This window comes from Folsomia candida, unplaced genomic scaffold (genome assembly GCF_002217175.1).
Source record: "Folsomia candida strain VU population unplaced genomic scaffold, ASM221717v1 Fcan01_Sc004, whole genome shotgun sequence".
NCBI lineage: Eukaryota > Metazoa > Arthropoda > Collembola > Entomobryomorpha > Isotomidae > Folsomia > Folsomia candida.
In genome coordinates this window covers 1,821,966-2,374,278 of record NW_019091196.1, presented here as the reverse complement: position 1 = coordinate 2,374,278, position 552,313 = coordinate 1,821,966, and the positions used below count along the sequence as shown (strand labels likewise).

Below are 552,313 nucleotides of genomic sequence, written 5' to 3'. Positions count from 1 at the left end.
GGCCTCCTTGTTTATACATATGTGACATATCTTAAATAGAATGACAATGAGTCACATGGCCTCAATAATTGGAGGTTTTTTCCCAACCACCAGCAAATCTCAGTCGAAAAGTTTGACTTTCATCCACCGACTGTCTCATCAATCATCTCTGTCACCCATTAAATAATTTATTTAACTTATTTAGTTAATAAGAACTACTTAACTTACTACCAATTAATTGTATAATACCATCGGTGATTTTATTTTGAAATACAGTTTGTGTGCAGCTATTTAATTCAGGTATTATTACGTAAAATTAGGGTATTCAAAATTGGTTAAAGTCGCTTTCCTATTTAGTCGAAACCGGTTTTGTAATTTTTTAAGCAACACACTCGAAAATCGGTTTTCGGTTTTTAACAAGATTTTGGAGTTAATATTTAATGCTTCTTATTGTTGAGATATGAGTTAATTGTTCTATAATAATAACTTATTCCCAAATTTAAAATTAATTTTAATTTTGCATTGAATTTTTGGTTTTGATATTTACAAACTTTTTATTTAATTGGCACTAAAAACCAATTTTAAAACCGGTTTTGCACATAATCGAAAACCGGTTTCTTAAAATTTTCAAAAATGCAATTATTCGAAAAATGGCTTCTTACAATTTTTAAAAATTCAACTAATCGAAAACCGGTTTCTTAAAATTTTCAAAAATTCACTTGATTGAAAACCGGTTTCTTAAAATTTTCAAAAATTCACTTGATTGAAAACCGGTTTCTTAAAATTTTCAAAAATTCACTTGATTGAAAACCGGTTTCTTAAAATTTTCAAAAAAGCAATTATTCGAAAAAGGGCTTCTTAAAATTTTCAAAAATGCAATTATTCGAGAAAGGGCTTCTTAAAATTTTCAAAAATGCAATTATTCGAAAAAGGGCTTCTTACAATTTTCAAAAATTCAATTAATCGAAAACCGGTTTCTTACAATTTTCAAAAAATCAATTAATCGAAAACCGGTTTCTTACAATTTTCCGAAATTCAATTAATCGAAAACCGGCTGCTAAAATTTTCCAAACCCCGATTAATCGAAATTATATCTCATACAATGCGTAAATTAGAGTTGGACTCATTATCCCACCCAGAGGAACCATCATTAAATCATAATTTGGCCCTTGTGTGTGTCGGACAAGGATCGTCCACAACGGTCAATCCACCGCGTCTTCCTTTGGCTGATGATATTGTCGAAAGTGTTGGGCAGAACAATCCTCCGATCATTGATCCAATTTCGAACACAGAAGCGACTACTCCAAACCGTACCCTGTCTCAACGAGTTCTCGATCGACGTCCTCTCAGAGCAAACGGTATAGATATTTGGAATCTGATTTTAAAAGTTATTTCTTTCTCAAATTTGTTTTAAATTAAAATTGCAACTTTATTATTTGCAGAATCATTTGAAGAAACAGTTATTCGAATGCTGGTGGAAATAAAGTCTGACGTCAGAGATTTATTACGACGGGGGAATATCAACCAAGAAGATATTAGTACCAAGTACAAAGATATTCCAGTGGAACTCCCAGTGTCAAGTGAGGATGAGTTAGGAACACTAGAACAGTGGATCTTACGTAATGGCACGAATAGAAATGTATTGGTAAAACCGGATATAGATGTAAACTCAATTTTAATTTATAAAGCTATTTATCGTACCTATATTATTTGTCGACAGGTTTCTTATCTAGCAGAATTTGGAGGAAAAACTGGTGCTGCAGAAATCACACGAGGCGTTTTGAAGGAATTGTTCGGTCCCACTGTAGCAAGAAGATTTAATTATACTGGAGGGGGAACGTACAATAAGAGAGCTTTCTCAACTTCAATTCTACATCCAGTGGTGATTGGTATGTAGATATATGTCGTCATTATTTATTCTTATACCATTCTGATTCTAACCGTATTTAACAACAAAATATATATTTTTCTAGATGCTATTAAGCGGAGCAACGATGGTGCCAATGCTGACTTGTCCTTCTTACATACGATAATTCTAAATTGGTTCAAGAATTCTCGGGACCAGAAAGGGGAAGGAGTGAGGGTACGATATCGTCATGTACCAGCGAAAACGTCGACGAATTCGTCGGGAAGTGGAGCAGTTAGTGGCGCAAGTAATCACCGAGCCAACGATAATACCAACTGATTTAGCAGCTACAGTACATCAAATTAATAACTCTCCACAAGTTGATAGTGATCGTGATGATAGTTTTAGCAACCTAAATTTAAATGAAAGTTATTTAAGTGATTTGGATAGCACAGTCGACCAAGTTAGTGTAGAAAGTTTTAACGAGTTTGGCCTGGAAATTGACAATACTAAATTAACTGACCAGCTAGCATATGTATATGTATACCAATGGTACAGATGGACTTGAAATAAATGGAAGAAATTATATAAATAGATAATTTGCTTCTATTATTAGCATAAGCGGCGTGGGGCATGAGAGGGGTAACCAAGCATAGTAGGAGTGTAATACGAGTGTAATATCGTCAAGTATCCAGTAAGCGAAGTAGGGTAAGACAAGTGGGTAATGAGTGGGTAACGAGTGAGTGGGGTCCCCAAGTTGAATAGCACCGTCTCAAATTTTCATTTTACACCATTTTTACACCCACCCTACCCCACGGATAAAATTCGTGTAACCCTCATCTTGTTTTGGCTGGGTTGTATGCGCTTACTGTAAATATTCCCTTCGTCGTATCGAATACACCCCAAACGTTAAGACATTAACATTGAGTAGGTTTCAAGTACACTGGAGGAAAGAATTCCAACTGGGTGTCTCCTTTGCGCAAAAGGTAGATAAAGAAGTGCTTGGTATGAAGCCGGAAAATTTAAATGCACCCTTTAAGGAAGCTTGGGACCCTACGGAAATGCAGTATTTAACAATAGCTGCCAGTCTAAATATTACCTCGGTCGAGCTTCGTAGTGCAGCCATAGGTGAGTATTTGTGGGGTTTTTACCAGCACAACCTAAATACATAGGTTACTCTTATTCAGATATTAGCATGCTATACTCATTCCGTGAGGAAGGACTTGATGCCGTGTATTGTAATTTCAACGTATGGTCAGAAAACTCGGATTTGGCCATGTGGGTGTCACCCTTCCCGGCCGAGGTGTGGCTTGTTAGCTTTATAATCGTGATGGCTGTAATTATTGCACGCATTGCGAAGTATATGATACTGATGAAAAAAATTATTGTTAATTACGAGCTACTTAGAACTGTGGGGGAGTTGGTTTTCGCAATTTATTGTAAGTTTCTGAGGCAAGACTCAAGTAGCAAGTATCTCACGATGTGGACCACTATATCGCTATTTTTCGCAAGTGCTATGCTCCTTGCTCAGATAGAGTTGTATCTGACGGGGAATTTGCTAGCGCCACCGCGTTATAAAGTACTTCGAACGTTAAGTGAATTTTTTGCTAACGATTTTACCCTTGTTTATTCGTCTGAGAAAACTGGAAAATACCAGTCTATCAAGTCCAGATTACAGGAGGAGTTTGTCATGAAGAAACTGGGTGCCTTTCCCCATGATAAAACCATCGTTCTAAGGTACGTTACTGATTTGTTGATTGCATTATGTTAAGAGAAAATCTTAAAAGTGCCTGTTGAACTCAATTGAACCAAAAAGCATGATATTAGAGGTAAAGTAAAGGGACCAAATTCCTATCAAAAATAATTTTTTAGCAACTGCCGTCGCATATCTCATGCTGCAGAACAGAACATGCTTCAGTTCGAATAGCTCCACCCTCCACTTGTTTGATCCTTTCTCTTGTTGTGGAAGTACATATTCTTATTAAACCCATGAAATAATAGTTCAATTGTGCAGTGAGGATATAATAAGGGTAAATGGAAGGAGAAGGGCTCACTTTTGTAATACTTTGAAGGGTCCGGATGATTCACTCACGAATCACCAGCACTCCTCGTCGTCCTTAAGAAGACTTTTGAGGTCGAATGGTTGACAAAAAGGCCTAATCCGAACCCTTCAAAGTATTACAAAAGTAAGCCCTTCTTCCATTTACCCCCATTTATTTCTGAAACTCCATCAAGAAATGGCTCTAATTTTACTTCCTCAAACATACTAGTCATCACACCGCATAGTAAAAAATTATGGTTTTCCACCGAAACCTTGCCATTCTTTCATTAAGCGACAACTGTAACCGTCTTGGTTGTATCAGTATCAGTCCAGGTATCACTCCAGGATTTGGTCGGCACCTTGGGTGATCTTCTTGTGATTATATTGACTCAATTGCGCTTATGGTAACTATTTCATCCATCACAGATAAACATTAATATTTTACTTAAGAATAGAAGAAAAGATAAGCATACGTGGATTGTTCGAAATATGGATAAACACCAGATTCGAGCATCTTCAAAAATCTAATCTTAACCGTTTTTTTAATTTTTTAAAAATATTCGATGCCATCCGTTTTTTGAATTTTCAAATATATCCGAATCGATCAGATCTGTATGAATCGGATCGGTCAACGGAACTTCCAACGAACGGATAGGCAACTTAACTCTATTAAACACCTTATTATCCCCTACAAAAACTCCACTAAACATTTTTTCTATACTTAAATCACGCTGGAGAATATTGTTAATGTTTAACTACAAAAAGTTGCCTAATATACAGAGCTTACTTTTTGCTGTATGTAGCCGTAACTAACCGATCATTGTTATTACAAGGGACCACTGGGGCAATCAAACTTCCTACGTCAGGAAACACACTCCAACAAATGTAATCCTTTTGAACGGCAAGTACTCAGTACCTTACGAACATCTTAGCTTACAAAACTTGGTCTTGGGAGGAGAGTACGAATGTTATGAGATTCCTGATATCGCCGTCATGGAAGGAAGATTTGCCGTGGTAAACAACATGATAAGAGTTGAGATTGGAAACAAAATAAAAAGTCTGGACCAAGGAGGATTTCCAATTCTATGGGAGAAGCAGTTAAAGCATTTGTACAATTTGTTAGCAATGAAATGGAAGAATATGAAAGAGGCGTCACCCTACGTTAAATTGAAGACGTTGAGATCCTTCTTCAAAACTGTGGGGATAGCAATCATCTTGCATGCAGTTATTTGTATCGCGGAAGTCACTTCGACCGGTGAAAGATCATGGAGTTGATTGTTGGAGGTTATGTGGAATTTGGGAATCATATTTATGACCTCATTTCGTAAAATCTGTATTGGATGTAAGAAGGTGCGCAGGTATCTTGATTGGAAGAATAGGGTTTCCAGGAAACGTGGGATATGGGTATCAAGAACGGTTATCTAAATCCACAAACGGATAGTGAAGGTTCTACGTGTGGGGCTTCACATTTAGCAACAACTTGCTATATGATTTACCCATAGCTTCAAATAATTCAAATTTAATATCATCATATTACATATTTATTGTTTATACGTTAATTTAGAAAACCTAAGCGTTCAGCGCTGTATAATACATTGATATACAGTAGAATTGATCCGGCTACTTCAAAAAAGCGTCTCAGCATGCAGAAGAATTTGGGGATAATTTGGGGATAAAGCATGGTTGCACGGTAGCACATACAGTGCTTCGCATGTATGCACATCATTAAGAAATTCTAAAAACTACAAAAATATTTATATTTTTTCCAGCTTCTCTCTTCTAAACACAAACATTGCGAAGTGCAGGTTTTTGGAACGTCATAAAACTTAATAGTGAGGCTTGATTAGTTAAAATAGTCAATTTAATTGTAATTTTCATCAGCTGAGATTTTGTTATTGTTATGTTTTTTGATTTAACAAGGTTAGTTGATAGACAAAGGCAGGGTTTAGTTGCACCTCAAAAACATTGCCGGCTTTTTAGCATTGACTATATGGAAGAGGTCTGATCTATTCTACCCTATATCTATGGTACAATATATTGTACAATATATCACTGTAATCGTCCTACAGGTAAAATATCTCGTCCAGCTCTTGTCCGGCTGGGAGAGATCCTTATAATTATTATATGTATTAATATTTTGTTACTTATTAATTGTATACATACGTATTACATGGTTACATATATTCTTAGTATAAAATTACGTATACTCTTAAATCTTTAATTTATTTTCTGGAACAAATAAATATGCTTAGTCCATAATATCTAAAATCTAATCTATTTATGTGGATGCTTCGAGCCAATTTCTCGCAACACGATATTAATAACATACTGATATGCGAAAATAAAATATTTAGGCTTCCTCTAATATTTATGGTATACCAACTATTTAATATGTTACATACTCTTCAAATTATATTCAGATAGCTTAGCGTGTGTGGTCTATCTTTGCCTGGCCTACTTAACGTTAACAGAGTTACATATCTTGTAGCAGTCTAAACATTTCTATCATTTTTTGAAAAAAAACTATCAAATTTTAGAAAAAGAACTATACAAATTTTCAGCCCAAATCACTTATTAGTTAGATCAGAAATAAATTTCCACAATTTGGAACTTGTCACCCACAAAATGGTTTACATTACTAAAACCGCTCTTAAATCCTTAGTCATATCCTTACTATTTATCCAAAATCCGACCTTTGTCTCACCAAAAAACTTCCAAACAAGTCAAGAATCTGGCCAACCTTCAAGCTGGATTTCATTCGTAAATTCTATGAAACACTGCACAATCCAAATATTTTTCTATCAATCTTCCCACCCTCGTTGGGAAACAATTTATACTCTAGTCGACTCTGTTAATGTTCAGTTCAGCTTCAATTTCATCATAGAAAACTTGGAAGATCCGAACAATAGGTATATTCGATCCAAATCCTTAACCTGGGGGTATCGAGGAATCATACCAAACTACCTGTTCGGTCAGAATAACTTTACTAAATTGTATTCAAATTGCCACATCGTACAACTTCTCTGCTCCAGCTTATTGCTGGTCATGTGGGGAATGACGGCGTTCAACGAAGACACCGATTATATCCTTGTTCTTGACCGCGACCCTGAAAGTTTTGAATACAATCGGGATTATTATTTCAACAAACATATTCAGTTTAGTCTCAATTCCATCCTTTTGCATAGCAGTATGGATTCAGAGGTACTCTCAATTTTCTGCCTGACATGCACGCCACCAACCGATAGGGAAAATAAGAAGCGGTTAATTCCTGTTACAACGTCAGCTTTGGCAAATTTACCTCGGCATTCGCGAAACTTGATGAAAAATATGAATCAACACGAAATAATTTTTTCCCCATTTTGGCGAACGTGGGATGTTCCGTGTAGTTATAGGTGTCATGGGTTATTAACCTCCCAACAGACCTGCCCCATGTCAGAGTTAAAGTTTTACAACTTTTCACTAATAGATGCAGACTCTTCTGATGTGGGTAATTATGTGGGGTACGCGTATGTAAATCGACTGAATAGAGAAGGCTACTTGAATCGAATTATAATGCCGGGAGTAGTGTTTCGAATGAAATCCGTCCAGTCCGGCATACTTTACTATCCTGTAACGTATTCCCTTTTTGCCCTACCGATTGAAATAAGTGTAAACTCGCTGATTGAAATGTTTGATTTGGCAGGGATTTTAATACTGATAGTGTTCGGGGTATGCTGCAGTCTTATAATTTATGCCAGTTTTATTTGCCCCATGGATGTGGGCGATTAGCATATTTCTCCAACAGGGGACAAAATTTAGGATAAAAAAGGAAACGAATTCTTGTGTCAATAAACTGCGGGTGCTTATGGCATCCTGGGTAATTTCAATTTGGCTATTTATCTCTTTCATAGTGAGCGGGATGTTTGGCGGGGAATTCTTTTCGATTTTCACGACTAATATTATACCACAGCTGCCAAGAAATTTAAAGGAGTTGTCTGTGGCGAAGGATATCCCAATATTTACTATTTCATCTGCTTCAGAAAATAATACAAATGTTAGTATAGTGAGTGGAACTATGATTCCTGAGTTGCTAAGTACTTCAGGATATTCGAAAACGTTTCTTCAAATGCTGAGAAACCTTCTCGCAAAAATTCAGCTGATTGAAAACGATAACTTTGCGGCAGCCCACAACCTTTCGCAAAACCAACCCCTGTACCTTAATGGGACGAGGAAACTCCAAATACGACCAAGTATTTTTGCTATGATCGATCATCCAACTTACATGCGTGACTTTCACGTTTCCATGGGAATTTTCAAAAAGTACTTTATAATTTCGAGGAATTTCGAGGATCCCATAGAGACATTTCGTATACCCTGGATAACGCATAGAAATACTTTTGGATTAATTTTAGAGGAGAATTTGCAATATATGGTTGAAGCCGGAATGATAATGAATCGGGAGAATAATTATTATGCTTGGATACTTCTTAAAAATATTAAGGATCATCACAACAGAAGTGGGGGCTCAAATTTTACGAATTACTTTCAAAGAGTCGTGACGGCAAGGGAGGAAAGAAATTCGGTGGATTTGGTCAGAGAAGGAAGGCCGATTGAGGGTAATAAGATAAAAATACTGTTTGTAATTTATGCAGTGTGCATCTCCCTCGCGGCAAGTTCGTATGGAATAGAATCACTTAAAATGGGAATGTGGAAATGGGATTTAAAATTCAGACTATTTAAGATTTTTGGATGTAAATAGATTCCCAATTAATTGATTAATGCAACTTGTTTGTTGATGGCCTATGTGTATCACTATGCATTTATTTAAATTTTAAATAAATGCATAGTGATACACATAGGCCATAAGAAATAGCATATGTTTGTCATAATTTGTTTCGATTTAAATTTTAAATCGAAACAAATTATGACAAACATATGTTATTTCTTATCAAATTTTTCTTTACTTTCCGTCGTTGCTTGGGGCCGGAGCGTTCCTTGCCTGTGTCACTTACAGGTTTTTGTGACTCCGACTTCAGTTTCGGTACCATTTTATTTGATTATGTATGGATAGAAATGAACAAGTACTAATATTGCAACGAACATAAGCTCATGCCAAAGAATCAGAGAAAGAATAGCCACTTGATGTGTATCTGATTTTTTGAGTCCCCCACCACTAGGGACAGGTTGAGATTGGCCGACGGGTTTATAAAAGCCGTTCGCAAAAACGAGCTAAACTACTCGTATAACTAGGATCAATTTCGCCCCATAAAATTTTATGACTTTCCAACTATGTCATATTCGGGAGAATCTCTCCAGTGCGGAATCATATTTCAATTTGCATTAAATTATTTAGACAATATCTTTTATGTGCGCGACAAATTTCATTTTTTCAATGACTGCAGGCCCGGCCCCTTCGGGGCCCTGCCCTAATGTGGTGGATGGATGGATAGATATGTGGATGTAATAGCACCTTCCGAATAGTCTAAATTTACATAAACATTAACTCCTTCTCAAATTCTTTAAGCAGTCTTGATCACACAGAGAGCTTCATCCCACCTAGCACCCCCACGCGGAGGCCTTGATCACAAATAGCAAGAATTCGCCAAGGTTTCACGATTAAATTGATAAACATCTAAACAGATATACTTCCTACAAATTAGCCCTATTCATCCCGACGTAGAGCTTGTATTCGTTTGGCATGCACAAGCCATCAAACTCGGAAATAGTTAGGGCGCGCTTTAACAATTTTCGAGTTTGATGGCTTAAATGATGGATGGCGATTTTTTCGCTCTCGAGCTCGAAACAAACCCTATTTCATTGTATATATCTATCTTAACTGACTAATACGGAATAGGAAATTATTTTGCAAAGTTCAACATATACAAAAATGGGGTATGAAATCAAGAGAGTGGCCAAATTCTAGTTCAAAATATGTCCAGTGGTATTTAACCTAATTTGGACGAGTTTGATCTAAAATTGCACATTTTGGCTCATATCGCGAAAACTGTTGGCGGGCCACCCCAACTTTATTACGGACTTTTAATTTACTCCACAGTATGGGTTTGATAGTCTGTAAGATCTAAAAATAGTCATCCTTTGCCAAAGATCGAAGGTCCGACGATTATGTACTTGACCTTCGTTATTTTATAACCACTTGATTCTGAGACAGGTCTTGAAAACCGGGACATGTCCCGGTTAAACCGGGACGGATGGTCACCCTAAATTCATTCCACCGTCAGTCAGTTGTACAAGATCATACTATAAATTATAACTATGAAAATCAACTGCATACTACATTGGAATTGCAGTGAGGTTATTTTCCTTGTTTTTTGTTGTGTACTTACGTGGTTTTAGAATTACGCAGCGAGTGCAGTTACGTGTTTTTAGAATTAGTCCGACGATATATAGTTGGCTCTTCCTACTTATGTACATACATATGTATGTGATATTATAACATGTTTGCAATTGTAATGTAATAAACAAGGTCCCAAAAAAGTGGAAATCTTAGTGACGCGGGTGCAATAATAAGTACTAAATAAATTTATAATTCATGGGATTTGCATCACGACTCAGGCCATTTATTATTATTTATTTAATTTATTTTTTTTATTTATAAATTTTAATACGGTCAAAACTTTGGCTTTTGGAGAATTCAGTTGAATATGGAGCTTTCCTTAACGTTTCAAAGAAGGTGGTTAATAATTATATAATTAGTGGGTGGAAAATTAATGTTTTTGCATTTTAATTAGTTGAAGGAGGCGGAGGAGGAGATTTTCCGATTGAGAGTAGAGAAGGAATTCGTAATAAATGGCCTGAGTCGTGATGCAAATCCCATGAATTATAAATTTATTTAGTACTTATTATTGCACCCGCGTCACTAAGATTTCCACTTTTTTGGGACCTTGTTTATTTAATACTTGTAGTTGAGTATTTATTAAGCCAAACTATCAAAATTCCAACCATCATTTTTATTTATTTACTATAATAATTTTCTAAAATATATATTTGCTTATTTATTTATTACTTATTTAATTGCATCATGACAACTTGGAAACTTTTATTTTAATATTATTGCATGGGACTATCATTATGCAAAATTTGCACAGTTCAATTGCATATAAAATGATTAGTTCTTAACCGATTTGGCTCATTTCGGTCTTAAAATGTTCGAAAATACGTGCTATAAATGCATGAGAAAATTCATGACGATGTGATCACCCAGTATAAAATACTGAATAAAAATGTCAATATGAGGGCAAATTTCCGCACATTTTTGCCCATAGCTCGAGTAAAAATCAAAAATTCGCAATTCCCTCTGCTCAATCTTATTTAAATTGCATAAGAATGATGTGGTCCAAATTTCATGAAAATCGGTTGACATTTCCTATGCAAAATGCTTAAATGTCACTTTTTTCGGATGATGTAACTGCTTACTGAGTGAATTTTTGTTGCCTGGTGTTTGCGTCACTAAGAAAAATACAACTGGGTATTAGTATAGCGGTTGAGGTCTTTTCACATCCTCATAGTCCAGATATATCGGACTATAAAATATGTAAACTTAATAGACCAATAAACTGAAGAGAAGAGAAAATAAGAGAAAAATGATTCATGATACAAATTCTGATTTTGATGATGCGTCACAAAACTTGCATTTATGTACATACACACATGCGTCGATAAATGCTTCGCCGTGTTGGTTCAAGATAAGATATTGACCAAACAATTTATGCTTATCACACTAATCGGCCGACCATGAAATTAATACTGCTGAGATATGTAATACATATACGTATTACTTCAGCTGGGTATCAAACATATGCTTTGAAACGATTGAAGTACTAAGCAGTTAATATTTCGTTTATTTTTACAACTCATTCTCGTATTTTTCCAACGCACCAGAAATAACATACTTTTCTTCCCAATGTCGCATCCAAACACAAATCCATCGCCTTCAACATCCACCTCGGAGAATAATAATTCCCCCCAAGGAAATATTACGTCCCCACTTTTATCCCATTTCGCTCTAGGCTCAAAACCCCTAGGAACGGGCGGATTTGGCTGTGTCTTCAGAGCAGATCAAGTCGAATTCGAGACCAACAAATTCAACGTGTACAACCTGTCCTGGAATGAAGAATCTTCCGTAATCGAGCCGGATCTTGAAAGTACGTTCGCCCTCAAATTAATCCCACAAGGTGAACTTTCCGAGGTTAAGTTCATGTCGAAACTTTGTCATCCTAATATCGTTGCCTGCTACAACGTCTGGGCGGAAGAGGATTGTGAAGAAATCGGAAATCTATTAAAATCCTTGCCAAGCGATCTTTTGCCGGATGACAGCTATCCATCCGTTCAAATTAGACGTGCCAAACACACCCCGTACCGAATCCCTACACTTCTCGTCATGCAAATGGAATATTGCACGGAAGGAACGTTACACGACTGGATAATTTTAGAAAATAATCACGGAATGAGGAGAGGCATTTTTAGCCAACTCGTGCAAGCCCTGGTCTATCTCCAAATCAAGAATTTGGTTCATGGTGACGTGAAATTGAGCAATGTGCTTTTAACGAGGTGTAAAAAGAGTGGTGGAAAACTTGTCGCAAAATTGGCAGATTTTGGTCTAACGGGATCCTACAGAAGAACTATTTGTACCACCAAAGGATTTGGGGAAGAAGAAGAAGATGAAGAATTAAGTGGGGAAGAAGACGAAGATGAAGAATTAAGTGGGGAAGAGATGGACAAGGAAATTCAAAACCGGCGGCTTTTCCTCCCTCCAGAAGTGGCAAAGTTAGAGGTGTTTCAGAAAAGTGGACAAATTGTGGTAGGTGCGAATCATAAAAGTGACATTTATTCTTTGGGACTTGTCTGGATTTGTTTGCTGTGCCCATTTACGACCTTAGGGGAGTTAAAGGATACCGTTTTCTCCGCGATGGCTCCATCTGACGAACGGAAACTTCCAGAATCGTTACAATCAGACGCGAAACTGGGCGAAATTGAGTTAATAACAAAAATGTTAGATTGGGATGTTAATATCAGACCGTCCGGTAAAGAGATTGCCAGATTTCTTGAGTCGGAAGAAGATTACTGTGAAGGAGGTGAAAACGAGGTAGATCTTAAAATCAGAATTGAAATTGAAAAAAGTTTGGAAGTTTATGAAACACTAAAAACTTGGGATGCCGAGAATCCCATTATTGCCCTAATCTTGAAGCAAAAACACAGATTTCTTACAGAAATAGTGGAAAAAGTGGTGAAATATATTTCACCACGAGATGACCTATTTGTTAGAGCAATGAATGCATATAATCAATGTGACGATGACTGTTTCGGTTGGGATGTTGGGGACGGTTTGTACTGGTTGGAAAAACTGGGGAACAAATGTGACCTATTTCTTCCGCCAGATTTTGACTCTGTCGAGATAATGAAGGTATGCACAATTTAGTTTGACCTCTTTCGAACTACTAATTTTTTAAAATTTCCCTTAGGCACCGACCGTCCGTAAATTACGTAGCGTAAAAATCGTGATTTTCTTGACCCCCACCCCCCATTTAACATGTGTAACATAGGCACGATATCATTGGAGTCTTAGGCCCTCCCTGACCAATGTTGCGTTAAGTAATTTATGGACGGGTCTTTATACACGATAATTAAATACATCTGATAGCAACGAAGTAAAATTTTCAACCAGATTCTAATTTTCGAGTTTTTTTGCGAAAACATGAAAAATCCACTTTTTAACATTGGTTGGTATTTGAAAAACTCCAAATTTTGTAAATACAAATAACCAAAAAAGTCAGGGTTTTACAATTGACTTTTCCAACAAAATACATTCTCCTTAGAAAGATATTTTAATATCCAAGAAATTCTTTAAAGAGTAACAATAATTTGTGACGGAAAATCCCCGGACAAAAAAAAATTTGATTTCGTCTAGAGTTCCCCAGTTTTTAGAGCTGATTTTTCTGAGTTCAACGGTATTTTCATTTGTTTCCTACGACGCTCCTAAGGGGCGTAAGACTGGCCCAAAGTCGATTTTTTTGCAAAAAAATTGAAACTGGGCATCTCATAGTGGGAGAACCAGTGCTCCGATCGGTATCGGTATGTCCCGATACCGTACCGTCGGGAATCGGAACGGTACGGTATTAAATGATCCGCGGTCCCGAAAAAAAAATTCGGGAAATCCCGATTTCGGAACGGTACAAGCCTACGTCCCGATAAGTTCGGGACGGTATCGGGATTCCCGATTCCGTTCCGAAATTTTCGGTATATCCCGAAATTTTGTTTATTTTGTTTTTGACGTAGGGATTCTTTAAGTAAACTCGTAGTACTGCAAGTTAAATTCTGCATTAATGAAACCAGTGCAGCCTATTTTAGCCTGAGTGTCCCTGCTCAACTATACGTCAATTGCAAATTGCCATTTTCAAACTTGTGTAACTTTAAATTAGTTTTGTCAAAAAAATAAATTCAAACTCATGGCCTCTACAACTTCTTAAGGGGACGCCCATGAACAAGTTAGGATACTATTAATTTTAATTAACAATATCAAAACGCATTTATTTAAGGGTTAGGTTCGTAAGCTTCCTCGGCCACTATTTAGTGATCTCGACTGGATTTTACTAGGATTTCGTTGAATTTAAAATTCGACTCGATAGCATTAGTGGAAAATTAACCTCGTGAAATATTAATTTTTTAAAACATTTGCCATTTTCAAACAATTTTGTGTCAAATTACTTAATTATTTGATCCAAAACAACTTATAGGATAGCAAACAGATTTTGTCAAAAAGCTAGAGAAAAATGTTACATAGTATCATATTTTGCACGTATTTTAAATGACAAAATGTCAGATCAATACGACAACTTTTACACGAGTTGTCAATAGGAGGATAGCGGGGAAGTCCTTTCTTGACTAAAAATTGATGTTGGTATATAACAAAATTTGTGCTATAGTATAACCCGCCACTAATTAATCTTTTTCGTAAAAAATATCGGAACATTCCGTACCGAATCGTCGGTTTTCGGCACGGTACGGTATCGGTTCGGAAAAATCTTCGCGACAGTTCGGGACGGGATAACAACCTAGCTTCGGGAATCGGTACGGAACGGGAAAACCCAATCGGTACAGCGTTCCGATCGGGTCGTCCCGATACCGTACCGATACCGTACCGTTCGGAGCACTGGGGAGAACCATTGAAAGTGCAAAATGTTCCTAATTTTTTTATCTACAACCCGAATTTTTTTTGTTTCGAAATTCGAAAAAAATTTGTCGACAAAAAAATTTTCGGTCGAAAAATAATTTTTTTCCCAGGTGACGTCCAATGCTCAAAAATCGTCAAAAATGATGTAAAACGTCCAAAAATAGAAATATGCATTGTTTGGAATCTCTTCTGATGCGAAAATGACGCAAAAGTCGAGATTTAAAAAAATTACATCAAGCGACTTTGGCAAATTGGGGGTAAGGTTACTCCCCCAAAAAGATCTTTGAGGTGTTTTTGATTCCGAATTACTACTCACAGTAATACATATTTCAACCCAATTTATTCGCTAGTCTGTATCTTAATTGACGGTAAAGCTCTGGCAGGTCAAACTTGGTCACCCGTCATTTCCCCACTCAAATCAAAAATTTGTTTCACTGACTCCAAATTGGCCAAACAACGTCAAGACAATACAATCAAGTTTGATTGTATTGTACTTGATTTCACTTTTACGCCCAAGTACTTTAGTACACAAATGTACCTTAGTAATTAACAGGTTAAACAGCTACATAGAATTTATTAATTTTCTCTAGTATAAATTTCCAGCAATTTTAATATCTCAATATTTATTTAAAATTCCACCAGTTACGAAGCATCGTGGCAGCAGCAAAATGCGACATAGGCGATGAGGAAGAGAAACTGGAAGGAATAGAGGAATTAGAAAAAATTCTCTTGTCTCCAACTATCCAAAAATTGGAACCGGTTGATCCACTCCGAGTTAAGTGTCAATGCCTCGTTTGGACTTTTAAATACTGTGATACTTTCCTACAAAATGGAAAACAACAAGAATTACCGGACCACCATCGAAACGTATTGGTTTCCATTCTAGCTCAAGCCGAACTAGTTTTAGCAACTCTCACAAATGTGAAGGAACACAAATTTCCCCTACTAGATCCCAAGGCCATGGGGATGTTGAATGTAGTGGTAAATATCCTGGCAAAATTGGGTGGGTATTTTTATTCATCAACATAACAATGACAATGAGCTAATATACCTGCAATGCGACGGTGTCAAGTGCAACACTTCGATTTGGTCTAAAATGTAAAACTCATGTGGTCCAACTCAATACATCCGACGGTCCTTCAGACAGTTTGTGCAATGATCGGAATTTGTCCAAATATTTGAGGTCAAAGTTGAAAAACTGGCAGTCGGAGTACACACAAGCTACACTTTTATTCTTTTCCGGTGCTAAAAATTGCAAATTTTTCAACTCTGCCTTGAAGCATTTTGCTAAATTCTGACCATCACCCAACTTGCCTGAAGATGTGTTGGTTTCGTTGAGATGAGCTGCATAATTTTAAAATATCAACCAAATCGGAGAGTCACACTTGACACTGTCGTATTGTCAGAATTTTTGTTAACCGGTCAGGCCGAGAGGAGGAGGCTGAGTCAAAACTTTTACAATTTCTCCCACCTTTCAATCAAGATGATGATAGTGGATCTCCATCTTCAGGATGGGAATTCAGTACAACAGCCATCTACTGTAAATTACTCACCCACTTGAAACGATACGAAGATGCGATTGCGAGGATGGACGCGATGTACAGGAAATTGTTGGCCCAGGACGATAAAAATAAAGCATTCGAGGCTTTGCAGTTTTTGGCTGGAGTTTCGTATGATATGGAATTTAAGGAGCAGAGGAGGAGAGGGGACGATGCATCGCAGGAAGGTTTGGAAAATCTGGAGCAATTGCGCGGAGTAATGGACGAGACGAACAAGTTTGAATACTACATGGTACAAGCCAGTCGGTTGTATAATGAGGTGACAGATTCAGAAAAATTACTCTTAGACGGCGATCAGTTGAATTTGGATGAGTCCCGGGTGCTTAGGTTCAAAACGGTTTATGATTTTGTTGAGCTAAAATAGAAAAATACTGAATGTGTGTATGCCACTTTCCAGTTGTGACAAGATTATTGTATTTTGTCCTTACCAGTAAATCTAGCTTCTTACATGTATTTAATCAGATATATGGAGCTGGTAATTTCTTATTAATTAGGTTGTTATAATAGACGTTAAAGAAAACTTTATGCCTTTAAACTTTTAGAAAAGTGTATAGCAAAGCCGACATCAGCTGAATAGTGCAAATGTTTTTGTCACATCTTTGCCAAATTCTAGCAGTAAAATATATAGCTACAAAAAATCCAGAGATCGCGCCTATAATTGTTAAACTTTATTTTGACTATATTGATAAACTTCTGCAATTTCATGAATAGTTATATGAACTAGTCTAAATGCAAGGCAAGCTAAAAAACACAACTACATTTTTCTGTCGTCATTTCCTGTATTAGATCCAATTATTCCGATGGTAGTGATCATCACGAGACAATATTAGCAAAGGAGTTGAATAGTTTTTTAGCCTCCGCTAAACCATTTGGTATTTAAATACCTGGGTATGTAAATGTTATCCATTTAATCATATAACTGAATAAACTATTTATTTATGTAACCAAGCAACATTTTATTGGCACATAAAGCCGTAGCTATAATGTATATATAATTTTAAAAAAACAGCGAATGTGGAAACCTCAATAAAAGAATCAAATTATTCCCAAATTTCTCAATGGCTGCAAATTTTTATTTCTGAATCAAACTCTATATATGTGGCACAGCGCTTTTCCAATTTATCCGACAGGAGGGTAATTTCACTGCGATAATTGCAAACCCGGAGCAAACTTAAACGAAGATCCCAGTCTCATATAAACAGGATAAAATAAAGTAGAAATATTGCATACTACTATCAAGCTTCAAGTCACTCCCTTTTTCATCTCAATCTGTTCCACCTGTCCCGAATTCGCCTTACCTTCCATTATGCCGGGAACGACATTGTACATCAAATAAATAGAGAGGGCTAGTTGAAACGAATTAAGATGCGGGGGTAGTGTTTCGAGCGAAATTCGTCTAGTCTGGGATACTTTACTTTCCGGTAACGTATCCTACCGTATCCGCTCCCTAACGTATCCCATATTTCGCTGAACCAACCCATATATTTTAAAATATATTTTCTAATAAGCAGTTCAATTAACAATGCCATGACGCCTGTGGTCTCACTCCGATTTTAACAAAACCATGAAACTTATGTGGCCCTAGGTAAATAATTAGACACGTGTTTCAGGATTTTTCATAATGCTCAGCTTATGATAATTATAATGGAATCCGTGAGCGAGAATTTGCATTTTTACCCTGACGTTTTTTCTCGCAAGGGTGAAAAATACAGATCCTCGCTCACGGATTCCATCATAGCAAATGCATAACCTTTTTTAAGAAAATTTTACATTGAGTTTTTGAACGACTATTCAGACAAATTAAGGATTTTTAAAAATATAGTAAATTTTTTAATTTTAATCCGATTTCAAAAATTAATGAACATTTTTGTACAGAATAACAGTGAGCGAGTTGAGAAAAATCTAGGTTTCAAAAAATTTGAATTTTTTTAAATTTATGCTTTGTTGCATTATCCAAAATTTTGAAATTTTGTGAGAGCAATTTAAAACCCCTTCATATCCACGCATTTTGCCAAATTATGTATGATTGAATCCGTAAGCGAGAATATGCATTTTTTATCCTTGCGAGAAAAAATGTCACGGTAAAAAAGGAAATTCTCACTGCCGGGTTCCCTCATAATTTTGTTTAAGCTGAGCATTATGAAAAATCCTTAAACGTGTGCATAATTATTTATGTAAGCTTAAATAATTATCTTGGTTTCGTCGATATCGGAGCGAGACCGCTGGCGTCATCGTATTGTACGTTTATGTTTAGCTAGATCAGTTTGCTTCATTCAACATAGCAAGGAATATGTTCCCGACAAAGTTATCGTTCCAGAGGACAAAGCACTAGTGGGTTAATAAATAATTTGTTTTCTTGATTATCGTAGCAATATCCTGCTAGCTCGAAATTTTTAAAATTAGGACAACTACCAAGCCCAGTATATTGTGGGAATAACGTTCATAAGCATCAACACGAGCAAACACTTCCATGTATTGTCAAGTTTGCAGCTCTGACGTCATTTTGCTCCTCCCAGCTCAACTCAACTCTCTACCAGCTGGGAGGAGCAAAATGACGTCAGAGCTGCAAACTTGACGCGTTTTTACAACAGAGTCGGACTTTCAGTTTAGACACTTTGGTGACCAGAATTGGAAATCAGGATCCTATTCATCAGCTAGTAGTACTGCAATCGTGCCATCTACAAGGAAGGCATTGTAGTCGCACATAAACTTGATATCAACCGGGAAGATGTTGGTCCGCCATACCGCGATATAGAGAAGGATTGGTCGCATCGCCGCAACTCGCCTACTGTGCTCCTTCTGAGCTCCAGAAGCCACCAGTTGAGTATCGTTTTTCCACCTGTGTAACATATCCTTGGTTCGAACCTGGTAGGATGAGGCACATTTCAGCACGGTGTTCAGAACTATGATGAACCCAAGGGAAAAGAACGGTCCCAGTATGTAGATATTCCAAGGAAGTATTCCATGCATCTTGATCGACATTAAGCTCAGTACCACAATAACAACGGCGCAGCTGACCAGCATGAAGAGTGTGACGGAGTAGAGTGGTGGTGCCACGTTGAGGAGAAGTAGCACAATTCGGTTGTACAAGACCACAATTGCCCTGGGGCATTCGAAATACAAATATTTAAGCCCAAATGAACTTAAACCTATTACATCATAAAATTAAGCATTTTATACTCCTGCGTAGTCAGTCTTTTTTGCGATACATTTTGTGATACATTTTTCTGCATACTAGTAAAGAATAAAAAATTTGGTCACTGTAGTATTTTGTCTAGTTTTGGGACTGGCTAATTTCGGTGTTTAGAGCTAAACAGTTCGGCTTGTGGCTGGCTAGTCATCTTGTTTAAGTCAATTCTTCAGTTTGATGGCAAGTTTGCATACAAGAGGTTGAAATATATGCATCCGTTTTCCTAGTAAATTAGTTTAACAAACTGGAGTACGTCTGGCTAATTTTACATACATTTTGCTTCCTTGTCAATAAGCGATCTATTTTTTAGGTTTTGTAATCTGACTCAGGGTTTAAAAAAATTATATTTGCCTACCTCAGTTCTTTTCGCGCTACAATCAGATCTCCTCGCTGCTTGCAATCCAGGTCAATTAGGCAAATGTTGTGGAAAATTATCCACGCCGTGAGCACAAACATGTACCCCATTCCGAGAAGGATTTGACCAGCCGATATTGCAGAAAGAGTGACGAAGATAAAGGAGCTGAGCTTCACACCCAATCGCACCATACCACTGTGTTGATATGCAGGCCACCAGTTGAATACGAAGTGAAAGGAGTCTAATTCATTGTAGACGCCAAAGATTGATAAAGCTGGCGCCATGTAAATAACAAAGAATGGAAGGAGGGATACAAAATCGCCGATAAGTTTCTTCACAGTGGGAATTTTTCGCTTCTTATGTTTAAACTTGTTCTTGTTGATTTCCTCCATTTCAATACCTACGTGAAAACCAATTACTACAATTATACAATAGGAAACAAATATTACAAAAATGTAAGACGCTGAATACATGGTACCATGTAGGAAAATTATGGTAAGAAAAGCTCCCAGGCTATATACCTATGAGGAACCCCCTATCTAACATGTATAGCCAAACAAACGAAATTTAAACTTACCCCGGCGAACCAAGTCCTCTTCGAGATTCAGGAGTCCGTTCATCAATTCTACCAGGTCGACGTTGAAGATGCACGAAAACACTGTGATTACGGTCCCACCGCCAGATCCGAACGTAATTATTGCGATGGAGAGAAGCTGCATTGGTGAAGCAAACGGTTCCTCCGCGGTGGTTGGAAAGTGGCCCAGCTGAAGGGATCGGTATATGAGATATAGAAGCTGCGCAAGTTTTGGCATCCACGCGCATACTGCCATGCTTACGACGCAGCCAAATATGCATCCCAGTAGGTCCTTGATTTCGGTGACGGCGATGAGACGATTAGTTTTAGAATCAAATTCAATCGGAAGACGGGAGAAACGTTTGTATATTTTTGCATATGATCCCGCAACTTTGAATATTACATCCGCCATACTATTTTGGCTTCCTAAAGCACGATTTATCGATATGGTTGCGCCAGAAGCGTCTCCTACTTTGATGCGTACTGATATAATTTTATTTAGATGAGCTTGGGCTAGGAAATTTGATATATTATTCAAAATCAATGAATTTAATTGTATTTCGTTAGGATTTGCAGGAAATTTTAAATGTTGTTTACCCGATGATGCTTCTATGAAATTAACCTTAATTAAATTAATAACTAAGGAATAAGCACACAATATTATACAATGCACCTTTTGTATTAAATGTTGCTAAGCATACCTCGGTCAACCAGAATATCCGTTTTAGCTTTTTCCCAATTTACATATTATCAATCTGGCAATTTTGGGTTTGTTATTGGAAAATAGGTTTTACTCATGGGGATCAACATTATTTAATTTCCAGATTAAGCCACGCTTTCCAAAATCAACATAAATACAAATTAATGAATAAAATATGTCACTATCCAACAGGAAGTTCCTTCAGTTATACGGGTTTAAGTTATTAGTACTAATTCAATCAAGCTACGACCTTCAAGTTTTTACGGTTAAATGTATGCACGGAAGGGCATAGATCGGATATTTTGCGTACTCCGCGTACTCCGGCCTCCGACCAACCACTCGTACTCCGTACTCCGCGTACTCCGGCCTCCAAAAAATTCGCGTACTCCGGCCTCCGGAGGCCGGAGTACTCCGATCTATGCGGAAGGGAAAGGAAGATTTGGACTGGCTAAACAAGCTTGTGTGAGAACAAAAGTATGTAGAAGCTCCGCGCGGAATACGTATGTTTTAAGAAAAATGAGAAGTACAACACACACCAGAAAAGGAACGTGTACGGTAGCCATTGGTCAACCTCCCTGCCCCTGAACAGAAAAGGTTGGATACAGGGTTGCAGAAATCTCATGTCACCCTCGTAAATCTCATCTCACTGAGATATAATGAGAAATAGTGAGACATGAGAAATATGAGATTTACTGAGATTTATGAGCCATCCACTAGCGCCACCTAGCGGACAGGGTCATGAACTACAAGTTTATCTCATTATTTCTCATATATCTCACTCAGCCCCAAGTGAGATGAGTGATATATATCATTAAATCTCACTAAATCTCACTCAGTGATATATATCACTTGTAACCCTGGTTGGATATGATGGAATAACTAATGGTAATCATATACAAAATGCACTGTGTCATCGTGTGCGTGTAAAATGCATGTAGTAAGTTGGTTTTAAATTCTACGCCTTTAAGTTTAATTTTATTGGCAATTTTTACTTTGAATTATTTTGATACACAACAATACAACCATAAATTGTCTACTCAATATAAGATTACCAGTAACTTACACAGTTTATTTAACTTGACAACAAATTGTTTATGTATTTTCACACAATTGATTACTCTTTTAACAAAACTTGAAAGCAAATGTGTAAATGATGTTATCAAAAGTAGAACGCATCGCCAAATTGAAGTCACCCTTCCTGACTGACTCCTTCCTTCCTCTACAAAAGATTTCATTGTCAGCTTAGTCGTATTTGCATCATAAAATTATGTATGACAGTCATGAGATTCTGAAATTTTGATTTTGCAATTGAAAATAACTTTAAAAGAACTGATTATACTTTTTTAGTAGACTTGAACCCTTCTTTCTTCGTAGTAAACTAAAGAACGTCCGGGAATGAATGAGAATGCGCGCTCTAGCGAGTATATTGACAAATCAATAAACCCGCGAACTATAATAATTTAAATTTCTGAAAGCCCACTTCATTAGGGTCAATTTGGTATATCACTGTTAAATTTCAAAAATGGATAAGGGTAGAAGAAGCTTGTTTGAAAGGGAGCTGTTAGCAAAACGAGTGATGGAGTTCTACAACACGACAGCCAACCGAGACTCCAAGGTGACCTGGAACTTTTTTAAGCAGGAAGGAATTCCAAGTTCAAATGTGTATTCCTACATAAAAAAGTTCAAGGATTCCGAAAATGTGCAATTCAAGAAGCCAGCTGGTCGTCCGGCGAAGCTAGCGACCACTCGAGTGAAAAATAGAATTGAAAAAATTTTCAAAACCAAGCCATCAACGTCAGTAGCTGTAGCTGCCAGGAAAGTCAAAATTTCCAAAAGCTACCTGGGGGAAATTAAGGTCCATAAATTAGGAATCAAAGCAAGGACCAAAAAACCTGCACCAAATTACAAGCCCGTACAAGAAAGTCGGATCAAGGATTGCTGTCAAAAATTGTTGAAGAAAATGCGTGGAAAAGTAGTGATCCTGGATGACGAAACGTATGTTCCGGTTGACCCTTCAAATCTTCCAGGGCGTCATTTTTTTCATAGCTCGGATCCCTCTGAAGTGGCTTATGAAGAAAAAGTACGAAAAAAAGACAAATTTCCAAAGAAATATTGCATTTGGCAATGCATCTCCAGTCACGGACATGTATCAGACCCGGTAGTTCTCGAAGGGAATATCAATCAAGATATTTATCTGAAAAATTGCGTCAAGGCTGGATTGGAAGCATTTATTAATAGGTTTCACAAAAATGATAAAGTTTTGTTTTGGCCTGACCTCGCCACTTGTCACTATGCAAAGAAAGTGACCGAGTACCTCAGAAAGAAAAATATTGATTTCGTACCAAAAGATATCAACCCACCTAATGTACCCCAACTCCGCCCAATCGAAAAATTCTGGGCACGTTCTAAGTCAGTATACTCCCGGCTTCAAGATGTGCCTGACACCTTTCGAAAATTCAAAGGACGATGGAAGAAAATCACCTCGGAAGTGGCAAAAACTTCGGGAAAAAATTTAATGAAAAATCTTCGCAAGAAAATCGAACTAGTCGCCAACGGGGGTGTGGCGGCCTTAGCTATTAATTAAATTATGTAGGTACGTATTTGGTATTATACATATGCAAAAAGTTTAAAATTCCGATAACTCATTGTGATTTTATGACCACATTTTCAGACCATTCCCATTCATTCCCGGACGTTCTTTATTTTGTACATACATCGTTATTTAATTCGAATGTTTGAATTTGAATTATTTGTTCTCTGCGAAAACAATTTATACTCCAATGAATAAACACATAACATTTAATTAAATTGAATGTAGTACAAATGTCCATCAATAACGTGGAAGGTGGAAATATCAACTCAGGAATTTCCTTTAAACCTCTCAAGTGTATTTCGAGACTTTCCAAACTTAGACAGGACCCCATTTTGACTATTCCCAGGTAAACAGTACCATCGTGTCGGTGATAAGGGTTTGATAGGAGCATTATTTTGGAAAGATTGTGCCTCCACGTACAAAATAGTTATAGGTAAATACTTTACTAATCAATATTTATAATCCATACCCATATTATAATTTCGAAAAGTCCGGCCCTTGAAATTTTCCGTGGCATCCTAGCGTTCTGATTGGCTGCTGCATTTCTCGGTGAACCAATCAGGGAAGGGATAAGACTTATGATTCTGATTTTAATTATGATGGAGATTCTGATTCTTATTTTGATACTGATTCTGATTCTGATCATGATTCTTATTTTGATACTGATTCTGATTCTTATTTTGATTCTAATTCTTATTCTAATTTCTATGGATTACAGAAGTCCTAGAAACGTTCTTATAACGTTATAAATGTTTATAAATATTTGATACACTATAAATATATGTATGGCACAATTTGTGGTCAATATTCTATTAAAATAGAGAGTGTCCAGAAAGTTTCTCCCTATGACTTTCTCGTGCAATTTTTGTTGCTGGCTTTTACATTTGTGAGTTTTCTTGTGAAATCTTCTTTGTAATACGATACCAAAGGTGAGGCCTTCTTTCAGGCAGAAGGAATTGGATATCACACTTTCATCCAATTCAGGGCATTGTAAAAAGTGAGAATGCAAAAATTTGGAAAACGCTTGGATTGCAGGGCAACAAAAAGGATTTTAAGCACAAATGCAGTTCGAATAGTTCGAGGACAATTTCCCCATCAAATAATTGCTAACCAACATAAAAAATTCAAAGGAAATTGGCTAGTTCTGCCATAAAAGATAGAAGAGCCTAAATCTTGAACAATGACAATTTTGGAAGTATTGATATACTTTGATAATTACTGTAGGGACTAACTCAACATAACAAAGGAGGGTAGCCAGATATACATGGGACAGTATGACGCGCTTTTGTACCCACGTAATATCGTTTAAATTTAGCACAACTGGCTAAAAATATAGATTTTCGACTATTGATCCCAGCGGAAGGCGTCGATAACCCAACATACATCGATAACCGCTAGATTTAGTAAAATGGACAATAAAGCCATAAAATTTGAGATGTAGGAAAAAATATTTGAAGGATGTCGTGTCCATGACAAGCGCGAAACATGACCTGGAAATCCTGGTCACGGGTTGGTTTCGTGCGGGCTGCACATTTTGTACCAGTTTTAAGGCATGATTCGAAGTAATGTTAAATATTATAGGTTTACGCTCGTAATATTATGGTACTTACAGGAAATATAGCAAGGCGAAAATTTGTATCTCCATATTTTTGTAAGCTCATGAAATGAATAACTATGTGATAGGGAGAAACTTTCTGGACACACCCTATGTAAATAATTTTAGTATTAGTTTAGAGAAATTAAACGTCAAGCAGTACTTAAAACGAGCATGAATTGTTTCTAGGTGCACACGTCCGTACAAAAATTGAGGTATTATATTAATATCTATGTTACATTAATCTACAAATCAAAAATTTATACTTTTCAAGACCATCTCCAACTCTTTACAGGCAATTCTTTTGGTCTGATCAGAATAAACCATCTTGTTAAAATCACCTTTATCCAATTCCAAATCTGTCCGGTAAAATATGCTACGGGTATGTGCATCGTTAGTATGTGTACAGTATGTGTACAGTATGTGTACAGTATGTCTACAGTATGTCTACAGTATGTGCACCGGTTCAATTTGTCGTGGGTCAATGGTCAGTTTGACATGCAATCACTTTTAGTTATTGAGGTGAGGACTCGAATGGAATTATCTTAATTTAAGATGCCTTGACAAGCTAGCAAGTCTGCTATTGCATTTTTTTTATTTAAAAAATTGTTCTAAATAATCGTTACACTAGTGATTTAATCTTTTGAGTCCCTTGTGTTCACCAGCAACTACGTCCCCCGACTCATCTCTGTGGAGCCCGACCAGTGGGGTTGAGTGTTTTAAACATTGAGAATGTTCAATTTTACAAACAAATATACAGCAGGTGTCTTAGCATATTCTATTTCAATATTGGTTAGGTTTTTAAGATACTTGAATGAACCCGAAAGTTATCTGACGTGTCAACACAAGGGCCAAGAAAATTCTCTTATTGATTGACACGGCGGCGAGCTAAAAGTGTAAGGTCTCAGAAATATCTTAATAGCTCAATTAAATGAATTACAATAAATTTTTTGACAATAATTTATTTTTGCTTTATCATTACCACTATAATAATATATATTCCCCATGGCATCAATAACAAAAATACCAACATTATATCAATAATATACCAAGCAGTAATAATTATTAACACCTCGTTATAATTAATCAATCTAGGGTCGGTGACTTTTGGAATAGTTACCGCACGGTAAATAAAAACTTACCAGAGCGGTTGAGTCACATAGATACTCCGCCCGGTAAACATTCTGGTAACGAAATTCTTAAGAGTGTACTTTTCAAAAGTTTCAGAATTATGAAAACTTCGAAATTTGTGCGAGCGATTCAAAATCGAAAAAAAAACATTTCATGGCCACGCTGTTTAAGTTCGGACGAAATTATGGTGAAATCCATAAGCGAGAATCTGTACTTTAATTCCTCGAAAGAAAATTATTACGGCTAAAAGGGAAATGCTCGCTCAAGAATTCCATCATATTTTCGTCTAAACTAAAAATCCTAACCACGTGTTCAATTATTTGTCTAAGGCTATATAATTTTCATGATTTCGTCAAAATCGGAGACCGCTGGCGTCATCGGATTTTTAGTTGGCATAATGTTGCTATGGGCTAATGGTAAGTAGTCCATAGTACATAAATGCATTATTTCATCTTTTAATCGCCCAAAAAAGACTCGCCTTTGTTAGCAATCCCATTAAATGTTTAGTGATAAGTTTAATGGCTAAAGAAAGATATAGGTGTACCTTATATACTTGGTCTTTGTCATCGGATAAACTTTTCCATTTTGTGGGACCAACCGTCACGCGGTAAGATTCGAACGGATACATCTCCAAGGTGCGGCTACGGTAAAGGTTATCCGTTCCTGCTTGAACACTTTATTAATACGTGAGTTTATTATAGAAGCGTTGGCAAACCTAGCATAATTTGAAACTATACTAATTATTGCAACGCTCCTTATCCAGTATGTAATAAATTTAAAGAACACCCAACAATTCATAACCTGGGTGATGTATTCAGAACACTATTCTAGGAAAAGGAATAAACACGTATTCACAAGGGTTAATGAGCGCTTTAATCTTACGAAAGCTTCACGACCATCTAAAAACGTTAATTTCTATCGTATATATATATATGAATATAAACATTAGAAACTTTTGAATTTTACAACTCACAAGGGGAACCTTTAGCACTGCACACCTCGATTGCGAATAGTCGCAATCGACGGATAATTTAGTGAAAATAAAATTATATTATAGCACATGCGGTGAAAAATTTCGTTTTCGCGAAATATTTTTCAAGAGATAAACCAGAACGTGGGTTTTTCCAATGCTTTTAATATTTAACAAAAACGTTGTGAATTATGAAGTTAGGTTTATAAATACAAATAAAACACCTCCGTAATTTCACTTTTAACAATGCAAACTCGAGAAACACAAATTTGCAATTTGGAAAATTTCAATTTTTTACAAATGAAATTTTTTGCACGTTGTATTTTTATTGCTATTGGAATAATATGCGAAATTTCTAAAGTCTGTATTTCATTATTTTTTTTAATTTTAATTTAAAAAATGCAATTTTCATAAAATTTTAATTAAACAAATTTCAAAGAAATGTGATTTGCAATTGGCGAAAAAAATTGCGGTTTACAAAAAATTTCACATATGTATTTATATGTATTTTTGCATATTCATGATCCGCACGAATTACCGACGTTTTATGTTTCTCTAGTCTATAAACCTAACTTCATCATTCACAACGTTTCCGGCTATTTTAGAACCATTCAAAATTCAAAATTCAAAATTCAAAATTCATCCTTTAACGTCAATGGATATCAGATTATAAATCTGGTTTGCAAACCCTGACGGTTCCTTCTCACCATAAAACTCTGATGGTGATGAGTCGGATCTTCTGCACAGAGAACGGACTCTGTGAGGGCTCCTCACTGCAGCACTGCCAGACCGTCTGGCCGGGCTCACCGGTGGAATCGAATGTGTGACTGCGTGGTGACAGTCCTACCCCCGATCCACCAGGCCAAAGGGCCTTGCTTTGGAAAAGTGCACGTTCTTATTCAGCTCTTGCCAAATATTTTGCTATAACGTTATTTTGCACCACATGATCTATGGTATAATTTTAGTTTCACTAAATTGTCTGTCGATTAAGGGCATTCGGAAGAAACTCGACGTGCGACAGTACTTAAGGTTCCCACCCCATCGGAATTCAAATGTTTCTAATGTCCTTAGCGCTTGAGGGTTGGCGTTATATACTCTGTAAATAATCTGGTAACAAACATTACCGAAAAGCACAAGTATATGACTCTACCAATGTGACAATGGTAAGTTGTGCCGTGTGGTAATGGCTCGGTAATAAAGTTTTACCATAATGGTAACGAATTTTTACTACCCGGTAAAATATTATTACCAAATTCATTACCGACAAATCATTACCTGCGTGACTTTACCGGATTATTAAGAGTGTAGAAGGAAATTATATTTTTTCCGGATACTTTAGCATACTACTTCTTATGAAAATTACTAGGACAGTTGTCGCGTTTCTAAAAACTTTACAAATTCCTAGAATTTTAGTTATTATTATCCTGTCATTATTAACGAGGGAGAGACAATTATGGCGGAGCAAATAAAATCATTGTTTCTGTGTATTTTTGCAGTCCAAGGAACGAACACCGTTTGGTTTGGATTAAACTTTAGGTTAAGTTTAAATTCCGGCTTTCCACACATCTGAAAATTCAAAATAAATGTGTCGAAATATTTCTATAATTTACCAATTATCATCCCTTTCCAATAATTTGAAACAAGCAACTGTCTCAACGTTACTAAACGGCAAATAATCTGGTAATAAACATTACGGAAAAGCACAAGTACATGACTCTACCAATGTGGCAATGATAAGTTGTGCCGTGTGGTATGGCTCGGTAATAAAGTTCTACCCTTCCGGTAACGAATTTTTACTACCCTGTAAAATATTATTGCCAAATTCATTACCTGCGTGACTTTACCGAATTATTAAGAGTGTACTAACAATGCAAGTCTTTCAAGTGTAAAACTCCGATCTCATTGGGACCAATTTTATTTTATTCAGCATCAAAAATAAGCTGACCCGTATTTTTGCATCTTTCCTAATGCGCTAATTTAAGCGCGTTGCGCAAATTTTATACTGTTTTCCAGCCAAAATCTCAAGTTTAAAAAATTCCAGAACTTTTCGAATTTTAGCGCGAATTCAAAAATTCGGAAACATGTCTCTTCAGATTGACTTACTTAATTTATTAAAATTCCAATTGCAAAATTTCTAAAAAATATAAAACTCTGCAGGGGTTCGCAATTTTTAAAAACTTCAAAGGCATTATAAAAATCCTAAAATTCAAATTTCGCGACAATTGAATTCTCGATATGGCAGATAAGTCATTCTGAAAAGACATGTTGTCGAATTTTTGAATTCGCGCTAAAATTCGAAGTGTTCTAAAAATTTTTAAAACTGAGGTTTTGACTTGAAAACAGTTTAAAATTCGCGCCACGCGCTTAAATTAGCGCATTAGGAAAAATGCAAAAATACGGGTAAGCTTATTTTTGGTGCTGAACAAAATAAAATTGGTCCCAATAAGATCGGAGTTTTACACGTAAAAGACTTGCATTGTAAGCGGTAAATATCTCCTATGTAAGGATACCAGAAACTTACAATGGAGGTCTCCCAACGTATGCTCACAGATATGGACCAAATTAGTGTCAATCGATCACAAATAAAATTAGGATGAAAGGATTAAATCCGGGTAGCCCCTCTTTTTGGGTGGGTCATAAAAACAATGAAGACCTCCAACGATTTTGCTAAATTTTTTATATGGTGTGATACAAGTATCGAAGTGTCATCTCCGAGAATTTCATGAAAGAGGCATGCTTTGAACTCCCGTACGAATTATTTTAGTGGAGAGGTTTTTACATGCATTTAAATGGGAGAAATGTATTTACAAAATCATGATAGGAGAAAATCGTGGAAGACCTCCAACGATTTTTTTCAAACTTTGCACACTTAATTATTATGTAAGTAAGCATATTTTTCCAAAGTTTGGTGAAAGAGGCATGCCTGGTTCTGGTGCAACATACGAAAACGCACAAAAAATCATGAAAATCGTCGTCTTTTTGACTAAAACTATGAAAGTAAAGTAACCATGTCACCATTTGATGACATGGTAAAAAAATCTACTCCAAGAAGGGGCCTATTAATATGACATCCCTTTATAGAAATGTCTTCTGTCTGTCCGTATCCACGATAACTTTAGAACAGATTCGAATTTTGACATGTGGTTTTCGCCAATGTGTTTCTGATTTTTCAAGTACGGATGAACTCGAAGATGGGTGTTGTAGGTCATAAGGTCATCGCGCCACGGTGATAAGATAAACGGTCAAAGATATCGAATTTTTTGTTTTGACCGTTTTAGACGTAGTTTTAGACTTGGATTTCAGAAAGCATATGGTTTTGACGTGTCATGACCGTGTACCGCGTAAACGACGCCAAAGTCGAAAATGTCGAATTTGTTTGTCTTTGTCGTTTTAGGCCCAGTTTTGGACGATTCCGACATGGTAATTCAAAAATCTACATGGTTGTGATATGTCATGACCGTGTCGCTTCACCTGTTTGCAACATTAGTCATTTACATTTCGTTTGTAAACAGTTTATTCACTGAAATTCGGACTCCTAATAAATGATTTGCCGCAAATCATTTGCGTATATTTTTGTGATATGCAAAGAACATCTGGAGGAAAAGACTGTAACAGGGAAATAAGTTAAGATGGTTTACCACAAGAAAACTTGTAACAGGGAAGAATCCCTTATAGATTTCTCACATTTTCTAGTAACATCTTACGGTCTAATTCCTAATGAAACAAAAATCGCCACTTACACTCACACTTTGCTGAGTGTGAGTATGAGTGTCGATTCTCCACTCAACTCAGTTGGTATTCTTAATGAAAATTGACCTCCACTCAGATTTCCTGAGCTGAGTCCCCAATTCGTGAGCTGAGTCGAGATTTTTGTTTGGGATTTTCAACTTTACTTGAAAAATAAAATCTGCCCACAACAATAATACACAATTTACTAACACGATTTGTATTATTTAATGTTCCCAAAACTTGGTACATTTTGTATATTAACTAATATACTCGTAAATTATCAAAACTATTGTATCATTGCGTCGAACAGTTGAGTGACATCATGTCAAATTCGGTAGACGAAACTGAAAAAAAGGTTGCAAAATTACCCCCGTTTACTTCGGGGGAAAAGGAAATCCTCCTAGGAATAGTAAATAAACCTTCTATAAAAGCCGTGGTGGAGGATAAGCGAAAGAACGCTGTATGGACTGCTCAAAAAAAGACGCTTGGAACAGAAAATTGTCTGAGTTGAACTCATCTCCGTGACCCAAAGTTCACTCATTTTTTTCCAAAGTCTCCACTCAAGTGAGTGGAGATTATTTTCATTAAGAATATTAAATTCACTGAGTTTAAGTGCCCACTCACACTTAGCGTGAAAAAATTTCATTAGGAATGAGACCGTTAGACTATGAGATGTTACTAGAAAACATATCGGATCGGGATTTTTGGAAAATAAAGAAAATTGGTTGGATCGCTCTTTTTGGAAAACAAAAAAACGGATCGGGTCGGAATTGTTTCGGATTAATAATCAATCCACTGTATCTGAAAGCATCTCAGCTGTCCTTTGCTTAGTGCTTAATATTTTTGTTCCTCCACTTTTTACTGGAAGCGATTGGAACGAACAATTGATTGAACTTTTGAGCATCCGACATTAAACAGAAAATATATAGTCCATGTCTTGGTAGAAGAGCAGAATCTGCAGAGAAAAAGCAACGTGGATGAAAACCGATGAGGATTATGTTCTCCAATTCCCTCGGATGAATTGAAGATGATTACACTGGGCCCGTATCTAATCAAGGTTAGGGTTTGTCGGATTTGATAAGAATGAAGTTGCAATCTAGATTTTGCAAACGTCGTCATCACACCGTGTGGATTAAATTACCCCATGGGGACGCGGATAGGAATCAATTGTAGGATGGTACTATCGCCGCGAAAGTGAGCAAGAACCCTTGGTTGTTGTGGACAAATAACTGCGATAATTAATTCACTTTAATTACCATCAGACAACCACCTCCAGATAACCATCGGCACACAACCACCCCCAGAAAACCATCCAAGATAACCACATCAATAAAACTGACATCAGATATTGGGTGAGGTCTCGCAGAGACAGCATCGATGTTGTCAGGAGGCATATACGTGTCATGCGTTTGGCGTCGTCTACAGGGTCACGCAATCATGGGATGTCAAAAGTATGTCGAGTTTTGAAATCCCCACCCAAAATTACGGCTAAAACGGTCAAGACAAAAAAATCGACATCTTTGACCGTTTATCTCATTACCTTCGTAACCTTATGACCTGCAACGCCCATCTTATACATCAATTATATAGCTTATGATATTGAGTGATACAATAAAAAATTAATTTTGTGGAAATATGCACAATCCCACTCAATTTTCATGAAAATCGAATAAATTCTAGCCCGGCGGGAGACGGGCTTATTTGCTTGTATTAATATCAATTTTTCTACATAACGACATGACACTGAAATACTTGCATCACAACCAATATATTTGACTTGGAAACTCTTCATAAATTGGTAATTATTCACCACCCAAAAAATTCCCTTAATTTCTGTGGTGAATAAATGTACAAGGGAGAAAACTCCACCCAAAACGATCACCATAACAGATACCGTCCTTTGCAAATGCAACTATCTGCCAATGCGCAAGTTTGACGGAGATATTTGGGAAAAATGCGCAATAAATTCGAAAAGTGGAAGATTTGCCTGCCTTTGGGCGCGTTTTCCCCTCTATTAAATGCAAATATCTTTGCCAAAGCTGCGCATTGGCAGATAGTTGCATTTGCAAATTTCATCCTAATTTTATTTGTGGTCGCTTGACACTAATTTGGTCCATATCGGTGAGCATACATTGGGAGACCTCTATTGTTAGTGAAGTTTCCCACACATTTCCTACTAAATATAATTAACACCAATCCACTTAAAATATATCTCATTTTTTGTAACTGACAAATTAGCTGTATACAAAACTATTAAGTTCTTTGAAGTTAGTCAGACTGACTGCATCTATTCCTTGCATAGTTAATTCTTCACTGCCATTTTTGCCAGTCTGCCTTATTCAGTCAAACTGTATTAAATACAATATTATGTCATTTTACATACACAGCTATGTAGTCAAAATTATATTGCGTAAATATGTTAATTTGTATTTGGTTAAAACAGTGTTTCCTCATTGCCATGTTTGATGCTACAAAAATGATGTCCCAAGTGCATGATTTGCAAAGTATGAGAAATACGTATAATGTTGTGAAAATGCAATAAATGTGTTCTAAGGTGGAATAGATGGCGAAATAAAGATCGAGAAATAAACAGATGTAGATATGTAGCATGTAAGAAATGAAATGTGGAAGAAATTCTACGCAACATGTGAATGGGCGAAAAAAGAAAGTGAGACAACTTTAACCCGGATTAAGGCCAAGAAACAAAAAGTTGCAAATTACAGATCATGGTCCCACAGATCAAATTGTAAAAGGAACATTGATTACATACATAATTTTTTCTATGAAATTGACCAAAATAATCCGTCCTAATTAAGTGGTGAAAAAAATTTAAATAACTGCTGTACTTAATTATGGATTCACGTTTCCAATTGAACAGTTATCCCACACATCAAAACCAAGCTGTATTTTGTGCAGATTCTTGCAAATCCAATAAACCAATTTCTTGCATACGTACTTGATGTATAAATCTGGCTGGGAGAGACAAGCAAATCATGGTAACTAATAGTACATTCCAATGTAAAAGTTGGAATATCGAGGTATGTGTGGATAATATTAAGTGTTTAACGAGGTCGTGTAAATCAATAAATACTTACATACGCCTGACGCTATTCTGGGATGATTAGGAACACAACTTTCCACTTAACTGATGGATGAGGGATTAGATAAACAACATGAATATGACTCAAGTATGCATATGTACCTATTGTTCGACAGACATTTTATGACTCGTCGTAAATAAGCGTTTTAGGTTCCGTTAAATCCGTTGAGAAATCAATTTGTTGGTATGTAGTATACAATCGAAGGTTTTAATCATAAGTATCATCCTGAATCAGTAAATTTGAGCGATATGGAGTTTGATAAGCTTGCCATCTTTTATACTTACGATGGGATGGTGTGAAGTGTAACCCTCCGAATTGATTGAAAATCTGAAATTATGTGGTCCAAGTCAATATAACCAAAGTTTCTTAAGGAACTATCTGCAATGGTCAGAATTTGCCAAAATATTTGGGGTCAAAGTTGGAAAAATGGACAATGGTTACCAAAGCGGACGAAGCAAACCCAAATCGACGGGAAAAATCTACCATTTTTCAACTTTCACCTCCGATATTTTGACAAACTTCGACCATCACACAAACTGCCTCAAGAAACGTTGGTTATTTTGGCTTGGACCACATAATGTCAAAATTTCAACGAAATCAGAGGGTTACACTTCACACCATCGCATTCTTAGTTGAATATCGGTTGAATTAACTCGGTTTAACCTTCGGTTTTTATGCCAATAATGATCATGATATAGAACAGTTATATGGTATATGTCCAGTGTGTCATCAAATTGTTATATTTGGACATAATTATCTATTGCATTCAGCTGCAAATATGTACTCATGTTGAGCTTATCCATGCAAAATTAATGCACACAACGATAATCTTCATGCTAAAATTGAGATTTCGTACATTTTGGCTTAGCCAATGCTTATAAAAATGTTTTTAATTTAAATGTCTCGACCATTAAATACTTTCGGTACAAGCAGAATGTGTGAGTGCAGGTAGTGGTTTTTATATTACATGTAAAATACAAGGCTCATCTATAAACTTGGTACCAACTTATGGCAAAGTGGAGACCAAACTTGCTCCCACTGATAGTGGGAGCTCGTCTAACAAGGGAACATACCCATGTGTCAAACGAGTTAAGGGTCCACACTTATACCAAAATGTACACAATGCATGACTTATTCAACAATGTGAAAGAATTTCCGTGTCAAATTCACTTTTCGTCAAGTTGTGACGATATTTATGACGAGCGTAAGACCATGTAGTAGCACGTTCACCAGGTCCAACCTTCACCCATCCGCTTGAATCCTTCTCCACTATCATGCGCTCATATGGTCATCACGGCCATCCGTTCTTGAAACTAATTCACTGTATAAATCTGTATAGATATCTATATCACCATTCATATCAAAATCTAGTGTATTCATTACTTCAAAATCCGTTCCAGAACTAACGATTTCCTCAACAAATAACAAAACTTTTTCTGCAAGATCTAAAATATTTATTCTATTATTTTGCGGCCTATCACTATGCCCAAATTTATTTTTAGCTAATTCTAGCACGGTTTCACAAATATTAATTATTCTAGCCATTTTTTATTTGAATTAAAATATTTAATAGATTTAGAAATTATTTATACAAATGGATTTTGTAAGAGAACATGTGACGGGCCTGAGATTGAGAGAAACTGCAGACAGCCAATCTGCCCCGCTTGAAAATCTATGCTCCCCATGGTCTTACGCTCGTCATAAATATCGTCACAACTTAACGAAAAGTGAATTTGACACGGAAATTCTTTCAGATTGTTGAATAAGTCATGTATTGTGTTCATTTTGGTATAGCCCTTAACTCATTTGACACATGGGTATGTTCCCTTGTAAGTCGGGAGCGAGCGAGCAAGTCAAGGAGCGAGTCTAAGTCGGGAATACGCAGAAACTCGATAATTTTATAGATTATCTCAAATAATTAGAAAAATCTTTAGTAATAAAATTATTTGAATGCAGCTATTAGTTATCCAAAATTGTAAGAATTTCAAAACATTAGAAAATTGTAAAAAATTGTGTACAATTATTTCAGTATAGGTCACAATTATTTGAATTTTTTAAAATCCAGTAGTTACCTCGGGTAATCTCGAAATTAAATTTGGGGTCGGGTAGACTTTTCCATTTTCTTTGTACGAGTAATAAAAGTTTTAATAATGGCTAAAACTTTACAAGGACGGAAACAAATGTTAAATTTAAATTACATCTGTACATCTGTTGATAAGGGCTGCGCATTCAAATATTAACACCCCTTCGCATGTTTTTCCCACCTGCCATTGCAAAAAATAGTATAGGACGGGAAAAACTTAACCTTGGATATAAGAGAACAGGGTTATCCTCCCCTCTCATCAATTCGATTGCATTCTTTCCGCATGGCCTCCTTGATAATGTTAAGAATCCAATTAATTAAAGCAGGTAATGACTTCTCGGTAATAAATTTGGTAATAATATTCTACCCGGTAGTAAAAATTGGGCCTCCATGATGGTAAAACCTTATTGCTAAGCCATTACCACACGGTACAACTTGTTTCCAAACCCACAAATTCGAACAAAAAGAAATAAATTATTTTTATTTACAAACATAGTAAAACGCTTACGTCGTCCCATCATAAATTTTGCGACCTTTTAAATTTGAGAAACCCAATTTTGCTCACATTTGTGTAATACCTAAATCCCCGGGATAAGTTTTACGAACACAATCAATAGACAGGTAACTATAATTGACAGGTATAGTTTTAAAAATTGAATTAATCAACTCCATTCCATGCGAAATTCAGAGTTTGAAAGCTAAAGCCACCTTTCGACCTGGTAAATCGATTAAAACATGGGGACTACTAGTCTAAAACTTAAGTTTGACAAATCATGCATATCAGTGTATTTTAATTACTGTCCTATGCAATTAATTACCAATTACTTATTTCGAACCCACGAGGGCAAGCAATACATGTTGGAATTGCTAACTAATTAAATCTATCGGGTAATTGGCCAGAATTTTAAGTACTAGCACAATTAGTACTTACTTACTCCGTTACTAGTATATTATAATTTTTTATATAACCATTCAGGTAAATCAATTAAAGAACTCATGTAGTTTAAGATGAAAATGTTTACTACACATGCATACCTTAAGTTTCAACCACGCAACATCTTGTAAATAGGATTGCCACCCTACGGCTCAAATAGTGCATAATTTTACAGAACAGCTCTACCCATGTTTGTTTCTTGTAATTAGCTAAAAACCATACATATTCCATGTTTTTGTCAATCAAGTAGCTGGCTACAATTTTGCATACTGACAGTGACACGTGGATATGCCCGGCTAAAACAACTCATTTGTTGGTTTATGATGCTTACTAATTAGGGGTAAAAATCGTTTTTCTACAAACTCCTGGAAGTGCACATTGTGGTCATAAACCCCTCTGATGTGTGGCGCTTCAAAATATTGCCAAACTCGTCCTCGGTTAGGAAAATTAGGGAATTTTTGAGAAATTTTGACATTTTCGTCCATGTCACTACACTAAACTACACTGTCACAACATTCCACTTCAGTATGATCTATTGCACGGAAAAACTTGGTTCCCGTAGATTGAAATTGGTTAAATGTGACCAAGGTCTCGTCTCGTCTCGTCTTCAATGACCAGTAATTTCTCCAAGCATTATTTGTGAACTTTTTGAAAACCAGATTTTGTTTAATTTTCTTGACCAATGGTATAGTTCGTGAATTTCTTATTTGTATGAGCAATGAAGCTTATGGTTTATGGGCTTCAATTTGGAACACGGTAGAAGGATCCACTTCCAACGGTTGACCAGAATTGTTGATGGATTTGGTGGCATGTGTGGTAAAAGTTATACCAACCCAACGTACCCTTTGGGAAAGGATTCCACGGGGAGTGGCCTTTAATGTGTTTAATATTTACTTCATCAGTTTCCTCACACCTTGTAATATTGTGGTTGATTGCCAATTATGACATCCTTTCAGCAGAGAAATTGTCCAGTGTTTTTTTATTTCGCCCAGCCACATTATAGGGCAGTGAAAAATACGCTTTTCGAACTTTGGTAATTAAAGTGCGACCTTTTTGAAACTTAGAAAACTTCACTGTCACTATCTGTCTTTCGAATGACATAAATTTGAATTTCATGTTTTTGCGGGTTCTAAGAGTTATCGTCTCATTTCAATCATTTAATCTATTTATGGGACATCCTTTACGCAGCCTGTTGAGAGGTGATCCTGATGTTCCGTAAGTATGTGGCTCTGCCAAGATATAGGAAATGATGATTCTTACCCTTTACATCAAGACGAAATAATTTAATATGCAACGTTAGAGGAAATGTAGATATGTTATTTAAAACAAGGAGTAAAGCGAATGAATCGCTTTCTTATCAATCAAAATAAATTTGCATGAAAATCATTAAAGATGCACCTAATCTAAATGCAATGCATTTTTTCTCTGATCATCGAATCAATCCAATTTATTTCGCAGATGAGTGAGCCAAAACGGCAGACGAAAAAAATTAATGAAAAAATGGCACGGGGACAAAAAGGCGTCTCTTTTCACCGTCTGAAGTTGAACACCTTCGCTATTACCCCAATTTACACTTTCAATTTTATTCCTACATAGAAATCATCAATTAGATTCCTAATACGGTCAAAATTTCAAAAATACCGACACAAACAATGTAATAATTTGTTGAAATGTCCACCATTCGAATTGATTCTTATTGACATGTTGGTTAAACCCTGACTTCAAAACTTGACACGCCCTCCCACTTTGTAAAATTTTAGGTTATTCAATCATTCAAATTGCTGAACTTTTTTTATTTCATTTATTATTTATTATTCATTATTAATAGTTTTGTGTAACGCCTCGCAGTGTGTTGCTTGCAAATTAGGCAACAAATGTCTAACCCTGGCGGACTTTTATTTTGAACTGTCGTAATTGGTAAACCTTTTCATCAAATTTTAAATGACTACACATTTTATTTCAATCTGTTCGCATTTAGTTTGAAATCAGAGCTAGAAGAATAAATGACAGCAAGTATTATAATGGGACTAATTGGGTGATGTTATGATAGGCATGCACAGGTCGCATCCACCTCTGATTTCATATTCAATATTATGATCATCAGTCAGATGCATTTCTTCATGCCCTTAAGCCGTCAATACGACGAGTTATTAGATAATAGTTGGCTCGTGACGGTTTAGATGTGTATACACCCAAAAAGTGACGAAATATTGTGATGTGTGTCTGTCAAGAGGAGACGTGTGTAATGAATTGACTGATTTTTTTATTACGAATTTGATTGACGAAAGGAATGCGGCTGGACTGCAAATTTCTACACGACTCTGGAGCTATTTTTTCGTCAATTATTTTCATGTGCAGTCAATCATCAATGCAATTCTAATTTCGTGCAAATGGAGCTGATCGCAGAAAGTTCGTGATTCGAGTGTCCTTGGCAGTACGTCTTGATGTTAAACATAATAAATACAATTTAATTTACGCTGTACTTATCCTTAGCTTTGATTTAACGACATTTTAGTGCGGATATTTTTACTAATATTTGCACTTTAAGTAATTCACTTTAAAGCAAAAAATGTAGATTTGCATGTGAAATTTGTTCAAATTGGTGTTTCTAAATAATGGTGGAGGAAGATCATAAGTCCGTAACATTGAACCAGACACAGATTCGTTTGCTTGTAATTTTTCCTGTTATAAAATCAATTGATGAATCGTGAACGTGAAGAAGATGATCCACCAACGTCCAGTTATATCAATTATTTTGCTAAATATTTGCTAAATATTGGTTAGGATATTTTATCAGAACACGTGTATCCGTGTAACTATTTGTATAAGTAATTCTTTGTTGTTCTTCTTCATTTGTTGAATCAAGGAACAATTTAATTTTGCATGAGACGATTTTAGTTCAAGTATGCCTACTTATTATGGGTAAGGTTAAGTTGTATAAGCATTAGGCGTATTCCAAAACATTCCTTTGAAGACTTTAAATCGATGTTTTGATTTTTATCTCAGGTAATTATGTATGCAAAGGCACAAGAAGATTCACTCATCCCAATTTAACCTACACCATCTAACCTTACTTAATAACTCCTTATATCTGAAAACAAATGATCAACTTGAAGCTTTTTGTTGATTTTTACAAAATATAATTTCTGTTCAATTTGTCCCATTTTAAACTTTATGCAGGAAATCCATTACATTTCTTCATAAAAAAAATCACTTAATCCCCACGCCACGCCCCAATCATTTACATATTTCCATAAACTCTAATTCCAACTCGCTTTCAGACAAATAGTTTATCTGTCTATTCCGCATAAGAAGAAAATCAAAACATTGTTGGGAAATAAATGTTTAAAAATTCCATTAGACAATACGTACAAACATATTATTGCGTGTGTGTGGAGTGGAATATAAATTTGCGCTTTAAATAATAAGGCATACCTACGTACGACATAATTAAGCCACCATCAAGCCAAACCAATATTGAAGACAATATAAATTACCAGGGAGTCCCAACTTTGTAAAAAAGATCTAAAAAAGCGAAAAGCTAAAAAATCTGAAATCCACTTTTTTCGCTCAATACTTGACTGTACCGATTTTTATTCCCTGTACTCATCGTTATGAGAAAAGGTTGCTCATGGGTCAGTTCCCAATTTTGATGCCCTTTGAATATGATTCAGTGCATTCTGTACTATGTAGATGAGTGTACGAAAAGGAGTGAAGGAGGATTTTACTCGATGGCCCCACTAGCGCCAGCCACACCCACTCAAAGGCACGAAGAGCACAAAAAAGTCCTGCCTCTCCCATTCAGACCATCACCAAAAACCCAATTTTAGTCAAATTTTTGAAATTTTATATTTTCCTGATCGTAAGTAGTTGCTTTATGATGTCCAACATCAAACCCAACTTTTTTGAAATTTTGATTTTTTCAAAGACTGACCAGGAAATTTTCGAAAATATAAAAAAAATAAAAAAAATTAATTTCATGTTGGATATTATAAACCAACTAGGATCAGGAAAATCCAAAAATTACCAAAATGGGATGAAAATGTAATATTTTGCATAGGTTTGAATGCAGCAGTTTTTGTTTTAATGCTTTTGAGTGGGTGTGCCGGGCGCAAATGGGGCCAAGGTGTAAAATCCTCCTTCACTTTTTGCACACTCATAACCTAACATATCCAAAGGGCATCAAAATCGGGTACACTCTTAGAAAACTGGTATTAAATCATTACCGGCCGGAGTACATATGTGACTCTACCGGCATCGGTAATAACGGGAATTACCGTTCGGTAATGTTGCGGTAATGAAAACTTTACCACTCAGGAACAAGTTGCTACCAATCCGGTAGGAAGTTGTTACCAAATCAATACCAGCACGGAGTATCTATGTGACTCTACCAGATTTTTAACAGTGTACCTTTTCAGTAAAATGTCCCAAAAAACTGCTTTTTCACTCACATGTAGGAAAAAGAGCGAAAAAATCATCTTAAACTTGATTTTATTTTTGAGCCAAAAAAGCGGAAAAAAGATCAGAATCGCATGCGCAGTGCAGTTTAAAAAAGAGCGAAAAAATCGTGAGCGGAAAAAGCGATTTTTTTTACAAAGTTGGGACTCCCTACCATATCACGCCAGAACACAGTCAACCGTAGTAATTTCCCAATGACATTATGCAATGTTGAAATACCGGTAGTGTGTCTTGTGTATAGAGTATTTGTAAGTGCTACGTGGTGGTAGCAGTCACCACCAATTTGTGATTATGATTATTATTTATTAGCATTTACGATTCATTCACTTTCTTCACAGACACAGACCATTCGACGCTATTACGATCAAATTCATTCAATTTTTATTTGCCAACAAATCCATCTCAATTTTTCATGACCCTAATCTAATTCATCAATTACGTTACGAGATTTGAGCAAAAACTTAAAAGCAATTTTGACAAATGTGCATTTATTTAGCTATTGTCTACCCCAACAATAAAATAGGTTGTATAAATTGCTACTACTGATCACTTACTGCAAATTAGCGTCGATTACATTTCCGTCCCTATTTCTGAGAAACTGTATGAATTTCGACACTTTATCATCACAACCAATAACATGTTGCACGGATGATAAATCATAAATGTTACATTAATTAATATTCATATGTTTTTTGTTTGTTATCCATTACAGTTTGTCCTATCCGACGAGAGTAACAACACAGGTGACTTGAGATGTCAAAAACTGTGTGGCTATCAAGTACCGACGAGATAGATTAGGTAACGAGTAATAACGACGACAAAGGAAAAGTCTGCATAGTGATTAGTACATATTCCCTGTTATGAACGACATTTAATAATTTACTTCATTCATTTCATTTCATTTAATCCTTTATTAACGTGTCAACAGATATCAGTTCATTACAAACTGGTTTAGAAACAATGACACAATGCATAAATTTGTATTAAGCGACTAACCTAAATATAACTATGAGAGAATAAAAATATTATACTGTTGATCTTTTCTTAATTAACAAGTCTTTACATTTCTGTACGAATACATTATATGACATATTATGTATCCAATATCTTGGCAGCGAGTTCCATAGCTTCATAGCTCGAGTAATGATATTATTAAGTGCTAATGAGGTTCGGCAGCGAGGAATAACTAGTAGCGGCCAGGTTCTTTGTTGAGAAGTGGAGCTCTTTAAGTTTGACAGATTCAAAAAAGCATATTTAAGTAAATATAGATCTCGTCTTTCACAGATTGATAGCAGATTAGCTCTACTTAGTAATTGGTTATAGTCTATGCTAGTAATTATATCCTGGAATTTCGCAGACTTCTTTTGTTTGCGTAGATTTTTCGAATAACTAGTGAAAAAGAAGTTGACCAGTAGTGAGTTAATCTTTTTTTGTATAACATTAAGTTGCACCTCCGTTTTTACCCCCCATATATTTATACCGTAATCAATTATAGAGTGAACATGACAGCTAATAAATATACTTAAGAGTTTGTCGGTTAAGTAACGCTTGATTCCATACAAAAAACCAATGTTACATGACACTCGACTCAGAACAGATACATAATGGGTTCTAAAATTTAAGTTCGAGTCTAAATGTACGCCTAGATACTTGAAACTTGTGACCTGTTCGATTATATGATCGTCTATTATAAGGGGATTATTACAATATTTTTGGGGGAGTGGATCTTTACTTTTATGGAATATTTGGTATTTAGTCTTATCGTAGTTAATTAACATATTATTATCATGATACCACTTTTGAATCGCGTTCATTTGAGTTTTTAAAATGTTGGTCATGTCATCTAAATTGGTACCGGATATATATACAACTAGATCGTCAGCATATAGAAGAAAGGGCAGATAAATAATGTCTGCGATGTCATTCTGGTACGCTCCATATAATAATGGCATAACCGGTCCGCCCTGTATTATACCCGTACAATTATTATAATAGGTAGTGTGATCTTTAAATCTAAAAACTGTGTCTGACATATAGTTGTGAATTGTTTTTATATAAAATGGGTGCAACTGATACTGTGACATTAATTTATCAATTAATAGCGATCTGTCTAGACTATTAAAAGCAGCCTTGGCGTCAATGTACAACGCAATAACCGTTTGGCTTGTCCAGTGCATTATATAAATAACTTGTATATTCTATTAAAGCAGTGTCACAGGATCTATTCGCCCGAAACCCATGTTGATTATTACATAGTTTAGATTCGATTCTTAATTTTAATCAATGGTACAGAATTCTTTCAAAAATTTTACAGTAAATATTGAGACAGCTAATAGGCCTATAGCTAGATGGACAGGTCTTCACTCCTTTTTTCTTATATATTGGGGTTACAATGGTGGCCTTAAAGGCACGGGGTATAGCACAATATTTAAATATCAGTGTAAATAATACTACTAACTGAAATGACACGATTTCTTTACACTTTTTAAATATTGCTAGTGGGACATACATATCAGAATAACTATCTTTCTTTGTATCAGAAATGGCTTTAGTTACTTCTCCCGGAGTGACATGATGGAATTCCTCGAGAGGATTATTTTCCTTATACTCTAACTCGTATTCACATATTTTTTTACATAATTCTTGTTCTGAGATTATTGGGCTAGATTTAACTATAAAGTTATCAGCTAGTATATCATTGATTTTTTCAGATGTATCAATTAAATCTGACTTGTCATTATTTTTTACAATTGGTTTACTAATTCTAGCATGAGTCCGTCTGCGGTAACCAGTTAGTAGATTTACATTTTGCCATAGACGTATTACCAATGTTTTCCTTAAATTTAGTACAAAAGTAAGTTTTTTTAGCTGAGCACAAGTTATTATTTTAGTGATTTCGTGCTATCCTATAGTTTTTGATGTCAACTATATCTTTGGTTTTATCTGCAATATTGCGTAATTTGTCTCTGTGTTTTCTCATTGTTGCAATATCAGAAGTATACCAAGGGTTAAGTTGCGGTTTCACCTGCCTTCTTTTTAGCGGTGCATGTATGTCGAGTAATGACATGTAGTAACTATTATAACGTTTAAACTCTTCTTGAACTGACGAGCTGACATTAAATTCGAATAGTGCTAATTGATTATTAAGTTGGAGAACATCACAATTCTTATAGCAACGATAATTTATAAATTTTGGGAGAAGTTTAGGCTTTTTTACTCTTCTGACTAAATAAATCACGTCATGATCAGAGCTGGTGTACGGAAAGTGTCCTGACGCTGAGATATTAGTTTTGATACTAGAGAAAGCTAAGTCTAATAGTGACAATCCTTTGTGTGTCGGACCCGTTATGTGCTGCCACAGCTTAAACTCCTTACCAGTATTAATAAGATTAAATGCATTTGCGTCACGTTTTAGCAAGTCACAATTGAAGTCACCTAAGATGAGATACTCTTGCTCTAGTGATACTAAAAATACATTTAAGCTACTGATAAATGAGGTTAATTCTGAATTATTGGTAGCAGGATGCATGTATAAGATAACAATTAGTATTGGGCTACAGTTTGGTAGCTTGATTCTAAATATTTGAATCTCTGAGTCTTTTTGTATGGAAATTGAGCAGTCAACCGGCTCGAAATTAATCTCGTTTCTTATATATATAAGTAATCCACCTCCTTTGTTATGTGTTCGATCTACTCGTATTGTGCTATAACCATTAACTACGTACATTCCTTCAGTATATCGGTCGTTGTCCAGTTTAGATTCGGTTAAAGCTAAAATATCTAACTTACAATCTATTATTAAATGTAGTACATCATCGAATTTGTTTCTTAGACTATTAACGTTTAAATGACATATTTTCAGACCTTTTTCATATTTAAGTTTATCATATTGTGATGGAATGGTGTCTGCTATTGTTGAGTTGTTGTGCTGACGTTGAGTGCTGTCTGGATTGTTGGAGATATGGTGTGGTGAGTTTTGCGTTGCAATATTTAGGCTCGGAGGGGAAAGATTACATTGGCTGGGGTGCAGGTCGGGTAATTCCTCGAACAGAACAAAATTAGTGTTTGCAATAGAATTGGTACTGTCATTATTTATATTATTAATATTATTACAATAGTTACAGACCCAACCGTGTAGTTTGTGGTGGGTCCATAGTGTGGGAGAAATAGTGGGGAGACATGGCTTTCGGTGGAAATAATGGGAGCAGGTCTGACACGATAAGAAGTGGCGGCGAGGGAGAATTTCCTCCTTGCAGATTCGGCATTGCATATTTCGCCGTCTCACGCCCGGGTTAGGTTAAACGGGTCGGGTCATCTTCCGATACCAAACACCATCTCACGCCCGGGTTAGGTCAAACGGGTCGGGAAATCCTCCAAATCCTCCAAATTCTCTGTCAGAGTTCTCCAGAGAGATGGGATGGGATTCCAATCAGTTTTTTGCAATTTTTGCAATTTATTGGCGTTAGCATCTGGTTTAAGCAGCAATTTCCAATGGAGAAAAGATTTCCAATGGAGAAAAGTATACTAGTATACAGACCCGTTCTACGGGTATGTGGTTGCATAGCATTGCATGAGAAAGTAAATGAACAAAGGACGAAGCGGTGTGGTGGTGGTGGATGAGTTTTAGAGTCTTGGACTCTAGTGAGCATGAATGGTGACCAGACGGATTCCCAAGTTATGTATGAGATAGGGAAATGCGGTTTGACCTACAAAACTTCAAGGTATTTAATTAATGCTGGCTAAGGAACGCGAGTAAAGTTAAGTTATGCATGAACACATCAATATCTTAATAAGGATATCTTGTTAATTATAGATCACTGGTATGACCTGATGCGTCTACGTTATATGGTGTGCCGAGAAATATGCTCATGTGGTGTGCGAGAGCAGGTACGAGCCGACAGAAAAAACTCGATTTTTACACATTTTTATTGAATGTACTGGAAACAGTAAAATATGTACAAGGAAAACATGCGAAGTGCATGGCAAGATTTGACTGGAAGAGTCTGATTCTAAAAACTATTCATGCATTCAAGCTTAATTGAATTAAATAAAATAATTTGTCTCGTCTGCCGGACGCAGACGAGATTACCTTTTCTCTAAACTTGAGAAACTTCCCGTATGTCTCTCCGCGTTGAGCGAGTTCGTATTGGAAAACTAAGAATTTGGCTCAAATACAATATTCATAGAAAATATTTACAAGAACAACTCCATCCAAGGTGACTGATAAGGTCAACCTTGGATTGGGGTGTTACACTGGATACCAGGATGTTTTCATTGCCTAACGATTTTGACATATGATGCCTTCGCATTTGCGTAATTTTGTGCAGACAGAGAGTCCTGAAAAATATTTTTAAAGGACTTAGAGGGGAACGCCGGTAGCTTTTGAGGTGAATGGAAAAATGTGCACATGTTTTGTTAGATTAGGTTATTGCTTTGCAGAATTCTTTGCTTCGCGAAATTCAATGTTTCACTTAAACTCGGCCAAATTTAGTGTCATATAACTCGATATTTTATTAATATTTTATTAATATTATTTATTATTTTATTATTATTTATTAATATTAATATTTTATTAATCTGTTTTTTAAACGATCTTCTGAGGGTGCGGCAGGCATATTTCGCTTTCATCAGAATTGAATCAAAGGAGGGTTTTTGTGTAATCATGATCCAAACGGTGCAAAATTAGCCGTCGATAAGTCCTTAAGAGCTCCTCTGTAGACAACTAAATTCAAGGCATACTTATAAATATGTATGTACATATGTTCATGCTTAGTTGGGGCACACGTTTTACATCAAGTCTCACACCGTTATCGACAGAATTGCACTGATCGTATAATCAACAATCGCTGAGTAATACGACCCCCTTGTCGACTTATGCACAAAGAAGAAATTTAGCCCAAACAGACCAACAAACACTTTAAGCGGCCTCAGGGCCCTTACCCGTTTTGTCAGCCATTTCACTTCTCCAACTTTTGAAAAAGTAGCCAACTGTAATTCCCACCTTGCCCGAATTGGTTGCGAGCCCTCATACACCTCCACAAGGATTGGCATCAAAACCCCCACACCCAAATGCGCTGCAATGGCACTTACTGGAATCAGTGCAAAGAATGGCATTGAAATGTAGCTATACATTTTTATCGTCGCAAAGTTTAGCAGTACGCAACATATCCATATCGTCGACATCATGACGGCGATCGTGGTTGCAAAGGAATCATATAGTAGTGTCATGATGAGGTTAAGCTGTGTGTATTGGGTCAAAGTTTTCTGAACCCTGCTCATATTTAGGGTAAGTGGGCTACGAGTTAGAGCCGTAATGCTGCTAAAGATAAGGTGAAAAGCGACAGTGAACGAACAAAATACATGGGCAGCAATGCGATTGATTTCTACCGTTGCGACCATGGCAAATAGAATACGGTGCGGCAGTAGTACATAATTCCAAGGATAAACGTCGACCAGTTGGCTAAGACGTGATGGCAAATATTTGATGCAGATGTAACCCGGGTCAAGATCGACGTATAGGCTGAAGAATCCCGTCGTGAAGGAAAACGTGGCACAGTTGCGGACCATGTGGTTTAAGACATTTCCAAGCAGGTCGAACTTAGCAGAGGGTTGGCCTTCTTTGGGGTTTGTGTCTAAAAATATGAAAGGTCGCACGTTTAGTCGAAAATAACGCGTTTTAATTGCCTTAGACAACATTTTTTGGCCAATATCCAAACAGAAATCAACATGACCTTTGGTTGGGATATGATGGTATAATTGTTAAAATGGCAATGGGTACCAGAGACCCACAGATTAAATGCGCACGATTTTTTTAATCCGCAATTTTGGATTAATTTTAGCCGGCACATTAGCTAAAATTTAAATTATTTAGAATACAAATGTTCGGAAGGAAAGTAGAAAACACGACCCACCCATTTTTGTAATCCCAGCCTCCATCTCCATTCAAGAAATTGAATCCTGTCGCGAACTGTTCGCCGTAGAATAATGTGCTAGCCTCAATCAGCATGAACTGTGAGATGACGAGGTAGTAGATGTTTGTGAGAGAAGGGACTAATGGCATGGAAACCCACCCATAGATTTGTCCCAGAACTATCGAAGCAAGGAATAAGCGTCCTACCAAACAAAAAGCTATTGCCAATATCCAGGGATTTAGCTTCTTGCAGAAGGGGGTATATGTGTACTTTTTATATTTCTTGTCCCAACTTAGCGGGCATGGCCACAGGTAGGCAAAGTAGGTGGTGAAATTGTCCAGAGATTTCCACATTAGCGGTGTTACCACCATCCTGAGTCAAGAAGCAAATACTTTTGCATCACTTTTGAAGGGTATCTTCGGATTACCGTAAAAATTTGAAAATTTTTATATATGAAAATTTGACAAGGCGACAAATCCGAAAGTTTACCTGGTGTGGTGGAGCACCTCGTCTCGTTCCTCCTACGATTCGAGGAACAGTTAGTAGTTCACCAAGTCTGCATAATTTAAAGAGGCAAGTGTAATTTATAATTAGTAATCGAGTTTCCTTGAATAATTGTGATTATAATATCTAATTTGTAATTTGATGTCCAAGCAATATGACCAGCTGTTGAGAATCGCCATGCATTTTTTTAAATTTGACGTTTATTTATCTCAATAATTTGTGTTTCATACTCATGTTTCATGTGCATGGACTTCTCCTTGAAAATTTATATTTTGTATCGAGTTTTCTTGTATGTAAGTTTAATTTGAGGAGCTGACCATTTTTCCTGTTCCTTAAATTCAATTCGTACTCTCAATTTGGTACAAGTTACAAACATCATAATCATTATGTCTCCAACTTCAGTTTTCAATTTTGTCCTTGCTCGGTCACTCACCAGAGTCTATAAATAAGTCTCCCATTTCCTGCTTTCAGGGCCTTTTTGTATTTGTCTTTTCGTCTGACTAGTCACTTTGTCAGTCAGTCCAATCAGTCTCAATTTTGCCCCATTTTGTATGTATCAACTTGCCTCTTACACAATTAAACTGACAATACAATTTAATAATTAAATCCTTGTCTCAACGTTTACCTTTTGTTTCATTCATCCACCCTGCTAATATTCATACGGTCCAGTCATTTCCAATCATTCCATTTTTCAAATTTCACACTCGTTCGTTGGGAGACAAGTTCCCGACACCAGCTCTGTAACCTATTAATTATGGGTTGAAGCACACCGCCCTAGGTTTTCCAGGGTGGCGGGGTTTTACTCAATATTGGAAATGAACAATTATAACGAAACGAACATTTGATTACATATTGCGTGAATTTCTTAAATTTAGTAAGATTCACTATATAATTTCAATCCAAATTGATAGGAAGAATAATGTGATACAACTAGAGTTCAAATTTAGATCTACAGATCATATAAAGCAATCCTAAAATTGCATACAAGTGTACATAAACCTGAAATTTGAGGAACGTGAACCAGAGTAATTAATGCGAGGTACATAGAGTATAATCGAATATTCGTAGTTGAGTAAGATTTTGGTATAAAATATAAGGTTCTGAAATGTAATCAGGCATATTTATTATGTATAAATGATACATAAATAGGGCGACATTGTCGATTCATTCCTTTTTAAAATTGAATTAATCAGCTTATTTTTAAATATGTAAAATTGTGAACAAAAGCTATTATTCAACCACATAGATCGATTAAAAGGCGGTCGATTGATTTCACCTTCTTCTTACCAACTTCAAATAATTCTACCATTCTGAAAATATATATTTACGAATTTCGCCTCAAAACGCCCCGTACAGATGTCTATGCTATCGACAAATATTTACGTGACCCACAACTGCCCGAAGATTAGCTTAGCAAGTCATACAAACATATTATTCGGATAAATGGATTAAGGGGTTTGAAAATAAATTAAATACATACCTTTTACCATCTCCACATGTTGACTGGAAACAACATTGATCTATATTTATTTACAACAATATTAAGCAATCATAGTTATACTATCAAAGTTCCTCAAACGGGTTTATCTATCAAACGCAACTTTACATGAGAACGCTTCCCATGCTTTTTGCTGAAAATTATGGGATCGAAAATTTACAATCTATCCTTCCAATTGAATTCTACTACATAGAAAATGGTGAAAGTTGACGAACAGAAGGCAAACTGGTGGATAAGTATGATGCAGGTATAAACTTGCCAGATTGAAAGAAATAAATTTTTTACATCTTTGCATATGCTTAGTCAAAGAATTCTTTATAAATTGATAATTTATTCAGGACGTTAAGTCGAATGGACATTTCTATCAAACGTCTTGTGGGCATTAAAGTTAGCTGCGGACTTACTTAATTATTTTAGATATGCAGGGTATGCAACCCTGGATTTTTGTGGTATTAGGGTCTTGCGCGTATTGGTGGGTATTAGGGTAGCAAAAATGAGCAATACTCAAGGGTACTCGGGGTTCTCACATTTAATCAAGCATCGTGTAGGACATTACTAACAATTCTACAATTTAATTATTTATTAAAATTGAATTAATAAGCAGCTTTGTTGCGAAATTGCAAAAAAACAGGTGTTTTCAAAATTTAATACATGAGGTCGTGACTCACTTTGCCCCCAAAACCCCAACTACCCCGACTACACGCAAAACCCAGCTAAAACTCCGGGGTATGGGTTTTCAATAGCAAATCCCTGGTTTTTCCTTACCCTGTATACAGGGAGCCCATGTCAGTGAATTGCCATATTGAAAGAAATAGATTTTTTACATCTTTGCATATGCTTAATCAAATAACTATATACCATGACTGGGGATTTACAAGTATTAATAATTTAAATTTGTCTAAATGTCGAGTATGGATTTTTAGCTACAGGGCGTATTTATCCATATGAAAAATTTTTAAGGGTCGTACATTTAGCGTGTGATCGATTTTCAGGAAATGTTTACCCATACCCCGATGTGTGCAATCTGGTAAAGTCACGCAGGTAATGATTTCTTGGTAATAAATTTGATAATAAGATCTTACCAGGTAGTAGAAATTCGCTTCAATGATGGTAAAACTTTGTTATCAACAAATCAGCATGCGGTACAACTTATCATTACAACTTCGGTATAGTAATCAGAGCCTGGTTAACCCGGGATTATGGATTGAGGATTGAGATTGGGATTGGGGATTAATTAATCCTTAATCCTAATCCTCAATCCGTAATTTTTTACTTTTAATCCCTATTCCTCAATCCCATTTAGTTTGGAAGAAATAATTAATCCCAAATCCCGGAACTCATTGATTAATCTTAATCCAAGTTTGAGATTAAAATGGGATTAAATCAGGTTTACCCGCTGAAAATTCTCGGAGACAATGTCAGTTCTACTTTTGTTTCAATCAGAAATATGTTTGTCATAACTATTAACCCTAATTTTTTTGTTGTGTTTCACAAACAACAATTATTATAAAACAAATAGCTAATGTAGTAAGAACTATTGATAAAACTTTTTTGTCCAAGCTTTGTTAGTTCGGCGATGACTATATAAGCAAACTTAATTTATGTCACTAATGTGTAAATACATATTACTATGGCCGAATAATAATAACTTAGGGTGGGGTGCCCACTTTCACTTTAATGTTAATCAAATGGTGACTTATGTAAATGACACGTTATACTTTAGATCAAAATTTATGCGGGCATTAGTCTACGGTAGGATTCAAATTCAATCACACATTTAGGGCTTCTCAAACAATATAAAATACAACTATGTGTAAACTGGAAAGCAAAGGAAATATAACTAGATATGCATAAATGTGATTCACGAAAAATATGAATTAATCCCAATTCGGGATTAAAATCGGACTAAATTATTCCTAATCCCATTGAATGACTCGAGAGATTTAATCCTAAATTAATTTTAATCCCGAGTGTAATTAATTCTTAATCTCAATCCTCAATCCCGAATATTTAAACATCAATCCCTAATCCTAATCATTAATCCCACTTTCATTAATCCCAAGGCTCTGATAGTAATACATATACCTGTGCTTTTTGTCAATGCTTATTACCAGATTATTTACAGTATGACCTATACGCACTACGTTATAATTAACATTAGAACGATAAGATACCTGGACCTCTATCCCTCCTTCTGTTCAAATCTCTCACATGCTTTCAGCAAAATCCGATACAAATGTAAATGAGTACCTTAAGCTTCATCATCAAAATCTTGTCAACAAATGGGCAACCCTTCTTCTCAACAATTGTGTATGTTTCCTTGTGCTGACGGGAAACAATTTGTTTAAGAAATTGTTAACTATGTATGTGTCTACTCTTATGGATATATGCTTCACCAGAGTTTCTGAAACACTTCTACATAAGGGCTCTTACCAAGTTTGTTTCTTGCAACTAGCTTAAAGTTAAATCACGGAAAACTAACTATATACATGAAAATTTAAAACTATTCTTACAGTCTGTGCTTTAGAATCTTACCTTGTACTAAAGATGTGAAAGTGTGGCGAACTCAACGCAAACTGATAAAAGCTATACGGTGAAAGGGCTCACCATCTTCCCGAAGGAAATTAATTTTTACATCCTTGAATATATATGCCTAATACAATAATTCTTAACAAAAAATTAATTATTTATTAAGAAGCTAAAATTTTTAATAAATTTATTTCTTAAGGTATGTCAACCTCCTTAATTCGCTTATAATTTATTAAGAACGGAAAAATCAACGTACGTATTTACATATATTTCCCTATAAACCCATATAAACTGAAGTTGGCTGCGTGCTTACAATCACACAAATTTAAATTTTTCTATGTGTGTTAGGCATGAACATTGATTTTTCATTACAACCATGTTTCGTCCATTGGGGAATTATTTCTAAGCATGGATTTAGAAAAGTTATATATGCATATGTGTTAAAACTAAGATTAGGTAAATACAAATAATTTTCTACTCAATAAATTATCATACTAAGGGCCTACACAAAGGGATTATATCAAGACTCAAATAAAGCTTAGTTTACCTAGTAAATGTAAAATTGAAGAAAACGGTCACCATGGTTACGGCGTTGTTTTTGCAGATACATTTATGTGTACCCTTTGAAACTGGTTAGTACGATAAAGCCTTAACGGGTGAAATTGGAAATAATCAATCATAATGTTTAGTTCAAGACTATATAGTTGAATGAGCAACGTAAGAGGAAATACAGCAAAACCTCAAATAATAGCCGTTGCTCTGAACAACTTGCTCAAGTAGTTACCGTGTTTTTTCTAAATTTTTTAAGTGATCTTGCTCAAATAGTAGCCCGGCCTAAATTTTAGACTTATTGGAACTTCTAATTCGTCTCAACTTCTGCCGGACATACGAGGAATCATCCATTATGTTCTGGGCTCTCCTTGAAGGCGCAATAAATTTGGGGTATTTGCGCTACTGCCTTTCAGTGTAGTCCCCAATGAGGTCAACACACTTGGTCCGCTAAATTTCAAAAACTCGACTCCGTTTTTATGAATGGTTTTAGACAAAATGTCAAAACTGCTGCTTTGACTCGATACCTCCTCACCCTGAGGTTTTTCGGAAAATGTCGAAAGAGGTAGTAGTCACCAGAGGCCAAGTCTAGAATCTAAAGGGGATGAAATAATTTTGACATTTTTTGGCTTGAAATTGCATCCTATTAACTTTTGGATGTGTGACCAGCAAAATTGTCTTCACCGTTTTTGCAAGCGAAGCAACTTTTGTTTTTGTCGTTTCTCCACAACGGCTTGCATTACTTTTCATAATAAGCACCAGGTATCAGCGTTTTCGGAGCCACAACGTCCAGAGGCAGAAGTCCTTCTGACTCCTAAAAACATTGTCCAATACCAATATAGCAATTTCAGCTTCAATATTTTTTCCTTTATGGACGAATACTTCCACTTCATGCTCTCTGGCTTACTACTAGGACCAGAACAGTCAACCCAGGTTTATTCTCTAGTGACTAAATGCAAAAAGAAGTTCGCGTTTCCGGTTTGAATGTCTAAACCCTCGAAACAAACTTGAGCTCAATTTTAACGATTTAGTTCATTTCGCGGTTTTTGATCTCACCAGACGACCTCCTCGACTCGGCCGTGAATTTATTAGCCATGAGATATGAGATACATATGAGTTTATCTTTCACATCAACATAAGAATTGAGGCAAAATGATATTCCTTCAAGGCGAAGCCTGAAGATAATGGATGATCCCTCGTGTGGCATGACAGCTATTTAGGTAATTCAATTACAATTCCATTTAAGAGTTGCAAATACTCTATATGAACGTGATGAGTCATCCCTGATTACTTTATGAATGTACACGAATTATCGAAAAGTGAATGAAGTGTATGTGGAATAAAATACTTAGGATTGTAATTGACAACTATAGAGGAAAAATTGGTGGTTATCAAAATTTAATTTGAGCTTGATTCTGAAAATAGAAAGAATAGTCGTGTACTTCAAAACTTATGGACAACAAGTTTTGAAAGGCGGCATACATAAGGAACCCTCTTGGAACCCTTTGGGGGTCTCCAAGTGGTGAATCCCAAAGCTTCCATCTTGCCCAGAGAGACGCCTATACTGTTCCCAAGTTTCAAGGTCGTTGATAGCGCTCTTTGGGCTTCCGCGTCATTAATCTGCTCTCTTTGACGCCCTTCCACCCAATTTTCAAAGCCGGTCACATTTAGTGTAAGCGAGAAGTCGAATTGTAGACTCCCAAAGCTGCCAAATGGTAGGTTACATTTGGGTTTAACTTTTTTGACAAAAAGTGGCCGCCATTTAAAGATCTCACTGTAAAAAATACAAATTTTGGTGCAAAAGTTTTAACAAATATCATTTCCCAACAGGGATCAGGGGGATTTGCTCCCAACGTTTTGAAAGATTCAAATGTTGGACTAGATACACCCGCACGACACATTGATTCAATGTATCGTGCGGGTGTATCTAGTCCAAAATTCGAAGGCTTCAAAGCCTTCGATCACTACGGATGATGCTGTTGATTTGGACATTAGCATTGACCAAAAACTACCTGTTTAAAAAATGCAAATACGAGATGCCAATTGCCGCTAAAATTATGGAAAATGGGGGATGGTCTTGGATCTTCCATACATGAGATTTTTCAAAAGCGGCCAATTTTAGTCAAAAAATTAAACGCGAATTGGCTTATCTATAGTAGTCGGCCAAGCATCGTAGACCTCAAGCCATTCACTGATACTTTTCAACAATATAAAATACATAAATCACCAAGCAGGTTTCCCCGGGGCCCCCTCCCAATTTTTGCGCCAAAGTGGCATACCGGCAACTTTTGTCCCATTTGTCAAAAACTGTCAGATTTAGTCAAACCCGAAATCCCATTATAGCTTATGGAAAATAGTCGTTAAACAAGTTATAAATTTCCACCTGGCACCAAAATCTCTTGGCCCATCTAAACACACCTCCCGCCACTTTGCTCAAGTATCGCACCCGTTGGCATCTCTTATTCGCATTTTTAAACAGGTAGTGTTTAGTCGTTACTGATACCCAAATAAACAGTATCAGGAGTGGTGATTGTGGTCCTCAAAGGACCACGCGTCTAGTCCTAAATTTGAATCTTCCGAATAGTTGAGAATCGATCACCACTATCCTTTGTGGCATATGACATTTGTCAAAACCTTACCACCAAAGATTGTATCTTCCATACGTGAGATTTTTCAAAAGCGTTCACTTTTGGTCAAAAAATTAAACCCGAATGCAGGTTATCTACATAACATAATATGCAGGTATTCTAGCTAGAAATCCCGCCAATCTGGCTTATTACGCGAATGGTCGGGATAGAAGAAAATCCATTTTCTGGTCGTCAATCCCTCCAGTACCCACCGTTTTACTATAATTTGAATGATATAATAACAGAGCTCAACGCCTTATCAGCGGCGGCGGCGTGAGTAGTGAAAACTGTCGGCGACAGCTCCGTATTAGTGTTCGGAGGAAGCTCGCCACGTCGCGCCGGTATTTCCTCTACTGTTTAACAGTCAGTGATTATAATTGACCTATTTAGTTAGCTTTTTGTTACATGGAAAAATCAATCGCAATTCCTACATTAAGCGTAGAAATTTTAATTGTTTCGACGATGAAAGCTGATCCATATTTTTTGAGTTCGTCTTAATCTAGTATTGCTGCATGAAAAATTTCAACGATATCTCTCTACAAAAATCATTGTTAGTTAGTTCTAATGTAACTTGATTCTTGGGGGAACTTCAAAAATTAAAAAATTGAATTTTCTGCTTGGTTTATAAATAATGATTTTTGAAATTTTTCATTGTAGTTAAAAAACTGGAAGACATTGCAAAGTGTAATGTTTGCAAAAACCCACTTCAATACCACTTTGGTAGAGTCAAATATGTACTTGTGCTTTTCGGCAATGGTTACCACCAGATTATTCACAGTGTAGGCAGGGTGAGCTAATGCGGGCTTGCACATGTCTCGAAATTGAACCTAAGGCAGGCAATATTTATTTGTCGAAAGCTTTGCGAAGGAAAATAAAACTTTAATCTATACCAAATAGTTGTCCTCCTACACCGTTTCACAACATATTTATTTGCATATTTATTTGTAAGTATCTAAATTAAAGACGAAATGTGTTTTATTGTTCATCAAGCTATGAATATGCTTTTTACCGTAAGGTTGTGCTTGTGGTTGTTGCCCGTACTGTGGTGGTTGTTGTGGTTGCTCCTACCTTGCGGGAGGTGGTCCTTGCATATCTGAGAAATTTATAATTATTCCCCACATGTTAAATTATTTTTAATTTTGTGTAAAATTTTATGCAAAACACAAAAAACATGTAGGTATTTCACACTTACAAACAACTTGGGTCTGTGGCTGGTCCCGTTTCCGACAAGCTGCAAAACAACAGTAACCACAACAGAAGCAAATTCCGACTGGGATACAGACGAAGAAGATGAGGAAGACGATAATTGAAATGGCAATTATCCAACCGACCCTGTAATATAACTAAGGCTTAAAATGACAATCTCGGAATTGCATCAGATGCCAAATAAAGGGGCTAAAAACTAGGATTTCCACGCTCAAGAACAGGATTACCCTTTTGAAATACACTTAACTGTATAAGTTAATTAAAATACACTAAATCCAGTCAGGCTGACTAATAAAAAGTTAAGTTTAGACTGAATTATGTATAATTTTGTAAACTTAGAATATTATAATGCATTTACTATTCCAAACGGTTATTCCTAAGAGTGTTTTCTCCAAGACTGGTTTCACCAAGTCAAATTTTACATGTTGCCGACGAGTTAGCGGTTATGCGTACTTTGAAAAAATTTAATAAAAAAATTATATACAAAGCGAGGACTCACAAAGACTTCGGATTGTTTTCCTATAAAAAAGTTCGCAAAAAAATTAGTCCGACGATATGCAAGTATGAAGTATACATTTTGTAATTATGCAAAATTAATGAATTTCCTATCTTACTTGTTTCGTGTTATGGATTTATTTGGCTTCTCTCACTGGTGAAGCCAGGTTTCATAACGTAACACAATTGTATGTATCCTTAAGTGCAGCAGCACAAAAATGTTAAAAGTGACAATTTTTCAAACCGTGTTTAAAATTCCTGAACAGTTGAGCGATAACCAATAGGAGACTCTTTTCAATTTTTTTAAAGTTATCCTTAAAATTTGGGTATTACCTTCTCGTCATACCCTGCCGAATAGGGAAAGAGGGTGTGCAAATTAATAGATTTCAAAGGGTAACATAACACAAATATTTATTTATTCAACTTGCAAATGCGCGAAATAATTAGTTTTTGCTCGCAGCCCCTCTGCGGATTCGGCTACGTTTTACCGTGCTTAACTATTTAAATGAAATTCGACAATTTCCAGAACCTCTTCGTCATAATCCTGTCCAGTACTTTCTCTGTTTTCAACGCGTAGCTTCAGCTTTGGTGCGATTCTGCATGTTCAAAATCTTTTGGTTTGATACGCACAAATTTCCAAAAATACTAGAATTTGTTCAAACATGCAGCAAACCGAACGGTTGGGAGAAAATTAACGGTACGTTTTCACAAAGTTCTGTAAACTTCATTTTAAAAAAATCCTGTTCAGAAATTTAGTTATAATTCACAGTCCGTCACCTCGATTTCTGACTCAAGATTTTCATTCACATTCAGTCATTTTCATTCAAATTTTATTTCCTTTCATTATACTTCATTTCTTACTTTCTCACATGTATTAAGTACAAGGCGAAAAATGAAACAATTAAAAAACCATTCCATTCACCGCCATTCCTCTGAAATGACAGAATTATTCGGTCAGTTTGATTTAAATTATACACTCTTAGCAAAACGGTATTGAATCATCACCAAATGGAGTGCATATATGACTTAACCGGCGCGGTGATAACGGGCATAACCGTATAGTGAAAAATATACACCCCTGTGGTGATGATAACTTACCACACAGAATCGAACTATTACCAACCCGGGGAGAAATGCTCACCAAATCAATAATCATGACGGAGTGTATATATGACTTCACCACTTTGCTAAGAGTGTAGGAAACTTCACTCACTATCATAAATAATCAGTCAAATGAATGAAAGTGAACCGGTAGGAATATATATAGATTTCTGGTATATATTTTCGATTTTAGCGTTTAATACAGACCGGAGTACTTCTGGTTTGTTGGATATACGCCGTAATTGGGATTCTAACGTGGCTGTTTGGAATCCGAATCACAGAAGCACTAATTTACCAAGATCCTTTCGCCTTTACCGAAGCTACGTGGAGAAAGCGAGATACTCCTTTTTCGTGACAGATGCATCATCAAAGCTTCAGCCAAAAGAAGCAATTTCCCCCTTGAGCCACTTTCTTGGTTAAATACTTAAATTGCTGCCCAAAAACCTGTAAATGTTAATTAAGCTAAATAATTATTTATTATCGATAACATTTCAAATCCACTATAACTATACCTGCGGGGGTGACTAATTCATTTTTTTCCCATTCCACCACGGTTAACCTCTCCAAAGAAGGAAACCGTTTCTCATACAGCAACTTAACCTTAACCGTCTCAGTTTCGAAATTTAAGTTGAGATACCGACGAAACCACTGGTTTTGTCCAGGAAATCGACTGGTTTAGACCAGTCTGTTTCGTTGTAAGGCACAAGATTTTGTTTTTTCAAAATTTTGAAGGCCTTGCACCTTGGGAAAATCGGGATCTTCATATACCTCCACCTGTACTGGTGCTCATTCCAGAGTTTGCAAGGGTAAAAGGCATGCCGTGCCTAAAATGCCTTTTTGCCTATTAGGCACGTGAAGTTTGGCCATGCCCGATTGCCTGAAATGGCTTTTTGGTAAAATCGGGGCAATGTGATAACATTATCCCATGCTTTGTTAGTTGTAATGTTTGATAATTCACATGATTTATCAATATGTGAACAATTTTGTTATCCAATTAAGGTATGTTTATTAAGCTGAGGTGAAGGATTGTCGACACCAATAAACACTTTGAGGTGCATAAATATTCATAAACACTCGTGATTATTATTATGCGCAAGTAAATAAACTTGTCAAGTAGTTGTAGAGAAATGCAAGGTTGGTAACAATTTAGAAAATCAAAATATAAAGCAAATTACATTGTCATCACACTTTCTTGTCCAAAGCAAGTTTGTAAAATGGACAAGGCAATGCCCAATGTAAACATACGGAAAAAGGTAAAAAGGCATCAAAGGGGCAAAAAGGCACGCAAAAAGGCAATTGGGCATTGAAAAGGGCAAAAAGGCATAAAATTTTCCCCAAAAAGGGGCCTATTTGCACACTCTGGTTCATTCGGACAGATGTTTCCCACCCAGGAGATGCACACGTGTTCTAACTGTGGCGCGAGGTGATAAAATACGTCGGATCCGTTGGCCATATCTCAGGTTAAGAGGTTAAACTCGAGCCGAGTCACATTAGAAAAAGTTAGAAGGAGGTGTCTCAAATGTAAAACCACCAGTACAGCTTTGCTTAGCCCGAGCCAGGGAGCCCTCCACCTGAATTTTTTTCCAATTTAACTTCGTATTCTTTCATTAGAAGTCATTACCAATCTTTATGCCAAATTTCGGCTTAATTGAGTGATTTTGCAAAATCAGTATGGGTCACCCCACCGGGTACCTCTGGGTCAAAATTTTCAAAATTGTATATCATAAACTCTCATTATAAGCTGTTATCGACTTCAATACCAAATTTCGGCTTAATTGAACGATTTTGAAAAATCAGTTTGGGTGACCCCATAGGGTCCCTCCAGATAAAAATTTTCACAAATTCACTTCATATCTTTTCATTATAAGCCATTAGTTACCTATGTACCAAATTTCAGCTTTCTACCATAATTTTGAAATTTTGCTGCATGATACCCCATCCACTCCGATGACCCCCACCGGTCAACCACTGGACCGATTTTGCTAATCTTCGAACTCGATTAGTTTCTTGGACCCATAAACAAGTGGGCAAAATTTCAAGTCGATCGAAAAAGAGAGTTAAAGAGAGTTATCGCGAAGACGGACAGACAGACATAACGGGTACATAAGCCCTGGCTCGGGCTAAAAAGTAAAGTGAGGGGGCCATTCTCGAAGATGGGGAACGTTCTTAGTAAAGAGATTGATCGGAGGTGGGGTAAAATAAGGCCTTGTTCTTGAGTTAAACCGCCATGAATATTTGTCAGCTGGAGATTTTGCACGTGACTGAATACAGTGAGAATTTGGGTGGTTAGCGAGACGAGGTTGCCCAACTGCTCGGGGTTATATTTAGGATAGAGTTGGGCCGCGTCAACGGATAAGGTGGTCAGTTTTGGGGGTTTTGGGACTGTCGAGAAGTAGGTCAACCCAATGCTGATTGGAAGAAAAAAAATCTTTGCAATTTGACAAAACTGTTCAAACTCGAGAAACGTCAAGTTTTTGAAAGATTCGTAAATCTTGACGATACGAGCGGTCACGTTGCGGGATGAGTTATCGAGGGGGAATTTGAGACTTAATTTTGTCCCGGTGTTAAAATTGATGCCAGAAAATGATTTAATTTTTTAGAATAAAATGTCCACATTCTCCTTGGGCAAATCCGGAGATGTCTCAGAGCTTCCTCTTCCCACGTGGAGTTGCCGAGAGAGATGGATTCTAATTCGGGAGTGGGGAGAAACTCCATAATTTTGTAGACAATCTGAAATATGTAAAATTTTAATAAATAAATTATTTAAATGAAACCTTTATTTTGAAATTTCCCAAAATCGTAGATTTTTAAATGTTGTAAAATCGTCAAAAAAATTTAGGAAATACTGAAGCAAATGATACGCTTAACTAATTCGTAATTACGCACATTTAAAATTCATTACAATTATTTTAAAATATTCCAAAATCATAGAAATTTCTGTATGTTGCAAAATCGTCAAAACTTTAAGCTGTAAATTATTTATATTGCACGATTAGCTAATTCTAAATGACATATTTTCGTAAAACACATATATACATTATTTGCAAATTCGTGAATGAACTCATTACCTCGGGCAAGGTGGAAATTAAGTGTGTAGAACTGGTCATTTCTATGGGTGATTTTGTACCTTTGAAACTACTAGGTTTTCAAGTAAACGAGTCTAATGTACCACAAGAAGAGAATAATGTAGCATGGAAATTATTTGTCTTTTTTCAATATTTTGTATTGACACTTTAACTCAGATGTATAGGAAGTTAGCCCAGCCCAGAATTTAAATTTTTTAATTTTTAAGCTTTCCCGCTGTCGATGATTTGACGACTGAAATGTGTTCCCTAACACTTCTAAATAATTCCCTAAAATTTTCAGCCAAATCGGTGGCGGGAAACTTTTGAAAAATACGAAAATGTCGTTTTTTGCCCCGCACCCTCGATTTTAATGAATTTTCATAATTTGTAAAGTGCGCGCGGGCGTGTTCTGATTGCTGAAATATCTTCAGGGATACTTGGAGAGTATTTCCTGAAAGTTTCAAGAAAATCGTACGTCGGGGACCCCTTCCAAAATTGACAAATGTCTATTTTTATCCTTCCCGTCCCAGTTTTCTCAACTTTAATGAATTTTGACAATTTCAAAAGTGCGTGCGGGCGAGTTCTGATTTCTGAAATGTCTTCAGGGATACTTGACGAGTATTTCCTGAAAGTTTCAAGAAAAGTTGACATGGCGATTTTATATCTGGAGTTTTGTTAAATTTCAGCAAATCTGTTTCCTTTACAATGTTTCTTAATTACCCTGTTCACACAATAATCCAAGTATTATGGTAAATATACGACATTTTTTATTAAGGTTAGGGGTTTGAATGTTCGACTCCTTTGTAGTCAGCTTTTCTTATCTATGTATGTGTGTGATACAATAATGTATGTATTCATAAAGTAATAACCTTTTAGACTTTTATATTGATGTACAGAACTCATGCAAGCATTTAATCCGTTTAAAAAGTTTAGGTCTAAACGTAAAAATTCATTTTTTTAGAAACAGCAAGAACGATCATGATTACTTTTAATACACGTATAAACATAATTAGATCAATTTATAGACTTAGATCCACGATTAAACTCATGTTTAATTTCTATTGTATCAAGGAAATTATTGTTTGCATTTATAATTATCCAATAAAATAAAATTTTTAACCACAATTATTTAGCCATGTCCAAATTATCGATGAGATGCATAATTTTTTATAATTAATTACGCAACATACAGCTGGAAACTTTCAAATTATTCATGCCACATTTGCGCTCGCCACACCCACTCAAAAATGCCCAAAAAATGCTTTCAGTCCAGTTTTAACTCACTCAAATACACGCCAAAAATCCAATTCTACTCGGATTTTGAAATTTCTTTCACCATTACACTCCCAGATAGTTGCTTTCTTCAATCCAATATCAAACTCAATTTTGTTGATGATTATTTCGCAAGCATAATTTGCGTTGTTAATTACTACAAAAATCCTCATTCAGAATTTCAAATTTTAAAAATACTAAAAATTTCGAAAACATTGAGTTTGATATTGGGTTGCAGAAAGCAACTATCTGGGAGTGTAATGGTGAAAGAGATATCAAAATCCGAGTAAAATTGGATTTTTGGCGAAACTATCGTCTTTTACTTTGACTCCCACTCCCGCGGTGAAAAAGGCGTTGTTGCGGCAAATGGACTTGCTTGTGTGATTCAATTCGATAAAGTAATAGCACCAAAAGAAATATCAAGATTGATTCATAGAAATTTAGAACCAAAATCAGATATTTCAAGAGCGACTGAAATGCAAATGCAACACTACCTCTTCAATTTGACACCCGTTATTGTCAATCAGCACGAAATTATTGTATCAGACATTCCACAAGAAAATGCAGTAAATTCGCCAGTGCATAATGACGATCCTGAATTGCAACAAGATGAGGATATTCTTGCAAATTTATGCTCCGCAGCCAGGATACAGTTTGGTGAAGTAGTTGTGACAGATTCATTGTTTCACTCCATCGATTACAGAGTTCCCGAACTTTCCTCAGTTTTACCAGCGCACGCAACAATCCATATTAATAAAGAAAGGGGTCGAATTTTACAAACTAGTGAAGAGAAATTTTTAGAAGAGTTATCATTTGTCCAAATGTTCCCCTACGGAAAAGGTGGATTAAGCTGCATCAGGTCAACACAACTAACACCGTTGGATTATTTTCAGTCACGAGTCATGTCTCCAAACACAAGATTCTGGGACAATTCCTATTTGTTTTACGCACTCAGTAGAATGGAGGAACATCGTGTGAAGCAAAAAATTGCGGTTTGTGGACAAATGGAAAATGGAGGGCAAGACGGCGACCACCCTGCTTTAAAGAACATTCACCTGTATATGTCCTCAATTAGAGGAAGTGCCTCTTACTGGAAGAAGTACACAGGCGACCTAATTGCCATGATTAAACAACTCGGTGTTCCTACTTTCTTCCTGACATTTTCATCTGATGATTTGAATGCACCGGATTCTTTGGCTGGGTTAATTGTTGCAGAATCGATGAGGGCCAACTCTGAATATAAGGATATCTCTGCTGCAGTCAAGACGTGCTTGGAAAATAATAATATTGTTGGCTTAAAAGAAATTTTGAAAACTCTCAATTATGATCAAAAGTGCGATTTACTCAATCGTCATCCCATCCAGTCTGCGAGACACTTTTCTCATCGCGTAAATGCATTCATGAAATTCATCAAATCCTCCGCTGCTCAGATATTTGGATTTCCTTTGAAAGAATACAGTTACCGCATTGAATTCCAACATAGGGGCTCTCCACATTTACATATGCTGATTTGGTTAGATGGAACATTACCCGACTTTAAATCTCCAGAAGGGATATCATTTATAGATAAAAATGTCTCATGCAGAATTCCAGACGAAGATGATGAGCTGAAATATCTTGTACCTAAGTATCAAAGCCATCACCATAAAGAGACTTGTTACAAAGATAGAGAAAAACCAAGTTGCAGATTTGATTTCCCAAGAAAAGTGGCAAGCGAAACCAAAGTCCTTGAAGAAGATGACGTTGCTAGAAATAAGGGAAGGTTTGTTACATTAAAAAGAACAAAGGCGGAGCAATTCATAAATAATTATCATCCAGTCCTTCTAAAGCTTCTGCAATGTAACATGGACATCCAACTAGTGACCGATGCAAATGCCGTGGCATATTATATTGCTAAGTACATTAGTAAGGCAGAACCAACAGACATACAAACTGAAATCCAAAAGATATTTCAAGATATGCAAGCTAATCCTTCTTCATCTTGCTACAGTATGGCAACTAAAATAGCTATGAAAATTATGAATCACCGTCAAGTCGGAGCCCCTGAAGCTGCTTTTCGCCTTTGCCACCTTCCATTACGATATTCCTCAAGATCATTTGTCTTCATACCTGCCTATCAACCAAGTGACCGACTACATCTTGTACATAAAGAAAGTGTGGGAAGAGGGAATGTGAAAATAGGATTGAGCATACTTGAGCGTTATTGTGTGAGGCCTGACAGCTTAAAGAGTTGGTGCCTGCTCGAATTTGCTGCTTGGTACAAACCATGCAGAAGAGAAAATCTTATCTTTGAAAATCCTGAGGATACATCAAGTGAGGAAGATGAAGAGGAAGAGCTGGATTTAAATACAATCGATCTTAAAAACAACAAGGGAACGATGAAGAAAAGAAAGAAGGCTGCCGTAGTAAAATATCCAAATTTTGATATAATCAGGGAAAAGGAATCCTACTATTACTGCATGATTCTCCTCTACTATCCCTTTGATGATGAAGAAACCCTTGTAGTAGAGTACGGAACAAATGCTGAGGCATTTAGAAATCTATGCACTAGATTCCGCTCATTTCAAGACTCAGATATCTTGCGACCCGACTTAGCACAAGAAATAGATAAAGCTCTGACTCGAATACAACTTTGTGAAGTTCCTGCTCCTCCTTTTGTAAATGGCGAAGACATCAATTATGGCGATGAATTTGAGGATGAGCCAAACATTCCAGACCAGGGCGAACTTTTCCAACCTCCACCAAATGTTGGCAGCCTGGTAGACCGGTATCGTTCCTTTTCCGAAGAGCAGAAGGAAGTTTTTGATAGAGTTCATGCGAAGATTGAACAGCAATATTCACAACAAGTCCTTTCTCATATTGCTGGAGCTGGTGGTTGTGGTAAAAGTTACTTGATTGACGGATTATCAGCATTGATTAGCACATTTGAAACTCAAGAGAAGCCAAACACATTACTGAAAGCAGCCCCAACAGGAATGAGTGCATTGAATATTGGTGCCACAACAACTCATAGAGCGTTTAAACTTCCAGTCCAGCGAGGTCGTATTCCACCTTACTCTGCCTTAAACAGCCGTCAGCTTGAGGAGATGCGGCAAGCAATAAGAAATGTTGAATGGATTATCTTGGACGAAATATCAATGGTTGCTTATGAATCACTTAGAACTGCCCACTTGAGACTGTGTGAAGTAAGGAACAATGACCTTCCTTTTGGAGGATTAAATGTTCTAGTGTTTGGCGACTTGATGCAGTTTGCCCCTGTTAATGGTTCTTGGTGCTTTAAGCCTCCTCCCAACCTTGCGCACGAACAGAATCTCTGGAAATTTTTCGATTTTTACGAATTACACAAGAATCATAGGCAGACTAATGAAAGTGAATACTTGAATCTGTTGAATAGATTGAGATTTGGCAATTGTACAACAGACGACTATAAACTGTTGGAGTCCAGAATTTTTAACGAGGAAGACCCGCATGATATGGAAATGGCAGCGAAATTTGCCGATGCTCTGTCGTTATTCCCAGACAAGAAGGGAGTTAAACAGCATAATGCTGAGAGAACTGAGGAGTTACGGAAGAGAAACCCGAATATTTATAATATCAAGGCACTGGATTTATTTGCAGATGGAAACAAATTCGATCAACATTGCCCGGATAATCTTATACCCAACAATGATAGATTTACGGCAGGGATCCCATCAAATATTCAACTTGGGGTGGGAAGTAGGGTGATGCTAATTAGAAACAAGAGTCTGATGAATGGTAGTTTTCTATATTTAATAATTTGTCTAAATCATTTTAGTATTAAACAAATAACTATTAATCAGGGCTAGTCAACGGAAGTGTTGGTACTGTCGTTGGTCTGAAGTGGACAGCTTTGAGAGACGAACAATTACAGGATGGAGACCTGCCTGAGGCTGTGATAATTCGATTTGATGGGGATGCTGGCGGTGCATACAGGGATCTCAACGGATACGTTAAAATCGACACGGTTACATTTGAATTCGTTGGTGAGATTAAGATCATATAAATATTTATTCGCATAATTCGCTAGCATCTTATAATTTGTTTCCTCTTATTTTAGGAAATCGTCAAACTCTAATTAAACGTAGGATGCTTCCAATTGTCCTCTGTTGGGCCCTGGTATTTCATAAATGTCAGGGATTGACGCTTCACATGGACAGCATTCAACTAGCCTTACGCCATTTCGCCAAAGCCATGGCGTACGTTGCCCTCAGTCGAGTGAAGACGAAGGAAGGTCTTCGAATCCTCGGATTGAAAGAAAAGAATATTCTGACATTGGCGCCGAATAAGACTCCATGTGATGAGGATGCGGTGAAAGAGCTGTACAGACTACGGATAATGAAAATTGGTATTGTGCTTGATAACGAAGTACAAGAAATGCTAGAGTGGATTCTGGATTTTCCTAATTGTTTTAATTGTAAAAAGTGGATTTGTCAATGTACTTGCAAGATGTAAATGTATGCTTTATTTTAGTAACATACTGATAAATTTAATAGCTTGTAGATATTTTGGTAATGAAGTTTAATTTTACAACTCATGTAACATATTTATTATTACTAGGAGTTAATAAAATCCTTATGTTGTTAATCGACGTAATTGTGGATTTATTATGACAGCATTACCAATTAAAAGGTGCTTAGTTAAGTATAATATACGGACTCCATCATCTTCAGCTAGAATTAAATAGGTTAGAAAGTAATATAATTTATAACTTTATGGGGTAGGCTTAAAAAAGTTTGGATTAAAACACATTCATACACACATACCAATTAAAAGGTTAAAATAAACTAAACCTTAAAAAAGGAATGCTTAGGCGAGACTATGTGCGATTAAAAGTATAAAATAACGCCCTCCCCCACCACCAGTGATTGAAAGCTTTGCAAAATTAGTATCACCGCCCTGGGAAAAATTTTACAATGTACGATGTATTTTTATAAAAGTAATTGCATGGTAACCAGTAGTTGATCAAAACCAAAATAATTTATATTTAATTTAGGGTTTTGTTTTTATTGCATCCAACAAAATTTGCTACATTGCAAAAAATTAAAATGTCGAATGTGTCACAAGCGTCGACTTCGATCTACGATGAGGAAATAGAGGAGGCAACTCTAAGCTCGTCAAATTTTGAATTGTTTCGAGAAAAAATAGTCAATCTAGAAAGGGAGAATAAACGATTAAGGAGCGAAAATGCATCACTAAAGTCCGAAAATTGGGTGTTGAAGACATCAGGAAATAATGCATCATTCAACCATTTATCAGAAAAGGTGATTGTATATTATGCATAACTAGTGGGTTTAAATTATAACAATATCAATATTATTTATAGCTGAAAATTGCGGAGGAGAAAATGGTGGTGTTGGATAGAGAGAAAGACAAGGCAAAGACACGTTTTACCAAAATGTTTGTGCAAAGGAACGCCGCACGTAAAGCCGCAAGATATTTCGCCAAAGGGATGAGGAAGAATTTTACAGACTATAAACAATTTAAGGCAATGGAATTTGAAAATAACATGAACGCTTTGGTTTGGGAATTTCGAGCGAGAAAAAAAAATAAAGAAGTGCTTCGTATTCAACAACAAAATAATAGCTCCATTGTGGATTTGTCGACTGGTTCAGTTGAAGATTCGATGTGCAAGTGTGGTCGAGATAAGGCTAAATTGAATGGAACGAAAAAAAGAAAAATTACAACGACGAATCAATGAGGACCGGAGCCGATGAAATGGTGTGAAGAATGCGGAAGGGTTTTGAGCCAACCTGTTTAATATTATTGTTTATTTATATTGGTCAAGATAGTGCAGCATGTATGCATTCATTTGAAGATTTAATAAATCTGTGAAATTTTTCCCAGGGTGGTGATAGTAATTTTGCAAAGCTTTCAATCACTGGTGGTGGGGGCAGGGCGTTATTTTATACTTTTAATCGCACATAGTCTCGCCTAAGCATTCCTTTTTTAAGGTTAAGTTTATAAATTAGGCAAATAATTTACGGATTTTACGGTGTAATGAAAGGCATTCTTTTCACAGAAGATGTATAACAATTGTTAATAATAAAGCTTAAGAAAGTTGTTGGTAATAAATATTTTATCCGTTTCACTTAATTTTGTAATTTTTCCTAAAATTTTACTCAGTTCACAAAGTTGGCGTGAATATGCCTAACGTGGCGAAGAGTGAGAGTGAGTGAAGAGCGGATGATTTTCGAAGTTACAGAAACCTGAAAATTTGTGCATAAATTAAATTTACAATTCGTGTCAATCCATTGTTAATTATAGTCAATTAATAATTCCTTAATTTTGTAATCCCCCCCACAAAAAAAATTTACACAGTTGAGGTGAACATGTCTAATCGCATGTGCATGGCGAATTGGCTATGAGGGGATGATTTCCGAAGTTATTACACAGAAACATGAAAATTGTGCAAAAATTAAATTTACAGTTCTGACCAATCCGATTTCCTTAATTTTGCAATTTTCCCCCCAAATTTACAAAGTTGACGTGAATATGCCTAATAAACTGCGTGTTTGTGTGTGGCGAAGAGGGGATGATTTCCGCCTTCTGTTGCATTGGCATTTCCGCATTTCCCGAAAAGAGGGGAGAAGAGGAGAACACACGGCTGATAAGATGTTGCTTGGTGAGTAATCCTGCCAGCCAAAGTCATGCATAGTATATAGCCACCCTTCACCCGGGAGTAAGAAGCCACCCGGGTTTTACTACTTTTCGGTTAGGTGGTTGGTTGGGTGGGTGGAAAAGGCTTCCTCGTAAATGTATATTCTTATCAGGTTTCCTCGGTCAGTTGTAGTTCACGAGGGGTTGAGTAAGGTAGGGATGAAAGTTTCTCTACTACCCGGGTAGTAGAAGTAGTTACATTCCGGTGCTTGAGTCATCCGATTTTCGGGGTGGATTTCATTTACAACTTGTGGAAAAGGAAACCTTGACGTAAAACTTCAAACGCAGTACATAAAATTTTTTATAGATTGTGCAAATTTGAGAAATATTATTATTTATGCAGTGTAATTTTTGCGTGAATTTGTGTAAATTTTGGAAAAAATTTGAAACTCAAATTTTGAAAATGCTCTTGTTTTTGGCCAAGGTGAGGACGCATCAGTTATCCGATTTCTTCGGAGTAGATTTCATTCACAATTTGTGGGAAATTCTTGGAGGAAAAATTTGCATTAGTTTGAAACGCAGTGTGTAAAATGTTGGGGAAATCTTTTAACGTATGTAGTGTAATTTATGTGTATTTGTCTGGATTTGTGTAAATTTTGCGACAAATTTGTAACAAATAAATTGCGAAAATGCGCTGGATTCTTGACCATGGTGAGGGCGCATCTCATTCAAATGGTGGTAACGACCCTGTTTCTCGATGGAAAGCGTGCATGCTTCGTCTCCGGCTTCCACCACGGAGTGAAAATCCAGACAAATTTGTAGATATGGAAAAACAGGAAGTTTCTGAAAATGGAAAGTTTACACAAAATCCTACACAAAATTCTGAGAATGGAAATTTTGCAGAAAATTCAGGCAATGAAACTGCAAAATGTTTCCAACCTAACGGAAATTGCACATCTATCCAAGCCGTCTCCGAATCTGTATTACGCGTGGCCCAAGAAGTATCCCAAATTCGCACTGAAGTTAAAAAAGTTCGCGAAAAAGTTGATGCCGTCGGTGGTCTGATTGGCACCGCGTATTACGACGCGGCTCAAAATTCTGAGGTAATTCAAAATGTGCAAAATTCCGAAGAAATTCAAAATGTGCAAAATTCCTTGCGAAGAAAAATCCCCAATTTGCAAAACATTAGTGAAACATCACTCCAAAGTTGTGACATCCTAATTTCCGATTCAGCCGAGCCCCAAAATTGTGCCAATTTTTTCGCAAATGTTGGTCCAAAAAATAAAACTTGCAAAAATATCACGTTTAAAAATCCTGCCGAAGTCAGAACGGAAGACGAAGCGGATTCCATCCGATCCAGAACGTCGTCCTCGTCCGGGTCCTCGCTTGACCTTGACCCGGACGACCGTGACCTCGACTCTGGCCTTGACCTTGGTGGACGTCATTCTCGCCGTCCTTCCGACCTGGTCGAAATTGTGACAATTGAGGACGACAAAAATTTTGGCGAAAATGCGAATTATTTCGTGGTAGAGGACCGCTGGCGAAAACTGTTTGACAAATATGACCCCGAAGGATTCGGGGAAATTCCATGGCCCGACTTTTTAGCCACGTTGGAAAATTGCGAGTCTGACTTTTGGCGAGAAATTCCACCCGGAAAGAGACAACTTTTACGGGATTTGGGTCTCATTTACTCCCAGGATACGAGTGCCATCACGTTCCAGTGTTTCGTTAATATTGTGAGTGCAAAAAAAAATTATGAATTTTATACAAAATTTTGAGAATTTTTAGGATTCAGGTTTCCGAAATATTTAGTTAAAATGCACATGAGCAAATAATCTGCATGCTTTTATGAGCTTGTAAAAAATCACACTCTTAGAAAACTCGTATTAAACCCATTTTGATGAAAATATTCCACGTATTTATTTCAGTGTTTCGTTAATATTTTGAGTTGAAAAATTATGGATGATTTTATACAAAATTTTGACAATTTTCAGAAATATTTAGACTTTAAATAAAATACAATTTGAGCATATAGCAGTGCACAATGTTTTTATAAGCTTGCAAAAAATCCTACTCTTAGAAAACTGGTATATGACTCTACCGACACGGCAATGAAAAATTTAACACTCAGAAATAAACTACTACCAATCCGGTAGAAAGTTATTACCAAATCAATACTAGTACAGAGTGCATATCTGACCCTACCAGATTTTTAACAGTGTAGAAAAAAAGAAAATCACAAAATGATGAATATGCATATTTTCCCTCTGATTTTTTTAAGCAAAAAATTGTGTATTTTTCCCATTTAACTCGGAGTGGTTATCATAATGCCAGAAATTCTGAGTTTTTTTATATTTTTATTGCAAACTATAACCAAAGATCATGTATTGTCAGTCAGTTTCCAATTCGATCTGTAGAAGTTCTTAGGATTAGTATTATCAAATTTAAAATTGATTACGCTCTTGTCGCGATAGTCTTACATATAGTACATATTTACATACAATCGGCAATTCACGTCAACCTTCGTAATTAAGCTCGTAACAACTTAAACTTAAGTATTATGAACCAAAAATATGCCTTTTATCTTTGCAAGGTTTTGTCACTTCGTAAGCAAAAATCACCTTCGAAATGTTCCCAAGTTTCGTCAAAACATTGTAAGTTTGCTTACGATGACACTGTTGAAACGGGGTTATTTCTACTATATAATTCTACAACTACTGGATTCGTTCAGGAAGGAGGAGAGTTCAAAAAATGGGGGTTTTACGTAGGGAAAGGAAATAATGAAAAAATCTTAGTAGAAAGAAAACGTGCAAAAATTCATGAATCTATTACAGTCTTGGGATCAGTAAAAATCTGTAAATTGCAAACGTTTGTACGTACAAAGTTTGACAACAAAATTTGTAGCAAAGTCGCATTGATTTAAGGCCAACTTTTCAGCTTCTCGTCACCATTTACCTTTACTGAAAAAAATTAAGGTGTTAATTTTTCAAAGTGCATCCTAAATACTTGACGTCTCAATTTGACGACTTGATTATCAAACCTGACACAAAAAACTGGATTCCAACACTAGTTTCAGTTGGAGTCAATTCTGAGAATCTCGTTGAAGTGGAGACCTTGACTTTGACTCTGTCTTATTAGAAGAGGAGAACCACGACCACCGTCACGGTAGTAATAATGACCCAGTCCTCTACTTCTTCCTCATCTTCTGCTTTCCCATTCCATTATTTACGTACCTACAGCAGAGCTATGTAAGAAGATTCTTCCGAGATTGGAAGCTGAAGGGGGAGACCCTGCATTTTTCTTACCCCTTGAACCCCATTCATCTCTCTTCCACCTTAACACCAAGTCCACTCTAATCTTCTTCTTGCCTACTTGGAATGAGCTGGAATTGACCAGGGTGTAACTCGTATCCTGTACTTTCTCCCAGTTTCTTGCATCTCTAATTTCTCACGTGGCTTGCCTCGCAGTGCAAGAAATGTAGCAAACGAAACATTTGAAGGGATGAATTTAATTCTCAGAATTTTTTCCAGTGTTTAGAGACGCACTTGTACAAATTTTATTGTATTGAATACACTGAAAAATTGACATTTTTGATAAAAAGAAATTTATTTTATAAAACTTTTGTCAAAAAAATTCATGTTATTTACAATGTAGCTGCTATTTTTACACGGTTGCCTAAATTGTGATGAGGCTTGTCAACAATCTAAAATATTCAATTTATATATAAACTTATCTAAATTTTTACTTTTGGCGTTGTCTCTTCTCTCACTTGATAACATTTTTATTTTCTTGACTGATTGTCACTGACAATTTGTCAGTCAAGTTTGTAAACTCCGTAAATTTTGTAAGATAATTTTACAAATAACAAAATAAAAAAGCCCTCAATCCGAGTAAACTTATACAAGTTTGCGAGTTAGATTTCCTTCGAAAAATTTGTAAAAATTTGTAGGTTTTCGGAGTTTACAAAGTTACCAAGCACGGCGCTGATTTAACCAGATAATGATTGTTTCTTATTACGAATTGTATACAAATTGTACGCTAAAGGTGCGCTTTCATCTGGTTTTGTGTACATTGTATAAATCATACATATTTAATTAGCCAATTGTTAACTTAGGTATGTAAATTGCAGAACACTGTGCAAATTTTTGGTAGCATGTGTATTTATCAGACAACTTATAGTGCGTCACATTTTCTCCACATGCACACATACCTGTTCAAAAAAACTTTTTTCATTCAAAGTTCAGTCATCCCGATTTCTGAGTGAAGATTTTCATTCACACTCACTCATTTTCTTTCAAACTCAATTCATTTTACTTCATTTCTTACTTCGCCCCGTATATAAGACAGGGCGAGAAATGAAATGAGTGAAAAATCCTTTCATTCACAGTCATTCATCTGAAATCACGGAATTTTTCACTCATTTTCATTCAAGTCACAGAAAATTCATTTTCATTCACTATCATAATCAGTCACATGAATGAAAGTGAACAGGTATGCATGCACCCTGTCCCTCCACCTCCGTCCGTCTCGTTATGCCAGGATTACAATCATTTCCCGTGGCGTTCCAAATTCTCTGACCACTTAAAAAAATAAGAAAACTCCAATTTGTGTCCGTCTCAGATTGTTCATTGGTCTTGTTTATTTAAGCCTAGCCAATCCTTCCTTGTTTGTAAATACATACACTCGTTCGTAATAGTAAAATAAATATATTTAACGAAAAAAAAACTGTGACATTTCTCCAGCCCATAAATTCGTCTCAATCCAGGTACAACAAATTTTTCCCCGTGTAAAATTAAGGTGTGAGCTTGACGCGGAGTTATGTGCGTGTGTTGACTGGGTCTTGCTCGGCTACAAATTTTATTTACAAATCACAACACACTTTTCGAATGACAAGTAAGGGAGAAAAAGAACCTTTTTTTAAAGTCAACGTAAGCAGTGGCTCTTTCTCAGGTGCCTCCGTCTTATTGCTTATTATTGTTATTATTGAGATGCTGTGTACTTTTGGGCTTCAAAGAGAACCGACAGGATTTAACAGGAAATGCCGAACGATAAATTATGACGAGATTTTTTGACGATTTTTCTTTATATTTAAGTTGGTGAATACGTGGGTGGTTTGGTTTGGTTTGGTTTTGGTGTGTGGGGAACGAATTGATTATTTGTTATGTGTACATATGACAATTTTTATTAGATATTTTCCATATTTTGTAAATTTGTAGGAAGTAAAATTATGAAAATTTATGCTTCGAGTCCAAGTAGCATATACGAAACACTGAAAGTTTTACACCAGGTTTTTTAGTCGATTTTTAACGAAAAATCTCGAGCAACACATTTCACAACCCGATAACCCAGGCTGAACGCTTATCTCCTGTGTTTCGGGTGCAAGTAACTAATTGCAAGAAATAACGGGGAGAAAGTGGTTTCTTGCAGCTATTAATTTTGAGCTGCAAGAAATTCACGGCGCAAGAAACGACGACCCGTCGATATCCTTCATGCGCATATTTCTCGCACTTTTTTGCAAATTGGATTTATTGTACTTTCTTGCAGTTTGTTGCAAATTTCATTTCTTACAATTTCTTGTACTTTCTTGCAAATTGCATTTATTGCAAATTGCATTTCTTGCAGTTTCTGCAAATGGCATCTCTTGTACTTTCTTGCACTTCTCATTTTCCTCTTTGCTTGCTTTGCAGTGCAAAAAATGTAGGAATTCGCAAGAAATGAAACACTGTTTTTGAGTTATTTATTTTTCTGCTCTATACTTAATGTAGGGATTAAATTCTCACTGAATTACTTAGCCAGGACATGAAGGCAGTGTGAAAAACGGGAATTATAGTTAGATAAATTTATAAAAAACACCTAAATAAAATAGCTACATAAGACTAGTAACAAATTTGTAAAAGATTTTATAAATACGTAAATGTAGTATTTCTACTCCGGTAAAAAAATATTTGGAATAACTATTTAAAAAAGAATAATGTAAATGTGCGAACCAATGTAACAAATTTATTATGTATACAAGGAAAAAGTGTACTTTATTTAATTTGTCAATATTTTGAATGCACTTCATTACAAAAATATGATTATAAAAAGACAAAAAAAATATCGAATTTGAAATTTTTGAAAATAATCGCCCTAATTATTCAAATTAATTTACATAAGTTTATATAGCTTGACCAGTAAGTAGTATAAAATTAACAGCACAAATTAACACGTTACCGTATTATTTATTACTACAAAAGAGTGAAAACATTTAGTTGGAATATTTTCAAAAACTTTCAAAAATTTTCAAGTATCTTTTCAAATGTCGAAATAATAAGAAAGGAAAGAACGTGACAATAGATTTCGTCACTGGTTTAAGGATTATTGATTATGATGGAAGATTCCATGTGAAAAAGGGACTCTCGTAAATTTGGTTCTATTTGTGTGACAAAATTTACAAATTTACAAGGTTTAAAATTTGACGTGACGAATTTTTTTTAAATAAAATTTTGGGAGATTTTGGCGACAGTTAATAAATTAAGGGAATATTTAAATAATTTTGAAATTTAAAGATTCTTCATTCGGCTGGTCTCATGCGTTTTCATATTAACCCTTTAAACTGTAACGACGACAATTGTCGTTTTATAAGAAATGGTTTAATTCGGGAGTACGACAAAAGTCGTCCTGAAAAATCGTGGTCATGGCGCGGAAGGACGACAATACATGACAAATGTAAATATTTTTATTGATCAGAGTATAAGCTGTGTTCGCAGAGTTTGTACGAAAAAAAATCACAAAAAGTATCGCAAAAATCTGACTACGCAAGAGTCGCACAAGAAAGGTCCCTAACTTAAAAAAACGCAGAAAATTGCAGAAAAAGTCCGTAAGAATGGGAGAGAGAGAGAACGGACTACAAATAGTACACTTCCTCCAGTTCCTTTCCTGGAGGAAGTGTACCTAGAATCGAGGCAACGTTCCCACGTTGCGCGGCGAGCGAAACCCGCTGGCGTAGAAAGTTGACGGCGTTGGGCTGACCAGTCGTGGCGGCGATCCTCTGTCCAACTTGGAGGATGAAAGCCAGTCCTTCTTGGCCCCATACTCCCGTGGTCTCCATGGCAACAGGGACGAAAATGTATCGGTCCAAGAGGAAAGCGTACCTCTTCCTCTTCCGGTCTTCTGCCTTGCTGGCGGCAGCGCCCTGGTGGCGCACGGTACCCGGGAGGTAGCTGGTGGCAAAGGTGTCAGGACGACAATTGTCGTTTCTAGGAGGTCATTGATTTTCACCATTTTCTCTCCGCGACCTAAAATTTGTTGAAATTTTGAAGGATTTCTCCTATGCCAACACAATGCTAAATTTGAAGATTTTCTTCCCGAAAATTTGGATATTTCCCTATGCAACGCAATGTTAAATTTTTGATTTTTCAGTTTTTTGAGTTTTGTTAAAAACTTCTAAATTTCTCCTCCCGCGCCATGACCACAAAATACTTATAGTGTCCCCGATTTAATACATTTTCTTGTCGTTAATCATACACGTTAAAGGGTTAACATATTTAACTTCAAAATTTGAATCTATAAAACTTAAAAAATTTTATGTTTCTTAAGTTAAGAATGTTTTTCAGTACAAATTTCCTTGCAAAATTGCAAGTTTACAAACTTCGACGTGAATAATAGCGTCGATCGGTCATATTTTTCACAAAATTTACCAATTTTACTCCAAATTAGGCATATTTTTAAGTAACAATTCCCCAGCAAAATTGCAAGGTTACAAACTTGACGTGAATATTCCTAATCTGTGTTTCCTAAAGTATGTTATTGTCACCTGGACGTGACACTTTATTCACCAGCGTGGCTTTAAAGGGACGAAAGTTTCCAAGAACTTGGAAAGCCCACGTCCAGGATTAATGAAAGATTGACAAATTCGGAATTTTGAGCTGAACAAATACCGACAAAAGTGACAACTTTTCACAAATTCTGCTTAACAAAGGATTAAACTTGATCCGTATTTGTTGTGTTGATCTATGGCAAAGTGCGGATTAGGGGCGAAAGATACTTAAATTTTATTCAAATCCTATTTATTATTTAGAGGATTAAGTACGTTTAACGGCGAGTTGACAAATAATAGTGAGATTTTCGACGTTAAATAAATTCTTGACGATTGGGTGAAATTTGACCTTAATCTCGTTTTCGGAATTTCAAAACTGAATTTGACAAGTTTTGTAAAATTTGAGGATAGATGTGTCTGTATACTTTTTAAAAATCATCGCCAGAGCTTTTTCATGTGACTCCGTCGTCTACAATTTTCTAAAGATTACTAAAAAAGGGTTACAAATTTGCCGTATGTTTACAAAGTGGAAATTGTCTTTGTTTCGAAAATAATTTTTCAAAAGGTGCACAGTTTACACAATTCATTATAATGAATTGTGTCAATCTTTAAGGGATAAAAGGTATATAAGAAATTTTCATTTTCAAAATACCTAAAAAAATTCCCTGGATAATTTTAAAATCTTCTGAACCATTTTTTTTTAAATATTGAAATTTTGTTTTTCGAAATTATCCAAAAAAATTAGGATTGAAAAAACGATCATCAAGAATACCTTCCGTTTGGTCAATAATAATGAACTAAATATAAATTCATATTGTCCAAAAGGACGTGAATATTTTTTACCTAATTTTCTATACTAAATATTCCTCCAGAACTAGCGGTCTCCTGTTTAACAATTGTTTACGCCGGTATGATCAAACAAGAAAAAGACAGAAAATAAATGAACAAATTATCAACTTGTGTTCAGAAATTAAAGACCAATTCAGTACGATGAGTTTGCACTTTAATAAAGAGATATTATTTTGAGAAAAAATAGTCTCAACTGCCTTCGTTGAATTAAAAACTATTTCAAAATTTTAAGATGGGTAAATTTATGGTAATTTAACTAGTGGACCAGACCAAGTTATTTTTATAATACATTAAATCCACATACAAAATTTTCAACATTTCCAAAAATTATGGAAATACCAACCAACCTTCCTCAGAACAGAACCACGCTTACACAAGGTCACAAGATCAACTTGTGCATGCAAAATGCTTTATGCAAATTAGAAAACATGGTGACGCTTATAAAATTTAAAATATTTTGTAATTGCTACAGAACTATGATATACTATTATATCTTTAATTGTAATGAATTTAATTGTTAATTAATTAATTAAATTTAAGGTAATTGTTTCACCTCAACTCTATAAACAGGCCATGCACCTACCTATCAATGTTTCAAGAATAAAAGAATTACATATTTTCATTTCAACAATGGCGTTCAACTTATACAGACAAAATTTTTTAATAAAAAAACATTCGATATTTTATTCAAAAAAAACTGATTGACAAATTTATGAACAAAATTTCAAAACTCCTTCCTTGCTTGTTTAAGCTACTCGAATTTATTATTATTTTATTTTATTTTATTTATTTATCATTCATCCCTTTAAAGAAGGAGACAAATAATAAAATTCAGTAGCACAACAAACTCTTTTTCTTCTTGAGGAGAGGACGCATATTTTGAAGAGATTTGTCACATGACGCATCGCATTGTCAGAAGATTCTTCTCCATGTAGAGCTTGACAATGGAATTGATGGGATGACTCGAGACTTTTTATTGTTGGCGTGTCTCCCATTGTGTGACGACGACTCCTTCTCTTCGAGACTTATGTATTCCATTATTTCATTCGTAAATATGTACGACTCCTTTCTGATTTTCTTGTTTATTTCTTAAGAGTTTTTTAAAAATAAGTTTTGTATTATTTTCAGATTTTTGAGAGGAATTGAAATAATTTTTTTTATTGTGTGCGATTTTTTTGGAATGAATGAGTGAGTTATAAATTTAGGAGGAGAGAGTTTGAGAGGAATGGAAATTTTGAAATTTTGAGATTTTTTTCGCTATTTTTTGAACAAAATATTATGACTTGTAATTTAAGAGGAATGTGAATTTTGAAATTTTGAGCTTGTTAGTTTTTGGTTTTTTGTTTGTTTTTTTTTGCAAATTTTTTTATGAACAAATAATTATAAGTTATAATTTAAGAGTTGGAAAGCAATGAAAATTTTGAAATTTTGAGTTATTTTACTGCTAATTTTTTTCGGAACAAATGACTTAAAATTTCAAATAAGGCAAGGAATGCTAATTTAATTTAATTTTTGGGAATACAAAAGTGTAATATTTTTGAACAAAAATACATTTTTGGTTTATAAATAATAATCCAAATTTTGGCTTAATTCGAACCGAATTTTCCGGAATTTTTTTCATGAGTAAAATTAATTTGTGAATGTGGGATAGAATTTTGTTTTTTTTTGCCACGGGACAGCAGAGATTAACAGTTGTGCAACTTTATAAAGTTACACAACACAACATGACGTGAAGTATATTAATTGTAACAATAGGATTGGTTGGTCATAAACAATTGCGACCAAACAAACGTTCAACTTTATTGTGACAATTGAGTCAAATAAATAAATGGATAAAGAACAATTAGATAATTGTCATCTTTTATGGTTTCTTAGCATATTGTTTAATGCTAATTGAACCCTGCGTGATGCCGATTTCATAACGGGATCATGAATTTTTGAATGGCCAGTAAATCTCCCATGACCAATGAAAACGTGATTTTATTCACTTAAGCTCGTATTTAAAATGATCGTATAACAAAGCGTAATCCGAAAACAGATTAAAACAAATCTTGTAAAAAAATTGGGGAGAATTTTACTTCAAATTTTTGTAAACAATTTGACAAAATATGTAATGGCTGGAATTGTCTCCATATTTTGTTCCACAATTCACTTCGTCAACTTTGTAGAAATTTACTTCGAATTTTTGTTAATAATTTTATGAACAACTTTACCTTGAAAAAATAATGGCTGGAATCTGTATTCACGTCAACTTTGTCACAAAATGTGTAAAACCAATTTTTAAAAAATGGGAGCACTTTACTTCACATTTTTATGAATAATTTTCTGAACAATTTTACTTCGACAAAGTAATGGCAGGAATTTTTATCTACGTCAAGTTTGTCACACAATGCGTCAAAACATGTCTACAAAAACAAACAAATCGAAAAATTTAATGCTCGTGAAATATTCTTTGTCAAACTGCTCGATACAAGACGAAATAATAATAAGTTTTTGCAAAAAAGTGAAAAAAATCAGATTTGTAAGATGGCAACGACGGTTAAATTATTTAAAAATACGTAAGTTTGGTAAATTATTATTAAAGATGCCTCGAACCCGCAAAAATTATAAAATTAAATTCTCAAAATTCATTAAATTTACATTTCCTTTTAAAATTTTATAAATTTCGCGTAACTGTCATGAAAATTTAGTAAATTTCATATTTTTAAATAATTTAATCTGACAATTTTGATTTTTTCTGACTTTAATGAATGTTGCGAATTTTGCAAATTTCGTGGAAGTTTTTTGAACATTTAGTAAATTTCGTGAAATTTATAGATTTTGTAATTTCTTAAATATCATAGTCGTCTCAATCTCACTTAAAAATTTGGCAGAGTCGATACACCTCGTACCGGTATCGATTTGGTAATAACTTCCTACCGGAATGGTAATAGTTTGTTCCTCAGTGTTAAATTTCTCTTTACCACAACATTACTAACCGGTAATGCCCGTTATTACCAGTGCCCGTAGAGTCATACATACATATATTTACTCCAGTCAGTAGTGATTTATTACCAGTTTTCTAAGAGTACACATTCCAGACAAAAAAGTGACTCCAAATCGGTCACACGAAACAATAATCCGTTGTCTAAATAAGGCTGAGAGTGATTCCCTTGCTCCTTCTGAATTACGAGGCAGATTCTGACACTCGTTCGAATAATGTGTAGTAATAAAACGAAATTCAAAACCAAACTTGGTGGGGTGACAATAATAAAAAAAATGACGATCAAAATAATAATCTCCGTGTCACGGTGCGATGCGATTTGGTTAATCCAGTCCAGTCCAAAAGAAGTTAAATAAATAAATAAAATACCCAAGTTTTTCCTTAAAGAAATCGTAGGAGGTCTGCTAATATAAAGCGAAAGTATTTTGGGAAATACGAGACAATTCACGCAGTCCTTGGTAACTTTGTAAACTTACAAATTTTTACAAATTCTACAAACTTTGCCTAATTAAAAGGAAACTGAAAAATGTCTTGAAATATCCTGGATTTAAAATATTTCTGTATTAATAATTTTGAAACATTTTTAAAAATTCACAAAATTATTTTCTACAGAAATACATACATAAATCCTGATTTTAAACGTTTCACTCAAATTGTTAAAGTTTCACGTCATTTATGACCAAAAGCTAATGATGACATTAAAATGGGTGAATAAAGATCTACGCCGGCTATTCAGTTGTCACTTTCGATTGCGATATTTACCAAATCCGTCTTCCTCTTCAGCCAATATTAATAGTCTGAAAAAAATCTGAAAGGTTTCCTGGTAGAAATTTCATTAAACTAAATAACCTCTCAGAAAATTTTCCAAGGAATTGAAACAATTAATATCGGTATTTGTTTAATACAGTAGTTGAATAAGTTGATCAATGGAATGGTGGTGAGTTTTAAGCCATTTTTCGATGAGTTTCAATGCTTATGAACGTTTCTTAAGCTTGAGATCTTCTCCTTCAAAAAGTGTCAAAATCTGGAGTGTACATTTTTTTTAATTGGCAACGACCTACCTGCTCTATAAAATTTGTCGTCCAGAATTTTAAATTAGAGAAATTCCGAGAGCCGATAAACGATTAAAATGGGCTGATTTTGGCGATGAGGTACCGAGTCTTATGTAAAAGCTAAATATGAGGAGAAGAATGAGGCAAGCTTACGAAGAAGAATGGGGACGAAATGTTAGCCTAAAGTGTTTATTTTCATGTTTTTAGTGTAAGAAAGATGTGTATGTACCTGACTGAAGCTGTGTCTTAAATACTTACGTAGCTTAAATTCCAGGAGGAGAACTTTTTTAAAGGTGCGGCTACTGGATTGAATTTTTGGAATTCTAAGATCAAAGGGAAAGATGAAATTTTTAGGGTAGACGACAAATCCTAGTTGTATTTTTAGTTTTGTATATAGTAATTAATGAGGCAATTCACGCAGTTCTTGGTAATTTTGTAAAATCCGTAAATTAAAAAAAATTGGAAAATTTGTCTCATTTTCATAAAAAATGGTATTATTTGACGCCGATAAATTAAACTTGTAATATAAGGTGCCCATTTTGATTTTACAGATTTATCACTTATAAATACTATTTACGTACTTCGCACAGTCATTTGTAACTTTGTAACTTCATCGTCATGTGTTACTTCGTAGGCCTTGGTGAATTGCATATATATCAATTTTAGAACATATTTACAAATGAAAATTTTCAAATAATCATGAAAAATTTTGTATTTACAAAAATTCCGATAAAAAATTTGTGAGCTAATTTTTCTTCAAACTATTTGTAAAAGAGTTTGTAAGTTTACGGATTTTAGGAAGTTAACCAGGATGCTTAAATTGTCTTAATGACAATTTTAGAAAATAGGTTTTCTAAAAGGAGAAGGTTTTTGAGGGTGCAATAAAACAAATATTTTTTGAAAGGATTGAATCGGATTTTGAAATTGAGGGAGGATCCGTAATCTCGTAAATTATGAGGGGTTGAAAAAAATAGAGGAATTTAAATTAGGAGTTCAGATTCATTGTCCAGTTTGGTACATAGTTTTCTCTCAAATGAGAAATATTTTTAGAACAGGTAATTGGAGGACTATAATTCTGGAAACTTATTTTGGAAATTTTAATAAATTTAGGAACGTTTAACGTCGATAGAATAAAATTAGAATGAAATGCAAAGATAAGTTTAATTTAATGTTAGATTGAACATTTTGATCTGTTGGAAGTTGTCTAGTTTTTTATTTTGAAAATTTTTCATATTTTGAAAAATTCTGGAGAAATTGCAAAATTATTCCAAGTCAAGAATAAAAACAAAGGTTTCACACAAATATTTATTTCCATTTAAATAATTTATTAAACTGAAAGAAATCTATGAAAAACAAGGGCGACTTACGAAAAAAGTTGATGTCCAGATGTACTTTTTCATTTTGAAAAATTCCCACATTTTGAATAATTGGATAAATTATACAAAGCATTGTAAATTATTGATAGTCAACAAAAGCAGTATTTAATAAATATTTCAATTTAAATAAATAATTTGTTTACACTGAAATCCATTTAAATGATTGAAGAGTTTACAGAAAATCCAGAAAAAAATCAAAATTTCAACGAAATTATGACCAACATTTTATTTTTCACCCAATTTCACTTTCATCCTTCAAATACAAACAAAATAAAACTTTCTTTGTCCAGGAATTTGATTGAATTGAATTTATTTTTCATTTTCTTTATTGTTTGAAATTCAGGAAAGTATGGAAAATGGGGCAAATTCCATTTCTAGTAAATACGTAGATAAATATGAGAAAAAAATAAATTGAATGAATTTCATCCCTCCTATCGAGATAGATACGAATGTGGATAAAGGCAATAATAGAAATAAATGAATGCATTTCGTCCTGGTGGACCAAATTCCATTAGAAAATCTGAATGAATTTTTTTGTCCACAAAAGATCCACAATTCTAGGGTGAGGAGAGGACAGGAATGAAATAACAATAAAGCTTGCTTTTTGCAAGGTGTGCTCAGGGTTTGACAGGGTTTCGTAAATACATAAATTGGAAAATGAAGAAAGAAACAAGAGGTTTGTGATTATGTAAATTTTGAAAATTTTTAGGGATTTTGTGATTTTGTTAATTTTAAAAACATTATTTATATCGAAAATTGTGTAGATTTTATACATTTTATTCATATTGAAAATTTTATAATGTTTAAAATTTATAAAATTTACACAAGTATCTGTTATAAACTTAAATTTTGTTGCAGACAATTTTGTAAATTTTATAAATAATGTTGTACAATTTATTTATTTTGTAAAATTTTCAAAAATTTTTTATAAATAATTTTGCAAATTTTATTTGTCCAAAAAACTTCATATATTTCGCAATCCGCGATTTAAGCGATTTTCGCAATTTTAGCCTTTTACAATTTGTTTATTTGTTTTAAACATACTTTGTTCATTTAAAATTAGTTGTTAGTCGGATATTTTCAATCAAATTAAAATGTCAACTTCTTGCAAAGATTACGAAGGAAAATCTATCATAAACATGCACAGATCGCTTTTCTCTTTCTTTTATTTCATAAAATATTTTTGAAACAAAAAATTTTTACAAAAAATTACAACACATTTTACAAAGATCAAAGAGAAGATCGTCTCAAATAAGTTCCGTTTGGCACCCTGTCCATCCAATCTTGTGGAAAGGATGGAGATGTGGTCGGTTGGGGTTAAATTGTACGCCTTCCTTAAGGGCGTCATGATAATTGGAGTCCCTCACGCCAACCGGGGGGCAAAGGCTGACTGACTCCCAAAATATTTATCGTTTCCTTCCTTCGTGACTTCCCTTTGTAAAGGAAGAAATCAAACGGTAAAAATTTACACTGCGTTACTTTCCACCAGATTTATTTTTTCCTATAATTTGTAAACCTGTTAAGACGTACGTACGTCGATAAAATAAAACTTGTTGTTAAAGGAGTGAAATTCCTATGGCACGTGTATGCGTGTAGCTGACTTTGACATGATGTTCATACATAATTTGACCTATTTTTTTATTACTGCTTAATCACTGAGGTAATTCACTCAGGCCTTGGTAACTTTGTAAAATCTGTGAACTTACAAAATTTTATGCATACTTATTTTGAAGAAAAATTAGTTCACAAATTTTTTGTCGGAATTTTTTGTAAATACACAACTTTTCATGATTATTAGAAAATTTCCATTTGTAAATATTTTATAAAAGTTACATTGAGCCAATTAATGCAGGCCTTTGTAACGTTGTCAAATCCGAAAACTTACAAAATTTTACGCCTATTTCGGAGGAAAATTAGCTAAGAAATTTTGATAAACTTGTCCACTTCAAGGACGTCTCTTTATTTTGTAAAAGTTGTATTTGCAAAATTATTTTGCAAAACGTCCGGCATTTACAAAGTTATTAAAAATATTTTTGGAATTAATCCATAATCCTAAAAGTTACGCTTTATAGCACGAGTTTAATATATCGGCGTTAAATAATAGCAGTTTTTTTTATCAAAATGGAACAAATTTTTCTATTAAATTATTTTACAAAACGCACCGATTTTAAGAATTTACCAAGGAAGACGTGAATTGCCACATTGACGCTAAATTGTTATAAAATATGGTTCACATGTGTACATACGTCTTAAAAATACAGAAGCTACAAAATTATTTAGCTTGTTGCAAAACCTTTTTAATTGTGAGAAATTAAGTTGTAATTTTATAAACTTCACGAACAGCCTAGCGTAACTTGACGCTGTATGGATAAAAAATTATGTCGAAATTTGGTGTAAAGTTTTATTTTAAAAAAATAACTAATGAAATTCTTAGTTAGATTTTTGAAAAGTCTTAAACAATTCAACTTTTGTATCAAACAAGTAGTGAAAATATTGTATCTTTCCCTAATTATATAAACATTTAGTTAACTAACTAACTTAATTAGTTTAAGGACTCTAACATCGAGCGACATAAATTGATAATTAAATATTCTAAATCTTATCAATGCAATCAAAATTAGTAGAAAATTAGTGAAACGAAGTAAGGAGATCTAAACCTCTAAATTATTATTTACCAAAAATAGTTGACCGAAACGGTGTCAAACTATGTCGAAATTTTGTAACTTTTAATTCCAACATTTTCTGCCATGAAAACTAGTACAAAACTCTAAATTTTGTCATTTAACGCTTTTAGAAAACTGGTCTTACATCATTTCTGACCGGAGTACATATGTATATGACTCTACCGGCACTGATAATAACGGGCATTACCGTTTCGTAATGTTTTGCTAATGAAAAAAACTACACTCTAAGAAACCCGGTAACTAAGTTATTACCAAGCGGAGTATCTATGTGACTCTATTGCATGATAATTAATTTATTATGGAGTGGTAGACATTTTGTTACCAAACCGGTAATAACCCAAAATTTGAAAATATTACCAGTTTGTAACTAATTTTCTAGCAGTCAATAACAAATTAATTACCATGCGGTAGAGTCACAGATACTCCGCCTGGGAATAACTTAGTTACCGGGTTTCTTAGAGTGTACCATTCAGAAACAAACTACTTTACCAATCCGGTAGGAAGTTATTACCAAGTCAATACCAGTACGGAGTATATATGTATGCGACTCTACCAGATTTTAATAGTGTATGTATCCCACGATACAAATAAGCTTTTACATATTGCCATATGCGCATAATGGGAAAACTCGCCATGATTCTCTTCAATTTACTCCTCACCTCGCTTACATGCATCCAATTTGGGCATACAAAAATACTTATTTCATACACTGTAAATAAAGTTGAGTAAAATTGCCACCAGCCCAACTGTTGAGCAAAATTTATCCTGACAAAGGTAAAATTTACTCAAGGTTGAGCAAAAATCTTTCAAAATTGAGTAAATTTTAATCAAATTTATTTATAGTGTACAAAGCTTAACTTTGTTATATACGTACAGTCTTACACTTTTAGAAAACTGGTATTAAATCGCTACCGACCGGAGTACATATGTGACTCTACCCCCACTGGTAGTAACGGGAATTACCGTTTAGTAATTTTGTGGTAATGAAAAATTTACCACTCAGGAACAATGTACTACCAATCCGGTAGGAAATTATTACCAAATCAATACCAGCACGGAGTATCTATGTGACTCTACCAGCCTTTTAACAGTGTAGAAATCCTGTATTAAAACAATACCAAACGGTATTCACATTTATATCATTCTACCAAAGTAATACCTTCTAAGATAAATACCTCGATATTAAAGTTTTCCCATCTTGGTAGAATTTTTATGGTTAAAATTTTAATTTTAATATCTAGCGGTGACAACTTCAACACCGAGAAATCAATTCCTACCTGACTACACCATGCAGATTTCTGACAGTATAAACACATATGTACATATTCACATAATGGGAAAACTCGCCATGATTTTCTTCAATTTACATACCCCTCACCTCACATCCATCCAATCCAATCTTCACGCATAAAAAAATCTACTTATTTCCATACAAAGCTTAACTTTGTTACGTACTTGTCGAGTTTTTGAGTCGGTGTCGACTTTGGCACTGGATGGATTTGACAAGGAGAACACACTTTGTTGTCAAGAGTGCTTGTCAACTTTTCGACTTTTTACTTCACTCCATTCCACTCCAGATTTTTGTCAGTCTCACTTTTTCCTCAGTCTCCCCATGGCGTGGTGTAAGTGACAGGTGAACGCCATGCATGCATTCCAAGAAGAGGGAACAATTTTCATATTCATAATAATACATAACTGAACTGAACCCCGATTTTTCCCCGTGGCAATTTCTATCATACCCGGGTTCGGTTTTCCCTGTGTTACCCGGAAAGCCCCGAATTGGGGGATTTTCTTGTGCTTCTTCCTTCTCCGGAGTGGGGAGGATGGGGAAACTAAATCAGCCGTGCTGCTGGCTGCTGGAGTTTTGCTTGGTTGCTGGATGGATGGAGATTGGCACGATTGCCTTGATTGACTCGATTCATTCGATATATGGGAGCAAGTTAAGAGGACGTGAATTATTTATTCAAAGTGGCATTCGGATCAATTATTTATTTCGCTCGGAAGTGATTTAAGAGGAGAAATCAGAAAACTCTGAAACTTTTGGGGGAGAAAGAGCTCCAAGTAAAATTCGGTTTAGTACTGTTTTAAGTGCCCGAAAATGTGAGTGATTAGCTTATTGAACTAATAAATCGGTTGGAAGAAGTAAATCTGATCATTTTTAAGGGACAGAAATTTTTATAAATTTCCTAAAATGGGATACAAGTTGGGCAAAAAATTTGTTAACTAAATTTGGGAATTGACAAGAAAGATGTAATTTGTAGTTTAAGAATAACAAGATCTGGTAATTCTTAAAAGAATATAAATTTCATTAAATTTCCTAAAATGGATTACAAGTTGGGCAACCAAAATTTTAAGTAAATTTTGATTTTACAAAAAAACAAAGATAAAATTTGTGGTTGAGAAAATAAATCAAAAAATTCAAAACGGATCGACTATCTTTCGGAATTTCTCCCCCATTTCGGGGGGAGAAAGGAGGACAGCAGAGTAGATTTCTCCTCCTGCAACCAGATCCGGAGGATGATGTCCATAAATCGGTGAGTATTATGCAAATATTTAATTACCCGTAGTTCTGGAAAAGGGTGATAAAAAGTATTGGTCAATTTGCATATGCAACAAATTTTGCGAAATTTGTGCAAAAAATATATCCGCAAAGAAATAAATGAGACAGATTTGATCTGTATATTTATGTAAGTCCATACATTTTAAAAAATTTTTTTTGCTAAATTTGTCTCAAGTTTTAATCAATTTCTAACCGGAAACTATCAAATTCAAGTTAAGCGAAAAATTTTATTTGGCATTAGATCGGTTACTTTTGAAAATAAGCAAGAAACGCACCAAGATCTTGTAAACTTTGTAAATTTTATACAATAAATTTGCCACCTTTTAGTGAATTAATTTGATCTGAAAGCTGGCAAAATTTTGTTCTGATTCCTTTTGGAAATTTTTATACACATGTCATATTTCATACACATTTCGAAATTTCTGAATTTTAAGGACTGGGTAAATTTCCTGAATCATTTAATTCCAAAATTCGTTCTCCAGTAAAACGTCGGATTTTCACTCCGTTATGAAATATTTGCTATAACGCTTAATAAGCAAAGTTGAATTGATATAACGCTAAATAAGCAAAGTTTATCATCAGATGTCCAACGGGGTTATTTCTTTCATGCATTTTACTACCCACAATTTTGTAATCTTGTAAAACATGTATATATATATTTTTTTTACACATTTTCACTTTAACTATGGATATAAAAAGAATGAAGCTATTTAAGAATTTTAACTTAAAAACCAAGTTGGCAACGTGGCATAAAACACAGAGTAAGAATCTTATTTTGAGTAGATATGAAACTTTTAATGAAAGTGAGTTAAATTTTGGGCAAGTTTGTTAACCGTAATTAAATAAGTACGCACTGATTTTCCTTCATCCAACAGACAAGTAAATTGTTTCATGTTTCTCTTTGTTTAATTCATTTGTGTAATGTATGCCTTTAAATGGGAATAAACACGTGGAATGGAAATGTGTTCCCTAAAAATTCGAAATCAAATCCAGGGTTTCTAGAAAGCAAAAAGTTTGAGCTTTTTAGAAATTCAATTTAACTCTTTCTTCACTATATTCTTAAACTGAGGATGAATGAAAATGTGTAACCTTATAATTCTTGAATTTAAATTGAGGCAATTCACGCAGTACTTGGTTACTTTGTAAAATCTGTAAATATACAAACTTTTAAAGGAAAATTAGCTTCCAAATTTTTGTAGGACGCCTCTTTATTTAGTAAAGACTTGTAAAATTATTTACGGATTTTACAAAGTTACCAAGGACTGCATTAATGGCTTCAGTGAATTTTAGTAGGATTTCTGCATCAAATTGAACCAATTTTACTAAAATTATGGATTTTCAGGCCCAAAGAATAAGAAAATTAACTCGAAAATTAACACAGTTTACAAATTATTCACGTTTTCCGAAACCTGTTCAAGTCTCGTGCAGTCCAGTCCAGTCCAGTCCACCAGACAATAATTACATCTCCATTTAAGGCATTATTCTGATTTTTATTACCCCCACTTCTCCTGGCCCTTTCCACTTTTTTATTTTTTTCATCCGACTGATTTCACTCACAAAGAAGGAAATAATACGAAGCAATTCCAGTAAATTTACATTTATTTTACGTGTGTTTCACGTGGCAGAAACGGAAAATTTGTAGATACGCATTTTAAATCAGTTTCGTTTTTTTACGAGGCTCAAGTTTTATTTTATTTTTTGTTTTATTTTTATTCTTATTTTTACGAGCATATGTAAATTGCAAATGCGCAACGCTTCGTAGGAAATTGTGGGTGAGAAATGTATGCTCTGTTACGTCATCTTTGCATTAGTTGGTTGTAAATATTTACATATTTACATATTTACATACTGCCGGCCGTTTACTTAGCATATGTTTGTATAAACTAAGAAGACTTTTTTTACCAATAAATAAAGAGAGGACCTTGACCTGTGTTGTGTACATACATAAAAATGAAATAATTGCATGATTTTCCAAAAAAATGTGGAAATTTTTATCAAAATTGTGTAGTTAAGCAGATTTTACCAGGAAGAATGTGTGTTTCGGAACTTTGGAAATTTTGTAAAATTTAGTTATGTAAATACGACGAAGGTCCGCGTGAGAATTGTCTTATCATTTTAAATATCTCATTTGCATACATACAAAGAGTTACAATCTTGTCCAGGTAAATGTGCATGTACACAAATTGAAATAACAATTTGTATATTTACATACGTATGTAATTTGGGTAAATTATGGACCATTTCTGGATTATTTGGAATTCAAGAATTTTACAGAGGTGGGCGAAATATTTTGCCGAAATATTTACAGAGGTGACTAAAGCAAAACATATGCAAAATTATATACTTATTATCATACAATTAGGGATTATCTGTAGTAAATTTATTGAAGCAAATGAAAATCATCAAATATCCAGATTGGCGTTTAAATGTGCAAAATCCGGGCGTTATATTATGTTAAATAATTTTACAAACTTGTATAAATAAAGAGGGTCTGAGCAACTTTACAACAATTTATAAGCGAATTTTCCTCAGAAATATGTTTGTAAATTTAAGGAATTTACGGAATTTATGAATTTTACAGTGTTACCAAGACCTGCATTAATTTCGTCAATGTTTACATTTTACTTATCAGGGACGCATTTAAATTTTTGGGTATTTTAGGGTACGCCTATAAAAAATAAATAGTTCTTCGCTTTAATTTTAAGGTTAGGTAGATCGTTATATTTTGGAAACTGGTATTAATTTATTACTGACCGGAGTACATAATATATATGACTATGCCGGTAATTTTTAAATTTCAAGTTTTATTTTGGCCACCTCTGAAATTTTGTAACACTTACCATTTATCGTCGAATGTATGTAAATAGCACACTTATTTACGCAGTTTTGTTCATGTTAAGTGCAATAATATTATTGAAATTTGGCCTAATCGGTTTTATCATTAAGTAAATTGAATTTATAATGAGAGGAAATTAGTACACAGATTTTAGAAATTTTACTTTTAGAAGTAAAGTTTATAAGAATTTTTCATAATTTTGTCCCTTTTGCTTTAAAAATCATAAGTGACATCATTAAATTTCCATAAGTATTGTAGCTTCATGTTAAATAACACTTTGTGTCATCATTACCACGAAAAGTGGTCGTAATCATGTTACATTGGCCCGTGTGTAATGTGATACATGTCAAAAAATGTCGAGATAATTTCCTTCATAAAAACTTGACGAGTTTTCATGTAAGGTTTTCATTTGCTTAATTTCAGAGACACATTCCTGCATTATTCCAAAGTTCGCTTCGTGGGCGATGTGCATTTTGGGACTGCCAGTGTTTCGGGTGCAAGAAATCAGGTGCAACAAATAACGGGGAGAAAGTGGTTTCTTGCAGGTGAATATTTTGACCTGTAAGAACTGCAAGACACAAGAAACTAAATCCCGCCGGTACACTCTAAGAAACCCGGTAACTAAGTTATTACCAGGCGGAGTATCTATGTGACTCTACCGCATGGTAACTAATTTATTATTGAGTGGTAGAAAATTAATTACCAACTGGTAATATTTTCAAATTTCGCGACCGGGGTTATTACCGGGTTGGTAATAAAATGTCTACCACTCAATAATAAATTAGTTACCATGCGGTAGAGTCACATAGATACTCCGCCTGGTAATAACTTAGTTACCGGGTTTCTTAGAGTGTATGAATACGTCATACGGCGCGTGGCTAGATGGCCCATGTTTCTTGCACTTTCTCCCAGTTTCTTGCACCTTGCATTTCTTGCAGTGGTTGCTTTTTAGTGCAAGAAATGTGGCAAACCCGCAAGAAACGAAGCACGGATTGCAAGAAATAACTGCAATAAAGTGGTTTATTTGAGCTATTTTAACCTGTAAGAGGCGCGCCTAGATGGCCCACATTTCTTGCACTTTCTCCCAGTTTCTGGCACCTCGCATTTCGTGCATTTCTTGCTTCGCAGTGCAAGAAATGTAGTAAACCCACACGAAACGGGAAACTGGGGAGAATCCAATTATTACTTATTTCGAAATCAGTTTCCAGAAAGTTTTAATTTGATGTGTTTATGAAGAAAATTTCCTTTTACACATTTCCAGGGAAAGAAAACTTTTTAGAAGTTTTCTATGATTTCGGTATGTAGCTTCTAGAATATATTTATTATTGCGAAATTTTTGCGACATTAATTCGTCGAAAATTTATTATTTTTCACAGCCATATTTATTTATACACTATTCCAGATGTTAAAAAATAGGGTGGCATTTTTGAAAAAGTAGAGAATTTCAGTTAAACTGTTGAAATTTCCGAGTTTATTTAGGGTTTAAAATTGCAGATTTAAAAAAACTATTTTTTAAAATTATTTTTAAAAACCCGTAAGAAACGAAACACTGGTTCGCGACTTTTAGTTGTATTTTATATGTGTACTTATGTATCATGATGATACATGCATAAAAAATATGTAAAACGAGTAGGAAACGGATATCCACTCGGTGCGGTCTCTTAAAAAAAGCGATATTTATTTTGTTGACGGAGGGTGGATGGCATTTCTTAAGGTTTGAAAGGAAATGAAAATGTGGTCCGAATCGTTCCCTCATTATGACCGCCACGCCCTGGAATTCCGGTCGTTTTTCGTAGGAGGGGGTATAATATTTGAAGGGGAACGAATCCGATGGAAATTTTAATTGTGGAGTTGAAATTTCTGGAAAATATTCGTAATTTTTTTTACTGTTCAATTTTATTATCGATTTTGATTTTTGGATAAATATGTATTAGGTCCGTATTTTGTGGAAGATGAATTTATGTTGGATGGAGTTCTATTTGCATACAAATGTGAAATTTAGTTTTTAAGGAAATAAAGATTTTTCGAAATTTCGGAAAAATTTTCCCTTAATTTGCATTAATTGATGGATTGGTTTGAATCATATAAAATAAAATACTGATAAAATTCAGGAATTTCTGGGAACTTATTTTTTTTAAATTATATCTTTTATGAAATTTCAGCGAACTTGAGCAAAATAATTTTTAATGCTGAATTTTACAGTCGATTTCGATTTTTAGAGAAATATATAATCAGCAAAGATCTGTAGATAAGAATTGGACCATTAGTTCAGACGGAATATTTACAAAACAGAAATTTAGTTTTGGTGGAAATTAATCAATATTTTTTCGAAATTTCTGGAAAATTTGCAATGCACAAATGACAGACTGGTTTGAATCGTATAAAATTAAGTACTTCTAAAATTCAGGAATTTCCATGCATATTTTTAAAAGAAGGACAGTATGTTTACAGCCAAATTAATCAAACTATTTTTTATTGCTCAATTTGACAGTCGATTTTGATTTGTTGTAAGATAATTTAATCCGAACGATGCGAAGATCACATCACTGCTAATTGTTGGAATGTCATTTGCAAAAGTAAAATTTAGTTTATTAGGAAATAAACATTTTTCATAATTTCTGGAAAATGTTCCCTTAATTTGCAACATGCAAATGACAGATTTCTTAGAAAATTAAGTAATGATAAAACTAAAGAATGTTAACTTTATTTGCAAAAATGGGAGGATTTTTCCTGCATGAAATTAAATCGAAATGGATCAAAATATTTTTTTCATTACTCAATTTTATTGCTGATTGCTGATTTTTGAAAAATATTTAATTCGTTACGATATGCAGATCAAAACTTCCCTTAGAATTTAGATGGAATGTTTTAAATATGAAATTTAGTTTTTAAGGAAATTATCCAACATTTTTCCGATATTTTGAAATTTCAACATTTTTTTAAATTTCGGCATTTTTTAAACACTCTAAAATTGAATTTCTTTAAATATCCAAAAACCCAAAAAAATTCGTTCCAATTTTTTTTACCAAAGTAATAAAAAAATGATGTGATTTTCACTGTTCAATTTGGCACGACAAATATTTTGTGTGCTTTAATGCACTTGACAGCCTTTTATTACCTGGGGCTTTTTGACGTCACATTTCCATTTCCACTCGAAAACTTATCACGATCTGATTTCATCCCACCTCTTTTTTTACTACTTATCAACAAAAAAATATCGCACCAGTCAGACATTCCAATTCGTCGATCATTTCCCATCAAAATAACCCATTAACGACAAGTAAGCATCCTCATCCGTCCAGTTATCCGAAAGAATTTATGACACCAAAATAATAATAGGCTTACTCACGTCAAAAAGTGGCGATAATTTTCATGTTTTCAAAATTGAGAGGTTAGAATTTTGATTTTTTTTCTTTCATGAGAAAATAGAAATAAAATAGGTAAAAAATAATAAATAGAAATTAAAAATTTTCTCATGGAAGAACAAAAAATCAAAATTTTAACCTCTCCTAATTTTACAAACATAATATTTGGAATTATCGATTTCTAGATGCTATCAAATCGTAATTTTTTAAAAAACTAAGGGAGATGAATAAGTTTCAAAATCGCCATTTGAAAAATTGAGAAAAATTGAGACAAAAAAAATTCAAAATTAAAACCCTCATGCACTGGAACATTATGTAATTTGTAATAGGCTAACTCACGCCAAAAGACGGAAAATCTGCACAAATTTATCATTCAATTTCTCCCAGATTCAAGAAGTCCATCAATAATTTAAAACCAATGAAAACAATGAATTTCCAAAATTTTAGCAAGACAAATAAATTCCCATCAGTCAAAATTTTACTAAAATAAAATAAAGAATTTCCAAATTTAAATGCCGATTTGGATAATTTTGCGATTTTGATATGGTTCAATAAATTTAATTACAGATAACTCCTTGTTGGAATGAATTCCAATTTATTCAAATATGTATAAATTAGTAGTTTGACCACTGATCAGGCAAAATTCAACTCATTAACCTTACCTTGACCTAAAGGGTGCCAGGTCAAAGGTCAATTATTTAGTTGAACCTCATCTCTACTATCTTCTATCAAATTTTGAAAATGTATTTATTCCAAAAATGATGTAAATCCACCCAAAATTTTACACAGTCAACTTTACACTTACAAATCAGGTAGAGTCACATATACTGGTACTAATATGGTAATAACTTCTTAACAAACCGGTACTAGTTTATTTCTCATTGGTAAATTTTTCATGACCACAACTTTACTAAACTGTCTTGCCCTTTATTACCAAGTCTTATTTTAATACCACTTTTCTAAGAGTGTACATAGCCACACATGAATTTATTTATCCCCTCATTTCCTCCTTTTCGCAAGGCAGGAGACCAACCAGCAAATTGAGCCCGAAACCACTCAAGTTTTGGGAGGTAGACAAATTTTTGTGATTTGATGTGACGTGAATTTTGATTGTTTGTGGATGGATGGATGGATGGATTGAGTAATGACTGCGTACGTACGTAAATAGGTAAAATGGTCTCATTTCCTTTTCCTCCCTCGCGACGACGAGACTAATCGGGGATGTTTTCGTTGTTTGTTGTCGTCAGAGTTTTTGTCTCATCATCATTTCCACCAGATTACCATTTGGATATGATTTGACTAGTAAAATAGAGACCAGTTTTGTTCCAAATATTTGGAAAATGTTATCCATTTTAAAATGCAGTGAGGCAAATCTCCACAAAAATCAGGAAAGCATTTTTTGTAAGGCAAAATTTTGTATGGACAAAAAAAGTTAAAAAAATCTTTGTGTAGAAAACTGAATCAAATCGAATCTGAAAAAATTCTTACTTACGCAAAAAAAACGTATTTAAAAATTATTGTTTCGGAAACTGAAGCAAATCGAAGGACAGTTGAATAAATCTGGAAATATTGAAGGTTTTGTCGAAAATGCGGGGCATCAGTCGCAGTGTTTTTTCGACGGAGAGAAAAAAAGAAATTTATTTGGGAGAGTGGAACACCAAAAAATATTTATTGTTAAAGAAAAAAATAATTTTGTTAATTAAGGTAAAATTGGGCTAACGTGATGAAAGTTATTATTATTTTTTTAAATTCATCCCTAACATTTTCTGATGTCAATAATGAATTTGGTTAAGAAATTGAGTAAATCACTTAAATTTGTTGTCTTAAAAAAATATATGTTCCGTTTGATTTAAAATTTTTGGAAATTTTGGTAACAATTTTGTTTTTAAATTTAAATAGGAGCTAATTTGATTTGATTTGTATCCTTTTTGCAGATGAGTGGGAAACGAAGCCGAAGTTTCAAATGTGCTGTGCACCATCGCGATCGAGAAGTTTCCAGTGAAAATGACTTCCACATTTTGAAACCACCACCGGCACCGTTGACCAGGTAAAAATCATCATTTTTTAACATTTTGATCATTATATTTCATAAAAAATTGGTCCAAATTTTATATAGCCAAAATATTTACTATTTGTCTATTTAAATTTTGAATCTTGTAAAAAATAATACTTTTTATTTAAAAAATCACAATTTTGGTATAACATTTTTTTTAAGCTGTGAAAATTTGTCTGAACTTTAAATTCTACAAAAAAATATACAGCTTTTTATTAAAAAAGATACAATTTTGATATAAAATCTCAAATTTTGTTTTAACATTTATTATGTTGCAAAACTAAATAGGAATTGAAAATTCAGTTGAAAAAATTGTGCCGAAATATCCGTGTGCAAACAATCAAATTACGTCTTTAAATGAAATATGAGACCACAATTTACAACAAATTACGATAAACATTCCAGTTTAACAAGGATTACAAAATCGTGCAAAAAACAAAATCGTGCAAAAAAAGTCATGCAATCTTAACAAGACAGTCAAATCCTGTCTTCTAAATCCTCCCAGATCCGGCTCCGGTATTGCATTGATTGAATATCGATTAGAATTAGATCATCCCGTAGCTGATCGATTTATCCGTATCGTGTTGCATTGCAGACACAATTTCGTCCGGCTAGATATTTATACGTTGAGACGAATGGAATAAGGATGAGTAAGAGGATAGAGTTGTACGTGTGGCTGTTATGCCCAGGGCATTTAAGGCATGCCAAATTTGGCTAGTATTAAAATTTATAAGAGAAATAAATTTAGCAGAAATTTATGCCATGCCAAAAATTTAAATTTGATGCCCTGCCCGTTGTGTAACTTTGCCAGAGTTGTACTTATTTCCATACCCATGGCATGCCAAATTTGCCCGATTTTAAAATTTATTTAATTTAATTTATAATACAATAAATTCTGATAGAATTTATTCCGTGGATAAAATTTTAATTTCTTGCCCTACGAATTGTACAACGCTGGGCATTTATAACATGACCTTCTCAATTTGCCCCGTATACCAATTTATCCCCTCCCCATAAGGCAAATCTTATAATAAATTCCTACAGAATTTATGCCATGCCATAAATTTAAGTTTCTTTCTCTGCCAATTGTACAACTCTAGCAGAGTTTTTACTTTTTCCAATTCCTTGGGCATTTATGTAATGCCAAATTTGCCCGAAATAAAAATCCTAGGGAATTTATGCCATGCCAAAAATGTAAATTTCTGGCCATCGTACAACTCTACTAAACAGCCAAGATCAGTTCCAAGTTTATGGGTGGTCGTGGTCGACGTCTACGTTCACATTCATTGTGTGGCAGACCAGAGTGACTCAGGAGAAGATTGGCGATTTGATGGCACAAAAAATTGCAAACTTGTAAACTTGGCATAAATTGAGACAGACGCTACGTTCCTTTGTATCTCATGAACTTGGCTGGGATACAATTTATGCTAAATCTTGAACCTCCTTAGTCTCGACTCTCTTTTTTATCAGAGTCATGATCATGCAAAATGGATTCACGCGTTGCATTACGAGCGAATAATTAAGGTGTGATTCTCCCTTTATTGCCGTGATCATGATGATTGTGATCGTGAAATATGAATCATTCTCATAATTTAGTAATTTTCGGGGGTATGTGCATAATTTCTTGTTTAAAATGTGCTTGAGGAAAGCTGGAATAAATTTAGAATTTTATATTTTTTTGCAAAATTTTGAAAATTATGGACAAATACAATTTTCACATAATCTAATTAGCAATTTCATCATTTGTTTATACATTTTTGTAATGATTTGCTTGTTAGCTGTGTTTTTTGTTTGATAGAATAACTAATTGTGAAATTTCTATTTTGAATGGTCTACGATTTAAAAAAAACTATTAATTTTTTTGATTATACGAATTTTGAAAATTTTTAAAAAATCTGCAATTTTAAACTCGAAATAAATGCAGCAATTTCAAGTAAGTAACGACAAAATGTTAATAAAGTAGAAATAAAGCTGAAATTCTGTATTCACTCGCTGAGTATCTAACTACCTGCAGTAAATCTTAATTCTCGGTATACAAAATAATAAATACTCGGCGTATAAATGTCGCAAATTTCCAAAAACTTGTCACAATTGTCACAAAAATGTCGCAATAATAAATATAATCCAGAAGTTATAGAAATCACGCAATTATAGAAAACTTTCGACAAGTTTATTTTGCTAGAAATGTATAAAAGCAAATTTTCTTTATATGTTAAGATCAAATTAAAACTTTCTGAAAACTGATTTCGAAGTAAATAATTGGATCCCTTTTAGTGCTTCGTTTCTTCCGGGTTTGCCACATTTCTTGCAGTGCAAAGCAACAAACTGCACGAAAGGGAAGGTACAAGAAATCCGAGGTGCACGAAACTGGGAGAAAGTGCAAGAAATACGCTCCATCTAGCCACGTGCCATATGGGAGTATTTATAGCGTAGTTTCTTGTACTGTGCATTTCTTGCAGATAAAAATACCTGCAAAAAACCACTTTCTTGCAGTTGTTTCTTGCAAGCAATGTTTCGTTCGTTGAGGGTTTGCCCCATTTCTTGCACCGCAAATCGAACAATGCAAGAAACTGGGAGAAAGTGCACGAAATATGCGCCGTATGAAGTATTTATAGCGACTGGGGCGTAGTTTCTTGCGCCGTGCATTTCTTGCAGGTGAAGATAGCTGCAAGAAACCACTTTTTTCCCGTTATTTCTTGCACGTGGTTACACGCACGTGAAACACTGGTTGGTTGGTTAGTTGTTCCGTGATAATCAGAATTTTTTTTCTAGTTTAGTCAAAGCTGCAGTGAGTGAGTAAACGTACAAATAATATAATAATAATAATATAAGTATTGTCACTTTGATTAGCCGACACATAACTAAGGAGGAACACTTCACAACATGCCACTCACAGAATCCGATGCCCTTAGGATATGTTGTAGTACCCCATGAGTGTACCAAAACCCTGAAACGGTTTGATGCCATGGCCACATTTGCGTCCGCCACACCCACTCAAAGGGGCCAAAAACACGAAAATCATCACCTTCAAAAATTCACCAAAAATCAAATTTTGATCGGATTTCCGCAATTTAAGCATTTTCGTGATCCCAGATAGTTGCTTTATGATATCCGACACCAAAATGAATTTTTTAAATTTTTTGAATATTTTTGAAAACTTCTTGTCCAGGGGTGTGTCTTCGAAAAAATCAAAATTTCAAAAAAGTTGATTTTGATATTGGATATGATCAAGCAACTATCTAGGATCACAAAAATGCTTAAATTGTGGAAATCGGATCAAAATTGGATTTTTGGTGAATTTTCTATTGAACCAAAACAGGGTATTTTTCGTGTTTTTGGCCCCTTTGAGTGGGTGTGGCGGACGCAAATGTGGCCATGGCATCAAACCGTTTCAGGGTTTTGGTACACTCATGGGGTACTACAACATATCCGAAGGGCATCGAATTCTGAGAGTGGCATGTTCTGAAGTTCCCCTCCTAAACGACACGTAAGTTGACTTAAGTAACTCATTTCCTGCCAATAAAATCAAAAATATTGCGTCATCATAACTTCACAGAAACGTTTTCATCTTTCTATGTCGTCGAATAATGAAAATCGTACAACAAAAATTGGTTAAATTGTCACCATTTCTTATAAAATTTATACCCAGTTATAAATTTTACAAGAATAAATCAAAATTTTTATTCAAATTATGTCGTTTCTTAAGAAATTTACCAAGTTACAAAGTTTTTAGTGTAAAATATATGTTTTTCATGTACCCAATCTTTACCCCACGTGATTTAAAAGTTCGTTACACTTTTACTTTGCAACGTTACACGGGACACACTTCTTAAGGTGCAACGTATCGCTATTTACAACAATGTCGTTATTCAACGTGTCGTGGTCAACAGTGAGCAAGTGAGATGAAGTTCATTCATTCATTCATTCATCATCGCACAGCAGATTCTCATTTACATCATGAAGAATAAACAACGTCCACTTCCACTCCCTGTCTCTGCCTTAGTCACGTTTATTATTATTATCCCAGCGGATAGTTATTTATGAAAAAGCGTGGAAATATTTATTGATGGAAAATATATAATGAAATATTTTCGCAAAAACATAAAAGTGGGAATTTTCAGTTATTTTTTGCCAAAATAAGCTGATATTAAGTTATTTATGAAAAAGCGTGGAAATATTTATTGATACAAAATATATAATTGAATATTTTCGCAAAAACGTAAAAGTGCAAATTTGCAATTATTTTGTTTTTTGTTATTTGAAATATTTTATATTTCAATTTCTGAAAAATATTATCGAATTGTCAATATATCTTCTTCAAAAATTTCCCAAATTCTTCAAAAAATTACAAAATTTAGATACATACGTTTGAAACAAAACGCGATATAAAAAAGATACAAAACACAATTTTATACTTGTCAAAAAATTTTGTACTATTGCGGTGGATCGAAGTCAACCGGACAGAATTTCTACGCGCCAAAATCACGTGCCCATTTGATTAACATTGGAGGCGGGCCGAAATTCAAATCAAATCCATCCGGTTGACTTCGATGCACCGCAATAAGAAATATATCAGTCTTCACCATGAAGCTGCATAAACAAGGTAATAACAAGGTGTGAATTTCATGTCCGAGTAATCATTAACCAACCAAAAAAAATTACAAACAAATCGCAAAAACGACTTATAAAGTACCAGAAACCGTACCATTTTTTGCTAAAATGATAAATACACACAATGCAATGTGCTATACATACGAAAAGCAAGAATGACCGACCACAAGCATTAAATAAAACGATCGGCTCTACATAAATGTCAACGTTCTTTTACTCGTTTGTAACAGAATAATTTTTCCTTTAAGAGAAAAAAAGGGTTTAGATTTTTGGAATGGATTTTCCTTCCGTTGAAAGAAACGTGTCACAGGTTCTCTAAAATACAAGATCAATTTCCACCATTAACAACACCAGTTTAGCGAACTGACCACAATAAGCTGCATAAACAAGGCAATAATAACAAGGTGTGAATTTCATCCTTAGCATTTCCGACTAACTATTTACCAACAAAAAAAATTGCAAAAAAATTGCCAACAAATTGCAAAAACTATCCCATTAAGGTAGTAAAACGTACCATTTTTTGCCAAAACGATACAGACACACAAACAACGTAATGTGTCACACAAACGACAAGAAAGAATGACCAAAGAATGACATTAAAATATGCGATCGGTTCTACTACATAAATGTCAACGTTCTTCTAGTAACAGAACAATTTTTCCTGAAGAAAAAAAGGGTTGAGATGGATTTTTGGGATGGATTTTCCTTCTGAAAGAAACGTGTGGCTGGTCATCCATAATTTAAGATACGAGGAAATGCTGGGCCGGCTGGCTGGCTGGCAGGCTGGCACCATTAGTCGTCATCTCATCTCATCTCTCTGTTTTGTTAATACGGTTGGGTCGACTTTTGTTTAGTTTTGGTCTGCCTGCGAGACGGGAAGGTTTACGTCTGCTGCTCTGAAAAAAGGTTAACAAGGAAATTGTTAAATCGTGTCTCGACTTGTGCAAGTTGGTGTTTGTCATGAAGAAAAATTCATAGAGTGAAAAACGTTGAGTAAAAGTAATATTTGTAAAGTGGAAACAAATTTAGTAAAAATTAAAATTTTGTAAAAGTTTAACGTCGTTGTGCTCCATGAAGAAAAACTCAATTATTAAAAATATTTAGTAGATGTAGTAACTATGGATTTTTTAAAAGTTACAAAGTTGAAAATTTGAATTTTTAGAAATGAAGTAACAATTAAAATTGTTTTTCATGGAGAAAAATTTAATTACTAAAAATGTTAAGAAGATGCAAAATCTGTGAATTGGAAAATAATTGCAAAATTGAATATTTAGTGTGAACTTTTTTAAAAATAAGTAATAATAAAAATTTTGAAAAGTTTAACGTCGTTATTTTCCATCAAGAAACTTTAATTTGCTAAAAAATTTAATAGATGTTTAAGTTGTGGAATTAATTAAAATTCAGTTTGGGTTTTTGAAATAAATAAAAAATAACAGCTCAAAATTTTGAAATCGATTTGTTTCGAAGGGTTGTGAATCAATACTAATTTTTGCTTTATTGATTATTGATTAACCTCACCTGGACAAGATATCGATCAATTTTTTATATATATAATGTGACTTTTTCAACTACTGAATAAAATTTGTCGAAAAAATGTGTGAAAGTGTAACGTTAAGAAAACGTGGAATTTTTGTATTTTGAAAAAAAAAACATCGAAATATCTCCTGGCAAGAATGTCCGGGCGGAAGGAGGGAGACGAGGAGGAGGATAATTTATTCCGGAAATTGGAAATCCGGCTCAATCCACGACTTTTGTTACATGAAAAAATTTCGTTTTCACGAAATGGTCACACTTCTTGTGATGAGAAGGATGTGGAAAAAGGGTAACGAAATAATTTTATAATTAAATTTTAGTTTTTATGGAATTTTTGAAATTTTCAACTTATGAAATTAGGAAATCCTTAGGGGCGGTTGAGTCTGCGTATTAAAGAATGTGTAGAAACAGTTTTTAAAAATTTATGAAAACCACGCGTAAATAAATTTTTTAAATAAAAACAAAATTTACAAAAAGTGTAACGTATTTTTTATAGAAATTTTTATTTTTATTTTTTGGATTTTTATTTATTTTCAACTTGCCATTGCTGATCAAGTGTATCTGAATCAAATTAAAGGCATAAAGGATTTTTAAATTTCATGAACAAGACACTAAAATTTAACAAATTTGAAAAATCAAAATCCAAATAAAATGTAGAAAAATTTAACGTATTCAATGAAGAAATTTGAATTTTTGTTATTATTAGAAATTGGAAATTTGGAATTTTTAATTGTCAACCTGACCTGGAGAACGTACATCAAACCTGAATCAAATAAACAAAGCAACAATTTTCAAAATTCATAAAGCTTAACAAATTGGAAAAATAAAAATAAAATGCGTTTACACATACATACATTCAAAATCATGTAACGTATTTTCTGCAGAAATTTTTATTTCCGTTTTTATTGGTAATTTATTTTTTCCAAATTTCCAGCTTTACCGAAAGAACCTTCTTCGCCAAATTATTTTTATAAAAATTGCCAATTCATAAAACAGACGTCAAAGTTAAACAAATTTTAAGTCTTAAGATTAACATTACAAAATTTATTAACTTATCTATTTCAAGTTTATCCCAAAAAAACTTAATTAACCAATAAATTTAATTTACTCTGATACTCGAAAGTATTTCAAATCACAAAAAATTTCAAATTTTTAAACACCGATTAGTTTCATATTTTCAAAATTTTGAATTTTTTTTCAGGATGGCTCGCCTCATAGCGGACGAATTTCTGACGGAAGAACGAGACCGGAAGTATTACGCGGATCATTATCGCTGCCTCCCACCGCCACTCTTTATCATCTTTGTGACACTTATCGAGGTAAGCTAAATTCACAAATTACATATGTTATCCACCTCACTAATTCGCCCTTGGTCTCAATCCGCCAAATAATTTTTACTTTAATTACACTTAATTCCCTACGAAAAAAGGATTTACATATATACATTTGTAAAACATAAATATTTAATAATCACAAATTTTATGAGCATCTTAAAAATTATGAGGAATTTGCAAATTTAAATAATGTCCCATTTATTGCAGATTTTAGAAAACTTAAAGTTTCAAATGCAGTTAATTATTGCAAAAATTATGGATTAAAGTTATGTATTAAAAAATAAAGTAGGAATTTTGAAAATTGGAAATATTTGTAAAAAAAAATGTCCAGATTTTAAGATTCGAACCATGTCCTTCTTTGTTAATTATCTACTTACAAAATTACTGAATAATTAGAACACAAAATTTAGAACTTGACGCTAAAGTTTGACAAAACGTGTCAAAAATATTTTAATTTTACAAACTAAATAATCAAAATTATAAATTATATTTACACAATTAAACCTAAAAGTTTATAATTTAATAACCTCTAAAAATTATAGTTAACAAATAATCAGATCACACCCACGTATTTATTTTTGTATTTTACCTTTATTACAAAATTTTCATCTAGAAAATTTTCGAAAAAATTATATAGGTTGGATCTAAACTTACATTTAAACCATCCCGAAATTTTGACCCAATGCATTTCAAAAAATTTACCTCAAACCAAGAAAGATTTCTTTCATTCATTCCAAGAAATAAAGAAGTTTAAACCAGCCCAAAATTTCGAGGAGCTAATTCATTTCAAAATCTTGGGATGAATTTAAAGGAAAAAATGAATGAATTTCATACTGCAGAAGAGAAGATAATGAACAAATTTACGGATTTTGCAAAGTTACCAAGAACTGCGTGAAATTAAAGAAAGTTAAATTGAAACCATCCCAAAATTTCGAACTATTCCATTTCAAATCATCATCTTTTCTTTCCAAGAATGAGGAGAAAAACTTATTAAAATCTGGGATGAATTTTTTTTAATGAATGAATTTCCTATGGCACAAGATAATGATCCTTCCTCCTATTTTCACCTCTCTTACATTACATTACGTACCTGGTCTCGTTTTACTTTTTTGGTGCTGGTGAAGAAGCAGGAGTATTGGTAATTACGGGGCAGGTGGGTGAGCAAAATTTACGAATTTTACAAAGTTACCAAGAACTGCTTCAATTTAAAAAAAACTTAAATCTAAACTATACCAAAATTTTCAACTAATTCATTTCAAAATTTGTGTCTCAAATCATATTTATCATCTTTCTTTCACTTCTAAAAAAACTTATTAAAATCTGGGATGAATTTTTAAAAAATGAATGAATTTCATATAAGGCAGACGAGCAGATAATGATACTTCCTCCCATTTTCGCCTCTCTTGCCTGGTCTCGTTTAAGTTTTTGGTGGTGATGCAGGAGTATTGGTAATTACGGGGCAGGTGGGTGAGCAGGAGGCAATGATGAGCATTGTTGCGGATCCGACACGCGCCAGGCGATACGACGCCGATGCCACGACCATTTATTTATTAAACCATCTACACCCTGAATAATGCGGTAATAAAATTAACACCGGGTACCTGGTAATAATTTTGTAGTGAATACATATTTCCCCCAATTTTAAATTTATAAAGGAGTTTCGAATTTCCTGAATAATCTACTTACTTGCACAAAATTTTTACCGAACGGTAACACAATTAGCACCGCCACGTGTCGGTAATACTTTTGTATTGTATATTTTCCCGTGAAATTCAAATTTGTCACCATGTAAAGAAAAAGAAATAAATACAGATCAGATTCGAATTTTGTGGACAATTATTTATTATTGGTACAAAATTGTTACCAAAACTCGGTGACAAATTTGTCCCCAAATTACTTAGAGTGCACATGTAGTATGTAATTCTGGGGTAAAGAAGATTTCAACAAAGTAAGGAAAGAAACTTTACTACCATTTGCCACCTGCCTTTTTATCACGAGTCGAGTACAACTATTTTTCATTCTCTGTTTTTTAATACATTTCATTTTCAACTACATCTTCCATCAGATAAAGAAAGAAAGAAAGAAATTAACGGGATTCTGTATAAAAATTTCGGGGGCGATTTTTATGAAATTGACTTAAAAATACCTGAAAAATGCCTGATGACTCGAAACTTGAGTAATTTTAGTGTCATTCGTAAACGACAGAAATGATTTAAATAATTTGCGTAAATTTTGTTTATAAAATAATTAGGTAGGTTATTAATGGAAATTTCGCCAAAAAATTGGTACATCTGCCTGGCACACGTTTATTCTTCTTCCAAACTAAAATTTAGAGAACTAAAAAAGGGTTAAAGCGTCTTCTCAGAATCGGATGCAAGCTGTTTTCGACTTGGGTCGTTAATTTTTCCCATTTTTTCATCTCCTCTTCCTTCCTACTTAATAGTTTGGTCTCGTGCCCCAAAAAAATATTTTGGGTTTCATTTCATTCTATTCCTCATCTGGTTCTGGACTGGATTTCGGCAGACATCTGCCATCCAATCCCATCCAATTCAATCCACACCAGACCAGACCAGACCACAGACACGAGTCGAAATCGTCGTCGTCGTCCAAGTCCAAGATGAAGTAGTTGATCTGGTTTGGTAGGTAGGATTCTTATCCTAGTAAATAAGTAAGGTAGCTGTAAATACTGTGGAGAGAGATGAATAAAAAGTTGAGGAAAAAGGGAACAACTGGAGCAGGCAGCAGATGCGTTTTTCGGACTGGATAACAAAACTTGGCTTGCCCTACGACAACACCTTGTTCCCTGCTCGTGCTACTGCGGATGGATAGAAAAAATACCTCATTTCTTTCATTTATTCATGAAAACCTGAACAAAGGGTGGATGCATTCGTAATATACAAATATGCATACATTCATTTAAGACATGTGGGGGTGTGGAACAAGTAGTACGTATGTACGACTTAGCAAATGTGGTAAAATTGAGTCAATTTTACGGAAAGTTTTTAAATTTTGAGTAAAGCTTTATAAATTTACAAAAACCTGGGAAATCTTATAGACAAATTTATTTAAGCCATGAGTTAGTGGTCCACATTATATCAAGGGTGTCATTAAAATTTGTAAATAGAATACCAATTACGAGGAAATTCACGCAGTCTAAATTAAATTTTGTAAAATAATAACTTTTACAAAATAAGGGAACGCTCTTGATCTGAGCAAGTTTACAAAAATTTGTGAGCTAATTATCCTTCGAAATACCTATGAGTTAAATTTGGTAATTTTATCTACAATATTACAAAGAACTGATTCAATTGCCTTACAAAATTTACACGGTTACAAAGATTGTCTGAATACGAATCCTGTCCGTATTTGGGGTGAGATCGGGGAAGGAGATTCGTCATAATTAAGGAACTGGACGAATTAATGAGACCCGTGATGAGACGAGATGGGGGTTTTCTTCTCAAAATGGAGTTTTAGAATTGTGGCATGGACAGATTAGTTTTTTTGGGTGGAACATAAACAGCATCGTAAATTCGATAGGTGTGGTCCTTTTTGTACATAAAAGTAGGGGTCTAAATTTGGGAAATTATACCGTAAAATTAGAAAATGTATGGAAATTTATAATAATTTTGAAATTTTTAGTAATTTTGAAATTTAACTTGACAAATTAAAATTGTAAAGATTTGGCGACCAACATATTTGAAATAGCAAGTCAATTTAATTGCAAAGTCTTTTTGAAATAGCAAGTCAATTTAATTGCAAAGTCTTGCAGATTCTTGAACACGGAATTTTTAAGTAATTGTAAATGTTAAAATTTATATATTATGAAAATGAAGTGAAAAATTTATACTTAAAAAAATGGTATTGGCAAAATTAAAAACGCAATTTTGCAAATTTTCCCAAATTTCAAATTATATAACAAAAAATAAGTTTACTAATTTCGTCAAACTTTGGAGTCTTTAATGACTTAAATTGATTATTCACATGCCTTTAGTTCTTACGTAGGTAGCTCTGATGTAGTCATTAATTGTTATTAATTAATTAATTCAATTAAAATTAAAAGATCAATAATGATATAACTGACATAAGTTATTAATTGTTTCAATTCAAAATTTCTACGTGTCACAAATATGAATTGTTTATAATTGGAGGATCAAATTTTAATGCTGAGAATTACAAGAATTTTGAGAAAAAAACGGTACAAAAATGCAAAGTTTATGTAAACTTCAAGCTACTCTTACTTTACGAAGCTTCACGTGAACTGAATTGATAATATATTCCAATGTTTGCAACCTATTAATTGTCTAAGCTCCTTAAATTTACAAAGGTTTCCAAAATTTTCAAAAAGCTGTAAATCTACCCTAAATTTTCTGGCGTTTCTGTAAAGATTATTTCCTTAATTAAACCTCGCAAAATAATATTACACACTTTCTTAGGGTGAATTTCTTAGGGTGAATTTCTTAGGGTGAAAAACTTTAAAGGACCTCGGCTTCCTCTACAAATAATAAAGGAAAACAGTTGGCCCGCATTTAATTAAGGAATAAATGTGCAAAATACTGTGCAAAATAATTTTACACAATTTCTTAGGGCGAAGTACAACCCTTCTTTTAATATTTAAAGGGTTTCCTCTTATAGGAAAACAGTTGGCCCGCATTTACATAATTAAGGAATAAATGCGCAAAATACTATGCAAAAAATTTTTACACACTTTCTTAGGGTGAATTTCACCCCTGTTTTTTTCTAACTTTAAAGGGCTTCGGCTTCCTCCACAAATAGTAAAGGGAAACAGTTGGCCCGCATTTAATGCCGGGGACGACGAAATGAAATAAGATATTCCTGAAAGGAAAGGAAGTCAGGAGAATTTTCATGATAACCTCATCGTCTCGCGTTTAAAGACGTACATAAAACTTAACGCTCTGCTTGTTCCAAGTGTGCCCGGACACGCGTCACTTTTTTTGTCCCCTCTCACTCACTCACTCCAAGAAGAAGTAGTAGATTGTTTTGTTTAAGACGAGAAGACAGCTTCCGGTCGAGACGTGAATGCTCAAATGACGACGCTCCGTTGCATCGGGAGGGTGGCTTTTAAAAGAAAATTCTTCATTAGGCAGCAGCAGCTTTTGTGGTACCACTTTTCATTCGGGGTGTTCACGTCGAAAAAATTATGTAAATTAGATAATTTAGTAATTCACGGGGGTTTTGGTCTTGGCAACTTGGTAAAATCCGTTTGCGAAAAAATTTGATAAAATTGTGTACAATTAAAATTATGTAATTATTAAATTATCTATTTATTAATTGACAAAGAGCTTCCAAAGTTTTCTAAATTTAGGTATAAAAGTTTCCAAAATTTTCCATGCAGAGATTTGCCCAGGTGAACTTTTATCAAATTTATACAGTTTTCGGGAAGATTCTCAATATTTTGACGTGAGTAAGCCTAACAAACATTTTCGTGTTGAAGACTCTCCACATTTCTGGATTCAAAGTAGTAAAGTAGTAAATAGTTTTGAATGGCTGGAAAATGAAGTTGGGGAAATTATTCGTTTCTTCGTTTCGTGTCTGTTTTTCTTAACGAGGGGTTCAAGTCACATTTGCATTTTAATTTTTAAAGAGATCCTCTCCCTGGAATTGTTATCATTATTTTTGTCTGTCTGTCTGTCTGGCTGGGCTCGTCCACGTCCGGATGTGACGTGGAGAAAAGTAGACCATAAAGTTGTACAGATTTCTACTGAAACCATAATTTTCACATGAAATTAATGAAGACATTTCATTCTTACGTAATATTCAAGTTATTCACGTCAAATTTGTGAATATGTATAAATTTCATAAATGAAAAAAAAATTAATTGAATTTCATAAAATTTGGGAAAATTGTGCAAATTTTGTACAATTACTAGTTTAAAAATATTCATAAAATTGGTAAAGTGTCAGAGTTTATCCGAATTTCGAGAAGATCTTTTACCCAAATTGGACGCAATTTACTTAAAATTGGGGCTTTTGAGTTGTGTAAATTTAAAAAAATTAATTTAAAAATTTGGGAAATCTTGTAGGCAAAGTTAAGCCATAAATTATTTAATTGCTCAAAATAATGGTACAAAAATTTACAAAGTTTACGGAATTTACGACAATGTTCACAGCAATAAATAAATGAATTCTGCAAACCTACCATCTTTGCTAACTAGTTTAAATACTTGATTCATATTAAAATTACAATCGTCGTTAAATTTAAACTAACACACATTAATTAAATTAATTTTTTTCGCAGCTTGGATTCTTCACGTACTACTCGCTCTCTTCAGATTCTGCAGACCTGTCGACTTCCACTTCCGGTCCGCTCCCGATGGACTCGCCGTTCGTCTACAGGCCGGATAAGAGGGAGGAAGTTTGGCGATTCTTGGTCTACATGGTTCTCCACGCAGGGTGAGCAAACAAGCAATAATAATTAAACTATCCCACATTTTTGCAATGTTGCAAAATTAGATAACAAACAATGCAAAATTGAGAAATGCCAAAATAAACGTAGGGTAAAATGTCTAAAATATTCAAAATCAGAACATTTTTGATCATTTCTGGGAATTTATTTTAAAATTCTGGACGACAAATTTGTAGAGCAGGTCGTTCCCAATTTTTTGAAAATATACACTCCAGATTCTGCCACTTTTTGAAGGAGGAGATCTCAAGTTTAGGAAACCTTCAGAAAAATTGGAACTCGTCGGAAAAAAATCCACTTACGGAAACTTACGGAAATTTGTCGTTCAGAATTTCAAAAATAAATTCCCATAGGGGAAAAATGATTTTTAAACCTGCAGAAATTTTGAAGATTTTAGCTATGAATCTTCGACCCTGATTCAACATTGCAATCCTTGCAAGATTTACAAATTTACCACGTTGGCACTGAATTCTCTTAAAAAATCAGTCCTTGTCAATCCGATCACTTAATAAAAAAAATTTATCAAATTTATGAAATTTGCAAAATTTAAAAAATTTTAAAAAAATCCCAAAATAAAAACCCTCATCCAATACCACCTTAATATTTACCTTTCACTCTATAATAATCTCATTTTTTCTCCCCCACAGCTGGGTCCACTTAATGTTCAACCTCCTCGTCCAACTCTTGGTCGGACTCCCGCTCGAAATGGTGCACGGGTCTTTTCGGATCGGAGCAATTTACATGTCCGGTGTTTTAGCCGGATCCCTGGCAACTTCCGTGTTCGACCCGGACGTTTACCTGGTCGGCGCATCCGGCGGGGTTTACGCCCTCCTCGCCGCCCACCTCGCGAACGTCCTGCTGAACTATAACAACATGGAGTTTGGCATCTTGCGCCTCCTCGGCGTCTTCCTGATCGCCAGTGTCGACGTGGGTTTCGCCATTTACGATCGCTACGCCGGATCGTCGTCCATCGACGACTTTGAGAGCAGCCAACCCGTCTCGTACGTCGCCCATTTGGCCGGCGCCCTGGCCGGGTTGACGATTGGGCTCGTCGTCTTGAAGAACTTTGAACAGCGCCTGCGCGAACAGTGCATGTGGTGGGTGGCGCTAAGTTTGTATGCCACGTGCACCCTGTTTGCCGTCTTGTTTAACCTCCTCCGACCGAATGATGGCTTGATTGGGACGGAATTTGTCGAGGTGGGGGAACCGTTTCCGCATCCGGTGGAAAATCTGGTCAATTCCTTTAATTAAATTGCGAATTTATTGCAATGTTTTTTTTGCAAATTTATGTAACGATTTGGATTTTTTAGTTTAAGGAATTTTTAAAAAATTTGTTTTTAATTTAAAAAATTGTACCCATTTTTGAATTTTTTGATGGCTTAATCGGGTATGAGTTTGTCAAGGTGGTGCGGAACCGTTTCCGCACCGGGTGGAAAATCTGGTCAATTCTTTTAATTTTTTTTCAATTTTAAGTATCTTGATAAGAAAATCGGATTTTTAATTTTGTAAATGAATCCAGGAGTTTTTTTTTATTTTAAAAAATTGTTCTCATTTTTTATATTATTTTAATTTTTACCGTATGACCAAGATATTGATTACTTTGTTAGCGGGTGGATTAGAAATGGGGAGAAATCGAGCAATTTCTTATAATTAAAAGGTTTATTAGAAAATTTTCGGTTTTATGTATGCATCTTGGCAAGAAAATCGTAATTTTAATTTTGGAAATGAATCTAGGAGTTTTTTTAATTGAAAAAATCGTACCATTTTTTGCATTATTTCGATTTGTTACACCTATTTTATTGTAATGACCAAGATTAGAAATGGGCAAGAAACGATGGCATAATTTTATTATTTATGTAAATTAAACGTTTAAAAAGAGCACACATTTCACCCATTAAATGAAACACTGCCCATTGTTTTCGTGTGTAAACTGGCCAAAAATATTTATCTAGCTCTTGTAGTTAAGAAAATGCATATGTATGTAAATTAAGTGTGCAAAAAACTGTACGTTGCAAAAAAAAATTGGAAATCCATGTAAAAATTTCACCTCAGCAAGTATAATGAATTATTGAAAAAGTAAACATTTATAAGACATGATTTTCGAAATGGAAATATTTCGAGAAGATCGAAATTATCACTGATTTTAATTTTTAAGTGGTTGTTCTGTTTATTATTTAACGTGCACATTAATTCTGTAAATAATTAATTACCGCAAATTAATTAATTGTTAATTAAGCTAAAATATTCATTAAATTAGATTAGCTGTAGATATTTAAATAGCGTATAAAATTAACCATACAGTTAAGTACGTAATCCAAGAGAAGAAACAACTTTGTCAAAAAGTCTGTAATTCTCACAACGATGCGAAACAATGCAAAAATTAGTAACTAGTTAAGGAAATGCAAAATATTTCATAAAATATTTTTGCAAACACATGTGTACATATGTAAATAATGCAAAAAATGTCCAGTCGTAAAAAGTACATGAATAATGACGCGGTAACAAAATTGGTAACAATGATTGAGGGAGAAATTCAAATATTCCCGACAGATTGATCAAATTTGTACCATCCTGTCAAAAATTTGGTAATAGATTTGAATTTATGGCAGACAAATATGGTCACCGGTGGGTAATATATTGTGGCAATTTTGTTACCACGTGATTTATTTATAATCGATGTATGTAATTAATTAACGTAAATGACTCATCACTAAAATCATGAAAATCAGCACATTTTTAGTCATTTCTCTCCTCTGGAAACTTATTCTAAAATTCTGGGCGATGAATTTGTAGTGAGTGAGTTTTTGAAGCTAGTTTTGATGAGTTCCAATGTTTCTGAAAGCTCTTAACCTTGAGATCTCCTCCTTCAAAAAGTGTCAAAATCTGGGGTGTATATTTTTAAAAATTTATTACTCCCTGCTCTACAAATTTGTTGACCAGAATTTTAAAATAAATTCCCAGAAGGGAGAATTGATTAAAAATGTGCTGATTTTTATGTTTTTCGAGTCCTCCGTTAAATATTATGTGTGTAAAAACTAGTCATTTCGCAGGGTACTATAAACTTAGTAATTTAAAAAAAAAACTCATAATTTATATTTAAAAAAACTTCTTTAGTCAGGATTACACAATTGCGATACAATTTTCCATAAAAAGTTAAAAGTTTCCATTTGTTTGTAGTTTCCTGTCCCGAGGTGAATCATGTTACCAAACGACGGTTGTTGAGAAAAAAAATAATAATTTGCAATAATTTGCAAAATTATTTATCTATTTCGCACTTCATCTCAAATTTGCACTGATTTTTACAGACTGGTCTCTTAATTTTGGTAAGGGGTGTTATATAATTTTAGAAGGTTGTGTTCATTAATTTACATATTTATTTAATTTTAGGTCGAAATTTTTTTTATACTTTTTCAAAAATTTTATAGAAATTTATGTAGTGGGTTTAAATACATAATACATGTACCGATTTTTGTATTTATTAATTTATTACGCATACTAATTTTTGGAAATGAGACGAATGTGAAGTTAGCTAAAAAATTAGCGTGTATGTACATAAAATAAAAAAATATATCAAAATTTGCAAATTTAGAAATAAATATTTGTGCAAAAAAGTAGAAATAATATTATTATCTGATTTGGCTTTAAAAAAATAGTAATAGTTTTTACGTAGTGTAAAAAAAACGATGCAAAATTCGTAAATATATCATGCTTGAAATTATATGTGCGAAATCAATGGTTTGAAAACAAATAAATGTTGTCATAAAATATAATTGCATTGTTTTGTCTTGAATTCATTGGCAATTTTTGGTACAGAATAATTAATGTAGGAATGGATGACTCATCAAAAAATAACGTCAAAATCACCACATTTTTAACCATTTCTCCGCTTTGGGAATGTATTTTAAAATTCTGGATGACAAATTTTTAGAGCAGGGAGTTGCCAATTTTGTAAAAATATACACTGCAGATTTTGACACTTTTTGAAGGAGGGGATCTCAAGTTCAAGAAGTCTTCAGAAAAATAGGGAACTTGTCGAAACTGTGCCAAAAAACTCAACGCCATTCCATTAATCAACTCATTGGGTGATATGAATAAAACCAGGGAAATCCTTTTTCCGAAAAAATTGAGGAGAATGCCCCAATATAGATGAATAAAAATTTGGGCATTTGCTTTTCCCCGAGGGAAAGGAAAAAGGGAATAGCTTTTCCCTCAACCTCAAGATTTTCCCTGGAGACGGGGATTTTCGTATGAATAAAACCAAGGTGAAAGCCTTTCCTTCAGGCAATCTCCCCAAAAAATACCGATCAGCTACTATGCTGACCCCAACTAACAAAATTAGCAATAAAACTTAGTTTTTAAGCATCTGTTGTACTTTTTATGAATATTGGACACTAGTTGGACATGTTAGGGCTTTGAAACTCACAAAACCAGATTTATCGACAAAAATATAGATTTTTATTTGCTATCGACATCGAAAAAATGTATTTTATATTTTCATTGAAAACCTGAAAATATTTTCTGAAATATTTTTAAATTCAGATTTCGGCCAACTGGTCATGCTACCGGTATCGCGCAAGTTGCATATAAATGTTGAAAATTTTTCAAGATTCTAATTAAATTCTGCTTTCGCTCATTTATTCGCCGTTTAAGGGTCCATGGCATGTGGGTTTTGAGTTTGAATTTTTGTGTCTCAACTTTCCATTCCTCCATATAAATGGCGATTTTGAAACCCATTCATCGTCGTGCATATTTTACAAAAAGGGAGGTTTCAAAATTCGAAAATTTTTAGCTTTATACAAAGTTAGGAGGTTAGAATTTTAGTATTTTTCCTGGTTAGGAAATTTTTGAAAATCTATAAAAAATTCAAAAATGAGTTTGATCTTGAATATTATAAAATAACTGTATGGGACAATAATCGTAAAAGAGTTTTTAAATTCCGAGAACAATTTGATTTTTGGCGAGCATTTGAAGGTGGTTTTTTCCAGGTTAGTCTGAGTGAGTTTGGAGGGTGTTCAAAAAATCAAAAATAGATTAAATTAAATACACTTATATACAACAAAACAACGCTGAAATTTCATTGATTTTTGCAATTCTGAGATGCGCCGATACCGAATTTTAGCCTTTTTAGCGAACATCACAAACCAGTGGGGGTCATTGGGGGACATTTCTTTAAGAATTTGATCAAAATCATGGTCAGAGAAATTTTTGAAATGCATTTGTGTTCGTTGCGATGGTATTATTTTAATTACACGCATTTGAAGTCAGGGGATTTGCCCGAAACCAAGGGGATTTGCCTGGCGAGAATCCTGCACAAAATGACAATAGAGCGCCCAAAAATAAAACTCCCCAATTTAATCAAATGCAATGCCCAATTGTACTGATTTGAATTTATCATTATCTGAAATCGAATAATTCGACACATATGACAAATGAATGTGGATGTTATTTCGCACATATTGAGCTCTTTGGAAAATGTGGTGGCCCTTAAAAGGGCCGTTGGGTTTTACGAGATCAGGTAAGGTGGGAGGACGAAATGATTAACCGCCGAATCCGTAGAGGGTGCGGCCTTGTCGCTTGAGGGCATAGACGACGTCCATGGCGGTGACCGTCTTCCTCTTGGCGTGCTCGGTGTAGGTAACAGCGTCTCGGATGACGTTTTCAAGGAAGACCTTGAGGACTCCACGGGTCTCTTCGTAGATAAGGCCAGAGATACGCTTGACACCCCCACGACGAGCAAGACGACGGATGGCAGGCTTGGTGATTCCTTGGATGTTGGGTGATATGAATAAAACCAGGGAAATCCTTTTTCCGGAAAAATTGGGGAGAATGCCCCAATATAGATGAATAAAAATTTGGGCATTTGCTTTTCCCCGAGGGAAAGGAAAAAGGGAATAGCTTTTCCCTCAACCTCAAGATTTTCCCTGGAGACGGGGATTTTCGTATGAATAAAACCAAGGTGAAAGCCTTTCCTTCAGGCAATCTTCCCCAAAAATACCGATCAGCTACTATGCTGCCCCCAACTAACAAAATTAGCAATAAAACTTAGTTTTTAAGCATCTGCTGTACTTTTTATGAATGTTGGACACTAGTAGGTCATGTTAGGGCCTTAAAACATACAAAACAAGATTTATCGACAAACATATGCAGATTTTTATTTGCTTTCGACCTCGAAAAAATTTATTTTTATTTTCATTAAAAACCTGAAAATATTTTCTGAAATATTTTTTAAATTCAGATTTCGGGCTATCCAACTGGTCATGCTATCGGTATCGCGCAAGTTGCATCTAAATGTTGAAAATTTTCCAAGATTCTGATTAAATTCTGCTTTCGCTCATTTATTCGCCATTTAAGGGTCCATTGCATGTGGGGTTTGAGTTTGAATTTTTGTGTCTCAACTTCCCCTTCTTCCATTTAAAGGCGATTTTGAAACCTGTTTATCGCCGTGTTTACAATAATTGGATGATTTTTAGGCCTATACAAAGTTAGGACGTTAGAATTTTAATTTTTTTTCCTGGTTAGGAAAATTTCGAAGATCTATAAAAGTTCAAAAATGAGTTTGATATTGAGGACTTTTTTTGCTATGGACAAAGTTTGACCTTTTAAATTTACATGTATTTCGCTAAAATTGGCATGCTAATAAACTGTAAAACTTAATTTTTATAGAGGTCAAACTTGGGGACAAAAAAGTTACGTAGCGGCTCCTTACTGAACTTCGTTTTAGACAATGGCATTTAGATAAAAAATATCCAAACCCCATGTTGATACGACTTTTGGTTATCCCACAATGAAGGGATATGTGTAAAAGAAAGAATGGGTCCCTCAGAGGTACCCTTGACATAAGGATTTTTTAGCACCCATTTTTGGCATTGTTTGGATGTACTTCACTAGCTAATATTATAATTTATCAAAATTTGAATACAAATGTTTCAGGGGGTCCACAGCAAAAAAAAAGTCCTCTATTATTAAACAAGTGTACAACAACTGGGACTAAAATCGTACAAGCGTTTTTAAACTCCGAGAAAAATTTGATTTTTGACTAGCATTTGAAAATGTTTTTCCGGATAGTCTGAGTGAGTTTGGAGGGTGCTCAAAAAATTTTGCAATTCTGAGATGTGCCTGTGCCGAATTTCAGCTTTTTTAACCAACATCACAAACCAGTGGGGGTCACTAGGGGTACATTTCTTGAAGAATTTGGTCAAAAACATGGTCAGAGAAATTTTGGGAAATGCATTTGTCTTCGTTGCGATGGTATTATTTTAATTACATGTAATTAAAGTTAGGGGAATTGCCCGAAACCAGGGGGATTTGACTGGAGAGAAAGGCAAAAGTTTATTCATACGAAACGGGGCAATAGCCTTGACCTGAGAGACTTTCCCTCAGGCAAATGCCTTTCCCTTTACCCGTTTCCTTGGAGGATTTCCCTGGTTTTATTCATACCAGTCATTGACTGCAAATTTGTCGTCCAGAATTTTAAAGTAAATTCCCAGAGGAGAGAAATTCTCAAAAAATGTGCTGATTTTGACGATGAGTCATCGAGTCCTACATTAACGGTCCAATGGATGCGGGTTTTAAGTCATTTACATAAATCTTTACGCAATTTTGTCGTCTTTAAGCTCTGCGGGTTTTCAGTTAGAATTTTTTCGTCAGTCAGAATTTTTTTCGAAAAGTTGAGAGCCAAAAATTCAAACTCAAACCCTGCATGCAATACCACCTTAAAACGGATGCTTAGAATTATGAAAACAATAAAAATAACTCCGTCACTTGGTTCTGCTCGTTAATAATTAATTACTCATACTTGAAATTATACATATGTTCACAATCAATGCCTTGAAAAAATTGATGTTGTCATAAAATATAAATAAATATTATGTAAATGAAGGCGAAATGTAGTCTGGATTTTTTATTCCCAATTTCACAATAGTTAAATACTTGCTGGGAAAGTTGCATCAAATAAAAAAGTTTGTGTTGCAAATGTTTGTAAAAATTGGGGTCATACAACACGGTTTCTGAGAACTGTTCAAAATCTAGTAGAGTCAGATATACACTCTGTACTGGGACTGATTTGGCAGTAACTCATTACCGGATCGGTATTAGTTTGTTTCTGAGTGGTAAGTTTTTTATTACCTCAACATTACTAAAAGATAATGCCCGTTATTACCGTACCGGCAGAGTCAGGTGGACTTGCATATAACGGACAAGGAGGGTAACGAGTCCATCGCCTATTCCGTTGCCAATTCGAGCAATTTAAATTTTATTGTATTTTCAAAATAAAATAATTCAATATAAAATTTGAAATAAAAAATCGAGCCAAAAAGCTTTATTAAAGAAGGGATGAAGCGAAGCGAAATCCCTTTATGGAAATGTCTTGTCCGTCTGTCTACGACAACTTTAGAACGGTTTGGAATTTCGACATGCGGCTTTTCGCCAGCGTGTTTCTAATTTTTCAAGTACGGAATTAGAGGATGGGCGTTGTAGATCATAAGGTCACGGCGCCACGGGGATAAGATAAACGGTCAAACGTGTTGAATTTTTTGTTTCGATCTTTTATGCATAGTTTCGTTTGGGGATTTCAAAAATCGACATAATTTTAACGTGCCATGACCGTATAGACGACGCCAAAGTCGAAAATGTCGATTTTTTGGTCTTGATCGTTTTATTCATAGTTTTGGGCGGGGATTTCAAAAATCGACATAGTTCTTTGTAACGCGCCATGATCGTGTCGCTTCATCCCTTTGCCATTTAGTTTGCAAAGTTTTATTCATCTGGAAAGCCCGTGTCGCCGAAAATGGGCATATTAAGATTTATGCAATTTATGAGGTGTCACGCCAAAGTAAGATCTTACTTCGGCTAAATAAGTATATATCAGGTGCTTTTCTCTCTGTTTCAGTCATACATGTTCAAAAAATATTCATTCCTTATTCACTCATTCATAAGTTGTAATAAAATATTCATTAATTATTCAGCATTTATTCATTATTCACCATTCCTTCATTATTCACCATTCCTTCATTCATTTTATTCAAAATTCACAGCATTAGATGAATTTCTCAACTTTCCCTATGTATTAAGCATTGAGCAAAAAACGAATGATGAAAAAATACTCATTCATTATTCATTCACACGAATTTAATAGATATTCATTCAATATTCATTTGTTAAAAAGCCAGAATAAAATATTCATTTAATATTCATTCAATTTTTGAAAATTGAACGAATAATTTATTCATTCATCATTAAATGAATGAATGTGAACATGTATGTTTCAGATCGGGCTCACCCAACATCGGGATGACTCAACCGCCAGAACAACTCACCATGGACGACCCGACAAAGGGCAACAAGTCCAAACTTCCCCGCGGAGAATGTCGCCTTTCTTTGGCAGCAGGATTCGGACTTGTCCTTCTTGCCGTGGGGGTGGTCGTGACCGCCGTTCTGGTCACCTCTCACTTGACATCTTGTGCGAATGGGGGCCCACTTTCGAAGAAAATCGGTCCAGCGAAAGCGGTCAAGGTAGTAGACGTTCGACTTCCCACACATTTGAAGCCACTGTATTACAAAGTGGACTTGATTCCGTACGTGGAGGAAGCCAAGAATTTCACAATTGATGGAAAGGTATGTTTAGAAAATTGTATAATTTCTTAACCTCTGTATGACCACAATTCTCGAAAAGAAAATTCCCTTGAGTAGGATATTGTTTTCATACATATTTACTATCGTACTTACAATTCGATGACGCCAGGGGTCTCGCTCGGATTTTGATGAAACCACGATAATTTTGTAGCCTTAGAAAAATAATTAAACTCGTGTTTCAGGATTTTTCATAATGCTCAGCTTAAGGCGGAATAGCATGCTGGCTGATGCGGGGTTTTTTGTTTGAATTGTTGTGTCTCAACTTTCCCTTCCTCCATGTATTCAAATGGCGATTTTGAAAAATGTTCACCGCCTTTCGTTTTTAACAATATGAAGATATTAATGCACCTAAAAATCGGTAATTTTTAGGCTTACATAGTTAGGAGATAAAAATTTTGATTTTTTTCTTCAACAAGAAGATAAATATAAAATAGATGAAAAATAATCAATAAAATTTAAATATTTCCTCATTGAAGAAAAAAATCAAAATTTTTATCTCCTAACTATGTAAGCCTAAAAATTACCGATTTTTAGGTGCATTAATATCTTCATATTGTTAAAAACGAAAGGCGGTGAACATTTTTCAAAATCGCCATTTGAATACATGGAGGAAGGGAAAGTTGAGACACAACAATTCAAACAAAAAACACGTGATACAATGCCACGTTAAACAAAGTTATGGTTGAAGAGGTCGTGGGCGAGAATTTTCATTTTCACCGTGAAGTTTTTTTCGCAAGGGAGACAAATGAAAATTCGTTTTCATTTTTAATTCAAATTTAATTTTTCAAAATTTTCAAAATTTATTTTAAAATCGGAGAAAACCACATCATGCCCACGCATTGAAGTTTAATTCGAAATTATGATGGAATCCGTAAGCGAGAATCTGTATTTTTCTCCCTCGCGAGAAAAATGTCACGGTAAAAAAAATGGAAATTCTCGCTCACGTTTTCCATAATAACTTCCTTTAAGCTGAGCATTATGAAAATCCTGAATCCTGAAGCACGTGTTTAATTATTTACCTAAGGCGACATGGTTTCGTCAAAATCCGAGCGAGACCACTGGCGTCATTGCATTGTTGGGAGGAATGACCCTCAGATTTGGGTGCCCTTTGCATGTGTTGGAGTATCCTATGAGTCTACTAAAACCCGGAAGTGGTTTGATTCTATGGCCCCATTTTCGTCCGCCACGCCCCTTTAAAGGTCTAAAAATCAAGAAAAAGACCTGTTTTCATGTACTTCAACTGTCACTATAAATCTAATTTTGCTCGAATTTTGATAAAATTTACATTTTTGTGATCCCAGATACTTGTGTGATCATATCCAATAGCAATCTCAACCCTTTTGAAATTTTGAATTTTTTCTAATATTTAATTCATGCACAGTTTTAAAAATTTAAAAATTTAAAAACAGATTAGATTGCTATTGGATATGATCACACAAGTATCTGGGATCAAAAAAATTCGAGCAAAATTGGATTTTTGGTGGAAATGGTGGAAAATGTGCCCTCTTGCGCATTGCTGAATTTTATTGTCAAAGTTGACGTGATTTCTAAGCAACTTCCCCCGGGCCCTTAATGTAGTTTTAATTTCTGTTTAATTTATTTTTCACTACATGCTAAATAAATTTGATTAAAATTTACTCAAGGTTGAGTAAAATTTGCGATGACACAACTGGTTGTGTAAAATTTACCAAATCAAAGTTAAAATTGATCCAACGTTGTAGAAATTTCGCACAAACTTGAGTAAATTTTTACTTTGTTGAGTAAATTTTGCACAATCAGTTGTGTCGTCGCAAATTTTACTCAACTTTATTTAGAGTGTACACACTAAGACATAAATTTATGGTAAATTCCTTTAATTTTGATTTCGTTAAAAATTAATGTTATGTCAACATTTTCGTTTTATTTTATTTTTCGTTAATTTATAGTGCAATTCTGGTTTCGTTTATGTTTTGCTTCATTCTTAGATGAGGCTATAGTTACTGCAGAAAAAAAATCATCTAAGTAAGCAATCACTACGGTTTTGAAAAGCTTAATTTTTTCAGATCTAGGTCAATTTCCATCAGATTTTAATGAAATTAGTGCCCAGAGTTAATTATGGGAAATTAGAATTGAACTGCCGAACGGGAGCCTAAAATTTTGACCTGTTTCTGAGATATGGAACAAAAACGCCATCAAAAATGTGTTTTTGGGAGATTAGAAAAAAATGAAGGCATATATGATAAATGTAAATGGGAAAAAAGTTGATAAATATTTTTTAGAAAAATATAAAATTAAAATACCCAAAATCGGTTTAAAACTGAGAAAGTTTTGATGGTGGTCAAAATATTACCTCTCCCACCACCACGGAGTTTAGTTGCTAAAGGTGCGTTTATGCTTCACGTCATCGTCACGTCCTCCTCCAAATCCGATTTTTTGATTGGTTAAAATTTTTAATTGTCGTAGTGATAATTTAGTTCAGCCAATCAAAAAATCGGATTTGAAGGAGGACGTGACGATGACGTGAAGCATAAACACCACTTAAGGCCCACCACTAAGAAAAGTGATAATTACGAATAATATAAGGGCGAAACCTATTTACTTATGAGATCGTTATGTCCGTCCGTCCGTCCATCGGTTCGATAATTCTTAATAATTCGTAACGGATTTTGAACGCTGAACATGAACAGTTTTGATATGCAACACCCCCGGAATAATGTAGAGGAGGTCAACGGTCACATATGTTGAAACTATAATTATATAAAATTGTCGTTCCCAACATATGTAGTTTTGATCTTTCACCTCGTCCTCGCGATCATAAGACCAAGAATATTGACGGCGTTGAATTCGACGTGAAATTTCCTTTAAAATCACACCCAATATGAAAATTAAGGTTAAGCTTAATTTTGGACCACAGCCTCTAGCGCTCATTGAACATACATTCATATAGAAGATGCAGTGTATTAAGAATGCATAAGCCACGTTGAACAGCCAGGACCAATAATAGAGGACGGCGTGGTTTTCGACCCCTCCCACCCAGCGCCAGCCAATCAGAAAATTTTTTGTATTTCAATAATATTAATTATGTCTTTTTTAATTTTCGGAGTTCAACTTTGTCAAAAATGCAGTAATTTGTACATGTTGGACGCCAAAATCGAAGAAAATGTATATTTGTGATTGTTTAAAAAGTTGAAAAAACTTAGAGGTTATGGTGAAAAAGTTGGAAAACCTCGCCGTCGTCTGCTATTGGCTCTTAACGTGGCTTATACTTCCTTATGGAGTCAAACCTTCTAGGTCTCCTTTAGGAGGCTTATCCACTTTTCTCTGTCTAGCGCTGTGGGGAGCGGTCCCATTAGCCCTATTATCGAACTCAACCGAGATTATTTTGGAGATCCGGATAACCATCCTGCCCACAGACAGACGGACGAACAAAACCATCGCAATATGCAGCTGACGTTACTTAATAAATTACTATCAATGCGATTAAAAACTATTCAATAAAACAAACCCAAAAAAGGAAAGCTTAGATGAGACTAAGAAGTGCGATAAAAAGTATTTAATAAATTTCTTCTCCGTGAAGGATATAGAATTTTAATATTTACAGCATCAGCGCCCCATTTCATTCACTATCATATAAATATATACAAATATACAATAACTATCAAATTTCAAATATGATGTAGCGAAAAATATTAAAATCATTTATTAATTGTTCTTGTCACTAAAAAATTTTGAATGCTTGCAATTGTACTTAAAGTTGACACATGATACACACGTCTTACCAAACAGTCTACTACTTTCCCCAGTAATATGTATATAATACATGAACATGTTGCTTATGTGATTTAGTCAGTTTAAAATGGGGCGCTGATGCTGTAAACATTAAAATTCTATATCCTTCACTGGAGAAGAAATTTATTAAATACTTTTTATCGCACTTCTTAGTCTCATCTAAGCTTTCCTTTTTTGGGTTTGTTTTATTTTGCAAAGTTGACATCCAGTCAACTTTTTTCGAGTGAAAATAAAGTTATTTTTTTAATATTCACTTTTTACTATAAATTGGTATGGTGAAAAGTAAACCAAAAAGAAAGTAAAACTTCAAGAAAACGAAACAGAAAATAATACTCTAAATAGGACCAACTCCTTAAACCAGCTATTTCGAAAAATTTTAAAGGGACCAACTCCTTAAACCAGCTATTTCGAATAATTTTAAAGGGACCAACTCCTTAAACCAGCTATTTAGAAAAATTTTAAAGGGACCAACTCCTTAAACCAGCTATTTCGAATAATTTTAAAGGGACCAACTCCTTAAACCAGCTATTTCGAAAAATTTTAAAGGGACCAACTCCTTCAACCAGCTATTTCGAAAAATTTTAAAGGGACCAACTCCTTCAACCAGCTATTTCGAAAAATTTTAAAGGGACCAACTCCTTCAACCAGCTATTTAGAAAAATTTTGAAGGGACCAACTCCTTAAACCATCTATTTAGAAAAATTTTAAAGGGACCAACTCCTTCAACCAGCTATTTCGAAAAATTTTAAAGGGACCAAATAAGGCGTCATCCACAGTACACTCTAAACAATTTTTAGACAAATCGTCACTCGTGGAGGTACTATCAACTATAGGTAGTGCTTTATTTTTAGGAGACGTTTTGTCACCAGTGGGAGATAAGTCAAAAACTCATGCACCAGTGACATCCTCATTTTAAAAAATTCAATACTTTTATGTAAAAAAAATCATATGGTCCAATAAATATGTTAAATTCTTTAATTACGACGTCACGTGTGTTTGGTACACGAGTTTTTTTAACTTATCTCCCCCTGGTGACAAAACGTCTCCTAAATCATTTACCCAAAAATATAGCACTCAATATAACTATATCACCTCCGCGGGTGACGATTTGTCTCAAAATTATTTATAATGCAGCCTTAAATTTCTAAAAGAAAATAAGCCCTCCCTCCACAGGTGTGGATTGATATTGACTGCCTCCAAGCCACCGACAAGGTCACCGTACACATCAAAAACATCACCGTGACCGAAACCAGCGTCAGGATTTATGAGATCCACGAAGCACAATTGTCCCCCTCTGTGACGTAAGTGCTACAATCCATTTCCCCGAAAAACCATGAGTACGACATTGCCCGGGACTTTTACACCGTGACAATACCAAAGTCCCTCGAAGTGGGGAAGCTTTACCGGATTTTTATCCCCTTCAGTTCCCTCATTGCCGACAGTTTGGGGGGATTTTACAAATCCTCGTATAAAGATGTGGGCTCAAATGCAACGAGATATTTGGGGACGACCTTCTTTGAACCGATCGACGCGAGAAGAGCGTTTCCTTGCTTTGATGAGCCACAATTGAAGGCAAAATTCGAAATTAGTTTGGCAAGAAGGGTTAACATGAGTTCCATTTCAAATATGAAGAAGCTCAATCGGACGGAACCAGTGTAAGTGAAATTATATAGTTTATTTATAGCACAGGGTTGGATATTCAGGTATAGACCATCAGAATACTATAACATATAGAAGACGGAGGGTAGCCACCACCATGGCCATGCATTAGAGGCGAGGGTATGGATTTTGTCGGGTCCATACACTACCGGCCGGGTATGGGTAGGGGCACAATAATGGGTCGGGTAGGGTAGGGTATTTAGAATCTTAGAAACCTAGGGTCGGGTAGGGTAGGGTATTTAGAATCTTAGAAACCTAGGGTCGGGTAGGGTTTTCATAGGGGTTCCATATCCTACCGTCGGGATTTCATCTTGTCCCGATCTTATACTGTACAAGTCTACAACCGGCTGCCAAATAAAATATTTTTGTAGCTGCTCACTTGGTGGCAGTTGCTACGTTATCCAGACTACTTGAAACTTAAATACTTTCCGACATGGGTAAATTTTATAATTACTTTGATAATATGAAACTTATGATAGAATGCAAGCTAACTATTGTCGGTTCTATCACAGAACTTCTAAGCTTTTCTTCGGATGAAAGTGATTAGTTAAATTTAGCAAACATTACATTAATTAAATATTTCATCTGCGCCGAATGTAGAAACTGGGGAGTTTTTACATTACATCTATTTTTGCAGTGTAAATTTTTCGTAGGGTAGGGTATTTCAAGAGCCCCAAACCCTAGGGTATGGGTAGGGTGGGCACGATAATGGGTCGAGCAGGGTAGGGTATTTAGAATCTTGGGTAACCTAGGGTCAGGTAGGGTAGGGTTTTCAAAAATCATACCCTCGCACACCTCTATCATGCATGCAGGCCTTAATCTCCTTCTTATGCACCGCTGTTTATACAGAGGTGCATAAGAATGGAAATAATTAGAAAATAATTTATATTTTGCTGGAATCCGGGATTACATTAGCTGAATATTGAGCGTACTCACGTCAAACTTCGCATATCTCGCATATCTCGCAAATTGAGCATAGCAACATAACTTGCGAAGTTTTGCGAGATATGCGAGATTTCGCAAAAATTTTGCTGGAAAACCATGGGATTTTTTTTCGCAAATTTACCCAACAATTGGGCATGTTCTTATTTCGCAAAATTACTTCGTAAACTCATCCTCATCATCGCTAGCAAGGGAAATGAAAGAAATCCATGGAAACAATACCAAAATGGGTGTTTTTCTGTAGATTTGCGAGATAAGAGAGTTTTGCGAAGTCATATTTTGCGAATCCTCTCACGACAAAAATATTTTGATCTTCGCAAGTTTGCTAAATGAGTTGCGATGCGAAATAAGAAGTTGTCGTGAGTACGCCCATTATTTACCACTTGTTTATTTCTATTTTGGCGTAAAAATCATTCAATTTAGTGGTTTCTACAGTTCTCGGTTTTCACCGAACCGACGGTTTCTGTGCGGTCCTTTCTGTACGGAGAACCGAACCGACCCGAAAATTTTATTACCGGTTCGGTTTCGGTTCCAAGTTTTTGAGGATCGGGTGGACCGAACTTTTAAACTCAATTTGCAGGTTTGTTTATATACGTCGAAATGAGTCAAGCACTATTTCAGCAAAAATACGTCAGTTAGCATTGTTTTTATTCCATCTTATTATAACATTACCGGTTGACCCGGAACTGCCGGTTCGGTGACGGTTTAAATTTTAAAAAAGTTCGGTTCGGTTCTTTAATTTCGGTTCTCGGTTCCTTACCGGTAGTGGTCTCAATATTTCTCTGTTCAGACCGAACCGAACCGAAACCGCAGGTTCCGGTTGGTACTGAGAACCGAACCGAAACTTTTATTACCGGTTCGGTTCCAGTTCCAAGTTTTTGAGAACTGACCGAACTTCTTAACTCAATTTGCGGGTTTGTTTGTAAACGTCGATATGAGACAAACACTGGGCCTCCTCAGACAGATCTCAAAAATTTCGCTTGCTTCGCTTGGTTAGAAATTTCGCTTGTGTTAGCGAAGGTGCATCATCACCGTCACTCGAACAACCAATCAGAGCTCGCCATTCTAAGCGAGCAAAAATCTGGGGAAGCGAGGCTCCAGAGTAGAGTTAGTGTCGCTTACTTTTTTGTTCCTCATCTGCTGCTTGTGAATTTTAAAATTCGCGCACAGTCTCACCTTGTCTGTTTGTCTCTCTTTGCTGTAGCAAATCTTTGGACGAATTATTAACGTAGGATTAGGTGACTCATCGTCATAGGTCTAAAAATCTGAACATTTTTACGCATTTCTCCGTTCTGGGAATTTATTTTTAAATTCTATTCCATTGGTAGACCAGGTCAGTACCAATTTATTAAAAATATGCACCCTAGATTCTGACAAGTTTTGAAGGAGGAGACCCAATTTTTCTGAAGGTGTTCACTCTTTTTGGGTCTCCTCCGTCAAAACTTGTCAGAATCTAGGGTGCATATTTTTAATAAATTGGTACTGACCTGGTCTACCAATGGATCTGATAGAATTTAAAAATAAATTCCCAGAACGGAGAAATGCGTAAAAATGTTCAGATTTTTAGACCTATGACGATGAGTCACCTAATCCTACGTTAAGCGAAAAGAGTTCAGTCAGACTTGCTTCGCTAGTTCGCTTAATGCAGCGAAATTTTTAACCAAGAGAATCAAGCGAATTTTTTGAGATGTGACTGAGGAGCCCCACTATTTCAGCAAAAATACGTCAGTTAGCATGGTTTTTATTGCATCTATTCCATCTTATCATTACATTACCGGTTGCCCCGAAACTGCCGGTTCGGTTTCGGTTTAAGTTGGCAAAAGTTTGGTTCGGTTCTTTAATTTCGGTTCTCGGTTCCTTACCGGTTCCGCCCAAGAACCGGACCGTTGAGACCACTACCAGCTTTACGCTAACCTACTCTGTAAAAGTAAATCCCTCTACTTAAATATCCAACTCTGTGGTCTCTATCTATTCTGACATGAAAGGACATAAATCTACAATATTGTCACTAATTGTCAGGCAAGGGATGGAAGGCTGGCTCTGGGATCATTACGACATTTCCGTACGAAAGTCTCGTTACTTTAACAGAGGGTATTCATTTCGAGTTGGTCTAAAAATAAGAAATTTCAAAAAGTCCAAAAGGCTATAAACTTCTTTGGAAACTGGAGATTTATTTATTTCTTAGATTTTCCATACTTATGAAAACTATTTTACGAACTAAATATTTAGCTAATTTCACAAAATTTGGAATTTCAAGAAAGTTACATATGTTGTGATGCGAGAATGAAGGTATTCATTACGAGTTCGCATGTTCGCATCTCAACATAACTTTTTCGAAATTGTGAATTTTGCAAAGCAACGAAGCGAAGACACTTCGCAAATGAAAAAATTTGGAAAACTTGATTCAAATGTCCTGAATTTTTCTAAGGAAAAGATTCATAGATTTCTATTAGTTTTCCATAAGTTTTGCGTCTTAAATTTACCAAATGAGAAATTTCAACAATTTTAAAAGGCAAAATTTCGGTAACCAATTAAGGACTTTTCCAGTTACAAACTTTTCCATATTTGTGAAAAAAAAATTTGCGAACTAAATACCAGCCTTGTAGGAGAAAGTTGGCAAATCAATTTTTAGGGCAATTTTTTTTGCCAACTTGTTTTTTTTTATTTTTTGCGAACCTTGCTGACGAGACGATGCGAACTCAAAATGAATACCCTCAATATAAATACTTCTCGTGGTGAATGTCCACCTTAATTTCACGCAGGTGCCAATGTCCACATATTTGGTCGCATTTGTTGTGTCTGATTTTGAAAATCGGGTAGCAAACGGATCCTTGAGTAGACCCGAATTTCGTGTCTGGGCTCGAAAAGAGGCAATTAAGCAGGCCGAATATGCGAGGGATATAGGGCCCAGAATTCTAGCATTTTACGAAGCATATTTCGATATTGAGTTTCCTCTGCAAAAACTGGTGAGCAACAGAACTAAGGGAACGTCCATGTAATACGTTATGAAAAAGATGGGCAGTTTTGTATCCCCTACCCTATCCATACCTGTTCACCTTCATTCATTTTATTGATTATGATTGTGAATGAAAATGAATTCCCTATTATTTGAATGAAAATGACTGAAGGATTCTGTCAGTCCAGAATCTGAACTTTAGATGAATGACCGTGAATTATTTATTTCAATTTTTATTTATTTATTTATTTCACTCCTTTCATTTTTACCCTATCCTTAACACAGGGTAAAGTAAGAAATGAAGTGAAATGAATTTGGGAGAAAATGACTGAATGTGAATGAAAATCTTCAGTCAGAAATCGGGATGACTGAGTTTTGAATGAAGACTAAATTTTTGAACTGGTGACTGGGTTGCCCCAATCTTTCTCGTGTTAAGCTTAACATGAGTAGGATGGGTGGGTGGGTGGACTAAAAATCGGCGTTTCTTGATGACGTAATATATGCACGTTCCCAACAAGATTTATTTTAAACATACATATCATTAGTACGACTTTTATGTATAATAAATAATAAATATGTTAATTCTTGTCAGGATATGATTGCATTGCCAGATTTCAACCAAGAGTGAGAACTTAAGGTTCCCTTGTATGCGGGTTCTGAATTTGAGATTTTGCGTCTCAACGGCAATTTTGAAACGTGTTAATTTCCGTTGGGTTTTTAAAAAACCAAGTTTTTATTGTATTCAAAAATGTATTATTTTGAGGTTTGCAAAGTTGGTAAGAATTTTGATTTTTTTTCCACGAGAAAATATTTAATTTTTATCTATTTTATTTATATTTTCTCACGGAAGAAGAAAAATCAAAATTCAAAATTCCTAACTTTGTAAAGCTACAAATTATTGATTTTTAGAACTAATAAAATCTTAATTTCGTAAAAAAACGCACGGATTTGATGATGAGGTTTAAAAATCGCTACTTCTATAAAACGGGAAAGCTGAGACATAAAAATCCAAACCGTATACAATGGAACCTTAAAAATCTATTTGAATACCAAGAATAGTATAAATGTGTATATTGGTTTCATTTTAACGACTCTAGGGCTATGGAAAACTGGGGGCTAATCACTTACCGAGAGTCAGCAATGCTTTACGATCCTAGAGTTACTTCAGATCGTGCCAAAATAAATGTCGCAACTGGTACATACACTGTTAAAAATCTGGTAGAGTCGCATACAAACTCCGTGCTGGTATTGATTCGGTGATAACTTCCTACCAGATTGGTAGTGATTTGTTGCTGAATGGTAAATTTTTTATTATCGCAACATTACCAAGCGGTAATGATCTTGAATACCAGTACAGGTAGAGTCGTATAATGTACTCCAGTCAGTAATGATTTAATACCCGTTTTCTAAGAGTGTACATATTCGGGACTGTGCAGAAAGCACGGGGTTTGTATAAGATGGTGGGGACATCAAATATCCGAGGGACATTGTCCCACGCTTCCGCGGCCACGGTCAATGGACCTCATTTGAAATGGCCTGAAAAAATATGGTTCTGCATAAAAATCATGCAGCCAACAGCCTTGATATTTGCAACGGAGAATACATTGTGACGAATTATGCCTTCCCGACCTTAATTTCGACACAATTTGCATATCCAATGCAATTCCCGGGTTCTACTGCTATATTATGCTGAGAATGACACTATAAAAATGACACCAAGACAGATTTACAATTGACAAGCCCCAAATGTTTATTCCCACTAGACTCAATTTAATAACGTGGCTTGGAGGGAGGAGAGAAAAATAACTAACTTGACCAAATACATAAATTGTCACTTCTCGTGACCAAACAAGAAACCTTTTGGTGCTGGAGAGATGACTCTATCAGCACATTACCCGCATAGGATGACCTTTTGCGGTGCCCTAAAACATACCCTTTTGACCTTTTCTTCCTAATTATTTCTGCCGCTGTTGTCGCTGGAACTTCTTCTCCAACACGGCAGCAGCACGAATCTTGCAGTCTTCTCTCGACCGAATCCAACGACGAACTGAACTGATTTTTGCTCGAGCTCGCAGTTTTATGCTACGAGCCAAGAGCATTCCCATGGCAACTCAATTTGCCCCAAAACTACTTTACAACAAATATAAAATAATATTCTCTCCCTTACAACATAAAGCACTTACAATGCAAGTCTTTTACGTGTACAACTCAGATCTGGTTAGGACCAATTTTGTTTTGTTCACCACAAAAAATAAGCGTACCCGTATTTTTTCATTTTTCCTAATGCGTTAATTTGAGCGCGGGGCGCGAATTTTAAAACATTTTTCAGCCAAAACCTAGGTGTTTAAAAATTTTGTAAATTTTTGAATTTTAGCCCGAATTCAAAAATTCGAAAACATGTCTCTTAAGAATGAGTTACATGACTTTTGAAAAATCCAATTGTCTCGAAATTTGATTTTCAAAATTTTCTTGCCAGTTTTTGAAATTCATTACAATTATAAACTCTTTCAAATTTTTAATTTTTCAAAAAATAATCCATTTGGATTAACATTGTAAGTTAACACGTCTTGCATGTCTTTCGTACGTGTTAAAAACAACACTTCTTCTAAATTTAGAACTGGTGTTAGAACTGGTAATACGCTCAGCTCATTATAAAGTGTGAATATTATTGCTTTACACTCAAAATGGAACATTTTTTCAAGCTACACCAGGATTTTATAGCCAGTTATATTAAAAAATCAAACTAAAAATTAAAGTCACATGACTCTTATCTTTCCGTTGAAAGGCCCCTATTGAAGAAAAATATTGGCGGCAAATTTCCCACGTCCACCTCCGAGGAAATGCGAGAAAAATTTAACTTTGCCGCCAATAATTTCATTCAAAGGATAGATAAGTGTCATGTGACTCCTAATTTTTTACTTGATTTTTTGACTTAACTCGCTATAAAATCAAGGTGTAGCTTGAAAAAAGGTTCCATTGTGAGGATTAATGTACTTCCAGTGATCGCGCACGAATTAGCCCATTCGTGGTATGGAAACCTGGTGACGATGAAGTGGTGGAGTGACTTGTGGTTGAACGAGGGGTTTGGCCGTTATGTCGAGTACATTGGAGTAAATCATGTAAGGAACTAGTTACGCAATGCAGATCTATTTATTAAGGTAGCATATCTTCATCATAGAGTTTTTCTTAGTCTCACGTAACGCTTGTTCAATGTCTTTAATAATAATAATAATATGATTTATTGCATCATAGCCAACAGCCTTTCCACATCATGAATGGTTACATAATATTGATAATCATACAATCGTAAAAATGGATAAAAATTAATTATTATTGGTCGGAACATACCCGGTGTGCACAGAGAATACGTATCGAACGCGATATCAATTCGACGGCCGAGTTCGATTCGCTTGCGTGTTTGTCGCCTCGGAACTTACGGTCCGCATGCAAGAAACGAATCTGAGTCGCATGCTAGGAACGGTGGCAGGTCGAATGCGAGACATCGAATTCGTTTAGTACATGGGAAAATGCATGCGTTTCTCATACTGTTTGTTGACTGTGTTGCTAATGCGGTTTTCATTCGGACATAAGTACTCAAATTTTATATTTATTCTTTTTATTTTATTGTATGCAAAAGTGGAATACAAACAACTTTGTCAGATAAATACATTCGAAAATATGTACATACAATATCGCTTGCATTAATAACAATTGTAAACTTATCAGAAAGCTTCTCTACCACAAAAATTCCTAACAAAGAACTATCCATAGGATACTCATCTAGTTTACTACGAATTATATATTTTTGTGCCTCAAATCTTACATTCTCATTTTTGCATTTAGTAAGCAAATTTGTTAAAACTAATATATCTCCTGATTTATGCAAGAAGCAATTGTCACCTATTTTACACGCGTGTTCAAACCATAGTGAATTATTTTTGTCAGGTTCTTTATCTTCCCTTTCCAAACTTTGCATTTCCAAAACTCTTTTTGCAACCTGTTGCAGTTTGAAATTATGCGAATGCAACATGTGTTTGATTTTCTGCATGAAGTTTTCAAAGGGGAAAGTACTTATGCTATCAAGATTCCCGTAATTTACTGCATCGATATTTATGTGTAAGAGATTGTGCACATTGTATATTAGGAACTCGCGTCCATAAAGTGCACAACAATTTTCAACAAATTTACAAAGATAAGATTTTGCTAAACTGTTCCACTCAGGCTCAGAAGCATTAAAAGATAACAATATGAAAATGGCACAGTGAAATAACAAAAAACATTTATATTGCTTTCTATCTATTATCCCTTTTAAAGCAACAACTCCTGTATAAAGCAGAAAAGTTCTAAACTCCGTAGCTTTAAAGTGATCAATTTCAACAAGAGACCTTGGCTTTCTTTGAAAGCTTGAAGGAAAGAATGGTCTGAGTCGAAGTAGACGTTTGGATATTAATAAAACGTCCCTACTTGGTAATCTATGTGGTAGCTTTCCTTTTACCCACATCCTTAGTAATTTTCGGGTTACGCCCAAGCACACCAGGTGCATGTAATCCAGAGGTACCTGACTAACTAAACCAATTGAAATACATTTTAGTATTGTTTCCCCATTATGATGATCCTCATCGATCATTTCTTCAAATGACAAATCAGATCGGGGATTGCAATTTGAATCATGGTAAATTACCCTACCACTCCACGTACCCTCTTCATTACACCGTTCACACCCATAATAAGCATTATGTGCTTTACAATTTTTCAGAAAACTGCGAGCTGGAGCATCAGCAAGAATGGCAGAAATTCGAAAAGAAAATGGCTTCCCAGCAACAATACAATTCTCTTCCAATTCTTTGCATTCTTGCACAAAGGGTTGAAGGAACTGTTGGTCGGTAGGTTTAGAATTTCCATAATACAAAGCAATAACAAATGGAGTTTGGCATTGGCTTTGATCAAGAACTCCTAAAACAGGCCAGAATTGTTTGTTATTGCTTTTGGAGACAGGTATCCCATCCACTCCAATCCTTACGCTAAGCAATGGATGAGGTACCTGGTTCTGAAGCTTAATATGTATTGGGGAGCTAAATTGTGACAATGGACGAAGACCAGCTAGAAAACGATCTGTTACGCCACTCATAATACCAAAATAGACAAAAGACCCACCACTAGCTTGTTGAACATTAACCAATCGAGTTGTTTCCATTAAAGTCCTTGGATCAAGGGGTAAATCGCAAGGAATGTTATGACCATGTATAATTTTTAGTAAATCTCTAAGACAACTGTGGTTTACATTATGCTTTAAAACCCAGCTCCTAATTTCCTGGCCAATAGGGACAATTGTTTCTTGTGACATATCGATATACAATTCGTTTTCGTCTTCTATATTAATATTAGTTTGTGATGAAGCTAGACCTGAATTTAAATGATTTACATTTTTATCTAAACAATCTGTATGAGAATAACAATTAATATTCCGTGTATTAGTATTTGTACTTTTAAAACTATTCGCGCTCGGGGCACCTCGCATTTTTTCTAACAACCTCTTCAGTTGTTCTCGTCGTTTTCGTTGTTGGGAACGGAGAGACTTCGCGACGCGCCCAGACATCTTGTTTCCGCCCTCGAGTCGCTTTTATTTTTGACCCATTTCTTAATTGCAGCTTCCGCCTTTGCAGTTGTAAATTGCTCACCACCACTAGTTGCCCGAACACTACCTAAATAGTTAATAAATTATTTCATTATTACTGACCGTAACATTATTTATATTATCCTCATTAGTTTTTTATAAAATAGAAGGTAACTGCCTGCTTACTATTGATCAAATCTATAAGCCCGGAATCACGAAAACCACGCAAGACCCCTTTTCCCACCCCCGTTAAAGTTACAATTTTGGCAATATTCTTAGCAAACAGATAATCCAAAACGCGTTTGCTTATCTCCTCGGAGTTTGCTCCGCCCAAAATCCTTAGTTTCGCAACCTAGTTAACCGTTCAAAAATATTAAATAAATTTTTCAGCCCGTATCACCAAATAATTTTCCGTGTGACATATCATGTGCCGCAAGTTCAAACAGCTTACCAACTTTATTTTGTTCTCTCGAGTTTTTATCCACTCTGACAACTTGTCAAAATTCTCAATAGTAGTCACAGGGAGAGTTGGGTGGTCGCATGCTATCTCCTCAACTATGCCACCTACGAGGTTCGACCGCCGCAGCAATTCCTCCAAATTCCCGTTAATTTGTACGAGGTTTTCCGCCACTGTCAATTGTAAATCTGTAAAAGGAGAAATTACAAATGGTATTTGCAAATTTGATGAGGCACAATTTTAACACTCATGTTTACTTTTAAGCTCTGTTTTTATGTTTTCAAGTTCTTGAAGGGGGACGACAACATAATTCGAAACATCATCAACTACTTCTATTTGTCGCTCACTCGATCCACCCTCCTGGCCATTAATCTCCACGTTGTCGTCGTCTGGTGCAGTATCTGTATTTGACGGAATCTCGGATTCTAATCGAAAGCAAAATTAACAGTGTGTTATTATATTACATGCATACTAATACTTGAAAAAATGCACTTAGAATTGATAAAATTATGGCATAATGCTCACCACCTAAATTTAAAAAGTTGGTCGTAGGGACGTTTTCTTCCTCGTTCGATGAGAGACTGTCCGATTCCTGGTCGGCAGAAAACGATGCTGGCTTTTTAACTTGAATCTTCTTACGACGGGGTTTTGTCTTGGAAAAGTGGGGGCTCTCGGGCGCTGACGAGTCGACCTCCGACTGAAATTGAGCCTTGTCACGGTAGCGGTTAGCTTCTTCTAAAGAGTCTATAAAAAACAAAGAATTTCTTAATTAAATTATTAAAATTTAATTACTTTGAATCGTTAAATGAATGTTTACAAAATTTCTACAAAAATTTTATTTAGTTTAAATTACCTGCAAATTTTATATGTTTACAAGGATACTTTGGCCAGGCTTTTTCAGGCGGTGCAAAAGTCTTTAATTTGTCGGCAGCACAGGGTCCAGAAGGCCAAGCGCAGTATTTCAAGCGTGCATCCAGCCAAGAAGTCAAAACCGTTGCTACTTTTTTCTCTTTATAAAAATTCACAACTGAAAATTTTGCACTTGCCATTGTGGATAAGATGGAGGCAGATGAGTGAATGAAAGAGCGAGCCGCATGGAGTGGATCAAGTTTCCCTCTAATTCTTTATAAAAATGCTATTCGTATTCGGAATGAATGAGAAAAAATGAGGTGCGATTTTGATGCGTTAATCAGTGTATGATATGAATTCGATCGTGAGGAGAAAGTCCACGGGATCCAAAACACTCCTATATCGTATTCTATCCGCATTCGATATGACGCCAACGAACGTATTCGTTTTCAGGTTCTTTATTTGCATGCTAAACGAATGCGCTTATAATACGATAAATCGAATCGAATCGAATCGAACGTATATCGAATTAACGCAGTGCGAAGAGCATTCGATACGCAATCTTGTGCATACCGGGTAGGTCAAAATATTTAGCGACTTTGTGCCAAAAAAGAAATAAGTTATTATTTGAAAATAAAATACTTTATAAAATTCTTTATCATTATATGTAGCACAAAAAAGAGCAACATAAAGTTGCATATATTGAACTGACTAATATATTAGTCAGTTCAATTAGATCGTATTTTGAAATTAGTGGATAAATTAGTGATGGGCGTTCAGATTTTCATGAGGTACATGTTAAGAGTTGACTATATTTTATGTTAAACCAATCCTCATAAATCACATAGTGGCGAAACTGATGAACTCGGTGGGGTAAAAAGTTCACAAGTTTCAGTGGGAATTTTGAATTTTTTGAAAAAAAACTGCAAAAACTTTTTGGAGTTGTTTATGCTTTTAGTAGTTTCCAATGGGAAGAGTATGTGTGGTGGTGGCTTCCCACCACACATACTCTATGACGAGTTGAGACGAATCAGGAAAAATTGCAAAATGTTTATCTTGTAATTCGAAAACCGAGATTAAATGTGCACTCAAAAATGTGAGACTTGATGTATTACAACTATTGATAGTTGCGCAACAAGGGAGCATGCCCTTTAAGGAATTGATATGCTACTTTTATTTATATTAAATGACCAATATCAATTTCCATCAAAATTTTGTTTTCCTCGAGATTAATTGATTAATATAAATAAAAGTAGCATATCAATTCCTTAAAGGGCATGCTCCCTTGTTGCGCAACTATCAATAGTTGTAATACATCAAGTCTCACATTTTTGAGTGCACATTTAATCTCGGTTTTCGAATTACAAGATCAAAAACCTGTGCAGAAAATAATGCATGGGGTAACATACGGGAGAAATATTGAGCGAGAGACTGTATTGGCTGATAGAGCGGCCAGAGCAAACTATTACGCCCCGTTAACACAAGAAGGTGTTCAACAGTACAAATACTGTGGATGAAGTTCTAACCCTGCAGACTTATTACACCGCTTTGTAGCATTAATTTCACGACGTCACCGGTCAAAAAAATTTTTTCCTCCAAACTGGTCCAAAATAAAAGTCTAGCATGGGAATAGTATAGAAAAATTATTTTTAGCGTTCTATGACCCCTGGGTCATGAATTAAGGGCCCCTGAAGGGTCAAATAGCGTTCCCTGATAACCCCATGCAAATGGGGTATCAAATTAATCCCCTGGACCAGGGGAACCAGAAAAATATTTTTATAAATTTTTATGACCCTTGAGTCGTGAACTAGGAGCCCTTGAAGGGTTAAATATCATTCCCTCACAACTAAAGGCAAGTGGGGTATCAAATTAATCCCCTGGACAAGGGGAACCCAAAAAATATTTTTCTGGATTTTTTTGACCCTCAGGTCAAGAGTTAAGGGCCCCCGAAGGGTCAAAATAGTAACCATGGTAACCCCATGCAAGTGGGGTATCAAATTAATCCCCTGGCAAAGGGCAAGCATAAAAATATTTTCCTGAATTTTTTTGACCTATAGGTCAAGAGTTAAGGGTCCCTGAAGGGTCAACATAGTAACCATGGTAACCAGGCTTCATAGCCTGTCTCAGGCAGCATACTTATGTTTGTATAAACTGGTCCCTTTCTCATATACATATCTTTATGCACCATCTTGTTTGGGGAAGGATTGGGTTAATGGTTGGGGTGATGTCAAGCCCGTTCGAAGCGTGTCTTCTGTGAGGAAATGGTTCATCATTCGAATGATAGACGCACCTAGAATGATTGTCCAAACAGTTAAATATGCAAATATTTATTTATGCACTACACTACAGTTTGGTCATTTGAATTTGAGACTCTTTTTGCATTTTGCAATTTTTCCGAGTATAGCAACTAATTAGAATTATTAATAAAAATCGTAAAGAGCTCTTCGTTGATTTTTCCAAAATTTTCCAACTTTGCACCATGAATTATTTGATAACAAATGTATTTTTTAATTGTCATATCATTTGTGAACAGCTCATTTTTGGTTTTCTAAATGTTTTTCGTAGTTACCAGAAAATTTTAAAATTTATCAAAAAAGTCTTTAAGGTAATCGTATGCTCAATGATTGTTTAGCTTTGAATTTTACCCTTTGAGTATGAAATTTCATCAAATATTTCTGAAATTTCGTCCGGATGTCCCACAGGAATGTAAATTGGATGAGACGAGTCCAGCACGTGCAATAAAAATACACTCTGTACTAAATCCGCTACAAACTTTTGACTTATTTTCCAGTCTGGGTGAACCTAGATTAACAAATTTTTTTTACAAAAATAACCATTGCCAACGGATATAATTAACTAGCGGAAACGGAGTGCATTGAGACATGATATTTTATGACCTTTGACCTAGTTTACTCGGTCACGACCTACATTGAAATGACCTTGATTTCTGAAATCCCCCTCTACGTCTAGAACGACTAAAATTAAAAAGCCGCTGTTTACTTCCTGATCGTTTAGGCTACTTTTAAAATTGTAATCTAAACCTAATTGTTGGTACTACAAACAAGTCGATTAAAAAAACAGCTAATTCGTTTTTGATAAAATTTATAGTGAAAAATGGCAAACGAAGTGGCAATTTTTTTTCAAATCGACTTGTTTATTGTACCAAAAATTAGATTTAGATTAAAATATCAAAAGCTGCATTTATCTCAAAACTCATGGAGTTGATTCTATTTAAGCAATTGCATTTAAAGACGTTGAACCTTATGCAGTGATACTGTGGATGAAGTTCTAACCCTGCAGACTTATTACACCGCTTTGTAGCATTAATTTCACGACGTCACCGGTCAAAAAAATTTTTTCCTCCAAACTGGTCCAAAATAAAAGTCTAGCATGGGAATAGTATAGAAAAATTATTTTTAGCGTTCTATGACCCCTGGGTCATGAATTAAGGGCCCCTGAAGGGTCAAATAGCGTTCCCTGATAACCCCATGCAAATGGGGTATCAAATTAATCCCCTGGACCAGGGGAACCAGAAAAATATTTTTATAAATTTTTATGACCCTTGAGTCGTGAACTAGGAGCCCTTGAAGGGTTAAATATCATTCCCTCACAACTAAAGGCAAGTGGGGTATCAAATTAATCCCCTGGACAAGGGGAACCCAAAAAATATTTTTCTGGATTTTTTTGACCCTCAGGTCAAGAGTTAAGGGCCCCCGAAGGGTCAAAATAGTAACCATGGTAACCCCATGCAAGTGGGGTATCAAATTAATCCCCTGGCAAAGGGCAAGCATAAAAATATTTTCCTGAATTTTTTTGACCTATAGGTCAAGAGTTAAGGGTCCCTGAAGGGTCAACATAGTAACCATGGTAACCAGGCTTCATAGCCTGTCTCAGGCAGCATACTTATGTTTGTATAAACTGGTCCCTTTCTCATATACATATCTTTATGCACCATCTTGTTTGGGGAAGGATTGGGTTAATGGTTGGGGTGATGTCAAGCCCGTTCGAAGCGTGTCTTCTGTGAGGAAATGGTTCATCATTCGAATGATAGACGCACCTAGAATGATTGTCCAAACAGTTAAATATGCAAATATTTATTTATGCACTACACTACAGTTTGGTCATTTGAATTTGAGACTCTTTTTGCATTTTGCAATTTTTCCGAGTATAGCAACTAATTAGAATTATTAATAAAAATCGTAAAGAGCTCTTCGTTGATTTTTCCAAAATTTTCCAACTTTGCACCATGAATTATTTGATAACAAATGTATTTTTTAATTGTCATATCATTTGTGAACAGCTCATTTTTGGTTTTCTAAATGTTTTTCGTAGTTACCAGAAAATTTTAAAATTTATCAAAAAAGTCTTTAAGGTAATCGTATGCTCAATGATTGTTTAGCTTTGAATTTTACCCTTTGAGTATGAAATTTCATCAAATATTTCTGAAATTTCGTCCGGATGTCCCACAGGAATGTAAATTGGATGAGACGAGTCCAGCACGTGCAATAAAAATACACTCTGTACTAAATCCGCTACAAACTTTTGACTTATTTTCCAGTCTGGGTGAACCTAGATTAACAAATTTTTTTTACAAAAATAACCATTGCCAACGGATATAATTAACTAGCGGAAACGGAGTGCATTGAGACATGATATTTTATGACCTTTGACCTAGTTTACTCGGTCACGACCTACATTGAAATGACCTTGATTTCTGAAATCCCCCTCTACGTCTAGAACGACTAAAATTAAAAAGCCGCTGTTTACTTCCTGATCGTTTAGGCTACTTTTAAAATTGTAATCTAAACCTAATTGTTGGTACTACAAACAAGTCGATTAAAAAAACAGCTAATTCGTTTTTGATAAAATTTATAGTGAAAAATGGCAAACGAAGTGGCAATTTTTTTTCAAATCGACTTGTTTATTGTACCAAAAATTAGATTTAGATTAAAATATCAAAAGCTGCATTTATCTCAAAACTCATGGAGTTGATTCTATTTAAGCAATTGCATTTAAAGACGTTGAACCTTATGCAGTGATACTGTGGATGAAGTTCTAACCCTGCAGACTTATTACACCGCTTTGTAGCATTAATTTCACGACGTCACCGGTCAAAAAAATTTTTTCCTCCAAACTGGTCCAAAATAAAAGTCTAGCATGGGAATAGTATAGAAAAATTATTTTTAGCGTTCTATGACCCCTGGGTCATGAATTAAGGGCCCCTGAAGGGTCAAATAGCGTTCCCTGATAACCCCATGCAAATGGGGTATCAAATTAATCCCCTGGACCAGGGGAACCAGAAAAATATTTTTATAAATTTTTATGACCCTTGAGTCGTGAACTAGGAGCCCTTGAAGGGTTAAATATCATTCCCTCACAACTAAAGGCAAGTGGGGTATCAAATTAATCCCCTGGACAAGGGGAACCCAAAAAATATTTTTCTGGATTTTTTTGACCCTCAGGTCAAGAGTTAAGGGCCCCCGAAGGGTCAAAATAGTAACCATGGTAACCCCATGCAAGTGGGGTATCAAATTAATCCCCTGGCAAAGGGCAAGCATAAAAATATTTTCCTGAATTTTTTTGACCTATCGGGCAACAGTTAAGGGTCCCTGAAGGGTCAACATAGTAACCATGGTAACCAGGCTTCATAGCCTGTCTCAGGCAGCATACTTATGTTTGTATAAACTGGTCCCTTTCTCATATACATATCTTTATGCACCATCTTGTTTGGGGAAGGATTGGGTTAATGGTTGGGGTGATGTCAAGCCCGTTCGAAGCGTGTCTTCTGTGAGGAAATGGTTCATCATTCGAATGATAGACGCACCTAGAATGATTGTCCAAACAGTTAAATATGCAAATATTTATTTATGCACTACACTACAGTTTGGTCATTTGAATTTGAGACTCTTTTTGCATTTTGCAATTTTTCCGAGTATAGCAACTAATTAGAATTATTAATAAAAATCGTAAAGAGCTCTTCGTTGATTTTTCCAAAATTTTCCAACTTTGCACCATGAATTATTTGATAACAAATGTATTTTTTAATTGTCATATCATTTGTGAACAGCTCATTTTTGGTTTTCTAAATGTTTTTCGTAGTTACCAGAAAATTTTAAAATTTATCAAAAAAGTCTTTAAGGTAATCGTATGCTCAATGATTGTTTAGCTTTGAATTTTACCCTTTGAGTATGAAATTTCATCAAATATTTCTGAAATTTCGTCCGGATGTCCCACAGGAATGTAAATTGGATGAGACGAGTCCAGCACGTGCAATAAAAATACACTCTGTACTAAATCCGCTACAAACTTTTGACTTATTTTCCAGTCTGGGTGAACCTAGATTAACAAATTTTTTTTACAAAAATAACCATTGCCAACGGATATAATTAACTAGCGGAAACGGAGTGCATTGAGACATGATATTTTATGACCTTTGACCTAGTTTACTCGGTCACGACCTACATTGAAATGACCTTGATTTCTGAAATCCCCCTCTACGTCTAGAACGACTAAAATTAAAAAGCCGCTGTTTACTTCCTGATCGTTTAGGCTACTTTTAAAATTGTAATCTAAACCTAATTGTTGGTACTACAAACAAGTCGATTAAAAAAACAGCTAATTCGTTTTTGATAAAATTTATAGTGAAAAATGGCAAACGAAGTGGCAATTTTTTTTCAAATCGACTTGTTTATTGTACCAAAAATTAGATTTAGATTAAAATATCAAAAGCTGCATTTATCTCAAAACTCATGGAGTTGATTCTATTTAAGCAATTGCATTTAAAGACGTTGAACCTTATGCAGTGATACTGTGGATGAAGTTCTAACCCTGCAGACTTATTACACCGCTTTGTAGCATTAATTTCACGACGTCACCGGTCAAAAAAATTTTTTCCTCCAAACTGGTCCAAAATAAAAGTCTAGCATGGGAATAGTATAGAAAAATTATTTTTAGCGTTCTATGACCCCTGGGTCATGAATTAAGGGCCCCTGAAGGGTCAAATAGCGTTCCCTGATAACCCCATGCAAATGGGGTATCAAATTAATCCCCTGGACCAGGGGAACCAGAAAAATATTTTTATAAATTTTTATGACCCTTGAGTCGTGAACTAGGAGCCCTTGAAGGGTTAAATATCATTCCCTCACAACTAAAGGCAAGTGGGGTATCAAATTAATCCCCTGGACAAGGGGAACCCAAAAAATATTTTTCTGGATTTTTTTGACCCTCAGGTCAAGAGTTAAGGGCCCCCGAAGGGTCAAAATAGTAACCATGGTAACCCCATGCAAGTGGGGTATCAAATTAATCCCCTGGCAAAGGGCAAGCATAAAAATATTTTCCTGAATTTTTTTGACCTATCGGGCAACAGTTAAGGGTCCCTGAAGGGTCAACATAGTAACCATGGTAACCAGGCTTCATAGCCTGTCTCAGGCAGCATACTTATGTTTGTATAAACTGGTCCCTTTCTCATATACATATCTTTATGCACCATCTTGTTTGGGGAAGGATTGGGTTAATGGTTGGGGTGATGTCAAGCCCGTTCGAAGCGTGTCTTCTGTGAGGAAATGGTTCATCATTCGAATGATAGACGCACCTAGAATGATTGTCCAAACAGTTAAATATGCAAATATTTATTTATGCACTACACTACAGTTTGGTCATTTGAATTTGAGACTCTTTTTGCATTTTGCAATTTTTCCGAGTATAGCAACTAATTAGAATTATTAATAAAAATCGTAAAGAGCTCTTCGTTGATTTTTCCAAAATTTTCCAACTTTGCACCATGAATTATTTGATAACAAATGTATTTTTTAATTGTCATATCATTTGTGAACAGCTCATTTTTGGTTTTCTAAATGTTTTTCGTAGTTACCAGAAAATTTTAAAATTTATCAAAAAAGTCTTTAAGGTAATCGTATGCTCAATGATTGTTTAGCTTTGAATTTTACCCTTTGAGTATGAAATTTCATCAAATATTTCTGAAATTTCGTCCGGATGTCCCACAGGAATGTAAATTGGATGAGACGAGTCCAGCACGTGCAATAAAAATACACTCTGTACTAAATCCGCTACAAACTTTTGACTTATTTTCCAGTCTGGGTGAACCTAGATTAACAAATTTTTTTTACAAAAATAACCATTGCCAACGGATATAATTAACTAGCGGAAACGGAGTGCATTGAGACATGATATTTTATGACCTTTGACCTAGTTTACTCGGTCACGACCTACATTGAAATGACCTTGATTTCTGAAATCCCCCTCTACGTCTAGAACGACTAAAATTAAAAAGCCGCTGTTTACTTCCTGATCGTTTAGGCTACTTTTAAAATTGTAATCTAAACCTAATTGTTGGTACTACAAACAAGTCGATTAAAAAAACAGCTAATTCGTTTTTGATAAAATTTATAGTGAAAAATGGCAAACGAAGTGGCAATTTTTTTTCAAATCGACTTGTTTATTGTACCAAAAATTAGATTTAGATTAAAATATCAAAAGCTGCATTTATCTCAAAACTCATGGAGTTGATTCTATTTAAGCAATTGCATTTAAAGACGTTGAACCTTATGCAGTGATACTGTGGATGAAGTTCTAACCCTGCAGACTTATTACACCGCTTTGTAGCATTAATTTCACGACGTCACCGGTCAAAAAAATTTTTTCCTCCAAACTGGTCCAAAATAAAAGTCTAGCATGGGAATAGTATAGAAAAATTATTTTTAGCGTTCTATGACCCCTGGGTCATGAATTAAGGGCCCCTGAAGGGTCAAATAGCGTTCCCTGATAACCCCATGCAAATGGGGTATCAAATTAATCCCCTGGACCAGGGGAACCAGAAAAATATTTTTATAAATTTTTATGACCCTTGAGTCGTGAACTAGGAGCCCTTGAAGGGTTAAATATCATTCCCTCACAACTAAAGGCAAGTGGGGTATCAAATTAATCCCCTGGACAAGGGGAACCCAAAAAATATTTTTCTGGATTTTTTTGACCCTCAGGTCAAGAGTTAAGGGCCCCCGAAGGGTCAAAATAGTAACCATGGTAACCCCATGCAAGTGGGGTATCAAATTAATCCCCTGGCAAAGGGCAAGCATAAAAATATTTTCCTGAATTTTTTTGACCTATCGGGCAACAGTTAAGGGTCCCTGAAGGGTCAACATAGTAACCATGGTAACCAGGCTTCATAGCCTGTCTCAGGCAGCATACTTATGTTTGTATAAACTGGTCCCTTTCTCATATACATATCTTTATGCACCATCTTGTTTGGGGAAGGATTGGGTTAATGGTTGGGGTGATGTCAAGCCCGTTCGAAGCGTGTCTTCTGTGAGGAAATGGTTCATCATTCGAATGATAGACGCACCTAGAATGATTGTCCAAACAGTTAAATATGCAAATATTTATTTATGCACTACACTACAGTTTGGTCATTTGAATTTGAGACTCTTTTTGCATTTTGCAATTTTTCCGAGTATAGCAACTAATTAGAATTATTAATAAAAATCGTAAAGAGCTCTTCGTTGATTTTTCCAAAATTTTCCAACTTTGCACCATGAATTATTTGATAACAAATGTATTTTTTAATTGTCATATCATTTGTGAACAGCTCATTTTTGGTTTTCTAAATGTTTTTCGTAGTTACCAGAAAATTTTAAAATTTATCAAAAAAGTCTTTAAGGTAATCGTATGCTCAATGATTGTTTAGCTTTGAATTTTACCCTTTGAGTATGAAATTTCATCAAATATTTCTGAAATTTCGTCCGGATGTCCCACAGGAATGTAAATTGGATGAGACGAGTCCAGCACGTGCAATAAAAATACACTCTGTACTAAATCCGCTACAAACTTTTGACTTATTTTCCAGTCTGGGTGAACCTAGATTAACAAATTTTTTTTACAAAAATAACCATTGCCAACGGATATAATTAACTAGCGGAAACGGAGTGCATTGAGACATGATATTTTATGACCTTTGACCTAGTTTACTCGGTCACGACCTACATTGAAATGACCTTGATTTCTGAAATCCCCCTCTACGTCTAGAACGACTAAAATTAAAAAGCCGCGGATAACCTGGGTGGATTGGTTATCTGGTTCAAGGAGACATTACCATCCACTTGCAGTGGATTTCTGATATGTAATCAAACGATGTGTATGGAAATTAATGAAACTGTTATGTTCTTCAGTGACACTATCAAAATTGAAGAAGTAGAGTATGAAAATAAAAAGATACGGATATGGGGAAGTGAAAGCTATGTAACTTTTTATTTTAAAAGTTTCGTGGATGCCAGCCGTTATCTACTAAATAACATCACAATTTCAAACGCCAACCACACATTTCCATCCAATAAACTATCCGACTTAACTCAGGAAAAAATTAGTGACACTTATTGTAATATAGCGGCTGAAACGAAGAACTGTACCACCAAGCAAGCAGTAACTAAAGCTATTCAAGGCACTACTCCTCTTCCTTCTGCATGCACAGTTCTAACTCTGTGCAACCAAATATCATGCATCAGGTTCAACTACACAAGTCTCCTGCATTCAGCCTTCTTTGCCAGAAAGCACACGTTTATTCCTACCAACGAAGGTAAATTGCCATCTTGCTTTCATCTTCGTCAAGATGCATTTTTCCATCCTGGATCTCTCCGACGCCCACGTGGTATTATACTTTCCTTGGAGAAAGCTAAAGTTAAAAAGGCGCCAAGCGGATTACCTTTCAATCTCCCTGGATATAGGTAATTGGTTATTTTGGATGAGTTTTTTTATTTTTGAAGTTGCGATTGGAATCTTTATGAAATGATTCTTTATTAACATAATTTTATTATTGGTATTAATTAAGATATTGCGGGCCTGCCACCGATATTGAGAAGCAGGATGATCTCGGTGGCCCAATAAATGCTGTTGGTAATTGTTGCCCAATTTATGCTCATACACTAACCAAGTCAAATTTGTGAAAATTAATTTTATAATTTTTGTGTTGATATTATTCACAGATGCAGCATGCCGCAAACATGACGTCGATTATTTGCTAGGGGTTCTACCATCAGAGGCAGACGAGGCACTTCTAACTACTGTGCAATTACATCGAAAAGATCTGTTCCCACTTTTTGCGGCCGCAATGAGTGCCAAAAAATATTTCGAAAGTCAAATTGGAGGGTCCTATACATCCTTCTTATATTTCTACCCAGCAGGATTTTATCCCAGTTTAACTTTGCATTTTGCACATGAAACGGTGTACGATAAAACTTCAGCAGGAACACTAACAACTGCTCGTGCCATCTGGGAAGGCCAAGCTCAGGAGTCAAAGTGGATAAGTATTCTGCAAAATATTTGGCTAGGGAGCTGCTACACGGTGGATCCAGAAACTAATGTAAATCCACCGCATATCGATGTAAGATTATATTTTTGCACTATTAATGCTAGCTCAGATTCATCGATTTATTGTCTGAGAGCACAGACGCATTTCATACAAGTTTATCACTTTTAGCAAAAACAGTCTGACATGAATTCCCTCGTCATGCCATGCTCAAATGTGGATGAAATGGACACCAATGCAGACGCACTTGTGAGAAATATTGCAACATATTTATAAATAGCAGCGACCGCGGATGTTGTGGGGGACATCGTGAAATTGTTATTGTAGTAACAAGCTCATGTACGTTTTTGTTCTGATCAATACAGGAGGATGGTGATGGAGATGATGAACGTGGGCACTGTGGACAACGTGAAGAGTTAGGGGAAGGGTCAGCTCCTGGCGGTGAATCACCAATGGACACTTCAAATACAGAGTATGCATCCAAGAGTACAGAAGGTGAAGATACATGTGTGGGAACAGACATTTACCCAACGGCCCCTTACAAAGGGGGATGTAGGATGATTTTGAACGAATTTGCAACCAAGAATGATGATAACCAGATTTCGTTTATTGAACATGTTCGTATTTGCCCAAAAGGCGCTCGTCCTCCAAAAACTAATTCACTTAACGGATTCGTTGAAATAATCCTTGTGGGCGGGATGACTATCCACCAAGTAATGTACGCATCTTTCCAGAACAAGATCTTCTCAATCATACAAGAGAAACAAACTACGCAACGCAAAATAAAAAATTTCTACTTTGTCCTCGGATCGAAACAAGTTGCACCAGATATGTTGTTTTCTGACAGCCAGATTACTAGTGACCATCTCGAAGGAATCTTACCTGCCGAGTCATTGACGTACTGCATAATTTTACTTCACTTCGGACACAATCAAGGGCAATTTCATCAAGCAGTTCAATCTTTTTCACTAATCCAAAATGTTCCACCCGGCAGTGACACGGTAGGCTATCTCCCAACCCCCATAAACGACGAAAAGATGAACCTTATAAACGAGTTCATTCAAGATGTCCTAATTGTTGGTCCTCCTTGTCCGGATTCTGAGTGTGGATATTTCTATTCCCTTCTCAGAGCTAAAGAACAGGTATTGGGGGAAGGTGAAATGCGAATTCCTTTATCTGATGTTCCTAGACGGAATGATGGAACCAAACCTTACCTTAGTCTTTCGAGGTGCAGTCCTACGAGTTTTCCTATGCAACAATTAGCCTTTGAAATTGAGAAAGCAACACCGAAAGCGAAAAACGACTGTAAACAACCAAATACTAAACTCCCATTCCAACTACTTGGTGTTTCACTACAGGCGACAGCTCAAAAGTTAATTGTCAACGCCAAAGTATTCTTTGACAGTAACCAGGTACAGTGTGAAATACTAACAGGAAACTCTGTCACCAAAACTAGCCAGATTCTAGGAATTGGAGAGAGAACAGTTTATCAGACAATGGAGAATTACAAAACGAATAGTATAAAAACACCTGGTAAGAAACGTATTAGACCAACGCCAGTGATGGATCAGTTTGACGACTTCCGAACTGAGCACGTTAAACGAATCATTCATCAATTCTATGCTAATAATCAAGCACCAACAATGCATAACGTATACACAAAACTGATGGAGGAAGTCAAGGAAGAAGAAGATGGTCGGATAGCCCGAGGAGAAACTCTTACAGCGTTCAAATGTTCCAAGTGGACGTTAAGAAAACTCATTAAGCAATTAGGATTTAGATTCAAAACTGTTGATAAGCGAGCAGTTATCCTCATGAGATCAGACATCGTGCAGAAGCGATATGAATATCTGTCCGTAATGATTAAAAATCGTCAGTCCGAGAACCCAAAATGTGTTGTCTACACAGGTTTGGCTGATTAAATATCAAAAATGTTTTAATTTAATTTAATATAATTATTAATGCATTATATTTATTCAGATGAAACGTGGGTCGATAGTTATGCTAGAACTGGAAAAGGCTGGGTTATTAATTCACCAAAGTCATTTCATGAAGCGGCTTTATACTCCTTCCAAAACCCGAAAATTTCTAGAGGACCACGTATCATTGTGATGCATGCAGGTGCAGTTCAACTATCCACATTAAATAGGAAATTATTTCAAAATAATAATTATCTTCACAGGTGGAGAGGATGGATTCGTACCTGGCGCTATGAAGGTATATCCAGTATCAAAGAAGAAAGTCCAGATGGATTACCACGCAAACGTTAACGGTGTGGCTTACATGGCTTGGTGGAAGGATCTTAATCAAAAGATAAAAGATAATTATGGTCCATGCATAATTGTTATTGATAACGGTAATATCATCCAATAATTTGTATTGGTAAATTCCATTTTAATTTGAATTTCATTTATTTAAATTTGTCAGCTCCGTATCACAGCACCAAGGAAGCCCCAAAATCTACATCCCGAAAACAAGAGCTATACGACTGGCTGAATGATAATTTAGAGGGCCCTGAAAAGCTGAAACTAAAACCTGTAAAGCAAATGAGACGACCTGAATTATGGAAAATGGTTCAAGACCTTGAAAACGGAAATGAATATTACATTGTGGATAAGGAGGCATTGAAATATGGAAACACTGTTGTCCGGTAAAGTTATTTTCTATTCATGGGTAATTTACTAATAATTTGTAATATTTATTTAAACACTGTATTTACGTATTTTCCAGATTACCCCCATATAACTGGTAAGAACTGGTAATCATAGGTAACGGTAATAAGAATATTCATGTAATAACTATTTTTAGCGACTTGAACCCAATTGAGTACGTGTGGAAAGACATCAAGCACGCAGTTAGGGCTGCAAACACACAGGGGACCGCTGAGTTTGCACAAGCTGAGGCTGAGAGAATTATGACAACATACACAAAGGAACAATGGCAGAAACACATCAAACATGTGCACCGGTTCGTAAAACCAAGATTCGCTATTATGGGAATAATTCGCAATTTCTACATTATTATTGTAAATAGATTGGAGGACGAGTATTGGAAAAATGATGGACATTTTGATGACTTCCTTGATGACTTCCAAACACGTGTAGCTTCAGCCAACCCCATTCGAGTGAGTTCTTGGTGACAGTAAACTATTAGTAAAAAAATACATAACTTATACATAATATACAGATTACAGCAGCAGATGATGTGTCTGACGACGAAGATGAGGACCCTGACGATGTTGACGAAGTAGTTGATAGATTCCGAATGCAAATACACAATGATATTGAATACTCACAGGCTGGGGAAGAAGAAGACTTGCCTGAAGAAGAATGTGCAACTTCTAGGAGGAGATTAACCTTCCCACCAGAATCAACCTAGATTTTAACTTCAATGGATTCAATACATAATAAATATTATAAATAGTGAATCCGATTTGTACATAGTGTTAAGAATTATTATTCATTAAATTTGTACGAAATTTTCAAAAATATGCCTACCCCTCTCTACTTAACATTCTTGCAAAACTGAAAACTTTAAAATAATGTCCCGTTTAGTAAAATACAATAAGTTATTATTTGACCCTTCAGGGGCCCTTAACTCTTGACCTATACGTCACAAAAACCAAAAAATATTTTTCTGATTCCCCTGGTCCAGGGGATTAATTTGATACCCCATTCACCTTAGTTACCATGGTTACTATGTTGACCCTTCAGGGACCCTTAACTGTTGCCCGATAGGTCAAAAAAATTCAGGAAAATATTTTTATGCTTGCCCTTTGCCAGGGGATTAATTTGATACCCCACTTGCATGGGGTTACCATGGTTACTATTTTGACCCTTCGGGGGCCCTTAACTCTTGACCTGAGGGTCAAAAAAATCCAGAAAAATATTTTTTGGGTTCCCCTTGTCCAGGGGATTAATTTGATACCCCACTTGCCTTTAGTTGTGAGGGAATGATATTTAACCCTTCAAGGGCTCCTAGTTCACGACTCAAGGGTCATAAAAATTTATAAAAATATTTTTCTGGTTCCCCTGGTCCAGGGGATTAATTTGATACCCCATTTGCATGGGGTTATCAGGGAACGCTATTTGACCCTTCAGGGGCCCTTAATTCATGACCCAGGGGTCATAGAACGCTAAAAATAATTTTTCTATACTATTCCCATGCTAGACTTTTATTTTGGACCAGTTTGGAGGAAAAAATTTTTTTGACCGGTGACGTCGTGAAATTAATGCTACAAAGCGGTGTAATAAGTCTGCAGGGTTAGAACTTCATCCACAGTATCACTGCATAAGGTTCAACGTCTTTAAATGCAATTGCTTAAATAGAATCAACTCCATGAGTTTTGAGATAAATGCAGCTTTTGATATTTTAATCTAAATCTAATTTTTGGTACAATAAACAAGTCGATTTGAAAAAAAATTGCCACTTCGTTTGCCATTTTTCACTATAAATTTTATCAAAAACGAATTAGCTGTTTTTTTAATCGACTTGTTTGTAGTACCAACAATTAGGTTTAGATTACAATTTTAAAAGTAGCCTAAACGATCAGGAAGTAAACAGCGGCTTTTTAATTTTAGTCGTTCTAGACGTAGAGGGGGATTTCAGAAATCAAGGTCATTTCAATGTAGGTCGTGACCGAGTAAACTAGGTCAAAGGTCATAAAATATCATGTCTCAATGCACTCCGTTTCCGCTAGTTAATTATATCCGTTGGCAATGGTTATTTTTGTAAAAAAAATTTGTTAATCTAGGTTCACCCAGACTGGAAAATAAGTCAAAAGTTTGTAGCGGATTTAGTACAGAGTGTATTTTTATTGGACGTGCTGGACTCGTCTCATCCAATTTACATTCCTGTGGGACATCCGGACGAAATTTCAGAAATATTTGATGAAATTTCATACTCAAAGGGTAAAATTCAAAGCTAAACAATCATTGAGCATACGATTACCTTAAAGACTTTTTTGATAAATTTTAAAATTTTCTGGTAACTACGAAAAACATTTAGAAAACCAAAAATGAGCTGTTCACAAATGATATGACAATTAAAAAATACATTTGTTATCAAATAATTCATGGTGCAAAGTTGGAAAATTTTGGAAAAATCAACGAAGAGCTCTTTACGATTTTTATTAATAATTCTAATTAGTTGGTATACTCGGAAAAATTGCAAAATGCAAAAAGAGTCTCAAATTCAAATGACCAAACTGTAGTGTAGTGCATAAATAAATATTTGCATATTTAACTGTTCGGACAATCATTCTAGGTGCGTCTATCATTCGAATGATGAACCATTTCCTCACAGAAGACACGCTTCGAACGGGCTTGACAAGCTACCTCAAAAAATGGTAAAATATTACTATTTTTATGTTACGTACAACTTTACACAGCATTTAACCAAGGGATAAAAACAGTGTGTGTGGTGTGACAAAATTAATGTCAGATTGTTTTTGTTCGTCTAAAACCTGTTAAAATTGACCCAGCTGACGGGCAAGGTATGCTACCCCGGGGTTTTGGGGGATTTTGAGGGTTTTGGTGGATTTTGGGGTAGCAAAAATGAGCAATACCCCTGGGTAGTCGGGGTTATTTAATTTTATAAGGTATGAATAACAGGGCTTTTTAATAATTCTACAATTGATACGTTATTAAAATTAAATTAAGAAGCAGCTTTATTGCGAAATTTCTGAAAAAAGCAGACTGTTTTCACAACTTAATACATGAGGTCATGACTCAGGTTACCCTCAAAACCCCGACTACCCGCAAAACCCCATGGAATATGAAATATACTAGGGGAAGGCACTTAGGTCTTTTATGAATTAGTACGACGATATGTTACGATCTTAAAAAGGGCTGCCACCCTTTCCTTAATAAAATAATGTGACTACTTACTGTATTTTTTTGAGGAAATATAACAACACGGTTCAAGACGATTTATGGGAGTCTCTGACTGAGGCAGCTCATCGCCAAGCAAGTTTAGATCCAGCAATTACTGCTAAAGAGATCATGGACACGTGGACGTTACAAAAGGGTTCGCGTTTATTATTGTTCACTCTTCATGAATCATGATGACCAGTACTGAATCAGTACTACTGATTAAGAGTTGCCAATTGTGCCCAGGTTTTCCTGTCGTCCACGTTGAACGGAATTATGACACGAATGAGCCAACTGCAACCTTCACTCAGGTTCACTTTCAAAATTCTTATTAATATTAATAAACCCTTACAATCTATTGTTCATCCGAGAAAAATGTGACCTTCGCCGAGCGAAATTTCTCTAGAAGGTTACCTGGCAGCTATTTTAGTTTTAAGGAATGTCTTAGAAACTTTTGAATTTTGACACTGTCATTGATAAAATAATAAAAATAGACAAATTCCGCCAGATAACCCTTTAAAAATTTTTAGTGCCACATTTTTTCGAATGAACAGTAATATAAAGAAGTAGCGTCAGCCCAATTCAAAATCTTTTAAAATGACAATTATGTATTTTTTTACCTTTGACCCCGTTCACCGCTCCCCGTTGTCCCTGGTGATAAGGTCAAATCCATTAGCTGGGCTAAAATTCCTTTAAAATGACACCCTATATGATAATTATGTATTATTTGACCTTTGACCTCGATCTAACGGTCATGAGGTCAGAAATATCGACGGGTCTGAATTCGTGGTGAAATTTCCTTTAAAATGACACCCCATTTGAAAATTTAGGTTAAATTGACTTTCGGTCCACACCCCGGGGTGTTGACCGATTGACCCAATTTTCGAACTCGACCGAGAACTAAAAATTAGAAACACAATAGAGGAGACGGCACTTGATTATGTTGACTCGTTCTGGAGATATCCTGCTTACAGACGGACGGACAGACAAAACCATCACAATAAGTAGCTGACGCTACTTAACCGATTTTCTCACTAACAAACAATAGGACGCAAACCGTGCTCAACCCAGATTATTTTACGACGCTACTAGTTTGATTGAGAAACTCTTTTCAGCCCGGCACTTGCGAATAATTATGAATATGTAGTTCATCAAGTTTTGGGGGCCTCAAGCCCGCGAAACGCTCGGTAACCTAGCGGAATCTGGGCCATACATACGCCAGCCGTGGCACATTTACTCGAACCTGCGGCGCCTAAAACTTGCCGAATTTTTCGCATCTGCGCAAGTCCAACACACTAAATGTTGCTTCTAAACTCTGTTTCACGATATCTGAGTTCATCACAATTAGCCGAATTATTTTATTATTTGATACCAGTGATGTTTATTTTGGTGTTTAAATTATTCAATTTCGTGTGATTTTACGCTAAAATAAAAATAACTGGTGTAAAATAATAAACTAATTCGGCTCATTCGGCTAATCGTCGTTGAAGCTGCCAAAGGAGCTAAATCCATTTTATGTTAAATGCCAAAGGAGCCTTCTCAATGTTAAGTTAGGTAGATTAGGCTCGTTTGGCATTTAACACAAAATGGATTTAGCTCCTTTGGCAGCTTCAACGACGTAATGTACTCCATGTGATGAACTCAGATAGCGTGAAACGGAGTTTAAAAAATTCCTCTTTCAAACTAACACTACCAAAAAATAATCTGAGTTGAACATGGTTTGCGTTCCAATTTTGCAGGCAAAATTTCGATTGATTAAGAATGAATCACTCCCTCAAGGAGAGTATTCTACGTACAAATGGTGGATCCCTGTCTCCTACGCGTCCATAAATTTTAACACCGATTTCTCCCGTACGAAGCCATTTTTCTGGATCAAGCCATCCGACAAGGCTGTGACCAAGCCGATAATCGCGAATGAACAGGATTGGCTGATTGTGAACGTACAAGAGACCGGGTTTTACAGGGTGAACTACGACCTTAAAAATTGGGCCATGCTTATCAACCAGTTGAGATTGAATGCTTCAGCGATCCATCCAATTAACCGGGGACAACTCATGTATTAATTAATTTTTTAAGGTTCCATTGTATGCGAGTTTTGAATTTTTCAGTCTCAGCTTTCCCTTCGAAAAGGGAAAGTTGAGACATAAGTAAAAATTCAAACTCACAACCCGCATGTAATGGAACCTTAATTAATTAGATAAGTAAACTCTGTTTCAAGTTACTTGAGTTCCCCGCCTTGAGTACATTACATTATATTAGCCGAATGAGCCGAATTATTTTATTGTTTGACACCACTTATTTTTATTTTGGTGTTAAAATCATACGAAATTGAATAATTTAAACGCCAAAATGAAAATAACAGGTGTCAAATAATAAAATAATTCGGATCGTTCGGGTAATGTACTCCATGTGACCAAATCAAGTAACGTGAAACGGAGTTTAGTTTGTTCAATGATTTAATACCAACTTTTAACTGAAATTTAGGGATGATGCATTGAACTTGGCTAAAGCATCCCTACTCCCGTACGACTTGGCGCTTGAAGTGACTCAGTACTTGAAGAATGAAGAAGAATATTTACCGTAATAGGATAAAAATTTGAATTAAGTCTGGTCTAAATATCTAATTAGCAATGATAAATAACGTTATCATTAAACATATTCAGGTGGGAATGTTTCTTTACCCAGTTCCACTTCATTTCTACAATGATGAGCAAATCTTCCTCTTATGGGACGTTCAAGGTCAGTCTAAAATATTTACAAACAATGGGGAGATGTAAGGTGATTATCTCCGATTTTGGTTGGACTAATTTAAAATTTTTCTCGCTTCGAAATAAACGGACAATTGCATTTTTCAGAATGCAAAGTTTTCTCCCGTGATGGGATTTAAAAATCAGAAGTTTTCAAAACCCTGTAACTTTTCGAATCTTAACCCTATCTCAAAAATTAAGCATAATTCCTTCTCAGTATTATTATTTTGCAATTATAAAAATTCATTAAAAAAATTTGACTTTCAAGGCATTAACATTTCTTGCAAAATGCAAAACTGCAAAATCTTCTTTCTTTTAAAAATTCAAAAAGTTAAAATTCGAAAATTTACTGCCTTTAAAAAAACTGATATTGGCTGATATTTTTAAAATTTTGTCCCTCCAAGGGACAAAATATGCGCATTATGAAAAACGCAAAAATATAGGTGAGTTTACTTCTGAGCGTGAACAATTTCAAATTAGTCTGGTCAAAAATCCGAGATTACCACCTTACACCTCCTCATTATTAATGCGTAGACAATTACATCATGGAATTATGAGTGAATATTTTAAGTAATACCTCAAGGTGACAATTTCGAAAAAAATATTTTCAGAAATACATTCAAAATTTGGTGCATAAAGAGTACACTCGTCTCGGTTATGGGCAAAACGAAGCAGATCCACTACCCAGGCGTCTGCACAGAACGAACGTGGTCACTTGGGCATGCAAGGTTGGGCATGAAGGATGTTTGGCATCCACCACGACACTTTTTAGCGAGTGGATGAATTCCTCTTCACCAAATATGGACAATCCGTAATAATAATAAAATAAAATATACACTCAAAATAAGGTAGTAATGAATCATTACCATGCGGAATGACTATGTGACTCTACCACGTCGGTTACGATTTGTCGTAGAAATTGTAATAATAAGTTCAGGGAAATTCAAATTCACTACCAATTATTAAGGGAGTGAATACCAGTATGTATTATATTTGAATTTCCCTGAACTTATTATTACCATTTCTACGACAAATCGTAACCGACGTGGTAGAGCCACATAGTCATTCCGCATGGTAATGATTCATTACTACCTTATTAGAGAGTTGGAGATTTTTTGTACTTTTACTTGTACTGTACTGTGACTACAGTACAATACAAAAATTAGTACAAAAATCAAAAGACCTGGAGAATTTCATTATTTTGTACTCTGAAAAAATTGTATTGTAAAACTCCGCGAAATAGATGAGTCAAAAATTGAGACAAATCAACTCATGATATACAAAATGAGAATCCCTCCAACATGTGCGTTTAAAACGATCAAACCAAAAAGTCGAAATTTTTTACCCTTGACCTCGATTAAAACGGTCACCAGGCTGATATAAGCCGAAATGATAGTAATTTCTGAACTCCTCGCTTCAAAGTGAACTACGTCTGCAACGGTTGAAATAAAATATTAACATTTTTGACCTTTGACCTCGTGAACATGGTCACGGGGTCTTCATACGTTAAAGCTATGCAGATTTCTTAAATTCTCGCCTTAATACACGTCTAAAACAGTCGACACTTAAATTGCGACCTTTGACCTCGTCCTTTCGGTCATTGGTTGGTCGTAGGTCAAAAGTATTGACGACTATAAATTCTTGGTGAAATTTCCTTTAAAATGATACCGCATATGAAAATTAAGGTACAATTTTGCGTTTACTTCACGCCAGGGTGACCTTGACCTTGACCACAGGGAGCCCATCTTCGAACTCGACCTAGGGTCAAAAATTAGAAGCAAAATGGCGAAAACGGCGTCTGATTACATTGAGGCGTTCTAGAGATATCCTAGTTGCCAACCCTTGATTTTTCCACAGTAGTACAAATTGAGCCCGTGTTTCAATTTGTCTACTGTAGACTGTAGAATTAGTACAAAAAGCTGATGACGTCATCATCTAGAGTCTACAGTACAGTCTACAGTCAGAGTACAAGGAATCTCCAACTCTCTATTTTGAGTGTACCGTTTCAAACGAAGTGTAGCAAAGGGGTGAAGCGACACGGTCACGCACGTCAAAATCATATCGATTTTTGAAATCTCCACCCAAAACTACGTCTAAAACGATGAACACAAAAAATTCGACATATTTGACCATTTATATCATCATCACCTTGGCGATGTGACCGTATATATGACCTGCAACGCCCATCTCCGAACTCATCCGTACTTTAAAAATTAGAATCACTTTGGCGAAAACCGAATGTCGAAATTCGAATCTGTTCTAAACTTATCGTGCATACAGACGGACGGACAAGACATTTCCATAAAGGGATTTCGCTTCACCTCTTAATAATAAAATACTATAAATGAAAATGCTGAGCTTAGTCCTTTCAATTGCTTTTGAATTTCAGAATTCCTACAAATCTGAGAGAGGTGACCTACTGCACCGCAATTAAGATGGGTGGAGAGAAGGAATGGGACTTTCTGTGGGAGAGATATCTGGATGGAAATGTTGCGTAAGACTGGTCATTTCTCAGCACTTGGAATAGATTTTAAAATTCTGGGCCACGAATTTATAGAGAAGGTCGTTTCCAATTTAAAAAAATGTATACTCCAGATTTTGACACTTTTTGAAGAAGGAGATCTCAAGTTTAAGAGCCTTCAGAAAAATTGAAACTCATCGTAACTACGTTAAAAATCTCACCGCCATTCCATCAATCAACTTGCTGAAAATGGGGTTGCAAACCATGTTCAGCCCAGATTATTTTTTGACCTTGTTAGTATGAAAGGCCAACTCTGTAGAAACAACATTTAGTGCGGCACTTGCGCTGATGCGGAAAATTACATAATTTTTGAACGCCACAAGTTCCAGAAAATGCGCAACTGCCGCTGCAAATAAGAGATTACGTGGGAAAACCGAGCGTTTCGTAAATTTGCGACGCCCAGAACTGACTGAATTTTTCGCATCTACAAGTGCCACAGTAAATGTTGTTTTTAAACCGTTGCTCTTTCAAAATAACATGGTAAAAAAATAATCTGGCTTGCGTCCCCGGAATTTGTTGTCCAGAATTTTAAAGTAAATTCTCAGAGTCGAGAAATTGATTTAAAATGTTTTGACTTTGTCAGTTATATACTCGTCGAGTCCCACGTTAAATTCAGATTTGTAACAATTATTCAATATTTTTTGTTCGGAGAAAGTTCGGAGAAAGCCACAATACTGATTTCCTTATCGTGTTCGAGAGAGATATAGATTCTGAACAGATACTTGACTTGGTCTATCACTGAAAATTCGGGAATTAGGAAGCAAGATACTCCACTTGTGCTCCGATCTGTGGCCGCCACTTCGGTTGGAGGCTACTTGACGTTTAACTTTGTCCGAGACAAATGGGCTAAACTGGAAAAATTGTGAGATTTATTGAAATTTGAGGTTCCATTGTGTGCAGGTTAAATTTTTGCGTCTCAACTTTCCCTTCTTCCATGGATTCAAGTAGATTTTGAAACCTGCCCATTTGCATGCTTTTTTACAAAATGAAGATTTTTATAGGGTCTAAAATCGATAATTTTTAGGCTTGAAAAGTCGGGGGGTTAGAACTTAGAATTTTTTCTGCAATGAGGAAATATTTAATTTTTTCTTATTATTTTTTATTTCTATTTTCTCATGGAAGAAAACAATCAAAATTCTAAACTAACTTTTCAAATCTAAAAATTATCGATTTTTAGAACCAATAAATTCTTCATTTTGTAGAAAAAACACACGGGAATGAACGGTTTCAAAATCCCGATTTGAATATATGTATGCAAGAATGGAAAGTTGCGGGACATAAATTTATAAATAATGCCCTCATTGCAGTCTGGGAGACATTTATCAACCTGCGCTGGTGCATATCGTGCAGGCTATTGCTGCCAGGCTCAATACGCGTTTCGAGCTTCATGAGGTTCGTTCTTCACACTAATTATCTAGTTTCCAAATATTTATGGAAAATATTTATTCAAAGTGGACATTGTTCATTTTAGATGCAACAACTTCGAGACCGGTATGACGGGGAGTTGGGGGCTGCTACGCGAGCGGGTACGTCTAGTGGAATTATTTGAGCCCGGTCAAGGGATAATGTAAACGTGGCTATAAATGTGGCCATGTATGCAGGATTTAGTCTACTTCTTATGCCTCGCTATTTTTAGAGTTATCCGCAATTGGGTTTGGTGTCCCATGCTTGAAACTCGTTTCTATAAAAAAAATTCGACATTATTAACGAGGTAAAGCTTAATAATACTTAAGAGAGGAAGGTGCCCTTACGAGTACAACCTATTTACTGTAGGTCAAATAGTTGCACTGGACACCAAATCCAAATTCATACAGCCCTAAAAGAGCGATGCACAAGGAGACTATATCCAGCACGTATGGCCATGGTTGTTGCTACCCAAAGTCTTCTAAAGGGTGTTGAATAAATTTTGTACTGCAAAGAAAATGCTTGTTTTTGAAAAGTGAAGGTATGACGAAACCCAACTTTTTCTGAGAGATACCTACCTTAGTAATTGGTCATTCCACAATGGACTTCAATCATGCCATCAACTCTTCGAGTTAGGCTCTGTGCAGCTATATATTAGTCGTCCATAAAACCCACATGTTACCACAACTTCCATATCACATTTCAGGATCCTAACTAATGATTGACCCGAGTTTTTTGCTGTTCCGTATCCTCTAGTTTGTTAATGTAATTTTTTTTATATAACTCAATTGCTACCTACCCATTAGTTAATACCAGTACGGAGTATACATGTATCTTACTCTACCGGATGTGTATTATAACAGTGAACTAATGAACGCACATACTTGCAGTTGACCAAGGAATTGAGACAACAATGATACAAATTCAGTGGATGGAGGAAAAGCTCTCTACGGTAGCAACCTGGATGGAGAAAGCCATCCAAGAAAGTTCGAATAGGGGAAAATTTAAGTTGTAAAATAGTTGAATATGAAGTGTACTTTTTCGAAGGGTGAAGAGTTTTCGGTCGCCCGTGTTTAGTGGTAAACACTGGTATTTGCCAGACCAAGCTATAGTCAGCGATATTCACACTAGTCTAAATGGTATCGAATTATTTGTGCTAGTCACCTCATTTGCACATTTTGACGCATTCGCAAGAGACAGCTTTTATTCAATATGTAAGCCCGTATCACCCAAAATGGGCATAGCGGTATTTATGCAAATGAGGTGACACGCCTAAGTAAGAGGATAGTAGTATGAATACTCTCGTTCCACGCAAGATTGAAGTTTTACAGAAATTGAGAATCCTGAGAAACTACCGCACTGCTAGTTTCAAATTCCAAGCTGACGGGGAAGTTCCCCGGGGGAACTTTGAGTGGTCTCAGAATTCTTAATTTCTGTAAAAGTTCAATCCTGCGTGGATGGAGAGTATGTACATTGCCCTTCAAAATTCTTCGCCCAACATTAAAATTGGTGAGATTACAAATTTGAAATTTGGCAAGGTTATAACCAATCGCATTTCTGGCAAGATAGGACACGAAATTTTAGAAAGTGATGACCAGGTCAAAGGTTATGAATTTTTGACCTCAAAAGCCAAAAGTGACCAACCTCAAGGATTTTTTTTCTTGGTATTTTTATTTTTATAAAGTTAGTACAACTCATTCTGAACATTTTGATATGCATACCGCCTCTGTGCCATTTTCTTAACGCCCACAATGATTTTTTGAAAAGTGCAGTTCTGAAAATTTTTAAAATTGCGCTTATGGGGGAAAATTTCAAAACTGCACTTTTCAAAAAATCCCTGTTGGCGTTACAAAAATTGCACAGAGGCGGTATGCATATCAAAATGTTCAGGATGAGTTGTATCAACTTTATAAAAATACAAATACCAGGGAAAAAAATCCTTGAGGTAGGTCAATTTTGGCATTTGAGGTCAAAAATTCATAACTTTTGACTTGGTCATCACTGTCCAAAATTTGGAGTCCTATCTTGTCTGAAATGCGATTGGTTATAACCCTGCAGAACTCCAAATTGCTATCTCACCAATTGAGACATCACTGTGCCAATGTTGGTCGAAGACTTTTGAAGTGCAGTGTACTTACATTTCTAAATGTACCTTGTATTGTATTATGCAAGGCACATTTATATTACTAAATATATGTACAAGTTGTATATTTAGTAGGTCTCTTTTGAATAAATATGTAATTCAGTATGTAGTATAAAAGCCGAAAATTGTAATTACCACATCAGTAAGTTCTATTAAAATTATTAAAAAGGACAACAAAGTTTGTTTTTTAACATGCCTTCGCAACTTCACGATTTTTGGGAAACGAACTGTTTATTAGCTCACCCTGCGTAGCATGAGAGCTATTGAATTCCTCATGTCCGTCCGTCCGTCCGTCCGTCTGTCTGTTAACGACCTTTTTGCATCAATTGATGCTAATTAAACAGCCCCTTGACCATTATTGGATACGTTAGGCGCACCATTGGTACTAAACAAACCGAATCAAATTTTTTAACAAGTTAATAGGACCATTGATATCTAACAATCGGGAAGACAAAATGATGCGAAATAATTGGAGGCAGGGACGCAAAACGCACCAATAATGCAGAATATCCGGGAGAAATGATCATACAATTTTGACATAAATTTTTAAAAATTATCGTTGAACCTTGGTAGATAATTCTGCACCAGTGATGCACAATTTTTGGACTCTTCTCGATGCATAATAATTATTGATCTATTTTGTTTAATTTTTCTGCACCATTGGTGCAACATTGCATAAAAATTATTGATCCACTTTGTTGGATTTTTCTGCACCTTTGGTGCATAATTGCAAATAATTATGTATCTATTTTGTTGCATTTTTCTGCACCTTTGGGGCAAGTAGTGGTCGCAACGGTTCTCGGTTCTCATAGAACCGAACCGGAACCGATGGCCCCGGTTCGGTTCCGGTTTATACTGAGAACCGAACCGAACCGAAACTTTTATTACCGGTTCGGTTCCGGTTCCAAGTCTTTGAGAACCGAACCGAACCGGCCGGTTCGGGGTGAACCGAACCTCATGCATAAATCAATTAGCGAAACTTTCCCGAATTTCCCGAACTACACCTCCTAGTTTCCAAATGAAACTTTTCACCCCTAAAGTTTCCAAAATGAAATTTCGACTTGGCTGCACCCTCAAAGTTTCCCAAGTGAAATTTTGTATTAGTTACACCCCCAACGTTTCCAGAATGTAATTTTAACTTGATGACAACCCCAACGTTTTCAAAATGAATTTTTGACTTGGTCACACCCCAAACGTTTCCAGAATGGAATTTTGACTTGGTTACACCCCAAAAGTTTTCAGAATGGAATTTTGACGTGGTTACACCCCCCAAAGTTTCCAAAATGGAATTTTGACTTGGTCTCACCCTCAAAGTTCCCGAAATGAAATTTTGACTTGGTCACACCCCTAACGTTTCCAAAATGAAATTTTGACTTGGTCACACCCCCAAAGTTCCCAAAATGGAATTTTGGCTGGGTTACACCCCCAACGTTTCCATAATGGAATTTTGACTTGGTTACACCCCCAACGTTTCCAAAATGAAATTTTGACTTGGTCTCACCCTCAAAGTTCCCGAAATGAAATTTTGACTTATTCACGGTCACACCCCCAAAGTTCCCCAAATGAAATTTTGACTTGGTTACACCCTCAAAGTTCCCGAAATGAAATTTTGACTTGGTCACACCCCCAACGTTTCCAGAATGGAATTTTGACTTGGTTACACCCCAAAAGTTTTCAGAATGGAATTTTGACGTGGTTACACCCCCCAAAGTTTCCAAAATGGAATTTTGACTTGGTCTCACCCTCAAAGTTCCCGAAATGAAATTTTGACTTGGTCACACCCCTAACGTTTCCAAAATGAAATTTTGACTTGGTCACACCCCCAAAGTTCCCAAAATGGAATTTTGGCTGGGTTACACCCCCAACGTTTCCATAATGGAATTTTGACTTGGTTACACCCCCAACGTTTCCAAAATGAAATTTTGACTTGGTCTCACCCTCAAAGTTCCCGAAATGAAATTTTGACTTATTCACGGTCACACCCCCAAAGTTCCCCAAATGAAATTTTGACTTGGTTACACCCTCAAAGTTCCCGAAATGAAATTTTGACTTGGTCACACCCCAAACGTTTCCAGAATGGAATTTTGACTTGGTTACACCCCAAAAGTTTTCAGAATGGAATTTTGACGTGGTTACACCCCCCAAAGTTTCCAAAATGGAATTTTGACTTGGTCTCACCCTCAAAGTTCCCGAAATGAAATTTTGACTTATTCACGGTCACACCCCCAACGTTTCCAAAATGAAATTTTGACTTGGTCACACCCCCAAAGTTCCCAAAACGGAATTTTGGCTGGGTTACACCCCCAACGTTTCCAAAATGGAATTTTGACTTGGTCACACCCCCAAAGTTTCCAAATTGGAATTTTGACTTGGTTACACCCCAAAGTTCCCCAAATGAAATTTTTACTTGGTTACACCCCAAAAGTTCCCAAAATGGAATTTTTACTTCGTTACACCCCCAAAGTTCCCAAAATGGAATTTTGACGTGGTTACATCCCAAACTTGGAATTGTTTTCTAACTTCAATAACTGGATTTGCCGTTGACATGCATTAGAATTTGCTTGTTTAAATATAGATAAGTTATTGACTTGTATGTGAAATTTCATCCAAAAAACGTCAATTAGAATTGTTTGTTGCTTATTGCATCTTGATAACACTACCGGTTTGATCCGAACCGCCGGTTCGATCACGGTTCTGGCCGGTTCCGGTTCGGTTCCAGTTAAAAAAAGTTCGGTTCTGTTTCGGTTCTTCAATTCCAGTTCTCGGTTCCAAACCGGTTCTTCCAAGAACCGAACCGAACCGAACCATTGAGACCACTAGGGGCAAGTTATAACCAAATCATTATTACAGGGTGAGCTACTTCTAACGTTACTACGGTTTATTAGCTCACCCTGCGAAGCATGAGAGCTATTGAATTCCTCTTGTCCGTCCGTCCGTCTGTCTGTGTGTTCACGAGTTTTTTGCATCAATTGATGCTAATTAATAATCCCCTTGACCATTATAGAATAAATTAGGCGCACCATTGGTATCGAACAATCCGTGGCGCAAATGGTGCGAATTAATTGTGCAAATGGATCGAGAAAGGACTACAATTTTGGAATAGGTAGCACCGTTCGTATTGAACAGTTGGTTATCCAAGCTGATGCGAAACAATTGGATGAGCATCAATTGATACTCACTAGAATGGATCAGGTTCATTTTTTAATAAATTAATAGCACCGTTGGTATCTAACAATCGGTAACACAAAATGATGCGAAACAATTGGGTTAATTGATGCAAAACGCACCAATGGTACAGAATAGCCGGGAGAATTTATTATATAATTTTGACACAAATTTTTTGAAATTTTATTTGACCCACCATGGTTAATCTCCAACAGTGGTGCAAAATACTTGGTCATCTTCCTCGTTTTTCTGCACCATTGATGCATAATTGCATAATAATTGAGGACGTGAATCGAAAAACAACTTGTAAACAAATTTAAATTTAGTGTAGTCATGCAATTTGCACCATGGATATCAAATACGGTACAGAAACTCTAAATTATTATAACTTTTCTTTAACATGGTTTAAAGTTTACTCGCATCTTTTTAAATAATCATACATTTACGAGGTAACAGGTGGAAATGATGTATGTAACGCAAGGACAAGCTTAAAAAATATAAATACTTGAACTTCCTCATGCGCGAGGCAAATTCCTGTAAAATTGGCGATACTCTGGCATAAGTAATGGGAGCATAGACATGAGGTCGTCATGTTTTTCTCTTGAAATAGGAATAGGATGATTGTATTTAACTACAAGAACAAAGGGAGCTAAACATTGACCGTTCCAATGCGGGCGACGACCAATTGGTCCACTGATATGAGGTTGTCTTATTATGTGCTCCGTCCAAAATCCAGGGGCGAAATGTTCTCTTGTAAGAATCAATGAATGAATCAATCAATGTAAGAATGTTCTCTTGTAAGAACCTGTGGCAATAGTATGCATGTTTCAAAAACTAGTAAATGTTACATAGTTTCGGATATAACAGGGCATGTTACCTTCTGCATATCACCACATATCATGACAAATTCAGGGTCATTCTGGCTTCGCAATTCGTCCTGAATAAGCTGATTTCTGGCAATAGCAGCGAAATCGAGATGTACACGCCTTGCGTCCACCGCCACATCAATCTGACGCACGTTATTATTTCTCCGAGCTATTTTAAGTTCCACATCAAGAATGTCACATTTTCGGCAAGTATCAGTGTACGTGTGTCCAATGGTCAAGTTACTATCCCGGAAACATCTTCTATAGACTTGTTCCTTTCTGTGGGCGTCGGCAATCATAGGATGCTTGATAACAAAATCGGCAAACATAGCATCCAAAGTTAGGACCGGCGACAAGTAGAATTGTCCAAGCTTTGCAGTGCAATAGTGATGCTCATATCTTGGGTATGTGTTAATGTGCGCCATAATTGCGCCATTAAGGGCGGCTGGATTAACTGTGTGGTTTGTATGGCGTCCCCTTCCATCGAACACACTGTTGTGACCACGCTCACATTTTTCCTGCATTGATTTTACAACTGCCTCTGAAATTTGGAAAGTATCTTGCCACGTCCTCTTGCAAACCGTTCGCCGTATTCCACCAATCTTTATGTGATATCTGTGTAACAGTTACATTATTGTCTTTCGTTATGAAATTAGGTAATTATTACCTGGCACCTTTGCACCTTGGGTGCAAAATTATAGTAGTTCAACAAAATAGATCAATAATAATTATTGATATATACAATTATTGTATATTACAGGGTGAGCTACTTCTAACGTTACTACGGTTTATTTGGCACGATTTTGATGGCGAGTCTGCCCAAAAAAGTCGTCATAATTTGACAAATAATTTTCTTGTAGATGTTTTAATTCTTTTTTTAAATAATTTTGTCCACCTTTTCGGGTTGACGCCTGTCTTAATCATTGAGCAGAGAGAAACACCCCCGTCGCGACCTCTCCACTCGCTCACCGCTCTTCGAAAGATGACGAATTCGTGGAGGGAGGCGAGGCTGGCGTCGAGAACGTTAAGGATGACGACCTCGCGCAGAACAACGCCGATCTCGGCGTCACCTTCGAACAAAATCTTCCCCACAATACGGGTCGTCAGCGCCTGATCGCCCGCTTTGATTTCCCACAGAAGCCCGTTCTGAATTTGCGGCATTCAGTGGCGGTAGAAGTAGAGGGAGGGCATACGGGGACATTAGCATTGTACGATTGGAGGAAGAGGGACTTATTAACATGGACAAGATATGATTTTGCCTAATTTCTGGGGGAAGAGTCCCCCTTCCTTCCGCCGCCAATGCCAATCATCATCAATTCACATTTGAAATTAAAATTCCTAAGATACCAACAACTACAACTTTCCTCATCCAACGACTCAGTATCACAGTACAACGTGGCAACGTAGCGTCAATCTTAGGAACCCTCCCAAAAGGGGATAAACTTAACGAAATTTATTACATTTAAAAGTACTATGAATTTTAATTATATTGTGAATTTGTGTTTATATCATCCTATTTGTACTTTGTACTTACTGACTACAAGTGATTAGTAATAATAAACAACAAATCCTAGATACCAACAAAACCCGACAATAATCGTGCCTCAAGATTATTCAAATTTTTCAACCACAATTTCGACAAAATTTCGACCCTAAAACAAAATTCCTTCCATCCCATTTCGCCACCATGTCGAAACTCGTCCTCCACTCGAAAGGCCCTCCACAACCTACTCCACCTCACCACCCGCATCCCGCTCCCGCCCCCACGGCCAAAGTCGCTCCACTCCTGACCCCGCCAAAGACAAAATCGGGCCGCACCTCGCTCAGTTCCGGGTCCTCGCTCAACTGGTCGATCACTCCGACGCGCTCGGTTCGCGGCGGGGGTCGCACGAGCACGTCGCAATCGTCCCTGCTCTCCGCGGCAGGAAAATCCATCCTGAAAAAATCCGCGTCGGCATCCTCCCTTGTGAAAAAGGGGAAGAAAACCGGAACTTCCGGAAATCCCGCCCCGCCCATCGTCACGATAAATCGGCACCATCATCATGCCCCGCACACTTTGCTACCGGAAGTCGCCGCTTTTGAGGATGCGCCAGAAATCGCGCACCTAAAATTGATGCGGTCCCGAGTCGTGGGCAGTGGACAGAGCGGGAGAAGTGGGGACCGATCGGGGGATGCGTCCTTGTAAGATGAGAAATTAGTAATTAATTAGTTAATTATGAATTAATTAACGGATTGATTAATTAATTAGTGACGCGACCATTGCGACGGATCAAGGTCAAGGCGACGGAAGTGAGAAGAAGTTTTTCACCTGTTTTGCCAAAAATAAGTGCTGTGTTTGGATGTCTGGCTTGTTTCGGGGCTGGTTCACTCCGCCGTATGACGAGTTGGATGATCTGGATCCGTAATTAAGAGTTTAATTAATTGAGCTATTAAGTTAATTAACGTGTGTAGGACTTGATTATTCATTTCATTATCAAAATCAGCACATTTTTAAGCATTTTTCACCTCTGGGAACTTATTTTAAAATTCTGAACGACAAATTTGTAGAGCTGCAGTCGTTCCAAATTTTTCAAAAATATACACTCCAGATTTTGACCCTTTTTGAAGGAGGAGATCTCAAGTTTAGGAAGCCTTCAGAAAAATTGGACCTCGTCGAAACTGGCTCAAAAAACTCAACGCCATTCCATCAATCAACTCACTGACTGCAAATTTGTCGTCCAGAATTTTAAAATAAATTCCCAGAGGGGAGAAATGATTAAAAATGTGCTGATTTTGATTACGAGTCAGCGAGTCCTACGTTAACTTATTTAATTAACTTTCAAATTTAATGGTCAATTTAATTTCTTTTGCCAGCGTCCGCGCCCGCACGAGACACTCACTCGATTTCATCCAACGCCTTGCGCAACGTTCCAATTCCTACGATTTGATAAGTCCGGGAGGACAATCGAATAAGACGCCCTCAAAGTTCGCCACCGTTTCGAAAACTGCGTATGCCCTCACCTCCAAAAAACAGCAAAAATCTGCGGCCCCAGTTCCGCCCAAAGTGATCGATCCGAACAGCCCCCAGTCGCTCAAAGCGTCAGCCTACAAGTCAATCCACACTGGGCTTTCGCTCCTTCACGATGTCCACCACCGGTACAAACAGGTCAGGGTAATAGAAAACTGGTATTAAATCATTACCCGCCGGAGTACGTACGTACATTTTTGTGTGTTAGAAATATGGTATAGTCACGCACGCAACTATTAATTTCTCGGTTTTAAAGATGCTTCGTACCGCTTGGTATTAAAATTATACCAGTCCGTAAAAATTTACTACTACCGATATAGTAAAACTTTAATACGGAGCTATTACTACATAGAATTGCTTATCAATGCCACATAAGTTAGAGTCATATGTGACCACCGCTTGGTATTATTTTAATACTGGAATTCTTAGAGGGTAATTGCACGGTAATAACGAGCATTACCGGTTAGTAATGTTGTAGAAATTAAAAATTTATCAGTCAGAAACAAACTACAGATCTACCAATCAGGAGTAGGAAGTTATTATTATCAAATCAATACCAGTTCAGAATATATACGTGACTCTATCAGATATTTAATAACATTATATTTTTTCGCAATTTCGCAAAAAAAATCGCTAAAACTTCGCATTTTCCTTCCTCCCCAGATCATCTTACTCTTGACCTTCTCCCGGTACGCGGAACAACCCTTGGACGAGGTCGAATTGGAATTATCCCGTTCTCGGACCGTGCTAGGTTCATACATTTGGCTGGCGACCTATATTTTGGAACAAGTAGCGGAAATTTTTCAAAATTTATGTTCCCAGATTTTTTCAAAATTTTTTTTCCCCAGGTTCAATACGACAATGACGTAATTTATTCCGGATATCCGGCCGGCGACGTGGAGGAAGTTGTCCATAACTTGGAAAAGATTGTGAGTCAGAGTGTCGCCACGTGGGAGGCGTGCGTGCGGACGGTCGACATGGTGGAAGTGATTCATGAAACCGTCGCCAACGTTTTTACCGCCCTTGTCGTCAAGTTTGTGGGAAAAGAGGAGGACAAAGAGGTCAAGAAGGCGAGGCATATTCGAGTTCATTCGTAAGTGGGGGATGAATTCGAGAAATTTTGAAACTATTTTTGAAAATAGTTTCAGAATAATGGAATCGTGGGGTAGATTTCTGCTTTATTTCCGGGAGAACGAGGGGAAGAAACTGCTTGAAAATTCCCTGAAACTTCATGATTTCATAAAAATTTCTCGAAAATTTGCGGAAACGTTCAAAATTTCTTAAAAATTTTCCTAAATTCCTAAAAATCCACTTTATTTCGCCCAGAAATTATCAACGCCGCGAATGCTCGAAAATTCCCCAAAACTTTCCAACTTTCCTTTGTTAAAATTCCTAGACAACTCCCAGATACGTTTAAAATTTCCGAAAAATGTTCCAAAATTTCCTAAAAATCCACTCTATTTTTCTCAGAAATTATCAACGCCGCGCCGCCCAGTTGGAAAAAATGAAGGCAGAGTACGACACCCGTCCGACTGGGGTGGGTCACACCTGGGCGAAATTCAGCCTCGCCCCCCTCCGCATCCTCTATAAAGACGGGAACAAGGCGGAAAGTTGGCGTGGATTTGAGATGTTGGCACAAGTCAAGAAATTCGCCCTGCTCAAGATGCTCTTGACCGATGCGAGCAAAATCTTGAGTAAGAATTTTTCGAATCACTGATATCAATAATTTTGAAAAACTCGAACCGATTGACAACGTCTTTGGGTACAAAAATTGTTGGTTTTTGGATACAAATTTTGTCTAAATGTTGAAAATTGCTGGATAATTGGAAATACTGTTAGAAATTTTGCCACATTTTATCAAAATTTATTTCATACCAAGCGATCCCAATCAAACGGCTTACTTTGCAGTGCAAATGAAATATAGCAAACGAAACACTGAGCAAAAGTAGTCAATTCCTAACTTGCGCCATAGTTAAACTATAATAATAAAATTGGCGCAAGTTGGTATTAACCAATGCAGAATAAAGACATCATTATTTCTTTCCAGCGATTGTCCTCGAGCAGTTAGAGATGGTCGGAAAAGTGCTAAAATGTGGGGAAGAAGGTACCCCAATAGCTGGCCTTCTTAAAGCCAAGAACGCCCCAATCTCCACCTTCGAACAGGGCGTGGTCGACATGCAACACTATTTGGAACAGTTTGGCGAAGGCGGAAAATGGAGTCAGGCTGAAATTAAGGAATTTTTAGAAGGTTTTTCTCTCTTATCAATTTTTTCCCTTATCGATTTTATTAACAAATACTTTTCATAATTAAAGTTGAAAAGATCACGATTGACAACCTTGACCTTTTGACCCTGGGAACTGCCACGCTTCGCACCCTGCTTCACGATGCACGTCACATTGTCCACGTTTGCTACGAATTAACGCGAGAACTCGACTATATGGAGTGTCGCCAAATGGCCGTTTATGAAGATGTCGTCAAGCATCATCCGTCTTTTGGTGAAAATAAGGCCGGCGATGTAACCATTAGTAAAAATAAAACCAAAAGAAATTCTACCCGGTCGGATACCGTGAGTATTGCGGCGAGTCAGGTAAAAAATAAACCTCAAACCGGAAGTGAGAAACAGATTTCATTTTATATGAATAGAATTCCGTTTCTTGCGGGTCTGCCATATTTTTTTGCACTGCAAAGCAAGAAACACAAGAAATGATAGGTGCCAGAAACTGAGAGAAAGATCCAGAAATAAGCGCCACCAAGCCACGCGCCGTATGAAATATAGCGACGGGGCGTAGTTTCTTGCGCTTTGAATTTCTTGCAGGTCAAAATATCTGTAAGAAACCTTCCTTGTACTTATTTCTTGCAATTGGTTACTTGCACCCGAAGCACTGGAGAAAATGGGTCAACAATTTCGCCAAGTTTTTCAATTTTGTGTCAATTATCCAGAAATTTGCAACATTCTCATAATTTTTTGACAGAATTTCAATAATTCGTTTCTTGCGGGTTTGCTATATTTTTTGTACTGCAAAGGGACGTAGTTTCTTGCGCCTTGCATTTCTTAAAGGTCAAAATATTTAGCTGCAAGGAACCACTTTCGTACCGTTATTTCTTGAATAAGTGGTTATTTTTCCACCCGAATCACTGTTTATTATAAACCTTTTGCGAATTTTACTCTCTTACCAGACGACCGTCAACACTGTAATAACGACCAATCAGGCGCAGAATAATAAGAGAAAGAAAAGGTCCGCGTTTGACATCGAGGAGAGAAATTTGGACCAAAAAGATGTCGAGACCCAATTTGACCGCAGTATTTATCAAGATATTATTAAAGAACTGCCCGTTTTCATAAACAATTTGAGCATCGCGTTAACCCTGCAGTAAGATAAGCAGTGTAGTAATTAATTGTAGTTAATTTAATTTATACAGAAATTCGAAATTAATTAGTTTCAATCGTTTTTTATTAATAGAGAAGCAGAAGCCGTCTTTTCAGAAAGTTCCCACGCCATGTTGTCGACACAAGTGCATGTTTAGACTAAATTTTAGAAAATTATTAACTGCATTATATTTTAAATTGTGATTATTATTATTTTAATTCCAATTAAAAATTATAATCAGAATTTACCCAATTTAAATTTATTTAAATCAAGAAAACCCTATAATTTTCGAATTTATGCCGTCCTCACAGCCCCCAAACCTATTCTGATAAGCTAAATTAAATCAAATTATCTGAGGATAACATGCTCTTCTGTTCAAAATTTAGACCCGCTACGACAAACCGTTCCAACTTTGTCACCCATTTTCGCCACAATTTCGCAAATTCATGCCGAAAGATGAAAGCGCTGCGAGGGAAAGTTCAAATTTCTCCATTTAACTCTCAACAGCAGTCTAAATCCTGCCCGCCCCTGGTGAACGAGCCAACCTCAAAATCCGCTCTGTCAGTGCAACTCTCATTCTTCATTTCACAACAAAAATTTTCAACTTTTCTCAAAAATTTGTAATTCGTTCGTCAATTTAATTTCAAAAAGTGAAAATTTTGAAATGTCCACCACCACAAATACCTCTTCAACTGGGGGGACGACAGGGAGCGGTTCGACTGAGGTGAAACCAGCCAAAGTTGATTTAGGCTTGTTGGAAGAGGACGATGAATTTGAAGAATTTCCATCGGACGGTAAGAAATGAAGTAGTTTTTATTTAATTGAGTAAAGATAAGTGAAGATAAGACCGTATCGTACGCACTGTTGTGTTGATTGATAAGCCAAATTGTATAAAAATTGCAACAAGTTTGAAATTACCTGAAGATAACTTTTTTGCGACTTTGAAACTTAAGCAGTTTTTTAATTGTAGATTGAATTGAATGTATTATTTAGTGACTTAATTATCGATACACTAATTAACTACTCTTTTCTTTTCCCTTATTCAGACTACAACAAGAACGGCGAAGACGAGGAAGAAGTCAAAGTATGGGAGGATAATTGGGACGACGACAATATCGAGGATGATTTTAGCTGTCAACTCAAGTAAATTAATCGAATTTAAATTGTAATCGCAATCGTGAAACATCAATTTAACCCACATTTTTACCTTATCTTCAGGGCCGAGCTAGAAAAACAAGGATTTCTTGACAAGGATGGAACCGGCAAGTGAAGGAATTGTCCCCGTTTCTCGTAGGATTTTATATTACTTTCATTCATTATTGATAAACTCCGGAAATTAATATTAATACATTCATCATTTTTACATTCGTCAAAAAATAAACTTCTTGAAATTATGATTAAGTATTTCAGCGTTTGAGGGCATTTTACTTGATAAGTGAGTTTATTCCTGCAAAGTTTTTGGTATTCATTTTCGTCAAACAAAATTATCTTAACTAACTAAAAATCCATGCCGAGGTTCAAATTTCTTGAAATTAGTCTAGCATTTTATCTTATCTTTTACTTTTTTCTATCTGTCCGGGTTCACAATTTGTCCTCTTGATGTCCAGACCAAACTGCATTTATTATTTTGACGTTTAAACTTTATCCTCAAGTCCAACATCTATTTGCCTAGTTAGTAATCTGCATCGTGACGAATATATTTACTATACAGATAAGATAAGCAGTTTGTCACATTATATTTTACGATCATCTCCCTAATTATTCATGCGATGCGATATTAATGTATGATGTATGCACTCGTCATCTCTCAACTCAATCATGATCTGACCCTTGACCCATACAATAATTAACAAGAGTGATTAAATTAACACTCAAATTTCAATTACATAATCCCTCTGTAACTTTCTTGTCTTGTGTTAAAGTGTTAAAGGCTATTATTTTGTTTGAGTCTTTACTATAAAATTAATTGATTTTAGATACTGATGAAAATGGTATTTGCAAATTTCTAAAATTGGCAATTGATTTTCTAAGTTTATAATTTTCGCTAAAATTTTACCAAGTGCATTGCGTCATTAATTTTTGTGCGTGCAAAATTTATTTATTTGCACCTTCCAGCAGTCTTGCAATAATACTGAATACAATTTTCCCAACATCTCAACGATTTTAGACAAGATTTTGAGTTTGACTAACAAATTACATAAATAGGGCTTTAAAAAAATTCGAAGATTCAATTTCTAAAAACTTATTGGGCGAAAAATTCCTAAGAATTCATCCCTCGTAAATATTTCTGCGATTTTGCGTACATATGCAAATCATATGTAATGTAATTCATACCCATCGTATGGAAATAATTAACGAATGGACAATGCTAAGCAAATATTATCGATGCTCTACTGCGTATCTATTTAAGTTCGTAAATACATACGCATTTCCAATCCAATCAAATCCACCCCTTTAATTAGCACGCCTTCGCTAAAACAATTATCAAGTAATAACTAATAACGTGTTACATTTTCCAACAAAATTAGGTACAATGATGTAAAAATGGACATTCTAACAGTTACGACATTATCGGCATCATATCCACCGACAGGAAGATAGTTCAAAGAATTTTACACCAAATTCTGCCTTATCTTTGGTCGTGTGCTTATCAAAATTAATTTTTTATATCAAAAACTATTCAGAAATTTAGACAAATCTCATCTCATCTTTCTCTCATTTCTCCAGATTGTTACAATAGTCAAACTTCAGGAATTTTCGGATATATAAAACACCCGGGTTTTCCATCAATTCGATTCCTTATCTTTAGCCGTGTGCTTATCAAAATTAGACACTTTTTTTCTATCCAAACTATCCAGAAATTGAGACAAATCTCATCTCATCCCACTTTCTCTCATTTCTCCACATTATCCCACAAACTTCGGGCATTTTCGGGCACACAAAATACCCGGGTATTCCATCCTGCATAATACATACATCGTAGTAATTCTTGTTCATATACCAAATCCCCGGTTGGATTCATGCCCTGTTTTCAGCAATAAGGAGAAAATCGTTGTTGCGTTGTTTGATTAGCTTTATTTCCGTTTAATACAAAAATCTCGACTGTTTTATTGTCTCTCTCGTCCAAAAGACAGAAAGTTACCCGTGCCAAGAAAGTAAACACCCGATATTCGGTTTATACAGGATTTAATTCAGTGCAATAAACTCCCCAAGAAAAAAATCCTTGATCCCGTATCAAAAAAGTTTTCGTTACATTCATCGTTACAGATAAAAGACAGATAAATAAATCCAAAATCAAAATAATAATTTGCGAATAATTTATGAAAATCTAAATTTATCAGGATTTTAATAATCCAAAAACTTTCGTTACAAAAAAGACATAAAATTCACTAAAAAACGAAATCAAAACAATAATTGGGTTGCGTTACATTTATGCAAATTATAATTAACTGATCCAGGAAATAATTAAACCCTAAATTGACCCAATTCTCTCCTAAATTCAATTAATTAAAGTCATTCTATTCCATGCCAATTAAATATCTCAATTTTTGCACGATTTTCGCCATGAACTTGCCGAATGAAGGTTAGGTTACACTCGGTTCTTATATTCTAAATCTTTTTTCGCTAATACATGTTGACACGAATTCGTACTCTCATCTTTCCACTATTAAATCGGAGCCGTACTTTCAACGCGATTCGTGGCATTAATTCGGTCCGTACCACTTCTAGTTGTATCTCTTCCTATAATAATACGAAGACAGCACTATTTCTCACCAGCAGCATTAAAAGTGGAGGAAAAGCATGCAGTAATCGTAATCGGGCCAGTAGTAGCAGTGGTAGGAATAACAATAATAATACCTCTTTTAATATAAGAAGTAGTGGTTTCATTAGGTTAACCAGTTGCATTCCTGCCGTGTTAAAGTCGTTATCAGGACAAAAACCAGTATCAATATCAAGGCTGTTCCCATCTCTGACTGGATTTTCGTCCAGTAGCCCAGCAAACTTTGACCAGCTTGGATTTCAGTCTTCTCGTCAGTACAAATCGTCTCAAGGAATTTCCAGGAAAAGTGGGCGGATTTCAGAAATGGCTGAAAAGAAACGAGTTTGCATCATCGGGTCGGGAAATTGGTGAGGAGAAATTTTTAAAATTAAGGAAAGAAATTCTGGTTTCTGAAAATCAAGTCGAAATTCTGTTTTTTAAGTCAAGACAAAATTTTGTTTTTTTAATCAAGTCGAAATTTTGTTATTCATTAACTAATTTTTCCAATTTTTTTCCCAGGGGTTCCGCCATCTCGAAAGTTATCGGCTTCAACACCATCAAATATGCCGACGTGTTTGAACCCATCGTGAAAATGTACGTGTTCGAAGAGATTCACGACAACCGGAAATTGACGGAGTGGATTAATGTGCACCATGAAAATGCAAAATATCTCCCAGGACATAAACTCCCGGAGAATATTGTGAGTAAAATAATTTGACATTTTCTGCAAATTATGTTTTTGCAAAAAAAAACATGCAAAAATTGGCATTATTTATTGCAAGGTCGCCGTCCCCGACGTATTGGAAACTGCGAAGGACGCGGATATCTTGATTTTCGTGTTACCACATCAATTCATCAAGAAAACGTGTGCCCCGCTCGTCGGAAAGATGAGGCCGGGTGCGTTTGGATTGTCGCTTATCAAGGTGAGCGAGTTAGTTATCAGGGTGGGAGGGGAAGGTTATCGTATTTTAGAGTGGTTTATTACTTATCGTGATGAGTGACTGGCTTATCATCACTTTGTACATACTTACATTGTTATTTGTTATTTTATGATAAATCCATCCATTACTGGGTCAGGTATTTAGTAGCGACGTGTGTCTGAGAATTATTTTGGTATTATTGATCCAATTTTTGCCAAGAAGTGTTTACATTTTCGTGAAGAAATGAGTTAGCAAATGACATGTCATGTTTCATGCAGGGATCGATCGAGTCTCGAGAAATGTTTACTTATAAGTAATGACAAGTCAGGTATCGACCGAATCCGACCGATTCATAATTACATGCATACTTGAGCTTTAACTGTTATTTCTTATATGCTGGAATTTTACATCAAGTTTACATAATTTTGCAGGAAAACTATTTTTCATGCCCATTGCCGGTCATGCTAGACATTTCATGTTATGTCACGAATATGACGTGATTGTCCGTGTCAATCTTTCTGTCACGTTGACCATGAATTTATTTATCGATTGATTATCGATTAATATTTACTAATTACAGGGTTTCGACGTCGCCCCGGAAGGTGGAATTGAGCTGATCTCACACATCATCACGCGATTCCTCGACATCCCCTGCAATGTTCTTATGGGGGCTAATTTAGCGCCGGAAATTGCAGCTGAAAAATTCTCCGAGACGACGATCGGTGCGAAAATAAATTTATGCCAATTTTTGTACATGTATAAATTTCATAGATTTTAAAATGTTGGACAAATCCGGAATCAAGTTTTACATGCATGTTATATTTTTATCCAAAATTTACATACGCGGTCGTGGACACTCGACTCATCACCAAAATCATCACATTTTTAATCATTTTTCGGCTCTGGGAATTTATTTTAAAATTCTGCCCGACAAATTTGTAGTCAGTGAGTTGATTGATGGAATGGCGTCGAGTTTTTGAGCCAGTTTCGATGAGTTCCAATTTTTCTGAGGGCTTCATAAAATTGAGATCTCCTTCAAAAAGGGTCAAAATCAGGAGTGTATATTTTTGAAAAATTGGGGACGATCTGCTCTACAAATTTGGCGTCCAGAATTGTAAAATAAATTCCTAGAACCGAGAAATGATAAAAAATGTGCTGATTTTGGTGACGAGTCATCGAGTCCTACTTTAATTGTGCCAGGACCTTATCAGTCTTGTTTTTTTACAGGCGTTCTGGACGTCGAACAGGGGAAAATCCTTCACAAACTTATCCAAACGGACTACTTCCGCGTCGTTGTCGTAGATGATAAGGACACCGTCGAAATGTGTGGCGCACTTAAAGTGAGGATTTAATTTACGAAAAAATCGGATTCAAAATTAAAAAAAAATTAAACCTTATAAATTTCCAGAACATTGTAGCTTGCGCCGCCGGTTTTATCGACGGTTTAGGAATGGGTGACAACACAAAGGCTGCCGTGATTCGGTTAGGATTGATGGAAATGGTTCGATTTGCTCAGGTGAACAAAATTTGTACAAAATTTCTGTTTTCAAAATTTACGGAAAATTGCGGTTTTCCAATTTGTAACAATTATTTTCACTTCAGGAATTTTACGCTCATTCCGCCCAACTCGCCACATTTTTGGAGTCATGTGGCGTCGCTGATTTGATCACGACTTGTTACGGAGGAAGGAATAGGAAAGTTTCTGAAGCTTTCGTGAAAACGGGAAAGGTTTGAAATTTAAAAAACTAGATAATTTTCAAAACTATAATAGTAAAATTAATATTTTTTAAAACACTTTTTCAGTCCATGACAGAGTTGGAGGCTGAAATGCTAAACGGTCAGCGATTACAGGGACCCATGACGGCACACGAGGTGAATACGATGCTCAAGATAAAGGGACTTGAAGAAAAGTGAGTGCAGAATCGTTTAATTTATGGATGTTCAGACTGAACAGTTCAGTGCAATTTTAGGGTGAAAATGTGCAATTTTACGGTTAAACTGTGCAATTTTGCAATGCAAATTCGCACGTGCGAATATACTCTTCTAATTATTTTCATAGTTTTGACGCCAGTAAATTAGAATGAATTTGTGTACTATTTTTTGAAAATGTCAGGTAATGTATCCTGCCGCCGACGAAAAAAATACTGTGCAAAAAATAGTGGAAACGGTTTATTCATTGTATTTTAAAATTTAATAACTAACTTTGCTATTAATATTATTTAACTATTCGTAACAATTAATGGTAAAAATGCATGATTTTTGTACTTGTTTTATATTACTTTCCTCAACTCATAGTTTAATTGGAAGACTTCAATACTGTCGATAATTCATATACATATTATTGTTAATTGTTAAAATTTTGATAAATTTTTTCAGAAATTTAAACTATTTTCCAATCAAATTTACGTATCTTCTAGGTATCCCCTCTTCACGGCCGTGCATCGCATCTGTGTCGGAGAAATAGCTGCGCCCGCACTTATCGATTGTATTCGCAATCATCCCGAGCATTTGTGAGTCATTTTCACCCTAATTTTCTTAACAAATTTGCTAATTTTTCCACTTTTATATGTATTTATATATTTTCCTTACAAGACTTTCACGCATGCTAATTTCTTACATTTTACTTGGTCATTGCTAACTTGCGCCATAGTTAAATTATAACATTGGCGCAAGTTGTGAGGTATTTATAAATGCACCTTGCATATGCTCTCTATTGCACGCTGCTATTTATGTTGGTGACTTATCTGGGTTCGTAATTTTGGTACAAATTTCTCCTGAATTTCCAAATTTTTTTTATACATTTTTTTTCTTTTTTACAAGATTCTAATTGGGCTATTATTCGTCATTTAATTGATTGAGGTCAAATTAATTAATTAGTTATTATTACCTTAATCAGAACGGAATCCTTTGATGATCTCAAATTTTTGAAGTGATTCAATTACTTAACCACACATGTGATACATAAATTATTTGTTATAATTCGCGGACCAAAATATTTGTATTAAAATTTATATCTGATTAATGCCTAAAAATATGATGATCTTGTGCTTATAATTATTTCCAAAAATTCGAAAAATGCAAATTTCAGAAAATGGGAGGAACGCTTGGGTCAAGGGTTGACAAGTAAAAAGTGATACCGTTAACTTTCCTGCTTGGCCTACATGTTGCTCAAACTGCTTTAAATTATCAGCTTTAATTGGAGCCTGCCGGGGTCATCCGTAGTATTTATTAAATTATGTATCTAGTTTCATGTATAGTAGTCAATGTTGTAATTAATGTTGTAATTATGACCATTTACATATTTAAAAATTGTGTGGTACAGTATTTGTTAGAATCACTGCCTGCTTGTGTTTCAGTTTGCAATTTTACCACGTGCATAATTTTTGCATGCAAAAATACCTGTAAAAAATGCTTCACTCAATAATTTTCTATAATATTTTTTGACTTGGATTTTGCGTGGTTTTGAAATTCTAACAAAACTTGAATTTTTATAGATCTGGCGAGTTCATCGTCACTTTTCAGGACCCCAAGTGACCCAGCGATGTACGACGACCCATCTTTAAATCGTCCCTTTAACTGGAACCACTCAATTTGGGAATCACTTCACCTTTCACCTTTCTGCATAACCTTAATTAATCTTCCCACAATTAAACCTGTATTACTTACTTAATTCCAAAATAAGTATTGATTTCCTAACAATTAATCCGTCTTCTCCTGTAATAATAACCTAACCAACAATCAAAGTTGTGAAAAGTGGCTTATTAATTGTTCACCTATTTAAGTAAGTAAAATGACAAATTCATGCACGGCTTAATTGTAAATATGAGCACAAATTTCTTAAGAAAAATTATTATGTACCACGTGGCTGTGCCACGTGTCACTTTTACATCTATGCAAATTTTTGTGGTTAAAAAAATATATAAAAAATATGCAAATTTAGTTATTTTTGTAGCAGACTTTTTAGAAAATACGTAGATTTGTTTAGAGATTTGTTTCCTGTTGCTGCCGCCTTATAAAAATTGTTACAATAATAACTAAGAAAAATTGGTAGACTTAAATTTCTGAAAAATTTTTTGACTATTTTCAAAGGTAAGGTTTGTACGTCACAAAAAAAGTGTATTAAATATTTTATGAGCTAGTAATATCGCTGAGAAGTAAAAAATTAGTTATGAAAATGGTAAAAAAATAGTTTCAAAATGTACACACGCCTTAATTTTGCCTTATCCATAATTAATCTACCTCTTGCTAATTGACATATGTAAATTTTTAATTGATTAATTAAGAAACATTCCTTAAAGTTAAATACCTTTCCTCAACGAAATTATTACTTTTAAATTTTTAAATGTGACAGCATTTTCAAAATTCATGCTAAATAAATACATAACTTGTGTATGAAATCCTGAACTGCATTTGAATAAATTAAATTTCAAAAATCTAGCATAAACATTTCCTAAAAATGTATCGATATTTTCATGACGAGACCGACTAGTGGGAGGAGGAATAAGGGGTGAGTAGTAATTGGTCAAAATTATGGACGACTCGACGACTGTTTTTAAGGGGAGGCAAGTTGAGACAACATAAATGCATCAGAATTATTCTGTAGGGATAATGTAATCTAGTTCACGGTCACAAATTCACAATTTTTAATTGAAACTTCGTCGATAAATGGAGGTACACAATTATTTATTAAATAAAATTCTGAATTTAATCTCGAGGTTCTTAGTTTATTGTACCTCATAGTTATAAACATATTTTGCCAATTCCAGGAGAAATATTTCTACAAAATGCGAAGAATTTCATTCGAAATTGAAATTTCGAATATTACATATCGAATAATACAATTCATTTACTAGCTGGATGAGCCTTTTAGTTATTGTGAATCTTGAAAGCAAAACAAAGTTCTGTTAGGAATTTGGAATTTTGTTAAGAAAGATTTTCTTGAAAGAAGGCGACTTGTTTTAATTGCAATTTGATCACGGAATCTGAAACCTCAGTTATGCTCCGCACTTTCGAATCCAGAAGAGGGCACGATCTACTTTGAACTAAACGACGCCACAAATTTACAGTTACACTCTTAGAAATCCATACTTTATATGACGTAAAATATAACTCGATATAACTTCCAAAGTGCCACTACCCCACTTATAGCGAATCGCTCTCTCTCGGCCACAAAGTAAGCCATTTTACCCTGTAACAATATTCACAGGGTAACTGAGCGCCCAATAGGGTAACGACCGTAACCCTAAATCGCGTTGATTATGACTTTACTTTCTTGCTTTGATGACCCCAGGAAAAGTTACTTAAGCGTAGTCGCAGTATTAGTACTTTAATAATATATTTTATTTCACATTCAACATTGCATTACAAATTACCCTTATTATGAACCACTAGTGAGGATATTTGTAAACGCTGGACCCTATTAACTCAAGATAATTTTTTTAATGTTATACTAAAGGTTTAAAATTAGTTTTGCACTTAAAACAAAGATATACCAAGTTCTCACAAATTGTACAATGCATTCCAAAGCCGACCTAAAATGACCTACAAAACCTGACAATTTTCTCCTGAAATTATTAACAGAGTCTCGTCCGTAATATCGTCATCTGTTTAAAGACAATTAAAATAAAAAATTAAACGCAATGTAAATTAAATTTGTGTATAAATTATGCAAATTGTGCGAATTTCTTACCCTTCAGCGTCCCCGTCCAAATTGTTGCAATAACCTCCTCGTTTCCTCCATTATTTGCTTATGAGTTAACTAACTAATTAATTAACTCAATTTAACTAACCAGCACTGACTGGCTGAGCTGCGAGTTGTAATGAGAGCGAGGGAAAAGTCAGCGTCTGAAGAATATCCTAAATGGGGTTTGCTTACTCTAAATGGTATAATAGCTTACTTTATGGTTTAGAAAATAGTGGTTTTACTTCACATTTGGTGAGTTTTGTCATTACTTTGAATGAAGTTGACCATTTTACTTCGAATCAAGTGAGGTTTACTTTAAACCGCATAACGTTCCATTTTACTTCATGAAAAGATGTTGAATTTTCTAAGAGTGTACTATTAATAATTTTGCATAATTTTTTCCATATTAATATTGATCCTGATTGTGCTGGTAATAGGAAACTCTCACATCTATCTTATCGTAAAAAAACGGGAAACGTTCCCGTTGTGGGATACTTTTGCCACCGCCCCCAGATTGCTACGGCCCTCGTATTGCGGAGCCGAAAAAAGAGTGAGGACTCGTCTCTCGCCATATGACCACTGGTATCCTTCATCGTGGCATTCATGCCCTCGAACGAGCATTGTTAAGCGATTTCGCTCGAGGAAATCATTCGCACCTTTCTTCCCATACAGCGACCCCGCACCTAAATAATTACGATGATAATTATTTAAAATGCAATGTGAATTATGGAGACGGGTTCATTTATCGATTCAAAATTGGGTAAAAAAGTGTAAGGAAGCGAAAGAAATGTGCGTCAACTAGCCACCCACCGTATGAATTATAACGGCGGGACATAGTTTCTAGCGCCTGGCATTTATTTCAGGCCAAATGTAACGGCTACTTTCTTCCTGTTATTTCTGGCACTGCAATGCAAGAACGCGGGGTGAAAGAAAATGCAAGAAAGCGCAAGAAACTGAAAGAAAATGCAAGAAAGCGCAAGCAACTGCAAAAAGGTGAAAGAAAGTACAAAAAATATGTGACATCTAACCACGCACCGTACGAATTATAACGGGGGGACGTAGTTTCTTGCGCCTTGAATTTATTGCAGGTCAAAATAACTGCAAAAACCAATTTCTTGGCGTTATTTCTGGCACTGCAACGCGAGAAATGCGGGGTGAAAGAAAGTGCGAGAAATATGCGCCAACTAGCCACGCGCCGAATAAAGTATCGCGGAGGGAATTTGTTTTATGCGCTGTGCATTTCCAAAATAACTACAAGAAACCACTCCCTTCTCGTTATTGCTTGCACTGCATAGCAAGAAATGTGGGGTGGAAAAAAGTGCAACAAATAAGCGCCATGAAGCCACGCGCCGTATAAATTATAGCGGTGGGTCGGAGTTTCTTGCGCCTATCATTTCTTGGAGGTAAAATTAGCTGCAACATATTTGTTTTGTTACTTGTACCCGAAACATTAAGAAAAGTTGGTTGAATTGACTTGGACCACGTAATTTTAAAATTTCAGCAAAATCAGAGCGTTGCACTTCACGCCATTGAATTGTTAGTAAATTTTGCTGTTATTTTTCTCGATGGGGCGTCTCATATTTCGAACCGATCAATAAACCCTGACTCGAAATTTTAAAAAATATTTATGATTTGCAGCAGAAAATTAAAATACCTCTTTCCCCAGCCCGAATGTTATTTTGTTCCTTGAAGTTGTTGATCTTTTCTGAAGGGTCGGACCACACCAGTCCTGAGACCCAATCGAAACCTTCCAGCTCAGAGTTTGGTCGCCGAACTCTCTTTATTTGATCAAGCGTCTGCAACCCCTCAGACAGACCTCCGTGCAGACAAAGAATCCTTTCGTTTATTACGGCAGCCAAGGGCATATAGTCGAAGATTTGATTGATCTTTTCCCAGACGATCTGAAATTTATAACGATATTTATTTAAATTGGGTCTCAAAATATACCCTAATTTGGTTCAAAAACTTTGATCAGAAGCGTCTAAAACTCTGCGAAATAATTTTCGACGTCCAAAATGTCTAAAAGCGTTCAACATTGGAAATTGGGGCGAAATGTGACACGTTCATTATTAACGACTTTTTGCAAACCAATTCACAGATACGCAATCTCTCATTAATTTTGAACATTTTGGTTCCTGTGTAATACCTCGAAATCTGGAAAAGCTTTTGTTTTAACATGTTTTCTAGCGAGAAATTAAGAAATTTTCCAAGCTATGCTGTATTACACAGCAAAATGCTCAAAACTAATGGGAAATTATATATTTGTGCATAGATTTATCAAAACAAGGCGTTAAAAAATAACTAAGTTGAGCGTGAAGAAGCATTATCTGGGGAAGGATTTCTTTGCGAGTCGCGTGAACTGAGCCGTGTCTGGAATCTAATTTAATGGACTTCTTTCGGGAAAATAATTCAGAAATCTTCAACACGAAATGTGCGGATCTCTCTTTTCACTCTCTTTTCCTTTGACTTTCACTCCTCTCGTCAATCATAAATACCAGTGTTTCGTTTTGAACGTCAAAAAACTGTCTAAAATAATTTTGCACGTCATTAACCAAAATGTCCAAAAGCCAGTGGAAAATGTCCATTGGAAAATGGGGCAAAATGTGACAAGTTTTTTGTCAACGACTTTTTTTGCCAATAAATCCACAGATCTGTAACCTCCCATTAATTTTGAGCATTTTGGTTGGTCTGTAATAAATAGGATAAATTTTGGGAAAACTTTTGTCCAAATTCTAATGAGAAATTAAGAAATTTTCTAAACCATGAATTGAGCGTGAACCGTGTCTGGAATCTAATTTAAAGGACTTCTTTCGGGAAAATAATTAGAAATGTTGAACAAGAAATGTACGGACCTCTCTTTTCACTTTTCTTTCCCTTTGACTTTCACCCTCTCAATCATAATTATCAGTGTTCAGTGTCATTAACGATTATTTTCCCCAAACTATGTACCTTTCTGAAATATCCCATTAATTTTGAGCATTTTGGTCGGCCTGTAATATCACAAAATTTGGGAGGACTTTTATTTTAACACGTTTTCTTCTGAGAAATTTTCTAAACCAAGTCGTACATTAATTACGCGCAAAAACGCTCAAAATTGGTACGAAATTATGCATACGTCAACGATTTATCGAAAAATTCAATAATAAATAACTTGCATCATTTTGCCCCATGTTCTATTTTTGACACTTTTGGACATCTTTGACGTACAAAATTCGATGTCCAAAACTGGTTAAAGCTTATTGTTGTGCGATATATGTTATATTTTGCGGTTAATATATTTTCCCCATCTCTGTTAAATATATTTGAACTCATACGGAGAATCCTGGTCCTAATTTCTTGTGGAGCTCTTCCCGAAATCCACAAAACTTATTCTGCGCTCTTGTTTCGTGGTTTCCCCGCAACATGTACACTGCCTCCGGATACATAATTTTTAAGCCAAGTAACAAGCAGATTACTTCAAGACTATGTTTCCCTCGATCCACCTGTCATTCATTAAAATATTTTGCGAGATCTCATTAATAAATTAAACTGCAACTGTGTCATATGTACATACGTAATCGCCTAAGTAGATAAATTTCTTAGCGGGGGGCCGCCCAATCATATCGTAGATTCGTTGGACGTCACGTAACTGACCGTGTACAACGCCGACCACGTGCACAGGCAAGTTATTTATTGCAATCAAGGTGCCCTGTTGGCGGAAACTTTTTATTGCCTCTGTTGCCAGCACATCAATGATCTCATGAGTAATCCGAGACGCGGAGCTCGGGTTGTAATCATGTAGTTTAGTGACCAACTCTTTGATGGCGTCCATCCTGCAGACTCTGGAGAGATTCACGTGCGAAAAATTATTATTACAATTTATTTAAGCCTTTTCCTGGGTCGTTTTTTGTCACAATAAATAATTTTCATCATACCTTGAGCAAATCTTTCACGTTTTAGGGGTCGAAAACTCGTTAAGCAATTAATCTGTGTAATTAATCTGTAATCCCGATATTTTTTTTGTGTGAGTTAAACCCTGAAAAATTTATTTTACAATTATTGCGAATATTTTTTAAGTATTATTATGTAATTTAAAAATTAATATGTATGTACGTTGAGTTGAGTTGACGCGAAATTCCTGCGAACCAGTTCTGAAATATTTGCAAAGTTTCGTAATTTGACAAAAAAAATCTCTACTTATCATCAACTGACATCAATTATTTTCATCATCATTATCTTGTTCCATTTTTAGCAACGATTTTTAACCAAATTACCCGATTATACATTTATATTCGTAAATTTTTGATGCAAAATTTGTAAATTTTAATTATTAGTCTGAATTTTACCCGAATTTTACTCTTTTTTCGTAACCTCCACCAACACCAATTCCGTGCGACCCCAGAATCCGAAACTTGGGCTATAACCCACCAGATTGATTTCCTCCGCGATTTGTATTATCAATCGAAAATAGTTTGTCGAGCTGCTCCTCGGAGTCAAAAATAAATGGTCACTAGATAGGATTCTTTCACGCTGGAAAAAATAATTTGCGATTGCGTATGTATTTAAAAATAAAATATTATTTATTCATTTTCATCACTTGGTAACCCATGCATTAAAAAAAATCATATTTTATTTCACCATTTTGAAAATAATTCATTTTATTAGCACAAAAACCTTGATAAAATATGAAGTACACTAATTTTGTTGGCATTTTTAATATTTATTCAGGGTAAAATACGAATTAAAATATTGAATTATCGTTGCCATCTTTCACGGAGTTGTCGTCCAACTTGTCGTCCTATGATATTACTCCGTACTCGATTTTGACCGAGTTTGAGGGACAAGATGATCCCAAGCGGTACTGAGAAGGAAAAGAGGTTCCGAATCAGGCGAAAAGTAGGAGGAAACTTTTTATGAAAAATTGTTGACTAAAATAATCCCAAATTTATGCGAGAAATTGCCAGTCTTTCGGGTGCAATAAATATATAACGGGAAGAAAATGGTTTCTTGACGCTAAATAAATGCTCGAAAATTTCTACGGCCCGTATAAAATGCTCAAAAATTCCCGGAAACGCTCAACATTTCCTAAATGCTCGAAAATTCCCGTAAAATTCCTACGACCCGTATAAAATGCTCGAAAATTCCCAGAAATGTTCAAATTTTCCGAAAAATGTTCCAACATTTCCAAAAAATCCACTCTATTTTCCAAAAAAAATTATCAACGCGGCGCCGCCCAGTTGGAGAAAATGAAGGCAGAGTACGACACCCGTCCGACCGGGGTGGGTCACACCTGGGCCAAATTCTGCCTCGCCCCCCTCCGAATCCTAGACGGGAACAAGCCGGAAAGTTGGCGTGGGTTTGAAATGCTGGCGGAAGTTAAGAAATTCGTCCTCCTCAAGATGCTCTTGACCGATGCGAGCAAAATCTTAAGCAAGAATGAGCAGTGTTTCGGGTGCAAATAACGGTGATTCCTTTTGGCAAAATATTTTGACCTGCAAAAAATGCAATGCACAAAAAATGACGCTAAGCCGGTAGACTTCATAAGATGGATGGATGGCTGGATGTACGTATTTTTGTTACACTTTCCTGCCGTTCTTGATAATTTTTGTCCCCATTTATCAACAAAGTTTCGGTTAAAAAGTGTGATTTTATGAACGTGAGAACTAAACTATGTATCAAGTTGCCCTTAAAGAACAATTCTTACTGCATTTGCATTTATGTACATAGTCTCAACTTACCTCAATTTCAAACAGCCATCGCAGCTCTCTTGTATCTCAATTTATCAACAAAGTTTCAATTACAAAAAATTTGTAAAAAATGTGAGAACTAAATTGTATCACGTACAATTTTGTAGGGACCGAACAGTTCCTTTACATTTACATAGTCTCAACTTGCCTCAGTTTCAACTTTTTCTCTCGTCGTATGAGTATTACATCAAAACTGGAAATGGATACAAATTATTCATCATCCTCATCACAAATTGATAAACGTTCCAACCTTGCCAAAAAAGTTGTCAAGTTTGCACGAATTTTTCACTAAATTGTACATACGAATCCGCGGAACAAGAAGACGACCCAATAAAAATTGACGCCGAGGTTGGAAACGAGACGCCCAAATTGAGAAAGCTGTTCGTCCCCATGGTCAAGAAAGTGGGAGAAAATCGTCCCGGGGAGAAATTCATGCTGGAAACTTCGTCCCTAATTTGGGTCAATTATTACTCCCACCAGTCGCTCTCGTCATGAAAATATCTTAAGAAATATTTTAAGCTTAATTTCATTTTTGAGCTTGAAATCAGGGTTCGCTACCTCGGGTTTTTGTGGGTTGGGGTTTTTAGGGTTTTTGTGGGTTTTTGGGGTATCAAATCTCCGGAAAAACCCTAATGCTTAATGGGGTTTTTGCGGGTTTTTGTGGGGGTTTGTGGGTTTTTCCGGGGTTTTTGTAAGATTTTGTGGTAGATTGATACAAAATCCCTTAAACTACAACTTAAATTAATGAGAATTAAATTTTCGGATTCAGCATGAAAGTTTGAACATTTTATGTGCGACTTGAATTTCCAAGTATCATTACATATTCCTGGTTTATTATTGGGTTTACATGTTAAACATTGCATTTTGACTTACAAATCCAAGTCAATGAAAACACTTCAAATTTCATGCTGAGTACGAATATTGAATTAATTTTACTCTAACATATAATTTTAGGAATTTGGTCTTAACCCCGCCCCATAATCTGCAAAAAACCCACAAAAACCCACAAAAACCCAAAAACCCACAAAAACCCACAAAAACCCAAAAACCCACAAAAACCCCAAAAACTCCGGAAAAACCCACGGGATTGGGTTTTTCTAGAAAAACCCCGGGGTTTTCCGAACCCAGCTTAAAATGCATCAAGTCTCGCTGAAAGTTTACGTCCAAACGGTCGCTCCCATTCTCACTTCGGAACTCGAATTCCGCGTCAACATGCGCTGAACGCTGACGTGGGTTGACCCCCGACCCAGACGATGACCCCGACGCCTGTGCCAACACGTCGTCGACCTCTTATATCATTGTCCCGCCCGGTTTTGCCTCAAATCTGGATCCCGGACACGTACTTGGTCAACTCCAAGTTCACCGGGATCGAAGGGTTCAACGGGAAATTGGCGAATCTCGTAATTTTCGCCAACCACGCGCTCGCTTCAGGGTTAGGAGAAACCCAGAGTTTTACCTCGAAAACCACTACCCCGGGGTTTTATTCAGGGTTCGGGAAACCCCGGGGTTTTTCTAGAAAACCCAACTCCGGGTGTTTTTCCGGATTTTTGTGGGTTTTTGGATTTTTGTGACTTTTGGTAGATTTTGGGGCGGGTTGAAGCCAAATTCCCAAAATTATATATTAATGTAAAACTGGTTTAATATTCGAATTCAGCATGAAATTTGAAGTATTTTCATTGACTTGGATTTTTAACTAAAAAATTAATGTTTAGCATGTAAACCAAACAGGAAACCAGGAATATTGGAAATTCTAGTAGCACATGAGAATGCTCAAAATTTCATACCGAATCTGAAAATTTAATTAGTATTAATTTAAATTGTAGTTAGAATAATTTTGTTTCAATATGCCCCAAGAAAAACCGAGATTTTGAAAACTTTGACCTTCGCCAACTTTTGAGAGGGGAGAGCTACCTAGTTAATTTTACGTTTCAAATAGTCACGACCTTTGGCTTGATTTTTAGGCAAAAAATCCCGAAAGACATAATTCTTAAAGTAATAGCTTGGTGAGTGTTCATTTTGTTTTAGTTTTTTATAAATATTTTCTCCCTCACCGCAAAAAGTAGTAGACTTCGTCATGAAAATTTTCCACAATTTTGTATTCCGCATAGCATGTTTGATGTGGGACCAATCTGGTAGTTTTACCCGGTTCAGTTTTATGTTTTTTAACACTGGCGTTTCAAGAAGAATGCCTTCAATTTTTCGAGGGGCAAAATTGGGTCTTAAAACTACCAGATCGGACCCACATCGAAGATGTCTATGCGGAGTACAAAATTGTGGACAATTTGCATGATGAAGTCTACTACTTTTTGCGGTGAGGGAGAAAATATTTAAATACTAATAAAACAGAATGACCACTCACCAAGCTTTAAGAATTATGTCCCTAGGGATTTTTTGTGTAAAAACCAAGCCAAAAGTCGTGACTATTTAAAACATAAAATTAACTCGGTAGCTCTCCCCTCTCAAAAGTTAGCGAAGGTCAAAGTTTTCAAAATCTCGGTTTTTGTAAAATTTTGGGGCAGATTGAGACAAAATTCTTTTGACTACAATTTAAATCAACACGAATTAAATTTTCAGAATCTGAGGAGGTCACGTTGATGAGGGTGGAACCGAAATTAATGCAGTTTCTGAAAGAGAAGAGTTTATCGAGAATAAGATGGAGAAAAGTCATGCGTGCCCTTCTTCACCTCTAAAGTTGAAAATAAAAGTAACATATGACTCGATAACGCGTCACCAAAATGGTCAAAATCAACACATTTTTCGATAGTTCTTCGGGTCTGGGAATTTACTTCAAAATTCTAGAGACTGAGCGATAAATTTGTACTCAGTGGTTTGATTGATAGAATGGGGTTGAATTTTTTGAGCCAGTTTCGACGGGTTCCAATTTTTTGAAGGCTTCTTAAACTTGAGATCCCCTTCTTCAAAAAGTGTCAAAATCCGGAGTGTATATTTAAAAAAAAATTGGCAACGACATACTCTACAAATCTGTCGTCCAGAATTTTAAAATAAATTCCCACAGATTGGAAATGATTATAAATGTGCTTATTTTGACGATTTAAGCGATAAGTCATCCAACCCTAGGCTAGTATGATTTTTTTTCATTTCGTTTGCAAATTTTATAGTTGCCTATAATACGAACCGAGTGGTGTTTGTGTGGAGGGGGTTTGACATCCGGTTTCCAGAAAGAACTTTTAAAAGTCATCAAATAAGTAGAATAAGTAGAACAAATTCTAAAATACAAAAAATATTCACATTGGAAAAAACATTTTCTGTAGAAATTATAATTTCGGTTTTTATGAGAATTTTAATTTTTATGAAATTTCCAACTTGGAGAACTGGTACAAGTGCACGATAAGCTTAGCCAAATTAAGCCAATAAGAATTTTTGAAATTCGTGAAAAATGGCCAGAATTTAACAAATTAGAAAAAATTACAACATTAAAATATGGAAAAAGCGTAACGCATTTTGTCTGGAAATTCTAATTTCGATTTTTATAAGAATTTTGGTTTTCGTAAAATTTCCAACTTGTGCTAATCGATCTGATTCAAATTAAACAAAAAAATAATTTCTAAAATTCAAGAAAAATAACCAAAAATGTGTTGAAAAACCGGACGCATTTTCGGACCGGTAGGATTTATAACTTCAGTGTTTATGAGAATTTTAATATTTATTAAAATTTCGAACTTGGAGGATTCGTGACGCTTATTTAAGTCAAATTAAGCCCAGAAAAGTTTTTGAAATTCATGAAAAAGACGTCAAAATTTAACAAATTCGAAAAAATTATAATATTAACGTGTTAAAAAAACGCATTTTCGGTAATAATTAAAATTTCTATGTTTTACAAAATAATATTTTTATTGTTGTGAAATTTTAAATTTGCGGCAATTGACCAAGAAGATCTGAGTTAATTTAAGTAAAGAAACAATGTTTGAAGTTTGTAAAAAAGACGTCAAAATTTGACGCCTTTTTCTAGAATTTTACAAATTGTTTTTATTGATATTTTTATTAATAGTTTGTAAAAAAGACGTCAAAATTTGACGCCTTTTTCTAGAATTTTACAAATTGTTTTTATTGATATTTTTATTAATAGTTTGTAAAAAAGACGTCAAAATTTGACGCCTTTTTCTAGAATTTTACAAATTGTTTTTGATTTTTATTAATAAGAATGAAATGTTCACACGTATACAAAATGTGTAAAGTTTTTTTTTGGAGAAATTTTTATTTCCATTTTTATGAGAAATTATGTTTTTGAAATTCGCAACTTATTTATTAGCGTAAAGTACAATAGAATTTATAAGTTAAATTTTAACATGTTAAAATTTGTTAACTTTGACGGCTTTTTCTAGAATTTTAAAAGTTGTTCTGGACTTAATTTGATGTAGATTCTATTGTCATTTACTCTAATAAGTTGGGAATCAGAGGAGTTGAGTGGGTTATCCGACTTTTGGATAAAGTATTCATCCGAACCGAATGATTCGGAGTCGGTTCGGATGGATTTTTTTAAATCGAAATATTCTGTTTCGTTTCAGATGTATTCAAAAAAGCGTCCAACGTCCAACCGATTCAACTCTCTTGGAAATCTAAAAAATTCATAACAATGAAAAATTCTCCAGAAAAAACGTTACACATTCTGTACATTTGAACATTTTATTTTGATTATTTTTAAAATTTGTAAATTTTAAAATTGTATAATTAAAATTAATTGTAATAGAAATGTAAACCTAATTTGTGTAACATTAGTTTTGAAAAATTTACAAAAACATTACCAATGGGGTCAATTATTCACGTCAACTTTGTAAACTTATAAAATTTGTTGGCAAGTTTTGTGATATAAATGTGTAAACCAAAAATTTGGTTCATCCACAAAATTTGTTTTATGTAGCACTTTTCTCGCAGTTTACGCTACAAATGTGGTCCTAACTAGAAATTAAATTAATTTAATGTCCCCTTTAGTTGACCATGATTTTATCCACGAATTTCAAATCTAATTTTGTATAGCATTTTATAAATTAATTTACCCCGTTTATAAAGTTACAAAAATGTCGTTAAATAATTAAATTGATTTAAGGAGGGATTACTAATCAGAAACACCAAAAACAAAGTAAATCGCGATTCAGGTATGGAAATAAATCCAATTTGGACATCACTACTCCTGCCCCTAGCACCAACGCTTATACGCCCGGTTACCCAGCGACCCCAATGATATCAACAACTTCGTCTAATTTTGAAAATATTATCTTTCATGAAATTATAATTCTATTCTTTCCTGTACACTTTTACACCTGAAGAAGGGGGCAGTTGAACCCTGAAAGCTAGTGAATAAATCACTTAAATAATGTCATCCATGCGATCTGATAATTCTACCTTAAAATAAATTGATTTAATTAGTATCCCCTTAAGTTGGCCATGATGGGCACGGCGTCGTCGGAAGTGACGCTTTCGGCCGGGATGGACATCCTGATCGCGTACTTGGTGGCGTCCCCTATCTCCCCGGTGCAGACGGCCTTCGTTGCCACGGGGGAAGCCAGCGGGGTCACGTTGACCAAGTCCGGAAACGTTCAAACCGTGTACTGCTTCAATTTTGAAAACGTTCCGACGCACGGACAGGAAGGCGTCGGCCCAAAGTTGAGGAAAGTGTTGGAGGAGGAATACAACGGGAAATTTAACCCGGAAAGGATGGAGATGGTGGTGGGGCGTTGTTGTCAAGAGGTGGGAACGATTTAAATTTTGAATTTAGCGGGAGAATTTTGAAAAATGTGGTCTAGCCAATAAGGGAATCCAAAATGGGAGGATTAAAAAAACAGGATTTTTCAAATTCTGATAAAACCGATTTTGATTTCGAAAATTTTGGTAAACCGGTTTTCGATTGTCTGCAAAATCGGTTAATTAGCTCCTAATAATTTGTGTTATTAAAAATTGAAAGCCGATTTTCGAGTATGTGAAACCCCAAGTTTTTGCGCTTTCGGTTTTTAAGACAACTTTAAAACCGTTTTTTTACAAAACCATTTTTTACCAGTTTTTAACTTGTCTTACAAAATCAGTTACCGGGTGTTTCGAATTTCAATGTTCGATTTCTTGCACCTTTTCCATGTTTTTTGCACTTCTCTGCAAAAAAACTGCAAGAAATATTCGCCCCTAGTGGCTTATCAATTTCTTACATTTCTTGCACACCTGCAAGAAATTCTCCATACAAAAGAACAATTTAGTGCAGCAATTTCTCCCATATTTCACGACAAAAACTACTTAATTTCAAGTCATTCTATTCTCCTTTTTCCAGGCCATGTCCGCCATGGAAAACGATGCGGAGGACACGATCGCCGTGATTTCCGACTTTATCTACAGCTTTTCCAACGACCTCCTCACTTTCGACCGGCGGATCAATCGGTTCTACACTCTCGAACAGTTTGGCTCCCAACCGGCCCGTTTTTGGCTCAAAATGCTTAAAACCCTCCTCGATTCGAACTGGGCGTTGGTTTACGCCGTGCCCAGCAAAGAAACTGGAGACCCGCATGACGTCGAGGACGAAGAGAGACAAACGGTAGTTTCTTTTGCAGAGAAATAAAATTTTGTAAAAAAAGAATTAGTATTTTGAAAATTTGTGGTTAGGAAATCCTCGAAAAAATGGGGCCGGAAGGATGTAAAAAGTTGGGGGCGAGATTGAAAGCGGCGATTAAAATACAGGCGAAACCACCCCCACCGCAGATGCTGAGTTTCATCAAAACGCCGTCAATTGGATCGATTGGTATGAATTTTTACAAAATTTTATAAAATTGTCAAAATTTCTACAAGATTTTTCAATTTTGTGTCATTAATTACCTAGTCAATTTTCAACATTCTGATCACTTTTCGTTAAAATTTTGCTAAAAATCTGCAATTTTTCAAACCTACCATTTCGTCAAATTGAACTCCAGCTATCGAATTTTTGGTATATTTTTTTACAATTTCTGTCCCGCATGCATTTTTGGGAAAATGTGTACCCCAAATTCTCAATTTTTTTAAACCAACATCAAACTGTTGTCTGCCTGTCGAATTCTCAAAATTAGTCATACAATTTTTTTAATGATTTCTATCCCGCAGGATGTTTGACAAAATTTGTCCCCAAAAATTTGAATTTTCTAATCAAAGAAAAAGACGCTATCAAACTGTTCTCTAAATTTCGAATTTACAAAATTAGCGATCAATTTTTTGCGATTTCTTAGGATTTTTGGGTATCGAGCGACACGACAACCCCTCGTGGGCGACACGTTGTGCAACTTGTACTTGGATGACATGAACACGAACTACGTCTACCTGACCGTGCTCATGGACACGGCCGAGTTGACGCTCGAGGAGAAGAAGTATCTCGTCCTCTTCGCCGAAGCGCTGCTCGAGGCGCCCTACGTCGACAACTCGCAGCGCTTCTACTCCTACGAGGCAATGATCGCCGGCCTGTCGCGGGATGTCCTCAAGTACGAAACATTCTTCGGAATTGATTGGGATCGTGGGAAGGGTGGGAATCGGTTCTCGTGCGGAAGTGAGTAGTAGAAAAATGAATGATGACGTATGAATTTCGAAATTTCGTAAAAATTTAGCCGGTTCGTTTTCTGAACCTTAAGAATTCGGAATAGAAAAAATCATTATTTTGAGTTTTATTTGTATAGAATTTTCTGATTTTCAAAATTTCCTAAAAATTTACCCAGCTTGTTTCTAATCGTGAAGATTTCGTAGTTAAAAAATAATAATTTGAGATTAGCAATTAGCGAGAATTTCCAGAATTTTAAAATTTCTGAAAATTGCCCAGCTCAATTTTCTAACCCCTACAATTTCGTAGTAGAATAAAATGAGCAATTTGAGATAGCAAGAATGTTATGAATTTCAAAATTTCTTAAAAATTTGCCAAGCTGAACTTACTAACTCCTGAGGTTTCGTAACATGTAAAAAATTGTTAGCTTGAGATAATAATGGTGGCACCAGAATTTCAAAATTTCCTAGAAAAAATTACCCAGCACGTGCTTATTCTGTTCAAAAAGCAACACAAAATTTAAGCTTTTCTGAATTTCTAAAATTTCCTAAAAGTCTCCCCCCTCAGATTTCTCCAACCTATTCTGCATCCGATTTCAAATGGAGATGAAACGTGTCAAAGAAGGCAGTGGATGCAGATTCTCCTCTGGAACACGAAATGGCAGCCGGATCGATTGAAAAATATCGCCACGCGACTCGCCTCCGAGGTCACGACGCTGCTCGATCACGGCCCCATGATGGTCGCCGCCATGAATGGCGAATCTCTTTATAGCATGAACTCTAACTTGAGGGCCATGTCGCTCGTGAGGCAGCAAGTTTTTCTCGAACGGTTGGGCGCCGAACTACCCAAAAGTTTCAAAAAGGTCGCCAAAATGTTGGAGGCGATCAGAATGGTGGTTCTCCGCCCGGAAAATACCACCGTCCACGTGGCCACGAGATTAGAAAAGATGGAGTAAGATTTTTTTAGTTTGAAGGAATTTTTTAAATATAAAAATATGTAAAGTTTGAAGACTTTTGAAAATTTTGGAATAATTTTGGCAAGTTTAGCATGATTTTGAAAACTTGAGTAACTTTGAAACCAGATATGAAAACTTGGGGAGAAATGAATTGTTAAATAATTAAAGATCAAATCGCCGAGAAGTCGAATCGTCGAATAGATTCTGTATGATTGAAATTTGATAGATTTTGATGGATTCAGTTAATTTTTTTTAGCTTGAAGGAATTTTTGAAGTGTGAAAACATTATGGATTTAATTGGTTGATTTCTGGAAATTTTTGGAATTAGTTTGAAAGCTTTATCGCCAGATATGAAAACTAGGAAAAAATATTATTAGCTAACTGAACGACAGATTTCGCATAATGGAATATTTAAGAATTTGGTGTATTTCGATCAATTCTGTTGAATTTTTTAGTTTGAAGGAATTTTTGAAATGTAAAAATATGTTCATTTTGAATTTAATTTGAAGGTTTTTGAAAATTTTGGCATGATTTTGAAAACTTATATAACTAGGCCAGATATGAAAAATACGAAGAAAAACGATTTGGGAATTGACCAACAGATTCGATAGGATTGAAATGTCAAGGATATAGATTTTGGTAAATTTTGTTAATTTTTTTAGTTCGGAAAATTTTTTGAAAATGTATAAAAAATATCCGATTTAATTTTGGATTTAACTTTAAGATTTTTGAGAATTTTGGTATGATTTTGAATTTTTGAGAATTTTGGCATGATTTTGAAAACGTGTAATTTTATCGCCAGATATGAAAAGTTGGAAAAAATATTATTAGCTTATTGACCAGCAGACTTCGGCTGACTATTTTAAGAAGGATTTTTAATCAAATTTGGTGATTTCGATCAATTCTATTGATTTTCTTTAGTTTGAAGAAATTTTTGTAATGTAAAAATACATTTTGGGTTTAATCTGAAGATTTTTGAAAATTTTGGCATGATTTTGAAAACTTGGGTAACTTTATGTCAAGATATGAAAAGCATAGTTGAAAAGATTAGTACAAAATCGAACCACAGGTTTAGACTGATTGAAATGTGATTTGTGGATTTTTATGAAATCTGCAGAAAATTTTGATGAATTTGGTCAACACTTGTTGATTAAAAAAATGTGTATTCAATCCGTTATATAATAATCCGTTATGATTTTTCAGGACAAAATATATATTGTCAAAAATTCCAATGCTTTCTTTTACTTGCAACTTTTAGCTCAAAATTTCAAGGAATTTATTGAACTAAGTCCACATTTATTGATTTTAAAATATTTTGCTAATTCGCTAACTATGTATGTAATCATTTTTTGTGACAAAATAAGTTTTAAAATCCAATATTTTTCAAAAATTATTTTTGAAAATCATTTTCAATTTTATCAAAATCGGTTGCAAAAAATTCACTTGAATATTTGTAATGTTGTAAACTTTGTAAAAATTGGTATTTTACCAAATCAAGATGTCCTCATTGCCCTTGACTTGTTCAATTTATTAATAATGGATTTGTCCACCCTAATTTCCCTAGTATCTTCGACCGTCAAAATTGCCGTCTCGTGAATACGGTATCAAAATATTTATGAAAAAACTGACATGTTTTCAAAATTTTTGTTTTCGGATTTACTCGGGGAAAAAACTGCGCGAATTCTGGGTTTGGAACAAAACTCACCAATTATAAATGAGAGCTTAAGGACGATTCTGACCGTTAATACGGATAACAAGCTCCGAAACATCCCTAGTAGCTTCGACCGTCAAAATTGTCGTCTCCAGAAAACAGTATCAAAATATTTATGAAAAAGCTGACATGTTTTCAAAATTTTTGTTCTCGGATTTACTCGGGGAAAAAACTGCGCGAATTCTGGGTTTGGAACAAAACTCACCAATTATAAATGAGAGCTTAAGGACGATTCTGACCGTTAATAAGGATAACAAGCTCCGAAACATTCCTAGTAGCTTCGACCGTCAAAATTGTCGTCCCGAGTAAACAGTATCAAAATATTTATGAAAAAACTGACATGTTTTCAAAATTTTTGTTCCCGGATTTCCTCGGGGGAAAAACTGCGTGAATTCTGGGTTTGAAACAGAACTCACCCATTATAAATGAGGGCTTAAGGACGATTCTGACCGTTAATACGGATAACAAGCTCCGAAACATTCCTAGTAGCTTCGACCGTCAAAATTGTCGTCCCGAGTAAACAGTATCAAAATATTTATGAAAAAGCTGACATGTTTTCAAAATTTTTGTTCCCGGATTTCCTCGGGGGAAAAACTGCGTGAATTCTGGGTTTGAAACAGAACTCACCCATTATAAATGAGGGCTTAAGGACGATTCTGACCGTTAATACGGATAACAAGCTCCGAAACATCCCTAGTAGCTTCGACCGTCAAAATTGTCGTCTCCAGAAAACAGAATCAAAATGTTCATAAAAAACTGACATGTTTTCCAAATTTTTGTTCTTGGATTTACTCGTGGGAAAAACTGCGTGAATTCTAGGGTTGGAACAAAACTCACTAATTATAACTGAGAGCTTAAGGACGATTCTGACCGTTAATACTTATAACAAGCTCCGACACATCCCTAGTAGCTTCGACCGTCAAAATTGTCGTCTCCAGAAAACAGTATCAAAATATTTATGAAAAAACTGACATGTTTTCAAAATTTTTGTTTTCGGATTTACTCGGGGAAAAAACTGCGCGAATTCTGGGTTTGGAACAAAACTCACCAATTATAAATGAGAGCTTAAGGACGATTCTGACCGTTAATACGGATAACAAGCTCCGAAACATCCCTAGTAGCTTCGACCGTCAAAATTGTCGTCTCCAGAAAACAGTATCAAAATATTTATGAAAAAGCTGACATGTTTTCAAAATTTTTGTTCTCGGATTTACTCGGGGAAAAAACTGCGCGAATTCTGGGTTTGGAACAAAACTCACCAATTATAAATGAGAGCTTAAGGACGATTCTGACCGTTAATAAGGATAACAAGCTCCGAAACATTCCTAGTAGCTTCGACCGTCAAAATTGTCGTCCCGAGTAAACAGTATCAAAATATTTATGAAAAAACTGACATGTTTTCAAAATTTTTGTTCCCGGATTTCCTCGGGGGAAAAACTGCGTGAATTCTGGGTTTGAAACAGAACTCACCCATTATAAATGAGGGCTTAAGGACGATTCTGACCGTTAATACGGATAACAAGCTCCGAAACATTCCTAGTAGCTTCGACCGTCAAAATTGTCGTCCCGAGTAAACAGTATCAAAATATTTATGAAAAAGCTGACATGTTTTCAAAATTTTTGTTCTCGGATTTACTCGGGGAAAAAACTGCGCGAATTCTGGGTTTGGAACAAAACTCACCAATTATAAATGAGAGCTTAAGGACGATTCTGACCGTTAATACGGATAACAAGCTCCGAAACATCCCTAGTAGCTTCGACCGTCAAAATTGTCGTCCCGAGTAAACAGTATCAAAATGTTCATAAAAAGACTGACATGTTTTCCAAATTTTTGTTCTTGGATTTACTCGTGGGAAAAACTGCGTGAATTCTAGGGTTGGAACAAAACTCACTAATTATAACTGAGAGCTTAAGGACGATTCTGACCGTTAATACGGATACCAAGCTCCGAAACATTTCTAGTAGCTTCGACGGTCAAAATTGCCGTCTCGTGAAAACAGTATCAAAATATTTATGAAAAAACTGACATGTTTTCAAAATTTTTGTTCCCGGATTTCCTCGGGGGAAAAACTGCGTGAATTCTGGGTTTGAAACAGAACTCACCCATTATAAATGAGAGCTTAAGGACGATTCTGACCGTTAATACGGATAACAACCTCCGAAACATCCCTAGTAGCTTCGACCGTCAAAATTGTCGTCCCGAGTAAACAGTATCAAAATATTTATGAAAAAACTGACATGTTTTCAAAATTTTTGTTCTCGGATTTACTCGAGGGACAAACTGCGCGAATTCTGGCTTTGAAACAGAACTCACCCATTATATATGAGAGCGTAAGGACGATTCTGACCGTAAGTACGGATAACAAGCTCCGGAACATTCCTAGTAGCTTCCACCGTCAAAATTGCCGTCTCGAGAAAGCAGTATCGCAATATTTATAAAAAAACTGACATGTTTTCAAAATTTTTGTTCCCGGATTTCCTCGGGGGAAAAACTGCGTGAATTCTGGGTTTGAAACAGAACTCACCCATTATAAATGAGGGCTTAAGGACGATTCTGACCGTTAATACGGATAACAAGCTCCGAAACATCCCTAGTAGCTTCGACCGTCAAAATTGTCGTCTCCAGAAAACAGTATCAAAATGTTCATAAAAAGACTGACATGTTTTCCAAATTTTTGTTCTTGGATTTACTCGTGGGAAAAACTGCGTGAATTCTAGGGTTGGAACAAAACTCACTAATTATAACTGAGAGCTTAAGGACGATTCTGACCGTTAATACGGATACCAAGCTCCGAAACATTTCTAGTAGCTTCGACGGTCAAAATTGCCGTCTCGTGAAAACAGTATCAAAATATTTATGAAAAAACTGACATGTTTTCAAAATTTTTGTTCTCGGATTTACTCGGGGAAAAAACTGCGCGAATTCTGGGTTTGGAACAAAACTCACCAATTATAAATGAGAGCTTAAGGACGATTCTGACCGTTAATACGGATAACAAGCTCCGAAACATCCCTAGTAGCTTCGACCGTCAAAATTGTCGTCCCGAGTAAACAGTATCAAAATGTTCATAAAAAGACTGACATGTTTTCCAAATTTTTGTTCTTGGATTTACTCGTGGGAAAAACTGCGTGAATTCTAGGGTTGGAACAAAACTCACTAATTATAACTGAGAGCTTAAGGACGATTCTGACCGTTAATACTTATAACAAGCTCCGACACATCCCTAGTAGCTTCGACCGTCAAAATTGTCGTCTCCAGAAAACAGTATCAAAATATTTATGAAAAAACTGACATGTTTTCAAAATTTTTGTTTTCGGATTTACTCGGGGAAAAAACTGCGCGAATTCTGGGTTTGGAACAAAACTCACCAATTATAAATGAGAGCTTAAGGACGATTCTGACCGTTAATACGGATAACAAGCTCCGAAACATCCCTAGTAGCTTCGACCGTCAAAATTGTCGTCTCCAGAAAACAGTATCAAAATATTTATGAAAAAGCTGACATGTTTTCAAAATTTTTGTTCTCGGATTTACTCGGGGAAAAAACTGCGCGAATTCTGGGTTTGGAACAAAACTCACCAATTATAAATGAGAGCTTAAGGACGATTCTGACCGTTAATAAGGATAACAAGCTCCGAAACATTCCTAGTAGCTTCGACCGTCAAAATTGTCGTCCCGAGTAAACAGTATCAAAATATTTATGAAAAAACTGACATGTTTTCAAAATTTTTGTTCCCGGATTTCCTCGGGGGAAAAACTGCGTGAATTCTGGGTTTGAAACAGAACTCACCCATTATAAATGAGGGCTTAAGGACGATTCTGACCGTTAATACGGATAACAAGCTCCGAAACATCCCTAGTAGCTTCGACCGTCAAAATTGTCGTCCCGAGTAAACAGTATCAAAATGTTCATAAAAAGACTGACATGTTTTCCAAATTTTTGTTCTTGGATTTACTCGTGGGAAAAACTGCGTGAATTCTAGGGTTGGAACAAAACTCACTAATTATAACTGAGAGCTTAAGGACGATTCTGACCGTTAATACGGATACCAAGCTCCGAAACATTTCTAGTAGCTTCGACGGTCAAAATTGCCGTCTCGTGAAAACAGTATCAAAATATTTATGAAAAAACTGACATGTTTTCAAAATTTTTGTTCCCGGATTTCCTCGGGGGAAAAACTGCGTGAATTCTGGGTTTGAAACAGAACTCACCCATTATAAATGAGAGCTTAAGGACGATTCTGACCGTTAATACGGATAACAACCTCCGAAACATCCCTAGTAGCTTCGACCGTCAAAATTGTCGTCCCGAGTAAACAGTATCAAAATATTTATGAAAAAACTGACATGTTTTCAAAATTTTTGTTCTCGGATTTACTCGAGGGACAAACTGCGCGAATTCTGGCTTTGAAACAGAACTCACCCATTATATATGAGAGCGTAAGGACGATTCTGACCGTAAGTACGGATAACAAGCTCCGGAACATTCCTAGTAGCTTCCACCGTCAAAATTGCCGTCTCGAGAAAGCAGTATCGCAATATTTATAAAAAAACTGACATGTTTTCAAAATTTTTGTTCCCGGATTTACTCGGGGAAAAAACTGCGCGAATTCTGGCTTTGAAACAGAACTCACCCGTTATAAATGAGGGCTTAAGGACGATTCTGACCGTTAATACGGATAACAAGCTCCGAAACATCCCTAGTAACTTCGACCGTCAAATTTATCGTCCTGAGTAAACAGTATCAAAATGTTCATAAAAAACTGACATGTTTTCCAAATTTTTGTTCTTGGATTTACTCGTGGGAAAAACTGCGTGAATTCTAGGTTTGGAACAAAACTCACTAATTATAACTGAGAGCTTAAGGACGATTCTGACCGTTAATACGGATAACAAGCTCCGAAACATCCCTAGTAGCTTCGACCGTCAAAATTGCCGTCTCGTGAACACAGTATCAAAATATTTATGAAAAAACTGACATGTTTTCAAAATTTCTGTTCCCGGATTTCCTCGGGGGAAAAACTGCGTGAATTCTGGGTTTGAAACAGAACTCACCCATTATAAATGAGAGCTTAAGGACGATTCTGACCGTTAATACGGATAACAAGCTCCGAAACATCCTTAGTAGCTTCGACCGTCAAAATTGCCGTCTCGTGAAAACAGTATCAAAATGTTTATGAAAAAACGGACATGTTTTCCAAATTTTTGTTCTCGGATTTACTCGGGGGAAGAACTGCGCGAATTCTGGGTTTGGAACAAAACTCACTCATTATAAATGAGAGCTTAAGGACGATTCTGACCGTTGATACGGATAGCAAGCTGCGAAACATCCCTAGTAGCTTCGACCGTCAAAATTGTCGTCCCGAGTAAACAGTATCAAAATATTTATGAAAAAACTGACATGTTTTCAAAATTTTTGTTCCCGGATTTCCTCCGGGGAAAAATTGCGTGAATTCTGGGTTTGAAACAGAACTCACCCATTATAAATGAGAGCTTAAGGACGATTCTGACCGTTAATACGGATAACAAGCTCCGAAACATTCCTAGTAGCTTCGACCGTCAAAATTATCGTCCCGAGTAAACAGTATCAAAATGTTCATAAAAAACTGACATGTTTTCCAAATTTTTGTTCTTGGATTTACTCGTGGGAAAAACTGCGTGAATTCTAGGGTTGGAACAAAACTCACTAATTATAACTGAGAGCTTAAGGACGATTCTGACCGTTAATACTTATAACAAGCTCCGACACATCCCTAGTAGCTTCGACCGTCAAAATTATCGTCCCGAGTAAACAGTATCAAAATGTTCATAAAAAACTGACATGTTTTCCAAATTTTTGTTCTTGGATTTACTCGTGGGAAAAACTGCGTGAATTCTAGGGTTGGAACAAAACTCACTAATTATAACTGAGAGCTTAAGGACGATTCTGACCGTTAATACGGATACCAAGCTCCGAAACATTTCTAGTAGCTTCGACCGTCAAAATTATCGTCCCGAGTAAACAGTATCAAAATGTTCATAAAAAACTGACATGTTTTCAAAATTTTTGTTCCCGGATTTCCTCGGGGGAAAAACTGCGTGAATTCAGGGTTTGAAACAGAACTCACCCATTATAAATGAGAGCTTAAGGACGATTCTGACCGTTAATACTGATAACAACCTCCGAAACATCCCTAGTAGCTTCGACCGTCAAAATTGTCGTCCCGAGTAAACAGTATCAAAATATTTATGAAAAAACTGACATGTTTTCAAAATTTTTGTTCTCGGATTTACTCGAGGGACAAACTGCGCGAATTCTGGCTTTGAAACAGAACTCACCAACTATAACTGAGAGCTTAACGACGATTCTAACCGTTAATACTGATAACAAGCTCCGAAACATCCCTAGTAGCTTCGACCGTCAAAATTGTCGTCCCGAGTAAACAGTATCAAAAAAATTTTTGAAAAAACGGACATGTTTTCCAAATTTTTGTTCTCGGATTTACTCGGGGAAAAAACTGCGCGAATTCTGGCTTTGAAACAGAACTCACCCGTTATAAATGAGGGCTTAAGGACGATTCTGACCGTTAATACGGATAACAAGCTCCGAAACATCCCTAGTAACTTCGACCGTCAAATTTATCGTCCTGAGTAAACAGTATCAAAATGTTCATAAAAAACTGACATGTTTTCAAAATTTTTGTTCTCGGATTTACTCGAGGGACAAACTGCGCGAATTCTGGCTTTGAAACAGAACTCACCCATTATAAATGAGAGCTTAAGGACGATTCTGACCGTAAGTACGGATAACAAGCTCCGGAACATTCCTAGTAGCTTCGACCGTCAAAATTGCCGTCTCGAGAAAGCAGTATCACAATATTTATAAAAAAACTGACATGTTTTCCAAATTTTTGTTCTCGGATTTACTCGGGGGAAGAACTGCGCGAATTCTGGGTTTGGAACAAAACTCACTCATTATAAATGAGAGCTTAAGGACGATTCTGACCGTTAATACGGATAACAAGCTCCGAAACATCCCTAGTAGCTTCGACCGTCAAAATTGTCGTCCCGAGTAAACAGTATCAAAATATTTATGAAAAACTGACATGTTTTCCTAATTTTTGTTCTTGCGAATTATTTCGCATCATTTGGTGTTCCCGATTGTTAGATATCAATGGTCCTATTAACTTCAAAAATTAAAAAATTAAAAAATTTGATTGGGTTTGTTTAGTACCAATGGTGCGCCTAACGTATCCAATAATGGTCAAGGGGCTGTTTAATTAACATCAATTGATGCAAAAAATTCGTTAACAACCAGACGGACGGACAAGAGGAATTCAATAGCTCCCGTGCTATGCAGGGCGAGCTAATAAACCGTAGTAACGTTAGAAGTAGCTCACCCTGGAATAATTAGTTGGATATAATTTTGCATCAAAGGTGCAAAATAAGCGGATAAAATAGACGCACAATTTTTATATAATTTTGCACCAATGGTACAGAATAAACGGGAAATAAAAGAAATTTGATATAATATTGCACCATGGTGCAGCCGAAATGGTTAAAATTGGGACTAAATTTTGACACGATTTCGAGGTTAAGTTGTGTCAGCCAAGGCTAACTAGAACTTTCAGTTAATCCTACTCATTGGTGCAGAATACATTGATTCCTCCAATTATTTCGCACCATTTTGCGTTAACGCTTTTTTGATACCAATTGTGCCACAAATTAGGGTTAAAGTGGTCTTGGGACTTATTAATTAGCATCAATTGATGCAAAAAGGGCGTTAACATACAGACGGACGGACGGACAAGAGGAATTCAATAGCTCTCGTGCTACGCAGGGTGAGCTAATAAGCAGCAGAAATTTTTAAAAAATGATTTGCGAAAAAACTGGAGTGAGTGAGAATGAGATGAAAAGACAAGTCAAAACTGCTGGTCCATAAAGATGATGTCATCTCATCGCCACCACCACTCAAGAATTAAATAAAATCTTCACGCTTGAAACTTTGATTTTGGCTTTGAAATTGAACTAATGAGGGTACAATTTTTCATTTTATAAAAATATGAGGAAATTGATACATGCATAATTAAAAATAATTGCATTTTATTAAAATAATATTGGTCATGTTGGCCAGTGTTCTTCCAGATTCTGAATTTGAGACTGCATTTTATGTAAACTAATTGATTTTAGTATGATAACAAGCGACACGTTTGGGTTCGATATTTAAGTTTGGAATGATGTGATTAACATTTTATTTTCAGGTATAACAATTATGTATGTATACAAAACGAGACATAAGTAGATAACACCGCTTCTTATCCGTTAACAGCATATTTATAGTTTTTCTTAAATTTATTACTAATACATAATTTTACATTGAATATCTAAAGATAAAAGATATTTAATATAACTTATAAAACTATTTTATAACTTTGTAAAAATGGGCATAATTAAAACCGACTTTAACCTGTATTTCATCTTCCCAAATTATCATACACTTTCCACAATAAATTTACTTTCTCCCCGGCCTAGTGCCGCACTAATCGTGTCAAACATCGATATGGAAGCCTCCCTTAGTTTTACTTCGAAATTGCCTTTGCTGTTGTTGTTTCCCCTGATTTCGCTTCATTGAAAACGCTTTCGCTCCAAGAACGTCGTCATTTCTGTGAAGAAGCTGATCCTCCGCGTCGGATAACTTTGGGGGCGGTTGTGCCGTCGTGGTGAAAGAAGTCTCCTCCGTGTGCGAGGAGTACCCAGAGCTGGACCGGACGCGCGGAATGATTTGTCCGCCGCCCCCACTATTTGAGGATCCCGAGGTGGACTTTTTACTACTTTTGTGGTGATGGCGTTGGTGGGGTCGCCCCGCGCAGTAAGAGGCGCGACCTCCTTTGCCCGAGGTGCGACCCGCGGTGGGAGAAGATTCGTCATCCAGGGAAGAAGAGGAAGACTCCATTTCTTCGGAGGTGGGGATGTGATCTGTGGCGGGAATAATAAAAATAGTGAGTTTTGGGTAATTATCAGACGGTGGATATGTATCTATTTTTAACTTTTCATTTGATGGCGACTAACAGCTTTGTCGCATAGTTGACTCACAAAAATTTCAAAAAATTTCCACATGCCGTTACTTATGTCTAGGTTTTCTGACATAAATATACCCGTCATGATTTGAAAAATATGTATATTTTCTAAATACTTCAGCATTGTGAGGCGACTTTCTTACTCTAAGAAATTGGTCCCTATAAAATGCAGAGTGTTATATATATTCGAAATAACAAAGTTTCTTCAATTCTTATTCTTATGTTCGTTTTATATACATATTTGGTAAATAAGTTGGCATGTTTTTTCGTCAATATTAAATTCATGCATACATCTTTCTCCAATTTTTATATATTTTTAAACATATTTCTGCCCTCCGGTAGTAAATATTTGTCCAAGTCAAAATGTATGATAAAAATTTGATTGAGTTTAATGTCAATCATTTTGTTTTAAAGTCGTCAATATATCACTAAAAATAGGTAGATTTTCTAGGTTTTAGCAGTTGAATTTAACGTTTTCAAAAGATTAGCAAATTCTAAATTCTACAGTTGAATTTAACGTTTTCAAAAGATTAGCAAATTCTAAATTCTACAGTTGAATTTAACGTTTTCAAAAGATTAGCAAATTCTAAATTCTACAGTTGAATTTCACGTTTTCAAAAGATTAGCAAATTCTAAATTCTACAGTTGAATTTAACGTTTTCAAAAGATTAGCAAATTCTAAATTCTACAGTTGAATTTCACGTTTTCAAAAGATTAGCAAATTCTAAATTCTACAGTTGAATTTCACGTTTTCAAAAGATTAGCAAATTCTAAAAGTTTTTAATTGTCAAGGCTTATGTTTACATGAAAGTTAGTTTCGGTATCCGGAACCTTTCAAATTAAACAATTAAATTAAATAAACTCATTGATAATTTTGTAAAAATCCGTAAATTTTGCAAACTAATTTTACAAGCTTTTACAAAATAAAGAGACGCCTTTGATCTGACCCTGAGTTTACAAAAATTTGTAAGCTAACTTTGAAATATTTGTAAAGTTTGTAAGTTTACCAAGCCCCGCGTAAATTGTCACGTTCCAATATTCCTACACTTAAAAATGAGTTTCGATTTCCACACGAGTAGTGAAACTACAACCACCTGGCGACCTTTCGTAAAACAGAAGTTTACGCTAAATTTGTTACCTTGTCTATTTCGGCGTCTAAATGTGCCAACTTGTTGTTCATGATATTGTTGTTGTTGCAGAATGATTTGTCGTTGCTGTTGCGAAGCGTAGTCGTTGTGGTGGGAGGAGGATGAGAATTGGTTGTGGGGGTGGTGATATTTTGGCGAAATGGCGCCATCATTTACGTAGGTGGGGTCGTACTCGAGTGGGGGCATGTGCATGGCCAGGATTTTGGTCACTTCGGTGTCCTCATCGTCACAACCAACTTTGCTTAATCGACCAGATTTCATGTATTCGGCGTCCTGTGGAAAATAACCAATTTCTTAATGAGTCAAGGTTTAAAATGTAAATCAAAACTCCGTAAAAGGGAAGAAAGTCTTCGAATTTCTCAATTTCTGTCAAAATCACGCATTTTTAATCATTTCTCGGCTCCATCTGGGAATTTATTTTAAAATTCCGGACGACGAAATTGTCCCAAGTGAGTTGATTAATGCAATGGCGGTGAGTTTTTTAAGCCCGTCTCGACGAGTTCCAACCTGCTCTACAAATTCGTGGTCCAGAATTTTAAACTAAATTCCTAGATGCGAGAACTGAATTAAAATGTGCGGATTTTGGCTATGCGTCATCGTTTAATATTTTATGTGCAATAATTTTGCAATGAAATTCAAATAGTTTGACTCACTCTGAGAGAAAGCGTGGCCATGAAATTTTGCGACTGAACGGCGTGGTAGGGTCCGGAGTAGACGTTTCCCACGTTGTAGAGCGTGTCCCCCGTGTGGAAACCCCCACTGCCGCCCAGCCCTTTCGTGAGCAGGGGACGTGTCGGCGGGTTCTCGGGAAGTTGGAAGGTCGCATACGGACAAACGTCGTCCCCATAGTCTGAAAATTTTATGGGAAAAATGGTCAAATTTGCAATTAAAGTTGTAATTTCTCAATAGACACAATTCCAGGTTTGTTTTATATATCACAAAATTTTGGAAAATAATGATGCAATATTTTCCTTGATATTTCGGAAACTAAAGAAATATTTTGAGAAATTTTAAAAAGCTGCAAATTTAATTTTGCCCTGTTGTTAGATTTATTAACGTGTTGGAAATTTCATTACATAACATGAGCATGTTTCAAATTCATATCTTGCAACTTCAATTCGCGATGCAAAATTATACATAAACAATTAAATTTCCCAAATTTCCCAAAATGTCTCTCAACTTCATAATAAATATTTGTAAATTTCGCAACAGCCACACTTCAAGGTTGCTCTTAACCAAGCACGAAATGCTCGAAAATTTAGCAGAATAATTGTGCAATATTTTGCATTGTATTTCGCAAATGTCAATATTGCAAAAAACGGCAAACTTTTCCCATCTTATTAAATTTTTAGCATGTCTGAAAAGTCATTATGTATGTAACAAGCCTCCTTCAACTTCAAGCATTTAAAATTAAATTCACGATGCAAAATTCTTACAAATTAAATTTCCAAAATTTGCCAAATATCTCTCTTCATCTTTGCCACGTTTCTTCACATGTGCTACTAAAATTTATGGCAAAATTCTGCCTCAGTTCATCATTCCCATCCTGATAACTGTACATCTAACAAGTAACAAATCTCCATTTATTTGCCGTCTATCTCGTTGGAGGAGGAAGTGTGTCGTCGTGTTTGACTTTACGTCGGGCTAAAATTCTCAGGGTGCTAGCAGGGCTAAACTAATAATGACATTTCATTCCGTGCCATCACTTTATTATCAGATTACGCCCGTCTCGCACCCAGCCGAACGTGAGGGCGAAATGGCAGAGGAAATTGTAATCGGATTGTCACCATCATCACGTCCGTAACATGGCTACTTTCGCACTCTGCTCACATAAATAACGAGCACAACCTTGCTCCCACTTTCACCACGATGTTGCTTTCACTCTCGATCTCGGTGAGCAGAACGGGACAATTTTACTGTATCATGTCTGCTCTGTTGTCATCCTGTACTTTAATGCGTACACTTTAATTTTAAGGTGAGGAATGCACCGGATTTTCAGGAAATTTTCACAATCCGTGGTTTAAAAAAATGGGTTTGACTGTGTGTGAGCTGGCTGTGATTTCTTAGGTTTTTTGCTGCAGAATTTTAACGACTTAATTTTGAATTTTGCAAAAATAGTAACTTATAAATTTTATATAAGGTGATGATATAATGGAAATTTTCAGTATGAGAATTATAAGAAATGTTGTCCTAATAAGATCACGTCATGTTTGCTGGGCGTGGGTGGGCAAAAAATTTATTTTTGGTGCAAAATTTTTGTGGAAGCGTTATTCAAAATAATTAGTAAAAATTAGTCCGACACAGAATTTTGGATATTATGAATAGCCATTATTGCTAAAAGAAATAAATATTTTAAATTTTTGTGGGATTTCAGAACCTGTATTTTAAATTTGCGAAAAATTATGTGTCTGTTTAGAGTTTTAGATAGATGGCCACAAAGAGACAAAAATTTTAAGATAGGAATTATAAAAAATTTTACTGCCCAAATTGCCGAAAACAAATATGTGGGAGTTCAAAACCTGTATTTTGAATTGTGCGAAACATAATTTACTTGGGAAATTTTAGGTGAATTGTTATTGCAAATTTTAAAATGACAGTATAAAAACGTTGTAGACATTTATAAGACCTGGGGAGGATTGATTATATTTTTAGAAGTTTTGTGGGACCGTTATTGTAAATATTTTGGCAAGAATTAGCCCGATGATAAATTTTGAATATTGCGAATAGCAATTATTGGTTAACGAAGTACTTAAATCTTTTTATGGCAAAAATTTGTTGATTTCAACACCTTGATTTGGAATTTTGCGAAAAATAATTTGACTGATATATTTTAGATCAAATTAATGCAGATGGAAATTTCTATGTGGCAATTACAAGCAACAAATAAATCACGTGTCATATAATTTCATGAGAATACATGACTTTCGCTCTACTTTCTCTCACATTGGTCTACTTCCATACGAAAGTTTGTGGCTTTCTCTACCTCTAGGCAATCCTGAACTATGGGTTTTTAGTTTGAATTTTTGTGTATCAACTTTCCCTTCTTATTCTTCGTTGTTCTAATAACGATTTTGAAACCTGTTCATCATCGTGTGTTTTTCACAAAATAAAGATTTTATTGCATCTAAAAATTCATAATTTACAAAGTTAGGAGGTTAAAATTTTGATTTTTTTCTTCTACAAGAAAATAAGTATAAACTAGATAAAAATGGAAATTAAAGACTAAATATTTGTCATAGAAGAAAAAATCAAAATCCTAACCTTCTAACTTCAAAGCCTATATTTAGAATTTTGTAAAAAATAATTTAGATAACAAACTTTAAATGACATTTCTGTATATGTAATGCATTGAAAAATGTGCTCAATTTTAATTTCTCGACCATAGCTGAGGAAATATAAGTAAATACAAGAAATGTTGTTGCCCTTAATAAAACAAATAAATCACGCTATGCGTCATGTTCATACAATTTCATGAAAATACATGACTTTCGCTCTACTTTCTCTCACAATGGCCTATTTACACATCAACGTTTGTGGCTTTTCTTTACCTCTCCGTGATTGTGAACTACGTATGATTCGGCGAAAGTAAAATTTAGCACTGGTTTCGCTAAGTTCATATCTCGACGACTCCACAATTTACAATGCGGCGTCATAAATTTGGTGAAATTTTATGTAGGAAAGAGGAGGAATAATGGCTGTTTTTGAAGTGAAAGTGAGTAAGGTACATAAAGTGCGGTTGTAATCGCGTTAATAATTCTGCGATGAGAATTACATGAACTTTGTGCTGTAATGAAAATGAGGAAGGGCTGCATTGTAAATAAGCCATTGTAAAACGGACGTAATAAAGTGGGGAAAACCGTGTTTTTTTAAACTTCGTGTTTCTCTCTCCTTTGTTGTGGAATTAGTTTAAGAATATGTATCTGTGTAAATGTAAAGATGGAAGGGATATGTCCAATTATTCTACATAAATCAAGATGGCCAAACTTCGCAACCGTACTAAAACCGTCATATTGGGCATATCGGATTTAAATATGAATATAAAGTAAATTTAAAGATTAATTGAAAACGGAACTCATAGTTTACACGTTTCAAAAAATTGGATAGAGAAATTTTGAATTTGAGGGGAAAATTTATAATATTTAGGAGAACAGGGAACCATAAAAAATATTTGTCATAGGATTTATTTCAATCTCGGAATAATTGTTATTTTGTTTCACTTTGGTCCCGATAATTAATTATTTGAGTTATTAAAATACTATAAACTCGAAAAGGTGTAGCAAAATTTTGTTCCATATGAAAAGTTAAGGGGGGGTGGGAGAAAAGGGGGATTGAAGAGCATATCATCGAGTGGCAGATGGGTTGACTATGTTGCCTCAACTCGCCGGTCACCAGATGGCGATTGTGAGGCAAATTTCTATTTCAAATTACCTGATTAAAGTGCTCCAGCCCTCGACTGGATCCACGATTAAACTCCGTTTCACCTTACATGGTATTACGGCCACAGGCAAGGAACATGAGAATGCCATGTTATTTTCGTGTGGCGGTAATACCATGTAAGGTGAAACGGAGTTTACATTAGCCGAATGACCGAATTATTTTATTATTTAACATCAGTTATTTTTATTTTCGCGTAGAAATCTTACGAAATTGTATAATTTGAACGCCAAAATGAAAATAACTGGTTGTAAATAATAAAATAATTCGGTCATTCGGCTAATATAATCGTGGATCCAGTGGAACTCGACACTATTACTTGAAAAAAGCACATTTTTTTATTTTCAAACTCTAATTTCTTCGCGAATAATGTTTCTACCTCAAGTGTTTTGACATTTTTGGAATCCGTGATAGTTGTACCACAATAGTACGACCAGTTGCCTATTTCAAATTATAAGGTGGCCTTCCCACGTGACAAGTTCCGCAAAAATTACAAAGAGCCAGTTGGACATGGATTGAAATATATCTTCTCTCAACTGTGGTCGTACTATTGTTGAGTATAAATTTATGAAGAGAATGACACCAAGATATCCAAATTTGATAGTCTGCAACCCATAAATTTACAATGTTTGTCAAAAAAAGATTTACACGAAGGCTTATGCACTGTGAGGGTGGACGTAGTTCAAACACAGCGGATAGAGATCGGTGAAGCTGTGTCAGATTTCCCCTTAAGGATTAAAAGTTCGACAAGCGAAGATGAAGGTTTAGTTCTTGCATATTTTTCGTAAATTAAAAATTTTCAATAGTTTCAAAATTATATTTTCAAGTTTTCCTTGTATTTGACTTTACCTCCTGCAAGGTCTCTGCTTTTGGTGGCATATTGTGCGGTCAGATCAGGCGGGTACTGGCCTTGGGACCCCTTCACGAGCGTGTAATGCTGGTGCGGAGTGGCTGCGTCGTACATGATTCCACCCTGACCGTAACCTTGGCCTTGACCTTGACCTCCTCCACGGTCAAGATAGGACGTCCCATCGCCAGATCCGGTGTAATTGTGGTCACCAATCACCGTTTTCGGGTGTGGAATGCCCAAAATTCCTGTAAATAATTTTAAATAAAATCGTCAATTGATAAAATCCACCATTTTACAATTAAAAATCATTTTATTTTAAAAAATATGACATACTTTTTATAACATTTTCAAGAATATGAAAATTTTTAGTTAATATATATGTAATATACATTCAAATAGCGTTTTGTCGCGCTCTAACTATTTAGATGTATGATAACTTAAAATTTGCATAATTTTTAATAGATACATAATCAGTTATAAAATTAGTGGGCGCTTGCCTAGTCGTTTTTTGCGGCAAATTCTAAATGTACGAATTTTTTCGCTTATCGTCGTACTAATTCAGAAAAGACCTAAGTGCAGTGGCTGTTTTATTCAGAAAAGACCTAAGTGCAGTGGATGTTTTATTCAGAAAAGACCTAAGTGCAGTGGATGTTTTATTCAGAAAAGACCTAAGTGCACAGAAAAAAAGCAAAAAAAGACCTATGTGCAAGTATGTATTTACTTATGGCTAAATCTTGCCAAAATGATTTTTCATATATATCGCTCTTTTCTGAATTGAGCATCGACTGCACTTCGGTCGTTTCTGAATTAAACACCGACTGCACTTAGGTCTTTCCTGAATTAGTACGACGTTATGTTATGTTAGCTAGGTTGCGCATTCCAAATCTATACTTAACATTTTTATGTCAACATTTCCCGCGACAAACAAATGACGCTAAACTCACACACAAAATTGTCAGCGGAAATTTGTGCACGCATATTTTATGAAAACTTTGAATTTTTCGCTAAATTTACACTATAGAAAAACTGCAACATTTTGCTCAAACGTTCATTGTGTTGCAAACGTACAATTTTGAAAAAATTAACGTTTGAAATTTTTATATTTTTTACTGTACTAAACGTACGTTTTCTCCGGACATAGCAGAAGAATGAGATGACGGCGGTGACCATGGCGAGTGCGAGGATGGAGGGGAACACGATCAGGAGCGACGTGCTCAGCGTGGACGCCTCGTTTTCTCCTAAAGCACTCTCTCCATCACGACTTTCTCCAATACTTTCTCCCGGAGATTTTCCACCACCTGCGGATCAAACCCACATAAAAATCGTGATAAATTCACGTATTTTAATTTCTGTGTGGTTCATTCATATTTTCTTTAAGTTTTGCTAAGAAGCAATTAGGGAACGATAGTATGGCACCCAAAATTGAGTCGGTTACATATTACGGTATTATTATTACGGTAATATTATATATTACCGGATGGTCATGATAATTATCGAAGGATATTTCTTCTATACAGGATAAATTTATTCAGCTCGTGGCATGGTCAGATTTATATATTGTTAAAAAAATACCACCAATTGTTATTTACGGTAAGCAAAGTTACGAAATTTAATGGGGTACAAAGATACGAGTGAAACACGAACTTGACAAATTTTAATGCCGAACTGAATTTTACTTCCAAATTTATTTTAATTTTGCAGCTCTCATATTGTTCGGCTGCTACGAATTTATTTATTCCTCGGTATTGAAATTGCTACCGTCTGGTACTACAATTATACCGGTCAGTAAAACTTTACTGCCGCTAATACGAAGCCATTACTAAGCAGTATTACTTATCAACACGACGTGGGTAAAGCGATATTCATACTTGAATATCGCATGGTATTATGTTAATACTGGATTTCTTAGAGTGTAGATAAATTTCTAGCGAAGGTTAATTAGTGTCCAGGAAGTATACTTTAGTTAAAGTATATTTCGCTTGAATCAATTAGTGGAAGGTTAAACTCAAATTTTTGCGGATAATTATTATTGTCAGTTTATTGAGTTTGCTACATTTCTTGCATTGCAAATCAAGAAACGCGAGTAATGCGAGGTGCACGAAACTGAGAGAAAGTGCAAGACATTGTTGCCATCTATCCACGTGCTGTATGAAGTATAGCGGCAGGAGGTAGTTTCTTCCGCCTGCATTTCTCGCAGGTCAAAATAGCTGCAAGAAACCAGTTTCTTGCACATAGTTAATTGCGCCATAAACACTGATTGTTGTAACCAGTCCGTAATAAAATCGTTACCAAGTCGGCGTTTAGCTTATTCTTATTCTTTTAAATGCAATATTTTTTGTCGTTACCGTGACTGGTGAGAAATTCGTATTTAGCCAACGTGTCGCCGGCATGGTTTCCGCCCGTGACGCGAATGTCGTACCGCGTGTTGGCGTGCAGTCCCGTCAGCGTGTACGACTTGGCAGAACCCTGGGAAAAAATATTATCTGATAAGTAAATTATTGGCCAACATACAGATGTCAAAACTAGTTTCTTTCTGATTATTCACGAGCAAATAGCATGAATTACAGATTTTCGCATTGAAAAAGGATGCGAATTTTAAATCATGCACATGTAAAGAAAGAATCTCGTTTTCAATTTTTCAATCTATTTCAAGCGATCCATTAATCTAATGACTTGTTTTTAAGCAGCTCGAAAATCTTTCAAATTGTAGATTGGCGTTGAAACGGTGAAACTGAAAAAAAATTAGGAATAACAAGGGACAAACTGAAAATTCGATTTTTTGCGTGGAAATCATATCTTAAATTGATTTGTTAGATAAATAAATTCTTTAAAAAAAGCTTAGGTGAGGCTTGCTTAAAACGGGAAAACAAGATGTTATCATCGTGTAGTAACATAATATGCTAAATCAATGTTCATCTCATGATTTATAATTTTCGGTAAACAGAACAGCAAAGTATATGCGTTTGGGACCATTTGCCTCGCCGTGGGCCGTTTTGTGAATTAAAATAATTTTAAAATTTATTAGTGTTCAGAGAATTTGTTACACACAGGCGGCAAATACGTCGTATGGAACAATACATAACTTTTTGGTTAATTTTGCTATCCATAATCGATTTCTGATCATATTTACCAAGCATATTATAGGTTAATTTCTAATATACAATATTACATGCAATAGCAGAACATGAATTTTTAATATGTAGACCTATTCTAGGAAAATATTCAAAGATTGCAAAATCACAAATTAACAAAGTTTAATTACAGCAAAATTTTAATATTTACGTAATATGGCATATTTGTATTCAATTAACCACGGCCCACGGCGAGGCAAATGGTCCCAAACGCATATATTTTGCTGTTCTGTTTACCGAAAATTATAAATCATGAGATGAACATTGGTTTAGCATATTATGTTACTACACGATGATAAAATCTTGTTTTCCCGTTTTAAGCAAGCCTCACCTAAGCTTTTTTAAAAGAATTTATTTATTTTTTGTTTTTAAACCTACAAGTATGTAAGAGTCCTCCCAAATTAACTATCCCCCTATGCATTGCATTACATACCAAATTAATTATAACATGTGGGCGCAGATGCGATGCATATTAGATTAATTCCCCTATATGAAGTGTAAATGCAGAAATCTGGTGTGGTCAGGCAGGTATTGCTTCCTCAGTATTAAAGTTGCTACCGCGTCGTGGTATTAAAATTATACCGGTCCGTAAAAATGGCTACCGATATGGCAAAACATTAGTACCGAGCTATTACACTCTTAAAAACCCGGTGTTAATCGTCACCAAACGGTGTGCGTATGTGATGGTAAAATTAACAACGCATGGGGTCAGTGACAATTTGACCCCATGCGGGCAAGATTTATCACCAAGCGGTGAAAAACATTACTATCACCGCTTGCAAATGGCTTTTGGTTAAGTCGCATATGTACACCGTTTAGTGGCGTTTAGTGACGATTAACACAGGGTTTTAAGAGTGTACTACATGGTATTACTTATTAATACCAGTTTTACAGAGTGGTGTTTGAATTACTTTGAATACCGCTTGGTATTATTTTAATATTGGATTTCTAAGATTGTACCAAATTAGTTTCTCCTGTGGGTGTGGACACACAGTTAAGAACGTGCATAAATATTAGATATAAATATATGTAGATGCACCTATTTATTTCCATATGCCAGTACAGGCCTCAATTGTTTCTCTTGTGCTGGTTACTAAGGGAAACCTCGTATTTATGTATGCATGATAAGTAATGGAGGACTGTTATAATTAGCGGAACTGGTTGCAGATGCTACCAAGAAAAGTTCTTCATTTCTTATCCGATTTAGCTCGGGTTTGCTTTAAATGACGCGTTATAGATTTCTGCATATGAAAATCAGGGTCTCGCACTATCATTGCATGGTAAAAGTGAATTTGCCAGTCGTTTGAAAGTTTAAAATCGATTTTAATTACGTTAAAATAAGAGTGTCATGTTTCTAGACCTGACGGGCATCATCTACCCAGCAAGGTCTGCACGATTGCCTTTTACACCATTTTGATACGATTAGCCGTTTTGCCACAATCTTGAGTGGAACTTTGGGAGGGGGGGTCTGTTTGCATACTAAGGCTTCGCCGTAACCATGCACTTTTTCATGTGATCATGGTTACTATGCCTCACCTAAGAAAAACAATTTCGAATATAAATATGCATGATAAAATGCAAAGTGTAAAACATGTCTTTATCACATATTTATTTGTCGCCAATAATATTTTCCAAAGATTGCTTACAGATTAATTTATGTTAACGACTTTTTTGGCTATTGGGACGGATTATTATGAACACAAAATATGCAATTGTGCAAAAAATCACGCATTTATGCAGACTTACATTAAGCTCGGCTGGAATTCGCATCCAGCTTTTTTCCTGGGACTCTTTGTACTCGATCATGAATCTGAGAATGGGGCAGCCGACGTCCTTCCAAAGGTCCAGACGCACCACGATCGTCGAGTGGTTCGAGATAAGGGCTTCCTCCTTCTTGGGCGAAATCGGGGCTGGAAATTTTTACAGAATTTTACGAACTAATGAAAATGTTTGGCGTTTTATAAGTAACTAAATTGGGAAAAATAATAGGTAAGCTTAAAATATGTAAATTGGTAAAAAACAAATGAAAAGAATTTTAGGAAATTATGAAAATTATCAATTATGCTAAAAATAAGTTGACCACAATAATAGTGTATCGAGGAAAAATTGCGAAATTGTATAAAAACTTGGCCGAAATTTGATTATCAATTTTATTTCTAGCTGAAAACGAATTGCCATGATCTTAATTAAGAACAAGATAATTTAAGATTTTAGATACAAAATATCGTGATTTCAGAGCTTCATTACTCAAAAAGTTATTTGTAGGCTTCGTCTAAAATTCTTGCTTTTACTTTTTCGTGAAAAATTATGCATTAAAAAATGATATATATAAAAATATAAAAATTATACTTTGCAAAAATGTCGAATATGTATATCTTGCAATATATATATACAGAAATATTTCCAAAATATCGTGTTTATGATAACGTATATATATTTTAAAATATTTCAAATTCTTTGCTGTACTATACAAAGTACAAAGTTTGTCTAACGTCGAAAATAAATATTTATAGAAATTGTGTATATTTAAATAATGAACAGATACATTAATTTCGGTTTATTTTCAAAATGTTAAGTTTTCAAAACCTAAATTTTTCAGAACTTTCCTCACCACTGCCTTTCGTGCTGCGGGTTAAAATATCTGACGCCGGTCCGGACCCGATTTTGTTGGCGGCAGTGATGTAGAGTTGGTAGGTGGACCCGCAGAGGAGCGGCTGCAGCGTGTGCCCCGTCGCACGTGGGCCAACCTCCGTCTCCTCCCAGTCGCCACCATCTCGACGGTAGCTCACCAAATAACCTACGAGGAACAAAAGCTTTTATTTAGGAACACAACTAAGTAATATGCACAATCATCAAATTGCAAAAACTGTACGCGAAATTAGAAAAAGTTTGAAAACTAAAAATAAAGCAAAAAATATAGCAAAAAATTCACCAATTGTGACACATCATCATTTTATCTCTTTTATCTAAAATAGTGGAAAGAATATGAATTAAATAATGATGTGCAAATTTTACAGCATTTTTTTGTGTACATTTAAAAAATGTCGTGGTAAAATTCGCACAAAAATTAAACCTTATTTCCAACGATAACCAAGACTTTTGACCACTTTAGCAGATTTAGTTGCAAAAAATTTCACAAATTGTGGCAAATGACCCCTCAATCTAATTTTAGTTTAAATAGTGCAAGCATCATAAATTAGACCATGGCGTGCAAATAGGCCATGATTTTAATTTACAGAATTTTTTGTTTCTGCAAATTTTTTTCAATTTTTATCAATGCAAATAGGCCATGATTTTAATTTACAGAATTTTTTGTTTCTGCAAATTTTTTTCAATTTTTATCAATGCAAATAGGCCATGATTTTAATTTACAGAATTTTTTGTTTCTGCAAATTTTTTTCAATTTTTATCAATGCAAATAGGCCATGATTTTAATTTACAGAATTTTTTGTTTCTGCAAATTTTTTTCAATTTTTATCAATGCAAATAGGCCATGATTTTAATTTACAGAATTTTTTGTTTCTGCAAATTTTTTTCAATTTTTATCAATGTCACCATCTCACCTCTGACCTGACTCCCGCCCGAGTGTGGTGTAGACCAGACGACCTTTAAGGACGTGAATCCGACCTCGATGACTTGGAGGATGGGGGCCCCAGGAGGGGTCTGCACTTTCACCACGTAAACCACGCTCTCGCTCCCGTGCGCGTTGGTCGCTGTGCATGTGTAATTTCCACCGTCCTCCACTCCGACGTCTTTCACGACCAGCTTCGTATTTCCACCTGGACTCGGTTGTACCTTTGGTAATTTAATTGATCGTTAAAACATGGGTTAAAATCCGTTACATATTTTTCTTGTAAACCTCTAAAAATTAGTTGTGTACATAATTTACTATCGAGTATTTTTTTTAGATGACACTACTTTTTAACTAAACGCACCTTACAAATTTTACGATTATGCGTGTAAGTAAACAGTGAGGTGATTCATGTAAGATTATAAACTCTTTAAACTTTTATAAAATGTTAACAAATACTTCGAAGGAAAATTAGATTACAAATATCTATTCAACTTGAGTGAGTGATTACAAAATAATATTTCATGTCATGCCTTGACTTCAACTCGCATTTATTTTTTATTTAATATTACTCAATAGATATTTCTGAAAATGTCAAAAATCTATGTTCCCATAAATTTGTATTTATGTATAATAACACAGAATTTTTATAATTTTGGAAACTATTTAAGACAAGGAAATTTAGAAGTAGGATTTTCCATTAAATTTATCTACCTACAAAATGAGAAGAATTAACGCCGAAAGTCATAATTCGTTAAATTTGAAATTCAATAAGGAATAATAGATCACATCAGACGGATCGATTCTTCGAACTCTATTACTCTATTACAGCATAAAAACCAATTTTCTTAACATTTTAGCAATCTATAATCATTTTCATTCATTTATCGACTTTTTATCTTTATGTGTTGATCATTTCACATTAAAGTATGAAGTGTCGTGTCATTTTACGGCATGTCACGTCACGTAGCGGGCAAACTGATGAGGGACGAACGCTTTACTTTCACAATAAAAATTCCGACGTGTCCTTAAAACCGGGAGAGGATGAGAGCTCAGCAATTCATCCAAAAATCCACTTGCTTTCACTTTGAAGGAATACCGTCGTTGTGATGATGAGCATCATCCGGCAGCCTTCTCTTCGTCATCATCATCAACTTCCTCTTCCGCTTTCTCTTTTTTCCTTTCTCTTTTAAAAAGTATATTTCGTGCTGCTGTTCAACCCGTCAAAATCGGATCCGGGGATCCGATATGACGGGAGAAAGTGAATGGTTTGCCGGGGGAGAAAGTAAAGTGCGTCTGATGGGTGTATTCAAGCCAAAGTTGGGAAAAATTATGGCGAATTTTGTGACTTCAAAGGCGATTAATATATTTTGGAAGGTTTTTAGACGAAAACATTTTTTAAGGTGTATCGAACAATTTACTTACAATTATATGGCAATGATGAAATTTTGTATCGAATTTTATCCTGTCGTGTTCGAAAATTATGTAACTTAGAAAATGCGTACAAAACGCATATTTAAGCCAAAATTAGGAAATCACAGGGTGACATTTCTTGTTCCTGCGAGAGTTCAATGACAACCAATATATTTTGGCATTTTTTTTAATACATTAAATTTTTTGAGGTGGGTTCAGTGGGGTTTGAAGAGATTTTGTATTGAATTTTCATTTCGAATTTTATGCTTAGTTTTTTTCGAAAATTATGTAATGGAGAAAGTGCGTATAATGGATGCTTTCAAACAAAAGTTAAGAAAGGATTGTGAAACTTGTAAATATAATTTCGCTTTTTCCGGTTAAACTGCCAGATTTCAACGGCAACTAATACATTTCGAAGGTTCTTTTATATTATTAAATATTATGAGATATTTTAGTGCTTTTGGTTTGGATGGTGATGATAAAGAAATTAGGAATCGAGTTTTCTCGTCTAAATTTTATCCTTCGTTGTTTCGAAAATTATGAATGTAGTAAAAATGAGGCAATTCACACAGTCCACTCAATGTCCTTGTAAAATTCGTAAGTTTTGAAAACATAATGTTACAAACTTTTACAAAAGATAAAGAGATGCCCTTGACCGGAGCCAAATTTACAAAATTTTGAAGCTAATTTTCCTCAGGAATATTTTTTAAATGTTTACGGAATTTACAAGACCAGCTTTGAAATAAACAAAATTTGATGTGAGTATTACCGAAATTAAGTTTTTAGACGAGTCTTTCTCAACTTCGACTTCATTGTTGTGCTCTTTTTGTTCGCTAAATCCGTACTTTTGTTGATACGTCCGTCGCGCAAAAAAAAGGGTCAAAGGTTCATTCAGAGGAGGAAGTCGGGAGAGGAAGACGCTATAAATCAGAAAATAGATGAAAAAACGACAGACAAAAAGGGATAATAAATCATACCGCGTAGATTTTGTAATGAGAATAAATAATCTTTTTTCATGCGGGTTATGTCATTCGACAATAAAAATCATGTATAATAAAATAAACTGGATTTTTACTGTTTTTTAAAAATAAATATAGTTTAGTGTGAGTACAAGAGTATCAAAAAAATATATCGTAAAATTGTAATTTTTGTTGTAATTTATTTGTTTGTGATCCCCCACAAAAAATAGTGTCTGAAATGACCAAAAATGTCTTAAATGACCAATTGTTACCTCAACTTCATTATGCAAAAAATGGTCAATTCACAAAAATTTCTAGCTCGGACAAAGAATCTTTAACTTTGCACATGCAATATGGTAAATCCGTCTTATTTAACCTGGGCGTCATAATCTTCCAAACATTTAGATTTTGCACCGCAGAAACACTTTCACAAATCTTACGCGGTCGTATTTCACTCCTTGCTAACTTGCGCCATGCTTTAGTTACAGCATTGGCGCAAGTTGCAATAATCACGTTAAGCGCCTATGTAATTTAATTTGCGTATCGACCCTATCTCCTCTCCACAGAAACATTCAAAATAAAGTTCGAAACTTTCTCGAGTTTTTTTTCTCACCTCTCGTTTCCCGTTTCCCCCATGGATTTCCCCACCACTGTTGAAACTCCACTCCACCGTGGGTTCTGGCACGCCCAGCGCGACGCAATCCAATCCCAGCTCTTTCTTCCACGGAATTTCCACCGTTCCAGAAAAAGTCGCTATTTTCGCGGAAACTGAAAAACAATTAGGAAATCTTGGGGATAATAAATATTAAAAATCCCTGAGATATTAAATTCTGCCGGAGTTATGATCAGGGCTGCATTTCACGACCAATTTCTCATGAAAGTAATTACAACCTGGAGACTGGGCCTCTCGTAGATTTAATGGAGTAATAAAGTCGGCCTATAGGCCGACTTTATTATTTTTCTATAGAAAGAGTAATTAGTTCCGAAGAGGAACAATTATTACGGGCAAAATGAGCAATTTAGCTCAAAACTTGATTACTTTCTTCGTCTCTGAGGGGCTGCATGCGTACACTGTTAAAAATCTGGTAGAGTCAGATATATTCCTTACGGGTATTGATTTGGGAATAACTTCCTACCGGATTTGTAGTAGATTAGTTTCTATTTCTGAGTAGTAAATTTTTCATTACCACAACATTAATAAACGGTAACTACCTTTATTACCGAATCCAGGAGAGTCATATGTGTACTCCTGCCAGTAATGATTTAATATCAGTTTTCTAAGAGTGTATGCATAAAACCAGGTGCAATCGATTTTTTGGGGTTAACGCGTCGTATTTACGAAAACATGTTAATTTTAATTAACGTAGGTCAAAATTTTCCGGAAATCAGTTACATGATTTTTACACGGTGTCTGCCTTGAGAAATGTGGATATTACTTATGTCTTTGGGCTGAAAATTTGCCTTGTTCTTGGCTGCCGATGATTTTTTTTATCGCGGAGCTAATTTACATTTAGATGTTTGTGTAACGAAGTAAAATTGTTAAACTTATAGCCTCCGTTTACACAAAGGTGGGACAATTACGAAAGGAAAATTAGGCTACGAATTGATCATTTAAATTTTTCACAGATTAATGTTAATTAAATGCTTTGAAAGTATGTATAGTACACTTTATAAAATTTGCACATTTTAACTTGGCTGCAAATATTTGAGTGAATAATTTTTTTAATTTTGTAAATTTGGATAAGTAGCACGCCATTTTGTAGTTTGTTATTTAGTTTATCTTCTATATTATAATCTCCAGATCCAAAATCATGGTTGTTGAATGAGAAAAGGGTCTATGTTGAGAGTAAATGTTACGTAAAGTTTACGCAAGAAATTTCGTAAACCAAATCTCTGAAATAATTTGACTCGTTACCTTTATTGTTGGCTGGGGTGGTGGCGTTGATTCTTTTGGTGGGCGTGCCCTCCCCCACTCGAGTCGTGCAGCTGACCCAAAACTCGTACGTGGAGGCCTCCTTCAGCCCCACCCACTCCACGCGAAGGTCCGGAAACGAAACCATCTTCTTTTCCTTAAATTACAAAGTGGTCAGTGCAAACGAGACTGTAATATATAATTATTTGTATAATAAAGATATTGAATATAGAATACAGATATTACAAATACAATTAACAATGTTTAATTTCTAACGGGTTTGCTACATTTCTTGCACTGCAAAGCAAGAAGCACAAGAAATGCGAGGTGCAAGAAACTGCCGGAAAGTGCAAGGAATATGTTCCATCTAGCCACGCGCGGTATCAAGTATAGCGACGCGCGTCGTTTCTTGCGCCTTGCATTTCTTACCTTACAGGTCGAAATAGCCACTTTCTTGCAGTTATTTCTTGCAAGTGGATGCCCCCGGAAAATATTTTTCGAAACAAAAGACAAACTTACATACATACATACATACATACGTCTGGGTATAAATTTGCTAAACATAGTAAAAAGTTTGAAAAATCTTGAAAGTTTCGTACACTTAATGTTCGAGATTTCCGACATAGAGACACACAAATTGTCGTCACGACACGTAGAGAATATTTATGCTGGATATGTACTTATCAAAATTGTGATGCTTATTAATAGCGACGAAACCATTTATTTTCTGCATACCATATTTCCCCAAAATAATTTAGGTAAACGTCTGCAAGGTTTTTCGTCTTTAAATATTTAATGAACTTAATTATTAATATTCACGCAGTAATTATTAGGTACATACATAGCTCGTAAAATATGCAAGTTTTGCAAAATACTTGTACAAACTTAATAAAATCCTTGATCTGACTAAATTTCCAAAAATTGGTGACCTATATAATTTTCGTTAGAAATGTTTGTACAACTGTGTAACTTTAGAGAAAAGTTACAAAGTTACCAAGACCTGCGTGAATTGCTTCGTAAAATTTCTTACCACTTTTGTCCCATCGAAGATTCTGCTGTAGACGGTGAACTTGGTGACTTTTCCGTTGGGGTTTGCCGGAGGAAGCCACGAGACCAGGATGGACCGTCGAGAGGACACAACCGCTTTCAAATCCGATGGTGGAGAGGGGACTGGAAAAAAATAGAAAATTCAATAGTTAGAAATTTATGTAATTAATTTTTTCTTGTAAATTTCGACGTCGATTAGGAATTTATTTATGTTTAGGTTCTAGTTAAGTAAAGTCAATAAGATGTGAAACACATTGATGCGAGTTACTGGTACAAAATTATTAATTTAACAAACGAAAAAAACGTAATCAAAGTTTGTAAAATAATTTTAAAGAAATTAAAGACGCTCTTGACCTGAGAGTAAACTCACGACAATTTATAAGCCAATGTTCTTATGAAATATAAATATCAATATTTATACGATGTAGATAGAGTATTGCTCGTCTGCTAAGCTTTTGTGATGAGATAATTAACGATATTCTTACCTCTAATTAACTAATTATTCAAATGAGCAAGTTCATTAGTATAATAATATTTTCAATACGTTAAATTTAAGAGGAGGGGACATTCTTCTTGAATTTAGATAAATAATATTGAATCAATTTAATATTTCTACTCGACCAGAATTTTATGAATGAATCTTAAAACAAAAATTGTCCTAATTAATTGCTCAATTGCATACTTAACTAATTAATGAAATTGACCCTGCTCGGAAATCCAGACTATTTAATTTGAGAAAAGAAGAAACATCTTAATTTCCATAACATTGCCTCTCTATTCAGTTTTATACTGGACGGCGCCCCACTCAAGCATTTCAGTTTGTAATTTCTAAAATTGGGGGTATTAAGTACTTTTTTAAATATACAAATTTGTCATTTAACGTTTGACATTTTTAATAATTCCTCAAGTTTTGGAAATTTATTTTAAAATTCTGCATAAATTACAGTACAATTTCCTGATCTCAAATTCTGCCTCAATTTCTAATCCCCCCCAATTTTAAGAAATCCACCAACTTTCTTTGGACGAGGAGGCGATCACTTCAGTGCAATTGAGCAGAAGGGATTTGAGCTTGGAATTTTTTCTGGTAGGTTTTTGTGGTTGGGATTGATTTGATTCGATCATGGTTTGCTTTGATTGCCTGCCTCTCGATCCCCTCCATTTAGTCCAAGATCAAACGCTTCCTGCTCCTCGCGAGGAACGGCCAGGAAGGAAATCGGGGCCATCAGCAGTACACATATGTACAAGAACGTGGAACATTAAATGTTGTTTAAGGGGCTGGGCAAAAAATACGCTGGTTATTTTTTGGGAAACTTGCTACCAACCATGAAAATTTTTTGGACAAGTCGATTCAACGAGGGAATTCACGCAGTCCTTGGTAAGTTTGTAAAATCCTATAAACTTACGATTTTACAAATATTTCGAAAGGGGACAACAACGCAGAACGACATTACATGTTTTGGGGGATTAGGCAGAAAGGATGTGAGCCATTTTCTGCGTCACTTGCTACAAATCATGCACATTTTCCACAAAGCAATTCACACACTCCTGGTAAAATCTGTTAACGTCCAAACTGTTACAAATTTTACAAATACTTCGAAGGCAAATTAGTTTCCAAATTTGCGTAAAGTTATTTAATATCAAGAGCGTCTCTGTATGTTGTAAAAGTTTGTAAAATTATTTCACAAAATTTACGGATTTTAAGTTACAAATGACTTCGTGGATCTTGGCCGACCTTATAAAATAATACTGATAACACCAGAAACTGTTTAATCTTGCATGCGTAAGTTTCCAAGCAATTCACACGAGTGAGGCGTACCAATTTACGCAGTCCTTTTGGAAGGTTTGCATATAACATCCGTAAAATAGGCAAAATTACAAAGTTTTAGTAATATGTATTTTCAAGGAAATTTATCCTTCAAATTTGTGTAAACTTACTCAGATGAAAGTGTTTCGAAGTATTTATTAATTAGTATAACCTGGACGACTTTAGTGAAATGTACAAACTTGGAGAATTTAATTAAACATACAGATGTTAATTTTGTTCCATGAATTTGAAATCAGTCGATCGTGATTTCAAATCCGAACCTTATTTTCTAAATTTCTACCAAATCGTAATTTTTGATTAAATTCAATTGAATTTTTGAAGCACAGTAAACCCCACTAATAAAAGTTTTTGCAGCATTTCATACAAGAAAATACAGAGACGCCCTCGAGCTCTGTAGTAATTTGGCAATAAATATATTTATTTCTTACAAAGTGCGTTATAAATGCATGAAGTTTTAAAGGATAAAAAGACGCTCTTGATCGGAGTTAACAAAAAATTAGTAAGCTATAAATATTTGTAAAATTTCGTAAAAGTTTGTAAGTTTACGAATTGCACCCATTTTACAAAGTTACCAAGGACTACGTGAATTGCCTAAAAGATGTAATGGGGACCTTTTTTGTGGGCGTACTTTCCGCACATCCCTCGAACCAAGAAGGCCAAAGGAAAGCAAGGAAAAGGAGATTCATGCCCAATTTGAGTCACATAACTGCATCCTGTATATCAATTCGGGTCGGAGAAAGTATGCGTAACGGGGTAAAAATTGGCAATACAAACTATTTACCCACGAAAAATTGGCTCGCTGAAAATTCTATTTTTGCGATTCACCATTTCTTTAAAATGATTTCTCCTTCAAAAATTGATTCCAAGGAGAAAACTCACATCATAACTTATAAATAGCTGAATTTCTTACACAACTTTTTGCAGAATACTACATGCAAATTTTGTTTACACATGATCATATGCAACTTAAGAATTGCATCCTGGTTTAAATTTAATTTCATAATTTGAAGAGAACAGAAATTTGTTCTTGACAGTTTTCAGGTGTTTTTAGATACAAGTTTTAGGCACAAAAGGTCAAGTTTTGAAATTCGTAAAAACTGCATATTAGAAACTTGTAATTTTTCGAAAATGTAATTTTTTACAATTTCAATAACCGCCAGGTTATTTAAATTCAATTTCTGAATTTGAAAGGGGTAGAAATTTCTTTCTGGCATTTTATACATTTTCTAAAAACAAGTTTTATGCATAAAATATCATATTTACAATTTTGAAATGCTTAGAAACTGCATAGAATAATATTAGCAATTTTTTGCTAACGTACTTTTTCACAATTGAAGATTTTCTTTCTTCCATAAAATCTATTTCGCAAGTGGAAAGAAACTCTAAAAAATAAATATCTAGTTGGATAAAAATTGGCATCAACGATCGACACGGAACGCCTCAGGCACGTGGAGTGGGGACCAAAATGAAATAAATAAAGTTACCAGAAAATTCACAGATTGAACTGGAAGTAAAGAAAAAGTGAAACTTGGCACAAATCGGAATATCCATTTTTTGTAATATGACGAGAGATTGATCTAGGATATTTTTTCATGCAAAATTCCTTTAGGACACTATTTTTGCAATAGATATTATATTTTTCGTAGCAGTTTTGCTTAAATTTTACATATGAAAAAGCACATGCACCTAAAATATTTTTAACATTACTGACTCTTTTCAGTGTAAACTTCTGACGTTGAATTTACTCAAGTATAACCAATTATTTTTTATATCACGCTGAAAGCCTGATATCTTTTCAAAATTTGCAGCCAAATTAGTCCCATTTCAATTTGTTTTCTCATGTCGAATAATTCCTCAAAATTTCAATCTAATATAGAAACAAACGGGAACATTACGTAAATAAAAGTAAAAAATAATCCAACGAATAGTTAGAACATGTAAGGAAGCAGGTAAATTAACAAATTTGTGTTCGAACTTTTGACGTTTTCCCCGTTTTTTACGAAAAGTGTATTTAACAAGATGAATATGTGGCAACTACGAAGATCAGTTTATAGAAATTGAAACGTTCTGTGTCAACAAAATGGCCGGTCTACCCACCTGTTTGTTCATTAATTTATATTTTCAACGTTTATATATTTCACCAAAGTCGTCCAAATTTGCAAATTTGCAAACATCTAAACTATATAAAGCAGGCGAGTGTATCGCTGCTGGGTCGGTGGCTTAGTTGAGAAGTTAGCCTCTCCTTTTCTCTCTCCACTCTGCAGAGAGAACAGGAGAGGCTAACTTCACTAATGTTGGCGTAACGGGCTTATCGACGGGCCTATTTTGTACGTCGATTGACGGGCTTCTACACTAGTGCATCATATATTATGCAAATACTTTAATTAACAAATAAAAACATTTTAATTCTAAAATTTACAAAATTTTACCTTGGTCCGATTCAGTCGGATTTTTGAAACCTAATAAAACTTTTCTGATACGTTTTGTAGAAGTTCGTACAAAAAAATTCATAGACGTTCTCAATCGATGTAGTAAGTTTGCAATGTATTCTCTGTACCCTGATTATTATCCTTCATATTTTTGTAAGCTTGTAGAAATATTTGTAACTTTACTAAATTAAAAGCATCGCAGTGTCCATTAATTTAAAACTTTTACAAAATTCGGAAACAATTGGAAACTTCGCTAAGTGTATTCTGTTTACACATTTACAAAGTGCAACTTACAAATCTAAATACACTTCTGATTAAGGCAGCGATTGATAATTTTGTATCATTTCGCAAATTCTGTAAACTTTTACAAAGTTGTATAATTTTTTCTGAGGAAAATTAGCTTCCAAATTTTTGTAAACTTACCCCGATCAAGGGCGTCTCTTTATTTTGTAAAAGTTTGTAAAATTATTTAACAAATTGTACGGATTTTACAAGTTACTACAGACTGCGTGCATTGCCTCAGTATTTTCGGTTCTTTGCTTCGTAATAGAAACGTTCATGTGAACAATTTGCAAAAAATAGAGTGAAAATATGTGAAACAAATTTTTCAAATGAAGTCGGTTTAGAATTTAATCCAAATTTAAAACTTTGACGCCATTAGAATCAAATTATAAATGACACATAAAATAAAAAATTTCATAGGTTTTATGCAGCGCAATACGTTTGGGTGAAATCATTGATGCTCAGGTTAATTGAGTTGTTTTGTTTTCTAAAATTTGGTAAAATTTTGACTAAGTTTCCAATGAATTGCCTCATTATTTCTTGTTTTGAAAGATAAAGAATTTGCAACCTTGCAAATCAAAAACATTTCAAAAAATATTGTGAAGTTAGTAAACAATTTTGGTAACTGCAGCCAATCTTACCGTCCTCGTCCGTCCTGCACAAGAGCGGGGTTGAGACGGCCCCATCGCCGACGACGGTGAATCCCCGCACGGTGACGGAATAATTGGTCCATTTTCGTAACCCGTGCAAAACGAGGTCTCTCTCCGTCGTCACTTTGGTCTCGATTTGGTCCCCCGATTCGGCCTGGCTGTCCATCCCCTCGTCCTGTCCTCCTCCGACGAGGACGTCCACTTTGTAGCCTTGGACGACCCCGTGTCGCGCTTCGAGCGGTGGTGGTTCCCAGCTCAGCGCCAAACTTTGTGGGGAGGTGGATCTGCACTCAAATTTCTCTGGCGGCTGGGTGGGCACTGAAAAAATTTGAAATTTATTTTGAAATTTTATTTTTCTTGTCTGAAAACTTAAAATATAAGTTGAAAACTTTAGGCGATGTTTAACGCCAAAATTGTGAACCTTCTAAAATCACGTATACGTAATAAAATTTTAAAGGTCGACGCAACCGTAGTCTCCTGGTAAATATTTAATAAATTGTTGGTAAATTTAATTCATTATTAAGTTACATATGCATATCTATTGAGGAAATTCCCGTGGTCCTTGGGTGCTTGAAAAATCCTGAAGCTCTTAATCTTTTTACCAAAGTACTTATTATACAAAGTTTAACGCCAAAATTGAGAAACTACTAAATCATGCGTATCTGGAACAAATTTCACAGGTAGAAATGGTGTGTTCCTGTAACAAAATTTAGCAAATAATGTTTGGCAAATTTAATTCAGAATGAAGACTTAATTATCTGTATTGAGACAATTCACGCAATCATTGGTAACTTATTAAAACGCATAAGTTTCCTAAAAAATACAAAGCTTTAAACGTTCTTGATGGGAGTAAGTTTACAAAAGTTTGTAAGCTAATTTTCCTTCGAAATATTCAAAAAAGTTTATAAGAGTTTGTAATTTTACGGAATTTACGGATTTTACAATGCTACCAAGGCGTGCATGAATTGCCTCAATAAAACAATTTAATTTGTAATCTCAACAATCTCGAATTTTGATCGCCATAATTATTTATTCAGAGTGTCGACGATGCAAACTTGGTAATTCCAGTGAACATGGAATTATTACAAATTCATGACATCCGATCCATCACGTGCAAACACCTTTCACTCCCAACTTTCCAGCCAACTTTGTCTCTAATTCAAATAGGGTGAAAGTGAAAGCTTAAAATCTAAGTTTATAGCTATAGTTTAACACCAGAATTGTGAAACTAGTAAAATCACGCTTGTCAAGTAACATTATGTAGGTCCTAACTCGATAATTGCATGTTTGTTAGTTTGTCACGGAATATTGGTAATATTTTGTAACCGATATTTTGTTAAGGTTCTTGCCCATTTGTAAAAATTTGTCAGTTTGGGATTCGCTAATGTATAAAAGCCTTTTATACATTAGCTTTTATTAAAAGGTTTTCTGGAAGATTGAAAAAATTCAAAAATTATCAAACCCATGGGATTGATAATTCGAGATTTCTGCAGAGATCTCGAATTTTGATCCCTACGTGATTCTTTAGAGTGTCGACCATGCAGATGTGAGCATGTAATTATTACAAATTCATGGCATCTGATCCATCACGTGCCACCTTCATTCTCAATTTCCCAACCAACTTCTAATTCAAATCGGGTAAAAGTGCTGGCCAGGTGTCAGCCCCGATTTAATTCCGCACTCAGCAACGCCTCCTCCCACGTTAATCTGCATATTACATTGGAACCCGACATCAAACAAGTGATCGATGTTAGTACAGATGGGAAATAGGACGTCTCGACCCCGATAAAATAGGACACATTCTTTGCGCACGCTCCATGAAATAAGTACTTCTTCTCTTGGATCCAATTCACTCTCAAGAATGAATGATTTATGAGAGAACTACACCATCCTAAAAATGTTTTAAGCACTATTTTTTTTTTTTGCAATTTATAATTTTGGCAGATTTTCAATTAATGTAATTTTAATACAAATTCAGTACAAATTTCAACTTTCAAAATGTGGGACAATCCTTGCGACGTTTGGAGATTGACAAACCCATAAATTCCCTAAACTTACAAACTTTTGCAAAACTTTACAAATATTTCGAAGTAAAATTAGCTTAAAAATTTTTGCAAACTTACTCTGATCCCGGTTTATAAAGTTTATAAAATTATTTTCCAAATTTATGGACTTTTTCAAATTGCCAATTACGACAAAGTATTTTAGTATCATACTTCGTAATATAAATGTTTATCTGCAGAATTTGTAAAAATAGAGGATCACTATATACCATAATTTTTTTTACAGAGGTCGTTTGAAAATTTAATGCAAAATTTATAACTTTGACGCCACTCCATTAAAATTATAAATGACCTGAAACCAAAACAGTTGTACAGATGAGTGTTGTTCTATACTGTACATAACTTAATTTAGAAAGTTAGAATAGTCAGAATTTGGCAAAATATTTTAGGTTAAAGTTAAAAAAAATATGCCATTTTTAGCATGGGAATGGAATAGAACTTGAGCCTGCTTTCTCCGCCTGGTAAAAATCCCACATTTTTCAAATTTGACCACAAATATTTTGACAAATTCCCATCCTCACACAAACTGCCTTAAGAAACGTTGGTTGTATTGACTTGGACTACATAATTTCCAAATTTCAACCAAATCGCAGGGTTACACTTCGCACCATCGCATTGTCAGAGTTAAAGAATTTGTAAAGGCTACACAGTTTTGATTCATTAAAAAATGAAGGTGTAAATGAAGTTGTAAAATTTCGAAAGGAATTTCTTAAATTTGTCGGTTTCAAGCAATTTAATAAATTTTACAAAAATTGTTTACAAAGCTGACGTAATTGCATTTTTTGGCTCACCGTCTTGGAGTGTGGTGGCGACGGTGGGGCTGCTCGAGGGTCCGGCACCCTTCGCATTGAAGGCCTGCACAACGATGGTGTATCGCGTAAACTTTCGTAAATTGTCGATCGTCGTTTCACCCCCAAAGTCCTGGCCAACCTGGAATTTAAGTAAGGTGCGGCGATACTTAATATTACCTTACCTTGCTTTTTGTAACAAATAATTCGAAAAATTTGAAAAAATCTCACAATTAAATAATACTAAAATGTAAAATAAGAAAGTTTAAATAAACTTTTATAAGAAATAGGCGCTTTGGTATAATTGCAATTCACTCGGATATTCGCAACCACCTAAATTTACAAAGGTTTCCACAGATTACGAAGGAATATGTTGCTAAAAATCTATATTTTTTAAATTTTGTATACACGAATGCTACAGAACTTGTGAAGTCCCCCGCTTTACAATATCCAAATGAACCGAATCAAAATACATTTTGAAAATCTTGATTTGAAAATTAAATGGGTTTAATTCTTATTGAAAATTTTCATAACTTGGACGATGTTAGTTTAAATTTTAGAAATGCAAACAATGAAATGGAAAAATAGGTGATGTGGAGAAAACATTTTTTTATCATTTCTTGCTAAAATTGGTCAAATATTGAAAGTATCAACATAATAACAATGTTTGCAAACTTCTCAAAAAATGTCTCGAAAAATTTTTGCTTCCAATTGCATCCTAAATAAAATTTCAATTGCAAAAAAAAAACATTCGTACTTACATACCGAATACCCTCATTTCTTAAAAATGTATCCGCAACCCCGTTAAAAAAAAGAATACCTTCTGTCACCCATTTTCCACTTTCCCCTTAAAAATAATCATTCACGACTTTCTCTCAATTCACTTCACTTCATTCATCGCACATCACGAGAGCTTTGCCCAATGATAATGTCATTCCGTCTCATCATCACGTTACTTGCATATATCGTAGCATTACACGCACTCTTAGAAATCCGGTATTAAAATAGTACCAGACAATATCATATACCACTCTACCAAAGTGGTATTGATAAGTAATACCATTTATGTAGTAATAGCTCAGTATTAAAGTTTTACCATATCTGTAGAAAATTTTGTATGGACTGGTATAAATTTAATACCAAGCGGTAACAAGTTTAATACCGAGAAATCAATAAATGCCTGACTATACCAGATTTCAACTGTTAAAAATCTGGCAGAGGCATATATTTATTTACTCCATTGATTTGGTAGTAACTTCCTACCGGATGGGTAGTAGTTTGTTTCTTAGCGGTAAAGCTATTACCGTGCCGGTAGAGTCATACATATATGTACTCGGGACGGTAATAATGTATTACCAGATTTCCAAGAGTGTAACAGTGCTCAATGTTCTCCTCCTGAGCGATATGACTTTTTCACTTGCACTCTCCACCAAAAAAAAGAGAAAGTGGATCCCTCCTCGGGGACCCGTTAAACGACTTAATGCCCTTATTTGGCCCGAATTTGAAAGGGATCCCCGGTCCATGAAAAAGTTCCCTCATTTGCGAAAACAAAAGGAATATGGAGTCCAATGCGTTTGAAATTTTTGGAAAACTACATATTCACATTTTATTCCTCAAGTTTATGGGTCAATTGAGAAATTTAGTTTTATTGTGTGTCTCCTCCTTTTCCTATTTAAGGAGGAAATGAGAAAAGTTTTTGCTGCTTGATTTTTAATATTTTCATGGGTCGATGATCGACAAACGAATAAATACGTATGATAAAAATTTAGACGGAAATATCTGCAAATATTTAGCGATAAAAAGTTCCAAGAATTATTTTGTTTTCAAAAATGCTTGAAAAATGTATGTAAAATTTCTTTCTTTGAAGACTTTTCTCCATTGCAAATTATGCTTGTCATATTTTGCGTATAACTCAAAATTTATGCGATATTTTCAGTAATTCTGGTGCATCGTATTGGATCTGTTTAAAAAATTGAGCGTTATAAGATCTAGAAAAATATCAAAACCGACGTCCGGCTAAAAGTACGTATGTTCACATTCTCTTCCGAATTTCACTTAATGTGCATCTCTATTTTGTGTTCATCTTTTGCAACAGGTTCATATATTTTCTTGTAGGAATAAACTGAATTTAAAACTTAAAAAATTTCTGCAGGCGACACATGTTATCTGATTCTATTGTAGTTCCTCGAACCAATAAATATTTTCCTGAACGAATTAAATTCTCTCAAACTCCAAATGAACCTTCAATGAAATTGTACAATTGAAAATTGTAGCACATACATCCACCGTTTTAAAGTGGTATCCATGCAAATCGGCTAAATTTCCGTGTAAATGTGAATGCAGCAAGCTCCTCCCATTTTCCCCCGTCGTGGTCACACCCTCATTTCCATCCTCTTGTGAAAGCAGCACGGGATGATCGGCCAGAGCGAGGGAGAGTTCTCGGTAGCCGAGATAGTAGCCTAAAATCTGCCCGTGCCAGAGCGCCCTTTCCGGCGGGGCCCAGCAGACCCTCAGTCTCGTCGAGGAATCCGCTTCCGCCACGATTTCGATGGGCGGGCCTTCGGGGGCTTCCTCGGTCGTCGTGATCTGCACGACTTCCGAGGGCGGGCTGAAGCCGACCCCGTTTTGGGCGAGGACGCGGAGATGATAAGTCGACGAAGGGGTTAGGCCTTCGACCAGCGCGGTGGATTGGGTGGCGGGAACGGCGAGTTCTTCGACTTCGGCTTCAGTCCAGGTTTCTAGAAGGAAGGAAATATAGAAGTAGTTTTAGGCGGGGATTCGATTTAACTTTAAACCAGCGTTTAATTAATATTTACATTCAAAATAGAATGTAACAAAATTGTCACAGCTTGTAGTTACTCTAAAGCTATTACGATTTTAGGTATTATAAATTTCTGCAAAACTCAAATTTGACATTTCCCGGTTAGAAATTTGGTAACAATTTTGAATCTCCCGGAAATTATTGTTACCACCAAGCTTGCAAAGAGATATATCGACGAATGGTACCACACGTTTCTTCGAAATTCAAATTTGACACTTCCCCATTTAAAATTGGTTAAAACGTAGAAACAATTTTGAATCTCCCGGAAATTATTGTTACCAGCGTGGCAACAGGTGACAAAGACTCATCGCAGAATTGTATCATAAATTTCTACCAAACTCAAATTTTTGGCATTTCCCGAGTGGAAATTGGTAACAATTTCGAGTCTCTCGGAAATTAGTGTAACCAGTTTGGTAGCATAGCCATTCCTACCGTGACGATTTTATTACCTGTGCTTACGTATACGTTTTACCTTAAAATATAATGTTCTTACCAAAATATCTAAAATATTTACATCGACTAGTTGTTCTAGCAAATTTATTTCTTGCTATTGTGTAACTGCCAACGGGAATTCTATGCCATGACACGTCTCATTTGCATACTGTCCTCGTTAAAAACCTTTTTGTTTCAACAGATTGGACTCGTTTCTTTCTTATGAACATTTCCCAAAATTTATAACATTTTCTCATTAAATTTATTCAAGTTATTTCTTTCCTTCCCGAAAACATTTCTTGTCTTGTTAGTCGGTAGTCCCGACATTAATTTCTTTCTGCGCTGACACAAAGGAGGAGAAAGTGAGGCTAATAATAAAATAATAATAATGGTAGCAAAACAAGCATGAAATTCAATGAACGTATCGTTCTTCTCCCTCTTCACAGCTACACTCGGGTATTTTATCTAGCTAAAAACACACTTAATAATCCGGGAACAAAATTGTCATCGAGATGGTAACAATTTTTATGCATATCTCAGCCAGTCATTGGTAACTTTGTAAAATCCTCATTCGTACAATTCTGTTGATAAAATGCTGTATCTGAAACAAAAATTAAATACTCCAAAATTTAAGAATATTAACTTTCGCCGTTATTTCTTTACATAGTTTTAATAAAACCCGATTAAACCCAAACCCAAATTAAATTCAAAGCCCGATTTCTTTATTTCCTTGTCCTAAATACTGAGGTAATTCACGCAGGCCTTGCTAACTTTGCAAAATCCTCAAGTTTTGTAAAGTAATTTTAAGGACTGCTAATTTTTTCACAATGTTTGTAACATTTTGCAAAAGTTCGTAATTTTACAGAGTTACCAAGGACGGCGTGAACTGCGTGTTTTACCGAAATAATGAAATCGTTACCACAGTCAGTTTTGCACCCTCAAACTTTTACAAAATATTAAATGACGCCATTGATCTTGCTAATTTTCGTCGAAAATATTTGTAAGATGTGGCAAAAGTTTGAAATTCCACGGGTTTCACTGCTTTGACGAAGTTACCAATAACAGCTCGAGTGAATTGCTCATTGTTTCTATCGTTTACGATCGAAAGAAATCGTTACCAATTCCACCAATTTTGGTCCCCGATTATTTCGTGTGTGTACCACCCGCCGCGAAAATGATGTCGTATATTGAGATGACAATTACTTGGCCCGTTGGCTCCTGGGACAAGAAGGAAAAAGTGAACGGAAGGAGAAAGCTGGGCATGACCGAGCTTCATCTGGGGAAGGATTTCTTTGCGAGTCGCGTGAACTGAGCCGTGTCTGGAATCTAATTTAATGGACTTCTTTCGCGAAAATAATTAAGAAATCTTCTGCAATGCACGGACCTATCTTTTCCTTTTCACTCATTTTCCCTTTGACTTTCCTCTCAATCATAAATTCCAGTGTTTCGTTTGACACGTCCAAAAGCGTATTAAACTGCCCAAAATAATTTAAAAATTTCCAAAAGTCATGTCGATTTGTAGAAAAATAGGGCAAAATGTTGAAAGTTTTTTATGAACCACTTTTTCGCAAATCTATGCATGGATATGTAATCTCCCATTAATTTTGACCATTTTGGTTAGTCTGTAAGTAATACGACAAACTTTGGAAAAATTTTTGTTTTGACATATGAGAAATTCAGAAATTTTGGAAACAATGCTGCATTTGCATTACACAGCAAAATGCTCAAAATTAATGGGAGATTCGCAAATATTCGTCAACTGATTATCGACAGATTTCTAATGAAAAACCCATATTCTAAGTATTTCGAACATTTTTAGACATTTTTGACTTTCAAATTTCGGTATCCAAACCTTGTTGAAAGCCCATTTTAGATGGTTGTTTTGGACGGTCGTGGACAGCGAAACCCTGCTAAATACCAAGTCATCCCGGACCCGAGCATGTTCCAGATTCGTGTAGTAAATTAAAATTAAAATGTGAAGTGAAATGAAAGTCAAAGTGGCCAAAGGAATGGATGCGAAGAAAGATAATTAATTTGCAAAAGGGAACACACAAAGTATGAGCATGCCGGAAAAGAAAGTGGATCCGTATGAAACTGGGACGACGAAAAAATCACCCATTTTTCTGGGAAATTAGTAAAAGAAAAAAAGTTGGCAAAATTGATAACATTTTTAACGGCAACGCTATGAAAGTGACTTTTTTTAAGTTATAAAGAAGAGATGAAAAGAAAGTGGGGAGAAATTGGGAAATGATAAATAATATTTCTTTAAATGCATGCGTTTTATTCCTATATTTAATCATGGCAACCGAATTTTGGGTATCTGCTAATGCTCTTAGAAGTATTCATTTATACCATTTTTTAAGTTCGACGTGGAATCTGTACTGTATAATTATATCAAAATTAATTGTTCAGTTTCTACGTCAAACTTAAAAAATTTATGCAAACGTGTAATAGTACAATTTTGAAGATATGGGCTCCCTCAATTAGAAAGTTTACCATTTGTCTTTGATCAATTATAATGTAACGCACACACCTACACCAAAATTGATTGCATTTTTATTCTGCCCTCGAAATTATTGGAAACGATGACAAATCATGGGAAAATTTATGCACTTAAAAATTTAAACCTTGTTGAGTTCTTACCAGAGGGGAACTTGCTCTGAATGATGAAGTTGATGAGGGGACTGTTCCCGTTGAAGTTTTCCAACCAGGAAATCCCCACCGATCGGCTCCCCACCTCAACCACCCGCAAATTACCTGGCTGCTCCGGAGGCTCTGAAATTAATCAGTTAAAATTTAGCGATAAGACTTTTTATTTGCTGCAAATACTTTTCATCTACTCGGAAACATATGGTTTTTGAAGAGAATGGAAACAAATTTTTGATAAAAGAAAGGTTGTATTTGTTTTTACTGAATTTTGAAAAAGGAAATGTTTTTCAAACAATTTGGGTTTCACACTTTTTAAACGTTGAACGAAGAATATGGCGTCATCTGTTTAATGGTTTTCATAGTATTGCACTTCAAAATTTATATTTTCGGCAAGGAATTTTTCCATGTTTTTGACGAAAGTTAAATTTTTTTGTAAGACAACGGAATTGAATCTTAACCTCTTTAGGACTGCTAATTTTTAAATAAAATTTCCCTTCGGTACGATTTTGATTTCATAATTATACCTGATAGCAACCAATTAAAATTTTCTACCAGTTTCCAATATTCGAGTTTTTGACGAAAAACACGAAAAATCCACTTTTAACATTGGTCGGTATAGGGAAAATTCCAAAATTTTGGGAGAAAATGTCGAAAAAAATCCACTTTTCACCATCGGGTTTTCCACAAAATACCGAAGAAATTTTTTTTTTTTTAAACTTTTTTTCTTGAATTTTTTTTCAAATTTTTTTGGTAGGAATTTTACTATAGTGTTGTATTAATATTTCAATGTAAGTAAGTTTGAAAACTCTAACCTGTCACATCTTAATAATAGGATTTTCACTAATTGAACTTAATATTTTAATGATTTTTGGCCCGGAAGGTTTCCATATTTCTTGTAAAAGTGAAATTTTGGAAAAAAATCGGGACTGATTTTGTTTCTACTTAAATTTAAAACAGACAATTTTGTTATATTGTTTTAATTGTTCAGGTTCAAAGATCCAACCCAAACGTAATGCTTTTGGATTTAAGCAAATTAAGAAATTTTTTGCCAGAGTTAATTTTATGTAAGCACGATTTAAACATTTATGATATTTTCATCAATTTTTGAAAATATTTCGGTTTTTGTTTACCTTGCACGTTGAGCGTGACGATGGTATGATCGGACCCGAAAGGGTTGGAAGCTCGGCATGAATAAGCTCCAGAATCGCTCCGGTCAACGGAGGCTATCAATAATTCGGATAAAATACCATCCTCCAATTCTTGCTGGCGAAACGTGTACCTAAAAATAGAACAATTTGGTCAAAAATATTTTTTTTAATTTTCAGGAAATTTTGGTATTTTGAATAATTTGAAAATAAGTGATCTTGTAATGATTGAATCGGGTCATGCGGTATTTGTAAGGTTGTCCCATAATTTGAAAAAGTATGCAATTTGCAAAGTATGTAATTTTCAAAAGTGTACAATTTGTAAAAATCTTGCTATTGTAATTAAATTGGTCCACTTTGTTAGACAAATATCAAAATCGGTGCTAATGTGACATCAATTTTGTTATTACGTAATTTACACTGAGGCAATTCACGCAGTCCTTGGTAGCTTTGTAAAATCTGTAAAATCCATCAACTTACAAACTTCTTCAAATATTTTTGAGGAAAATAGGCTTACACGTTTTTGTACACTTACTCACATCAAAGGCGTCCTTTTATTTAGTAAAACGTATGCATTCAAATTATTTTACAAAATGTAAATAATTTACAAAGTTGCAAAGAACTACGTGAATTGCCTCAGTTCACTAGCCCAATTTTGCGACTACTTTATTTACAGTGTTAAATTTTCGAATTCATAGTTTGCCATTTAAAATATAATTAATAAAATTGGAAATAAATTTTCACCTGTGATTCCAATGTGGCCCAATTTTGCCGTGTTTGTTGCCCCATTCGATCAGAATTGGAAGGTCGCCACCGACTCGGCAGCCAAGAATCGCTTTCTCCCCGACTCGCACGGAAATCACGGCGTTTCCTGCTTGCTCATCCGGATTAAATTTGGCAGGTGCTGGAACAAAAATATTTAAGTCATGCATTCAATTAGCGAATTATTTTGTACTGATTGTGCAAATACTATTGAGAAAATTCAGTGGTACAGTTCCTTCCACTGAAAATTGTTATTACCTTTCATACGTTTTTTAGTCATGTAACAACGACTTTTACCGTTTTTTGTGCAATAATATGTAACCAAATATGATATAGATACAGATAGTGCAGTACATAAAAACTCTTGGAAATTAAGTGAATATTGTAAATCCTGTATTTTTTTTTAATTCCGTGTTTCATAAATTTTGTAAAATCTGTCGATTTTGCAAATTCTGTAGATTTTACAAATTCTGTAGTTATAAATATGCTAAAGCTTATATCGGAAAATCTACTCTATTTTTCCACTAGCGTCCATTACTGTTATTTTTGTAGCATAAAGTAGTCTTCTCAAATATCCATGAAATATAATGAAGTAATTTGGTCTCTGATATTTTTATAGGAAAATTTTTACACTCTTCTAACTACTAAATCTACTTCTCGATTCTCGATCTGATCTCGATTTTTTTCAACCATCAAATTATCAATAAAAAGTGAAAGCAAAATATTAATCAAGCTTAAAACCAAACCGCATACTAATTTTCTGCAAAAAGTGACTGACTTCCAACCAATTCCCACTTAATCAAATATCTCCCGGAGAAAGTTCCCAGCTCCATGGCAGATTTAATCCAATCCATAAATCAGACAATCTCGAGACAAGTTTCTCTTTTGGCTACTTTCACCTCGCCACCTTTTTGGCTCACGTCATAAATATTATCTTATCTTCGCCTCATCTCAGCTCATGATTCGATTCTACACCTTCTTCTACACTCACTTTTTACTTACATTCATCAATATTTACACAGATGGGAAACTTTCTCTGAGCAAGAAAACCTAGATTTTCGTTTTTTCTTGTTCAACAAAGTTTTTTTCTCCTTTGGCAAAGGTAACAAAGCGGAAGAGTGATATTTTCTAGCCTGGGGAGACAACTCACTCGAGACAAAACAGGACTCGATTCGCTTTCACTTTGTGCTTTCTCTTTGATTTTGCAGGGGCAGGAGTATCAGTGTCGTGTACATTACGAGAGGATGGGCGTAGCTTATCATCAGTGATGAGTATATAGCCGGGGGATAGCAATAGGTTTGCAATGCAGTGTTTTTTGGTTTTTATTTTTTTATTTGGTTCAATGTGTTTTTTATGTAACGGGTTAGTCACAATACGGTGTGTCTTTTTAGTAAGTTTTTTTTCAATTTTCGCAATTTGTTTTTCTTTTATGTGCCAAAAGTTTAATTTCTCAACCCTTAAATTCGAAATTTGCTGTGTAGTTTAAACGTCGTGGGAAAAAAATGTGAGAAACATAAATTTAGTAATTTAACTTTTCAGATAACCCTTAACTCTTTGTCTTTAGATGTGTAATTTTAGAAGTTATCAATTATGTCACCCAGTGCTTGGTACCATTGTAAAATCCGAAAATTCTGTAAACTTACAAACTGTTACAAAATATTTCAAAGGAAAAGTAGTCAACAAATTTGTGTAAACACTTGCTCAGATTAAACGCATCTCCTTATGTTGTAAAAGTTTATTTTTTTTTACAAAACCTACAGATATTCCAAACTTACAAGAACTGAGTAAAGTGTCTCACAATTAGGAATCGTGCTTTTTTGTTTTTTTAAGGATTTTTTTTAGCAACTGTTTTGTCCATTAGTGTTATCAAGTAAAAAATAAATGTCAAAAGATCTCGCACCCATTTTCACTTCAAACACGAAAAGCACCAAAAGCTCCATGGCCGAAACCCTGTTTGTGCCTTTGAGTAAATCGCCCCTCTCATCCATTCACGTAAGGCGATAACAGTAAAACATTTACGGAGAAAGTTGTCCAAGAAAGCAGGCGACTTCTTCTCCCAGTCCCACTTTTACTCAAATATTGACAACCTCCCCACTCAGAGATAAGCTGATAAATAGATAACAGCCAAAGTTTGCATCCACAACAACTTTCTTTCTCCTCCTCCTCCTCATATTTAGATTTAGTTGGGGCGGGTAACCGAAAACCTAACCACAAAACCCGTGTAAGATGTTTCTTTAATCAAGACACAGCAACAAGAAGAGAAGAATAGGAAATGCATCTCTTGTGTAAATTTGATCTCGGAAACTTTGCCCACTTTAAAGGTCGAGTCGGTTTTAGAGTTGTACTCGGACTGATGTCCACACTCTTAGAAAACTGGTATTAAATCATTACTGACCAGAGGACGTGTATATGATTCTACCGGCACTGGTAATGACGGGAATTACCGTTTAGAATTGAAAACTTTACCGCTCAGAAACACACTACTACCAATCGGGTAGGAAGTTAGATATTACTAAATCAATACCAGTGCATGTAATTTATGACACGTCCGATTTGCCTGCTAAGAAGTTAAATTATGGCAAAATACGCAAAATATAGGGCAAATATTTTCAATTAATCTTTTGCGGTAAATTTAAACCAGATTTCAACATTTTGAAATTCCTCACCAATGCCAGATTTTGGTATAAGGATTTATAAGGAACCTAAATTGCATGTAATAATTACTGATAAAATTAAAATCCACTTTTGGCACGTTAGTTATCCAATTTACGTGAAAAATTCAAAAGGCATAAAAATATATATATTTCTGTGGATCTTTTTGAAAGAAATGAATTGCATAATTCACTCTGCCATGGCTGAAAAACTGCATTTATTTTATTGCATGCCCTGGCCATCCTGCAACTCTACTCACTCGCTGTTATGCAAACCCCATAAATAGTTGGACTTAACCGTGCACACATATCTGCAACAATTTCATTACATTGAGCTCTCCTCAAGTGCCGAACTTTTTTCTGAAGAAAAGAAAGTCTTTAACAAAACAAACTTTCCCCGCCAAGAAAATATCCTCAGTAGTTTAAAGGAGTAAATTGGAATGAAATGAAAGTCAGATTTCTGAGGAGAAGGAGAAAATAAGTGAAAATGATTCTTTTTCTGGTTTTCTTCTTAAAAAACTAAATAAAAAAGAAGTGGAAAATTCAAAAATACACCGACAATTTTGTACATAGTTGGAAATGTAAAAAAGTGAGCTTTCTTTGGATTTCTTTAAACTGGAAAAGAGGAAAAATTAGAAACAAATACTGGGAAATTTTAAAACGAAGTCGGAAATTTAAAAAGAACTTTCTTTGTATCCCTTTTAGAAGACTAAAAAAGAAGTGGGCAATTTAAAAAGAGAGAGCTTTCTCTTGAAAGACTACACACATCTTCATAAATTCCAAGATAAGTCATTGTTTTTAACGACGCTTATCTGCAAACCTAAGTAAACTTTCTGCTTCATTGTTCCCAGATTAGAAGGACCACACACGCACTCAGGCCTCTCGCGGGATTAGACTTTCTCCTAATACTTTTGGTCTTAACTTTCAGTTTTACTCACTCGACTTTCCCAACTTTCTCCCTCTTTCTTCATGCCGTCATCTAATTAATCCGGGTAATTAATTAATTATAGACAGACTCGTTTTCGGGTGGTGGCCTTTCTCCGACCCGCGAGAAGAAGAAAGTGAAAGCAGGGACAGGGGGCAGCCAGCAGGTTATGTTTTGTCATTGTCGCATTATGCAAATTAGGGTAAGCATGACACTCAAAAGTAAAGTAGACAAGATTTCGAAATCCGTACACTAACCGTTCACTTTGAGGAAGATGACTTTGGAGAGGCCGGAGCCCACGTCGTTTCTCGCCTCGCACAGATAATTCCCCTCGTCCGATTTTCGAACTTGGTCGAATCTGATGGTGCCGTTGGCGAAGGGGGACGAGCTTCCGGTGGGGGAAAGGATGTCCTTGTAGTCGCCCGGCTGCATGCCTGCTGAGGGAGAGATAAGAAAATGAGAAAATGAGTTATGTATTGAAAGCAAGATGAGGGAACAAGGAAAAATGTTTAAAAATTTGGTAAGGTTTGATCAAATATGTTTTTATACTTCAAATTGGTAATAAACCAAAATTAAGTAAATTTTGTAAAATATTTTTGGTAATTTGGGTTGGTACCACATATATTTTTTACCAATTATCGGGTGACCAAATTGTGAAAACACAAACAAATAAATTAACAACACAATTGGTAACAATAATTATCAAATTAGAAATAGATACATAAATAAAGACAGTTATTAGGAAACAAATTGGTAACGAAATTTGTTACCGCAAAAAAAACTCGAGCGTAACGAATACTTTTTTATTTATTTCCACCACAATGAATAAATACCGTACCAGTGGCCCTTTTCCAAGTGATTGACGGGGTGGGATGACCCTCGGTTCGGCACTGAAGTGAAAGCGAGTGACCCGCCGACACGTTGACGTCTCTCGGCTCCAAAATCCACTTCGGCGGAACTGCAAAATTATCCACCATTAATGATCGCTAATTTCAACTCATTGCCCATTTCTGGGTAGTCTCGGATCATAGGAGAACACAGAATTGGGGCAACTTACTTAATTATCATGGCGTGGATCATCTTTACTATATTACGCTATGCATAATCTCCATATTTTTTGCAAACCGAAAAATATGTACAAGGGTTTTTGAATACTAAATAGGTTTCTGGAATTTAGCCAAAATTCTGCACTCTTTTCACACACAGAATGACACAGATGTTATATCTTTTTCGCAATTTTATAATTGTTGCACAGCTTGAAACATGGTTGTATTCTAACGAGTTAAAGATTTTTTGCAAAAAATTTTCCCCTTGTGTTTTCCATCATGTGAAACGATGTATTATGCAATTCTCCTACTTTTTCAACATTTGTTTGCGAAATTATTTTCCTTTTTCACAAATTAGTTTTAAATCATGTTACATAATGCATTCTGCAATCCCATCTATTTTTTCACTTTTCTGCAATCATAATTTTTCGCATGGTTTCGCAAACTATGCAAAAACTCATTATCAACATTGCCGACTTTATATTTTCCCTTAGAAAACTAGGCCGACTTTCACTCACTGACTTTCTTGACCTGACTTTCCCTAAAATTTGACCACCAGCCGAAACTTCATTTTCCATCGAGATCAACTTTCTCCGTCGGCTGCCCACAAAGAGACAAAGACGGATATGAAATCGAACCCGCTGGGTTTACGGGGCAGTGGCCGCGGAAGCGTGGAGATCATGTCCCCACCGTTATTCGATGTCCCCATCATCTGCAATGTTATATAAACCTCTCCCTGCCCTATCCTGGAATATTAATACCCCTACGGCTTCCACGATCACTGTTTCGGGGAGGAAGTTGAGTCGCTATTACGGCGCTTAGTGAGACATGAAGTTGGTATTTTTCCTCTCGAAAGTAAACGCGTGTCATTAATCTTCTCGCAGAAAAACCAATCTCATCTCCCAATCCACTCCACAAACGCATCGCTTGACTCGCCGCCCCCATCTCCCACCCAGCAGGACAGCGGAATGCGGCAAGGTTTGCAAAAATGTGTAAAAGTTTTTAATTATTGCAGAATAAAAATTGACAATTAACATGCCAAATTTATATGCCGAATCGGCATTGCCGATTGACACATACAAAGTTATGGAGAATATGGTTTATACAATTTAGGTGTCGTAGTTTCAAGATCTTGTTTTAATAAGAAATAACCAACTGGTTTCGATACGTTTTAATGTTATTTTTTTGTTGGAATTCGTCGCTTCTCTCCAAAACATGGGACAAATATTAAAAAAACTCTTTAATCATTGCAGAATACAGATAAAAACGGACAATTTATTTGCCAAATTTATATGCCGAGGAACAAATACAAACTTTCAGAGCATACTAACCTTACTGTGCAGATTTTCTTGTCTATCAGCACTAAGAATAAGAAAAATAAACTCACCTATTTTAAAAAATACGAAAAATTATAAGATCCCCCAAAAAATACCAGAACTTAATAAACGAAAAATAATCAGATTAAAATTAGACAATTTTACCCCCAAAAATAAAATCTCCCAATCCCACGAACCCTGTGACACTCAAGTGGTCAATCTTGCACTCGTTCGCAGTCCAACTTTCTCCTCAGCTTTCTCCGACTTTCTCATTTCTCTCCCTCACTCCTGCATCTCTCCCGATACCCGGGCAATGAGCTCCTCAAACCCGAAAACACATTATGGCATTTGGCAGAGGAAATAATGGGACGATTAATTCCCTCTTCGGCCTCCTCCCACAGCCACCAACGTAAGAGATTCACGGCCAGAAAACCATCCATCCGTCCATCCAACCGCCAATTCTTTCCCCTTTTAACGAGATAAAGAAGTCCCGGAAGCGCGATTTAGCGCGACGTGACACATTTTTTACGTGTTTATTACCCACATCAGACGTACTTCGGGACGAGGAGGATTTTTTTCGGGGAAGAATGCCATCATCGAAAATTATTCAAAATTCAAAATGCCCAATTTTATGGGATGAGGTGGTACAGGACAGATGTTGAAATTATGTAAAATTGGGGATAAATTATTCATCTGGATTTAGGGGAATGTTTGTAAACTGTGCAATTTTGATAAAATTTTTGTAACTTTTAATAAAAAACATTTGTCAATTTTTGACAATTTTGTTATAAATGAACTTATCTTGAACTGATCAACTTCTACGCAAAACCCATGTGTTTAAAACCTACGCGTACAATTCAACTTCATAAATTCTACAGAAATCACAAACGTCGTTGTGATCGGTCAAATTGTTATTTTGAAAATTTTAATCATTTTACCACTTACAAGCAAAGACCACTTTTGGAATAGGTAATCCAATATAAAATTCATTATTCAAAAATTGGCTAAATTGTGCAAAATTGTTTACTCACTTTGCACCGTAAGCTCGGAAGAATAGTGTTCTCGTCCCGCTGAATTTTCCGCGATGCAGGTGTATTTCCCTAAATAAGGAAATTTCAAAATTAGCTATTTTACCCAAAATTTTAACAATTAATTAAATGAATTAATTTCCCGCACCGTTATGGACAGAAGAAAGCGAATCGATCACCAATGTTGAGGAATACTCGTCCGGAACTCGAATCATAATGCCCTGTCAAATTTGACTCAAGTTAATTTACATGTAACAAGAGTTATCGACAGATAGATAAGCACGAAGACAATATAAGACCTCTGTGTGTGGGGACTAAAACGACAAATTTACACGATTTTTTGCTGTTTTTCGACTCCGAAAGATCATTTTCTCACATAGAAGTTACAAAAAACTGGATAAGTATTCTTATCCAATTTACTGATCAAATTATACTACATTTTCGAGCCGTTTTGCATCGATTAAGACGACACCTGTGTACTCACCAAATTTGGGGACAGTTTTAAATAATTTGTCACTAATTAATTTTATGAAACTCTGTGAAGCCTTAAATTTCGCGTTTGTGTGCTTTTTGTTAGTGAAGCTTGAGCCTTATTTGTACTCTAACAGGGGGATCCTTTACAGAAATTGATACCTTTATCAATCCCCACGTGGAGTATACAAGTTTGTAAAGTAATGGATAAATTCATTTTTAAATATAACTATTTGTCATTTTTGTAAGAATAGGAAGTCGATTTAGCAAATTAAATATAAAAAAGGATGGTTGTGAAAACTCTAGATACATATATTGTGGAATTGAATATTCAAAAAGTGAATACAAATTTATTATGATTTCAAATCGATGTTTAAAAAATCGCAAATAACGTAAAAAAAATTGAAGGACAACTTAAAAAAGTCTAGTTCGATCATTGACAACGAAAATGTGGTATCAAAATGGAATTCTTAATTTTGCACTCTTTTCACAGCTTAAAAGGATCAAATTGGCAAATATGGTCGCACAATCTGAAATGATATTTCATACATAATTTCTCAGTTTCTGCATGGATTTTTCTTTCACAAATTTTTCAACCCACACTCGTTACTCCTTAATTGATAGGATTTTGCAGTAATTTGGCCCATGCTTATGTCAATTTTTGTCAAACTCACATTCGTTACTCCTAAATTTCTCAGATTTTACATGAATTTTTCTTTTCAAATTTTCCAACTCACATTGGCCACTCCTCCCGAGATTGGTTTCCCCTCGAATTCCCAGACGAGATCGATGGGTCGATCGCCCTCGAGCAGTTGGCAGGAAACCGCCGCCCGCATTCCTTCCCGCAAAATCGTGTTCATGAACTGGAACGGCATCAGCTTCGGCGGAACTGAAGACACAAATTTGGTTCGGATGTAAATCCAACCGTGATCATCACCAATTTCGAGGAAGACGAAATTTTATGGGGTACTTTGTATCATGAAAAATTTATGTCGTAGTAAAATTTATGGGATAAATGAAACCATGAGAAATATTTGAGTGGCGAAGAGAAGATCAAATTTTGTCACAAATTGACCATCAAAAAGATATCATGTCTAAATTTAGGAGAAGAAAGTTTGATGAAATCGGGCCGTTTAATAAAGTTAAAATTTTTGAAGGCAAAATTTGCGTATCAATTACACAATTAAAACACAGTAGAACTTTGTAAAATCCGTAAAATCTGTAAACTTACAAACTTTCACAAATATTTCTGAGGAAAACTAGCCACCAAAATTTTGTAAGTTTACTCGGATCAAGAGAGTCTTTTTATTTTGAAACAGTTTGAATCCTACATAAGGCATTTTCACAAAATTTACGGATTTTATAAAGTTGCCAAGGACTGCGTGAATTGTGTCAGCTTGTCAAGGTACACTGATTTAGGTTGTACGAATACGAATTGTTTATTACAATTGTGAAAATCGAAATTCTGGAGAGATAAATTTAAAGATTTTTCAAATTTTTGGATCTTTGGAAGTTAGTCGCTCGTATAAATATGGAGTTTAATTCATCTTAAAAGTGTTACATTCAATTCAATTTGAAAATAAAATTCAATGTGGCATTAAAATTTCACAATCACAAAATTTTTCACTCCTATCTTTGTTGACCGGTAAATTGTGCAAATTTATAAAATTTGGAGACACAGGTTAACAAAAAAATGTACTCTGATTTTTCTATTAATTCAAGTAAATGTAGGTATAAACTTTTACGGATTTTATAAAAATTCAAATTTTGCGTAATGAGTAATTTACGTAACTACTAATATTTAATAAATTACGCGAAACTAACCGACAACACGAAGGTGAATGTCTCTGGAGGAAATTTGTCCTTGTCTGCCCTTCGCGTGGCAGGTGAGGATCCCTTCGTCCGTTTTCTGAAGGTGCTCCAAAATCAGCGTTCCGTTCGGGTAGACGCGCTGCATTCTCGTCACGGGCAGAAGACTGCCGCCTAAGGTGTGCGAAAAGTTCAATAATGCCCGGTTATTCATTACGAGCTCACGTTTTTAAATTTTTAGAAAACTAAATTCGTGTTTCGTTTTTTGCGGGTTTGCTACATTTCTTGAACTGCAAAGCATGAAAGAAAAAAATGCAGGGTGGAAATTTATAAAACATTTCTTTAAATGTATCGTAAACACGCCGTTTTGGGAAACTTCAGAATTCTACTTATTCATTAATATTTATAGATACTTGTCGTGTTTTTTCATAATTATTTTCCAGTTCGATACCGTTAAGGATAAAGTTATACTTGTCTGCAAACCGTATCATTTTATTAGTTATCAGTTACCTCTCTCCCAAGAAATGCTCTCGATGGGATATCCTGAGACGGGGCACTGGATCTGCAAATTCTTCCCAGCCACACCCTTTATCGGAGGAACGGGTCGGACAAAAGGGGGACCTGAAAGAGCAAACTTGGAATAAAAAATTTTACTCATTTAGTATAAACAAAATTGAAACTCGCATCACACACATTTGCCGACAAGTTTAATTTTGTCGGCAAATAATGGTTACGAACATGGTAATAGTGTTTCTGTCACAAATTTAAAATAATTCCCTTACATAAATGACCCATTATTTAATTTAGGGGAAACTACTTTCTCTCGCGAAAATAACACCACATTTTCACAACCACAAAATTACCCCGATTTTTTATTACTTTCTCCTCGATCGGGATAAAAAGTAAATTGAGTGATGCAATAAAATAAACTGGTTTACCCACAAATGAGATAAATCGCCTGAAAAAAGACGCGTTACGGACACAAGTAACATAATACATGGGGAAAGTTGAAGTTGAGGAAACATTTAATGAAATGCGACACAAGAAGAGAAAAGAAAGTCAAAGTCGAGTTGTCAACTTTCTCCGGGTTTCTTTTCCCTGGTCCCACACACTAAATAAATCTGGGACAGAAGTTTGAATTTTGCTGTAAACAAATTATAACCACGCTGGTTACATGATAAAATTGCCAGAATACCGGGTATTTAATTTTCTGTGTAAACAAATGCTGCCAGTAAACTTCTGATTATTTTGTCTCGATTATTTCAACGAACTTTACATACACTTCATACTGGCCTAGTTTTTCAGACTATTAAGAGTGCCCGAAACTGATCCAGCTTATTTAAATGGACAATAAATCATTTCTGGAAACCTTTCTCTTTCCACTTTCTCCTCGAAAATGCACTAAATCCACTCGAACAAGGAGTACTTTTCCTAAGAAGGGACATTATTTTACTGCTCACACTTTCTCTTCCGGGACAAAGTACGGACTTTCTCCCACGACACGAGTTTCCAGTGAAACTGAACAAGAGGGTCAACTGCCACTTTTATTGCGAGCACTTCCCCCGACTTTATTTTACACTAAATGTCATAAAAAATATGATAAATTGGAGATGATGCGGTCTGATTTGTGTTCGTGTGGAGAAAAGATTTCGTTACGAGGGTTCATTGTTCTTGTACGCGATAAAAATAAAATATGCTAATTTTACAAGGTTTTTTTGGGGGGAGGGGGTGATCTTTAAGGGAGGATAATGTGATTTTTTTGTGGGGAGGATATTTGAATTTGAACTAGTTTGAGGGATGCATGACATTAGTTTTGGACAAACTAAATTTTGATAATTTTTATAAAGTTCTATGAAATTTGATGAATTTTAACCGAATTTTGAAGAGTATTTAATGAAAATTAGTAGCGATGCATGACATATGGAGGGAAGACAATTTATTTTTTTTTATTTTTGTAAATTTTAATAAATTTTATCTCCATTTTGGAGTAATTATTATAGGTTTGACACGTGGATTTGGGAAAATTCATACGTCTTAACAAGCATGCTGGAAATTTTCAGAATTGATTTTTTAGCACAATTCAACCATAAATATATACAATATCAGCAAATCAGCAAACTTCATAAATCCATAAAATCCGTAAACTCACAAGCTTTTACAAGGATGTTTAGCTTAGAAATATTTGTAAGCTTACTCATCCTCAGATGAGAACGGCATCTTGTTACTGATATTGTGAAAATTTAGTAAACTAATTTTACAAAGTTTAAGGGTATCACAAAGTTAGCAAGGCTTGGGTGAAAAGTCGCAATATCCAAATAAATGTTGTGAATAAGTTCCACGACATGTTGTTATTTTCTTAAAACAATAATCCCGTCTTGTTTGTGAGATGATATTGTTCACCATTTCCAAATTAAACTTAACGAAGTTACGATAGTAAATAGCACTTTAATTCATTTGTATATTTTTGTCATACTTTGTTACAAAAGTTACAAAGATACTCTTAACTTGTTTTTCTAATTTACATGTAAAAATTAACGTGGTTACCATAAATGTTGAGTCTTCCTGTGTGGAAAGCGATGCCCATGGCGTTTCTGGCCTGGCAAGCATACAGCCCGCCGTCCTCGTCCCGGGCCTGCGTTATGTTCACGTGCGAGATCACATGGTCATGAATCGTGACGTATTGGCCGACCAAAAATCTGTAAGAAATTGGTGAAAAATTAATCACAACTTTCTGAAAATAGCAAAAATGGGCGTATGTGGAGTGCAATTGAAAGATATAAATCTCCAACAAGGATTGATGGAAAAGTTCTTCAGGAATTTTGAAACCCATAAAATCTTTTAACAAATGTCGAACATTGGAAATTTTACGAAACGTTATGAAATTACCTATATATAAATTTTTGAACATTATGTTAATAACAAGATGTTATAAAGCGAAATGACGCTCTTCATCTAATTATTTTAATAAATTCCATAAATTTTTCAACAATCAAATTTGGCGTTAAACCCATTGATACGTTTATTACATTAAACAAAAACTACAATATCGCTGGCTTGCTTTTGAAACTATTGGGAATTGTGAAAGTCTACACTTTGACTTAAAGTAAAATTTGTTAAAAAAACTTTCGCAGGCAAGAGAAACAATTGAGGCAATTCACAAAGTCCTTGGTAACATTGTAAAATCCGTCAACTTTTACAAATTATTTCGAGAAAAATTAGCTTCAAAAATTGTGAAACTTGCTCAGACCAAGGGTAAAAGTGTATAAAACAATTTTACACAATTTACGGATTTTACAAAGTTAACAATGACCGCACGAATTGCATCAATATGAATCTCGTCTAACTTGATAGTGCAAGTTGTGCGTCTAACAATGGAGGTCTCCCAACGTATGCTCACAGATTTGAACCAAATTAGCGTCAATCGGTCACAAATATAATTAGGTTGAAATTTGCAAATGGAACTATCTGCCAATGCGCAGGTTTGGCGGAGATATTTGCGTAAAAGGAGGAGAAAACGCATCCTCCAGGCTGGGAAATTTGTCGTTTTCCAAATTTGCTGCGCCTTTTTCCCGCCTTGGATGCAAATATCTCCGCTAAACCTGCGCATTGGCAGATAGTTCCATTTGCAAATTTCAACCTAATTATATTTGTGACCGATTGACGCTAATTTGGTTCAAATCTATGAGCATACGTTGGGAGACCTCCATTGTAAGTTAGAATTTTTGCTTTCTCCACCCACCTTTCACTTTCCGGCAGTGCGAAGCCGTCCAAAGTCCATGTGAATTGCGGGGGTGGATTTCCGACGGCGGTGCATTTCAGCGATACGGAAGGACCAGGTTGGATCGTTTGTTCAGAAAAGCGATACAACAGCTCGGGCAGGACGGCTGAGAAAAATGTGAAAACAAAATTGGGACACACCTTCATTTATAAATACAAATTGTAGGTTCATAATACAAAAAAAATTATGTGCTACTGTTCGTTCAAAAAATAGAGGCAGAAAATCTGAGAGGTTATCTGGTTACCTGGAACATGCATTTTTTAAATTTAAATACTTTTCTCAACATTTTTTTGAACTGATAAATAGTACGCAGTAATTTTGAGAAATTTGAAAGATACTAATTGCAGGAATTTCAGGCGGGGATGTTTGTAATTCTGTAAGCTCTGTAAACTTTCGATTGTTTAGCAGGTAAAAATCTATTGTGCCATTTTATTTTAGACACTTGTTCTCCCTAAACTTTTGATCCACTCTTTGCTACGCCTGGTATATCTGATACTCATAAAACGGACCCAAACTAAGGAAATAAATGAAATCTGGCGTGTAACTTAGGCAAAACTAAAAAAAAATAAATTCAAACTGGCAATTCTATTTCTATCAAACACGCAACCAAGAAAAGTTTTTGATTTGTGGTACACTGCGTAGATTAAATAGGTTACGTGAATCCCTTAAAAACTGCGAAGTTGAAATTTTAAAAACTTTCTTTCTTCAATTTTCATCAAAGTAATTACAAGCAACAAACATTTTTTCAAAGCTCTGCGTCATCCTTACATCCTAATCGTATTAACCTCGCATAATTTGAAAATTTTACAAATTTTCAGGTTCGGATTAATTACTACGTAGATACACCTAAAGAGCATCCACTAAGGTTTTTGACTGACGAAATAAAATGCTCAGAACTTTTTACACAGTTAATGCAATTTCAAAAAAGTTGCATATGTTTACTACCAAAGGGTTTGGATTGCCATACAGTTCAAATTTTAATGATTCAATTCCGCCGTCTGCTACAGTTTGCATTTTCTTCTTCCGATTTCGCGTCAAATTCCGCCCATAGACTGCACCTACTTTCAAGCTGATTTTCTTCCATCTGTTCTTAAATTTGTATGGTAAGGTATGTGGCTTTTCTGAAAGCTTAGAATATTTGGACTTAGTCAGCGCTCAGAATTTCTCAATTGGTCGCAGTTGAGGAAAATTTGGTGGGTTTCCATTTTTTGGCACATATTCAATTTTTTTCAGATGTCGGTACTCAGTGACCTTCTTGGCCTCATTGGACCTTGCGAGGTCAGGCCAAACAAAACTTTATTTTTTTATGATCTGTAGTAATAAAAGATTCCAATCCCCCTTTAATGCATGATTTAAGATAAACCTCCTGGTTTACAGTGCCCTCCAAAATGACGGGATCGGAAACATGACCAATGCCAGACTTGTGTTGCCAAATTCTTCATTTTTTTGGAAATTGGTCTTTCTTTTGGACTTTATCTTCATATTTTACTTCACAGGGGTTGGAACTATGGAAAAAATGCCTTCCTGGAAGATTTGAAGTGTCATCTGTGACGTGGGGCTCATCGCCCATGATGACCACTTTTCCCCGAATCTTCTTCAACAATTTCTTGCAGCATGCAAGAACCCTTTCCTGTTGTGTTGGTTTGTAAGTTGGTGCTGTTTTTTTGCCCTGGCTATAATCCCTAGTTTATGGACTTTGATTTTGCACAGATAGCTTTTTGAAATCTCGACCTTACTTGCGGCGCCAGCCGTTGTCGTTGATGGATGATTTTTGAAGATTTTTTAAATCCGATTTTTGATTTTTGTCGTCGATAGCTTTGCAGGTCGACCAGTGGGGACTTCGAATTTGAGTTCATTCGATTCCTCGTACTTTTTTATGTAAGAGTTGACATTTGAATGAGGAATACCTTCTTGCTTGAAAAAGTGCCAAGTGATTTTAAAATCATAGTTTGTTCGATTTTTGTGAAACTCAATCACTCTTTTTTTCAACTCTTGCCTTTCAACCCAAGTTTTTCTAGTCTTAGCCATGACTCAATAATTGGTGACATATATCGATGGAAAGCTTATAACTTGGTCTATTCAAAAATAATTTTTTCGAAATTTAATTTCGCTGTGTTCCCGCCTAGCGCGCCTTTGACGGGGCAGTCAAAAACCTTAGTGGATGCTCTTTAAAATATTTTTTAAAATTCAAAATTGAGCTTTATCCTTACATCCTAACCGTATCTGGGAAGAGTCCTGCCCCGTCGTGAAGTCATTGGAGGCGAGGCACTGGTACATCCCCGCGTCGTCCGGCTGAACATGGACCAATTTCAAGACTTCGCGAGGCTCCACTTGGAATCTGGGGGAGGAGCTGGGCCCGTTTTCCAGGTCGGCGAGGGCCACGCCGTCCTTGAGCCAGACGACGGAATGGACCGGCGAACCGGAAACGAGACATCGGAGCGAAGTGGATCGCCCCACGTCCACAATTTGCGTCGGAGGAGACACTTGCACGCGGAGAGGAACTGTATAAAAAAATCGTAATTTGTTAGGAAATTGGTGTCAAAAAATTTGTAAAGTTTTTCAAATCATTTAGAAAATTAAAAATTCCCATTTTATTACATCAATATGCGATAAGTTAAATTTGTAATGTTTGTAATAAGGATTTATTATCGATAAAATTTGCAAATTTGGAAATCTTATAAAGTTGACAAAACCGTGCTATAAATGTGCGAATTGGCAACAAGTAATCGTTTGCGGTTGATTTTTTTGAAAATATCTTGTATAGTCTGGAGGTCTAAAATTTAATTTTTGTATTTTTGTGATTAATTAGTAAACATGTCATGTCTGACAACTTTTTCACGGTTGACGGTGCAAATTAACTAGGAGTTTGATTCTCGTTGGATGAATTTGCAAATATCGCTGAGCATTTGGAGATTTTGTCGTTTGCAAATTGCATATTAATTAAATTTGTGATCGATTGACACCAATTTGCTCAAAATCGGGGATCATTCGCTGGGTGGGAGACGTCCATTGTATTTAAGCGTAAAAGGGCTACATTTTTTTTGTCTCACTTTCCCTTCTATATCCACCACAAAAGTCGCGTAATAATAAAGTCATAAATTAGGCTACCGCCACCTCGTAAGCTACTCTTCGTCACACGACACTTGGACTTGACGACTTTCTCGCCTTGTGAAATAAGCCAACTTTCACTTTGGACAGGACAGCGAACACGTAAATCCATCAATCAGTCCATTCTCAGCCAGGCATCCATCGAACAACGGGGAAAGTCGTGTCGTTCAAGGGAAACCTTTGCAGTCGGTACAGGTTCGCGCAGCCCGAGCCGACAGGCTTTATATAATCACGATAAAACTAATCCTCATTAGTGGATCTGTTAATTTATCACCAAATGATAGCAGTACTCAGGCCCCGTTCTAGGCCATGTGGCGCCCTAGGCAAAACTATAATGGCGCCCCTGCAGTACTCATGCCATCGGCGCTAGAAAGTACTTTTACTACACCTCACTATGGATATAATCGTACACATATTTTCGTTTTGCACTAATTTCATTTACACAAATGACAATTGTTTAAATAGGTTTAACTACAGATTTAATTTTAATTCTTGAAAAATGATTGACTATTATTATGGAACAGAAGCTTCATACTAACAGAGGAAAGGTGTAAGGTGGTTATCTCCGCAAGCTGAACAATGCATAATTTCGATATTTCGGTATTTCGATATTTCGATATTTGAATATCGAAATCCTGCAATTTATGAATTAATTTAATTAATTTCGGCCAAGAATTCCAACCAAGTATTGTGTAACCAAGAAAAATTCAATTTAGCAAAGTTGGGGGTGTAAGTAAGAGTTCAATTTTAGAAAATCTGGGATACAACCAATTCAAAATAATTGGATTTTGGAAACTTTGGGGGCGTAACCAAGTAATAACTGAAGTTTGGGAAGTTTGGGGGTGTAGCCAAGTTATAATTCATTTTTGGAAACTTTGGAGGTGTAACCAAGGTAAAATACAAAATTCAAATCTCGAAATATCGGAACTACCTACCCTAGGGGCGACTACTTGTAAATTATTAATCTCAAAAATAAGCGGTCCAAGTTTTTTGTTTTGCATGAAAATAAAATTGCAGCCAATACCTGGATTTTTCCAATTTCACCCACTTAAAAAATTCAGCACAATTTTTGCTTAGAATTAGTTCCCTTAAATCATAATAATTTGTTCACTTTCAAAAAGCTGATATTTTCGTGCTGCGAGATTTTCTGAAACTTTCAAGACTCAAAAACCATATGTTATAATTAAAAGTTAAAAAATGAGTTTCTATCAACTCCTGACTTAAGTAATTCTAAGCACAGCATTCTTAGTTCTCTTATTTCTGAGCGTGAACAATTTAAAATCGGCCCGGTCAAAATCGGAGATAACCACCTCACACTTCTGTATTTTAACTTACAATTTGTCGTGGACATTTAAAATTTGTAAGAATCCACAACTAATAAAAAATTCCGCAAAGAAATGAAATGAGAGAAAGTAATTCTGTTTTTATCTAGTGTACATACAGGGACGCCTGCCGGCGCCCCTCAAATTCTAGCGCCCTAGGCGGTTGCCTAGCTCGCCTATACCTAAAACGGGGCCTGGCAGTACTGACAAACCCTATTCAAATTTGACCAATTGTTGGGGTAAAAAAAACTTGAAAAACTACTTATTTCTCTGTCTAGAATTTATTTTTTTAACTGTGTAGGACTAAAATGCAAGGAAATGTAAAAAAACGATTTTCGTGTAACTTAACTGGATATGGTTATTTGTTTGGGACGGCTTTCGAGTAAAAATTGAAAATTTTCTGCTGAAACGTAAATCATTCCCGAGCAATTTTTTTAAGCCGTGTTTGTTTTACTTGTTTGTTCGAAAATCAAATGAAAAATAGCAATTCGAGTAAAATAATCAATAGTGTAACGTCACAAAGCTCGAATCTGTGTATTTCATCTCATTTCAGTCTTTTCATGTTCATTTGGAAGCCGCAACTCATTGGAACGGATCTAAATATATAATGAGTTTATACATCTGCGTTTTCAGAATTTTTCTAAAAAGGTATTGAAATCTACCACTGTTGAAAAGTTGAATTTTTTTAAGATTTGATTTATTTAGATTTAAATCTCATTTTACGATTAGTTGTATAAAATTAAAGAATAAATTCAGGTTTTTTGCCCCAATAATTATTTACTGTTTTTTGTGACCAAATTTCTTTAAGCAAAAATATTCGTCGCACATCGTTGAAATATTTACTAAATTCTGAAAAAACAATGTAACAGATTTACGTATGTATTTTCAAAACAATGGCGGAAATATTCCTAAATATTTCTAAATATTTATGATGTCTGAAAATCTACAAATATGCAATAATATGTGAAAATATTTTGAACTTTTTGTGATCTATGCGATTTAGCGAACACACCCACAAAGTTCCGTGGGTCATCATCAAATGAAAAAGTTGAAAATAAATACATTTTCGCCCTCTGATCATGCAATTAAACGGGAAAAATTGATATCAGCAAGTTAAATTTGGGTTATTACCCTTATTTATTTACGCCGATATTGCCTACACGGTGATGATTTTGTTACCAACTTGTCATCGTTTCTGGTATCTAATGTTTGTAAGCAGTAATAACAACATTGATTTATCGGCATTATCGGCAAATTGAACAAATTAATTGGATGGTATGCAAATATAAGTATCAAATATGTAATAAATTTTGAAAAAATATTCTTATATAAAGTTCAGGACAACGAAAGTACATATCCCTGCCAGGATTAGTTACGTTTTAACAATTTTGGAAAAAAAATAATAAAAAACGGCGTTGTTGATAATTTGAATTACTGATCATAAACAGACAGACAGAATGTCATCCTATTATGCGAGGGCTAGCTGAACATATTAATAAGTTGCAAAATAATAAATTTTGCACAAGTGATTTTTTATCAAATTCATCCTCAAAGATTAGCACAAGTTATCTAATCTCAAGGCAAGATATTTCTGTTCACCTGCCAGGACTAGTTGCGTTCATAAACTTTTGCCAACAAATAAAAATGGCGGTGTTGACAATTCAGATTGAAATTGAAACTATTGATATCAGATCACGAACAGCCAGCCAGCCATGTCGGTTACATGAGGCCAAGTTCCGCCTAAACGAAGAAAGTGAAAGGGAGTTCATTTCATTTTGGTGTAAATATCGCCCCCTCGGGTCTACTTTCACTTCATCTCGAAACAAATTTATTTCTACAATAAAACCATTTCTGTCCTGTTCCACTTTCACTTTGACTTTCTCTCCCGCTTCAAATCCCTCTTCGACTCGGATTGATTCCTCCTTTGACTCATTTCACTTACGAGTCAAGAAAGACATTTGTTAAGCTTTTTTTTGTTAAGATTGTGTAATGGATGGGGTGTTGTGATTGTGAAGTTTGACGAAATTAGCAATTTTTTGTAAGGATTTTTTTTGTGCATCTGAATTTTTTTTAGCCTTTAGCTAAACAAAACTCATTGTGAATTGTGATGATTAGAAATTTTGCAGAAACTGTATCTTGTAATTGTCCACGTTTTAGAAATTGGCCCAGAAATGTACCCATTTCAGAGTTGACAAGCTTACTTACCCCTCTAAGAAAACGTAAAATTTGAAGTATTAACCAAAATTATTAACCAAATTAATTTGACAATCAATTTTCTTTCAAAGTGTGTAATTTAAATAAATTTGAACTTACAGATTTTTCAAATAGTAATTTATAAAATATTTAGTACTTTGGAAAATCCAGAAATATTGTAAACTAAACGGAAAATATTATGAAGTGCTTTAGTGGTGAATGATAAATTCAAAAATTTCGAAATCATAGTTAATTAAAAGATACAAATTTTTCTTTTAACTTCTGTGAGGATGACCCAAAATCTTTTCAACTGTTTTTGTACCAAATTTTCACAGGTTTTTATGAACAACGTCTAACTTGTACTATAACAATAATATTAAATCTCAAATTTGTTTACAAGATTTGAAACAAAAAATAAATTTTATCTAATTCGATAATTATTATTCGAAAGTTTGCAAAATTGACGGTACTTGCCTAATTAATTGAGAGAAAGCTTACCAATATTATGAAATATGCAGTTCTCACTTTCAGTCATTTTCGACATTTTAAATTTCCAACTTCTTGGAAATGATTATTCAATGCGTAATTAATTTGTTTACACGCTAATTGAATTCGCATAGACGGACAAAATTTGAAATTTTATCAAGGAAATTGTACCCATCTTTAACTGGAGAATCTGATTGAATAATAAAAAATGCAAAATCATTTGCGAAAATGTGTCCAGTATGCAAATTTATGAATATAGGTATACATTTACCTTTTGATCGCTTAGATTGGTTTACTAACTCACTAATTGTTTTAAAGTTTTCAAAATTTACAGTAATTAATTTCTGTGACAAGTGGGATATATATTTTTTTCAAAAAAATTACCAAAAAAATTTTCAATATGCAACTTTCATGAAAATTTATTGCTTGTTATTTTGCTTAGCTTACCATAAACGACGAGTTGAACGACGGCTTGGTCGACGGAGTGGGAATTGTTGGCGCGGCAGAGGTACGAGCCCGCGTCCTGAGGCCGCACTTGCGCCACGTGGACCACGCTATTCTGCGGCGAGGAAGACGGTGACGAAGACGGCGGCCTTTTCGACGTGGGAAGAAGGTCAGATAAAACACCGTCGATTTCCCGATGCCACCTGAAATTCAGAAATAAAAACGAGGAAGTTAAATTTGTTTTGATTTGGAGAGAAAATTGTGTAGAATGTGTTATATTATTGGACTGAATTTTAATAAATGAGGTAATTCACTCAGGATCAGTTATTGGCAATAAACTGTAAAATCTATAAATTTTGTAAACAAATTATTCAAACTTTTACAAAATAAAAGACCCCCTTGATTTGAGAAAGTTTACAAAAATGTGTACTGTAAACTAATTTTCTCTTGAACCATTTGTAAAGTTTTGTAACAGTTCTGCAGAATCTACGGATTTTTGAATGTTACCAAGACCTACGAGAAGCGGCAGTCTGTTCAAAGTGGAAGTTATGTGAGATAAAACACCCTCAATTTCTCGATATAACCTGAAATTTAGTAACAAATAGAAGAAACTTGAAGATGTTTTAATTTGACAAGAAAATTGTGCCGAAAGCGTTGTATTATTCGGCCTAATTTCAAAAAGTATAATGGCAATTTTTAACTGATGCGAATTTGTTTTGAAAAAGCATGACCTGCTATCTCAAAATCATTACAAATATACTGCAAACTGTATATTTTTTAGTTACGAGCTTATTGTTACTCAAATTGAGGTCGACATCACACCATAATTACGTCTGGAAATTTACAAATACCAGTGATAACTCTGCCTGCTTTTTCCATAAAATTATCTATTTCCCTGATGGAATTTTCACGTAATTCGGAAAAGGAAGGATTATAAGGTTTTGAGAAATCTGAAGAGATGTTGTTTACCAAAATACAAATGTAATTATGAAATCACCAATATGTAAATAGTTACGTATTTTCTCCACGATTTTTGCAAATCGCAAATAAAATTTCAATTTAACGAAAATTCTTGAAAGCTCAGGGCAATTGTTTTGCTTAACTATTTTCTTTTGAAGTTGAATATGCAAACTCGTTTTGGAATCCTTGATATATTTATCCCCTCAAAAAAATAAATCTCACTGAAACGAATCTCGTTTGCCATTTGCAATTTTAAACTGGGTCAACAAATCTGTTGACTCAAATCCTCTTGACGTCAATCACTAGAGAAAGTACTTAAATACCTGCTCAGAATAGCAATCTCTGGATTTTTGCATGCAAACTTCAGAATATTCTAGCATCGTGTGCAAATTATGGAGGCACAACTTTCCCCAAATCTTTGCTAGACATCGGGCAGGTAAAAATATAATTGATATTTTTTTGCATTTTCTTTTGCATTTGTATTCTGTTCTCAAATAAATCATGCATAAAACAAATTTTGCTCGCGTACATAACTTTTAGCTGCAATAAATAATTATGCCAAAATTGTTATATAAGTTTAATTTATGTTGAATTTAAACTAATTTAATTATTTTCATTTGTAAGATAGATGGTAAAGATGAACTAAAAATTGTACGTTATTTGTAGAAACGTAACGCCGTGAAGACATACATTTATGATTTTTCGTTAAAAACCAGTAAAAGATAAGCTGTTGAAACGACCTTTGTTGTTAAAATTTGATTTTGAAATAGATGATGCAAGATTTTTTGTACTGATATCAGTTAAAAACTCCAGATTGGAATTTTTGTAGTTTTCCAAATAAATGATACACAATCATGAAAAATGGGATTTAAAAAATTGTGTAAATTTAATTTACAGGCATGTATGTTTAGTTTTTTTTAATTTAATGCCTAACTGGAAGAATAATAATCTAATTAGGTAAATATTTACTAATTATAATTAGCTTAATTAATAAGCCATGATTAAATGGGGGTTTCTTACGAAAAGGACGGTGGCGGGTTTCCCTCCGCGTGACAGGAAAGGTGCGTTTCTTCACCGGCGCGAACGCGTAAATTAGTCTCCCTTTGTCTCAATATTCGCACCGCTTGTGGTCCCTCAGGTTCTGGAGAAAGTTTAAAAAAAATGGATTTTAAGCATGAAATGCAATAATTCGAACCACTGGAAAGGTTGAATTCGGTTGAATTCGGCTCATTCGAAATAAATATGCAAAACTTCCCGATTTTCCTCAAAGAATGTAGAATTTTTGTATTTATTCAGTCAATATGGTTTTCCCACGAGGAAACTCGTTTATCTATTATGACATTTATCATAATATTATTTTCCAATAATTACTAACGGAATTGAAATTCATCTTCAAATTAAAAAATATATATATATTGTTTTACTATTATTTTTTTTAATTCACAAATAAATAAAAATAATAAAAAATTGACATATAGATAGAATTTGTAAATTTTATTGCAAGTTTTATTACTCAATTGGATTTTAACTTTCTACCTTTCTTTCTGCAAACTTGGAAGTATTCCACTTTCCCGATATTTTTTATATTCTTAATTTTTAAACCTGGCCTAAAAGATGAGAAATTGAGCCAAAGCAAACCACGAATGTACATATATTTGGTTGGGTGTATAAAATATGTCGAAACGAATTTGCTGGATGGGTGTCATTGTCATTTGCGTAAAATTGCACAATGCGCAGGAGAAAAGAACGCTTCGTATTCGGGTTACGTAACGATTTCGTCTGCGTAAAACATTTCCTCAAGAGGCGAACAATTACATAAAATTCAATTATTCATTAATGACCGGGAGTCAATTGTTCCCCATTCAACCAACCAAGTTGGATACACTCTAAAAAATTGCGGTGAACAATTCGGGTAAAGAAATAGGAGTGAATCCTTGGTTTAAAAAAACCCTATAAATAAAATAAATTTGTGAAATTTTCACCATAAATTTGGTAACGAATATTACCAAGGAAGCGAATTTTTTAGCAATTTCACACACTAATATTTTTTTTGTATCAACCGTACCATAACTCTGTATGAGATGCATAAATCTTAATACACAAATTAAGTAATATTGATACAATTAACACAGTTTTTTGTAGCCTTGTAATACCCATAAGTTTCGCAACATAATTTTGCAAACTCTTATAAAATGAAAAGACGCCTCTGAGTAAAGTTACAAAGTTTGTTTGTAAGCTAATTTTTCAAGTTGGTAAAATACTTGTGACTAGATTAAATTTTTAGTGACTGATTTTTTTGGGTTATTTGGTCCCGATAATTAATTATTTCAGTTATTTAAATATGAAAATGTTAAAAAGGTGAAAAAACTTGTTCATCGGAAGTAGTTGTTTTCAGAAAAAAGTTGGTACATGATGACACGTACACGTTTCCAAAATTTGTGAATTTAATTTTTTAATTCTTTCAGTGAAGGAACACATTAAGTCTTTGATAACTTTGTAAAATGCGTAAGTTTTGTAAAATAATTTTACAAACTTGAACAGACGCGCTTGATGTGAGTCAGTTTTCAAAAATTTGTAAATTCGCTAATTATCCTCAGAAATATTTCTAAAATTTGTAAATTGGCTAATTATCCTCAGAAATATTTCTAAAATTTTGTAAAAGCTTGTAAGTTTTCGGAATTCCCGGATGTTATAGGCTGTTATTAAGCCCCGCGTGAATTGCCCCGGTGAAAATTTTGTTTCCACATTTTTTTAGCGTGACAGAATGACTCGATTGTTTCATAGTTATCGGACTAACGAAGAAGGAAGGGAAGTGGATATGCAGATGGTCGTGGGACGCAGCCTTTAATAAATAATTTATGCGAACTTTACGCATTTATTTTGAGCCTGGATCTCATCAGGGCAGCCGAGATCTGTCCGTTCAACCAAGAAATTAATGATGATTACGCTGCCACGTTTTTTCCATCACGGTCTTCCTCCCCCTCTTTTTGAGGAGGCTCGCTTAAAAATTAGAAACACATGGAGAAAGATATATAACGTCTGTAAAGAGTAAAGGTAGAGAAATATGGAGTTCACCCAAATTTGATTTTTTCTGATAAATTGATAAAGTAAAATGTAAGACAACTAAACTTAACACGGATTTGACCAGAAATTCGACAAATTTTTGTCGAAAAAAAGAAACAATTCAGGAAGTCCTTGGGAACTTTATAAAGTCCGTAAATTGGTAAGATAAGATTGGCAACTTCTAAAACCTTAATTCTTTCCTTTTTCCTCAGCAATTTTGTAAATTGTACAAAATTTACACCATTACAAAATTCCACGAGAAAGAAGTCGCAAAATTTTCATACATAAATTTCTAAGAGTGCATAACCTCCCTGAAAGACGAGTGCAGTTATTTTATTGCGTCCATTTTTCTCCCCATCTTTCCACAAACTTTCTCCTTTTCTACTCTCACTTTTCCTATATGAGAGAAACCATTTTATTCGGATTATTACGAGATGCGAGAGAGAAAAGAAAGTAAGAAAAAAGCTACGTGTAGGTAATCTGAAAACTTTCCGAGTCCTGATACGGACGAAAGTTGAAAGTGAAAGTGCGTAAGATTTTGACGAAATGAGGTCCCGGATTAAATTCCGTGCTTTCTATTTTCATTCGAATCGTCATCATCATCATCATTACACAGAGAAGCCATTAGATTTTAAAAGATTTACATTTTTCATGCCATATTAGAACTGCGAGGCGATAAATTCATGCCACATATTTCAGAGATCAATGCCAACCACTTTCGCGGGGAAGATGGCGTCAATTTTCATGAATTTTCGGCCGCGCAGTGCGGCGCGACGCGAGGTCGTAATATTGAAGGAATAGGAACTCCGACTTATCGAAGCCGACGACACGTAAAACACTACAGGCGGGGCAGCATGCGATCCGATGACCTTTAACACGTGTAAAGAGGGGTCAACATGACATCATTACATTGGCTCAATCTATCGCCTTGTCAATTTGGGGTCAACCTTCGGCGTACAATCCAGGGATTTTTACATATTTATGCGCGGCAATAATTAAACGCATGTCGTTTAACTTGTTCGACTTTATAAATTCAAGGCAGTAATTCATTCATGCATTTCAAACCCATGTAAACGTTGTAATTTTTTTTAGAAAAGTGGAATATTGTAAATTTTAACGAAATATTAGTTTGTACAAATTTTTGTGGTTAATCATACCTAAAGAAATAATGGATTTATTATTCGTTAGAAGTATGAATTGTATCGCAGAGTAGAGTACTTATTTACATCTCATATTAAAAAAAAACAATAATAAAGAAATAATCTAAAGTACATATGCGTTATTATCAACTAAATAATAACTTCTTCTGTTCGCCAACGTTGTACAATTTATAATACTGTTTCTTAAAGAATCTGAAAATTCTCGTAATATAATATTCTCCAATAAAGAAACTTTATTGGAGAAACGAAAGAAAGAAGGAAAGAAACGAAATAATCTGAAATTTATGATTCTATTAAGAAATTTATTTTCACTTCACGACATATTGTTGGGGAAGAAACGAATGAATTTTGTGAATGATTCATTAAATTTACGAACAAAGCAATAGGTTAAAAGGTTACCAGCATTATTATAAATAGTTAAATATGTATATCTTCAAAATATTAATATGTTCAAAATACTTAACCATTTAATTAAGATGATATTAACTATTTGATAGGGATTAAGATATTTAAATGGATTTATTTTATATTTTGTGCCAAGATTTTGTAAAAAAAATCATCCTAAATATTCGTCTATTAGATTTTATTTATTTACATCTCTGATCAAACTTAAGGTTAGTTTAAATTTTCCAAGATTGCATAACGTTATCGATTTGCACTTTGACGTATGTCCAAGTTTGCACCAATGTTACGAAGTATTTGCGATTCCGTTCACCCCAAACTTTTATTTGTTTTGGGTAATAATTTGGATTTCAAGGTCTGCTGTGTCCATCGTCCCTTTAACAAGTCAACGCGGCATTAACAAAATCTTAGCATTGTTTACAAAATTCCGAATTGCTAACAAAATTTTGTGTTGCTTTCAAAATTCCTAATAACCAAAAAGCTCAACCAACTACTACATGTATTGTATAATTAGACTTGCAATATTCCAAATTTCAATTTCGAATGAAATTCTTTGCATTTTCTTGAAAAATTTCTTTTGGAATTGGCAACATTTGTTTATCACTATGACGAATAATTAAGCAATACACTACGAACCTTTAATAAGTACCCTAATTCCATCGTGGTAAACTAATATGGAAATTGCAATTATTTTGCAAAACTCAAAATGTTGGAAAACTGGGGTCAGAAATCGAGGCAGCGGCCAAATTCTGGTACAACATAATTTTTAAAATTATTTCCGGTGATATTTGCCCAAAATTTGGACGAGTTTGAGTCAAAATCCAAAATTAGCAAAAAAAATTCGCACATTTTTGCTCGTATCGCGAAAACTGAATATGCGACACCCCAATATTATTACGGATTTTTGATCTACTCAATTTTACGCAACTTTTAAGGTATCTAGCTTGAAAATCGTTAGAGCGCGAAAAAAACACTATTTCATTGTATATATCTATCTTAATAAAGTCCAGTCGTGCCTATCCTAACGACCAGTTTGGGCACGTCATGTCACTCCATGCTTTCGCCCGTCCTCCCAACAACTCACTTTCTCCTCTGGAACAAGGTAACCCTGTCACGTGGACAACCCGGATTTCGATAATTGGACACATTTTCTTGTACATAGGAAATAAAGTGCATAAATTTCGTCCCACTGAAAAAATCCCCGTCTTGCCCCCGGCCAACGTCCCTTCTCCGCAAAGTCGTCCCAACACGACTCAAACGAAAACGAGTCAAAATGAACATGAACCAACAATTCGATTGCAATTCTTTCTCCTTCAACAATCTAATTTTATCTCAGATCACGTCCCGCCGCCAACTTCTCCTCGCTCGCCCAACTTTCCCTCCGTCTTCCGGTGAAAGTAAGCACAGGGAAAAAGTTGCATCTTATTTCATTTCACGCTGCAGTGCCGTCCACTCCACGAGGAATCCTTATCCTCTCGTGCGCACAGAATTTCAAATTTTTCTTCCAGAAATCACAGTTTTTTTTCAGACATTTCAAAATTTTCACGTCCCCATATTTCTGGGAATGCTTAACTTTCACTCAAAACGGGAAAAGTAACGGTTCGCATGTAAATGAGGGGGAAAATAGGAGGAAAACTTGTAAAAACAAAATAAGCCTCGTTTTCCGATACAATTTTCTTTTCCAAAGGTGGTTGGAAGTCGGAATCATTGTAATTCGAGAATCATGAAGAACAAAGCTTGTCCGTTTTAGGCTTTAGGGAGAAAGTTTTTCTCCACTCGGAATGGAGGTCTCTAAACGTATGCTCTCAAATTTTGAGGAAATTAGTGCCAATCGATCACAAATTTAATCAGGATGAAGTTTACGAAAGGCACGATCTCCCAATGGGAACGTTTGGCCGAGATATTTGCATCCGACAAGGAGAAAATGCGCAGTAAATTTGGAAAGTGTACAATTGTCAACTTTTGGACCCGTTTTCTCCTCTTCAGATGTAAATAGCTCCGTGAAATCAAAGGACATTGGCATATATTATATATAGTTTGCAAATGTTAAGTTAGTTAAATTTGCGATCAAAAATTCTCAGTGATTTTGGAAAGTGCAAAATTTGTAAACTTTTAGGCTCGTTTTCCTCACGTCGGATGCAAATCAAATGTGCCCATTTGTAGATCGTGTCCTTTACAAATTCCATCCTGATTAAATCTGTGATCGATAGACACTAATTTGCTCAAAATCGGAGAGCTTCCGCTGGGAGACCTCCATCGTCACAAGTTTTATGATATTCAATACTTTCACCAGATCCAACTTCGGCCTGTCAGTCGCATCAGTCAAGTTGTGAGAAGAGCGAGAGGAGGTTTGCTCTCTTTTTCCCACTTTCTTTCTACTTTTGGAATAGGATTGGATGGGATTTAGCTATGAGAAGATGCACATTTGGAGGGAGACGAGGTGGGGATGGCTGGATGGATGGGTGATGGAGTGCAGGAAAGTAGGGTGCCAAAGGGGACGTGTTAAGGTGGAATAACTCCGGCATAGATTGTTAATCTCACTTTACCCCTGTTCAATCCCCTTAAATGGCTACCGAACCTAATCCGGCATCTTCGTGACATGAAACTAATGTAATCTGTAACTATTTAAATTAGGTAGGAGCGTAAATTTTGCCAAAACGGCGTATTTGCGACACAGAAAAATATAGATTAAATTTCTGTCAATTAAAATGCCATTGCTTCAAAATCACCACATTTGTAATGTAAGAAGTAAAAATTTATTTGGAATAAAACTGACCACAAAGTCTGGAATTTTCTAAAATTCTAACTATAGTTTAGAAATGATTAACTTTTTATCCGCAAAATAAATTTTAACTGATAACAGCTTACACCAGAAATTTTGGATTTTGAAATTTTATTTGGATAGAAATCTAAAACATTTTTGTAATGCATTGTAAATACGCCGTTTTGATAAATTTTATTATTCTGTCATACTAAATTTCTTTAAATTTGTAGGTATCCTGAAGTCCTCAGTCCTTCACTCATCCTGACCAAAAGAACACCACACATTTTTCACTTGTATTTTTGGAAACAATCCTCCCTTTTGTGAATCCCTGGGCGACTCTTTCCCTGGATAGAAAGCTGTTCTAAAGAGAATGTCGATCCTGTCTCTCGCGACGACAGAAAATGCACCGATAGCAAAAATCTAAACGAGTGGGAAGCATTTATTTTAAGGTTTAGTCGATTTTAAGATGAAGATTTATTTTACGAGAAAATTACTATTTTTTTTAGTCATTTTTATTGTGAAAATAAATGTTGAGTATTTACATTTCAGCTTTTGTAATTTTGAAAGGGAGTAAAGTTTTATTTATGTACAAATTTAAAATAGTTTTTGAAATGTATCGATAAAATGCCGTTTTGCGAAACATTAGCAATTCCTAACATATAGAAAACTAGCGTATAAGCCCGTCTCCCGCCGGGCGCGAGCTTATTTGATTATCATGAAAATAAAATTGAGTGGAATTCTGGAAAACTCCAACCAATTAAATATTTTAACTATATAATAATCTCAAATTCTGTCACCGAGGGAAGTCAAAGGAACTTGTGAAGAACGTGAAATTGATGGTATGAGTTGATGATGAAAGTTGATGGTAGGAAAATTCAAATATTTAAGAAATCTAAACAATGCTCATGGCATACTGTTTATTCTTATTTGGTAATAAATATTTGGTCACAGCGAATGGATCCAAGTAAAATCAACATCAAATTGTTATACCCGATTCAAAATCTGTTAACAGACGTGTTCGACATATGTCACATTTGACTTGGTCCACACGGTTACTGGTGTGTGGCATGTCAAAGCGCGTATGATATTATACTCGTGCTCAGATTTCAAAATCTGTTCCAGTGGAAGATTTGACTAATTCATCGGAGGCCTCATTCCCTTCGTGAAGGGAATGGAATTCAGATTCGATTCTTAAATCTGCGTAGTCTGCACATGAAGGGAATGGAGTGTGTATAATATGAGCAGCCGATGGGAACATCGAACATCGAACATTGAACATCGAATAACCACGGGGACATTTTCCCTCGTCCCTTTGTCCCCACCCTTCCGCGGCTACTGTATATTTTGTCTGTCGTTGGGAGCGGCATGTTCCTTATGTAACGCTGCAGTGAGAGCTGGCTATGAGTCTTGACAAAATATGAAATAGCTACTTAACCTGAAGTATATCCAACGGAAAAGGGAATCCGATCCCTTTCCCTTCATGCAAAGATGTCACTACTTCGTGTGAAGTACATCTAACGGGAAGGGAATTCCGTTCCCCTTCCTTTCCCATCGTGCAAAGATGTCACTACTTCGTGTGAAGTACATCTAACGGGAAGGGAATTCCGTTCCCTTTCCTTTCCCATCGTGCAAAGATGTCACTACTTCGTGTGAAGTACATCTAACGGGAAGGGAATTCCGTTCCCTTTCCTTTCCCATCGTGCAAAGATGTCACTACTTCGTGTGAAGTACATCTAACGGGAAGGGAATTCCGTTCCCTTTCCCTTCATGCAAAGATGTCAATACTTCGTCTGAAGTATATCCAACGGGAAGAGGGAAGGAACGGAACCCTTCACCATTCACTTCACTGCGGCTCCAGCCCACACACCCCCAACAGTGTAATAACCACATCCCAATTTGGCAAAACCAAACAGAGGTAGTGGCCATCTAGGTGCGCGACCCCACAAACAGATCACACCCAACACTGGGGGTGTAACCACTTCGATATCCAAACTCCTTCGCTAATATACGGCATCCCCTATTCCTTTCGGCATAGCGATAACTGTATAGGCCACACATGAAGGGAACGGAATTCCATCCCCCTTCCCTTGATGTGAAGATTTCACTACAGCGCCTGAAGTATATCCAAGGGGAATGGAAGAGGAAGGGAATTCCATTCCTTTATGTGTACGCGAAGCAATTATATTTTGTAATTTAAACAATCCAATATAAATATGGTTGACCCATGAATGGAACGGAATCCGTTCTCCCTCCCGTCATCCAGGCATCTTGAAATATATATCTCATGTTTGGGAACGGGCTTGAACGGAACGGAACAAAGGAATAACTAATGTCCCTTCGGTAACATTTTACACCTTTCATTGGGTTAATAGGCAAATTTCCATGATAATGTCTAGCATACCTATTCCCCAAGAGCGATAACCATACCCCACGGGGCACACCCTCTAAATCCTCCCATCTGAACGATAACCATATCCCAGGGGGCCACACCCTCCCATGTCCCCCAGCAGAGGGATATCCATATCCCAGGGGGCACGCCCTCCCACTCCCCCCAGCAGAGCGATAACCATATCTCAGGGGGGGCAAACCCCCCCAATCCCCCCAGCGACCAGATAACCACAATTAAGAGTTTGTGTTACCTTCCCTTGCTGATAACCATCAAGCCAAGGATAACTAACTTATCGACTTTCCAACCGCTTGTACCAACGCAGCTGATATGCAAATCACTTTCTCCACTTTCACTTCCGTTTCGGAAAATAACTTTCACTTCCGTTGCAGACAAACATTTCCAGCTTATAATGTAGATCTACAGATTTTACATATTTTCATTATTTTCACCCTTCTCACTTAAAGAACATTACATTTTCGTTTAATTTATTAGGGAGACAACCATTACAAATTTTATAATTTTATAATTTTATCTGTATACAAATTTAAAGTATTTTTTAATGTTTCGTCAATACTTAAGCCGATTTGGCTAACTTTATAATTTTCTCATACATATGTATCTAATTTCTTTTGCAGATTGTCGCTCTATTACATTTTAGGAAACAATCCACCTTTTTTGATCCCTGTGCGACTTTTTTCCCGAAAAGAAAGTTGTCCCAGCGAGGATGTCGATCCTGTCTCTCCCGACGACAGAAAATGCACCGATAGCAAAAATCTGAACGAGTTGGAAGCATTTATTTTAAGGTTTAGTCGATTTTAAGGAGAAGATTTATTTTACGAGGATTCTTTTTTATATTCCCGAGGAGATTTTCTATGTCTTGATGTTTTCCCCAAAATATTTTAAACTGAGAAAGCGAGAGCGAGAGAGTAATTTGGGGCAGATGTTTTCCACGAGGAAATTGGAACGAGATAAAAATCATGGCGAAACCAGTTTATATTTATTCAGAAGAGAAAGTTCTATGCGTGAGTTTGTATTTTTCTGCAGAGTAAAGCTGGGAAAACAAACATACTTATTTGTACTTTTGTGAGACATGTGTTGCAAAAATGTGGTGGCGTGTTAATGCAAAAAAATATGTCCTAATGCGAACAATATTTATTTTGGCAATTTTTTTTAGCAGAATAACAATTTTTATGTTTTCACCAAAATTAAAATTGTAGAAAGTTTATCAGTAGTCTTACTTTTTTTAATTCTTAAATTTGAATTTTGGTGTAAATACTTGAGAAATTGCTGACTACACGAGGATGAATTGCTGCAAAATTGGTTTCTGGGTAGTGGAATTATTACTTTGTACTTATGCTTGATCTGACAGCCCGGTAATAGTTTGTTACCACAATAATAAAATTGTGTAATTGTATAATTACAGCAAAAAAAAGCCTAAACTTGCAAACCGTGATACTGGCTACATGATAAACGAAGACGTTTATTAGGTCTCCACAAAAAAATATTTCTGGCGTTATTTACTAGCAATACAACCAAATTTTTACACACAAAATTTTAGATATCGCAAAATTTTTAGCAAACTAAAAATTTTGGCATGCAAAACGATGTTGCTCTGCTGTTGCTCATCCGAAATTGAGCAAAGCAAAATAATCGCATAATAAATACGCAGCCTTGCAAAATAATCCCTTAATTCCCTTTAATTCCTAAATTTAAGTCCTTAACGCAAGTCAACATAGAGTGAAAAATAAGATAATATTTAATTTTTTCCTAGGTTTTTGTATACATCACTTCAATTTAATTTTCGCAAGTGTCAAACGCTACATTATGTATTACGTAATGTAATAATCTTGTGTAAAGCTTGGCTAAACTATTTACGCGTATGACGCAAAAAGGAAGAATTGAGTTAAAATATTTACATCTCCGCCGTCTGCCCGACTTTCTCTCCATATGTGGAAGCAGTTTTCTATGACCATAATATTTAGGATACGCTTAACGATGAGGTCGTAAAATTTTGAGTAATAAAATGTAGAGAATGACAATGTGGAACCATCACTAAAAGAATTATCAAATATGAAGTAATAATTCCGTTGCTACATTGTTTTATACTCGTTTTATACTCAAATTTGTCACCACTTGATTTCGTTAATTCTGTTGATCGTAAACAATTTGAATTTCGCAGAAGTATACGTAGCATAAATTCTAATTAAGCAATAAATAAATATGACCAATTATGTATTGGTTCCAAGAAAATTTTAATTTAGTGGAAAATTATTACGGTAATTTTAGACAAACTTCGAATTTCCCATAACCTGATTCGGTTGATCGTACGTAATTTGAATTTCGCGGAAATGTAAGTACATTTACATTAGCCTGTGTAGCCTAAATTCTAAACTAATAGTCTCCATGATCCAATTACATATGGATTACCAACTCAGAAGAAAATTTGAATTTATCAGAAAATGATTAGAGGAAATAATTCCCTGTGGCATTATTAAGAGTGGAGTGAGATTACATGTGTCTCTGTGTGCAAAACTGATTGAAGTGCTGGCTAAACGGGGGACAGCTATCTTCATCCCGCAGCAATAACTCCCCCATCAATCTTGTCCGGATGACAAATCGGCCATACATTCCGCCAGACAGGGTCTCGGACAACGTTCTCACATTGTTCTTTCTTGTTGGTCTCCAGCTGAATTTCGCCAGAATTTTGCAAGTGAGCAGAGATGAATGTGTTTGGCTGGGCTGGTGCGAGGCCACTAAATAAATTTCTGTTAGACTGTCCTCCTCCTCTCAGTTTCGGAGAGTGGAGTGAAAGCGGTGGTGCTACAGGTGCTCGAACGGAGAAAGTGGGTGAAAGTGGATTCTCCCACAAAATCAAATTAGCCCCTTGTCGTCCATGGCTTTCTCTTTTTTTGGGGGAAAGCAAGTATAAAAAGTATAAAGTAAACAGATATGACGAGATTTTTTTTACAGAGAAAATTGCCTCGCTAGAGCTTTTCTAAAGAATTTTTATGCCGGCGAGGTTTGATACAGCAGGAAAATTAAGGTTTCAAATTTGTTTTTTAAATATATAATATATAATGTGAATCGATGTTACAACTAGTCTTGCATATGACCATGGGATTTAGCCATATTGATGGCATGCCTTATTTGCCCGGCATTTAATCAATATGGCAAAAATTTCAACTGTGTATTTTTATTGTGTGTACAATTCCATATAGATTTATGACCACTCTATTTACAAATATTGGAAGATTTAATGATTAGTCGTTACAATTTATACTCAAAAATTAAGTCACGTGTAGTTATTGCGAAATTATGAACACTTTGGTAGCACTATTCATGCGAAATTAAAATTTTGTAATATTGTGAGACTCTAACTCCATAAATTATTGTGAACATGTATTGAGCATACTTGTTACAAAAATTAGATCCGAAACACCCCGTATCGAAAGTAAAATTATTTGTTTATTTATAAAAGTTATGAGGTGAAATGAAAATGCGACAAGAAATCTGGTTGAATGTTTCAGCCTATGTTTTACATATATTGAAAACATTTTTATATTTTTATCAATTGGTTTCAAATTTCAAAATTGCCACGAAAAATGATATGCTTCCCTTACATTTTATTATTTTATATATTTTAAGCCAGCTTCATATTTACCAAGATTAACCCAATTCAATATCTTTTACGAAAAAAGTTTTCAGAATTTTATTTGTATAGTTCCCATTCGTTTTTGTCTTATTGCTCTTACATGCTGCACAATGCGCCTGAAAAACAATACAAGAAACAATCCCACATGAAAAGTTCTCGACTTGAATTGCTTTCCGAATAAAATCAGTTTTGGCATTAAATTGAGTTCGTTTTCTAAGTTCAATTTTATGTAATCGGCATTTCACCAAAATGAAATGCTTCATCACTTTCGCTTTACTTTCTCCGCGGCAGTCACTCCGTCCAGGGGGTCGACAGAGATTACATGAGCAGAAAACATGGGCAAAATTTACAAACCCGGCATCCAATTATTTTTTAAGATGAGAAATAGGATGAATTGACCAAATTGATAAGGAGAATTCACGCAGAACTTATTAACTTTAAAAAGTCCGTAAATTTTGTAAACTTATAAATTTGTACAAAATCTTACAAAAGTTTCTAATTAAAATCATCCTACAAGTTTTTGTAAACTTGCTCAAATCAAGGGCGTCTCTTTTTTTGGATAAGTTTGTAAAATTATTTTACAAAACGCACAGATGTTATGGAAGTTACTAATCAATTTGAAAATTTCCAAGACGTATTTGAAATTTTTTGAAACTATGCACATTAAAAACAGTAAATAATTATTATGGTAGTGAAACCCTATTTTTACCTGGCATAGAATTTATCCTTTAATTATGTACAGCTAAAACGAGATTAAAATCTTAATAAATCAAACCCATTTAAATCAAATCGAATCAAATCGAATCTCAAATTTATCGAAAATTAATAGATGTCGACACCTTTTTGTAAAAATTCAGAAACTCACATTTACAAATCAATGACTAGATCGTTCGTCGTTCCATTTTAAGAGTTCTGTAATTTCTGTAATTCAATTGCAAGTCGTAATGGATGTGTAATCGAGCGAGACAAACAGGATCGGGCTTTTTATTTTGTACAAGTTTATTTTACTGAACTTGCGGATTTTACAAAGTTGCTAAGGCCTGCGTGAATTGCCTCTGTGTAATATTTGAGCGTCCCTCGACTCAGATGCTTCAACTAGAAGAGACCAGACCTTGAAGAAGTCTTTAAATGCAACCCAGAAAATGGAAAGGAGCAGATGGGACCGAATTCAATCCTTGTTTTTGGGGACATTAATAGGTCGGAAAATTTGTGTTTGTCTGTACTACTTTTCTGAGAAAGCCTAAATTGTTGCCCGACTGGCAATACAGAATTTGGAAGACTACAAATTAATAAAGTTAGCTTGACGATAGTTTTAGTAAGCTGCATAAGTACGATTTTTTACAAAAACTATGTTACGACTCCTTTAAAATGTGTTTTGAGGGGATTTGATGGGTTTTTATAAGAATTAATTCGTGAAATTTGTTTAGTAATTGTTTTCTTAATTTTTGTTCTTTATCCATAGTACAGAAAATTGAGTACTTTTTAAGATGCCCCAAATCCCTGGACATTGCTGCCGACCTATGTTTTACGATTTCCCCATTTCTCCCCCGACTTTCTCAACTTTCTTAAGTGAAAAGCAACCGCTCCATTTATTCCACATCGCTCTTGGTTTCTCTTTCTCTCGGAGAGCTTGGGAATTCGGAGAAGAAAAAGAAAACTGAAATAAAATGTGGAGGAAATCAAACCGCAAACCACCCGCAAAGCAAAACCGAGAAATTCTTGTGGTCTGTTCTCCTCTCGAGGAAGGAAATCCTTCAAATTTTGTGTTTCTTTGTTGGGCGGAGAAGGGATCAAATCGAGATCAGGTTGAGTTGATGCTTGTCCAGGAGCGAGGAGAAAAAGGTGAACGGAGATGAGCGACGGATATGTTTAATCGATGATACTGCGAAATGGAGAAGTTCTCGACTTTCTCTTTTCTCTCTCTGCAAGTGGAAATCTGGTCGGTTTCTTTTTCTACTTCTTGATTTTTATGGCATCAAATCGGTGTGGTTTTCGAGGTGCAATAAAATAAATTTCTGAGGAGGATGGATCGTGTGAGGACTAAATCGTGGATGACTAATTTTTGGTACACGAGTGGATGATTTGGACAAATTACAAAAGGTGATTAGTGATGGTTTTGACGAATTCAAAGTTGAATATCTCTGGCAGGGGGTTGAATTTTGAACGGATTTTTGGCGAGTTATCAGATAATACTCTCAGGAAGATATTTCCAAAATTTTGTAGCGATAGCTTCATAAATGCCCCCTCCAGTGCCCTCAGAGTTGGAGAGAGCCAAAAAAAACACTTTCCAAACTTATTTATTCATATATCCACTCTTAGCAACTTGGTAAAGAATTCTTAATAAGCGTCTTTACCGAGCTCTTGGTAATTACGCGTCCTACAAAAATTATACGGGGTTATTACCGTATCAATACCAAACGGGTAACTGGCCCTCCACCGCAATGTTCTAAGTTATCTTTATAATTTTGGTAATAAACTCCTACGAGCCGGTAATTATATCCTACAAATTTAGATAACACTCTTTACCATAATTTTCATTAAGTGTAGTACAAATGTTTCCCGATGTGGTGCTGATGAGATCTACATTTTGGTGTAGTTTATTACCCTGGAGGTAAGAATTTTAATACATTTGGTGTTAATTGTGAGACGCTAAACATTGAGACAGTGGCGCATTTGTCAGTTTTAGTTTCCACTCAGCTCAAATCAAGTCAACATGGCGAAATTATCCAGTGTCCAGTGCTGCCCGTGGGAAAAAACTGATAAAAACTTCTGGAAATTACATTTTTCGAAATAGGTAAGTATCAAATTATCATATGTAGGCGCCTTATTAAGATGATGATCGAAAACCATCATAATAGGAAAGAGTTAATACAAATTTTGTGCGTTTATTTTTTCAGTGAAACACAAATTTAAGTTGGGAATCGGAGCAGATTTAAATTTCATGTAAATATTTATACATGTGTATTTCTGTAACTCAATAGTTTGCATTATACTTAAATTTTATAGTTATGTATGTTTCAAAACTATTTTACAATAAATATAATTGATTGAAAGATTAAAGAACAGCAAAAAATCTATTCTTTTCGGTGGAAATCTGCACAACATTTGGTAATAATGGGGTATACTAAAACAAAGCATCAATACCGGTATGAATAGCACACCGTGTACAAAGTGGTAGGGTTTATTACCAGGCGGTAGACATTTTACTACATATTGTAGTACATCTGTCATACATCATGGTATTAATTTTATCCCAAAAAGTGTTCTTTATTACCACTTCGGATTCAATCAATTTCTTTACCAGCTGGTGGTTATTATTACCGTTTCTGCAGAGTCATATACGTGTGCATTTTGGTAATGATTTGGTAATGATTTTATTTAGAGTGTCATGATAACCAAAGAGGTCAGAGGTGAATGATTGTTAATATTATAACCCCTGATAACCATTGCATGTAATAGTAAAAGAATCCGCAATGAATTACATAAGATCCAGCGTCGCTGATATTTTACCCCGAAAAGTGATAAATCGGACCGTGCACAGGAAAATTGACCTGCTGACCTTGAAATCGGACCCACTGGGTCAAATGAAGATTGAGGGTAAAGCTGAAAGTGTCCTACGTAATATTAAATAGAACAGGTAAGATTTTGGTAGCCAGTTTTGGAGAAGGACCCGAGCTAATCAGCTGACGCGGAATCCTAAAAAAACTCGTGAACGTATTTGAAAAATTAATGGTCAAATCTTGTTGAAAATAAATTAGTATAACTTTTTTATGTCCCCTGCGGCAAAACTATTTTACCTACAAGGTACAAGTGACAAAATAATAAAATCACCTCGTATTGATTAGTTAAAAAATTTTAAAGTTCCATTTCAATTTCCAGGAGAAGTGTTATAAACATTTTATAGGGTTTGATAAAAACTCAGTCCGTGGGGTGTAACCACTTATCAAAATTTTGTCAAAAGTACTTCCAGTGCAATATACTATATGTACGTTGAATAAAAACAAGGTTAGGGATTTTTAAAATCAAAGTGGTAAAATGTGGGGGCCTTTAAAGTGGAGAAGTTGCGGTCACGAGCGCATTCCATTAGGACAAGTTTAAAATTAGACTACAAAACGGACTTAAAAGATAAGCATGAGACAAAAATTGTTTTATATAGTGAAAAGCATGCTGAGTCCCTTAATAATAGTCGCAAAGACAATTTTTGCATCAGGATCTAAGAAAAAAATATTTTCTTCAACGCCATTTTGTAAGAGTACTAGTTTGGAAAACTAAAAAAGGACACCTCTCCAAATTTGACCTCGCCTTATTTCGTAGAGTACACAAAACCGGAAGCCAGATATGCTAACCTATAGTTTGAGACATGGGCTTTCACATAAAAAATGCTAGAAATCTCTACAACTAAAAACCATTCCGTAATTAAGGTTTGAATTCGTCAAAAGTAAGTCTGATCGCCTTTTGTACGACAAGCAAAAAATGGGAAGTAGTGTTTGTTTGATGGAAAATGGCTGAACAAACATAAAGCAAAAATTACTTTATTACGATAAAAACTTTATATTTTTTTAATACAATTTTGTCATTTAGTAATTTCTATTTCTCTGAATTCAAAATTCAGAAACGAATTTTGGAGATGAATTGGTCCCGGAAATTATTCAGATTAGAGGAGGAAATTGAACCGGGACTCGCAGTTCGGGATTAATAATAAAATAATTGGAAGTTTTTGCAGGGTTTTCAATTTTTATACAATTTCTATTTTTACGGATCCACAGGAACTCAATTTTTTTCGGGAAATTATGCAACTCCATGACGGAATGCAATTGGAATAATTTTACAATTTACAAGGGAGAGAGAGATCTTGTTTCCGATTTATTTATTTTCACAAAGGGAGCAGAATCCCAGCTGGGAAACTGTGCAAAATTGGGCAGCGTCTGTTGCTACTTTTGCTAAAATATTCCTCTGAAGGGAGCCCATTTAGATCCAAATCCAGTTTTCCAGGGTTCTCCGGGAGAAAGTAATTTCAAAAGAAATGTCAATTTTTTAAATGAATATAACTGTTTAGTCCTTAAACATGTTCAAAATTGTTATCGGGTATAAGTTTCAAAAATTTTGAGGAAAATCAGATTCCAAATCAATCGTAAAGTTTTATACTGATCAAATGAACATCTCAATTTTGCAATTTCTTTGCTAAACTTGTCAAGAAACATATTTACTTGCTTATCGTTTATTATTTTACTTATTTTACAAAAATTCGATTAATTAAACGCCGAACATATTAGAGTTTTTTTTAAAATGTCTACCCTATTTTGTGGCTAGGTTATTATTATTATTGGTTAATGGATGTCAAATTTTGGAAAGAAAAATATTTTTGGTAATGAAAGCTCTCATTAAAAAAAATTGTACAGGTTTGTCCAGCAGGAATTTTGGCAAAATTCACTTTACTGATAAGCGAAGTATTTAGTCATAATTACCCTGTAAATTATTTCACCCATACATTTGATAAGTTTGCCCTCATTTTAAGATAATACAAATTTTCGCACGATTTCCTAGTCACGTTTGCGTACGTACAACCGGAAATGTTCAGTTCGCCGATAATAATGTTTGCAATTTGAATGTAGCGAATTCTATTTTATACATAATTCTCAAGTTTGAAGAGCACTTCCGGAACACTGCGATCTCATCGAGCCGTCCATCCATCCATGCGAACCATAAGCCGACGACCCAGCAGCAGCCAGTTGTTATACGAAAGTAGGGAAGTGACCTAATTGTTAAGGATTTGTGTGCTTTTACTGCTCAATTCTCCAGAGATTTTACAAGGGATTATTTTCTCCGGATGGAAAATGAGAGAAAGACAGAGAAAGCTGGAAATCTCATTCCAGACTCTCCCACAAATGCGATACAAGTTTGTCAGAATTTTGCAATTGAAAATTAAAAATAGAGATTTTAATTGGTTTTCGAAATGATAGTGAAATTACATTGAATTTTCGGTAAAAAAAAGTGTGCAATTTTGTGTGGTTTTCAAAAAATGATGAATTTTGATCATAAAAACTTTACAGACTTATATTTATTTTCGTCCAAATTGAGTAACATTAAAGATTTCTGGTATGCTTTTGCTGTGCAAAATAATCAACATTGTGACCTTAATCTATACGTACAAATGTGGGCCAAAATTGCAAAATTAGGCAACTCCATTTTGGTTGTAGGATAGCATATTCAGCCGAAATTATTAAAACATTTGCAATGACTACCAAAATTGCAGTAATTTATGGGACAAGAATACATACCTTAATTAAGCGCTTTATGAAGACTTGAGTAAAAGCAATTAGCAAATAGTTCTAATTAATGGACAGCAGGACTAGCAGGACTAGCAGGTAACTGCAGTAGAAGTAGGTATGTGTGTAGAATAGTATTTATGTAATTATTATTATTAGTATTATTGCACAATTATGTACTGATGTCCTCGAATATTAAGAGTGGATTAATTCAACGAGTTTTGTATGCATTGATTAGTAATTCTGCATCATTATCAAATTAGGGAGTAAAAAACCTCAGAAATCCATTTTTGATACTATCATAGAAACTGAACCAAGTTTGATTTCGTACTTCAAGATATAATTTGGTATTTTTGGACAGATTTAAGCTCCGTAAGTATTGTAGCAATTAAGTATATTAATAAATTAATCATAATTAGATGGTGTACTTCTGCTTAACCTTGCTACCTTTCTGAATAATTGTTAAGATATGTAAACTCGAGTTTCAAAAAACTATCAGTAATATGCAGAACGAACTTACTCTCTAGTTTTCAGTAGCTCAAAATTGATGCGAGAGAAATTTGCACAATTGTTTTTCATACTTTTTATGTAACCGGACATAAAGAAAACTTGATTTTTGCAAACACTGACTGTCAATATGTAAATATGAATAACTCAAGTATTATGCTATCAATTTGGTCAGTTAGTCATTTTATCCTATTTTCCCTTGTCACTTGTTAAGTAACATATGGAATATGATAACGGTCAACATGGTCCATGATGCACACGTTTTGTCCCTGATTTCTTCCGCCATACATAATCCTCTCCGAAATAGGGGAAAAAGATTGATACCCGAATTTTATTTGCCGACCAGACTTTCTCCACGGGGAAAAAGTACAAATAAAGAGCAAGTGCTCACTTACCTTTCACAACAATTCTCGCCCCTTCACTCGTCATCACCTCGTTCGTCAGTTTGTGCAGCGTTCGGCACGCCCACACCTTTCGCCTGTCAGACTCGTCCACGCTGAACACGCGCAACTCTCCAGACGGCAGCAGGAGCCATTTGCCTGCAAAAAGAAGAAGAAAAAAAGTGTGACAAAAAAATCTAGACATGAAAAAGGTGGTTTCCACTCAAAAAACTTTCTCTGCCACTTTCTCCTCTCTCTCGCAACGCTTTTTTATTATGTGACAATTTTTTTTCTCGGAGAGGAAATGACCCAGAATAAAATTAGAATGAAAGTAAAAGTGTGACGAGGTAGGGAATTGCATTGCGTCATCATTTGTTGGGTACAGAGAGTTCTTTATATTTTTTTGTGAATGCATGAAGTTTTTGCAAGTTAAAAAAATCATTTTTCCATTTCTGAAAATCGACCATGGGTTTTGAAATGAACAATTTTTTGAAGAAGAATGCATGGATTCTGAGGACATCGTGTTTTATTGTAAAATTTGACCCTAGCTTTCGGAATGCTTATTCCTTCATCAGGTCTTTACAAATTCGAAAAATTAATTGACAAACATGTATATCTTTTATATCTTTTATATCTTTTTTTATGAACAATTTTTGTAAATAAAATTTACTTCGTGTCCTCTTTTGCAAATATTTTTGCAAGGTTGAAAATACTGAAAAACTCATTTACTTAAAGTGAAATAAGTCTACAGTAAATTTAAACCTACGCAGTGTTTATGATAAACAATTTTTTGCTAATAAAATTCACGACGTATTTCTTTGCAAATATGTGTTCCAAACTTTTTTAAGAAACAACTTGTGTGGGTGAAATGGAAGAATAATAAAGAACAAATAAAATGTTAGTGTTGCATAATTTCATTGTTTTATTCTCAAGTTTCGCCAAGTTGAAATAAATTTGTAAGATTAAACATTTCTTTTAATTTTTCAAAAAATGGGAGCTTGCAATTTTCCATGTATGAAAATCTAGGGGTAAAGATCGGTAAGTGTAGCTTTTGTAATAAACATTTTGTAAATAAAATTTACGGTATATATTTTTTTTACAAATATTTCCAGAATACTTGGAACACAATTTTTTAAGGAATAAAAAAAACCTTGGCAAGCATCATTCAAATCTGTGCATTGTTTTTGATAATCATTTTTTGCAAATAAAATTTACGACGTATATCTTTGGCAATGTTGCAAAGTTGCTAAATAAATAGGTAAAGAACTTGTGTAGGTGAAATGGTCGAAGGAAAATAAAAAAGATAAAATGTTAGTGTTATTGCACAACTTCATTATTTTCTTCCTAAGTTTCACCGACTTGGAATAAATTTGTGGTGGAATAAATTTGCAAAATTAATTATGTCTAGTAAATATTTTTTGCAAAGTTTTCGCAACAGTGGGAACATATGGAAATACGTGAGTACATGAACAACCGACCTGTCTGGAAGTTAGGGTAAATGTTGAGTGATCCATCTTGCACCCAGGAAGTCACAGTAATATAGTCAACAAGCTCGGGAGGCACGAGACAACTGCGGAAAAGTGAAGGTACAAATTATTCCTAATTTGAATTACATCAATCAATTCGCCAAAATTTTTAACGAATCTGGCCAAAATTACGTCGTTAAATTTGTCATTAGTCCAAATTTTTGAAATTGAAAGTTGTATTCACAGTACTCCTGGTATGAAAATAAATGCGTGGTCTGAGATTATGGGCATTAATTTAAATAGTGGCAAATAAGCCATGTCCGAAAAATGGCATTTGTCTCACACATCACAATCCGTATTAACGAATGACGACCCCGTTATCTTTCATTTGTCTTAATGGAAATTTCCATGTTTCATATATTTCACAAACGGCGTTATAATTGACAAATATGAAAATATAAAAATCAAATGTCTACCACCGTTTTTTTAAAGTCTGTCAAACGAAAGAAATTTAGAAATTATTTGAAAATGTTGCTTGCTGAAATAATTTCATCATATAAAAACAAAGGGGAATTCACGCAGGACTACTAATCCTGCTAGGTAACATTTTAAAATCCGTAAAATCCGTAAACTTGCAAACTTTCACAAATATTTCGAAGGAAAATTAGCTTAAAATGTTTTGTAAACTTATTCAGATAAAGGGCGTCTCTTTATTTTTTAAAACCTTGTAAAATTATTTTACAATAATAACGGATTGTACAGTTACCAATGACTGCGTGAATTGCCTTAATATGTTCACGAAGTTCCAACTTTTTCATACATTAATTACAACGTGATTGATTGATACGAGTCATTTTTGAGCCAAACATCTCTTAATTTGATGTGACCACGTGTCCAAATATGTGCTAAATGATGAGATAATTTTCTTAATGACAAGAAGGGGAGATAAAGCTCACCGTAAAATGGCATTATTTCCCCGAATCACGGCCACGTCCGGATTTTGGATGTGGAACGGGGTGTCCAGCACTGCAAGAATTCCAGAGATGAAGAACACAATTTCCAATTAAAATGACATAACGACACAAAATTTGGGCAGGAAAACTCATTATTTTTTGTGTAAGTTTTCCCAGAAAGTTTTGCTTTCAGTTATCCCTGGATTTCTTACCTGCACGAACCACGACTTCCGGACTGATGATTGTTCCCGACGGATTACTGAGTTTGCACTGAAGCGTCGCAAAGTGAACGTCGGGTCGGAACTTGTCAACGGAAAAGGGGAGAAAGCGTATGTTTCCGGTTGGCAGCACCTGAAAATGGATTAAGCGAATTAATATTTTTTGAATTACATTTATACAGTTGAATTGGATTTTTTGATAGAAATATCAGAAACACTGTTTAGTTCTCAAAGTAAAAATATTGATTATTTCGAGTAATGTTCAAGAACTTCTTTACTAGCCGTACGGTTTTTGTGAAATTTCTAAGTATCCTTTTTAAAAATGGAACAAGTTTTCATTGTTTTATCATTTTATATTTTACTGTCGAAAATTTCTAAGTGAGAATTGTTGGATATTATAAAATTTCATCTGTGCAAAATGCGAGCTTTACATACAAAAGGCGTTAGGACATGGTTTTGACGAATTCATACCTTAATTGCGGGATGGTTTTTAGTCGTAGAGATTTCTAACTTTTTTTATTTGAAAGCCCATGTCTCAAACTATAGGTAAGCATATCTGGCTTCCGATTTTGTGTACTCTGCGAAATGAGGCAAGGTCAAATTTGGAGAGGTGTCCTTTTTTAGTTTTCCAAACCAGTGTTCTTATAAAATGGCGTTGAGCGATATATTTTTTTCTGAGGTCCTGATGCAAAAATCGTCTTTGCGACTATTATTAAGGGACTCAGCATGCTTTTCACTATATAAAACAATTTTTGTCTCATGCTTATCTTTTAAGTCCGTTTTGCAGTCTAATTTCATACTTATCTTAATGGAATGCGCTCTTTAACGCAACTCTTCCACTTTTAAGGCCCCCACATTTTACGACTTTGATGCTAAAAATCCCTAACGTGGTTTTTATCCAAGGTACATATAGTATATTGCACTGTAAGTACTTTTGACAAAATTTTGATAAGTGGTTATACCCCACGGACTGAGTTTTCATCAGACCTTATAAAATTTTTGGAAAAGTTCCCGTCGTTTTCGATGTCGAACTTCAGAAATAATTTAACTAACCAAAACGCAATAATTTTATTATTTTGTCACTTGTACCTTGTAGATAAAATAGTTCTGCAGTAGGGGACACAAAAAGATTAGTAAAATTTATTTTCTAAAAAATTTGACCATTAATTTTCCAAATAAGTTCACGAGGTTTTTAGGATTCCGCGACAGCTGATTAGCTAGGGTCGTTCTCCAAAACTGTTTACACAAAATCTTCACTGTTTAATTTAATATTATTTGGGACACTTAGAGCTTTGCCCTCAATCTTCATTTGACCGAGTGGGTCCGCGTTCAAGGTCAGCAGGTCAATTTTCCTATGCACGGTCCAATTTATCAATTTTCATGAAAAAGTATCAGCGACGATGGAGGCACAACGTTATGTAATTCATTGTGGATTCTTTTATTATTTCATGCAATGATTATCTAGGGTTGTAATATTAACAATCATCCACCTCTGACCTCTTGGGTTATCATGCTATATGAGTAATTCAGTTTGGAAAGTGTTTTTTTGGCTCCTTCCAACTCTGGGGGCACTGGAGGGGGCATTTTTGAAGCTATCGCCCTAAAATTTTAAACATATCTTTCTGAGAGTATGATCTTACAGCCTACAAAAAATCAGTTCAAAATTCAACTCCCCGCCAGAGATATTCATCCGCGAATTCGTCAAAACCATGTCCTAACGCCTTTTGTATTTATACAGTCGATCAAAAAGAAACCTAAAGTTCATTTTGAATATTACATTTACACTATATATTTATTATCGTCACTAAAGTCTGAAAATACCAATAAAAATCCCAGAAATTCTTATAAAATCAATTTTTTACGAAACATCTGTCTGTGGGTTGTAGCGTCAAACTGCTAATGAGCTATAGAACAGCGAATAACTGATCTTTCTTATTAAAAAAGCGTTATACTTTCAGTTTAAATTACTATCGTCATCAAAACTTGAAAACTTTTAAATTCTGATGCATGTGACCAATTTTTTTTATATATAATTGGGAACCCCATAGAAAATGTGATCCCCCCACACAAATCGATCCCAAAATTTGCACACAGTCCCCAAGTTTCCATTCTCTGTTTTCACTGAACCATTGTAAATTTTGATCTCGCCTTCACCACCCAAAAACCAGACAGAACAACCCACACAACACTCGCAAACAAATTCCGTTCCTGCAAATGGATGGACTTGGTCAGCCACACAAACACTCGTTCACTCTCACCACGACCACTTCATCAACTCCGCTAAATTTGCTCTCCCCTCCATCCAACTTTCTCTCTCTGTGGGTGAAATGCAGACAAAATTGGGTTCACATCATAACCCGAGAGCCATACATAACACGAAACAATCATGCTTTGTGACGTCCACGAGCTTAATTCTGCTTTCAGGACGGGTGCTTTCACCCAATTAAAATCTTTGGGGTGTTCATCTCGAAAAAGTAGATGTCATTCTTGGTGGGACAATATTTAGGAGAGTGGAAAGCACTCAAAATTAATTGGTTACATAATTGTGATAGAATTAGGCTTTACCGCGCTGGTAACGATTTACCACCACAAATTTTCAAGGAATATAAAAAAGGTTCGTACTACGCTTTTCAAATCAATAGTAATTTCTATACGGATTGAAAATCATGTCGATCTTGGTGGATATAAATATTTTGTAATCTTGCACGCACTTCCGGTAACGATTCTTCATCGAAAGAAAACGAATTTTTCCAGGAATAATTAATCTTTCGAAAAGATAAGAATTATGTTAAGCACGATTTTAAGCCTCGAATTTAATTCGATCGACCAGGTTTTCATTTCTTGTTCTTCTTCACGTCTCTATTTGTTACCAAACGGTAATAATTTCAAAGATAAATACGTTTATGTCATAAAACACCTGACTTCCTCACTTATTCATGAGTACCCCTTTTTCTCACTAATTTCGCAAATTGTATCGCTCCAGCAAGTAATTCCACTCCGTGTAAAATAAATGATTACATAATACACCTGTCTCTCCATCCATCCAATCCACTGACTTGATGGCTTTACATGCGTACATACTTTCACTCATTTCATCCCAAATTTAAAATCCTCTCGAACAAAATTACTCGTCGAAACACATATTTTGGTGAAAGCAGCATCCGAAGAACACAGTGTCATCACCTGGACTGGAATTGTCCCCTGATTTATGTTCTCGATGGGTGAAAGCAGAAAGGAAATAAATAAATCGTGCCGCCGACTTTCACCGAAATTCTAATTTTGTCCTTTTCTCCATTCATTCCTCTCCTCTTGTTCCTTGATTCCTCGTCGTATTAAAATCCAATTTTGCTCACGGGGAGGGCAACCTGGTAACCAAGAGACGGATGAAATTGGACGGGAGAAAGCACGGTTTATGCTCCCAAAGTCGGAATAAAATCGAATTTCGACCCAACATAAAATTTATGTGGGTTTAATATTGGAGTAAAATGGACTCGGACGGCGAATTCTTCTTCCGCGAATGGAGGAGAAAGGTGGAGAAGAAAGTCTTCATTTTTTAGTCGATGAATGTAATGATGACATATTACAGGGCGGATTATTTTGCAAATTCTTCTATATTTGTCGTTTTTAGAAAGGATTTAAATATTTGTCGAAATCGAATTGATTTGGAAATTGTAGGAAAATTTGAGTTAAGAGGATTGCAAAATAATGTATTATGTAACTATTTTTAGTGAAGTTGTTGGAATTTTGGAGTAAAATTAATGCACTGAATGTGCCTGGACGTTGTCCTGTTTCTCAATTTAGGTATTTAACGTTGGACTCGGTGACTCATCGTCTGTGACGTCATAGAACTAAAAATGAGGACATTTTAAATCATTTCTCGGTTCTGGGAATTTATTTTTAAATTCTACGAACCGCTTTTGTACAGCAGGTCACTGCCAAATATACACTCCAAATTTTGACAATGTTTAAAGGAGGAATTTCGAAAATAGTGAAAAGACATAAGACCTCTTGAAAATCGATCGGCGACACAACTGGCTTATCTTAATCTAAAAAAACTCATCGCCATCCTATTAATTAGCTTACTGACCACAAAAGCGGTTCGTAGATTTTCTATTTTCGATTTCATTGCTCCAGAAAACAATTTCGAAATCATGGTGTGGAAAGTAATTTTATATCATGGTGAGGTATGTAGGTAACGTAAATCCATTTCACGTTGTTTGAGTTACATTAGCCGAATGAGCCGAATTATTTTATTATTTGACATCAGTTATTTTTATTTTGGCGTAAAAATCATACCAAATTGAATAATGTAGACGCCAAAATGAAAATTACTGGTGTCAAATAATAAAATAGTTCGGCTCATTCGGCTAATGTAACTCAAGTAATGCTTTCGCGCTGTGTTTTTTGCTGTGAGATTTTTTGAGACGATGAGTCACCTAGAGGAATCTTAATTTAGCAATCGACAAAATTCAATGTTCAGATATTTCAGAGAAACTAATAATTTTATTTGTAAACGATGCTAGCTTTCAATAATTCCACATCTTTTTTTCTGCTGACTATAGGGAGTGTGCACACGTTACATGTCAACTGCCGACTATAGGGAGTGTGCACACGTTAGGGGTCAACTGCCGACTATAGGGAGTGTGCACACGTTACGTGTCAACTGCCGACTATAGGGAGTGTGCACACGTTACGTGTCAACTGCTGACTATAGGGAGTGTGCACACGTTAGGGGTCAACTGCCGACTATAGGGAGTGTGCACACGTTACGTGTCAACTGCTGACTATAGGGAGTGTGCACACGTTACGTGTCAACTACCGACTATAGGAGTGTGCACACATTACGGGTCAACTGCCGACTATAGGGAGTGTGCACACGTTACGTGTCAACTGCCGACTATAGGAGTGTGCACACGTTACGTGTCAACTGCTGACTATAGGGAGTGTGCACACGTTACGTGTCAACTGCCGACTATAGGAGTGTGCACACGTTACGGGTCAACTGCCGACTATAGGGAGTGTGCACACCTTACGGGTCAACTGCCGACTATATGGTGTGTGCAGGCCACATGAGCGAGGTTCAACTGCACACATGTGTTTCTTTTGCTTCTCAAAAGTAATATTTTTCAAATTATAATAATTAATTAAAAGGGTCACACCCACTTTATAAAAATAGTGCAGATTAACAAGAAACCTTTGCAGAATTATTTCTTCCATAAAACAACTCGCCCCAATAAATAATTAGCACACAAATCATCCAATTAACTCAGCACTAGTTTATCACACGACTCCTCCTATCTCAAAACCTATCACCATGCCGTCATCCGTGTCAGGTGAGGAAGATGACGACAATTTCGACACTCCCAAAAACGTCGCCCAAACCACCCCTCAAAATCCCGGAAAGAGACACACCATCAAAAGGAAAAAAGTCGACGATAATGACGGCGACGAATATTATCAAAATCTCAGCGAACGAGAGCTCCTCCTCACCCTTGTGCGTGAGGTCAAAGACATAAAGTCTGATCTCGCAGAAATCAAATCCAAAGTTCACGACTGGGAAAAAAAGATCAACACAATCCAGCAGCAATCAAATAAAAACACGGAGAAAATTGCGTCCCAAGAGAAAGTGATTGCTGTCCAAAGCAAGAAAATTGACGACCTTGAGAAAGTGACCGAAAATCTCTATTGCAAACTGAATGAGAATAATGTGATAGTGAAAGGAACTCGGGCTAATAACCAACAACAGGCTTACCGTGAAGTGAATCGGATCTTCAACCAGCTGGGTGGACACGAACCAGGAATAAACTCAATTAGAGCAATCGGAAGTGGAAAATTGATTGTCAAATTTAATAATAATCACGATCCCACTTTTCTTTTTGAGAACGCAGGGAGGCTCGGAAGGCAAGGCTTCGGACTGGAGAAGGATCTTCCCCCCAAGCTCAGAGGAATTCGAAATAACCTTCTGCGACAGCGCCGGGAGCTGCTTGAAAACAAAGTAGCAACCACGGTCAAGGTCACGACAACTTCCCTCCTCATAGATGGCACAGATTGGTATGACTACGACCGCAACACTGGTCTTATGGAAAAGCGCAGACCCCGGCCAATTCGGAATATTTGACATACCGGCCGAGCCTCATCATCAAAAACCGTAACAAATACCCAAATTTTTAAAACAACTTTTAATATAATTTCTTACATATTTAAAACTAAATAAACCGTCGCAAACGCGCATACGGAAGTAGCTTCAGACGTACTTCACCCCAAACGGTCCCACCACAACTCGGGAGCACTTAATTTCACTCTATTTCACCTATAGATTAATTTTTTGTAAAAATCTCATTTTGCCCCGACCACACCCCCTGGCGACGAGGGGGTGTGGAACAACTCGGGAACACTTAATTTCACTCTATTTCATCTATAGATTAATTTTTTATAAAAATCTCATTTTGCCCCAACCACACCCCTGGCGCCTAGGGGGTGTGGCACAACTCCGGAACACATAATTTTACTCTATTTCACCTATAGATTAAATTGCACTAAAAATCTCATTTTGCCCCAACCACACCCCCTGTCGCCAAAGGGGGTGTGGTCCGGTTGCCCCCAAAAGTTGATAGGATCCTCCCCCTGGGGTCCTATGTATGATGGCGAAAACCGATTTCGATTATCTCGATCCGTTCTCCTGATATCCTGCTGACAGACAGACGGACAGACAGACAGACAGACAGACAGACAGACAGACAGACAGACAGACAGACAGACAGACAGACAGACAGACAGACAGACAGACAAAGTCTTCACATAAAGTAGCTGAAGCTACTTAATAATAACTTACTCCTGTAGACATAAAATTTGTAATAATTTAATATTATAAAAATTCCTATAATATTCATTCCTTAAAATGCTCTGAAATTGATTTTTTTTCAGAATTTATTTTCATTTTCACTCGAGTGCATATTAAAACATGACATGTTTAAACGACAATCGAGAATTGTAATAAAACGACGTGCATATTTAATTGTAATAATTAAAATACAAGTGAATTTTTTAAGCGCGTTGCCAAACCCTATCTAATTCCATTTTGTTATTTAAATTAACTTCTACGAAATAAATCAATGTCGCCAAACTCGTACATTTTAAACTAACTTATGCACTATATAAATCCAGTTTTTCACTCAGACCAGCACACGTTCATTCAGTCTCTCATTTATTTATTTTATCAAAATAATATGTTGTATTCGTAATTTGTGGTGAGAAAGAGTACAATTCGGCAATTCATACAGTACTTTGTAATTCAATACAATGTGTAAGTTTTGTAAAATGATTTTACTAAATTTTAACAAATGAAATAAAGGCGCCTTTGATCTGAGTATCTCTTTTAGAAAAATTGATAAGCTAATTTTCCTCAGGAATATTTCTTAAATTTCGTAACTTTATGGATTTTACGGATTTTACAATTTTAATAAGACCCGCGTGAATTGACTCATGAATTGTTTACACGGATGACGGAGTCACTTGAAATTTCCAGAATTCACGTTAAATATACGCTCAAACCGTAATAACATGTATGTTAATATTTGGCAGAAAATGGCGAATTACAACTTTACCTTATTATTTAACCCTGAATAAATAATACTAATGCAAAAAAATGAGGTGGAGTAAGGAATCATGCAAAAAATGGAAATCCTCACGCACGAGAGAAAACATATTCTTCCTTTTATCTGCTTTCTCTCTCACTTGCTCCGACAAGGAGCTGTCACTCTCACGCCAACAATACACAAATGCACAATTGGAAATAACCAAGTTTGGGGAAAAGACATGATTTCACTTTCACCACGACTTTCACCTCGTGAGAAAATTGGACCACTTTTCTCCCAAGGAAAAAAGTGTCTCATTCTATTTAAGGAAAGTAATTTATTCCTTGTGGAATGCAATGGGGGTAGTCAAGTCAAAGTTATTCGGGATAATAAAAAATTATCAAATATTAGTTTGCGAAAATGAAAATAATTCTATAATCGTCATAAAATTAAGATATGGATCCATGAAGGTTTAGACTTGCAAATTAATCATGCACTATTTTGCAAAGTTGTGGAAATGCTCTGAATTGTGTTTTCCAAAATTACATTGTTTTAAATATAATATATATATATTTATATATTATTATATTTATATATTCCCGAAAAAATTATGGAGACGTAAATATTCATAATTTTACTCAGATGGACTATGCGACAACTGGAAGTGTGTTCCTACGTAATTTTACATAATTTCTAAAAATATTGAAACACTACGTTTGGATGTTTGTAACCCAGCAAAATTTGTAATCTTCATACCTACAAAAAAAATTACAGAAATTTGCAACGAATCTTTCTCAACTTTGTTAAACAATTTACAAAAGTTACATATAATTTATTCGGTGCCAAACATTTACATTAAATAGTTGTTCTTTTTTAGTGAATTTTTCACGGTAGGTTTTATTTTTTAGCTTACTTGTCCTTTAACCTTGCAGGTACGAGTCAAATTAGCTTTCCGTGTGGTTTTATTAATTCCTAGGTGCCATTGTGAATATTGAATAGAAAATCTGAAGCGAAAATTACCAGATGTATATGTAAATTTTACGTAAATTGCTTACAAGTTGTAATTTAGTTGAGAATATTTTTCAATTGCTTTTAGTATCCAGAGGAGTTTCTTTGGATTTAATTATGAAGTAATGGATAATTTAGTTTTGCAAATTAAGTCTTAACGACGGAAAAGTCGCACAAATAATAATTTGAGTTATTACTTAAGAAACTCATATTTTAAAAGAATTAGATCCATAGGCAGAATATCGCTACATTAAATTTATAAAATTAATGATCGCATAATTATTTTGACAAACGACATTTGTTAATTTATTAACTTAAAATCACTCCTTATTGAACATAATTCATGAAAATGCCGAGTATTTACACCGAAATTGTGATGAATATCCCAAATAAACCCCATTTTTTATTCCTTCATTTACCTTTTATCCCATTCAACTCTCTGTATTCAAATCATCTCCAAATTTTATTATATTTTCACTTTCCTCTCGTCCCAGACAATATTTGGATTCCATGTTACGATCGTGATCACATCTTCCCATTGTTCCTTTCTTTCTCTGTGAATCTTTTGTGGTGGGGAAAGTTTGGGGAAAGTAAGTATCGTAAAACGCGCAATTTATAACTCTTTCAAATCCAAATCGAATCCAGGCCACAACTCACAATAAAAAGCACCCCACCTGGTTTTCCCTCCTCGTCCCACACTTTCACCACTCGGAGGACGAGGAATCACCAGGATCAAATAACTCAACGAACCATTGTTGCTAGTTCCCCAACAAACGAAATGTTCGTGTCTGCTTTCTCTTTTTGGGCGACTCGTTCTCTCTCCAGGACCAAATTTAGTAATCCTTTCTCCACGAAAACCACACTTTCCCTCATAAGCGAACAGGATGCATTGTGTGTTTGGGTTACAATAATATCTGAGGATTAAACACACACTAGGAAATTTGGAGGAACAAAATGTTTAAAAGAAAAAAATAAAATATGAAAATGAGAATTTGATATTTAAATTTAAGGACTTTTTTTCGAAGTAATTACAAAATTTTTTTAGCAAACGCAAACCTTAGGGTCATGAGATCATACAACTTTTCAACCTGCGAGCCAACCAAACCAATTATTTTTCCAAATGCCTGAGCAAGTGGGGAAATTTTAAAAATTATTTATAAAATTAACCCTTTGGTGTTTTGAAATCTTCTAACTTTTTCAACTTACCAAAAAAAATTAAGAAAAAATAATTTTTGTCGTTTTTATAATTTAAAATTATGTGTTTAAGGTCTTTAAGGGTTTGATATTTTCAGAAATTTTAAAAGTGTCAAAGAATTCAGCGCATTCAAATATTACGTATTTTTTTAATTTCAAATTTTCTACGTAGTATTATTTAGAGTGGCGCTTGTGGGTTTTACCATAAAACGAAATTCTGTTTCGAGCAGATTCTGAGAACAAAGAGGTGAAAGCAACAGAACGAGCAACGACCTCGAGTCCGTTATTTCACTTTTGCGAGGAAGAAGGGGAGCAGCGAGGCAGAAAGAGAAAGTGAGAAAAGTACATGGGAAACATTTCCTTTAGAATTTTACTCCCATTTCGCTCAGTTTTGGATGATATTGTTTTCAACAAAATTACAAAGTTGAGATAAAAAGGTGAAAGTTTGCAATAATTGCATGACTTCTGAGCCGATGTGAAATTTAGCCAGGGATTAATTGTTAAATTTAATATAGGTGTTATTCATGGGTGAAATTATATTTTCAAATATTTGTCTTCTTATGTTTTTAGAAATTTGCAAAATTGAGCAAATACTGCAAATTGCGTGTAACAATTTGTGAAATCTGAATTATTTGGGATGGGATAAAAAGCTGAAATTTCGCAATAATTGCATACTTCTGAGCGGATGTGAAATTTATACAATTTTGTAATTGTTGGACACATTTAATCCAGATTAAAATTCAGGGATGTCCAAATTTAATCGAGTATTTATATACTTTATGATTATAACGGCAAATATTTGTATTCTTCCTGGTCTTAGAAGTATTTATTACCACTCGAAATTGAAAAATTCAGCAAATTTTCCAAATTGGTGAAATTACTATTATTTCGAAAACACGGTTCAACCAGATTGTTATTCACACATGTTATTTCTCGGCCCTAATCTAAAATTCAAGGTCTTGCCATCCTAGTAAATTTGTTGTTTTACATATCCCTGTTTTGTAATTCAATTTTGCAAATTAAAACTTTCGCAAATAAGTAATATTACATATATTCTCGCCACAAATTGCGAATTAGAATTTTTTACAAATTTTTATGCAGTAATTAACTGCAGTACTGAACTGTACAAAAGTGAACAAAAAACATTTATATGAATGTATGTTCAAAGCCGAAACACGACCTAATATTCAATGATGTCAATTTTCTTTCGTTAAACAAAATATGCAAATTGAAAATGAAATTCCTTACAAACACTTGTTATTCAATGTGAACAAATAATTAAAAATATGGAAAGAAACTGACCTCTCTTAAGCCGGTGACATTTCCGACGGGAAATCCATCCCGGGAGACCCACTCGACTCGTGGTTGTGGGGACCCGTGCCCCCCACAGCGCAAACTGCCGCCCAATCTGCTACTGAAAGCGTATGAAGAGCTCCACTCGTCCAAAAAACGGGGCCCATTCTCATCCAGGGACAAGCTCCAGGCTGAAATTTTACAAAAAAATTGAAATTAATATTTGGTCTTCATGTATGCAACGTTTGATTTGAGTGATTGATAACTCTTAGAGAAATCTTATCTTAAATTTGTGTAATCTCAAGGCAAACGAAATTTTGAGAAAATTTATAAATGCGTAAAATAACTTGCAAGAATTTATGTTTCTGGTTTGGTTATGCAGAATATTAAAACTTTATGCATGCAAAGTTTCATAGCTGGAGATAAATTTCGTAAATGTTTAAAAATGTTCAAATTCGTGACTTCAAATCTCATCTAAAAATGGTATGACGATAATAATCTTACTATTAACTATTCAAAGACCAAGTTCCAAATTTTTCGTAAACCAAATTTCATTGTTCCTCCCTCTTTTACTACCCCACTCATTTTGGAGAATGGTCAAGCAATTGAGTATGTCAATTCATTCAAGTATTTAGGGGTAAACTTAGACTCCAATTTAAATTTTGGTGAGCATTACAACTCTCGAAGAAAGTCTCGAATAACTTAGGTTATTTGCATGGGGTCAAGAGTCACCTCACTGACAAAGTCATGGCCATCATGATTAATAGCCATATACACTCTGTTATTGACTATAGTGTAGATATTTGGGCTATTCATCCTGACATAAAACTAGACAATATACAACGAAAACACGCTAGTTTCATAGTTAGTGGTCAATCTATCAATATTAATGACTTACTTGTTAAATATAATCTTTTAACAATTCGTGAGCGTCGTGATCTCTTTCTGTACAAATATGCCTTCAGATATTTGCAAGATTACAAGAGTTCTTCTTCTACTAGACGCACGTGGCCCCTTCTCACCGTTCATTCTTGTAATTTCGCTCAAAAGTCCATAAAATATCGTGCTATTGCACTTTGGAATAAGCTCCCAAGAGATTGGGACCCAAAGATGAGTTACGCCCAATTTGTTAAAGCCGTGAACTCATTATTTTTAACCGTAATGATATGTTTTTTTACTATTAGTTATTTTAGTTCGCTTACATAGTTATATTGCTTATTTGTGTCATAGAATTTAAACCAGTTTTTGTAAACTGATTTCTATTAACACTTGAATAAAGGTCTAAATCAAATTAAATCAAATCAAGTTGTTTGTAATATTTAATTTTGTAAACGTCCTCCTTCATACCTAACTTTAATTATATCGTATTTTGTTTCGTCTAAAATTCTCATTTTCGGCACCTCACATAACCAGATAAGTATTATTATCTCGCAATATTTCGCAATAATAATTTTCGCGAAAGCATGATTACATTTAATGAAAGATGCCAAAATGCATAACGTGAATTCACCCCCATTCACCCGAACATACGAACCTCATTTGAATACCAATTAAAATTTATTATTATGAATTTCTCCGTAATTTTGAAAACAAAACAAAATACGGAGTTTCTCTTTGGTGATTCAGGTCTAAAATTTGCCCTGGGCCGGAGAGAATTCCCAGCACATCAATATTCCACGCTGTTCTGGTTCCTCTCTCGCTTTCACCACTTTCACCACTATCTCTTTTCGCTGGTCGAGTGGAAATGCAAATACAAATCCATACACACACTCTTCTTCGCGTTGTCGAGGCAGAGAAAATTCGGAAGGGGCACGCTTAAAAATTTGGGCTATATTTTGAAACCAGCCGATTATAATTAATTTTAGGTCGTGCTACCAATTTGGTAATAATTCGTTTCACTACCAGTGCATCGAATACTATTTTTAGGCCTTTTAAGATGGCCTTATAGATTTACCAAGATGTCTGTCTGTCCGTCCGTCTGTGCGTCCGTCTGTGCGCACGATAACTCTCTTTAAACACAAGCTATCGACTAGAAATTTTGCACACTTCATCTTCGGGTCAAAAGTAAGGATGAGTTCGGAGATGGGCATGATCGGCCAAGTAGTTGGCCAGTGGGGGTCTTTTCCACCCAAATGTGTTGCCATTAACTACCAAGATGGCATTAATGCCATCTTAAAAGGCCTCGCAAAGTTGCTTAAAGTAGGTTTTTTCAATGTTATGATTTATTGCGACTTTCTTACGATTTTTTTACCACATCGGTTTTAAAATTTTGTAACACGAACAATTTTACACCGTATTTTTAAGAGTAGGAACTCGTAAATTCGAAGAGTACTGCAAACACGGCACCTTCTTCTGATGAAACAAGTGAAACCGGTAAACAACAACCGCAGCGGGGTAAAATCCATCCGATTCAGCATCATTTCATCGTTCCACCCGGCATGGTAAACATCAGGGAGGGTGCGGACAGCATTACGGTGCTTTCTCCACTTTCACTCTTTTTGAAATAACAAAATTAGCACGAGTTAAGATTTTTTAGGGACATTTTTTTGAAAGAAAAAAATGAAAAAAATTCAATTTTTCACGGATTTCTTTAATTCCTCCTGTTTTTCTTTTACCTGCAGGGCAGAAATTGGTTCATTGATAAAATTTATATAAAAATTTGACTACCAAATTCTCAATAAAATCAGAAGACTCTTGGTAAATAATGTTGTCAAATAGGATAACTCGCCCCATTTTCACCGCCATGGAAAACATTGTCTTTATCAAATTTAGCAGCATATCAACCTGTATGGAAATCTTGTTTATTCTGCACAGTAGGAAATTTATTTATTGGTACATTTAAAGTTTGCACAAGTGCAGGAAAAACTTGCATGATTTTGCAGAAAATTTCTGTCTATGTTACAGAACAGTTCGTGCATTAACATAATTCTTCGTAATTTATTTATGCACATATCTGCCCGTATACAATTTTCTGCAGAAAAATCCGGCAACTTTTCTGAGTGAAATGGGGCCGTAATTGTCATACGGGAAAATTGCTACTTAATTTGCATCAATTACCAAAAAATTGTGAAAACTTCAAAAGTTCCGGTATCGCCATGGACTTTCACCATATTAAAAATTCACTACTTTCTCTTTAACCAGATTCCTAATATTTCAAAAAAATAATTGACTCCTAAAATTCCTGAGAGTAAAGATCGTTCTTTCTCCCCTAATTTTCTGAACTCATAATTTTCAAAAACAACAAATTAGATTATGATTCTTTCATCTCTAAAATGATAACGGCGCCCGCTTTCATCGTGCATTATGTTACTACCCATCATTCACGCAATATCTTCGTTCCCCCACCTCGACCGGAATAGAGCCCGAGAAGGAAATGAAATCCAAACAGAGAGACGAAGTGAAAGTGAAGTTGCAGAGTTGGGCAAACTACAGTGAGGGTCTTTACGTCAGCCTTTGTAACCACGTAAATTTACGAACTTTTGACGAAACTTCGGAACATCTCGAATGCAATTTTTGCTTATGAACTTACACAACCGAAGATAAAAGGGAAACTGTTAGAAATATGGTGTAGTCACGTAGTTAGGCATTAATTTCTCAGTATAAAAGTTACTACAGATTGATATTAAAATTATACCGGTCCGTAAAAAAATTTACTACCGATATAGTGAAACTTAAATACCGAGTTATTACTATAATGTATTACTTCTCAATACCACTTTCGTAGAGTTAAAGATGAATTCCGCCTTTGATATTATTTTAATACCGGGTTTTAAAGAGTGCATATTTTTGGTTCGTAAGCTGTTCTTCGTAACATTACGTGGTTACGAATTTATGATGGCTGGCGTAAATTGCCCCACTGTATTTTGACAAAATATTTTGCCCTCTGTGAATTTGTTGGAGAAAGGAGTCGTTTCAACATTTCATTTCATATTTGCTTTCACTTCGCCTCCCTTTACTTCACTTCACGACATTATCCTATCCGATCGGATAGGATAATGTCGGATAAAAACGGCAACCCTAGAAGTAGACAAAACAAATGCCACATCTCATCTAAAAATATATAATTTTTCCTCCTCCGCCAACTTTTTTCCATAATGAAATCGACTCGGACGCATAAGTAAAAGATAAACAATCGAAGAAAGTGGATCTACTTTCACTTATTGCGTAATTTTCACGTTTCAACGTTACGTAAGCAAAGTAACTCATCTACTTTCAGTGAAAGTGCACATCCTTGAGCCCGGTTTGGTTTGGTTTGTCGTGAGTGAAGGCTTAGACTTTTGGACAGTTGGAGAGTGGGAGCAGAATTGTATTGTCTCATTAAAATTTGAAGAGATTCGAAGAATTGGAATTGTGTAGCGATCGGAATGAACGAGTCGGGTTGAAGTGCACCCTTCAAATCTAATTGACACTGACAAACAGAAAAGAGGGAATGCAGCCAAAATAGAAAATGCTCTCTTTCGCCCAACTTGCTAAAGCCCGAGCTGGAGTGGATTTGATTCGTAAACGGCGTAAATTTTAGAAATTATATAAATAACTTGAAGACGACAACCTGTTCGACCAGTTTCCCGTTTGACAACGAAAAAGAAGCATCTGTCGATTGCATTATACTTATGAAGCCCTGTGAAAAATTACAAATGGCGCGTAATTTATTCAACTTGTGAAAAATAATGGGATATAAATACCTTCATCTGTTTACAAAAATTTGTTCCCTAATTTTTCTTCGAAATATTTGAAACATTTGTAAAAGTTTGTAAGGTTACGGAATTTACTGATTGTACGATATTACCAAGGCTCGCGTGAAGCCGTGAATTGCCTCAATATGTGACAACTAATCAACTAACACTATTTCCGAGACCTACTGACTGACAGACATTTCAGTCATATAAGTAAGTGCCTTGATGTTGATCCCACCCAAACAAAAATCTGTTTCGAGTTCTTCGAGTTTTACTTTACTTAAGGCATCGTACACAACGAATGTGATCAATTTTTACTAAATCTTTACAACCATAATTACTATTCGCTAAAAAAATATTTTTTCTCTCCGAACCATCCCAGCGTTTGGGTGGCAAGGAGACCCGTTTCCCGTACTTTTATGTATTTGGAATTTCCGCGAATTAAACGAGATCAAACAAGACACTTAAAGTTACGCGAATTTATCACGCTGTCACTTTAACTTTCACCTTCCGACATGACACACGGATGGGGATCGTCCTCCCACGCGCAATATATTTCTGGATGGCTTTTACTTTGCTAATTGCGTGAGGGAGCAGCCGGAGGGAATTGGCTAATAATAATACGATTTATTTGAATGCATGCAAGTTTTATACTTTACAGGAAAAACGACTACATCTGGGGAAAATTTTTTGTAAGAACTTTGTCCAAAAAAATAAAATATGTCGTCCAACCTGCCCAAAAAGTATAATTTTCACTTACGTGGTTTAAAGTATCAAATTCTTTTCGGAATGAGTGAAAATGAGCATTCGCAAGTGTTCGACACTTAAAATGTGGTGGAAACCTGCAACCTTGCAGATAATGAAAATTTGAATAACCAGAAGAATGTGTTTCAGATCTTCCAAATATATTAGCAAAAAATGATATTCAAAAAATCAAAAATATGTCGCGCCACTTGTCCAAAATTTGTACTGAAGGGTTTTTAGCACACTGTTTAAAATCTGGTGAAGTCAGATATATCCTCTGTACAGGTATTGGTTAGATAATAACTTCCTACCAGATTAATGTCGAAGGTCAATGGATTGCAGGTGTATTTTTTGGATATGTTAAAATTCTGCTTTAATTCGTTAAAAGCAAAATTAAGCGTTAAATTTTTAGATTGAATATTTTAAGATAAATTTATTTTCAGGAAATTAATTTATCTGGATACATGCAAATTTTATTGTGCCACGTATGTGTTACTCAAGCCGAAAAATTAAACGCGGGAGACAATTATTGTGTAAGATATGTGTCCAAAAAAGTACAAAATGTGCCAAAAATTCTAAAAATGGTTAATTTACTTATGGTATGCTTTAATTCGTTAGAAGCAAAATTTCGTTTCAATTTCAGATGGAACGTTTTGCAATAAATTTATTCTCAGGAAATTTATTAGTTTGAATACATTCTTTATAAGTTTAATGCTTTACTCGAAAATTCACCTACAGAAGAAATCTGCCAAACCTTCAACCGAATAGTGATGTTTAAAAAAACATATATGTCGCCCAACGTATTCAAGGTTCGCAAGCTTTTCTTTTCTTTTCGTAACCTTTACAAACGTGTAGAAATATTTTTGCTCGTGGAAATTACCTTATAAGGTTATCATGCATTTGCTGCCTGTCGCTCGTAATTTCGAAAATTTATGTAAATAAACCGTCGCAAACGCGCATACGGAAGTAGCTTCAGACTTATTTCACCCCAACCACTCCCACGACATCGCGGGAACACTTAATTTCACTGTATTTCATCTACAGATTCAATTTTTTCAAAAATCTCATTTTGCCCCGACCACACCCCCTGGCTCCCAAGGGGTCTGACACAAGTCGGGATGACTTAATTTCACTCTATTTCATATATAGATTAAATTGCACTAAAAATCTCATTTTGCCCCGACCACACCCCCTGGCGCCAAGGGGTGTGGTCCGGCTGCCCCCAAAAGTTGATAGGATCCTCCCCCTGGGCTCCTATGTATAATGTCGAAAACCGATTTAGATTATCTTGGTCCGTTCTCCCGTAATCCTGCTGACAGACAGACACACAGACAGACAGACAGACAGACGGACAAAGTCTTCACATAAAGTAGCTGCCGCTACTTAATAAACGATGATAATTTTAATTAATATTCCCAGAAATTTGTGTCAATATGAAAGAACTGATGCTTTCATGAGAACTACAAATTCGGAGGAAAAATGATTCCTACATTCCAACCAGGTAAATAGTTTAATTATACGTTCGGTCATGACCCACTTGCATTCATTTTGTACTCGACACGTAATTTTACGAGCAAATAAAGCGAATGGGGGCACGGAATGCGAATAAAGTTTACATTTCACATTGGTTCATATTAGCAAAATGATGAGAACGATCTTTTGTGCTGTTTGTTTTTAGATGCACTTTTATTTTACTTAGGGCGCTCGTTCATCCCGTGGAAAAGACAGTAATGCAATGCAACAAGCTAAACTGGTGGATATACGGAAATATGTACGAATATATGTAAAGTTTAGGGTTCTGGATAATATAGCTACAGAAACTTTAAAAAACGATAACTTAGGCAATTCACCCTGATAATTTTGTAAAATTCGTAAATTTTGAAAAATAATTTTGCAAACTTTTATAAAATAAAAAGACGCCCTTGTTTGTAACGGTGTCACTTTTTAATAGAAAGGCATATCTAAAAATGATTAGATGTATATTCAAAATTAGACTTCTCGCCAAACTTGGTACGCTTAATATAATTTTGAAAAAATTGCCACCAATTACGAAATAAATTGGGAAATCTTAATTTAGACGATATCAGAATGTTGTGGGAGTTAGACAACGTTTTAGTAATTACAAACCATTTATGTGATTAAATGTTATACAGATACTTTATCCGTGACCACAAAGTTAATATGACGAACTTATCTGCAAGTTTTGCAAATAATGTTACAAAATTTTAAGAAATTACGACATGATAAGTTGACGGTTAATCTGTTGTTCTTCTTCTGCAAATTTTTTTAAACGATTTGTAAGTTTACGAGTAAAGTAAAAGTGATCTATAACGGTGGAAATTTTGCAAAATTATTTCACCAAATTCTAGCAAATTACCTTATAAGGTTATCATGAATTTGTTCCTGTCCTTCGTAATTTCGAAAATTTATGTAAATAAACGATGATAACTTTAATTAATGTTCCCCTTCCTAAATATTTAGCAGATAAAATAAAATGTTCAAATTATAGTTTGCACATTTATCCCCACGAAACCCTTGTCGTATATCCATGCAATGAGAAGGATCTCATAAAAGAGAAAGCTGCTCCTAAAAAAACCTCTCATCTTTCCTTGTGTATATCTCTCCCCAAAAACGGCGCTGGCGTAAAAAAACAATGGCGAAAAGAAGAGGAACAAAAGCTCGGATGAAATTCATAAAGGAAACAAAAGCACAATAATAATCCTCCAAAGTCGACTTTATCGTTATCTCTGCCGCATTTCGATGGCTTTTGGGTGGAGGAAGGGAAACATTGAAAAATTTATTTATGGAGGGTATTCACACTAAATTTGTAAACCCTGAGATGTTTGTAAGGGAATGGAAACATAAATTTCTGCGAGTTTCCCACACAGACGGTAAATTGGGGAACATTTACCAAAAGCCAAATCAAATTAACTAAATAATAAGTTACAATTTTCCAAAATATTTAATTATACTTTAACCGAAGTTCATGTTCAAAAATTTGTTTTGCTCAATTCGATAATGTGCGAACAAAAATTACATTACAAATCGTTGTCGAATTCCATTCTATTTGATTTCATTTCATTTAATCATTACTTGGAAAATGCGAACATATTTACCTTTTCTTACAAACAATTAAGTTCCACATTTGTTAATTTTTGTAACTGACGTGGAAGTATGTCAAAAATTATTTTAAAGAAATTGTTCAATTGCAGGCTTAAAGTTGCATATGTTGCTTCATGAATGGCCAAAATTAGAGTTCAAAATTTACAAACAATATTTTGTCAATTGTACTTCATTAAATTTCTTTGACCAGTATTTGAATAAATTTCAAATTAAATTTTTCTCAATGTAACCATTTATCTAGTTGATTTGGTAATGTTTACAAAAATTAAATTACTTGCCGAAATAAGTCTTATTCTAATCCTAATTGTTCTAATCCGTCTAATCTAAATTTTACAAAATTGCATAAAATCAACTAATTTTCGTCATTTTGTCAAAAATTCTAAATTTTTAGCCGGTGATGATTTGTTTCGAATTCTGGACAAATTTATTTAGTATTTTATACTCCTTACGCACTCTGCCTCTTTTTCATGACGCCATGAAATTCAAGATACGCGAAAAACCAGGAGGAAACCAACCACGACTAAACAACTGACACGGACGAGACGCATCATAATTCTGTCTCTAGTAACATCCCTTTCCTGCTTTCACCAACTTTCTCCACGCGAACCGCAAAGTAAGAGAAACCGTAATAAACATCTTTCTTTGAGAGTGACGTGACACTTTGTGAGTTTTGTGGTTTCCCTGCTAATCTGTCTGCACCATTGTCGTGGTGTCTCTCGTAGTGTTAAATAATTCTCTTAAAGAGTGAAAGTCGGTGTGAAGATGGTCTTCGTCGTTGCAGAACCACTTTCACTCCACTTTGGTCTCCGTCCTCATTTGGGAGCGACAAGCATAAACAAACACGTCGACAAGAGAATAAAGTTCAAGTTCCATTTTTATGTGATGTGATCACGTGATATGATGTGGGTTTTACGGGGTTAGGAAAAATTGTGACAAATTTAATATTTTTAATGAAACGAGAAATCCTTAGAATTAAATAAAATAAAAATTTCTTAAAAACGAAATTCTGTGTAACTAATTATTACAAGCTTTAGAATATCGAAAAAACTGGTTAGAGATCTTATTTATTAGTGTTTCAATTATTATTTTTTGAATAATTATCTATGGCGTTGAACTTATTTGAAAATGGAAGTAGAGTTAAATAAATAATTTAAATGATATAAAATATAAGGAATCGATTACTTATTACTAAAATCGTTCAAATCAACACGTTTTTAATCGTTTCTAGGCCATGGAAATTCATTTTTCAATTCTGGACAATTTAATGAGCTTTGAGAAAAAACGACATTCTTATCTACGATTTACAGATGTACCTAGCTTGCAAAATCTTACCTTGACAAAGAGTCAGCTCGAGAAACAGAAGCGTTGCATAAAAAAGATTCTTCCCCAGATTTGAGTTGTACTTGAAATTTCGAACCACCCGTTTCGTATCGGATTTCACTTTCACTTCGAGCGTTGGTTTCACCATTTAACTTGCTAATTTTTATACTATTTCTTGTAACTTAAAATATTTAACCGTAAAATTATGTTTTAGTAAGGCCACGCAAAAATTTCACAAAGGAACGGTACACAAATAGAATAAATTTTGGTATTTATGACGCACTTGTTTGCCCAATAAAAAACTTTGTAGTAGCGATTCTCAATTTTTGCGTCGCTATTTTATTTACGGAATGTGAAACAGTCGAATCTGCCCGAAACACATGCAGAGAACAGTATTTATTTTATAGCGAAGCTAGCACCATTTAATTCAGTTTCACGTGAAATTAATTAGGAATTAGCATTAAACAGATGCTGCCTACTTAAAATTACATGTCACTTATAAAATGTAATCAAGTCAGGCAATTGGAATTAAAAATCATGAAAAATACCCAGGAATACAGATTTATATATTGGTATAGCTTTGACGACGTTTCTAATTATACAGAAACTCGATAAATAAAATATCTTGAAGCAGATTCGTGTAGCTTCTTGAAGAGATGAGTAACATTCGTCATGGGAAAATAGTAAATTACGTGCTCGACTTAGCAATTAAAACTAAATTTTCGAAAACGATTTTTGTTTATTTGCATGTACTCCAGTTAATTTTAGGGTGCCCCATAGTAAAAAATAAATAACGCTAATATTCATATCACACACCTTTCGGAATTTAAACAACTCATTTATTTTCTACAAACACAGAAACTCCTCAGTTGAAAAAAAGTGCACATTAATTTACATCATTTGACACAATTTATTATTGGATTTTGCATTGTTTTGAATTTTCACGAGAAAATGGAACCCGTCAAGAATGACACATAAGTTCAACCGATGTTGTCAGTAATTTACTGATAAATTACAAACACATAAATTTATCACTGATATTGAGGAGTGAGATTCACGTTATCTGACGAAGAGTAAAGTGGAACTGCGATGAGACGAGTTGTTATCCATCGAGCGAGTGAAAGCAGACTGACCACGAGCCGACAACTTTCTCCACTTTTTTTTTACTATCTACCCACCAAAACTGTGACAGATTCTGAGCAAATTGGAGGCACGATCGTTCTTCTTTATTCCAATTGGGATATTAATTTGTGTTCTTCAGATTTCTCCATCATAGGTTCATTTTTATCTAATTTTCGATGACGTTGAAACCAAAATTTTAACAATTGCAATTTTCGGAACAAAGTGAAACTCTTTTTTAAAAAAAGAAAAATTTCTATTTATATGTTTTTCAGATTTTTTCATCGTAGGCTTCTTTTAGTTTTAATTTTCGGTACGTATTTAGAAACCAAAATTTTAACAATTTCAACTGAAGCACTATTTTCAAGGTAATTTGGTGAAGCTTGAGTGTAATTTTAGCTGAAAGTGGATTTCGTCATGACGAGTTTGCGGAGGCCGAGAGCGAGAAGTGCGAGTTGTTCGCTTCGAGCGAGTGAAAGCAGACTGAGCACGTGCCCACAACTTTCTCCACGTTTTAAGCAATGCACCCACCGAAACTGCCCGGTTCAGGGAAGAGAGATAGAGAGCCCCAGTCCATAGATGAGAGATTGTGTTGCAGCAGCACTCTATATAGATAGCGCATTTCAGAAGGGAACGGTCAGGGGAGGGGCGGAGCTAAGCAGCAGGTGGCACATCCTACTCCTACTTTCACCCAAATCTGCGGCAATCTCAAATCACACTCACCTGCTTAAAAATGTTTACTCTTTTTCATTTCATACGAAAAATGTTAATTAAAATTAAGAAAACAAATATTTAAAAGATAAACTGCTTGATTCTAAACGTATTACTTATTACTATTAAAATTCCATAACGTTGCAACATAAATATTCAATGTCTGGATCGTGGTAAACGCATTTTTAGTTAAACAAAACTGCAAATCTTCCCAAGGGTGAGTAATTTGGAAATAAGTCGTCTCAAGTGTCAAAATAATGATTAAATGTTCTTTTTTGCAGTTTATCAATATACTGCTTATTACGTTTACGACACACGGGTCGTGTACCTATCGTGGAGTTTGTGACTAGGCTGGTTTGCAGATTATTTATTACATACATATAATCAAAAATTGCTCCGCAAAATACCACACCATTTACATGGATTTAATTCTGGTGTAATTTGTATTATTTAGAGCATTGTGACACGCTCTGGGTCGATAAATCCTCCAACTCACCATCCAGCAATACGCCAAAATCCTGCAATTTTTAGCCAGCTTAAATTCATGAAAATTGTGGTGAGAGTTCAATTATGTTTCGTAATTATATATGTCTTTGCTATTAAAGTATTTTCATTCATTTTTTTAGCTTAGCCAATTATTCTTGAAATATTCCATTTTGCTTCAAATCATGAAATCAAATCATGAAATCTAAATTCAATTAAATTAGGCTTCTTTTTTAATACTGACCGAAGCAAGAAAAGATTGAATAATTAATTAACTATAACTGATTATGCTTTCTAGATTGCACCCTTCACCCACCACCCAAACTGGTCGGCCCCTTCCTGATTCAGTTCTGCATAACTGTCAATCTCGTCATTCGCAAGACTTAAATTGACGAATCGTCTCTTGGACTAGTGTGACCACTCAAGGTACCCTGCTCAATCACATTACATGGCAATCCTTGCCATATTCTATTTTATATGCCATTTTAACGTGATAAATTAATTATGCAGGGGTCAAATCTGTCGATCTGGTTGGGCTTGTTGTTTGGAGTTTTAGGAAGGGTTGAAGACCTCCATCGCAGTAACGGTGGCAATGTAATGAACATGAAGTATGTACATGTATGATTTGCATTACAAATTGGTGCATCGTTATTTTGCAGAAAAATGGTTCATTATTGTGCATTTTCCGGGTGTCAAAATGTGCGTGAGGACAAAAATATTAAATTTTTCACGTTCCCTTCAGATATTAATAGGTAACGTCATCTATAATTGGTGCTGCAAATTGATGTGCTATTTCTAAATTTCTGTATTACGAACTTTAGATGTTTATTATGGTGCACAATCCTTGGTTTGGATCATTCGCCACCAAGTATCACAAGCATTCAGAAAAACAAGCAAATTTGTGTCAACCACTTCTAGTCCTCCGACATTCTTCCAACTGGAAAACTAGCGCCAACCGCTGTTCCAATTAAAATTACAATTAATGCGCCTAGGCCTGCCTTGTCAAATAGTAGCATTGGAAATTTACAAAATCAATCGACTTCTACAACCGTAGTAGGTAAATATCTCACCCCTGCCAAATTATATTATTTATGTTTGTGTAAATTTAATTGCAACTTCTCTTCCCTAGAATATTCAAATTCTCTGCTGGACAAAATTAAGCTACGGGATATGGAAATCGCAAAGCTTAAGCATCAGATTACGAAGCTCACGACCGAAAATAAGAGACTGACCACTAAATTTATGAAAATTAAGACTACCATAACACCTGTGATGATTTCTAGTCATTTTGCAAAGTCACCAAGTATGGCGGCCTTCATGCTGATGCAGTTCAATCGATATGATAACCTTCATAGCAACGCCCATTACTCTCCTCTTGAGCAGACAATTTGCATTTCGATCCTACACTCATGCAAACAAAACGGATACAGGTAGATTTGCTTAATCTTACTCGCCATTTAATTTTACTCGCCAAGGGACAGAACTTTTGTGCTTATTTGTTTTCCCATTTAATCTTTTAGAACACTGCAAAATCTTGGATTGAAGTTGGCGGACTTGAGCACAATTCGACGGTGGCTCAAAAAAATTTTATCCAAAATTGAGTGTCAAACTTGCCTATCCATGCTTGAGTTCAGAAGCCAAAGAGAAACTCCAAAGCTTGCCGAGGACGAAACTCTTTTACTGCACAGATCATTTAGTGATGACATCCTTGAAAACGAGGACAATCTATGTTATGCCCATCTTTTAAAACCAGAAATGAAAGAGATGTTCCATGCGCTCAACAGAAGATTTGGGGACAACTTGTGCTCATCATTAAATTTAGGCACCAACGTAATGCGTAACCTGGTGAGAAAGTTGAAGGAACTTCCGATCGTGTCAGATTTTTTCAACGCCGATGGAAATTCACAATGTCAAGGATACCACAGACAAATGTTGGAGTTATTCCTACGGGCTGGAATTTACCGGTACTTTGAGCAGAAATCCGACGAGTTGAGAAGCTACCAGGCAAAATCAGATGGCAAGGTCGATTCTGCCGTGTGAATGCAGTACTGAAAGCTGGGTAAATTATTTTACACAATATATATTTACCTTATAGCTATATTTTCTACTTAACTATTTGTACTCCTGTGGAGGACTTTTTTCTGCTACGGTCTCCCTTGAACATTTGTATTTTTAACTTGGTAATTTTGAATTTTAGGAAGTCCTGCTGGTCTATGCAAAAGATGAGAAACGTGTCGGCAAAGGATCGTCAACTGGTGATACCATTGCGACATTAGATTTTAACGACTCTGTGCATGAAAACATGTTCTGGGCCTGTTCAGTTTCCGGGCTAGTGAACCTGAGAGAATACGTTGCCATTCTTAGCTCTTATTGTTCTAAAAAAATAATCGAATGACAATTGTGAAAAGGTAAAATTGATTAATACCGATTTGCTATATTTATGTATTATATGTACTGCTCGCGCCCACACTATTTACAAAGTTACTATGCATTTAGAATTGAAGGAGAAACAGATCCTTCGGTGGTGCTCCCTTGACTTCACCAAGGTGTTGCTGACAATGAAGATTTCCTTGTCGCTGCAAGACAGGATCGCTATGAACGGAACATGACGCAACATTTACGTCAGCAGCAGGACGAAGCCTACTTACAAAGTTTAAAAGCTGATCAGGAAAAGGAGAAACGAAAGAAGGAGGAATTAAAGAAATTACAGGAAGAAGAAATGGAAAAACAACGAAAAATCGACGAAGAAATTCAACATATTGAGGTGTGTGTGTATTGTAAGTATTATTAATAAGTAGTTAGTTCTGGAATAACAAATATCCTATGTCTAATCCGTTTAATATGTCGTACAAAAATTAAACCTTTTGTTTTCTTTCTACAGGATATTAAACGGCAGAAAAAGGAAGCTGGTGAAGCACTGAAGATGGAACTCCCAGTCGATCATCCCGACACTATCCGTACCATAATTAAGCTTCCAACTGGTACAAGACTGGAACGACGTTTTCTTTAAACAGATTCACTATCGGTAATTAATTATTATTTATTTCTACTTCTTCTCTTCATGAAAATAATATTAATGGATTTATTTGTTTTTGCTTTATATAGCATCTCTACCAGTTTGTCTTTAGTCATGCCGAAGCACCCAACAATTTTGATATCGCCACAAACTTCCCCAAGCGCAGTCTTCCTTGCAAGACGACGTCCAAAGGCAATCCAACTCCTCCGACCTTCATGGACGTTGGATTAGGCAAAAATGAAATGTTGTTTGTATATGATTTAGAATCATAGTTTATTAGTTTTAATCATCGTAATGGCTTAATCGTCACCTCAATCCCTGATATCTCAATTAATTATTCTAGCAATTCATTTTATAGTCATTTTAATTTCGGTTTGGTGCGTAATTTTATTGCTCGTAAATCAATCCCAATTTTTATCAAAGAGAATATTTATTAGATATTCCCTTCGTGTCGTCGTATGTTATTAGTAAGATCAAATCTTGAAACGTATCGACGTCATCACATTGTATTGTATCCAGCATGTTGTTTTTAGAATTAAACTATTTATTTAATTTTTAAAGGTCCTCCAAGATTCGAACAATTGCATAATTTATTTTACTGCATGAGAAAGTTTGTCAACAAGTCTCATATTTACCAAATTCTCATGTTGCCCTGAAAGTGGGCTGTAACTTTCGGGCAGTTTTGCCCGAAAGTGCAGCCCCTTTTTTAACATGGCAAGAATACAACTGCCTGTTCCATGTAGACTGGGGCAGGGAAGAGAGATAGAGAGCCCCAGTCTACATAGAGTGCTGCTGCAACACAATCTCTCATCTATGGCCCGGTTTAGGGTCTGAATAAGGTGAAGGTCGTCTGACGAGTCTGGCTCATTGCTCCCTCAGTAGAACTAGTTACTCTCGAATGACACGCTGGAAAAAAAGTGGTGACAATGAAGACGCAAAGTAAGGACAAGTATGCAAAACTGGGGTCACTTTAGATGCACTATAAATATGCAAATTTCCATTACTTATACGACCTCTAAGCACTTTACGTAAACATTTCTCACTTTTCCATTGACAGAGTCTCTCACCGTCACTTCATGTCAAGCCACACTTAAAATTTTAAAAATATGATATTTTCATCCTATTTCTGAATTTTTATAAACCCAAAAAAAGATAATTTTTTGAAAATTAAAAGTGAAAAATGATTTTTTTTTATTTTCAGGGATGCAATTCTGAACAAAAAATGGGTTTATTTTTTGAAATCGGGTTAAAATTCGAAAATTTACAGTGTTTTTAAAAATGCGAGTTTTGGCTGAAATTTTTTTGAAAATTCCGCCAAGGGCGTAAACACACCCATTCCGAAAAACGAAAAAATACGGGTCCACTTATTTTTGAACGTGAACAATTTGAAATTAGTCCGGTGGATATCGGCGATAACCACCTCACACCGTCGCATTGTTAGTAAGAACTACTCCATCAGAAAAGCAGAAACTTCTACTCCGGAAACAATAACAGTGTTTTGGTTGGATATTTTGCTTTCGAATGATGTAATAACATTTTATTTTCACGTGTAAAAATTATACAAAGCGTGAGATAACCACGCATCTTATCCGTTAATGGCGGATTTAAAGTTTTTTTTAAATTTATCATAATTTAGAAGGATATTTTTATACATTTTGATAATTATATTCTTATATATCACGAATTTAAGAAACTCAAAATAGTTATGCACAAAATTTCATAGATAGGCTTCTTTATAAAAAGTTGTATATAAAACTTTATATAAATTTCACAATTTGTTTCATTTCATAATTTCATAATTTTTTATCGTTTGATAATTTCAAAATTTTAAATTCACGAATATTATTCACACAACAAACAATGTCAGACATTGATAATTTTGCAGTTTAGGAAATCCGCAAGAAACGAAGCATCGTGATTTAAGCTGAATTTCCTCCTCCGAAAATCATAAATTTTTATCATAAATTTTTTCACAATAAATTTGCTTTCTCCCGTCGCCTGGTGCCCCCACTACTCGTGTCAAACATCGATATGGAACCCTCCCTTATTTTTACTTCGACTTTGCCTTTGTTGTTTCCCCTGATTTCGCTTCATTGAAAATGCTTTCGCTCCAGGAGCATCGTCATTGCCGTGAAGAAGCTGATCCTCCGTGTCGGAAAATTTAGGGGGCGGTTGCGCCGTCGTGGTGAAAGAAGTCTCCTCCGTGTGCGAGGAGTACCCAGAACTGGACCGGACGCGCGGGATGATTTGTCCGCCGCCCCCACTATTTGAAGATCCCGAGGTGGACTTGTTACTACTTTTGTGGCGTTGGTGGGGGCGCCCCGCGCAGTAAGAGGCGCGACCTCTTTTGCCCGAGGTGCGACCCGTGGTGGGCGAAGATTCCTCGTCCAGGGAGGAAGAAGAAGACTCCATTTCTTCCGAAGTGGGGATGTGATCTGTGAGGGAGAGAAATACATTTTTAAGTTTAAAGCTATGCGTGCAGGGAGTATTTACAATGGAGGTCTCCCAGCGTATGATCTCAGATTTTGAGAAAATTAGTGTCCATTGATTACAAATTTAATTAGGATGTAATTAGCTAAAGACACGATCTCCCAAGGGCACGTTTGCCACAGATATGTGCATCCGAAGAGGAGAAAACACCCAGTAAATTTGGAAAGTCTAAAATTCTTCGACTTCATAACGCGTTTTCTCCTCTTTGGATGTAAATATCTTAGCCGAACGTGACGCTTGGGGGATCGTGTAACTTCATACTTATTAAATTTGTGATCGAGGGACAATAGTTTGGCCAAACTCTGGGAGTATACACACGCTGGGAGGCGTCCACTGCTAATGCAAATTCGAACAAAAAGTTTTACTGTAGTTTCTTTTTTAGTATTCAAGTATTTAAAAAAAACTATTAATTATGTTGTTAAGTATATCTGTGGTGCCACGTCGACCGCTTTGGATCATCCATAAAAAGGTCTAACACATAGCGCGTCACAAAAAGAAATTCAAACTTTGCCAGAATTTAGAAAATATTAATAGAAAATTATTTTCCCCACAAAATTTTTCGATATCTGACCTCTGTGTCCTGTTTTTAAGGGGTGAAACTCATTAATTTGAAATACGTTTGTTTGTCTGCGTGCACGATAAGTTGATAGTGATTTTAGTCGAATTTAGTGAGAGATCGTGTTTAATGGCCTGGGAATTGAAAGTTGACAATGTGTACAATATTTCTGACAATTTCTTAAAATTTTAACAGCACAAACAATGCAGAAAAGTAGGGATTTCGGTGGAACTAGATTTCGGGCTGGCGGAGGAAACAAGGCGATTCGGTTGGGAGCGCGGAGGGCTACACTAAATATATTTAACACCACTTTATTTTTATTTTGGCGTAAAAATTATACAATTTCCCAAATTCCGAAGACGAAATTGTATAAGTTGTACGTCAAAACAAAAATAAAGTGGTGTTAAATAATATTTAGTGTAGCCCTCCGCGCTTCCAACCGAATCGCCTTATTTCCTCCGCCAGCCCGAAATCTAGTTCCACCGAAATCCCTACTTTTCTGCATTGTTTGTGCTGTTAAAATTTTAAGAAATTGTCAGAAATATTGTACACATTGTCAACTTTCAATTCCCAGGCCATTAAACACGATCTCTCACTAAATTCGACTAAAATCACTATCAACTTATCGTGCACGCAGACAAACAAACGTATTTCAAATTAATGAGTTTCACCCCTTAAAAACAGGACACAGAGGTCAGATATCGAAAAATTTTGTGGGGAAAATAATTTTCTATTAATATTTTCTAAATTCTGGCAAAGTTTGAATTTCTTTTTGTGACGCGCTATGTGTTAGACCTTTTTATGGATGATCCAAAGCGGTCGACGTAGCACCACAGATAAACTTAACAACAGTACCAAATGGTAAATAAGTTGTTGTTTTTTCGTAAATATTAATTGCATACATATTTCTCCAATGGTAAATACAAACATAGATATTCGCCCTTTTTCATTATTTGTCAAAGTCAAAGTGGTTTGTGGGTTGTTAGATTCACCCACAAACTACCATGTGAAGCAATCCTCTTCGTCGTCCTGAAGAAGACCCTTTGAGGTCGAAACGTTGACAAAAAGGCCTAATCCGGACCCCTTCAAGTCTACAAGTGAGCCCTTATCCTTTCACTTTTCCTAATATATCCTCACCGCACAATTTACATATTATATGGATTTTATAATATCCGAGAATCTATTCTAAGCAAACGTTGTGCATATTTTTCTTGATCGGGTTAAAATTTGATAAATACAATGAAAGTTTTCAAAAATCCCGATTGTGGCTGAAAATTTATTAAAAAATTACTCCATACATATGGGAAAAAATCGCATTCAAATATACATATGTTGGCTTATTTCTGCGAGTGAACAATTTTAAATTAGTCCGGTGAAAATCGGAGGTAACCACCTCACACTGCTGCATTGTAAAATGTTACGAAGAAATTGCAGTTTATTCCTAAAATTGAAAGTTTCGCAAGTTAAAATTTGTGAAGAACTCAGAAATAAAATTTTGTAGCACAGATTTCAGTGGAAGTCAGTTTTTATGTTATTTTCCACAACAAATTTTAAAATTCCGCATAGTCGTTTTTATCTAGTGTGTAGGGGCGCCTACCGGCGCCCCTCGAAAATCTGGCGCCCCAGGCGGTTGCCTAGCTCGCCTATACCCAAAACGGGGCCTGCTCATTTCAAATATTCGAACGCTGTAATTAAGAATGGTTATCAATTTGTCTGCAATTGCAATTGCAACACCCCGAAAGAAATCGTAGACCTGTTTTACATTTGAAGTCAGACGTTAATTTGTTACCTTGTCTACTTCGGCGTCTAAATGTGCCAACTTGTTGTTCGTGACATTGTTGTTGTTGCAGAATGATTTGTCGCTGTTGTTGTGCAACGTAGTCGTTGTGGTGGTGGTGCTGGGAGGAGGAGAATTGGTTGTGGGGGTGGTGGTATTTTGGCGAAATTTCGCCATCATTTGCGCCGGTGGGGTCGTACTCGAGTGGGGGCATGTGCAGGGCCAGGATTTTAGTCACTCCCGCGTCCTCCTCGTCCCCACCAACTTTGCTTAAGCGACCAGACTTCAGGTATTCGGTGTCCTGTGGAAAATACCAATTTTGTTTATTTAATGAGTCAAATTTCCGTGCATAAAAAATCGAAATTTTGTAAATAAGGAAGAAATTCGGTTTGATTTTTGCGTGGATTCGAAATTCTACATTATTTCCGGAAAACGGGGGAATAAACTAATAATTTACAGTTTATCATGAATGAGTGATTTAGTGTAAAAAAAATACTAATTGCTAATCTCCGGCTAAATATTATTAATTGTAGTGTTTAATTAATTTTGAGTCTGAAGTAAAGAAGTAAATTCAAGACAATTGATAACGTGGAAATAAATCTTATCTAACAATGGAAACTTCCGAGGTGCCGGTTGAATCCAGGGTTCCCACCTATACCAAAATGACCACAACATGCGATTTATGACGTAAAGTGAAGGAATTTACGTGCAAAAATCACTTTTCGTCAAGTTGTGACGATATTTGTGACGAGCGTGTGAGCACGGAGAGCATAGAGTTTCGTCGTGAGACATTCGGCGGAGATGCTGGCTGAACACATGATCGTGTTTACAAATATTTCATTTTTATTGCAAATATTTGCAAACCACAATTTTCATTTAATTTTTAAAATTCTTATTCGTAATGGCAAACTTAATTATAATTTTTGAGAGTGTTGAAATTGGCAAAAGGTAAAGTTGGAATCAACGGTAGACCAACAAATAAATCGTCCTAAATTTAAACATTGCAAAAAGAGTGTTTTCATGTATGGAATAAATTGTCAAATTCTGGGACTGCTTTTGAAACGATAAGCACATTAAATATGTAGATGGTTACTTAATTAAATACATATAAAGGTGTACATAAAGATACATTTTAAAATGTTCACGAATTGTTATTCTCATCAACATGAAAGTGCGAAATGGATTTATTGATTTCCAATGTAAAGTTTCATCAAATGTGCAATTGTCATCTATTTAACTTGCAACTCTGTTTCGACCACTTTTTTGTTGAATACCACCACCACCCACTAACTAATGACGACACTAATTGACGTCCACACGATTTTGTTCACAGTTATGAATAATTTGAGAATTAAAATTATATTAATTGAGAATTTGAATTATGCGAGAACTCTTTGCAGTCTCCGAGTCGCACGGTTCGCCGCTTGAACCCACTCTCAACCGTGGTCACACGCTCGTCACAAATATCGTCATAAATTGACGAAAAGTGATTTTTGCACGTAGATTCCTTCACTTTACGTCATAAATCGCATATTGTGCTCATATTGGTATAGGTGGGAACCCTGGATTCAACCGGCACCTCGGAGGTTTCCCTTGTAAGGCCAAAGGAAAGTTTGAAAAATCTGAAATCCAAAGCGTTTTTCTAATGGATTATTTTTTTCTAGATTTTAACAGGTTTTAAACAATTTGGTTAAAAACTGCAAAATCTGCTTGCAATACTATGTTTATAAATTATTATAAAAGTTCAAATTCGTCGTCAAACAATTTTTCTGTTCTGGAATTTACCAAGTTGAAAATTCGTATGCAAGTTTTTAATACTTATAATTTTGAATTTGCTTATTAAGTAACCAAAATATTCATGCAAATTAAGTTGGACGTCAATACATATCTTTCGAACTTTTTTAACGCAGGACTCAATTAGTCAATGAGTAATACTCATTGCCAAAATCGTCAAAAATCAACACATTTTAAATCGCTTCTCCGCTCTGGGAATTTATTTATAATTCTGGACGACAAATTTTTAGTCGGTGAATTGATTAGTGGAATAGCGCTTAGTTTTTTAATCCAGTTTTGATGAGTTCCAATTTTTCTGAAGGCTTCTGAACCTTGAGATCTTCTCCGCCAAAAAGTGTCAAAATCGGAAAGTGTATATTTTTAAAAAAATGACAAAGACCTGCTCTACAAATTTATCATGCAGAATTTTTTAATAAATTCCCAGATAATGATTAAAAATGTGCTGATTTTGACGATTTTTGTGATAAGTCATCCGAGTCCTATATTTTGCGCTAATATTTTGCGTGCAATAATTTTGGAATGAAAATCAAATATATTCACTCACTCTGAGAGAAAGCGTGGCCATGAAATTTTGCGAGTGGACGGCGTGGTAAGGCCCGGAGTAGACGTTTCCCACGTTGTAGAGCGTGTCCCCCGTGTGGAAACCCCCACTGCCGCCCAACCCTTTCGTGAGCAGGGGACGTGTAGGGGGGTTCTCGGGAAGTTGGAAGGTCGCATACGGACACACGTCGTCTCCATAGTCTGAAAATTTTGTGGGAAAAATGGTTAAATTTGCAATTAAAGTTGTAATTTCTCAATAGACACAATTCCAGGTTTGTTTTATATATCACAAAATTTTGGAAAATAATCATGTAATATTTTCCTTGATATTTCTGAAACTAAAGAAATACCAAATATGCTGAGAAATATTGTGAAAAGCTGCAAATTTAATTTTGCCCTGTTATTAGATTTATGTATTAACATGTTGGAAATTTCATTACATAACACGAGCTCTGTTTCAAATTCATATCTTGCAACGTCAATTCGCGACGCAAAATTCTAAATAATTAAATTCCCCAAAATGTCTCTCAACTTCATAATATTTGTAAATTTCTCAACAGCCACACTTCAAGGTTGCTCTTCTTAAAACAAAGCACGAATTGCTCGAAAATTTAGCAGAATAATTGTGCAATATTTTTCCTTATATTTCGCAAATGTCAATATTGCAAAAAACTGCAATTTTTTCCCCTCTTATTAGATTTTTTAGCATGCCTGAAATTTCATTATGTAACAAGCCCCCTTCATTTTAAATTAAATTCACGATGCAAAATTCTTATAAATTAAATTTCCAAAATTTGCCAAATATCTCTCTTCATCTTTGCCACGTTTCTTCACATGTGCTACTAAAATTTATGGCAAAATTCTGCCTTAGTTCATCATTCCCATCCTGATAACTGTACATCTAACAAGTAACAAATCTCCATTTATTTGCCGTCTATCTTGTTGCAGGAGGAAGTGTGTCGTCGTGTTTGACTTTACGTCGGGCTAAAATGCTCAGGGTACTGGCAGGGCTAAACTAATAATGACATTTCATTCCATTCCATTACTTTATTATCAGATTACGCCCTTCTCGCACCCAGCCGAACGTGAGGGCGACATGGCGGAGGTGAAATTGTAATCGGATTGTTACCATCATCACGTCCGAAACATGGCTACTTTCGCACTCTGCTCACATAAATAAGGAGCACAACCTTGCTCCCACTTTCGCCATGAGTTTGCTTTCACTTTCGATCTCGGTGAGCAGAACGGGACGATTTTACTGTATCATGTCTGCTCTGTTGTCATCCTGTACTTTAATGCGTACACTTTAATTTTAAGGTGAGGAATGCACCGGATTTTCAGGAAATTTTCACAATCCATGGTTTAAAAAAATTAGTTTGACTGTGTGTGAGCTGGCTGTGATTTCTTAGGTTTTTTGCTGTAGATTTTTAACGACTTAATTTTGAATTTTGCAAAAATAGTGACTTATAAATTTTATATAAGGTGATGATATAATGGAAATTTTCAGTATGAGAATTATAAGAAATGTTGTCCTAATAAAATCACGTCATGTTTGCTGGGCGTGGGTGGGTAAAAATTTATTTTTGGTGCAAAATTTTTGTGGAAGCGTTATTCAAAATATTTTGTCAAAATTAGTCCGACGCAGAGTTTTGGATATTATGAATAGCAATTATTACAAAAAGAAGTAAATATTTTATTAATTGGTCGATATTCTGCATTTTTGCCTAAATTCGAAGGTTAAAATTTTGATTTTTTTCTTCTACAAGAAAATAAGTATAAACTAGATAAAAATGGCAATTAAAGACTAAATATTTGTCATAGAAGAAAAAATCAAAATCCTAACCTTCTAACTTCAAATCCTATATTTAGAATTTTGTAAAAAAAAATAATTTAGATAACAAACTTTAAATGACATTTCTGCATATTTAAAGAATTGAAAAATATGCTTAATTTTAATTCCTTGACCATAGTTGAGGAAATATTAAGTAATACAAGAAATGCTGTTGCCCTTAATAAAACAAATAAATCACGCCATGCGTCATGTTCATATAATTTCATGAAAATACATGACCTTCGCTCTACTTTCTCTCACAATGGCCTATTTACACATCAACGTTTGTGGCTTTCTTTACCTCTCCGTGATTGTGAACTATGTATGATTCGGTTAAAGTAAAATTTGGCACTGGTTTCGCTAAGTTCATATTTCGACGACTCCACAATTTATGTTGTGGTGTGCTAAATTTGGTGAAATTTTAAGCTGGAAAGAGGAGGAATAATGGCTGTTTTTGAAGTGAAAGTGAGTAAAGTGCGGTTGTAATCGCGTTAATAATTCTGCGATGAGAATTAGATGAACTTCTAGGTGTAATGTAGAGTTTCTCAACGGGTTAGGGTTTGGGACTATATCGGTTTCGGATTCGGATAGGGTTTTCTCTATCCGACCGTTATCGGGTTCGGATACGGATTTACCTTCGGATAATCCGAAAACCCGATAGCAAATTGACTAATACGATTTAATTGTCAATAACTTTGATAGGCATTACGAGTTGTTTGACATAATTGATGTCATTCAATTAACGGAACATTCATAAAATATGCAACCAAATTTAAACTATTTCTGGGTCGGGCTACATGTACATACACATTAGGGGATAGGAATTTTAACATAGTTGAAATTAGCGACATAGTCCCATTCTTTCTTCGTTTCTTGAGCCACATATTTTATGAGGGTTCCACAAATATTACAACAATAATATGTACATATAATAATATCCATAACTGATTAATATTAGTGGAAGAACGAAATATATACGCAGTAGAAGGCTGGTTTCTTTTTGACAAAAGATAGAAGTTATGAAATTGAAGCTCAGAGTTGTGATTTGTTATTAACAGTTGGAATAATAATTAGGAAAAAATTAATCCACACATGGGCTTATGAAGGTATTTTATACTTATCGGGTTCTGGTTCGGATTCGGATCGTTCCCCAAACATATTATCGGATTATCGGATTCGGATCGTTCCCCAAACATATTATCGGATTATCGGATTCGGATCGTTCCCCAAACATATTATCGGATTCGGATCGTTCCCCAAACATATTATCGGATTCGGATCGTTCCCCAAACATATTATCGGATTCGGGTAGAAGGTATCGGGTTCGGATGAAGGATTTCGTACCCGTTGAGAAACACTAGTGTAATGAAAAGGAGGATGGGCTGCGTTGTAAATAAACCATTGTAAAACGGACGTAACAAAGGGCAAAAACCGTGCTTTTTTACTTCATGTTTCTCTCTTCTTTGTTGTGGAATTAGTTTAAGAATGCGTATCTGCGTAAATGTGCAGTTGCAAGGGGTATGTCCAATTATTCTACATAAATCAATAGGGCCAAACTTTGTAACCTGTATTAAAACCGTCAAATTGGGCATATCGGATTTAAATATGAATGCAAAGTAAATTTAAAGGTTTATTGAAAGCGGAACTCATAGTTTGCACGTTTCAAAAAATTGGATAGAGAAATTTTGAATTTGAGGGGAAATTTTATAATAATATTTAGGAGAACAGGGAACCATAAAAAATATTTGTCATAGGATTTATTTCAATCTCGGGATAATTGTGTCACTTTGGTCCCGATAATTAATTATTTGAGTTATCAAAATACTATAAACTGGAAAAGGTGTAGCATGTATGTACTATGTGGGGTGACCAGACTACTCATTAATAGGTGTAGCATAATTTTGTTCCATATGAAAAGTTAAGGATTAAAAGTTCGACAAGCGAAGATAAAGGTTTAGTTCTTGCATGATATTTTTCGTAAATTAAAAATTTTCAATAGTTTCAAAATTATATTTTCAAGTTTTCCTTATATTTTACTTTACCTCCTGCAAGGTCCTTTCCTTTGGTGGCGTATTGTGCCGTCAGATCGGGCGGGTACTGGCCTTGGGATCCCTTGACGAGCGTGTAATGCTGATGCGGAGTGGCTGCATCGTACATGATCCCACCCTGACTGTGATCGTAACCTTGACCTTGACCTCCTCCACGGTCAAGATAGGACGTCCCATCCCCAGATCCAGCATAATTGTGGTCCCCAATCACCGTTTTGGGGTGCGGAATGCCCAAAATTCCTGGAATTTTGAAATAAAATAGACAATTGATTTTATCATTAAGAAATAATATCACATAATAAAAATATGAAACACCTGTTATAAAATTTTAAAAAATATGGACATTCTAAGTTAATTAATATATTTAATAGCCTTTTTCACGTTCTAACGATTTTCATGTATGAGAACTTCAAATTTGCGTAATTTTTAGTAGGATCAGTAATAAAATTAGAGAACGCTTTGCCAGTTTTTACGATGTGTACGAATTTACGAACTTCTTTTCGCAATTTTGAGAGTTCTTGTAACTCATCTTCATTTAATAAATTTGTATCATAACATTTCCCACAGTTGACAAACGACGTTTAACTCATACACATTTTAAATATACAATTTTCTGCGGAAATTCGTATTAATGAAAGTTTGAATCTTTCACTAACTTTACACTTTTGGAAGGCTGCAATATTTCTTTCAACCATTCAATTCCGAATATTTTTGCGAGCATTGTTCTTGTTGCAAATGTAAATTTTATGATTTAAAAAAAATATATTTCTGCATACTCTTCAAATCTCATCAGCTGAACCTGCTTCTGCAAAAAGTAAGTAAGTAATAGTTCCATTTTCGAATTAGGGGTGCTCCTATCCAGTTTTTTAGATACATACATACAACCTGAAATTGGCCACATTTTTGCCAATTTTGGCAAGATGTAAGTTTTCACGTAAACTCTGTCAATTTTGTTATTTATTTTTATGGGCTGTAATAAACTTACGTTTTCTCCGGATGTAGCAGAAGAATGAGATGACGGCGGTGACCATGGCGAGTGCGAGGACGGAGGGGAACACGATCAGGAGCGACGTGCTCAGCGTGGACGCCTCGTTTTCTCCCAGAGCACTCTCGCCATCACGACTTTCTCCAATACTTTCTCCCGAGGATTTTCCACCACCTGCAGATCCAAGCCCACGCCATAAAATAGTGAAAATTAACGTATTTTTACATTTGTTCGGACATTCATATTTTATTTCAATATTGCTAAAAACAATTAGGGAACGACACGGTACCCAAAATCGAGTCGATTGTTACCGGGTGGTTATGATAATTAATTACGAAGGATATATCATCAACTAGGAGAAATTTATTCGGCTAGTGGGAAGGTCAGATTTATAGTTACAATTCGGTATAAAATTGCCACCAATCGTAGCACGTCGTTATGTATCTACCGAGTAAGTAATTTACGAAATTTAATGGTTTACAAAGATACGAGTGAAACATTGTGTCCGATAAACTTCAATGCCGAAATCTTTTTGATTAGAAAATTTAATTGGGTGTTTTATTTGTTAGATAAGGTTTGCGTTCAATTCAGTTTGATTTGAATGAGATTAAAAGTTTAATTTAAAACTTTAAGTTCTTTTTAAATTTTACCCAAGAGGTTCACCACTTGGCTATCAAACTTCACATATTTGTCTAGTATTTTATTTTACAAATATGCGTATTATTTTGATACTGCGTTTCTAAGAGTGTAGATAAATTGCGGGCGAAGGTTAATTAGTGGACTTTGCTACCACTCTGGAATCAATTATTTACCGGGGAGGATAAACTCGAATTTCGTGGATAATTATTATGGTTACCCTTCCGTAGTAAATCGTTACCAAGTCGGAAATTTGCTTCTTGTTACATTCATTACTTAACTTCGTAAAATGCAATATTATTTTGCCGTTACCGTGACTGGTGGTGGCCAGTGGGGGAAGTGATCCGGTGAGAAATTCGTATTTAGCCAACGTGTCGCCGGCATGGTTTCCGCCCGTGACGCGGATGTCGTACCGCGTGTTGGCGTGCAGTCCCGTCAGCGTGTACGACTTGGCAGAACCCTGGCAAAAAAATTATTGTCTGATAAATACATTGTTGGCCAAAATATAGTTAGCTAAAATTGTTTGTTCCTGATTATCCATAGTTCAGAACATCTCGGAAGGTAATTCATAAATCGCAGTTTTTCGCACTGGAAAAATATGTGATTTGATTGATGTAGATGCCAAATCGCGAATTTAAATCTAGGGTTTCCTTGTGAAGTAATGCGAATTTTTTAAATTGTAAATTGGCGTTAAGCAAGTGAATTTGCAAATAATTTCGGAATAAGATGCAACAATGGTCGAACTCTACTTTATGCATGGAATCATTTCGTAAAATTGATTTCAAAAATTTCCCATGCAAATATTCATGGTAAAAGTGTAAAGTGCAAAATATACATCTTTATATGTACATACATACTTGTTGTAAATAATATTTAGCAATATTTGTTGCACAAATTATTTTAAAGACAAGATTGCGTATACCTATATTTATATGTTAATGACTTTGTTTTTGCAATTTCTATTAATTATCATGTATTTTAGCGCAAAAAACATGCAACTCTGCATAAAAATCAGGAATTTATGTGTGGACTTACATTAAGCTCGGCTGGAATTCGCATCCAGCTTTTTTCCTGGGACTGTTTGTACTCGATCATGAATCTGAGAATGGGGCAGCCGACGTCCTTCCAAAGGTCCAGACGCACCACGATCGTCGAGTGGTTCGAGAAAAGGGCTTCCTCCTTCTTGGGCGAAACTGGGGCTGGAAATTTTTACAGAATTTCAAAAAATTATGAAAATATTTGGCGGGTTTTAAAGGAACTAAAGTATTCCAAAATAAATTGGTAATAAAGTAAATTAACAGGATTTTTGGGAATTATGAAAATCATCGAGTAAGTTCAAAATGAGTCGTTAACAAAGTGCCGATTCAAAATCGCGGAATTGTATCTCGGCCGAAATTTGGCTACGAATTTTGTTTCTTGATGAAGTTCAACACTTTTGTGATTTATTCTTAATTTTGAACAAAATAATGAAGATTTTAGGTGCAAAAATTATACCTTAAGAGCTTCATTGCTTAAGAAATTAATTATAGGCTTTGTCTATGTAATTCTTTTGCTTCTATTTTTTCATGAAATCGTTTCAAAAGTATGCAATAAAAAATAATATAAAAATCAATGTAAAAACAATAATTTGCAAATATGGCGAATATGCATAAGCAAATTGTTCAAATGTGCCGAAATATATGCAAAATATCGCGTTTATGATAACGTTGAAATATTTCAAAAATTCGTTGTTTAACACGCACGTTACACTCTACAGTTACGCTAAGTTTTTCTACTTAAATTGAACATATACAACACATACACAATATATAGTTTCAAAATTTTGAGCCATGTCTTCAAAAACTAATTTTCAAAATTTTCCTCACCACTGCCTTTCGTACTGCGAGTCAAAATATCCGACGCGGGTCCGGAGCCGATTTTGTTGGCGGCGGTGATGTAGAGTTGGTAGGTGGACCCGCAGAGGAGCGGCTGCAGCGTGTGCCCCGTCGCACGTGGGCCGACCTCCGTCTCCTCCCAGTCGCCCCCATCTCGACGATAGCTCACCAAATAACCTACGAGGAAAATGAGCTCTTATTTAGGAACACAATTGTAGTCGCCGTATGTGATTTGACTAATGTGTAGTGATATTTTAATTTATTTTATCATTTGATTTCATTATTTTAATATTTTTGTATGAATTATGATTATGTATGAATATGGGATGATGCTTAACATTGAATTTGGGCATTGAACTTGTCTCTGATTGGTTGAAAAGTTTTAACTTGTAATAACATTGAGTCTACGTGGCAGTTTTGGATACTGCATGGGTGGAAAAAAGAGACCCAAAAATCAGACCCGATTTAACTATAGAGTGGAGAGGAGTTAGTCTCACCTCTCATATTCATTTTTGGAATTTAAAACTTATTTGAATTGGTGTTAATTTGAAAACAACTAAATTTTGTACAGTAAAAAACGAGAGAAGAATTACAGTGTGTCAATAAAGTCCCGTTAAATTAGCTCATCAATTTTGCTGGCTTTGAGTGTACTTATTTACAACAAGTCACCCACTCGCCTTGCATAGTTGGAGCTGCCCCCCCCCCTTGGACGGAGACGCTACCCAGGTCAAGCTGAGGATCCGAGAGTGGAAAAATAAAAAGCGCCAGAGCGCTTACATGGTCTCGCCCGAACCGGATTCTTTGTGCTTTGGATGGACATCCTTTTGTGACCTGTCGTTGAGGCCTCTGGATTCTCGTCGTTAAACAAACTGTACTTGCGGGGGGCGTGCCACCTCCAGATATAAAAGAGCACCACAACAGATAAGTTGGTTCCAATTGAACAGTATATTTGCCTGTCTGATTTTGTCGTACGACCCAACAGAAAGAGTTCGTGACGATAGGACGGAATCTGGCGTAATAAGAAGAGGAACTAGCAACCCCGTGGTCTAGGGATCCCTCTACTCGAAGGTTGACGACATACCTTGGGAGAAAGTGTCGCCCGAATACGTGGAGTGCGTGCCACCTCCAGAGAGAAGGCACCGTTTTAGGCAAGCTATTCGATCCGATTTGAGAGAGTTAATTAAATTGTAAATTAATAGTCGAATCGACGTTATTGATTTGTGGTCGAGGTCACGATGTCGGAGGGAAGGAGGATCAGCTCCAGAAGAAAGGTGCCAACGGACCGCTACGGTGACTTCGTTGGACCACCACTACCTCGAAAACCTCGCACCCAGTCAGCAAATCAAACACAAGTGGAAGAAAGTGTCTCCTTGGGACTCACGGTCAAGAGCACCACAAAACAGCGACGCATCGACTTGGAATCAAAGAGAGAAGTCGCAAAATTGGAATCAGAGCACAGAGAAGTGAGAAAACAACATCAGACCAGCGAACTAATTGCCTCCGGTCTGAAGAAAGATGTCGACGGCGTCATGGAAGTCATCCTATCACTGCACGAAAAAGATGAAGATGACGACAGAGAGAATAAAATTGAACAAGAGGAAGTCAAACTGACGAAATTGGTCGAAGCGTTGCGAACTGCTGAGCAAGATAGGGATATGAAAATGATCAATCTGCAATTTTCAGAAGAAGCCCTAAAGTCGAAGAAAGCAATTTTGCAAGAAGAGGCGGAAGTAGAAAAGTTAGAAGTGGAGCTGGAAGAAGAAGAAGAACAGCAGAGAAAATCAATCGAAGGTCTCAGCAAAGGTGACAAGGTGGAACTCATATCAAATTGCGCAGCCAGCGCTGGTGACCACACATTTGCCAAATTGCTTGAAAAGAAAATGAGAATAAGTGCTCAAAATCAAGAATCCATACCGGTAGACGATTTGGGAGCAACGGAAAAAGAGAAGAAAGTTCAGCCAGATGACGATGATGATGACGACTTAATCTCTGAAGAGGAGGATGCAGAATCCGAACCTGAGGATAGAGAAGAGTTTGAACAATTGCGCTTACGGTTCGCCCGATTAATTGGTAAAGATAAAAAAGAGGATAAGCCAACCAACCCAACAAATCAAATGCAAAGGATGATGATTCAAATATTATGCAAAGTATGGCAAACGCGATTGCAGCAATGGCGACAGCGCTACCACACAATCAAAGTGTTAACTCGAACAAGATGATGGCCAGACAGATCCAAGGAAGAGATTTGCCTACATTTACTGGAAAACCAGAAGAGTGGCCACCATTCATCACATCCTACGAAACGTCAACAAAAACTTGTAAATTCTCCGACGGGGAGAATCTCATCCGGCTACAGAGGTGCTTGAAAGGAGAAGCCCTCAAAACAGTACAGTGCTTGCTAGTGGACGGGAAGGGAGTAAATGAAGCAATTCGAAAGCTGCGAGCTCGAAAGCTGGTGTTAATTTGAAAACAACTAAATTTTGTACAGTAAAAAACGAGAGAAGAATTACAGTGTGTCAATAAAGTCCCGTTAAATTAGCTCATCAATTTTGCTGGCTTTGAGTGTACTTATTTACGACAAGTCACCCACTCGCCTTGCATAGTTGGAGCTGCCCCCCCCCCTTGGACGGAGACGCTACCCAGGTCAAGCTGAGGATCCGAGAGTAGAAAAATAAAAAGCGCCAGAGAGCTTACAACAATTAAATAATACGCATAAATTTTTGCAAAATTAGAAAAAGTTTAACTAGAGTCATAGGCAAATTTTATGAAAGTGAAATTCCCAGAAAAATAAAACTTGTTTCCACTCTTGCTCAAAAACATCTACGATAATGTTGCCATTTGTTTGTAAAATAATTCGTAAATTTTGCCATACCCGACTCATGTATTGGTATCTATTTTGCTTTTAATTAAAGCCAAAAATTACGGCATCTTGTCTATATTAAAACTTGTGGAAAAAATATAAGTTAAATAATGACGTGCAAATTTGTGAAATTTCCGTACAAATTTTTAAAATATTGCTGAAAAAGTAAACACTTGACTGAAAATTTTACGATAATGCTACCACTTGTTTGCAAAAAATTTCGCTAATTTTGACTTATGATGATACTCAACCCTCGTCTCAGTTACCAATCTTTGTTTATTTTAAATACTGGAAGCTATGTGAGTTAAATAATGACGGACAAATTTGCGGGATTTTCTGTTTTGTGAAATCTTAATTTTTTTAGCAATGTGGCAATCTGACCTCTGACCTGGCTTCCGCCCGAGTGTGGCGTAGACCAGACGACCTTTATGGACGTGTATGCGACCTCGATGACTTGGAGGATGGGGGCTTCCGGCGGGGTTTGCACTTTCACCGCGTAAACCACGCTCTCGCTCCCGTGCGCGTTGGTGGCTGTGCAGGTGTAATTTCCACCGTCTTCCACTCCGACGTCTTTCACGACCAGCTTCGTGTTTCCGCCTGAACTCGGTTGAACCTTAAAAAGGTTGGGATTCGTAAAAATATCTATTAAAATCGGTAATATAAATACTTTTTATTGATCCATTACATCGGTGTCAGAGGACATTTCTAACTCGAAACGATTATTATTGCTGCAAGCTTTCGATATTCATTTAGAAAATCTTCATCAGGCAGAAATACAATAATTGATCTAATACTTTGAACCTCTAATTTCACAATTTTTTCAAAGTTTTGACTTACACTTTGCAAATGCAAAAATTATCGAGGCCAACACAGTCCAGTGTGTTTGGCCAAAGGAGATTATTTTTTTACTCCAAAATTACATGTTTTCGGAGTTTTTTTTATTTTTAGGGTGAAAAATGATTTTTTTATTACTTTTTCAGATAATAGTAAATAAAAATCCTCAACAATTAAATTTACTCTCACAAATTTGTATTACATTGAATTTTTGCCATTTTTGAAACTATTTACGATAAGGAAATACAGAATGTATTTTCAATTAAATTTATTTTCGTACAAAATGAGTAAAAATGAAGCCAAAAGTTAAGATTCATAAAATTAAGAACGAGAATTGAGTTTTTCAGATTCGATTCGAAGAAGAAAACACTTTTTTTAAGTGATTTTAAGATGGAATAAAAAATGTATGATTCGATAATTTACGCGAAGGTTTGTAAAAAGCTTCTATAAATGATAAAAGTTATCAAATTTTAATTTTGCGAAGGAAGTAATAGCTTGACCGAAGTATTTAGATTATCAATTTGCCCTAAACGTGTATATGAAGGGCAACTTTTTAGCCCGAGTCAGGGCTTATGGAGCCGTCATGTCAGTCCATCTTGCCGGCAGGATATAGCCAAAACGAGGGACCCGTTTGACTTCAAAATTTATTTTCTGCTAACCACACCCACGCAACTTGTTTACTCGGATACAAGAAATCACAAGTGTATTCACGACGTCTTATTCAGCATTGCAACTCATTTAGCAGACTTTCGAACCTTAACAAATGGTGTCGCGAAATATGATTTCGAAAATTTCACAGATTTCGCAATCTGTGCAAAGAGTCCTGACATATTGTTTTAAGTTTATTATTTACAAATTCTATTGCACTTAATTAATGCAGAGTTTGTGAAATAATCTTGGGAAATACAGATTAGTCTGTGAAAATATGCCCAATTGTAGGGGAAAATTTCGAACAAAAAATCCCATAGTTTTCCCTCATTTTTATTCAAACCCCGCAAATTTCACAAGTTATCTTGCAATGTTTAATTTTGCGAGATATGCGAAAGTTGAAGTGAGCTCAGCTTGAAGACCAATTTTGTCAACATTTTACCAACAAAATGACCGTCATCCATTCATCGATTTTTTATTGTTATGCGCTCATCATTTCACAATAAACTATCGAGTGTCACGTCATTTTACAGCACGGCATGTCACGTAGTGGGAAAGCTGATGAGTGACGAAGGCTTTACTTTAACAATAAAAATTCCGACGTGTCCTTAAAACCGGGAGAGAATGAGAGCTCAGCAATTCATCAAAAAATCCACTTGCTTTCACTTTGAAGGAATACCGTTGTGATGATGATCATCATCCGGCAGCCATCTCTTCGTCGTCATCATCATCAACTTCCTTCCGCTTTCTCTTTTTCCCTTTCTCTTTTAAAAAATATATTTGATGCTGCTGCTGTTCAACCCGTCAAAATCGGATCCGGGGAAAATATGACGGGAGAAAGTGAAAGGTTTGCCGGGGGAGAAAGTAAAGTTCGTCCGATGGGTGTACTCAAGCCAAAGTTGAAAAAAGGATGGTGAATTTCGACTTCAACCATTAATTTATAACCTAAATAAATTTTAATATAAATTCATGACTTCAACGGCGACTAATATCTTTTGGAAGGTGATAAACAATGTTTAAGGTATATCGAACAAGTTATTTACGATTAGTTGGCAATAATGAAATTTTGTATCGAATTTTATCCTTTTTTTCGAAAATTACGTAACCTACAAAATACGAATAATACGCAATATGAATAAAAGGTGGGAAATGTGGTGACATTTTTTGTTCCCGCTAGACTTCAACAACTAATATATTTTGGCATTTTTTTAAGCTCGAAATACGTTTTGAGGTTAGTTGCTTGACAAGTTGTAAGGCATTGGGTTGGTTGGTTGACAATGATGAAATTTTGTATCGAATTTTTATTTCAAATTTTATGCTTAGTTTTTTTTTGAAAATTAGGTAATGGAGAAAGTGTATATAATGGGTGCTTTCATGCCAAACTTAGGAAATAATGGTAAATTTTAAAAATAATTTCTCTTAAACTGCGAGACTTCAACGGCAACTAATACATTTCGGAGTTGTTTTTATTCCAAAAAATTATCTGAGATTTCTCGGTCTTGAGTTTTGGCATTTTTTTATACATAATAATTTTTTGAGGTCGGTCGATTGTAGGGCTTTGAGATGGATCACAATGAAATTATGTATAGAATTTGCATTCCTAATTTTATCCTTATTTTTTTCGAAAATTATGAATATCATAATAATTCACGCAGCACTTGGAAACTTTGCAAAATCTTTAAATTGTGTAAAATAATTTTACGAAACTGTTACAAAATAAATTTACGCCCTTGATCGGAGCAATTTTACAAAACATTTGAAAGTTAATTTTCCTCAGAAATGTTTGTAAAATTTTGAAAGTTTACGGATTTTACAACACCAACATTACATGATGTGAATATGACTGAAATTTATGCAATAATGCGTGCCCACCCTGCACGAATTTGAGTTTAGACGATCTTTCTCAACTTTGACTTCATTGTTGTGCTCGTTTTGTTCGCTAAATCCGTACTTTTGTTGATACGTCCGTCACACAAAAAAAGTGTCAAAGGTTCATTCTGAGGATGGGAAAGTGGGAGGAAGTTGGGAGAGGAAGACGCTATAAATCAGAAAATAGAGGAAAAAACGACGGGACAAAAAAATATGATAAATCATACAGCGTAGATTTTGTGATGAGAATAATACCAAGTTTTTTTTTCATGCCGGTTATGTCATTCGACAATAAAAATCATGTATAATAAAATAAACTGGATTTTTACCATGTTGTTTTAAATAAATATAATTTAGTGTGAGTACAAGAGTGTATGAAAAAAATATATCGTAAAATTGTAATTTTTGTTAACAAGAAGATAAATATAAAATAGATGAAAAATAATCAATAAAATTTAAATATTTCCTCATTGAAGAAAAAAATCAAAATTTTTATCTCCTAACTATGTAAGCCTAAAAATTACCGATTTTTAGATGCATTAATATCTTCATATTGTTAAAAACGAAAGGCGGTGAACATTTTTCAAAATCGCCATTTGAATACATGGAGGAAGGGAAAGTTGAGACACAACAATTCAAACAAAAAACACTTGATACAATGCCACGTTAACATAGGCACAAGTTGAAATAACCAAATTAAGCGCCTAATTTAATTTGGGGAACGTCCATATATTACGCCATCATTTTAGTGGGTAAGTGGTTTTGGTCTTCCTATCTTTCCCATGTTAAAATTCCCTATCCCTTAATGTTTACGTTGGGTGGGTGGGTGATAAAATCGAGAATTTTTGATGACGTAATATATGGATAAGCCCTTGCGTATCGATCCTATCTCCTCTCCACAGAAACATTTCAAATTTTGATTTCTAAATTTCAAAATTTTTTTACTCACCTCTCGCTTCGCGTTCCCCCCGTAGATTTCCCCACCACCGTTGAAGCTCCACTCCACCGTGGGTTCCGGCACACCCACCGCAACGCAATCCAGACCCAGCTCTTTCTTCCAAGGGATTTCCACCGTTCCAGAAAAAGTCGCTATTTTCGCGGAAACTGAAAAACAATTAGGAAATCTTGGGGATGATAAATATTAACAAATTCCTGAGATATTAAATTCTGCCGGAGTTATGATCAGGGCTGCATTTCACGACCAATTTCTCATCTGGTTGTGAAAGTAATTACAACCTGGAGACTGGCCCTTTCGTGGATTTAATGGAGTAATAAAGTTGGGGAGAAAGAGTAATTAGTTTCGAAGAGGAGCAATTATTGCGGGGCAAAATGAGCAATTAAGCTCAAAACTTGATTACTTTCTCCGTCTCTGAGGGGCTGTGTGCATACACTGTTAAAAATCTGGTAGAGTCAGATAGTACTCCGTACTGGTATCGACTTGGTAATAACTTCCTACCGGATTGGTAATAGTTTATTTTTGAGTAGTAAGTATTTCGTTGTCACAAAATTACTAAACGGTAATGGCCGTTACTACCGTGCCGATGGAGTCACATAATAATTTAATACCCATTTTCTAAGTGTTATATTTTACTTGTGGTAAATTTTTCATTACCACAACATTCGTTTTCTTGGTGGATTAAGGCGTGGTGTTTAGCAAGGCATCCTAATTTTAATTAATGTAGGTCAAAAATCCAGAAATCTCATGAAATCTAATGAATCACATGATTTTTGCATGATGCCTGCCTGGAGAAATGTGGATATTATTTATGGTTTGGGCGGAGAATTTGCCCTGTTATTGGCTGTTGATGATTTTTTTTATGTCGGAGCTAATTTGCATCGGGATATTTGTGTGACAAGATAAAATTGATAAATTTATTGGTTCCGTTTACACTCGTTTACACAATGGTGGGACGATTACGAGGAAAATTAAGCTACGCATTGATTATTTTACAAAGATTAATATACTTTAATGAAAGTTTGTAGTATGCTTTGTAAAAATTGTGCAGTTTACACATTTTTGTGAAAATTGTTTTGTAAATTTTAATAAGTCGTACGCCATTTTGAACGTTGCTGTCATACCTGTGCAGCCTCACTCAATTTCCGTAAATTGAAGCTTCATTCACGATGAGGGAGTGAAGGAGAGTGAGGCTGAGGAGGACAACCCTTCACCGACAGAATCACCGATCTTAACGCCCTTTGGATATGTTGTAGTCCTAGGTGAGTCTAGCAAAAGTGAAGAAGGATTTCATTCAATGGCCCCATTTGCGCCCGCCACACCCACTCAAAGGTGCGAAAAACACGAAAAATACCCTGTTTTCGTTCATTCAAAAAATCACCAAAAATCCAATTTTGATCGGATTTTCACAATTTAAGCATTTTTGTGATCCTAGATAGTTGCTTTATCATATCCAATAGCTAACTCAATTTTTTTAATTTTTTGAGTATTTTCGAAACTTTCCTGATATGCCTTCGAAAAAATCAAAATTTCAAAAAAATTGAGTTAGCTATTGGATATGATAAAGCAACTATCTAGGATCACAAAAATGCTTAAATTGTGAAAATCCGATCAAAATTGGATTTTTGGTGATTTTTTGAATGAACGAAAACAGGGTATTTTTCGTGTTTTTCGCACCTTTGAGTGGGTGTGGCGGGCGCAAATGGGGCCATTGAATGAAATCCTTCTTCACTTTTGCTAGACTCACCTAGGACTACAACATATCCAAAGGGCGTTAAGATCGGTGATTCTGTCGGTGAAGGGTTGTCCTCCTGAGTGAGGGAGTTGAAAACTTTGATCGAGTGGGTGAAGGTGAGTGAGGGAGGCTCAAATGAGAAATGAGTGGAATGAAGGGTGAAGGAGAGAAGATGAAGGCTTCATCTCCTTCATCTCTCTCACTCCTTCTCCTCCGGGGAAGAAGGGTGAAGGAATATAGGGTAGATCATTAGTTTACACACCCACAGCGTCGCAATATTAACATAGTACCGTCTCATATTACCCCATGCAATTTTCACCGTGCCCCAGTCCAATCTCACGTTGCTCCAACCCAGTCTCACATTGCCCCAGCCCAGTCTCACATTGCCCCAGTCGAATCTCACATTGCCCCAGTCCAGTCTCACGTTACCCCACTAGATGGCGCCAAAATATTTTAATTATGATGACACGAGGGACTGAATTGAATGAAAGAAAGAGTGAGGGAAATTGATGAGTGAGGGGAATGAGGGAGTGAAGGGAGTGAAGGGAATGAAGGAGTGAGAATGAGATTTATCAGTGAGTGAAGCCTCACTCAGCCTTCCTTCACGCGAGTGAGGGGAGTGAAGGGCAATTTGCCTCGAGGTGGAAATGAGTGAAGTTGAGTGAAGTGAGAATCTGTTGCACAGGTATGGTTGCTGTTTATTTCATCTTCTTATTAATTTGTATATCGGGCAGAAGGTTCGTCAAATACCGTAAACAAGAGTTTATGTTGTTGAAATACTGAGGATGAGTAACGTTTACGTAAAAAATTTCGTAAACCAAAAGTCTGAAATAATTTGACTCGTTACCTTTATTGTTGGCTGGGGTGGTGGCCTTGATTCTTTTGGTGGGCGTGCCCTCCCCCACGCGAGTCGTGCAGCTGACCCAAAACTCGTACGTGGAGGCCTCCTTCAGCCCAACCCACTCCACGCGAAGGTCCGGAAACGACACCAGCTTCTTTTCCTAAAATTGTAAAGTGGTCATTGTAATGAAACCTCGTAACGTATAATTAAGTGTAGAATGCAGATATTGAATTATGAGGCAATTCGCACACTAATTAATCCGAACATAACTCGTAAAATCTGTAAGTTTTGTAAAATAATTTTACAAGACACCCTTGATCTGAGTAAATTTCAGAAAATTTATGAGCTAATTTTCCTTAAAAATTTTTGTAAAATTTTGTTAAACTTTTTAAGTTTACAGAATTTACAAAGTTACCAAGACCCGCGTGAATTGTTTCGTACTATTTCTTACCACTTTGGTCCCATCGGAGATTCTGCTGTAGACGGTGAACTTGGTGACTTTTCCGTTGGGGTTTGCCGGAGAAAGCCACGAGACGAGGATGGACCGTCGCGAGGACACCACCGCCTTCAAATCCGACGGTGGAGATGGAACTGGGAACAAAAAATGTTCGAAAATTAAATCACAAAAGTTTTGTGCAAATTCCAACGCCGATTAAGAATTTTGATTTATTTATTAATAAAGATTATATTTTAGCAGATACCGTTTGCAGCCATCAATTGAAATAATTCATTTATATGAAAAATCATGCACAGCCATCAATTGAAATAATTCATTTATATGAAAAATCATTCATTTATATGAAAAATCATGCACAGCCATCAATTGAAATAATTCATTTATATGAAAAATCATGCACAAATTTGTAATTAAAATTTGTAACATGTGTAAAAAATTTGCACAATATTTTATAAAGCCTGGGTATAAATATTATAACAATAACAGCTTCTGGTAGAATTTTCAAAATTCTCTCAAACGAAACGAAACTTCTACTTTTCTACTTGGCATAATTACAAAATTTGTAAGCAAATAAAACATTTGCTCAATGTGGCTGCCTAAATTATAAGAAATCATTGTTTCAAAATAGCTTCGAATTATTTTACAATGGGAAACAAGTTATTGTACGTATGTACATGCAAAACTTCTTTTGAACCCTGGTAGAAATTTATTGTACGTATTTTAGTATATTTTCCAACCTCTCTTCGAATTTAAATTTGCTAAATATTTGCAACCTTAATGAGGGATGAAGATCTTTTCTAAAAAGTTGCGCAATACAAATGAAGTTTTGCACGCAGCTTTCCAGAAAATGCAAATATTTACAATGCTACTTCAAGAGGATTTTGTTACACGAGATTGAAAATGGTAACGAAATGTAAATATTTACCAAGGTCAAGAATTCGGTTTGATGAGTTGTAAATATCAGGAGGAAAGTTTCAAAGGGACAGATTTTTCGACAATACTGTTCTCGAATCATTAACAAGATCCAAATAAAGCGGGGAACATTACGCAGAAAATTTTCATTTCCGGGAAATAACCCGGAAACCATTATTTTATTAAGTAATCTTTCAAAATATAGTAAATTACGTAATTATAATTAACTTTCTAACAGTTGTTTTGAGATTTTACTCAATCTGTTTAAGTGGGACGCCATCCATAATAAAATTTGGAGGAGAGGATATTTTTTCACAGCAAAGATTGAAATCTATATTATCGCAATTGTAAAGAGACAATTAACGCCAATGTTACCGAATTTAATTAACTAATTATTCAAATGAGCAACTTAATTAGTATGATTTTTTTCAAAAATTCATAATATTTTCAATACATAACATTTAAGAGGAACGGGCATTTTTCGTGAATTTATATACGTAAATAATATTGAATAAATTTAATATTTCTACCCGACCAGAATATTACGAATGAATCTTAGAAAAAAATTGTCCTAATTAATTGCTCAATTGCATATTTAATTAATTAATTAAATTGAGCCTACATAGAAATCCAGTTGACTATTTAACTCCGACAAGAAGCACCTCAATTTCCAAAATGTTACTTCTCATTGAATTTTATACTGGACGGCGTCCCACTAAAGCAGTGCAGGTTGTAATTTTGAAAATTGGTAATATTTTTTTGAAAAGTAAGAATTTTTCATTTAACGAAGGACATTTTTATTAATTTCTCGGCTCTGGAAATTTATTTTAAAATTCTGGATGACAAATTACATGCTATAAATTTCCTGATCTCGAATTCTGCCCCAATTTCTGATGCCTCACAATTTTAAAAAGCTCAACTTTCTCTTCGACGACCAGACGATCACTTTAGTGCAATTGGGCAGAAGCGACTTGAGGCTGGAATATTTGCTGGTAAGTTTTTGTGGTTGGGCGAGATTTGATTCGATCATGGTTTGCTTTGATTGCCTGCCTCTCGATCCCCTCCATTTAGTTCGAGATCAAACGCTTCCTATTTCTCGGGAGGAACGGGCAGGAAGGAAATCAGGGCCATCAGCAGTTAACATACAAGAACGTGGGACATTACGTGTTTTTTAGGGGGCTGGGCAGAAAGGATGGGAACAATTTTGTGGGTAATTGGTCACCACCCAAATTTTCTAGGCGATAAGTCGATTCAATGAGAAATGTATATTTATGTAGGTACGTAAGTAGTGTTTTATAAATGTGTATTTTGCAAAGTTTCTGAATATTTTCGAATTTTGTAATAGTTTTTAAAACAATGGTTACGGTGATGTTTTTAACTTATATACATTACAGCAGCGTCGGACATTACATGCTTTTTTAGTGGGCTGGGTAGAAAGGATGGGACCATTTTTCGTGTAATTTGTAACCGTGCAAATTTTCCAGGCAATGAGGAATATACATATTTCTGCAAGTTGTGCTTTGTAAATGTGTAACCAGAATATATTTTGCAAAGTTTCTGACTGTCTTTGCTCACACTGGTCACTAGGATGGTTTTAATTTCGCAAAATTCTTAAAGTTACAATTATTTCGATCGATTTCCAAAAATATGAGGGACAATATGTAATCAGAGTCAGACTACAAGAAATGCATCTGCTAAATTATTTATCTACCTAGTAGTCCCTTAATTAGTGTTACAAGAACAACTTACTGTAACGAACCCAGTTTATAGAATTTCGAAAAAATAAGTACAGAACTGGAAAGCCAATGAAATTTCGTGTAAGAAACATTATTCACTTTTCAAAATGTCAATCTTTTACGGGGACATGGACCCAGAGTCTTGGTTTCCACCACTCGATCGGAGTACGCACGCATTCCAGGGGAGATTGGTCTCATTTCTAGACCGTTGAGTTTTTTGTGGATTCAAAACTTGTGGGGTTTAGCACACACACCTAGCTCCAGTTTGGAAAATATGTCATAGTCCAGAAGCGTAAGCTTCGGCGGCAGTGAATTTTTTCTGGATCCGAAATGGAGTCAGGAATTTTGGATTTTAACCACCCAATTACCATTTTGGCCACATGAACAGGACATGAGCCCTTCTTGAATGTCATTTAGCTATTTTTGAACAGGTTGTGGTTCAAGCGTTTCACACTTAGCTCGAAAACTAAAAAAAAATTTTTGATACGAAATTTCACCCCAAGAGGAAGAAAATCCACTTTTTCGACCTAGTCCAACTTATGTCCAATCAAAAAATCGTAAAACCATTATGGTGGGTACGATGAACATTTTTGAAATTTTTACGAATAGTCTAGACTGGTGGGGTGTAGACACGGTGATTTTTCTATTTTATTTGGCCCCACCCAGAAAGGTTGGCTCATTTGTTGAAAATATCCGTTTCCATTTTTCAAACGCGTACCGCATGATCAGCGTCAGAGTTCTAATGGGTCTATTTTTACTTGGCGAGTGGTTAGGAAGTGTTTCTCCCCATGTCTTGAAGACATAAGTCCAAGGTTTAGTTTAAGGGCACGGGACTTACTTTTACTTCATACGTTCATTTGTGAGGGAAATTTTCTTAGGGCTCGGCATGGATTTGGACGAATCCATTTTTTCGAGACGGTGAATTTTGGTGACCTATTTGACCGTCTCATTCGATTTCTTTTTCGGTCATCGACACTGTCAGTGTCAGTGCACCATTTTATGGTACGGTCGACCACCTTGCAATCGATTCCAATTTTTATTCAACAATTGAAAAATGACAAAATTTTTTGTTAACCAAAATGTTGTTGAAAAATTTCAACACGCTGTTTCTCCTGGTCTGTCACTTTGTGACCTTGGGTCACTACAAACTTCGAAACATGGTTTCGGATAGACAAAAGCATGGAGATTTCAATAAAAAATAGCACAACTTACTAAAAAAATCGTTCCTTGCTTAATTTACCCGGGAAATCTTGTAACAGAAATTGAGGGACTACTGGGTACTGTGGGGAAGAAAAGTATGAGTGAGATTTGACGGGTGCATTGATGTGGCGGTCGCGTAGTATAAAGGTATTACGTCCGGGATCTATCTGGGAGATGCTCCTTTCGAGTAAAGCCGGGGTCGCCTAATTTTTGCACAATACCGTTATTTCTCATTGCTACATGTGGTGGACCAGAAGTTCGTTCTCAATACCTCTCACATGCTAAAGCGGAAGCCCAACCTCCAATCCCTCCTCCAATCAGCTGACTCCCAGAGAGCAGTACTGATTTAACACTGACTCCCAGAGAGCAGTACCTTCTTGCCCAGCGCAAGCATCTTCCCCATATCGTCAGGCCTGTCTCAGTGTAAGCCGCACAGATCGCATCATGAGCAGGAGTGACATCATCTCTGTATCCCAACTCCCTCCCAAGGTTCGGGGACCGAACCTACTTTCGCAAGGGCATATACTGTGGGGAAGAAAAGTATGAGTGAGATTTGACGGGTGCATTGATGTGGCGGTCGCGTAGTATAAAGGTATTACGTCCGGGATCTATCTGGGAGATGCTCCTTTCGAGTGGAGCCGGGGTCGCCTAATTTTTGCACAATACCGTTATTTCTCATTCCTACAGTACTGCAGAGATCGAGGGCGCCTCTGCATGTATTTTTTGTATGGAATGCTGCAAAACTTTAAAGTAGAGTTTACTGGGTTTCCAAAAAGACGATTGAATGGTTCAAAATATAATTTTGGAGTTAAAGGGTTGTTATAGGGTCAACTGGGGCAAGAGCGAGTGAATTTCATCAAACTTATCATGCATAGAGTTACAAATTATGAACAACTCAATTTCAAAAATTGCAAATTGTGATAAGGCATCGTAAATTAGGTCGTCCAAGATTGTTAGTAAAGAAAATTAAAAATATTCAAATTAGAATGAGTTATTTAAAATTAAGTATGTGAGCGCACTCGCCCCACGGTTTTGCAGAATCTGGGGCAAGTGTGATTTTTCGTGGGGCAAGAGTGCTTATATCAAAAACTAGTCCGATATTTATCCAGAAGCTGCAATAACTGTTTTTAACAACAAATAAGGCTATTACCAACAATTTGTGTAGCTATTTAATCAATTATTAAGTAGCGTCAGCTACTTATTGCGATCGTTTTGTCCGTCCGTCCGTCTGCGGTCTGTAAGCAGGATATCTCCACAACGAGTTAACATAATCAAACACCGTTTTCGACATTGTGTTTCTAATTTTTAGTTCTCCGCCGAGTTCAAAAATGGGGTCAATCGGACCACACCCCACTGCGCCAGGGGGTGTGGTCCAGATTAACTTTAACTTTAATTTTCATATGGGTGTCATTTTAAAGGAAATTTGACGGAGATTTCAAATATGTTAATAGTTTTGACCCCATGACCTTGACGACGAGGTTAAAGATCAAAAAATGCATAATTGTCATATAGGGTGTAATTTTAAAGGAAATTTTACGCGATTTCAAGGACGTTAATATTTTTGACCTCATGACCTTGAGATCAAGGTCAAGGGTCAAAGGGCAAGGGTACATAACATAACACATAAATGTCATGGGATACTGGATAAGGCTTACAATGGAGGTCTCCCAACGTATGCTCACAGATTTGGACGAAATTAGTGTCAATCGATCACAAATATAATTAGTATGAAATTTGCAAATGGAACTATCTGCCAATGCGCAGGTTTGGCGGAGATATTTGCATAAAAAGAAGGGAAAACGCACCAAAAAGCTGGCATATTTATCATTTTCCAAATTTCCTGCGCATTTTTTCTGCTTTGAATGCAAATATCTCCGCCAAACCTGCGCATTGGCAGATAGTTCCATTTGCAAATTTCATACTAATTATATTTGTGATCGGTTGACACTAATTTCGTCCAAATCTGTGAGCATACGTTGGGAGACCTCCATTATTAGTGTTGATTCTGGGACATGATGGCAATTGGCGGATTGTCGCACGGTCAACTTCTTGGTTTGGACATCTATAATAGCTTTACCCATTTGATCCTTTGTCCACCGTCCCCCTACACCCCTGTTGGTCGTCCTTATATAATTTCGCACCATTATAGGTCTGAAATTATAATTTATTTCAAACTCACACTTGCCCCACAGAAAAAACACACTTGCCCCAGGTTTCGCACAACTGAGGGGCAAGAGTGAGTCTGTTTTAATTAAGTTTCAAAGCCACTACGGTAATTAAAATATTGTACACAAATTCTATAGCATATGACGACTTGTATTTAAAAATTTGAATTTTTTTTACCTTGTGGTTAAGAAGTAATCAAAATTTCAAAAGATTTCAACAGGTTTTATTTTGGCATTTCTAAATTCGCGTTTGGGAAAATTGATTTTGCAGCAGCTCTGGGGCGAATAGATATGAAAAATTTTATGAACAATTACAACAATTAACTGTTTAACAATGTACGCTGCACTAGTTGGCACAATTATTATGAGGTCAAAGATATAAATCAAAAGAAAATTTCATCAAAAACACTCTTACCCCAAGTGACCCTATAGGAATTAAAACATCTGCGTAACAATTTTTTGTAATCTGTTTAACTTGAACGGTTTTCGTGAAATTTACAAACTTTGATAATATAATTAAACAAACAGGTCCAACTTAAATTGAGTCGAACATCATTGGAGATCCGTTTGGCTTTAAAATTATTTTATAAACTTCTACCCGATAAGGTGACATTGTCGTAATTTGCAATCTTGCGAATATGTACTTACAAACCGATTAACTCTTAAGAATTTTATTTAAGAACATTTTCATGTAAGTTTTAGGATGTACTGAATTGCGGCGACTGGCTAAAGTCAGATCATTCACGCAGTCCTTCGCACATTTTGTAAAACGCTAAAACTTAAGCGAAAATAGTTACAAAATTGTATTTAAAAAAATCGAGGGATAATCCGTCGACAAAGTTTTGCAAGATTACAAATTACTACAGTGTGGCATTATTTGATACAAGTTTGTAAAATAATTTCAAACTCAGACGGATTCGAAGTAACCTTTTGTGTGAATGGCAAGCATAGCTTTTCCCACCTGTTTCTTTAATTACTTAATTCTAAAAGTTTACAAATTTCACTAGTGTCGCCTAAATGTGCAGAAATTGTAATTAACAAATACGGTATTTGTTAATTAAAATTATATGGAAAATTTTTGGGTATTTGGAATACCCAAATATATTTTATTCTACTCACAAGGGACACCCACGACCTGTCGTTTGAGTCCAGGGTACCCACTATGTTTTTCAGAATCTACTGGGACCCCAGATGAAGGATTCATTCATATTTCCGTGTAAAACTCATATTTGGCGCCATGGCGTGGCGCCAAATTCGCCAAATTTGCATGTTTTTATTTTTGAAACCGCCATAACTTTTGAAAACCTGTACGGATTTTCAAAATTTTTGGCAAAAATCATGACAAGGAGTTCAACTTTCGTATCCAATGAAATTTTTTCCAAAATTATCACTTTTAACTTTTCGCAAAATTTCGTAATTTTCTTATAAACGGGGGTTCGTTAAAAAAGGTGGAGAAAAAATGCTAAAAATATTTCAAAAATTAGAAATTTTTTATTTTTATTTTTTTCTCAAAAATTTCGACTTTTGTGATCATTTTAAGTATAAAATTTTGAAAATCCGATATAAACTGCAAAAGTTATGGGGGTTTGAAACTGGTCGAAAATGCAAATTTTGAAGTTTGGCGCCACGCCATGGCGCCAAATATGAGTTTTACACGGAAATATGAATGAATCCTTCATCTGGGGTCCTAGTAGATTCTAAAAACATAATGGGTACCCTGGACTCAAACGACAGGTCATGAGTGTCCCTTGTCAGATTTAATCAGATTTTTGAAGCCAGTAAACTCCAGTCACATATTTTGCAGCATTTTATAAAAGAAAATATAGAGACGCCCTCGCTCTCTTTAGTAAATTGGCATTAAGCACATTTTTACAAAGTTACAAAGCTGTCATGAAGTTTTAAAGGATAAAAGGACGCGTGAATTGCGTGAAGTTGTAATTTTTTGCGGGCGTACTTTATGCACCTGCCTCGAACCGAGGAGGGCAAAGGAATAAAAAACGAGACTCATGACCGATTTGAGTCACATACATAACTTGGTCCTGTGTATCAATCCAGGTCGGAGAAAGTCTGCGTAACGGGGTAAAATTGGCAATAAAAACTATTTGCCCACGAAAAAATTGGCTCCTCTCAAATTCCATTTTTGCGATTCACTATTTCTTTATAGGATTGATTTCAAGGAGAAAATGTCATAACTCTGAAGTTGCTGAATTCCTTACAAATTTTTTTCTCGGAGAAGATTACATGCAAAAATGTTCGTAATATGAAACTTAAAAATCGCATACTAGTTTAATTTCAGAAGTTTGAAAGAGTCGAAATTTTTTGTGATAATTTTTATTTTTTTAAATACAAGTTTTTTTATGCAAAATGCCATATTTCTTAGGTGAAGGAAAAGTAACCATAAAGTGATCATGTTAAAAGATCACCATGGTTACGGCGAAGCCTAAGTATGCATTCAGCTGCAACTTTGAAAAACTCCCACTGAGATTTCGCCCGAACCGTTCATTGCATCGAAAACATGTTGAAACAAAAAAACTAGAGAATTCTGTTTTACAGAGACATTTTTCTTATTTTTCCAAAATTCTAATTCCTTCAGGTAGAAAGTCCGATGCCTAAATTTTCAAATCTATTTCTTGGCACCAAGGAAATGTTTCCGACCGGGGGCTTGCCATTTTTACTATTCTCCTGGATAATACGCACATTTTAAGCCTTTGTTCGACTTAATCGGATGAAAACTCATGGAATTAGAGCGTTTTGAAATATTGTCATTAAGCAACCTATTTACGTGGTGTTAGGTTACTGGTTGCTAATGTATGCTAATAATGTCAGGTTTATTATTTATTAGCATTACTATTTCAACATATGTAACATTCCTTAAAATTCTGAAAAATTAAACATTGATCAAATTCCATGAAATACAGTGTAACTAATCCACCCAGTCGGGATTAATTTAGTATGCCACGCATCCACACTCACAGAAAAAATGACACCGAATTGACACCATGCCGGTGTCTATATATGACTCTACCGGTTTAGTGTCAAATTGACACGGTGCGGTGTCAATTATGTTGCACACCGTTGCGGTGTCAACCCAACATGCCGTTGTGACAATACCAACACCGCGAATGGATTAGAGGTTGTGCTCAGTTATGTTGCTTCGACACTGCAAGATAATGATATGTGTGCATTTTAATATATGCATGTCACCACCCGGTGGCAAATCGTCCCCGGATTGTGACAACTGAACTACAACTTTTAGTAACAAATATTTTATTTTACATTCAACAATATTAAACATTTAAAAAATTAATCAAGTACTTCAAACATTCACAAGTAACAAATTATAACACTCGCACATATCAAACAATATTTTTTTCTTCATACCTTATGCACTTTTAAAGAAAAAACTTATATGTATGTACTTAACACGGTGATGATCAAAATATGACTAAATCGTTAAGTTAAATTAACTTTGCAAAAAAGATTTAATAATAATTAATTAAGCTGTCGGGTGGACAAATCCTTACTCGTCGGTTCCCTCGTGGGGTTCAGTGTTGAGTTTTAGCTTTCTGGAAACGATAAGTTTTCAAAATAAAAATACACACAGTAAAATAATTTTAATTAAATGAGGGAAAATTAATATATGTTACAGATTTTAACTCACCTGAGTCAAGAAATTGGAAGTAGTCCTTAAACTTATTAAAAAGAATTTTTTCCATCGAAATCAATTGAACAAACCAATTAATTTGTCCATTCTGTTGACTTTTTCGTGGAGGAGGAAGGAAAATGGCCGCCAAGCAGACCCGTGCACAAGGAAGAGACTGACACAATTTGGTGTGAAGTCCAAGTTTTGCTGCTGCGGTAACATCGCACCGTGTCAATTCGACACCATTGCAGGAATATCGCTGATACCAGTAGCGTGTCAACGCGTTTTTTTGCTCAGTGTTATTTTTACACAACGGTTTGACACTATTTAATGGAATTGAGGTTGACACCGATGGTTGGTGTTAACGAAATTCTTGGTTTTGTTACCAAGTTGCTAAGAGTGCACCCATAGGAAAGTTCACAACGTTTAAGAATTGATATTATGATTTTATACATTTAAGTTCACACTTCACTAAAAATAATTAAATAAATACATTTTAAAAAACAAACTTAGGTGAAGGACGCGCTTAAAATATTAAAACAAGAAGCATTACAAAATGTTACAATATCGGTTAATATTTAGTAACTTTTCTTCACCGTGGGCCCAACTAACAGAAAAAAAAATAATTCCAGGCATTTTGTGTAAACGAAAACGTAATTTGTATATAATAAACTTGCTAGATTTGAATTATTATCTTTCAATAAATAGTGACTTTGCACATGTGGTATAGAGAAAATTTGCCCACATTCTGACTCATTTTAATAACTATTCCTGAAACAGGTAGACTTATCGTTTTAATTGGTTAAAGAAGTCGCTCTTTTAGTTGCATTTAGTGTTACTTATCGCTGTGAAAATGAAATAGGTAGTTGGGCCCACGGTGAAGTAAAAGTTACCAAATATTAAACGATATTGTAACATTTTGTAATGCTTCTTGTTTTAATATTTTAAGCGCGTCCTTCACCTAAGTTTGTTTTTTAAAATGTATTTATTATAATTTGAATTTCTTAAAAACTGCATTAGTTTTTTTAAATGCACTTTTTAGAAATTCAATATTTTATTCCATAAATAGGATCGATTTCGCAAGTAGAAAGACGCTACACTAAAGAAATGTTTATTTGGGTAAAAATTGGCATCAACCACACGGAACGCCCACGGCACGTGGAGCAAAATGAAATAAATAAAATTACCGTTACATTCACAGATTGAATTGCAAGTAAAAAAAGTAGAACTTGGCACATATCTATTTTTTGGTATTCCATGATGAGAAATTGATATTTCAGTTTATTTTGTATTCAAAATTCCTTGCAACACTATTTTTCTAATGTTTGATTTCGTAGTAGTTTTGTTTCTGTTATATCTGAAATTCCCAAAAACCTTAATTGTTTAAAGGACTGGTAACTATTTTGATAGTAAACTTTACTCAAATGAAATAATTAATATTAATCAGGTTAAATGCCTAATATCTTCTAAAAATTTGCAGCGAAGCTAGTCTCGATTTAAGTAATTTTGAACTTTGTTCGTGCCGAATAATTCCTTCAAATTTCAAATTTATTTTCGACACACATGGGAACATTATGTAAATAAACGGCAAGAATATTTCAACGAACAGTTAAAATATGCAAGGAAAGAGAGAAATTGGCCAAATATATTTGGACATGTCGAAATTTTCGAGGTTTTCTCCACTTTTTTATGCAAAATGCAATAGCCGGTAAATTTCACTGAAATCCTCTAAATTATGTAAATGTTTTATTTAGTTAACAAGTAAAAATATATTAATTTCAAAATTTTATTGACGAGGTGATAGGTCAAAAATGTAAAAAAACGTTACACGTGTCAATCCTAACAAATATTTGACGGACAAAAAGTACCATGATTAATATTCATTTTGCCGTATTTTGACACACCGATTTCACTTTCACCTCTTGGTTGCATGCGATTTTTCTTACTGTGAAAGATCGACAATTTATAATCTTGCAAATTAAAAGCATTGCGAAAATATTGCAAAATTAGTAAATATTTTTGAATAAAAACGCTGCCAATCTTACCGTCCTCGTCCGTCCTGCACAAGAGCGGGGTTGAGACGGCCCCATCGCCGACGACGGTGAATCCTCGCACGGTGACGGAATAATTGGTCCATTTTCGTAACCCGTGCAAAACGAGGTCTCTCTCCGTCGTCACTTTGGTCTCAATTCCGTCCCCCGATTCGGCCTCGCTGCCCGGCCCCTCGTCCTGCCCTCCGACGACGAGGACGTCGACTTTGTAGCCTTGGACGACCCCGTGACGCGCCTCGAGCGGGGGTGGTTCCCAGGTCAAGGCCAGACTTTGCGGGGAGGTGGATCTGCACTCAAATTTCTCTGGAGGCTGGGTTGGCACTGAAAAAAAAGAAATTTATTTTGTCACAAATTTTTTTTCTGAAAATTTAGACTGAAGTTGAATAATTTTAGCAAGTTTAACGCCAAAATTGAGAAACTACTAAATCATGTGTGTCGAATGAAATTTCGTAGGTAGCAAAGGGGTTTGACGTAATTGAGCAAATATTTTTGGCAAATTTAGTTTAGTGCTAAATTATTTATATTGAGACAATTCCGCTACATAGAGAATATATAAATCTCATGTTGAAGATATCGTTTTGCCACATCAGTGCTACAATCATTAAAGAAAGCAAACTGAAACAAACAAAATAAACCAAACACTAAAAGAAATCACAACATTTAGAAAAAATAGCAATACGTGCTAAGAAATTGGCAAAAAGGGAATTCACATAGTCTTTGGTAACTTTGTAAAACGCGTAAATTTTGTAAACTATTTTTACAAACTTTCACAAAATTAAAAGACGCCCTTGATCTGAACAAGCTTACAAAAGTTGATAAGCTTATTTTCTTTAAACATATTTGTAACACTTTGTAAAAGTTCAGAAATAGGAATTTTCGAGCTGAACAAGAAATTTGTTTCGAGCTGCGTTACGAAAAGTAAATTCCGCTCACATGATTAATTAAAATGAATAAAATTGAGAGAAACCGAACAAGTAATGCACAAATAAAACTTCATTGTAATCTCGTGAATTAGATTTTAACTCGCTAAAAGTAATCCTGCCCGCTAAATAATATTGGAAGAGTTTGTTTGTTACCAATATTGTAATCATTTTTATCGTGGTTTGTTGTATATTTGGTAATACGTAATCTGATACCAGTGATTTTATTATATAACGATTTGTTACCAAGACTTGGAGCAGGGTGACGTCGATTTGCAAGAAATTGCCAATTTGAGAAATATACATACGTGTATAAGAAGGTTATGTAGCAATTTTAGAAAATTGGAAACTGACATTACATTTCGGCCTTCAGGTAATTCACGCCGTCCTTGGTAACTTGGTAAATCCGTGCGTTTAGTGCAATAATTTAAAAACTTTTACAAACTAAAGAGACGCCTTTGATCGGATCGTTAACAAAAATTTGTAAGCTAATTTTCCTTCGAAATATTTGTGAGATTTTGTAAAAGTTTGCAAATTTACAATGGCCTGTGTGAATTGCTTAAATGATTTGCAATCTTGCCAATCTCTAATTTTTATCGGCACATTATTATTTACAGTGTCGACCATGCAAACTTTGTAAATAAATCCGCGTGAACATGGAATTATTACAAATTCATGGCATCCGATCCATCACGTGCTAACACCTTTCACTCTAAAGTTTCCAACCGACTTCTAATTCAAATCGGGTGAAAGTGCTGGCCAGGTGTCAGCCCAGATTTAACGTAGGATTAGGTGACTCATCGTCATAGGTCTAAAAATCTGAACATTTTTATGCATTTCTCCGTTCTGGGAATTTATTTTTAAATTCTATCAGATCCATTGGTAGACCAGGTCAGTACCAATTTATTAAAAATATGCACTCTACATTCTGACAAGTTTTGAAGGAGGAGACCAAAAAAGAGTGAACACCTTCAGAAAAATTGGGTCTCCTCCTTCAAAACTTGTCAGAATGTAGAGTGCATATTTTTAATAAATTGGTACTGACCTGGTCTACCAATGGATCTGATAGAATTTAAAAATAAATTCCCAGAACGGAGAAATGCATAAAAATGTTCAGATTTTTAGACCTATGACGATGAGTCACCTAATCCTACGTTAATTCCGCACTCAGCAACGCCTCCTCCCACGCTAATCTGCATATTACATGGGGCCCGACATCAAACATGTGATTGATGTTAGTATCGATAGAAAATGGGACGCTTCAACCTCGATAAAATAGGACACATTCTTTATGCAGTCTCCATGAAATAAGAATACCATGGATCCATTTCATTCTCAAAATGAATGATTTATAAGAGAATGACACCATTCGAAGTGTTTCAAGTAGTATTTTTGAAACATGAATAGTAGAGTTTAGGTTAATATATTAACAATTTCAGTTTCAAAATGTGGGCAACTGTTTGGAAATATGGGACATTAAATGCTGAGGAAATTCGCACAGGCCTTGGAAGCATTGTCACATCCTTAAATTCTGTGAACTTACCAACTTTTACAAAAATTTTGGAAATATTTTTGTATCGAAAATTATGTCTTTTTTTAATACTTTCTTAGACCCATTTTTTTGTTATGAAAATTTGTAAAATTTTTACAAAATTTATAAACTTCGTGAATTCCCTCAACATTTGGAAGTTTCATACTTCGTAATACAAATGTTCATCTGCAGAGTTTGTAAGAAATAGAGAATAACCAAACATAAATAATTTAGCTGAAGAAGTGGTTTTTAAAAATTTAGTACCAATTTCATAACTTTGACGACACTGCAATAAAATTAGAAAGGACATAAAATCATGCAAATTGAACAGATGCACGGAAAGCGAATTCGGTCCTACACAAAACTTGATGTTGAGGATTATTTTGCTAGAATTATTTTTGGAATCCGTAAGAGTTAACCAATCTTTAATGATTACACAGTTTTTATTCACTGAAAACTGTTTAAAAATAAATTTGTAAAATTTGTACAATAATTTCTATAATTTGTCGGTTTCAAGTATTTTTTTTAAATTACAAAATCAATCACAATGGGCAATTCACGGAGCCCTTTGTAACTTGTAAAACCCGAAAATTTTGTAAAATATTTTTGCAAATAAAGAGACGCGAGACGCCTTTAATCCGAGCAAGTTTAAATTTGTAAGCAAATTTTCCTTAAGAATATTTGTAAAAGTTTGTAAGTTTTCAGAATTTACGAATTTTACAATGTTACCAGGCCCTGCGTGAATTTTGAAAATCGAATTTTTTGGCTCACCGTCTTGGAGCGTGGTGGCGACGGTGGGGCTGCTCGAAGGTCCGGCACCCTTAGCATTGAAGGCCTGCACAACGATGGCGTATCGCGTAAACTTTCTTAAATTGTCGATCGTCGTTTCACCCCCAAAGTCTTGACCAACCTGGAAATAAAGTAAAGTGCGACGATGCTTAATACAAATATCTTCTTTTTTAACGAGTAATTTCAAAAATTTGCAGAAAAATTTTCCAAACATACTTAAAATATAAAATAAGGTGGTTTTATTAAAGTTTTACAAGAAAGAAGAGATTTGGTAAATATATTTTCTTTTTGTAACTCACTCGAATATTCACAACCACCTAAATTTACCAAGGTTTACACAGGTTACGAAGAAATATCTTGCTAAAAATCTATAATTTATTGAGATAATCTATATAATCTATAATAATCTATAGTATATTGAGATGACAATTACTTGCCCTGTTGGCTCTTGGGAAAAGAAAAGTGAACGGAAGGAGAAAGCTGGGCATGAACGAGCTTCGTCTGGGGAAGGATTTCTTTGCGAGTCGCGTGAACTGAGCCGTGTCCGGAATCTAATTTAATGGACTTCTTTCGCGAAAATAATTAAGAAATCTTCTGCAATGCACGGACCTATCTTTTCCTTTTCACTCATTTTCCCTTTGACTTTCCTCTCAATCATAAATTCCAGTGTTTCGTTTGACACGTCCAAAAGCGTATTAAACTGCCCAAAATAATTTAAAAATTTCCAAAAGTCATGTCGATTTGTAGAAAAATAGGGCAAAATGTTGAAAGTTTTTTATGAACCACTTTTTCGCAAATCTATGCATGGATATGTAATCTCCCATTAATTTTGACCATTTTGGTTAGTCTTTAAGTAATACGACAAACTTTGGAAAAATTTTTGTTTTGACATATGAGAAATTCAGAAATTTTGGAAACAATGCTGCATTACACAGCAAAATGCTCAAAATTAATGGGAGATTCGCAAATATTCGTCAACTGATTATCGACAGATTACTAATGAAAAACCCATATTCTAAGTATTTCGAACATTTTTAGACATTTTTGACTTTCAAATTTCGGTATCCAAACCTTGTTGAAAGCCCAGTTTAGATGGTTGTTTTGGACGGTCGTGGACAGCGAAACCCTGCTAAATACCAAGTCATCCCGGACCCGAGCATGTTCCAGATTCGTGTAGTAAATTAAAATTAAAATGTGAAGTGAAATGAAAGTCAAAGTGGCCAAACGAATGGGTGCGAAGAAAGATAATAAATTTGCAAAAAGGAAGACAGAAAGTATGGGCATGCCGAAAAAGAAAGTGGATCTGTATGAAACTGGGACGACGAAAAAATCACCCATTTTTCTGGGAAATTAGTCAAAGAAAAAAAGTTGGCAAAATTGATAACATTTTTAACTGCAATGGAATGAAAGTGACTTTTTTAAGTTATAAAGAAGAGATGAAAAGAAAGTGGGGAGAAATTGGGAAATGATAAATAATGTTTCTTACGGAAATCTAAATGCATGCCTTTTATTCCTGTATTTAATCATGGCAACCGAATTTTGGGTATCTGCTAATGCTCTTAGATGTATTCATTTATACCATTTTTTTAAGTTCGATGTGGAATCTGTACTGTATAATTATATCAAAATTAATTGTTCAGTTTCTACGTCAAACTTAAAAAATTGATGCAAACGTGTGTAATAGTACAATTTTGTAGATATGGGATCCCTCAATTGAAAAGTTTTCCATTTGTCTGACAAATTATAATGTAAATGAAAACCTAAAGAAATAGTTCACTCACTGTCAAATCAAAATTTATCAGAATTTGATAAACTTAAATATTCACGATGGACGAGAAATTAATTTATATTTCGCACACACCCACACCAGAATTGATTACATTTTTATTCTGCCCTCGAAATTATTGGAAATCATGACAAATCATGGGAAAATTTATGCATTTAAAAATTCAAACCTTGTTGAATTCTTACCAGAGGGGAACTTGCTCTGAATGATGAAGTTGATGAGGGGGCTGTTCCCGTTGAAGTTTTCCAGCCAGGAAATCCCCACCGATCGGCTCCCCACCTCAACCACCCGCAAATTACCAGGCTGCTCCGGAGGGTCTGGAAATAATGATCAGATCAGTTCAAAATTTAGAAATAACATTTTTTTTATTCTCTCGAAGTACATTTCATCTACTCGGAAACATGGTTTTCGAAGAGAATGGAAACAAATTTGTGTTAAAAGAAAGGTTATATTTTTTACTGAATTTTGAAAAATGACATGTTTTTCAAACAATTTTTAAGCGTTGAAAGAACCATAGGACTTCATCTGTTTAATGATTTTAAAAGTATTGCACTTCAAAATTTATATTTCCGGCACGGAATTTTTCCTTGTTTTTGACACAAGTTAAATATTTGGAACAAAAAACTCGGAATTGAATCTTAAACAGACAATTTTTATATTTTTGGAAAATATACCTAGTTGAATTTTTTTTAATATTTTTGGTACGAATTTTACTATAATAATAATAAATATAATATAATAATTTATTCATGACAATTCTTACAAGGCTCATGGCCCATAGAATTACATTTTAAATTACATCGTAAGGAATTAAATAACAAATCAATAATACTACAATGACAATTATTTCCTTGCAAAATTATCCTGGGGGTTCTCGCTTAATAACATTCTACTAAATAAGGTTTGTGTATGTTAAAATACAGATTCTTAAACATTTGCATTATAACAAGAATAAGACAACTTGATTAAAACACAGTGATAGGGTACGAAAAACTCATTTAAAAATTAAAGTCATTGTTTGCAGGATTCAAGCACTAAAATCAAATAGATAACCATCAGACATAATTAAGTATCAAATTTATAAACATATAATAAGAGCATTATTATTCAGAATTCCATCTCAACTAATTAGGTCAATACGAACGAATTCAATTGATCAAATTAAATAACTCAAAGTGGTGGATTACTAAAATCAAACCATTAAATACTACAGCATAATTCATAAACGTAAAAAGTAAACAGTCAGTATTCACTGCTCCATGAACGATAATATTTTCGGGTCAGTTAACTGCAGATCTTCAAAATTAAATTCATAATTCCAAATTAAATTTGCAATATTATTCACAATATCAACCGATTATGCTAATTAGTATGACAATAACTGCAAAAATCAAACCATTAAATACTATACATAGCAAATCTCCATTTTTCAAGTCCTCATAAGAAAATCATAAAACTCCAATTCTGAAATTATCCATTTTCACTAGGCAAGCATCTATTTCCCTCGTCAGTGATTTCATGTTGGCATCCATAATTGAAAGTATGTAGGCTACGCCGTCATCCGAAATTGGCTGGGATAATTTTGAAGTTGGTTTAACGTCTTTGAGATGTGGTCCTTCCAAGTAATGTGTATCGGGTTGATCGTCTTTCTCGGGTTGAATGTCTTTTTCTACCGGGGGCTGTCCACACTTGGCGTGGTCCAATTTCTCTGTCTTCTCCATAGGTTTGGTTTGGGCTGTGACTGAATGGCTGACGTCATGATAGGGTGAAATTATAATTTCTTCCGTGATTTTAGTCCCATTCAAGAACAGGTCGGCGCCTCGGAAGTAGACTTTGTTTTCAATTTTCTTTTGCTCAAGGAATTCTGGTATTTGTCGTCTCTTCTTTGCACGTTCCTCTTTACTTAGGTCCTCCACAATTGAGATTTTGGCAGGGATGGCTTTTAACTTGTGGCAGTTTCTAAACACCATACTTTTTTGCTTGGTTGATGACAATTTCACCAGCACTGATTTACCGTTGGACAACGGACGGACATCTTTAACAGTGACATCCACTTCGAAACAATTGGAAAGAAAATCTGTCGTCTCCTCCATTGCAATTTTGGCAGAATAATATTCACATCCATGAATTATGATGTTGCATTGTCGATCACAATTTGCATTTGGTTTGGTTTCATAACGAAGAATCGTTTCTGCATTCTTCTTCACTTGCTGCTCCAATCCGATAAACTTATTTATGAATCTGTCCAGGTCACTCTTAAAGTTGAACATTTGCTTCTTTATGTGGCTCAATTCTTCTGCGTGATTAACAAAACTACTTGATAAGAACTCGAGTTTCTCTTTCGCTGATTGTGCAAATTCTTGTAGATCGAGTTGCACATTGTCAAGTAACTTCACGTCAAGTAAGAATTTTATGGGCGTTTTTACTTATACTATTCGTTGGGGTCTTATGTACAAGCGAATATTTTTGATTTTCCCCATTTTTCGAAGTGTGATGAATTTACAGCAGAAATTCTTATGTGGGGGTAATCGCGTTGAATTTAGCTTTATAATGATATAACTTTGTAAGTATGGCTTGTACTTTTACGTAGTGAAAAACTCAATTTAATGAGAGCTCAGAATAAACACGTCTGCTCGCTTCAATAACTAAACGAGAACCTACGAATTTTACTATAGTGTTTGATTAATATTTAAATGTAAGCTTGAAAACTCGAACCTGCCACATCTTAATTCATCTTGCCACATTTTCGCTAATTGAACTTTATATTTTAATGATTTTTGACACGGAATATTTCCATATTTCTCGTAAAAGTGAAATTTTGGAAAAAAATAAATCGGGACTGATTTTGTTTCTACTTAAATTTAAAACAGACAATTTTTAAAATTTTTCATGTTCAAAGATCCAACCCAAACGTAATGCTTTTGGATTTAAGCAAATTAAGAAATTTTTTGCCAGAGTTAATTTTATGTAAGCACGATTTAAACATTTATGATATTTTCTCCTATTTTTGAAAATATTTCAGTTGCTGCTTACCTTGCACGTTGAGCGTGACGATGGTATGATCGGACCCGAAAGGGTTGGAAGCTCGGCATGAATAAGCACCAGAATCGCTCCGGTCAACGGAGGCTATCAATAATTCGGATAAGATCCCATCCTCCAACTCTTGCTGGCGAAACGTGTACCTAAAAATAGAACAATTTGGTCAAAAATATTTTTTTTTAATTTTCAGGAAATTCTGGTAATTTTGAATAATTTGAAAATAAATGATTTTGTAATGATTGAATCGGGCCATGCGGTATTTGTAAGGTTGTCCCATAATTTGAAAAAGTATGCAATTTACAAAAGTGTGCAATTTGAAAAAGTATGCAATTTACAAAAGTGTGCAATTTGCAAAAGTCTTGCTATTGTAAGTAAATTGGTCCATTTTTGTTAGACAAATATCAAAATCGGTACTAATATGGCATCAATTTTGTGATTACGTAATTTACATAGGCAATTCACGCTTGGTAGCTTTGTAAAATCCGTAAAATTCATAAACTTACAAACTTCTTCAAATATTTTTGAGGAAGATTGGCTTACACGTTTTTGTACACTTACTCACATCAAGGGCGTCCTTTTATTTAGTAAAACGTATTCAAATTATTTTACAAAATGTAAATGCCTTACAAAGTTTCAAAGAACTGCTTGAATTGCCTCAGGTCAGTATACCAATCTTGGGACCACCTTATTTACAGTGTTAAATTATCGAATTCATAGTTTGCTATTTAAAATACAATTAAATATTGCATTTTTATCGTAAAAGTACAATTTTTGCTAACAATGCGATGATGTGAAGTGTAACCCTCCGATTTGGCTGAAATTTTAAAATTAGGTGGTCCAAGCCAATACAACTAACGTTTCTTCAGGCAGTTTGTGCGATGGTGAGAGTTACTCAAAATATTTGAGGTCAAAGTTCAAAAAACGGCCGACTTTTTTCAGGCGGAGTGAGAAAACTCCACTTCCATTCTCTTCCCCTCGCTTTGATTTTATTCAGGCGTCTCGCTCATGCATACGCCTTCATGCTCAAGCACAAGCTTTGATGCAAACTAATAAAAAATAAACATTATTAATTATAGCTTAAAGAGCAATTAATACGCATTATACATACTTGATTTAATTTATAATTAAATAAGTGAGATTTTTACTTATTTCTAGTACAAATTTACATAAAAGTTAATTTATAAATTCGCCAACGGCAAATAAACATGGAAAAACTTAACTTGCTTTCCATTTCGAAAGCGTTGGTTATTCTAATATCCAATTATATATTAATATTTTAAATGCTCCTGTGATTCGATATTGTTGGTACTCAAGCGGATCATGGGGTGATGACGAAAAGCCCGAGTTTAAAAATGTAAGCGAAGTTTGTTTTAGAGAAAAAAATATTAGTTGCGACCTGAATTGTGGCAATCCCACATTCATCAAATTCAGCTGGTGCAGTTTATCGTATTGTTTTGTGGACTTTTATGAAAATAATCATATAGTCACATGTGGAATGAATAATTAATATTTTTCTATAAAAAATTAAATTTAAAATTGTTGAAATGAATTATTTTTCGGAGTGAAAATCAAAGCGAGGGGAAGAGAATGGAAGTGGAGTTTTCTCACTCCGCCTGAAAAAAGTCGGCCGTTTTTTGAACTTTGACCTCAAATATTTTGAGTAACTCTCACCATCGCACAAACTGCCTGAAGAAACGTTAGTTGTATTGGCTTGGACCACCTAATTTTAAAATTTCAGCCAAATCGGAGGGTTACACTTCACACCATCGCATTGTAAGTAAAATTGGAAATAGATTTTCACCTGTGATTGGAATGTGGCCCAATTTTGCCGTGTTTGTTGCCCCATTCGATCAGAATTGGAAGGTCGCCACCGACTCGGCATCCAAGAATCGCCTTCTCCCCGACGCGCACAGAAATCACGGAGTTTACTGCTTGCTCGTCCGCGTTAAATTTGGCAGGTGCTGAAACATAAACATTTAATTTGTTTAGTTAACATACTATTTTTAAAAGTTAAGATAAAATTGTGCAAACAATTTGAATGCAACAAATATTCTTCTTTAACGTTATACATATATTATTGAGGAAATTCAGAAGTTTAGCAGTCAACTCTGTAAATTTTGTACGTAGTTGTACAAAATTGGAATTTTTATCTTTGCACAAAAATTACTAAAATTCGCGTGACACGTTTGTTAAGTTATATATCAACGACGTTTATCATTTTTATAAATGTTCAAGGATACTTATTAATTTTTACTCAGGTGGATCTGTGTGTCGATAATGTTCACAGTATAGACTTACAGTAAGTCACTTACTTGTTGCAATTGAGGGATATTTATAACTCAATAAGCTTTAAAATTATGCAAATTCTGTAACCCTAAATTCGTTAAGTGTTAAGATCTACTCTAATTTTTTACTAGCAGGGTTATTTTTGGAAGATAAAATAATTTCCCAAAATATCGATATAACCTATTTATTTGAATATGTAGGTTAGATTCCTGTAATTTTTTTTAGAAAATTTCTGTACCCCAACAAATACTAAATCTACTACAACTAATCTCGATTTTTCTCATCAAAGTGAAAGCAAAATATTAATCAAGCCTAAAACCAGTTACTTTTCTGCAAAAAGTGACTGACTTCCAACCAATTCCCACTCAATAAAATATCTCACGGAGAAAGTTCCCAGCTCAATGGCAGATCTAATCCTATCCATAAATCAGACAATCTCGAGACAAGTTTCTAGTTTGGCTACTTTCACTTCGCCACCTTTTTGGCTCACGTCATAAATATAATCTTATCTTCGCCTCATCTCATCTCAGCTCACGATTCGATTCTACACCTTCTTCTACACTCACTTTTTACTTACATTCATCAATATTTACACAGATAGGAAACTTTCTCTGCGAAAAAGAAAACCAAGATTTTCATTTCTTCTTGTTGAACAAAGTTTTTTTCTCCTTTGGCAAAGGTAACAAAGCGGAAGAGCGATATTTTTTTAGCCTGGAAAGACAACTCGAGACAAATACAGGACTCGATTTGCTTTCACTTTGTGCTTTCTCTTTGATTTTACAGGGACATGAGTATCAGTGTCGTGTACATTACGAAAGGATGGACGTAGCTTATCATCAGTGATGAGTAGCCCGGGGGGGTAGCAATAGGTTTTAAGGAGGTAGGGTTTGTGATATGGTGTTTTTTTTTATGCTGGTTTTGCGGCGTTTGATTCAATGAGAAATTGACGCAGTCATTCGTAACTTGTGAAATCCTGAAATTTTGTAAATAAGACGCAATTGATCTGAGCAATCTATCCCAAATCTGGGAGCAGATTTTTCTAAGAAATATTTGTAAAATTTTGTGAAAGCCTGTAATTTTATAGATTTTGTTCAGTTTCGGAGATATGAAAGTTTTTCCGTGGATATTAAAACTTCAGCGTTGGTCAAATCTGTATGAAATATGTGCGTGCATACGCTTTGCACCTAATAGGTTCAACAATTATATTCCATATTCGTATATTACTGTGCGGGTTGAACGTCAAAGTAAAAAAAAATTGTGCGAAATATTTAATAAATTACGTTGATAGATTTGGATTTAAACTTCTAATCTTCAAATTTTGCTGGTACAAACTACTTATGAATGCTTGAATTGCATCTTATCTATCGTGCTTTTTATGTTTTTCTTTAAATTTTGGTACAGAAATTTCTCACAGAAGTTTTATATAATTTTATTTATGTAGCAACTTTTTGAATATGTGTTTAAAAAAATAAATGGCAAAATAAATAATCTCCAACAGATTTTCACTTTAAAACCAAAGCAAAACGAAAAAATACCATGTCCGGAACCCTGTTTGTGCATAAGCACTAGTATGAAAGTCGACCCTCTCATCCATCCACGTAAGGCGATAACAGTAAAACATTTACACCGAAAGTTGTCCAAGAAAGCAGGTGACTTCTTCTCCCAGTCCCACTTTTACTCAAATATTGACAACCTCCCCACTCAGAGATAAGCTGCTAAATAGATAACAGCCAAAGTTTGTATCCACAACAACTTCTTTCTCCTACTCCTCTTTAGACTTAGTTGGGGCGGGTAACCTAAAACCTAACCACAAAACCCGGGTAAAATGTTTCCTTAATCAAGACACAGCCGAAAGAAGTAGAGAAGAACAAGAAATGCATCTCTTGTGTAAATTTGTTCACTCGAAAACTTTGCTCACTTTAAAGTCGAGTCAGTTGTAGAGTTGTACTTGGACTGATGTCCACACTCTTAGAAAACTGGTATTAAATCATTACTGACCAGAATACGTGTATATGATTTCACCGGCACTGGTAATTACCGTTTAGAATTGAAAACTTTACCATTCAGAAACACACTACTACCAATCGGGTAGGAAGTTATTACTAAATCAATACCAGGACGGAATATATCCAGATTTTAAACAGTGCACGGAATTTACAATACGTCCGATTGGCCTGCTAACAAATTACATTAAGGCAAAATACCCAAAATATAGGGCAAATATTTTCATGTAATTTTCTAATATTGTTAAATTCCGCACCATTCACTACAGCAGCACCTAAATTGCATTTTAAAATTTCTGATAAGATTTTATTACTATCTTATTTTGGGTCCAGGTAATAAATGATTAAAATTCACTGCTGCCATCACTGAAAAATTGCATTTATTTAATTTTATGCCCTGGCCATCCTCCAACTCTACTCACTCGCTGTTATGCAACCCCCCTAAATATCTGGACTGACCATTAACCGTACAGATCAACTACAATTTCATTACATTCAGCTCTCCTCAAGTGCCAAACTTTCCTCTGAAGAAAAGAAAGTCTTTAACAAAACAAACTTTCCCAGGCAAGAAAATAGCTTCAGTTGTTTAAAGGAGAAAATGGGAATGAAATGAAAGTCAGATTTCTGAGGAGAAGGAGAAAATAAGTGAAAGTGATTCTTTTTCCACTTTCGCTTTTTTAAACTAAATAAAAAGAAATGCAACAAAATTAAAAAAGAGAAATGGGAAATTACAAAAAAGTGTGAAATTTAAACAAAGAAGTGGGAAATTTTGGGAAAAAAGACAAATTTTAAAAAAACGAAGTGGGTAATTCTAAAAACAAACCAAGTTGGAAATTAAAAAAAGCTCTTTTGGATCCATTTCCAAAAAATAAAAATAAAAAAGAAGTGAAAAATATAAAAAAAGAGAGCTTTCTTTGAAACGACTCTACACACATCTTCATAAATTCCAAGATAAGTCATTGTTTTTAACGACGCTTATCTGCAAGCATAAGTAAACTTTCTGCTTCATTGTTCCCAGATTAGAAGGACCACACACGCACTCCAACCTCTCTTGGGATTAGACTTTCTCATACTTTTGGTCTTAACTTTCACTTTCACTCGCTCCACTCTGCCCAACTTTCTCTTTCTTTATGCCGTCATCTAATTAATCCTGGTAATTAATTAATTAGAGACAGACTTGTTTCCGGGTTGTGCACTTTCTCCGACCCGGGAGAAGAAGAAAGTGAAAGCAGGGACAGGGGGCAGCCAGCAGGTTATGTTTTGTCATTGTCGCATTATGCAAATTAGGGTAAACATGACACTCGAAAGTAAAGTAGACAAGATTTCGCAACCCACTAACCGTTAACTTTGAGGAAGATGACTTTGGAGAGGCCGGAGCCCACGTCGTTTCTCGCCTCGCACAGATAATTCCCCTCGTCCGATTTTCGGACTTGGTCGAATCTGATGGTGCCGTTGGCGAAGGGGGACGAGCTTCCGGTGGGAGAAAGGATGTACTTGTAGTCGCCCGGCTGCATGCCTGCTGAAGCGGAGATAAGAAAATGAGTTATTTATTGAGAGAAAGATGGGAACAAGGAAAAATGTTTACAAATTTAGTAATGTTTGGTCAAATATGTTTTTATAGTACTCAATACGATAGGTGACTAAACTGGTAACAAAAGATTTAGATTACCAATGTATTAACCAACACCACAAATTACAGTAGTACAGTAAAATTGGTAACATACTCAAACTGACAAATTCAAGTTGGTAATAAACCAAAAGTAAACTTTCTAAAATATTTTTGGTAATTTGGGTTGGTACATTAAAAAATTTTTTACCAATAAAAGGGTGACCAAATTGGTGAGCATTACCCATTGGTAACACAAAACAAATAAATTAGCAACACAATTGGTAATAATAATTATCAAATTAGAATAGATGCATAAATAAAAACTGTTATTGGTAAACAAATTGGTAACGACATTTTTTACCACTAAAACAGACTGGCGGGTAGCGAAAATTTTGAAAAATTTCCACGACTCTCTTAATGAATACCGTACCAGTGGCCCTTTTCCACGTGATTGAGGGGGTGGGATGGCCCTCGGCACGGCACTGAAGTGAAAACGAGTGTCCCGCCGATACGTTGACGTCTCTCGGCTCCAAAATCCATTTCGGTGGAACTGCAAAATTATCCACCATTAATGATCGCTTATTTACACTTTATTTACACATTTTCGGATAGTGCGGGGTCATAGCAGAACACAGAATTAGGGTCAACTTACTTAATTATCATGGCATGGATCATCTTTATGATATTACTACTTTATGCATAATGTCCCTGTTGTTTGCAGAGCGTAAAATATTTGTATATACAAGGGTTTTTGCATGCTAAATAGTTTTTGGAATTTAGCCCAAATTCTGCATTCTGCAAATGCTACATCCTTTACGCAAATTTTATAATTATTCATAACTTGAAACATTTTTATATTTATAACGAGCTTCGAAATTCTGCATTATTTATACAAAAACAATACAGAATGTCTCAAAATTTTCGCAAACTTTTTCTGCAAGTTGGTATTACGCAGTTTGAAACATTCGTTATTTCTAACATTTTAAACATTTTTTGCAAAATTCTTTCCCATTTCCAAAAACTAGTTTTGAAATCATTCGTTATTTCTAACATTTTAAACATTTTTTGCAAAATTCTTTCCCATTTCCAAAAACTAGTTTTGAAATCATAATGTGAAATAATATAATATTATGCAATTATCCTATTTTTTCAACATCTGTGTGTGAAATTCTTTCCCATTTTCGCAAATTAGTTTTTCAATCATGCTGCATTATGCAATTCCCCCTACCTTTTCCAATTTTCTGCATTCATAATTTTTCGCATGGTTTCGCAAACTATGCAAAAACTCATTAACAACCTTCAACCCTCCTCCAACTTTTCCCTCAGAAAACTAGGCCGACTTTCACTTACTGACTTTCTTGACCCGACGTTCCTTAAAATTTGACCACGAGCTGAAACTTCATTTTCCATCGAGATGAACTTTCTCCGTCCGCTGGCCACAAGGAGACAAAGACGGATAGGAAATCGAACCGGCTGGGTTTGCGGGGCTGTGGCCGCGGAAGCGTGGGGACAGAGGAACAATGTCCCCATCATCTGCCCATGATATACAAACCCTTCCCTCCCCTATCTCGCAATGTTACAGTGCCCACGACTTCCGCGGCCACTGTTGTGGGGAGGAAGTTGAGTCGCTATTACGCCGCTTAGTGAGACATGAAGTTGGCATTTTTCCCCTCGAAAGTGAACGCGTGTCATTAATCTTCTCCCAGAAAAACCAATCTCATCTCCCAATCCACTCCACAAACGCATCGCTTGACTCGCTGCCCCCATCTCCCACCCAGCCGGACAGCGGAATGCGGCAGGGTTTGCAAAAAATATGGGGCAAATTTTCCGTGAGTAAAACCGTTTTTAATTTGCTACTTTCAAGTATTGCAGAATAAAAATGAATATTTTTTGTCAAATTTGTATGCTGATTACATAAGAAATACAAATTTACAGACTTTTTAAATCACATTTTGAAGGTCTTGGGAATAAACAATGCTTACCAAAAACAAAAATTATAAAAATGAAGAAAATCACAAAAATTATAGAAGTACCAAGAAATAAAAAAAATGCAATTCACACAGCGTTTCGTACCTTTGCAAAATCCGAATGTTTTGTAAACTAATTTTACAAGCTTCTGCATGGAGGAGCAACTTTCTAAAGTAATTTCCTTAGAATTTGTGAAAGTTTGTAAAAGAATTTACAGAATTTACAGATTATAAAAATCTCCCAAGGACTTCGTTAATTGCCTCTTTGCAAACTGTGGCCTACATATTTATTCACAAAATAATTCTAAATTTAATATAAAGTTGTTTAAAATTTAAATTTTCATAAAATTGCATTATTTAATTTAACTTACTGACGTCGAAACATTCTCGAAGCCTTTTGTATATACTTTAAAAATATCAATCCTTAAATGCATATACAAAATTATCAAAAAAAGGGATACATATGATACGGTTTATATAACTCTACGGTTTACAATTTTTATAAAACTACACATATAATATAAGACCGTCGTACCTACATTTTTGGAACCGAGTTACCTGTTTGTTTAGATAATTCCTCAAATTTTAAAAATTTTACAATCGTCGTCCAGCTTAATTTTCAGAAATCACAGAAATGCAAGGAAAAAGTATAAAAACAACAAAATTAGCAAATTACAAAAAAATAAAAATTTTCAAAATTAGAAATGTTATTAAACGTCCAAAATTTTAAAAACAAAAAAACGCAAATTCGAAATGACAAAAACAACTCACTAAACTCATTAAAATTTCAGCAAACTTAAACAAATTTACTCCCCAAACAGTGTGGGCCACGCTCCTCCCAATCACGGGAACCCTGTGTCACTCAAGTGGTCAATCTTGCCCTCTTTCGGAGTCCTGCTTTCTCCCTGCTTTCTCCGACTTCCTCATTTCTCTCCCTCTTCCCTTCCCTCATCTCTCCCGATACCCGGGGAACGCACTTTTCAAACCCGAAAATACATTATGGCATTTGGCAGAGGAAATAATGGGACGATTAATTCCCTCTTCGGCTTCATCCCACAGCCACCAACGCGACCACGTCGTAAGAGATTCGCGGCCAGAAAACCATCCATCCGTCCATCCAACCACCAATTCTTTCCCCTTTTAACGAGATAAAGAAGTCCCGGAAGCACGATTTAGCGCGACGTAACACATTTTTTACCTATTTATTACCCACATCAGACATGCTTCGTGACGAGGAGGAATTTTTTTCGGGTGAAAGTGCCATTATCGGAAATTATTCAGACAGAATTCAAAATGCGTAATTTTATAGGATGAGGTAGTACAGATGTTGAAATTATGCCAAATTTGGTGCGGTTTTTTGGGGATAAATTAAATTGATTGGTAATTGTGTGCGGGAATGTTTGTAAACTGTGCAAATTTTGTAACATTTGGAAAAAAAACATATAAACGCCGATTTGGTGGATCACAGTGGATCATTAACGATTTTGCCACTGCATTTGGCGATAATTTTGGTACCAACTTACATATGTCCGAAACGGTGGAACTGATCACAAAACCTACAGGATTATAACTTTGGCATTATAAATTTCTACAGAAATTGCAAACGACGCGTCGTTGTGCTTTGTAAAATTTTAGTGCGGTGTTAGTTCGTAACTTTTACTACTTTTTTTACCGGTATCAATCAACCAAAGAACATTTCTTTAATAATACAACTTAAAATTTGATCAAAATTAGTATAAATTTGTGTACTCACTTTGTACAGTAAGCTCGGAAGAATAGTGTTCACGTCCCGCTGAATTTTCCGCGATGCAAGTATATTTCCCTAAATGGGGAAATTTAAAAATGAGTTTTCTTACCCAAAATTTAATAATTAATTAACCAATTAAATGAATTCATGTCACGGACCGTTATGCACCGAAGAAAGCGAGTCGATCACCAATGTTGAGGAATACTCGTCCGGAACTCGAATCATAATGCCCTGTGAGATTAGATGCAAATTAATTTAAAGTTATTACAATACAAGAGTTATAGACTGATAGACAACAAGATTTGTCAAGGTTGAAAGTTGATTTAGGATCATGTGACATTTATTAGTATTTTTTAGATCGGATTTACGTGCCACATGTTTGAAAGTTAGATAATGTATTATGTTTTCAGCTACGAGGTTCTTCAAATCTTCAGCGACTCACAACTTCGTCGCAAGATGCGTATTCGAATATTTCAAAGATATCTCTCGGAACCGAAAATTTGTCATATTTCAAATCGATCTTTTGAAAAATCCCGAAATCAGTATAAAAAATAGTCGTTGAGTTACACGTTCAGACAATTTCATTTCGTCGTTTAAAGCACAAAAGCAGTATCAAATTCACTTTGATAAAAAATTCTTAAATTGACATAAATTTCACACGTTCCAATTTGCTCCTTGAAAATAAGTTGGCTAAATAGAATTTCAAATATGAAATGATACCTAATTTTTTTGAATTTTGCATTAATTTTTCACAAATTCCTTCCAACTCATATTCGCACTTCTAAATTTTTCAGATTTTGTATGACTTTTGGTTCCACAAATTTTTGAACTCACATGTGTCACTCCTCCCGAGATTGGTTTCCCGTCGAATTCCCAAACGAGATCGATGGGTCGATCGCCCTCGAGCAGTTGGCAGGACACCGCCGCCCGCATCCCTTCCCGCAAAACCGTGTTCAAGAACTGGAACGGCATCAGCTTCGGCGGAACTGAAGACACAGATTTGGTTCGGATGTAAATCCAACCGTGATCATCACCAATTTCGTGGAAGACGAAATTTTATGAGCCAATTTGTATCATGAAAAATTTATGTCGTATACTCTAAGAAACCCGGTAACTAAGTTATTACCAGGCGGAGTATCTATGTGACTCTACCGCATGGTAAGTAATTTATTATTGGGTGGTAGAAAATTAGTTACCGACTGGTAATATTTTCAAATTTCGCGACCGGGGTTATTACCGGTTTGGTAACAAAATGTCTACCACTCGATAATAAATAAATTACCATGCGGTAGAGTCACATAGATACTCCGCCTGGTAATAACTTAGTTACCGGGTTTCTTAGAGTGTAGTAAAATTTATGGGATAAATGAAACCATGTGAAATATTTGAGTGGCTTGGGGCTGATCAAATTTTGTCACAAATTGGCCATCAAAAAGATATCATGTCTAAATTTAGGAGAAGAAGGTTTGATGAAATTCGGCCGTTTAATAAAGTTAAACTTTTTGCAAGTAAAATTTGCGTATCGTATCAATTAAAACACAGTAGAACTTTGTAAAATCCGTAAAATCTGTAAACTTACAAACCTTACAAATATTTCTGAGGAAAATTAGCTACCAAAATTTTGTAAGTTTACTCAAAACAAGTGCGTCTTTTTATTTTGAAACATTTGCAACCTAATATCACAAAATCTACGGATTTTATAAAGTTGCCAAGGACTGCGTGAATTGCTTCAGCTTGTGAAGGTGTTCTGATCTACACTCTTAGAAACTTGGTATTGAAAAAAACCTAACGGTATTAATACGTGACTCGACCGCCTTGGTATTAAACGGTTATACCATATTGGTAATGAACCGGTATTGAAATTATACCTCATGGTAATAATTTCAATACTAATTGGTATTAATTTTTTTACCACGTAGTATTAATTTAATACCACGCGGTAGAGTCACGTATCAATACCAACGGTTATTGATTTCTTTAAGAGTGTAGGTTGTAAAATAGGATTTTTTTTTATTAAAATTGTGAAAATCGAAATTGTGGATAAAATTAAAGCATTTTTCAAATTTTATGGTCCAATCCTGCATAAAAGCTCGTTTCGTAGTCAAACGTTAGTTCACCATAACTGATCTTAAATTGACTACAAGAAACTAAATTTTCAAAAAAAATTCAATGTGGCATTAAAATTTATCAGACACAAAATTTTTCACTCCTATGTTTGTTGACCGGTAAATTCTGGAAATTTTATAAAATTAGGAGACACAAGTTAACAAAAAAATGTACTCTGATGTTTCTATTAATCCAAGCACATATTTGTCTAAATTTTTACAGAATTTACAAAAATTCAAACGAATTGATTTTGCGTAATGAGTAATTTACGTAACTACTAATATTTAATAAATTAGGCGAAACTAACCGACAACACGAAGGTGAATGTCTCTGGAGGAAATTTGTCCTTGTCTGCCCTTCGCGTGGCAGGTGAGAATCCCTTCGTCCGTTTTCTGAAGGTGCTCCAAAATTAGGGTGCCGTTAGGGTAGACGCGCTGCATTCTCGTCACCGGGAGAAGACTCCCGCCTAAAATAAGCGCAAAAAAGTTAAATAATGCGCGGGTATTCACTCCGGGTTCACGTTTTAAAATTAGACAAACGTTAGTCGTGCTTCGTTTCTTGTGGGTACATTTCTTGAATTCTGAAGCAAGAAACGCAAGAAATGCAGGGTGGAAATTAACAAAAAATTCTTTAAAGATATAAGTATCGCAAACACGCAACAGATCCTGGGTGATACCCTCAAAAATTATTTTAGACGTCGATAACGTTGAGGATAAAGCTAGACTTGTCTGTTAACCGGATTATTTTATTAATTATCAGTTACCTCTCTCCCAAGAAATGCTTTCTATCGGATATCCTGAGACAGGGCACTGGATTTGCAAATTCTTCCCAGCCACACCCTTTATCGGAGGAACCGGTCGGACAAAAGGTGGACCTGAAAAAGCAAGCATGGAATAAAAAAAACATTACAAATTTAGTAAAACTTTGAATCTTTGAATCACGCACAATTGCCGACAAGTTTGATTTTGGCGGCAAATAATCGTTACGAACGCCGTGATACCTTGTTTCGTTACAAATTTAGATAATAATTCCCTTAAATGTCCCATTATTTAAGGAAAACTACTTTCTTCCCAAAAATAACACCACATTTTCATAACCACAAAATTACTCCTATTTTTTATTACTTTCTCCTCGATCGGGATAAAAAGTAAATTGAGTGATGCAATAAAATAAACTGGTTTACCCACAAATGAGATAAATCGCCTGAAAAAAGACGCGTTACGGACACAAGTAACATAATACATGGGGAAAGTTGAAGTTGAGGAAACATTTAATGAAATGCGACACAAGAAGAGAAAAGAAAGTCAAAGTCGAGTTGTCAACTTTCTCCGGGTTTCTTTTCCCTGGTCCCACACACTAAATAAATCTGGGACAGAAGTTTGAATTTTGCTGTAAACAAATTATAACCACGCTGGTTACATGATAAAATTGCCAGAATACCGGGTATTTAATTTTCTGTGTAAACAAATGCTGCCAGTAAACTTCTGATTATTTTGTCTCGATTATTTCAACGAACTTTACATACACTTCATACTGGCCTAGTTTTTCAGACTATTAAGAGTGCCCGAAACTGATCCAGCTTATTTAAATGGACAATAAATCATTTCTGGAAACCTTTCTCTTTCCACTTTCTCCTCGAAAATGCACTAAATCCACTCGAACAAGGAGTACTTTTCCTAAGAAGGGACATTATTTTACTGCTCACACTTTCTCTTCCGGGACAAAGTACGGACTTTCTCCCACGACACGAGTTTCCAGTGAAACTGAACAAGAGGGTCAACTGCCACTTTTATTGCGAGCACTTCCCCCGACTTTATTTTACACTAAATGTCATAAAAAATATGATAAATTGGAGATGATGCGGTCTGATTTGTGTTCATGTGGGGAAAAGATTTCGCTACGAGGTTACATAGTTCTTGTACGCGATAAAAATAAAATATGCAAATTTTACAAGGTTTTTTATGGGGTGATGTTAAGGGGAGAATGATGTGTTTTTTGGGGGGGAGGGGGGAGATATTTAAAATTGAACGTAGCTTGAGGGATGCATGACATTTTAAATGAGTATGAAATGAGTTTGAGACAAAATAAACTTTGATAATTTTTTTAAAGTTTTGGTAAATTCTGATAAATTCTGATTTTGACCTGATTTTGAAGAGCGTTTGTATGAAAATTAGTAGGAATAAAGGAGATTTTGAAGGAGTAAAATTTTGGTACTTTTTGCAAATTTTCAATATCTGAATGGATTTTGTAAACTTGCACATAGTCCACGTCATATTTTTTGGTTTCATACAATAATACTTATAATTGGATTTTTTTCCTAGATTTTTTTCAGATGTAGGTTAAGATTTGGAGACGAGTGATTTGTGCAACTTTAACTTTACAAAACCTCACTTCACAAATAACGATTCTTCAAAACTGTTGATGGAATTTACCGGGTTGCAAAGTTGTTGCGAAACATGCGAGTGAATTGCGATAATTAAGCAAAGGACATGAAAGATTACCGAAATTAGGTTAATTAGTAGCACTTTAATACATTTTTACATCACGTTTTTCAACTTTTTACAAAGTTACAAAGATATGTAGTCTTAATTTATTTCCTTGATTTTTATGCAGATTAGAAGTCTTGCAGATTAGTCATGCAGGTTAGAAGTTTTACCGTAAATGTTGAGTCTTCCAGTGTGGAGGGCGATGCCCATGGCGTTTCTGGCCTGGCACGCGTACAGCCCGCCGTCCTCGTCCCGCGCCTGCGTTATGTTCACGTGGGAGATCACATTGTCATGAATCGTGACGTACTGGCCGACCAGAAATCTGTAAGAAAGTGGCCAAAAAATAATCACAACTTTCAAAAAATTACGAAAATGTGCGAAAATGTCGGGTGAAATCTAAAGTTGCAAATCTGTATCAAGCTTTGGAGGAAAAATTCTTCAGAAATTTTGAAACCCATAAAATTAGTTCTTACAAAAAATGGAAGATTCGAAATTTTATGAAAAGCTATGAAATTATCAGAACTTTAGAAGTTTATGTAAATGTCAGGAGCTGTAGGTGAGATACGATCTACAAATGATTTATACAAATTAAATACATTTTTCGCAAACCTAATGTGGCGTTAAATCCATACATAATTTTCTAACAGTAAACAATAAACTCCATTTCAAGCTACTTGAGTTCCCCGCCTTGAGTACATTAGCCGAATGAACCGAATTATTCTATTATTTTATACTTGTTATTTTTATTTTGGCGTTTAAATTATTCAATTTTGTATGATTTCGTATGATTTAAACGCCAAAATAAAAATAACAAGTATAAAATAATAGAATAATTCGGTTTATTCGGTTCATTCGGTTCATTCGGTTCATTCGGTTCATTGGGCTAATGTACTCAAGGCGGGGAACTCAAGTAACTTGAAACGGAGTTTAACATTGCTGACTTGCTTTTAGAACGGGTGAGGATTGTAAAGTTTATAATGAATGCAAAATTTCTCAATATTGAGGAAATACACACAGGCCTTGGTAACTTTGTAAAATCCGCAAATATTCAAAGGAAAATTACTAATAGTTCACAAGTTCTGTAAACTTACTCACAATGCGATGATGTCAAATGTAACCCTCCGATTTGGTTGAAATTTCGAAATTATTTGGTCCATGTCAATACAATCAACGTTTCTTGAGGCAGTTTGTGCGCTGATCAGAATTTGGAAAAATATTTGAGGTCAAAGTTGAAAAACGGGTGATTTTCCGCACGCGGAGGAAGCAAACTCAACTTTCATTCTATTTCCGTGCTAAAATTCGCATATTTTTAAACTTTGCCCTCAAATATTTTGCCAAATTCTGACCATCGCACAAACTGCCTCAAGAAACGTTGATTGTATTGACATGGACCACATAATTTCAAAATTTCAATCAAATCGAAGGGTTACACGTCACCATCGCATTGTCAGATCAAGGGCGTCTTTTTACTTGGGAAACATTTGTAAAATAATTTTACACCATTTACGGATTTTACAAAGTTATCAATGACTACGTGATGTGAATTGGCTCATTATGTCGAGTTGAACTTATTAAAATACGGATTGTTTACTAAAATTGTGACTGCGAACACTCTGGAGAGATAAATCTGAAATTAAATACTGGATAGATTAAATTTCCGAACAAAATTCTATGTGGCCTGAAAATTTGTCAGTCACACAATTTTTCGCTCGTATTTTTGTAAATTGTGGAAATTTTGTAAAATCGGGAGACACAAGTTACGAATTGCCTCATTGGAACTAATTTTCAATTATACACAAGATAATTTTTTTACGTGATTATCAAACTCTACAAAATTATGAAAACTTGGACAGTTTTCCAAAAAGTTATAATGAAACAATTTATGCAGTTCTTGGTAACTTTATAAAATGCGTAAATTTTGTGACACGATTTTATACACTTTCGGAAAATTAAGAGACACCCTTGATCTGAATAAGTTTAGAAAAATTGGCAAGCTAATTTTTCGTCGAAATATTTGTAAATTTTTTGTAAAAGTAACAGATTTTACAAATTTACCAAGCAATCCACAAAATATAAATTTCATCCAAGTTTTTACACAAACTACAAATTTTTGCTTTCTCGACCCACCTTTCACTTTCTGGAAGTGCGAAGCCGTCCAAAGTCCATGTGAATTGCGGGGGTGGATTTCCGACGGCGGTGCATTTCAGCGACACGGAGGGACCCGGCTGGATAGTTTGTTCTGAAAAGCGATACACCAGCTCGGGCAGGACGGCTGGGAAAAAGTGAAAATAAAATTAAGACGAACTTTTTATTTAATAAAATTATAAATAACAATTGTAGAGTTTCAAGATTCATTCAAAAAATAGAGAGACAAAGTCTGAGAGGTTATTTGGCAGCTTTTGTTAAATGTTTAAAAAAAATCAGAAACATTTATGAGCCTTTCTCGTAATATTTTTGGACGAACAGTACGCAGTAATTTTGAGAAATTTGAGAGATTATACATAAATTCACGCAGGAATTTCACGTGTATGTTTGCAATTCTATAAGCTTTGTCAATTTTCGATTGTTTATCCTTAATCGAGGCAAAATTAAGGCAAAAACCTATAGTGACGTGTGAAATCTATAAATCAAAGGGGTCTCTAAATTTGTAATTTTTTTAAAAATTGACTTCACACATTAGATCTCAAAGATGCAAAAAATCTGTTATATATAAAAGGCACAAAACTAACGAAATAAATAAAACCCGACGTGTAACATGTGCAAAATTATAATTATAGAATTAATCCTACGTAACAAAGAGTGCGAATTTTTCTTTGGTGGCAATACGCGAGTTTACAGTTTGCCTCATCATAAATAAATATACACGTGAATCGCTTGAAAATCACCTCAAAAAACTTCTCATGTACGAAATCGAAATTTTAAAAACTTTCGATCTTCAATTTACATCAAATAAATTAGTAGAAATATCTGAATTATTTGTTTAAAAAAATCAAAATTGAGCATTATCCTTACATCCTAATCGTATCTGGGAGGAGTCCTGCCCCGTCGTGAAGTCATTGGAGGCGAGGCACTGGTACATCCCCGCGTCGTCGGGCTGAACGCGTACCAATTTCAGGACTTCGCGCGGCCCCACTTCGAATCTGGGGGAGGAGCTGGGCCCGTTTTCCAGCTCGGCGAGGGGCACGCCGTCCTTGAGCCAGACGAGGGAATAGATCGGCGAACCGGAAACGAGACATCGGAGCGAAGTGGATCGCCCCACGTCCACAATTTGCGTCGGCGGAGACACTTGCACGCGGAGGGGAACTGCAAAAAAAAATTCGTAATTTGTTAGAAAATTGGTGTCAAGAATTATATAGCATTTTTTCAAATTATGTTCGAAAATTTAAAACTTCCATTATGCGATAAGTTAAACTTGTATTGTATGTAATAAGGATTTATTATTGGTAAAATTTGCAAATTTTTAAATTTTATAAAGTTGATACAACCGTGCCAGAAATGTGCGAATTGACAACGAGAATGGTTTGCTTTAAAGTTTTTGAAAAATTTGTATAGTCTGAAGGCCTCAAATTTAATTTTTTTGAGTAATGGTTTATTCACAATTTGTGTAGATTCGATAAGCCCGGGGTGAAATTTGCCTTAAAAGAGAAGAAAAGTGTAACAATTTTCAACTCTATGGCGCATAGAGTTGAAAATTTTTACGCTTTTCAAGCTTAGCAATTGCAAATATATCTGCCCAGTCTGAGAATTGCGAGATCGTGCCGCTTGCAAAGTTTAACCTAATTCAATTTGGGATCGATTGACCCTAATTTGCTCAAAATCGGACAGCATATGCTGGGAGACCCCCGTTGTGTGTAAAATGTACCATTTTATGTCTCACTTTTCCCCTCGTATATGCACCATAACAAGTCGGGCAATAATAAAGTCATAAATTAGGCTAGCAAACACCAACACCTCGTAAACTGCTCCTCGTCACCCACTTGACGACTTTCTCGCCTTGTGAAAGGACTTTCACTTTGGACAGGACAGCGAACACGTAAATCCATCAATCAGTCCATTCAGCCAGGCATTCATTCAGCAATGGGGAAAGTCGTGTCGTTCAAGGGAAACCTTGCAGTACAGGTTCGCGTAGCCCGACCCTCATAAAATATGTATTCTTAAATTGGTAAGAAAATTGAACTTGGTTACCAAAAAGCCATTACTAGTTACCCTTTCAAACTTTTGAAAAACAGTAAAAACGGCTTCAAAATCAAAACTAACAGATGAAAAGACAGACAATTATGTTGGCTGCACTAGGCCAATCTCGGCCTAAAGGAAGAAAGTGGAATATGTCTTTAAAATTTTGGAAAATATAACAATGAAAACGCCGTTTTCAACAACCCGTCGAATTGATACTAACCGATGCAGACAGACAATCACGTCGGTTACATGAGGTCTATCTCCACCCAAACGGAGAAAGTGAAAGGGAGTTCATTTCATTTTGGTGTAAATACGGCACCCTCGGGTCTACTTTCACTTCATCTCGAAACAAATTTATTTCTATAACAAAACCATTTCTGTCCTGTCCCACTTTCACTTTGACTTTCTCTCCCGCTTCAAATCCCTCTTCGACTCGGATTGATTCCTCCTTTGACTCATTTCACTTACGAGTCGAGAAAGGCATTTGTTAAGCTTTTTTTGTTAAGATTGTGTAATGGATGGGATTTTGTGATTGTGAAGTTTGTCGAAATTAGCATTTTTTGGTAGGATTTTTTTGCGCCTGAATTTATTAGCGAAATCAAAATTCTGAAAAAATTGTATATAACTTGAATAATTTTTCACATTTTAGAAATTTGCTCAAAACTGCAAACAATTTATACTTGGATCGTTTCACAAAATTCAGAAAAACAAAAATGAATTAACAAATTTACTTTCCCCGCTAAGAAAAGTGGCAAAAATTAACCATAGAAAAATAAAGTCCCGCTCCACTTTCACTTTGACTTTCTCTCTGACTTCGAATCACACTTCGGCTGGGATTGATTCCTCCTTTGACTCATTTCACTTACGAGTCGAAAAAGACATTTGTTAAGCTTTTTTGTTAAAATTGTGTAATGGATGGATGTTGTGATTGTGAAGTTTCACGAAAGTATGAGTTTTTTGCGAGGATTTTTTTTTGTATTTGAATTTGTTAGCGAAGTAATGATCAGAAATTTTGAAGAAATCGTACATAACTTGTGTAATTGTCAAACTTTTAGAAATTTGCTCAAAAATGCGGCAAATTTGGAGTTATAAAATTTTATAAATTTCATTGAAAAAAATTTCGTCAACCGATTCACTTTCTTTTGGGAAGAAAATGTAAAAGTTGCAAAATTAACTGTACCAAAAACATTTTGCTATGATGACGAATTAAAAGCGTAATAATTACTTGAATTTATTGGCATATTGTTGCCGCTTATATTACTCCATTTACTCAAAGTATTTAAGATAGATATATACAATGAAATAGTGTTTTTTCGGCTTCCAACGATTTTCAAGTTATATAGCTTAAAATTTGCGTAAAAATGAGTAGATCAAAAATCCGTAATAAAATAGGGGTGGCCCACGGGCAGTTTTCGAGATATATGCAAAAATGTGCGAATTTTTTGCAAATTTTGGATTTTGACCCAAACTCGTCCAAATTTTGGTCAAATATCACCGGAAACAATTTTAAAAATTATTTTGTACCAGAATTTGGCCGCTGCCTTCATTTCGGACCCAAATTTTCCAATAGAACTTTTCAAAATAATTGCATTTTCCATATTAGTATTCCACGATCGAATTATTGAATGTTGGTTTGCATGTTAAGGTAAACCATAGGTCTAAGAATGGAGCTAAAGCTTTAAATAGGATCCTTAACTTATTCCGAAATTTTTATACGAACTAGTAATGTTGTTACTAATTCGAAATTATGTAAATATGTACGTAACTCTTCGACGTTTGTAATTGTGGCCTTACACAAATTTGGAGACCGCAGTTACAACTCACTTGACAAAAAAATTTGAACGAAATCTAAATTATAATATGAATAATGAGTTTCTGTTTATCATTATAACGGATTCATGATACGTCCTGTTGCCAATTCGGAATTTTAAAATTAATGCAAAGTTTTGTTAACCACTCGGAATGTTGTTAACGCCGCGTCGACTTGTTTATTTTGCAATTAAATTTTCTTGAAATGTATGAAATATTTAAAATGATTACAGATTTTTTTCAATTAGTTAATACTTTACAAAATATTTCGTATTTTAGAAAGTCGAGAAATATTGATAAAAGAAACAAGAAATATTATCAAGTTTTTAGTAATGCATTATCAATTCAAAAATACGAAAATAAATAAATAACCAAAAACACTTAACCTATCTTTTGATCTAATCTGATACGTAATTTCCACAAACTTTGGTTAACAACGTGTGTAACTTCGAGTTAAAAAATAACTTCTAAATCTCAAATTTGTTTACAAGATTTGAAATTGTAAATTTTTTGAAAACTTATATATCTAACTCGATAATTATTATTCAAAAGTTTGCAAAATTTACGGTACTTACCTATATATGTGCGTTAAATTTTGATTTGTGATAATTGCAAAATATGAAGTTCTCCCTTTAAGCCATTTTCTACTACTTGGAAGTGATTATTCAGTGTGTAATTAATTTATTTGCACACTAATTGGATTGGTATGGGCGGGCAAAAGTTGAAATTTTATCCGTTTTTAGCGAATGTATGTATCTGAATTATAAAAAAAATTGCAAACTAATTTGCAAAAATGTGTTCCGTTTGCAAACTTATCAATGCGTTTTTGTTCCATTGGAAACTACCCACTATTTATATAAAAGTTTACAAAATTTAAAGTAGTTACTTCAGAGAACTTTTGTGCTACGTGTGATATACGTTTTTTTATCAGTTTGATTTGCTTACCATAAACGACTAGCTGAGTGAGAGCTTGGTCAACGGAGTGGGAATTGTTAGCGCGGCAGAGGTAGGAGCCCGCGTCCTGGGGCCGCACTTGCGCCACGTGGACCACGCTATTCTGCGGCGAGGAAGACGGTGACGAAGACGGCGGCCTTTTCGACGTGGGAGGAAGGTCGGATAAAACACCATCAATTTCTCGATACCACCTGAAATTCAGTAAGAAATACGAGAAACTTAAATTTGTTTTTATTCGAGAATAAGATTGTATAGAAGTCATTAGATCAAAAATTTTAAAATTAAAAAAAATTAAAACAAATCAAAAAAAATTTAAAAAATCATTCGACAGAATTTCATAAAGGTATAAAGGAAATTTCTTGATTCAAATTTGTTTTTTATTGACATTTTTTTGTTGAAATATGGTCTGAATCGTTCTGCTATCTGAACATGATTACAAATAAACTGTAAACCGTATATTTTTTAGCTACGAGGTTATCGTTACTCAAAATAAGGTCGAGGTCAAACCATAACTCTGGAAATTTATAAATATCAGCGGTAACTCTGCTTTTTCCATAAAATTATCTATTTCCCTGATGGAATTTTCATGTGATAACTCGGAAAAGGAAGTATTTCGCGTTTTTGAAAAATCCGCAAAGATGTTGCCTGTAATTATGAAATCATTAATTTTTTTCAATTTAATTTAGCTATTTTCTGCTTAATCTAACTTCAATTTAACCAATGTTTTTGCCTGTTTTCGTATGAAATTGTACATACATACAAGCAAACTCGTTCTGAAATTGTTGACATATTGATCCCCTAAAAAAAATAAATCCCGCTGAAACGAATCTCATTTGCCATTTGCAATTTTAAACTGGGTCAAGAAATCTGTTGACTCAAATCCACTTCACGTCAATCACGGGAGAAAGTACTTAAGTACCTGCTCAGAAAAGCAATCTCTGCATTTTTTCGGGAAACCTTGAGCATATTCTAGCATCATATGCAAATTCCGGAGGCACAACTTTTCCCAAGTCTCTGCTAGAAATAGGGCAGCTAAAAATATAATTGATATTTCTTTCTGAATTTTCATTTCATTTGTATTCTCGAGGAGATCTCAAATCATACATGAAACGAATTTTGCTCAGGACATGTGCATAAATTTTTAACGGAAGTAAATAATTATGTCAAACATTGTTATACAAGTTTAATTTGTTTTTGAATTCAAACTAATTTTATTATCCTGATTTTTAACAGATGTAAATCGTTAATTTGAGAATTTTGAGATTCATATCGTCGTGTCAACGTAAAAATTTGCAATTTTTTAAAATTTTAATCCTTAATTTGAATCAGAATAATTTAATTACGTAACGATTGAATAATTAGGTAAATTAATTAGCCATGATAAAATGTGTTTCTTACGAAAAAGACGGTGGCGGGTTTCCCTCCGCGTGACAGGAAAGGTACATTTCTTCACCGGCGCGAACGCGTAAATTAGTCTCTCTTTGTCCCAATATTCGCACCGCTTGTGGTCCCTCAGGTTCTGGAGAAAGTAAAAAAAAACGTATTTTGTATAACAAGAAACTTGAAGAAACGTAGTACTTCAGCACTGAAAAATAAATATGATCGAATTCCCGAGAAGTTTGTTTAAATTCGTTGGTTCGAAATTATTATTCAAAGCTTCCCCGATTTTCTTAAACGACAGATTTCTTATATTTACTTATCCTCGGTACTGTTCTCCGTATGATGTTCTCTTTTATGTCAATTAAGTTAATATTGTTTTCCAACGACTAATAGCGGATTTCATTTTCCCCACATTTTAGAATTTAACCTAGGACACGTAAACCGTGAAAATTGAGCATGCCACATACTAGTATATCGTACATTTTGCCAGGTGTATAAAATATTTAGAAACGAATTTGCTAGATGAGTGTCATTCTCATTTGGGTAAAATTGTACAATTCACTGGAGAAAAGAATGACGCTTTGTATTCGGGTTACGTAACAATTTCGTCCGCGTAAAGGATTTCTCTTCAGAGGCGAACAATTACATAAAATTCAATTATTCATTAATGCCCGGGAGTCAATTCTTCCTTATCAACCGACCAACTTGAGTGCACTCTAAAAATTGTGGGGAAAAATTCGGATAAAAATGAGAACAAATTCAGTGTTACCAAAAAAAAGTATACGTAAAATAAATCTGTGAAATTTTCAAACAAATTCAGTGTTACCAAAATAAATGTGTGAAATTTATATAGTAAATTTGGTGAAAATTACAAATGATTTGGTCCAAGTGCAAATTTATTACCGAACTGGTAGCAAATTCACGCACTAATAGAGGTTTTCTTTGTGGATTCGTCAACCATAATCCTTTATGAGAGACATAAATGATACATAAATCTTAATGCATGGAGAGTAATCCTATCTACGAGGCAATTCACGCAGTTCTTTGCAACTGTGTAAAATCTGTAAACTTCGGAAAATAATTTTACAACTTTTACAAAAATGCAAAGCGAGGTTGATCAGATAATGCGTAAACTTTGTATGATTTGGTCTCGATAATTAATTATTTCAGTTGTAAATAATATAACAAGCTCAAAAAGATATGGTCCTCGTATGTTGGAATTGTTTAAAAAGAAGCGTTTCACAAACAAAGAAAATTTATGTAATTTCCATTTAATAATTTTTTCAGCGAGGGAATTCACACACAGACATTGGCAATTTTGCAAAATCCGTGCGTTTTGCAAAATAATTGTACACAAAATAAGAAGACGCTTGATCTGAAGATGAGTAAATTTACAAAAATTTGAGAGCTAATTTTCCTTAGAAATACTTGTAAAACTTTGTTCGGATTTTACAATTTTATCAAATTTCCTCGTAAAAATTCTGCCACCAGTTTTTTAGCGTGTCACAATGTCCCGATTGTTTCAGGGTTATCGGACTAACGAAGAAGGAAGGGAAGTGGATATGCAGATGGTCGTAGGATGCAGCCTTTAATAAATAATTGATGCGAACTTTACGCATTTATTTGAGTCTGGATCTCATCAGGGCAACCGAGGTCTGTCCGTTCAACGAAAGAATTAATGATGATCGGGTGAGGCAGTGAGGTGAGGATTGGCCCAACTCACCTCAAACTCACAACTGATGTGAGTTGAGGTGAGTTATCCTCACCTCACCGGCAACACTACTGAAGACGAACAGTTATTTTATTACGTCCATTTTTCTCCCCATCTTTCCATAAACTTTCTCCTTTTCTACTTTCACTTTTCCATATGAGCGAAACTATTTGACTCGGATTATTACGAGACGCGAGAGGGAAAAGAAAGGAAGAAAAAAGCTACGTGTAGGTAATCTGAAAACTTTCCGAGTCCAGATATGGACGAAAGCTGAAAGTGAAAGTGCCTAAGATTTTGACGAAATGAGGTCCTCGATAAAATTGCGTGCTTTCCATTTTCATAGGAATCATCATCATCATTATTATTCACTGATTGTAAGACATTAAGATTTGCATTTTTCATGCCATTTTAGAACTGTGAAGACATTAATTCACGATTTGGGTGTCAATTCTGTAATTTTTTTAATTCGGGTAAAACTCAGATTTTACTTTACATTGTAGAAATTTTATGCGTGTCAATTAAGTTAGTGGAAATTTTTAAATAGCTTTGGACGATTTACACACAAATTATAAAGTCTCAAAGTTTTGGGACTGTTATTGACAACCTTTTTGTTGCCTCATCGGTGTAAAAGATTTCGACAATTCACACAGTTCTTGATGACTTTGTAAAATCCATAAGCTTCCAAATTTTTGTCCACGAACATCTCGGCGCGACGTCCAACCGTTGAACGAATAGGAACTCAGATTTATCGGAGACGACGACATCTTTAAAAATTAAAGCAAATAATTCATTCATATATTTCCAACCAATGCATACTTTGAATTTTTAGAAATATAATTATATTCAACTTTTTTCGGCTAAAAGTATTGGCATAGACATCCCATCTAAATTACTTATGGTTCATTATCGACAAAATAATAACTTCCTCTCGTCGCCAAAGATGTACAATTTGTGGTAGTATTTCTTAGATAAAAGATTCTGAAAATTCCCGAAATATTTTCCAAAAAAGAATCCTTGCAATTGATCCTATTAAAGAATTTATTTTTACTCCGTTACATGGTGTTGCATGATTGTTATCGATAAGGTAACACTAAATATTGTTGAAAAGCCGCTAAGAAACAAAATAATTATGTTCATAACGCTTCCCTAAAAAGTCATATTTAGATTAAAAGTTGCCCAGCATCATTATAAATAGCTAAATATGCATATTTTGAAAATTATATATGGAACTGTTTAATTAGGATTATATCAACGCTAAGGATGAGGATTAAGATATTTAATTGAATTTAAATATTTTACCTTTGTGCGAAGATCTTGTAAAACAAAAATCATCCAAACTATTTGTCTACTAGATTCTATTTTTTCCTGATCAATTTTTAGCTTGTTTTATTTTTTCAAAAAATGTATCATAACGTTGTCGCCTTTCACTTGTCTAATTTCTATACCAGTCTAACGAAATATTTTCGATTCAGTTCAACCCAAAGTTTTATTTGTTTTGGGTAATAATTTGGATTTTAAGGTCCGCTGTGTCCATCATGCCTTTACTAAAAGGCGGTCGTGCCTATCCTAACGACCATTCTGGGCACGACATGTCACTCCATGTTTTCACCCGTCCTCCCACCAAACTCACTTTCTCCTCCTTCACAAGGCAACTACGTCACGTGAACAGCTCAGATTTTGATAATTGGACCCATTTTGTACCTTCTACTACACTCTAAGAAACCCGAGTGGGGTTACACTCTAAGTTATTACCAGGCGGAGTATCTATGTGACTCTACCGCATGGTAACTAATTTATTATTGAGTGGTAGATATTTTGTTACCAAACCGGTAGTAACCCCGGTCGCGAAATTTGAAAATATTACTAATTGATAACTAATTTTCTACCACTCAATAATAAATTAGTTACCATGCGGTAGAGTCACATAGATACTCCGCCTGGTAATAACGTAGTTATCGGGTTTCTTAGAGTGTATACATATGTACCAAACATATGAATGATGTAGTGTACGATTTTTTAAGTGTGAAGTTTTATCTTTTGTGAAATTAATATTTGGAAAGTGTTTAAAAAAGATGAATTTAAAACTTTCTTCAGTTACTTGCAAAGTTTGCCAAAATTTTAAAAACGAGGTTTTTATAGTGTATTCTAATGAAGAAATTCGACACCTTGTTTTGTTTACATCCTCGCTTCCCACCCGACAAACATCCCTTCTCCGCAAATTCGTCCCAACACGACTCAAACGAAAACGAGTCAAAATGAACATGAACCAACAATTCGATTGCAATTCTTTCTCCTTCAACAATCCAATTTTATCTCAGATCACGTCCCGCCGCCAACTTCTCCTCGCTCGCCCAACTTTCCCTCTTCTCCCGGAGAAAGTAAGCACAGGGAAAAAGTTGCATCTTATTTCATTTCACGCTGCAGTGCCGTCCACTCCACGAGGAATCCTTATCCTCTCGTACGAACAGAATTTCAAATTTTTCTTCCCAAAAATCAGTTTTTTTACTCAACATTTCAAAATTGTCAGGTTCCCATATTTCTGGGAATGCTCAACTTTCACTCAAAACGGGAAAAGTAACGGTCCGCATGTAAATGAGGAGGAAAAATAGGAGGAAAACTTGTAAAAAATAAAGAAGCCTCGTTTTTCGATACAATTTTCTCCTCGAAACGTGAAGAAAGTCGGGATCATTTTGATTCGAGAATCATGAAGAACAAAGCCTGTCCGTTTTTGGCAGAAAGTTTCTCCCCACTCAGAAGGGTTATTATATTCAGTACTTTCACCAGATCCCACTTCGACCTGTCAGTCGCATCAGTCAAGTTTGGAGAAGAGCGAGAGGAATTTTGCTTTCTTTTTCCCACTTTCTCCGCGCTTTTGGTGTAGGATTGGATGGGACTTAGCGATGGCAAGATGCACATTTGAAGGGAGACGAGGTAGGGCTGGCTGGATGGGTGATAGAGTGCAGGAGAAAGAGATGCAATGCGATGCGGGGAGAAAGTTAGCCAACAATGGAAAAGTATTTAGGAAAACGGGACAATGTTGACTAAAGGAAAAGCAGGGTGCCAAAGGTGACATGGAATTAGTCTTCATAGATTTTTAGTCTCACTCTGTCACACTTCCAATTTCTAAATGACATAAGTTTCATGAGTTTTGTATTGTTTGAGTACAACGTTGTATAGTTTGATGTAAAGTTAATTTTGACGCTGCATAATTATAGACTTGAAAAAATTAGCGAATTAATTTTTGAGTAACTTCGTGTAAAAATGGCAACTGAAGTAACAATAGTTGACGAGTTAAAATGTTTCACCGTCAAATGGCAAACGGCGATCTGTATATAATTAAGTCAAACACCAAAATTTGTCAAAGCGGCGTATTTGCCATCATAATCCATAAATGTTTTAAATATGGACCCAAATAGAATTTCAAAACTGCCTCAAACACACCAAACTCGTAATGTAAGCAATCAAAATTTATTTTGCGAATGAAAACTTACACGTTGTTTAAATGTGGTTAGAATTGTAGAAAATAATAATTTTTTAAATCAGTTTTATTTTAAATTGGATAGAAATTTAAAACATTTTTTTGAAATGTATCATAAATACGCCGTTTTTAGAAATTTCATAAATTGTTTTCTAACTATATCTTCTTTACAGATTCGACTTGACCCATTCATAATTTGGACAACAAATATTTCAAGTCTTGCGATTTTTAAATCATATTTTCATGAAAATTTAACACATTTTTTGAAATGCATCATGAATACGCCGATTTGAGAAACTTTATTCCTTGTGCCTAACTTATTTTACCGATCGTCGTTCTACTCCTTCATCCTGACACCACACATTTATATTTACATTTTGGGAAACAATCCTCCTTTTTTGAATCCTTGGGCGACTCTTTGCCCGAAAAGAAAGCTGTCCCAGAGACGATGTCGATCGTCTCTCTCGACGACAGAAAATGCACCGATAGCAAAAATCTGAACGAGTGGGAAGCATTTATTTTAAGGTTTAGTCGATTTTAAGGTGAAGATTTATTTTACGAGGACTCTTTCTTATATTCCCGAGGAGGTTTTTTATGCCTTGATGTTTTCCCCAAAATATTTTCAACTGAGAAAATGCGACAGAGCGAGAGAGTAATTTGGGGCAGATGTTTTCCACGATGAAATTAGAACGAGATAAAAATCATGGCGAAACCAGTTTATATTTATTTAGACGAGAAAGTTCTCTCTGTGATTTTGCATTTTTTTAGAGTAAAGCTGGGAAAACATGCATATTTATTTGTACTTTTGTGAGACAAGTGTTGCAAAAATGTGGTGGTGTTTTAATGCAAAAAAATCTCTCTTAAAGCCAACAATATTTTGGCAATTTTTTCAACAGCATAATAGTTTTTATGTTTTCACCAAAATTAAAATTGTAGAAAGTTTATCCGTAGTCCTACTTTTTTTTAATTCTTTTTGAATTTTGGTGTAAATACTTGAGAAATTGCTACCACACAAGGATAAATTGCTACAAAATTGGTTTCTGGGTAGTGGCATTATTACTTTGTACTTATACTTGATCTGGCAGCCCGGTAGTAGTTTGTTACCACAATAATAAAATTGTGTAATTGCGTAATTACAGCAAAAACGTGTTCAGATATGTATGACACCAGCCACACTGGTAGACCACAATAAATCTTTGTGAAAAGAAAAATGAAAACCCAAAATTATTAAGTGTACGGCTAGGTTTGAAATGGGGACAAAACATGTGTTATGGTATCATATCTAGACACTTTATGAACACTAAAAAAAGATTTAAAAAAATAACCCAGCACGAAATCAGCACTTACGGTCAACGGTGCACATTGAGATCACGTAACCAAATCTGCAGGTTTAGACCAATTAATCTCGTATTATCCCAATCTTCACCTTCATGCTCTTAATTTACAAATTATTCAAAATATTTAGTTCCTGGCATCGAGATACAGCAGATTTATTAAATTTTAACTTTCTCTCATCCCCAATTTTTCTAACCTTTAGAATATTCGATGAAATATCTGGTAATTATATATTGGTATATGTATGTATAGGCTTAAGTGCAAGTCTAGCACAACTCAAGTTCCACCTTCCAGTGGGTACTTTTTATCCAGATTTATATTTTTACGCTAAGTATTGTCATCGTAATTTTTAGAAACTTGTGGAAGGAAATGCTTCTTGTTTTACAAGTTTTGTACAGTTTACCTAGTGACAAAACATTTCAGCATGAAAATTTTTCCAAAGTGCAAAAAATTATCTGCCCTTATCATCTTGCACATCTTTTGCACTTTTCACTTTTGTCATTTAGGTATATTATAACCAGAATTGATTTTTTAATATGGCTTTGTTCTTAATAAGATCATTGATTCGTTCTAAAATCTGAACCTTGATGACAATTTTTTGACCTGAATAAAGGAGATGAAAAAAATCCTTCTGGTGTCACTCACTGGCAACAATATTAACCAATTTTGGGCAAAAATGTTGTTCAAAGTTTACAGAAGTATTTTTTTAATAGCACAATTTTGGTATGCAAAACTTGTTTGCGATTATATTTTAGTGAGTAGATTCCCACACAAAAATTAATTGAAAATTGAAATGACAATTGGATGACCTGATAAATAAAAATATCTCTTATACAAATATTCCTTAATTAAATGCTCTTGAAAAAATATTTCTGGGGTTATTTGTTAACAATAATATTAATCAATTTTTCGGCAACGATTTCGGCAGCGCAATTTTTGCACAAGCTAAATTTTGAATATAGCAAAACTTTTTGCATGTCCAAAATTTATTCACAAAAACCGTACGACTATACGTTCGTCTTCAGTTTGCGACCCAAAATGGAGCCGGTAAACAACATAATAAATAAGCAGCCTTACAAAATAATCCCTTAATTCCCTTTAATTCCAGAATTTAAGTCCTTTACGCGAGTGAACATTGAGTGAAAAATAAGATAATAATTTTTCCCTAGGTTTTTGCACATGACTTCAATTTTCGCAAGTGTCAAACGCTGCCTTAAGTATTACGTAATGTAATAATCTTGGTGTAAAAGTTGGCTAAACTATTTACGCGTATGACGCAAAAAGGAAGACTTGTGTTAAAATATTTACATCTTCGCCGTCTGCCCGACTTTCTCTCCATATGTGGAAGCAGTTTTTTATGCCCATAATATTTATGACACGCTTAACGATGAGGTCGTAAAATTTTGACAGACGAACAATTTGGTGGAATTGGTAATAAAATGTAGAAAATGACAATGTGGAGCCATTATTAAAAGAATTATCAAATATAAAGTAATAATTCCGCTGCTACGTTATTTTATAAGTAGTCAAAATTCAAATTTGTCACCACGTGATTTTGTTAATTCAGTTGATCGTAAATAATTTGAATTTCATGGAAACGTGTGTGGATGAATTCCAGCTAAACAATAGACGAATGGGGCGAATTATATATTACCAAGTTGGAAGAAAGTTTGAATTTCGCGGAAAATTGTTAGCCGTAATAACTCGCTGTGACACTTCATTACGCGAAATTCGAGTTTTCCATCATGTATTTAGTAGTTCTGTTAATTTGATTGATCTTAATTTGAATTTCGCGGAAACGTATGTACGACTAGCCTAAGTTCTAACTAAATTACCTCAAAAATAGATGAATAGCCCTCCATGGACTAAATATGTATTACCAATTTTGAGGAAAATTTTAATTTCGCGGAAAATGATTAGCGGTAAAAACTCGCTTCCTTCCATTCGCAATCTTCCTTCTCCAATTATTAAGAGTGCAGAGACATCACATGTGTCTCCGTGTGCTAAACTGATTGAAGTGCTCGCTAAACGGGGGACAGCTATCTTCATCCAGCAGCAATAACTACCCCATCAATCTTGTCCAGGATGACAAATCGGCCATACATTCTGCCTGACAAGATCTTGGACATCGTTCTTAAGAGCATTTGGTCCTCCTCCACCGCAGTGTTCTTCGTCTTGGTTTCCCGAATTTCGCCAGAATTTAGCAAGTGAGCAGTAGATGAATGTGTGTGGCGTATGTCTGAGCGGGGGCCAGGCCACTAAATAAATTTCTGTTAGTCTGTCCTCCTCTCTGTTTCGTAGAGTGGAGTGAAAGCGGTGGTGCTACAGGTGCTCGAACGGAGAAAGTGGGTGAAAGTGGATTCTCCCACGAAATCAAATTAGCCCCTCGTCGTCCATGGCTTTCTCTTTTTTGGGGAAAGTAAACAGATTTCGCGAGATTTTTTTAAAGAGAAAATTTCCTCCTGTTGTTTTTTGAGATTTGTAAAGAATATTTATCCCGGCAGTAGTAGATGGTAGTCATATTGAAACTAAATTTTGCTGTATTATGTGTTGTATTGTATTACTTCAATTCCACAAAGCAGTTTTCATGTGTATTACTTTGGTGCAAATAAGTAGATACCGTGCATACAAAATATCTATATATAAAATCGATATTTTTAGATTTAAGTGTGCGTTATAAATACGACACGAAATCTGAGTTAATTTTTCGGCCGATGTTTCTTCTTAAAATCACTTGATTACTGAAACCTAGAATGGTTCCAAATTTCAAAATTACCAAGAAAAATTGATATGTTTCCCCTTCACGTATATATTTTAAGCCAGCGTTATGTACGTTATATTTGCCAATATCAGCCCCATCGATAAGTAAATATTTTTTCACGAAAACAGTTTTGGAAACTTTATTTGTATAGTTCCCATTGTTTATATCTTCTTGCTCTCACATGCTGCACAAAACGCCTAAAAAAATACAAGGAACAATTCCACAGTTGAATTGAGTTGAATTGCTTTCCGAATAAAAATCAGTTTTGGCATTAAATTGAGTTCGTTTCCAAAGTTCAATTTTATGTAATCTGCGTCTCAGCAAAATGAAATGCTTCATCACTTTCGCTTTGCTTTCTCCGCGGCAGCCTCTCGTTTCAGGGAGCTGGCAAGGATTACGTGATCAGAAAACATGGAAGTACAAATATTTACAAACCCGGCATCCAATTATTTTTTAAGATGGGAAAATAGGATGCGTTGGCCAACTTGATAAGGAGATAACTCAAGCAGTACATGGTAACTTTGCAAAATCCATAAACCTCCAAATTTGTACAAAATTTTGTAAAAGTAATTTAACACAAAAACTGCGTTATTGCCTTATTATAAAGTTCATATATTCTGCACACTTACAAACTTTTACAAAATATTACACATATTTCTAAAGAACATTAGCTTTAGAAAGTGTTTGTAAACTTGCTCAGATCAAGGGCGTCATTTTATCTTGTAAGTTTGTAAAATAAGTCTACAAAACTTACGGATTTTACTCAATTTACTCAATTTGAAAATTCCCAAGATAACCCTATTTTAACATTGCATAGAATTTATCCTTTAATTATGCACAGCCAAAATGAGATTCAAATCTTAATAAATCAAACCCATTTAAATCAACTCAAATTTATCAAAAATTGGTAGATGTCGACACCTAAAAATTCAAAAACTCACATTGACAAATCAATGACTAGATTATTTCTGATTCGATTTTAAGAGTTCGACTTTCTGTAATTCACTTGAAAATTGTCGTAATGGATATGTAATCGAGTGAGACAGACAGGATTGGGCTTTTCATTTTGTACAGAAGTTTGTACAATTATTTTTACTAAACTTGCAGATTTTACAAGGCTACTAAGGCCTGCGTGAATTGCCTCTGTGTAATATTTGAGCGTCCCCCCAGACTCAGATGCTGCAACTAGAACGAGACCAGACCAGACCTTGAAGAAGTCCTTAAATTCAACCCAGAAAAGAGAAAGGAGCAGATGGGACCAAATTCAATCCTTGTTGTGGGAACATATGTACATAGGTCGAAAAATTTAGGTTAGCTTGCACTAATTTTCTGAGAAATTCCAAATTCTTACCAGTCTGGTAATACAGAATTGGCAACCGGTAGTGAGACTACGATTTAAAAAATTAGCTGGGTGAAAGTTGTGGTCCGCGATAAGAAGGATGATTACGATTTTTTGCTAACATTATGTCACAATTTTTGTAAAATTAGTTTTTGAAAGGTTTGTTATTCTTAAATTTGGATTTGTAAGTTTTGACGGGTTTTGATGAGATTCGTTAAATTTCTGTATTAATTATTTTTCTTTTTATTTCCTATTTCCATTTCAGAAAATTGAATACGGTTCAAAATGCCCCAAATCTCTGGCCATTGCCGACCTATGGTTTTTACGAGTTCCTCTTTTCTCTCCCGACTTTCTCAACTTTCTTAAGTGAAAAGCAACCGCTCCATTTATTCCACATCGCTCTTGGTTTCTCTTTCTCTCGGAGAGCTTGGGAATTCGGAGAAGAAAAAGAAAACTGAAATAAAATGTGGAGGAAACCAAACCGCAAACCACTCGCAAAGTAAAACCGAGAAATTCTTGCGGTCTGTTGGAAATCCTTCAAATTTTGTGTTTCTTTGTTGGGCGGAGAAGGGATCAAATCGAGTTGATGCTTGTCCAGGAGCGAGGAGAAAAAAGTGAACGGAGGTGAGCGACGGATATGTTTAATCGATGATGCTGCGAAATGGAGAAGTTCTCGACTTTCTCTTTTCTCTCTCTGCAAGTGGAAACCTGCCCGGTTTCATTCTCTTCTTTATTTTTATGGGATCAAATCAGTGTGATTTTCTAAGTGTAATAAATTTCGTAGGAGGAAGGAATTGGATGGATAATGTGAGGGATAAATAGCGGATGTTATTTTGTTATTTTTGGACAAATTAGACAACTTTGTGCTAAATTCTCAAAATAATGAAATACAGCTTTAGATGAATTATTTTTTGAGTATTCTATGAACCAAATGAAGAGGACATCTGGGAACCTTATAAAACTAATTCTTAGGAAAGATTATACTCCTTCGGGATTAAAGTTTTACAATTACAATTAAAAGTTTACAATTTTCCCAACTTGATTTTATGTATTTTTTAGGGGATTTCCGAATAAAATAATCTAAAAAATTCAAAAACAAGATAAAAAACGGGAAGCCAAGTTTTTGGTTGAGGGAAAATGTCTGAACAAGAATTAGGCAGGAAGTTTACGACAAAAATTTTGTGAACACAATTTTAAGTTTAATCTTGATTTCTCTCTTTTATAAGTGTGACTTCAGCGATGAATGTTGGAGAATTTAATTGAATTGGTTCCGGAAATTGTTCAGGTTAAAAGAGGAAATTGTTCAGATTAAAAGAGGAAATTGAACCGGGAGTAATAATAAAAGAATTGTAAAGTTTTGCAGGGTTTTCAATTTTTATACAACTTCTATTTTTACGGATCCACCGGAACTTAATTTTTTTCGGGAAATTATGCACCTCCATGGCGGAATGCAATTGGAATAATTTTACAATTTACAAGGGAGAGAGAGATCTTGTTTCCGATTTATTTATTTTTACAAACGGAGCAAACCCCAGCTGGGAAACTGCAAAATTGGGGAGCGTCTGTTGCTACTTTAGTTAAAATATCCCTACGGACTTGAAGGGATCCCATTTAGATCCAAATCCAGTTTTTGGGGGCAGACAGGGTTCTCAGCGAAAATACAGTTTAAAGGGAAATGCGAAATTAAATTATATTTTAATTTTACTAGAAAAAGCTTAGTCTCGAAATACACGCTGGTAACAAAATTATTACCGGGTGTATGTAAGTAGTTACTGTTCATTAGTTGAAAAAATAGGGACAGAAGCCCTTAAATTTTTCTAATTTCAATTATTTTTCTTTGTGCCAGGTAAAATACTCTGCCAGATAACCTTAGATTTTTGTACCTCTATTTTTTTTAAAGAAACACTAGTTACTAGTTTGCAGAGACTTGTAAATATTTGCACTTAAGTTTCAATAATGCTCATTGAAGTCAAATTCTTCACCATTCCAGACAAATTGACTTGTCAAAATTTATAGTTTTCTACAGTTTAGCATTAACCCGTCTATTTCAGATAAAAATCGGCATTATAGTTAATTCGTCAAAATTGAAGAAGTTCCACGCCATGTTTAAGTTTCTTTTTTTTAATTGCTCCTCATCTTTTGTTGCAGGTTGGTTACAACTTTCACCAGTACGAGCATTGAGCATTTCTGAGTAAAACTTTGTACAGATCACAGAAATTTTGGCAAAATTCACTTTACTGTTAGGCGAATTTTTTAGTCATAATATACCCTGCAATTTAATACATAAATTTCATAAGTTTGCCCTTATTTTGACACAATACAAATCTTCGCAGCTTTGCAAGTCTACCGGACAACCGGAAATTATCAGTTTGCAGATAATAATGTTTGCAATTTGAATTTAGCGAATTCTATTGTGCACATAAATCCCAATTTCGAGGAGCACTTCCGGAGCACTGCGATCTCATCGAGCCGTCCATCCATCCGTGCGAACCATGAGCCGACGACCCAGCAGCAGCGAGTTGGCTATACGAATGTAGGGAAGTGACCTAATTGTTAAGGATTTGTGTGCTTTTACTGCTCAATTCCCCAAGGGTTTTAGGACGGATTATTTTCCCCCTTTGGAAAATGAGAGAAAGGCAGAGAAAGCAGGATGAAATCTCGTTTCGTTCAATTCTGCACTATCCCAAGTTCGGCAAAATTTTGCAATAGAAAATTAAACTTATAGACTTTAATTGGTTTTCGAAGTGACGGTGAAGTTTGATTGAATTTTCGTAAAAATAAGTTCAAAATTTTATTAGGTAATGATAAAAAATGAAAAATGATAGCGAATTTTTCGAAAAATTTAACAAATCTATATTTATTTTCGTCCAAATTGAACTGAAGATTTCTGGTATGTTTTTGATGTGCAAAATTATGCAACTTGTGACCTAAAAAATCGGCATATATTTACAAATTTAAGCCAAAATTTCCAAATAAAGGAACTCTATTTTGGTTTGCGATAACATGACGTTTGCAATGACTTCCCAAAATTAGAATAATTGGTGTAACGCAAATACCTGATAAACACTAGTTATGAAGACTCGAGGCAAAGTAGTTAATTCTAAATTGTTGTAGTTAATTGACATAAATTAACCCGTAATTGAACTAGAATTATGCGGATTAGCATTTAATATTTAAATGCTATTGCGAATTTGCATAACGGTACATTTTGACATGAATGTTCGGAGTGGGCGAAATGAAATTTAACAATTTTTTATGGATGAATTAGTAATTTTGCATCGGTAGTAAATTATTCAAAAAGTTTAGAAATCAACTTATTTTACAACTGTTGACTGTCATAAAATCGAACCAAGCCAAATTTTGTATAAATATAGTAAAAAAAATGTTCCAAATCCTAAATTCTTGTCAAATTTAAGTTCCGTGAATAGTTATTGGAATAATTAATTATTACTTAATATTGTAAAAAAGATAGGGGTGATTTAGTAAAGGAAAAACGATGTGGTTTATGAAAAATATATTCTGAACAAAATTTGTGGTATGCATACAATTCAAATTTTAAGAAGTAATATGCACAAGAAACAATCGAGAACAGTCGCGAAATCAGACTTTTCAAAATTATGAAATAATGCTGAAAAATATTATAGATCTATATTTTGTCTATTTCCACAATAAATTGTACATATTTTTGTAAATATCGAATGTTATAACTTTCGTAAAAAATGTGTAAATATTCAAAATTCCATTGTTGTGCTAACAATTTGTCCAGTAAGTCACTTTCACTACCACATGAAAGATGACGACTGTCCAGCCCATCATACACCCTTTTTGTCCCTGATTTCTTACGTTATACATAACACTTTCTGAAGTCGGAGGAAAAGATTGATACTCGAATTTTATTTGCCGACCAGACCAGACTTTATCCACGAGAAAAAAGTACAAATAAAGAGGGCAAGGACTCACTTACCTTTCACAACAATTCTCGCCCCTTCACTCGTCATCACCTCGTTCGTCAGTTTGTGCAGAGTTCGGCACGCCCACACCTTTCGCCCGTCAGACTCGTCAACGCTGAACACGTGCAACTCTCCAGACGGAAGCAGGAGCCATTTGCCTACAAAAAAAGAAGACGAAAGAAAAGCGTGACAAAAAAATCTTGACACGAAAAAGGTGGTTTCCACTCAAAAAACTTTCTCCGCCACTTTCTCACAACGCTTTTTTATTGTGTGACAATTTTTTTCGGAGACGAAATGACCCAGAATAAAATTAGAGTGAAAGTAAAAGTGTGACGAGGTAGGGAATTGCATCATAATTTTTTTGGTACACAGAGTGCCTCATATTTTTTGCAAATTCAGACTTCGCAAAGTTTTCGAGAAATGGAAGCTTGTGCACTTTTCCAAATTTTAAAATCTACTCAAGGTTTTGTTAGGAACAACTTTTCGTACATAAAACTACCGGGTTTGACTTTTTGCAAGTATTTTTTTGCAAAGTTTTAGAATTTAGAAAAATATTTTTTTCTGAAAGAATTGAAACAACCGTTCCAGCAGTTATATGCGTGAGTAGTAATTTTGATAAACACTTTTTCGTAAATAAAATTTATGACCTATTTCTTTGAAAATTTTTGTGGCAAGGTTTTTAAATAAAGAACTTGTTTGGGTGAAGTTGTGTAAGGAGATTAAAAACCGAATAAATTTGTAATGGAATAAATTTGCAAAATTAATTATTTCTGATAAACATTATTGCAAAGTTTTTGCAAAGTTCGCAAAATGGAAGCTTGCACTTTTAGAATTTTGGAAATCTAGGGATATATTTAGATCGGTAAATACAGGTTGTGTAATGAACAATTTGTTATAAATACAATTTACGGGGTGTAAATTTTTTTGCTAATATTTTTAGAATACTGGGAACATCTTTTTTTCTAATGGAATGGAAAAAACGTATAGTAAGTGGCAATATAATCTATTTAGTGTTTTTGTTAAACAATTTTTTGCAAATAAAATTTATGGCATATTTTTTTGGAAATATGTGTTGCACACTTTTTTTTAGATAAGAAAGAACTTGCATGGGTGACATTGTTGAGGGAGACTGACGAAAAAAAACAAATAAAATGTTATAGTGTTGCATAATAATTTAATTATTATTTTCCTAAGTTTCACTAACAATGGAGGCGCAAACCATGTTCAGTCCAGATAATTTTTTGACCTTATTAGTTTGAAAGAGCAAGTCTTTACAAACAACATTTGGTTCGGCACTTGGGCAGATGCGCAAATTTCAGCACGTTATGGGCGCCGCAAGTTCGCAAAAACGCACGAAGTTGAGCTTGCGCTTGGCATTGCCCGAAAAATCGTGCGTTTTTGCGAACTTGCGGCGCCCATAACGTGCTGAAATTTGCGCATCTGCCCAAGTGCCGAACCAAATGTTGTTTGTAAAGACTTGCTCTTTCAAACTAATAAGGTCAAAAAATTATCTGGGCTGAACATGGTTTGCGCCTCCATTGTAAGTTGGAATAAATTTGTGGTGGAATAAATCTCAAAATTAATTATGTCTAGTAAATATTTTTTGCAAAGTTTTCACAAAAAGTGGGAACATGGGGGAATAAGTGAGTGCATAATTAACCGACCTGTCTGGAAGTTAGGATAAATGTTGAGTGATCCATCTTGCACCCAGGAAGTCACAGTGATATAGTCCACAAGCTCGGGAGGTACAAGGCAGCTGCGGAAAAATTAAGACACAAATTATTCAAAATTTTAATCAATTGTCCAAAATTTTAGACGTGAAGGTAGATATTTACATGGTACACTTGAAGATATGAAATTGTTCCAAGTTTTATTTCGCCACAATTTTTAACTAAGGCTACCAAATTTGGAAACGAGGAATCCCACTACAATTAACTTTTTGATTATTCTAAATTTCGTAAATTGATTTAGAGTTTTATTTACAGTACTCATTGTGCAACAAAAATTACGGGGTATTTTTGGGATTTATTTAAGGCTAGCCTCCATGACGTAGTCGTCTCAAAAAATCATTGAGTAATTTAAACTGCGCGAAATTTGCATCCCCTTTGGACTGTGAATTATATTAGCCGAATGAGCCGAATTAGTTTATTATTTAGCACCAGTTTTTTTTTTATTTTGGCGTAGAAATCATACGAAATTGAATAATTTGAACGCCAAAATTAAAATAACTGGTGTAAAATAATAGGATAATTCGGCTCATTCGGGTAATGTAATCGCGGATCCAGTACTTCTTCAGGTGGACTCGACTCAGAGTTCCCATACTTTTACATACATAAATGCACAGCAATATTTATAAATTTCAAACTAATTTTTCGAGACTTTTAAATCGAATTTCGAAGTTCTGTACACCGCTATTGTTGATAATTATCTGCTTAAAAATATGCATTTAAAATTGATCGATATGGATAAGCCAATTTTGCCTGATGATTAGCATGTGGTCTTATGGAATTTACACTATTTGTGGCATACAGCCATTCTCAAGCTACCAAAATGTTTGATGTCGGCTCGAGTACAAAGATAACGGGATGGTCTACAATATCGTCGACCAGAATTTCGAAATTCGTCCTAGTTGCTGAGAAATAATTAAAAATATAGGGTTGTGACGTCACTGTTATGACGTAGGCGGCGCGTCATGGAAGCTTGCGTTAAATACGGACAAACAAGGCAAGTCACAAATGCCTCCTATAACTTCCATATTCGACAAGCATCTTTTTGTTGCTTTACTAATCTATATTTTAATTTATCTCGAAAAGGCGTCTGACTTCGACAATTAATAAAGATGAAAATAAAATGTCAAGTGATTTCCTTAAACAAAAATAATGTGACAATTCACGCAGCCCTGATAACTTAGGATTAGTAAAATTCGGATATTTTATAATCTGCTTTCACAAACTTTTTCAAAATAAAAAGACGCCCATGATCTGTGTAAGTTGACAAAAAGTAATGTCATAAATGCATCGCACCATCCTCATCCACACGAATTTATATCGTCCTTGTCTTTTCGGAAGTCTACATTATTTTGTTTATTAAAAGGCGTTTGTATTCGACAAATTATGAAAATACGAAAATAAAATGTGTCCATTTTTTTAATGTGTCAAACTAAAGAAAATATCTAATTTCTAGTTATTTGAAAATGTTGGTGAAATAATTTTATTCGGCAGGTAAAAACTATGATGTGATTCACGCAGTCCTGGGTAACTTTGTAAAATCCGTAAATTTTACAATATACTTTTACTAAATCAAACTTTTACAAAATATTTGTAAAAACACGCCCTTGATCTGAGCAAGGTTACAAAAATTTGGAAGCTTATTTCCTTCGAAATATTTTGCAATGTTACTAAGCCGTGCGTGAAATGTGTAAATATTTTGACGAAATTTCGAACACATTAATTGATTGATGGGAGTCGCTTAATCTCACAATTTGATGTGACCACGTGTCCAATAATTTGCTAAATGACGAGATAACTCTCTTAATGAAAAGAAGACGGGGAGAAAACTCACCGTAAAATGGCATTATTTCCCCGGATCACGACCACGTCCGGATTTTTTATGTAGAACGGGGTGTCCAGCACTGAAAGAATTCCAGAGATTAAGATCACAATTTCTAATTAAAATGACATAATGACACAAAGTTTCGGGGGAAAACTCATTATTTTTTGTCCAAGTTTTCTCCAGAAAGTTTTCCTTTCACTTTTCTCTGGATTTCTTACCTGCACGAACCACGACTTCCGGACTGATGATTGTTCTCGACGGATTACTGAGTTTGCACCGAAGCGTCCCAAAGTGAACGTCGGGTCGGAACTTGTCAATGGGAAAGGGGAGAAAGCGTATGTTTCCGGTTGGCAGCACCTGGAAATGGATAAAAGGAATTAATATTTTTTGAATTGAATTGAAGTTTTATTATACTGGCTTATACACTTTAAAATTCTGGAAATAATAAACCAAATCCAGAGATTTATTCAAAAATTAAATCAGTTTTTACTGTGAAACGTCTCAAATCTTTGGGGATTGTAAATTGTTAGATATAAACAAGTCTTGTGTACCAATTTTGCGTATTTTGAATTTTGTACTTGAACTCCGAAGAAATGAATTTAAAAGTTTGGAGACAAGAAATTTATATATATTTGTATTTTGTGTATTTCTGATTTTAGAAATAGTGTGTCGTCAAATGTAATATTTTTAGTAAATTGTAACATCGTTTTTTTAAAGATGAAGATGCATCAAAATTCGGGTACACGTCAAAAATATACCGAATTGTTCTAAAATCTTGTGAAACGTCTGGTAAAGAGTTCGATCTCTGTGAATTCTTAATAGTTTGTCAATGATATTTTTTTACAACAGATAAATCAGTTTCTCAATTTTTACAAAATATAAATATAAAATGCATGAATCCACACTTAACTAATTTAGTATCCTACTCGACTTGCATAAGGAAAGCATGTGATCGAGTTTTGCAAAACTTTAAACATCAAAACTATAATTTTGTGGCCGGTTTGGTTAGGTTAGTGTGGCCGATCTAAAGGGTGTTAATAAAGTCCGATCCCATGCATTTTTTGGAGCGTGGTTGTTACAAATTCAGCTGGAACTTTTGAACCAGTGAAGTTATTTATTTCAAATTTTTACCATGGGAGGAACAACTAAACGTGTAAGTCATGAGCATCTTAGAGTTGAGATACAAACATTGCATCAGCAGGGGCTTAAACCTACAGAAATTGTGCAAAAATTGGGCTGCAGCCGCAGAACTGTTTGGAAATGGAAGAATAAAAATTTTGTCCACGACAAAAAGCGACCAGGGCGACCCAGAAAGGTGTCACCTACCACAAAAAGAATGATTAAAAACAGACTTTGCAAGAAAACCGGTAGTTTATTACGTAATTGAGCAAGGGAGTTAAATGACTCAAAACGCTATAAAGAGAAGAAGAAGCAAATTAACTGTGTGACCGTGCAAAAATTTGTGAAAACTACGAAGTGGGGTCACACAGCTTACAAACTAACCAAAAAAACCTCTCATGTCACAAAAATATATCGATGACCGTCTGAAATTTGAAGAACTCCTTCAGAAAAGTGCCCATTTGAGTGAAAAAAGACTTGGTGAAGAATTGCGCAGTCACATCCTTTGGACTGACGAATCTATTATTGAACTATATCCAAAATTGAACCAACAAAATGTTCGTTACAGGACAGAAAACAAATCGGATGTACCATCAAGAGCGATCCCAAAATTCGGGCTTAAAGTTATGGTAGCGGGTGGATTTTGTGCACGTTGCGTGACCCCTCTACATATCATACCAAAAGGCCAATCAGTCAATGCAAAGCATTATATGGAAAAAATATTACCTATCTATTTCGATAGCATGGGGAACAAGGAAATATTTCCGAATGAAAGAAAAATAGTTTTCATGCAGGATGGTGCTATAGCCCATACAGCAAAAGCGAGTTTGAGTCTCATCAAGACGCAAGTTTCAACGGTCTGGAGCAAGGGGGTGTGGGCCGCTAACGGCCCAGATTTGAATCCCCTGAAGAACCAGTGGTCCATACTTAAGGAAAATGTATACAAAGAGCCACAACCCCGGACGAGGGAAGAGCTAGTAAAAAAAAGTTCAAGATGTATGGAATTCGATTTCCAGAGGCACATTGGAAAAATTAGCACAGAGCCTTAAACAAAGAGTTGAGGGCATGGTTAAAGTAAATGGTAACAAGACCAAATACTAAGGTAAATATGTCGAACATTTTTTGTAAGTATCACGGGTAGTTTTTTTTTATACTAGCCTTCACTTTTTTACAGGAAAAATGGGATCGGACTTTATTAACACCCTGTATTGATGGGAATGGACCGTCTGGGGACACAATGGGCTAATTTTGCATGTTTATGTATTATCCGGAAGCCAAAATATTTGCAAATTTGCACATTTCTTTAGTTTCCACGAAATGTAAATCAGCCATGAAAATAAATCAGAATAAGTTCTTTATTCGATACGAAAACTTTAGCGTCGAATCAGAATAAAAGGGATTTACACACTCAAAACAAAACGGTGTCAATATATGGCTTAACCGCCTTACTTACAATTGTGATTCCGAGTAGTAACGAATTTTTTCGGTCCGGTCATAACATTATAACTACCGGTATCAAAATCATCATAACTCGGATTCAACATTGTAACCAAGGCGGTTAAGTCATATATTGACACCGGCGGTGTTGATTCGACAAATTTTTATTTTGAGTGCAATAGCATATTTACCCTACAGATTTTGAGTCGATCTAATATTAGATAACAGGTCGCTATGAATTCGCTTAGAGAATTCGCAGAGAATGTCGCGTTAAAACAGAGAACTCGAATTCTCTCAGATTTCGTTATTATTCTCGTATCGAATTCGCATCGAATTCGGTAATTATTCGTACCTAAATTCGATATTACGCTCATTTCAGAATTCGTAACGAATTAGACTCGAATTCTCAGAGAATTCTTCTATCGAATTCGAAACGACTTCACTATGAATTCTTAAACGAATTCGCTGTTATTGTAGTTAGGAATTTTCCCCGATTTCGATAGGAATTCTTCTTACAGGAATAGGAGACTATATACTGTTCGCCTTAAATCTCGAATTCGTAAATAATCCTTAGAGAATTCACTGTGATTTCTCTCTTTCACGCTGTTACTATATTTTTAAGTAATTTTAGCTGCCACATTCAAATCTTTCCTCATGGGAAGGAGACGACTTTTTCAGTTGAGTGCTCGCCAAAAAAGAAGACTTGTAAAAAGACGAAGTGAAATTTTTGAGGAAAATTTAAATAGTGACCTAGTCCAGGCCGAAGGGGAAAACATTTATTTAGAACAAGTGTTCGAAGAAGATCTGGAAGAAATTGAAGTCGGAAGTAACACGAGTGAAGGAAGTTCAACTGAAACAATTAGCTCAGAAAGCGAAGGTGAAATTGATACTTTTGATATTACATATAGTATCTAAAATTGGTCCCTTGAATTTAAAATTCCTCATAATGCAATCTCATTATGCAACACTCTAAAACATTTTAAAAATATGTTAATCTCAGATGCGGTAGCAGCTCACCCTAGGACTCCAAATTTTCCAGACGAGGGCACAGTTGACGAAGAAATACACAAATCTCTTAAGAACGTCGCAGATAGAGTTGGGAAGCGTATGAGGTACAAATATATACAATCGATAATAACTGTTGGAAAAGATTTTAGAAATAACATTAGTATATTTTCAATAGGAAGTGACTTAACATCGCGGCCAATTTCGCTACCAGGGTCATCTGATTATTCAACTTATGTTTATTTTAATGTAAACAGTTATGTATATTACATGATATTTAGAATAAATAAAATAAACTATAAGCTGGATTAACTCGAAATATAGGAGAAATCGTATCGATTTATTACTTAATTCGTAGTGAATTCGTATAGAAGTCGCATTAAATTCGTGGAGAAGTCGCATTGAATTCGTTTAGAAATCGTTATGAACTCCTACATATTCATCGAATTCAAGACGAAATCGCGAAGACTTACCGGCGAAATCGATATACGATTCTCCATCCATTCTCTGTCGAATCGGCGGACATTTCCCTTCGATATCTCCTCGAATTTATCTCGAAAGTTGGAAATTCGAGGCGAATTCGATATCGATATCAAAGCGAATGTAATATCGAAACATAAGAGAATTCAGAGCGAATTGTTATCTGGGATATGTATGCAATAGTGCTGCTGATGAGTTGGTGGCCTTAAATGCACAAGAAATGGTCACGAACTTGTGCAAAGTTTAATTTTTTAGCATTTTAGGACTCCCAGATAAATTTAGGATGCAAATGGTATCAATTCCAACAAAATTGTAAATGGATAATTTTTTGTATACAGTGCATTTACGGTTGATTTCTGGCTCATTTACGGCTCATTAACAGGTTTTCTAAAAATAAAAAGTCCAAATTTATGCATTTATCTTTTTGAAACTAATTAAAATTATACGTTACATGCTCTGCGTGGCCAATCTGTTTATCTTATTTAAATTAAGTTACAACTTGGGTTTAAATTAATATCGTCATTAAAGCCTTACAAAATTAAAATTCTGAATCATGTGATTGATTTTCATAAAATTTTGCAGATCTCAACCAATACGATCAAATTAATATGGGAAAGAAGATAGCTTAACCAATCCATACACATCGATCCTACAATTGGCGCACAGTCTCCAAATTTCCTTTCTCTTTCTACTTTCACCGCTCTGAACCATTCTAAATTTTGATCTCGCTTTCACCACTCGAAAACCAGACAGAACAGCCCACACAACACTCGCAAACAAATTCCGTTCCTGCAAATGGATGGACTTGGTCAGCCACACAAACACTCGTTCACTCTCACCACGACCACTTCATCAACTCCGCTAAATTTGCTCTCCCCTCCATCCAACTTTCTCTCTCTGTGGGTGAAATGCAGACAAAATTGGGTTCACATCATAACCCGAGAGCCATACATAACACGAAACAATCATGCTTTGTGACGTCCACGAGCTTAATTCTGCTTTCAGGTCGGGTGCTTTCACCCAATTAAAATCTTGGGGGTGCTCATCTCAAAGGAGTGGATGTAATTCTTGGTGGGACAATATTTAGGAGAATGGAAAGCACTAAAAATCAATTGTGTGGTAGAATTAGGCTTTACCGCGTCGGTAACGATTTGCCATCACAAATTTTTCATGAACCTAAAAAGTTTGTACTAGTAATATCCTTTCGAAATAAATAATAATTTCAATACGAATTGAAAATCATGTCGATCTTGGCGCATATAAATAACTTATAGTCTTGCTCGCACTTCCGGTGACGAATTCTTTATCGAACGGAAACACATTTTTCCCGGAATAATAAATCTTTTGAAAGGACAAGCATTTTGTTAAGCATGATTTTGAACCTCGAATTTATTTCAATCGACCAGGTTTTCATTTCTTGTTCTTCTTCATGTCTCTATTTGTTACCAGACGGTAATAATTACAAAGGTGAATACATCTAAATCATGAAACATTTGACTTTCTCACTTATTCATGAGTACCCCTTGCCACCAATTGCACAAGTTGTATCGTCCCAGTGAATAATTCCATTAAAATCATGGATTACATAATACACCTGTCTCTCCACCCATCCAATCCACCGACTTAATAGCTTTACATGCGTACATACTTTCACTCATTTCATCCCCAATTTAAAATCCTCTCGAACAAAATTACTCGTCGAAATACATATTTTGGTGAAAGCAACGGCAGAAGAACACAGTGTGCTCGTCTGGTCCGGAGTTGTCCCCTGATTTATGTTCTCGGTGGGTGAAAGTAGAAAGGAAATAAATAAATCGTGCCGCCGACTTTCACCGAAATTCTAATTTTGTCCTTTTCTCCATTCATTCCTCTCCTCTTGTTCCTTGATTCCTCGTCCTATTAAAATCCAATTTTGCTCACGGGGAGGGCAAGCCGGTAACCAAGAGATGGATGAAATTGGACGGGAGAAAGCACGGTTTATGTTCCCAAAGTCGGAATAAAACCTAATTTCGACCAACATAAAATTTATGTGGGTTTAATATTGGAATAAAATGGACTCGGACGGCGAATTCTTCTTCCGCGAATGGAGAAAGGTGGAGGAGAAAGTCTTCATTTTTTAGTCGATTAATGTAATGATGACGTATTACAAGGCGGATTATTTTGCAAATTCTTTTGTATTTATCTTTTCTAGAAAGGGTTTAAACATTTATAGAATTCGAATTGATTTAAAATTGAGTAAAGAGGATTATAAAGTAAAGCTTTATGTTACTATTTTTAGTGATGTTGTTGGAATTTTGGAGCAAAATTAATGCACTGAACGTACATGTATAAGTGTTTTTTTTCGCAAATTATGTGTTGAATTAACATTCGAAAAAATTAAGTGTTCAAGCATGTTTAAAATACTTACAGTTTTTTTATCAATTAAGTTGGCATTCAATAATCCTATATCTCTTTTTTATAATCTAAATAAAATTGTCCATATAAATTTATGAACTTCACAAAATTTGTATTTTTTGGTACACTTTAGCGACGAGAGTACGTTTTATTTAATTTTTAATTAATCAATACAAGGTTAGATCATGAGGTGAATTATTTAGGGTTTAGGGTTTATTGCGTTAATTAGGTATTTATTCATAAAAGAGTTGAATGCTTCTAAAATTTTAAGATTTTTAAAATTTTGATTTTTACGAATTTAGAATATTAAGTTTAAAAATATATTTTTATTTTATTTTATTGGCTATTTAACTAACAGGATTTTTCGTTGTATTTAAACCTTTTTTTCGTACATATTTAAAACTAAATATGTTTAGTTCTAAACAATTCTAAACTAAAATTCTAAACATATTTAAAACTTACTCTCGTAGATAAAGATATACAAACTATGTTTATAATAGTTTAAAATTCCTATAATATTTATTCCAAAAATGTTGTGAAATTGACTATTTATTTTCACTCCTTGTGCATGTTAAAATATGATGTTCTAAAACGACAACCACTAATTGCAATAAAACGATGTAATTGTAATAACAACAACCAACCAATTAATCAACACGTTAATACGTTAATTTTCAACTTAGGATGTGATTATTCCATCTAATTTAAATTTCGTATCTTATTAAACTTTTACGAATTTAAACAAAGTCACTAAACTCATACATTTTTAAATCCATTTTGCACTTTGTACAAATCCAGTTTAGTTTTTTACTATTTTGTCAAAAGAATATGTCGTATTCGCCAGTTTGAGGTAAGAATTAAATTCGACAGTTTATGCAATTTGTCCTTTATAACTCAATTCAATCTGTAAATTTTATAAAATGACTGTGCTATCTTTCACGAAATAAAAAGACGTCCTTGATCTAAACAAGTTTACAAAAATTTGTAGGCTAATTTTCCTTCGAAATATTTGCAAAAGCTTGTAAGTTTACAAGGGGATTTTACAAGCTACCAAGGACTGTGTGAATTACACGGAAATACTTGAAACTATTATACCACGCTAAGTATTTCCTCAACCTGTTATAGCATGTTACCTGCGTAAATATTTGGAATGAAATGGCGAACTATACCATAAACACGGGATAAATAATAGTGCGAAAAATAAGGTGGAGTAAGGAATCATGCAAAAAATGAAACTTTTCACGCTAACAAAAAACACATTCTTCCTTTTATCTGCTTTCTCTCTCACTTGTTCCGACAAGAAGCTGTCACTCTCACGCCAACAATACACAAATGCACAATTGGAAATAAACAAGTTTGGGGAAAAGACATGATTTCACTTTCACCACGACTTTCACCTCGTGAGAAAATTGGGCCACTTTTCTCCCAAGGAAAAAAAGTGTCTCATTCTATTTAAGGAAAGTAATTTATTCCTTGTGGAATAAATGGGGATCGTCACGTCAAAATTATTCGGGGTGACGAAAAATTATAAAGGTTGCGAAAATCAGAATCATACAGATTCAAATCAAATTTTCGGTGGGGTTTTATAAATTCGGAAGTGGCAGCGTGCTGCGGAGTACACTGAATAGAAATCATAAAATTCTAAATGCATAAATTTCACATAAATTACTTACAAGTTGTAATTTAGTTGTGAATGTTTTTCGATTGGTTTTAGTACAAAGCGAACCATCGTTCGATCTATAACCTCAGCAACGGATATTTTACTTTGCAAATTAAATCTTAATGACGGCGAAGTCGTAAAAATATTAATGGACCTCAATCTGAACCTGGTAAAAATACCCTAAATTCAATCTGCATACTACAAAATATTGACGAACAGACAATCATCTGACTACTTACGAGTCATTACTTAAGAAACTGATATTTCAAAAGAATTAGATCCATCCGCAGAGAACAGCTAAATTAATTACAAAATTAGGGATTTCATAATTATTGCAATAAATAACATCTCTGTTAATTTATCAACTTAAAATCATGTCTTTTAATTAATCCATGAAAACGCGGAGTATTTAGACCGAAATTGAGATGAATATCCCGAATAAATCCCATTTTTATCATTCCTTCATTTATTTACCTTTTTTCTATTCAACTCTCTGTATTCAAATCATATCCAAATTTTATTATATTTTCACTTTCCTCTCGTCCCTAACAATATTTGGATTCCATTTTACGATCGTGATCACTTCTTCCCATTGTCCTTTTCTTTCTCTGCGAATCTTTTGTGGTGAGGAAAGTTTGGGGAAAGTAAGCATCGTAAAACGCGCAATTTATAACTCTTTCAAATCCAAATCGAATCCAGGCCACAATTCACAATAAAAAGCACCCCACCTGCTTTTCCCTCCTCGTCCCACACTTTCACCACTCGGAGGACGAGGAATCACCAGGATCAAATAACTCTACGATCCATTGTTGCTAGTTCCCCAACAAACAAGATGTTCGTGTCTGCTTTCTCTTTTTGGGTTACTCGCTCTCTCTCCAGGACCAAATTTAGTAATCCTTTCTCGACGAAAACCACACTTTCACTCAGCGAGCAGGATGCATTGTGAGTTTGGGTTGCACACGCTACGAAATTTGAGGGAGCAACATTTTCAAAAGAGAAAATTTAATAAGCAAATGAGAATTTGTAGGTGGACTGGAATATTTGTATTTTTTATGTAATTCTAAATTTTAAATTTTTTAGGGAACTTATAACTTTTTCAACCTGCGAAATACTGCGAATCAACTAAATCAATTATTTTTCGATGTGACTAAGCTCGTTGCGGAAATTTTAAAATTTTGCTTAGAAAATTAAAGCCTTGGCGTTTTCAACTTACCAAACACTTGAAAAAAATAGATTTCTTGTCGTTCTTATAATTAAAAATTACGTAAGGGTTTGATATTTTCAGAAATTTTAAAAGTTTCAGAGAATTCAAAGAATTCAAATTTTAGGAACCTATTTTTGAAATTCAGTATTTTTGGCGCAGTTTTATTAAGAGTGGCGCTTGTGGGTTTTGACATAAAACGGAATTCTGTTTCGAGCAGATTCGCACAACAAAGAACGAAGAAGTGAAAGCAACAGAACGAGCAACGACCTCGAGTCCATGCTATCTCCCATTTGCGAGGAAGAAGGGCAGTGAGCAGTGAGGCAGAAAGAGAAAGTGGGAAAAGTACAAGGGCAACATATCCTTTAGAATTTCGCCCAGTTTTGGGTGATATTGTTTTTAACAAAATTACAAAGTTGAGATAAAAAGGTGAAAGTTTGCAATAATTGCATGACTTCTGAGCCGATGTGAAATTTAGATGACTTGTTAATTATTAAATTTAATATAGGTATTCTAATGTTATTAAGTCTTTATTGTCTTATCTATGTTTTTAGAAATTTGCAAAATTGAGCAAATGCTGCAAATTGCGTGTAACAATTTGTGAGATTTTAATTATTTCGTTAGGATGGGATAAAAAGCTGTTACTTTGCAATAATTGCATTTGTACTTCTGAGCCGATGTGAAATTCAGGCATTTTTTAAGTTACTGAACGCACTTAATATATATTATAAAATCTGCAGCATGTAATTCTGTGATTACAACAGCAAATACTTGTATTCGTTCTTTTTTAGAAGTATTTATTAACATTCGAAATTGAAAAATTCAGCAAATTTCCTAAATCCATGAAATTAGTATTATTTTGAAAGCATATACAAAAAACTGACCTCTCTTAACCCGGTGACATTTCCGACGGGAAATCCATCCCGGGAGACCCACTCGACCCGCGGGTGTGGCGACCCGTGCCCCCCACAGCGCAAACTGCCGCCCAATCTGCTACTGAAAACGTATGAAGAGCTCCACTCGTCCAAAAAGCGGGGCCCACTCTCGTCCAGGGATAAACTCCAGGCTGAAATTTTAGAAAAAAAAATAGAAATTACTGCCCCGCTTTCATATTTAGAACCGAGATTGATTACTTGCAGTGAAATATTTTTGTGTGTATACAAAACAAAGTTTGAGAAAATTACCACATAACGCTAAAATATTCAACCAGTATTTAACACACACTTCTGGTTTGGTTTACCTGAAATTTTTTGCATGTCAAGTAATAATTTTTTGGTTTATACGGTATCTTTCTTTATTGAACATAATACTTTCACGAATATGGTTGGGAAATAGTAGTAACAACTTAATTATGATAGGCGGAAAATAAACATTTTAAGTTAAACGTAAGTTTAGGTTCATCGAGATGTAGATTAAAATTAAGTATTGCAAAAAATAATTTTTCGAGTTAAATTTTGCAAATATTTAAAAAATATGCGGATTAATAAAAATTTAAAAAAAGTAACGTTTTCACGATACAAAGAACTTGGATCGCATAAATCTAAACGCACATTAGTATTTGTTTAACCTAAAATTCTTATGTTCGACGCTTATCATAATCAAGTAATTATTATCTTGCAATATTTTGCAATAATAATTTTCGCGAAAGCATGACGACATTTAATGAAAGATGCCAAAATGCATAACGTGAATTCACCCCCATTCACCCGAACATACGAACCTCATTTGAATACCAATTAAAATTTATTATTATGAATTTCTCTCTAATTTTGAAAACAAAACATAATACGGAGTTTCTCTTTGGTGATTCTGCTCTAAAATTTGCCGAGGGCCTCAGAGAATTCCCTGCACATCAATATTCCACGCTGTTCTGGTTCCTCTCTCGCTTTCACCACTTTCACCACTATCTCTTCCCGCTGGTCGAGTGGAAATGCAAATGCAAATCCGTACACACACTCTCCGCCGCGTTGTCGAGGCAGAGAAAATTCGGAACGGACACGCTTAAAAATTTGTGGCGATATTTGTGAGATGACGTTGTGTTCTGTTTTATCAGGTTTATTGCACTCTTAATAAAGTTAATTTCAATTTGCGATGACTCTACTCTACTAGTTGTGCAAAATTAACTCAACGAATGCAAAATTTACAAAAGGATGGGCGAAAATTCAAAAACCTTGTATAAATTTAAATTTTATTTGGCAAATTTTACAAAACCAGTTGTGTCATCGCAAAATTTTACTCAACTTTGAGTAAATTTTAATCAAATTTATGTGTTTAGTTTAATTTTTTGTTACCGATAAGAATAATAAGTAATGAACTTTTGTACAGTAATTAAATACTGAATTAACGTAAACAACGCGTAAATGGATCAAATGGGTGAATAAAGTGAGGAAAATTATGTAATTATGCGAGTCATTCAGTGTGCAGAGTTGGGATTTTAAAATGTATGAGTTTAGCGACCAAATTATATTTTCAAACTCAAAATAACGCAGTTTATTTGTTAGATCGGATCTTGAATTAGTAGATTGATTGATTGGGCATATTGGGATTAAAACATTTAAATTAGATAAGTTGCCGGATTAAGAAATAATTTTTGAAAGATTTCTAATATTTGACGAAAACCTATTAAAACCAATTTCCCCTTAAATTTTCAGGAGATGACCTGCTTGATGCAAATTCTAGGTCATACAGAAAATAGAAAACAGGTGAAAATTAGCTATATCAATATTTATCAGGTGAACATGTTGAAAGACGTTTAAATGTGTGCCTGCTTCGGGTCATACATAAGCAATTTTGTTCTAAAACCCAACCGATATGTGACAACTTACAATGCGATGACGCCAGCGGTCTCGCTCCGATTTTGACGAAATAATGATAATTATGTAACCTTACACAAATAATTGAACACGTGTTTCGGGATTTTTCATAATGCTCAGCTTAAACGAAATTATGACGTGATCCGTGAGCGAGAATTTCCATTTCTACCGTGAAATTTTTCTCGTGAGGGAGAAAAATCCAGATTCACGCTTAGCGATTCCATCATAATTTCGTTTAAACCTAAAATGTGTGGGCATGAAGTGGTTTTCTACCGATTTCAAATTGCTCGTACAAATTTCGAAAAATTTTGAAAATTTTGAAAATTCAACAAACCAGAAATTTTGAAAAATCAAAAGTTTTGAGAACCAGATTTTTCTTAAGTTACTCAATTTCAGCTACAATTGAAATCACGCGTCTTCTTGAAAAAGTAAAAATACGGGTAGAGTTATTTCGGTTGTGGCGGAAATTGAGTGGAAAAAATTTTGGAAAAAATTTTAACCCGAATTAAGGATTTATCGAAATGCGGTAAATTTTCAAATTTTTATCCGGTTTCAAAAATGCATAAAGATTTTTGCACAGAATTACATTGAGTAACTTAAGAAAAATCTGGTTTTGAAAAATTTTAATTTTGCGAAATTTCTAGTTTGTTGCATTTTCAAAATTTTCAAAATTTTCAAAATTTGTGCGAGCAATTTGAAATCGGGAGAAAACCACTTCTTGCCCACGCATTTTAAGTTTAAACGAAATTATGATGGAATCGCTAAGCGTGAATCTGGATTTTTCTCCCTCACGAGAAAAATGTCACGGTAGAAATGGAAATTGTCGCTCTCGGATCACGTCATAATTTCGTTTAAGCTGAGCATTATGAAAAATCCCGAAACACGTGTTCAATTATTTGTGTAAGGTTACATAATTATCGTTATTTCGTCAAAATCGGAGCGAGACCGCTGGCGTCATCGCATTGTTAGTCAAGTTTGTCAAAATTTTACGACGTGCCACCAATTGGGTAACGTTTAACTTCGGCTCCAATGACAGATCTGTTTTTGCCAATGCACTCTTAGAAACCTGGTATTGAAAAAAACTTAACGGTATTGATACGTGACTCTACCGCCTTGGTATTAAACGGTTATACCATATTGGCATAGAACCGGTATTGAAATTATACCTCATGGTAGTAATTTTAATACTAATTGGTATTAAATTTTTTACCACGTAGTATTAATTCAATACCGGATCAATACCACGCGGTAGAGTCACGTATCAGTAGCAACGGTTATTGATTTTTTAAGAGTGTGGTTATGATTTACTGTAATTTTCGTACAATTCGTTTGCGACATTGGTATGAAGATTTTGCAATGGCAAAAATTCACCATTTATTTTTAAGAGTGTGAACTTGTAAATTCGAAGAGTACTGCAAACACGGCAGTACTTCATCCGGTAAAACAAGAGAAACGGGTAAACAGCAACCGCAGCGGGGTAAAATCCATCCGATTCAGCATCATTTCATCGTTCCACCCGGCATGGTAAACAGCACGGAGGACGCAGATAGGATTACGGTGCTTTCCCCACTTTCACTCTTTTTTTAAATAACAAAATTAGCACGAGTTACGATTTTTTGGGAAATTTTTTTAAAAGGAAAAAATGAAAAAAAAAATCAATTTTTCACGGATTTCTTTAATTGCCCTGTTTTGCTTTTACCTGCAGGAGAGAAATTGGTTCATTGACAAAATGTAGATAAAAATTTGACTACCAAATTCCCAATAAAATCAGAAGAACCATGGTAAATAATGCTGTCAAACAAGATAACTCACCCCATTTTCACTGCCACGAGGAACAGTGTCTTTATTAAATTTAACAGCATATATCAACCCGTATGAAAATCATGTGAAGGATTCTGCAGAGTTGAGCTTTGTAACCACGTAAACTTACGAACTTTTGACCAAACTTGGGAACATCTCGAAGGCAATTTTTGTTTATGAACTTACACAGGCGAAGATAAAAAGGCAAACTGTTAAAAATATTGTATAGTCACCTATTTAGGCATTGATTTCTCGGAATAAAAGTTACTACCGATGGATATTAAAATTGTACCGGTCCGTAAAAAAATTTACTACCGATATGGTAAAACTTAAACACCGAACTATTACTACAAGGTATTACTTGGCAATACTACTTTGGTAGAGTTAAATATAAATTCCACGTTAATACTGGGTTTCTAAGAGTGAGTGCATGTTTTTAGTTCGTAAGCTGATCTTCGCACTTTTACATTGTTTCGAACTTACGATGGCTCGCGTAAATTTCCTCACTGTATTTTGACAAAATATTTTGCCAACCTCTATGAATACGAGGGAGAAAGGAGTCGTTTCAACATTTCATTTCATATTTGCTTTCACCTCGCCTCACTTCACTTCACGGTCGGCACGTCACTCCGAATTGTGCTCACATTTGCACTCCCTTTTCCATCCTCATTTCCATCCAGCCAGCGCGGAGGAGGATCCATTTGGCTCTCGGTGGCTTGGTCTCGGTCTGCGGCTTCGTTGCGGTTTTGAATTTGGATGAGAGTTTGGATCGCATATTTGTTTAAAATTTTATTGTTTTAGTTCAGATACAAAATTTTGAGTGAGAGATGCGATGGAATTGGTTTGGATTGAGACAAAATTTGTAGGCTTGATGGGATTCAGTTTGTTTTAGTATTCAGTTGTTTGGTTGGAATTGAAAATGAATTGTATTTCTGGGGAAGGAAATTAATGCAAAGTTGGGAAAGTGAAGGGGTTGAATTATTTATAATTTGTAGAGGAGAAAGCATTGGGTGAGAGATGTCTAGACGAATTTTAGAGTATTTTCGAAATTTAGGAGAGATTTATTATATAAGAAAGTAAATTATTCCGATTTAACCAGTGCACAAATTGGTGGTCATATACAGATCCTGATTTGCTGCGTATATAAATACGCTTTCTGCAATCTCGAATAAAATGTACCAGATTTGCTTAGAATTGGTAGAACGTGTATACGTTTTTCTAATAATTTCTGTTTTTGCACGCTCAATTTTTATCGTTCTTTAGTAAAAATGATGCCCTGATTAAAAAGTAGTGTATTAAATCAGCCCAATCAGAATGAGGCAAATTCGGAGATAATTAATTATGTCGCGCTTTAATGCCATTTACTTTATTCATGAGATTTTAGAAATCTGGAGGAATTTCAGATATATGTTTGTGGTGTCCCCGAGATTAACTTGACCACTAAAAAATATGACCACTTTTCAAAATGAAATAAAACTGAAATTTCCACTTCATAAAAAAATGCACACTTTTCCCAAGAACAGGCAAACCCAAAACCACCTTCCCTAGAAATACAAGCTCTTCCTCCTCCTCTAACTTTTTCCCATGATGAAATCGACTCTCACACATAACTTATGTGACATAAGTAAAAGATAAACAATCGATGAAAGTGGATCTACTTTCACTTCTACTTGCGCAATTTCCACATTTTTGTTACGTAACGTAACTCATCTACTTTCACTCAGAGTGAAAGTGCACATCCTTGAGCCCGGTTTGGTTTGGTTTGTCGTGAAGGCCTCGACTTTTGGACAGTTCGAGAATGAGAGTGGGCTCGGAATTGTATTGTCTCATTAAAATTTGAAGAGATTCGAAGAATTGGAATTGTGTTGCGATCGGAATGAACGAGTCGGGTTGAAGTGCACACTTCAAATCTAATTGACACTGACAAACAGACAGGAGAGGAAAAAGAGGGGATGCAGCCAAAATAGAAAATGCTCTCTTTCGATAAACTTGCCCAAGCCCGAGCTGGAGTGGGCGTGTAATTTATGAGTTAAAAGAAATGATTTGATTCGTAAATGGCGTAAATTTTAGAAATTTTATAAATAACTTGAAGATGATAACCTGTCATTAGACCAGTTTAGCGTTTGACTAATGCGTTTTTGACCGGTTGCCCTAAACCCACTAACAATGGAAAGGAATAATCTGTCGATTGCATTAAGCTTATGATACTTTACGAAAAGTTACAAATGTCGCGTAATTTATTCAACTTGTGCAAAATATTTAATGGGATACAAATACCTTTCATTTGTTTACAAAAATTCGTTCCCTTATTTCCCTTCGAAATAGACACACAATTTTGTAAAAGTTTGTAGAATAAGGTTACAGAATTTATTTATTTTACAATGTTACCTAGACCTGCATGAATTGCCTAAATATGTCTAAATACAACCAACACTCTTATACCGAAACGTTTGTACATACGTACAGACAGACATTCCAGTCATATAAGTGCTTGATCCCACCCAAACCAAAGTCTGTATAGAGTTATTCGAGTTTTACTTTACTTATAAGACCGTACACCAAGAATGTAATCGATTTTCACTGAATTTTGACCACCATAATTACTATTCGCTCAAAAAATAGAGACAAAAAATTCGCAAGGTTATCTTGCAGATTAACAAATTAGCATATTTTAACCTTAGAAAATTTTAAGCACTTTTGTCACTATTCTTTTACTAACAGCGTTTAACATCCTCTCCGAACCATCCCCGCCTTTGGGTGGTAAGGAGACCTGTTTTCCGTACTCTTATGTATTTTGGAATTTGCACGAATCAAACGAGATCAAACAAGACACTTAAAGTTGCGCGAGTTTAGCACGCTGTCACTTTAACTTTCACTCTCCGACATGACACACGGATGGCTCGAGGGAGATCGTCCTCCCACGCGCAATATATTTCTGGATGGCTTTTACTTTGCTAATTGCGTGAGGGAGCAGCCGGAGGGAATTGGCTAAGAATAATACGGAATGTCGAAGTTTAATGGATTGCAGGTGTATTTTTGGAAATTTCCAAATTATGTTTTAATTCGCTAAAATCAAAATTATTTGAAACGTTTAGATGAAATATTTTAAAATAAATGTATTTTCAGGAAATTTATTTATTTGAATGCATGCAAGTGCCATGTATGATTTACTCAAGCCGATAAATTAAACGCACAATTATTGCGTAAGATATGTGTCCAAAAAAAGTACAAGATGTACCCAAAAAGTCTTCAATTTTCTTATGGAATGCTTTAATTCGTTAAAATCAAAATTACATTTCAATGTCAGATGGGATGTTTCACAATAAATTTATTTTCTGAAAATTTATTAATTTGAATGCATGCTTTACAAGTTTTATGCTTTACTCGAAAATCGAATGAGGAAATCTGCCAACCCTTCAAGCGGATAATTATGTTTTTTTAAATATGTGGCCCAACTTATTCAGGATTCACAAAATACCTTGTGCAGCTTTTCTTTTCGTAACCTTTGCAAACTTGTAGAAATATTTTTGATCGTGTATGTTACAAATATTCCGTTGAATTTGTGTCAATATGAAAAAACTGGTGATTTTGCGAGAACTACAAATTCAGAACAATTGTTCCATTTTAACTGTAAATAATTTATTATCCACGTTACTGTCATTCCCCATTTGCATCTTTCTAAATTAAATATGTAACATTAAATAATTAATGAAAAGAAAAATATGTCGTGCCACTTATTCAAGGTAACAAAATACACGGATTTTACAAATTCCAAATACCTGCGTGAATTACATCACTTTGGTGAAAATAATTTTGAAACACAATTTTGACGGATTACGAAATAAATTGGTTAATTTAAAACATACCGGAATTTTTTTTGGAGTTTGGCACCGTTTTATTAATTGTAAGTATTTTATGTTAATAAACATAATAACTAGATTCATCGTTTGAAACGTAGTTATTTATAATTAATTTATGGGTATGTTTTGCAAATTATTAAATAAAAAAAATTATGACACTGATCTTGTAAGTGTAACATGAATTTGTTGTTTTTCCTCCGTATCATTTTTTACAAATTTACGTAAACGATGGTAAGTTTAGTTCATATTCATGTCCCAAAATATTGTGTGGATAAAATAAAATAAAACATGCATGTGCATAATACATTTCACTCATTTCCTCCCCACGAAACCATGGTCGTGCCTACGATGAGGCGAAGAATCCCATAAAAGAGAAAGCTGCTCCTAAACAACCTTCTCAACTTTCCTTTTGTATATCTCTCCCCAAAAAACGGCGTGGCTGGTTTAGCTTAGCCCCGTCTCCAGAATGCTAAACAATGGGTCGGCATAAATAAGGAAAGTGGTGGGAGAAAGGCAGCGAGAGAAAGCTGGGAGAGAAAAACAATGGCGAAAAGAAGAGGAACAAAACCTCGGATGAAATTCATAAAGGAAACGAAAACACAATAATAATCCTCCAAAGTCGAGTTTATCGTTATCTCTGCCGCATTTCGGTGGCTTTTGGGTGGAGGAAGAGAAACATTGAATAAATACTTTATGGAGGGTGTTCACGCTAGGCTTGTAAACTCTGCAAAAAATGTGGAATTAGTTGTTTGTAGCCGAATGGAGACAAAAATTTCTGCGAGTTTCCCACACAGACGGTTAATTGGGGTAGATAAGCCAAATCAAATTAACTAATTAATAAGTTGCAATTTCCCAAAATATAACCGAAGTCCATGTGCAAAAATGTATTTTGCGCAATTCGATAATCTGAGAACAAAATCATGTTACAAATCGTTGTCGATTTCCATTCGATTTGATTCCATTTAATACTGTGGTACTGACTAGGGCTGAAAAATCCGGATACTCCGAATTCGAAAAATCCGGATTTTTCGGATTTCGGATACTTCGAAATCCGGATTTCATTTAGAGACGAATCCGGATTTCCATACTTAAAGATTCATATTTATTTACGATGTAAAGATACAAATCTTTGCGAGAAGTGTGAATTTAATAAAAATTAGCAATCTATTCATTCCAAATATAGTTTATTTATCATATCCGACATCAAACTCACTTTTTTGAAATTCAACATTTTTTCAGTTCATGAACTGAGAAAAATGCCCAAAAATTACCCGCATCGTCGCAAAATTTTCAGAAATATTGGAACTTCTAAAAAACCTGAGATTGCAATTGAATTTAATAATTCTACTATCTGACATCTGTCTGATTCGTTCAAATATCAAGGAAATAAATAATAACAATAAATAAATCAAATCCGGATGTAAATCCGGATTTGGGTCCCAAGAAAAACGGAAAATCCGGATTTGAAACGGATTTGAAAATTCTGAACGGATTTGTCAGCCCTAGTACTGACGTGAAACATGAGACACCTGTCCTTTCCTACACGCCGACTTAAATTTTCTCATAACTAACTAAATTTGCGCATTTGTGAAGTTTTATAATTGACGTGTATGTATCTCAAAAATTATTTTAAATAAATTTTTCAATTGCAGGCTTAAAATTGTATGTGTTGCTTCATGAATGGTCCAAAATTAGAGTTCAAAATTTACAAACAATATTTTATCAAGCAGCTGTAGTTCATTAAATTGATTTGACCAATATTTGAATAAATTTCAAATTAAATTTTTGTCAAGGTAATCATTTGTCTTGTTCGTTTGGTAATGTTTACCAAAATTAAATTATTTGCCGAAATAAGTCTTCTTCTAATCCTAACCGTTCTAATCCGTCTAATCTAAGTTTTACAAAATTCCATAAAAATCAACTAATTTTCGTAATTCTGTCAAAAATTCTAAACTTTTAGCCCGTGATGGTTTGCCGTTTCGAATTCGGGAAAAATTTATTTAGTCTCATATTCTCTTTACGCACTCTGCCTCTTTTTCATGACGCCATGAAATTCAAGATACGCGAAAAACCAGGAGAAAACGAACCACGACTAAACAACTGACAGGACGAGACGCATCACAATTCTGTCTCTTGCAACATTCCATTCCTGCTTTCAACAACTTTCTCCGCACTCACGCGAACCGCAAAGTGAGAGCGTGTAAAGAGTGGGAGAAAACGTAGTAAACATCTTTCTTTGAGAGTGACGTGACACTTTGTGAGTTTTGTGGTTGCTGTGCTCATCTGTCTGCACCATTGTTGTGGTGTCTCTTGTAGTGCTTAATAATCCTCTTAAAGAGTGAAAGTCGGTGTGAAGATGGAATTCGTCGTCGTAGCACTACTTTCACTCTCCACTTTGGTCTCCGTCCTCATTTGGGAGCGACAAGCATAAACAAACACGTCGACACGAGGATAAAGTGTATTCTTGTGTGGTGTGATCATGTGAAATGATATCGGTTTTACGGGGTTGAGAAAAGTTATGACAATTTGAATATTTTTGATAACACGGAAATAGAGTTAAAGAAAATAAAAATTTCTTAAAAACGAAATTCTTTGTAATTGTTTGCAACCATTGGAATACCACAATCAAGGGATCTTACTTTTAACATTTTAATTATTATTTGCTAAATAATTATCTACGGCTTTGAGCTGTTCAAAATATATTTGACGATGGAAGTAAAGTCAAATAAATCATTTATATAATATAATGACTCGATAACTAATTACCAAACTCGTTCAAATCAACACGTTTTTAATGGTTTCTTAGCTATGGAAATTTAGTTTAAAATTCTAAGCAATTTAATGATATTTGATAAAAAATTAAACTCTTATTTTCAATGTGCAGATGTAGTTAGCTTGCAAAATCTTACCTTGACAAAGAGTCAGCTCGAGAAAGAGAAGCGTTCCACAAAAAATATTCTTCCCCAGGTTTGAGTTGTGCTTGAAATTTCGAATCAACCGTTTTGTATCGGATTCCACTTTCACTTCGAGCGTTGGTTTCACCATTTAACTCGCTAATTTTTATACGTCTTCTTGTAGTTTAAAGTTAAGATAAAATTACATTTCAGTAATATCATTGATAAACTACACAACGGAATAATTCATAAATAGAATAATATTTGGTATTTATGACGCACTTGATGATCCGATAAAAAACTATGTAGTAGTTTTCCTGAATTTTTTCGTCGCTATTTTATTTAGTGAATGTGAAGCAGTCGAATCTGCTCGAAACATAGAGAACAATATTTATTTTAGCGAAGCTAGCACCATTTAATTTAGTTTAACTTGAAATTAATTAAGAATTAGTATTAAACAGATGTTGCCTCCATAAAATCAAAATTCACTCATAAAATATAGCCAAGTCAAGCAATTCGAATTCAAAATTATGAAAAATGCCCACGATTACCGATTTGTATATTGATATGGATTCTACTAGGTTTTTAATTATACAGCAACTACGTTTTTAATTATACAGCAACTCGATAATTAAAATATATTGAAGCAGATTCGTGTAGGTTCTAGAAGAGATGAGTAACATTTGTCATGAGAAAATAGTAAATTATGTACGTGCTCAATTATTAAATTTTTGAAAACAATTTAAATTTATTTTTATGAATTCCAGTTAATAGCAGGGTGCCCCATGGTAAAAAAATAAATAACTTCAATATTCATATAACACACTTTTCAGAATTTATATTCAGCTCACTTATTCACAAGGTCAGGCACTGCTCAGTTAAAAAAACCCTGTGCACATTGATTTAAATGCTAGACACAATTTGTGATTGGATTTCGCATTGTTTTGAATTTTTACGAGAAAGTGGAATTCTTCTAAGAATTTGGGATGACACAAAAGCTCAATTGATACTTCGAGGGGTGAGATTTCCGTTATCTAAGGGAGAGTAAAGTTCAACTGGGATGACCAGATTGAGACGAATTGTTAGCCGTCGAGTGAGTGAAAGCAGACTGACCACGAGCCGACAACTTTCTCCATGTTTTTTACCATCCATCCACCTCAAAGATTCCAACTAAACTGGAGGTGTCGTATCATATCGTCACGATTGTTCTTCTTTATTCTAATTAGGACACTGATTTATATGGTTTTAAGATTTCTTCATCGTAGGCTTCTTTTAATTTTAATTTTCGATAACGTAGAAACCAGTGAAACTCTATTTTCTAGGTAACTTGGTGAAGCATAAGTGTAAGTTTGGCTGAAAGTGGAGATTTCAGATTTCGTGAGGTTGCGGAGGCCGAGAGCGAGAAGTGCGAGTTGTTTCGCGTCGAGCGAGTGAAGGCAGACTGAGCACGTGCTGGAAACTTTCCCCACTTTTTACGCCATGCACCCGACAAAACTGCCCGGTTTCGGGTCTGACTAAGGTGAAGGTCGTCTGAAGAGTCTGGCTCATTGCTCCCTCAGCTGAAGTGGTTAGTCTTGAAGCACGCGCTGGGATAAAATAGTGACAATTAAGACGAAAACTGAGAATAAGTATGTAAAACTAACGTCCCTTTAGATACACCATAAATATGTAAATTTCCATTACGTATACGACCTCTGAGCACTTTACATAAACATTTATTGCGAATTGAGTGTAATCTTGTGTGTATAGACTACTAAGATAAACACAATCTGATTAGATTGATGTTCCTTAGTTTTTGGAAATCTGTGCAAAATTTATTTGCAAATTTGCTAAATTTCTGCAAGAGAAGAGACGTCATGTGAAATTTGGTTGGGTTACTTTGTGTCGGATTTGTGTCATCATCCCCACACAATGAAGCAGTCTTGTCTAACTCTGAGGCAAGTTGAGACATCGTACGTAAATGGAATTACTCGATCGGGGTAACGTAACACAATTTATTTCTCACGGTCACAAATTCACACTTTGTAATTGAAACTTTGTTGATCAGCAGACATGCAAAATTATTTTGAAGCTGACTTTAAGGTCGAGGCGAATTGAGACGTTTACATAAGTAAACACATGAAAAATTGAGATAATCTCACTTTCCCAATGACATGACACGGTCACTCCATTTCAATCCACAAGTATGACTGTCATCAGAAAAGTGGGGACTTCCACTTCCGAAATAATAACACAGTTGTAACATTTTGGTTGCATATTTAAGGTTCGAATGATCTTTTAATAAATTTTATTTTCACACGTAAAAATTATACAAAACGTGAGATAACCGTGCATCTCATCCGTTAACAGCATATGTATAGTTTTTTTTAAGTATCTATCATAATTTGGAACGATATTTTTTATAAATTTTGATAATCACATTTCACATTTCATGAATAGACTCCTTCATAAAACGTTGTATATAAAACTTTATATAAATTTCATAATTTGTTTGATTCATAATTTCATATTTTTTTCATTTCTAAGTTTCAAAATTTCGAATATAGGGATACATAATTATAACTAACTTTAAGCTCCTCTTCCCACATCATCATAAACTTTTATTGTAGAATGAATGTACTTTCTCCCGCGGCCTAGTGCCCCAACTAATCGTGTCAAACATCGATATGGAAGCCTCCCTTATTTTTACTTCGACTTTGCCTTTGTTGTTTCCCCTGATTTCGCTTCATTGACAACCCTTTCGCTCCAGAAGCGTCGTCATTTCTGTGAAGAAGCTGATCCTCCGCGTCGGATAACTTTGGGGGCGGTTGTGCCGTCGTGGTGAAAGAAGTCTCCTCCGTGTGCGAGGAGTACCCAGAGCTGGACCGGACGCGCAGGATGATTTGTCCGCCGCCCCCACTGTTTGAAGATCCAGAGGTGGACTTTTTACTACTTTTGTGACGGTGGTGGTGGGGGCGCCCCGCGCAGTAAGAGGCGCGGCCACCTTTCGCCGAGGGTCGACCCGTGGTGGGAGATGATTCCTCGTCCAGGGAGGAAGAGGAAGACTCCATTTCTTCCGAGGTGGGGATGCGATCTGGGGAGAGGGGGAAGAATTTGCATAAATAAATGTTTTGTCCATATGTATAAATATTACCGCTATTATTTGAAAAATACGTGTTTTTTAATATTTTGTTCACAAATGCAAATATTAAACCCGTAAGAGGCGATTTTGTTTAGCTCCAACAAATTTGACCACAATATATCCACAGTATTAAATTTCAAAGTACAAATTTTTCGAAAATTATTGTTTTGTGTTTTATTCATATATTTGGTAAATAAACCGTCGTAAACGCACATAAGGAAGTAGCTTCAGACTACTTCACCCCAACCACTCCCACGACATCTGGGGAACACTCAATTTCACTCTATTTAATCCATAGATTCAATTTTTGAAAAATCTCATTTTGCCCCGACCACACCCCCTGGCGCCAAGAGGGGTGGTCCCAGTGGCCCCAAAAGTTGATAGGATCCTCCCCCGGTCCCATGTATAATGTCGAGAACCGATTTCGATTATCTTGATCCGTTCTCCCGTTATCCTGCTGACGGACAGACGGACAGACGGACAGGCGGGCAAAGTCTTCACATAAAGTAGCTGAAGCTACTTAATAATTTGTGCTTTCTGCGTAAATATTAAACATACATATATCTCCATTTTTTGGTATGCATATTCATCCTATTTTAATATTTTCCAAAGTGTGTAATGTAATAAAATATATGATAATAATCTGATGGAAGTTGATGCCGAACATTTATTTTTAAGTTGAAAATATATTAAAACATGAGTAGATTTCGTTCGGATATTAATGGTTTATTTTTTAGAGTGATAAGGGATCTTTGATTAACTTGATTTCAACTAATTTCTCATTTTCGCAAAAAATTTCTGAACTTCTTCAATTCTTCAATTGAATTGACAATTTCTGAAAGTTTGTAATTGCTAACATTTGTGTGCAAAAAGGCAGCTTTTTCTATTTCTTCGTGTCGTTTTGTCTTTTTATTGACACGTCAAGTTAGTTGAGTACTTTTCCCTAGATATTTTCAGGGTTGTTTCTACATCATTATCAGCTTAATTAATCAAATTTTGGGCTAAAGATCATATTTGCGAAAAGTATAAGAAACGCAATGAATAAGTTTCAGCTTAATATTATCTCAGGGTTTTCGTCTCATCTCGCCCCAATTAGCAAAACGGCAAACAGGCACCGGTTTTTGTGGGGAAAAAAGGCAAAGAGGCAGGCAAAAAGGCACTGCCTTCCTTTTTGCACTGCACACACTGACGTTTATGCCTATGAAAGTCCGTTCCTCGGAAATTTTAGAAGTACACAACTAAATTTAATTTAGGCAATTCACGTAGTCCTTGGTTATTTGTAAAGTCCGTGCGTTTTGTAAAACAATTTTACAAACTTTGACAAAATAAAGGGGCACCCTTGATCTGAGCAAGTTTACAAAAATTTGGAAGTTAATGTTCCTAAGAAACATTTGTAAATTTTTGTAAGAACATTGAAGCTCATCGAATTTTCGGATGTTACAAGGTTACCAAGCCCTGCGTGAATTGCCTCATTTCAGTATTCAAAGGCTGTAAAAATGATTATGCGATTGTACCTACGTATTAGGCGACCTTTGTTACATTACATCTTAAACCTTAATTTTTTTTACCTTGTCCGTTTCGGCGTCTAAATGTGCCAACATGTTGTTTTTGATATTGTTGCTGTTGCAAAATGATTTGTCGTTGCTGTTGCGAAGAAGCGTAATCGTTGTGGAAGTGGGAGGAGAATTGGTTGTGGGGGTGGTGATATTTTGGCGAAATTTCGCCATCATTTGCGCCGGTGTCGTCGTACTCGAGTGGGGGCATGTGCATGGCCAGAATTTTGGTAACCTCGGCGTCCTCCTCGTCACCAACAACTTTGGTTAATCGACCAGACTTCATGTATTCGGTGTCCTGTGGAAGTTACCAATTATTTCTCAATTATCCAAATTTTAAAGTTTAAATCAGAACTTTGTAAATAGATATGAATAGGGATGGTAATCCGTATCCTAAATTAACCGATCCGTAGGATAGGATCGGATAAATACAGGATCGGATCGGATCGGATTTGCTCGCTTTAGGATCGGATCGGCTCCCGGTTCTACTCGAAATCCGATGCGATCCGATCCTAGGATATCCGCGGATGATATGTGTGAGACACCTTGTGTCTAACTATGGAAATACTTTACCAGCTGCTTTTCTTTATTTATTGGAACGGTTTTTGGTGAGTTCATCACATGGCGTACATTACCCGAATGAGCCGAATTATCCTATTATTTTACACCAGTTATTTTTATTTTGGCGTTCAAATTATTCAATTTAGTATGATTTCAACGCCAAAATAAAAATAAACCGTCGCAAACGCGCATACGGAAGTAGCTTCAGACGTACTTCACCCCAAACGGTCCCACCACAACTCGGGAACACTTAATTTCACTCTATTTCACCTATAGATTAATTTTTTGTAAAAATCTCATTTTGCCCCGACCACACCCCCTGGCGACGAGGGGGTGTGGAACAACTCGGGAACACTTAATTTCACTCTATTTCATCTATAGATTAATTTTTTGTAAAAATCTCATTTTGCCCCAACCACACCCCTGGCGCCTAGGGGGTGTGGCACAACTCCGGAACACATAATTTTACTCTATTTCACCTACAGATTAAATTGCACTAAAAATCTCATTTTGCCCCAACCACACCCGCTGGCGCCGAAGGGGTGCGGCAAAATCGGGGAAACACTCAATTTCACTTAATTTCACTTAATTTCATTTAATTTCACTCAATTTCACTTAATTTTACCCATAGAATAAATTGCACTAAAAATCTCATTTTGCCCCAACCACACCCCCTGGGGCCGAGGGGGTGTGGCACAATCGGGGAAGCACTTAATTTCACTTAATTTCACTTAATTTCATTTAATTTCACTCAATTTCACCTAATTTTACCCATAGATTAAATTGCACTAAAAATCTCATTTTGCCCCGACCACACCCCCTGTCGCCAAAGGGGGTGTGGTCCGGTTGCCCCCAAAAGTTGATAGGATCCTCCCCCTGGGGTCCTATGTATGATGGCGAAAACCGATTTCGATTATCTCGATCCGTTCTCCTGATATCCTGCTGACAGACAGACGGACAGACAGACAGACAGACAGACAGACAGACAGACAAAGTCTTCACATAAAGTAGCTGAAGCTACTTAATAATTGGTGTAGAATAATAACATAATTCGGCTCGTTCGGGTAATGTACGCCATGTGATGAACTCACCAAATGTGAAACGAGTTTACATCGGATGATCCGAGGATCCTGTGTGATCCTAGGATCTCATCGGTTAGGATCGGATCGGATTGTCTGATCCTCGGATCCTCTATCCGATCCGTGTGAAAATCCGATCCTATCCGAGTTTTTACGATCCTAGGATAGGATCGGTTACGGATTACCATCACTAGATATGAAATTCGTCGAATTTCTCAATTTTTGTCAACATCAACACATTTTTAATCATTTTTCCGCTCTGGGAATTTATTTCAAAATTCTGAACGACAAATTTGTAGTCAGTAAGTTAATTAATGGAATGGCGATGAGTTTTTTAAGCCAGTTTCGATCATTGAACATACATTCAGGTCTCCTTTAGAGGGCTTATCTACTTTTCTCTGAATTTCGATGAGTTACAATTTTCCTGAAGGCTGTTTAACCTTGAGATCTCCTCCTTCAAAAAGTGAAAAGATCTGGAATGTATATTTTTTTTTAATCCGCAACTCCTTGCTGTACATATGTGTTTAAAATAAGTTTCCAGGGCCGAGAAATGATAAAAAATGTGCTGATTTTGACGATTTTGATGATTAGCCATCGAGTCCCACATTAATACTTTGTGCTGCAATAATTTTGCAATGAAAATTAAATGTTTTGACTCACTCTGAGAGAAAGCGTGGCCATGGAATTTTGCGACTGAACGGCGTGGTAGGGTCCGGAGTAGACGTTTCCCACGTTGTAGAGCGTGTCCCCCGTGTGGAAACCCCCACTGCCGCCCAGCCCTTTCGTGAGCAGGGGACGTGTAGGGGGGTTCTCGGGAAGTTGGAAGGTCGCATACGGACACACGTCGTCTCCATAGTCTGCAAAATTTGGCAGAAAGAAATTTTTTTTATGCAAATTAAATTTTTATATTCACAATATTTTCGCAATACAAAGAGTTCAACCTTTACTCATATTCATATCAGGCGCACACAAAGCGAAATTGTTGCTAATTTATCATTTATTTAAGTATATATGTAATATTGCCCTTTACTTATGTATATTTCGCAAATGTTAATATTACAAAAAACTGCTAATTTAATTTTGTCTCTTATTAGATTGCATGCTCGAAATTTCATTACAACATTAGCTCCCCTTCAAATTCATACAAATTAAATTCGCGACGCAAAATTCGATAAATTAAATTTTCCAAATTTGCCAAATATATCTCCTCATCGTTTGCACTCTTCGGCACATGTGCTACTAAAATTTATGGAAAAATTCTGCCTCAGTTCATTTCATGCCCATTGTGTCGGGATAACTAACAAGTAACACATCTTCATTTAGTTGTCGTCGTTGCAGGAGGAAGTATGTCGTCGTGTTTAACTCGATGTCGGCCCAAAATGTGCAGGGTGCGGCCCCCCCCCCCCCCCCCGCACCCTGCACATTTTGGGCCGACATCGACGGTATTAATGTGGCTAAACTAATAATGACATTTCATTCCGTTCCATTACTTTATTATCAGATTACGCCTTCCTCGCACCCAGCGAACGTGAGGGCGACATGGCGGAGGTGAAATTGTAATCGGATTGTCATCATCATCACGTCCGTAACATGGCTACTTTCTCACTCGGCTCACTTAAATAACGAGCACAACCTTGCTCCCACTTTCACCACGAGGTTGCTTTCACTTTCGATCTCGGTGAGCACAACGGAACAATTTTACTGTATTGTGCCTGCTCTCTTATTATCGTGTTCTTTACACTGCCTTAATTTTACTTGGGAGAGGAATGTACAGGATTTTCAGGCAATTTTCACAAACCCTGGCACACTTTCACTAAAAAAATATATAACTTACATGTGAGCTGGGTTAAAATGTGAGTTTTCATGTTTTTTTATTGCAAAATTTTGGTGTGGCCGTTATTTTAAGAAAATAAGCGAAAAATAATTCCAATACAGAATTTTCCATGTTGCGAAAATAGCAATTGTTATTACGTATGCTTGATAAAAGAATAAATATTTGCATAATAATGTTGTAGCCCTTAATTAGCAACTAAGTCACGGTATGTTTGACGTGTGAGCTGGGCGAGAATGGGATAAAATGTATTTTTTGGCACAATATTTTTGTGAGACAGTTATTTCAAATTTGCAAACATTAGTCCGACGCAGAATTAAAAAAAATTTTGTGGAACTTCAACACCTGTATTTTGGATTTTGCAAAACATAATTCTCTTTATAAACTTCAGATCAAAATGTTCTCTTTTACAATTTTAAGATACAAATTATATGAATTGTTGTCACATTTTGAATTAAAGAATTAAAGCCTTTATAGGCTGTTATGTCAATTAATTTTGAAAAATTTGCCTAACATAGAATTTTATATATTGCGAAGAGCAAGTATTATTGAAACAAGTAAAGAAGAATCCTTTTGTGGTAAAATTTTGTGTGAGAGATCGACACATTGATTTGGAATTTTCCGAAAAATATTTTGCCCAATAACTTTTAGATAAAATTAATGCAGATGGAAATTGTTATGTGCCAATTATAAGAAATGTTGATGCCTTAATAAAACAAATAAATTGCATGGTGTGTCGTGTATGTAATTTCATTAGAATACATGACTTTCACTCTACTTTCTCTCACATTAGCCTACTTCCATACCAAAGTTTGTGGTTTTCTCTACCTCTCCCATACCTGTTCACTTTCATTCATTTGAGTGATTATGATGATGGGTGATAGTGAATGAAAATAAATTTCCTTTGATTTGGGTGAAAATGATTGAAATATTCCGTCATTTCAGACGAATGACTGTGAATGAAAGATTTTTCACTCATTTCATTTTTCATCCTGTGCTTAATACATGGGGCGAAGTAAGAAATGAAGCCAGATGAAGTGAAGTGAAATGAATTGGAAAGAAAATGACTGAATGTGAATGAAAATCATCAATCAGAAATCGGGATGACTGACTTTTGAGTGAAAACCAAATTTTTGAACAGGTATGACCTCTCCAGGATCCTGAAGTATGCATGATTCGATGAAAGTGAAAGTTGGCACAGGTTTCGGTAAGTTCATATCTCGACGACTCAACAATTTACAATGTGGTGTTATAAATTTGATGAAATTTTAAGCAGGAAAGAGAAGGAATAATGACTGTGTTCTGTTGTAATCGGGTTAATAATTCTACGATGAGAATTATATGAACTTTGTGCTGTAATGAAAATGAGGAGGGGCTGCATTGCAAATAAACCATTGCAAAACGGACTTAACAAAGTGGCAAAAAACGTGTTTTTTTTACTTCGTATTTCTCTCTCCTTCGTTGTGGAATTATGATGGAATATGATTATGATGGAATTTCCTAGGGCAAAGAAAATTAATGTGATTGACTGGACAAAATACCCATCAAAGACAACTCACGCAATTCCCCAGTGGCGTAAACAAGAGGAAATAAATTTACCAGATGATATTCCAAATCGTCTTGCCATAAATTTATGCAATCAAATTGAAGCAAATAAAATCAATATTGCTGGGAGATCCATTCACAAAGATTATGAAACACTAGTAACTGAAGAAACACAGAACCATTTATATCAACAATTCCCTAACCCAAGGAACAATCACAGATATTACAACAATAATGTTCGAACCTTCCGTGGAGGATTTAATAGAACAACAGTTGGCAATGGACGACCTACCAGGGGATCCAACAATCGTAGTTTTTCAGGACGGGGAGGATACACAAAGAATCGTGGATATCTAAATCGGAGTCAAAATACAACACGACAAACTCAATCAAGAGGTCGAATTTTTAGGACTTCTTACAATTCATCTACATTCCCTCAAGGCTCGAGAGAAGCTAACAATATGTACAATTTCACGCCCAACCCGAATTTCCAAAAACTTGCACGACAAGAGAACTCCACCCCTTCCACATCCAACGTCAATATCCTGCAAACCTTCACATAGGAAAACGCCGCCATTAAGATTGATAAAAAAGAAGACAAAGACGATTTACTAACATGTCGAAAACTTTACAATACAAAGGTAAACTTACCAAAACCCAGCATAACAAACTATATCGTATGCATTCAAACTTCAAAGCACAAGACAATCACATTCACAATTTATCAAATATCAGGAAACTGCCTGAATTCGTACTATTCATTCTGTCTTTTGGTCTAAAATTTTGTGTTTTACAATCCTTTAATTATCATAAAATAACAGACAGTTTTAATGAGATTTTGAGGAAAATTAGTTGGATCACATTTTTTAAAGATATTAACCAAGTCAATATCTTAACTCCAGTTGATAAACTTTTAATCAGGATAAAAAAACACAAAAACATTGAAAAAAGTCCATGTGAAATACAGAGTCAAATTTTTCCAAATGATAACATTTCCTCAAGATTTATATCGCTTATTGCTAAAAAATATACGAAAGAAAATTTTATTCCTCCAGAAATCTTGCTCCAATTTCAAAATTTTCTAAATAATAACAACTTAGTTGTAAAAATGCAGATAAAAATGCAGGAATTTGTGTAATGAATAGAGATGATTATGAGAGAGAGGTTTTACGTCAGCTGGAAGACGAATTTATTTACATACCCAGTACTAAGACCGAATATGATTTTAAAATGGAGATTTTCATGGACAAAATGAAATCCATGAAAATACAGTTTAATGACAACAAAAAAACTAAACTTACTGATTTAATTAACTCTAATTATGAACCAGCAAATTTTTATGTTTTACCGAAAATTCATAAACCTTTTGTAAAATTTCCTGTTGGTAGGCCAATTAGCAGTACTTGTAACACAATCAACAAGTTTGTAAACGAGTTGGTTGACTTTATTTTAAAACCTATTACTACATTTATTCCAAATCTTATTATTGATACTAACCACCTGCTAATCCTCCTTGATAAGCTTACTTTAAATCCCACAGGGAAATACATATTTTTAACCTATGACATATCCAGTATGTACACATCTCTTAATTTAAGCAAATGTAAGCAATTTTGTACACAAGCCTTCAAAACTTATCGAGCCTATTTAACTTTGCCATTTCAATGTAATGATATTCAATTTAATAATTTACTGAATTTATGCTTAGATTATAATTATGTAAAATTCAAAAATCAACATTTTATTCAAATTAAAGGTATCCAAATGGGTAACTCAGCGTCAATCTCAGTAGCAAACATTACAGCTTTTTATGAACTTAATGACATTTTTAAAGACAAACCTGAGATCGAATTTAATGCCAGATTTGTGGATGATGGTTTACTTATAATAAACTGCTCTGAAATTATGGATATCGATGTCTGGTGTAGGCAAACTTTTTGTCACCAATATTTAGAGTTCACTTTAGAAACAAATCACGATTCAATTAATTTTCTTGATGTGAATTTAAGTTTTAACGATGAGAACAAGATAACAACATCTTTGTACTCGAAGCCAATGGCTAAAAATATTTTTTTACATTATCAATCAAACCATCCTAAGTCATTAAAGGAGTCATTACCATACTGTCAATTTCTACGAGCGAAAAAAATATGCTCAAGTTCTGATGATGCTGAGAGACAAATTAATTTAATTGCTGATAAGTTTATTAATAGAGGGTATCCTGAAAATGTATTAAAGTTGTGTAAAGAAAAAGTACTTATTATGGATAGAAATAATTTACTCATACCCAAAACTGATTTGGTTATCAGACACCTGAAACGAAACCAACCTCAAATTCTTGCTACATACAAATTGAATATGAGTTGTAATCCAATACGGGAAAATAATGTATACATAGTTATGCCCTTCTATAGGAATATGTATGGGTTCAAAAAATTTATTTTGGAATACATACGTAAACAAGCTGACCAGAGTACAAATGTCAGATACAGAAACATAGTTAAGAATCTAAATTTAGTTTTATCATTTAAAAAGGTGAACTCTCTTGAAATGTACTGCAAAACTCAGCCAACAAAATAATGTGAATTTTAGAGTGTAAGTTTCAACATTACAATTCAACATTACTCGAGGAAACATATTTTTAATAATCACCAAATAGGTAATTATTTATATAATTATTTATACAATTTAATCATAGCTGGATATATATTTTACCAATTTTAATGGCACATACATTTCTCCAATTTTTATTATTATTTAATTAAGATTATAGCTAATTTTGACATAATATGTATTATTACAGCCTGATGAAGCTGAATTATATTGCGAAACGCGTCGCTTGGTGAATAAAACTAAATCTTTGAAATCAGTTGGATTTGTTCCCTTCTCACTTTTCAAAGATGGATATGTCCAATGATTTATACATAAATCAATAGGCCAAAATTCGTAATATGTGCAATAAAAATGTCAAATTTGGCATATCGGATTTAAATATGAATGTAAAGTAAATTTTAAGATTTATTCAAAGCGGAACTCATAGTTGACAAGTTTCAAAAAATTGGATAGACAAATTTTAAATTTGAGTAGAAAATTTATGATTGTGTCACTTTTGTCCCGATAATTAATTATTTGAGTTATTAAAATATAACACCGCAAAGGTACATACTAGTATGATGGTCAGAATTAAGTATTCCAAGTTTGACTATTTAGTTCTCGAGCGATATTTTTCGTAAATTAAAAATTTTCGGCAGTCTCAAAATTACATTTTCAAATTTTCCTTATATTTTATTTTACCTCCTGCAAGGTCCCTTCCTTTGGTGGCGTATTGTGCGGTCAGATCAGGCGGGAACTGGCCTTGAGACCCCTTGACGAGCGTGTAATGCTGGTGCGGAGTGGCTGCGTCGTACATGATTCCACCCTGACCGTGACCGTAACCTTGACCTTGACCACCTCCACAGTCAAGATAGGACGTCCCATCGCCAGATCCGGCATAATTGTGGTCACCAATCACCGTTTTCGGGTGTGGAATTCCTAAAATTCCTGGAAATAATTTTTAAAAAACACAATTTATATTTTCATAGTTTCATTTTATAAAAATATGAAACACCTGTTGTAAAATTTTGAAAAATGTGGACACTATAAGTTAATTAATGCATATTTAATCGCTATTTTTCGCGCTCTAACGATTTTGATGTATGAGAACTTAAAATTTGAGTAGTTTTTTATCTTTAAATAATCAGTATACTGATTATTTATTATAATAAAGTTAGGGAACCCTTAGCCAGTTTTTACGCTATATGTTCGAATTTATATACAAATTTTTTCGCTAATTTTTTCTAGACCAATTTTTTCTATTATATCCATCTACATTTAGTAAATTGGTACTTCGACGTTCCGGACAATTCACAAATGACGTTTAACTCCTACACGTCGTATATATAAATTGTCTGTCCACGCATATTTCTAATGTTTCGCTAATTTTACACTTTTTGCAAAACTGCAATATTTTTTTAATCAATTCAACTCCAAAAATTTGTGCTAACATTGTTGTCGCTTCAAACGTACGTCTAAATTTTATGCTAATGATTTTTTTAGAGTTCTGCAAACTGATCTCTTTAGCTGAACCTTCAAAAAGAAAGTAGTTCTATTTTGGAATTAGGGGTGCTCTAATCCAGTTTTTGAGATATATACAAGCTGAAATTGGCCACATTTTTTCCAGCTTTTGAAACATTTAGTTTTTGACCAAAACTCAGCCAAATTTGTATTTTTTGTACTGTCACCAACTTACGTTTTCTCCGGATGTAGCAGAAGAATGAGATGACGGCGGTGACCATGGCGAGTGCGAGGACGGAGGGGAACACGATCAGGAGCGACGTGCTCAGCGTGGACGCCTCGTTTTCTCCCAAAGCACTGTCACCATCACGACTTTCTCCAATACTTTCTCCCGGGGATTTTCCACCACCTGCGGATCCAAACCACGCCATAAAAATCGTGAAAATTTACATATTTCGATTTTTGTGTAGTTCATTCATATTTCGTTTTAATTCTGTTAAGAGAAGCATTAAAGAACGATATATGGTACCCAAAATTGAATCGGATGTTATCGGGTGGTTATGATAGTCATCGAAGGATATGTAAAAGGATATGATAAACTAGGAGAAATTTATTCAGCCCATGGCAAGGTCAGATTTATTGTTGCCCCCCGGTAAAAAATACTTCAAATTGTAGCCACTGGTTTATGTATCTATCGAATGAGTAAATTTACGCAATTTAATTGAAAAGATGCGAGTGAAACATTACGTGTTCGACAAATTTTAATGCCGAAATCAATTTTATTCGAATTACGTGTTCGACAAATTTTAATGCCGAAATCAATTTTATTCGAATTACGTGTTCGACAAATTTTAATGCCGAAATCAATTTTATTCGAATTACGTGTTCGACAAATTTTAATGCCGAAATCAATTTTATTCGAATTACGTGTTCGACAAATTTTAATGCCGAAATCAATTTTATTCGAATTACGTGTTCGACAAATTTTAATGCCGAAATCAATTTTATTCGAATTACGTGTTCGACAAATTTTAATGCCGAAATCAATTTTATTCGAATTACGTGTTCGACAAATTTTAATGCCGAAATCAATTTTATTCGAATTACGTGTTCGACAAATTTTAATGCCGAAATCAATTTTATTCGAATTACGTGTTCGACAAATTTTAATGCCGAAATCAATTTTATTCGAAAATTTAATTTACTGTTTAGCCTTTAGATCGATACCCTGGGTACGGAAATGGTAAGTTGTTCATTACAATTTGTTCAGTTACATAGATTGACAAAGTCTGGTAAATTGTGAAGTGTTTAAAATGTTGACCGACAGAAAAGTGCACCTGTTTGAAATAAAACAGACGAAATCATAGTATTATTTGCATAACATTTTGCATGATAAATTTTATAGAAATCTATAAATTATAAAAATGTTTTTGGTTTCGTTTACTAATTACAATTTTATCATAAATATTTAATCTCACCAAAATTTGTAGAATGCACACGTGTAAATATGTAACTAACTTTTAAAGTACTATGATTTAAACGCCGATTTGAGATTCTTAATTTGTCCACCAGACGTCCACTTTTAATTAAGGTATTGTGACAGACATTACATCCATCGCTGACGTCCGGGTTATATTTGGAATCAGAAGTGTTTCCTTAATTAATTTTAATAAGCTACATTTTCTATGATAAATTGTTAAGAAATATAAATTATAAATTAAATGTGAACATATTTTGGCTCCTCAATACCGATTCTAATTTCTTTTGGTAAATTTGAAATTTCTTTGTGGTTTGATTTCCAACTTAAAATTTATATCTTAAACAATAATATGTCCGTCCAGCATAATTAAAAAATTTAGCATTTTAATAATTCAGTCATCAGATTTACATGTTTAAACGCCAATTGGTTATTTTGTAAAATTTGTTCATAATTGAATTTCATACCAGATACTTGAAACATAGTCTTGTAGATAAATTTCGAGCGAAGGTTCGTTAATGTACTTTGCTACCGCAAAGGAATCAATTATTTACCGACGAGGAAAAACTCAAATTTTGTGAATAATTATTATTATTATAACCCTTCCGTAATAAATCGTTACCAAATCAGCATTAAGCTTATTCTTACATTATTTAACGTAAGTAAATTGAAATATTTTTTTACCGTTACCGTGACTGGTGGTGTCCAGTGGGGGAAGTGATCCGGTGAGAAATTCGTATTTAGCTAACGTGTCGCCGGCATGGTTTCCGGCCGTGACGCGAATGTCGTACCGCGTGTTGGCGTGCAGGCCCGTCAACGTGTACGACTTTGCAGAACCCTGGCAAAGAAAATATATTTCCTGATAAATAAATTATGAACAAAAATACAGGGTACAAAAATAGTTTGCTTTTGGTTATTCGTAGTTAATCACATCACAAGAGGTAATTTCGCACATTACAGATTTTCGCATTGCAAAAAGATGCGAATTAAGTGATACATTACACGTATTATTCAAAACCTTAAGGAACAGGAAAATTAACTTATCTGAGTGTCTGTTTTTTATTTAAATCGAATTTCTTTCAAATTGCAAATTGGCGTTTAAAATGTGAACCTGCAAAAAAATTGGGAATAACAAGCGACAATGCAAACTTGACTTTTTGCGTGGAAATCATTTCCTAAAATTGATTTGCAAAATTTCGCATGCAAATATGACAAAAATGCAAATTATGCATCTTACAACATAACTGTGCACATATTTGTCGCCCATAATATTTAGCAGTATTTTTTTTACAGAAATTACTAAAAGACTGTGTACAGATTTATTTATGTCAATAAATAAATAATCTCTTTATATAATTTTTACGTACAAAAAATATGCAACTATGCAAAAAATCATGAATTTATGTGCGGACTTACATTGAGCTCGGCAGGAATCCGCATCCAGCTTTTTTCCTGGGATTTTTTGTACTCGATCGTGAATCGAAGAATGGGGCAGCCGGCGTCCTTCCAAAGGTCCAAACGCATCACGATCGTCGAGTGGTTCGAGACAAGGGCTTCCTCCTTCTTGGGGGAAATCGGGGCTGGAAATTTTTATAGAATTTTACGAAATTGTGAAATTGTTTGGCAGGTTTTACTTGAAGGAACAAAATTTTTAAAAGTTATCCCGTATGCCCAAAATAAGTAAAATGAATAGGTATCGAGGATAAATTGCAAAATTGCAATAAAAACTCGGCCAAAATTTGAATTTGAATTCTGTTCCTTGATGAACTTTAATTCTTTTGTAATTTTTTTCTAAATTTTTAATAAGATGTTAGGTACTTCAACGATAACTTGATATCTTCATTGCTTACGAAATTTTTTGGGGGCTTTGTCTAAATGTTTTGATTCTGTTTTTTCGGATTCAAAAAGTATGCACTAAAAAATAATACAGAAAATACAAGAATAATAACTTTAAAGTATGCCTCATATGCAATCTTGAAAATGTATATGCCGAAATATTTGCAAAATATCGTGCTTAAGATAACGTAAATACTTTGCAAAATTAGCTTTTGATCACGCTTGAAAGTATTTCCAATGAAACCGTCGGAAACAAATATTTAGATAATCTGCGTATTTAAAATTTGAACAGATTTAACAAAAGCGTTGGACAAAATTTTGAGTTTTGAAAAACTAATTTTCATAATTTTCCTCACCACTGCCTTTCGTGCTTCGGGTCAAAATATCTGACGCCGGACTGGGCCCGATTTTGTTGACGGCGGTGATGTAGAGTTGGTAGGTGGATCCGCAGAGGAGCGGCTGCAGGGTGTGCCCCGTCGCACGCGGGCCAACCTCCGTCTCCTCCCAGTCGCCCCCATCACGACGGTAGCTCACCAAATAACCTATGAGTCATACAGGCTTTTATTTACTAACACGATAAATTAGCATGCATAATCATCAATTTGCAAAAATTGTTGCGAAAATAGGAAAAAGATCGAAACTACTAGTACTTACATATAAACTAATTTTGAAAAGTTTCAAAAAAGTAACATTTTAATAAAAATAAATCGTTGCTTTCATCGTGGATCAAAAACTATACGACATTTTGACACATTTGTTTGCATAAAATTTTACACATTCACCCAACGGTGAACCTATCTGTATTTTATTTTCAATAATGGGAGAAATATAAATTAAATGACGACGTGCAAGTTCGCCGAACTTTTTTTGCAAATTTTTACAATTTTTATCAATGTCACCATCTCACCTCTGACCTGGCTCCCACCCGAGTGTGGGGTTGACCAGACGACCTTTAAGGACGTGTATCCGACCTCGATGACTTGGAGGATGGGTGCTTCCGGCGGGGTCTGCACTTTCACCGCGTAAACCACGCTTTCGCTCCCGTGCGCGTTGGTGGCTGTGCAGGTGTAATTTCCACCGTCTTCCACTCCGACGTCTTTCACGACCAGTTTCGTGTTTCCACCTGGACTCGGTTGCACCTTAAAAATGGTCGTAAAAACATGGATTAAAATCGGTTATACATTTTTTAAAAACATCGAAAAATGAGTTGCATAATTTTCTATCGAGTTTTAGATGACAATAATTTGTAACTTAACGCACCATACAAATCTTACGATTTTGTGTGTAAATCAACAGTGAGACAATTCACGTAGGGGTTGGTAACATTGTAAATTCTGTAAACTTACAACCTTTTACAAAATGTTACAAATTTTTCTAATGAAAATTAGCTTCCAAATCTTCGTTACTTTATACAATACAACTTGAGTGAGTGAGTATTCAATGTTGCCCAATATTTATGAAAACACTGAAAATCTTTGACACTTGTTCTCAAAAAATTTGTATTTATGTTTAACTCTTAATTTTTATAATTATTGAAACTATTTAGAACAAGAAAATAATGAAACAGGATTTTGCATTAAATTTATCTACTTTCAAAATGAGAAGAAGTAACGCCAAAAGATATAATTCAAGAAATTTCAAGTATAATTTGAATAATTCAGATAATTCCTCTGGCCGACTTTATACGATTGTAATCTGATAAACCTTAAATGATGAAAGCTATCGAATTTTACTTTGAGAAGGAAATGAGCTCTTCACTAAACCAAACTATTTAGATAAATTATTTGTAATTTCAAATCCATTCAATTTGCGACATAATTTTGCGTAATTAATCCATGCATGATAAGGCTGGGCCTCCCGTAGTTTTTCTGCAATTTTTTTTCGAAATGTCAAAAAATTGGAAGTTATGTTCAATTTTGCGAGATATATGAAAGGTTGACAGGGAATAGGCTAAGCGTAAAGACCAATTTTGTTAACATTTTACCAATATATAATCACTTTGGTTCATCCATCGACTTGCTATGTGCTATGTGAATTGTTATGTGCTCATCATTTCATAATAAACTACGAAATATCGTGTCGCATCATTTTACGGCATGTCACGGCATGGCATGTCACGTAGTGGGCAAACTTATAAAAAATGATGAGTGGATGAGGAACGCTTGACTTTCACAATAAAAATTCCGGCGTGCCCTTAAAACCGGGAGAGGATGAGAGCTCAGCAATCCATCCAAAAATCCGAAATGCACTGGCTTTCACTTTGAAGGAATACCGTTTTGATGATGATCATCATCCGGCAGCCTTCTCTTCATCGTCATCATCAACTTCCTTCCGCTTTCTCTGGTTTACTTTCTCTTTTAAAAAATATGTTTCGTACTGCTGTTGTTCAACCCGTCAAAATCGGATCCGGGGAAAATATGACGGGAGAAAGTGAAAGGTTTGCCGGAGGAGAAAGTAAAGTGCGTCCAATGGGTGTATTGTGTATTCAAGCCAAACTTGGAAAAAATGATGGTGAATGTTGCGAGACTTCAACTGCGACTAAAACATTTTAGAAGGTTTTTGTATGCCAAATAAATTTCTGAGGTTAGTCAAGTCCGAAATAGGAGTTGGTTAGCGATGACGAAATTGTGTATCGAATTTTTACCAGAAATATTATCCCTAGTTTCTTGAAAATTATTTAATGGAGAAAGTGCGTCAGTTGGGCTCTTTTTAAGCCAAATGTAGGCAATTACGGTGACATTTGTAAAAATAATGACATTTTTAAAAGTAATTTTCCCTAAACTGCGATTCTTCAAAGGCAATTAGCACATTTTAGAACTTTACTATATAATAAATAGTCATCTTAGGTGAAAATTGGTGGTTTGTTGGTAATTCAGAAATTTTTATCTAATTTTCCTTTTGAATTTTATCCTTATTTTTTTTAATTATGAATAATTATACAATTCACGCAGTCACTGGTAACTTTGTAAAATCTGTACCTTTTCTAAAATAAATTTACAAACTTCTTACAAATAAAGAGACGCCATTGATCTTCACAGATTTTTTTAATTTTGTGAAAGTTTGTCAGTTTGCGGATTTTACAATGTTACCAATGCCTGCATGAATTACGTTGTAATGAATAAAATTCGACGTGAGCACGAACAAAATTTATCCAATAATAATGCCCACGAATTTGAGTTTAGACGATCCTTCTCAACTTTGACTTGATTGTTGTGCTCTTTTTGTTCGCTAAATCCGCACTTTTGTTGATACGTCCGTCACACACAAAAAGTGTCAAAGGTTCATAAAGAGGATGGGAAAGTGGGAGGAAGTCGGGACAGGAAAACGCTATAAATCAGAAAATAGAGGAAAAAATGAGGGACAAAACAGGATGATAAATTATACCGCGTAGGTTTTGTGATGAGAATAATACCAACTTTTTTGATGCGGATTATGTCAATCGACAGTAGAAATTATGTTACATAATGAAATAACCTGGATTTCTAACATGCTTTTTATCTAACGATAAGTAAATATAATTCACTACGTGATTTAAAAAGTATGCAAAAAACGTAATAATAATAGTCCGGATTTTAGGAGGATTATGTCACGAGTAAAATAAGCTGGATTTTTAGCATGTTTTTTAAAACTAAAAAATTCGATTTGAAAAATAAAAATTGAAAAAAATTCGATAAAGAGTTTGATGATAATTTTGTGTAAACAATTAATCACAACGGGTTTGACATTTTTTATTTGTTTGTTTGATCCCGGCAAAAAATAAGCGTCTGAAATGACGATAAATCACGCATAGATTCTAATTTGCAAACAACCGAATTAATAAACATCTTTAATTTTAATAGCTCGAAGTTTTTTAAATATTATAAAAAATAAAAATGAACAAAAAAATAGTATTAATTCTTAAAAAACATAGCCAAATATTTCTCAAGAATGCCTAGAAATAAACAATCCTCAGAAACGTAGAAATAAAAAAGCAGGTATCTTAGAATTTCCAAATTTGCATCTAAATCTTTATTATTTTACACTGGCGTCGAAATCTTACTAAACTTTATACTTATTTTGCACTTTATACTTTCACTTTTCGTTGCAAACCTCCCGTATATTTTTCCACTTATGCCATACTTAAGTTATAGCATTGGCACAAGTTACAATAGCCAAGTTAATTTAAGCTGCATATCGATCACAAAATGTATCTTTAGAAATATTGCAACAAATTTCGAAACTTGCAAATTTATTTTTACCCACCTCTCGCTTCCCGTTTCCCCCGTGGATTTCCGCACCACCGTTAAAGCTCCACTCCACCGTGGGTTCCGGCACACCCACCACGACGCAATCCAGCCCAAGCTCTTTCTTCCACGGAATTTCCACCGTTCCAGAAAAAGTCGCTATTTTCGCGGAAACTGAAAAACAATTAGGAAATCTTGGGGATAATAAATATTAACAAATTCCTGAGATATTAAATTCTGCCGGAGTTATGATCAGGGCTGCATTTCACGACCAATTTCTCATGAAAGTAATTACAACCTGGAGACTGGGCCTCTCGTGGATTTAATGGAGTAATAAAGTTGGGGAGAAAGAGTAATTAGTTCCGAAGAGGAGCAATTATTGCGGGGCAAAATGAGCAATTAAGCTCAAAACTTGATTACTTTCTCCGTCTCTGAGGGGCTGTGTGCATACACTGTTAAAAATCTGGTAGAGTCTGATAGTACTCCGTACTGGTATCGACTTGGTAATAGCTTCCTACCGGATTGGTAATAGTTTATTTCTGAGTACTGAGTAGTAAGTATTTCGTTGTCACAAAATTACTAAACGGTAATGGCCGTTACTACCGTGCCGATAGAGTCACAATAATTTAATACCAATTTTCTAAGTGTTACATTTTACTTGTGGTAAATTTTTCATTACCACAACATTCGTTTTCTTGGTGGATTAAGGCGTGGTGTTTAGCAAGGCATCCTAATTTTAATTAATGTAGGTCAAAAATCCGGAAATCTCATGAAATCTCATGAATCACATGATTTTTGCATGATGCCTGCCTGGAGAAATGTGGATATTACTTATGGTTTGGGCGGAAAATTTGCCGTTATTGGCTGTTGATGATTTTTCTATGTTGGAGCTAATTTGCATCGGGATATTTGTGTAATGATGTAAAATTGATAAATTTATTGGTTCCGGTTACACTCGTTTACACAAAGGAGGGACATTTACGAGCAAAATGAAGCTACACCTTAATTATTTTACACAGATTAATATTAATTTAATGAAAGTTTGTAGTATGCTTTGTAAAAATTGTGAAGTTTAACTTGGTTACAAATTTTTGTGAAAATTGTTTTGTAAATATTAATAAAGTCATACGCCATTTTGAACTTTGCTGTTTATTTCATCTTCTTTTATAAATTTGTAGATCGGGCAGCAGGTTCGTCAAATACCGTAAACAAGAGTTTATGTTGTTGAAATACTGAGTAACGTTTACGTAAGAAATTTCGTAAACCAAAAGTCTGAAATAATTTAACTCATTACCTTTATTGTTTGTGGGGGTGGTGGCGTTGATTCTTTTGGTGGGCGTGCCCTCCCCCACTCGAGTCGTGCAGCTGACCCAGAACTCGTACGTGGAGGCCTCCTTCAGTCCAACCCACTCCAGGCGAAGGTCCGGAAACGACACCTGCTTCTTTTCCTTAAATTGTAAAGTGGTCATTGTAATGAAACCTCGTAACGTATAATTACGTGTAGAATGCAGATATTGAATTGGGCGTGGTCACCTCAACGTCTTATTTCATGTCGCAACTCACTTTTTCGCAAATAGTTTGTGAAATAATTTAGCAACAGATTGGGCAGATTTACGAAACAAATATCAAATCGTGTTCAAAATTTTGAAAAGTTGTGTTGGTGTTGTTAATGTTAGAGATTTCCGAGATAGATACCGCAAATTGTTGTCATTACGCCTAAAGAAAGTTTATGATGCGAATTATGAAATTCTCATCTGTAAACTGGTTTTGAAAACTAATTGAAAATTGTGCCAGTATTTACATATAAATTCGTTAACTTCACGTCTAGGTGAGTATCCGGTGGATATGCACGTATCAAAATTGTTTATGCTTATTAATAGCGACGAAACCATTTATTTCTTGTATATCATTTGCTAAAATATATAGTTTAGGTCTCAGGTTTTGATAAACTGCTCTTAAATATTTAATGAATTGTTTTGTGAGGCAATTCCCGCAGTAATTATTAGGTAACTCGTAAATTTCGTAAGTTTTGTAAAATAATTTTACAAACTTAATAAAAAGACATTTTTGATCTGAGGAGGGGAGGTTGGGTACTATCAACTCCCGGATCTCGATGCCCTTTGGATATGTTGTAGTGTCCCATGAATGTACAAGAACCCTGAAGTGGTTTGATGCCATGGCCACATTTGCGCCCGCCACACCCACTCAAATGTGCCCATAAATCGCTTTCACTCCAGCTTTCACTCATTCAAAACCACGCCAAAAATCCAATTTTACTCCGATTTTCAAATTTCTTTCAACATTATACTCCCAGATAGTTGCTTTCTTATTTCCAACATCAAACTCAACTTTTTGGATGATTATTTCGCAGGCATAATTTGTTTTGTTGATTACTACAACAATGCTCATTCAGAATTTTAAATTTTAAAAATACTAAAAATTTCAAAAAGTTGAGTTTGATGTTGGAAATAAGAAAGCAACTATCTGGGAGTATAATGTTGAAAGAAATTTGAAAATTGGAGTAAAATTGGATTTTTGGCGTGGTTTTGAATGAGTGAAAGCTGGAGTGAAAGCGATTTATGGGCACATTTGAGTGGGTGTGGCGGGCGCAAATGTGGCCATGGCATCAAACCACTTCAGGGTTCTTGTACCTTCATGGGACACTACAAAATATCCAAAAGGCATCGAGATCCGGGAGTTGATAGTACACAACCTCCCCTCCTGAGTAAATTTCCCCAAATTTCTGAGTTAATGTTGCTTAATAAAATTTGTAAAAGTTGGTAAGTTTATGAATTTTACAAAGTTACCGAGACCTGCGTGAATTGTCACGCAACATTTCTTACCACTTTGGTCTCATCGGAGATTCTGCTGTAGACGGTGAACTTGAGGACTTTTCCGTTGGGGTTTGCCGGAGGAAGCCACGAGATGAGGATGGACCGTCGAGAGGACACCACCGCCTTCAGCCCCAACGGTGGAGAGGGAACTGCGAACAAAAAAAATTAAATCACAAAATTTTTATGCAAATTCCAAAGCCGATTAAGAATTTTGATTTATTTATTAAAAACAATCTTTATTAAAGATTGTATTTTAGCGGATACCGTTTGCAGCCATCGATTGAAATAATTCATTTATATGAAAAATCATGCACAAACTTTTAATTAAAATTTGTAAACTGTGTAAACAATTTGCACAATATTTTATGAAGCCTTGGTATAAATATTATAACAATAACAGCTTCTGGTAGAATTTTCAAAATTCTCTCAAACAAAACGAAACTTCTACTTTTCTACTTGGCATGATTACAAAATTTGTAAGCAAATACAACATTTGCTCAATGTGGCTGCCTAAATTATCAGAAATCATTGTTTCAAAATAGCCTCGAATTATTTTACAACGGGAAACGAGTTATTGTAAATACGTATGTACATGCAAAACTTCTTTTGAACCCTGGTAGAAATTTATTGTACGTATTTTAGTATATTTTCTAACCTCTCTTCGAAGTTGAAATTTGCTAAATATTTGCAACTTAAATGAGGGATGAATATCTTCTTAAAAGGTTGTAATGAAGTTTTGCTTTGCACACAGTTTTCCAGAAAATGCAAATATTTTCAGTAGTGCAACTTCAAAAAATTTGATTATACGCGATTGAGAATGGTAACGAAATGTAAATATTTACCAAGGTCAAGAATTCTGTTTGACGAGTTGTAAATATCAGGAGACAGATTTTTCGACAATATGTTGTATGTTGTTTTCTCAAATCGTTAGCAAGATCCAAATAAAGCGGGGAACATTACGCAGAAAATTTTTATTTCCGGGAAATAACCCTGAAACCATTATTTTATTAAGTATTAGCCGGACCACGTAAGAGCAGGACGGAGAGCAGACAAATGTGCAGTAGAAACCGCTAACTGCCCGTAAGAAATACATGGGAAGCCGATGGCGGTGGTGCACCACTGGCCTCCCAGGTATTTCTTACGGGTGGTAAGCGGTTTCTACTGCACATTTGTCTGCTCTCCGTCCTGCTCTTACGTGGTCCGGCTAATAATCTTTCAAAATACAGTAAATTATGTAATTATAATAAGTTTCTATCAATTGTTTTGAGATTTTACTCAATTTGTTTAAGTGGGACGCCATCCGTAACACAATTTGGAGGAGACGATATATATACACGATCTAGATCGGATACACGTCATCTCGTAAGTTTTTGCGATTAGATAATTAATTAACACTAGTCTTGTAGAATTTAATTAATTATTCAATTGATAAAATTAATTGATAGGTATGTTTTTTTTAATTCATAATATTTTCAATACATCAAATTTATTAGGAGGTGACATTTTTCGGGAATTATCGTAAATAATATTGAATCGATTTAATATTTCTACCCGACCAGAATATTATGAGTGAATCTTAGAAAAAATTATGCTAATTAATTGCTCAATTGCGTACTTAACTAATTAATTAATTACATTGAGCCTGCTCGAATATCCAATTTACTATATATCTCAAGAGAAGAAGCATCTTAATATCCATAATGTTACTTCTCCATTAAATTTTATACTGAACGGCGTTCCACTAAAGCAGCTCAGTTTGTAATTTTGAAAATTGGAATTATTAAGTACTTTTTTGAAAAATAGAAATTTTTCATTTAACGCAGGGCATTTTTAGTAATTTCTCATCTCGGGGAATTTATTTTAACATTCTGGATGGCAAATTTCACGGGAAAATTTCCTGATCTCGAATTCTGCCTCAATTTCTAATCCCTCACAATTTTAAGAAACCCATCAACTTTCTCTAGACAAGGAGACGATGACTTTAGTGCAATTGGGCAGAAGGGATGTAAAGGGTGGAAATTTTGCTGGTAGGTTTTTGAGGTTGGGATTGATTTGATTCGATCATGGTTTGCTTTGATTGCTTGCCTCTCGATCCCCTCCATTTGGTTCGAGATCAAGCTTCGTGGTCCTCAGGAGGAACGGACAGGAAGGAAATCGGGGCCATCAGCAGTACACATCCGAGAGCATGGGACATTAGCATTACAAGTTTTTAGGGCAGAAAGGATTGGACAGATTTTTTGGGGAAAACTTGTCACCAACCATGAAACTTTTCTGGGCGAGTCGAGGGAATTCAACGAGGGAATTCACGTAGTCCTTGGTAACCTTGTAAAATCCGTAAAATTCTCTAAACTGACCAAGGTCCTGAATTTCACTTAGTTACGTGTCTATATAGACACGTAACTAAGTAAAATTCAGGACCTTGAAACTGACAAACTTTTACAAATACTTCGAAAGAAAAATAGCTTACAATGTTTTTGCGAAGTTTCAGTGTTTTGAAATATTAATTAATTAAAATAATTGCCTAAATTGGACGATTTTCTTGAAAATTTCAAACTTCAAGAATATAGTTAAACAGGCAGATGACCAGTTTTTCCTGATTTCGAAATCAGTCGATAAATTCAAGCAGAACGGCATTTCAAATCCGTCTGGTTTCAAAATTATTTCATAAACTTCTCCTAAATAAACATCTATGTACCTAATCAACATTGTCGTAATTTGTATTCTTCCAAACATGTACTTTTAAACCGATTAACTCGTCATTTTTTTTAAATTTTATTGAAGAACATTTTCATATAAATTTTAGAATGTACGAAGTTACGAGGACTGACTAAAGTCAAAACATGCACACAGTCCTTCGTACATCCTGTAAAATTCTAAAACTTAAATGTAAAAAGTTACAAAAATCTTTTAAAAAATCGAGGGATAATCTGTTGACACAAACTTTTGTAAGATTACAAATTACTACAGTCACTTTAGTACAGTGTCGCATTATTTGGTAGAAGTTTGTAAAATAATTTTAAAATCCAACGGATTCGAAATAACGTGTAGCAGTCCCAGTGTGTCATTCACGTGTTTCTTTAATTATTGAATCTGAAAGTCTATAAATTGCAATAGTGTCGTCCACATGTGTAAAAATTTTAATTAAAAAATAAAACTCCTCCAAATTTTTCAAAATTTTATTTTCATCCGATTAAATCAGATTGTTGAAACCCAGTAAACACTTCGCATAAGTTTCGCAGCATTTCATGCAAAATATGTGGAAACACGTACTCAATCTGTATTGTAATTTGGCGATAAATACATTTAGTTTTTGCAAAGTTACAAAGTTGTCGAGATTTTAAAGGATTTAAAAACGCCCTTGATCGGAGTACTATAAGTTTACAAAATTGCTAAGCTAATTTTCCTTAGAAATATTTGTAAAAGTTTGTGAAAGTTTGTAAGCTTGCGAATTTTCCGTTTTTACAAAGTTGCCAATAAGTGCGTGAATTGGCTTAAAGTTGTAATTCTTTTCTGGCGTACTTTATGCACATCCCTCGAACCAAGGGGCTAAGGGAAAGGACAGAAAGGGAGACTCATGCCCAATTTGAGTCACATAACTCCATCCTGTATATCAATCCGGGTTGGAGAAAGTCTGCGTAACGGGGTAAAAATTGGCAATAAAAACTATTTACCCGCGAAAAAATTGGCTCCCTGCAAATTCCATTTTTGCGATTCACCATTTCTTTAAAGGATTGATTTCAAGTTGAAAATTTCATAGCTCATGTGCAGCTGAATTTGTTTCACAATTTATTAAAGAATATTATACATACAAAAATGCGTAAATAAAGTTGTATACAACTTTAAACAAATTGCATGCGGGTTCAAGCGTAATTTCAAAATATAAAAAGAACAGAAATTTGTTGGTGGTAATTTTTTTAAATACAAGTCTTATACACAAGATGTCATGTTTGTCAAGTTTGCAATTGTTAAACTTGCATATTTGAAACTCGCAATTTTTTACAAATGCACTTTTTTTTGCAATTTAAGGTTTTTCTTCCATATGTAAAATCAATTTCACAAGTGGAAAGAACCTGCACGATATGAATGCCAATTTGGGTAAAAATTGGCATAAAACACGGAATGACTCTGGCACGTGCAGTGGGGACTAAAATTACCGTTACATTCGCAGATTGAATTGCAAGAAAAAAAGTGGCACTTGGCAAAAATCGGAACATCCATTTTTTTTCTTCCGATGATGAGGAGGGATTGACTAAGTTTATTTTTGCATGCAAAAATTCCTTTAGGACACTATTTTTGCAAATATTTGATTTCGTCGTAATTTTTTGTTCTGTTATTTTACGTGACAATCAGATCATACCTTAAGTATTTAAAAGGTTAGTTCACATTGTCAATGTAAACTTTTGGCGTAGAATTTACTCAAATCAAACAATTAATATTTTATCGGAGGTTACTATATTTTATATCAGGCTATTCGTCGTAGAATTTGCGATGTTAATGAGAAATGAATCTAGTTTATTTTTTTTCATGTAGGGCACAATTTTGTAATATTTGATTTCGTAGCAGCAGTTTTTTTTACGTCCCCCTCGCCTATGCAGGCGCGCATTAGCACATGAAATCTAAAATGTTTAAAGTAGTACTACTTTCAATCTAAACTTTTGGCGTGGAATTTACTCAAATAAAACAATTAATATTTTATATAACGTTGAGAGCTTGATATCTCCTCAAAATTTGCAGAGAAGTTACATAGCTCCAACTCAATTCGTTTTTTTGTGCCGAATAATTCCTTAAAATGTCAAATTTAGCAACACACGGGGGAACATTACGTAAATAAGCGTAAAAAATAATCTAACGAACAGTTGCAATTTGTAACGACAGAGGCAAATAATTTGCCTCTAATAATTAACCAAATATATTTGGAAATGTCAGAATTTTCGACGGTTTCATCGTTTTTTATGAATTTTGCATAATGCGTTTAACAGGATAAATATGTACCAACTACGACGATCACTTTCTGGAATTTGAAACACTCTTTTTCTAAGGACTGGCCTCTACCTGTTTTCCCACCTATGTTTGTTTATTCGTATTCTCAAAGTTTGTGCATTTCACTAAAATCGTACAAATTATGCAAAATATTTTAATTAACATGTAAAATCCAACAATTTCCAAAATTTTATTTGAACCAATTCAATTGGAGTTTTGAAACCCAGTAAATTCTACCTAACCATTTCATTCTAAAAACGCATCGATGCTCTTGATCTCCTCCTTTTATGTTGTAAAAATTTGCAAGGTTATTTACCAAAATTTCCGGATGTTACAAGGTTACCCAGGAATGAATGAATATTTTTTTCAAAGTTACGCAATTTACAATCTTGCTATTTAAATTTAAACGTTGAAGCATTTTAAATATTTTTCAATAAAAACGCTGCCAATCTTACCGTCCTCGTCCGTCCTGCACAAGAGCGGGGTTGACACGGCCCCATCGCCGACGACGGTAAATCCTCGCACGGTGACGGAATAATTGGTCCATTTTCGTAACCCGTGCAAAACGAGGTCTCTCTCCGTCGTCACTTTCGTCTCGATTTGGTCCCCCGATTCGGCCTCGCTGCCCGGCCCCCCCTCGTCCTGCCCTCCGACGACGAGGACGTCCACTTTGTAGCCTTGGACGGCCCCGTGACGCGCTTCGAGCGGGGGTGGTTCCCAGGTCAAGACCAAACTTTGCGGGGAGGTGGATCTGCACTCAAATTTCTCTGGCGGCTGGGTTGGCACTGAAATTTATTTTCTTATAATTTGTTTTTTGTCTGAAACTTAAAAGTTAAGTTGAATAATTTTTTAGCAATAGTTTTACGCCAAAATTGAGAAACTACTAAATCACGTGTGTCTAAAATAAGTTTTATAGGTATGTAGAATGGCCAGTGACATAATTTAGTAATTAATTTTTTACGAATTTACTTAATTCTGAATTGTTTAAATTGAGACAATTAACGCAATAATTGGGAATTTTTAAAAATGCGTATGAACATGGAATTATTAGATTCATGATATCCGATGCACCGCGTGCTCACACCTTTCACCCCCAACTTTCTGACCAACTTTGTCTTTACCTAATTCAAATCGGGTGAAAGTGAAAACTTAAAATTCAAGTGTATAACTATAGTTCAACACCAAAATTGTGAAACTATTAACTAATCACGTGTGTCAAATAAAATTATGCAGATCGTAACTCCATAATTGCATGTTTGTCACCCTATAGTGTTAATATTTTGTAACCAATATTATGTTAAGCTTATTCCCCATTTGTAAAAATTTGTCAGTTTCGGATTGTCTATTGTATAAAATAAAAAGGTGTTCTTGCAGATCCATACAATTCAATAATTAGTAATCTCAGCACAATCTCAAATTTTAATCCCTAAATTATTCTTTAGAGTGTCGACCATGCAGACTTGGTAAATATGGAAATATTACAAATTCATGACATCCGATCCATCACGTGCTAACACCTTTCGCTCTCAACTTTCCAACTAACTTTGTCTCTAATTCAATCCGGATGAAAGTGCTGGCCAGGTGTCAGCCCCGATTTAATTCCGCACTCAGCAACGCCTCCACCCACGCTAAGCTGCATATTTACATAGGGCCCGACATCAAACATGCGATTTATGTAAGAATGGATGTGGAAATAGGACTTTGCTAAAATTGGACACATTCTTTACGCACGCTCCATGAAATAAGAATTTCTTCTCATGGATTCATTTCACTCTCAAAATGAATGATTTATGAGAGAACTACACCATTCGAAAAGTGTTTTAAGTGATATTTTTACATGTTTTTAACAAAATTTTAGTGGATTTCAAATTGGTTCAATTACTCTGCACTTTCTATACGAATGTATGTTCAATGCAGATTTTATAAAACAGAAGATAAATAAGTGTTTGAAATAATTTAATTTAATTTCTTGCTAAATTTATAACTCTGACGCCATTACAGTAAAATTGTAAATTGCATATATTTAAACTAGTTGCGCAGATTGGTGGTAGAACGGTCCCGTACAACGGTTATTGATTTTGAAGAGTATTTAGCAAAGAATTGTGTTTATATTATTTTATTAAACCTTTAGTCAAACAATTTGTAAAGGTTACACAGTTTTGAATCACCAAAAACCTTGTAAACTTGAAATTGTAAAATTTCCGACAGAATTTATTAAATTTATCGTTTTTAAATAATTAAAAAAAATATGTACAAAGCGGCCATTCACGGAGTGAATAGTAACTTTGTAAAATACGGAAATTTCGTAAAATAATTTTACAAACTTTTCCGAAATAGAGAGAAGCCAAGGAGCTGAATATGTTTACGAAAACTTTACTGGAAAATGTTTGTAAAATTTTTTAATAAGTTTTAATAGTTTACGGATTTTACAAAGTTGAAAGGGCGTGAATTGCACAAAAATTTGGCTTGAATCTTTTGGCTCACCGTCCTGCAGCGTGGTGGCGACGGTGGGGCTGCTCGAGGGTCCGGCACCCTTCGCGTTGAAGGCCTGCACAACGATGGCGTATCGTGTAAATTTTCGTAAATTGTGAATCGTCGTTTCACCCCCAAAGTCTTGACCAACCTGGAAATAAAGAAAAGTGTGAAACTCAATACACAAACAACCACCGATCTTTTTATGAGTAATTTCAAAAATTTGCAGAAAAATTTTCCAAACATACTTAAAACATAAAATAAGGAAGTTTAATTAAAGTTTTACAAGAAATAATAGATTTGGTAAATAAATATTCTTTTTGTGATTCACTCGAATATTTACAACCACCTAAATTTACAAAGGTTTACACAGGTTATGGAGAAATATCTTGCTAAAATCTATAACTTTTTTAAATTTTGTATATATTAATGTTACAAAACTTTTCGAAGCCCCCTGCGTTGCAAAATCTGAATGCATAGGGACAAAATAAATTTTGAAAATTTTATTATGAAGATACAGCAGGTGTAATTTTTACTTCAAATGTTTGTACAACTTGGACGAGTTTAGTTGAAATTTGAGAGTTTAAACGATTAAATGAAAAAATAGGTGAGTGGCAGAGTGGACTATGGGATTTCACTAACTTCGGTCAAACACTACGAGTATGAAATGTTCAGCAAAAATTCATTCAAAAATGGCTCGAAAATTTATCTTCATTTGCTTCTCAAAAAGACATATTTTGCAAATCTTCCAATTTTGTACTACTGAAAACCCGACTTTCTTGAAACTTTATACACAACACAACCCTGTAAAAAGAAGTTCTATCACCAATTTTCCACTTTCCCCTTAAAAAATAATCGTCCAGATACTTTCTCTCGATTCATTTCGCTTCACTGAGTGAAGTTCACTCATTGCACATCACTAAAGATTTGCAAATAATAATCTCACGCTGTGTCATCATCACGTCAGGGCGGTTATTTATTTACGAAAAATATATGTATCTACTTAATATTTACGAAAAGACCAAAATCGTTACGAAATTTTGATGATGCTCAGAATTTTTTGTTGTCCAATTTCATTCAGAAAATCAAAATTTGCCTCACATCGTTGAAATATTTGTTAAAATGAATATATTTACATATTAAAAAACATATAAAGCATTTACATTGTTTTCAAATACCAGCAAAAATATTTATATGCCTGAAAAACTAGAAATAATTAACAATATCTGCGAGATAGGCGACACACGCACAAAAGTTTGACTGTCAGTTGTCAGTCGTCATCAAATAAAGAAGTTGAAAATAAATTCATATCCGCCCTCTGATCATTACCTTACTTACATCGCAGCAATAATCACCCAATATTCTCCTCCTCCTGGGCGGCATGACTTTTTCACTTCCACTCTTCACCAAAAAAGAGAAAGTGCATAAGCGAGAAAGAAAGTGGATCCCTCCGCGGGGACCCGTTAAACGACTTAATGCTCTCATTTGGCCCGTGAAAGGGATCCCCGGCCCAAGAAAAAGTTCAGTCATTTGCGAAAACAATAGGAATCTGGAATTCAATGCGTGGAAAATTTTTGGAAAACTATTCACATTTTATTCCTCCAGTTTATGGGTCAATTGAGAAATTTAGTTTTATCGGGTGTCTGTCGATTGTCCTCCTCTTCCTATTTAGGAGGAAAATGAGAAAAGTTTTTGCTGTTTGATCTTTAATATTTTCATGGAATCAATCAGAAGGGGAATAAGGAGAATGTATGATAAAATTTTTATGAAAATATTTGTAATACATGCAAAATTTTGTTGTGAAGTAACGTCAGCTTTGAAATTTTGAAAGTGTTGATATTCTTGTTTATTGGTGAGAAGATATTAAGTTCATATGAATTTTTGCAAATTGTGCTAAATTGTTTGTCATACTTTTGCGTTTAAGTGGAAATTGTTATGACATTTTCACCAAATTTGGTATATCGAAACCACTTACGATGCATCTGGTTAAAAATATTATATAATTATATGTAAGCTCTAGAAAAATATTAAAACCGCTAAACATCCTTGTCTAAAATAATTTCGTTTTTTGTGCACTTCAACAAATATTACGTCTGAAAAACAACTGGAAATATGCACTTATTTTCAGCATAATTGTGTGCGTAGAGTAAGCCTAAGCAGCACAACGCCATACTCAGAATAGCATCATACCAATTTAGCCAATAGTTTGCAAAATAATCTTGCAAAACCTTCCCCAATTTCTGGGTAATTGGGAGTTAATTCATACATTTTTTAGCCAAAAAACAGAGTGTAAAACTCGCAAACTTTTTCAAGTTATACTTCTTTGTTAAGATTGTCGTACGTGTACCTAATGCATATTTTCCTACGCGAATTAAATTTGACGAACCTTGAAGCTCCACAAAATTGCAAATATTTAAATATCAAATTTACCTCCACTGTTTTGAAGTGATATCCATGCAAATCGGCTAAATTTCCGTATAAATGTGAATGTAGCAAGGTCCTCCAATTTTCTCCCGTCATGGTCACTCCCTCATTTCCATCCTCTTGTGAAAGCAGCACGGGGTGATCGGCCAGAGCGAGGGAGAGTTCTCGGTAGCCGAGATAGTAGCCTAAAATCTGCCCGTGCCAGAGCGCCCTTTCTGGCGGGGCCCAACGGACCCTCAGTCTCGTGGAGGAGTCCGCTTCCGCCACGATTTCGATGGGCGGGCCTTCGGGAGCTTCCTCGGTCGTCGTGATCTGCACGACTTCCGAGGGCGGGCTGAAGCCGACCCCGTTTTGGGCGAGGACGCGGAGGTGATAAGTCGACGAAGGGGTTAGGCCTTCGACCAGCGCGGTGGATTGGGTGGCGGGAACGGCAAGTTCTTCGACTTCGGCTTCTGTCCAGGTTTCTAGAATGAAGGAAAAATAGGAGTAGTTTTTGTCGGGAATATTATTCAAATTAAAATTAGGCTTTTCTTACTATTTATGTACATAAATAGTAAGAAAAGCCTAATTGAACATAGGATGATAAATGGTAACAAAATCGTGTAGTCACATCACTACGAGGCTTTACCAAGCAAACAAAAATTTATCGCCGAATGGTGTCACAAATTTCCGAATAACCTAAAATTGACAATTTCAGGTGGTTAAAAATTTGGTAACAAATTTGAATCTCTCGAAAATTATTGTTACCAGCGTGGCAACAGGTGACAAAGATTCGTAGCAGAATTGTATCCTAAATTTCTAAGAACCTCAAATTTGACATTACCCGAGTAAAAATTGGTAACAATTTTGAATCTCGTGGAAATTAGTGTAACCCGTTTGGCAACAGAGCCATTCACGTGATGATGATATTATTATCAACTTATATACAGATCTGTAAATGTACCGAGTATTCATTTTCGTACCTATTTTTAAATATTACTTTTCGCCCAAAAAATCTAAAATATTTATGCCGGTTTCTTATTCTACCAAAATAATTGCTTGCTATTTATTCAACTGCCAACAGCAAATTCATTCCACGACACGCCTCATTTGCATACCACGCTCATTAAAAACCTTATTGTTTCAACAGATTGGACTCGTTTTCTTGTTTGCTTTCTCCAATTAAAAACATTTCTCAAAATTCAAAACAATTTCTCATTAAATTTATTTAAATTATTTCTTTCCTTCCCGAAAACATTTCTCGTCTTGTTAGTCTCTACATTAATTTCTTTCTCCGCTGAGCCAAAGGAGGAGAAAGTGGAGAAAGTGAGCCTAATAATAAAATAATAATAATGATAGCAAAACAAGCATGAAATTCAATGAAGTCATCTTCACAACGATAACCGGGTATTTTACCCGGGTTAACACTCTTAGTAATTGGAGAATAAAATGGTCACCGAGTTGGTAACAATTTTCAAGCGAATATCTCACTTACAATGCGATGGTGTGAAGTGTAACCCTCCGTCTTGGTTGAAATCTCGAAATTATGTGGTCCATGTCAATACAACCAATGTTTCTTCAGGCAGTTTGTGCGATGGTCAAAATTTTCCAAAATATTTGAGGTCAAAGTTGAAAAACGGGCGATTTTTACCAGGCGGAGGAAGCAAACTCAACTTCCATTCTCTTCTCGTGCTAAACATCGCCCGTTTTTCAACTTTGATCGCAAATAGTTTGGCAAATTCTGACTATCGCACAAACTCCCTGAAGAAGCGTTGGTTGTATTGACATGGACCACATAATTTCGAAATTTCAATCAAATCGGAGGGTTACACTTCACACCATCGCATTGTTAGTCAGGCATGCATTTATTTGTAACTTTGTAAAATAGACGAAATTTCAAGTGTATATTTGATCTGGGCTATTTAATTTCTATTTAAAATTTTACAAATTTTAGCTTTCGTCATCCTTACTTCTCATTATTTGACAAACAAATTAAATTGAAAACCCCGTTTCTTTTTTTCCTATCCTCGTCCTGAATACTGAAGCAATTCACGCAGGCCTTGGTAACATTGTAAAATTCATAAATTTTGAAAAATAATTTTACAAACGTTCCTAAAATAAAGAGACGCCCCTGATCTGAGCAAATTTATAAAAATTTGTAAGCTTATAGTTTCCTCAGAAATATTTGTAAAATGTAGTTTGTAAGATTACGGTTTCACTGATTTCACAAAGTTACCAATGACGGCGTGAGTGAATTGCGTAATTATTTCCAACTTTTACCAGAAATAAATCGTCACCCATTCGGCCAATTTAGATCCCCGATTATTTCGTGTGCTTGTTACCCGCCGCGAAAATGATGTCATATATTGAGATGACAATTACTTGGCCCGTTGGCTCCTGGGACAAGAAGGAAAAAGTGAGCGGAAGGAGAAAGCTGGGCATGAACGAGCTTCATCTGGGGAAAGATTTCTTTGCGAGTCGCGTGAACTGAGCCGTGTCTGGAATCTAATTTAATGGACTTCTTTCGGGAAAATAATTAAGAAATCTTCAACACGAAATGTGCGGACCTCTCTTTTCACTCTCTTTCCCTTTGACTTTCACTCCTCTCGTCAATCATAAATTCCAGTGTTTCGTTTTGGACGTCCAAAAGCGTACAAAACTGTACAAAATAATTTTGAAAAAAATGCCCAAAAACCAAAATGTCCATTGAAAAATATAGCAAAATGTTCTTCATTAATGATTTTTTGCAAATCTATGCAAAGATCTGTGATCTCACATTGATTTCGAGCATTTTGCTTGGTCTGTAATATCACGATATTTAAAAAAAACATGTTTCTTTTCACCTGTTTTCTTATGCAAAATTAAGAAACTTTCTAAACCATACGCATTTCACAGCAAAAAGCTCAAGATTAAGTCAAGATTATTAATTTATAATCCACCCGATTATCGAAAGATTCAATTTAGAAAAACTTTTAACATTTTGCCCCATTTTGTATTTTGACCACTTTTCGAAATTCCGAACGTCCAAAAACTAGTTGAAGCCGGTTTTTAACGGTTGTGTTAGAAAGTGGTTAACACCACAGAGAAACCCTGACAAATACCAACCCAACCCATCCCGAGCATGTTCCAGATTCGTGTAGTAAATTAAAATTAAAATGTGAAGTGAAATGAAATGAAAGTCAAAGTGGCCCACGTAGTGATGGTAATCCGTAACCGATCCTATCCTAGGATCGTAAAAACTCGGATAGGATCGGATTTTCACACGGATCGGATAGAGGATCCGAGGATCAGACAATCTGATCCGATCCGAACCGATGATATCCTAGGATCGCACAGGATCCTCGGATCATCCGATGTAAACTCGTTTCACATTTGGTGAGTTCATCACATGGCGTACATTACCCGAATGAGCCGAATTATTTTATTATTTTAATAATTTAATAATAAAATAATTCGGCTCATTCGGCTCATTCGGATAATGTACGCCATGTGATGAACTCGAAATAAAGAAAAGCAGCTGGTAAAGTATTTCCATAGTTAGACACAAGGTGTCTCACACATATCAAGTGAATCTTGGATCATCCGCGGATATCCTACGATCGATCCGATCCTAGGATCGGATCGCAACGGATTTCGTGTAGAACCGGGAGCCGATCCGATCCTAAAGCGAGCAAATCCGATCCGATCCGATCCTGTATTTATCCGATCCTATCCTACGGATCGGTTAATTTAGGATACGGATTACCATCCCTAGGCCCACGGAATGGATGCGAGGAAAGATAATTAATTTGCAGAAAGGAACACAGAAAGTATGGGCATTCAGAAGAGAAAGTGGAGCCGTTTGAAATTGGGGCAACGAAAAAATCACCCATTTTTTCTGGGAAATTAGTCAAAGAGAAAGTTGGAAAAATTGATAACATTTTTAACGGTAACGGAATGAAAGTGAGTTCTTGGCCGAATAAACAAGAAAAGTGAGGACAAATTGGGAAATAATAAATTTCTGACAGAAATCTAAATGCATATACGTTTCATAGTGATTTACATAACTAAAGACAGAACAGTATTTGAACCTGTTGTTCTTAAATGTATTGATTTTTACCCATTTTTTAAGTTCGGCGTAGAATCTGTGCACTCTTAGAAATGAAGTGTTAGATCAATCATATATCATTCTACCAAAGTAGTATTGATACGTAATACCGTGTAGTAATAGCTCGGTATTGAAGTTTTACAAATCGGCAATTAGAAAAATTTATACAACAAATAAATAATGCAAATGTTTAAGAATCTGTACACTCAAAATAAGGTGGTAATGAATCATTACCATGCGGAATCACTATGTGTCTCTACCACTTCGGTTACGATTTGTCGTAGAAATGGTAATAATAAGTTCAGGGAAATTCAAATTCATTACCAAATATTAAGGAACTGAATACCATTGTGTATTAATTTTGAATTTCCCTGAACTTATTATTACCATTTCTACGACAAATCGTAACTGAAGTGGTAGAGACACATAGTGATTCCGCATGGTAATGATTCATTACTACCTTATTTTGAGTGTATTTTAACATACACAAACCTTATTTAGTAGAATGTTATTAAGCGAGAACCCCCAGGATAATTTTGCAAGGAAATAATTGTCATTGTAGTATTATTGATTTGTTATTTAATTCTTTACGATGTAATCTAACCTGTAATTCTATGGGCCATGGGCCTTGTAAGAATTGTCATGAATAAATTATTATTATAAAAAAAAATATTAAATACATTACAACAAATAAATTCTTAACGGGAACGGAATGAAAGTGACAATTTATCGTAATAAATAAGAGATGACAAGAAAGCAGGACAAATCGGAAAACGGTAAATAACAAGTTTCTGAAAGAAATAATAATGATACGTTTTTAAGTACAAGATGTATCTTCATGTTTTTATTAGCCATTATTGATTTGCCATTTTTTAAGTTCGACGTGAAATCTGTACAATTTATATATGTATGACGAAGATTTTTCGTCACAAAATTGCTTGTTTCACCCTATTTTTGGCTACCTTTCGTTGTGACGATTTATTTTCATGCTTGTCTATTAAAAAAATGCAAATGAAAACCAATAAAATAGAGATCCCGTACTATATAGTGGCGATGGAAAACTTTGATCTAAAAATGGTCAAAAAATGATTCTAGAAATCTCCAATTTTGGTATGATATCCTAAAAATATATCCAATCATAGACATTCGCGAAGAAAGAAGACCGAAGTCCATTGTCCATCTCGTATTTAGCCTTTTTCATCACTCCCGCCATTAAGAAATCTAAAGTTTGGCTGGCATGGGTCAATTTGGGCATGTTTCGGACCCCTCAGTTTAAAAGGGCTGTGTGGTACGATGCGCATAGTTTGAATTAATCTTCGACTTCATGGCCGCATCAGGCACAAACGTGAAGCCGTGCTTTCCAAAGACAAGTTTAATCGTTTTTAATTTTCAAGGGGTCAATATGATGATTTTTTTCTTGTGGTGCGTATTTAAAGTTGATATTTTCGGATTCGCCATACTTTTTTATGTATGTCCTAATTTTTGCACGGCCACAACTCTCTCCGTTGAAATTTAGTCAAGCCTTCTTAAAATAAAATAAAAATAAATAAAATAATCCTTTAAAGTCAACAGATATCAGTTAAGAGCAAACTGGTTTCCAATCTATGACTGTCCTTCTCACCATATAACTCTGGTGATGAGTCGGATCTTCTCACAGAGAACGGACTCTGCGAGGGCTCCCCTTTCTGGCATTGCCAGACCGTCTGGCCGGGCTCACCCAACCATGAGAGGAGCACCCACCCCGTACTAACACCGAGCCGAGTAGGATTAGCAAATAGCTTCCCGGACAGAGAGGAATCGAACGTGTGACTGCGTGGTGACAGTTCCGCCCCCGATCCCCTAAGCCAATGGGCTATTGCTTCTTCGAGTCTTTGTCGCCCAGATTTTGGTACTTACAAAAAACTCGTTTCCCAACTTCCTCGCTTTGAAGTTACGTACGAAATTTGTTTTTCAAGGAAAGCTTATGAAATTTTGAGGACACATGGTCAGATATATTTGACATATTATACCTAAATTTGAGATATTAAGAATCATTTTTTGACCATTTTTAGGTCAAAGATCCCCATCGCCACTATATAGTACGGGATCTCTAGTTCACTGTCAAAATTAATTGTACAGTTTCTACGTCAAAGTTATAAAGTTGTTGTATAAAGGATAAATTTTGAAGATTCAGGTTATGAATTTCGATTTATTTTTGATCTATTAAAATGCAAATGAAAACGTGAAGAAATAGTTCACTCACTCTCAATTCAACAGAATTTGATAAACTTAAATATTCACCACGAACGGATGAGAAATTAATTTATATTTCGTACACACGCACGCCAAAATTGATTACATTTTTATTCCGTCCTCGAAACCGCATGAAATTATTGGAAATGATGAAAAATCACGAGGAAATTTATTTTTTAAATTCAAACCTTGTTGAATTCTTACCTGAGGGGAATTTGCTCTGAATGATGAAGTTGATGAGGGGACTGTTCCCGTTGAAATTTTCCAACCAGGAAATCCCCACCGAATGGCTCCCCACCTCAACCACGCGCAAATTACCAGGCTGCTCGGGAGGCTCTGGAAAAATTAGTGCAAAATTTAGAAATAATACTTTTTGTTTCCTGCAAATATTTTTCATCTACTCTAGAAATTTATTGTTTTGGAAGAGAACAGGAATACATTTTTGACTAAATTTTGAAAAATGCATGTTTTCTCAAATAATTTTGGTTTTGTACCTTTTTAACGTTCAACAAAGTTGAAGATTTTACCTATTAAGTAGCCACCATTGGGTTATATCATGTTATGTTATCAAATCTGGTAACCCGTATTTACAGTATTACGAAATAATTTAATTATTTTCGGCATCAGAACGTGTAAATGTATATTGAGGGTTTTCACGTCACCTTCGTAACTGTCGTAACTCTCGTAAATAGCGTAAATTTACGACATCTATGAAAATTCCATGCTTACGAAGCTTCGTAAATATACGCAAGGTTGAGGCATCTTTTTCGTTCGTAAAAAAATTTTGTAAGCATAAAAAATCATGATATTTCGAACACCATAGTTACCGATGATATTAGGCAAGGAAAAATTAAAAATAATTTTTACGAAATCTTTTTTACGAAGGGTCTTTCACGTCAACCCGTCGTAAATAACGTAAATTTACGCATATTTTTTTACGAATCCACAGTTACGAAGGTCGTGAAAACCCTCATTATTGCGTTAATAAATTCCGCTTTTCAACAAGTTTTATTTTTCCCAAAAATATGGGAAGGTTCCCTGTCAAAAATAATTAAATTAAGAAGTTCTCGTATGTTCAAGGGTACTGAGTAGATGAAAATCCTTGCTTCAAAATAAGAAAATAACAGACTGTAAGTTCAGAACCAAAATTATTTGAAAAAATACCTTCTTCAAAATTGGTTCCAAAATTATCTCATGAATTGTTATTAAAAATAAAAAGATTTTGACGATTTTTGCGATGAGTCATCCAGTCCTATGTTGTTAATTTTAGACTCGATTTTCGATTTAAACATGATTTTTTCCCATATTTATGAAAATATTTCACTTTTTGCTAACCTTGCACGTTGAGCGTGACGATGGTATGATCTGACCCGAAAGGATTGGAAGCTCGGCATGAATAAGCTCCAGAATCGCTCCGGTCAACGGAGGCTATCAGCAATTCGGATAAGATACCATCCTCTAATTCTTGCTGGCGAAATGTGTATCTAGAAAGTGGCAGAATTTGGTCAACATTATATCAGATTTATCAGGAAATCAAGGAATTTTTAATAATTTGAAAATAAGTGGTTTTTGAATAAATGGTTGAATTGGGCCATGTGGAATTTATAAGGTGATCCCATAATTTGCAAAATTATGCAATTTGCAATATGTAAATAAATGTGCCCATTTTGGGTGGCAAATATCATTACCAAAATTGATACTAATACGGTATCAATTTTGTGATTACATAATTAACAATCAGGTAATTCACGCAGATATTGCTAGCTTTGTAAAATCCATAAACCTAGAAATCTTTACAAATTTTTTCACACTTCCTCAGATCAAGGACTTCCTTTTATTTAGTAAAACTTACTGAAATTATTTTACAAAGTTACCAAGAAATGCGTGAACTGCCTCAGTTCAGTATATCAATTTTAGGACCACCTTATTATATTCTTCAATTTTTGAATTCATAGTTTACTATTTAAATTATAATTAGATTACTACATTTTTATCATAAAAGCATTTTTTTGCTAATAAAATTTGGAAATAAAGTTTTACCTATGATTCGAATGTGGCCCTATTTTGCCGTGTTTGTTGCCCCATTCGATCTGAATTGGAAGGTCGCCACCGATTCGGCAGCCAAGAATTGCTTTCTCCCCGAATCGCACGGAAATCACGGAATTTGCTGCCTGTTCCTCCGCGTTAAATTTGGCAGGAGCTGAAACATAAACATTTAATTTGTTTACAAAAGGCGTTAGGACATGGTTTTGACGAATTCGCGGGTGAATATCTCTGGCGGGGAGTTGAATTTTGAACTGATTTTTGGTCAGTTGCAAGATAATACTCTCAAAAAGATATGTTTAAAATTTTAGGCCGATAGCTTTATAAATGCCCCCTCCAGTGCCCCCAGAGTTGGAAGGAGCAAAAAAAACACTTTCCAAACTGAATTACTCATATAGCATGATAACCTAAGAGGTCAGAGGTGAATGATTATTAATATTACCACCCTAGATAATCATTGCATTTAATTATAAAATAATCCACAATGAATTACATAACGTTGGGCCTCCATCGTCGCTGATACTTTTTCATGAAAAGTGATCAATCGGACCGTGCATAGGAAAATTGACCTGCTGACCTTGAATGCGGATCCACTCGGTCAAATGAAGATTGAGGGCAAAGCTCTCAATCTTCAAGTGTCCCAAATAATATTAAATTAAACAGTGAAGATTTTGTGTAAACAGTTTTGGAGCAGGACCCTAGCGAATCAGCTGTCGCGGAATCCTAAAAAACTCGTGAACTAATTTGGTAAATTAATGGTCAAATTTTTTCGAAAATAAATTTTACTAATCTTTTTGTGTCCCTTACTGCAGAACTATTTTATCTACAAGGTGCAAGTGACAAAATAATAAAATTATTGCGTTTTGGTTAGTTAAATTATTTCTGAAGTTCGACATCGAAAACGACGGGAACTTTTCCAATAATTTTACAAGGTCTGATGAAAACTCAGTCCGTGGGGTGTAACCACTTATCAAAATTTTGTCAAAAGTACTTACAGTGCAATATACTATATGTACCTTGGATAAAAACCACGTTAGGGATTTTTAGCATAAAAGTCGTAAAATGTGGGGGCCTTGAAAGTGGAAGAGTTGCGTTAAAGAGCGCATTCCATTAGGACAAGTATGAAATTAGACTGCAAAACGGACTTAAAAGATACGCATAAGGCAAACGTGGTTTTATATAGTGAAAAGCATGCTAAGTCCCTTAAAAATAGTCGCAAAGACGATTTTTGCATCAGGACCTCAGAAAAAAATATCTTGTTCAACGCCATTTTATAAGTACACTGGTTTGGAAAACTAAAAAAGGACACCTCTCCAAATTTGACCTTGCCTCATTTCGCAGAATACACAAAATCGGAAGCCAGATATGCTTACCTATAGTTTGAGACATGGGCTTTCACATAAAAAAAGTTAGAAATCTCTACGACTAAAAACCATCCCGCAATTAAGGTATGAATTCGTCAAAACCATGTCCTAACGCCTTTTGTAGTTAACATACTATTTTTAAAAGTTAAGATAAAATTGTGCAAACAATTTGAATGTAACAAATATTCTTCCTTAACGTTATTAATAAAATTAGTACGCATATATCATTGAGGAAACTCAGATGTATAGCAGTCAACTCTGTAAATTTTGTACGTAGTTGTAGAAAATTGGAATTTTTATCTTTGCACAAAAATTACTAAAGTTTGGTTGACACATTTTTTAAGTTATATATCAACGACGTTTATCATGTTTGCAAATGTTCAAGAAAGCTTATTAATTTTTATTCAGGTGGGTCAGCGTGTTTTCATTGTTGACAGTATTAGTCTATTCTTTATTTGTTGCAATTGAGGGATATTTATAACTCAATCAGGTTTAAAATTATGCAAATTCTGTAACCGTAAATTCGTGAAGTGTTAAGATCTACTCTAATTTTCCATAGCAGGGTTATTTTTGGAAGATAAAATAATTTCCCAAAATATCGATATAACCTATTTATTTGAATAGCTTAGATTCCTGTCAATTTTTTAGAAAATTTCTGTACCCCAACAAATACTATATCTACTACTATTAATCTCGATTTTTCTCATAGAATTAAATTATTAATAAAAGGTGAAATAAAAATATTAATCACGTCGAAAACCAAAGCACAATTATTTTTTTCTGTAAAAAGTGACTGACTTCCAACCAATTCCCACTTAATAAAATATCTCACGGAGAAAGTTCCCAGCTCAATGGCAGACTTAATCCCATCCATAAATCAGACAATCTCGAGACAAGTTTCTCTTTTGGCTACTTTCACTTCGCCACCTTTTTGGCTCATGTCATAAATATTATCTTATCTTCGCCTCATCTCATTTCAGCTCATGATTTGATTCCACACCTTCTTCTTCACTCACTTTTTACTTACATTCATCAATATTTACACAGATGGGAAACTTTCTCTGAGCAAAAAAACCTAGATTTTCGTTTCTTCTCGTTGAACAAAGTTTTTTTTCTCCTTTGACGGTAACAAAGCAGAAGAGCGATATTTTTTAGCCTGGAGAGACAACTCGAGACAAAACAGGACTCGATTCGCTTTCACTTCGTGCTTTCTCTTTGATTTTACAGGGAAAAGAGTATCAGTGTCGTGTGCATTACGAGAGGATGAGGGTAGCTTATCATCAGTGATGGGTAGCCGGGGGATAGCAATAGGTTTGAAGAAAGTAGGGTTGGCGATACAGTGTTTTTTTGTTTTTATTTGGTTCAATATGGTGTTTATGCAACAGGGTATTCGTAAAACTTTGTCTTACTTTTTAGTAAGTTGTTTTTTACATCACATTTAAGTTTTTTTTTGTCAAAAGTTCGATTTCTCAAACCTAAAATTTGCAATATATTGTGCGGTTGAAACGTCGAAGTAAAAAATGGGCACAAATATTGAATTTTTTAACGTCGTAGATAAGTAGGATTCCATCCATGAATTTGAGCGCCTAGTCCCTGGTATTACAGCATTGTAAAATCCGAACATTCTGTAAACTTACAAACTGCTACAAAATGTTTCAAATATTTCTAAGGAAAATTTGTCCCATAATTTTTTTTAAAACCTTGCTCAGATCAAATGCGCCTCTTTATTTTGTAAAAGTTTATATTTTTTTACGAAACCTACAGGAATTGCATAAGTTCCCAAGAACTGCGTGAAGTGCCTCGCATTCGTGTTTGTTATGTTTTTTAAGAATTTTATTTAGAAACTGTTTTGTCCGTTTGTGTTATCAAGCAAAAAATAAATGCCGAAAAATCTCGCACCGATTTCCATTTCAAACACGAAAAGCTCCATCGCCGAACGAAACCCTATTTGTGCCTTTGAGTGAGTCTATGTAAGCAGGAAAGTCGGCCCTCTCATCCATCCACGTAAGGCGATAACAGTAAAACATTTACGCAGAAAGTTGTCCAAGAAAGCAGGTGACTTCTTCTCCCAGTCCCACTTTAACTCAAATATTGATAACCTCCCCACTCAGAGATAAGCTGCTAAATAGATAACAGCCAAAGTTTGCATTCACAACAACTTTCTTTCTCCTCCTCGTATTTAGATTTAGTTGGAGAGGGTAACCTAAAACCTAACCACAAAACCCGGGTAAGATGTTTCTTTAATCAAGATACAACAGAAAGAGAAGAATAAGAAATACAGATCTTGTGTAAATTCGATTTTCACTCGGAAACTTTCACCACTTTAAAGTCGAGTCGGTTCTAGAGTTGTGCTTGTACCGATGGCCAAGGAATTTGTGGCCCGATTTTCCTGCTATTTAAATTAATTCCCCATAAAGCAAAATATCAGGCAATTATTAGCTCACCCTGCGTAGCACGGGAGCTATTGAATTCCTCTTGTCCGTCCGTCCGTCTGTCTGTTAACGACCTTTTTGCATCAATTGATGCTAATTAAAATGTACCAGGTCCATTTTATTATAAATTAATAGCACCATTGGTGTCTAACAATTGGTAACACAAAATGATGCGAAATAATTGGAGGAAGCGATGTACAACGCACCAATAGTGCAGAATATCCGGAAAAGATAATCCTACAATTTTGACATAAAGTTTTGAAAGTTAAATATGGACCTTGGTCTCTCATACTGCGCAGGTGGTGCATACTAATTCGGGCTTTTCATCATTTTTCCGTTTATATTGCACCCTTGGTGCAAGAATATATAAAAATTATGATCTCTTTTGTCGGCTTTTTCCGCACCTTTGGTGCAAAGTTATATGTATATCATTATGAACCTTATTTTGTCGCCTTATTCTACACTATTGATACAAAAAATCTCAAAATTCTACATCTACATATTCCGATTCTAATGCACCAATGGAACCAACTTATTGGAGTTTTATACTTATTTTGTGCACTTATGCGGCACCATTGGTGCAAAATTATATACATCCTAATTTACATATATTGCAGGGGAGCTACTTCTAACGTTACTACGGTTTATTATTTTAACGTAAATTTTATGTAAATTTGAACCAAATTTTAATTTCCTTAATTTCCACACGTTAAATGCAGCATAAAATCAGAGGAAACGTTCTCACCTAAGTTGCATCGATATATTGCATATAAAGTAATAATCGACTTTTGCCACGTCAGTTGTTCAATTTACGTGAAAAATTCAAAATGTGTTTTAAAAAATATATTTCCGTGGATCTTTTTGAGAGACACATAGTTTGTGATAGAACAATTTGCGTAACAAAATCGCCACCGTGTATTCATGATGTAGCTACTGTTTCATTTGCTGGGACTCTGAAATCGAGGATAGAGTTTTACAAGGGAACTGGCCAAGGTGTACAGCTCCTCCCCTGTTGCATGGATCCGCGATTACATTACCCGAATCAGCCGAATTATCCTATTATTTAACACCAGTTATTTTTATTTTGGCGTTCAACTTATTCAGTTTCGTATGACTTCTACGCCAAAATAAAAATAATAGAAGTAGAAATCATACGAAATTGAATAACTTGAACGCCAAAATGAAAATAAGTGATGTGAAATACTAAAATAATTCGGCTGTTCGGGTAAAGTAATTGTGGATCCATCCATTATGGGAGGAGCAGCTGTACACCTTGGCCAGTTCCCTTTTAAAACTCTATCCTCGATTTCAGAGTCCCAGCAAATGAAACAGTATTGTCGCTCTATAAAATTGGTTATGTTCCGCTGATTGGGAACCAAAATTTTTAGGAGATTCAAACTTTTTACCCCTTGAAATCGATTTTTACCAAGAAGAGTACGCTGCAATTTTACGAAGATTTTTTACCACTGCATGGAAGTTATGACATGCCATATTTGCCTGCTGGCAAATTAAATTAAAGCAAAATACCCAAAATACAGGACAAATAATTTCATATAATTTTTCTCTATAAATATTTCAGCCTGGTCTTAATATTTGGAATTTCCACCTCAACATGACTTGTCAAAACAATCTGGGAGACTGTTGGACATAAATTACATTACCTTATTTCGAAGAAGATAATAATCACCTTTTGACACGTAAGTTACCCAAGTTAGGATAAAAATTCAAAATGTGTAAAAAATATATTAGTTGATTTTGAAAGAAACATAATAAGTCTAGAGCCTTGGTAGAGCCCACACGATTTTATTACTACTTATTCTGAGTCCATGTAACAAATGTTTAAAATGAACTTCTGCCATTCCTGAAAAACTGCATTTGTTTACATATTTCATGCCCTGCCCATCCCACAATTCTACTCTAATCGTTGTTACGTAACCCCATAAATAGTTGGACCTAACCATGCACACAGATCGACAACAATTTCATTACATTGAGCTCTCTTCAATTGCCAAACTTTCCTCTGAAGAAAAGAAAGTCTTTAAAAAAACAATCTTTCCCCGGAAAGAAAATATCGTCAGAAGTTTAAAGCAGTGAATGGGAATGGAATGAAAGTCAGATTTCTGAGAAGAGGAAGATAAGTGAGAATTATTCTTTTTTTCACTTAAAAAAACGACTTAAAAAGAAGTGGGACATTAAAAAACTAGGAAATTTAAAAACATCTGTTTTTTTGAATTTCCTATTTTTGAAACATCGTTTTTGAAAAACCAAAAAGAAAAGTGGAATTTTTCTAAGGTTGGAAATTTAAATAGCATGAAGTGGAAAATTTAAAAAAAGAGAGCTTTCTTTGCAACGACTCCACATCCACATTAATCCACATCCACATCCACAATAAATTCCAAGATAAGTCATTGTTTTTAACGACGCTTATCTGCAAACGTAAGTAAACTTTCTGGCTTCATTGTTCCCAGATTAGAAGGACCACACACGCACTCAAGCCCAATTCTTTATATTCTATGCTCAAGCCTCTCGTGGGATTAGAATTTCTCTAAATACTTTTGGTCTTAACTTTCACTCACTCGACTCTGTCCAACTTTCTCTCTCTCTTCATGCCGTCATCTAATTAATCCGGGTAATTAATTAGAGACAGACTCGTTTCCGGGTGGTGGACTTTCTCCGACCCGGGAGAGGGAGAAAGTCAAAGCAGGGACAGAGAGGGATTCACGATCACAGTTTGGCGAAAGGCAAATTGGCAAAAGCAATTTTCGCCAATGTGGTAAAAAATATCATGAATGTAACACTTGACGAAATTAACGTCGCACTTACGTAAAACGTAACGTAAAATGTAAAATTTCTAAAATTGTATTTGGCGAAACATAAATTTCGCGCTAATTTCGTGTCAAATCACTTAAAAGTTAAATAAATTCTTATAATGTTATTAGCTAATTTAAGTTATTTTCGATGAAAGGTGATTTAAAAACATTTGGTCAAATGTATTGCAAAATAGGTGAATTTTGTTTTCGCCAAATGTAATTATTTCATGGTGAAAGGTTTGCGCCAAAAATGTTTTCGCCAAACCGACCGTCTTCACAGGGAGCAACCCACCAGCAGGTTATGTATTGTCATTGTCGCATTATGCAAATTAGGGTAAACATGACACTCAAAAGTAAAGTCGACAAGATCCACTAACCGTTAACTTTGAGGAAGATGACTTTGGAGAGGCCGGAGCCCACGTCGTTTCTCGCCTCGCACAGATAATTCCCCTCGTCCGATTTTCGGACTTGGTCGAATCTGATGGTGCCGTTGGCGAAGGGGGACGAGCTTCCGGTGGGGGAAAGGATGTCCTTGTAGTCGCCCGGGTGCATGCCTGGAGCGGAGATACGAAAATGAGAAAATGAGTTACGTATTGAGTGAGAGAAAGATGAGCGAACAGGGAAAATGCGTAAAAATTGGTAACATTTTGTAAAATGTATTTTTTAATAATAGAATGGGGACTAAACTGGAAACAAAAGATTATCAATGCATCACACAAAACAACAAAATTACGCATTAATAACCAGTAATAAAATAAAATTGGTAACAAAAAAACAATCTCAGCAAAGTCACATACTCAAAACAAACAAATTAGTAACAAAATTAATAATACAAATTATCAAATTGATGCTACTAAAATCAGTAATAGTACGAAAATTGTTAACGAAAATTGTTAACGAAATCTGTTACCGCCAAAAAAACCCTGGGGTAATGGAAATTTCTAAAAATTTCCACGAATGTAAGTATGAATTTATACCGTACCGATGGCCCTTTTCCACGTGATTGCCGGGGTGGGATGGCCCTCGGCTCGGCACTGAAGTGAAAGCGAGTGTCCCACCGATACGTTGACGTCTCTCGGCTCCAAAATCCACTTCGGCGGAACTGCAAAATTATCAACCATTAATGATCCCTAATTTCAACTAATTGTCCATTTCTGGGTAGTCTGGGATCATAGGAGAACACAAAATTGGGGTCAGCTTACTTAATTATCATGGCATGGGTCATCTTTACGATATTAGTGCTTCATCCATAATGTCCATGTTTTTTGCATAGCGCAAAGTTTGTACAAGGGCTTTTGCATACTAAATACTTAATTTTCTGGAATTTAGCCAAAATTATGCACTTTGTTCAGACACTCAAAGACTCAAATGTTACATATTTTTGGTAAATTTTCTACTGATTACATTGCTTGAAACATTTTTGTATTTCTAACTAATTTTGAAATTCTGCACTTTTTTGAAGCGAAAACAATACAGTTTTTTCCCGAATCGGTTTTGCAAGTTGGTATTATGCAGTTTGAAACATGGCTATATTTTTAACAAGTCAAATTTGCTTGCAAAATTCTTTCCCATTTCTGCAAACCAGTATTTCAATTATGATGTGAAACTAGTGTAGAAGCCCGTCAATCGAAGTGCAAAATAGGCCCGTCGATAAGCCCGTTACCCCAACATAAGCGAAGTTAACCTCTCCTGTTCTCTCTGCAGAGTGGAGAGAGAAAAGGAGAGGCTAACTTCTCAACTAAGCCACCGACCCAGCAGCGATACACTCGCCTGCTTTATATAGTTTAGATATTTAAAATATTATGCAATTCTCCTCCTCAATTTTTTCAACTGTGTTAAATTATTTTCCATTTTCGCAAATTAGTTTTTCAATCATGTGAAAAAATGTATCATGCAATTCTTTTTTACTTTTCTGCATTCATAATTCTCCTACTTTTTTAATATGTTTTTGCAAAATTATTTCCCATATGCGCAAACTAGTTTTTCAATCATGTTGTATTATGCAATTCCTATTTCACTTTTCTGCATTTAGAATTTTTCGCATGGATTCGCAAACTCTGCAAAAACTCATTGACAACCTTGTCTCTCCCAACTTTTGCGTCAGAAAACTAGGCCGACTTTCACTCACTGACTTTCTTGACCCGACTTTCCCTAAAATTTGACCACGAGCTGAAACTTCATTTTCCATCGAAATCAACTTTCTCCGTCCGCTACCCACAAGGAGACAAAGACGGATAGAAAATCGAAACGCGTGGGTTTGCGGGGAGGAAGTTGAGTCGCTATTACGACCCTTAGTGAGACATGAAGTTGGTATTTTTCCCATCGAAAGTAAACGCGTGTCATTAATCTTCTCCCAGAAAAACCAATCTCATCTCCCAATCCACTCCACAAACGCATCGCGCTTGACCCCCTGCGTCCATCTCACACCCAGCTGGACATCGGAATGCGGCAAGGTTTGCAAAAATTATGGGGCAAAATTGTGTGTGAATGTCTGCAAGGCTTTCATAATTACTGTTGAATAAAAATAAACAATTTACATGCCGAATTTATATGCCGATTCATAAATGCAAAGCTTCAGAGTACATTTATTATATTATTTAGATATTTACCTCATCGATTAGTTTGACAATGTTAAGAACAATAAACGCAACATGTTAAAAGCAAAAACGGGCAATATTTTATTAAAAACCAAAGAACACGCAAAATTGACACACACCCCAAAAAAATCCTAGAACTCAATAAACCCAACAATAATCTCGTCAAAATTACACAATTTTACCAATAAAACCCTACCATCCTGCGAACCTTGTGCCACTCAAGTGATCAATGTTGAACTCTTTCGGAGTACAACTTTCTCCCAGCTTTCTCTGACTTCCTCATTTCTCTCCCTGGTTCCCTCATCTCTCCCGATACCCGGGCAACGCACGGCTCAAACCCGAAAACACATTATGGCATTTGGCAGAGGAAATAATGGGACGATTAATTCCCTCTTCGGCCTCATCCCAGACAAACCAACGCGACCACGTCGTAAGAGATTCACGGCCAGAAAACCATCCATCCGTCCATCCAACCACCAATTCTTTCCCCTTTTAACGAGATAAAGAAGTCCCGGAAGCTCGATTTAGCGCGACGTGACACATTTTTTACGTATTTATTACCCACATCAGACGTACTTCGTGACGAGGAGGAATTTTTTTTCGGGGAAAATTCATCATCGAAATTCGATGCCATCATCGAAAATTATTCAAAAGTCAAAATGCATAATTTTATGGGATGAGGTGGTACAGGACAGATATTGAAATTACGCAAAATTGGGGATAAATTATTCATATGGATTTAGGGGAATGTCTGTAAACTGTGAAATTTTTGTAAATTTTAATGAAAAAACATTTGTCAATTTTTGACATTTTTGTTATAAATGAAATTATTTTGAACTGATCAACGTATTTGTACAAAACCTACAGGTAATTCATCTTCATAAATTCTACAGAAATCGCAAACGTCATTGTGGTCGGTCAAATTGTTATTTTGAAAATTTTAATTATTTTACCACTTACAAGCAAAGACCACTTTTGGAATAGGTAATCCAATATAAAACTCATTATTCAAAAATTGGATACATTGTGTATAAAATTATTTACTCACTTTGCACCGTAAGCTCGGAAGAATAGTGTTCTCGTCCCGCTGAATTTTCCGCGATGCAGGTGTATTTCCCTAAATAAGGAAATTTTAAAATTAGCTATTTTACCCAAAACTTTAACAATTAATTAAATGAATTGATGTCACGCACCGTTATGCACCGAAGAAAGGGAGTCGATCACCAAAGTTGACGAATACTCGTCCGGAACTCGAATCGTAATGCCCTGTGAGAGTAGGGGCAAATTAACTTAAAATTATTGCACGAGGTATTGACATGTAGATAAGCACGATGACAAGATAAGACCACAAACTAACTAGGTACATATGTGGACAAAATTACTCCATGCGAATATTTGCGTCGTGATTGCAAGTCGATTTAGCAAATTGCGAAAAGGGTAACGTTAAAAAAATGGATCTTCTTCTCCTAACGCCATTGGTCAAAATAAGAACTATTAGATTTTCGGGGACTATTTGTATCATTTGAAAGTCGATTTAGTAAATTATACAAAAATAAGTTATGGTAATTGAGTTTCCAGATGTGACAAGGAGGAAAAAACAATCTGAAATGGATTTCATACTTGATTTCTCTATATTTGCCTACATTTTTTTAACAAAATTTTTCATAAATTCTGTCCAACTTATGTTTCTTACTCCTAAATTTCTCAGATTTTGCATGAATTTTGCTATCAGAAATTTATGAACTCTCACATTGGCCACTCCTCCCGAGATTGTTTTCCCTTCGAATTCCCAAACGAGATCGATGGGTCGATCGCCCTCGAGCAGTTGGCAGGAAACCGCCGCCCGCATGCCTTCCCGCAAAACCGTGTTCATGAACTGGAACGGCATCAGCTTCGGCGGAACTGCAGAGACACAAATTTGGTTCGGATGTAAATTAAACCGTGATCATCACCAATTTCGAGGAAGACGAAATTTTACGGGGTACTTTGTATCATGAAAAATTTATGGGATAAATGAAACCATGTGAAATATTTGAGTGGCATGGAGGAGATCAAATTTTGTCACAAATTCGTCATCAAAAAGATATCAGGTTTAAATTTACAAGAAAGTTTGATGAAATTGGGCCGTTTAATAAAACTAAACTTTGCAGGTAGAATTTGTGTATTAACTACACAATTAAAATACAGTAGGGTAATTCGCACAGAACTTTGCAACATCGTAAAATCTGTAAATTAACAAACTTTCACGAATATGAAAATTAGCTTAACAAAACAAAATTAACTTACACAATTTTGTAAGTTTACTCGGATCAAAGGCTTCTTTTTATTTTGAAAAGAGTTTGCAACCTAATGTGACAAAATTTAAGGATTTTATAAAGTTGCCAAGGACTGGGCGAATTGCTTCAGTTTACCAAGGTTTACTGATTGAGGTTGTAAAATAAATACGAATTGTTTACTATAATTGAATTGTGGAAATTGGACTTCTAGATAAATTTAAAGGGCTTGCTTATAAAAATTTTGCAGATCGAATTCTCGAATGTTATGTCAATTAACAGCAAATAGATCCTACCTAATAGTTACTAAGCTAATTAAATTTTCGAACGAAATTCAATGTGGCATTGAAATTTGTCAATCACCGAATTTTTCATTCGTATCTTTATTGTGCAAATTTTATAAAATTGGATTGAGCGGGATGTATACGGATTGAGGTTGCAAAAGATGAATTTTTTTATTATTAATATTTTGAAAATTCTAATTGTTGAGAGTTTATCGCCTTGAATTGGACAAATTTATAGATTTTGAAATTTTGAATTCTGAATAAAAATTATTAATTGGAACCATGCGTATCTAACTGATAATAAACCTAATTACATTTTCTCACAAAATAAAGTCCTTCATAATTTGTCTATAACACGATTTTTGTGCTCTTTTCTTTGTTATGCAGTGAGTGGCGTCAATTTTATAAAGTTGGGAGGCACAAGTGCTAAAAAGCTTTGCTCTGATTTTCTTCTTAATTCAACTTCATCTTTGTATAAACTTTTACAGCTTTTACAAAAATTCAAATGAATCGATTTTGGGGAATAAGATTTTTTAAATGCCGATATTTTAATTTATTACTAAATTACGCGAAGCTAACCGACAACGCGGAGATGAATGTCTCTGGAGGAAATTTGTCCTTGTCTGCCCTTCGCGTGGCAGGTGAGGATCCCTTCGTCCGTTTTCTGAAGGTGCTCCAAAATCAGCGTTCCGTTCGGGTAGACGCGCTGCATTCTCGTCACGGGGAGAAGACTGCCGCCTAAGGTGTGCGAAAAGTTAAATGTACCCTGGTATTCACTACGGATTCACGTTTCAAAATTTTAGAAACTAAATTCGTGTTTCGTTTCCTGCGGGTCATGGGTACATTTCTTGAATTGTGAAGCAAGAAACGCAAGAAATACAGGGTGGAAATTTAAAAAAATTTAAATGTATCGTAAATACGCCGTTTTAGGAAAGTTTAGAATTATACTTATTGATTAATATTTACAGATCCTGAGTGACTCTTTTCACAATTATTTTCCACCTCGATAATGGTAAAGATAAAGTTAAACTTGCATGCAAACCGTATTATTTTATTAATTTTCAATTACCTCTCTCCCAAGAAATGCTTTCGATCGGATATCCTGAGACGGGACACTGGATTTGCAAATTCTTCCCTGCCACGCCCTTTATCGGAGGAACCGGTCGGACGAAAGGTGGACCTGAAAGAGCAAGCATGGCATAAAAAATATTACAACTTTAGTCAAAACTTTGAAACGTTTATCACACACAATTGCCGACAAGTTTGATTTTGGCGGCAAATAATCGTTACGAACGAGGTGATACTTTATTTTGTTACAAATTTAGACAATGGTTCCCTTAAATGCCCCATTATTTAGGGGAAACTACTTTCTCTCACAGAAATAACACCACATTTTCACAACCACAAAATTACTCCTCCATTTTTTATTACTTTCCCCTCGATCGAGATAAAAAGTAAAATGAGTGATGCAATAAAATAAACTGGTTTACACAAAAATGAGATAAATCGCCCGAAAAAAAGGACGCGTTAAGAACAAAACTAAAATACAACATGGGGAACGTTGAGGTTGAAGAAACATTTAATGAAATGCGACACAAGAAGAAAAAAGAAAGTCAAAGTCGAGTAGTCAACTTTCTCCGGGTTTCTTTTCCCTGGTCCCACACACTAAATAAATCTGGGACAAAAATTTGAATTTTGCTGTAAACAAATTATAACCACGCTGGTTACATGATAACATGGCGAGAATACCGGTTATTTAATTTTCTGTCTTATAAAAGTGTACATTTAGTTCATAAAAAAATACACCTGTTCCTCAATTGTTTCAATCTAATTTTTTTTGTACTTGTAAACAAATCCTGCCAGTTAACTTCTCAGTTTTTTTGTCTCGATTTTTCAACGAACTTTACATACACTTCATACTGGCCTACTTTTTCAGATTATTTAGAGTGCCCGAAACTGATCCAGCTTATTTAAATGGGCAATAAATCATTTCTGAAAACCTTTCTCTTTTCACTTTCTCCTCGAAAATGCACTAAATCCACTCGAACAAGGAGTACTTTTCCTCCTAAGACGGGACATTATTTTACTGCTCACACTTTCTCTCCCCGGAGAAAGTGCGGACTTTCTCCCACGACACGAGTTCCCAGTGAAAGTGAACAAGAGGGTCAACTGCCACTTTTACTGCGAGCACTTCCCCCGACTTTATTTTACACTAAATGTCATAACAAATATGATAAATTGGAGATGATGCGGTCTGATTTGTGTTCGTGTGGGGAAAGGATTTCGCTACGAGGGAACATTGTTCTTGTATGTGGTAAAAATAAAATATGCAAAATTTACAAGGTTTTTTTTTGAGGGGGTGATGTTTAGGGGAGAATAATGAATTTTTTTGATGGAGGGATGAGGGGAGATATTTAAAATGGAACCAGAGGTCAACGCCGACGAATTTGTCGGCAGCGGCGGCACCAATTTTAGAAAATTTTTCGGCGGCGTGGCGGCGCGGCGCGGCGCAGTAGGTTGTTTGTATAGGAAATAAGATTTATCGGCGATTTATTTATCTCACTTCACAAATAACAATTCTTCAAAGGGAGAGTCCATAAATCACGTGATCGATTATCACGGGGGGGGGGCAGATGGTCAGATGTCACGTGACATGAGTAAAGTTTTTTTTTAACTTTTGTATATGTCAATAAATGATAAATGTCATGAGAGTTATGTATAAACTCTCTTGGCATACCACACGTTATATAAATTTGATTTTCATTTTGCATATTTAGAAACTTGCTTCGACTTAAATTCTTGGCGCATTAAATAGTTATTTACACATGTGTGTAATGTAGCTCTAATTTGATTAATGATTTAAAAACTATTGTTATTCCGGACAACATGATTTAATTTGAGCATCATCTCCTGTCACGTGACCGGTGGGGGGGGGTAGCGAAATTATCACCACCGGTCACCAAGGGGGGGGGGAGGGGGTCAAAATTGTCCAAAAATCGATCACGTGATTTATGGACGCTCCCAAAACTGTTGATGGAATTTACCGCGTAAAGTTATTTCGAAACATGCGAGTGAATTGCAATAATTACGCAAAGGACATGAAATATTACCGAAATTAGGATAATAAATAGCACTTTAATACATTTTTAAATTCCTTTTTCAACTTTTTACCAAGTTTCAAAGATATGTAGTCTTAATTTATTTCCCTGATTTCCTTACCGTAAATGTTGAGTCTTCCGGTGTGGAGGGCGATGCCCATGGCGTTTCTGGCTTGGCATGCGTACAGCCCGCCGTCCTCGTCCCGCGCGTGCGTTATGTTCACGTGGGAGATCACATTGTCATGAATCGTGACGTACTGGCCGACCAAAAATCTGTAAGAAATTGGCCAAAAAATAATCACAACTTTCAAAAAATTACGAAAATGTGCGTATGTCGAGTGAAGTTCAAAGATATAAATCTGTATCAAGTGCTGGAGGAAAAATACTTCAGAAATTTTGAAACCCATAAAATTAGTACTTGCAAAACAATTTTGTGAAGATTAGAAATTTTATGAGAAGCTATGGAATTATCAGAATTTCTTATGAAAATACCATCAAATGCAAAGAGATGTAGATTTGTGAAATGATTTGAACGAAAGAAAATTAAAAAAAACAAGTGTCGTTAAATCATGCATTATTTTGCTAAAATTATACAAAAAAAATAAATAAAAAAAACATCGTCGTTGATTTACTTTTACAACGACTGAAGGTTGTTGAAATTTGAATTTTAAAATTTAATTTTGAAAATTAGAACGCGGTGAAGGCATAGGGATTATAGGAGTTTAAGTAAACATCGTGAAGTAAAAAAACTACCATTTTTTACCTTCAAACATCAAATCTACAGATCATATCAATAATACATGAACTTTTGAAAAATCAAAGACGACGTTATTTTCATTCATTATTTTCTAAAATTAAAAAAAAATGAAGCAAACATTGAATTCAATTTCGAACGATTGACCATTCTAAAAAATTATAGTGAATGTAAAATTTGTTTCGAAGAATTTACGCATACAAGACAAACAATTGAATCAATGGTAACTTTGTAGAATCCGAAAATTTACAAACTTTAATAAATTTTTACAAATATTTCTAAAATAAGATTACAAATTTTTTAAACTTACTCTGATCAATGGCAACTATTCGTTTTGTAAATGTTTTCGACATATTTTTTCATTTTACATTTTATGTATTTTTCATTTTGTGGATTGTACAAAGATGCCAATGACTGTCGAATACTGTTGCATACTGACTGATGCGGGTTGCAAAGTACGAGTTCTTTACTAAAATTCTGAAAATTGGAATTCTGGAGAGTTGGATAAATTTAAAGACTTTTCAAATCTTAAGGAATAATCCTGCCTAAATGTTAGTCTGTCATTTGAAGAGCTAATGGAATCTTAAATTTCAGAAGTAAATAAAATGTTCCAACAAAATTCAACATGGCATTAACATTTGTCAATCCCACAATTTTTCACTCTCGCACCATTGTAACCCTCAATTTATGTAAATTTATATAATCGTGGGACAAATTTCGAATTTCGAATGTCTCATTGTAAGTAACTAATATCCAATTACACAAGAGAACTTTTTGTGTATACGTAATTTTCAAACTCTACAAAATTATAACAAGTAGGACAAAATTGTTTTCTACAGAATCATATTCCGCAATTCACGCAGGCCTTGGCAACTTTGTAAAATCCATAAATTTTGTAAAATGGTTTTACTGACTTTTACAAAATAAAGAAACCACCTTAATCTAAGCAAACTTAACAATATTTGTAAAAATTTGTACGTTTACAGAAATTACGAAGTTTACAACGCTACCAAGGCCTGCGTGACATCAATAATTGGGCGTAAAGTTCAAATTTAAAAACGTTATCCTTTTTTTTAATTTGAAATTAAAAAATTTAAATTTATGTAATTGACTAAAATTATTACAAACTGTTTATCAAAAATTGTAACTTGTATAATTTGCTTTTAAATATTTGTAAAAGTTTACGGATTTTATAAAGTTACAAAGAACAACACAAATTGGCTCAATAATTTCATCCAGATTAATAATGAAAGGTTTACAAATTTGCTTTCTCGACCCACCTTTCACTTTCTGGCAGTGCGAAGCCGTCCAGAGTCCATGTGAACTGCGGGGGTGGATTTCCGACGGCGGTGCATTTCAGCGACACGGACGGACCTGGCTGGATCGTTTGTTCTGAAAAACGATACACCATCTCGGGCAGGACGGCTGAAAATAAGTGAAAATAAAATTGGGACAAATTTTCTATTTATTAAAATTATAAGAATTGTAGTCTTACATTACAAAAAAAAACAGATTGTACTTTACGCTCAAAAAAATACAGACCAAAAATCTGAGGGGTTATCTTGTAGAGGTTCCTATCATGGAACATATTTGTTTTTAATTTAAACATTTTTCTCTAAATTTTTTTTGAAACAACAGGACGCAGAAATTTTCTGAAATTTAAAGGATTATAGATAAATTTACGCAGAAATTTCACGCGGGGATATTTGTAATTCCGCAAGCTCTGTAAAGTTTCGATTGTTTAGAAATCAAGGTATTGTGAAGTCTATAAATCAAGGGAATTTCTTAAATTAAAAAAAAATTGAACCGGTGACTCACTCAATTGTGTGGTACTTGTGAAGAATCTGCTACTTACAGAAATGACTAAACTGTTGGAATAAACAAAACCTGACGTGGAACATATGCAAAATATAAATCATAAATCCAAACTTGAAATTCTATCAATTACACGTATGTAACCAAGAAAAGTGTGCTAATTATTCTTCGATGGCAGTGCTTAAGTTTGCACAGTTTACTGAATTACAAATATATACGTGAACGTGAAGCGCTTAAAAATCTTGGAATTGGGAAGCTTCTCATGTACGAAAAATAAATTTCTCATGTATGAAATTGAAATTGAAATTTTAGAAACTTTCTAGCTTCAATTAACATATATCAAATTAATGACTAGAAACACCTGAAATATTTCTAACAAATTCGAAACTGAGCGCCATCCTTACATCCTAATCGTATCTGGGAGGAGTCCTGGCCCGTCGTGAAGTCATTGGAGGCGAGGCACTGGTACATCCCCGCGTCCTCGGGCTGAACACGCACCAATTTCAAGACTTCGCGTGGCCCCACTTCGAACCTGGGGGAGGAGCTGGGCCCGCTTTCCAGCTCGGCGAGGGGCACGCCGTCCTTGAACCAGACGAGCGAATGGATCGGCAAACCGGAAACGAGACATCGGAGCGAAGCGGATCGCCCCACGTCAACAATTTGCGTCGGCGGAGACACTTGCACGCGGAGGGGAACTGCAAAAAAAAATTCGTAATTTGTTAGAAAATTGGTGTCAAGAATTATATAGCATTTTTTCAAATTATGTTCGAAAATTTAAAACTTCCATTATGCGATAAGTTAAACTTGTATTGTATGTAATAAGGATTTATTATTGGTAAAATTTGCAAATTTTGAAATTTTATAAACTTGATAAAACCGTGCCAGAAATGACAACGAGATTGGTTTGCTTTAAGTTTTTGAAAAATTTGTATAGTCTGAAGGCCTAAAATTTAATTTTTTTGAATAATGGTTTATTCACAAATTGTGCAGATTAGATACGCCAGGGCAGAAATTTGCATTAAAAGAGAAGAGAACGTGCCATACAGTTGAAAAGTGTTATTCGTAAAGTACGTACTAGTAGATTTGACAGATATCCGGGGATATTTGCATTATACTAAAATTGAGCAAGATATGTACTGAGCGGGTGGAGCTTAGCTTGTGAAAAAGCAGTGTTGCGCCTCAGTTCTCCCTGTTATGTGAAGCCAATACTGCTTTTTCACGAGCTAAGCTCCTCCCGCACAGTACACATCTTGCTCAATTTTAGTATAAAAGAAGGGAAAGCGCGCCATAGTAGTTGGTAGTGGCAAATTTTACGTTTTCCCAATTTATTGCGAGTTTTCTCCTCTTTGGATGCAATTGCAAATATCTCTCCCCATGCAGTCTGAGCATTGGGATATCGTGTCGTTTGCAAATTCATATCGATCAAATTTGTGATCGATTTACACGAATTTGGGCAAAGTCGGAGAGCAAACGCTGGGAGACCTCCATTGTAAGCGTGCCATTTTATTGTCTCACTTTTCCCCTCGCCTATGCACCATAAAAGTTGTGTAATAATAAAGTCATAAATTAGGCTAGTACTACCTCGTAAACTACTCTTCGTCACACACTTGACGGCTTTCTCGCCTTGTGAAAGGACTTTTACTTTGGACAGGACAGCGAACACGTAAATCCATCAATCAGTCCATTCAGCGAGACATCCATCGAAAAACGGAGAAAGTCGTGTCGTTCAAGCGAAACCTTGCAGTCGGTACAGGTTCGCACAGCCCGAGCCAGGATTTATTGCTGATACTTGACTAAATATTTGTATATTGATAAGAAGCTTGTAAATATTTAAAATATTTCAATTTAAATTTAAAATATTTCAATTTAATTAAAAATGGAACTCTATGGGCCATGCCCTAGAAGGGTTGAGAAATAAATTACATACATACATACAAGAAGCTTGTAAATGGTCACGATAAAGCTAACCCGCATTATCCGATTTACCAAGTAATCACCAAATGGTGGCAGTAATGACACACCAAATTCAAACTTGTTACCCCCGGTATAATAAGTTTGAATTTGCCGTGAATAATATTTGGGGTAAAAAAAACAGATTTTTGTGTAATTTAATCGGAGAAGATTCTGTCTCAGGGTCAACTTTCGAGTAAAAATTGTGAATTTTCCCCAAAACTAACTTACATAATGGGATATTTTTATTTTACTGTTTTTTCGATTTTTGTTCGAAAATCGTCAAAAAATAATAATCCGAGCAAAATAATCAATAGCTTAGCACGTTACAAAGTCCAAACCTGCTATCTCATTCGATTAGACCAAATCGCCACAAAACCTATAGAATCTATTTTAAGCATAAATTAGTCTTAATTTTTCAAATGTTTCTGAAAAGGTGTTGAAATCCAACATTTGATAAGGTAAGATTGGATTAGGATTTACTTTATTCAGAGTTGATTCTCATTTTACAATTGGTTGTATATATTTAGTTAAAGAAGAAACCCAGGTGTTTTTCTTAGTGAGGCAAATACCTAACAACGAAAAAAATGCTAAGTATGCATTTGACCCTCCCTTAAAAAGTGACACCATCCAATATCTCGGCCATTTCTGAACCGATTTTGATGAAATTTTCCACCGATCGTTGTTAGACAATTTAAAAACGATGTGCGAGTCGCCTTTTCAAATTTTAGTTTTTTGAGAGAGTTATTAGCAAAAATACGCGAAAATTTGCCCCTGAATGAACATATATTTTTATTGTTCATTACTGGGCCATCCAAACATGTTGGCTTATTGGAAACAGTTTAGACAAAGTCATCCCGGTCATTTTGAGACCAAGATTATCCAAATCCGTTAGGAACTGAGAAAGTTATTCAAATTTGAAATCCAAAAATAGGCATTTTTTTAGTGACTTAAATACCTGGCAACAAAAATGACTATTTATGCATTTACCCCAACCCGAAAACTCACAGAAATAATTCGATATCTCACTCATTTCTCAGCCGATTTTAATCAGCATCGATTATTCTTACGAAATTTAGAAATGATCTACAAACTTGTGTGGTGAGTTTATAATGTTTATTGGGGTACAATATGCTTTGGAAACATTTGGTTTTTAGTTAATTAATAGAACATCTTATCAATTTATCGTATCCCCAACATTTTAGTTATCTTTCTTGATTAATACCGGCTATGAAATCTAGAAATTATTAAATTTAGAAAACATTGAAATTTTTGCAACGACGCAAAGTATTAAAGTCGTTGACAACAAATGTTCCAATTAGCTCTAATTTTAAGGAATATGTGGTGCTTATACATACAAGAACTCAATTGCAAGTATTAAATAAACAAGGTCCCAAAAAAGGGAAATCTTAGTGAGGCTTGGTACAACTACAACTAATAAATAAAATTAGATTTAAGAATTTTTGCATCACCGCTCTCGGTACCGTTATTTGTGGGTCCAATCTAAATTTTGCTTTGCATACGCATGAATTCTTACATTTATTAAATTAATTGAGATTTTAAGAAGACGTCTTTACTCTAATAAGTTTGTAAGCGAGAAGTTTGGTGACTAACTGAGATCAAATATAACGGCTAACCAATTGTGAACAACGAATATTTAAGTTTACAAGAAGTTGTAAGTCTGAGATCACAAAACCTTTTGAGGGGAGTCACTTATTCTAAATGATTAATTTATGCTTCCCGTAAAGAATAGTATCGAGAGCGGTGATACAAAAATTCTGAAATCCAATTTCATTTATTAGTTGTAGTTGTACCAAGCCTCACTAAGATTTCCCTTTTTTGGGACCTTGTTTATTACCCCAGTAATTGTTTACCCTTTTTTGTGGTCCAATTTATTTCCGCAAAAAATCTCGTCTCATATATTTACTAAATATATGCATAATTAATTTTGAAAAACTACCTAAAAGATTTACGTCTTTCTCAAATATAAAAGCAGAAATATTTATGTTTCTGACAACCTTGAAATATTAAAAAATAATTTGAAATTTTTGTGCTAGTTAGGGCACACACCCACAAATTCAAGAAATACGTCCTCTTGGTTGTACCCACCCAAAATTGCACATTTCGAATTTCCCCGCATTTCCTTTGCGTTTTTCTTTGTAAATTGACGACCAGTTATGAAGGTCGTTAAAGCCCCGACTGTTTTTATGAGCAAATTGTGCAAAAATCAACTATTGTATGAAAATATAAATATGAGTACGGTAAAATAAATTCAATTTTCCAGCAAATTCATCCTAAGGATAAAATGTCTTACCCATCTGCCATTATCAGTTAGGTTTTTAAACATTTGAAAAAACTAAAACCGGCATTTAAAACTAACGGACCACAGACAGACAGACAGTCCCGCCGGTTACACAAGGCCTATCTCCGACAAAACGGAGAAAGTGAAAGGGAGTTCATTTCATTTTGGTAAAAATATGGGACCCTCGGGTCTACTTTCACTTCATCTCGAAACAAATTTATTTCTACAATAAAACCATTTCTGTCCTGTTCCACTTTCACTTTGACTTTCTCTCCCACTTCGAATCCCACTTCGACTCGGATTGATTCTTCTTTTGACTTATTTTCAGCTAGAAATTTCACTTACTAGTCGAGAAAGACATTTGTTAAGCTTTTTTGTTAAGATAAGATTGTGTAATGGATGTTGTGATTGTGAAATTTGACGAAATTAGCAATTTTTCAAGGATTCTTTTTCGTCCTGAACTTTTTTACGAAAGTGATTCTAGAGAAATTGTACATAACTTGTAAAATAAAGACGACCTTTTTTTAAAATGGCCCACATTTTAGAAATTCGCCCTAAAAATCAACCAATTAAAAGTTAGTTGGTAAGATTCAGAGAGTAAAATTCTGTCAATAGATTTACTCTCAACGATAAGAAAAGTTGCAAAATTAATCGTGATCAACAAATTTTTCTATGATTACGAATTTAAAACGTAAAAATATAAACTTTCCTCTAAGCATATCGTTGCTACTTACTTTTTTTTCACGATACAACCCTCGAAGGCATCACTCTCATTAATGCTATTAATGCGAAATGAGCAACAGGTGTCCAGTACGAAATTTAATCAAAATTTATGACCATTTTTATCCGGTGTGTTTGAATTTAGTATTTATTTTTTCAAAATAATTTGCAACGGTGTGTCCAATACGCAACTTTCAGGACAATTTATTTATTACCAGTTAGATTTGCTTACCGTAAACGACGAGTTGAACGACGGCTTGGTCGACAGAGTGGGAATTGTTAGCGCGGCAGAGGTACGAGCCCGCGTCCTGGGGTCGGACTTGGGCCACGTGGACCACGCTATTCTGCGGGGAGGAAGACGGTGACGACGACGGCGGCCTTTTCGACGTGGGAGCAAGGTCGGATAAAACACCGTCGATTTCCCGATGCCACCTGAAATTTAGTAATAAATACGAGAAACTTAAATTTGTTTTAGTTCAGACAAAATTTTGTAAAAAGCGTTATATTTTTCAACTAAATTTTTAAAAAATATAATAATTATACTTTTTAAAATTATACAATTATTGTATAATTTTTAAAATAATTCAAACTTCACCAGACTTGTTTTACATCCAAGTAAAATTAGTTCTAAACTAGAAATCATGTTTTTAAAGTTGTGACGTTATTGTTGCTCAAAATTAGTTCGAAGTCAAGCCAGAACTTTACAAAAACAGACCCGGTTTTTCGGAAATTTTCTATTTCTCTACTGGAGTTTTCATACGTTAACTTGGAAAAGGAAGAATTTAGAGTTTTTGAGAAAGTAGAAAAGTTGTTGTTTGTTACAATAATTATAAAATTACTAATTTTGTAACTTTAATTTTGCTATTTTCTGGTTAAGGATCTAATTCTTTTGAAATTTTAAGTTCTTAAATAACAACTCGCAAGTAATTGATCTTGTTGTCTTTTAGTTAAAAATTTGTAAGTGCGCAGATCAAATTATGGATATTATTTTGATCATGACATACACAAAACTGCATTATTATTGTTTAATTGTATAACTTCACAGTCATTAAGACGTAATTTACAAAATTAAATTTTTCAACATTTCGTAAACAGATCATACATTGATGTTATGTCGCCATAAATGGATTATGGTTATGTCAAAGCAACTGAAAAACATTCCCAAATAAATTACAACTTGTAATCAATTTATGTAGCGTTTACACATCTGGTAATTTTCGCTTTAGGATTTCTATCCGACAAATCATTACTTTGTATAACTAAATTTATTCGTCTTCAGGTGGGTATCACTCTCAAAAGTAGTAAAAGTAGAAAGTTTGAATTATAATTCTTCCCAATCTTACTTGCAAGTTTAAAAAATTAAAAAAATTGCTTCAGGGAGATTGCAGACTTGCAAAGTTAAAGGATAAGTGAAGAAAAGCTTGCCAAATATGTGCATACTTTTTCCTACGATTTTTGTAAATCGTAAATTATATTTCAACATAACGAAAATTCTTGAAACCTCTGGGCAATTATTTTGCTTAACTATTTTCTTTTGGAAGTGTACACACAAACTTGTTCTGAAATTTTTGACATATTTATCCCCTCAAAAAAAACTAAATCCCACTGAAACCAATTTCATTTGCCATTTACAATTTTAAACTGGGTCAACAAATCTGTTCACTCAAATCCGCTTCACGTCAATCATAGTACTTAAGTACCTGCTCAGAAAAGCAATCTCTGCATTTTTTCTGGAAAACTGGAGAATATTCTTGCATCTTATGCAAATTACGGGGGAACAACTTCCCACAAATCTCTGCTAAAAATATAATAGATACTTCTTTCTGTATTTTCATTTCATTCGTATTCTGAAGGAGATCTTAAATAAATCATGCATCAAACGAATTTTACTTGCGACATGTGCATAAATTTTTAGCGGAAATAAAAAATTATGTAAACAAATTGTTATATAAGTTTAATTGTTTTGAATTTAACTTGCATAATTTTATTATCATGATTTCAAGTATAAATTGTAATGATCAAGGAAAAATTGTGAGTTATTTGTGGAAGCAGAACGCCGTGAATATATATACGGATTATTTTACGTCTGTAACCAATAAAAGATACGACATCAGAATGAAGGCATTTTGAGTTGTGTAAAGATAATAATTTGTAGTTTTTTAATTTTGATTCAGTAATTGATGGTTCAAGATTTTTTGTACTGGTATCACTTGAAAACTCCAGGCTTGCATTTTTGTAGGTTTCAAAATAAAGGATACACAATCATAAAAAACAGGTTTTAAAAAATTGTGCAAATTTAATTTACAGGATTATAATGCGTATTTAATCTATTTTACTTAAATTCTTAACTTCTCAACTTGCTTAATTCTTAGCAGAATAATTTAATTTAAAAAAACATTTAATATTTATAATTAGGTTAATTAATAAGCTATGATTAAATGGGAGGTTCTTACGAAAAAGACGGTGGCGGGTTTCCCTCCGCGTGACAGGAAAGGTACGTTTCTTCACCGGCGCGAACGCGTAAATTTGTCTCCCTTTGTCCCAATATTCGCACCGCTTGTGGTCCCTCAGGTTCTAGAGAAAGTGAAAAAAAAGTTTGTATAGCATAAAGCGTAATAATTCATCACTGGAAAATGATCCAAATTCCCGGGAAGTTTGAATTCCGTTCGTTCGAAATTAATTTGCAGAATTTTCACGATTTTCTCGCAGTATTCACCAATAAAGAAACTTTATACGAAATCATCTGAAAGATTGCTAAGGGACAAAGGTGTTTCTGTGGCCTTAATTTTGACCATGTTGCCAGCATGGAGGATTTGTGAAATCTCTTTTAAAAAATCGTACAAGTCTTCTTCTTCATTTTTATGTATGTCTCAGAAATCCTCCATGTTGGCATCGATGTGAAAATCACATCCGAAGTGGGTAGGTTTTAACAAAATCTACAGTACTCAAGACCAAAAATACCAATTTATGGTAACTATATTAACATATTTGAATTTTATTTTATTATCGTGACGATAAAATTAGCCCGAGCCAGGACTTTTGGAACCGTCGTGTCCGTCCTTCTGTCTGTATGTCAGGTTTATGATAACTCTCGTAACCTTTTCCTATCGACTTGAAATTTGGTACACATGTAGTATGGGGGCAGATAGTGAGTTCAAGTTCGAAGATGAGCAAATCGGTTAACTGGTTTACCGGTGGGGGTCATCCGAGTGGGTGGGGTATTATGCACCAAAATTTCAAAGTTGTCGTATAAAGCTGAAATTTGGTACAGAGGTTGCTAATGGTTCCTAAAAGATAAAAATGACTTCAAGTTGGAAAAATTTTCAATTTGAGGGACCCTATGGGGACCCTATGGAGCGACCCATACCGATTTTGAGAAATTGCTTTAAAAACATGAAATCCAGCACGGTGATACTTAATATCTTACCACGAAAGAATGTGAAGTTAAAAGTGAGCAAATGTGAGCAAGTGAAACCAGAGTGACCCTGGAGGGTGACCCATACTGTTTTTAAAAGTTGTTATTTCCATCTGAAATTTGGTATTGGGGATAAAAACTACTTCTGGATAGCACACAGCTTTGGAAGTTCAAGATGTTAAGGGATTTGACGCCAAGTAATAGAAAATCTAACATACATTTAACTATCCACAACACTGAGTTTGTTAATATTATGTCGGTCAATTCGGAGAAAAATTTAGAACTCTGACTCAGGCTATATGTAGTAATGTAGTCTGCACTGTAGGTTTTTAAATTACGTCTGTCTGCGTACGAAATACAACTTTGGATGTTCAAGATCTTAAGGAAGCGAGCCCCACGGGTGCTGGTAGGAAAGGGGGCAGATTTCAATAATTTAAAAGCGAGCTCTGTCCCCAACTACTGTCAACTGTTCAGCCGATATTAATAGTCTGAAAAAATCTTTCCTGGCAGATAATTTACGTTATTTTCCAAATACCAAATAACCTCTCAGAAAAATTTCCAAGGAATTGAGACTATTAATACAGGCTGAACATTAGGACTGAATGAGGTCTGCACTGTAGTTTTTTTATAATTAATATTACTGGTAAATACTATATGAAAAGACATTTGAAAAGAGATTTTGAAATTAGGAGAAATATAACTAACTCGGCTCGGGCTATGTCAGGTTCACACTTGATCAAAATTAAATTGTTACAAATCGGCTCGTGGCAACAAAAAAAAATTGGTGGTGCAGGGCCCAGGAAAATTGCTTATCCCTTAATAATCTTTAAGATTCTATTAAAAAATTTATTTTCCCTTCAAGACATCTTGTTGGGGAAGAAACGAAAGAATTTCGTACATATTGCTTCATTAAATTTTTGAACAAAGCTATAGGTTAAAAGTTTCCCAGCACTATTATAAATAGTTAAATATGTACATATATACTTAATTAAATAGTTAAGTATATTAGTTTGAACATATCTATATGTTCATTTTAACTTCTTAATAAGGATTAAGATATTTAAATGGATTTATTTTATATTTTGTGCAAAGATTTTGTAAAAAAAAATCATCCTAAATATTCGTCTATTAGATTTTATTTATTTGTATCTCTGATCAAACGTAAGGTTAGTTTAAATTTTTGAAACAAGATTACTTCACGTTGTCGATTTGCACTTTGACGTAAGTCCAAGTTTGCACGAATCTTACGAAATATTTGCGATTTATAATCGTTATAACCCCCAAAGTTTTATTTGTTTTGGGTAATAATTTGGATTTCAAGGTCTGCTGTGTCCATCGTTCCTTTATTAAAATCCAGTCATGCCTATCCAACGACTATTCTGGGAACGTCATGTCACTCCATGTTTTCATCCGTCCTCCCTAAAAACTCACTTTCTCCTCTGGAACAAGGTAACCCTGTCACGTGGACAACCTGGATTTCGATAATTGGGCACATTTTCTTGTACATAGGAAATAAAGTATAAACTTATTCCCACTAAAAAAAATCCCCGTCTTCCCCCCGGCGAACGTCCCTTCTCCGTAAAGTCGTCCCAACACGACTCAAACGAAAACGAGTCAAAATGAACATGAACCAACAATTCGATTGCAATTCTTTCTCCTTCAACAATCCAATTTTATCTCAGATCACGTCCCGCCGCCAACTTCTCCTCCTCGCTCGCCCAACTTTTTCTACTTCTTCCGGTGAAAGTAAGTATACGACAAAAAGTTGCATCTTATTTCATTTCACGCTGCAGTGCCGTCCACTCCACGAGGAATCCTTATCCTCTCGTGCGAACAGAATTTCAAATTTTTTTCCCAAAAATCAGTTTTTTTCAGACATTTCGAAATTGTCTCGTCCCCATATTTCTGGGAATGCTTAACTTTCACTCAAAACGTAGAAAGTAACGGTCCGCATGTAAATGAGGGGGAAAAATAGGAGGAAAACTTGTAAAAAATAAATAAGCTTCATTTTCTTTCGATACAATTTTATTTTCGAAAGGTGGAGAAAGTCGGGATCATTTTGATTCGAGAATCATGAAGAACAAAGCCTGTCCGTTTTTGGGAGAAAGGTTTTACCCACTCCGAATGGAGGTCTCCCAGCGGATGCTCTCAGATTTTGAGCAAACTGGTGTCAATCGATTATAAATTTAGTTAGGATAAAATTTGCGAAAGACACTCCGAATAGGCAAGTTTGTCAGAGATATTTGCATCCGAAGAAGAGAAAACGTGTCATGAAGTTGACAAATTTTGCATACACAATTTGATCGAAATTTCTCAGTAAATTTCGAAACTGCAATTTCAGGAATTTGAGATTTGGAAAATATTATATATGGCAAAGCTTTTCGATTCGGGGGAGATATTTGCATCCGAAGAGGAGAAGAAGCACGCTAAACTTGGAAAGTGTACAATTCGCCAACTTTTGGGCGCGTTTTCTCCTCCTCGGATGCAAATATCTCAGCCATACATGCCCATTGGTAGATCGTGTGTTTTACTAATTTCATCCTAATTAAATTTGTTATCGATTGACTCTTTTTTGCTAAAAATCGGGGAGCACCCGCTTGGAGGCCTCCAGTGTCACAAGTTTTATGATATTCAATACTTTCACCAGATCCTACTTCGACTTGTCAGTCGTATCAGTCAAGTTGGGAGAAGGTCGAGAAGAGTTTTGCTCCCTTTTCCAACTTTCTCCTAGTTTTTAGTGTAGGATTGGATGGTATTTAGCTATGAGAAGATGCATATTTGAAGGGAGACGAGGTATGGATGGCTGGATGGATGGGTGATGGATTGCAGGAGAAAGAGATGCAATGCGATGCGGGGGAAAGTTAGCCAACAATGGAAAAGTATTGAGGAAAAGGGGACAATGTTGACTAAATGGGAAAAGTAGGGTGCCAATGGTAACGTAGGGGTGTTGTCAAAGTTTGAGCATTTTTGGAGATAATTTGCCTAAATAATTTTTGCATGATTTCTGTGAAATTTGGAAATTTTATATAAATTGTAACAAATTACTATTTACACAAATTTCGCTAAAAATTTCAAATTTATTGAATTGCGTGAGGTCGATTTTCACTTGGTGATTGAGATTGACCGGTTTAACGTAAATTATAATGAAACGAAAAGGCTATCTTTCATGAAACTAGTTAAATAGGAATCATAAAGTTTCTTAAAACGGCGTTTTTATGGTACAGTTTTAAAATGTTACAAATTGTTATCAAAATAAAATTTTCAAATGATAATACTTATAATGTAACCAGTCAATATTTTTCTTTGTGAATAAAATCGAGTAAAAGAATTATAACTTTCTAGAATTATTACCCTATTTAAACCGTGTTTACGTTTTTATTCGAAAAATAAATGTTCATTGATTTGTAAATTTTGTAATTTTGAAGTTTTATTGGGATAGAAATTTAAACGTGCTTTAAAATGTATAAAAAATACGTCGTTTTGAGAAACTGTAATTTAACCTGTTTTAATTAATATTTATAGATCGAAAATATCCTCGATTTTGATTAAAAACACATTTTTATTTACATTTTAGAAAACACGCATTGCAAATTTTGTGATTTTATTAGGACAGAAATTTAAGGCTCTACTTCATTTTCATAGAGTGTTAGTCTCACTCAACCCGTGCTCAATGTCTTTAAATGTAATTTCTAAAATCGCATCAAGTTCATGAGTGTTGAGATAAATGGGACTTTTGATATTTTAATGTAAAGCTAATTTTTGGTACTACAAAACCTTGGTGTTTTGAAAAATTAGAAAATTCATTTTTGAAAAAAATTAGTGTGCAAAAATAGCAAATGAATTTTCTAATTTTTCAAAACACCAAGGTTTTGTAGTACCAAAAATTAGCTTTACATTAAAATATCAAAAGTCCCATTTATCTCAACACTCATGAACTTGATGCGATTTTAGAAATTACATTTAAAGACATTAAACACGTGCTGAGTGAGACTGCGCGCGAACGCGTCATCCACAACAGTCTTAAACGTTTTCTTAAATGGATAACAAAATACCGTTTTGAGAAACTTTACAATTCCGTCGTACTTAATTTGTTAATTTACAGATAAATAAAAAATTAACAGATCTTGGAATTTGCCTCCTCTTTACCCTGACTTATTTAAACGACACCACATTTTGTTTTCTTTACATTTTGGTACACAATCCTCCTTTTTTGAATCCCTGGGCGACTCTTTGCCCGAAAAAAAGCTGTCCCAAAGAGGATGTCAATCGTCTCTCGCGACGACAGAAAATGCACCAATAGCAAAAATCTGAACGAGTAGGAACGCATTTATTTTAAGGTTTAGTCGATTTTAAGGTGGAGATTTATTTTACGAGGACTCTTTTTTATATTCCCGAAGAGGTTTTTTATGTCTTGATGTTTTCCCCAAAATATTTTAAACTGAGAGAGCGAGATCGAGAGAGTAATTTGGGGCAGATGTTTTCCACGAGGAAATTGGAACGAGATAAAATCATGGCGAAACCAGTTTATATTTATTTTGAGGAGAAAGTTCTCTCCGTGATTTTGCATTGTTTAAGAGTGAAGCTGGGAAAACATGCATATTTATTTGTACTTTTGTGAAACCAGTGTTGCAAAAATGTGGTGGTGTTTTAATGCAAAAAAAATTGTCCTAATGTCAATAATGTTTATTTTGGCAATTTTTTTTTAGCAGAATAATAATTTTTATGTCTTCACTAAAATTAAAATTGTAGAAAGTTTATCAGTAGTCGTACTTTTTTAAATTTTTAAATTTGAATTTTGGTGTAAATACTTGAGAAATTGCTACCACACGAGGATAAATTGCTACAAAATTGGTTTCTGGGTAGTGGCATTATTACTTTGTACTTATACTTGATGTGGCAGCCCGGTAATAGTTTGTTACCACAATAATAAAATTGTGTAATTACAGCAAAAAAACTACACTTGCAATCTGGGATATTGGCTACCTGATAAATGAACAAGTTTATTACGTCTCCACGAAAAAATATTTGTGGCGTTATTTACTAGCCATAATACTACCAAATTTTTACACAAACAAAATTTTAGATATCGCAAAATTTTTCGCAAACTCAAAATTTTGGCGTACAAAACGATGTTACTCTGCTGTTGCTCTTCCGAAATTGAGCACAGAAAAAAGCAGCCTTACAAAATAATCCCTTAATTCCAGAATTTAAGTCCTTGACGCGAGTGAAAATTGAGTGCAAAATACGATAATAATTTTTTCCTAAAATTTTGCACATCACTTCAATTTTCGCAAATGTCAAATGCTGCCTTACGTGTTACGTAGTGTAATAATCTTGGTGTAAAAGTTGGCTAACATATTTATGCGTATGAAACAAAAAAAAGAAGAATTGTGTTAAAATATTTACATCTCCGCCGTCTGCCTGACTTTCTCTCCATCTGTGGAAGCTGTTTTTTTATGGACATAATATTTATGACACGCTGCAAAATGTGGTCGTAAAATTTTGAAAGGGGAAAAATGTGGAATTGGTAATGAAAGTAGAAAATGACAATGTGGAGCCATTATTAAAAGAATTATCAAATTTGTAGCAATAATTCCTTTACTAAATTGTTTTCGGGAAATTAGAATTTGACATCACGTAAGCCTGTTGATTCGGTTGATTACAAATAATTTTAAATTAGTGTAAAGGTACGTAGCTTAAATTCTAGCTCAACCGTAAATTAATAAGACGAATTATACATTACCAAGTTGGTCGAAAATTTGAATTTAGCGGAAAATGATTAGCTGCAGCAACTCGTTTCCTTTAATTCACAATATTCCTTCTTCAATTATTAAGAGTGCAGTGAATCACATGTGTCCCTGTGTGCAAAACTGATTGAAGTGCTGGCTAAACGGGGGACAGCGATCTTCATCCCTCAGCAATAACTCCCCCATCAATCTTGTCCCGGATGAAAAATCGGCCATACATCCCGCCAGACAAGATCTCGGACAACGTTCTTAAGAGCATTTGGTCCTCCTCCACCGCATTGTTCTTCGTCTTGGTCTCCCGAATTTCGCCAGAATTTAGCAAGTGAGCAGTAGATGAATGTGTGTGGCGTCTGTCTGGGTGGGTGCCAGGCCACTAAATAAATTTCTGTTAGTCTGCCCTCCTCTCTGTTTCGGAGAGTGGAGTGAAAGCCGTGGTGCTACAGGTGCTCAAAGGGAGAAAGTGGGTGAAAGTGGATTCTCCAACGAAATCAAATTAGCCCGTCCTCGTCCAGGCCCTTCTCTCTTTTTTTGGGGAAAAATATAAAGTAAACCAATATGACGAGATTTTTTTCTTAGTGAGGCAAATACCTAACAACGAAAAAAATTACTAAGTATGCATTTGACCCACCCCAAAAAAGTGACCATCTGCGATATCTCAGTCATTTCTTAACCGATTTTGATGAAATTTTGCACCGATTATTGTTACGGAATTTAGAATCGATCTGCAATCCGACTAAGCGATTACTTGATTTTGACCGGAATTATGAGCAAAAATGTGGCCTTAGAAACACATTTGTAATTATTGGAAATTATCAGCAAACCTTATCAAGAGTTTGAACCCCACAAATTGTAGAACAGTTTATCCCGCAAATTTTGAGTATAAATTTATCAAAATCCGTTAAGAATTGACCAAGTTATTCCATTTTGAAGACCATAAAATTCATAGACGTGATACGAATCATCGTCATTGACAACGACTAATAAATATAACACAAAATAAATATTCAAAATTTTAAACAGAACAACTAATCTTTGCTTCTGCAAGTAATACTCTTGGTAAAAATGCATGAAATTGTTATTGTTGGTGTTGCACCTCCAGTCAAGTCTTTTGGTATTTAGTAATTTATACCAGATATTTTAAGAACAAAATAACGTGAATCGGTTATAATTCAATTTTGAAAACCAAGCGCTTAATAAAATTATTCAGGATGCAAATATTGAAATGGGGGTGGTGCAATCATCACATTGACATCCCAATTACAAGTTATAAATAAACAAGGTCCCAAAAAAGGGGAAATCTTAGTGAGGTAGTGCAATCATAATTAATAAGTAAAATTAGATTGCATAATTTTTGCATCACCGCTCTCGGTACCATTTTTACTGGATGCAGTATAATTTTACTTTGTATACGCATGAATTCTTAATTTTATTGAATAAATTGAGAACGGAAAGCATTTTTACTGGGTAGTGAACGAGAAGTGGGTTAAATGAACTGAGATAGATATGTGAAATATAATGGCTAAAGAATTGTGAACTTCTTATTTGTTTGAAAAACATACAAATCTATAATTTCAATTTAACGTATTAATTTGGAGATTCTATTCAGACAAAATCATCAGATCTTTTGAGGGGGCAAGTGTTCTATTAACACGATTAATGCTTCCAGTCAAAAATGGTACCGAGAGCGGTGATGCAACAATTTTTCAATCTAATTTTATTTATTAGTTATGATTGCACTACCTCACTAAGATTTCCCCTTTTTTGGGACCTTGTTTATTAGGGAGAAAATTGCCTCCTGATATATTTTGAGGTTTGTTAAGAATATTTATGCCGGCGAGGTTTGATACAGCAGGCGAATTAAGGATATTTTTTGTATAAGCATGTAAAATGTGAAGATATTCTAGAGTTGGTATAGCATACGACCATGTACATGCAATTTACTTATTTTAATGGCATGCCTTACTTGTCCATTTAACAAATATGGTAAAAATGTCAACTATGTATTTTCATTTTGTGCACAATTCCATATATTTATGACCACTCTATTTACAAATATTGGTAGACTTGATGATTAATCGTCACAATTTGCATAAAAATTTAGTCACGTGTAGCTACTGCGAAATTATGAATATGTGAAATTAAAATTTTGTACTATTGTGAGACTCCAACTCCAAAGTTACTTTTTTCATGTATAGAACAATTTTGATACAAAATTAGATGTGACCCATTGGTCTTCTAATGTAAATGTGATTGTTTATTTTTAAAATTTGTGAGTTGAAAATGCGACAAGAGATCTGGGTTAATGTTTCAGCCGATGTTTGACATATATTGAAAACATTCTAAAATATTTTTATCAATTGGTTTCAAATTTCAAAATTACCACGAAAAATGGATGTTTCCCTCCCATTTTAAGCAAGCTTTATGTAATATTTATCAAGATTAACCCAATTCAATAGGTACATATTTTCTTACGAAAAAAAAGTTTTCAAAATTTTATTTGTATAGTTCCCATTCGTTTTTATCTTTTTGGTCTCACATGCTGCACAATGCGCCTTAAAAACAATACAAGAAACAATCCCACATAAAAAGTTCTCCTCTTTAATGGCTTTCCCAATAAAAATCAGTTTTGGTATTAAATTGAGTTCGTTTCCTAAGTTCAATTTTATGTAATCGGCATTTCACCAAAATGAAATGCTTCATCACTTTCGCTTTACTTTCTCCGCGGCAGCCTCTCCTTTCAGGGGACCGACAAAGATTACGTGAGCAGAAAACATGGAAATATTATCCAATTATTTTTTTAAGATGGGAAATAGAACGAATTGAACAAATTGATAAGGAGACAATTAACGCAGTACTTCGTGACTTAGTAAAATCCATAAATTCTGTAAACTTGTACAAAATTTTACAAATATTTCGAAGTAAAATCAGCTACAAATTTTTGTAAACTTTCTCAGATCAAGGGCGTCTTTTTATTTTGTAATAGTTTGTGAAATTATTTTTACAAAACTTATGGATTTTACTAAACTCGCAATAGTTTCGGGAATTGCTTTTTATTCACTTTGTCAGCATGCAATCTATCAATACAATTTATAGCTTAATGATTTTTTAAAAAATTGAAATGCAACCTTCAACCTGTTCAAAATTATTTATGAAATATCCAAAGTTTACAAATATTTTTTATTACTTATTTCGATAAGTGTTAAAACTGTTGACTTTCGAGCAAAAACAACCGCTTTCCAAGTAAATATTTAGGCTTTTGTGGAAGTTACTAATCAATTTCAAAATTCCCAAGATGTATTTGAATTTTTTTGAAAATATGTAGATTAAAAAGCAGTAAATAATCATTATGGTAGTGGAACCCTATTGTTTTCGTGTGTTGAATTTATCCTTTAATTGTCTACAGCTAAAACAAATCAAATCTATTTAAATCAACTCTTAATTTATCAAAAGTTGGTAGAGGTCGACACCGTTTTGTAAAAATTCAAATACCTCAAGTTGACAAATTCATTAATTAGATCACGGGCTGCTGTATTGCAACAGTTTTGGCTTTCTCTAATTCACAAGTCGTAAAGAACATGTAATTGCGTGACAGGTTCGGACTTTTTATGTTGCAAAATTTTGCAAAATTATTTTAGAAAAGTTGCGGATTTTACAAGTTTCAAAGGACTGCGTGAATTACCTCAGTGTAACATTTGAGCGTCCCCCCGACTCAGATGCTACAACTGCAACGAAGCCATGCCAGACCAGACCTTGAAGAAGTCCTTAAATTCAACCCAGAAAAGCGAAAGGAGCAGATGGGACCGAATTCAATCCTTATCTTGGGGACATAACATATGTACATAGGGCGGAAAATTTAGGTTTGCTTGAACAAATTTTCTGAGAAATTCTAAATTTTTGCCAGTCTGGTAATACAGAATTGGCAACTGGTAGTAAGACTACGATTAAGAAAATTAGCTGGGTGAAAGTTTTGGTCCTCGATAAGAAGGAGAATTACAATTTTTTGCTAAAATTAGAGGGGTCGCCCCGGGAAGTGGTGGTGGGGAATTTTGGCCTCAAAATGGTCAAAAAATGATTCTACAAATCTCAAATTTTGACATAATATGTTAAATACATCTGACGTTATATTTCCGCGAACAAAAGAGGCTTTAATTCATTATCCACTTCGTATTTAGCCTTTTTAGTCGCGTCCGCTAATAATACTTTTCCGGAAGACTTTGCAACTTCATTGTTAATTTTTTCCTACCGGGACCGAAATTTTCTTAAAATATCGACTGTTTCACAAAGCAGGGAGTATTACTTCTTACATAGAGTCCAAAATATTTTGATGGGGCGAAGATAAGAGAAATTAGGAGGGTTTTCATTTTTCAAAATCAAACTGCCATATGATCACCATGAATTTTCACGCCAGCCAAATCGGAAATTTTGTGAGAAATTTTTAACAACATTTTAATTTCTCTTCGGTTTTCACTTGAGAGATATATTTCCCATAAAAAATTGCATTCCCGGAGTTTCTGTCACAACGTTAAGGACGTAGTACTCGTCGTCAGTGACCATTTTTTTGGTAAAATTTGGTTGCAAAGCGTGGGACACCTTGCGTTTACCATTTTTTCTCGACCTTCTGTATGTTTTGATGCAAATTTTTGTGCATGCGATTTGACCCACAACTTGTGGGCCTTATCATGATGAAAGTAGTTCGTATTTATCTTTGACCTTTTGGCCGCATCGGGCATGGACGTGGAGCAACATTTTCCGAAAATAAATTCAATCGTTTTTAACTTTCAAGGGGTCAATATGAAGGTTTTTTCTCATGGTGCGTACTTGAGGTAGACATTTTCGGATTCTCCATACTTTTTTATGTAAGTCTTAATTTTTTCACGGCCACCACATTCTCCATTCAAATTTAGTTAAGCCTTCTTCGAGTCTTCGTCGCTTAGATTTTGGTACTTACAAAAAATTCGTTTCCCGACTTCTTGCCTTTAAAATGGTGTAGGAAATTTTTCTTTCAAGAAATACTTCTGAAATTTTTGGGACACGAAGCTAGATATATTTACAACATTATGCGAAAAAATCAGATCTCTAAAATTATTTTGTTCTACCCCGCTACTAATTACAAACTGACCACCACATCCCGGGGCGACCCCTCTATGTCACAATTCTTGTAAAATTAGTTTATGACAGGTAGGGCTTCCCACAAGACGGGACAGTCTTGTCTTGTCTTGACAAGACGGGAAAACAAGACGGGACAAGACGGAAGTTTACGTCCCGCGTTTTGGCAAGCAAGACGGGACACGGGACGGGACAAACAACGTCTTGTCCCGTCTTGTCTCGGCAAGACGGGACGTCTTGCGACCATTTAAATATGATAATTTCGTCTCGGAATTCATAAAAATTGAATTTAAAACTTAGCACAAAGGTGGTATTTGTTCAGTAAAATACAACTTGAGTGAAATCATAATTCCCTTAAAATGGAAATTCGATCGAAACGAATCATCGAATATTTTTCGGATAGCTTTATCTAATCCGTTATCATTAAATAGAATTTAGAAGTTAGAATTTTGTGTACAATACGAACATGAAGTCAAGTCTTGAGAACATAAATTTCCAAACAAGCAGTTTCCCATCAAACCAAAACAGAGGTTTTCCGTTTTAGGGATGGCAAAGGTCTTTTTGCCACTCCCCTGTGTAATGTGATTTTTACCAGTCGAAACCTTGGTTAAATTATTCTATAATTAGTACAAACACTTTGGATCATGCATCCTGAAGCAAACTTAAATTTTGTGAATGGATTTAAAATTTAACCCATTTAAAACATGTCCGTCCCGTGTTGTCCCGTCTTGCACGGGACGGGCAAGACGGGACGCAAGACAAGACGGGACAGCTTGTAGTCCCGTCTTGTCTTGATATTTCGTCCCGCAGATTGTAACAAGACGAGACAAGACGTATAATCTTGTCTTGTCCCGTCTTGTGGGAAGCCCTAATGACAGGTTTATTATTATTCTTAAATTTGGATTTGTAAGTTTTGACGGGTTTTGACGGGTTTTGACGGGTTTTGACGGTTTTTTATGAGATTCGTGAAATTTTTGTATTAATTGTTGTTCTTCTTATTTCTTATTTCCAGTTCAGAAAATTGAATACGGTTCAATATGCCTCAAATCTTTGGCCATTGCCGACCCATGTTTTTTACGAGTTCCTCTTTTCTCTCCCGACTTTCTCAACTTTCTTAAGTGAAAAGCAACCGCTCCATTTATTCCACATCGCTCTTGGTTTCTCTTTCTCTCGGAGAGCTTGGGAATTCGGAGAAGAAAAAGAAAACTAAAATAAAATGTGGAGGAAATCAAACCGCAAACCACCCGCAAAGTAAAACCGAGAAATTCTTGTGGTCTGTTGGAAATCCTTCAAATTTTGTGTTTCTTTGTTGGGCGGAGAAGGGATCCAGTCGAGTTGATGCTTGTCCAGGAGAAAGGAGAGAAAGGTGAACGGAGGTGAGCGACGGATATGTTTAATCGATGATGCTGCGAAATGGAGAAGTTCTCGACTTTCTCTTTTTTTCCTCTGCAAGTGGAAATCTGGTCGGTTTCTTTTTCTACTTTTTGATTTTTATGGTATCAAATCGGTTGTGGTTTTCGAGGTGTAATAAAATAAATTTCTGAGGAGGATGGATCATGTAAGGAATAAATCGTGGATAATTTTTGGTACACGAGTGGATGTTTTGGACAAATTACGACAAGCAAAAAATGGGAAGTAGTGTTTGTTTGATGGAAAATGTCTGAACAAACATAAAGCAAATATTTTTCGATAAAAACTTTATATTTTTTTAGCACAATTTTGTAATTTAGTAATTTCTATTTGTCTGAATTCAAAATTCAGACACGAATTTTGGAGATGAATTGGTTCCGGAAATTACTCAGATTAGAGGAGGAAATTGCACCGGGACTCCTGGTTCGGGAGTAATAATAAAAGAATTGGAAATTTTTGCAGGGTTTTCAATTTTTATACAATTTCTATTTTTACGGATCCACCGGAACTCAATATTTTTTTCGGGAAATTATACAACTCTATGGCGGAACTCAATTGGAATAATTTTACAATTTATTTGTACAAGGGTGAAAGATCTTGTTTCCAATTTATTTATTTTTACAAAAGGAGAAGAATCCCAGCTGGGAAACTGTGCGAAATTGAGGAGCGTCTGTTGCTACTTTTGCTAAAATATCCTTCCGGACTTGAAGGGATCCCATTTAGATCCAAATCCAGTTTTGGGGGCAGACAGGGTTCTCCGAGAGAATAAGAAATTCAATTATTAAAAAAAAACTATAACTACAGAAGTTTGGTCACGAAATACACTGATCCCGGGTGTAATTGTCCTCAAAATTTTGTTAATTTCGTTTTTCCCCTCTACAGCATGTAAAAAAACTCGACCAGATAACCTCTCAGATTTTCTTGTCTCTATTTTTTTAAGGTGGACTAGTTACTACTTTGCGGAGGCTGGTAAATATTTCAGTATATAATTTCCACTAAAGTCAAATTCTTCTCTATCCCGGACAAATTGACTTCTGTAAGTTTCTAGTTTTTTTACAATTTGTCATTAACTGGTCTATAGTTCAGTCAAATAAAAATGTTTTGATTATAGCATCCATTTACAAAAGGTAAGAGGAAAATCGTATTCAAAATCAATCACAAACTTATGCCAGTCAAATGAATCTCTCAATTTAGCAATGTTTTTGGTACGCTATTCAAAAAATTACTCGTTTACAAGCATGTTTTAAATTATGAATAGTTAAATTTGACAAAAATTGAATAAGTTACACGCCATACTTAAGTTTTTTTGATAGATTTCTTTATAATTTATTATAGATCCCCCACTGATATTCACTTGAGGTTTATGGATATAAAATTTTCTAAAATTTTGTTAGATTGGTAAATTTGGTTAAATTCACTTTACTGTTAGGCGAAATATTTTAGCCTGGAATATTTTAGCCTGTAATTTAAACATTAAAATTTCATAAGGTTACCCTCATTTTCAGACACTACAAATTTTCGCACGATTTACAAGTCACGTTTATACAACCGGAAATGTTCATTTTGCTGATAATAATGTTTACAATTTGAATTTAGCGAATCCTATTTTAAATGTATTTCCCAATTTTGGAGAGCACTTCCGGAACACTGGGATCTCATCGAGCCGTCCATCCATCTGTGCGAACCATAAGCCGACGACCCAGCAGCGAGTTGGCTGTACGAATGTAGGGAAGTGACCTAATTGTTAAGGATTTGTGTGCTTTTACTGCTCAATTCTCCAGAGATTCTACCAAGGATTATTTTCTCCGGATGGAAAATGAGAGAAAACGGGGAAAGCTGGAAATCTCATTTCAGACTCTCTCACAAATGCGATACAGCAAGTTTGGCAGAATTTTGCAATAGAAAATTAAACTAAAAGATTTTAATCGGTTTTCGAATTGGTTGGTGGTGAAGTTTGATAGGATTTTAATTGTAAAGATTCTACAATTTTATTTGGTTTTTGAAATGATGGTGAATTATTATCATAAAAAGTTTACAAATATATTTTCGTCCAAATTGAGCAACATTGAAGATTTTAATTTTTTGGTCTGGGAAATTGTGTAACAGTCTGACCCAATAAGTCCAAATGTGGGCCAAACTTGCAAAATTAAGCAACTCTATTTTGGTTCCAAGATAGGAAATTGCAGCCAAAATTAGAATAATATTTGCAATGACTAGCCAAAATTACGATAATTGCTGTTACACGAATAAATACCTGAAGAAATAATTTATGCAGAGGAAGAGTAATTAATTGTAAGTGATTATAACTAATGGACGTAAATTAGCAGGTAATTGTACTAGAATTAAATGGAATAATATTTAAATACTATTGCGCAATTATGTGCTGATACACATGAATATTCAGAGCGTATTTAATGAAATTTAACAATTTTTTTGCATGCATTAATTATTCTGTCTCGTTAGTAAAAAAAACTTTAGAAATCGATTTATTTGACACATTATCATAAAAGGGCGAGTGTATTTGGTCAATTATGTACATCATCATGTGATTTTCAATCAAATTTCTTTGTAATATTAAAAGTCAAAATTTTGCCGAATTTAAATTCTGTAAATAATTATTGAAACAATTAATCGTATAATTACATTAAACGAAGATATGATTATACGTTTTCCCATAATTTCTAACTAATGTAACAGTATACATAACTTCAATTTCAAAAACCTAATATGCAGAAGCCATTTGAGAATCCTCATGTCGTAAAGTTAGACTTTTCAAAATTACGAAATTTATGGTAAAAACGTTGTATTTTGTTTGTCTCCAACTTTTCTAATTGTTCTATCCCTTAGCCTAAAAGAATGAAGACTTTGCTAATTATTTTTAGCGAACTATTCCAGTATTTTGTGGGACATTTATTTATTTCAAGGTATGAGACAATAATTTATACAATTAGTTTTCATACTTCTTCATTTAACGTAAACTATTTATATTTTTTTTAAATACCAAATGTTAAATAGATCACAGTGATCACACATTTTGTAACCAAATTTGCAAAGTCATTTTCCCGGTTACAAGACGAATGTCCAGTCCATGCACATGTTTTGTCCCTGATTTCTCACTCCTCACATAATTCTTTCCGAAATCGGAGGAAAAGATTGATATCCGAGTTCTATATGCCGATCAGACCAGACTTTCTCCACGAAGAAAAAGTGCAAATACACCAAAAAGGGCAAGGACAAATTTACCTCTCACAACAATTCTCGATTTTAAATATGTCACAAATTTTGTCAAAAATAATTGATTATAATTTTGCATATTTATGTTCATACTTGCAAATATGTGAATATGCAAAATTATGTTATCAATTTGGATATTCAGTCATTTTATGTTATCTTCACGTTTTAAATAACACATGAAATATGACGACTGTCGAATCCATGATACATACGTTTGTCCCTGATTTAATACTTTTGAAAGTCGGAGGACAAGATTGATACTCGAATTTTATTTGCCGACCAGACCAGATTTTCTCCACTGGAAAAAAGTACAAATAAAGAGGAAGAACTCACTTACCTTTCACAACAATTCTCGCCCCTTCACTCGTCATCACCTCGTTCGTCAGTTTGTGCAGCGTTCGGCACGCCAACACCTTTCGTCCGTCAGACTCGTCCACGCTGAACACGTGCAACTCTCCAGACGGCAGCAGGAGCCATTTGCCTGCAAAAAGAAGAAAGAAAAAAGTATGACAAAAAATCTTGACATGAAAAAGGTTTCCACTCAAAAAACTTTCTCCATCACTTTCTCGTTTTTTTTAATGTGTGACATTTTTTTGGGGGAGGAAATGACCCAGAATAAAATTAGAGTGAAAGTAAACTGTGACGAGGTGGGGAATTGCATCATCTTTCTATGGTACAGAGAGTGCCTTATTTTTTTGCAAAGTTTTCGAGAAATCAAAGCTTGCACTTTTCCCTTTTTGAAAATCTACTAAAGGTTCTGTAATAAACACCTTTTTGTATAAATACAATGACCGCTGTGATTTTTCGCAAGTATTTTTGCAAAGTTACAGAATGTTGATTTTTTCTGAAACACTTTAAAAAAAACGTTAGGAAGATGCACACCTGAGCAGTATTTTTGATAAATACTTCTTCGCAAATAAAATTTGTGGCGTATTTCTTTGCAATTATTTGTTGCAAAGTTTTTAAATAGAGAACTTGTGTGGGCGAAATTGATGAAGGAGACTAAAAAACGAATAAAATGTTAGTGTTGCATAACAATTTCATTATTTTTTTCCTAAGTTTCACCAAGTTGGAATAAATTTGTGGTGGAATAAATTTGCAAAATTAATTATGTCTAGCAAATATTTTTTTTGCAAAGTTTTCGCAACAGTGGGAACACAGGGAAATAAGTTAGTACATAAATAACCGACCTGTTTGGAAGTTGGGATATATGTTGAGTGATCCATCTTGCACCCAGGAAGTCACAGTAATATAGTCCACAAGCTCGGGAGGCACGAGACAGCTGCGGAAAAATGAAGATACAAATTATTAAATTTTAATTACATCAATCAATTCACCAAAATTTTTTACGAAGGTCGCCAAATTTTGGCTCAACCTTTGAAATTTTTTTGGGCCAAGATTTAGATCTTTTTCATTACTTAAAAGGTATACTTAAGAGGGAATTAAGGGTGCGTTTATACTTTACCCCTTGGTAACTTGCGGCATAGTTGAATTATCACATTGGCACAAGATACCAAAAGGAGTGAAGTATAAACCCACCTTAAATTTCCTAAATTGATGTTTAGGTAGAATTATTAATTCCTATGGTATGAAAATCAAAAAAAGGCAGGTATGGTATTCTGGGTATTTATTTAAATACGGGCAAATATGGCATATTGCAAATTGCATTTGTCTCATACACTAGTTCAATCTTTCGTATTTTTGGGAATCTATATTTTTATTTATTTCAAAAACGGCTTCTTTGTTGGACAAATTATTAAAATTCGAAAATAAAATGTAATTAGTTTTTTAAGTCTGTCAAACAAAAAATATTTCTAAATTATTTGCAAACGTTGATGAAATAATGTTGTCAAATAAAAAGAGTGAAGCGATTAACACTTTGGTCTTTGGTAACTTTGTAAAATCCGTGCGTTTTATTGAATAATTTTACAAACTTTTACAAATGAGACGCGCTTGATCGAAGTAGGTTTACAAAAAATTTGCAAGTCATGTGTATACGTGAGAATATTTTTTGAACCTTGTTTATGCTTCCGAAAATTAGGATTCGTTAATTTCTTAAAAGGTGTTTTAATTTAACAAATTATTAAAATATGAAAATAAAATGTCGCTATTTTTTGCATGTGTCAAACTAAAGAGATTATCCAAATTTTAAATAATTTGCAAATGATGAGGAAATAATTTTAGCAAATAACACTTTCATAAATTCGGTAGACTTGAAAACTCTCACAAAATTTTATAAATACATATTTCCAAGGAAAATTAGCGTGCAAATTTTTGCAACTTTATTCAGACCAAGGGGTCTCTTTGTTTTGTAAATTCATGTAACATTATTGTATAAAATTTGGTTTTACAAAGCTAGCAATGACTGTGTGGATTCCTTCAATAATTTGATGAAATTTTAAACTTGTCATACATTACGAGGTAGTTGATTGATTGAGGGGAGTCGATTAATCTCACAATTTGATGTAACCACGTGTCCCATAATTTGCAAAATGACGAGATAACTGGCTTCATGACAAGAAGAAAAAACTCACCGTAAAAGGGCATTATTTCCCCGGATCACGGCCACGTCCGGATTTTGGATGTGGAACGGGGTGTCCAGCACTGCAAGAATTCCAGAGATGAAGAACACAAGTTCCAATTAAAATGACATAACGACAGAAATTTTGGGGAGGAAAACTCATTATTTTTTGTGTAAGTTTTCCCCAGAAAGTTTTGCTTTCAGTTATCCCTGGATTTCTTACCTGCACGAACCACGACTTCCGGACTGATAATTGTTCCCGACGGATTACTAAGTTTGCACCGAAGCGTCGCAAAGTGAACGTCGGGTCGGAACTTGTCAATGGGAAAGGGGAGAAAGCGTATGTTTCCGGTTGGCAGCACCTGAAAATGGATGAAAGGGATTAATATTTCCTAAGGAATTTGTGTACAGTTGAATTTGATTTTTTGTTACGAATTTCAAGAAAACTAGTTTGTAGAGTAAACTATTAATTATTTATAAGTTTTGTTCAAGAAGATTTTGACTAGCCAACCGAATTTTCGAGATTTCCAAAAATACTTTTTGAAAAATTGAAGAATTTTCATTATTTTTAAATCGGAAGAAACAGTTTGATTCAAAAATTTGAAACTATAAATATTGTCCGACATTATAATTTATTTAAAATTTCATCTGTGCAAAATGCGAGCTTTACATATTTATGATTAGCTTATTAATCCTGTGAATTAATTAATGCAACTGGTACACATTACATTTAAAATACAAATTGTTATCGCCACTAAAGTAACACTTTACTATTTTAAAATTCGGAAAATAATAATCCCAGAAATTCCTATAAAATCGAATTTTTTCCATGGAACGTCTCAAATCTATTGGGATTGTATGTATATTGTTCATATATAAAGAAGCCTGGCCAATGTACGTAAATATATCGAATTTTTCGGGGTTTGTTTTCATTACGAAGAAATGAGAGACGAAATTTATATTTTTTGTACTTTTGATTTTAGAAATAGTTTGACGTCAAATGTAATATTTTGTAGTAAATTATAACCCTTGAAAAGATTCAGATTGGCACCAAATATATTGCACTTTTTGCTATAAGGGTTCCAAGTGACCCACGATTACATTAGCGGAAAACAACAAGAACACTTCCAATTCACCTCAAAGCTATTTGTCCTGTTACACTTTAGGCGTAAATTATTACCGTCGCTAAAATTTACAAATAGAAAATACTGAAAATAATACTAAAAATCTCGATTTACTTATGTAAACTTGAATTTTTACCATGAGTCGTCTCAAACCTAGGGGGATTTGCAAATTTCTAAGTATCAACAAGGCTCACTTTACGCGTTTCGAGTTTTGTTTGAAAACGAAGAAATGAATTTGGAGGAGGTTTTGAGACAGGAAATTTATAGATTTTTATGTATTTCCAAGTTTAGAAATAGTTTAACGACAAATGTAATATTTTGAAGTAAATTGTGACGTTGATTAAGTTTTAAGATAATTATGCTTCCACATATAAGGTTGTAAATTTAGCGAAATTTTGAACTAAAATTTTGAAAAATTTGTGGTAAAAAATATTCATTTGCATAATTCGATTTCATTTATCCTGTAATTTTTTTAACATGGGAAAACCGTGATACGTGCGAAAACAATTTTGTTTTCAACGAATAAAACAATTGTACAAACTTTACAATATACAAATACAAAACGCATGAATCTACACCCGAACTTATTTAGCATCCTACCAGACTTAGATTAGGAAAGCACGTGATTGATTTTCAATTAAAATTTTGAACATCCCAACCAATAATTTGAAATTAACATGACAAACGTGATGGCTTGACCCGTCCATACTAATCGATTCCACAATTTGCGCACAGTCCCCCACTTTCCTTTCTCTGCTTTCATTACTCTGGCCCATTGTAAATTTTGATCTCGTTTTCACCACTCAAAAACCAGACAGAACAGCCCACACAACACTCGCAAACAAATTCCGTCCGTGCAAATGGATGGACTTGGTCAGCCACACAAACACTCATTCACTTTCACCAGACCACTTCATCATCTCCACTAAATTTACTCTCCCCTCCATCCAACTTTCTCTCTGTGGATGAAACGAGGACAAAATTGGGTTCACATCATAACCCGAGAGCCATACATAACACGAAACAATCATGCTTTGTGACGTCCACGAGCTTAATTCTGCTTTCAGGACGGGTGCTTTCACCCAATTAAAATCTTTGGGGATGTTCATCTCAAAGGAATGGATGCAATTCTGCGTGGGTAAATATTTTAGAGACTGGAAACCACTCAAAATAAATTGGTTACATAAGTGTGGTAGAATATGTAAGGATTTACCGCTCTGGTAACAATTTTGACACGTCAAAATTAAAAAAAACATTATTCCATATTTTTGAGATCGATGCTAATCTTTTGTGCGATTTGCAAATCACGTCGGTCTTGGTAGTCAGAATCCGTGACTCTCTAAAGGGATCTTGGCATACGATCTAGGCATTAATAAATTGTAATTTTGCACACACTTCCGGTAATAATTTGTCACTGAACGGAAAAAATTGTTTTTTTTTCGAAATCAGAAATTTACTCCTTCAACTCATATCAACCTCGATATTCAAACTTTTATCAATTTAGCAGGATTTCCGACTCATTGAACGGGCAATACTTTTCTTCTTCTTGTCTTTATTCGGTAAAAATAATTTCCATCCATTTAACTTCCTCACTTCGTCATGAGTGCTCCTTTTTCCCACTAATTTTGCAAATTGTATCACCCCAGTAAGTAATTCTCCACTCCATGTAAAACCAGGGATTACATAATACACTCCAATCCACCGACTTAATGGCTTTATGTACACGTACTTTCACTCATTTCATCCCCAATTTAAAATCCTCTCGAACAAAATTACTCGTCGAAATACATATTTTGGTGAAAGCAGCATCCGAAGAACACGGTGTGCTCGTCTGGTCCGGAGTTGTCCCCTGATTTATGTTCTCGGTGGGTGAAAGTAGAAAGGAAATAAATAAATCGTGCCGCCGACTTTCACCGAAATTCTAATTTTGTCCTTTTCTCCATTCATTCCTCTCCGCTTGTTCCTTGATTCCTCGTCGTATTAAAATCCAATTTTGCTCACGGGGAGGGCAACCCGGTAACCAAGAGATGGATGAAATTGGACGGGAGAAAGCACGGTTTATGTTCCCAAAGTCGGAATAAAATCTAATTTCGACCCAACATAAAATTTATGTGGGTTTAATATTGAAATAAAATGGACTCGGACGGCGAATTCTTCTTCCGCGATGGAGGAGAAAGGTGGAGGAGAAAGTCTTCATTTCTTATTCGATGAATGTAATTACAGGGCGGATTATTTTGCAAATTCTTCTATATTTGTCGTTTTTAGAAAGGATTTAAACATTTGTCGAATCCGAATTGATTTGGAAATTGTAGGAAAATTTGAGTAAAGAGGATTGCAAAATAATGTATTATATCACTATTTTTAGTCAAGTTGTTGGAATTTTGGAGTAAAATTAATGCACTGAATGTGCCTGGATTTTGTCCTGTTTCTCAATTCAGGTATTTAATTTAGCAATCGACAAAATTCAATGTCCAGATATTTCAGAGAAACTAACACCAAAATTTTTTAATCCATGCACTCGGGTTATTTTTATTTTGTTGCCCTTGTTTTATAGGTTATTGATATAACAAAAGCCTATTTTTTATCTGAAAATCTTGCGTTTCTTACATATTTAAAACTAAATAATAACTTACTCCTGTAGACATAAAATTTGTAATAATTTAATATTATAAAAATTCCTATAATATTCATTCCTAAAAATGCTCTGAAATCGATTTTTTTCAGAATTTATTTTCATTTTCACTCGAGTGCATATTATTTTGCATATTGAAACATGAAATGTTAAAACGACAATCGAGAATTGTAATAAAACGACGTGCATATTTAATTGTAATAATTAAAATACAAGTGAATTTTTTGAGCGCGTTGCCAAACCCTATCTAATTCCATTTTGTTATTTAAATTAACTTCTACGAAATAAATCAATGTCGCTAAACTCGTACATTTTAAACTAACTTATGCACTGTATAAATCAAGTTTAGTTTTTCACTCAAGGTACACGTTCATTCAGTCTCTCATTTACATATTTTATTAAAATAAAATGTTGTATTCGTAATTTGTGGTGAGAATACAATTCGGCAATTCATACAGTACTTTGTAATTCAATACAATGTGTAAGTTTTGTAAAATGATTTTACTAAATAAACAGACGCCTTTGATCTGAGTACCTTTTTTAGAAAAATCTATAAGCTAATTTTCCTCAGAAATGTTTCTTAAATTTTGTAACTTTATGAATTTTACGCATTTTACAATTTTAATAAGACCTGCGTGAATTGACTCATAAATTGTTTACACGGATGACGGAGTCACTTGAAATTTCCAGAATTCACGTTAAATATACCCTCAAACCGTAATAACATGTATGTTAATATTTGGCAGAAAATGGCGAATTACAACTTTACCTTATTATTTAACCCTGAATAAATAATACTAATGCAAAAAAATAAGGTGGAGTAAGGAATCATGCAAAAAATGGAAATCCTCACGCACGAGAGAAAACATATTCTTCCTTTTATCTGCTTTCTCTCTCACTTGCTGCGACAAGGAACTGTCACTCTCACGCCAACAATACACAAAAACACAATTGGAAATAAACAAGTTTGGGGAGAGGACATGATTTCACTTTCACCACGACTTTCACCTCGTGAGAAAATTGGACCACTTTTCTCGCAAGGAAAAAAGTGTCTCATTCTATTTAAGGAAAGTAATTTATTCCTTGTGGAATGCAATGGGGGTAGTCAAGTCAAAGTTATTCGGGATAATAAAAAATTATCAAATATTAGTTTGCGAAAATGAAAATAATTCTACAATTGTCGTTAAATTAAGATAAGCAGCCATGAAAGTTTAGACTTGCAAATTAATCATGCACTATTTTGCAAAGTTGTGGAAATGCTATGAAATTTGTTTTCCAAAATTACATTGTTGAAAATTTAAATTCATTCCCGAAAAATTTATGGAAACGTAAATATTCATAATTTTACTCAGACGGACCGTGCGACAAGTAGAAGTGTGTTCCTACGTAATTTTACAAAATTTCTAAAAATATTGAAACAATTCGTCTGGTCGTTTGTAACCCAGCAAAATTTGTAATCTTACATACCTACAAAAAAAATTAAAGAAATTTGGAAAAATTAAGAAGCAGATTAAACGAATCTTTCTCATCTTTGTGAAACTATTTACAAAAGTTATACATAATTTATTCAGTGACAAACATTTACATTAGTAGTTACAATATTTGTTTTTTTAGTGAATTTTTCACGGTAGATTTTATTTTTTAACGTACTTGTAGTCCTGAAATCTTACAGGTTCGAGTCAAATTAGCTTTCTGTGTTGTTTTATTAATTCGAATGCGCCATTGTGCACCTTGAATAGAAATCCTAAAGCGAAAATTACCAGATGTACAAATTTTACGTAAATTGTTTACAACTTGTAAATTTACATATTTGCGATTATTTTTCAATCGGTTTTAGTACTTGCAGGAGCTTCTTCGATCTATTTATAAAACAATGGATACTTTAATTTTGCAAATTAAGTCTTAACGACGGCAAAGTCATCAAACTAATATTGCACCTTTATCTGAACCTGATAAAAATACCCTAAATTTAATCTTTGTGTTACAAAATGTTAACGAAAATACAATAATGTGACTAATTTTGAGTTATTGCTTAAGATACCTTTATTTTAAAAGAAATAAATCCATAAGCAGAATATCCCTACATTAAATTTATAAAATTAATGATCGCATAATTATTTTGACAAACAACATCTGTTAATTTGTCAACTTAAAATCGCCCCATTTCCAACTTAAGGCATGAAAATTTGGAGTATTTACAACGAATTGACGTGACTATCCCGAATAAACCCCATTTTTAGCATTCATTCATTTACTTTTTCCCATTCAACTCTCTATTCAAATCATATCCAAATTTTATTATATTTTCACTTTCCTCTCGTCCCTAACAATATTTGGATTCCATTTTACGATCGTGATCATCATTTCGTCCCATTCTCCCTTTCTTTCTCTGTGAATCTTTTGTGGTGGGGAAAGTTTGGGGAAAGTAAGTATCGTAAACGCGCGATTTATAACTCTTTCAAATCCAAATCGAATCCAGGCCACAATTCACAACAAAAAGCACCCCACCTGGTTTTCCCTCCTCGTCCCACACTTTCGCCACTCGGAGGACGAGGAATCACCAGGATCAAATAACTCTGCGAACCATTGTTGCTACTTCCCCAACAAACGAAATGTTTGTGTCTGCTTTCTCTTTTTGGGTGACTCGCTCTCTCTCCAGGACCAAATTTAGTAATCCTTTCTCCACGAAAACCACACTTTCACTCAGCGAGCAGGATGCATTGTGTGTTTAGGTTACAATAATATCCGAGGACAAAGAACACGCTAGGAAATTTGAGGGAACAAAATTTTTAAAAGAAAAAATAAAATATGAAAATGAGAATTTGATATTTGAATTTAAAGACTTTTTTTCGAAGTAATTACAAAAACTTTTTAGCAAACGCAAACCTTCGGGTCTTGCGATCATACAACTTTTCAACCTACAAACCAATTACTTTTCGAAATGCCTGAGCAAGTGGGAAAATTTTAAAAATTTAGAAATTTAAAGCCTTGGTGTTTTGAAATCTTATAACTTTCTCAACTTACCAAAAAAATTAAGAAAAAATAATTTTTGTCGTTTTTATAATTTAAAATTACGTATTTAATGGTTTGATATTTTCAGAATTTTAAAAGTGTCAAAGAACTCAGTGCATTCAAATATTACGTATTTTTTGAATTTAAAATTTTCTACGTAGCATTATTTAGAGTGGCGCTTGTGGGTTTTACCATAAAACGAAATTCTGTTTCGAGCAGATTATGAGAACAAAGAGGTGAAAGCAACAGAACGAGCAACGACCTCGAGTCCACGTTATTTCACTTTTTCGAGGAAGAAGGGGGCAGTGAGGCAGAAATAGAAAGTGGGAAAAGTACAAGGACAACATTTCCTTTAGAATTTTACTCCCATTTCGCTCAGTTTTGGGTGATATTGTTTTTAACAAACTTACAAAGTTGGGATAAAAAGGTGAAAGTTTGCAATAATTGCATGACTTCTGAGCCCATGTGAAATTTAGAAGAGTTTTTAATTATCAAATTTAATAGGTTTTATCCTTTGGTTTTGTACTCTTATGTTTTTAGAAAATTGCAAAGCTGAACAAATGTTACAAATTGCGTGTAACAATTTGTGAACTTTGAAATTTTTTAAAATAAATATTCATAACAAAATATACCTTATTTTTTGGGTCCCTGCGTTTATTTTTAAAGTTTTCAGAAAAATTAAAATTTTCGAAAAACGAAATACAAAATTTCGAAAGCTGTGTAATCACAGCTTTAAAAGTTGAAAAGCTGCAGATTCACAGCTCTAGAAATTATTTTCTCTCGAGCTATGACTTCACAGTTTTTCCTATCTTGAAAGCTGATAATCTGCAGCTTTTAGAGCTGTGAATTCACAGTAAAATACTGGGATATCACCGTTCTCTCTCCTAGACTGGCAATACTAGTTCACAAAGTCAAAAAAAGGTTTATTGACACGATCTAATATTCAATTATGTCAATTTTCTGTCGCAAAGTGAAATATGCAAATTGCAAATGAAATTACTTACAAGCATTTCTAACTCAATGTGAACATATAATTAATTATGTGCAAAGAAACTAACCTCTCTTAACCCGGTGACATTTCCGACGGGAAATCCATCCCGGAAGACCCACTCGACTCGTGGTTGTGGCGACCCGTGCCCCCCACAGCGCAACCTGCCGCCCAATCTGCTACTGAAAACGTATGAAGAGCTCCACTCGTCCAAAAAGCGGGGCCCACTCTCGTCCAGGGATAAACTCCAGGCTGAAATTTTAGAAAAAATAGAAAATCACGCTTGGTTTTCATATTTATAGCGTATGTTTAAAGAACCGAGATTGATTACTTGCAGTGAAATATTTTTGTGTGTATACAAACAAAGCTTGAGAAAATTACCAAATAACGCTAAAATATCCAACCAGTATTTAACACACATTTCTGGTTAGATTTATCTGAAATTTTTTGCATGACAAGTAATAATTTTGTACTTCGGCATCTGTCTTTATTAAACGTTATACTTTCACGAATATGGTTGGGAAATAGTAGTGACAAGTTGATTATGATAGGCGAAAAATAAGAATTTTAAGTTAAACGTATGCTAAGTTTAGGTTCATCGAGATGTAGATTCAAAATTAAATATTAGAAACAATAATTTTTCGAGTTAAATTTTGCAAATTTTTAAAAATATTCGGATTGGATTGATAAAAATTGAAAAAATATAATTTCACGATTTTATAATTTTAAAAACAACAAACCTAAAGGTGAATTAGTATTTGTTTATCCTAAAATTCTTATGTTCGTCGCTTATCATAATCAAGTAATTATTATCTCGCAATATTTCGCAATGATAATTTTCCCGAAGTATGATTACATTTAATGAAAGATGCCAAAATGCATAACGTGAATTCACCCCCATTCACCCGAACATACGTACCTCATTTGAATACCAATTAAAATTTATTATTATGAATTTCTCTCTAATTTTGAAAACAAAACAAAACATGGGATTTCTCTTGATGATTCTGGTCTAAAATTTGCCGTGGGCCGGAGAGAATTCCCAGCACATCAATATTCCACGCTGTTCTGGTTCCTCTCTCGCTTTCACCACTTTCACCACTATCTCTTCCCGCTGGTCGAGTGGAAATGCAAATCCGTACACACTCTCCACCGCGTTGTTGTAGCGTGGAAAATTCGGAAGGGGCACGCTTAAGAATTTGGGCGATATTTTGAAACTAACCGATTAGGTACTAGTAATTAATTTTAGGTCGTGCTACCAATTTGGCAATGTTTAGTTTCACTACCAGTGCATCGAATACTGTTTTTTTCAATTATATGATTTATTTCGACTTTCTTACGATTTTTTTACCATGCCGGTGTTAAAATTTTGTAATACGAACAATTTTAGCTCTTATTTTTATGAGTGGGAACTTATTTGTTCGAAGAGTACTGCAAACACGGCACCTTCTTCTGATAAAACAAGAGAAACGGGTAAACAACAACCGCAGCGGGATAAAATCCATCCGATTCAGCATCATTTCATCCTTCCACCCGGCATGGTAAACAACAGGGAGGGTGCAGACAGGATTATGGTGCTTTCTCCACTTTCACTCTTTTTTAAATAACAAAATTAGCACAAGTTACGATTTGTTGGGAATTTTTTTAAAAGGAAAAAATGGAAAAAATCAATTTTTGACGGATTTCTTTAATTCCCCTGTTTTTCTTTCACCTGCAGGAGAGAAATTTCATTGACAAAATGTAGATAAAAATTTGACTACCAAATTCCGAATAAAATCAGAACCTTGGTAAATAATGCTGTCAAATAGGATAACTCGCCCCATTTTCACTGCCACGAGGAACAGTGTCTTTATTAAATTTAACAGCATATCAACCCGTATGGAAATCATGTGTAGGATTCTGCACAGTTGAAAATTTATTTATTGGTAAGTTTAAAAGATACGGGATTTATTGAGAAATATGAATTTTGCATAAGCGGTGTCTGCATGATAAAACTTGCATGTGATTTTGCTGAAAATTTCGTTGCGGTGCATTATGCAGATCAATTTATGCATAATTCGCTCTGCATAAAGATACTTTTTCAACACAAAAATTCGACCAATCTTCGGCATGACACCCATTGAAATTTATACACAGGGAAATTGTTATTCGAATTGTTATTGTTCTTGAACTCAAAATAATTTACAAAGAAAATTTTTAAGTTTTCTCTTTTCCTCCTCGGATTTCTCCATACTAAAAATTTCTATACTTTGTATTTCACCTGGTTCCAGATATTTCAAACCTTCCGAAACGTAATTAAACCCAAAAATTCCTTTAAGTGGAGATGGTTCTCGTCCGTCTCTAATTTTCTGCACTTTCAACATTTTCAAAAACAACAAATTAGATTATGATTCCTTCCATCTCTAAAATGATAACGGCCCCGCTTTCATCGTGCATTATGTTGTTACCCATCATTGATGCAATATCTTCGTTCCCCTCCCTCGACCAGAATTGAGCCCGAGAAGGAAATGAAATCCAAACAGAGAGACGAAGTGAAAGTGAAGTTGCAGGGATGGCCAAAATACTTTCCTAAAAACTGCATTCTGAGCTCCGTTCTTCCCAGGGTTTGGATTTCCAGGGCTGTTACACACAAAAATAGGAGAAAATCTACCAGGAGAAAACAGCAGTCAAATAAAAATAGAAGATTTTAAGAAATCAACTTTGATCAACTTTGTAAGTGAGTTCCCTCAATGTTTGTTTGACAATAAAAAGCTGTTTTCTTCAAGAATCATTTATTTTTGCATGTCTCCTCCGAGTTGATTCTCCTTTTTTGTGGGTGCAACAGCCCTGGATATCCAAACCCTGGGAAGAACGGAGCTCAAAATACTGCATTTTAACCAAGTATTTTGCTCAGCCCTATGAAGTTGCTGGAGTCGTTTCAACATTTCATTTCATATTTGCTTTCACCTCGCCGCACTTCACTTCACGGTTGGCACGTCACTCCGAATTGTGTTCATATTTGCACTCTGCTTTCCATTCTCATTTCCATCCAGCCAGCGCGGAGGAGGATCCATTTGGCTCTCGGTGGCTTGGTTTCGGTCTGCGGCTTCGTTGCGGTTTTGAATTTGGGTCGCATATTTGTTTAAAATTTTATTAGGTTCTAGTTCAGATACAAAATTTTGAATGGGAGATGAGTTGGATTTGGATTTTGTGTGGATTGAGGCAAAATATGTAGGCTGGATGGGATTCGGTTTGTTTTAGTATTCGGTTGTTTGGTTGGAATTGGAAATGAATTGTTTTGCTGGGGAAGAAAATTAATGCAAAGTTGGAAAAGTGAAGGGCTTGAATTATTTATAATTTGTAGAGGAGAAAGCATTGGGTGAAAGATGTCTAGACGAATTTTAGCGCATTTTCGAAATTTAGGAGAGATTTGTATGTAAGAAAGTAAATTATTCCGATTTAACCAGTGCACAAATTGGTGGTCACATGCAGATCCTGAGGATAACTTGCCCCTTGCTATGTATATAGATAAGCTTTCTACAATCTCGAATAAAATGTACCAGATTTGCTTATAATTGATAGAACGTGGATACGTTTTTCCAATAATTCCTGTTTTTGCACGCTTGATTTTTGTCGTTCTTTAGTAAAAATGATGCCCTGATTAAAAAGTAGCGTATTAAATCAGCCCAATCAGAATGAGGCAAATTCGGAGATAATTAATTATGTCGCGTTTTAATGCGATGTTTTAATCGTGTACACCGTGTACCCGAGGTTTATTTGTACGGCTTAACTTGACCACTAAAAAATATGACCACTTTTCAAAATGAAATTAAACTGAAATTTCTACTTCATAAAAAAATAGGTACACACTTTTCCCAAGAATAGACAAAACCAAAACCATCTCCCCTAGAAATATATGATCTTCCTCCTCCAACTTTTGTCCATGATGAAATCGACTCGGCCACATAAGTAAAAGATAAACAATCGAAGAAAGTGGATCTACTTTCACTTTTACTTGCGCAATTTCCACGTTTTCGTTGCGTAACCGAACTCATCTACTTTCACTCGAATGAAAGTGCACATCCTTGGGCCCGGTCTGGTTTGTCGTGAAGGCTTCGACTTTTGGACAGTTCGAGCGTGGGAGCGGAATTGTATTGTCTCATTAAAATTTGAAGAGATTGGAAGAATTGGAATTGTGTTGCGATCGGAATGAACGAGCCGGGTTGAAGTGCACCCTTCAAATCTAATTGACACTGACAAACAGACAAGAGAGGAAAAAGAGAGAATGCAGCCAAAATAGAAAATGCTCTCTTTCGCCCAACTTGCCTAAGCCCGAGCTGGAGTGGGAGTGTAATTTATGGGTTAAAAGACATGATTTGACTCGTAAATGGCGTAAATTTTAGAAATTGTATAAATAACTTGAAGATGATAAACTGTCATTAGACCAGTTTAGCGTTTGACTATTGCGTTTTTGCGGTTGCCCTAAACCCACTAATCAATGTAAAGCAGTCACCTGTCTATTAGATTATGCTTATGATACTGCATGAAAAGTTACAAATGTCGCGTAATTTATTCAACTTGTGCAAAATATTTAATGGGATACAAATACCTTTCATCTGTTTACAAAAATTTGTTCCCTAATTTCCCTTCGAAATATGTAGTTAGAAAATTCGGTAAAAGTTTATAAAATAAGGTTACAAAATTTATTTATTTTACAATATTACCAAGACCTGCGTGAATTGCCTAAATGTGCGAAAACTAACACTCTTTCCGAGACGTTTGTACGTACAGACAGACATTCCAGTCATATGCATAAGTGCTTAAGTACAAGTACTAAACAATGGCCTAGAGTCATCTGTTGATAGCAATATGCTTATGATACTCTGTAAAAAGTTACAAATGTCGCGCAATTTGTCCAACTTTTCCTAAATAATGGGATACAAATGCTTTCCATCTGTTTACAAAAATTTGTTCCTTGATCTTCCTTCAAAATAGTTGCGAAGTTTAAAAGTTTGTAAGGCTACGGAATTTACTAATTTTACAATGTTAACATCGTAAAATCGAGGAGTACTGATTCAAATTCACACAGGTCTCGGTAATTACCAAGACCTGTCACATGTGAATTGTCTCAATATGCGACAACTAACACTCTTTCTGAGACATACTCACAGACAGACAGAAATATCAGTCTTATAAGTTCTTGATCCCACCCAAACCAAAATCTGTATCGAGTAATTCGAGTTTAACATTACTTAAGGGACCGTACACAAAAACCGATTCGTCGATTTCTACTGAATTTTTACCACCATCTATATTATAAGCTGGAAATGTTTGTCTGCAACGGAAGTGAAAGTAATTTTCCGAAACGGAAGTGAAAGAAAGTAAAGTTTCGAATGTTAGTTATCTAGGGGTGCTTATCTGAAGTGGTTGTCTGATGGTGCTTATCTGGGAGTGGATGTTTGATGGTGCTTATCTGGGAGTGGTTGTCTGATGGTGCTTATCTGGGAGTGGTTGTCTGATGGTGCTTATCTGGGAGTGGATGTTTGATCGTGCTTATATGGGAGTGGTTATCTGATAGTGCTTATCTGGGAGTGGTTATTTGATGGTGCTTATCTGGGAGTTCTGATGGTGCTTATCTGGGAGTGGTTATCTGATAGTGCTTATCTGGGAGTGGTTGTCCGATGGTGCTTATCTGGGAGTGGATGTTTGATGGTGCTTATCTGGGAGTGGATGTTTGATCGTGCTTATCTGGGAGTTGTTATCTGATAGTGCTTATCTGGGAGTGGTTATTTGATGGTGCTTATCTGGGAGTGGTTTTCTGATAGTGCTTATCTGGGAGTGGTTATTTGATGGTGCTTATCTGGGAGTGGTTTTCTGATGGTGCTTATCTGGGAGTGGTTATCTGATAGTGCTTATCTGGGAGTGGTTGTCCGATGGTGCTTATCTGGGAGTGGATGTTTGATCGTGCTTATCTGGGAGTGGTTATTTCACTGCGAAGTGAAGTGGAAATTAGTTAGATTCAGAGTTTCGTCACTTCTGTGGAAGTGAAGTGGAAGTGAAGTGGAAGTGAGTTCATGGATCCAGAGTTTCGTCAGTTCTGTGGAAGTGAAGTGGAAGTGAGTTCATGGATCCAGAGTTTCGTCACTTCTACAATCAACAATTCTGTACGAGTTTGTCACTCCACTGCGGAGTGGAGTGGGAGTCAGACAGGAGTACTCGGAATTTGTCACTCCACTTCGGAGTGGAGTGGAAGTGGGAGTCAGACACTCCACTGCGGAGTGGAGTGGAAGTGGAGTCAGAAACGAGTACATAGAATTTGTCACTCCACTGCGGAGTGGAGTGGAAGCGGAGTGGGAGTCAGACACGAGTACTCGGAATTTGTCACTCCACTGCGGAGTGGAGTCAAGACAACCACCCAAAATAACCACCATTTTACGACCATCCCAACATAACTACCATCAGACATTGAATTTTTTAAATTTAATTTGTTTTTAATTTTCGCGCCATTCGAAACTTGACTTTCTTTACGCTCACTTTCGTGGCGGAAAATTTGCTTTCAATTCCAATGCTGACTGACATTACCAGCAAATAATTTTCGCTCGCCCGGCGGGAGACGGGCTTATACGCTAGTAATGAATATTCGCTCAAAAAATAGAGACAAAAAATTCGCAAGGTTATCTTGGATATTAACAAATTAGCATATTTTAGCTTTTTATAAAAGTTTTAGTACTTTTGTCACTATTCTTTTACTGACAGTATTCAACATCCTCTCCGAACCGTAACAGCCTTTGGGTGGCAAGGAGACCCGTTTTCCGTACTTTTATGTATGTTGGAATTTGCACGAATCAAACGAGATCAAACGAGACACTTAAAGTTGCCCGAATTTAGCACGCTGTCACTTTAACTTTCACTCTCCGACATGACACACGGATGGCAGGAGGGAGATCATCCTCCCACGCGCAATATATTTCTGGATGGCTTTTACTTTGCTAATTGCGTGAGGGAGCAGCCGGAGGGAATTGGCTAAGAATACGGAATGTCGAAGGTTAATGGATTGCAAGTGTATTTTTGGACATGTTAAAATTCTGGCTTAATTCATTAAAAGCAAAATTATTCACAATTTTCAGATGGGATATTTTAAATAAATTTATTTGAGAAATTTATTTGTCAAAGGTTAATGGAGTGTTTGATTGCAGAGTATTTTTGGACATATTAAAATTCTGCTTTAATTCGCTAAAAGCAAAATTAGGTATTCAAAATTTTCAGCTGGAATATTTTAAAATAAATGCATTTTCAGGAAATTTATTTATTTGGATGCTTGCTTTATTGCTTTACAAGTTTTATGCTTTACGAACACTAGCCTGGGATACCTAAATTTGATTTTTATAACTATTATTACACAAAACTACGATATGTCGTGCAACCTTCAACCAGTAAAACTTTGGTCTGGGGATTTATTAAATTCCCTACGTTATTTTTTTGTTTTGCTGAAATTAAGTATTCCAAATTATTCAACACTTAAAACAATAATTCGGTAGAAGGAAATCAGTAACAGAGCAGTAATACGAGCCTGACAGACGCAATGTGGTCAACATTTTGTAAAAAAAATAGCACAAAACTGTATTTTTTTACAAATCTAGGATAAATTTAACGAAACCTGGTGACAACTTATTTCCTAGCACGTATATGTCGATTTGTTAAGTCCACAAGAAAAGTTGACGAATAATTTCGAATTAAAAAAAAATTAGTTCTGTAGTTAATGAAAGTGTAATAACTAAAGTGATTTTTTCATGATGTGAGGCATGTTTTTGGTTTGTAAGCTGATCTTCGTAAATTTACGGGCTTACGAAGGTTGACGTGAATTGCCTCACTCCAAAGCACATACATAAATTGAAAATAATTGAAAATATTTAAAATAACAAAATGACAAAACTTTATTTTCTTAATGTTCCATTGCATGCAGAGCTCGAGTTTGAATTTTTGTGTTTCAACTTTCCCGTCTTTCACTACTTTCACATATTCAAATGGAAATTTTGTAACCTGTTCATCTCCCCGTGTTTTTTTAAATGAAGGTTTTACTGTTTCTAAAAATCAATAATTATTATCTATATTATAAGCTGGAAATGTCTGTTGGCAACGAAAGTGAAAGTAAATGTTCCGCAACGGAAGTGAAAGTAGGGAAAGTCAAGTTTCGAATGGCGCGAAAATTCAAAAATCTTAATTTTAAAAATAAATGTGAGGACATTGGATAATTATTGTTCGATGGTGGTTATCAGAATGTTGCGGCCTGCAGGTGGTTATAAGTTGCCTAACGCCATGCGGTTATCGAGGAGTTGCTCCGTGATGGTGGTTATCGGGGTGTGGCGGCCTGATGGTGGTTATCCGGGTGTGGCGGCCTGATGGTAGTTATCCGGGTGTGGCGGCCTGGCTATCGTGGGGTTTCTGTACATTGATGGTACTTCTTGTGGTTATCTGGAGAGGTTATCTTATTGGATTCCGTTGCCATTGCCGTTGCCATCGTACTGCTTCAGGTAGCCTTGTGGGGGCTAGATCACTGCCACGTTTCGTGCCATTGGCAATGGCAGTGCCAGTGGCAGACTGGGCTGGAAGAGACGACTGAGCCAAGTGGGTGACATTTAGTTCTCCACTTTAACTTTCGTTGCAAATTGCCTTCACTTCCGTTGGCGTCAAATTGTTTTATTAAATAAATATCTAAAAAATATTTAACTGGTGAAATTTGATAATCGAATCATCTCTCGCCCGGCGGGAGACGGGCTTATACGCTAGTTAGGTTATATATCTTTTTTATTTATAGACTAACAATTTTTCAAAACCCGCTTAATATGGTCAGCATGCAACCTCGACCATTACGTGCTCGTATCCTTCCCACACTGTGAGTATGGTAGGGATACGAACCCGGGAATCACGTTTTGCCCGAGGTTGGATGCTGAGAACTATAACGGCGTTATTCGATGCCAATTTAAATTAAAAACACGCACAGATAAAAATATTTTAATTTTTTTTAGTGAATTGTAATTTTTTATTTTAATTGTATAAAACAAAAAAAATTATGAACATTATTCTAAAATGTATTTGACATATAGCGTGGCATTCGAGGAGGACGAGAGGGGAAGGACGGACTGCTGCTTTTTATCCGCAAACGGTTCTACTTCCATGAATGCTTCCCCGATAACGTCATCCGCCGTGATTGAGTCGGCATCTTTCACGACAAAGTGGAAAATCTTGACAAAAAAATGAAAAAAAAAAAATTTCTGAAACCATCAAAATAAAACAAAAGATCTGGACAAAAAATTTCAAAAAATGACAAACTTCTCGAACCGAAATGTTTTTTTAAATTTTATAATGAAAATTTTGTAAATACAAAATTCTGCACAAAAAATATATCAAAAACGAGAAATTTCCTAAAATAAAATAAACTTTTCAAATCGTATAATGAAAATTTGAAAGTATACATATCCGAAAGATCTGAACAAGTACTTGATAAAGATGATAAATTTCTGAAACTAAAGGTTTTCTAAATTGTATAATATAAAAAAACTAGGGGAGAAAATAATACAAATGTTAAAAATGATGAATTTCTGAAATTAAAAGCTTTCATAACGAAAATTTTGTAATTCAAATTCCCAATTTTTTAAACCCACCTGATCCGTCCCTCTACGAAAGTTATCAAACGTGATTGGATTTTCCCACGTGGCGCTGTCGGTATTGTCGATAGTGGGGGTTTCGAAAAATTTGAAGTCTTTCCCCTCCTTCCCGTAACGAAAGTAACATTTCACAAACGGATCACTCAACCCCCCAAATTCATCCAGTGCTGGAATATTTCTAAAGGTTCGAAATTAAAAATAAAATAACATAAAATTTGGGAATTAAGTTGTCATCCGATTTTCAATCCAGATGAGGATTATTATTTTTGACAAAAAATAGCACAATTTTGGACGAAAAATAAAATTTCAGAATTGATTTGTCATCAGATTTTCAGACCACGTTTCATTTTGCTACACAAAATTTGAGGAATTTTGAGGGAAATGAATAATTTAACTGCTTAAATGAATCAAAAATTAGGCAAAACAAAATTTGGATAAATTGTTTGTAGTTGAATAATTTCGAAGATGTGTAACAGTTTGAAGTCATAAGATAAATTTGTGAAAACTTAAAGTAAAAAATGTTTATCAAGATGCTTAATCATGTTTTAGAGATTATTTGCTTGCAGGCTTCACGCAAGAAAAAAATTGGAAATGTAAACGTCCTAAGTTAAAAAAAATTATCGCTTTCTCCAATAAATTTTTTACTAATGTGTCGCAAGCTAAGAATGTTCTTAGCGTGGATAATAATAAATTATTGAGTCGTAAACGTATTGTTACCGCGTAGTAAAAAATCAGATTACGGTGACAATTTAGTCCTCAACTTATTTTTTAGTGGAATAATTACTTGAGAGCAAGGGAAAACCGGAAAGGCGCCGTATTTTGGATCACGATAGATCCAGATTTTGACCCTTTAAGCGGAACGGTAAGTTGCTGACCGTGCTCCATGTATTCGTCCAAGTCGATGAAGGCTTCACCCACGACATCGTCGGGATTAATGGGATCGTGATCTCTCACTTCCACCCAAATTTTCTGATAAAATAAAATAAAAATAAATTCTATAAAACAACAAAAATACCAAAATAAAAGCAAATTTAAATTTTATAAAAATTAAAACTTCGAAATTCAGTCAGGAAACTTAAAGTGGAATAAGTCCATGAATTTTGAGTTCACTTCACGCCACAAGCAACACATCAAAAAATATGTTTCCGTTGGAAATTTTACACAAAGCAAGGTCTGGCTAAAAGTTTGTAAAGTGGGCGTGAAATTGGAAGAATATGAAGTCTATAAGTAAATGTTTGTGGTGCTGAGATTTCCTCCTCTAGATAACGCGACCGCTCTGGGAATATGAATAAATAAAAATATAAAATTGTTGTTCGAAGTTTTGAAGAAACTGTACCTAATTGAGCCGAGAGGGCATGTTTTAAAGAAATTGTACGGTCGAAATTATGAGTAATTTCATTGTTAATTTACGTTCTAGACGACATGCTGTAAGCAAAATTTCTTCATAATTTTGAAGAAATTGTGCCGTCGAAATTTCACCAGAAAATTACCTGATTGATCCCTTTGATGTATTGCACTTTGAAAACCTTGACCCATTGTGGATTCGCCTCGTTCACAATGGTTTCAGAATCTCCCACTTTGTCGAGATCCTTCCCCTGCTTTTGCGAATATGGAGGCACGGATCCGAAATGGACTCGAACGTAGGGATCTGCCACGCCATTGTTGGCATCGTGAGACTCAAGATTCCTAACGATGCGAAAAATTAAATCATAAAAATAAAAATGACAAAATTTGAATGAAGCAATTATGTAAGTAATAAACTGTACAAAAAATTATGCGAAGAACTCGTGAAATAACGATACAACAAAAATAACATCTTAACAAAAACATTAAAGTAAATGAAATTTAATATTTTTTTTATAACCGACGTGGAAGTTCTCCTAATCTGGATTTGATCTGATATATTCATTACAAAATAATCTTTCAACCGAATCTACAAGTGTTTTTTTACAGGAAATGGAGGTCTCCCAACGTATTCTCACAGACTTAGGCCAAACAAGTACCAATCGATCACAAATATAATCAATATGAAATTTGCAAAAGGCACTATCTAACCAATGCGCACGTTTAACAGAGATATTTGCAGAAAACTCGCAGTAAATTTGAAAAGTGTAAAATTGATCGATCTCGGGGCTCGTTTAATCCTCTTTTATGCAAAAATATCTGCCAAACCTGCGTAGATGGTGGCATTTGCAAATTTCAAACTGATTAAACTTGAAATCTGTGAGCATACGTTGGGAGACCTCCATTGTGAGTAAACATAAAAGTGTAATATCTACGATTTTGCTTAAATTTATCGTAAAAAGTGTGATTTAGTCACAAAAATCGAATAAGTGTTCAACAATTTGTATAAATATTTATATAAATATTGTGAGAATTCGAAAAGTGACTGCAATGTTTCTTAACAGACAAACTTTTGACGTAATGTTTTGCATATCAAGTAAAATTGGGGCATTAATGACTTTTACATTAACTTAGCCTTTATTTTAAAATAGTTATGGGTGGTTGTGACATAAAACAATGTCAAACAACCATCCCCAACTATTTTACAACATTAAAAATATCAAAGTTTAATTTTATCTCTGATCGTCACGAAAATCTTACAATTTGCAAATTTTTCTTACCTCGCAGACAGCACGAAGTACAAATTCTGTGCTAATTCCTCCCTTAATTGTCTCGATTGCGAAGGTGTTTCATATTTTGCTCCCCTTTGTGGGGACGAATATACGCATAAAAATCCGACACAAAGTAACACAACTAACTTCCACATGATATTTCGTTTCCCTTCAAAATTTTTGCACAGATTGGCACAAACAGAAATTCATCAAATTTGCGAACAAATTTTGCACAGATTGGCACACAAACTAAATAACCACAATCTAATCTCGTCTCATAGTCTTTATACACAAGATTAAAGTGGGTGACTCAATTCGCCAGAAATGTTTACGCAAAGTGCTCAGAGATCATATAAGTAGTGGAAATTTCCATATTTATGGTGCATCTAAAGTGACGCTTGTTTTGCATCCTTGTCCTCAGTTTGCGTCTTCATTGTCACCACTTTTTTTGCCAGTGTGTGCCTCAAGACTAACCAGTTCTACCGAGGGAGAAGGCAATGAGTCAGACCTGACAATAAAAAAATATGCATCACCACTACCTACCAGCGACAGTGAGTAATATGTTCGGTACTAAATAATAAACACTTAAATGCAAATACGGGAGATGACATAATGCAATAAACTAATTCTTTAAAAAAAACTTAGGTGAGGCTTGCTTAAAAGGAGAAAACAAGATGTTATCATCGTGTAGTAACATAATATGCTAAATCAATGTTCATCTCATGATTTATAATTTTCGGTAAACAGAACAGCAAAGTATTGCGCTTGGGACCATTTGCCTCGCCGTGGGCCGTGATCAATTGAATACAAATATGCCATCTTACATAAATATTAAAATTTTGCTACAATTAAACCTTGTTAATTTGTGATTTAGCAATCTTTGAATATATTTCTAGAATAGGTCTACATTTTAAAAATTCATGTTCTGCTATTGCATGTAATATTGTATATTAGAAACTAACTTACGCTTGGTAAATATGATCAGAAATCGATTATGGTTAACAAAATTAACCAAAAAATTATGTATTGTTCCATATGACGTATTTTCCGCATGTGTGTAACAAATTCTCTGAACACTAATAAATTTTAAAATTATTTTAATTCACAAAACGGCCCACGGCGAGGCAAATGGTCCCAAACGCATATACTTTGCTGTTCTGTTTACCGAAAATTATAAATCATGAGATGAACATCGATTTAGCATATTATGTTACTACACGATGATAACATCTTGTTTTCTCCTTTTAAGCAAGCCTCACCTAAGTTTTTTTTAAAGAATTAGTTTATTTTTTGTTTTTAAGTCTGTTTAAGTTGTCACCAATAATAATAATAGATACCAAATTAAATCCTCATAAGCCCGGATGCGTTGCATATGAAATTAATCCCCCAGCGGGTGTGGATGGGGGCATACCAAATTAAATTCCCCCATAACCCGTGAACTCTAGTCAACAAATGCACCAACATCATTATGTATGTATACACACTGTTAGAAATCTCTAATAGAATTCTAAGTGGTTGATACTGCTTACAATTAGTATTAAAATTATGCGGGTAAGAATTTACTACCGATATAGTAAAGCTTTGATATCGACCTATTACCGCACAGTAGTACTAACCAATGCCACTTTGGTAGTCAATTTTTATACTGCATTTCTGAAAGTGCATACATACAGGTTTACATACAGATCTTACATGTTTCTATTGTGCTTGTTGCTAATAGAAACGTGGGTTTATCATAAGTAATGAAGAACCATTATAATTAACGTATGTACTGTAACTGGTTGAAGATGCCACCAAGAAAAGTTTTTCATTTCTTATCCGATTTCGCTCGGGTTTGCTTTAAATGACGGGTTATAGATTTCTGCACATGAAAATCAGGGTCCCGCACTATCATTGCCTGGTAAAAGTGAATTTGCCAGTCGTTTGAAAGTTTAAAATCGATCTAAAATGCGTTAAAATAAGATTGTCATGTCCTCTTATTGACGGGCATCATCTACCCAGCAAGGTCTGCACGATTGCCTTTTACACCATTTTGATACGATTAGCCGTTTCGTCACAATCTTTGGCAGAATATTTGGAGGGGGGGTCTGTTTGCATACTAAGGCTTCGCCGTAACCATGCATTTTTTCACGTGGTCATGGTTACTATGCCTCATCTAAGAAAAAATTAGCGAAACAATTAGCAGTATTTTTTGCATTTTAGGGTGTTCTCACGTGGTGATTCCTCTGTAACCGAGCGGTGACATATTATCACCATTCAGTAAAGTCACAGGTGATCATCCGGTGGCAAAATTTCGGTGTCCGTCTGCTCCTGCCTCTGATCTGGCATTCCTAATTTATAATGTAACACTCTATTTTTTCTATATTGGCGTGAACATCTCGTAAATTTGTGAATTTTATAAATTTTTCGAAGGTAGAAATTTCAGGTAAAAGTTTGATTAAAGGTAATCTAATTTTTGCTGAAAAAAAATTTCATATGGGAAAGCTACGTAATAGTGTTCATTTTAATTAAGCATTTAAATGTAAAGTCCAACCTTATAATATGCCAACGGATTTTAGAAAATTCCATTTTCTCTTTCAAAATAAAGCCTAAAATTAAAAAAACAAAATTCCAATACCTTATTTCAGTCCAACAAATGGCAAAACTTATATCCAGCTTAAAATATTAGATATGTTTTCTTTGAAAAATTATAGTAATTTAAAAACTGCTGGAAAATTGAAAGTCTTAAAATTGAGAACCGACATTTGAAATTACAGAGTTGGTGAAATTCTATTCGTACCAGTGTTGAAGAAACTAAATACGATGGGAAGCAAAAAGAATTCTATAATGCGTAATGCATTGTTGATTCTTGGTTGTGCAAATTTTGCACACAATAAAAATCATCAGGCTGGCGAATTTATTTATCTAAATCTATTTGTTTGTTCCAGTGCCGAGTTTCATTCATTTTGAACTCAGCACGCAATTTCATGTGGAAATAAACCGAGCTGTGGATGGGGCACGGAATGCGAATAACGGTTACATTCACATTGGTTCATATTAGCGAAATGAAAATTAAATTTGATGAGAACGCTCCTTTGTGCTGTTTGTTTTTAGAGGCACTTTTATTTTACTTAGGACGCTCGTTCATACCCTTGAAAAGGCAATGATGCAATGCAACAAGCTAAACTGGTGGATATACGGAAATGTGTATGTACGAGTACACAGTTTAGGGTTCTGGATATTACTGATAGTACACAGAAAATTAAAAAAGAGATTTTCGAATATTGAGGCAGTAGTTCTTAATAACTCCGTAATTTTATGATACATAATTTCACAAACTTTAACAAAATAAAAAGACGTCTTTGATCTAAACATGCAAAATAAAAAAAATTTTCCCACCAAAACGGTACAAATCGTAATTTAGGAAATTTTGTAATTTGCAACTAATTTGAAATGGTGTCACTTTTTAATAGAAACGTCTAATAATTTTTAAAAAAATTTTAATAGAAAGGTTTACGAGTAAAACAAAAGTACTCGCGCATCTAAATATTTATCATGTAACGGTGAACGTTTTGCAAATTAAAATTTTAAAACCTTTTAAGTTTATCAAGTATTTGTTGCCTTTCCTTAGTAATTTTTGCAACTTTATGGAAACGATTGTATCATTAATTAATATTCGTTTGACTAAATATTTGGGGGATAAAAGATCAAATGTGCTAAGAAAATATGTACATTTCTTCCCACGAAACCCTGGTCGTACACACGATGAGGAGAAGGATCTAATAAAAGTGAAAGCTGCTCCTAAAAAACCTCTCATCTTTCCTTTTGTATATCTCTCCCCAAAAACGGCGTGGCTGGTTTAGAGCCACGTCGCCATAATGCTAAACAATGGGTCGGCATAAATAAGGAAAGCGGTGGGAGAAAGGAATCCAGAGAAAGCTGGCGGAGAAAAACAATGGCGAAAAGAAGAGAAACAAAAGCTCGGATGAAATTCATAAAGGAAACGAAAGAACAATAATAATCCTCCAAAGTCGACTTTATTGTTATCTCTGCTGCATTTAGATGGCTTTTGGGTGGAGGAAGGGAAACATTGAATACTTTATTTATGGAGGGTGTTCACGCTAGGTTTGTAAACTCTGCAAAAAATGAGTTGTTTTTGGGTAAAGGGGTTTTTATGAAATTTGCTGATTTCCCTTAGGATATACGTTTAAAAATCTGGTGATGTACACAGATACTTCGTACTGTTATTGATTTATCAATAGCTTATTACCGGATTGATAGTAGTTTGTTACTGAGTTTTAAATTTTTCTCTACCACAACATTACTAAAGGGTAATGCCCATTTTTATCTTCAAGGACTGTTTATAATTAAGCAACGTATGCAATTGTAATTTAGGAATGGAATTGTACCACAGTGCTTGAGATATTTCGACCTCAATTATAAAATTAACTAATATTCTAATTATTTTTCTGCAGTCGAAGGTAGCTTCACTTCTTTCAGGTTAAGGTTTACTGCATTGCGAAATGATTTAATAAATCAGACAACGACACACGTAAAAATCTGTTCTTGTACATAAAATCAATTGAAAATCACTTCTCACCCGATTAATTTAACCACTTTTGCACAAACCAAAAGTTGAACCTTTCGTTCCAATTGTGTAATTTGAATATTAGTTAATTTTGTAATTGACGTGGAAATCTTGAAAAATAATTTGCAACAAATTCCTCATTTTCATACTTGCCATTGCCATAAACAGTATTATTAGAGTTCTAAAGTTAGAAATTTACGAACAACAATTTGCAAATCAAATGTAGTTCATTAAATTTATTTGACCAAAATACATGGCAAATTAAATTTTTCCCATTGCAACCATTTGACTCGTTAGTCTAATCCTAATTCTTCTAATCTGTCCAATCGAAATTTTACAAAATTGTATAAAATCGTCTAGTTTTCTTAATTTTGTGAAAAATTTTACATTTTATAATAAGTGATGATTTGTTGTGATTCGAAACTTGCGAATTCAGGAAAAAATAATTTAGTTCTTTATACTCTGTATGCGGTATGCTTATTAAGTAGCTTCAGCTACTTTATGCGAAGACTTTGTCTGTCTGTCTGTCCGTCACCAGGATAACAAGAGAACGGATCGAGATAATCGAAATCGGTTTTCGCCATCATACATAGGACCCCAGGGGGAGGATCCTATCAACTTTTGAGGTCAATCGGACCACACCCCTTGGCGCCAGGGGGTGTGGTCGGGGCAAAATGAGATTTTTAGTGCAATTTGATCTATAGATGAAATATAGTGAAAGTAAATGATTCCGAGTTGTGCCACACCCCCTGGCACCAGGGTGTGTGGTCGGGGCAAAATGAGATTTTTAGTAAAATTTAATCAATAGATGAAATAGAGTGAAATTAAGTCTTTCGGAGTTGTGCCACACCCCCTCGGCGTCAGAGGGTGTGGTTGGGGCAAAATGAGATTTTTAGTGAAATTTAATCTATAGATGAAATACAGTGAAATTGAGTGTTCCCGAGATGTCGTGGGAGTGGTTGGGTGAAGTACTCTGAAGCTACTTCCTTATGTGCGTTTACGACGGTTTATTTTTCATAACACCATGAAATTCAATATACACGGAAAACAAGTAAACAACTGACACGGACGACACGCATCATAATTCTGTTTCTTACGACATTCCTCTCCTCCTTTCACCAACTTTCCCTACACCCACGCGAACCGCAAAGTGGGAGAGTCTAAAGAGTAGGAGAAACATCCGTAATAAACATCTTTCTTTGAGAGTGACGTGAATTGAGTTTTGTGGTTTCCCTGCGAATCTGTCTGCACCATTGTTGTGGTGTCTCTCGTTGTGTTAATAATCCTCTCAAAGAGTGAAAGTTGGTGTGAAGATGGGATTCGTCGACTTTCACTCTCCACTTTGCTCTTCCCGTGCTCATTTGGGAGCGACAAACATAAACAAACACGACGGCACGAGGATAAAGTTCAAGTTATATTTTTTATGTGGTGTGATGTGATGTTAGCTTTACGGGGTTGGGAAAATAGTGACAAATTAAATATTCTTTATGAAACGGGAAATTTTTAAAATTTTAACGTGTTAAAACGAAATTCTTGCTAATTGTTTACAATCGTTGGAATAACTCTATCCCTGATTCGGCCTTAAACAAGTTTATTATTTTCTTATATAGTTGTTAATGGCTTCGAACGTATACAAAAGTGTTGAGGAAAACTTCTACGTTCAATATTTTCTGGGTAAACGGGAAAAGTTTAGAATTTAGAAAACTTTAAAAACTTATGAAACCGAAATTCGTACTTATATATTAAGAACTTTACAATAACTCTGTAATAGACTATGGAGTACTGATCTTGGTCTTTGAACCGATTATTATTATTTTTAGATAGTTGTCCATGACGTTGAACTTTTCAACTTATTCACAACTTAAAAAACTTATTCAAAATATATTTCAAAATAAAAATGAGTATCATACTGTGCAACTTGTACAATTTTTTTATTTTGAGTAATTTCACCTCTTTAAACTAAAAAATAAGCCTCGATGCCAGAAATTTAAGATTTTGAATAATTTGTAACAATAGACGTGCATTTTTTGGTTTCTTGTCGGGTTCTATTTAACTGTGCGATTGTATTTAACTTAAAATAATTTTGTATTACAATCTTATCTAATTCAGGACCCAGCAAAATTGAGTATGAAAATTTCACATACAAAGACAGTAAGACACTGATGTTTGTTTAGTTTAAAAATCCTGTACTTCGACGCCAGAAATTAGAAGTTTTGATTAATTGTAAATTTATTGGGAGATTAGATTGCTTGTGAGCTGCATTAATCAATTATGCGATTGTAATTTAACTACAAACAATTATTGTTAATACAATTTTCTCAAAATGCAACGAAGTTCAATGCGGAAACCTCATATACTACACAGAAAGTAGAAACACTGCTATTTCCAGCTTTCACCACTGTATTTTCTCCCCTATATGCTCGTCTTGGTCGGAATAAGTAATAATATTTCATCTCCCACGCTTTCTCATCTGCACTTTAGTATTATTTTATTATACGCCACGACAGCCACATTTTACTTCCCCGCACACAACAAGCCACGTTTTTTTACTCTGTTCGTGTCTCTCTTTATTTTCATTTTTATAAACTCAAACTTGTCTGAAACTCGAACTCCAGAATTGTTTATGCTTTCAGGACGAGAAACGTGACTTTTTAAGGATATGATGTTTTTCTATAATAGCTTTTATTATTTGACGAGTTTTAATTAATGTCGCGATAACAATTTAATTTTGCGAGGGATTGTAAAAACTCGTGCTTCTACTTTGGACAAAAGATTGGGAATTATTTCTTATGTAAATAGTCACAATTTTACGGAAGGTGGAAATATAAGGGAGGAATGTTTCCTGAAAAGATGAAAGTACAATATTTCATAAATTTTTGTAACGTAAATTAATTCAGAGACAAGAAGAACAAAGAAGGTTGAGAATGTTGAGCCAGGTTTTAAAACTTCGGAAGGAAAATAAACAGAAAAAATATCATGAGAACTTTTCCAATTGGAATTTTTAAGACTTGGAGAAATAAGTAAGAAGTGTCAACGAGATAAATTTTCTTTTGAGTTAAATATAAACACCGTGTGAATTACTTAAATCGTGGTAAGTTCAAGTGAAATTAATTTAGAGAGAGAAAACAGTGAACTTTAATCTCGTTGTTTTTCCCAAATTTTCAAATAAAACTTGCTTAAGGGGAAAACAATAAGTAATTTAAACTTCCACGGGTTGAATTTTGTGGTAAAGCTTGTTATGCAATGGATTGAAATTAATTTATGTACACAGACCCACTTACTTAATAAGGCCGAATTTTAGAATTACACAAAGTCAAAAATTTGTTTGACTAATCTTTTGAGTTTCTGGCTTAGAATCTAAAATCTTGAATTGAGATTTTTGATATATTTTTTTTGTCAGTAAAAAAGTATAATTTTTGTTCAATTTTGGTATAAAAATTTAAAATTTCTAGGTCAACGTGTTAGACACTTTTCTTAAATGAATTTGTCATTTGCCCCATTAACATGAAACTTCATTTATTCCGCCCGCCTCCATTCGGACGCATATCACGCCGTAAGTGAAAGGTCGGGAGAAAGTAAAACAATAAAATTCAACGACAAAGTAAATATACCGACAACGCAAAAAAGTGAAAAAAGTTGTATAACGCTTTTAAACTTTGCTCGTTGTTTGTGGGCGAAGAAGAAAGTAAAATTGAAAACGAGGCAGTACTTTCTCCTCCGAAAGTTGTATGAGAGAAGGTCACTCTAAATAATATGGGAATATTGCAAGTTTCCTTGAATGCAAAAATTTAGGTAAAAAAAGCAGCAACTTTACATAAGAACCTAAATTTGAACTGATTTAGTCGTGTCAAACTTGAAAGGTAATAAAATTATTAGATTTCGCATCGATCAGCATAGATCTTATAAAAATTAGGGATAAGAAACAGTTAGAATTTAATAAATTTGTTGTAGTATTTCAATGTCAGAAATGAAATATTTATAATAATTTACATAGTTAATGATTATAGGTGTATTTGTTGATGCCTTGAAGCAGAGTATGCAAAAAGGCGCCTTTTTGGGAAAAAATTCATGCCTTTTTGCCGTTTTGCCCGTTTCAATGCCGAATTGCCTTTTTGCGTGCCTTTTTGCCCGTTTGATGCCTTTTTGCCTTTTTCCGTATGTTTACATTGGGCATTGCCTGGACCATTTTACAAACTTCACTGTGCACGAGAAAGTACCAATAACAGTGTAATTTGGTTTATATTTCGGTTTTCTGTATGTAAATCGTTACCAACCTTACACTTCTAAACAACTAGCCCACAACATTATTTCCTGACGCACTCATGATAATTACGAGTATTTGTGAATATTTGTACACCTGTCCAAATCCTGTCCCTGTACAAATCCTGCGAACTGTGAAAGATTACGACTAATGACTCACAAATCATGGGAGCGTATTATCGCATTGCCCCGACTTTACCAAAAAGGCAAAAAGGCATTTCGGGCAATCGGGCATGGCCAAAATTCACGTGCCTAATAGGCAAAAAGGCATTTCAGGCACGGCATGCCTTTTTGCCCTTGCACACTCTGCCTTGAAGTAGTGAAATGTACATTCAGATTTTAGTAAAATAGGCTGGTTTGCGAATTTATCTATTATGATTTAGAAACTGTTATCGAGAAGATCATAATTATAAAAATTGATTCCATAAAATATTTGTTTGATGCCATCACATTTTTGGCACTAGTTTCATCCCACGCTTCTCCTTTTCCGTAAATTCCCCTGTTTTGGAGGGCTTGTTAATAGAAATTTTTGTCTAATTTAGCGACATTCCAGCCTCCAATGACACAGCTTTATCGTTACCGAAACACACACTTGGGCAACACTTTTGTTCACTTTGAACGACATTCCGTTACTACCCACTTTAATATAAACCTCCACACAAAAAGAATAACAACATAACAACATCCCCCATTAGTTTAATTACACAATAACTTCGTATTTTCTTTCACCTGAAGAAACTCGAGACGAATGGAATCACGCAGATCACACGTTTAATGAATAAGAAGCCCAACTTTCACTCCGCTCTTTGCAACTTTCCTTCGTGTTTCGGGTACTTGTGTTTTTTGCCACTTTCGTCCAATCATTTCGACGCGAAGGCAAAGTTTGTGTGTTTGCGAGAAAGGAGAGAAAGATAAGGAATAATTCACTCATAATGAATTATAGGGACGAAAATAATTTGGGACACTTTTTAGGCTTCCCTAATTCGGTAGTTGAATTTCAGTTGGTGATTACGGTGAAGATTTTATATAGAAAACATGGCCTTAACTTCTATGTATATTTGAGATAGAAATGATATCAAACAATTTTCCACATATTGCGAAAGTAGTTTTGCAAGAAAAACAAAATCAAATCAAGCAATGATGAGTGAAAGAAGCCTGAAATTGTTATTTGCTTCCAATTAAATTCTGGAAAGACGATTTAATGGATTTCATGTTATTTTAGCTGTTTCGCAAAAGAAATTACGTAACGTGGAAGGTATAATATTGAGAATATAAAGAAATGTATAACTCTGGTTGGGATTTTCTTTCTTGCGAAATCATTACAAAATTTACTTTTTCACCTTTTTCATATAAGTTTGTCAACAGGAGCATTTCTAAGAATTAATTTAAACTACAAAATAGCAGCCTGTAAAATAAAACGTGTGTATAGTTCAACAGTTGGCTGTGATAAATAAGCTTGCCAATTAATAAATATATTCGCAAGGTAACATTTTGGACAGGCGGGATTATTCTTGAAAATATGTTTACGATGATACAAAATCTGAAATTACTCAAATATGTCAAACCTTGTATGCAGAGTGTGCAAAAAGGCGCCTTTTTGGGTGAAAAGTTATGCCCTTTTGCCTTTTTGCCCGTTTGATGCCTTTTTGCCCGTTTGATGCCTTTTTGCCCGTTTGATGCCTTTTTGCTTTTTTCCATATGTTTATATTGGTCATCTGGGCTATTTTACAAATTTTAATAGACAATAAAGAATATCATTAGCTTTACATTTCGGTTTCTTCTTTAAATACCCCACAATATCATTTACCTACGTTCTTATGATTACTACGAGTAATTATGAATCACCTCAAGATGTACATAATTTTTTAGTGAGAATCATCCAGCTCGGCTTAATAACTTAATTATTCACATGGCGACAAATCCTGTGAACTGTGAATGATTGCAAATAACAAAACATGCGATCGTATGATCAGGTTGCCCTGATTTTATCAAAAAGGCAAAACGGCATTTCGGGCAATCGGGCATGGCCAAAATTCACCTGCCTAATAAGCAAAAAGGCATTTTTGGCACGGCATGCCTTTTTGCCCTTGCACACTCTGCTTGTATGTCAACATATTCGCAATCTTAAAATTGTGGATTTGCGTGCAACAAAAGCATCGACCTCAGATCATATTTTTAAAGAAAACGACGCAATCGGTAAAAATTAAATTGTAACGTGCCAAAATTTATTTGAAACGTATTTTTAATGCGTTTGTCGGAATTCGAGTCCGGTACAAATTAATTTAAAATAAAACAAATTTTTTAAAGTAAGTTAGATTACAATTTTGATGTGGCCAAACATCGAAACCGTAGGATTTTTTGCATGGAAAGCTTAAGGAGGGCATGCTATGGCTGAACCATAATAGAATTTGGGATTTAACTATTTAGTAATCATTATTTTGAATTTGGGGTCAGATTTTTGGAAGCACCAACCAACTGAAAACTTGATTTAACCTTAGTTAGTATTTACTTGTTTGAAATTTCGGGGACGCATTAAATACAATTTCTTCATAATTTCTAATGCAGGCTAAATTTCTCTCAGAAACACAGGAAAATAATGTGGATGGAATCTTACAAGAATTTGGAGCATGTTGTAAGTACACAGCTCGTCATAATTCCGTCATTTCATTGATTTCCTTTTATCTTTTTCGACATGACGGGACGGAAAACATCTTGTTCCCGACTTTCTCCTCGCCTTTCTCATCCGCGTAATTGCCATCGCGTGCCCCGTCTCCAGATGCAGATCATCATCATCCTCACGTCGAAACGGGATGGATCTCTGTTCTGGCTGACTCGTTTATTTATGCGGCAACAACGGACAGTTTTCCGTGGAAGTTGAGTGAGCCCATATTTCTGGGCGAGTGAAGGATTGGCTGCAGACTTTCTCCTAATAAATCAATCCCTCCTCATCCCCCATGCATTATGAACGAGGAGAAAGTGGCGGATCGGATCGGATGGATGAGGCGATGCCTGTTTTACATTTCACCTGAATATTTATTATTTGGCTTGAGAGGTCTTTCTTAACGGCCTGGGAGAAATTGGTTGATTAATGTAGATACAATTCACAAAGAAACTTTATAAAATTCGTACGTTTTACAAATTGATTTTACTGATTTTACAAACTAAAAAGTTGCCCTTGTTCGGAGTATAAGAATGCAAAATTTGTAAGCTAATTTTCGGTAGAAATATTTTTAACATAAGTTTTACAAAACCTTAACATGACGTTTTAAAAACTGTGTAAGCTTATTGTCCTTCAAATATTTGTTAATATTTGTACTTTGTAAGTTTACGAATTTCATGAAGTTACTAAGAACTGCGTGAATTGCCTTATCGTTGGTAAATAGTTTTGTTTTTTAAAAATAAAGAATTTGGTACTTCCTATAAAAACGGGAAAATCGATTCTGGCAAAAATTTTCATGACTAGTTTTCCCTTTTGTTTTAATAATTAGGATCCTTGGCGTGATAAAATATAATTTGCATATTTGTCACGTGAAACACGACTGGTCAAGTATATTATATTTAGTTATTTAACCTTTTGTTCTTATTATATACCGGAGACCACCGTCATCGTTGATGTTACACTTTTGTATAATTTTTCAATAACCATTTTTTTATGAATGTTTTTGCCTTATGCTCAATTTGAGTATCTAGTTGACAGATAATTTGCTTTTTTGGTCACATTCGTAGCAAATGTGGAGTTTTGTGAGTATGTCGTAATTTATGAAAACTTGGTATATGCTTAACATTTCTGTTATTAAATAAGTATGATTTTCACTAACTTTTATAAACGAAAAATCGTTTATTATTTTGCTTACCTTGTAAAATTGGATCCAATCTGACCAGAAAGAGCATTGCGCACACAATTTTTCTCATTTTGAAGTTTGATGTTCCGCTTTGGGACAGCATTTTATTCGCTAAACTAATTAAAACTCACTTCACATCCACTTTCACCACTGAGGATTTATTCTATTTGTTCTAATTATTTGTTCTAAGCTTTATAAATATTACACACAAATTGTTCATGTCCTTGGCACCATGTTTGAGTTAGGAAATTTCACAAAATTATCAAAACACTAAAGTTACATATAAATATTTAGTAAGTTTCGTTTTAATTAAGCGATGCAATTTACTATAGATTTACACATCCGGTAAAACTATTTATAGAGAACTGTGATCTTCTCGATTATCCAAATTTAGTCAAAAGTCATGAAATCCAGCCTGTCAGGATGAGAGAGAAAGTTAGTACAAAAATAAGACAATCGATTTTACGTAAATTTCCAGTTTCTCTTTTGTGAGGTAAACTGTTGTGAGGGGACGACACCATTTGTAAATTTTAGCCATTTAACCAGAATCGATTAATTTCAACTAGATATCGACCAGGCGTAAATTATGTACGATATTGAACTAACTAATTTCTATAATATATTTGTATATCACCAATGTTCGAACTTTAATTTTCTCGGCCAAATCGCGTTTCCAATCTCAGGATACGCGATCATTAAATTTCTCTAATTTTCTGATACGGGTTTCTCGATTCAAAATAATATTTTTTTGGTTGTGAATTGTTATCTTCTCGGTTATCCAAGTTTAGTGAAAAATCATGAAATCCAGTCTGTCAGAATGAAGGAGAAATTTAGTAAACAAAAATGAGACAATGGATTTTAAGTCAGTTTTCATTTTTTCGTCAATTGCTGAATTTTTGTATGGTTTTTTGTAATGTGTAGTTTTTGTAATGTTTGTAAAGTTCCGACGCCATTATTAAGTGTGTAAGAAGTAATTAAATAGATTGTTTTAAATTAGATTTGTTAATCCGCCTTGGTCAATTTATGATTAACGAACTTTCTCAAACTAATTTTCCCAAAATTTAAAAACACTTGATACAGGTTTCACGTTTTAAAATAACATTAATTCTATAATTCACACAAAATAAAATTAAAAACACGAATATATTCATTAAACAATTTTTCACACCAGAATACACATTTCGTAATTCTTTGGTGTTGATATTACTTCACAAATTTTATAGAAAAAGTTCATCCATCACTTTGGCACAATTAATCGTGTTGGTAACTAAAGGTCTACCAACTTTGACTTTGACTTAAGTGAAGGATGTTTTAAATTTAGAGATCAAAGTGGAATTCGTTTCGTGATATACTCAACTATCTAATTTGATGAAACATGAGTGTAAATTTGGGTGAAAGTGGAGACACTGGATTTCGACACGACGGGATTTCGGAGGCCGAGAGCGAGAAGGGCGAGCTGTTGGCCGTCGAGCTGTTTGCCGTCGAGCTGTTGGCCGTCGAGCGAGTGAAAGCAGACTGAACTCGAGCCGGCAACTTTCCCCACTTTTTCACCCAACAAAACTGACCCGTTTCGGGAGTTGTGGACTAAACTGGAGGCATCAGGAGAAACAAAACTTGTGCACGTTATTCCAATTAAATAGCATGTCATTGTTTCCAGAACGTTAAAAATTATGGAGAATGCATGACATACGGCATTTTATATTTCAAGTGATAATTGAAACATAAAATACGCTTCTATGTCGTTAAACTGGGGAAATTTTGACGCCTATAAAAATTTATTGTATAAAATTTATTAATAAAATATTGCTAGGTGGTCTGTGTCTAGGGTTACGTTCACAAGATTTAATATTTAATACTTGTAGTTTGTCTGATTGAAAACAAACTTGCGATATTTATTAATAAACTTGGATTATTTACTGAAATGAAACTGTGTAACTCCTTCCATCACAAACAACTCAAACATTGACCTTTCCCCACTTTCCCCACTCTTATTTCCTTGCGAAAAAAGTGAACTATTGTCTACTTCAGTCATACAATTTGTTCCCCACTCGACGACAATGCAGGCTCACACAGAGCCAGACCTCTCAGCCATCATCTTGATGAAAGGTGGAATAGGAATATATGTTCTAGTGAAAAGTTTCTGTATGTTAAACATCAACGTTTTCTTTATTATGTGCGGATATTTGGTTTTTAAATTATCTCCATGCATTTCAACTTGTTCATTATTATAATCATTTAAAATTACTAACAATGCAATGGTGTGAAGTGTAACCCTCCAATTTGGTTGAAATTTTGAAATTATGTAGTCCAAGTCAATACAACTAACGTTTCTTCAGCCAGTTTGTGCGATGGTTGGAGTTACTCAAAATATTTGAGGTCAAAGTTGAAAAAACGGCCGACTTTTTCAGGCGGAGTGAGAAAACTCCACTTCCATTCTCTTCCCCTCGCATTGATTTTCACTCCGAGAAATAATTCATGTCATCAATTTTAAATTTAACTTATTATAGAAAAACATTAATTACTCATTTCACAAGGGTCTTGGTCTTTGTTTTCAAATGAATTGGAAATCAGAATAACCAACGGTTTCGAAATGGAAAGTAAGTTAAGTTTTTCCATGTTTATTTGCCGTTAATGAATTTGTACATTAACGTTTGTATGAATTTTTAATGCAAAGAAGTAAAAATCTCACTTATTCAATTATGAATTAAATTAAGCGAGTATGAGGGGTATTAATTCATATTTAATAATGTTTTATTTTGGTTATTTTGCATCACTGCTTATGCTTGTGTATGAAGGCGTATGTGTGAGAAACCTGAATAAAATCAATGCGAGGGGAAGAGAATGGAAGTGGAGTTTTCTCACTCCGTCTGAAAAAAGTCGGCCGTTTTTTCAACTTTGACCTCAAATATTTTGAGTAACTCCAACCATCGCACAAACCGGCTGAAGAAACGTTGGTTGTATTGACTTGGACCACCTAATTTCAAAATTTCCGCCAAATCGGAGGGTTACACTTCACACCAAAGTTTACGAGGGTGTCGTGCAAATCAGAGTAGATAAGGCGACGGAGAAAGTGAGAAAAATCTCGTGCAGAAAAACAATGGGAAAAAGAAGAGAAACAAAAGCTGTGACGAAATTGTAGATTTTGTGAGACCTGCGAAGCAGGTTGATACAAAATCAGGATTTTGTGAAGCTTCCGATTACGAAAGACATCACGGAGTAATAGTTGAGTAGTGGTCGATTCCAGGACGTTGGAGACACACTACCTGCCGCCTAGTTTAAAGTTATAAAACCAAAAAGTCACCATACCCACTTGCACGCGCCACACCATTCAACCGGCATAGCTTCAAAGACCGAAACGACTTGATTACTGGGGGTGGGATGGAGGGCCGTGATGTCTTTCGTAATCGGAAGCTTCACAAAATCCTGATTTTGTATCAACCTGCTTCGCAGGTCTCACAAAATCTACAATTTTGTCTCATCTTCCTCTTACTCCGACATCACGGAGTAATAGTTGAGTAGTTATTCAAAGCCAAGTCGTTGAGGCAATAATTAGAATTAAAAACAGTACAATTTGGTTAACTAAATTGAATTTACAATATTAATTTATTCACAAATTTTGTAGTAAATGATTACATTGCAAGAACGGCATGACCAAACTTACTAACAAACTTCTTATCCTCAAACGGACGCTTATAAAATAAGGCAAATGTTTTAGAAGACGGAGTCCATCCGACTCGTCTTAAAATTGTGTCAATGTTAACATCTCTTAAAGCAGCTTTAGATACAGACGCATGCCTAAAACTATGAGCATGAAACTTATTAACATTAATCCCAGATAACTCTAATACATTACATAACCATCTACTTATAGTTTGCGAAGTTACAGCTTTATGAGGTTTTGTTAAACTAATAAACAACTTTGTCTCATTTCCTCTAATACCTTCAGTCATATTCTTATAAATTCTTAAAGTTTCTACAGGACAAATATCTTTATCATGGTAGGGTGGAATAATCAACACTGGATTTGACCTAGTTATAGTAGTTGTTTTAAGATTACTTGTTATTCTAATCTGAACAGTATCACTCCATAAAATAGCTCTGATCATAATACAACTTATTGTCTGCACCCTCTGCCCTGTACACAAAGCTAATAATGCAACTAATTTCAAAGTAACATTTCTTAAATTCACAGCATTACACGTTTTTAGATAACTTAAAACTATATCAGGATTCCATGTACAATCATATCTCGGTCTTGCTGGTCTCAATCTACTAACACCTCTCATAAAATCAACAATTAGTTTATGTTCTCCAATTGGACTACCATCAACGCTGCCAAATACTGAAGATAACGCTGACCTAGTTGAATTTAACACAGAATAACTTAAGCCCTTTGCGTACAATTCGGTTAAAAACAAAAGATAATTACTAATATTCACATCCCATATTGAAAATCCTTTTTGACTACAAAAATATGACCATTTTCCTAAAGCTGATTCGTATTGTTTCCAAGTCCCTTCTGCTTTTGACGCTCTCAATATATCTAAGACATTTTCTGGTAAGTTCAATTTTTGCATTGCTTCCCGGATAAGATCGCGGCCATTAATGATAACTTGGGGTTGAGCGGATGTAGTTCTCTGTAACTAGGATTAAACAACAAATTCTTATTAGGACCCAATTTTAATACTGGTGTCACAGCTAATCTATTAAACAAAGGAAACCATGGTTGACTTTTCCATTCAGGTACCACAACAATTCCTTCGCTCTTATCCTCAATAATTTTATTAATTACTCTATTCACCAAATTAAATGGTGGAAAAGCATAAAAATGCTCTACCCAAGTAAACGAAAAAGCGTCTATTCCTTCCGATGTTGGATCGGGCTTATATGAATAGAATCTCTTACACTGAGTCGTCCCGTGTGACGCAAACAAGTCTATTTCGGGAACGCCAAATTCTCTACAAATTCGATCAAAATAAAAAGTACTTAGCATAAAATCAGAAGAATCGTTCTGTTTCCTTGATAATTTATCCGCTACATAGTTGTCCTTAGTATTAATATAATTCGCAGCAATTGTAATATCATGCGACTCAGCCCAGCGCCACAACTTCTTGGCTACATCATGTACACCTGTTGACCTACAACCTCCAAATTTATTAATGTATGCCATTGCTGTCGAACTATCTGTGCGAACCAAAATATGAATTCCTCGAGTTTTTATCAAAAATCTTAAGCCAAGGAAAACGGCCCAAATCTCTAGCACGTTGATATGATAATCAAGAAATTCTCCTGACCAGTGACCATGAATCTCTTTTCCATCCGCCTCAATCCATGCTCCCCAACCTGTGGGGGATGCATCTGTTGTAATAATACATTGCGGTTTGGGCTTGTGCAAATTATTATAAAATTTTCCGGCGTTAAGAATCCACCAACTCAAATCTGACTTGGCCTCCACCGATAAACTTACTTTCCCTGACCAATTATTACAACATTCATCCAATGCCAAAGTTTTCTCCTGCTCTAACTGTTTGGTATATAACATACCATATTTTGTTGCTGGTGCTGCAGCTATTAACGTTCCAATTAATTCTGCTAATTCTCTGATTGTTATTTGTGAACTATTAACGGTCTTGTCACATTTAGAAATTACTCTATTACATTTTTCCTCTGGCAAAGACAAAGTCATGGTACTTGAATTAATTATGAATCCTAAATAGCGAACAACTTGTGAGGGCATTAATTAAGATTTTTCCACATTAATTTTAAAACCTAAAGTTTCCAACAATGACATTACTTTCCTTAAGGAAGACATACATTCATCATATGCTCTGCCCAATACCAACATATCATCGAGATAAGAAACTACTAGTATTCCGTTGGAACGTAAGTAAGCAACTATTGGCTTATTTAATTTAGTGTATAGCCTTGGTGCCACAGATAAACCAAATGGAACAACTGTATCAGAACCAAGAATTGTGCAGTGGTGTGTGTTACCAGTTGAACTTGGCGCTTGGTTACACACGTGTCTCACATTGTCCAAGCTAATGTCACCTAGCGGCAGGTGGGGCACTATGTTACATTTTTCGTTTCTAGAGGGCGTTTTTCGCTAAAGTGTCAAAACGTTGACGAACACGAAAACAACGAAACACACCCTTTGGATCTGCCGAGACTTGATCAAATGAACAGGCACACCCCCTAAACTTGACACTTTACCTGTGACCTTGGCACACCCACTATACTTGAACTGTGACCTGGGCACACCCGCTACACTTGACCTGTGACCTGAGCACACCCACTAGATTTGACATTTGACCTGTGACCTTGGCACACCCACTAGATTTGACATTTGACCTGTGACCTTGGCACACACCCCTGGACTTGACATTTGACCTGCGACCTTGGCACACCCACTAGATTTGACATTTGACCTGTGACCTTGGCACACCCACTAGATTTGACATTTGACCTGCGACCTGCGTACAACCCATAAAGTTGACACTTTACAGAGTTGACACTTGACCTGTGGCTGTGGCTTGGGCACACCCATCATACTTGACCTGTGACCTCGGCACACCCGCTACACTTGACCTGTGACCTGGGCACATCCACTACACTTGACCTGTGACCTCGGCACACCCGCTACACTTGACCTGTGACCTGGGCACACCCACTAGATTTGACATTTCACCTGTGACCTGGGCACACCCACTAGATTTGACATTTCACCTGTGACCTGGGCACATCCATTATACTTGACCTGTGACCTCTGTGCCCCACGGCAAAGTTGACACTTGACCTGTGCCTTACTAATTTTAATTACCTACCAGCGCCACCTATCGGATGTTGGCTGTTTTTCAGCGCTAGAGGGCGGGCTTTTGGTTTAAGTGCCTAAACGTACTTAAAACGTTAGAACAATGCCATACTTCAGAGTTGTGACCTAACGTTTTTCGTGGTCACCCCTTTTAGAGTCGTGACCTAACGTTTTTCGTGGTCACCCCCTTTAGAGTCGTGACCTAACGTTTTTCGAGGTCATCCCCCTTTAGAGTCGTGACTGAACGTTTTTCGTGGTCACCCCCTTTAGAGTCGTGACTGAACGTTTTTCGTGGGCACCCCCTTTAGAGTCGTGACTAAACGTTTTTCGTGGTCACACTCAATTACAGTCGTGACAACGTTTTTCGTGGACACACCCAATTAGAGTCGTGACAACGTTTTTCGTGGTCACGCCCATAGGGTCGTGAGTGAACGTTTTTCGTAATCAGAACCAAGAATTGTGCAGTGGTGTGTGTTACCAGTTGAACTTGGCGCTTGATTACACACGTGTCTCACATTGTCCAAGCTTACGTCACCTAGCGCCAGTTGGGTCACTATGTTACATTTTTCGTTTCTAGAGGGCGTTTTTCGCTAGTGTCAAAACGTTGACGAACACGAAAACAACGAAACACACCCTTTGGATCTGCCGAGACTTGATCAAATGAACAGGCACACCCCCTAAACTTGACACTTTACCTGTGACCTGGGCACACCCACTATACTTGAACTGTGACCTGGGCACACCCGCTACACTTGACCTGTGACCTGAGCACACCCATTACACTTCACCTGTAACCTGGGCACATCCACTGTACTTGACACTTGACCTGTGACATGGGCACACCACTTGGACTTGACATTTGACCTGTGATCTTGGCACACCCACTAGATTTGACATTTGACCTGTGACCTGGGCAAACCCCCTGGACTTGACATTTGACCTGCGACCTGCGTACAATCCCTAAACTTGGCACTTAACGTAGTTGACACTTGACCTGTGACCTGGGCACATCCACTATACTTTACACTTGACCTGTAACCTGGACACACCCACTACACTTGACCTGTGACCTCTGTGCCCCACGGTATAGTTTACACTTGACCTTTGCCTTACTAATTTTAATTACCTACCAGCGCCACCTATCGGATGTTGGCTGTTTTTCAGCGCTAGAGGGCGGGCTTTTGCTTTAAGTGCCTAAACGTTCTTAAAACGTTAGAACAATGCCATCAGACCCAAGAATTGTGCAGTGGTGTGTGTGTGTGTGTGTGTGTGTGTGTGTGTTACCAGTTGAACTTGAAGTGGCGCTTGATTACACACGTGTCTCACATTGTCCAAGCTACTGTCACCTAGCGGCAGTTTGGGCACTATGTTGTATTTTTCGTTTCTAGAGGGCGTTTTTCCCTAAAGTGTCAAAACGTTGACGAAAACGAGAACTACGAAACGCACCCTTTGGATCTGCCGAGACTTGATCAAATGAACAGGCACACCCCCTAAACTTGACACTTTACCTGTGACCTGGGCACACCCACTAAATTTGACACTTTACCTGTGACCTGGGCACACCCACTAGATTTGACATTTGACCTGTGACCTGGGCACACCCGCTACACTTTACCTGCGACCTGGGCACACCCCCTAAACTTGACACTTTACCTGTGACCTGGGCACACCCACTAGACTTGGCATTTGACCTGTGACCTAGGCACACCCACTAGATTTGACATTTGTCCTGTGACCTGGGAACACCCACTACACTTTACCTGCGACCTGGGCACACCCCCTAAACTTGACACTTTACCTGTGACCTGGGTACACCCACTAGACTTGACATTTGACCTGTGACCTAGGCACACCCACTAGATTTGACATTTGTCCTGTGACCTGGGAACACCCACTACACTTTACCTGCGACCTGGGCACACCCCCTAAACTTGACACTTTACCTGTGACCTGGGTACACCCACTAGACTTGACATTTGACCTGTGACCTAGGCACACCCACTAGATTTGACACTTTACCTGTGACCTGGGCACACCCACTAAATTTGACACTTTACCTGTGACCTGGGCACACCCACTAGATTTGACATTTGACCTGTGACCTGGGCACACCCGCTACACTTTACCTGCGACCTGGGCACACCCCCTAAACTTGACACTTCACCTGTGACCTGGGCACACCCACTAGATTTGACATTTGACCTGTGACCTAGGCACACCCACTAGATTTGACATTTGTCCTGTGACCTGGGAACACCCACTACACTTTATTTGCGACCTGGGCACACCCCCTAAACTTGACACTTTACCTGTGACCTGGGAACACCCACTAGACTTGACATTTGACCTGTGACCTGGGCACACCCAATAGATTTGACATTTGACCTGTGACCTGGGAACACCCACTACACTTGACCTGTTACCTGGGCACACCCGCTACACTTGACACTTCATCTGTGATATGGGCACACCGCCTGGCATTGACATTTGACCTGTGACCTTGGCGCACCCACTAGATTTGACATTTGACCTGTGACCTGGGCACACCCCCTGGAGTTGACATTTGACCTGCGTACAATCCCTAAACTTGGCACTAAACGAAGTTGACACTTGACCTGTTACCTGGGCACATCCACTATGTGAGCGTCCATAAATCACGTGATCGATTAAAGGGGGGGAGGGGTCTGAAATTTGTGACCAAATATCACGGGGGGGGGGGGCGGGGTAGATGGTCAGATGTCACGTGACATGAGTTAAGTTTTTTTAACTTTTGTATATGCCAATAAATGTCATGAGAGTTATACATAAACTCTCTTGGCATACCACGCGCACGTTATATGAATTTGATTTTCATTTTGGATATTTGGAAACTTGCTTCGACTTAAATTCTTATGTCCGACTGGCGTATTAAATAGTTATTTACACATGTGTGTAGTGTAGTTCTAATTTGATTAATGAGTTAAAAAATATTGTTATGCCGGACAACATGATTTAATTTGAGCATCATATTCTGTCACATGACCGGTGGGGGGGGGGGGTAGCGAAATTATCACCACCGGTCACCAAGGGAGGGGGAGGGGGTCAAAATTGTCCAAAAATCGATCACGTGATTTATGGACGCTCCCTATACTTGACCTGTGACCTCTGTGCCCCACTGTATAATGGACACTTGACCTGTGCCTTACTAATTTTAATTACCTACCAGCGCCACCTATCGGATGTTGGCTGTTTTTCAGCGCTAGAAGGCGGGCTTTTGCTTTAAGTGCCTAAACGTTCTTAAAACGTTAGAACAATGGCATTCTTTAGAGTTGTGACCAAACGTTTTTCGTGGTCACAACCGTTATAGTCGTAACCTAACGTTTTTCGTGGTCACAACTTTTAAAGTCGTGACTGAACGTTTTTCGAGGTCACCCCCTTTAGAGTCGTGACCAAACGTTTTTCGAGGTCACCCCCTTTAGAGTCGTGACCTAATGTTTTTCGTGGTCAACCTCTTTAGAGTCGTAACTGAACGTTTTTTGTGGTTACCCGCTTTAGAGTCGTGACCTAACGTTTTTCGTGGCCACCCCCTTTAGAGTCGTGACCTAACGTTTTTCGTGGCCACCCCCTTTAGAGTCGTGACCTAACGTTTTTCGTGGCCACCCCCCTTAGAGTCGTAACTGAACGTTTTTCGTGGTTACCCGCGTTAGAGTCGTGACCTAACGTTTTTTCGTGGCCATCCCCTTTAGAGTCCTGACCTAATGTTTTTCGTGGTCACCCTCTTAAGGGTCATAACTAAACGAATTTCGTGGTCACACCCACAGAGTCGTGACTGAACGTTTTTCGTGGTTACCCCCTTTAGAGTCGTGACTGAACGAATTTCTTGGTCACAACCATAGAGTCGTGACAGCACGTTTTTCGTTGTCACACCAATAGAGTTGTGAACTCTATTATTAAACATCGTGCTATGAAACGTAACAATCAAGTCCACGCTCCTTTGCTCTGTGTGAAGGTAAATGTGTAACAATTATTCAGCAGGAATTTGTATCGCTAAACTAAATGAAATCGTTTTGCTTAGAGCCCGCATTGCGGGCTTAAGAGGCTAGTATTTATATAATGTTCCTCTCCATCTGAATTTTAAATATTTTTGAAAAGATTTTTCTATGGAAATGGAATGATATGCATCCTGACAATCAATTACCGCCATAAACGAACCCTTGGAGACTAATTCCCCAGCAATTCTAATGTTCTCCATTTTAAAATGGTATGACTCTAAATATTCATTCAATTTCCTTAGATTAATTATAGGCCGTCTTGATCCGTCAGGCTTGGGAACGGTAAAAATAGTAGAAATAAACTGATCCGATTCTTCGTCTGATTTTACAACAGCACCAGTAATTAATAGTTTCTTAATACAATCATCAATTATTAAACTCTCATTTTCGGAAAACTTGGGATTAGTTGGCTCAAAAGTTTGAATTGGAATTTGAATAAATGGTAATTTAAATCCTGCTATAGCATCTAATACGAATTTATCTTTAGTAATATTATGCCACTTATCTATAAATTTGGGTAAACAACCAGCTTTCAAACCAACCTTTAAAACTTGCGATTTTTCTGTTGGTTGTATTGCTGATTTTGTTGCAGAAATGGTCGATGAACTGCACTCTGCCGAAATTGCCCGCTCCCCCGCTGGTAATTTGGACGGAACGGGCGATTCCAGTTTAAAGACCCGAGGTTGGAACGAGGTCGCATGATGTATGGCTGATAACGATTTGGTGGTCGACTTGCTGTCTGCCTTATCAGAGACGCCGTTGCTTTTGATGCTTTCAAGCTTTCATTTAGGTCGCTTCCAAAAAGCCACTCCGATTGAGAAATCTAATATTTATCATCCATTAAGATTCATCACCTTTTGGGCCATTAAAATTAACATCTTGGAAAAACTATTCAATTTTATACCTGAGCATTACAAATCCCCATATATTCAGGATTCAAATGCTTCTTCACATCCTGTCTTCGGTTAGAATTAATGACCTGGATTTGATCACCAATAATGTTTCCAGCATCCATGGCCAATTTTACAATGCTATTTGTTGTCTCCTTAGGAATTTCCCTCTTTTGAGATACAACAATATTTGCAATTTTTGATAAAGCTGCTAGCGATGCGCTCAAAGTATGTTGTAACTGTTGGTTCTTCACATCAGAGAGGCGAGCGTTTGATGGTAGAATTCTCCAAATCTCTGAATTAATTTTTGGAGGAACAAATTGTTTGCAATTGTTTGGAATTTTCAATGAAATCTTGAGCTTCTCTTTCGATTCCTTTGTCAATGGTCGAAGAACTGTCTTTCCAAATCCCTCCGCAACTTGAGGAAGTAAATCTTCATCAAAATCAGTTTCTTTTTCGATATCTTGCAATAATCCTTCAATTTCAGGGTCTTCACGATCTATGCGTACCCAATTGAATATTTACATTTACAATTTGATTGAATCATTTAATAATTACGTTAAGTCAGTACCTTGCTCTTTTTCTGAATCACCATTGATCATTTTATTACAAATATCATCTTCAGTTTCCTCATCTGACAGTCCTAGAGACCAGTTTGAATTCTTTATTTCTTTATCCTCCCCAGAACTACCAGCTATTCCAACAGCTTCAGATAATTTGGAAATCATTTCTGGCATGCTTTTCAGCGCTTTCAAAGCTTCGTCATGTTCATTCATTTTGGCGAGCACCTCACTCAACGAATTTGAATCTGGCTTATCTGCCATCTTAAAAAACAAAGAATAATCTTATTGAATTAATTTAGTAGTGGGCCATGCAGGTTACCACTTGCCCGTTGTCTTATCAAGACAGCGAAGGGCCGAGCAAAAATAATTTCTTCCAACAAAAGAAGAGAATTTACTGTTTATTCACCAAAATCCTAGTCCATCCCTTACTCCCCGTTCGGTCAAAATATGTGTGCTTACCTTTTTTAGCTTCCTAGACGACTTGAATTAATTTGTTTGAATTAAGTTTTCACAAAGCAGGAACAAAATTTTTGGTGTGTCTCCCGTCGTGCCTAAAAATCAACTATGCCGGTTGAATGGTGTGGCGTGTGCAAGTGGGTATGGTGACT

At 35.2% G+C, this 552,313-nt stretch overlaps 17 protein-coding genes and 2 long non-coding RNA genes across 27 annotated transcripts; 12 read left to right on the top strand and 7 right to left on the bottom strand.

Moving 5' to 3' along the window:
• The first annotated feature begins 11,660 nt into the window (after window positions 1-11,660).
• LOC118435332 lies at window positions 11,661-17,640 on the top strand. 2 transcript variants are annotated; one of them, XM_035851273.1, is made up of 3 exons: window positions 11,661-12,948; window positions 15,676-16,036; window positions 16,460-17,640. In XM_035851273.1, exons 1-3 carry the CDS (start codon window positions 11,767-11,769, stop codon window positions 16,954-16,956), a joined length of 2,040 nt encoding a protein of 679 aa, XP_035707166.1. In that variant the 5' UTR covers window positions 11,661-11,766; the 3' UTR covers window positions 16,957-17,640. The 2 variants fall into 2 exon arrangements, with proteins under 2 accessions (XP_035707166.1, XP_035707165.1); XM_035851272.1 differs by having other exon boundaries at window positions 11,661-13,266.
• Window positions 17,641-64,237: 46,597 nt separating this feature from the next.
• Window positions 64,238-68,234, top strand: LOC110848303. The gene is made up of 3 exons (XM_022095484.1): window positions 64,238-67,517; window positions 67,583-67,765; window positions 67,840-68,234. The coding sequence occupies exons 1-3, from the start codon at window positions 64,238-64,240 to the stop codon at window positions 68,232-68,234; spliced, it is 3,858 nt and encodes a 1,285-aa protein (XP_021951176.1).
• Window positions 68,235-71,684: 3,450 nt separating this feature from the next.
• LOC110848301 (rhomboid-related protein 2) lies at window positions 71,685-115,603 on the top strand. 3 transcript variants are annotated; one of them, XM_035851209.1, is made up of 5 exons: window positions 71,685-72,115; window positions 97,817-97,929; window positions 105,281-105,398; window positions 111,669-111,823; window positions 112,481-115,603. In XM_035851209.1, exons 2-5 carry the CDS (start codon window positions 97,817-97,819, stop codon window positions 113,082-113,084), a joined length of 990 nt encoding a protein of 329 aa, XP_035707102.1. In that variant the 5' UTR covers window positions 71,685-72,115; the 3' UTR covers window positions 113,085-115,603. The 3 variants fall into 3 exon arrangements, with proteins under 3 accessions (XP_035707102.1, XP_021951173.1, XP_035707101.1); XM_022095481.2 differs by lacking the exon at window positions 71,685-72,115 and adding an exon at window positions 88,901-89,655; XM_035851208.1 differs by lacking the exons at window positions 71,685-72,115; window positions 97,817-97,929 and adding an exon at window positions 103,393-104,368.
• Window positions 115,604-121,121: 5,518 nt separating this feature from the next.
• Window positions 121,122-155,227, top strand: LOC110848299 (aminopeptidase N). The gene is made up of 12 exons (XM_022095479.1): window positions 121,122-121,445; window positions 126,405-126,532; window positions 126,656-126,886; window positions 129,852-129,894; window positions 130,595-130,798; window positions 131,381-131,412; window positions 131,886-131,983; window positions 133,789-133,907; window positions 153,776-153,932; window positions 154,288-154,369; window positions 154,925-155,049; window positions 155,139-155,227. Exons 1-12 carry the CDS (start codon window positions 121,122-121,124, stop codon window positions 155,225-155,227), a joined length of 1,632 nt encoding a protein of 543 aa, XP_021951171.1.
• On the bottom strand, window positions 135,543-137,278 carry LOC118435305. Its single transcript, XR_004834673.1, has 3 exons — window positions 136,854-137,278; window positions 136,589-136,754; window positions 135,543-136,490 (listed from the first exon to the last, which is right to left on the bottom strand). It is a non-coding gene; the product is annotated as an uncharacterized LOC118435305 (long non-coding RNA).
• LOC118435304 lies at window positions 137,305-138,236 on the bottom strand. Its single transcript, XM_035851158.1, has 2 exons — window positions 137,713-138,236; window positions 137,305-137,603 (listed from the first exon to the last, which is right to left on the bottom strand). Exons 1-2 carry the CDS (start codon window positions 137,906-137,908, stop codon window positions 137,320-137,322), a joined length of 480 nt encoding a protein of 159 aa, XP_035707051.1. The 5' UTR covers window positions 137,909-138,236; the 3' UTR covers window positions 137,305-137,319.
• Window positions 147,775-152,665, top strand: LOC110848359. Of its 2 annotated transcripts, XM_035851157.1 has the most exons (12): window positions 147,775-148,441; window positions 148,546-148,610; window positions 148,700-149,097; window positions 149,194-149,271; window positions 149,388-150,930; window positions 151,003-151,143; window positions 151,205-151,378; window positions 151,450-151,672; window positions 151,753-151,770; window positions 151,831-151,989; window positions 152,056-152,146; window positions 152,209-152,665. In XM_035851157.1, exons 1-12 carry the CDS (start codon window positions 147,852-147,854, stop codon window positions 152,398-152,400), a joined length of 3,672 nt encoding a protein of 1,223 aa, XP_035707050.1. In that variant the 5' UTR covers window positions 147,775-147,851; the 3' UTR covers window positions 152,401-152,665. The 2 variants fall into 2 exon arrangements, with proteins under 2 accessions (XP_035707050.1, XP_035707049.1); XM_035851156.1 differs by having other exon boundaries at window positions 151,831-152,146.
• A 5,122-nt stretch (window positions 155,228-160,349) lies between the features above and the next one.
• On the top strand, window positions 160,350-162,579 carry LOC118435245 (aminopeptidase N-like). The gene is made up of 5 exons (XM_035850955.1): window positions 160,350-160,397; window positions 160,868-161,022; window positions 161,468-161,552; window positions 161,632-161,686; window positions 162,455-162,579. The coding sequence occupies exons 1-5, from the start codon at window positions 160,350-160,352 to the stop codon at window positions 162,577-162,579; spliced, it is 468 nt and encodes a 155-aa protein (XP_035706848.1).
• Window positions 162,580-167,251: 4,672 nt separating this feature from the next.
• Window positions 167,252-168,372, bottom strand: LOC110849382. Its single transcript, XM_022096788.2, has 2 exons — window positions 167,750-168,372; window positions 167,252-167,677 (listed from the first exon to the last, which is right to left on the bottom strand). Exons 1-2 carry the CDS (start codon window positions 168,260-168,262, stop codon window positions 167,645-167,647), a joined length of 546 nt encoding a protein of 181 aa, XP_021952480.2. The 5' UTR covers window positions 168,263-168,372; the 3' UTR covers window positions 167,252-167,644.
• A 6,255-nt stretch (window positions 168,373-174,627) lies between these two features.
• On the top strand, window positions 174,628-175,518 carry LOC110848095 (26S proteasome complex subunit SEM1). Its single transcript, XM_022095215.2, has 3 exons — window positions 174,628-174,908; window positions 175,161-175,257; window positions 175,333-175,518. The coding sequence occupies exons 1-3, from the start codon at window positions 174,779-174,781 to the stop codon at window positions 175,382-175,384; spliced, it is 279 nt and encodes a 92-aa protein (XP_021950907.1). The 5' UTR covers window positions 174,628-174,778; the 3' UTR covers window positions 175,385-175,518.
• A 922-nt stretch (window positions 175,519-176,440) lies between these two features.
• Window positions 176,441-183,191, top strand: LOC110848094 (glycerol-3-phosphate dehydrogenase [NAD(+)], cytoplasmic). 3 transcript variants are annotated; one of them, XM_035850886.1, is made up of 10 exons: window positions 176,441-178,242; window positions 178,394-178,574; window positions 178,657-178,797; window positions 179,375-179,516; window positions 180,022-180,134; window positions 180,203-180,310; window positions 180,397-180,522; window positions 180,598-180,704; window positions 181,212-181,304; window positions 181,883-182,282. In XM_035850886.1, exons 1-10 carry the CDS (start codon window positions 177,746-177,748, stop codon window positions 181,926-181,928), a joined length of 1,554 nt encoding a protein of 517 aa, XP_035706779.1. In that variant the 5' UTR covers window positions 176,441-177,745; the 3' UTR covers window positions 181,929-182,282. The 3 variants fall into 3 exon arrangements, with proteins under 3 accessions (XP_035706779.1, XP_021950906.1, XP_021950905.1); XM_022095214.2 differs by lacking the exon at window positions 181,883-182,282 and adding an exon at window positions 181,691-181,828 and having other exon boundaries at window positions 176,442-178,242; XM_022095213.2 differs by lacking the exon at window positions 181,883-182,282 and adding an exon at window positions 182,289-183,191 and having other exon boundaries at window positions 176,456-178,242.
• A 675-nt stretch (window positions 183,192-183,866) lies between these two features.
• Window positions 183,867-184,806, top strand: LOC118435224. Its single transcript, XR_004834634.1, has 2 exons — window positions 183,867-183,967; window positions 184,704-184,806. It is a non-coding gene; the product is annotated as an uncharacterized LOC118435224 (long non-coding RNA).
• A 10,177-nt stretch (window positions 184,807-194,983) lies between these two features.
• Window positions 194,984-197,660, top strand: LOC110848296. Its single transcript, XM_035851505.1, has 4 exons — window positions 194,984-195,909; window positions 196,478-196,738; window positions 196,807-196,942; window positions 197,400-197,660. The coding sequence occupies exons 1-4, from the start codon at window positions 195,607-195,609 to the stop codon at window positions 197,471-197,473; spliced, it is 774 nt and encodes a 257-aa protein (XP_035707398.1). The 5' UTR covers window positions 194,984-195,606; the 3' UTR covers window positions 197,474-197,660.
• Window positions 197,661-208,575: 10,915 nt separating this feature from the next.
• On the bottom strand, window positions 208,576-311,462 carry LOC110848293 (Down syndrome cell adhesion molecule-like protein Dscam2). Of its 2 annotated transcripts, none has more exons than XM_035851022.1 (36): window positions 309,434-311,462; window positions 299,571-299,752; window positions 288,487-288,625; window positions 288,278-288,347; window positions 287,334-287,425; window positions 285,871-286,014; window positions 266,293-266,413; window positions 264,316-264,515; window positions 258,970-259,260; window positions 256,721-256,865; window positions 255,526-255,677; window positions 253,492-253,602; window positions 252,997-253,155; window positions 251,910-252,061; window positions 250,850-250,922; window positions 250,705-250,773; window positions 248,150-248,269; window positions 247,569-247,748; window positions 243,718-243,877; window positions 242,959-243,107; window positions 241,823-241,954; window positions 238,207-238,664; window positions 235,930-236,068; window positions 233,067-233,393; window positions 227,873-228,012; window positions 226,846-226,999; window positions 225,544-225,698; window positions 222,551-222,782; window positions 221,599-221,784; window positions 220,734-220,897; window positions 218,202-218,322; window positions 216,981-217,154; window positions 215,856-216,101; window positions 211,226-211,422; window positions 210,563-210,845; window positions 208,576-209,323 (listed from the first exon to the last, which is right to left on the bottom strand). In XM_035851022.1, exons 1-36 carry the CDS (start codon window positions 309,567-309,569, stop codon window positions 208,896-208,898), a joined length of 6,381 nt encoding a protein of 2,126 aa, XP_035706915.1. In that variant the 5' UTR covers window positions 309,570-311,462; the 3' UTR covers window positions 208,576-208,895. The 2 variants fall into 2 exon arrangements, with proteins under 2 accessions (XP_035706915.1, XP_035706916.1); XM_035851023.1 differs by having other exon boundaries at window positions 247,569-247,745.
• A 4,797-nt stretch (window positions 311,463-316,259) lies between these two features.
• Window positions 316,260-402,831, bottom strand: LOC110848288 (Down syndrome cell adhesion molecule-like protein Dscam2). The gene is made up of 31 exons (XM_035850954.1): window positions 402,826-402,831; window positions 400,120-400,258; window positions 399,911-399,980; window positions 398,014-398,105; window positions 396,364-396,507; window positions 376,469-376,759; window positions 375,584-375,728; window positions 373,627-373,778; window positions 371,734-371,844; window positions 371,278-371,436; window positions 369,033-369,095; window positions 368,871-368,939; window positions 364,881-365,060; window positions 361,054-361,213; window positions 359,247-359,395; window positions 357,698-358,509; window positions 356,399-356,530; window positions 354,410-354,548; window positions 351,182-351,508; window positions 339,475-339,614; window positions 339,030-339,183; window positions 336,442-336,596; window positions 332,523-332,754; window positions 329,273-329,458; window positions 328,443-328,606; window positions 327,720-327,867; window positions 326,772-326,945; window positions 325,781-326,026; window positions 321,912-322,108; window positions 319,586-319,874; window positions 316,260-317,185 (listed from the first exon to the last, which is right to left on the bottom strand). The coding sequence occupies exons 1-31, from the start codon at window positions 402,829-402,831 to the stop codon at window positions 316,770-316,772; spliced, it is 5,841 nt and encodes a 1,946-aa protein (XP_035706847.1). The 3' UTR covers window positions 316,260-316,769.
• Window positions 402,832-402,961: 130 nt separating this feature from the next.
• On the top strand, window positions 402,962-403,663 carry LOC118435351. Its single transcript, XM_035851327.1, has 3 exons — window positions 402,962-403,334; window positions 403,458-403,569; window positions 403,641-403,663. The coding sequence occupies exons 1-3, from the start codon at window positions 403,112-403,114 to the stop codon at window positions 403,645-403,647; spliced, it is 342 nt and encodes a 113-aa protein (XP_035707220.1). The 5' UTR covers window positions 402,962-403,111; the 3' UTR covers window positions 403,648-403,663.
• Window positions 403,664-422,814: 19,151 nt separating this feature from the next.
• LOC110848283 (Down syndrome cell adhesion molecule-like protein Dscam2) lies at window positions 422,815-540,902 on the bottom strand. Its single transcript, XM_035851005.1, has 36 exons — window positions 539,423-540,902; window positions 514,553-514,734; window positions 506,950-507,088; window positions 506,740-506,809; window positions 505,396-505,487; window positions 504,543-504,686; window positions 487,747-487,867; window positions 485,526-485,725; window positions 480,726-481,016; window positions 479,787-479,931; window positions 477,874-478,025; window positions 475,724-475,834; window positions 475,234-475,392; window positions 473,848-473,999; window positions 473,291-473,363; window positions 473,146-473,214; window positions 470,483-470,602; window positions 469,878-470,054; window positions 462,892-463,051; window positions 462,187-462,335; window positions 461,056-461,187; window positions 454,560-455,017; window positions 452,142-452,280; window positions 450,113-450,442; window positions 444,687-444,826; window positions 443,138-443,291; window positions 441,863-442,017; window positions 438,528-438,759; window positions 437,977-438,162; window positions 437,201-437,364; window positions 436,469-436,622; window positions 434,543-434,716; window positions 433,549-433,794; window positions 427,539-427,735; window positions 425,254-425,536; window positions 422,815-423,637 (listed from the first exon to the last, which is right to left on the bottom strand). The coding sequence occupies exons 1-36, from the start codon at window positions 539,511-539,513 to the stop codon at window positions 423,219-423,221; spliced, it is 6,360 nt and encodes a 2,119-aa protein (XP_035706898.1). The 5' UTR covers window positions 539,514-540,902; the 3' UTR covers window positions 422,815-423,218.
• LOC118435276 lies at window positions 431,742-433,882 on the top strand. 2 transcript variants are annotated; one of them, XM_035851007.1, is made up of 3 exons: window positions 431,742-432,913; window positions 433,058-433,096; window positions 433,559-433,882. In XM_035851007.1, the coding sequence occupies exon 1, from the start codon at window positions 431,830-431,832 to the stop codon at window positions 432,832-432,834; it is 1,005 nt and encodes a 334-aa protein (XP_035706900.1). In that variant the 5' UTR covers window positions 431,742-431,829; the 3' UTR covers window positions 432,835-432,913; window positions 433,058-433,096; window positions 433,559-433,882. The 2 variants fall into 2 exon arrangements, with proteins under 2 accessions (XP_035706900.1, XP_035706899.1); XM_035851006.1 differs by lacking the exon at window positions 433,058-433,096 and having other exon boundaries at window positions 431,743-432,913.
• Window positions 523,470-527,067, bottom strand: LOC110848646. Its single transcript, XM_022095906.2, has 5 exons — window positions 526,751-527,067; window positions 525,617-525,812; window positions 524,911-525,095; window positions 524,124-524,304; window positions 523,470-523,703 (listed from the first exon to the last, which is right to left on the bottom strand). Exons 1-5 carry the CDS (start codon window positions 526,894-526,896, stop codon window positions 523,539-523,541), a joined length of 873 nt encoding a protein of 290 aa, XP_021951598.1. The 5' UTR covers window positions 526,897-527,067; the 3' UTR covers window positions 523,470-523,538.
• Window positions 540,903-552,313: the final 11,411 nt, after the last annotated feature.

Excerpts from the sequence above, each read along its gene's own strand:
- LOC110848296 (XM_035851505.1), top strand. The coding sequence starts at position 195,607 with ATGATGGGCACGGCGTCGTCGGAAGTGACGCTTTCGGCCGGGATGGAC. Across the intron at positions 196,739-196,806 it reads AGGACGAAGAGAGACAAACG|GAAATCCTCGAAAAAATGGG; the intron begins GTAGTTTCTTTT and ends ATTTGTGGTTAG. Across the intron at positions 196,943-197,399 it reads GCCGTCAATTGGATCGATTG|GATTTTTGGGTATCGAGCGA; the intron begins GTATGAATTTTT and ends GCGATTTCTTAG.
- LOC110849382 (XM_022096788.2), bottom strand. The coding sequence starts at position 168,262 with ATGCAGGAAAAATGTGAGCGTGGTCACAACAGTGTGTTCGATGGAAGG. Across the intron at positions 167,678-167,749 it reads TATGTGGTGATATGCAGAAG|GTTCTTACAAGAGAACATTC; the intron begins GTAACATGCCCT and ends CTATTGCCACAG.
- LOC110848301 (XM_035851208.1), top strand. The coding sequence starts at position 104,220 with ATGTCCGGGCGGAAGGAGGGAGACGAGGAGGAGGATAATTTATTCCGG. Across the intron at positions 104,369-105,280 it reads GAGAAGGATGTGGAAAAAGG|GATGGCTCGCCTCATAGCGG; the intron begins GTAACGAAATAA and ends ATTTTTTTTCAG. Across the intron at positions 111,824-112,480 it reads TACATGGTTCTCCACGCAGG|CTGGGTCCACTTAATGTTCA; the intron begins GTGAGCAAACAA and ends TCTCCCCCACAG.
- LOC110848303 (XM_022095484.1), top strand. The coding sequence starts at position 64,238 with ATGCAAATGCAACACTACCTCTTCAATTTGACACCCGTTATTGTCAAT. Across the intron at positions 67,518-67,582 it reads AAACAAGAGTCTGATGAATG|GGCTAGTCAACGGAAGTGTT; the intron begins GTAGTTTTCTAT and ends ACTATTAATCAG. Across the intron at positions 67,766-67,839 it reads GGTTACATTTGAATTCGTTG|GAAATCGTCAAACTCTAATT; the intron begins GTGAGATTAAGA and ends CTCTTATTTTAG.
- LOC110848293 (XM_035851022.1), bottom strand. The coding sequence starts at position 309,569 with ATGGTGAAACCAACGCTCGAAGTGAAAGTGAAATCCGATACGAAACGG. Across the intron at positions 259,261-264,315 it reads CGTTCAACTCGTCGTTTATG|TTCCTCTCCGCGTGCAAGTG; the intron begins GTAAGCTAAGCA and ends TTTTTTATACAG. Across the intron at positions 241,955-242,958 it reads CGTCACGCTCAACGTGCAAG|AGCCTCCGGAGCAGCCAGGT; the intron begins GTAAACAAAAAC and ends GATTAATTTCAG.
- LOC118435276 (XM_035851007.1), top strand. The coding sequence starts at position 431,830 with ATGTACACATCTCTTAATTTAAGCAAATGTAAGCAATTTTGTACACAA.
- LOC118435351 (XM_035851327.1), top strand. The coding sequence starts at position 403,112 with ATGGGAAGGAGACGACTTTTTCAGTTGAGTGCTCGCCAAAAAAGAAGA. Across the intron at positions 403,335-403,457 it reads AATTAGCTCAGAAAGCGAAG|ATGCGGTAGCAGCTCACCCT; the intron begins GTGAAATTGATA and ends TGTTAATCTCAG.
- LOC118435332 (XM_035851272.1), top strand. The coding sequence starts at position 11,767 with ATGTCGCATCCAAACACAAATCCATCGCCTTCAACATCCACCTCGGAG. Across the intron at positions 13,267-15,675 it reads ACTCTGTCGAGATAATGAAG|TTACGAAGCATCGTGGCAGC; the intron begins GTATGCACAATT and ends AAATTCCACCAG. Across the intron at positions 16,037-16,459 it reads AAATATCCTGGCAAAATTGG|GCCGAGAGGAGGAGGCTGAG; the intron begins GTGGGTATTTTT and ends TTAACCGGTCAG.
- LOC110848288 (XM_035850954.1), bottom strand. Across the intron at positions 339,615-351,181 it reads GTGCAGGACGGACGAGGACG|TTCCATCTCCACCGTCGGAT; the intron begins GTAAGATTGGCA and ends TTTTGTTCCCAG. Across the intron at positions 336,597-339,029 it reads CACCCCAGCCAACAATAAAG|TTTCCGCGAAAATAGCGACT; the intron begins GTAACGAGTCAA and ends ATTGTTTTTCAG.
- LOC110848283 (XM_035851005.1), bottom strand. The coding sequence starts at position 539,513 with ATGCTGTCCCAAAGCGGAACATCAAACTTCAAAATGAGAAAAATTGTG. Across the intron at positions 474,000-475,233 it reads CATTCATCTCCGCGTTGTCG|TTCCGCCGAAGCTGATGCCG; the intron begins GTTAGCTTCGCG and ends GTGTCTCTGCAG. Across the intron at positions 436,623-437,200 it reads GGATTCCTGCCGAGCTCAAT|GGTTCTGCAAAGTCGTACAC; the intron begins GTAAGTCCGCAC and ends TTTCTTTGCCAG.
- LOC118435245 (XM_035850955.1), top strand. The coding sequence starts at position 160,350 with ATGGGGTTGCAAACCATGTTCAGCCCAGATTATTTTTTGACCTTGTTA. Across the intron at positions 161,023-161,467 it reads TGGGCTAAACTGGAAAAATT|TCTGGGAGACATTTATCAAC; the intron begins GTGAGATTTATT and ends CCCTCATTGCAG. Across the intron at positions 161,553-161,631 it reads CGCGTTTCGAGCTTCATGAG|ATGCAACAACTTCGAGACCG; the intron begins GTTCGTTCTTCA and ends TGTTCATTTTAG.
- LOC118435304 (XM_035851158.1), bottom strand. The coding sequence starts at position 137,908 with ATGGCAAGTGCAAAATTTTCAGTTGTGAATTTTTATAAAGAGAAAAAA. Across the intron at positions 137,604-137,712 it reads TAAACATATAAAATTTGCAG|ACTCTTTAGAAGAAGCTAAC; the intron begins GTAATTTAAACT and ends TGTTTTTTATAG.
- LOC110848095 (XM_022095215.2), top strand. The coding sequence starts at position 174,779 with ATGTCCACCACCACAAATACCTCTTCAACTGGGGGGACGACAGGGAGC. Across the intron at positions 174,909-175,160 it reads TGAAGAATTTCCATCGGACG|ACTACAACAAGAACGGCGAA; the intron begins GTAAGAAATGAA and ends TCCCTTATTCAG. Across the intron at positions 175,258-175,332 it reads GATTTTAGCTGTCAACTCAA|GGCCGAGCTAGAAAAACAAG; the intron begins GTAAATTAATCG and ends CCTTATCTTCAG.
- LOC110848299 (XM_022095479.1), top strand. The coding sequence starts at position 121,122 with ATGACTCAACCGCCAGAACAACTCACCATGGACGACCCGACAAAGGGC. Across the intron at positions 121,446-126,404 it reads ATTTCACAATTGATGGAAAG|GTGTGGATTGATATTGACTG; the intron begins GTATGTTTAGAA and ends CTCCCTCCACAG. Across the intron at positions 131,984-133,788 it reads CAAAATAAATGTCGCAACTG|TGATCGCGCACGAATTAGCC; the intron begins GTACATACACTG and ends ATGTACTTCCAG.
- LOC110848646 (XM_022095906.2), bottom strand. The coding sequence starts at position 526,896 with ATGTGGAAGTTAGTTGTGTTACTTTGTGTCGGATTTTTATGCGTATAT. Across the intron at positions 525,813-526,750 it reads TACTTCGTGCTGTCTGCGAG|GAATCTTGAGTCTCACGATG; the intron begins GTAAGAAAAATT and ends TCGCATCGTTAG. Across the intron at positions 523,704-524,123 it reads TTCGTAGAGGGACGGATCAG|ATTTTCCACTTTGTCGTGAA; the intron begins GTGGGTTTAAAA and ends TTTTTTGTCAAG.
- LOC110848359 (XM_035851156.1), top strand. The coding sequence starts at position 147,852 with ATGTGTATGGAAATTAATGAAACTGTTATGTTCTTCAGTGACACTATC. Across the intron at positions 151,144-151,204 it reads TATCATTGTGATGCATGCAG|GTGGAGAGGATGGATTCGTA; the intron begins GTGCAGTTCAAC and ends TTATCTTCACAG. Across the intron at positions 151,379-151,449 it reads CATAATTGTTATTGATAACG|CTCCGTATCACAGCACCAAG; the intron begins GTAATATCATCC and ends TAAATTTGTCAG.
- LOC110848094 (XM_035850886.1), top strand. The coding sequence starts at position 177,746 with ATGTTGACACGAATTCGTACTCTCATCTTTCCACTATTAAATCGGAGC. Across the intron at positions 178,243-178,393 it reads ATCATCGGGTCGGGAAATTG|GGGTTCCGCCATCTCGAAAG; the intron begins GTGAGGAGAAAT and ends TTTTTTTCCCAG. Across the intron at positions 180,705-181,211 it reads ATAAAGGGACTTGAAGAAAA|GTATCCCCTCTTCACGGCCG; the intron begins GTGAGTGCAGAA and ends CGTATCTTCTAG.